Genomic DNA, 465,381 nt, shown 5'->3' on the forward strand with positions numbered 1-465,381 from the left:
AAGGGTGCAACACCAGCAACGGTGATAACAATTGAGATGTTTGGATTCTCAGCAATGGAATGATGAAATAATTGGCCCTAGTGCAATAAATGTAATTGTAACTGTCTCGGGCATGTTGTGCCTCTCGTGACAAATGAAAATGTTTCAGGCTCCCTTCAAGACGCCCAGTTCCGCAGCCAGGTTGACAAAGGAGCAGCCGACAAGCGGTTAAATCTATCAGAGGATGGTCAATTTTGTTTGAAAACACTCCTTCCACCCACACCCACACCCCCCCCCCAGACAAAGCACTGAGCCTTCTTTTATGTAGTCAATCTCCCCTCGCCAGGATGGCTGGAACTCAACTTTTCCTTGCCTTCTCCCAAAGGGGGGTGGGAGATAGAAGGCATTTTGCATGGAGGTTAAAAAAAAAGAGGGAGGGAAGGAAGGAAGGTTGAGGATAGGGTTTTTTTAAAAAATGAGAAATGTCTGGCCTTCAAGAAGGAAGCCACAAAGAATGTTTCCCTTTTCTTCATTGATCATTTAATTTAGTTCTTCACAATATTGTGTAAGAGAAAAGTGTGTGAGAGAGATCCCAGTGGAGATGCCCCCCTCCCCGCTTTCTGATGTCACAGATGGTTCAGGGGACCAGCCCGCTCACAGCATGGTGCCTATATGCTTTCCTTCCCCCATTGTTCCCCCAGTTAAAAAAGAAGGGGGGAAATACAAAAGCAGTTGGAAAACATGCTTAATAACTAATTCCAAATAATTTCCCAAACAGAGGGCTCGGGCTAAGCAGAAGGGAGAGCTGTGCAGGCGCAAGCAGAGAGCGAGAGAGAGAGAGAAGGGGAAGGAGGGGGGCACAACCTGCCCCCAAGGCTTCCTGGGCATCTGGACAAGAGTTTCTTTGGATTCCTTGCATGCTACTAGAGGGGACTTTGTTTCCCCCCCGGGAGCCAGCATCTTCCCCCCTTAGTGCCTTCTCCTCTGCAGGATGCTGCCCGAAGTTCTCCTGCTGGGTTTCGCCTTCCTCCCCTGGGTTTGGGGGGCTCAGACATGCCAATGCCGGTGCACCTGCCTGTCAGAGCAAGCGAGGAAAGCCCCGCAGGTGCCCAGCAGGCAGACGCGGCAGCTTCGCCACAGCCGCCAGCCTAGGCAGAGGCACAGGCTAAGAGGTAAGAGAACACCCCTCCCCACCTTTCTTTTTGGGGGGAAACAAAGAAACGACAACAAACCACCGAGTTATAGGTTATAGGCCTGCGCTGACTTGCCCGTGGGCATTGCGGCCCACCTGTTTGAGTTCAGCTCTGGGGCTGGTGATCAGAGCCTCCTAGGAAACGCGCCATGGGGGAATAATGACAGCTGTAGGATTGCTGCAATAAATGTCAGTCAAAGCCGTGGTCTCTGGAAACGGTGGCGCGGTTGGTGCGCAGGCTATGGCGGCGCCACGGATGTGTGCACTTGCGAAAGGAGACCCCATGTGCTTTTGTAGCACGCAAGCAGTTTTGTATCGAAACCTGAGGAAGAGAGAGCTGCCAAAGATGACTGGAGGAGCAGAAGGTGGTGTTTTTCTTTTATTATGACACTTATGGGTGTGTCGTCCCCCCCCCCCAATTTCCTGCATCATTTGGGATGGATTATAAGGCCTTTGGGGCAGAGACTAAGGAAATAAGATGGGGAAACAGGGAGAGAGATGCGGGAAAGCATGCAAAGGAAGAATGGTGAAATAGTGGGGATCCAGCAGAAAGCTCTCCTGTGGAAGAGCTCTTGTTCAGCCCCCTATTAGTTTCCGTGGAGTTTTGTGGAGGAGATTTTCCCACTGAAATGGTGCCCAGCCCAGTGGGATTTATGCCATGTGATGGGATAGGGATAGATAAATCCTCTGAAATGTTTGTGTTGACTCCCAGCTCATAAGGGCTTTTGATAGAGTGTTTGGTCATTATGCTTTTTTTTTTTTTTTTTTGCAGAAAACCCAATATTCTCTTAACTGCTTCTTACCTGGGCAAAAGACCAAATGTGAATACTGCTGGCTGCATTTCAACCTTCAGTGCAGTTTTACAAAAGTGTCGTACTATTTTTAATTATGTTTTAGAAATGATTTCTCAGTAGCACAGCCACGGAACGAATAATCTGTGACTGCAGAACATTAATGTAAAGGGTTGTATCAATATAACAGTGTTCAAAATAAAGCTACGCTATGAGGACTGGACCTATGTTTTAGGTCTTGGGAAGACTTTTTACAGGGAGGAAGGGAGGACCCCGTATTCACTATTCAGTAACACAGAGGTCATGGCTCTGCTCTGAAAGTCAGTGAAAAGACAGTTGCATCTCTCTGTTGTCTTTGGACATTGACGCTGAACTCTCAAATGAACTGATTTCTTTCCTTTTTGCCATTGTTTATTCCTATCTTGGAAGCCCCTGAAAAGTCTGGGATGCATCCCAACTAAGTTTGTTGAACGTAGTTCCCATTGCAATAAATGGGATTTATCCTAAGCCAAGTCTAACTGATTTCAATCAGAACTAAGTTCGGCTAACTTAGTCTGGATCCAACCCTAGGATTAAAAGAAAGAAATTACCTGGGTGTTTTAATGGTGCTGCAAATTACACTGAGGCTAAAACAACCTAACTGTAGGCTGATCATGATAAGCAAGAGGAAGGGCTGAACTCTTTGTGTGAATGATGATAGTTGTTCACTGCTTAGAGAATCTTTTTATCTTATTATTAAGAGGCATGAGTTGGCATGAGTAAACAGTCAAACACCACCATCTCTGTGCATACTCAATTGCTGCCGTAACACTTTAGTTTCCAAAGGAAATGTATGGAGCGTTTTGTTTATTTCCATTTTATGTTCAGCCTACCCCCATCCTGAGATCCCCCAGATGTTTTGGACTACAACTCACATCAGTCCCAGTCACCATGGCCAACACATGCTGGGTGTGAGCAAGGGGAGTTGTGCTTCAAAACCTTTAGGGGGGCACCGGGATGGGGAAGGCTGCTTTATTGATTTTATCCCCAATGGAACGAACCTGTGTAAAAGTTTGGCTCTAGCAGATGTGATAATTGTTAATCAGAGAGGGATGTGTTACAATCGCTGTATGACACGCACCATGTTCGCAAGGTGCACTGAGTGATATTCATGTGCAAAATCTTGAAATCTTGTAATAACAAGTTTATAGCAATATATTAATTAATTAATTAATTTGGTGAAATTATGAATTATATGATGCTTGATAAAATGCATCTTTCTCTGTTATTGTCACTAATATATGCAATTTCATGCACACTACTCTTTTATATGCATTTCTGTACACATTCCTTGGCCAGAGATCTGCACTGCAAAATTCAGAGGAATGCACATTTTGAAGGATGGCTCTGTTTTTGTTTCAGAAAGTGTGAATTAGGTTGGTTTGCATTTAAATGTGAATCGAGCCATATTCCCCCCCCCCATCCCTAGTCATTTGAATACAAGAATCGCCCTTTGCAAAGTACAGGTTGGAATGGAACCGCCTCAATGGAGTGATCACGTGACTTTCAGAGAAGAAATCTGATTCTCTCACATTTGACTTCTTCTGGAATCAATGGGAGGTTGTTGTGTCATGTGTATCGAGGGTCACAGGCCATCGCAATGCGCCATCGCAATGCACGCTATGCCCTGTGCCTCATGTAGCACTTTGCTGCTGATACTAGGCCATTGTGCCAGTGTTTGATAACAGAATACAACAAAGCCCAGAGCATTGCTTATAGAGTGCAGGGGCCTTAATTTGCAAGCCTAATACATGGGAAAGAGGCCATTCCTATGCACAAGGGATTGTAGGATTAGCTGCATCTCAGCTTGGCGGAACAAAGTTGGGGTGATTTACAGTGTCTAACCACTTCACAGCTAGCCTGTGTTTCCTAAGAGGGGTCTCATGTTCACACAAGTTTTCTGTGCGCATGCACCTTCCAAAGCTACCATAGGCTGAACGCACTATACCTTCAAAGCATATTCAATTCAGATTCCTTTGCACCAAAGAATTCTGGGCACTGTAGTTTGTTAAGCGTTGCTGGGAATTGTACCTCTGTGACGGGTAAACTACAGTGCCCAGAATTCTTTGAGAGGGGAAAACATGATTTGAATGTGCTTTAAAGGTATAGGATGTATGCAACCCTCAAATAATTATGGGCTAACAAATTAGAGGGCCCAGAGTTCTTTCAGGGAAAGAATGTGATTCGAAGGTGTCATGTGTATACAGCCTTACATGGCAGCAGTACATGTCAACATGCATCTTCAAATGGCCACTGCTACCCCAAAGCAACTGAAAGACTATGAGTGATCATGTGAATGCTAACTGAGGCTTTCAAATTTCAGTTGGTCACCTCAGTATTTTTGGGCCAGGAAGATAATTTTGTAGTTGAATTAATTGTGGGAATTTGCACAATGCATGCTGTAATGGGTTTAGGGGTTGCTCGTGCGTAAGTTGCCGCCACTCCTGGCTAGGTTACCTGGTTAACCCTTTCTGATTGAACAGCCTCCAGCATCGTGACTGTCTCAGTCGCTGGCAGAATCCGTCAGTGGGCGTTTCTTAAACCTTTTCCAGCATAAAAGTTGTTTGACGCCAAGTCTCCTCCTACTCTCCCTGTGCGGAAGTCTTCTGCGCAGGGAGGGTGTGGGCAGCGGAGTACCCGTACTCTCTCCGCTGGTCTCTGGCGAAGAGTCTTGGAGATTCCTCTCCGATTCCCCCATCTGCCCCCCTTCTCCACTGGTGTTACGCTGATTTCCTTCCCCAGCAGATGGGCTGCCTCTCTCCCTACTGGGACCCTCTCCTGCATCCCTTTGGAGCCTTCCCTCCGCCTCTAGCTCCGATGGCAGTTCCCTGACACATAGCAAGTATATGCATGCTCTGCGTATGGCTCACACATGCTTCCTATATTTTATTTATTATTTTTTTTAAATAATTTTTATTGGGTTTTCACATTTTATATAGACAAAAACAAAACACATAACACCAAAACAAACATAAAAAACAGCAAACATGAATAGTTCCAGAAAATCTTATTTTCTAACCCTAGTCCTTGACTTCCCCCCACCCCCTCCCTTGCATCCCTGTTCCCAGGTTTATGTCAGCAAGTTAGCATTTCTTCCGTCTTAATATTAGTCCTTTTATAAAAACAAAAAATAAATTTTCCCTAAGTTGGACCCCAATTCTCTTCCCTCGATTTCTCATTTTTTCTTGAGTAATTTCCTTATTACTAAACCCCCTGGTCTTGAGTGTTGTTTAAATTTATACTTCCCTCCCTCCCATCCCCGCTTTGCGTCCTTTCCCAAGACATGTCCAAAGTAACAGTTTTTAGCCTGGATTCCGCACATCCGAGGCTCTCAAATCTATTTCAGTCCCTCTCCGCCGGTTTTGTTGGTAGTCCTCTTTGTCAGTCATCGAGTCTCGAAAGATTTCATTAACATTCAATCCAATCAGTCCATAATCTCTTCCCATATTTAGAAGCAACTGCTGAGAAATTTCCACAAGGCCTGAGTCTTGGTGATGGTCAAGATCAAAGTCTATGTGGAGGCCCCAATTGTATTTCTTTATTTCGAGTTCCTGAATTCCATAAACTCCCAGGGCCTCCACTTTCGTCTTCTGTATCTTTCGTAGGCTTAAAATAGATTCCATCCAATGGTCTCCTTGCTTGTGTTCTCCAAATATCGGCTTCTGGTTAGTATTTTCCCACATAACTTGTTCTCTTTCTTGTTTTGTCTTCTCCTCTTCTTTGTTTATTATTTCAAATTCAGCTGTGGGTTCTTTCTCATTCAGGTCCTCATTACATTCAGCAGAGCTACTTGTTTCCAAATCCAAGGCCGTCAATTGTTTACTCATAGCTGTAGTCTGCTCCTGTAAGGTTCCCACCAGTGAAAACATCCTTTCGATTTCTCTCAGTATCTTTCCACCCACAGCCATTGTAATTCCACAGAATTCCCCCTAGAGGGAATCTGGTTACTGGATAGTCTTTTCTCCAACAATCCTCTGTCCTATTATTGTTTCTTTGTTTCCCAAAATTTTAGTTCAATTGTAGCTCCTTTTTATCCGGAGAGGTCTTAAGTAGCAATTTTTTCCCTATTAACAGTCCATTTGACAGCTTTGACAGCTGTCAAATTCTGCTCCTCTATACAGGCTCCAAAGCAGATCGCTCCTGGGCTCGGGAGGGAGGGTTGTTTACCACAAAACAAAAACTCTTCCAACACTCCACTCTCCTGCTTAAATTTGCTTTTCCAAATCTTGGAAGTTACTGTCTTTTTTAAAACTCACCCTTTACAGGGTGGGCACTCCAGCTTAGCTCTTATATCGTTGCTCTGGATCGTCTGCAAGGGGGGGGGATGGGGACTTCCTTTTGGCACACCCCCCGGTCGTCTCAAATTCAGAAGGTAAAAGAAGGTAAAAGTTTTTAAAGTTCAGTTCCAAATTACTCACGGGTTCTTTTTTCAATCCAAATTTCAAGGAAGGAAGTCAGCGCTCTCCGGTTATGGCTCGCGGCTTCGCTCAGCGGACTTCCGGGTTGGTGCGATCTGGAAATGGCGGATTCCCTCCGAGCTCCGGAGGGAATCGGCTCAGCGGTGGATGGGTCTTTGCCGTGCCGGCGACACGGGGACCCTTAAAAACTGCAGGCGCGGAAGCCTGCGGACTGAAGACTCGGCGGGTGCCTTAAGCGCCCCCCCTGATTCGCAATGAGCCTTTTTAAAGGCTACGGAGGGGATACGGGGGACGGCGCGGCACTGAGAGTCGATCGCATGCTTCCTATATTTTACTCCCCCTTGCAGCATTTGGGAGTAGGCGGGCCACATTTTTACCAGCTGTGTAGACAGGAGGCATCTTTAGGATATGTTTCCAGCATCATATGAAGGGGCTTCAGTAGTTTCTGGGCTAATTTCAAAGTGCCACCTAATGGATCCCTGGACAAACTGCAGCTTGGAACAGCCCATGTCTCAATAACGGTAACAAAATCCTGCCCTGTGCATTTCATTCATTATACCACAGCCATGGTTTTCCCCAAGAATCCCAGGAACAGTATTTATTAAAGGGTGCTGGTAGTGGTTAGGAGATCTTTGCCCCCCCCCACCAGTGAACTACAGTTTTGAGAATGGTTTAACCATCAATCTCTCTTCCCAGAGAACCTGGGGGAATTGGATATTGAGTCACCAATATTGGGTTGTATCCAACATTAGCCCTACTCATAGACTCATTGAAGATAGTGAAACTAAGCTAGGCCCCACTCATAGCAGTATCCTGCCACTCTAAGCAGCCATGGCATCCCTCAAAGAAAAATGAGAAGTGTAGTTTGTTAAAGTTCCTGAGAGTTGCTAGGAGATCTCTGATCTCCTCCCAGAACTACAAATCCCAGATTTCCTTGGGAAGAGGGATTGTTGTTAAACCACCCTGAGGATTGTAGCTTTGGGAGGAGATTAGGGATCTTCTGGCAACTCTCAGGAACTTTAAGAAACTACATTTCCCATGTTTCTTTGAGAGAAGCCATGGCTGTTTAGGGTGCTGAGGGTTGTTATGGGACCCCTGTTTCCATCCCAGAGCTACAGTTCTCAGACTGGTTTCACAACAATCCTTCTTTCCAGGGATTTATATGGGATATAAATTTTTTTTGGGGGGAGGGGATGTCTCCCTGTAATGTGGACTCCCTCTTTAATGACTTGAAAGTGCTGCAGTTGAAAGTAGAGGTGAACATGCCTCAAACTGAGACAGACCCTTGGTCTATTTGGAGATCTCCAGAGGTTTTGGAGCATAACTCTCAGCATCCCCAGTTAGTGGTCATGCTGGATGGGGCTGATGCAAGATGTGGCCAACAACATCTGGAGGACAGCAGCTTGCATAAGGCTGGACTACAATTAGCAGAAACTCTCCAGAGTACCAGGCACTTGACCTCCTACCATAGTGTGCTCTACCTGGAGATGCTAGAGATTAAACATGGGTCTTTCTGCATGCAAAGCACTTATCTCATTGTGTGGAAAGGGGCAGAAGTCATTGTATATCAGCAGTCAGCATAACATTTGTACAGTACATGCTAATTTATATCTATAGATACACATTTAGAAAGAATTACAGTGGTACCTTGGGTTAGAGATGCTTCAGGTTACAGATGCTTCAGGTTACAGACTCCGCTAACCCAGAAATAGTACCTCGGGTTAAGAACTTTGCTTCAGGATGAGAACAGAAATCGTGCTCCGGCGGCGCGGTGGCAGCAAGAGGCCCCATTAGCTAAAGTGGTATCTCAGGTTAAGAACAGTTTCAGGTTAAGAACAGACCTCTGGAACGAAGTAAGTTCTTAACCTGAGGTACCACTGCAGTAACATTCTTCCAAGTCTGTGCCTGTATTAGACCCAGAATTGTTTTTATTATAAGGTTGCTGTTGTTTTTCCTGATGATGTATTCCTTGTTAAATTGCTTCAGGGTGTTTTGCAGGAAGCAGTTCATAATTTAAATAAATACACAAATAATTTAAGCAGAAATGCCAACCATCTCACCACAGTGGGGAAGATTGCTCTGACCATGTGACCTACATGCTTGTTTTATCTCCTGCCCATGTGCTCACTGTTGATGGGCAACGTCAAGGTCTATTGTCTCCCTTCTTACAGTCCTTCCTCTTTAAACCAGAATCTGACTCTTCAAATAGAGGTCTCTTTGAAAAAGAGGACTCTGTAAAACAGGACACACGACTGCCTTAGAGCTGTGGCTGCTCCCCAAACATAACAGGAACCATTTCTCATGGAAGCTTTGCCTCCGCAGGAGTGGAAAGTGCTAAATCAGGATGAGTAATTCAGATAGGCCTTTTGGGAAGGCCCCAAAATAAACTTAACCTCTTCCACGCTGCTGCTTTTAGGTTCCAAAACAGCACACCTTCTGGAAAAGAGTTATATTAGCTTTCTGGAAATATCAGTGGGTGGCAGGGAAATAAAGCTGTTTCAACTTGATTAGTTAACAGTGATGTAATCCTGCTGAAAACAAGGCATGCTATATACCGTATTGGTCTGAATACCAATGGGTGGGTGTGGCTATCTTGCAGTCTCTAAATTGCCCTTCCCACTCACTCATGCACAATCCTGCATCTGCAAATGCACACAGCCCTTCCTCAGTGGATCAGTGCAAACCAGCTGAGCAGGGGAGCTACCTTCCCCCCCATCCATTCATCAAATGATTGATGTGATGAGAGAGGGAGAAATTATTTAAATCCACATCAGGGTGTAGGACTCTGCCCAACCCTCCACTGTGTCCAAAGAGGACCAAGGATGCTCACTGGCTACAAAACACCGAGTTTTTATTGGCAGAGGAAATGGAAAATTGAGGGAATGGAATGGTGGGGTCTGGAAAAGCGTGTGGTTAACTCCGTGGAACCTTCAACAGAAGCACTCTGCACTGCAATTATTATTATTTTTAATTTCATACTCTCACCTTAGTCCCACTAACATCAATGAGAAGGACTAGCACGGGATACAACCCAATGATGGCACTCTATATACAATTCCCCTAGTTCCCTGGGAAGAGAGATTGATGGTAAAACCATTCTGGAAACTGCAACTTTCTGGTGGAAATAGGGGTTTCCTAACCACTCTCAGCATCCTTAACAAGCCACTATTCTCAGGATTTTTTTGTGGATGTATTTATAACAGTTTAAAAGGTAAAGGTAAAGGGACCCCTGACCATTAGGTCCAGTTGCGGATGATTCTGGGGTTGCGGCGCTCATCTCGCTTTATTGGCCGAGGGAGCCGGCGTACAGCTTCTGGGTCATGTGACCAGCATGTCTAAGCCGCTTCTGGCGAACCAGAGCATCGCACAGAAACACTGTTTACCTTCCCGCCAGAGTGGTATCTATTTATCTACTTGCACTTTGACGTGCTTTCGAACTGCTAGGTTGGCAGGAGCAGGGACCAAGCAACAGGAGCTCACCCCGTCGCAGGGATTCAAACTGCTGACCTTCTGATCGGCAAGTCCTAGGCTCTGTGGTTTAACCCACAGCGCCACCCGCGTCCCTTATAACAGTTTAGGCTGTTCCAATAAGCTTATATTATGGAACATTAAAAACAGAACAGGAAAAAAGACAACAAAAACCAGATAGGAATTCCTAACACTAGGTCAGCTGGCAAAAAAAGCTGCCTTCAGATATCTGAAGGGCTGTTGTGCAGAAGATAGAGGTGACTTGTTCTTGCCATCGGGCAGGAGTATAACCAATGACTGGAAATTGCAGGGAAGAAACATTTTAACAATCAAAACTCTTTGACAGTGCAGCAGCAGCAGCCTCCATTGGAGATGGGACAGTCTCTTCTTCATCAAAAGTATAGGCAATGGCCATTTTGTGTGTGGGTCCTGTTCCTGGCCCCTATGTGAGTCAGTTTGCATTTAAAGGCCAACCTACCTAATTCACATTTTCTGAAACAATACATGAACCGAAAGACAGACATCCTTCAAAATTTGCAGTTCTCTAAATTTTGCAATGCAGTTTTCCAGTCAAGTAAAGTGTACCCAAAAGGGCATATATTGGGACAAACTGTGCATAGAAATACATATATTAATGGGTGGGGGAACATTTTTAAAAAGCATTATGCTAGGGGAAATACACTTTGCGTAAATTAGGCAAAATGGCATACAAAAATGTTTATTTCAGGAGAAGTTCATACTGAAATCCTGATGAATTTTCAGGAGGGCTTTATTATTATTATTATTATTATTATTATTATTAAAAAGAAAATCACCAACAGATGTTGAAATATGGAAAACTGGACTTAAGACTGGGAAGATGAGAAGCAGAAATTGCCAAGTCTACGTGTTCCTAGCTGCTGCTCTTCATTTCAGGGTCAGGGTGAATGACCTTAAGCCAAAGACAGGCTAGAATAAGATAAGTGCTTGTTATTTGATCACACCTGCCTAGATTTTGTCTTGGCTGCTCCAGATAGTTTCTTTACAAAACAATGCTAAATTAGTAAGGTGTATCCGATTGTGTTGGCTGTCCCTCCCATCGCAAGAGGGAGGGACAGCCAACGTTTTCTGTGATTATGCAAACTTCCGACCTTTGTCCTCATCCTTTTATGATTCTGGCCTTTTGTGGATCAATTTGCTTCTCCTTAAACATGTTATTATTATTATTATTACTTAGGTTTATCATTCATAACACTTCCTGCCACTTGCGTGCAACATCCTGCCATTGTCTGTTCAGAGGACCTTGGCAAATTCCAGCTGGTTGCAAGATTTTGTATGACAATAAGGTGCACAATCTATGAATAGGGATGTATTGCATCTGAATGATTATTGCATCTACCTCCCCACCTTTCCCCTTAGCAGCTTAATGCGATTAGCTTGGGTTCTCCCCTTCTCCATATTATGTTCACAACAAGTCTATCAGTGATTGCCAAGTGAGCTTCATGGTCAAGTGGGGTTTTGAACCCTTGCTCTTCCAGCCCCCAAACTGACACCCTAACCACCACACCACAGCGACTTTCTTCTGAGGACCGCAGAATTAGTTCTACATTCCTAAAGCACGGTGGGTGGAGCATGGACAAGTGATTCTCAAACAGCAGCCCCATGTGTTAGGCGGCAAACAGCTGTTGGAATTGAAAGGGTGTCTAAAAGCCATGTGTTTGTCCTGTGCCATGAGCAACTGCTGTTGAAAAAATCCCCTTCAAACTCACAGTTGATATGCCATAGCCCAGTATTCCCCAAACTTGGGTCTCCAGTTGTTTTCGGGCTACAATTCCTATCATCCCTGACCAATGGTCCTGCTAGCTGGGGCTGATGGGAGTTGTAGTCCAAAAACAGCAGGAGACCCAAGTTTAGAAAACATTGCCATAGCTCTTTGGTACAGAGATCCTATCACGGTGATTAGAAATAACACTCAAAAGTTCTGGGGAAACTGGGTGCATACATTGGAAAGTCGCACCACCCGTGCTAATAGTGAGCTCGTTCTCTGAACACCAATTCTTATGTGTAAAGGTAAAGGACCCCTGGACAGTTAAGTCCAGTCAAAGGTGACTATGGGTATGCGGCGCTCATTTTGCTTTCAGGTTGAGGGAGCTGGTGTTTGTCCACAGACAGCTTTCAGGGTCATGTGGCCAGCAGGACTAAACCACTTCTGGTGCAACAGAACTCTATGACAGAAGCCAGAGAGCATGGAAATGCTGTTGACCTCCCCGCCGCAGTGGTACCTATTTATCTACTTGAGCTGGTGTGCTTTCAAACTGCTAGGTTGGCAGGAGCTGGGACAGAGCAACAGAAGCTCACCCCATTGCAGGGATTCGAATCACCGACCTTCTGATCGGCAAGCCCAAGAGGCTCAGTGGTTTAGACCACAGCACCACCTGCATCCAAAATAGCCCAAACAGCACCATCAGCAGGCATTGAGAAAACCCATGGTTTGCAGAATTAACCCACAAAAGAACTTTAGATAAAAAGAAAAACACCTAAAAAAGGGGTAAACTGAAAACCAGCCCCATAAGGACTGGGCCTGCTCAGTGGGCATGGAGTGCTGACACTTGGAGTGGGGGAAGTCCAGAAAGCAGGGACCAGGAATGAAATGAAGTCTCTTACATAGGAAGCAGGTTATTCTTCTATGTTAGTATGCAGGGAATTTTGAAATGTGATGAAATTTAATACGTGAAGAGTGAAATGTTGCACAGCAAGCTCAGTTGGTTAGAGCGTGGTGCGGATAATGCCAAGGTTGCAGGTTCGATTCCAGTATGGGACAGCTGCATATTCCTGCATTGCAGGGGGTCAGACTAGATGATGCTCAGGGTCCCTTCCAACTCTGTGAAACTTTGCTACAAATAGCGCACATTTATACTGCTTAAAATGCACCATTCATTTTTAATTGGAGGGGAATTATATTTTGATACAAAGCTTTCTCAAGTGGCTGAGAAAGTTCTTGCTAAGATGATTAGGGATTCTCACAAGAATTCATCAGAGGAATCCATGGACAATTTGGTCCAGCGTAGTTGGAATGTAAGAGTCTGCTTAAACACAAGAAAGCAGAATATTCAAAACAAAGCTTTCAAACATCATTTGCATTTTGGGAAGTGGTGTCCATATTTTGTGGACTCCTTAGGATTCTTTCTTATTGTAAAGCAAGAATGTGTGTGTGTGGGGGGGGTGTTTTTTACTCTTCTGCCAGTTTTTGAAATGTATGCCTTCATAGTTTGGCCAACCCTTTCTTAGATTATTATTATTATTCACTTACAAATTGCATTGCTTGTTGGATAGCTAAATAAAACCCATTGGCTTCACTCCCATTCTGGGGGAAACTTCGTATTTTCAAAGCATTGTCTATGCACAAGAAAGGCTGAAGTAGATATAATTGAAGGAAAAGAGGCGGGGAGGGGAGGGGAACTTTTTAAAGACAGAGAGCAATTCCTTGACTTAGGAGCCAGCAGATTCCAGGTCCTACGGGGGGGGGGGGATAGGAAAGTTGGTGCAAACAGTCCTTTTTCTGGTGTGGGGTCTTCCAGCAGCTGTAGTTTTGACAAGAACTTGGAGGAGAGGAGGCGATGAAATTCACACCCACCCCTTTCCGTATCCTGTGAACAGTCCGGGAAAATATGCACTGATACCAAAGGGGAGGAAGTGGCTTGATGAAACGTTTGGAGCTGACAAACTTGTTTGTGTCAGCGTCCCTATGCTTGTGCGTCTTGGAGCAGAGAAACAACAAAAGCTCACAGTGGAACTGACCGGCAGAAAAGGAGGCAAGTGAGTGCAGGGTCCAGCCAGTCTCCCTGGCTGCCAAGTTCCATCAAGAAGTTTCTGCAACTAGACAAGCATGGCAGGAGCGGTGAGCCCTGCGCTACAGAAGCTCATAGTTTGGGCAGCGTTTCTGCTGATGCAAGGTAAGTGATCAGGATCCGCCCGGACTAGGGGAAGCTTTTACTTATGCAGCCAAAGGGGTTTAGAATCTGAGGGCAGAACTCCACCACCCCCTCCCAGCCCAATGGAAAGGAGAGAATCTTTGATTAACTTTCTGAGTGTACTTGGAAAACTATGATGAAGGCTGTGGTCCTGCACTCACTTTTGTGGGAGTAAGGTCTATTGAAGCAAGAAGGCTGTGCTTTTCAGTTAACATGTTTCAGATTGCCCTGTAAGACTAGCCTGAAAAGGGGGGCTCGCTTCCCCAGCGTTCTTCACTGCTGCAACAACCCCCTGAATTTATAGGAGAAGGAACCCCGAATTTCCCAGTAACACTATTCAGCCTCCCAATAAAATATTTGAGGTGGCTGCCCCCCAAGTTGAAGCGCACCGCCGTTCAAATGGTGTGCATGCACCACACCATGTGATCGATTATGCAGGGTGGGGCTTAACCTGGGCACCCCTCCCGACATTTTTTTCACGTTGGCACCCCCGCCGTAAAATGTGAGATGTTTTGCAAATGTCATCTGGATCCTGGGTCGTGTTCCTCTCTTTTCCTGTCATTTTGCAAAACAAAAACAAAAACCTATCATCAACCTGATTGATTAAAAAGAAATCTCTGCATTTTTAAAGCCTGGAATGGAATGCACTGCCAGATCTTAGCTATGTTCACTCACAGTGAAAACTCTGGCATATTTACTTGAGTCAGAAGTCAGTCCCTCTGCAAGTGTTCAGTGGGGTTTGTCCTAGGTAAATGTGCAAATTTCGCTGTGTTCAATGGCCTTACTGCTATGGCTGTGGTCCTAACACAATTGATAATAATAATAATAATAATAATAATAATAATAATAATAATATATTTCTACCCCGCCCATCTGGCTGGGTTTTCCCAGCCACTCTGGGCAGCTTTCAACAGAAGGTTAAAAATACATTAAAACACAATCATTAAAAACTTCCCTAAACAGGGCTTAACTTGTAAGTCAGAAATAAGCCACACTTGACATACTGGGGCTTCCTTCCAAATTTTGAATAAATTTGCTTAAAATTGTACCGTAGGTAAGGCAAATATAAAGTGAGCTCACTGAATCCTAACTTTCCCCTGAGCACTATTGGCTTGATTTAGGAAATTTGGGTTGCTAGGTTATCCCCCAGGAGCTGTGATAAAAAAACACTTGTCTTCTTAACTTTGCCTTCAGAATTCTGTCCCATGATATGCTTAATATTACTGCACTACTGTTGTGCAAGTAGTTACAACACATCTGGAGCTCAAAACAAAATATTTAATTTGCCATTGGTACACAGTGAGATCTAAGAACACGTGATCTTTTGATCTGGATTTGCTTTGTTTGGCGTTCTGGGATGTTTGGAGACTAAGAATGTAAGGAGGCAGTGATTTTCATCCTGTCCTGAGCCCATCATAATCGGCACTATTTCTGTTCTGCTACAGTTCAGCTTCTGCTATTTTACTATGCGCTGTGGCCAAAACTAATATAATTATGCCAATAATTATGTAATTAACTTCCATGCATTTCAATGGAAAGAAATGTCAAAACAATGCATAAAACAGCACACTTATTCATGTAACATTTACAGACTAAAATGATAGCAAATACCACATGTAGTCACCTGGGTGGTTTTTGTTTCTGACCTTAGATGGACAAGCGAACTGTAGCAATTCAAGGTGTTAGGTAAGGTAAAGGTAAAGGGACCCCTGACCATTAGGTCCAGTCTTGGCCGACTCTGGGGTTGCGGAGCTCATCTTGCTTTATTGGCCGAGGGAGACAGCGTACAGCTTCTGGGTCATGTGGCCAGCATGAGTAAGCCGCTTCTGGCAAACCAGAGCAGCGCCTGGAAACGTCATTTACCTTCCCACTGGAGCGGTACCTATTTATCTACTTGCACTTTGATGTGCTTTTGAACTGCTAGGTTGGCAGGAGCTGGGACCGAGCAACGGGAGCTCACCCCGTCGCGGGGATTCAAACCGCCGACCTTCTGATTGGCAAGCCCTAGGCTCTGTGGTTTAACTCACACTGCCACCCGCGATTGATATATTGCTTTCCATTACAAAAATTCCCAAAGCAATTTGCCAAGTAAAAATGCAATAGTGAGAATCACATAAGTATGTTGAAAACATAGAATCAGTGATGGGGAAAAAATTCAGTACAGTTTACATTTAAGGGTGAACCTAATTCACATTTTCTGAAGCAATATTATTATTTTTACTTGTTGAATTTCTGCCCTATACCCTCACGTCTCAGGACGGTTCACAGAATAAAATCAAAATACACTGATACCTCTGGTTATGAACTTAATTTGTTCCAGAGGTTTGTTCTTAACCTGAAACCGTTCTTAACCTGAGGTACTACTTTAGCTAATGGGGCCTCCTGCTGCCGCCGCGTCTCCAGCATGCGATTTCAGTTCTCATCCTGAGGTAAAGTACTTAACCCGAGGTATTACTTCTGGGTTAGCAGAGTCTGTAACCTGAAGTGTTTGTAACCCAAGGTGTTTGTAACCTGAGGCACCACTGTATAAAACCACAAAATACACAATCAAAACAAAAACAACCCCCCCCCAAAAAAACACATTTCAAAAGGGCATAGGATGTTGACAAACACATCCTTTGAAATTCACACTTCTCCAGATTTTGCAATGTAGCAAGTATTCATGAAAATAACATAGAAAAATTAATTATACAGTGAATGCTTGGGTTGTGAACATGATCCGTGTGGGAGGCACATTCGCAACCCACAGCACCGCGTCTGTGCATGCGCGGGTTGTAATTTGGTGCTACTGCGCTTGCGCGAGCGCCGAAACCCAGAAGTCATGTTTTCTGCTACTTCCGGGTTCGGCGTGGTGTGCAACCTGAAAACACACAATCTGAAGCGTCTGTAACCCGAGGTATGACTATATTAGGAAAATCTGCTTTGCCAGTTGTGTACAGGCAGGGACTATTTTACGTGTGTCCAAATGATGCATGATCGCCGACATGCAGGTCCTTTTGGACTTGAAAGAGGGTGGAATGGGGCAGAATGGGGGTGGGGCAGGGCATAATGGACCGTAACCGGGCGGGGCACACAAATATGTACTTACTGATGCACATGGGATCCAGGAATAGAACCCCCATGCGAAATACTGTATACAGTATTAGGCAAAATTCTATGTAATAAATGAGTGCATTAGCACTCAGATGCTGATGGTTTTTCATGAGGACTTAAAAAAATAAATTGCAAAGTGATGTGGAAATGTGGAGAACCAAATTTAGGACTAGAAAAATGAGGAAGTGGACAGATTTCCTCATCCCTAACAGATTTTAGTGTCATAAAATGGTCCATCTCCATGAGAACCACCCCATCCAGCTTCAAATGAACACCAAAACAAACATTCACTTGTTGGCACTACCCAAATGCCTGGGAAAACAAAGACGTCTCTGGCTTCAAAACAATTCCAACATTTGTGGCAAGCCAACCTTCTTGGGCAGAGCATCCCGTAGACAGGGCGCTGTTAGAGAAAAGGCCCATTCTCTCATTTGGACCCTCCAGGCCTTCCTCGAAGGAGGCTTGCACAGCAGGGCCTCAGATGATGATCTCAGGGTCTGGGCAGGTTCATAGGCAGAATGGCAGCCCTTTCGATATAGGGGTCCTGAACTGCGCAGGTCAAAAACAACCATTGCTTTTCTTACTAATTCACATTAGCTTGCTCAGATGATCAGCAATAATAGGAGAGCTGTTTATTTTAGATGCTGCCTGCTCCCTTCTTTGTGTTTATTTCATGCAAATGATGAAATGCTTTCTTTCTTATTTTGAAAAGCTTTGCAGTGTGATGACGGAGCTTTGGTTCCAGAACTCTAAAAGGGAGCAACACTGCCACTTTTACAAAGTTGTTGCTAATGCACATCCCCTTTTGAAGAAAGCCCCCCCCCCCCAGCATTCCCTCCGGGGGTCAAAACCTGCAGCCACTGTACCAAGTGATGAATACTTCCCACCCCTCTCTTTTCCTCCACCTAGCCCAAATCCTGTTGCCCAGTGCTCTCGTTTCCTGCTGCTTGTTGGGATGGTAATACAGAATCTGAATGGGCTAAGATGAAAAAGTGGTGGGGTGGAATGCTTAGATGTTTCTTTAGAAACAAATATTGAAAAGCAGGAAATTCCTGAAATGTTACACACCGGCCCGTCGTCATGCTCGGTGAATGTGGGAAAGATGGGGAATCAGGAAGCTTCAGTGGTAGCACCAGGGGAAAAACATTTTTGCAGGGATACAAAGAAAGGGAAAACGACCTTTCTGGGTGGGTTGAACTTGAGAAAAGTTCATTTACTTCAAATAGCCAAGTCCAGCAACAAAAGACTGGGGGGAGAGGGGGAATTAAAGTATTTTTCTGGGTCTCCGTCTGCACTATACATTTAAGACGGTATCATAGCACTTTAAGCAATGGTTGGTTCCGTCAAAGAATTTTGGGAATTGTAGTTTGCTAAGGGCACTGAGTGCTGTTAGGAGCAGGGGCTTCGCGCGGGGTGAGGCATAGACCTGGGCATGGATTTTTGAGGGGGACGAAGCCCCCTTGTGAGGTGCTCCTCTTCGGGTGTTGGAGGAACCGAGGCTCATTGAGAGGAGCAGCAGGCAGCGCTGTCCTGGGGGTTCTGGCTTGGGGGCACCTGGTTGGGCCCGCCATGTGCCACGTTGTTTGGCCAGACTCCCCCTCCTGGCATGGGCAGGCAGGTGGAGCAGCGCAGCCCTGCTTGGCTGCGGTGCAGGGCAGAGTCACTCCGGTGGTGTCGGTGGTGAGGGTTGGGGTGCTGTGCCCGGTTCCTTCACCCTACGTGCCTCTGTCCCCCCCCCCCAGCACACATGCGCCTACCCCAGGAGTTGTGAATTCACGCAATGCCGCTGGTTGGAGATCCCCCATTCCCCTCACACAGCTACAATTCCTGGAGTGGTTTAATAGTCAACCTCTCTTCCCAGGGAAGTCTGGGAATTGTAACTCTGTGAGGAGAATAGGGGTTGCATGATAATAGTGGCACAGGTGTCTTGTGCAACACATCTACTTCTAGAAAATACTGGACTTGGAGGACTTCCGGGAGATGGTGGTGCCAGGTCAAGTCTCCCAAGTGTGTTTTATAAGCTGGTAAAGGTAAAGGTAAAGGGACCCCTGACCATTAGGTCCAGTTGTAGCCGACTCTGGGGTTGTGGCGCTCATCTCGCTTTATTGGCTGAGGGAGCCGGCGTGCAGCTTCCGGGTCATGTGGCCAGCATGACTAAGCCACTTCTGGCAAACCAGAGCAGCGCACGGAAATGCCCTTTACCTTCCCGCTGGAGCGGTACCTATTTATCTACTTGCACTTTTGACGTGCTTTCGAACTCCTAAGTTGGCAGGAGCAGGGACCGAGCAACGGGAGCTTACCCCGTCCTGGGGATTTGAACTGCTGACCTTCTGATCGGCAAGTCCTAGGCTCTGTGGTTTAACCCACAGCGCCACCCACGTCCCTATAAGCTGGTGTCCGACCATAATAAATTGTCTATCTATCTACTGGACTTGGACATTTGCATGAGACAGGTTGCAGAAAGCAGAGTTTTTGACTGGGAAATAGGCGGAGAAGGGTTACTGTGTCTCAAAGGGTGCCTAGAGGCCCACCGGTCCATTCTTTGTGGCTGAAGGTCCTTGACTTTCTGCTGCTTCTGAGGGGACAATGTCAGGAAATTCTGCACAGGAAGCTCTGAGGGGATTACTATGTATTGCCTCAGTAACAATGAGTTTGCTTCTCGGAGGCTGTGGATCAGCAGAGTGCCATTCTACAGAAAGCTTAAATCAAGGGCTGGGGCTTTCTCCATCTCTCATTAAATTTTAGAAGTTTGAAAGGCTGGGAAAATTGTGCTTCACATTAAACAGAGAGGCTAGAAAATGGACTGCGGTTACTAACAGGCACTGAGATAAGGAGAGCAAGCGTGCCATACTGTACTTGTCTACCCAGTCTAATGGGATCAATCCCGGGAGTATGTATAGGTTTGCCGTCTAAGAGGACCAATTTATGTTGTTGATTCTGACAGTGATGTTATTTAGAGCATTGAAATGTCCGAGGCACATTCATGTTCTCAGCAACCCTCTCAATGCATCATTGAAATTTTGATATTTTTGGATGGAGAGCTGATTCTAAGGGAGAGGCAGAGCAATTCAAACCCCCTTATGGGGAGGGTGGGGTAGGGGCTGGATTAAATGGAAGTGCTGTTCTACTGGTCTTCCTCTGACCCACCAGCAGGGCGGCACTAACACCATGCCATTGGCACTGAAATCATCCTTTGAGTGAGCAGGAAGCAAGGTAGCAAGTCCTTCAACAGCCGAGCCCAGGCTGAAGCCCCCAAAGTGGAACATTCTGAGGCAGTCTGGGATCTGGTCTTGCCGTCATCGCACAATGCCATTGGGCCCATTGCCTAACCTGTGCACCAGTCTGCAGCTGCCACAGGGATCGGGCTCATTCATCCTTCTGCCATAGCTGGTGCAGTGATCTGCCTGGCCTGAAAATGCAGACTTTTTCCTTGCTTGCCGAAGCAGCAGTAGCAGCTGGTGTAGGGGTGGGGAAGGGAGAAAGGCTTTCTTTCCTTTGTTAGTTCACTTCCACACCCACCAGTGGAGAAGGAAAGTGGCCAGTAGAGGCACTGACCTCTCATCATACTGTCGTTTGCAGCAGCACCTGCTGGTGGCGGTGTGAACTACAGCATGACGACAACCTTACACAAATATTATGTGTAAAGATTGACAAGGATATCCGGTTCTCCAATGAGGCTGTGTTCGCAATACCCCTGCTGTTATCATCCGAATACCCCTGTAGGTTAGGCACACAGTGACTCACCCAACATTCGTACGTTTTGTGGCTTAGCAGGGACTTGAAACCAAGTATTCCAGTCTATGACCAACAATATAGATTCTGCAGAGCACTGGCATGATGCAAGGTGCAAAAATATAACATAGGTTACTTTGCTACTGGTTTGTTTGGAACGTTTGAGTCAACCCAGTGCTATGTTACTGTAGGTGGCAAGTAGCCCAGCAAAGGAATGGAAAGACAAAAAAGTGTTTGATGGGGGAGAATGAAGTTTATTTTTCTTCTGTCCCTCCCTCCCTGTTTCTTATTCTCCCAGGTTCGAAGTCTCGCTCAGAGGAGGTTGTACCATATATCATCGATCACCCCTCTGACCTTGTGGTGCGCTGGGACCAGGCTGCGACCTTGAACTGCCGTGCGGCCGGGAACCCAACACCCACCATTGAGTGGTATCGCAATGGCGAGTATGTGAAGACAAACAAAGATGATGGTCCCTCCCAACGCACCCTCCTGCCAGGTGGCTCCCTCTTCTTCTTACGTCTCAGCCAGAGGAAGGGGAAATCGGATGAGGGGGTATACAACTGCGTGGCCAGAAACCACCTGGGTGCAGCCGTTAGCAAGAATGCGTCTCTTTATGTGGAAGGTAAGGCATTGGGATCAGCTTGGAGAGTTGCATATTGGGCAAGCCACTTCTATTGCAGCATGGTGGGGCTGTCTGGGTGGGACTAGGGACTCACCTACATTAGTCAAAAACTGCATGTTAAATACGTTATAAACATGCTACACCAGATGGCACTGTAGAGCAGAAAACTTTTCTATGCAATTTGTGTAAAATTAAATTGTTTTAACTAAGGGGGGGGGACTCTGTGTAAGGTCCCCCCCTTGGTTAAAACAATTTAATTTATGGCTTATTTTTAGCGTCCCCCACCCCTTGTATAGATCCACCCTTGAGGGACTGCCAAATCTGTCCATTGTCTTTTCTCTCGATTTTCTCATTTGTCCACTATTAAGTTCAATTCTCCACATTGTTTGATGGGTGGTGGTGGTGGTGGAATAAAGTCCTCCTGAAAATTTCTTCAGATTTGAGTGCAAATTTCTCCTTGTATGCACATTTTTGAATCTAACTTTGCCAAATAGGCACTTTTTTTGTTTTTTGCAAGGCAGCTTCCCACAACATTATTCATTCTTGTATGTTATTTACACTAATAGTATGCATTTCTACACATGCTTTATCTCAGTAGATGCCTTTTTGTACGTGTTACTTGGCTGGAAAACGGCACTGCAAAATTTGAAGAAGTGCACATTTTGAAGCTGGTCTTCATTTTGTATATTGTTTTGGAAAGCACAAGGCAGGTAGATTTACCTTTAAATGTGAACTAAATCCAATCCCTCCCACCCACAGTGAGATCTTGTTTCTTTGGGCCTATGAACTTTTCCCCTAGACTATGCCACCTACTGCAGGTGTGCATTATTTGTAAAGACTGTTTAAATGCTTTTACCTTAAGAAACGGGGATGCGGTTGGCGCTGTGGGTTAAACCACAGAGCCTAGGACTTGCCGATCAGAAGGTTGGCGGTTCGAATCCCCACGATGGGGTGAGCTCCCGTTGCTCGGTTCTTGCTCCTGCCAACCTAGCAGTTCGAAAGCACGTCAAAGTGCAAGTAGATAAATAGGTACCGCTCCAGCGGGAAGGTAAACGGCGTTTCTGTGCGCTGCTCTGGTTTGCCAGAAGCGGCTTAGTCATGCTGGCCACATGACCCAGAAGCTGTAAGCCGGCTCCCTTGGCCAATAAAGCAAGATGAGCACCGCAACCCCAGAGTCGGCCATGACTGGACCTAATGGTCAGGGTCCCTTTACCTTTATCTTTAGCTTTACCTTAAGAAACAGGGCAGACAAAAGAAAGAACTCCACACAGTGCCTAGTTAAACTTGGGATTGGCTCCCACAGGAGGCAATGATGGCGAGCAACTTAAAAGAGGCATCTTGTTGACCACTGTGAGTACAGGATGCCACTGGTCAGATCTAGCAAGTTATTGTTGTGTTCTTATATTCTTACAAGCAAACCTTTGCCTGTGCATGGAAAGCTACCATGTAAGAGAAAAGTCCTCAGGACAAACTGTCCCTCCTGTACTCGATTTTCACATACAGGGAGCTTTTAACATGGGAGAACTTTCAAATATACACCTCCCACCTGCAAACTGAAATGATCCACAGTCCCTGGAGGACTGTTTGTTTGAATTAGTTCTTTGATACCTACCAACCAACCAACCAACCAACCAACCAACCAACCAATCTTTATTGTTGTGATCAGAGATCAGCCACTAAATTATTGCCAAACAGCTAGCAGGGAATGTCCGCGTTGTTAAACTCATGCTAATATCACTTTCAGTGCTCCTTGCCTCACATTTCCCTCTCACAGCAGTCGTGAGCCAAGGCCTCAACTGCTCCCATTTTACAGATGAGAAAACTGAGAGAAAAGGGCTGGTTCAATGTCACCCAGTGAATTCAACACTGTTGATCCCATCCAAATAGATACAGTAGTGTTTAGTGTGCTGAACTAGGATTGGGGATCAGGGGAAGACATTTTGCCTCTCGTATTCAGGAGGCAGAGAATAATAATGCCATTCATCCATAAATAAATACAATGAAATATATGCATACTGAGAGCAACAATTAAGAAAAGTTCTGCCGTGTGTGTGTGTGTGTTTTGTTTTTATAAATACTTTTGACTTTCTAGCTACTCTCATTACTCCTATATTCCATGTTCTGCATCCCCAGGGGTAGTACAGAGATATCAAATGCCCCATCTCAGGCATGCCCCTGGACCACACCATCTTCCCCACCTTTAAGCCCACAACGTCTCTCTTGCAGGATTTCACAGTGCTAATTATTGGCACAATTAAAAACCCTCTTTAATATTCAGGCTGGGAGACCCTCCAATTAACACTTCATTAACGATCAGGCTCCATCCGGCTCTCGTGGCCCAGTGTGAAGGTTCGCAGTGGTGTCTGGCAGCTATAAATATTCATGCAGGCGAAGATGGTTTGGGAGATGCTTCTGTTAGCAACACTAAATTAAGTGCACCACATGGACTCGCTGTTTGGGCACGTGCTAGCAAATAGTTCCCCTCCCCGAATGTGCATTGGGTCTTGCATTGCCATGGAGCGATGCGAAACATGCAAGCCAATTCCAGACAGGCTCCCAGTTTTTCCTCTGCTTCCTGCCCCCCAGCTGCCTCTGTGTGGGTCTCTGAAACAAAGTCAATAGGAGGCTGGTGTTGTTTTGGCATTTTTGCTTCGTGTCAGATTAGCCCATCATGCAGAGTGAGGAGGTAAAATGCTCAGCTGGACCATTTCAAATAGCAAGTCTGTGGGTCTCATACCATTTAATGAACCAACAGATTTATTTTAAAAGGGGATAGCATTTTAGCTGACCAAAACATTTTGAATTGATTAATATCATGGTTTACCCCACACAGGTGGCGCTGTGGGTTAAACCAGAGAGCCTAGAACTTGCTGATCAGAAGGTCGGCGGTTCGAATCCCCATGACAGGGTGAGCTCCCCTTGCTCGGTCCCTGCTCCTTCCCACCTAGCAGTTCGAAAGCACGTCAAAGTGCAAGTAGATAAATAGGTACCACTCCGGCGGGAAGGTAAATGATGTTTCTGTGCGCTGCTCTGGTTCACCAGAAGCGGCTTAGTCGTGCTGGCCACATGACCCGGAAGCTGTACATCGGCTCCCTCGGCCAATAAAGCGAGATGAGTGCCGCAACCCCAGAGTTAGTCACAACTGGACCTAATGGTCAGGGGTACCTTTACCTTTACCTTAATATCGTGATTGTAGCTTAGAAAAAACCTGGCTCAGTGACAGAGCATCTGCTTAATGTCCCAGGTTCAGTTCCTGACATCTCCAGTTAGAAGGGTCAGGTAACAGATAATGGGAGGACCTTTCCTTCTCTGAGTCACTGGAAAGATGCTGGCAGTCAGAGCAGACCATAGTGGGCTGGCTGGATATATAGTCTTATTTTTGTAGAGGGAGGTCCCGTAGTCCAGTGGTTTGTACAAGGCAGTTTCCTCTGTTTGTTTGTTAAATATACAGAATAAAAAAATAATTTCTTGTGATTGAATAGACCAGCATTGCATACACAAGCTTTTGTTCCAGACTGATTGACTTTAAGAAAGTACCACCTTCTTTTCCCATACCCTATGATCACAAAAGCCAATTAAAATTCTCAGCTTGCTCATACATATGGAGCAAAGTGGGAAGCCATCATTCACTAACCGTGATCTCAGTTCTCCCAACACCTCCAGCACAAGAGGTATTGTTACACAAAATCTTTAGGGAGCAAAACCTAAAAGGTGGTGCTGGGGAGCCACCATAAACGTCCCAATGGGGACTGAAGACAGTCTATGGCAATGGAATGCTGACTAACTGTTGAAAGGGAATAATGGAAAACTTGGATGGAGGAGGAATGGGGTGGAGTATCTTGGAAGCTGGCATGGCTAGTTGGCTGATTCGCTGAACAAGAAGCACTCCACACTGGGACGTTTTGTAATAGGTTCCGCTTATAATGTTAACAGATTCTAGATCATCCTCCTTCTGAGTTTATTAGCTTAAAGGGCAGTTGTGGATCAAAACTCCCTGTAAAATATTTGTGTATTGACTTATGCACTAGGAAGTCATATTTACATTCCCATATGGTCAGGGGCAGCTAAATTTGTCTCCCTCCCAGATGTTGAGATGCTTTTCTCATTTCTACAGCAAATATAACCCCCTCCATTAGTCCTGTATGGGCACATCTGTTAATTTTTGCTTCTCTCAATTTCTCTTTTTTCCCAGTTGCAAGTTCAGGTCTCTACATTTCTGCATCAGTTTGTGATTTTATTTTTAAGTAGCATTTTAGAGCAATTTCCAAATAATATGCACATTCTCGTGCACAATTTCCCCATAGTTTCTGATTATTTCCTAATATGAATTCATTTTATGTCTTATCTTCACTAATATGCATATTTTTGAACACACTTTCCCCAATAGACATCCTTTTTTCGTGCATTATTTGTTTGGAGAATTTCAATGCAAAATTCAGGAAAGTGCGAATTTTCAAGAACGGCTGCTTTTTGGTTAGCAGATTGCATTGGGAAGTGTCTGTTAGGTAGGTTTCCATTTAAATGGAGATCAACCAAATTACTCCACCATCCGTAGTCCTCTACCATCCTTCTTCGGCAGTAGAATTGACCTATTTCTTTGTTACAGCGCAGTCGCTGCAATGCAGCCTAATCTTTTCTCTTGGTCTGTGCTGGGAAACGTGGGGCGGGAAACTTTTGGAAACAATTAAGGATTATTTTGTTTAACCGTCTAAAAATATCTAGCAATAACATCCTAAGGTACGGTCTCTGCAGGTTGCTGCTTGTAAGAAGTTGACTCATCTCCTGGACTTTTGATTATATTACAAAGGAGTCACATCCTTCAGGAGGGATGAATGCAGGAAGCAGGCAGAAGACTGGAAGGCAAGGGGAAAAGGCTGCCTCTCTCCCTCTCTGTGGGTTTCTCCTTCTGATTATGTTCCCAGTTCAGGTTGTCAAGGCAATTGTTATATTTGAAGCAGAAGAAACTGCAGGAAGACGGCTTCCCATAAATAGCCACGCTAGTTCTCATTTTGTTGCCACAGGATGGGGTGATGGTTGCTAGCTTAGATGGTTTCAAAAGGAGATTGGACAAATATATGGAGGATAAGCCCATCAATGGCTATTAGCGTTGATGGCTAAATGGAAACTCCAGGTTCAGTGGCTTGTATCTGTGAATAGGGCAGATGGGTAGTAACAGCAGGAGAGGGCTTCTCCCTGTTGGGCAGCTGAGCTTTGCTGGTCCGAAGGAGGAAAAAACTTAAACAAGATGCAGAGTTTCCAAAAAATAGATTAGAGGCAATTGTACTTCATCCAGCAGAGCTTTACTGAAGGCAAATGAGCACAATGGTCACAAATCCAATACGGTCATACCTTGGTTGTTGAACTTAATCTGTTCCGGGAGTCCGTTTGACTCCTGAAACAGTTTGAAAACCAAGGCACAGCTTCCGATTGGCTGCAGGAGCTTCCTGCACTCAATCGGAAGCCACAGAAGACGTTTTGGATGAAAAACGTTCGCAAACCGGAACACTCACTTCTGGTTTGCAGCGTTCAGGAGCCAAAACGTCCAAGTACCAAGGCATTTGAGAACCAAGGTATGACAGTACATTCAGGATTGGCACAGTTGCAGCACTTACAATAAAACTTACAATGACTTATAATAAGACTAAACCATAACACTATAGCGTACAGAACAGCACACCAGAACAAAGAGATAGAAAGAGTAAGCTCAGAGCCCAGGCTCCTTCCGGCCTTATTATTATAGTCAGCATGGCCTTGACAGTAAGATAAGAGAACCAGTCTAAACCAGCTGTACTCAGCTTCTCAGAAGAAACAACCCAAACAAGAACCTTCTACCTGTTTCTTTCATATGGAAAGAAAACTTTCCAGAACCCTCTTGAACCAAGTAGAATAGGAAAGATCTCTACACATCAGATCAATTCTTTCTGTACTAAGAAATGAGAACTGCAACTCCCTTCATGTTCCGCTTGTGGGTTTCTTGAAGGTATCTGCCTGGCAGGGGTGGACTTTGGTCTTTCAAAGTTCAGCGGCGCCCTGTGTGAGCCCAAAATTCAGCACCCCTTTCTCTCCTGTTCTGTTCAATTCATGACATCATAGTTGCAGCGCCCTGTGGTGCCCCCGAGGCTCAGTGCGCAGTGTGGCAGAACTGGTGGTGCTGCCCTACGTCCACCTTTGTGGCTGGCCTCTTTGGGAAATGGAGTCGTATGCAATGCAAGTTTCCTACTCAGAGTAGGCATCCTGAAGTTAATGGACCTGATTCACTTAGGTTCATTCATTTCTATGAATCTGCTCTGAGTAGCATCAGCATCACATGCAACCTGCAGTGTTGATGTGTGTGTGTGTGTGGGGGGCTTTTGGTCAACAGGCCTCTTTTTGATGGCCTGGTGGTCTTTTGTATTGTTCAAAAGAGCAGCAGTTGATGGCGCTTTGAGTGAAGTGGGACTACAGATGGCATTAAATGGCTACTTGTAAAGTCCAGCAGACTGACCCTTGGAAAAATGATAATTTTGAGAAGCCTTCAAAGGCCCATCTAGTCCACCAACTTGTTTCCAAATAGGTTTCTTTCTTTCTTTCTTTTTTATGTGCAAAAAGTGAAGGCAAGGAAGCATGCTTGCTAGGATGCATTGATGAGCAGTAGTTCAGCAACATCCAAAGGACCAAAGATTCCCACTCCTGCCTTTCGTGCACCTGAGCATGTGAGCTAGCATGTTTATTCTGGACTAGCAACTGTTGTGAAACAGTGTGTGTGTGTGTGTGTGTGTGTGTGTGTGTGTGTGTGTTGCAGAGTTTTCTCAGCTGCACGGCCTCGTACCATGGTTGAAGGTGGACACTAGCTCCACACTACACACTTGCAGGCAATCGATGCTGCAATTCAATGCACATGTTCCTGGGAAGAAGTCCCACTGAACTCAGCATTTGGGTTGCCATACGTCTGGGAAATCCAGGACATGTCCTCTTTTGGGAGTGCAACATGCCCATCCGGGGGAATTTTTACATTTTAAAGGAAATGTCGGGTTTTGGAGGGGCAGGGCGGTGTTATTTATTCATTTGTTGGGGTTTTTTTTTTGCTTGGACTTGGCCCAAGCTGGTTAAAGATGCACGTGTGCTAACAGCAGCTCAGGCTGTCCTCTTTTTTGCTCTTCAAGATATGGCAACCCTACTCGGTATGGCTTCTCTGACAATGGCACGCGCAGGATGGCAATGTTAATTGAATTCCTTACATCTATATCATCATCATCATCATCATCATCATCATTGACTTGGATGCCTGTTTAAGCTCCATCTCCTCTGATTATGTAGCTACACTCCATCATTGAAAACGATTAAAAACACATTAACTGGGTGTGTGTGTGTGTGTGTGTGTGTGTGTGTGTGTGTTTTAGAATCCACAAAGTAATGGTAAAATACAAACCAGAATTAAGGAATTTATACTGCAGCACTCTCTTGATGCAGTAAACATGTGAAAGGCAATTCAAAGCCTTTGAAGAGTGGTAAAAATCTTAGGGTACAATCATCGAGTGCAAGTGAGGTAAGCACCACTGACGCTGATGGGAGAGAGTTAAACATGTGCTCAACACACTAATTGAAATTAATGGGATGTGTTTTATTGCCGTTACAATAGAGTGGCTGCACCAAATAAACTCACTTTTAAGTTTAGTATGGTTTATGACTGATTCTGCTGGTTCAGCTTTTCCTGTTTTAAGTATCCCTACCCCTCACAGCATCCAATGACTTGTGGTTGGAATTTTGTTCGATTTCCTTATTCAAGTTGTTGTTTGTAGCAGGTTTATCTATTATTGGCTCTTGCCCTTAATTTGTAAGGAATTAAACCGCTCAAGGAGCAATCCTTTTAACTGCGTCATCCTTCCTTGGTGTTAGAACATGGAAGTTTAGCCTCCAAATCAAACAGATTAATTTTGTCAGGTGGAGCAGAAAGGCAGCTGGATCCGTGCTTGATTCTGCTTACAAAATGCAACCTCTGGAAATGACTGAGTAATTAAAAACTATATTGCATGTCCTGCTCCTTTGCATAAACACGGTCAACACCAGAGGGCAAAAGAAGGATTCTTACACCAATCCCCCTTTGCTGCCTAATGTGCAATGAACAGCTTTTTGCACCTTAAACTTCTATTTTTTATTACGTGATCAGTAGTCCAGTGCGGAGCTACCCTCTACTGGTGCAGCTAATTTAGGGTGTTTCTAGAGCAGACATGTCCAAAGTCCATTTGGGGGGCCTAAAGCGGCCCGCTGGCCAGTTTAATCCGGCTCCTGTGGCAGTTTATTTCCTGGGGTAAAATCCCTTAAATTACCTCAACAACATTAATCCTAAAAAAAGCTCAACAACTCTGCGGTAAAATCATAATAAAAAAGCTCAAAAAGTTAACAGCTTTGGTCAGCCCTTTGGTCAGCCCTCATGGCCCTTCACTTCATCAAATCTGGCCCTCTTTGAAAAAAGTTTGGACGCCACTGTTCTAGATGGTTGTTGTTTTCAGGTGGGATTCAAACACATACAGTGGTACCTCGCAAGACGAAAAGAATCCGTTCTGTGATTCTCTTTGTCTAGCAGTTTTTTCGTCTTGCAAAGCAAGCCCATTGAAGGATTAGCGCTATTAGCGCTATTAGCAGCTTTTAGCGGCTTATCTGCTGATCGGATCAGCTGATAAGCGGTTTAGCGCTATTAGCGGCTTTTAGCTGCTTTTAGCGGCTTATCTGCTGATCGGATCAGCTGATAAGCAGCTTAGCGGCTTAGAAAAAGGGGGGAAGGGGAAAAAAACCAGCAGGAACTCGCAAGACATTGTCGTCTTGCGAAGCAAGCCCATAGGAGATTCGTTTTGCGAAGCACCTCCAAAACGGAAAATTCTTTCGTCTAGCGAGTTTTCTGTCTTGTGAGGCATTTGTCTTGCGGGGCACCACTGTACAGTGGTACCTCTGGTTGTGAATGGGATCCGTTCCGGAGGCCCGTTCGCAACATGAAAAGAGAGCAACCCGCAGCAGGACATCTGCGCACACATGGGTTGTGATTCTCTGCTTCTGCGCATGCATGATGTCATTTTGCACTTCTGCACATGCACAAGCAGCGAAACCCGGAACTAACCCTTTCCGGTACTTCCGGGTCACCGCGGGACGTAACCTGAAAGAACGTAACATGAAGCGGACGTAACGTGAGGTATGACTGTACTGACAAACGCGGTTGCAAAATCGTAGGCCACATTCACATATGTGCAGTGAAATCAAATTGCTTCCCCCAAAGAATATTGGGAACTGTTGCTGACCCCATACGGGAATTTAATTAAGCATATATTTGTGTTTTCTCATAGCTCTGCAAGAAGAGTTTCGGCTTCATCCCAGCAACTTGGTGGTGACAGCTGGAGAACAATTGGTTCTGGAATGCTTGCCCCCTAGAGGACACCCTGAGCCAACCGTTTCGTGGAAAAAGAACGGCGTCCCCATAAATGAGGAAAATGGTCATTATGAGGTAATCAAAAACAATACATCTAGTAGCAATGCCTTTTGTGGTTTTTGAAGAGCCGCTGTGGTGTAGTGGCTAGAGTGTTAGACTGGGACCTGGGAGATCAAGGTTCAAATATTCACTCAGCCATGAAGCTCAGTGGGTGACCTTGGGCCAGAAACTATCTCTCAGCCTAGTCGACCTCACAGGGATTTTGTGAGGGTTATATGAGGAGGGGGCCACCTTGAACTCTTTGGAGAAGAGGGTGGGATATAAATGATATCAATCAATCAATAAACGCAGCCCATATCAGATACAGTGTATAGTTATCAAATCATAATTGCACCACATCTTTTAAAGCCCAGGAAATTCCAGGAACTATAGTTTGTTAAGGGCGCCAGGAATTGTAGCTCCGAGAACTACTGTTCCCAGGATTTGGGGGTGGGAGCCATGTGCTTTAAGATGGGAACGTAGCCACAACAACCACAGTAGAGAGGATAAAAAGGCAACATACATGCACACAGATTCTGCCTTTTATTTTTAACAAAACAACAACAACCCCATTACCAAAACTAATTTTAAACTGCAGACAACTTTGGCTTGGAATTCATCTTCTCATCAACAGTTGCATCCCAGTTTCCCATCTTTGATGGCTACACTGAGGAACTTAGCTATATTTTCTCTGAAAATAAATCCACCAAGTGGATATACTTAGTGGGCTTAGGAATTGTACTGTGCACTGTGTTGTCATTGCTATGTTGAAGTTATTTTGCACAATTATGTATTGTGTGATGTTGTGATGTCATGTGTGTGTTTGTGTGCTTTGAAGAATATATAGAGAAGTTGCTGAGCCATCTTGCTAAGCCAACTGTCCTTTTTTTTGCCCAAAGAAAAGGCACTTCACATACTCCCAGACAATATGGGAATATTTTTTAATATATATTTATTAATATATTTACCGTATTTTTCGCTCCATAACACACACTTTTTTCCTCTTAAAATCTAAGGGGAAATGTCTGTGCATCTTATGGAGCAAATGTGTGGTCCCTGGGGCTGGGGACGACGACCTGGGCTTCCCTCGCCAGCCCCGACAAGCTCTGGGAGCAGCGGGAAGGCTGTGCGCAGCCTTTCTGCTGCTCCCCAAACTGCTCTTTGGGGCTGGCGGTGGCTTTCTCCAAAGAGCAGGTCGGGGAGCAGCAGAAAGGCTGCACACAGCCTTCCTGCTGCTCCCGGGGCTGGAGGTGAGGGAAGCTCGGCTTTCCCCACTGCCAGCCCCACAAGCTTTGGGAGGCTTTGGGAGGCTTCAGGAGGCTTCGGGATGCCTTCTGCTGAAGCCTGGAGAGCGAGAGGGGTCGGTGTGCACCGACCCCTCTCGCTCTCCAGGCTTCAAAGATTGCTGCCTGAAGCGCTCCGGAGGCTTTGGGTTCCTTTCGCTGAAGGAAGGGGCTCCGTTTCTCCTGCCGCTTTGCTGAAGGGGCACTGAGCAGAGAGGGGGAGAATTTTTTTCCTTGTTCTCCCCCTCTAAAACAAGGTGTGTCCTATGGTCAGGTGCGTCCTATAGAGCGAAAAATACGGTATATATCACCTTCTTCCAAGGAACTCAAGGTGGGGTACGCAATTCTCCTCCTCCCCGTTTCATCCTCACAAGAACCCCATGAGGAAGGTTAAGCTAAGAGTTGGTGACTGGTTCAAGGCGACTGAGCTTCATGGCTGAGTGGGGAATTGAACTCTGGTCTCCCAGGTCATAGTCCAACACCCTAACCATTATGCCACACATCAAAAGGGACAAGTAAATACTCGTGGAGCTCCAACATATTCTTTCTCCCCTACCTCACCCCATTTCGACAGGTGACCAACACAAAGCTTTTGGTAGCGCATGCTTTGAAGAGTGATGCGGGAGCATATGTCTGCATGGCCACCAATCAAGTAGGAGAGCGAGCAAGCAGAGCTGCCTTGGTCTCCATTTTGGGTAAGGAAAGGAACAGGGATTGCTCCTCCCATCTTTCCCCACCAGGGTGAGCTATGCCCTTGGCGGGTGTTCCATCAGCTGGTGAGAATCTCTACACCACCGATAAGTGCCACATTGGGGCTGATTGGCAAAATGTATAGACATGAGCTTCACCTAACTGCGCAGATTACAGAAGTGCTTATGGAGAGAACGAGAGCATTGCTCAACCATAACTGTTGAATTATCATGGTATCTGTTTCCCATCATTTCCATCACCATCAGGTATTGAATTTGTGCATCGTACTGAAGCTGGCAGGACCAAGGTATTTACTTAGCCAATGGGAAACATATTAGAAAGTCAATTTTTTGAAAGGGGAAGTGATTCTGAAGACATCTGAAGGCAGTCCTGTTTAGGGAAGCTTTTAATGTTTGACAGACTATTGTATTTTAATATTTTGTTGGAAGCTGCCCAGAGTGGCTGGGGAAACCCAGCCAAATGGGCGGGGTATAAATAATAAATGATGATGATGACGAAAAACACTTTCTTTGGGGATGTGGCATCATTATAAGCAGCTGGATCATTTAGTGTATTCAGATCCAGAGTATGAACTGAATATGAAAGACCATAATTCGGTGGCAGAACACCTGTCTTGCAAGCAGAAGGTCCCAGGTTCAGTCCCCAGGTGGCAGGGACCGTGCTGAGGAGGGCTGCACTGAGGAGGAATAGTGGGAGCTTCCCCCTCCCTCTCCCCTGCTCCTGATCAGGATCCTGAATCTTCCCAGGAACAGGAGGACAGTATAGATTTGGAACAGTGGTTTGCAGAGGGACATAGTTCAGAAGGCAAAAGCTGGGAAATACTGGATGGGGATCAGCTAGGAGAAGATGCACTGGGAGAGAGAGAGTTAACAGATTCACTGTCTCTGGAAAGCATTCATTTGCTCAGCCCAAGGTCAAGAAGAGCTGATCAGGTGGCAGCACAGAAGGCACAGTGGTTATGAGCTCAGGGTACAAGACACAGTAGTGACGTGGGTGACTAGGGAGGAAGTGGGTGAAACCCTTAATTGGGAGCACCGCCATTCCTAGGACAGGGATTCTTTGTTCTCTCGCTGTGATTATTAAAGTTTCTAATGGGTAAGAATAGACCCTTCCTTTCTTCTGGTTATCTGCTGCCAAAAGGGAGAGGAAGGCGATTCCCTGAAGCCTGACACCAGGTAGGACTGGGTATGTCCCATGTCTGAAACTCTGTGTCCACTGAAAGTCAGTGTCCACTGGCAGACAATACTGAGCTAGATGGACCAATGGTTTGAATTGGTATAAAGGAGCTTCCTATGTTCCTATGATTTCCTTTTTACTGGTTCCATCACCAGGAAGTGTGGGAAAGAGCATTAATATGACATGGTCGATCATGATCTTCTGGACCACCGCCTCGCAGACGTGGGGATACAGGGCATAGCCCGTAACTGGTTGTGCTCTTTTATCTCTGGTCAGGGACAGAGGGTGGCACTAGGGAGGGAAATGTTGTCGCGCCACTCCTTGGTGTGTGGAGTGCCGCAGGGCGCAATTCTCTCCCCGATGCATTTTAACATCTTTATGCGCCCCCTTGCCCAGATTATCCAGAGCTTTGGGCTGGGCTGTCACCAATATGCTGATGACACTCAGCTCTATCTGCTGATGGATGGCCACACCGACTCGGCCCCGAACACACTGACCAGATGCTTGGAAGCTATGGCTGGATGGTTTCATGGGAGCCGATTGAAACTAAATCCTTCGAAGACAGAGGTCCTATGGCTAGGTCAGGATGGCATGGGGATGAGGGACCAACTCCCTTCTCTTGCAATTAGTGCCATTGCCTTCCGTTAAGAGTTTGGGTGTAATCGTTGACACCTCCCTTTCCATGAAGGCGCAGGTTACAGCAACAGCCAAGGCGACATTTTTCCACCTTTGCCACATCAAGCAGTTGGTCCCTTACCTTTCCCGCCCCGACCTGGCCACAGTAATCCATGCGACGGTCATCTCCAGGCTTGACTACTGTAATTCGCTCTAGGCGGGGCTGCCCTTGAAGCTGTCCCAGAAACTCCAGCGGGTACAGAATGCTGCAGCAAGGCTCCTCACGGGGTCTCTGCCATGGGAGCATATTCACCCAGTGCTTTTCAAGCTGCACTGGCTCCCGGTGGAGTACAGGGTCAGATTTAAGGTGCTGCTTTTGACCTTTAAAGCCCTTCACGGCCTAGGACCCTTGTACCTACGGGACCGCCTCTCCCGGTATGCCCCACGGAGAGCCTCAAGGTCCATAAATAACAACACCCTAGTGGTCCCAGGCCCTAAGGAAGTTAGATTGGCTTCAACCAGAGCCAGGGCCTTTTCAACTCTGGCTCCGGCCTGGTGGAATGCTCTGCCTCATGAGACCAGCACCCTGCAGGATCTGATTTCTTTCCGCAGGGCCTGTAAGACAGAGGTGTTTCGCCTGGCCTTTGGCTTGGAGCCAATTTGTTTCCCTCCCTCCCTCTCTTTCTTTTTTTCTTTTTCTTCTCCTCCTGCAATGAGGCTACATTTTAATATTTTAATGTTCCATTATTTTAATGTTGTATTTTATTTTTGTTTTTAAGTTGTAATCATTCATCTTGTTTTTATTATTGCTTGTAAGCCGCTCTGAGCCCGGCCTTGGCTGGGGAGGGCGGCGTATAAATAAAAAATTATTATTATTATTATTATTATTATTATTATTATTATTATTATTATATGAAAGCATGGATGGACAGAGAGGTGGGTCATCTTGCTGAAAAGCAGCTATGTCTTTCGATGGCTGGACTCCGTGTGCTGTATCCAGCGCTCGTCCGACTCAGAGTAGACCCCTTGAAATTAAGAGACATGGCTGATTTAGACCCAATACTTTCAAGGGGTCTACTCTGAGTAGATGTTGGTGGGCTCTGACCCCATAAAACCCACTCTGCTAGTGAGAGCTTCCATAACCCTAAGGGACTATTCAGTTTGATTAGATTGTCTGCTTCTCCTATCCAAGAAAAACCAGTATTCACTCGGAGGCCTAATGATGTCGTGGCCAAGCTTGGCAGCACCGTCCTGTTCATGTGTGGAGTCCACGGAGACCCAACACCCGCCATCCAATGGCACAAGGAAACGGGAGAGCTTCCCTCCGGAAGGTGAGGATACCTGTTAGATTCAGAGGATTTCTCTGGCTGTCACTCTCTGCTTGGCCACGGCATTGCAGCTTGTGAAAAAATTGTGTGTGCTTTTAATTTATTTTTTAATTGTAAATTTATTAAAGACAGAAGAAGAAAAAAGAGACAGGGGGAAAAACAACAACAGAAAAGTCCCCCCCCCCCCGCATTCGCAATACAATAAACATCCATCTTAAATTACACTTGCAGATTAATATATGCCATTCAAATGTCAGAATAGGTCTCAAAGTTGGTGTTTATAGGAAGCACATCAAAGGGTTGATGCTGCTCCCACTGTAGATTTATTCCTCAGGTTTTGCTTTTAAGTCACCTAGCTATTGCCAGACAGCTCAGAGGAACAAAGGCAGAGCTTAAGAAGAGCCTGGCTGCAGGATCAGACCAAAGGCCCATCTAGCACCCTGTTCTCTGGGTGGCAAATCCTAAAGATGAGCCTAATGGTAAACTGTGGAAATAGAAGAAGCCAAACATTGCTGGATCTAGCTTCTGGGTCATTTAGCGTTGGACAGATCAGTCTTTCTTTCTTCTGTGTATGGCTATGCAGACTACTCACCTCTTAGCAGGCCAGTAATTTTTTATTGCAAGTTGGTCTTTTTAAAAAAGAATCATCATCATCATAGACTAGTAGCTTTTCATAGAATTGGAAGGGTTCATCTTGTCCATTCCATTGCAATGCAGGAATGAGCAGCTGTCCCATACAGGGATTGAACCTGCAACCTTGGTGTTATCAGCACCACTCTCTAGCCAACTGAGCTATCCAGGGCCAATTTGCAAGGCTGCTCCAATGCATTATCGCATCACTTAACATTACCATCAGAGTGACACAGAGCGTGCCTTGAGCTGGATGTGTGAATGGCCTCCCCTGGAACATACGGTGCTAAGAGTAGCATGACATCAGAACAGAGTCCTTGGCATTTGCTCTTGTGGGTTCCAGGCATTGTGCTCCTCTGCCCCCAACCTGCAGACAAATAAAGGACAACATAGACTGGTTTGGATTGAAACAGGCCATAACTTCATTGAATAGAGATGAAAGAGGGCTTGGGCATGGGGCAATCAAAATGCTTCTGTCCTGACCACTGGAAGTGATGCATAGGTTAATCTGGGTGGGTGGGGGTGTCCTAAGACTTACATCAAATAGCGTGACCCCTGCAGAGACCACCATTTGGGGGAGTGCCTTCGGCCCTGGCCCCCCTGGGCACACAGACATGGCCATTCCCCCTGGATCCCTTTAATGGGATACCCCAGCGTTTGGAGGGGCAGGCAGAGACTACAACCTCCCCTCCATCCAAGACAAAGGATTGCCCCAATGCCCAACCAAGCTGTAACGATTGCTATGAGGTAGGCAAAACCACTGGGTTGGAGCCAATTGGCCCGGTGGACAAATTCCTACCTGGCCCCATAAAACGGCAACCACCGTAGCCACAGCAAAGTCCTTAAACATTGGCTTGAACCAAGGGAGGGTGGGTGGGAAACCCGACGAGGGGAAAGCAGGTAGGGCCCCAGGTGAGGGCTGTTTAAATTGCCAGGGAACGGACCTGAGGGAAGCCTTTGTCAGGAGCTCATCCTACACTTGAGTAGGACCCCAGCAGAGACACAAGCCCGACTGGCATGTTCTCTCCCTCCTGGTCAGTTGTTCGGGAGCTTCAAAAGCTTTCTTTTGCCCGAACATCACAGCGACCGATGCCAGCAGACATCGGCACACTTAGGGATCCGCAGAGTCTTCACAGCTTGTGTAACAGAACTCAGCAACTCAGCATTTTGGCTAATCTACTTTATTTACATATAAACACACAAAGAGCACTGCAACATGGCTCCCTCTCTAGTATCAGACAGCAAAGAGAATGAACAAAGGACAATAGTCCCACTTCACGGAACACAGTAACACAAACATCCTGTTTCCGTCACTTCCCACTTTGTGGAGTCAAAACATACACCGTCATGTGAAAGACAACAATCCCATGACTGCAATCATGGAGCAGGAATTCCTAACAGCCTTCCTACCCCATGGACTCCTCTCCACGTTCCAGCCCATGTCCTAGCCTGCATCCTCATTTGCCATTCTGGGATGCAGGCTAAGATCTGGCCTCTGATAGGAGGCACGGGTTTATGCCCATGCCCCCTATCCGTATGGGGCTGTGATGATGCTACCCCCTCGTCGGGGCCGTGGAGGAGCCTCTGCCGTCCTGCAATGCCACCACACCTAAAAGGGGTGAGCGGACCTGTGATGACTCTTTCACACATGCAGGCCCTATTCCGGACACTGCAGCTGTGTTTAGGGAAGAACATGCATTTGCGAACAAAGCCTCGGTCACTGACTGTGGGTTCCGTACCGCTGCTCCCCACAGGTATGAAGTAAACAGAGAAAACGTCCTTCAGATTCAGCACTTGACGATGAACGATGCCGGGAAATATGTCTGTACTGCTCGCAACCAGGTGGGAACCATCTCTGCCAAAGCATCTTTAACTGTGCAGGGTAAGCGGCTCTTATCAATATCAATATTTGGCCCTTGGGACCCTGCCCAGGCCACGCCCACTTCCCAAGCCACTCCCCCTGTGACCAGGCATGCTCCTCAAGCCAGCTAGGACAATGGCTCTGGTTTGCCTGAAGGAAGAATGACCTCACCAGGAAGCTAGCCTGGCTATTCCAAGAATTAGAAAGGGAGGGGCAGCCAGGCATTCTAAGGGTCTCATCATACAGCCTAGTCCCCCACCCCCCAAGTCCTAACATTATGCAGCTGTGAAAAAAGGACAGCAGATGAAAACAAAATAGGAGCGTATGCCCACCTCCGGAAAGAAGAGAGAAAGTGAGAGTGTTTTCTTTTTTTAATTTAACAAATGTTTTTCTACTCCTTTTCTGTGAAACGCACAGAAGAATTGGGGGGGGGGGGACAGCTGATGTTAAGCATGTGACAAAATCAGTTAACAAGAACATTTATGTCTTTTGCCAAATCACATTTCTTTCTTAAATTTTGCAGCTCCAAGCTGAGAGAGGGTGTCACAATTTGCTTCAATGTGCATAAAAAACAAGTTGGGAAATTAACCAAATGCCAAAACACACACACTATGTAATGGTTACTTGGGTGTGAGGCCCTGGGACAAATGCCCCCCTCTTCCCCTGTGATCAGCCCTGTGTGTAGAAACCTCTGGCTTCTGTGTGACAGGAAGGTAGCCTACCATAGCGGGATGAGAATTACACCTGTTGTTTTGCCACCTTCGCTTTTGGTACTGTTGACTTTTTGCCTCTGGCCACACTCCTTACCTTTGGCTCTACACACCACTGGCGTGAGATCTTCAACAGGTTGCCCACTGTTGGAAGATGTCCATCTGTCTGGAAAAGGTTCCTCACCTTTTCGCTATAGCCTAACAACAACTAGGAAGGCACCAGGTTGGGGAAGGCCATAGAGGAAAGCCAAAATGATGTATTTTGATAATTGCTGTTGTTGACATCCCTCTGCCTTGGGAGATTATGGAGGAGTGAACCTTTGAGGGTGAAGTCAAACTGTTGGAAGTTTGCAGTGCCTGCTGTGGCTGGAGAGACATGTTTTGTTGCAGCTGGGACAGATGAAGGCATAGACACTGAGTTGTGACCAACATTGGGTTGGCCCTTTGCTTGTGCATGGTCAATATGCAACGCCCCCCCCAACCCGGCCAGGCCAACTCAGCCCACTCTCCCACCGCCAGCCACCTTACCTTTGTGAAAGGAACACGTTGCCGTTGCCCTGGTGATCCTCAAATGAACAAGGCAGAGCCAAGCATCTTCATTCTGGCGTGTCCTGTTGAGGATTGCCATAAAATTGGGGGTGGGGTTCTTGAAAATATTGGAGGCTTCCTGGCCCCCATGGCCCTCCGTAGATGGCAGCTCTGGGTGAAGGCATCCGGTTGTGTTGCTGCAGATGCACCAAGCAGTTTCTTCTCTCTGAGCTCCTCCCAGCGGTCATTCCTCCTCTGGTCACTGCTATGGATGCACAACCGGACTTTATGTCTCCAGGCACTGGGGGCCGCCTGCAAGCGATTCCCACAATGGCAGGGTTGATGTTGCCAGCCTTCATTTATTGTGAGCTGCGTTGGTCACCATATCCTGTAAGAAAGCAGCACAAACTTAAGCATAAAGCAAAGGAAGCGGTGACTCCAAAAGGACTGATCTTATCACCTCTCAATTTGGGTAAAGTCCAAGTTCTCCAAGGATACACCTTTGAGTCTGGTTTTTTTGGCTTTTAGATCCCCTGGACACTGGCCAGAGCAAGCAGGACAGGCCAAAAGATGTACTGAAGGAGCCGATGGAGGCAAAGGTTTACCTGGCAAACGTCACTGCTGTCCCCTCCACGCCAGCAGCCCACCTGCACTGGAAGGTGAATTAGATATAACAAAGGTGTAACAGAGCACACAGATGGGGGCAGCACGCTCTAAACCCATGGGCCATTCAATTGGGCCCACACAGTGATGTCCCCAAATCATGACCACCTCTCAATCAGCTGACGTGACTTCAGCAAGACAGGTTTTAGTTCTGCATTAAGTGTGCATGCCTGTTCCCAGGATGATTTAACCCAGGATTTAATTCATCAGCTGACAGGTGGGAGTTAAATTCTGTTCAGGTAACAGGCGCACACAGCCAAAGGAAGCCTGTAAAATGCAGACATCTTTCTCCCACTTCCTGCAGTGGCAGAGGTGGGGATGAAAGGGGAAAAGTAGCTGCAAGATGCAGGTATTTATTGAACACTGCTGTTTTAATCTGTTCATGAATGTTGTTCAAAATCCAAATTTTGAGCTGAATTGAGCTGGCTGTTCAGAGTTGAATTGCAAAAGCTTGCAGAATTTTAATTTAATTTAATTTGGGATGGAGATTCTGTTTGGCTCTTGTCTATTCCCACTTTGCCGCATAGCTTTTGTGTTCCTCAGGGACATCATCTATATCTGCAAAAGTCGCTTGACCTGAACAATGCTGTGGTTTCTGTAGATATCACAGTTCTCTCTGATTTAGGGTTGGGAGAGAAATCTACCCACGTTGCATTTTAAGGCAAGCCTGCTTAATTCACATTTTGTGAACCAACAAGTCAACTGAAAGGCAGCCATCCTTCAAAACCCACACATGCCTCCAAATTCTATGACATCATTCTCCAGCCAAAAAGTGTGCATGAAAAGGCACACGATATCAAAGAAAATGACATTACATTGGAGGGAAACACTTGCAAAAAAATGTGTATATTAGTCAAAACTGCATAACTAAATGCATGCATTGTATGCAGTTTTGTGTAGATGTTTTTAAAGGAAGAAATTGCAAGCCGAGAGAGTCAGGGAAAGTGAATTTAAGGTTGGAAGAATGAGAAATGGAGAGAAGCTTAAACTGACAAATTTTCTCCATTCCTACTCCGAACCAGAGGTTAACCCAGATTTCCCACCTATTGTCTTGAAGGTTGTCTCCTCTTCCCAGCGCATAGATGGCTATGTGGTGTTCTATCGCTCCCTGTTGCCTCTGACCACACACTGGGCTGAATGGCATGTCCAAAGCAACCACCGTACCATCGTCCCAGGGCTTGAGAGAGGTTATAAGTATGAGTTCAAGGTGCAACCATATTCAGGGAAGGTTTATGGCTTGGACAGCAACGTAAGGGACCTCTGGATCCCAGAAGAAGGTACGACCCTTCAGCACTTCCTCTTTTTGAATGCTAAATATTCTGGAACATGGGTGGAGAACCAGTGGCCATGCATATGTTGTTGGACTCCAACTCCCATCAGTCCCAGTCACCACATCCTAATGGCTGGGGACAATGGAGGTTGTAGTTGAGCAGAGATACATCTAGAGCAGGGCTACACCTAATTGCAGTCCTTCAAGGCATCTAGAGGGCTACAGGTTCCTCGTTCCTGCTCTAGAGGCAGTGATGTGGTGTGATCTGTGCCTAGCAGTTTACTTTCCTTAGGCAGTGGGGTGCATGTGAACATAAAGAAATGAGTTATATTGGGCATGTGTGGCCCTCTGTCAGGCACTGGGCAGAGGAGGAATGGTGGAGACTGCCTCCCCAGCCTGACCCTTCCATAGAAGAAGACAGTTCAGAATTACAACAGGGGTTTGAGGGAGATCACAGCTCAGAGGAAGATGAGGGGGAAAGCTGGGATATAATGGGAGAGGAAGGAAGAAGAAGCACCAGAGGGGCGACCACTGACAGATTCAGTGTCTTTAGAAAGCATTCCCGATCCCCCCTTCCAGAACCCGGTGAGCATTGAAAGTAGGAGAGCAAAGAACTCAAAGGCAGAGGGCAGGTAGCAGCACCCATAGTGATGACGCATGAAGGGAGAGAGGGAGGGGGTGGATACTCACTCGGGGAAACATCATTATTCCAAGAGGCTGCATTTCCAAGCCTCTCTCTGTGAATATTGAATAAAAAGCAGTTGGTAAGGACTTTCCCTTGTCTTATCCATTCCTGGCAACCTGTCGTGGGGATTTAGATCCTCTGACGACTGACACCCTCTGGATGTTTTAGACTCCAACTGCCCCAGACAGCACGGCCAATGATCTGGGGTGATATGATTTAGAATCTTAACATTTGGAGGGCCACAGGTTCCCTTGGCCATTGATCCGTTTCCCCCATTATTGTCTCACCTGGCTGGACACAGTTCTCTAAGGTGCCAGGGACAGGACTTTTTCTAGCTGTGACACCTGAGGCTCTTTTAACGGAAGACTGAACCAACCCAGGACCTTCTGTCTACAAAGAATGTGGCTGAGCTTTGACCTAGCCCTTGGAGGCCTGTAGGATTCTTCTGTGCTCTTGCACCTTTGCAAAACCCAGGCAGCACTGAGCAACAGCATTTGAACCCTGCCTTGTTGTCATGAAATGAAATGAAGAGCACATAATTCAAATGTGAACTTTCTCCCATCCCACGCTCTCTAGTCTTCTGCTGATAGTGCCAGCCCAAGGCTAATTTCACTACCCCTCTTGGAGAATTCTTTGAGATCCACCAGGCATGCAAAGGATTGGGATCCCTCAGTCCTCAACTCCTGATCTTGAGCTGTTGAGTTGTATGGAGGAGGCAGGAGGTGGAGGAGATGTGGCTGGAGGCCTCTTGCACCAGTAATTGTTGCTCCTTCTTTTCCTAAAAAATATCTCAGCAACCCTATCCTTTCCTTTCTTCCCAGTGCCTGGTGCTTCCCCTGAAAGCATCAGCATCACCACATTTCAAGATGCAAATGGCACTGTGATCATCCACTGGGAGCCCCCTCCACAAGACATGCACAATGGCATCATCAAAGGTTACCAGGTAAGAAGGAATGGAATTGGTGCCATTTGGGTACCACAATATCTGGTTGATGGTGATGGATAGAAGGAATCTGGAGGGAGGATGATTAAGTGGTATTCCACCAAGGTCTGGTGCAATAGAGCATTTCATGGGGGTGGATCAACTAAAACTATGGTTGCAACCCTTCAGCAGTTTCCAGCTGTTGTCCTTGAGGAAACTGGGGAAACTAGAGATGTGCTTGAGTGGCATACAGTTACGTTTCTTTATGTTTCCTGAAATAATTACAGGCATGAGGAATCTTTGGCCCTCCAGGTGTTTCTGAACTACAGCTCCCATCAGAAGCATGGTCAATGGACAGGGATGGTGGGAGATGAAGTTCAGCAGCATCTGAAGGGCCAGAGGTTACCCACACCTCATCTGATTCTTACTTTGTCATTTCAAGGCTCGTTTCTTCTTTTGCTTGCTGTCATGCTCCTTGTATATTATACATATATAGCAGGTGCACTGACTCTGGACTTACGTTCCATGGCAGGGTAGGGAATCTCAAGCTTGGGGGTCAAATGTGGCCCTTCTGACATATCGACCTGGCCCTCAGAATTCTCAGCAGGCTGCACCCCTCACTGGTACTGCTTCACCCCTCAAGTGTCTTTACTTGGCTAGAATGTGTCCTTGAATTCTGACGTTGCTTCTTGCTTGTCTGGATGGAGGCAGGGGAGGGGTGTGTGTGTGTTTGTAGAAACTAGCCTACTTTACAGAGATAAAACTTTACATTCCTTGCCCTGCCCACTTTTGCCTACACTGGGATCTTCACTGGCTCCCAGTAAGTTTCCGAGCACAATTCAAAGTGCTTGACTTCCAATCCTCGCCTTCCACCATTCTTAAACCCAGCCCTTCTTCCATGACCAAGTCCCTCACCATACTTTCTAACTAAGGGACAGACACACAGTATACTTTTTAGTTAGAAAGTATGGAGAAGGACTTAGTTGGGAAAATGCTTCCCTGCTTAGAAAATGTGTCTGCACAGGCATGGCTGAGCTGGGAGGCTGTGCCACCAACCAGTCCCTTTTACCCCTGTGGGTCAGAAATCATTTCAGGGGAACTGGAATTTATCCTCTTTCTAATTTGGGGATTTAAAAACAAAAGGTGGGGTTGTGAGTTTCTGTATAGTATACAGTCCTCTTCAGAGCTAGATCTGTTTATACTGCAACTCCCTGGATTCTCCAGCAGCCTGCTTCATCTCTTGTCTCAGTTCAAAGTGTTGGTGCTGACCTTTAAAGCCCTAAATGGCCTCGGCCCTGTATACCTGAAGGAGTGTCTCCACCCACATTGTTCAGCTGGATACTGAGGTCCAGCTCCGAGGGCCTTCTGGTGGTTTCCTCACTGCGAGAAGTGAAGCTACAGGGAATCAGGCAGAGGGCCTTCTCAGCAGTGGCACCCTCCCTGTGGAATGCCCTCCCATGAGCTATCAAGGAGATAAATAATAATACAACTTTTAGAAGACACCTGAAGGCAGCCCTGTATTGGGAAGTTTTTAATGTTTGATGTTTTGTTATGTTTTTATATTTTGCTGGAAGCTGCCCAAAGCAGCTGCGGCAACCCAGACAGATGAGTAATAAATAATAAAATAAATAATAAAAATAAATAATAAAAATAAATATTTTTTATAATAATAAATAATATAATAATAAATAAATAATAAAATCAATCAATCAATCAATCAATCAATCAATTCCTCTGGCTTCACACACTACTGGCATGTCCCCCCCCCCCGGAAATGCAGCCCACAGACTGGGAAAAAACTTAGCTTTAGCCACCCCCTGTTATTTGGCGTCTTTCCCCAACATTGCATCTATCTCTTACTGCTTTGCTAGATGTGTGACTCTGTGCAGGATATATTTGGTTCCTCTCATGTGTGCTTCTGTTCTGCAGAAATTGCCGTCTTGTGCCGCTCTGTGTGAGACAGGCTGACTTTTTTCTTCTCTCGCCTTGTGTTTGCAGGTCTGGTTCCTGGGCAATGAAACTCACTCAGGCTCTAACAGAACAGTGGGTGGAGAAACACACAGCCTAGAAGTGACAGGCCTGGCTAATGGGCAAAAATACTGCGTCCAGGTAGCAGCAGTCAATGGAGCTGGAATTGGAGTGCCCAGTAATCCTGTATGCAGTGCTGTAGGTCAGAGGTGCTATTTTGTAGCTGATCTCTTAGTACAGGGGTGGGGACACCTGTGGCAATCTAGATGCTGTTGGACTACAACTCCCATCATTCCTGACCATTTACTATGCTGGCTCCGGTAGATGGGACTTGGAGCAGTGCCAGTGATGGCCACCAAAAGAGAGTGCCTTTAAAAGAGGGTGGTGCCAATTCGTGGACGAGAGCCCAAAAATATGGTTCAGAAGCTTTACTTATATTAGTAAAGTAAAACACTTTTATATGCGTTCTAACACTGTGACCCACCAGATGGCGCTGTGGAGTCCCGTCTTTTGTCAACGTGATTTCCCTTTATGAAATTTACAAAGTGTTTAACTGAAACGCTTCTTTGATGTGCCTAAATCCGGCCTTACAGAACTTCAAAACAACTTAGAACAAATAAATTTACATCCACTTAGTTGCATAATTTCGTATACTGATCACAACATAAGGCATAATATCTTAGATTATAAATATCTTGCAGTCTGAGCTAAAAACCAAAGCTCTGTCTCTTATCCATTGCAGCCTCCATTAGCCTCAGGCTGTTTTACTGGGGTCAGAGATTCACACAACTGCAATACCGCCTCTCCCCATATGAACCTACTCGGACCCTGAAATCATCCTCTGAGGCCTTTCTTCATGTGCCTCCTCCATGAGAGGTCGAGGGTGGAAACATGAGAACAGGCCTTTTCTGCAGTGGCTCCCTGTTTGGGGAAAACTCTCCCCAGGGAGACTCACCTGGTGCCTTCATTATACACCAGGCATAGGCAAACTCTGGCCCTCCAGATGTTTTGAGACTACAGTTCCCACCATCCCTGACCACTGGTCCTTTTAGCTAGGGATGATGGGAATTGTAGTTCCAAAACATCTGGAGGGCCAGAGTTTGCCTATGCCTGTTATACACCTTTAGGTGCCAGGTGAAAACATTCCATTAAACCAGGCCTTTGGCTGCCCTTTTAAATGGACTGTGAAAGGAGGGATTATTGGCTTGTCTTTGATTATTATTATTAATTACTACTAGTGTTTTTATTTTGCAATTCGGTGTTGTGAACTGCCCTGAGATCTACGGGTATAGGGCAGTATACAAACAACAACAACAACAACAACAACAACAACAAAGAGAGCATCTCACCCAAGTTGAATGCCTCCAGATTAACATATGCACAGACCTGTACTACAGTCCTTTTCATGTGATTCTGAGCTAAACACCTTGTGACTGAGCCAGCAGAGATACAGCCCCACTTAATGACTGACCTGTTATCAGCTTCAATGAAAATTTCCAGCCATTCTTCACAGTACAATCCAGGCACATTATAGATTTGTTTCCCATTTCAATGTACATTAAAACACTGATACTTAACAGGGCAGTAGCTTCCTCCTCCTTAGTCTCGGTGTTGTCCTTGTAGGGAGGAGGATGGGGAGCAAAACTGGGATGAGTTGGCTCTGCCTGTCATTGGCTCTGGCTCCACCTGCTGTTGGTCCTCTTCCCCTCCAGCTGCCATGGGCATCTGGCATCACTGCAGCATGTGCCCTGCCACTCACCTGTAGCTGCGCCTCCCACTGAAGATGTTGTCCATGCGGCCAGGGCTCATCTACTGTGTGTACACATAGCCCAAACCTTCTTCATTCTTCTCTGGCTTAAGTTCACCATCACACCTTCTTCCACTGAGAGTCAGTGTGGTGTAGTGGTTAAGAGCAGTAGACTCGTGATCTGGTGAACCAGGTTTGCATCTCCGCTCCTCCACATGCAGCTGCTGGGTGACCTTGGGCTAGTCACACTTCTTTGAAGTCTCTCAGCCCCCACTCACCTCACAGAGTGTTTGTTGTGGGGGAGGAAGGGAAAGGAGAATGTTAGCCGCTTTGAGACTCCTTCAGGTAGTGATAAAGCGGGATATCAAATCCAAAACCATCTTCTTCCTTCCAGAGCCGACAGTCGAGAAGATGGCCAAGACCCCGGACTTCCATTCTGCCAACTACATCCTGGAAGTGGTGCGTCAACCTGTCTTCATTGCCAGTGTAGGCTCAGCACTCTGGGTCATGCTGATGGCGTTCACGGTTTATGTTTGCCAGCAGCAAGCCAGGCAGTATGGCCGGAGACGTCCATATGCCCTAGGTGAAGGTAAGGGAAGCAGAAAGAGTCTGGCTTTAGGCTTATAGAAAGGGCAGTGTTCTGACTCATTGCAATGGGTCCCGGGTGGGTAAATGGGCTCAGTGTAGGGTGTCAGTCTGAATAGGACTCTCTACCTGTGGGGGGTAGAGGACCCCATTTCCTTCCGAGCAACCTTCTGAGGGCCATGTTTCAGCGATAGGAAGAGCCGGAGACTAAAGTGGGTGTAGCTATTATGCAACCTTTACCATCGTACGATAGACTAGTTTCTACATACAGTCAACACAACCCTCTCCTATCATCTGTCCTGGCAAGCAATAGGTGTTATCAGAGACCAAGGAATGTATCCCAGCCTGTCAAAAACACTCAAGGAGGGTGCGAAGCAGGGATGTAGCCTGGGGAGAAGCGTTTTGGCCTGGGAAGATTTCCAAGAGATATACAGAGATTGCTGGGTCAGTGTAGGGAACCCTGCTCTATTCTAAGCAGGGATGCATGAAAAAAAATGTCACAGCATGTGCACTGCATGTGATTGTATGTGGGGGGGGGGGCACTGCTTTCTTGAACACCGCCCCCCAAGCAACTGAATACAGTAAGCACACCAAGAAGTAACTTGATCCCAGGTCAGGAGTTAAGTTGTGGTCTTACTAGTTTGGCCCTAGGAAGAGGCTTTATGCAGTGTGGCAGGGAGTCATAAAATGAATTATCAGTGAAGACAGGTTTGCCTGTCTAATGCTATTTTGCCATGCACCTCACTCTCTCCAGGTTTGTATAGAAATGCCAGTGATGACACCATCATCAAACACAGGTATGCTGCCGTTCCTCCGCTCTCTATGGATGCATGCATATTTATATCGGGGCAAGACAGCTCTAGCAAAATAGTTAAATGTCGTGGAATGTTTGATGACAATCAGGGGGCAAGTTATCACCTGCCACCACTGTGTCCCAGAATTAAATAGCAATTTCACTTCTTTTTTCCTGTCCTTGTCATGCAAAACCAGAACAAAATCGCTGCAGTTCTATATATATATATGTTTTGTTGTTGTTTAGTCATTTAATAGTGTCCCATGGACCAGAGCACATCAGGCACTCCTGTATTCCATTGTTTCCCACAGTTTGGTCAAACTCATGTTAGTAGCTTCAAAAACACTATCCAACCATCTCATCCTCTGTCGCCCCCTTCTCCTTGTGCCCTCCATCTTTCCCAACACCAGGGTCTTTTCCAGGGAGTCTTCTCTTCTCATGAGGTGGCCAAAGTATTGGAGCCTCAGCTTCAGGATCTGTCCTTCCAGTGAGCACTCAGGGCTGATTTTCTTAAGAATGGATAGGTTTGATCTTCTTGCAGTCTATGGGACTCTCAAGAGTCTCTAAAGAGTCTCTATATATGTTTAGTCTTCTTGTAAAGGGGGGGGTGAGGTATATACTTCTGCAGCTCACTAGTCCTGTGTATGCAAATGAAGACACCTGCCAGGTTTGAATGCCCAAGCTACTAATAGAGTCGTGTCATGTCCTTCTCTGATTTCATAGTCTTCTGTCTGTTTAGTCAGTGAGTCTGTCTGACACACTACCGAGATTTGCATCTATGAAAGTGTGCCTATTTCCCCTCTGACTGTAGGGTAGACTGTAGCGATTCTCCCTGGCTTTCCAACACGTGGAAGTCAACTTCAGGCTCCAAGAACTACAGCACCAGCAGCAGCTTGAGCAGTCAGCTCCTGTGGACTGAACCCAAAGATAACCAGGAATCCCACAAATCTAGTAAGTGTCCCTTCACAAGAGCAGGTGGTGGTTTAGTTTTGCTTAGAGCTTGCTGAATTTTTGATGAAATTTACAATCTGATCCATTTCCTGGGAAATTTTCTGCTCTTTAAACTGTTAGAGAATTTCACACATCGACCACCCTGGAGAACATTTGACAAGATAGCCTGAGAATATTGTTCTTTACAAGTGAGGTGCATAATTTTGGGTGGAACTGTGCATCTGGTTTTAATATTGTTTATTACAATATGGTTGTTGCCCAAGTATAGGGGAGCATTTATCCTTGCTCATTTCAGCGAGTTGCCTTTTGCACTGTTAAGTGGACGATTCACCAAGTCTTGGGTTTATGAACAGTTGCATTTGTGTGGAGTTGAAGCAACAGGACCTGTTGACCCTGTTCTTCTGTACTGCAATCTGTATAGGGAGTGTAGAGAGAGCGGATGATTCTCCTTTTATTAAGCACTCTCCCAGGAAGATCTGAAGATCTGGTCTCCATCTGCTTAAGGGATGCTCACTCGTATGCTGCTGGGAAGGTTGTAAAAAAAAAAATCTGACTTCAATACAGATCAGGAGAAATTGCCTGTTGGCTTGGGAGATGGGGGGAAAGTATAATAGTATCCCATCTGTTTTCAATTGTTTTAACAAGCTGTATGTTTTATTTCTGTATTTAATTTTATTGATCTGCAGCCATAATAAAGAATTATATTATTGTTGAAAGAAGCAAAGGGGTCCTTGCAAACCTCCACTCTTAGCTCATTGCCACCTTCATCCACTGACAGTATTATTTCATTCATTCGTTCAATGAGCTGGTTTGCATGCAATGTGAGCTTAGTGCAGACATGTGAATGCAAGGTTCCTTGAATTGATTTCTTCCCTGACCCTCTTCCTGCTGCACTACTGCTGTTCTTAACCATGGTTTGGCTTAGCATGTTGTCTGAACTGGGGATCTCACTCCAGACAAACCATGTATTGTAAACCCAGGAACAAAGCATGGTTACAGCTCATGGTTTTTCTGGAGTGAAACAAACCATGATCCCTGATTTGGATGACACACTGAGCCAAACCATGGCTTATTTCAGCAGCCATACTGGAAGAATCAGGGCTGGAGAAGGAGCCAAGGTAGCTACAATCTTGTCTCTGGGAACCTGCCCATCCATGCATTCTAGAGTTATTTGGATTTTGCACGTCTCTGAATTTTGAGGCACCTATCAACTGCATATACTGCATTGGCCCGAATATCAGCCTCACTTTCTCCCCAAATTCCAACCGTGAAAAGTTAAAGTGCAGCATAAATTCATGAACTTACAAAAATCGGCTTTTACGATATCGCTGCTGAAACAGACATATGGTAAAACGGAACAAAAAAAATGTTTTATTGCTGATTTGAGACTGTTCGTTTGTCATTTATGGGTGTGAGCACCTGAGGAATTGTATTCAACTGAACAGCGATTTGCACTTTCAGCGATTGTACGGTAACTTTTGTGGGCTTGCAAGATCAAAGGCTTAAATTGGCTTGGAGTTACAATTCTACTAACCACTGCGATTTTCAACCTGTAACCCAATTTTAAGGGAGCCGCTTATATTCGGGTATTGACTCCCCCCACCCCGAATTTTAAAGGTGCAGCTTATTTGCGGATTTGGCTTATATTCAGGCCAATACGGTAAAATGTGTACTATAAGGATAAAATATACTCTTGGAAATGCGTACTATGAGAGACATTTAAAAATGCATTTAAGGACATTTAAGTATACATATTTAAATATGATATCTTTTTAGACTCCTTTTTTTAAAAAAAAATCAGATTATTGCAGTAATGGGGCAAAATGGACTTATGAATCAACATATGCAAAACGGCTATGAACTAAGTAGGTTGCTCCATCCCTGACTGGCCCCTCCTTTTTGCCTTTTCCTTGCCCCCCCCCCTCCAGCAGCATCCTTCGACAGGCAGAGCCAAGGTTCCCGCATCCAAACTGTTCCTTTGGTGGCTGATAGTAGGAGCAGCAGCCTATATGGGGCACTCTATGTAGATCTTCCCGTGAAGGACCTGAAAACTTTCTACAATGCCCCACTGCCTCACCTTCCCAGCCCCAGCCTGCATGCCGTGGAACTGGTGCAAAATGGGGACCAGATGTTCATGCCCCACTACAGCCCGAACCCCTGGCTGGCCAGTACTAGGGGAGCAGCACGTCCAGGGCCACGGAAGGCAAAGGGCTCCCTATCTCCAAATCTTATACCTCAGGGATCCTGGGATAAAAATAGCAAGAAAGGTAAGACATCATCATCATCTCTCTCTCTCTCTCTCGTCTGGGAGTTGCCTATGACATCATAAGCTATATAATATATAAAGAGTTGGGAAAGTAAGGCTGGCAACGTTTTTTCTGGCAGAACTCATGAGCTTTGAACAGCTGCATCACCATTAGTAGTTTGGCAGATGATGCTTCTTCCCATTCTAATAATAATAATAATTTATTATTTATACCCTGCCCATCTTCCTGGTTTTCCCATCCACTCTGGGTGGCTTCCAACAGAATATTAAAATGCAATAACCTATTAAACATTAAAAGCTTCCATTCTTATCCTTATCCTTATCCTTATCCTTATCCTTATCCTTATCCTTACCCTTACCCTTACCCTTATCCTTATCCTTATCCTTATCCTTATCCTTATCCTTATCCTTATCCTTATCCTTATCCTTATTTATATACCACCCTATACCCGGAGATCTCAGGGCAGTTCACAGAAAAGATCACAACATATATAATCAGAATATAACCAACAATGGAATAACACACCCCTCCCTGAAAAGAGCCACATTTTAAAAGGGTAAAGGTAAAGGGACCCCTAACCATTAGGTCCAGTCGTGGCCGACTCTGGGGTTGCGGCGCTCATCTCGCTTTATTGGCCAAGGGAGCCGGCGTACAGCTTCCAGGTCATGTGACCAGCATGACTAAGCCGCTTCTGATGAACCAGAGCAGCGCACGGAAACGCCGTTTACCTTCCTGCCGGAGTGGTACCTATTTATCTACTTGCACTTTGACGTCCTTTCGAACTGCTAGGTTGGCAGGAGCAGGGACCAAGCAACGGGAGCTAGCCCATCGTGGGGATTCGAACCACTGACCTTCTGATCGGCAAGTCCTAGGCTCTGTAGTTTAACCCACAGTACCACCCGCGTCCCTTTAAAAGGGTATAGGATGTCAAACAGATCAACCAAAAGCCTGGTTAAAAAGGAACGTTTTTGCCTGGCACCTAAAGGTGCATAATGAAGGTGCCAGGCGAACATCCCTGGGGAGAGCATTATACAGACAGGGAGCCATTGCAGAGAAGGCCCGTTCTCGTGTTGCCACCCTCTGGACCACTCAAGTAGGAGGCACATGAAGGAGGGCCTTCACTGCATCTGACTGCTAGGACAATTTTGCCTGATTGATTGTGTCGTGCAGCTGTTCAAAGTTGCAAGAGCCCCATCTCTTTCTGGATGAAAGAGAAGCAGTAGGTTACTTAACTGGACCCCTGGTTCTGGGGGAAGTCCTAGACCACATAGGAAGCTGCCTTATACTGAGTCTGACCATAGAACCATCCTCTTCACTGTTGTCTACACCAGACACAGCTAACCTATGAGCCTGTACAATTTGTTGGATAATAATATAATAATAATTTATTATTTATACTCCGCCCATCTGGCTGGGCTTCCCCAGCCACTCTGGGCGGCTTCCAACAAAATATTAAAATACAGTAATGCATCAAACATTAAAAGCTTCCCTAAACAGGGCTGCCTTGAGGTGTCTTCTAAAAGTCTGGTAGTTGTTTTTCTTTTTGACATCTGGTGGGAGGGCGTTCCACAGGGCGGGCACCACTACCAAGAAGGCCCTCTGCCTGGTTCCCTGTAGCTTTGCTTCTTGCAGTGAGGGAACCACCAGAAGGCCCTCGGCACTGGACTTCAGCATCCAGGCAGAATGATGGGGGTGGAGACGCTCCTTCAGGCATACTGGGCCGAGGCCGTTTAGGGCTTTAAAGGTCAGCACCAACACCTTGAATTGTGCTCGGAAACGTACTGGGAGCCAGTGTAGGTCTGGATGACAGCTCTCATCCTCCTAAACCAGGCATAGGTAACCTCGGCCCTCCAAATGTTTTGGGACTACAATTCCCATCATCCCTGACCACTGGTCCTGTTAGCTAGGGATCATGGGAGTTGTAGTCCCAAAACATCTGGAGGCCTGAGGTTGCCTATGCCTGTCCTAAACCATTGACTGGGCTGGCTGGCATTAATGAAAGTTGGATTCCAATGACGTCTGGAGAATGGCAGGTTGGACACTGATTGGCAGCAGCTCTCTAGGATTTCAGACAGGTATCTCTCCCAGAGCTGCTTGGAGATGCCAGGGAATGAACTGGGGACCTTCAACATTCAAGGGTAATGCTCTACCACGGAGCTGTAGTCTCACATCCCTAGCAGAAACCTTTTCTTCCAAGGAACAAGAATCTACAAGTTCTCTCAGTAGTATATTTTACTGCAGAGCTGTTCCGCTAATGTTAATTTCAGGTTTACTGCCTGAAATGAATTTCCCTGTGGAGAGGGTGTCTTGCAGAGACTATAAGATTATTTAGGGATTTAGACGCAGGGATGACATAGAGAAAGGCATCACATCCGTGGCAGTGGGAAACCCAAGGAGGGCTGAATCTGAGATAGTGGCTTTAAATAACCACCGACAGTAGGTCTCTAGCTATCAATATTTTCGCTCCAGAGGGGGAGCTCTGCGGCAGCAAATGTGAAAATGAGTTGTGGCACCTTAAAGATCACTAGTCTTTATTAGGAGCCGAGTGTTGATGGAACTTGAGCTGACTGCACTGTGCACAAAGTGTTACTGGGTCTGTGGAGTGTTAACATTGTCTCTTCTTGCATCTCCTGCCCTTTTGGACACCCGGCTCTTTACATTCAAGATATAGATAGATGGACACCTGGCACCTGATGATCACAGCATGCAACTCAAGTGGATTCTGGTACACAAAAGCTTAGGTTACAATCCATTTAGTTAGTGTAGGGTGGCGCTGTAGGTTAAACCACAGAGCCTAGAACTTGCCGATCAGAAGGTCAGCGGTTCAAATCCCCGCAAAGGGGTGAGTTCCTGTTGCTCAGTCCCTACTCCTGCAACCCAGCAGTTCGAAAGCACGTCAAAGTGCAAGTAGATAAATAGGTACCGCTCCGGCGGGAAGGTAAACAGCGTTTCTGTGTGCTGCTCTGGTTTGCGAGAAGCAGCTTAGTCATGCTGGCCACATGACCCAGAAGGTGTACGCCGGCTCCCTCGGCCAGTAAAGCGAGATGAGCACTGCAATCCCAGAGTCGGCCATGACTGGACCTGATGGTCAGGGGTCCCTTTACCTTTACCTTACTGTCATTATGCTTTTTATTATGTTTATATTTTTATTATTGATGCTCCATATTATTATTATTGTTATTATTATTTTATTATTATTATCAGTGCATTTTTTCTGGGGGGGTACGCAGGGGTATGCATACCCCTAAACATTTTGTGAATCTAAGTTTGGCCTCATTGAGGAGAAGTATTTCAATATGTGTATGAGAGTGAGAGTACCTCTAAATATTTTTTAAGAAAAAAAGCACTGAATAATAATAATAATAATAATAATAATAATAATAATAATAATAATATACCACCCTATACCCTCAGGTCTCAGGGTGGTTCACAAGATAAAATTACAATATAAAAACACAAAATACACAATCAAAATATAAATAGAAGTAGCCAAATACCACCACCACAAAAAACACATAAAAACAGTTAAAAACATTTTTTAAACACACACACACTTGAAAAATCAGTTGAAAATGTGTTCTTAATGTTGTACACCACCCTGGGATCTTTTGGTCAAGGGCAGTATATGAATCAAATAAATAATAATGATGATAGTTTTAAAAGTGTAAGGCTGGGCTTTGTGAATGCGTGATGAATGAACTGCAGAGAGGGGAAAGGGTGTGTATGTAAGCCGCCCCCCCACCAGTCCCCTGGCATGCTGACTCCTTTCTGAATTTTGCATATTGGCCCGCTCCACATTCTTTCCACTCTACACACTGTTAATGTTTCTCAGTAGTGCCCAAGGAAAGAGAACTTGTCTTCTGCCCTGGCAATGTTGTTGGAGTATAATTCCTACCCCACCCCTGATTGTTGTTCCCCATCTCAGCCTTAGAACTTCGGCTACCATCCTATATAGACTCGCTGAATCCACTGAATTCCATGGGGGTCACATCTGAGCCTAGACTTGCATAATAATAATAATAATAATAATAATAATAATAATAATAATTTATTATTTATACCCCGCCCATCTGGCTGGGTTTCCCCAGCCACTCTGGGCGGCTTCCAAAAGAATATTAAAATACTATGATACATCAAACATTAAAAGCTTCCCTAAACAGGGCTGCCTTCAGATGTCTTCTAAAAGTCTGGTAGTTGTTGTTTTCTTTGACATCTGGTGGGAGGGCGTTCCACAGGGAGGGCGCCACTACCGAGAAGGCCCTCTGCCTGGTTCCCTGTAACTTGGCTTCTCGCAGTGAGGGAACCGCCAGAAGGCCCTCGGTGCTGGACCTCAGTGTCCGGGTAGAACGATGGAGGTGGAGACGCTCCTTCAGGTATACTGGACCGAGGCCGTTTAGGGCTTTAAAGGTCAGCACCAACACTTTGAATTGTGCTCGGAAACATACTGGGAGCCAATGCAGGTCTTATATGGGTTTCTCCTCATGGAACTCCCTGATTTGGCAATGGTAGCCACAATCATGAGCATCAGGAGTACAGTGGTACCTCGGTTTACAAACTTATTCCATTCCGGAAGTCCATTCTTAAACCAAAACCGTTCCTAAACCTAGGCACGCTTTCCCTAACAAGGCCTCCCGCCGCTGGTGCCCTTCCACCGTTCGGATTCCATTCTTAAATCGAGGTAAAGTTTGCAAACCGGGACACAACTTCCGGTTTTGCAGAGTGTGTAAACTGAATCATTCGTAAACAGGGCTGTTCTTAAACCAAGGTACCACTGTATTGCCATAGAACAGATCTTACCAATCTGCGCACCCCCCCCCCCAAGTTTTGGATTCCAGCTCCCATTATCTCCAGCCAGCATGGCCAATGGTCAAGGATGTTGGGAGTAAGAATCCAATGACCTCTGGAGGACCACAGATTCCCCATCCCTGGCTAGAGAGACCAAACGTCAGAATAAGGCAGCTTCCAATGTCCTGAGTCTTGAGATAAGGGATTTGTCTACCTTTAAATGTCATACGGATTCCTGGGGGTGGGGGAACAGCCTTAGCTCAGCCCCTCCTCTGCATGATGCCAGCATCTCCCTGTCCTCCCTCCAAGGAGGCTGAGGAGCCCCTAATTGAATCATCTGCAAAGTTCAGGTACAAATTGAATGCCGCGACTTTCACGGAATCTAATAGAAAACCTAATTTGCTTGCTGAAGCTGCTAATTGCCGGGAGTGATGCAGAGACGGTGGCCTTCTCTGCTGAGGACGAGGCGGGTGGGGTTGCTGGGAAACAAGCCTGGCAGCTCCGAGGGGCACCCCCATAGCTCGGTATCCGTGTGGTCCTCCACAACTTTGGCCTTTGCATTCAAATCAGGCCTCCAGAACCAATTATGGAAAAACCTCTCTAGTTCCCTGGAAGGTTTCAATGTGCACTGAAGGCCCCTTCCTCATACATCACTGGTCCCTCAACTGGCCTCCTCTCCAGCCCCCTTTTTTCTCCCCTCCTACCTTCAGCATAGGGACACGGGTGGCGCTGTGGGTTAAACCATAGAGCCTAGGACTTGCCGATCAGAAGGTTGGCGGTTCAAATCCCCATGAAAGGGTGAGCTCCCGTTGCTCGGTCCCTGCAACCTAGCAGTTCGAAAGCACGTCAAAGTACAAGTAGATAAATAGGTACCGCTCCGGTGGGAAGTTAAACGGCATTTCCATGCGCTGCTCTGGCTCACCAGAAGCGGCTTAGTCATGCTGGCTACATGACCCGGAAGCTGTACACCGGCTCCCTCGGCCAATAAAGCGAGATGAGCGCCGCAACCCCAGAGTCGGTCACGACTGGACCTAATGGTCAGGGGTCCCTTTATCTTTACCTTCAACATGCTGGGGCATCCCTGGGCCACCTCAGGCAGCAGAGGTGGGGGGCGGGCAGGGCACAGCAGCGGAGTCATTGTCATCAGTGGCAACATCAGGGGGGCACTAGGGTTGAGCAAGCAGCAAAATGTCCTGGGCCGGCCCTGACATCTGTTCCTACATCCTCTGTTACAAAGATGGGGAAATTTTGGCCCTCCAGATGTCGTGGGACTCCGATTCCCACCAGCCCCAGCCAGTATGGCCAATGGTCATGGTGGATGATTGGAGGTAGATCTACGTTGTTTGGAAGAACCACAAGCTCCCCATCCCTTTTCTATTAGAAAAGTTTTCCGAGATAAAGAGCTATAAGAAGAGATAGCAGGGGCCTCAAAAGTGCCTGTCATCAGGTAGCTCCTGGGCAGGCGACTGACAGTTATTATTTCGCACCTACGGGGCCGCCTCTCCTGGCATGTCCCACAGTGGACCTTACGATCTTCAAACAAAAACATCTTGGAGGTCCTGGGCCACAGGGAGGTTAGGCTGGCCTCAACCAGAGCCAGGGCTTTTTCGGCTGTGGCTCCGATCTGGTGGAACGCTCTGTCACAAGAGACTAGGGCCCTGCGGAACGTGACATCTTTCCGCAGGGCCTGCAAGACAGAGCTGTTCCACCAGGCCTTTGGCCAGGGAACAGCCTGACCCCCTCCTTTGGCAATCCTCACAGAACTCTAGCCCAATGGTTGCCATTAATTTGACTCTGAATTGATTTTAGAATGAAATGATTTTAGAATGTTGTAATATTTTACTGCTGTTAGCCGCTCTGAGCCCGGCTTCGGCTGGGGAGGGCGGGATATAAATAAATTATTATTATTATTTCTAAATTTGTTTCTATACATATTAAATTGGCATGTGCCAATTTTATGCAAACACATATCCCCTTTTTTTGTAATAAGCAGTTTTTTTCTGGGGGGTAAAAGTGTGACACTTACTGTAGCAACTTCAAGGTACCTGCACCTCCCTCCCTCCCTCCCTCCCTCCCTCCCTCCCTCTCTTTCTTTCTTTCTTTCTTTTTTAAAAGCATTGGTAATAAGTTAAAAAACACACACCACACTTCTGAAACCGCCTTAAGTCTTCAGTAAAAATGCAGTTTCTTCCACACACAAAGATCTCTCAACCATCAGCCCCCACCGATAAATCATCAACCAGTCATTTTGATCCATTAACATGCAATCTTCCTAGTGAAAGATGGTTGTCCAGTCATTGCAACAATACAAATGCACTAACAAAAGGATTGAAAGAAAACGTTGGATGGGAAATACTACAGGCTCAGTTGCCTAAAACAATTTAAAAAACCTGAAAGTGGCACTTCTTATTGAGAAAGAAGACTATATAGCGTGTCACAATTATCTCCTTTGTTAGTTGAAATGAGAATCAAGGCTGATCTGACTTGCACATGTCAATGTCTTTATCTCTTCCAGAGCTACAACAAGCACACAGCACTCCCACGCAGCCATCTAGCTTTTCGGCAGACTGGAGCAGCCAGGGCAGCCAGTCAAGCTCTCGTATCAGCTCTGGGAAGCACCGGAGAACTCATGGTAGGAGAAGCAGCAAGGGGCAAAACAGAGCATCAGGAAGAAACTCAAATACAGGCAATGTTCTTAGAAACCTAGGGTTGGATCCAGACTAACAGTGCATGCTCACTTAGTGAGTTCAGTGGGACCAGCTTACGCTGCTACCCTTCCTTCCTTCTTTCATTTTCATACAAAAAGTTCTTTCTTTTTTATTATTGAATTATGTTGCATGCACAAACAATTAGAATAAAACTTACAGTTATCAAACAGATTAAGTAAATAAAAAAATAAAAAATAATAAGGGAAAAGTAAAATTATAATATAGAAGAAAAAAGAAAGGAGAAGTATAAAAGAGGGAAAAAAGGAGAAAAAAGAATGTATGTGTGTGTGTATGTGTGTGTGTGTGTGTGTGTGTGTGTGTATAAGAGATAACAGTAAATCACTCATGGTTAGACTAATATTTTACAAACAGATTCTTAAATTAAAACACAGAGAACTACATTCAAAGTTATCTACAAAACAACAAATAAAGACTTCCGCCAATACCACAACAGTTCATTGTTCTTAGTAAAGATACTTTCCTGTATTTCCATTGGTTCCTCATCTTCGTATCAGGACACTATTGCTTTTGCAGTGTTATTCTAGGCACAACCAGATCTTAGGTGCTGAACCTTGATTCATCAGGTCATTGTTTAAATGATCCCATTCTTTCTTAACTATTGTATTAGATTTGTGTCTTAATACATCTGTTAGCTTTGCGAGTTCCAAGTACTCGGTCAGCTTGCATAACCATTCTTCTTTGGTGGGTAAATAATTTTCTTTCCAATATTTAGCCACCAAGACCCTTGCCACTGATGTCGCATAAAGGAATAATCTTATTTTATCTTTAGAGATATTGACTGTCATGATTCCCAAAAGGAACGCTTCCGGTTTTTTTGCAGAATGTGATTTTCAATACCTCTTTTATTTCCTTGTAAGTCATATCCCAGAATTTTTTTTATCTCTGGGCACGACCACCACATGTGATAAAAAGTTCCTATTTGGTTTTTACACCTCCAACAATTATTGTTGTGAGATTTATTTATTTTAGCCAACTTAACAGAGGTTAGATACCACCTGTATTTCATTTTCACGAAATTTTCCCTTATTAAGTAGCAGGCCGTAAATTTTAAGTTTTTTGTCCAGAGCTCTTTCCATTTCTCCAATTCAATCATACAGGTCTCGGTCCCATTTTCTCATAACGTCTTTAATTTCCTCATTCCTCAACTTCCAGTTTATCAACAGCTTATAAATTTATAAATAGAACCATGTTCAATATGGCTTACGACAAAGAAAACATGGAGACATCTCAACATCAACCGTTGCACGAACCGTTTCTTAATAACATAATGAAATGACAACATAATAGCAAATATAACAATGTATAAAGAAACAACTTTTCAGTTCTATAAATATAACAAGATTATAATAAGAACTTTGCACTTCCTGGTAGTAGCAAAAATAACAAGGGAGCTTAGCAGGTTTCCCCTGGTCCTAGAAAACCTTCCATAGTATTGCTGACAGTCGCTCTTCTGAAGCAGCTTCTTAAAAGGCTTTCAAAGGCAGGGGGTGAGGTAGCTGAAAAAACAGTTGCATAGAAAGTAGATCAGAATCTACGGGCAGATCCCAGGGTGATTTGCTGTAGATTGGCAATGGTTTCTAACTCCCTTAACAATAGTAACAACAAAATGACTTTTCTGGCCTAAATTGGGCTGTTGAAATGAAGAAAGCTAAAATCAGTAGTGAAAGGACTGTAAGCTCAGTTCAGTTCTGGACCTGAAAAACAAATTCCTAGGCTCAGAATGTGCTCAGAAGCACCAACTTCCTTAATTCTAACAGGATGCCTTCTAGCCTTGGTTCTGGTTGATAGATCTCGGGGTTATAGTAGATCCGACACGCTTGAAATCTGTCCACCTGACCTCAAGATGTAGTTCTGTCGAAAATATGGGAAAGTTATTTATAAAACAGCTGTACTTTAAAAACATGGTTTTGAGTTTGGAAAAGCCCCCGGTTTTTAAGGATGTAGTTTTTAAGGATGCAGTCCTGAAAGGTGGAACACAAGGTCAGTCTTGCTCCAGTTCAAAGCTCCCGTTTCCTGAAAGCTGTCCATGATACGTGTGCTTGGACGGGTTAATCTACATCAATTTCTGTGGAACCGATCCCATGAGTGGGTGTAATGGAAATGAACACTATGGAAGACCTGGAGGAGGCGGGGAATCTCAGGCCCAGCTCAGGGGTAGGGTATATGCGCCCCTCTAGGGCTTTCTGGGGTGCAGGTGGCACTGTGGGTTAAACCACAGAGCCTAGGGCTTGCCGTTCAGAAGGTCGGTGGTTCGAATCCCAGCGATGGGGTGAGCTCCCATTGTTCGGTCCCTGCTCCTGTCAACCTAGCAGTTCGAAAGCACACCAAAGTGCAAGTAGATAAATAGGTACCGCTCCAGCGGGAAGGTGAATGGCATTTCCGTGTGCTGCTCTGGTTCGCCAGAAGTGGCTTAGTCATGCTGGCCACATGACCCAGAAGCTGTACGCCGGCTCCCTCGGCCAATAAAGCGAGATGAGCGCCGCAACCCCAGAGTCGGCCACGACTGGACCTAATGGTCAGGGGTCCCTTTACCTTTAGGGCTTTCTATCTGGTCCTTGAAATTCCTTCCTGGCCATATCCCTCAGCGGTTCCTACTTCATATCTTGGGTGTTTTTTGCCAGCTGGAATGTGTCCATGAACTTTTGCTTCTCTGGTTGGAGGATAGTGTGTATGTGACTGTAGAAACTAGCCTAATGTACAAAGATAGACGTACACATATAGTTTTGCCTCTCACATGTGACCCTCAAAAGATTGCCCAGAAGAATCCTGCTGGATGAAACCAAAGGTCCACCATCATCCTGTTTCTCACAGCAGCCACCCGCATGTCTCTGAGAAGCCTTCTCCGACTTCTGTTCTCCAGGAACTGCAATTCAGAGGCATGGTGCCCACGACCCGTAGCCATTGATAAAACACATCCTCGCTGAATTTGCCTATTCTCCCCTTAAAGCCATCACCACACCTTGCAGAGGGGAATTTCCTACTTTATCTATGCACTGAGAAATCCCTCATGAGCATAAGGCTTTCCCTGGCAGAGGTGGGCAATAGCATGGACGTTCCTGTTTAAGCCTCTACTTTGGATTGTATAGCATCTCTCTTAACATCCCAGGAGAGGGCAGCAGAGCTTCATGTTAGCTCTGGAGTTATGGAGCTTTTCTTTGGAGAACAGTTGATTGCTAATGCTTTTGCATTCTGGTGCCCAGCTCTCATTTCGGACCAGAGGTCTCCTTGTGCTTTGGCCTGTAGTACCTTGCATCCTTTGTAATGTGATGCTCATATTCTGCCATCCTGGGACCTTTGGGCGGCTAATTTCAAAGGGCACTGCTCCAGTTTTGAACACATGTGTCAATGAATGATCTTGGTTGCTTCTGCCAATGGGAGATTTTCCTTTAACGCTAATAAGTGTCTGCTTGTGTGTGATTTTTAATGGCACCGTGGCTTGGAAGGAAATTATTAAGCCTCTCCTCCCTTATGAATGAAAAGGACCATCACTGCCCCATGCCTGCTATGATGCATTTAGCACTGCATTTAGCACTGCGCTGCACCCTGGCGGAGGGGGCATTCAAAAGAGGGGTGTTCCATATGTTCCATGCAGTGCTATTTTTCTAGAAAATAAGGTGCTGGAACTCCCCATGAGCACGTCCCTTGTTCTCTTATAATGGCAATGGCGCTCACCCGAGAGGTGCCGGAACTGAGTTCCAGCTTAGAAAAAGTCCTGGCCCATGGACCCAGACCTGACTGATGGTCTGTTAGGGACCTGGGTCTGCTAGGAACCAACATGTACGGGGAGGGCCACAACCCAGTGGCAGAGCTTCTGCCTTGCATTCTGAAGTCACTTGGTCCAATCCTGAGCATCTTCAGGTAGGGCTGGGAACATTCCCTGTCTGAAACCCTGGAGAGCCACTTGTTATACTGAGCAAGATGGGCTAATACTCTGACTTGCTGTGAAGGCAGCTTCCCATGTCCCTAATCCTTTAAAAAGCCTTGTTGCACCAGGGATGTGGGTGGTGCTGTGGGTTAAACCACAGAGCCTAGGACTTGCCGATCAGAAGGTCGGCGGTTCGAATCCCCATGACGGGGTGAGCTCCCGTTGCTCAGTCCCTGCTCCTGCCCACCTTGCAGTTCAAAAGCACATCAAAGTGCAAGTAGATAAATAGGTACCACTCTGGCAGGAAGGTAAATGGCGCTTTCGTGCGCTGCTCTGGTTTGCCAGAAGCAGCTTAGTCATGCTGGCCACATGAACTGGAAGCTGTACGCCAGCTCTCTCGGCCAATAAAGCGAGATGAGCGCCGCAACTCCAGAGTCGGCCACGACTGGACCTAATGGTCAGGGATCCCTTTACCTTTACCATTTGGGCACCAGTCCCTGCCTTCATCTATTCCTCCCTCGCCCCCTACCATGGTGCCATCTGCTGGGCCAGCTCCATGCGCCAAGCATGTATGAGGAGCTCTGAGCCACAGTTTCTCTCTCCTTTGATCCTCGCTGAACAGCGGCATTGAAATTGTTTAAATAAATAAAGTCAGGAGTGGGAAGCATGAGGGACTGAGCTTGTACACATCGCCTAGCAATTGCCCGCACCTCCTTAGGGGATGCCTGCCCCGTTCCAAGATGTTTGGCTTTCGAGGGCTCCCAGAGCTAGAGATAAGACTATTAGTCTGAGCCTCAACTGTGTGTTTATGGCCAGCTCTGGTGGCAAATCTCTGCTCTCTCCCGGATGTGCGCCTGAGCTTTGCTTGCATTGTTTTTATTAAGGGAGCCTTGTTGCCAGATGAGCCTCCAGCCGGCAAGCTGGCTCTCGAGGACAGAGACTTCTTCTTTGAAGCCCCTTTCAAAAGCTTAATGAGGCAGCGGGACTGCCGAGGACGCCTCTCCTTGCAAACAGTGCGCTCGGCCTCCACCACACCCTCTCCCTGGTGCCCCATGCCCATAAATCCTTCTCAGTTATTCATGAGTCTGCAAGGAAGAGGCTATGTGGGTAAATTGGACATTGTGGAGGGGGGACAAGAGAGGAACTGGAGGGCTTCTGTCAAAGTATGGATTACGACAAGGGTTTTTTGTTGCATGAACAGCTGCCTGGCCTGGAAGCCATTATTATTATTATTATTATTATTATTATTATTATTATTATTATTATTTCACTTGTATACCACCCTCTATCAAAAGATCCCAGGGCGGTGTACAACATTAAAAATACACTACAGGGCATCAATGATAAAAAACATAATAATAAAAGCATGATAAAAAGCATACTGACTAATGCTAAAGTAGTCTAATACTAAAAATAGTCACTACAAACAACCACCCAGAGTGGCTGTGGAAACCCAACCAGATGGGTGGGGTATTAATAATAATAATAATAATAATAAGTCCTCTCCCCCCCCCCACTTTCACAGGCCACAGATTATTTCATAGCCATAGGCCTGGATAAAGAGGAATGTATCAGGGAAGGGCATTCCACAACTGAGGAGCCACCACAGAAAAGGCCTGTTCTCCTGTTGCCGCCCTCTCTGGGATGGGGGACATAGAGAAGGGCCTCACATGACAAGCACAGGGTCCAGGTCAGTTTATATGGGGAGAGGCGATCCTGGAGGTATTGAGGTCCTGAACTGTGTAAGGCCAGCTTATATCTTCAACTCAGGCCCTGCCGCACTATACATTCAAAGCAGTACCATACCACTTCAAACAGTTGTGGGTTCCTCCCAAAGGATACTGGGTACTGTAGTTTGATATGGGTACCAAGAGTTGTTTGGAAGACCCCTGTTCCACTCAGAGAGCTACAGTTGCCATAGTGGTTTAACAGTCAATCAGTCTTCCTTGGGATCTAGGGACGTGGGTGGTGCTGTGGTATAAACTACTGAGCCTCTTGGGCTTGCCAATCAGAAGGTCGGTAGTTCTAATCCCCACGATGGGTTGAGTTCCTGTTGCTCTGTCCCATCTTCTGCCAACCTAGCAGTCTGAAAGCATACCAGCACAAGTAGATCAATAGGTACCGCTGCAGCAGGAAGGTAAACAGCATTTCCATGCTCTCCGGCTTCCGTCACTGTGTTCCATTGTGCCAGAAGTGGTTTAGTCATGCTGGCCACATGACCTGGAAAGCTGTTTGTGGACAAACGCTGGCTCTCTTGGCCTGAGAGAGAGATGAGCGCCACAACCCCATAGTCACCTTTGACTGGAGTAAACTGCCCAGGGGTCCTTTACCTTTTTTTTTAACCTTCCCTGGGGAATTCTGGGAATTGTAGTTGTGTAAGAGGAATAGGGGTCTCCTAGCAGCTGTCAGCCCCCTTAAGAAACTACAGTTCCCACGATTTCTAGGGTGTATGTGTGTCTTGACTGTTTAAAGTGGTAAGGTACTGTTTTAAATGTATGTGTAGTTGGGGACCCTAGAATCTGCAAGTGATGAAGCCTCTCGTGGATTATACCAGTTTTCAGGTTGCAGGTGGGAGCTTGATTGTTTTGAAGATTCCTCTCTAAGTTTTGAAGATTCCTCTCTAAGTGGTGGCGGGCGGGCAGAGATGCCCCCCCCCCACAGAAAAATAGCAGGTTGGGAATGAAAGCTAAACTGAATCCTTGTCCCCAGTGCACCCATTTTCAAGATCAATATTTTACATTACATGGGGGAAATATGATTCATTCAATTTGCCCCAAGCCCATCTCCCCACTGGACTCTACAATCAGTGGCAGCAGCACCTCCAAACGTTACAGTCCAGGTAGAATCAAAATATAACAAGATCCCAAAAGTTAGTTCTCTGATTGCTAGCAGCATAGAGTTCATACATGCCACTTAAAGTCTGGTTTTAAAAGCTTGCCTTCTGCTGTTGGTGAGCAAGTGTGAAAGACAAGAATGTGGTTTGAAATGTGTTTCTTTTCAGTGTTCAGATCGCTTAATGGCATGGGGCTATTTCAATTACATTTCAACCTTCTTGGTTTTTTGTGGGGGGGGGTTTGTGTGTGTGTCGTGGTGGGGAGGTTTAGTCACCTGTAAACTAATTTGTTCTGATGTGCTGTTGTTCTTCCGCATAGAGTTGTACAGATTTGGAAATAGCTTTTTCACAGTTTAATTTAAGCTCAGTGGTAGGGCCCTTGCTTTGCATGCAAAAGGTCCTGAGCTTAATCTTTGGGATCTGCCAGTTGGGGTAAAAAAATAGTTGCATTTGAAGCTAGTGCTAGTCATTGTTGACGATGCAGAGAGAGATGGACAAATGGTCTGAATAGAGTTGGCCCTACCATTAGGCAGAGTGAGCCAATCTCCTCTGGTGGCAGATTCTGGGGCGAAGCATTCCCCTCTATTGGAGGACAGAGCTATTTGTGCCACACTGATTGACCTGCACCCGCTAAACTAGCCTGCTGCCCTTGGGTGGAACAGGTGGCACCATCTTGTCCCTTTGCATCAGGCAGCAAAATGTCTTGAGCCGGCTTTGGACCTGATTCAATATAAGGCGACTTCCTAGGTTCTTGTCCAACTTGAGATGTGGTGGGAAAACCTCATCAGTTTAACCAGGGCTCGGCAAGGTTTACCTCACCTGGGCCAGTTCACTCCAGCAGAGATCTCTCTGTGGGCTGGACTGCGCATGTGCATGTGCATGAGCATATGTGCCTGTGATTTCCAGCATCTGCCTCTGCGCAGACATGATTTCCAGCGCCACGGAAGTGAGTCTCCGTGCTGTGCTGGTTTAGCGCAGCATGCTGGGACTCACTTAGTGGGCAGCTTGGTTTGGGGGCGGCTCTTGGGCCGGTTAAACAACCTCCGTGGACTAGTTGTGGCCCATGGGCCTTAGGTTGCCGACCCCTGACTTTAACCCATGTAGTTTTCCTTTGCCATTCAGCGCATCTCCTGTCGGGTTAAATTGATAAGGCTTTCCCTTGACCTTGGGAAGAACAGATGGGGAGGCAGTGAAGACAATGATAACGGGTTAAGCCTGAAGGCTTCTTGTGGAATTGCAGGACACTGTGAGTCCGCCTCTGAGGTAGGGGAGAGGCAGGATCTCTTCTGCCCCAAGTGGGATGGATGCTGTGGCAATTCAAGGAGGAATAGCACGACTTGTGGGTGGTGGCAACACATTGATCCAAGAAGATTTCTGAGCAATAATTAAAGTGTTTAAAATGCACCTGTGCTTGGGGCCTAAAAGGCCATAAGTCATTACATGTGAGATGAGAAGAGCATAATATGAGCTCTGCTGGAGGAGACCAAAGCCCCATCTAGTTCCAGATGCCTGTGGGAAGAGCATAAGAAGGACCAGACTGCAACAGCACTTTCGCCGAGTGTGATTCCCAGCAACTGGAACCTGATTCCTTTCAGCTAGGTGCTAGGTGCTGTACAGAACACAAATGTTTATTCTTGACACAATATGTCTTGGAGGTGAGGTCAATAATGTGGGAAACGGATGTGACTGAGAAGTGTGTGTGTGTGTGTGTGTGTGTGTGTGAGAGAGAGAGAGAGAGAGAGAGAGAGAGAGAGAGAGAGAGAGAGAGAGAAGCAAAAAAATAGTGATGGATAATAAATTTTAGCATGGACTCCTTCTCTCTCTCCTGCCCTCCTCATGCATCTATGAATAACATTAGCAGAACTCGCAAACAAATGTCGACCTGGACACCCTCTTTGCTGCTGTGACCTGTGAAAAAAACAGCGAAATTTGAGGGAACGTTCCTGTTGGTTGTGATAGACATTGGGTAGCATTATTGCCTTAATCTCCTTTCCACATCCCTGCAGCTCAGGAAACTAAGTGCCTGATCAATTTGTCCATAGAGATCCTGTCAGGCAGTTAATGTTTATCTTGGTCTTTTTCCCCTTTCCCTTTCCCCCTGATGGACACATTAAGTTTTCCCTAATCTGAATTGGATCTGGCTGTCATATGCAAGGCTTGGGGGATGCTGCCTAATGAGTCTTTCAAGGAGAACATTATTTCTAGTTTCCTATAAGAGGGCCAATGATGCAATTCTGCTGATGGCCTTGCTTCTGCCAGAGAGAGAGGGAGAGAGATTGCTCTTTTCTTCCCCATATTGGATGCAAGGACCGTAGAGCCTATATAGGCACAATATAGCTCCTAAGATGACAATGCCAAATGCACACTTCTGCTCAAATTAGGGCTGGGATGGCTCCATTGGTACCAGTTTGCAATAAATCTGGTGGATCTAGATTTATTGCCAGACAAGAGCCAGTTTCTAGGCTCAGAGGAACCCAGTTCTTTTATTCTAATAGTATGTCTTTTGAGCTTGGTTTTGGTTGGTAAATCTTGAGGTTCTAGTAAAAAGCTAAGTAGATCCCAAAAGCCTGAAAACTACTTACCCCTGCCCTAACCCATGGGAATTGCACTAATTTAGAACATGAAACAAAGAATTGTCATGGTTCATATTAGGTGTGCTGGTGAAATAATAATAATAATAATAATAATAATAATAATAATAATAATAATAATTTGTATACTACCAACAGGTTTCAGGGTGGTTCACAAGATATAATCACAATGTAAAAACACAAAAGCCATAATCAAAACAAAAACAACCGAATAACCCCCTGGGTGAAACATGATTTTGGCTAATTGAGGAGTCTATACCTCCATGGATCTGAAAACTGTTGTGGGGTTGTGGGCTGAGTCAGAAATGACTAACTGTTTCTTTTCCTTGTGTTCCTCCACAGGGGAGATGAAAAAGGTGCTGAAAACGTACAGCTCCCCAAAGTTCTCAAAATGCAGTGCTTCGCAGAACAGTACTGGTTTGTTGCCTCCTCCTCCTCCTGTCCCTCCAGGTTTTCAAGCTCCCCAAGATCACAGCACCCAGCCAGTGTAAGAGCAGATCTGAAATGCCTTTGTGATTTACCATAGAGTCCCTCCAGTCATGGGGGACGCGGGTGGCGCTGTGGGTAAAAGCCTCAGCGCCTAGGGCTTGCCGATCGAAAGGTCGGCGGTTCGAATCCCCGCGGCGGGGTGTGCTCCCGCTGCTCGGTCCCAGCGCCTGCCAACCTAGCAGTTCGAAAGCACTCCCGGGTGCAAGTAGATAAATAGGGACCGCTTACTGGTGGGAAGGTAAACAGCGTTTCCGTGTGCTGCGCTGGCTCGCCAAATGCAGCTTTGTCACGCTGGCCACGTGACCCGGAAGTGTCTCCGGACAGCGCTGGCCCCCGGCCTCTTAAGTGAGATGGGCGCACAACCCTAGAGTCTGTCAAGACTGGCCCGTACGGGCAGGGGTACCTTTACCTTTACCTTTTACCCTCCAGTCATCATTTTCATCTTGCATACATGATTATTTGTGCTTTTGGTGCTCTTGGGGTGGCCGCATGTGATTCTTCTTCTGATACTGTTGGTGCCTACAGAGGTTTTGAGGAGGCCACACGGCTTCACTTCCAATCCATGCATATCCAGTAACTTCTTGCTGAAGCCCTGTTTTGTACCACAGATGCTCTGGTTATTTTTTTTTTTTTGCCTGCCCCTGGCAGCAACAACGTGGCAGCGTTGGAGAAGCATAGTAGAACAACCTAAAGCAAAATAAATGCACTGCTAAGGCCCCATCTGCATTATACATTTAGAGCAGTATCATACCACTTTAAATACTTGTGGCTTACACCAAGGAATCGTGGGAACTGTAGTCTGTTAAGGATGCTGGGAGTTGTCAGGAGACTGCTGTTCCCCTGATATACAGCCCTGGCTACTTGCATAATGTTTTGTTGGGGTCCAAAACTTGCTATTTGAGATCTTAAGTTCATACGGTGCTATTTGATTTGCTCGCAATCCCATCAGTGCCATCCCATCTTTCTGTAATTGCAGATGCGGGGAGGGAGTTGATATTATCAAGTCCACAGAAAGGAAAGAGGGAACTTTTAATCCTTCCTTCTAGCAGCCCCAATAGAGACCCCCTGTGCTGCAATTCAGTCTAGAAAAAAAGACAGAGTTCCCATTGACAGCTATGGGAGCTACCCCCCCAAAAAACCCACCTACCTGTAGCATAAGGGGGAGGAGCCTAAACTTCCCATCTTGTGCACTAGGGTCCTGATAAAAAAGAGGGTATCTCTACCTGTAACTGAATAAAGAAAAGCCAAAGATATGCTAGCAAGCGATGCAATTAGCATCAAGTACAGTTATGTACAGGTGGCGCTGTGGGTTAAAACACAGAGCCTAGGGCTTGCCGATCAGAGGGTTGGCGGTTTGAATCCCCGCAACAGGGTGAGCTCCCATTGCTCAGTCCCTGCTCCTGCCAACCTAGCAGTTCGAAAGCACATCAAAGTGCAAGTAGATAAATAGGTACTGCTCTGGCAGGAAGGTAAACGGCGTTTCCGTGCACTACTCTGGTTCGCCAGAAGCGGCTTAGTCATGCTGGCCACATGACTCGGAAGCTGTACGCCGGCTCCCTCGGCCAATAAAGTGAGATGAGTGCTGCAACCCCAGAGTCATCCACGCCTGGACCTAATGGTCAGAGTTCCCTTTACAGTTATGCCCTGAGCTCACAAGACTGTGACTCACACAACTCCCTGTAGTGATGGAGCCTGGGCAGGCTCTGCCTGACTCCAGGAATTCCTTCCTGTATCTGTGCACCTTTTGATGGGTAGCGCATTTCAGCTGTATCAAGATCCGCTCCATGTTGACTCATCTTCCAGTGCCACCAGGTGCTTCAGATAAATTTCCCAGTCCCCGCCCCCGCCAGCACCGAGAAAGGGAGCCTACCTGCTTTTGCATACTATCCTCAGGCACTGGTATGATGGATCATCTGTGCTGGTGGTTCTGGTGGGAACGAATTCCAGCCATACTTTCTACCTACTTGGCACTTAAAAAGCTACAAATCATGCTGAGAATCCATGCTTTGCTGGAAGAGAGAGTTTTCCACTTAATAGAGCAGGCCTCTCTGAACAAGTGCCCAGCTATTTAAGTAAATGGACAATTATCATTCCAGGAACGTAAATCAATCCATTAGGGCAATATCAGCTGACTCTGTCCTTTTCGCTGCCCGCTGAATCCCACATTTATGAAGAGAAAACGTTGTCCTTGGATCTGTGCATGAACTAATATCGGTGTCATTCTAAATTTATGGGCAATTACACCATAATTGGCCGCTCTATTGGAAATACATTTGGTTGCAGAGGAGATCGGGGCAGGTTTTGCAGGAGAGAAGAGGCTGCAAATACGTTTCATGCGCTGCCTCATATCACTACTGGCATGTGCCACATGCTCAAGTCGCATAGGTGCTTTTCCTCCTAGTGATGGGAGGACCGTAATGGCAGCCTTCGGACAGGGCTGGGAAACTGAAATATACTCAGAGTCGCAAAGTGATTTCATGCTCTTTATTTAGCTCATAGTGGTGAGTAGGAATGAATGAATGTCCCCTCAAAGTATCTGCTTTATATACATTATTTACACAATGGGCTGCACATGATTGGCTAATTCCGGAATTCTACTGTAAGCCAATCAGGTTGTGGATTCACTTCTATCTGGAGCATGATTGGGTGGTTCCTGCCAACCATAGTGCTGCATTGTTCTAGGACCAATCAGACTGCTGCATTCTGAATCCTATTGTTCTAGGACCAATCAGACTGCTGCCTTTTGGATCCTATTCAACTCAGTACATAACAGAAACCATGCCCGTTTCCCCATTTCCTGAAACCCTGGAAAGCAGCTGCCAGTCAGTGTAGGCAATGCTGAGGTTGAGGGACCAATGGTCTGCAGCTTCCTAGGTTCTTAGTGGTGATCCTTGACTATTTAGCCATCAGGAGCTGAGGAAGATACTTCTGCTTCTAGGCCATGTTTTCTGTAGCTGGTTAAGAACAAGATGCTAGTGTCCATGGTTGGCATCTGCATTGCTTCTTTATTTAACTCAGGGTAGGGAACATTTTTCATACCCTCCAACGTTTCTGAAATGAAAATAGGGGCATCCTATTCCATACCCTCCAAACATTTCCCCAATGAAATGGGGACATCGTGTTCCATACCCTCCAACATTTCTCCAGTGAAATGAAGGCATCCTGTTCCATACCCCCCAACCTTTCTCCAATAAAAATAGGGACATCCTATTTCATATCCTCCAATGTTTCTCCAATGAAAATAAGGACGTCCTATGCCATACCCTCCAACATTTATTTCTCCAATGAAATAGGGACATCCTGTTCCATACCCTCCAACATTTCTCCAATGAAATAAGGACATCCTATTCCATACCCTCAAATGTTTCTCCAATGAAAATAGGGTACCCTATTTCATATCCTCCAACATTTCCCCAATGAAAATGGGGCCATCCTATTTTGTTCAGCCTCCTAGGCTCCCCATGCCAGTGGTGGGCACAGCCAGAGAGAAAAATGGGTGGAGCAGCAAATGCAAGTCTTACCTTGGTGTGATTGGCTACATTCTCAAGCACATGAACATTCAGAGGCATCTATATCCAGATACCCCATACCCACATCAGGCAAGCAGGAGGCATTAGTCTAGTTCAGGCATGTCCAAAGTCCATTTTGGGGACCTAATGCGGACCGCCGGTCAGTTTAATCAGCCCCGTGGTAGTTTATTTCCTGGGGTAAAATCCTAAAACAACAACAACAACAAATCCCCCCCCCCCCAAAAAAAAATCAACAACTTTGGTCGGCCCATTGGCCAGCCCTCACGGCCCTTCACTTCATCAAATCTGGCCCTCTTTGAAAAAAGTTTGGACACCACTGATCTAATTCAAGGACTCATTCCAGCCAGTGAAAAGCACTCAAGGAGGACTCAAAGCAGACCTGGTGAGGGTTGTGACGTGATGAAAACCCTGACAGTCAGACATCCCAGCCTAGGGTTATCCACCGAATTGCCCCTTACAGCAGAGTCAAGTTTGTTTTTTAACCCACCTGTTGGAAATGTATGCATGTAACCACATTTCCCTTGCTGCTCAGTTAACTCAGATGTTCTCGTAATGAAACAAAGAGCAACTTAATGGCTTTATAGGAGTCCTTAAATGGCTCCTAAGAGGACAGCCTTTGTCGTACAAAGGGGAAACACAGGGGAAACACAGTTGGCCAGAGTTCTGCTGCTGGGAGTTGCAGGGAGATTAAGAACTTCTGTAAAGAACTGCTGGCATGCCAACAGCATACAAATGGACTACTTAACGCAGGAGCAAGTACTACCAAAGCAGATTCAGCATTGGTTAATCTTCTTCCTTTTTTAAAAAGCATTTGAAACAGGCCACAGCCTCTTGCATCCCCCCAAAGCTTTGTGCTCTGACTTCCAGAGCTGAAAGTCTTGTGACTGGCTCTGAGGGAAGCGAAAATGAGTATGAATGAATGAACAGATAGATGTTGAATTGAACAAAGAGTCCATGACTGGTCAACGAGAGAGAGGCACCTTTTGCCAGAGTGCCTTTGACCTTGACAAAGAGGCACTGAGGTTTGAAATACCCTCACGAATAACCCTCCAAATTGCTTGATGACTCTCGCCTTTATCAGAATGTACTCTTAGTAGCACATTAAACCTATTTACGTTAAATCAGACCACTGGTTTATCTAGTCCAAAATGGTTGAGTATCTACTCCAAGGGGTAGCCAACATGGTGTCTTCCATGTGTGGTTGGATTCCAGCTCCCATCATCCCTAATCACTGACCAAGCAGGCTAGGCAGTGGTGGCCGGTTCCCTTTTAAGACTGGTACAGTAGACAACAGAAGGTCAAGGCAACCACAGGCAGAGCTCACACATTCCTGTCTCCATCCTGCTCCCTCCTGAGTTCTGCAAGGGACACATTGAGACAGAGGAGGAGGAGGAGGCTGACAGTTGTAAGTAAGAAGGCAGGAGGACTTGGAGGGATCAAGTCCAAGGTTGGTGGGGCCATGCCCCGTCTGCCTATATGGGCCAGCTTTCACTGCAGTCAGGGTTAATGGCAGTCCAGCAAACTCTAGAGAGCATCATCCCATCGGCTCCCAAGAGTCTCCCTCGTCCAGCAGCATCTATCTAATGTGGAGTAGGGCTTTCTAGCACTAGTATTTAATGTTAATGTTAAGTTGTGGGTGAACATATCAGACAACACTGCAATTCTTCAAACAGCTCTTGTTTATTCACAAGCCAGAACAGAACTGAACTGAAGGGTTCAGTCAGCCTGCTTATATAGAGCTCCAGTACAACATAACTGTAACCATTCTCTAAAACTATCCAATCACTGAACGTCACTTTTGATCCCTTATTTGCATAACTACCCACATATCCCCCTGCTGGCCCAGGTACATAACAGTTAACATGTACTATTCAGGTCCACCCCCCAACCCCAGACGGTGTAGTGTTAGAGGCATATGTTGATATTATGGGTTTTCAATGAGAATTCTGTAAGTAGAGCTGTCAGTGGGGATGGAAGGAGCTGTAAATTTTGCTTCTCTCAGGTTCTCATTTTCTCAGTCTCAAATGCAGTTCTCCAGAAAAAAATTCTAATGGAAATCTACCTGCATTTTAGTGTGAATTTATCCTGATAAACACTTTTTTGTGTGTACAGTGGTACCTCGGGTTACATAGGCTTCAGGTTACAGATGGTTCAGGTTACAGACTCTGCTAACCCAGAAATAGTACCTCGGGTTAAGAACTTTGCTTCAGGATGAGAACAGAAATCATGCTCCGGTGGCACAGCAGCAGCAGGAGGCCCCATTAGCTAAAGTGGTGCTTCAGGTTAAGAACAGTTTCAGGTTAAGAACGGACCTCCGGAATGAATTAAGTACTTAACCTGAGGTACCACTGTATATACATTTTTGCAAACATTGTTTGGGCAACTGAATGGCAAAATTCACATAGGTGTGAATTTTGGGTGGCTGTGTTTTAGTTTGTGAAAATGTTTTGGAAATGTTTTTGATAGATTCACCATTGAGTTAAATTTCTCCCTCACCCCTGGCTGTCAATGTGGGTTGCCCTGAATCCAGATCTCATAAAACTCATCAAAAGACTGTTGAAAGCCTGGAATATTCAGGTGATGTGACAGTGGGAGCAAAGGTGACTCAAGAAGGTGTAATGAAGGGTAGAGACGACTCATTCTTTTTCCTTCTCACTAGACAGGGAAGGGGCAGAACCAGATGTGTGTACAAGCAGAAATCAAAGGGGAAAAGCCAGCAGTTTTGAGAGGAATGGCAGAGACATAGATACAGCTGAGTTCCCTTCTGCAGGAACCCTCTGGTGCTGTTAACCTAAATATAAGATGGGAAAACAGTACATGTTGCTCAAGCTGTATATATGTTTAAATAAACTATGTCTCACAACATATCAGCCAGGTTGCTGGATCAGGCCAAAGGCCCATCTAGTCCAGCATCCTATTCCCACAGTGGCCAATCTATAGGCACCAACTCTATAGGGCTGAGGTGTCTTCGCTCCCCCTCAATGTCAAAATGCTGGTGAATTTTCACAAGGCCTTTTTAAAAAAATTGCAAACTGGTGTAAAAAATGTGAAAAGCTGAATTTAAGATTGGGAAAAAGAGAATGCGAGAGAAACTGGAAACAACAACAACAACAGATTCCCCGTGCTCCCAGCATCCCTATTTGTGGTAGAGGCATACAGATGTGTGCAAGTTGCAAATGGTAGCTCGGAACATCATACAGAGGCTGAGCAATTTCCTCCTCCCTCCCCCTTTTCACTGCCTCCTCCTGTCTCACACCTTGTCAAAGTAGGAGAAAGTGGATCCAAAGCGCAGGTGGCAGGTGGCAGACTCCATCCATTTACATGCAAGACGTGAGTCCTGTCACTAGCTGAGCAGAGGCGGGGGTGGTGTAGGAGCGGGGCTGAGGAATTGTTCTGTAAGTGATGGAGGAGCGCTCTGCACGGAAATGGGCTCGTTCATTTATTGAAACCACTCCAACATCCTGGCAGAGGTGTGAGAGATGGACGCGACCCGGAGAGTCACTTAGAAACCTGGCGCTGTGCCAAGGAGGAGGGAGCTCCCCAGTCATAGCCTGCTTTTGCGTGCAGGGCAAACTGCAAACAGCCATAATCTAGACTGCTGTACTGGGATGCGGGCAGAGGTGGGCAGCACTTGCCTACAAACGTTTTGGGCTTCCGTCAGTGTTGCCCAGGGGTAGGACCTGAATCTGACTGGTGGGTCAAATTGTTATCCTCTACACACCTCAGGGGTCAAGCTGCCCATCTACTAGTTGTCTGACATCACAGTGATATCAAGTGCCCACAATGATGTCAAGTGCCTTGCAGAATGCTTTGCAAAGAGCTTTACAACACCTGGCAGTCTGGCAGTCAGCTGGTCGCTGGGCCCTGCAAAGCCCCTTGCAACATGTTCCATGAGACCCGACTATCATCTGAAGCGCTTTGCAAGGGACTTGGAAAGACCCAATGATCAGCCGAATCCCTCTTCACGGGGCAGAAGTGCCTGCAACTCCACCTTTCATGGAACAAGACCTTTACCTGCCCCACATCTGATCTCATGGACTGGCTGGATATAGAGGAGTGGTTGGAGGCACCAGCTGGGGAACCCCCAAGGGAACCCCATGGGGAAGAAGGCTCAGAGCCAGGGGATTGGTGGTGGGATGACGATGCATGGGAGCAGACTGGAAGGAGGAGGTGTCGGACATTGAAGAGGCAACAGGGTTCAGTGAGCAGGAAGAGGCAGAGAGCAGTGCAGAATCAGAGGCAGGAGAGGAGGGGGGGCAGGAGACAGAGGTGAGACAGGCTGCTGAAGAAGCCAGGGAGTTCCCTGCTCCTGCTGAAACCAGCTTCCGTCCTCCCTGGTCTTCTACAACACAGAGAGGAATGAAGAGAGTGGAGCAATGAGAGACAACAGGGCTTTAGGCTGCTGGGGAAGGAACCTGGGGAGGAGCCTTGGAGATTAGTGGGAAGATGGGGACCTTCAGTCCTTGCAGCTGCCTCATTGGGCAAGACCTACTGTGACCTCTAGACCTGAGCTGTTTTTGTTTCTTTGAATAAAGAGTTAACTTTACAGACATCAGATGCTTTATTGTTTTATTGCTGACCTATGCCTGATTCCAGCTCCTGACACCTAATGTCATAGTTGCTTGGCTGAATTGTCCTCCTGGGCCAGATGTTCCCCACCCCTGATGTTCCCCCAACCCATTGGTTTTGCCAGGCATGTCTGCAGTTGAGAAGCCATCTGCTTCTCAATGACATCTAAGGGAGATGTCATTGTGGCACACTGACTGGCCATTTAAGATTTTGCTTCTAGTTCCTGGTGTTGGAACTGGCATGCAAACCCAGCATATTTTGTTTGGGGGCATAGTCTGAAGAGGGCATATGATGCAGTGACCTTGCTGAAGATAGGCAGGTCTAGAACCTCTGCCCAAATAAAGTGGTAAAAGTTGGGATTATGGGATAGGGCAGATTGGAAAGAACCCAGAGAAACAACGATTTCCCCTGGGAAATAACTCACAGATCTTTTCTGAACTTCTCAGGTTTCAGAACATGCTGCCTGTACATAGTCTTGCCATTCACTCCTGGTCCCTTGCCAAAGGGCCTCACCAAATATCCCTTTGGTGCAACACCAGATTTATGGCACCAGAGCTAGAAGAAATTTGAATCCACCTGCAAAAGGTTGCTTCAACTCTGTCCCTCCACATGTCCCTGTTGTGATGGGCAGGAAAGGGTGATCTCCTGCTTGATTTAGAATAGGATCAGGAATGGAGGATAGAGATGGCACTTCTGTTTTTTTAGTGGGTCAACCAGGAACCATTCCTCTAAGCAGCACAGTCGAATAACCTTTTTCTCCAGCCTCTTGCCTCCTAGTGTGCTTATATTGCAGTCAGACCAAGGATGAAGATGAACTATTGTATAGCTTCAGATATTCATATATTTGTACCAAAGCCTGCATCTGGGGCATGATGGGAATGCAGCAAAGGGATGGCTGTTTTCTGATATTTTCCATAGCTTTTACACCAGGCTAAAAACAAGAGATAGAAAAGTTCTTCGTTGGAGACACTCATAGCACACCTGCTATTATTTTTGTACTTGAACAGGTGTACCTGCACTTGCTACCTGGATCCTCCCACGGACTTGGTCCTTCAGCAACAAGACAAAGATTCCCTGCCGGCAACCAGCGAGTCCCTGGGAGAAAGCCATACCTTCCCCACACTGCCCTACAGCCGTCTTTCTGCAGCCTCGATCTCTGTATCTCTCAATGATGATGGGGAGACGGTTCTGACCCCTGAGGAGGTGGCTGAATACCTAGAGCTCAGTGAGGATGCAGAGCATCAAAGGTAAGAGCAACACAGTCCACACAATGTAGAGTCTCAAGGACAATGTAGATGGTGGCTCTGCTCCTAGTCTGTCGTTCGCTCCTCCTACCCTGACATTAGCTGTTGCGAGAGACACAAGCATCCCTCTGAATACCCCAAAGAGGTAAATTAACAGCCCGGTCCTCATCACACATACTCAAAAGCTTGCTTTCGCTGGGATTTATTTCCAAGTATGCCAGTTGATGACAGCACGCGTTGGCTCCTTCCCTTGACCTCATTGTCCCTGACCAATGCAGTGTAATGTAATATATTGACTAAGGTGTCAATGCCCCCACAGGCATGATGAATCCACTGACCTTTGGTAAGTCATTGTCTCTTAATTCACGGTCCCTTCCTTCTGGCTACTCTGCCAAGCTATTGTGAACATGATGGAGTTGATCTCCAGGAAGCACTGTAGATTCTTAGAAAGAGCTACAGTATAGCCATGTTGCAAAAGACTCCACTCCATTTTTCCATTTGGTTTTCCATCTCCTGCTCCAATATCCTGTTAGTGTTCAGTGGCCTCCTCATTGGGTTGTTTTCGAGAGACCCCACCCAAGACCCTCCTCTTCCAAATACTTTTTGTACTTCTGCAAACCTCATGATTCCTCTGACTACTGACCCCTTTCTCCTGGCACTCACACCCTGAACATCGGAAATAGAGGGAATGGCGAGAACATGGTAAGCATGTTATGAGGAACATTGTTTCATATTACAACCTTGTGCATTATCTTGTGGTTTTCCAGAAGCTAAACTGAGCACCAAGTAATGGCCCTCAGAGTCTGAAACACTGGAAACAGAAAGAAAGCTACGTTATTACTATATGTTATTGCCTAGTGGTGCAATTTTAAGGTTAATAGTTCTTGGTTGTTGGTCCTCTGTGTGCTAATAACTTTGAAAGGCTTATTCTTTTACTTACATTAGCTGTTTGAGCTGTTAAAGAGTTGACCTCTCTGCTCCACTTTGAAATAGTATGTCCATAATCAGATTTCGGGATGCATAACTTGCCTGCTCTAATGTCCAATTAAGCCAGTTTTTCTGTTCTGGATCAGAGCAAAGGTCAGTCTAATTCAGCAGTTTGTCTCGCACAGTGCTCAGCCAGAAGTCTTTGGGAAGGACACAAACAGAGCACAAGGATGATGGCAATGATGGTGCAGTGGTGACTTTGGCTATCATTGGTTACGTGGATTAACCAGCATTAATAGACCAGAATGGGAGCTAATGGTTCAGAGATGGTCCCTGATAGTTTGGGATAGCTCTGTTTTTGAATGAGACACCCAGCAGAGCTCAGAGAAGGTGACACACCTGCTGCTAATGGAAGAGGGTGGGTGTGTTATGTATGTAAGAAGCTGCAGTTCACAGTTTTGCAGTTGGAATGTGAAGGAGAAAGAGATGAGAGTGTTACCCAGAGGCAGCTGAAACGAGGGGTGCAATCTTGAGGAGTTGGTCCAATTGCTTGCTTGGGTATCTTCTGCCTTGTAGCAGCACCTCCTGTTTGTCTCCACTTACAATTTGTTTGCACATTTTAAGCAAGGCAAAAATTATACAGACACCTTAAGTCCCCAGTGATCTCTCCAGGGCAATGGTTCTCAAAGTGTGTGGCACACAACATTGTTGTGGCAGGAGAGGATGGCAATTGTGATGGGAAGGCTCAAGGAAGTTCAAATAAACATTTGAACATTTCAGTATATATTGCAGAATATGGATAGATACCTTTTCAAAATGAGAGCAAGAGCATCAAGTGTATGGGAACGATTTGTGTTCTTATGTAGCTGCATTGCTTTATGCTTTCTTGAGGTCCCATGATCAGATTATAAAGTACTTCTGTTCTATGTTATTAATCAAGCATTGCTAGGAGTTCTTTATTTTTGTTTTCCAGTGTATTTCTTATATAAAAAAGAATTGGTGTGGCATGAGCACACTTTTATTCTGGAAGTGTGGCCCAGAGAAAAAAGTCTGAGAACTCCTCTAGGGCCCAAAAATTTGAAATCCTGAATTTTTAGAGTGGCAAGGAGGGTAAAAATGGAACCTGAAACCAGAGGGATGATTTTAGAAGAGCAGTAAAATGGGAAGAAAAGTTCAGGGGTGGGTTTGCTGCTTTTCTTCTTTCTCTTCCTCTCTGCTCCTCCATTCAAAGAAAGCACAGTGTCTCTGAAACCCCAATTCAAACCACGGTGCTTGGATTATTGCACAAATATGCTATCTTAGCTCTGTGTCCTGATTTGTTTCAACCGGTTCTGTGTTGGTTTCTGTTCTGTCTTCTAGCCAAGCCTAATAGCCCCAGGGAGGTGGCCCCCTGCACATTCCCTGAAAACACGTAAAGGTGGTTCATGTATGCTACATGTGCTTTTCTGCAAAGGAGAAAATCTCAGTTCCACAATGTATGGATGTTCTTCTGACATGGAAGAGACTTGTGCATCTCTCTGCATGGGATGTGCACAAGTTCCTCTTTGGAACAGTATCTGGAGGAGGTGGGGGAGTAATTTGAATATCCAATTCATGGCAGAGCCTGAAAGAACTGTGCCATAAATGACTTGGACAGATAAATGCTTTCTTAGGGCAAAATACATTGCCTATTTCACCCATCCTTTGATTAGGTAAAGGTAAAGGGACCCCTGACCATTAGGTCCAGTCGTGACCGACTCTGGGGTTGCAGGGCTCATCTCGCTTTATTGGCCAAGGGAGCCGGTGTACAGCTTCTGGGTCATGTGGCCAGCATGACTAAGCCACTTCTGATGAACCAGAGCAGTGCATGGAAACACCGTTTACCTCCCCACTGGAGCAGTACCTATTTATCTACTTGCACTTTGACGTGTTTTCGAACTGCTAGGTTGGCAGGAGCAGGGACCGAGCAATGGGAGCTCACCCCTTCGTGGGGATTCGAACCGCCAACCTTCTGATCAGCAAGTCCTAAGCTCTGTGGTTTAACCCACAGTGCCACCTGCGTCCCTGCGTCCTTTGATTATGGGAGACCAAAAACACAAAACTTTATTTTTATTTATTGTTATTCATATGAATTATTTTCATATGAAGTATTTCATTTTCATACTTCATTGAGTATTTTTTTATCCCAGAGTGGGCAAGAATGGAACAAAGCAATAAGGTTATACTGGAGTAGACAAAAATACAAAATCCTTAAAAAAAAAAAAACAGGTCCAGGAAATAACAGCAAATCAATAGTTCCACTATAAGACAAGCCAAATAATTGAAGTTTGCAATTTAACCAAATACCTAGGTATTCAACATTCACAGGAACTAACTTTGCCTGCCCACACTGGCTCCTGCACTTGGTACAACCCCCTAAGAAATTCTCTCCCCAAGTTCTGCAGAAGTGGGCTGGCCCTGGGCAGGGTTACTACCCCATTGCACTGCTTGGCACAACATCCAGATATGATGGATGCATGAGCCGCTCGCGCTCCCTGATTTGCTTTGATGCCTTTGGTTCACAACGTGAAGGTCTGTGTCACACAGCCCAAGCTGGCTCTGCTCTCCCCCTTGCCCCAGGGTGGGTTGAAGGACCTCCTGGGCATGCGGCCCCTTTCGCCACCCTGGTCTTGTGGGAACTGCACTTTACAGGAAGCCTCCAGCCCCATCCTTCTGCCAGCCGAAGCCTCGCTGGCTGCAATTAGCTAATGCGCTGTAACTGCTGCCTCTGCAGTTTGGGGACGGCTCTCCCCGCAAGACCGACTCCTTACACTTTTGTAATTGGGGCTGGGACATGGAGTTGCTGATTTTACGGGAAGCTCATTGATCCCACTCAGATAATTACAGCTCCATTTGGAGCCTAGGCGGGACAACTGCCTGCCAGCTTAAGACATGTTTAACAAGCCTCAGCCGGTCTGGCTTGCCAGCTGCCTGGCCTCCCTGCTGCAAGCCACATCTCCTCTTCAGGAGCGGGGAATCGGGTATACACTCTGCTTCCCTGGTCTGACAGAGAGTCTAGTGTTGTTGTAGTGCAAAATGTAAGAAGTTGCCTTAAAGGTAAAGGGACCCCTGACCATTAGGTCCAGTCGTGACCGACTCTGGGGTTGCGGCGCTCTTCTCGCTTTAATCACTGAGGGAGCCGGCGTACAGCTTCCGGGTCATGTGGCCAGCATGACTAAGCCACTTCTGGTGAACCAGAGCAGTGCACAGAAACGTCATTTACCTTCCCGCTGGAGTGGTACCTATTTATCTACTTGCACTTTGACATTCTTTCGAACTGCTAGGTTGGCAGGAGCTGGGACCGAGCAATGGGAGCTCACCCCATTGCGGGTATTCGAACTGCCAACCTTCTGATCGACAAGCCCTAGGCTCAGTGGTTTAGACCACAGCGCCACCCACATCCCTAAGAAGTTGCCTTATACGTGGTCAAATCTTTGGCCCCATCTCCAGTGCCTGGCTCCTCTAACTGGGAGCACATCTCCAGAGTCTTGCCCAGTCTGCTGTCTGAGTCTCTGAAGTAGGACGTTGAACCTGAGATCATCTATGTGCACAGCATATTTTCTGCTGTTGAACTATAGTGGAGAAACTCAGGTCTGAAGCCCAAATGAGGCTTTCCAGACCTCTCTATCTGACCCACGGGACTCCCCCTCCCCCACAGACCACCCCCCCTTTTCCTAGTCCTGCTCTGCCCCTTCCTGGGTCTTTTTGCTTGGTTGGATAACACCACAACTGGAAGAAGTGGGAGGCACAATGGAGAGATGGATACCTTTGCAACCCTAACAGTTGTTAATCTCAGAGCCAAGCAACACATTGACACTCATTTATCCCTTATCTGAGCCCGTGAGCCTGGGCACTCCAGAACATGCTCACGACTCAACATCAGAAATGAAAATGCAGCAGCGACAACAACAAACAGGGAGTGAGAACAGAGGGAGGGGAGCCAGGGGAAAGGGCAGGGAAGGAAAGAAGGGGCTGCACTGTTTTATCGCGATAATGTGAGAACCCTAAGGAAGGAAGGAAAACAGTGGGTGGAAGGGGGAAAGAGAAATGGAGACGTTCCGTTCTCCCCATGATTCACATTTTTTAGAAAATGGGATGTGTGGGAATCAGCACAGCACTAGCTCAAGGCTTCCCTTCCCGGCTGACATCTTGGTAAAAAATCCCCCTTGCCATGGAAATTAGCATTCAGAAATAATCTCCCGTTGTTGCCAATGAGACACTCCCCCTCTCCTCTAACGCAACACCTGATACAGTGGTACCTCGGGTTACAGATGCTTCAGGTTACAGATGCTTCAGGTTACAGACTCCGCTAACCCAGAAATAGTACCTCAGGTTAAGAACTTTGCTTCAGAATGAGAACAGAAATCGTGCTCTGGCGGCGCGGTGGCAGCGGGAGGCCTCATTAGCTAAAGTGGTACCTCAGGTTAAGAACAGTTTCAGGTTAAGAACGGACCTCCGGAATGAATTAAGTTCTTAACCCGAGGTACCACTGTACTTATTTTGAGCAGGGAAACCTTCAATACAATTGCTAACTTGCAGTTAGGCTCTCTGCGTGATAACTCCGCAATCTTGAGGGGCTTTTTGTGCAGTTCATTTCAGGGCTCCAAGAACTGGCGTAGGCAGGATCAGCTGCCTTTGGTTCCCTCTGCCCTAGCCTGGCGGTCCCCTTCGTTCTGAAGAGGAGCCCCAACCCAGCATGCCTTAATATGTGGTGGATTTCACAGAGCAATTTGCCTCTCCCTCCTTTTCATGCTAGGCTGCTGTCTCCGAGGCCTCTGGGCCTTAGGGCAGGATGTGGCCTGACCACAGCTTTTGATGCTAAGTCAGTTGCATTCAGGGCTGACTGCAAAATGTTTTCCAGCCCCTTGGGAAAGGCTTGGAATGGCACGGTGGTTATGGAGGGACAAGAAACCTGCAGTTACACACACATATATCTTTATACAAGCCATATCTAAAGGGTTGAGCACCGTAGCCACATGAATGCTCCCCTGGAATGTCCCCAGGATCCACTGGCAAGCTGGCAATAAAACCCTCCATCAACAGCTGACAAATCCGCTTTCAGCTGGGATTTTCTGAGAGGCATTAGTAGAGCTGACGGTTGGCAGCTTTCAGGGCTGTGTAGTTGTGCCTTCAGGGCAGGACTTTGGGGCAGACGTCCAGGGCTCCACTCAGCGGAATGAGCAGGGCAGTCCTTTAACAGCAGCCAAGACTGGCTTTCCATGTTTGGAAGTGAGCAAAGTTTTCACATGACCACCCACACCGTAAAGGCCAAAATGGTCTTGCAGGCCACAGGAGGTGTGCTTGTGGGCTTCATGAAGAAGAAGAAGAAGTTTGGATTTCATATCCCGCTTTATCACTACCCGAAAGAGTCTCATAGCGGCTAACATTCTCCTTTCCCGTCCTCTCTCACAACAAACCCTCTGTGAGGTGAGTGAGGCTGAGAGACTTCAGAGAAGTGTGACTAGCCCAAGGTCACCCAGCAGCTGCAGGTGGAGGAGTGGGGAATTGAACCCAGTTCACCAGATTATGAGTTCACTGCTCTTAACCACTACACCACACCAATAAGCCTGTGAGGAGGAGGTTCCCCCACCTAAAGAACCCTCCCCTCCCAATAAGATTATTTAAGTGCAGAGTCTAAAATTATCTTAGTGCCCTGCTGGGGCTTGGTGTGTCTGTCATAATAATATATACCCCACCCATCTGGCCAGGCTTCCCCAGTCACTCTGGGCAGCTCCTAACAGAATGTTAAAAACATGATAAAACATTAAACATTAAAAGCTTCCCTAAACATGGCTGCCTTCAGATGTCTTCTAAAAGTCAGATAGTTGCTTATTTCCTTGACCTCTGATGGGAGGGTGTTCCACAGGGGAGGCACCACCACCGAGAAGGCCCTCTGCCTGGTTCCCTGTGACCTCACTTCTGGCAGTGAGGGAACCACCAGAAGGCCCTCGGAGCTGGACTTCACTGTCCGGGCTGAATGATGGGGGTGGAGACGCTCCTTCAGGTATACTGGGCCGAGGCCAGTAACTTAATTCACGGGTAATGGAAGTAACTTAATTCACAGGTAATGTGTACAGAAATGCATGGACCAGAACAAGCTAGCCATAGAAATGTATTCTATGTGGTGGGGGGCAGCGGACTGCTTTGCAAAAATGTGTATATGATGCGAAATTGCTGATGAATTTTCATGAAGGCTTAAAAATAAATAAATCACAAACTGATATGGAAATGTTGAGAACTGAACTTCAGATTGGAACCAGCCAGAAACCAAAAACGACTGATTTGCCCATCCCAAATGCAGAAGAATTCATCGCAAGGGTAAACAGGGCAACTGTGGAATGTAATAGACCGAAGAGCAGAAAAGCTGAGCAATGTGCCAGTGGTTGGGTTGGAGTTGACAGAAACAAGCCCGTGCCGGGAATAGCACTCGCCTTCTTAAAGAGTTCTTTGCTGAGATTTACCTTGTAATTTAACCGGGACGATGTATCCCTGAAATGAAGAGTCGCATGAACAAGTTGCTAATTAAATCAAAACCTCTGGATTGCTGGTTTCCTTTTCTGGCAGTTTCAGCTGCCCCCCCTGAATGCTCTTTAAAAGATGAACAGCATCATTCCGCTCCATCCCAAATACCAAAGAGATCCTTGGCAGAGCTCCAGCATGGGCAATTTGCCTCTGTCAGGGATTTTGTGCGGGTTTAGCAAAAAATAAAATAAAGGAAGGGCACTTAAGCGAATAATGCAAGTAGATGGACACGGGTAACACTTAGAGAATTCTGGATGTTGCGACACTGCCAAAGCTTAAGAAGACCTCAATTGGGTCATTTCTTGGGTGGGAAGCTGCTAGCAGGACGGAATGCCCCATGGAAATGTGCCAGGGAAACGGTGACCAAAATGATGAAGGGTTGGAGCATCCTGAAAGGGTTAGGAAGGGGCTGTTGAGCCATGGGAGATGTCCATTTGGGGCTGCAACTGATGGCGAGTGGTGGAGGGTAGAACCAGAACCAACGCTGCAGAGTTTGCAGCGTTACAGGACTGTATAGCTCCCCTCTCCCTCTCTCTGTTTTCCTCTCTGTACCACCCTATTGCTGAAATGAGACTGCATGAGACTGAGGCCTAAGGCCACAGTGGATCGCCACTTCCCGGAGCCTAAAACATTTGGGCTTTATTTTATTTTATAGTCTATATCAGAGATGGCTCATAGCATCCTTGAATGATAGAGGTGGAGAGCTCCAGTCCAACCTCCCTCAAGAAGCAGGCAGTCCAGTGCTAGAGCATCCCCAACCAATGGCTATCTGACCTCAGCTTGAAGTCCTCCTCCAAGGAGGGTGACCATCAGCCCTCTTAGCAGGGATGGGCAAATCCGTCACCTTTTGCTTCTCTATGTCTTCAAGTCTTCCAATCTTTTTCCAACCTACAGTTTAGTTCTCTGCATTTCCCGATGCAAATGCACCACTATTTTGGGTGCACATTTCTGTAATTTGGCATGCTTGTTTGCAACTTTGCCTAATATATGCATTTTGTGCAAAGATGTTTCCCCTAATGAAGTGCATTTTTGTGTTATTTTATTTATTCATTCATTCATTCATTCATTCATTTATTCATTCAATATTCACTGCCCTATACCCGGAGTCTCAGGGTGGTTCACAAACAAGATCACAACATATAAAATCAAACCAAAAACAATAACAATAACCCATTTTTTTAAAAAACAAAAAAACCCCAAAGAGCCACATTCTAAAAGGGTGTTGGATGTCAATAAGATCAACCAAAGGCCTGGTTAAAAAGGAATGTTTCTGCCTGGCGCCTAAACGTGTATAATGAAGGTGCCAGACGAACTTCCCTGGAGAGAGTATTCCATAGACGGGGAGCCATTTTCACCGACATGTGACTTTTTAGGCTCATGGTATTTCAACGTATGCATTTTTATAGACATTACTTGACTGGAGGTCTGCACAGCAAAATTCGGAGAAGTGCGAATTTCAAAGGACTCTTGTGTCCCCGTTCTTGTCCTGTTTAAGAAATGCTAATGTGTATTGAATGCCACACATCTACTGATGTTGTTGAACCAATGTTGCTCATTTCTCCTTGCTAGACATGGCTTTAATTGCCTACTTTTATTGCCTTTCTCCTAAGGCAACAGAGCGACGGCGTTTCTGCTCCTCCGCGGGTCTTCTCCCCACCTCATACCTATGGCTACATCTGTGGTCCGCTGGCCTCCGAGCTGCTAGAGAACAGTGCCGTGGACGATGACGACGACCCCAACATGGAGGAGGAAGGTGGCTGCCGTTCCACAAAGTTCTTCCGCAGTTTCTGCTGGACCCCTTCGTCCAGCCTGAGTGAGGACGACGCCTCGCTGGGGGGCTCCCTGCTCAACGGGTGGGGATCTGTCTCGGAGGACAACGGCACCAGCACCCGCTGCAGCCTGGTCAGTTCCACCGACGGCTCCTTCCTTGTTGACGCCAGTTTTGCCCAAGCTCTGGCCGTGGCGGTGGACAGCTTCTGCTTTGGGCTGACCCCGAAGGACATTGACATGGCGTTGACAGGTAACAGCATCCTTTCCTGGTGAAAATGTTCATAGGGGAACAGTTAGGGCCAGAGGCTTGCAAGGGCGATGTGGGGCTGTGCTTCCCTCCCTAAGCCTGGCAGAAACTTCCCGGACTTTGGGAAGGAGGCGCCAGGCTTTAATATTTTAATACTCTAATTTACCGGGAACATTTAAGAGACTAGCCTAGTCCCCCTAGTCCACTGACCACACACCACCGCTTCCCTTCCTTGTAGCAAATAACTGGTGCCCTTCTGCTTATTTATTTATTTGCTTGTTATTTTCAGGCCTTTCCATAAAAGGCGCCCAATGCGTCCAGCACCAGCCGAGTCCATCAACAAAATAAAAATAAAAATGAATTCACAAGCGGATAAGCAATATAGGAATCAAATCAGAGGAGAGCAGATTTTAACAAAATGGCAGCTTGTTAAAAAAATATAATTAAGGCAGATGGGGAGAGAAAATTTTATTGAAGAGTGGTCCATTTTTATTTCATTTTGGAGTAATAAGTAAGATAGGAATTATTGGGATCACTGTAAAACAGAAAGTGAGATTATGTCAAGATAGAAATAGGTGTGAGTGTCTCTCAGATCTATCTATCATCTATCTATCTATCTATCTATCTATCTATCTATCTATCTATCTATCTATCTATCTATCATCTATCTATCTATCATCTATCTATCTATCTATCTATCTATCTATCTATCTATCTATCTATCTATCTCCCCACACATGTGCACAGTCACACACACAAACTATTTTTAACACTCGGTACAGCATTTTAGACAAGTTAGCTCTGGATCCTGATAGGGTGCAGTTAATCACTAAAAACATATATTTAGTCCAAGGACTAAGAAAACAAATTAATTTTTTATAGCAAAATGTTTCAGCTTCCTCCTTCTCCAGCTACTCTGATGTGAATATAAAGCTAAAGCAAAATATGAGGGCTAGAGGCCATAAAATATTTGGTGGATAGCATCCGTTTTATGGAGTATAATTATGTATTAGTTCTACTGATTATATGTATTCAGTTTTATTTGATTCTTTGTTTATCTGTACATAAAGAGAATTGTGTGGTTTTGGGGGGGGGGGACACCCAGCAAAGGCTGCAATCCTACACCTACCTTCCTGCAAGTAAATCTCACTGAACACAGTGGGACTTACTTCTGAGTAGATATGCATAGGCTTGTGCTGTAGTTTAGGAATACAGATTGAAACACAGAGCAAAACAAATCTGTGGAGGAGGAAAAATGCTTGTTGCTGCTGCTGCTTTTAAAAGGATATTAATTGTGCCTCATCCTGTCAACGTAGCAGTTCGAAAGAATGTCAAAGTGCAAGTAGATAAATAGGTACCACTCCGGTGGGAAGGTAACGGCATTTCTGTGCGCTGCTCTGGTTCACCAGAAGCGGCTTAGTCATGCTGGCCAAATGACCCGGAAGCCGTACACCGGCTCCCTCGGCCAATAAAGTGAAATGAGCACCGCAACCCAAGAGTCGGTCATGACTGGACCTAATGGCCTTTAAAGGTAAAGGTACCCCTGCTCGTACGGGCCAGTCGTGACCGACTCTGGGGTTGCGTGCTCATCTCGCTTAAGAGGCCGGGAGCCAGCGCTATCCGAAGACACTTCCGGGTCACGTGGTCAGTGTGACGAAGCTGCTCTGGCGAGCCAGCACCAGCGCAGCACACGGAAATGCCGTTTACCTTCCCGCTATAAAGCGGTACCTATTTATCTACTTGCACTTAGGGGTGCTTTTGAAGTGCTAGGTGGGCAGGAGCTGGGACCGGGCAATGGGAGCTCACCCCGTTGCGGGGATTCGAACCGCTGACCATACGATCGGCAAGTCCTAGGCACTGAGGTTTTACCCACAGCGCCACCCGTGTCCCCCTTTACCTTTACCTTTAACCAGCCTAGAGAGCCTCCTCCCCCGGCTCTGCCCAGCCAGCTGACAGCTGACTCTACAAGTGTGTGAGAACAGAGCCTTGCCCTCCCTGGAGATGCCCTCTGGGACAGTGGAGTTCAGTTGCACGCAGGGTGTGATCCAGCCTCTCCGGTGCAGCCGACAGCCCCGTTGATTTATTCGGTATCTCCTGCTCAGGTTGTGGGCCCTTCCATTCAATCTCTGTTCCTCATAATAAGGCAGACGGCCAGGGAAGTGCGGTTTGATTTATCGCGGCAGTAATTTTCCCTTGCCGTTCGAACAAGGCTTTTGTTTCAAGTTCTTCTCCCCGTATTGCAAACTTTGAGGGCCGTAAATGACAAGATTGATGGAGCCAGCGAAAAAGAGGGGAGGCCAGGGGAGGCAGGAGGGGGAAAGAGCTTCCGGGCACAAATAGGCTGAAAATCCCTGAGCGACTGGCCAGCAGGCAGCTCCCGTTCCCCTGCCCCTCAAAGGCAGAGGGAGGATTGGTTTCGCTCCTTCCTAACTGATGCCTTTGAAACTCTTCCAGCCTTTGTCCCCACCTCCCATGCAGGCCTCCATTGCGAGGTCAGGTAAGGCTTAGTGTGCTTGACCTTGGAATCACCTACACAGCAGCAACTAACATGTTGCAAAGTGCAGTATGCAAATGTGGCAATAGATGGCGACAGTGAGCTATGCAAAATTCAATGGATTTTTCAAAACGTTTTGAAATAAAGCATTTAAAAAAAAATGTGTGTAGATTCCACCCCAGACAAGCCTCTTGGGCATCCTACCAGATTTCTGCATTTGGCATCGCAGCACAATCCATTCCAAGCCAGTTGGGAGACTGGCATCAGCAGGGGTGTTGTATGGGGGTTGACCGGGGGTGGGGGGACCCCAAGTCTTTTCTGCCAAGCCTCAGTTCTCCTGCCCCTTCTCCCTCAACCCACATTTTTAAAAGGTTTTAAATATATATGTGATTAAAATGTAAATGTAAAATTAAATGTAAAAACAAAACTTTTGCTTACAATGCACTGCAAAGTGCAGAGCCAATGAGACTCCAGCTACACATTCTGTGGATTTAGGCTTGCTGGATATTGTGTATGTAAGGTAGCGATATCATCACCATCATCATCAGTAACATTTCTTACTCCTCCTTCTCCATAAGATCCCAGGACGGTGACACAATAGTATAAAAATACAAAATTATGTAAAACCGAGAGGGCTTCTGTAAATTTGCGGCTGTCCCTGGAAAATAGGGACACTCGGAGAGTCTGCTCTTTGCTTCTGAGATGCATTCCCTCTTTTGCATACAAATGTATGCAAATGTATGTAAATAACTTTCCCTCTCTCTTTATAATTTAATTTCTTTGTTTCTTAACTTTGTTACTTCTTTATTTTTTTCTTTATAATTTTTCTATTTTATATTTTTCCCCTTTTTTCCTTTTACCTGTTAAGAGATAATACATAATATTTGTATAGACATGCAAATCTTTTAATCAATAAAGAATTGATAGTTCATAAAAAAATAAAAATACAAAAAACAAACAAACAAAAGTTGAAAATAAATGCACCTAGTGCGCATTTAAAGCTCATGGCTTCCCCCAAAGAAATCAGGGAACTGTGGCTTTCCCCCTCACAGAGTTGCAAATTCCCAGCACCCTTAACAAACTACTGGGATTCTTTGGGATAAGTTGTATGCTTTAAATGTGCATGGAATATGCTTTAAATGTTCAGTGCAGATCTGTCCAAAGATGGGCTACAGAGGCGTGTCCACTAGCAGCTGGTGTGGTGGGATGGTAGTGCTCACCTGAGCTTCCAACAGCTGACTCCCTGCTGCTTACTGGGAGGGAGAAGGTCAGCATGGGGGCAAATGCCCCGGTGGAAACACTAAATTAGCTCTCACAGCGCTTTTGCACTGCACTGACTCTACTGCCTTGCCTCTCCCCCTTTCCTCCCGGATAAGCAGCAGTCACTCAGCTTTTGGGAGGTCAGGTGAGCATTGCTGTCCACTGCTGGGAGTTCCTCTGGCTATTGAGTGGTAGCCAGGGCCTTGTAATTACGTGCAGTTGCTGGGCAAAGAAGGGGGGAAAATAAATGTGTGTTTGCGTGTGCATGTCTGTGCGTGAATGTTGGATTTGTTTTCATTGCAAAATGCACATGCACAGCAAGTTGTGGCAATAGATTATGGGCCCCATCTGCCTAAAAGGTGTTATGTACTTAAGTTCTCACCCTGGGCCAGCAGGGGGATACTGTAGATAGTTATGCAAATGAAGGATCGAAAGTGACATTCAGTGATTGGATAGTTTTAGAAAGTTGCTACAGTAACGTGGTACTGAAGCTCTATATAAGCAGGCTGACTGAGCCCTTCAGCTCAGTTCTGTCCTGGCCTGTGAATAAACAAGAGCTGTTTGAAGAATCGCTGTGCCGTCTGATATGTTCACCCACAACTTAACAAAAGGCACCCAGATAATCCTATCAGCGGTCCATAGCTCAGAGTAAGCCCTTTCAGCAAGAGCCAGAATTTGTTTTCACCCCCTGCAAAATTCAGCCAAAATTTGCGCCAGTGCATATAAATCAACATATGCATGTTTTATGCAGATTTGTGTACCTGTGTCTTTGTAATGCCCCTGAACAGCTTCATGTCTGAGAGGGAAAGAAAGTTCTCTCTTTCTTTACAGCAGGTATAATTTTGTAAACCTCTATCACACCCTTTGCCCTGACTTAGGCTGGAATCCTATACCTGTTTACTTGGGAATAATTTCCATAGGACTCAAACAGAATTGACTTCTGAGTAGATGTGCATAGGATTCCATTGCTTGTCATCTTTTTTCTTTTCTTTTTTCTTAGGAGCCACCCAAAAGCCTGTTTGTTTTATCACTCATTTGTTTATACAAATTATATACAGCTTAATTTAAAAAAGAAATCTGTAAGTGATTCTCATGCTCCAGACCATGCATCAATTTAATTTCCCTTGTCCTGCTTAGACCTGCATTCATCACAACACACATACCCTACAAGGGGAAAAAAACAAACTTCTAAACTGGAACATATTCAGCAATCTTGCACAGGTTGCAAACCCTTGAACGCTCCTAAACCCCCTTGTCAAAGGCACAGTCAGGGGGAATAAAATGATTTATTGGCCCACCATTTCATCACATATCGTAGGTGCAAAAGAGGATTGGAAATTGCATTAGGGATTCCAAGAGAATGTGGAGAGTTATTCCCAATTTTATTAATGCAAAACCTGAAATGTGGTGTTGTTGCTTCTACCTGTAGCATTAACTCCCCCCCCCTTTCTGTAACACCTCTGGCGTTTTCCCTTCCCTGCACTCCCAACAAACTGCTTTGGACTTGTCTGAGCGATACTAAGGAACAGGGCAACTGAATCTGCTTGCAATGATGTCATTATTTTTGCAGTTCAACGGGATCCCTTGGAGGTGGTTCTGGACATAGGGCAGGGATAGAGTGTCTGCTTTGCATGTAGGTGGTCCCAGATTCAATAATAATAATAATAATAATAATAATAATAATAATAATAATAATTTATATATACCCCGCCCATCTGACTGTTTCCCCAGCCACTCTGGGCGGCTTCCAATCGAGTGTTAAAAACAATACAGCATTAAACATTAAAAACTTCCCTAAACAGGGCTGCCTTCAGATGTCTTTTAAAGATAAGATAGCTGCTTATTTCCTTCACATCTGAAGGGAGGGCGTTCCACAGGGCAGGCGCCACTACCGAGAAGGCACTCTGGCATTTCACTGGCATTTCCAGGTACGAGTGGGTGAGAGCCCCATCTGACATCCTGGACAGACACTGTAAGCGCTGCAATGAATCAGAAGATGGACTCTCCTTCACTGGAGGTTTCCAACCAGAGGTTGGAAGGCCATCTGCCAGGGATTCTTTAGCAAAGGGGTTGTCCTTCATTGAGCCCTGGAGGTTCCTTCCTGCTCTGTGACTGTGGTTGGTCTTTATATGAAATCCCTGCTTCCCTTGAGTGGGTGGTGACCTGCCTGCTCTTCTCCCTTGCAGATATTTTGCCTTCAGCACCCCCTCTCAATGGACTCCTGCAACCACACGTTTCCTTGGAGAACTCAGAGGAAGCTGAGCAGAAGCCTCCCGGATCGCAGCTCCTTCCTGCGTGGGAGTGGAGCACAGATTGGGTGGATGAGGTGGAAGCCAAGTATCCGCAGAAGGCTGAGAACTGGAACGCCATCCCGGAGCTGGGAAGGGGAAAGGCAATGGCAGTAGCAGCGCCGGGAGAAACCCAGCCACTCACTTCTGCCTTGCAGGGGATAAAGGGCAAGTGTTTTTTGTCTTTTATTTATTTATTTGGGAAAGTAGCCTTGGAGGCTGCAATCTGAAACAGAAGAGCAAATGAGAGTAGAGACAAACTCTTCCCCTTCCTTCTCTCTTTTTAAAATATACATTTTTATTGAATTTTTAACCTATCAGTTCCAACAGTCATACAACATAACTTCTCATCTTATACAATGTTTTTAGACTTCCGTCAACAGCTCTGATGATTTTCCATTCTTTATGACTTATTTTGCATTTCTTAATTTCTATATTACATTTTGTTGTTGTTTAGTTGTTTAGTCGTGTCCGACTCTTTGTGACCCCATGGACCAGAGCACGCCAGGCACTTCTGTCTTCCACTGCCTCCCGCAGTTTGGTCAGGCTCATGTTTGTAGCTTCGAGAACACTGTCCAACCATCTTGTCCTATGTCGTCCCCTTCTCCTTGTGCCCTAGTTCTCTTCATAGTCTTTCTTGCAATATTTCAAATAATCCACCTTACAAAACTTCTTGCAGTCCTACTAGCGTAATCTGTTCATCACAATTACTTTTCAAACAGTTCATATATTTATTCCAGTCTTCTAAGAATCTCTGATCCCGCAGGTTTCGAATCCTTCCTGTTAATTTATCTAATTCTGCATAGTCCATCAACTTCATCCTCCATTCTTCTTTCGTCGGTAGTTCTTCTTGCTTCCATTCTTGCTGCTGTCATTGCATATAAAAACAACTTACAATCATGTCTATTAATATCATCTCCTACAATGCCAAGTAAAAATGCTTCTGGTTTCTTAATAAATGTATATTTCAACATCTTTTTCATCTCATTATATATCATTCCCCAGAAGTTTTTCCACTTTTTTACATTCCCACCACATATGATAAAAAGTGTTTTTTGTCATGTTCTTAATACCTGCATGTGGAGCAGATGTGGGATCCAGGGGCAAAAGAGGACCGGGCTCTCTGCACCTTTAACAGTTGCATTGAAGAATATATTTCACTAGATGCTGCTTGCATGACAAGCTGCACCTCCCAAGGTGACCCTCTCGTACACAGCCACCAAAGCAGGGGGACACACCTCTGTCCTCCTGCAAGGGATGTTTTCCAGAACCCATGCTTAGCTGCCTTACAGCTGATATCACAGAAAGGTAGAAATGCAGCTGGATCAAATAAATTGCAGCAACACCTGCAGCCAAGCTGGTGCCCAACGTAATGCTCTGCTTTCCTTTGGACCACATCAGTGAAGCTGAGAGGGAGGTCTTGTCATCTGGGCAGCCCAGGACCTCCATACTCTCTGTGCATACTTTCTCCCCAGGGAGGTCACTTTGGTGTTGCTAATGCAGCGGTTTGGCTTCATCCCCTCCATTGTCTCTCGAGACAGACAGGTGCCAACAACAACAATGAATTGGGGGTGATCCCTGCACTGTGGTCTAAACCACTGAGCCTCTTGGGCTTGCCGATCAGAAGGTCGGCAGTTTAAATCCCCGCAACGGGGTGAGCTCCTGCCGCTTGGTCCCTGCTCCTGCCAACCTAGCAGTTCGAAAGCACACCAGTGCAAGTAGATAAATAGGTACCACTCGGGCAGGAAGGTAAACGGTCTTTCCATGCACTGCTCTGGCTTCGCCAGAAGCGGCTTAGTCATGCTGGCCACATGACCCGGAAAAACTGTCTGCGGAAGTGGACAAACGCCGGTTCCTTTGGCCTGTAAAGTGAGATGAGCGCTGCAACCCCAGTGCCATCTGCGACTGGACTTAACTGTCAGGGGTCCTTTACCTTTACCTTTACCCTGCAAAAAGCCAGCTTGAAATCCCTATGCACCAGCTGATGCGCAGGGAGATTAATCCACCTTGGTCACTATCTTCCCTCCACCCACCCAGGCCAATTTTAACAGGTGGGTGGATCAACCCACCTGTCGATCACCTGACATTGTTATGACATCATATGAGTGACAGGTGGGTTGTCCCCCACACCTGTTGACATTGGCCTTTGGGATGGCAGGAGATAAAGATCTGGCCAACTGAGCCAAAATTGCTTCCCGCTCCTGTACTAAAGCTACAGACGTCCTTTCCCTTTTTGCATCTGGCTAGCCTGGGAGCAGGCCCAGCATCCAGATGTGGCATTGTTGGGCAGCTGCAGGGTCCCGGTAACCTACTCCCATCATCCCTGACCACTGGCTGTGGTGCTTGGAGCTGATGGGATTTGGAGGCTGACAACATCTGGAGGGCAAAACCTGGAGGGCCCCCACCCATGTCTCCACCCCATCCTAGAGCAATCTTACATTGAGAGGATGGTGGGAAATGTAAATGGTGGCTCCCCCCCCCCCAGCACTGATTCAGAGCACTGCTGCTGCCACAGTTCATAAATTTTCTGTGTTCTGCTTGGTTGTGCCAGAGGCTTGACTTCCGACTGGGAATTGTTCATCTAAGGCGATCCCAATCCGTCAAGTCAAGCTGACAGGGTGCGGAGGTGGACTTTGCCCTCTGGACCCTCAGTAATGTTGTTTGCACCCTAAAAGTCCTGACCTTCTGGAACTGAGCTGATGGAAGTCAGGCGGCAAGAAATTCAAGCTAAATAGGGAGGGCATTGTCATGTGGTTTGCTGGGGACAATAAACGGCAGGGGAAAAGAATGGTTCTCCTGATTTGCAGCGGCCTTGTCTGTTCATTGCAAACAGGACATACGCAACTCTCTTGCCCAGGGTTGGCCAGCCTTTTGACACAAGAGATTCCTTTGCACTTACGAGTTGGGTAGATTAAACAGCCAGGATAGGAGGGAGCTTTTCAACCCCTTGGTAACTTGGTAAATCGCCACACCTGCCAAAATGCCCTTGGCCTCCTCAGCTACTCAAGATACACAGACTTTGTTAATTGCAAGAGGTCCCCTGCCTGACCCAGATCTGAGAAGCTGCTCTGCTGGCCAACATGAGAGCATCACACATGGTGATTTGGGCCATTGCAACTCCTGTACTTCAGCAAATTTGCTGCTTGTTTTGCAAATTTTGCTGAAAGCCACCTGCTTTCGAAGGAATAGGGTGACCCCCCCCCATTCAACTGCCTATGTGGCTTCTCTCCTTTTGGGTGGGTATGTCTTATAAATTGCCAGAGGTGCGGTGAATTGGGGCCAGTGTCTGCAGTCCATGACTGCTCCATGGTGGGGGCAGGGGGGCACAGAGAAGACCTATTGATTTCCAATGCTCTGACTGACTGATGGCCTCCCACACCTTTGCGCCTCAGCAAGCAAGGAAGAGAGATTCAATTAGTGATGGAAGTATCCCGTGCACCTTGCCCCCCCTGCCATATCCACTTTGGATCAGAGCCTCACACGGGAGAAAGCCTCACTCCCCAAGATAGCTCTGAGCGATGCCTCTTGTGGATCACAGCAAGCATCCATCAAAGGCATTCGGGGGGCGGAAGGCAGGTGCAAAAAAGAGCAGGCCAGGGCTGCTCCTGCGTCTTCAAGAGTTGTGTTGTAGAGGGAAGGCGGATGAGGCTCATAGCTCAGTCCTGCAGCACCTGCCTTGCATCCCGAAGGTCCCAAATTCAATCCCTGGCATCTCCAGGTAGGGCTGGTAGAGAGGCCTGCCTGAAACCAGCCAGGATAGACAACATTGAGCAAGAGAGGCCAATTGGTCTGCCTCAGTCTAAGGCAGCTTCCTATATTCTTATGATAGGAATCTGCTGTACCTTTAATTAGCATGGTCCATTGGAAACTCCTCCTGCACCTTTAATAATTGAGCCAAATAGGGGAGTTGAGCAGGTGACAAGCTACATCTGCAGAAACTCCCTCTTCTGATTAACTGGCAGAAGTCCTGTCCTTGTTTTTGTTTGTTTGTTTCCAGCAGGCCATTGTATTCAGAGTTCACTGAGCCTCTCTGGCGTCCTTGAAGGAGAATAGTTGGATCATCAATAGAGAGCACTTGTCATATTACAAACTAAGTCACAGACCGTGATCTATGTACTCTGGCAAGAAGGCTGAGTACTGTGCAGTGATAAGTACTTATGACAGTGCTGGTGCTATATTGCTCTGCCTTTGTTCTTGGCAGTCTATACCACCGCGGGAGATCAGCCACTCATCAGAGGCAGCCGCCAATTAAGGCCAGGTTGGACAGCCTCTGGCTCGCCAGCAACATCTGGAGGGACAATGCCAGTGGCTTTCAACTAGTGTGCTGTGGCACCCTGGGGTGCCTTGAATGATGGACAGGGGTGCCATCGGCAACACTGGCCTCTGTTCCTCTTTCCTTCCCTCTGATGCCCTCTTGCGTCTCTGCCTCCCAAAGGCTTGCACAGCTGTTTGTTGCAGCAGCCCTGGTGATAAGCTCTCCCGGAGAATGGTGCTTCTGGGGCTGGCCAGGGGGTGCTGGCTGACAGGAGCTGAGACAAGTGGGTGAGGGAGTCAAGCCAGCCAGTACAACAGCCCTTGCTGTTGGGAATGGAAAGACTAGTGGGAGGTTGGGCAGGCAGGCAGGCACCACACTGGCCTTTCTTGTGCTTGCTGTGTGCAAGGCCTGCCTGGGAGCTGAGTGCCTGGTGTTGAAGGGGAGACTTTCCAACATGCAGGCCCAGCAGCGCCTGCTGCTGCCACTGCTGTCTCCCAAGGTAAGGTGCTAGCCTCACGTTCACCTTCGGCCATTCTTTGTTGGACCACTAAGGCTGGTGGGCATCCTCTTTCCATGCCCCTGTGGGGCAGTGTGAGGAGGCAGCTCTCCTTGGGGCAGAGGGGACAGCTCAGAGACTGGGGGCGGCAGCTGTGGCTGCCCAGAGGACTCCCAAGGAGAGGGAGAGGAGATGAGGCTGAGGAAACACTCCACAAGGGGGGTGTTTGAAAAAGAGTGAGAGGCTGCCAGCTCTGCAGGCAAGGGGTGGCATAACTGGGCTCCTGAGCCCCACAGGGGTGCCGCAGAAAGAATGTAATTGGTCATGGGAGCTGTGGGCTCAAAAAGGTTGAAAACCTCTGGACAATGCAGTATTAGCGCCCATGGGCCCTGGCATGCACATGCTTAAACAGATGCTGACACATGTTTGTAGCTGCCCTCATTAACTGCCACTCTCTGGGCTGTCCTTAGCCTACTCCCTGCAAGCCTTCAGGCCCCACACTCACTGCCAAGAGGACCGGTTGAAATAGTGTCCCCTTAGGTGCAGAAGCAGACATTTTGCATGGGGCAAGTTGTTCTGTTGAGGGGCCATAGCTTGGTTGAAGAGCATCTGCTCTTCATGTAGATGGTCCCAGTTCCAGCTCTGGCATCTCCAGTTAGGACTGGGACAGATCCCTCTATAGAGTGCCCTGCCAGTTAGTGTAGACAATATGGTGCTAGGTGAACCAATTCTGCCTAAGTCAGTTTCCTAAACTAATAGGTCTCTTACTGAGATTCTTCAGAAATTTGTTGGGGTTCACAGAAGGCAGAGGAGGAATGAAACAGAGACTTCTCAGTAGAAGTTGTTTGAATAAAGAGCTGTTTCCGTGGAGTTATCCCTTGAGTTGTCAACTTTTTCTGTTTTGCTGCTCCTGCTCCTATGCTTTTAACAACTCACAAGCCATACTGCACTTTAGATTATTATTTTTATCTGACATGGAGAAAAAACTCCATAATTTGTTGTTAAAGGCAGAGGTGCAAGGCCCATAAAAATGGGCAGTTCTAACCTTGCTTATACCAAAAGGCAGCAAGCTCTTTATTTGGACGTCTGCTCGTTGCACTTTTTGGATATTATTATTATTTTGCTTCTTTTCAGGGATGTGGGGGGGAAGAGATAGTTCTTCTAGGATATGGTGAGCAAAAGCCCTGCTGTAGGAAAAGTGCCTTTGTTTGCACCAGAGGGAGGCCTGCCGGGCACACGCTTTTGACCGGCTCCAGTATGTGCACACAGGATTTTTCCCTTGGTTGTCAAAGCAACGGCTTCTGGCTTTGCCCAAATCTTCTGTGCCCCTGCCCTGGTGCGTCAGTATTGCCTGGAACAATATCCTTTTTTGTGCTTGAGCTACAGCCCCTCCCTGCCCCTTCCCCAAAGGACAGTAATAGCAACAGACTGTTTCTTTTCAGGTGCCTGCAAGTCTGACTCAAGCAGCTATCCAGACAGAGAAGCTGGGGCCATCAAGGCTCCTCTGACAGCTACCCAGGACTCTGGGTCAGGATCCTTTGCCATTCCCAAGAGAGGAGAGGAACCGGTTGTGGAGAAGCTTGCCACGCCAAACAAAGGGGGTCGCTGAGAAGGCCGGAGAGCACATCTGAGTGTGGGGACAAAGGTGCATGAAGCAGATCAAGGCAGGCCCCTCTTGCTCTTCCTTGGAAAGGGGTCTGTCAGGATTAGAGAGGGATGGGGGAGACGTTCAATTCAGTTTGCATTGAGAGGAGGATTGATCAAATTCACACTTTTCAAAATGATACACAGACCATAACCCAAACATCCTTTGAAATCTGCCCTTGTCCCGATTTTGCAATGCACTTCTCCAATCAATGTTTACAAAATATGGCTAGATTATTGGAGAGGGTGCATGAAAAGGAATACATTAGCAAAAATAATATACCCCAAAAAGAATTATATTAGGGGAAATTGCCTGCAAAAAAATATATGTACGTTAGTTAAAACTGCATTTCAAAAAGTGTTTATTAGGAGAAATTCGCATGCCGGTGAATTTTCACGAGGAATTGCAAATCGCTGGGAAAATGTGGAGAACAGAATTTAAGACTGGGAAAAATGAGGAACTGAGGGAACAAAAATTGACAGCTCCTTCATTCCCTAGCTCTAATCAGTATCTCTTCTTGGCCAGTAGACTTTCACCAATCTTGGCCTTTGTCAACAAACCCAAGCATATATTTGTAATCCCTTCCGGGAAGGAGAATTTCCATGGAAGTTCCTTGGAAGTCCTTGAGCCAGTTCTGCCTGCATGCCGTGGACCTTTGCAAAATTTCAGAAAGTCTCTTCTCATTCTAGCATCTCTCAGGGGGAGACAAACCCCTGTCTGAAACCCTGGACTGATGACAGCACTGAGTTCGAGGGATCAATGGCCTGGTTCTTTGTAACCTCCTCTTCTCACCTCAACCATAGCATTGTTCATAATATATGTGGAAGAAGGAACCTGCCCGTATCGTGTTCACAATTTTTTTTAGCTTTGAGACTAGTTTGGACTATTGAGCATCATGCAGCCCTGTGCAAACTTAAGTGGGAGTAAGCCTCATGGAACACAGCGAGACTTCCTTCTGAGTCAAAATGCACAGAATTCTGATGTCAGTGAGTCAGGCCTGGGATTCACCTTCTCTCATTTTATCCTTGGTGTTCCAGTGTATGTTTTTTGGGGGGGATAGGGAAAAAGATATCAGTTTACAGTTTTTGAACTGGTCCTTCTATAGCCTGCCATGATGATCTGCAGTCCTGAGCAGATGATCTAGTGGTGCAATTGCATAATTTTAGACTGTGTTCCTAACACCCCTCCCCTCTTTTGACAGCAATATATATTACTTAACTTCAAAATGTGGTAAGCCAGCATTTAGGATTGATGCATTTAGGAGCCTTCCCGCTCCTGCAGCTGAATGGATCCCTGGACATCTGCCCCAAAGTCCTACCTGGATGGCACCACTGAGCTGAACGTATTTAGCTTTGCAACAGGAAAACCTTCACCTGCTGATTCTTGCATATTAAATGGACTATAAAGGGAGAGGAGCAAAGCCAGACCAGTGTTTTCTTCTCCTTCTCCTGGCCATATTGGCAACTCTTCAGAAGTCTGATCATTGCAGGAGCCTCTGAGGTGGAGATCAGTGTCAGGATAATGAAGAAAAACCCTCTGGGCCTTTTCTTCATTGGCTTCTCTCCCAGGATCCATCAGCCTCTGCCACCATCTGGGTTGCTGACTTGCAAGGACATTTCTACTGGGCAGGGGGGCACTTTTTCTAATCTCCTACTTAACTATTGATTGCCAACCCTGTGGATTTTTAAAGTTTGGACTGAGGTCCCCACCACCACCGTCCCCATGCAGCCTGCAGTGGTTTCTGAGAGAGAGAGAGAAAAAAAAGAAAGAAAGAAAGAAAGAAAGAAAGAAAGAAAGAAAGAAAGAAAGAAAGAAAGAAAGAAAGAAAGAAAGAAAGAAAGAAAGAATCTTCAAAGTGGAGAAAATAGCAACTTGGTAATCATTTTAAACTTGGGCAGCCCTTTGTTGCTTTCTCTGTTTTTACCTTCTTGCAGGAGAACTGTTTACGTCGCTGCAAACATTTTCTTTCTTTCGCATGTCTACTAATTGTGCCTGATGTGGCGCAGCTACTAACTTTTTCATGTGTGTGTGTGTGTGGCCTTACTGTGTAAATAAATTGAAACATTTCCAAAAGGTGCAATCCATTTCATAGCATCACAGTGTTTCAAAGAGGCCATAGGTACGTGCCAGTTGTTTCCTTCTGTACATCCTTTACCTAAGAGGTATTTACAACTGACCAGGTTGGGGGTGAGGGAAAGCAGGGGAGAAGTTGGTTCAGGGCAAGTCATCCCCAGAGGATGTGGGTGTCCATTTCCCAGACCATCCAACTGATAGAATTCAGCAAGGAGTGTACTTTAAGACATGGTAGCTGCTCAAAGAGACCCAAAAGTTCCATACAGGGGCTGGAAACCTCAGGTACAGGGCCAAATGCAGCTCTCTGTCTGGTCCTTAGACTTCTCCCCAGGCCACACCTCTCCCCAGTCCTACTGCCGGACTATAAAGTGTCCTTCAACTCTGCCTCTTGCATGCATATTTGTGTGTGTGTGTGTGTGTGTGTGTGTGTGTGTGTGTGTGTACACACAGAAAGAGAGAGACTAAATCTGTCACCTAGTTTGTCACTAAATGGATATACACTATTTTATTTCATTTATTTACCGCCCTTGATCATAAGATCTCAGGGTGGTTCACAGAATAAAATACAGGATAAAAACATGAAAATAAATAAAACAAATCAGCAAAACAAGAACCCTTGCTTCCCACATTTAACACATTTAACACATTTAAAAGGCTGTATAATATTAGTCAGTCAAAGGCCTGATGGAAGAGCAACATTCAAAACCTGACGGTGATTCGGAAACTTTGGCTAGTGCAGAATTCAGCAGCCAGGTTGCTCATCAGGGCAGGACTGTTTGAGCATATTAAAATTATCCTGGTCTGACTGCACTGGCTACCAATTAGATTCCGGGCCCAATTGAAGGCGCTGGTTTTGACCTATAAAGCCTTCATCAGCTCAGGACCACAATACAGTGGTGCCCCGCAAGACGAATGCCTCGCAAGACAGAAAACCCACTAGACGAAAGGGTTTTCTGTTTTGGAGGTGCTTCGCGAAACGAATTTCCTATGGGCTTGCTTCGCAAGACGAAAATGTCTTGCGAGTTCCTGCGGGGTTTTTTTCCTTCCCCCCTCCCCTTTTCCCCAAGCCGCTAAGCCGCTTATCAGCTGATCCTAAGCCGCTAAGCCGCTTAACAGCTGATCCACTAAGCCGCTTATCAGCTGATCCGCTAAGCCGCTTAACAGCTGATCCGCTAAGCCCGCTAAGCCGCTAATAGCGCTAATCCACTAAGCCGCTAATGGGCTTGCTTCGCAAGATGAAAAAACCGCAAGACGAAGAGACTCGCGGAATGGATTCTTTTCGTCTTGCGAGGCACCACTGTACCTCAAGCACTGCCTCTTTCCATATGAACACACCCGGACCCTGGGATCATCTTCTGAGGCCCTTCTTCGTGTGCCTCCTCCTCAAGAGGTCCAAAGGGTGGCAACACGAGAACGGGCCTTCTCTGCAGTGGCTCCCCCATCTGTGGAATGCTCTCCCCAGGGAAGTTCGCCTGGAGCCTTCATTATACACCTGTAGGCACCAAGCAAAAACATTTCTTTTTAACCAGGCTTTGGTTGTTTTGATTGACATCCTGTGTGGTGTTGGGGTTTTTTTTTGGGGGGGGGTGTTATTGGGTTGTTTTTATTTTGATTATGTATTTGATTATGTCCTGAGACCTCTGGGTATAGGGCAGTATTATAATAATAATAATAATAATAATAATAATAATAATAATAATAATAAAAGGTAAAAGGCAAAGGACCCCTGGACGGTTAACTCCAATCAAAGATGACTATGGGGTTGTGGCGTTCATCTCACTTTCAGGCCAAGGGAGCCAGTGTTTGTCCACAGACAGCTTTCCAGGCCATATGGCCAGCATGACTAAACTTCTTCTGGTGCAATGGAACACTGTGATGGAAAGCAGAGCGTATAGAAATGCCATTTACCTTCCCACTGCAGCAGTACCTATTTATTTTCTTGCACTGGCATGCTTTCAAACTTCTGGGTTGGCAGAAGGTAGTACTGTGGAACCTTGGGTTGCGGACATATTCCGTGATGGAGGCACATCCACAACCCGCAGCGTTCGCATCCTGAAGCGCTGCATATGTACAGACGCTGGTGTGATTTAGCGCTTCTGCGCATGTGCAAAGCACGATTTAGCACCTCTGCACGTGCATGAGCGACAAAACCCGGAAGTAACCCGTTCTGCTACTTCCGGGTTTCCCGCAGTCCGCAACCCGAAAACACGTAACCTGAAGCATCCGTAACATGAGGTATGACTGTAACAACAACAACAACCAGCACTTTGAATTGGGCCCGGAAACTAATTGGCAGTCAGTGCAGCCAGGCCAGGATCAGTGTAATATGTTCAAACAGGATTGGTGTAATATGTGTCGTGCAGATACATTTCTGCATATCAGTAAAGATTCTAAACTGTTGGGGAGAACCCTCCTTTTGTATTAAGCAGCATTAATAAAACCTCTCCGAGTAAGGGGGGGGGGATAATATCTCTCACTTATCCTGCTTATATGGGAAATAAGAACATAGGAACATAAGTGGAGCCTGCTGGAGGAGTCCAGTAGTCACAGTGGCCACCCAGAAACCATGAAGCAGGACCTGAGCTCTGAAGCATTCTCCCCTCCTTCCGAGATCTGCTCCTTTCACCTTACCTCCAAATATATCTTGCTGGGGATCAGAACGGGGCTATTGCACTCAGGTCCTCTGGCTGGCCATGGTGGGAGCACAGGATGTCAGGCTAGAGAGGCCTAGCAGAGCACTTAGGTTCTTAAATGTCATCATTAGGAAATACGGACCAGGTGGGTTCATAGGTTCCACCCGTACAGTTGCCCTGGCACCTCACTACAAGCCTTGGCCCTCGCCGAGCTCAACGCAGAAACCCAGAGGAGGTTGGGCTTTCGGTATTTTTGTATTCCGGTCAGACCCACAGCCTTCAGTGAGCCAAGAAAGGGTCAGGGAGTTAAGTGCTTGTGCTCAGTTTGAGAAGAGGGATGGATAATTTTATGGCCGCAATGATAATTTTATGAGCAGAGCTTTTGCTTCTTAAGACAAGCTAATTGGATTTGGTGTTTTCGGGACATTGGCTGAGCGGCGGGAGAGCTGGGCATGAAGTTCTGCCTCTGTGAGCAGCCTGGCCTAATTACTCAACTGCATCAATTACCATTAGGGGGGGAACAAGGCACCATTTGCTTGGCCCATCACTGGTCCCCCTCTGCAGCATCTTCTTGGCTTATTGATGGCTGAGGGTTTCTCCTGCTTGCTGCTCTTGCAGAAAATGATATTGCTAAACCCTGAGCTGCCCACGTTGAGCCTGGATCTTGGAGAGCATTGAGGCAAAGACACTGAGCAGGAAACGAGACTGTCCCTGGAGCAATTCTTACCTCTGCCACAGACTCAGAAGGGGGCCTCTAGCAAATATGGTTTTGCTCAGCCTCAGCCTCCTCACCTGTCATATTGGGATAACAGTACTGGCCTGCATTACAGGGTTGTTGCAATGATTACTGAGATCAAGGATGTCGAAAGTGGCACAAGTACATACCCTCCAACATTTCTCTGATGTAAATTGGGATGCCCTATTCCATAACAACAACAACAACAACAACAAAGGCTTTATTATTTATACTCCGCCCATCTGACTGGGTTTCTCCAGCCACTCTGGGCAGTTTTCAACATATATAAAAACATAATAAAACATTAAACATTAAAACATGTCCCTATACAGGGCTGAATTCATATGTCTTCTAAAGGTTGTATCTTCTTATCTCCTTGGCTCTGGGGTCCCATAACTCCATACCCTCCATAAATTCTCTGATGAAAATAGGGACGTCCTAAGGATAAGCAGAATCAAAAGAGAAATTGGGATGACTTCTGTAAATATGGGACTGTCCCTGGAGAATAGGTCTGTAAATGCTTAGTATTAAATGGTGCATAGAGCCTAGTTAAGGCCGCCATTGCCAGAAGTTATTCCAGGTACGATGGAACTTCAGTGAGCTTCCTCCTGCCTGCCTGTCCCCCCCACCCACCCTAAGGTTTGCTGGGGAACAAGCTTCCAGTGGAGTGAGCAGCAGCCTCCTGTTTCCCCACAATGTTCTGTAGCATTGGCAAGGTCACTGTCAGGGTTAGGCATGGCTGGGCACTTGCTAAGGCCCACCCCTTTGCAGGCCGTAGACCAATGGATTAGCATACCCACATTTTATGCAAATCTGTGTGCTCTTTGCTTGCTCTGTGCCTACATGCATTTACTGACAAGGGCAGTGGAGTCAAGATGCAGCTTTACTCCTCTTGAGATTTAACGTATTTTTTGCTCCATAAGACACACTTTTTTCCTCCTAAAAAGCAAGGGGAAATGTCTGTGCGTCTTGTGGAGTGAATGCTTACGGATGGCGGCGGGATCCTGCTGCAGTCACGAGCGGAGGATCCATGGCTCCCCTTCCTTCCCTCCTCCGTGGCTCGCTTTGAAGCAGCAAAGCGGGAAAGGAGCCGCTTACACAGGTGTAAGTGGCTCCTGTCCAGCTTTGCTGCTTTAAAGCGAGCCACAGAGGAGGGAGGGATGGACGGACAGGCTCTCCTTCGATCCCTTCTCCCTAGTTCAACTCCCTTTAAAGCAGCAAAGTGGGAGAGGAGCCACTTACAGGAGAGGAGGCTGCTGGGGTTCCTGTGCCGGGTCCGTCCAGGGGCCTGCTGCCTCCCCGCTCATCGCTCCTTGAGTGCGCACGCTAAAGAAACATACAGCTCCTGTCCCTTTCCCTCTTCCTCTGATATACCAGTAGTTTATTAAATAGTTTAGTACAACATTTGATTCAGAATATTCCCCCCCCACCCTGTTTTCCTCCTCTAAAAACTAGGTGCATCTTATGGTCAGATGCGTCTTATGGAGCGAAAAAATGCGGTAATTTCCAGAGACCCTGAAGAGGCATCTGAATCCAGACAAATGACAAAGGCGCTCAAGAGCCAATTCAGTGACACAAACTTTAGGAAGGTGTTCCCAGAACCAGGACCAGTGCAAGAAATACGGTGCAATGGCCATAGCTCAGCCATAGCGCAACCATTCTGCATACAGGTCCCAGATACGTTCCCCAGCATCTCCATGCAAGGCTGGGGGAGACTCCCTGTCTGAAGGAGGAGAAGGAACGTGGGGCAGGAGGAGAAGTCCCATTGCGCAGCTGGAAGTCCTTCTGTTGGCAGAGCATGCTAGGTGAATCTTGCCCATGACTCTCTTCCCCAAGAATCCTGGGAACTGGAGTTTACCCCTCACAATTTCCAGCTCTCTTAACAAGCTCCAGTTCCCTGGATTCTTGGAGGGGAAGCCATGGGTAGATGTCTGAGCCCCACATGTCCAGAGACCTCTGGCATAAGAGGAAGTGGACACTCTACTGATGCAAGAGGGAGAAGGGCTATTAGCAGCCACTGACTTCCTGGTACCATTGCGACGTGGAGTCGCACAAGGCGAAACTCTCAGCGGCCTCTTGCCTTCCTTTTGCCAGGCATCCAGAGGATCTTGGCAGCGTTCGGGGGGCCCATCTGGTTTAATCAGGGAACTCCAGAGGGGTTTCCTGTTGGAGAGGGGTTAAATAAACACAGGCAGCTGCTTAGCAGAGAGCTTGGAAACCCAAACCTTTTGTGTTCATTAAGTGTGGCCAAGCCAACCGCCCGCCCCCCGGCCTCCCCAGTTTCCTTCTATGTATTACGTAAACATCCCTTCCATCCCAGAACAGAAGCTTAATGCAATCGCCGATGATGAGTTTAGCATCTGCAGGCAGGAAGAACTGTGAGCTCAGGAGATTCGTCTGTAGCATTTGGGGCAGCTGCCATCCCAGGATGAAGTCAGCCACCATTTCTGTTGACTCTGCAATCGGCCACGTGGGATCAGAAGCTGGGGTCAGGCTGCAGGCTGCGAGGCTGGGGTACCTTACGACTCTACACGCCTATGATTCTATGATCTGTGTGAAGCAGCAGCCCAGGTAGAAGGGGGGGGGAGGATGCCTGCCCTTCAATGCACAGCTCACCTGGTCTCACCCCTACCATTTACGGATGCTCATGGTTAGATGAGGCAGAAAAACCTAATTGCATTGCAGTTTATACGCTTATTATATTATAATATTTACTACAGTTTTTGCAAGGAACTCAAGGTGGTGTACCTAGTTTTCCTCCTCCCCATTTTATCCTCACAGGTTAGGCTAAGAGTGAGTGACTGGCCTGAGGGTCACCAAGTGAGCTTCATGGCTCATTTGGGATTTGAACCCTGGTCAGGACAAAAATCACAAAAAAACCGAATCAGAGTGGTATTTGCTACCATTCTGGGTGTGTTTCTGTGTTTAGTTCATGAATGTTACATAATTACCTTATCTTCTGCATTGTTTTGAACATCTCCCTTCCACTGAAATTAATTGCATAATTAATTACATGTGTGTTGGCCGTTGCAAGATGAAGAGTTGTAGGTTTTAGCAGAAACTGAACTGTAGCGGAACAGAAACAGTGCGGATTGGAATGAACCCCAGATGGGACAGAAATCTCTGCCTCCTTACATCTCTAGCCCCAGACCAGACTCCTCCTTATACAGTGACACCAGAGATCTCATGCCCAAGGACAGCAGAAACCTGGAGCTGCCCGCAATGGCCAGAAATGAGCATCTCCCACACTCTGTTAAGAGCCCTTCTCTCAATCACCCTCCCCAGCTTCTTCTCTCCACTCTGCAGCGCATGGCTTGCTTGAACTGTATTACTGCTTTGGCCTGGATGGTGCCTGACCTACAAATGTGTACACACACACACACACACACAGCACGCAATGTTGTTGCACTGCTTATTAAAGCAGACTTTGGTGCAAGGAAAATAATTGAAGCCATAAATCCTGCTGCTTTCCAAACACCTCTGCCCCTCTTTGCAGTAAGCTGGGGGGAAATCCTCTGCTTGCAGGGATGAAGGCTGGGATTATGAAGCTCGGGGCTGCAAAGCTTCTCGTCCAGCTTTTAGACGGTTTCTCTCGGTACCTAAGACCAGGGTTAGCTATACATGCCATTACAGAATCACATTACTGTAGCCCCAGGGGGGATTTCTGCAGCCACTCCAAGCCTCCCAGCTCCTTGGGCTATTCCTTGGCACTCATGATGGTATTCTTGGAGGAGTAGCACACTGCCTCAAAGAGCACAGGAAGCTGCTCTATACAGACCTCTGGGCCATCTGGCTTAGCATTCTTGATGTTGACTGGCAGTGCCTCTCCAGGATTTGAGGCAGGGCAAAAGGAGAGGTCCCCAGCATGCCTGCCAAGGGTCTGGAGAGAATCTTGGGGACCCAAGAGCTTCATCTGGCACCCAGACCTGCAACACCCTGATCTGAAAGCATGGAAGACGAACCCGGGGAATGGGTGTCCAGGGATCCAACAGGCTTGGGGGAAATAGGAACATTGGGAGCTGCTGTCCATTGAGTCGCACCATTGCTCTATCTAGGCCAATATTGCCTACACTGAGTAGAAGCAGCTCTCCCGGATTTCAGACAGCAGACATTGCCAACCTTACCTGGACATGCTGGGGACTTAACCAGACAGACGTTCTGTCACTAAGCTACGACCCTTCTCCTCTTCCCATGGATGTGAGAAGAGGGAAGGGGCATGTTCCACTTTCCCTTGGGGTATGTGTGTGTGTGCTTTCTCTCTTTCACTCCCCTTACCCCAATAGAAACAAGCTGTGGGGTGGCTGGTGTCCTTTCCAAACAAGCCAAGTCTCCGCTGCCAGCCAGCCATCCATCTCCCTCTGCCAAAAGCAGCCATGTCATTTCCTAAGCAGAATTTCTCTTTGATTTACTGACCACAAGCCCATTTATCACTGGCTGCAGTGGAGAAGGGAGTGGGGGGGGGGGGGACTGCACTCCCAGCGGGAGGATAAATTGCAAAAGTGTTACTTCCCTGAACAAATCAACCCTGGGCTTTTTCCACAGCCCAGTTCCCTGGCACCAGCCTCTCAAGGTGCCTTTCAGTTGCAGAAAGCTCCAACAAAAAACAAAAAAAACCATCCTTGCTTTGCCACACCATGAGCAAAAGAGGCACAGTGTGTGTGCGTGTGTCCCTCCCTCCTTCCCACTGCAGAATCTGGCTCAGGGTCTTGCACGGATGGGCAGTCTGCCACCCACCATTGGTCCCCAGTCGAGAGCAGCCAAAAGCGCATGGCTCTTCCTGCTTTTAGAAGCCCTGCGACAGATGCATTCTTCCCTAAGCCAAGGGAGTCTCTATGGTAGGGTTGCCATATTCTGGGGATGAAAAACCCAGACACACCCCTCCATGGGGCACCCCCCCACACTATCCCTCATGTCCCTCGCTCGCCCCCTCCCTGCCGCTAACCCCTTCCTCACCTGCTTGCTCCCTGCTTCTTCTCTCCCCTCTCTACCCTTTGCTATCTTTGGCCTCCTGCTCATGATGGGAGGCTGAGCGGCCCCAGGGACATTTCACAAGGCCTGGCAGCCACCAGGACCGGTGAGGGGCCTTGTGCAACCCCAAAAAGGCTGTGCAAGGCCTGGCAGCCGCCAGAAACAACGCCCAGCCTAGCGCAATTTCCGTCAGGCTGCTCCAGGCCACCCGGTCCGCGTTTCCTGTTTAGGAGAGCCAGAGTGGTGTAGTGGTTCAGAGCGGTAGATTCGTAATCTGGTGAACCGGGTTCGATTCCCCGCTCCTCCACATGCAGCTGCTGGGTGACCTTAGGCCATTCACACTTCTCTGAAGTCTCTCAGCCCCACTCACCTCACAGAGTGTTTGTTGTGGGGGAGGAAGGGAAAGGAGAATGTTAGCCGCTATGAGACTCCTTAAAGGGAGTGAAAGGTGGGATATCAAATCCAAACTCCTCCTCCTCCTCCTCCTTCTTCTTCTTGGGGCACAGCGCCTTCTGAGCATGCATGTGCCCCACAATTTTATTTTATTTTAAAACCCAAAACACAAGAATAAAAAGCCCCCAAACCCGGACCTTTATTCCAAAAGGCAAAAATCCACTCAGGGGTGCTGGCCCCCTAAAACAGGACATGTCCAGGAAATCCTGGACATATGGTAACCCTATCTATGGGGAAATAAATCCAGCCGGAATTCCTGTTGTGAGCTGCCTAATAAGTAGCACAGGGGAAAAGAGGGTGCCTGCTAAGATTTCTCCCCAGCAGGCTCACCCCACTTCCCAGTAACTTCTGCAGCCTTTCATTTCATGAGGGCACTGAATAGGCTGAAGGTTGCCCATCTGCAACCTGGAAATCTTTCGCCACAGTAGGCAACAAGGCAGTCACAGCTTCTTCTGTCCATTCAGTTCACAGTCTGTCCTCCTCACTCATCTGCTGTGTGTCTGGGACATTTAAAGGATTACATCAGAGTGCTTGGGTTGAGATATAGCAACACCCGTCTATGGCAGAGAGTGATTTTTTTCAGCCATTATATTTAGTATGTTATAAAAACTGTGGATGGCAAACTTCATCTTAAAAGAAGCATCCAACCAGGAGGAAATAGCCTCTTCTAAGGCAAAATTATTATTATTATTATTATTATTATTATTATTATTATTAGCCTTCCACTTATGTCCCAAGGTTTTGAACACAATATAATAAAAACAGCTTTAAAAGTTACAAAATAGTTCCAAAAATAATAGAATATGATGGGGCTTTTTTTAAAAATGAAAATGCCTCCTATGACATATGCATCTGCCATCTAAAAACACAGAGGATATTCTTCTGGTTTCAAAACTATTGCTTTTACATAGATGGACATTTGATTGATAGACTCATTGGCTTGTTGCAATCATACATGGGAAATGGAAAGGGGTGTTGGGCAATGTGGCAAATCTACCACCCCTTTCAGAGTCGGCCATTTTGCATTGGCCAAAGTGGGAGGTCAGTAGGGTGGTGGTGGGGGACCTAGTATTTATCCTCCAGCAATGGATTTACAGAAATGTTCCTCCCTTCAATGGGTCCAGGTGTATAATACTTATGCCACTTGTAATCTAATGTAAGAGGGAAACTCAATCCTGGCGTTTCTTCATTTGAGGAATGGAATTGAAGCAGCTCCAGTATCCATTTGAGGGTCCACCTTAAGCAGTAGAGCTTAAACCATGGAGTCTTCTGTGGATGTAGTGAGGGGTCTCTACATTGGAGGTGCCCTCCCCACTGGTAAGTGTTCTCCACTGGTGGGGAAGGACCTCTATGCATTCCTAACTCCCTCCAGCCAGAGGATGTGAGTCCTACAGCAGTTCCACCCAGCCGCAATCATAAAGCACACTTATACCAGGAAGTAAGCCCCACAACAGGACTTAATTTTGAGTAAACATGCAGAAGATGGCACCGTAAAAGTCACACGATTTATCAATTAAATCGTGTTCCCAATTGTGTCGTGCCTCTAATTGTTAACGGTTCACAGAGGGTTACTAGGCTTGCCAGCTTTTCTGCTGGCCCTGTTCCTGGGCCTTGAACATGCCCAAATGAAGCCAGTGGTACTTTCTCCATCATTTTATCTCCATGCCTATGGGGGGGGGGGAGCTCCACCTGCTAAAATGCTGGGCTGCTGATAAAAGCAGAAGAACAGGGAGTTGGAATCAAAGAGGTGACCATCCCCTCCAATTCAGAGGTGGAAACCCAAGTTTAAACGCATCAGCAGCAGGTCTTTCTGGTACAAGATTTGGGCACCGTTGAAATCTCTTTTGCTAGACAGCAGCGGAAGCGGTGCCAGTTGATCCTTGTTCTCTGCAAAGTCTTCTCAAAGCCCCAGTGCAGCTTGCTGTGCTCATGGTAAATTGAGCACCATTTATGGACAAGTGACCCTGAGTGACTGGGCAGGCTGTCGCTGTTTGCGCTGGGCCAAAACCCAAGGCAGTTTGGCTGCTCTGCTGCCTTTCATCAGCATCCGCCATCTGACAGGAACTGGCTTGACCACCTACTTCCATTGCACATTTTTTTCTCCCTCCTGCCAGACGGCTGAAGTACCGTATTTTTTGCTCTATAGGACGTACTTTTTCCCCTCCAAAAATTAAGGGGAAATGTGTGTGCATCCTATAGAGCGAATGCAGGCTGCGCGGCTAAGCCCAAAGCCAGAACAGGGAGATGGAGCACTGCACAGTGCTCCGTCTCGCTATTCTAGCTTGGGGTTAGCTGTGCAAAGCCTCTGCAGGGAAGCGGGGAGCCTTCCCACTGCTCCCCAACCTAGTCTTTGGGGCTGGCGGTGGGGGAAAGCAGCGGGAGTTCCCTCTGGGCTCCGGAGGCTTCGGGTGAACGCACCTTGAACTCACAGAACGCACCTTGTTTTAGAGGGGGAGAACAAGAAAAAAAAATTTCCCCCTGTTCTCCCCCTCCTATGGTCCGGTGCGTCCTATAGAGCAAAAAATACGGTAATTTCAGGCTGTTTAGCCTATCTGGAGAGCTAGAGTGCTTGATATACAGGCAGAATTCTACATACACCCTTGGGCTCGTGTCGGTGGGCCCTTGGAGGCTTACCTGGTAGAAGCATCCAACAACAGGTGCCTTGTCATCAGCAGCAGGTGGCTGCCATTTTGATTTCCCCACAATGCTCCTGGTCTTGCCCTAGTCCAGAGCATTGTGGGAAATTTAAAGCAGTGGCTCCAGCTGCTCAGCAAAGGGACCCGGGGTACACACTGGCATGGTGGAATGCCTGGCCGCCACAATGAGGTTCTGACAGTTGTCCAAAGATGTCTTGTACTGATGGCAGGGCTGAGAGTCAGCCCACAGGTTGGGGCAATACAGTCATACCTCGGGTTGAATACGCTTCAGGTTGAGTGCTTTTGGGTTGCACTCTGCAGAGACCTGGAAGTAACGGAGTGTGTTACTTCCGGGTTTTGCCACTTGCGCATGCGCAGATGCTCAAATGACGTCACGCAAATGTGCGGAAGTGGCGAATCATGACCCGCACACACACAGATGCGGGTTGCATTCACTTCAGGATGCGAACGGGGCTCCAGAACGGATCCCGTTCGCATCCTGAGGTTCCACTGTATTGACTTGATCTTGTAAAACCTATGGACTGAAAACAAATACTCTTGAGAAATGCATACCATCCATGGCTTAGATCAAGTATGGGGAACTTCAGGTCTGGGGGACAACTGTGCCCCCCCAAGCTTCTCAGTCTAGCCCTTGGGTCTCTTCCTCAGGCCACACCCCTCATTGACTCTGCTTTGCACCTCAACCATTCTTTGTCTGGAATGCGTTCTTGAACCCTGATGATGCCCCTTGCTTACCTTTATGGAGGACAGAGGAAGGTGTGTGAGAATGTGTGCAGAAAGCAGACAATAGTACAAAGGTGAAATGTAGAATCATAGAATTGTAGAGTCAGAACGGTCATCTAGTCCAACCCTCTGCAATGCAGGAATTTCGACCAAAGTATCCATGGCAGATGGCCATCCAGATTGCTGAGTTAAGGAATGGCAACACATTAAATTAGAAAGCGTAGAGCATGGGTAGGCAAACTAAGGCCCAGGGGTTGGATCCAGCCCAATCGCCTTCTAAATCTGGCCAGTGGATGGTCCAGGAATCAGGGTGTTTTTACATGAGTAGAATGTGTCCTTTTATTTAAAATGCATCTATGGGTTATTTGTGGGGCATAGGAATTGGTTCGTTTTGTTTTTCAAAATATAGTCTGGCCCACCACAAGGTCTGAGGGACAGTGGACCGGCCCCCTGCTGAAAAAGTCTGCTGACCCCTGCCGTAGATGGAGTCCACCTGGAAATGCACATAGCTTTGCCAATTCCAGATGATGGCCACTTCAGTTAGTTAAGATATAACACAGAGTGCTCACGCAGTGTTCACACCCCAAGAAGGCAGGTTGCTCCAATTTCCTATTGAGCTTATCTGCGTAGAACTGGCTTTTCAAAGGTGGCTGAGATAGGCAAGCTACCTGCCTTATGCAAAGAAGCTTTGCACAGGCTCTGCTCCAAGTCCAGGATGAGATGCTTTGCACCGGAGGAACGAAAGGAAAGAGAACTCTGAGAGATCCAGGTTAACAAACAGCTTTATTGGTCATTTTACAAAAGGATTCATTAGCTACCAAAGAAACACCTGCTGCCCTCTGCCATGTGGCCAGCAGGACTGAGCACCTGGGCAATATCCGAGCATGTGCTTGGTGGGATGGGCTGCTCTCACTGCCCACCCTTAGCAGGATGGCGGAAGGCAAAGCCCCTTCCCCACTGCCTCCTCCCGTCCCCTCTCCCATCGGACCCAAACCCTCCAGTTGCAGAAATGCCAATGTTTCCAAAAGCAGGCCCTCCGAGGCCCGAGACTTGACTGTCCCTTTTGCCACGATTTATAAATACAGCTTCCTTGGCTCCCAGGGACTGCCAACCTCCAGGGAACAAACTTATTTACAAAGGGGCCAGGTCATGCGGCTTCTTTGGAGGGATCATAAATTAGAAGCACAGAAACACCCCCCGCTTCCCGGCCCAAAGTCTGCGGCTGCCAATTCCTTCGAAGGCCTCGCTTTCCCCCCCGCTGACTTCCATCTGGTTTCATCTCTTTTCCTGAAAGCAGAAAGAGAGGGAGGGGGTGGTATCAGCAAGATCTGCCTCTGCTCTTCATTTGCCTTCCATCCTTCCCGTAGGACAGTGTTTCTCAAACTTGAGTCCCCAGCTGCTGTTGGACTACAGCTCCCATTATCGCTGACCACTGATCTTGTTCACTAGGGATGATGGGAGCTGTAGTTCAACGACAGCTGGAGACCCAAGCATGAGAAACACTGCCGTGGGTCATAAGAACACAAGAAGAGCCTGCTGGATCAGGCCAATGGCTCATCTAGACCCATAGCTGTCAACTTTCCCCCCCTTTTAAGGGAAATTCCCTTATTCCAAATAGGATTACTCGCAAGAAAAGCAAAAAGTTGACAGCTAGGTCTAGACCATCACCCTGTTTTCACAGTGTCCAGCCTGATGCCTGTGGGCAGGGGTGTAGTGTGAGGGGGCCCAGGGAGACTGTAACCCTGGGTGCACGACTTGGGGTGGCGCAAACCAGGCACCCCCATGCAGGGATCCCTGTCCCACCCTACCTGCCGCTACCTGTCAGTTTGCATTTCTTAGTGTAGAAAGTATTGATCTTATATGCAGAGATCTTTCCTATTCTACTTATTCCAAGAAGGTTCTGGGAGCTTCTCTGTGTGAAAGAAGTAAGCAGAAGGTTCATGATGTTTGGGTTACTCCTTCAGAGAAGCTGAGTACTGCTGGCTTCAATTGGTTCTCTTATCTCTTCTTTCATGGTCATGCTGACTATAACAGTAAGGCCAGAAGGAGCCTGGGTTTCACTCTTTCTATCTCTCTATCCTTCTGGTGTGGTGTTCTGTATCTAGTATGCTTAGTGTTAAGGTTTAATTATATTGTAAGTTTAAATCAAGTCTGCTGCAACTGGATTTCTTATGGACAGTGCCAATCCTGAATGAATTGGATTTGTGACCATTATGCTCATTTGCCTTCAGTAGCTGTAAAGCTCTGCTGGATGAAATATTAATTGCCTCTGGTCTATTTTTGGGAATCCTGCAACGTGTTTAAGTTTTTACTCTGTTAACTATACATTGGAGTTCTACTCAGCCTAGCCTGGTCTTGTTACCATGTCATCCCTGGGGCCCTTGCTGAATGGCCGCCTTGCTTCGGGGTTGATGCACCCACCAAGGGCTGAGTTGGTCAGCCAGTCTCCACCCTGTATGGGTAAGTGGGCAGACAGGTAGCGCAGTGCAGCCCTGTGGACCCTCTGTGCCCTGCGCCCACCCAGCGGCAACAGCAGCGAAGGCCGGGTTGGCATGGTGGGTTTTCTTTACCCTCTGTGCCCTGCTTCTGGGCACTGGCAAATGATGCAATGCCTCTGCCTACAGGAAGCCCTAGCAGGGCTCTCCCCTCCTGCAGTTACCAGAAACTGCTCAGAAGCATTACTGCCTACAACCATGAAGGAAGGGCATAGCCATCATGTGGCTAGTAGCCACAGACAGACAATTTGATTCAGGGCAAAGCTAACTGTCTTTTAAAGACATCCATGCTGGTGTCCATCACTGTCTTTGGGGGTCTCAGCACCTGGGCTGGTGCCAGGCCAGTGTCAACCCATCTCCCAAAACTGGCACCCTCCACCCGTCGCCAGGCCAGGTGCCTTAACGCAAAAGATTATTTTTAAAACACGCAAAGGATGTGCTGCTAAATCACCTCGCTGCGATCCCCTGTTGTCCGGCTGCGTCCTGACCCATGACCTCTAGATCCTGTTGACCCCTTGGAGGAAGAACTTCCTGTTGTGGAGCAGTTGCTTGACACCTGGCTTCTGGAGAGAAAGCTGGGCTTGCTGTATGGGATGATTTCCTCCTCTGCCAGCACACACACAGAGGGAGAGAGAGTAGAAACAACAACAGCGAAAGCAGGTGGTTAGTCTTGCAAGCTCTGGCTTCACCCAGACTTGGCTGCCATTTTGCACTCAGCACAGCCTGTGCATTGACAGAAGGGCAGGCAGGTTAAAAGAGGCAGCTTTTGTTTCTGTTCAAAATAACAGCGATCTTACAATACCAAGGGAGGATTTTATGTCAGAAGCAGGTCAGCAATAAGTCACAAGGTGTCAGTGAAGTTAACTCTTTATTCAAGGAAACAAAACAGCTCAGGCCTAGTGAGCACAGCAACCCTTCCCAGTAGGTCTTGCCCTGATGAGGGAGTTGTGAGGACTGAAGGCCCCTGCCTTCCCATAGCTGACCAAGCCTCCTCCCCCTGCCCCGGGTCCTTCCCAAGCAATCTGAGACTCAGTCAATGCGTCTGTCTCTCCCCCGCCCTCTTCATACCTCTTCTGGTCCTTGGAGACCAGGGAGGGAGGAAGGAAGGGGAATTGGTCACAGCAAGAAAGGAAGTAGCCTTCCTGATCTCTGCCTCTGGGTCTCCCTCCTCTCCAGCCTCTGAATCATGACTGCTCTCTGCCCCAGCCTCTTCCTGCTCACAAAACCCTGCTACCACTTCTGAGACCTGCTCCTCCCAATTGTCTCCTTCCTCTCCCTCTGACCATTCACTGTCATCCCACCACTAATCCCCTGGCTCTGAGCCTTCTTCGTTTGGGGGTTCCCCAGTTGGTGCCTCCCACTACTCTAGCCAGACGATGACACTTTAGCGAGGCAGAAATTCAACCTAGAGTACAGGAAGCCAGGGAAGCCATTATTACTGGGGTTGGCATTACCATCCCGGTGCTGGTGGTAGTGCTGTCCTGCCACTGTGCGATGGACGGCTCTCCGCTCCAGGGCCGAGGAAGCGTTCAAGTTCTTCTCCAGAGAGGAAGGGTCACAGTCCAGTCGCAGGGCGCCGTCTGGAGCAGCGGTGCCAAGGTCTTCGGCGGGAGGCGGCAAGGGCGGCGGTGGGAGGTCTGTGAGCAGAACCAAGGGGGAAGTACTATCAGTCCCCACCTTCCCCAATATTTCCATAGGCACCTGTTGCATGTATTTAAGCTGTACCTTCACAGCCATAAGAATGGCACCCATTGCTTAAAGACAGGAAATCTGAGAGTCTTACGATGCTGAATCACAACCAGGAATATGTGTTTTAGAATTTTTTAAAAATCAATTTATTTTAAGCAACTGAAACAATACTCCCTTCTAGATTCAGATAGGTAGCTGTGTTGGTCTGACACAGTAGAAATATATATATATATAAAATAAAATAATTTTCCAGTAGCACCTTAAAGACCAACTAAGTTTGTTCTTGGTATGAGCTTCCATGTGCATGCACACGAAAACTCATACCAAGATCAATAATACTCCCTTCTGTTTGTCTCATACTACAGAAAAAGATGGGAAACAGCTCTAAAAAGCTAAGGAAATAGGAAATTAAGAGGAACCCTAGAAGGATGGAAGAATTGGGCAACCTCAGGGGCCAGGGCATAGCCACACCTACCTCCCTGCTTCTTCTCTCGACGGTAGTGGCTGGACTTGGATTTCTTCTTGCTTTTTGCTTTCTGTCCCGGAGGGAGAGGCATGTCTGCTAGGCTGGGGTGAAGTTTGCCTGTCGGTAAAAGCCCAATACCAGAGTGAGACTCTTCAGCCAGAGACCTGGTCTGTCCCACCCAGCCTCAGCCCTGCCACATGTGTTCCTGTGGCTGCTACGGAAGCTCAGAACCATTTCCTGCTAAAAGCGGAAGGGGGCATGACTTAATCGTTCCTTATATTTCTGTCCTACCCTTCTCCAAGGAGCTCATGGCACTGCACATGGTTCCAGCCCCTCCCATTTCATCTTCACAGCAACCCTGTGAGGTGGGTCAGGCTTAGAGATGGCCAACCCCAGTGAGCTTAATGGCTAAGAGGGGACAGGAACCCATGTCCTCTTCAGTCTTGCTCTCCACTGGGAGAAGAAGGGATTTCTTATTAAAGAAGGGATGAGGAACTCCCATCATATTGGCCATATTGGTTGGGGCTGATGGGAACTTGAGTCCCACAACATCTAAAGGCCTGCAGGTTCCTCATCCCTGTCTTAAAGGAATTAAATGCAAGGGCAATCAGCTCCGGAGATGTTTTGACTATCCCAGCTGCAGTGAATTGGTGCCGAGGGAAAGCCTCTCAAACCCGGCGCTGCAAGGCCACTGACTCTCTGCTCAGGGACATAAAGGAGGTGGCCAATCCCTCCATCTCCCTGTGCCCTAGATACCACATTGCCCCTCAGAAGAGGGTCGAAGAAAATGCACCCACCTATTCCCGGAGAGTCAACGTTCTCTGCACTGTGCGCCGGCGTCTGGCTCAGGTTCCGCCGATGACCTTGCCTGGGAGTGATGCCTTCGGGTCCCTCTTCAGGCACGTTGAGATTTGGGTTGGACTGGGTCAAAGGAGGACTCGAGGCTTTGGGCAATGGCCCCGAGCCGTTGGGTAACCGCCTTGAATACAGAAAGCAACACATTAAGCTGAGAGGACAAGCCCCAGTGGGAGCAGATAAGAGGTGGGGAGACCAGCTGGGCATAAACCAGAATTCTGCATTATGGCTCCCATTCTGCACCAACAAAACCTGAATTTTGGTTATCTGAATGATGTTATACTCACTCCCACCATGAGGACCAGAAACCTCCTTTCTTGTTTTTACAAGGCTGAGGTTGTTAAGGATGCCAAATTCTCTGCTCAGCACAAAATTCTGCAATTGCACAGTAGGATCTAAGAGTACATACTGCACTGGCTTATGTTTCCCACTACTATGCTCTAATACCATCCATTCTACAACTTCTCTCTGTTTATATCACCTTCCTGATCAAATGTGTGTGCCCAGGAAGGACAATTAGGCTCCAATATGCACTTTACTCTGCAAGGTGTGGATCGGGGCAGTTTGTATCGGAATTGACAAAGAACGAATTCCCCCAAGCACCCCTGTTTTCCCAAGTCCCTAGGTGAATCATACCTGGGCAGGTGTGGGATCTCAAAGTGATGCAGCCTGGGGATATCTTCAGATGCTCTCATCTCCTCCCGGGGTGAGGGGGTCAGCGTGGCTGTGGACTGCTGGCCATAGGAATTTGCAGGAGAGGAGGCTTCTCCACGAGGCGGTGGTGGAGGACATTCCTCTTCCTGGATGTTCTCCATCAGGTAGGTCCTTTCTGGCAGGGGTGGGCACCACTCCTCCACCTCTGAACTACAAAAAGTAAGTGAGCTAGACATTTTGGGCTGGGGCACGCTGGGCTCCCAATCCCTGAAATCATCCTTAGGAGAACAAGGCTCCATAGCATCTAGAGGGGGTATCTAAACCAGGGTTTTGTAAGCTTTTTTCCAATCTTGGAGCCAGTGACAGTAAAATGGAAGTTAGTTGGTTAGTTAGTTAGTTAGTTAGTTTGTTCGTTCGTTCGTCCATCCATCCATCCATCCATCCATCCATCCATCCATCCATCATTCATTCATTCATTCATTCATTCATTGTTTTTGCCCAAGTTGCTCAGAGGTACATTGTTCCTTCTCACCTCACTTTTTACTTTCATAATAACCCTTGGGAATTAGGTTAGGCTGAGCAAATGACTAGGCTGAGCTTGGCCAATGAGCTTCATGCCTAAATGAGGGTTTGAATCCAGACATCCCCATCCTAGTTTGACGCACTAACTCGGGAATGGGGAACCTGTAACCCTCCAGGTCTTGTTGGATCACAACTTCCATTGTCCTTGATTATTGGCCAATGCGTCTGGGATTGGATTCTAAGGTCTCCCTTCAATGAAGTCAGCAATTGCATTGAAACATCTGTCTGGAACCTAAGTCCAAAAACATCTGGAGGAACCCAGGTTCCCCACCTACCCCTACTCTAACTAAAACACCACACTGGCCAATATGGTGTTGTGGTTAAGAAAAAAAGGAGTGGGTGGTGCTGTGGTCTAAATCACTGAGCCTCTTGATTAGAATCCCCATGATGGGGTGAGCTCCCTTTGCTCTGTCCCAGCTCCTGCCAACAATTCAAAAGCATATCAGTGCAAGTAGATAAATAGGTACCACTGCAGCAGGAAGGTAAATGGCGTTTCCATGTGCTCTGGAACTCGTCATGATATCACATCGCACCAGAAGCAGTTTAGTCATGCTGGCCACATGACCTGGAAAGCTGTCTGTGGACAAATGCCAGCTCCCTCGGCCTCAAAGCGAGATGAGCGCTGCAACCCTATAGTCGCCTTTGACTAGACTTAACCCTCCACCTAGTGGTTGGATATATATATATTTTAAATATGCTCTGATTGACTTGCTCCAGTTACTAACCTGGCGTCCTAGACCAGCTGCAGTTTCCAAACACTCTTCAAAGGCAGCAGTTTACAGCAGAGCGCATTAGAGCACATAGGAATGTGCTGGCCCGATACCAGTTGGCGCTCCAACTAATTGTGAACATGTTTCCCAGATCAAAACCAGTTCCATTTCCAAGGGAAACATGGCAGTGAAAGGACGTGGTCTCTTCTGCCCTTCTTTTGTTGCTTACCTGACTTCTAGCTCCTCGTCTTCCTCCTCCTCCACGTACTGGCTCAGTTCACTGGCAGATGGAGGCGGGGGAAGCACTTCTGTCCAGTTGAGGGATGGTGTTTTCACTGGCTTCCCCATGGACTTCTGTTTCCCAGGCTTAGCAACTACTGAAGAGAAACAGAGCTCAGAGACGGGACCCTCCGGCACAGCAGAGGATGAAATTGCTTTATTTAACAAAAAAACTCCAACAACTCTCTAGCAGTAGAATGCCATGCACATTTACTCTACAAATACCTACATTGGCTCCAGGTACATTTCCAAGTGTTGGTGCTGACCTTTCAAGCCCTAAACGGCCTCGACCCAGTATACCTGAAGGAGCGTCTCCACCCCCATCGTTCAGTCCAAACACTGAGGTCCAGCTCCGAGGACCTTGTGGCGGTTTCCTCCCTGAGATAAGTGAGGTTACAGGGAACCAGGCAGAGGGCCTTCTCAGTGGTGGTGCTCGCCCTGTTGGATGCCCTCCCATCAGATGTCAAGGAAATAAAAAACTTTCTGACTTTTAGAAGACATCTGAAGGCAGCCCTGTTTAGGGAAGTTTTTTATGTCTGATGTTTTATCATGTTTTTAATATTCTGTTGGGAGCCACCCAAAGTGGCTGGGAAAACCCAGCCAGATGGGCGGGGTATAAATAATAAATTATTGTTGTTTTTATTAACTCGGGCGATGCCAGTGACTTAGCGAGGATAAAAGGGTTTAGGCAGACCCTTACGTACCCTGGACCTAAGCTGTTCAGGGCTTTGTAAATTAATTCATCCCTGTCAACCTGATCTCTCTCCGTGATCTTTTCCCATTAACTAATTTCCGAGCTAAATATTGTTGGGGCGTTTCCTGTTTCGCTCAAGCTGCGTTGCAACATGCTATGCATGTTAACAACGCCCTATCATTAACCACGGTGATAAAATCACAATTGGACTTTCCATACACTAAAAGATTCTTCTGTAAGATGCACTAAAGGCTTCCATTTCTAGGCAGGTAACACTGATGGAACTTGAAAACATAATTCCCAGGGAGATGAGAAAGGTGCCCAGTTTCTTATATGCTTAAGGTCCCTACCACTCTCAGCTCTGCCCCGTTCGGGTTGGGCATACTGGATGCTGGGCAGCCCAGGTTGGCCGTTCCACTGGCTCTCCTCTTCGTCAGGTGAGTGTAGATGTGCTGCCCCGTATGGTACCACGGGCGTGGTGGCATATGGGGTGGTGTGCTGGGAAAAGGCCCCATTGAACGTCCTCATGTCGTCGCTGGCAGGATCAATGGTGCTGTAGATGGGCCCATCGGACACCCCTGTTCCAAACTTCTCCGTCTGAGCAATGTAATTGGAAATCCCAGCATCTGCGAACGAGGGAGACCTATTGTGACCTTGCTTAACCAAACCTTCTGGTTCAGCCACAACAGATTCCATGTGCCTTAATTTGAATGACCTCTGTGATTTGTGGGCTTGGAGAACTACCACTAATCCAAGCTTGTGGGGAGGGGGAAGAAGAACAAGGGATTGACGCCACTGCTGCCCCCCTCCCAATAAACCTTGGCTCCCCTCCCCTCCTACAAGGTCACAACCTGCAAAGCCTGCTTTCGTTGTCTCAACAACTTCCGATTTTGTGCAAACCCAAAGGCTAAGCCTCTCACTGGAGTCTGTCGGCCTTTCCAGCCCGATAATGCTCAAATTCCGTATCTGCCAACCACAAATGTTTCTCTTGGGCTTGCCAGTTCTAGGAATGGGTGAATTTGTCAATTTCAGTTTCAGTCTCAAGTTTCACATTTTTCCAAACTTACATTCCGTTTGTGCCATATCCACATCAGCTTGTGGTTGTTGTTTTTAAAAGAAACCTGAATAAAAGCCCATATGCATTTTGGGGTGAATTTCTCCTAAAATATACCTGCATTTTGCCTATTGTACCCATTTTTGCAAGTAATTCCCCTCCCGCAATGTAGTTTTGCACATTATTTTCTCCAACAGATGCATCTTTATATTACTCTTTACAATATTTATTAAATCTGTATACCACCCTTCACCGAAAGATCACACAAAACGCAGCACAAAAATACAAAATGAGAACACAAAATACACAATCAAACAAGAGCAAAAACTAACCAATAACCTCTCCCCACTCACAAACACACTGAAAAGGCCAGAGAATATTCAGACCAATGCCTGATTACTGAGAAATGGTTTTGCCTGTCCCCTATTGATATGCAATGAAAATACCAAGCAAACTTTTGGGTTGCAGAAGTCCACCACTAAATTGAGAAGCCTGCAACATTTGGGAGGCTAGCTGTTTTTCCGTTTGCTTAGGATTTCTGGAAATGTGAACTAGAGGTAGGTTCGCATTCAAATCTGAACCGGGAGGATTTCCCCCACATCCCATGCCAACTCTGCTCTGGGCTTCTTTCCTTATGGAGATAATGGGGTAGTAAAAGGCTTACCATTGTAATATCTCTCGGTGGCGTTGTGGTTGCCTGTGCAGCAGTTCGCCCCGGGATCCTTTGCCTTCCCGTTCCGCAGCAGGTTGGGGGCTGGCCACGAATCCGCCAGCCACGGGTAGCTCGAGGCACTAGTGGCCATGGCTAGCATGCCAGGCCTACTGGAGGAGAGCCATGGAAACCAGGGTTATTTGGTTGTGCGAGTTAGTAGGGGGTTTGGGTGTGGGCTAACACCTGATTCTCTCCCCACCCCCCACCGCCAAAGAGTATATCAATTGTGTGAGCCAAGCATATTCTTTTAGATAATGCAAGTGTGGCCTAGTGGTTAGAGTGCTAGACTAGGAGCCAAGAGGCCAGGGTTCAGATCCCCACTCAGCCATGAAGCCCACGGGGTCTCCCAATCTAGCCTGCTTCGCAGGGTTGTGGGAGGAGAAAATAGAGAGAGAGAGGATCATGAATGTCACATTGAGCTTGCTGGAGGAAAGGTGGGATATGCATGGAATAATAATTATGAAGTGTATGTTGTGGCAGGTCACATTCTAGAAGAGGTATCCTATATGTGCGGCGTAAAAATTATTATTATTATTCGTGCTTACACTAATGAATACACAAAAACTATTACTGGAGTTGTGTCGGCTTAGGCTATTTTGTTTTGTTGTTGTAGTTCTTCTGTTTGCTTGCCATACTTTATAGCTAAGGAAGAAGTAGAGTTGTTCTTAATGTAGTATTAATATGGTTATTGAGTTCTGATGTTCGAACAGGTTTACTTATGCATTTCTAGGCATAAGTAATGGTGGTTATCAGGTTCTTACGTGTTGCTGCTTTGTCATGAATGTTCAAAACTCCTTACGGGATTTACTTACAGGTGTTTAGAGCAGGGGTGGGCAACCTGTGGCCCTCCAGATGTTGCGTGGCTCCAACTTCCATCAGCCCCAGCCAGCCTGGCCAATAGTCACAGGTGGCAGGAGTTGGGAGTCCAGCGACATCTGCCATTAAGTCCCTTGTCCCTAGTTTGGAGTGATGCTGAAGTTGTGTAATATATATAGTACGCAATTCTTTGCGCAACAGATTAATGCAGTTGCATTAAAAGGGGGAGATGGAGCTTCTGAGACGCTGCTTCCCGCTTGCAGCTTTTGTCACTACTTGCAAAACTGCAGACTGGGAGCACCATTTAAGCTGACCTAGACTGTGCAGACAACATGCACAGAAACCACATGACCTCCCCCAAAGAATCCTGGGAACTGTAGTTTGTTAAGTCAGTGTCATAACTGGGGTGGGGGGCAGAGCTAGCCGGGGGTGAAGCCTCCAGAGGGGTGCCATTGAGGCTCTCAGCCTCTGTGTATGCGCATAAATGCATGCTGGGGTGTGTGTGCCAAACTGGGTCTTTGACCCAAGTAAAATAAAGCATAGTTTCATCCCTGGTTAAGGGTGGCAGGAAGTGTAGCTCATTGAGGAGCAAACTACAGGTACCATGATTCTTTGGGGAAATGCATGTGGTATGTGGCTAAAGTCAATCTGAACATTTAATGCTGTGGTTCTAGTTCATGTGGTTTACCATAATTTTCACTCCACAAGACGCACCTGACCATAAGACGCACCTAGTTTTTAGAGGGGGAATGCAAGAAGAAAAATATTCTTTAAAGGGAGTGCTGAGCAGAGCCAGTATGCATCCCAGGCTCTGCTCAGCACTCCCTTTCACGAGCCGCGTGAAGCGTGTGTGCGGCGCTTGCAGGCTTTCCCCCGAGGAGGGAGAAGGACAGCCCGTCACTGAACGATCCCTTTTGCTGTTCTGGCTTTTGGGATAGCCGCGCAAAGCCTCCTCAGGGCAGCGGGATGAAGGTTCCCTCTGCCCTGAAGAGGCTTCACACGGTGAAGCTAGAACAATGAGAGGGAGCGCTGCGCAGCAATCCCTCTTGCTGTTCTGGCTTCTGAGATAGCTGCGCAGCCTGCATTCACTTCATAAGACACACACACAGTTCCCCTTACTTTTTAGGAGGGGAAAAGTGTGTCTTACATAGCAAAAAATACGGTATGTGGCTCAGACCAACTGGGGACAGGGAGGCCCGTACGGCATGAACGTTGACCACCAAGGAGCCGGTATCAGGGAGATGGAGGGAGGGAATCATCAATGCCAAGTGGGGGTTTCTGAACTCACCTGCCGCTGCCACGCGCCGGCCCATCCGCATGGGGGAAAGAGACTGAAAGAGAGGGGACCACACTAAGTCAAAGACGCTTCCGTGAAGAACGAAGGCAAGAGCTGGGTTGGCGGAGCTGGTGGGGAGCAATGTAATGGGGGGCGAGGAAAAAAGCCTTACCTGCTGGCGTGTACGCAAAGGAAGCTGCAAAGAGAAGCAAGCAGAAAGTGAGGTGGCTCAGAGCAAGTCGCGTTTGCGGCAGGCAGATGTGGGCAGGGAGCCTAAGGCAGATCGGGGGCTCGGCAGGTGGAGGATGCGCAGTTCGGTGGCAGAGCACATGCTTTGCATGCAGAATGTCAAGCACTCAAATCCCCAGCGTCTCCGGTTATAAGGGATCTTGGGGAGCAGCTGAGGGGAAAGGTGTTCTCTGCCTGAGGTTCTGCAGAGCTGCTGCCAGCCAGAACGGAGGGCAGTGGGATAGATGGGCAAGGAGCCTGACCCTGAGCTGCAGCCTAGGCCTGGGCTCTGACCTCACCTTATGGGTCTACCGTATGACCCAGTTCAAACTTCTGCAGCCTGTTCCTTCTGAACCTGCCCACCACCCCCAAAAATCCAACTTCCCTCCATGCTAGGAAACCACATTCCTATGTTGGACCAGTAACAAGTCCTCAGGGAGTCCTCAGAGAGGGGGAGGTGGCAGTGCCAGGCTCTTCCCAGAGAGGCCCGTCTTGTGCCAATGGAACACAACTCTATTTTCATTGCCAGGTTAAGATTTTCCTCCACTCCCAAACACTTGATGGTGTTGGATTGGCTGGTTCAGTATAAAATATTATTTGTAATTCAGTCACGTGTTGGTATTTTAATAGAATGATGTGGTTTTTAATATGGTTTTGGCCATTTGTTGACCCTTCTCTACGTTTTAAAGTTGTAAATCGTCTAGACACCATTTTGTGATGCACAACACAGGGAATAATAATAATAATAATAATAATAATAATAATAATAATAATAATAATAATAATTTATTATTATGGTCAAAGACAACACAGGGAAATACAGAAACACAGCTCACATAACTCTGCGATTATATAGAATTTCCCAAAGATAAAATGTAAAGATAAGACGTTTTATATTCCACCAAGGGAATATATCATCCACCAAGGGAATATATCATGCACAAAATCATGCACAAGTCCAATATGGGATGTCTCGGCTGCAGAACGCACAGCTGTGTCTGCATCAGCCTTCACAGAATGAGCAGAGAGCCTTTTCAAGTTTATGGAGCTGACTTATCTCCTTGTGCATGTGTTTTACTGTTTTATCATTCCATTGTGGGCCAACAGGAGGAAGACATTCGAAACAGAGATTTGCATCCGGTGATCTTGTTGTCAGAATCTGCTTGGGATTTTCATACAGCTGAGGCACTGCGGTTTGAGTGATTGGGAGCAACGCTGCAAAACTCTGGTTGATGTGGATAGGGTCCCCCCCCCATCTGTGGATTATCTATTAGCAACAAGTATATTTGTAGAAATTATTTCTCTTTATTGAATGAGTGGACATTTGGATGGAACTTTGGTTTTGAGACCTCCCATATTGCTCTTGTACATGATTTTGGCATTGCACACATTATGTAAAAACTATATTTAAAGAAATGGAACACTTGGAGGAATATAAATGTCTTCTCTTTACATTTTGTCCTTGGGAAGTTCTATATAATTACATACAAAGTTATGTGAGCCGTGTTACTGCTTTGCATCAGGCTGCTAAGAAATTTAGTAATGATAAGTCTGAGCCAGAAGACTGACCGCCCCTTTAAGGTCTTCTGCTCCTCAAGGCTTAGCCTAGGAGGGGTGATCTGGACCTGGAGATGTTGCTGGTTCTTATAGATGCCTTGTGAGCATCTGGTCCAAGTCAGGACAGGACCTGGTATAAGGCAGTTCTTAGGCAGCCAACCCATATCCCCCGGGGAGGAAGGCAGAATGCAGCCTTGCCCATCTCACCTGTGTAGTGACTCAGTTCCTTTCTCTTTTTTCTGCGACAGTAGATCCACACGCTGAAGCACATGAGGATGACCCAGCAGGCCCCACCGATGCCGGCAATGAAGGCCGGCTGCTTCACCACGTCCGTGATCTGCTCCGCAAGGCTCACGCTGTCCCCGTTGCTCACAGGCACCGTGTCCTGGTCCGGCAAGGGCTCTGCAGAACACACAGCAGGCAAAAGCAACCACAGAAGAGAGGAAATGAAAGGAGCTTGAGCTACGTAGGCTGTCCCCAAAAGCGGGAAACCAGGCAGAGGCTCCCGTGACCGAACGCTCCTCTGTTACTAAAAGGCAAAACGTTCCCTACGCATAGAGAGTTAGCATGTCAAAGAAGAACCCCCATCCCTGACTTGCTAGTTTTCTACAAGCAAGGAGATGCTTTGTGTAGATTGGCACCAGCCACTTGGTTTTCGCCTCCCTAGTAGCAAATTGTCACAACTTTGCTTTCCCCCCCAAATACTTTTTATTGCTTTTTTGTAACAACAAAAAATAAAACAAATACTCTTACATTCAAAAATTGGTCCCTCTTCTTATTTACCCTGCGCCTTATTGCGCCTGGACTTCTTTCCATCCCTTCAACGGTTTTCATGTCTCAAATCTTTTCTTACAGTTTCTTATTTACACTCCATCCACATCACAAGATTTACATTAATCTGCTACAGTTTTTAAATTCTTGCAATTACTCCGTATATATTCAACAAATTTACTCCAATCCTTTTCGAACTTTGCTTCTAAATTGTCACAACTTTGTAAGGTTTGGCGGTTAGGCATTGGAAAATGTGTTGTGAGTTGGAGGGGAGGTTGTGGCCATCACCTACCCCTTCCCTTGAAAGGTATTCCGTTAAAGGAATCCGTGGTTCCTGTCCGAAGCCCAGCCACCCTGTCCGAAGCCCAGCTGGTGGCTAGGGCCATGGCAAGACCCTCCGGTGACTCTAGGGGAGAGCTCCCAGTTGATTTGCATCAACAGGCTCCCCCTACTGGATGTTAACCCTTGTGTGACTTCCTGCAGGGCAGGCAGGAGTCAAGTATGGTCGATTCAAATCCAATGCCTAAGCCAACACCGCTCACATTCTGTAACCAATAAAGTTGTGACCATTTTTAGCCCATTAACCTAAAATACTGGTGTCCATGTGTCTTTTTTCATCATAAAGCGGGGGACGGGGCCTTGACTCACAACTACAACATCCAGTGATCCTGCTGTTTCTTTCTACGTGCTTTGCATTGCCTTCCCCCATTATCTTGCCCCCATATGAATGCCAGTTAGAAGTAAGATCTTCTCTATTCCTTCTCAGGAGGGATGGGCGCATCTGCCAATTCAGGTTAATAATAATAATAATAATAATAATAATAATAATAATAATAATAATAATAATATTTATACCCCGCCCATCTGGCTGGATTTCCCCAGCCACTCAGGGCAGCTTACAGCACATAAAAAATCATAAACAATAGATACATACACATTAAAAATTTCCCAATACAGGGTTTGTCCTTTTTCCAATTTTAAATTTAATTCTTCACATTTCCAAATCATGTCTTCTCAAAAGCAAGTCCCACTGTGTTCAATGGAGTTACTCAAGTTAAGTGGATATTGGATTGCTGCCTTAATCCTACTGAACCAATATTTATGACAGCACTGTCAACCTCCAAAACCATGTATGTGTGTGTGCGTGTGTGTGTGTTTATTACACATTTTAAAGTATACTTTGTGACCACTTGGAAAAGCCTTTTTTTATATATATACTTTTGACCAGAAGCTACTAAAACTTTGCATAGCATGGACATAATTCTCAGTAACACGGCTTCCAAAGATTCAACTTCTAGAGCGAAACCTGAAATTTAAACTTACAAACTATAAATGGCATACTGGAATAGTTCATTGGATTAAGCCATCACCATGGCAGTTGACTTCTGAGTCTGAAATACTTTTGGCATCCATTTTTGAAACTGCCACGGGTGAGCCTTGGATGGGATGAATTGATGTTCTCCACCATCAGTTCCAGAAATTGGGCACCACAACCAGGAAGTCCTCCACCCATTATGGCGGTACCTCAGATGTGGAAGGAACATGTTTCTGCAGTTGACATCAGTGAATGGGCATGGCCACGCTGGAAGAGCATTATTATTATCTTATTATCTCATTTCAAATTTAGGAAGGAGCCTTAAGTACTCACTGATCTGTATGGTCACTGGGGCACTCCTCACGCCAATGCCTGCGCTGGTGACTGCTGCCACCTCTGTGCGGTAGATCATCCCTGGCACCAGGCCCAGCACGACTGTCGAGTGCACTGTGCCATCCACTGTCTTATTGATGTGGTAACGAGACTCATTTCCTAGGCACCAAACCTGCCATGGGAGGAGAAGAACTGTTATGGTAAAAAGCTAAAGGACCCCTGGACAGTTAAGTCCAGTCAAAGGCGACTATGGGGTTGCGGTGCTCATCTTGCTTTCAGGCCGAGGGAGCCGGTGTTTGTCCACAGACAGCTTTCTGGGTCATGTGGCCAGCAGGACTAAACCACTTCTGGCGCAACGAAACACTGTGACGGAAGCCAGAGCGCACGGAAACGCCGTTTACCTTCCCGCCGCCACGGTACCTGCTTATCTACTTGCACTGGTGTGCTTTTGAATTGCTAGGTTGACAGGATCTGGGACAGAGCAACAGGAGCTCACCCCGTTGCGGGGATTCGAACCGCCGACCTTCGGATTAGCAAGCCCAAGAGGCTCCGTGGTTTAGACCACAATGCCACCCGTATCCTGAACTGTTATGACCAATGGCTGAAGGGACACACTGTAGCAAATCTATTGCCTTTTAAACAGGTGTGTGTGTGTGTTTTGTGTTTGCTTGTTACTATGATATGTATTTTTTGTGTTTTTATATTGTAAACCGCCCTAGGGCCCTCGGTACAGAAATTTAATAAACAAACAAATAATAAATAAAAACGCCCCATGGCTGTTTCCCAGCACCCACTGCAGCTCTTTGCTGTGGCTAGACTTGCCAGCTCCAAATCCTTCAGGCCAACCTTCTAATCTCTGGGGCTAATCTTAAATTTCAGAGGTTCCCCAAGGATATTCTGAGAATGACAGCCTTACCCTGTAATCCTGGATGATCCCATTTTGTTCTCCGGGTGGAGGTGGTTCCCAGGATATGCTGATGCTGGTGCTGTTGCTGGTCCCCACTGTGACTACGGTAACCGCCTGAGGAGGAGCACTGGGGGCTGGGCGAGACGGGATAAAATGAGTTTATTGCTATGTGGCATCTGGCGGCTGCCAACTCTGAGTTCTGGAATGTTGCAAAGCTGTGCCAGGGCATGCTCAGTTACAGGCAAGGCAAGGAAGAGCCACCAGGCATTTGCCCTACAAAGCTTAACTTTTAGAACACTACGCATGGAAACAGATTTTTATAGGCACCTAGGATGCTGCCTTATATCCTGTCAGACCCTCTGTTCCAGGAGAGACCAGAGGGGAGGGACAGAATTGTGTAACTGGCTTCATTGGCACACCTAAACTCACCATCACCCCATCACCATCCTGGAACTGAAGCCACTGCTGGGAAACTAGGTCCCTGGTGCTGCCCCCATCCCTTGCTGGCAGATCCTGAATGGATCCATTTAGCTCAGACTTGTTTACCTGGAGATGCCAGGGGTGGAGCCTTGCATGCAGAAAGCAGGTGAGCTGAGCTACAGACAGTCCTTGAGGCAGGAGTGGGGAACCTCCAGACTCCTGCTAGCCCCATCCAGCATGGCCAGTGGGCAAGGATGATGGAGGGCTGTGGACCAACAACATCTACAGGGCTACAGATCTCCAGCCCTTTACTTAAGGAGAAACCCCTTAGAGTATAATACTAATATAAGGAGTGCCCAACAGAGCAGGCATATAAACAATGGCTCTGCTTAGTCTACAGAAGTCAGGCCCGTTAGCATGGAGAAGAGAAGTCAATACAGTCATACCTCAGGTTACAGACGCTTCAGGTTGCGCTTTTTCGGGTTGCAGACCGCCGAAACCTGGAGGTACTGGAATGGGTTACTTCCGGGTTTTGGTAGTCGTGCATGCGCAGAAGCGCTAAATTGCACTTTGCGCATAAGTGCCGAATCACATTTGGAAATGGTCCATGAACAAAAAGTTAGTTTTTTGGGGGAGGCTGAACTGGAGCCTAGAGGCTCACACTTCCCTGCCTTTCCACATCTACCTTCTTCCGGGGTGCGCACCAGCAGCACCTCGCTGTCCATGCCCTGGAACTCATCAAAATATGGGCGGATTTTGACCTCGTACTCCTGGCCTTTGCGCAGCTCGACTAAGACGGTGCTCCGTTCAGCAGGGGACTTCACATCCTGCACGAGCCAGGCGCTGTTTTTGGGCCGGTACATCACTCGGTAGCCTTGGATGAACTGAGCCTGCCGATCCACCTGGAAGAAGAGAAACCGTTAGCTCCCTGCGCATGGTGTCCATTTCCAGAAAAGGCCACAGCAAAATGGGTCCAGCTTCTTGCCTGCTGAAGCTCCCATTTATTCTCTCTGCTTCCAAACCTCTTCCTGCTGATTCTGCTACCCTTTCCCCAAACTTTTTTCTGCTTCCTCCCTCTTCTTGCTTGCTTCTGCCCCCTGTATTATGTCTATTCCCAGCAACTATTATAATATCTCCTTTGCACCAACCTTGTGCTCTCCTGTTTCTCTAAAACCTTTATACCTTAAGCCCTTTAATGCAACAACCTGACCCCTATCGACTAGGGCTGGCTATACCGAGAAGCAGCATGAAGATGTTGCTTTCAGGCTTCAGAAGGGCAGTTTTCTTTTGCTCTGGTCTTCCCTTCACTGGGGAAAAAACTCCTTCATGCCAAAGAATGGGCAGGGTGCTATTGTGACTTCCAGCAAAGGTCAGCAAAGTTATTCACATAAGAAAGACCCCTTTGGATCCGGCCACAAACCTATGTAGCACAGTGCCCTCTTTTCCTCAGTGGTCAGTCAGATGCCCCTAGGAAGGGCAAGAGTCATCTCCTGCTATTGTTCTCCTAGCAACTGATATTCAGAGCTACACAGCCTCGGGATCTGAATTTAACATCCAGCCTTTGTGACTGGTAACCATTGTCTAATCCCCATTGAAAGCCACCACCTCTTTCTAACCCATTCACAAACTTGCCCTTTGCTTACACAGGTTGTGCCATTTCAAGGAAGGATCAATGATGCTGCAGTGGTACTCACAGTCCAGGTCACTTGGATGGTGGTGGAGGTGAGGACAACAGGATCCTGGAGCTGCACCACAACTTCACCAAGCTCCTTTTGCACCTGCCGGTGATCCACCCCTTGCCTGGTAGGACTTACATCTGCCAAAGCATATAGGAAGTGAGTCCAAGGCAGGCCATGATGCAACGTTTCATCTGTTTTTTCTTGAGGAGCTGGACTTGGCAAGGGTTTGGGGACTTGCTATACTTTCAGAAAATCCCATACCTGCTTTGTTGTTAAGTACAACCTGATGGCTAGGTGATAAACAAAACCCACCACATGGAGCATGGTTGTCTTGTAACCCCATTGCATGCTGCCTTAATTTCCATGTGAGAAAGGTGGCATGTGGACTGATAAAGAGAGCCATAGACCAGGCACAGGCAAACTTGGCCGTCCAGATGTTTTGGGACTACAACTCCCATCATCCCTAGCTAACAGGGCCAGTGGTCAGGGATAATGGGAATTGTAGTCTCAAAACATCTGGAGGGCTGAGTTTGCCTATGCCTGCCATAGACCAAGGCTGCATTCCTAACTGTGTCTACTCGGATGTAAGTTCCATTCAGTTCAATGGGGTTTGTTCCCAGGTAAGGGCTAGATTGCAGCCTCAAGCAGGAAGTGAGCTAGTTGGGAAGTGTGGGACACAGTTTGGGAACCCCAGGTGATCTATCTTCAGGGTTTCAGGCAGAGCTCTCTCTCCCAGCCCTACCTGAAGATGCCAGTGACTGAACCTGAGCCCTTCTGCAAGCAAAGCAGATGTTCTATCCCTGAGCTCTGTCCCTTCCCTGTTTGCAGAGGGGATGCCTCTGTAAACAGAGTCTGATGAGTGGTCTAATGTTTTCCTAGATGTCCCTTCTGTAGAACAATGTGAGATGCAATTGCCAAGCTGTTCCTATTGCCGCTCCAGCAGCTCAGCACCTGGGAATCTCACCTTGCGTACGAACTGGCTCCGAGACGGGGCTGGGGTCACTGAGCCCATAGGAGTTGACAGCCCGTATGAGGAAGAGGTAAATGGTGTTGGGGTTCAAGCCGCTGACCGTGTGCTTCTCCATTTTCACGTTGTCTGCTACTGTCTGCCAGGTGCTGCCGGAAGACTGACTGCAACAGAACAGAGTTGCAAAAGGAAGAAGGGGAGTCCCCAAGGTCAGTGGCTCAGCTTTGACTCCTGTACTACCTGGGAAGGGGGAGCCCAGGAAGCGGGAGCTCTTAAGTCTAAGGCCCCATCCCCTTATGGGTCATTTTCTGAGTGGAAATGATGGGCACAGGATCAAAAGCAATCAGGTACACAGCAAGCAATGAACAGTTTCACCTTTGCACAGAAGGCTAGTTTCTACATTTGGGGACACTGGGCTTAGCAGCAGTACATGGGAAACCGATCTAGGGGTCTTAGTAGACCACAAGCTTAACATGAGTCAACAGTAGCAGGGGCAGAGCAGGGGATATGGCCTCTAACCCACTGTGAGTCCTGGCTCTTCTTTGTATCCTTAAATACTGAATTACAGGGAAGGAAGAGGGTGCAGCGAACACTGTCAAAAGGACTGTCCAGAGTTTTCAAAATCTGGAATTCAATGGGGCCTGGCTAATGGGGTCCTGGCTCAACTTTGGAAGTAAACAGGAATTAGGTCCTAAGCCAAATCTATTCATGCGGCAATATATTAAAAAATCTCCCCTTTGAACCCTTCTGTGCTGCTTCCAGGATGTAAAGTTTCCTGTGACCCATAATTGATGTTTGTGTGTGTGCATGTGCGAGAGAGAGAGAGAGAGAGAGAGAGAGAGAGGGAGAGAGAGAGATAGCAATAGGAATAGCAATGTGCCCTCATTGCAAGGCTAAGGTCTGCGTCCGGCAAGGGACCGAGACACACTAATGCAATTATACGTTTGCAGAGATGATTGACATGCACCCCAGCTTCCTGATGTAGTTGCCCAAGCCAGTACAGATATTTCTGTCCAACACTCCATTCCACCAAATTGGGCAGGAGATGAATGAATGAATGAGGTGGTGGTGATGATGATAAACCATCGCTGGGTATTATCTGCCCAATCCTGATGGGGATGCAATTTCCCCCCATTCCTGCTTTTCAGATCAATCATTTGATGAGCAGATGGAGCAATAACACTGACCTCAGCTGATCTACCTGGATCAGCTGGAAGAGAGAGAGCTATGCACATGTGTCCTGAGTGTTTTGTGGTCACAGTCACATTTGGCCACATCTTTTGCTAGCATGCACCCCCCCCAAGGGTTGGCAAAGGGTGAGTATGTCCCTCAGGGCAAAAGAATGGTGGCCACCCCTGTTATACAGAAATATCCAAGTCTTTGCATAGACTTGAGACATGCTTGCCAGCACCTTGCCCTTTAAGTAGGCCCCGATCCCTGCTGCCAAGCACTAACCAGGCAATAGCTCCTGAGCAGGCAGTACCTGGACACCACCTGGAGGATCCACCTGGGCTAGAAAGAGCAGAGGAAGCTGCCATATACAGAGTCAGGCTATTGGTCTATCTTGCTCAGTACTGCCTACACTGGCTGACAGCAGCTCTCCAGAGTTCCAGGCAGAGACTCATTCCCAGCCCTTCCTGGAGGCACTGGGGATTGAACTTGGGAACATCTGCGTGCACAGCAGATGTTCCACCACTGAGCAGGGAGATGGGTTGGGGCTCGCACATTCATTCTGCAGGACCTCGGCCTGAATGAAGGATGTGGAAACTGGGAGGTTATTAAAAGTCCCCAAGAGGGGAAAGTGGGACAGTGGAAGCCTGGGCCTTCACACAAGGCAGGGTAGCTCACCCTTACTTCCCTGCCATCTCCAGACTCTCTGCCTAAACTTCACTGACTGGTGTCAAAGAGGGAATAGCTGCATTCCAGGTCCCTACTGCCCCCTTTCTCCTCAGGGCAACATATGAGCCCTAGACCTGAGCCTGCCAAAGCCAGCCGCATGAAAGTCAGGCACCCTAGGAGAGGAGGATGGTACTTACTCTTGAGAGTAATCTGGGGCATGGGTGCAAGCAGGCCTGAGAATAAATTTTTATTTATTTATACCCCACCCTTCCTGGTTCAGAAAAATGGGCTCGGGGCAGCTAACAACAAATTTAAAACACTTAATTGATGCAACAAAAAAACAGCATAAAATACAGTATAAAACGTGAATAATAATAAATTCAGAATTCAAAAATCAATTTAGGGGGGAAATCCATCCAATAAACATTAGGTGATCACCAGGGCTAGCGGGCTAAATTAGTCCTATTTGGGCCAGCGAGGAGACCAGGGGAGAATTAGCTGTGGGATCCCAGAGCGGGTAATTTTCATAAAAAGGGGAGGTGGAGGAAAGGAAGGGGAATAAAAGATCAGGCTAAGTTCAAATTGAAAGCCAAGTGGAATAGCTCTGTCTTACAGGCCCTGCGGAAGGAGGTTATATCCTGCACGGCCCTGGTCTCATGGGACAGAGCATTCCACCAGGTCGGAGCCATCACTGAGAAGGCCCTGGCCCTGGTGGAGGATAATCTGACTTCCTTAGGGCCCAGGACCTCTAAACTATGATTATTCATGGACCTTAAGGTCCACTGCAGGGCATACTAGGAGAAGCTGCAGACCTGAAAATAACGCATACTTTCAGCTGACCAGACCTGAGCCGGTGTCTTCCTTGACCCCTCAATCAGTTGTGGGTCTGACTGAACCTCTTCCCCACCCCCATTTCGATGGGCCTCTTCCCCTGGGGCACAACTCATGTGTACAGTCCGATTTGTGAGCCTGAAGACACAGATGCAAGTCCATGTTGAAGATGCCCTGCTGCTCCCTAACTCAGCATCTCCATGCCTCTGCACGCACATCCGCGGGCACAAGCGCACACTTGCAATCAGCCCGTCCGGTGATTTACTGTGCAGCCCAGCTGCCTCCATGTTTGCAGAATTTCCTACTGCAAACTGACATCTCTCGGCCACCTGCGCTCCCCGCAAATCTCCTCCGGCTCCAGAGCAGATGGCTCCAAGGTATAGGCCACAAGCCATGTGGGTGGGTGGGTGGGGGAAATAGTTTGGTCTCCGTCATGTGGCACCTTAGCAACTCAGCTGCAGGGAGGAAGAATTTGAGTATGGGGTCTTTTGCTGGTGTGCTGCAGGGGAGGGGGATGACAAACAGAAGCTGAATGCGGATTCAGCAGCGGTGACCCTACTGCCCAGGAACACACTGACAGCGAAGCATTTTCGCAGCTGTGCAGATCTGCTCCCCTGACCTCTAAAAACCCAGCTCGAGACAGACTAGGTTGAGCTGATGAATCAGGGGCAGGAGATTCGGTCCTTTACGACTGCAAAGCCCTTCCTTACCCTAGCCAGATCCGGAAATTGCTGTACTCTGAGAACAGAAGAGGGCTACCTGCCCTGCTCTCCCTGGGTCGTTTATGGGTCAGCGTCTTTCTCTAGGGAACTGCAAACTCCACCCAATAAAGAAAACAACTCCATTACGGTTTATAGGAACACTTTTCCCAGGAGGAAAGAGGTGAGTGAAAAGCCTCTGGTTTTGCAAGAGGGCTGCAGAATCTCAATGCACTCCAAAGCTCTGATTCACGCCTTGGATGTGCAGATGGGATTCAGGGGAGCTGTTACCCGAGCAAAATGGACTGGGCTGTGGGGCCCTGGCTGTGTGTGTCTGAGGCAGGCATTTCCAATTCTCCAAGGCACCTTCATCAAGTGACCTGCAGCAATTGCAGGATTCTAAGGGCTTGCCGATCGGAAGGTCGGCGGTTCGAATCCCCGCGATGGGGTGAGCTCCTGTTGCTTGGTCCCTGCTCCTGCCAACCTAGCAGTTTGAAAGCACGTCAAAGTGCAAGTAGATAAATAGGTATCGCTCCGGTGGGAAGGTAAGCGGCGTTTCCGTGCGCTGCTCTGGTTCGCCAGAAGCGGCTTAGTCATGCTGCCCACATGACCCAGAAGCTGTACGCCAGCTCCCTTGGCCAATAAAGCGAGATGAGTGCTGCAACCCCAGAGTCGGCCACAACTGGACCTAATGGTCAGGGGTCCCTTTACCTTTACCTTGAAGCTACTGTCAACTATTAAGACAGAAGTGGTGAGGTTTTTTCCCCAGTCTAAGGGCCATAATACAGTGGACGCTCGGGTTGCGAACGTGATCCGTGTGGGATTCACGTTCGCAACCCACAGCATTTGCAACCCGCGTCTGCACATGCGCGGGTTGTGATTTGGTGCTTCTGCGCACGCACGACTGCTGAAACCTGGAAGTAACCCATTCTGGTACTTCTGGGTTTCGGCGGTCCGCAACCCGAAAAAACGCTACCTGAAGCGGCTGTAACCCGACGTATGACCGCACTTTCTGCAGAGCCTTCTAGGGGACCACATGACAATGGTGGGTTCAGCCAGAAGCAAAACAGACAGGACTCCTACCTTTGTAGAAAGGAACACATTATTGCACAAGCAACCCTAATTCAGATCATCCGGATGCATGCACATTTATTTAGGGTGGCTTCTGCAGCGATGTCAGGATCACACAGGCAGTGGAGCCACTTCCTGCATTTTGTGCAACACAACCGGCCTCAGCAGGAGAGTCCCAGAGTGACATTTTGAGAGAGAGAGATTGTTTAGGAGCTATGATTGGGAAAGGAAATGCAGCAAAAGCCACAGCGGGGGTTACACACTATGTATTGTAAATGAGAGTTGTTGGTTTGACCTGGACATCCGCAATGAGAATTCCAATTCTTGCACAACCTGACAGCAGGGCAAGCAGCAAGCAAGGTAGGGTCTTCCTTTTTTAATCCCACATTTACAACACAAACATTATGCTCTGTTTTTGCCGACTGGAGGTGTCAAGGATTCTGGCTACGTTATACTCATGTTATGCTAGTGGCAGTGGCTACCAGACCAACAGAATGCATTGAATTGATCTGCCCATCAATTAAACCAGGATTAGAGATGTCGGAGAAAACAGAAAATGAAGAGGAAATTGTCAATGCCGGACATTCCTTACATGTCCATAATCAATAAGTATTCGCTGTTGTTGATGACAGATCCTCCCACCCCCCAAACTGAAATTACAGTGTGTTTCCTTCACATTGAAATGAATGGTGTGGCAATAATGACACCATTAGTTACATTTAATTTACATACATAATTTTATTACATTGAACAGTGGGCAACAAGACAAATAATTTAATATTTAGCAGAAGCTGAACTGCAGAAAAATGGAAACATTTCTGCTTGCACAAAGGCAGGTTGGAATTGCTGGCTTCTTACACTACATGCCTGGCTGGGGAGGGGAATGACCTGAAGAGTGGGAAGGTGCAGTTTTCATACCCATTGCAATGTGGGGCCGGCCATGGGGGTCCAGCTCAGCATTGTGATGGAGGTGAAATTCTCCCCCTCCCTGCTCCTCGGATAATCTGAAGAACAGGGAAGGGGCAAGAAGACAACCACCTACCCAATAGCTGATCTGCATGCTCCATAAAGACAGGATGCAGTCTGACCTTTATGCGCATGTTGTGCAAGCAATCAGGATGAGACCCAATAAATGAGTCATTTGAGGAGCTCTCCGTGTGCTTACATGATTATGTTTGTGTGTGTGAGAGAGAGGCGGGGGGTGAGAGAGAGAGAGAGAGAGAGAGAGAGAGAGAGAGAGAGAGAGAGAGAGAATGTGGCCTTGCTCACTGATGAACTTTCCCTTCTCCCACCTCTTTGGCCCCACCTACTGCTGGCCCTCAGGGACGCAGGTGGCGCTGTGGGTTAAACCACAGAGCCTAGGACTTGCCGATCAGAAGGTCGGCGGTTCGAATCCCCACAACGGGGTGAGCTCCCATTGCTCGGTCCCTGCTCCTGCCAACCTAGCAGTTCGAAAGCACATCAAAGTGCAAGTAGATAAATAGGTATCGCTCTGGCGGGAAGGTAAACAGTGTTTCCGTGCGCTGCTCTGGTTTGCCAGAAGCAGCTTAGTCATGCTGGACACATGACCCAGAAGCTGTACGCCCGCTCCCTTGGCCAATAAAGCGAGATGAGCGCCGCAACCCCAGAGTCCGCCACGACTGGACCTAATGGTCAGGGGTCCCTTTACCTTTACTGCTGGCCCTCAGAGGGTTGGGAATGAGGGAATGCAGCCCTCAGGGTGAAAATGTCTCCCCAACCCTGTAATAAGCTGTTCATTTTCTACCACCCTCAAACTGTCTCTCCATTTTGCGCCCAAAGACACTGCGGGTAAGGGCAGGTAGGTGGGATGACTTTTGAGTAACAACATGAGTTACCTGAATGCTTCGATTATGTATGAACTGACAGCGGCTCCCCCACTCACAGGGTTTGGCTTCCAGATCAAAGCGACACTGTTTTTGGTGACGTCCGTGACCAGAGGTGCAGAGGGTGGACCTGGGAGAAGGCTTGGCTCCGGAAGCTGAGTCTGGAGGTCAGCCCCGTTCTCTGCAGAAGCAAATGTGGAAGAAGAGAATGAGAATGGCAGAGAGCCCTAAAAGGAGGATCAGGCATCCGGTCACCTGCGCAGGGCCTTTATATAAGGGGCAAGCTGAATTCAGCCCTGCACAGCTTGCTTGCATAGTTGTCAGCCAGAAAACCTGTGGTCTATCAATGTGTTTTACCTTGACAAACAAGAATGCATGCTCAGAACAATTAAGATATAAACTATCTGCGTTCTTAACAGGACCTGAGAATGCACTGATGTGGTTTTTCGGCAACCCCTGTGTAAAGCCAAGACAACCACCTGCTGTGGGCAAGGCGAGGGAATGTCCATGCCCCTACCTTTCCTGGGGAAAAGAACCTTCTCTTGATTTAGGAGGCAGAATCAGCCGCTTCAAGAACGGCTATATTTTATTATACCAGCACATCTGTAAATGAGCAGCAGCTCCCAAATTACTGGGCGCCGGGGGCTTGTAGTGGGATTGAGACTTTGCTTTCTTACTGGGGTGTTTGTTTTCCAAAACCAACCTTGGAGAAATGGAAGCTCTCCTTGCATGCAAGGGAAACCACCCCCCTAAAAAACCTTCTGTGAGGTCTGAGAAACCTGGCTCATCATCACATCTCCACATCAACATTTATTCCTTGAGGTGGTTTTACATTTAACAGCCTGGCATGGCTCTCCAAGGCAGGAATGTGCTTGCTGGGCTTAAAATCAGAGGGCAGTTTATTGGTTTTTAAATGAGCTGTTCCCACAGGCGAATGCAGACAGGGCTTCTGTGCTAGGAGGCAGGCAAAGTCCTCCACTCCAGGGACACATGTGAGCCTACAATTGCAGGTCTGGAGAGATGACTGTGGCTTTGTGAGTCCAAACCCCACAACAGCTGCCTGGGCCAAAAAATTAATCCACTCATCCTCGCATGGAGTGTAGCAAGTGGTGGGTACACGGCCAACCAGGGTTAAAAGAAAATGCATTTTATACTGAATAGTGAAGCATGCTCTGAAGTCGACCCCTTTCTACTGCAGAAGAAACACAATTCAAAGCTTGGCATAGCTAAGGGCCAAAACTAGATGCAATGTTAAATGCATCTGTGTACTCAATGTGAAGTCTATTTTTCAAAAAATGCAAATAACATTAACTGATGGTGGGATTATCAGGATCACAGCAGGCCTGGAAGGGAACTCTTGTCGCCCTTCCTGAGTTGGAGGGTGGCTGTGTGAAGCTACTAGGGGGGGGGGGAACCACGTGCAGAATCAGGGCCTGACTGACAGCCAGAAAGGGGTGGAGCCTCCAGCTCTTACATAGGTTTCCAGTCTGAGTTGCTTTCATCACAGTTCCAAGGTCCAGCCCCACGGACTTGGAGAAATGGACAGAGGGTCCCTGCTTCTAACAGTTGTCCTCCAAGTCACAGAGGGCAATGGGAACAATGATGGGTACATCATAGGTGCCTGTAGCAACTTTTCCAAGGGGAGGAGCAAAGTAAAACACTGAAAGTTGGGAGGAGGCTATTTTCTCAAACTATTAGTAAAAAGTGTCTGTAATTTTTGCCTCGTATCTCAGGTTCTACAAGTGCTAAAAGCTTATTCCTTATTTTAAAATGAAAGTTGGGAAACTGGGAATTGTTGTTCTTCTGTGGGGAGGCACCGCCCCCCCCCCAATTCCATGGATACCAACACTTCACTGCCTCTCCCCGGGTGCCCAGCTAATCCATTTAGAGGATGTCTGAAGAGGTCCAATAACGTAAACCTCATGCATTTGAGTCCTCCTCCTGCCCTTCCCTCAACATCACTGACCTTGCACTGCCAGAAACCCACTCCATCTTGTCTCGCCGGTTGAACTGGTAGCGATGCAAACATACAACCCCGAGTCTGAAACCTGGAACATGCAGAAAAGGGAGGATGTTATTCATTTCCACTGACAACTCGCTGCAGCCACAGCTCATGCTTTGGGAGCGTTTCACCATCTGGTATGCAGGCAGTAGATGCTGTAGAGATCTCCTTCCATGTTTGTGTATTGGGACATGGGGTAGGGGAATCCACATTTCATCCTAAGAAGAAGTCCTATGCATTTTCTCAGAGTACTAGGTGAAATATACTCGGAGTCGAGAGTGGATTTCATGCTCTTTATTCAGCTCATAGTGGTGAGGAGGAATGGAAGTTCCCTCAAAGTATCTCCTTTATATACATTATTTACACAATGGGCTGCACGTGATTGGCTAATTCCGGAATTCTCCTGTAGGCCAATCAGGTTGTGGATTCACTTCCATCTGGAGCTGGATTGGGTGGCTCCTGCAGACCAATCATACTGCTGCATTGTTCTAGGACCAATCAGATTGCTGCATTTTGGATCCTATTGTTCTAGGACCAATCAGACTGCTGCATTTTGGATCCTATTGTTCTAGGGCCAATCAGACTGCTGCATTTTGGATCCCATTCAACTCAGTACATAACACTAAGAGAAGTAGGATGTGTGAACTTAATGGAAGGAGACTGCAATACGACAAACCCCAGTGATCATGTTCATCTTCATGCCACTTTCCACTACTGTCATGGTGAGTTCCAGCACCTCTTTTTCTAGAAAAATAGCACTGTATATAGCCATCATAACAAGCAGTCATAACCTCCACGGATTTGTCTACCTGCTTCGCTTTTAAGCCACCCCCACATATTTTGCTTGTGAATACTATAACTTATGTATGTGCCTTTCCCCTTTCTGCACTTTTCTCGGCTCTACCATTCCCCTTCTGAGGTCTGGTAATCAGAGCTGCACACAGCATTCCAAGTATGGCTGTGCATGAAGGCCCAAGAGCTGGAACGTCCTCCGTTTTTAATTGCTCCTCCGGTGCAAATTCACTGAGCTGCCCTGGCCTCACCCCTCTAATCTTTAATATGGGGATAATAAAACTACCTGCCATATAGTAGTTATCTTTCATAATCCCTCCCTCCCACATAGACGGTTAATGATAAAGGCTGCTTTATTTTATTATTTTAAAGTGGGTATCCTGCCAATATGAATATTTCCAGGGCAGCTAACATTTAAGATAGAAAAAAACCACCACCAAATTCAAACAATGAGAATAAAAAAATACATTAAAAAGGGAGAGCTAATAAAATGCAGCAGGTGAAAAAACACAGCGGCACTTAAAAAATGAAGAAGTTCAGGATGACATTTTAAAAGGCCTGGGAAAATTAAACTAAAAAGGTCTTTGCCTATTGCTGAAAGGAGAGAAGGAATAGGAAGAAGAAGAAGAAGAAGAAGAAGAAGAAGAAGAAGAAGAAGAAGAAGAAGAAGAAGAAGAAGAAGAGGAGGAGTTTGGATTTGATATCCCGCTTTATCACTACCCAAAGGAGTCTCAAAGCGGCTCACAATCTCCTTTCCCTTCCTCTCCCACAACAAACACTCTGTGAGGTTAGTGGGGCTGAGAGACTTCGAAGAAGTGTGACTAGCCCAAGGTCACCCAACAGCTGCATGTGGAGGAGCGGAGACGTGAACCCGGTTCACCAGATTACAAGTCTACCACTCTTAACCACTACACCACACTGGCTCCTAATCACCATCCTCCAGATTAGTAGTGTGGAAGCTGGGTCTGGGACTGATGGGGATCAGGGTCCAACAACATCTGTGGGCCACATGTTGCCCAACTCCGCCACAGACAGAGCCCCATGGCCAAAAGGCAATCTCACTAAGAGCCACTCACCTAACCTCAGAAGTGAGGAGCACTTGGAGAAGATTCTCTAATGCAGGGGTTGGCAACCTAAGGCCCATGGGCCACAAGCAGCCCACAGGAGTCATTTAACTAGCCCACAAGCTGCCCCCGAACCGAGCCACCCTCTTGGAAAGTCCCCACGTGCTGCGCTAAACTGGTGTGGTATGGCATGGGTACTCGCTTCCGTGGCACCGGAAATCACGTCTGCGCCTCATCTTAGCACATGGGTAAATAGGAATATAAGAAGCTCCCTTCTACTGGGTGAGACTGTTGGTCCATATAGCTCAGTATTGTCTACACTGACTGGCAGGCTTTCAGGCAAAGACCTTTCTCAGCCCTACTTGGAGCTGCTAGGAATTGAGCCCGGGACCTTTTGTGCACAAAGTAAATGCTTTGCTACTGAGCTGCGGCCCCTCACATCTGGGAGGAGGCGATCCCTCAGGCACCCTCAGGTTGATTCTACTTGGAAATGGACTGGCAGCCAGTGGAGGTGCTTCAGAATCATGGATGAATGTAAAAGGTAAAGAAGGTAAAGGAGCCCTGGACGGTTAAGTCCTGTCAAAGATGACTATGGGGTTGCAGCGCTCATCTCGCTTTGAGGCTGAGGGAGCCGGTGTTTGTCCACAGGCAGCTTTCCGGGTCATGTGGCCAGCATGTCTAAACTGCTTCTGGCACAACAGAACACTGTGACGGAAACCAGAGCGCACGGAAACACCGTTTACCTTCCCACCACAGAGGTACCTATTTATCTACTTGCACTGGTGTGCTTTTAAACTGCTAGATTGGCAGGAGCTGGGACAGAGCAACGGGAGCTCACTCCATTGTGGGGATTTGAACCGCCAACCTTCTGATCGGCAAGCCCAGGAGGCTCAGTGCTTTAGACCATAGCGCCACCTGCGTACCAGGGCTGGCAGTCTCACCACAGGATTTTGAACTAATTGATGTTTCTGAGAATTGCTCCTTTGGAGAAATCCAGTCCTGTTAGGACCTCAGTAACTGTGGCTGGGCTGCGAGAGGTTGCAGCAGGCACACCGGCCTCAGCTGGAGGGAAGGTGACATACCAATAAATGTATGCACATATATATGCAGGTATGTATGTATGTATGTACTGAGCTTTTAAACTGCCCTTCAGCAAATGGAGATCCCAGGGCAGCTCACAATACAGTGCATAACACAGAACAATAAAACAATTATAAAATTAAAAAGCGACAAAACAAATGATTTAAAACAACCACCACCACCACATCATTACAGACTACAAATCAGGGCTGACCAATCAGGCAGTGTTTGACATTTGCCAGGCACCTTTTGCACCTGGCTATTGGCCACTTGCGACCAAGTGAAGATGCCCAGGAGCCAGGATGGCATCTGACGTCTCCACCATCTGGAGCTGCATGCCTGGGGGTTCTGAGATCTTGACTGTTTTCACACACTAGCAACACATCCTGTAGAATTTTGTCCATTATAGTTTATCTGCATAATCAGAATGAATTGTAGGAACCAAAAATACTTACTGAAAAATACTTCTTTCGAACCGTCGTGCCCCAAAATGGCAATGAAGCATTCCGTTTTGGTGACTGTAACCCTGGTTTAAGGAGCTGTTTGGCGCCTAGCTTATATATCTGAGTTTCTAACACTGAACTGATGGAGGATGAGCGCAAATATAAGATAGAGACCTGCCTTATGGCAGCTCAGCCTATTTTTCTATCAAGCTCAGGATCACCTACTCTGAATGGCAGCAGGTATATCTTCGTGGTCTCTGGCAGAGGCCTGCCCCATTTCTTGCTACCTAATCTTTTGAATTGCTGGTACCAGGGACCAATCCTAGAATCTTCTGCACGCATAGCACATGTTCTCCCATGGAGAATCAAAAGCAAAGGCACTGAAATGGAGGTTGAGAATGGCTTGCAGCTTGCCACTGCTATGGGGCAGTGAGTGGGAAGAGAGGGGATCGCTTTAATGTCCCCACCAGGTGGGCTCTGAAGCTGCAACTTGGGGGATGGCTGCCCCACTTTCCCCCATGAATCAGAGTGGCCTGATGAGGCGGCCCGTCCTGGGGGACCATTAACTCATGCTAGTCCTCCAGTCCACCTGACAGCTCTAATTTTTTCCTGGGCAAAGAGCCACAACTGCTATAAAACGATGCTATTAGGCGCGCTGGGACCCGGCAGATGCATTAACCTTCTGACTCTGACACAATGAAGGCACAAAACTAACGTGAAATATTTCACTCCCCGCTGACTGCCAGCATCAATTTTTAAACAAATGTTTAGCGTGAGCTCTGTGTTTTGATAAGTAATTCATGAATAACCTCCACGTTACCCCATCGCCTGATCTGACTCCGGTGCAGCAAAAGGGCAAGTTGGACACACCCACCTTGGGATTGTTTGGTGGAGGGGAGAGAGCTATAGACTGCCCCTGAAAGCTCCACCTGAGCTTTTCGGAGTCAGGAGCCTCCTCACAGCCCAGAGCTATGTTCAGATTATGCACCAAGGAAGCAACTCTCCAGGATTTCAGCAGGGCTCTCTCCCAGTCCTACCTAGGGATTGAACCTGGGACCTTCTGCAGGAAAAGCAGATGCTATAGCCTTTACCCAGAGGGCACAAGAATAACAAAGGAGTTTGCCTTCCTTTGTGGTGTTCAGCCTCCCAAGAACGAGCCATGTGGCTTTACTGACAGCGGAACAAGGGCCAGACTGGAAATGATGTCAACTGCATGACTGTGTCCAATGCAGTGGTGTAGCATGGGCTGCTGCTGTCCAGGGCAGGCCCACACATGCTGGGCTGCGATTGCACCGGCTCATCCCTTGCTGCCACAGCAACTCCACCCTCACTGGAGCATAGAGGGGCAGCACTGAGCCACCTGCCCACCCGCGCAGGGGGGAGTCCGGCTGGTTGACACGGCCGTTGGCAAGTGGAGAGGAGCACAGGGCCAGGCTCCCAACAGTGTATCCACACAGTCCCAACCTCACAGTCCCTGCCACAACCCCATCCCTGAAGATTGCGGCAATAGTGGTGATGGGAGAGTGGCTCGGTCCTACCCCATCAGGAGCTACAGGCCAGTCCTCACTCTCATAGTGGCCTCTTTCAAAAACTCATTGTGGATAGGAGATTTGCAGCAATTAGCTATTGATGGGCCCCCAACCCCAAAACATCCTAATAGATCAAGGTAAACTTGTCCCTTGCCTAACTGCCTCATCTACAGTAAAAAAGTAAAAGGGTAAAGGACCACTGGACAGTTAAGGCCAGTCAAAGGTGACTACGGGGTTGTGGAGCTCAGGCCAAGGGAGCCAAGGGTTGTGGCACTTTCAGGCCAAGGGAGCCGGCATTTGTCCAGAGACAGCTTTCTGGGTCATGTGGCCAGCAGAATTAAACCACTTCTGGCACAATGGAACACCGTGATGGAAACCAGAGCGCACGGAAATGCCGTTTACCTTCCTGCCGCAGGGGTAACTATTTATCTACTTGCACTGGTGTGCTTTCGAACTGCTAGGTTGGCAGGAGCTGGGACAGAGCAACAGGAGCTCATACTGTTGTGGGGATTTGAACTGCCGACCTTCTGATTGGCAAGCCCAAGAGCCTCAGTGGTTTTAGACCACAGCACCACCCGTGTCCCAATTTATCAATAGTACTGAGCTCTGGAGGGACATCTTAATGGTGAGAAAGCAAATGTTCGGCCAATCCTACCTTAGAATAATACTATCTAGTTCAGGCTTCCTCAACCTTGGCCCTCCAGATGTTTTTGGTCTACAACTCCCATGATCCCTAGCTAGCAGGACCAGTGGTCAGCGATGCTGGGATTGTAGCCTCAAAACATCTGGAGGGCCGAGATTGAGGAAGCCTGATCTAGTCCAAGCCTCTGCAATGCAGGAATCTCAACAACGTGGTTCCCCATCCAATTTGAAACGGACCCTGCTTAGCTTTGCAAATGTGCTAGCAGTTTTATTGCTGCACCACTAGGAGGGGTTTCTGAGAGCTCCATGTTTGCACAAAATGCCTTTCTCCCTGGTTATCCAACTATTACGGGGTGCTACTTCAGGCACATTCCAATTCATTTATTGCAGCAGTATGGTTTACAACTTGGATTTCCCACTGGGATGAGAGGCACCACATTTCCCATCATCTCCTACCCTACCCCCCACCCCGCTATATTGTAAATATACATAAATAAGCTTGTAGCAGGGGAGAGTATGTGAAGATGTCAGGCGACGTGGTGTTGGTTGAACCCGTGGGGAATCGGAGCTGTAAAACCACGCATGACTATAATGCATCAAAATGCATGTGATGTGTCCCACCAGGTCCCTCTGCGCATAGAGGTAAATACTGGAGACACAGAACGATACAGTTTGCCCTTCTGACCATTAGGATGTGCCTCTTCTGGAGCCTGACCCTCCAGATGTTTCCAGAGGGCTGTTGCTGTATCACAATTCCCACCTTGCAAAACTAAAAAGCATCCTATCAACCTATGGTTGGACATCCTGCTATTTGCTGGGTTGCCTTGCTTCAGCTGGTGAGGGCCATGGTGGCTCCAGGTGTGTGTGTGTGTGTGTGTGTGTGTGTGTGTGTGTGTGTATATATATATATATATATATATATATATATATATATATATATATTGGGGGGGGGGTCAAGATGCTATCTGTAGGACCCTCTCCAAGGCACAGTTGTCCATTTGCTGACCCTTTCCTTCTGGGCCCAATCTATGCAACCGCCCAGAAGGAGACCTCAAAGAAGGTGGAGAATACTGCTGTATCTCCTTAACTCTCGTCACTGCTTGCATGCTTGGCAATGGCAGATGAACACAACAGGCTACGCAGCAGGAGTCTCCAGAGAGTGGGATTAGGACCCCTGTAGGGCTATGAGCTTGGGCTGGTGCCCCACAATTCCAACCCTTAAAGCCTGCCCTAACTGAGTGCACCTGGAGGAGGGCTTCAGATAACAATCTTCAGTGCATGGGCAGACCGATATGGAGGAAAGTATTGCTGCTGCGGGACGCGGGTGGCGCTGTGGGTAAAACCTCAGCACCTAGGACTTGCCGATCGCATGGTCGGCGGTTCGAATCCCCGTGGCGGGGTGCGCTCCCGTTGCTCGGTCCCAGCGCCTGCCAATCTAGCAGTTCGAAAGCACCCCCGGGTGCAAGTAGATAAATAGGGTCTGCTTACTAGCGGGAAGGTAAACGGCATTTCCGTGTGCTGTGCTGGCTCGCCAGATGCAGCTTGTCACGCTGGCCACGTGACCCGGAAGTGTCTGCGGACAGCGCTGGCTCCCGGCCTATAGAGTGAGATGAGCGCACAACCCTAGAGTCTGTCAAGACTGGCCCGTATGGGCAGGGGTACCTTACCTATTGCTGCTGCTGTGAGATATATATGTATGTATGTATGTATGTATATATATATATATATATATATATATATATATATATATATATATATGCTTTCGTAGATTTTCACGGGTACAGGAATGCAGGTTTTGGTGTCTTCGGGTGTCTTCCCGTGTAAGAGTTGGGGTGTCTAGGCGACGTTTCGACGAGGTCTCACTCGTCATCTTCAGGCTGGTGCTTTCGGCTTCTTGTTACTGGAACAGAGCAGGATCTCAGTGTTTGAGTTCCTATAAATACTGTTGAGGGGGTGTGGTGTATAGCCTCCAACGTTCTGGGCAGAGAGGAAGTTCCCAGGTAGTGTGCCTTTTCTTCTTTTGTTCCTTAATTACTTGAGGGATATCTTGAGGGATATGTATATATGTATATATATATAATTCTTATTATATTTAGTTTATTTACATACCACCTTTTAGCCTGACAGGGACTCAAAATGGCTTACAGCTAAAATAGAAACAGCTAAGAACATATTAAAAAGCCATCATTTAGGAACAATTAAACATTGTTAATTAAATATTAGTAGAATGTTTAGTAGGATATGTATAATGTCACACAAGGTCATTACAATAAAAACATCACAGTACCAGCCCTTTCATTAAAAGCAATCAGTTCCCAAAAGCCTCTTGGAACAAGAAAGTCTTTACCTGCTGATGGAAGGACAACAAGAAGTAAGCCAACCTATCTTCTCTACAAAAGGACTTCCAAAGTCTGGGAGCAGCCACCAAAAAGGCCCTCTCCCAGGTTTAACACAAAGGTGGCACTTAAGCCATTTACAAAACAAAATCCAATTGCTTAAGTAATTCCTTACTGTATATGTACATCCATCCATTCAATTCATCAGCCACCAAATAACAGGTGTACAAAGCAAGACAAAGTAAAATCTGCAGTGACCATGAGACAAATGAAGCAGCATCAAAGAAGAACCATAAAATCAAAACAAACCACTTTAAAAGAGAGATCAAGAGATGAAAAGATTCCAGGGATGATCAGTTACAATAAAGTCACGGAGCTGAACAATTGTGCTGAAAGCCGCAGCGTAGCATCAAGCTGAAAAGACCTGGCAAAATACAAAAGGGATTTTCCTGGCACTAAAAATACAAAAAAAGGGTGTCAGGTACACCTCTCTGAGGAGCACATTCCACAAAAGAAAAGAGAGTTAGTGTGGTGGTGTAGTAGTTAGCAGGCAGGAGTAGGACCTGGGAGTCTAGGGTTCGAATCCCCACTTGGCCATGAAGTTGACTGTGTGACCTTGGGCCAGTCACTGCCTCACAGCCTAACCTCACTGGATTGTTGTGGGGATTAAATGAGGAGGAGGAAGAAGAAGAGTTTGGATTTGATATCCCGCCTTTCACTCCCCTTCAGGAGTCTCAAAGCAGCTAACATTCTCCTTTCCCTTCCTCCCCCATAACAAACACTCTGTGAGGTGAGTGGGGCTGAGAGACTTCAGAGAAGTGTGACTAGCCCAAGGTCACCCAGCAGCTGCATGTGGAGGAGCAGAGATGCGAACCCGGTTCCCCAGATTACGAGACTACCGCTCTTAACCACTACACCACACTGGCTCTCAAGGAGAGAACCATGTATGTCACCTTCAGTTTCTTGGAGATAAAGCTGGGGTATAGATGCAATAAGTAAGGCTGTAGAGAGAGGCACTGCTGAAAACACCCTTTCTCTCCACTGTATCTCAGTTGGATACATCACTTGGAGAAGGGTCTCCGTTCATGATCTCAAGCCGTCTTCCCTGACCTGGTGCTCTCTAGATATTTTAACTGGGGCTTGTGGTAGGGAATCAACTTCGAGAGGGCAGGTGCCATGGCTCAGGTAGGTAACTATGGAAAGAGGTCATCCTTCAAATACCAAGGGTCCCAGGCCAAGAAGGGCTTTGAAGATCAAAACCAGCATGCCGGATATCACCACCACACAGTTTCCTTCCCTGAGTTGAGATAGGAGACCACACACATCACAAATATTAACTCAGAATGTGAGAAATCTCCCCACAAATGCTGTGTAGCTTATGTCTGGGAGATACTTGGCAATACTCTGCGAGGTGACCTTGAACGTCACTAATGGAACGGTCGGTTTATTTTTAAATGTCACCACAATGAGACATTTACAGATTTCTGAGTCTTTGGAAGAAGACGGAAGAGTCTTCAGCAGAGGAGCTGACAATTAAAGAGAATTGTGGCTGCGAGAGGTTCAGTTAAAGAGGGTTAATTATGATCGAGCTCCCAGCGACAAGTTATGTATAACTTTCCCCATAATGGAATTTGCTGCAAAGTGTGTTTTCAGACTCAGCTGTGTCGCAAAGGGACTGATTTGGCTGGCTTGGCTCTTTGTTTATTGATATTCACTTTGTTAAGAGCAAGAAAATTGCATTCAGCTGTTTTTTAGCCAGTAAAACAAAGCAATTGCTTACTGCCTGTTAACAACATTAATGTCTTAATAAGCACACAGAAGCTTATGAGTCCATTCTCCGAGCCAGCATTCAGGAGGGTTGAACAATTCCTATACAGTTTTGAATCAGGCAATTACAGGCTTTCCTTTTTTTATCAAGTAATTTCATTACTTAGCAATTTACCACGATTATGAAAGCAAGCAATTCATCCCCTAACTACACTGTGGAATTCATTCGCTTGCTGGATGCTTGTTTGCCGGAGGGGCAGAATTCACCGTGAAGTAGCAAGCCATGATCTGGACACACATCAGAGCATTCACAAGGTTGGTTCAAATGAACTCAAGGCCACTGGGTACGAGGGAGAGAACTCGTGTTGATTTTATCATATAAAAGATGGGCACATGAATCCGCCTGCTGTCACAGATATTGCCGCGCAGGCCATATACAACTGATGTACCATCCTGTGGGCATTACTGGATGTGATGCTAAATGCACCTATGTATTTAAAGATGCAAACTGCATCTGCTGGGAGGAATGATAACTAACTGCGCCAGAAAAGGGGGATAGAGTCAACCACTTGTCAATCAGCGGATGTCATCCCAATATATGTACCTGTGAACCAACTGATATCACCTCCCAGGCTATGTGCATTTGTACATGGTTCTACTCCTACCTACAGTAGGACTACAACTCCCATCATCCCTAGCTAACAGGACCAGTCGTCAAGGATGATGGGAATTGTAGTCCCAAAACAGCTGGAGGGCCAGGTTTGGCCACCACTGGTCTAGATCCAGCAGGGCTTTTCTTATGTTAAGAAATGCCAAGAACATGAATGCACTCTTTCCAATTTGTCAATTTTATGAGCATGGCAGGGATACGAAAATAAAATAGTTCTGCCGCTACAAGAAACAGAAACTTGTGTCTGCTGCTAAGGTGGAGAGAAGCAAGAAACATACCTGTAGGTTCGTAATCTGTAGAGTTCCATTGTCCAATAGGCTCACTCTAGGGTCGCTGCCCACGATCCGCTGTCCATCTTTCAACCACTGGGTGCTGGGAAGGGGGTTCCCAGTCACATGGCACTGCAGCTGCGCGGTAGAGTCTATGGCAAGTGTTCGATTGGTTGGTCCTCGGCGAATAATAGGCGGAATACGGTCCGAGGTCACTATTAGGCAAAGCAAGGCAAAACAAAAACAGCAGGGCACGTATGAAATTTAATGCATTTATCTCAGCTGCAGCCCAGGTGAAAAAGTTTACAGCAGGCAGACATTTCTAATAGAAGTTACCTTAGGATTTGAGGAGAGGGAAATGAGAGGGTGAAAGACAGCAAGATCACGAAGGCAAGAATTCTGAACCTGGCAGCTTGCATATGGATGCTGTGTTAAGGTACTTACCTAGGTTGTTATTCTTTATTAATTAAATAGTGATTCTTAATTATTTTGAATCCCATGCTCAGGATGACATGAATACACATACAATAAAGGCAACATGTCTCTGAATACCAGTTGCTAGCGATCCACAAAGGAACAGGACCACTGTCCTCAAGTACCATTTGTAGGCTTCCTTTTTTTTTTTTAATAAACTTTTATTTCCAATATTCACTCTTTTAAAATCACAATAAGAAAGTAAAAAAAAGACATCGCAAAATAAACAGATGTAGACAATAAAATATCAAGACGTAAATACATTTCTCCAAAAGTATTAATTATCATAACATCATTCTGACTTCCCTCCACCACGATTTAAGCTATATTCCATTGATACCCTTCTTGCAGTTCCTTCTTTCTACCTTTATCTTTACTTCGCAGATTCTATAATTCACCTACTGTTATTTTAATGTTACCTAAGTTTTTCTCCATATATGATATAAATTTATTCCAATCATTAATAAAGATTTTATTACTCTGATGCCTGATCTTCTGTGTCATTTTTGCTAGCTCAGAGTACTCAAATAGCTTGTTTTGCCATTCACTAATAGTTGGGATTTTAGATGATTTCCAGTTCTGTGCTAACAGGAGTCTAGCTGCTGTTGTTGCATACTGGAACATGGTTTGATCTTCTTTTCTAATCTCCTCACCGACCATTCCCAGAAGAAATGCCTCTGGTTTTTTAGGAAATGTGTATTTCAGTATCTTTTTCTTTTTTAGGCTTCCTAAAAAACCCTGATTGGCTGCTGTGGGGGAAAGGGTCTAAGGAGGCGCTTGGGTTTGATCCAGCAAGGACCTTCTTCTGTTCCTAATCTTGTCCCCCTTGGTCATCAAAATAACCCTGCAAAGTAGGTTAGCCTGAGAATGGTACAAGTCACCAAGTAAATTTCATGGCCAAGGAGGAATTTGAACCCAGTTCTTCCCAGTGCTAGTTGGGCACTCTAACATAGGAAGAAAGGAAGCTGCTTTATACTGGACCTGACCATTGGTCCATCCAGTTCAGTATCATCTACTGACTTGAAGCGGCTTCCCAGGGCTTCAGTCTGGGGACATTCCCAGTCCTATTTGGGGACTAAACCTGGGATCTTTTGCACGCAAAGGAGATGCTCTCCCACTGAACTAAGGCACTTCCCAGCATGAACCACTGCATCATGTTGGGAATACAAAAATGCCATTGAAGATTAAATCAACTGCAAATCATCTGTGTACAGATAAAATCCATGCTTCTCCATTGTGTACAAGACCACACTTTCATGCTTCAGATTGAGCCTGAGGGCAAGGACCATCTTAGAACTTTAATAAGCCACCCTGACAGCCTTTTTGGCTAAAAGGCAGGGTACAAATGTCTGTAAATCATGGGTAGGCAAACTAAGGCCCAGGGGCCAGATCCGGCCCAATCGCCTTCTAAATCCGGCCTGCGGACGGTCTGGGAATCAGCATCTCTGGGGCACAGGAATTAATTCATTCCCCCCAATATAGTCTGGCCCCCCCACAAGGTCTGAGGGACAGTGGACTGGCCCCCTGCTGAAAAAGTCTGCTGACCCCTGCTGTAAATGAACAAAGTGGGGGAAATTGTTTGATTGCTGATCAGCTTCACAGCCTTTGCTGTTCCTCTTGGTTGGTCCTACCAATAGTACAGTGGTACCTCGGGTTACATATGCTTCAGGTTACAGACTCTGCTAACCCAGAAATAAAGGGTTAAGAACTTTGCTTCAGGATGAGAACAGAAATCGTGCGGCAGCAGCGGGAAGCCCCATTAGCTAAAGTGGTGCTTCAGGTTAAGAACAGTTTCAAGTTAGGAACGGACCTGCAGAACGAATTAAGTACTTAACCCCTGTATTATACTGTGGTGTACCTTCCTATTATTTCCCAAACAGGACCAACACTTGTAGCATTTTCCCTCTCATGTGATGGGCTGCTCTCATTTCCGCTGGGCTGTGACATTTCTGTATTTCTGTTCTTCTCCCCTGCCCCCCCCACCACAGAAGGGAAGTGATCTTTGCAGCATCTTATATGCCTTTTATGTGACAGATTGCAATTTGCTCCTTTGCAGCCACCAAAGTTACAGGTGATGGGATTCATATCCATCAGCTTGTTTAGTAACGCGTAATTAAATAGTCAATTAAAGGCAAGTATTAATTGATTACCTGGAGATGTACTGCCTGGGAATGACAGGCAGCAGTAAATGTGTCAATGCAAACCTTTAATCTGAGCTATCACCTGCCTGCTCTGAAGGCACAGGAAAGAAATTGGCGAGTTACTAAATTATGTGTGCAAACTTTCCTCTCACAGCTAATAGAGGGAATACACAGAAGATTCCCTCTCCCCAAAAGCCGACTAGGAAAAAATAAGAGGCAGCAAGTCTAGCTGGTTCAGCCTTGTGTTTTCCACAGTGTTGGGGAGCTGGATTCTTGCATGCCAAACATGAAGGCAGCATCCTTCCCAGTGTTTGCTCCAAGCATCTTATGTCAATCCCTCTAATTCCAATGTTCACACTGTGAGTGCCACTCCTTATGTAGCTGAAATGGATTCATCCGTGCATGAGAGGGAGGTATTAGCAGGCTGGGGGGAACCTCAAGATTTGCAGAACTACCAAAAAAAAAAAAATGTCTGGGAGGGAATCAACAGTGGACCCCTCCTCAAATACCCACAACGACACACAGTTCCAGAGGCTTAACTCTGCAGGAAAACAGGCTTCGTCTTTGCTTGCACGTTGAAAGGCATAATTCTTGCTTTCCTTTCCCATCTCTCTTCTGCCTATCTGTCATCACAAACAAAGTGAAGCCATTACTAGGCTACGTTTTACACAGAAATTGCTTGTTATGAGAGAGGAAACACGTTAAGAGATTTCTTATTCAGAGACAAGGTGCCCATGTGGAATTAACATGGGGGAAGACCATAAATCATTTCCTATGGACTTGCCTATTATTTAACACAATAAGAGAAATCCGTATCGGCGCAGTGATACAAAACGCTAAGAAGTAACCTAGTAATGAGAAATCAATTTGGCTGTTATTAAATATTTCTGCCTGCTGTGTTGTTTACACTAGAGGAATTTGCCTGACAAGACTCGGCACACAAAATTAGGGAACAAAAAGGAAGAGATGTTGGGAAACGTTTCCACTAATTTGCAAGAATCGCATTGTGCCTTTTGCGTAAAAAAAGGAAATTCATTTTGCTCTGGATTGTAGTTATGTAAATATGCTTTACATACTTCGCTACTTGATTAGGCGGTGTGCTTTCCTAAAAGCGGATCAAGCAAAAGAGCGAAACTTGCCTTAAAGCTTCTGTCATCTTTATTCATATACTGCACCCGTCAGTGGAGGATCAGAGCGTTTCTTAAGCTCTAACCCCCTCCCCCCCTTATTTGTGTGTTGCTTGCCGGATTGGGTTTCCAGACTGCATGGAAGCCTGCAAGACAGACTTGTCCTCTTCAGATGTCCACACATAAGGTACAGGCTGGAGATGCTGCAGATGTCATGGGTAGGGACTGCATGGGTAGGTTTTGCCCGCTCCCCCCTGGTAATTTAATGGGGCCATCATTCATGCACTCATCATATCCACTCCCCTGTTGATTTCTGCTTACCTAATCTGCTGTGCTCATCCATCAGCTTTGGGGGAAAAACAGTCTTTCATTGGTTCCTGTTGATTGGGAACCAAGTTCTATTTGATTTTGGATACAAAGATCTTTAAGAAATTGGCTCTTGGCCTCTGCCTTAATTTTGCTATGAGCCTTGCAATAAACAAAGCACCTTACCAACTGAAGAATGAGCACTGAAAATTACCGTATTTTTTGCTCCATAAGACGCACCTGACCATAAGACGCACCTAGTTTTTAGAGGAGGAAAACAAGGAAAAAAATATTCTGAATGAAACAGTGGGTGTATGATTTTTGTGGTTCAGGCTGTGGCCACAGACATGTGATTTGACGGTGAGTTTGGGGTAGCCCAATGCAAAAATCCTGAGAATCTATGTGGATCCCTGCTTTGTAACCACGTTTTTGCACCATTGCGGCCCCACACAACAGTGGATGCGTGATTTTTTTGGTGCAGGCTGTAGCCATGGACATGCTATGTGATCTGATGCTGAATTTGGGGTGACCCAATGCAAAAATCCTGAGAATCTATGTGGATCCCTGCTTTGTAACCACGTTTTTGCACCATTGCGGCCCCACACAACAGTGGATGCGTGATTTTTTTGGTGCAGGCTGTAGCCATGGACATGCTATGTGATCTGATGCTGAATTTGGGGTGACCCAATGCAAAAATCCTGAGGATCCATGTGGATCTGTGCTTTGTAACCACATTTTTGTACCATTGCAGCCCCAGGAAACAGTGGATGCATGATTTTTTTTGGTGCAGCCATGGACTTCTTTTGGCAGCAAAGCATCTCCACTGTAGCAGCATCCTAGAAAGCAAGGTCTGCTCATTTAGGTTTTGCACTCTCACTGTGTCTGTGTCTCTAGGGCTGTGGGTTTGAATCCTGATATTCCATAAGAATGTACGACTCAAACCCAATTTTTGTCTAGCCCGGAACCTGCCTTCCCACAACATTCAGCCAGACGGATCTGCTAAACCCATAAAAGCAAGGCATGAAGGCAAAGTCCCCTCCTGCTGCTGCTCTCAGGAACTGGTCTTCAGTGGCTTGTTGTCTTTGAGCACAAGGATCTACATAACCATGAATACGCTATTGATTCATCCTCCACGAATTTGCCTAAAGCTGTCCGCCATCATTGCATGTTGTGGCCATCAATCTATCCTGTGGTAGAGGCACTTCTGTCTGAGGAACCTACAATATGCTGCCTGTGACTGCACACTTGTGTGCCCATAGCTAAGTGGCAGAGCACATGTACTGCAAACATAAGGTCACAGGGTCAATCCACAGAATATCTAGTTAAATGGATCTTAGCTAGCAAGCAATGGGTAAGAGCTTTGCTCGAGAACTCAGAAAGGCGAGTCTAAGCTGACAAGCTGGACGTATGGTGTAACTAATCTAAGGCAACCTTGGGGTGATTGCCACTTCTTCATGTTACTAATATCATGCAGCAGTCAACTACACTGTAGTTGTAATGGGTACCTTGGGCCTTAGGGAGGACTTCTTGGTGCACTAACAGCTATCTGTCAACTCCAGAGGTCTGCACAGAAGCTTTACTGACAGCCACGCCACAAACCAACCCTTTAAGTAGTTGTTGACGTCCATCTGTCTTGAGAGACAATGGAATGTGCCTCCAGGAGTCAACTCAAACCGCTGCATTAGTAGCACCAAAGTGACCTACTGAGGGCACAAGCCTGGGCAGTGTTTATGGAGCTCCTGGGCTGCCTGGATGACAAGACCCTCCTCTTGGCCTCGCAGATGTGGTCCAAAGGAAAGCAGAGCAATACAGTTGGCACCAGCTTGGCTGCAGGAGTTGCCAGAAGAAGGCACCCAAGATGCCATCCAACCATCTTAGGGACTCCACTCTGGATTTGTGTCACCTTTTCTTCTCCCAAAGATATCACAGAAGGCAGCAGAGGTTTAGGATCAGATTTTTCCTTCTTCTAGATGGGCTACCTTCCCGGGTTGATGAGCCCCATCTGCCTCTCAATTCCCTCTACAGTATGTGCAAAAACCATCTTCTTGACCATTGGACTCACTATTGGTCTTATCCTCTCAATCTGCCATAGCCTGTCTTTGCATGCAGGGAAAGTCCCTAACTCACTGAGGGTTTGAGACCCATTAGCTGTCCTCACCTGGTTTAGCCAACCAGTCAAAGCCATTCTCAGGGTGTGGCCACTGTCACATGCTGACAGCTTCTAGGAGCCACAGGTGAGGGCTGAGTGCAGGTGGGGGCCAAAGGTGGACAAACTACGCAAGAAAGATAGTTCCATCCCCCCCAGAGGTGCTACCCCTCCCCTAAAACCTCATCCACCTTTGGCCCCCACCTGCACCCCACCTAAACCTCAGCTAACAGTCTTATTAGCCCTGCTCAGCCCTGAACAATCTGTTTTCACTGAATGCACAGAGCCAGAGCGGAATCATGTCCACTAGGCTTGCCCCCAACTTCCATGTGTTCCACTGAGCCTCTGAACTGAGCCCAGGCATGTACATACAGCTTGTATATGTGATGCCTCACTCCATGTGGTCGGAGACTTGGCTTCTTGCAGAGTTTGGGGTCTTATATAAAGAGACCTCTTATATAAAGAGACTTGGGTCATCCTCAACTAACTTCAACTAACAGAGTAGACCCACTGAAATTAATGGGCCAAAGTTAGCCATGCCTATTGATTTCAACACGTGCTCTGAGCAGGACCAGCACTGGACACAACCCATTGTTTGGAGGTCTGGTGGAACATATGGAGCTTACAGAAATGCTAGTGGGCCCGCTCCTGCCTTCTCCCCTCTCCATGTGTTCAACTAAGTTTTACTTAGAGTAGACTCACTGAAATTAATGAAGCTAAGTTAGTCGTATCCATTGATTTCACTGGGTCTAGAGTAGGGCTTACGCCGAATACAACGCTATTTGCCTGACCATAGATCAAGGGTAGTCATCTTGGCACCCTCTGGATGGTGTTGGGACTACCACTCCCATCATTCCCACCCAACATGACAAAGGATCAGGGATGATGGGAGCTGGAATCTAAGAACATCTGTGTTGGCCACCTCTGCCATCGGCCATAACAGACTGAATCTACGTTTACCGCAAAACAGTTATGGACAGTGCAATTAAACACAGGCTTCCAGACAAAAGACTTGGTTATTAATGGGACTGCCATTCATTTGTCTGAGAAAGCCAGCGGCTGTGCTAATGAACTCAGCGCCTGGCCTGCCCTAGCTAAGAAGTGCTTAGCGCTTGTGCTTCTCCGGACGCTTGACGTTGGTGCCAGTTTTATTGTGGATCAATGCCATTGATCAGATGCGCTTGGAGGGAGCTTGCTCTGACACTATGAGAAATGACACTAAATAAGAGCCCTATTGAACGGAGGCATACCAAGTCATGCAAGCGGCGAGAGGAAAGGGAAATGGAGGAGGCGGGGGTGGGGTGGAAGGGGAGGGAGGGGGCCAGAGAGCAGGGCATGAAGGATTAAGAGGGCACCCTTGGCCTCAGCCAGCTGCAGAAACAGCCATGAATCGAAGCTGAAATACTGTCCTTACATCCTTTGGTCAGCAAACTGACACGAGGACAGACAGACAGTGAAGAGGGGCAGGAGAACTGCAAGGCAGAGGTAAGAGATAGAGAATCAAGAGAACAAGTGGAGCCTGCAACAAAATGTTGCTGTGTGGAGTGCCCCGGGGTTCCAGCCAGCCAGTCCTGCTCTATTCCAGTATACTCCATCCCATTCCGTCCTCGCGAGTTTTCCATGGGTCTCCCATTAAGCGTCAACTATCACTCCAAGGTCAGACAGTGCGCTTAATAATAATAATAATAATAATAATAATAATAATAATAATAATAAATTTTATTTATACCCCGCCCTCCCCAGCCAAGACTGGGCTCAGTGCTGCTAACACCAAATATAAAACAATTGATTCAAATGCAGCTTCATTTCAGCAGAAACTCAAAAACTTTTTTGGGGGTGAAAATGTCAAGTCTTCACCAAGGCTAACTATCCAGACTGATCCTACGTAGGCCAGAAAAAAGCCAGGGAAGTCCCCAAGTAGGAGTTCTGTCACAGAAGGAAAAAGGGAAAAAGGAAAAAAGAAAGAGGGAGAGGGGATCAAGTTAATTCCAAGCCAAAAGCCAGACAGAACAACTCTGTCTTCCAGGCCCTGCAGAAAGAAATCAGATCCTGCAGGGCCCTGGTCTCATGAGGCAGAGCGTTCCACCAGGTGGAGCCAGTGTTGAAAAGGCCCTGGCTCTGGTTGAGGCTAATCTGACTTCCTTAGGGCCCGGGACCACTAGGGTGTTGCTATTTATGGACCTTAAGGTCCTCCGTGGGGCATACCGGAAGAGGCAGTCCTGTAGGTACGAGGGTCCTAGGCCGTGAAGGGCTTAGACTTCATGATGTTTCCCCTTTCTAGGGGTTTCTCCCACCCCATTTCTCTCCACACACCCCTGCTGCCAATCTTGAGGATCTCCAGCCTGTGTTTGTGACCCCCAGGACTGTTGTAAGTAGGAAGGCAGGCATGTGGAGGCTGACTGAGGGCAGAGCGAGTGAGCTGTGGACCTCATGAGATGACCAGCAATGGCCACCCTAGGACCATTTGTAAATGGCTTTGAACTCTTTGGGGAAGAGCAGGGCAAGCCGTCTCCCCCGCCCCCATCTAGGATTCTGACTCACGGGGAGTTTCATGTGGTGTCGGGTTTAACATCCTTTGAACTCCCTGTGTTGACTTGTGTTCCCCTTTTCACAGGGAGGTTTTGATGCTGTTCTGAACTGTCTGGGACTTCCAACGCTTTTGCTCGGTAAACGGATACCGTTGTGAAGCGTTGAGACAACATAACAGCCAGGAGAGAAGTAAATCTCCTTGGTGCAGTTTTTCATTCCCTGACGTGAAAGAAAACACAGAGGAGCACAGGCAGCTGCCTTCTTCCAAGTCAAGAACATTGGTCCATCTAGCTCAGCACTGTTTACACTGGCTGGCAGCAGCTCCCTAGTTTCAGAAGGGAAGGGTTGCCAAACGTCCAGAATTTCCTGGACATACCTGGAATACTGCAGTCGGAAGCAGCGTCCAGGCAGAAATCGCTAAAATGTCTGGAGAAATCCAGATATATGGCAACTCATATTGGCAGTATCAGTTTAGGCGATTTTTGCAACAACTTTGCAACAAAAAAAAGAAGCAATGAAAAAACACACACAAAAGCAACAACTTTTGTGTCTGGATTTTCACTTTTTGAAATATGGCAACCCTACAGAAGGGGGTCTCTCCCACTCATACTTGGACTGAACCTGGGATTATTTTCATGCAAAGGTTACACTCTATCATGGAGCTACAGCCCTTCCTCAAGAAAGGGGCATTTTTTAAGTGCACATACCTCCTTATCTCCCAAACAGTAAAGAAATTGTATTTAACATTATGCAATATTTAATAACAATAATATTAAATTTGTAAGGCTGAAATGCCACCTCGATTTACATCACTTCCCGATGGTTGCAATCCTTCACCCTAGTGCTGTCTTCCCCAACTTGCTGCTCTACAGATGTTGTTGGACTGCAATTCCCATCGTCCCTGACCACTGGCCATGCTGGCTGGGGCCTGATGGGAATAAGAGTCCACAATATCTAGAAAGCCCCAGGCTGGGAAAAGCTGCTCTTGATCTGCTGCCCTCCTTAGCATCAAGACTCAAGGGGAGAGGGCATCAGGGCTAGATTTTCTATGCTGCATACATGAGAGATCTGCCCCCTTCTAATCCTCTGAAACTCAAACCCCAGAGGTGGCCAAGCTTCACATCTGCCCAGCAGCCCAGCGAGCTCACAGGCTCTGCCCATTATTTACAACCCTAATTACTCTCTATCGACTGGGAAGCAGCGAACGGACAAAGGGCGCTCGAGAGTTCACACACAATTGAATTTCCCAGTAACAATCAGCAGTGAAAGCGCACGCAAGGGGGCGGAGGGGGAGGGGGAGGCGAGAGAAAATCAATCAAGGCAAAGGAGCTGGCTTCAGACAGGGATCATCTGTCGCACCTGCCAAGCTTCCAGCATGAGGGCCCTGCGCCCGCCGCTCATACGAGACGGATCGCCGGCACGTCCTCCCCTCCTGCCTCGCCAAATCTCCCACGCAGCAGACAAACGGCTTGACATCATATTCGATGGCATGTGGGTGCAACCCACGAGATTGTACACAAGTCCCAGCTGCCTTTTCCCTCCTCCCCGAGTGTCAGGGGGAAGGGCGGGGGAAGATAAGGCGTGATTTAGCTCTTCTGTGCTGACGCTGAAAGGTGGCAACAGATACTTGTCCACTCACTGATGCCTCCCTGGCAAAATCACGTGCCTGATGTGGACACACACACACACAAAGAAGTGTCAATGTGCAACACACACACACAAACAAACAAACAAACACAGAGCCACGTCTCCCGTGAGCTGGAGGAGTTTTGGAAAGTGTGTGCCTTTTCTTGTTGCCGTAGAAACCCAGCTGGCGACGCTGCAACTAAATGAGGATTTCAGGGTTACAACCTCCTTTGTCTTATTAATCCCTCCCAATTGTCTGCTGCCAATGGATCAGGTGTTTCTGTTTAATAATAATAATAATAATAATAATAATAATAATAATAATAATGGAGAGGGTGGAAGGGAGGACTCTTTTGAGAGTAGAGGATTGCTCCCCGGGGAGAAGCTCAGAGGTAGGGGAATAAGGCAGTACAAAGCCTTTCATTTCCAGGTCACCAGTTCAACAAGGTGATGGTTCAACAAGGCCTATTTGGCACAAGAATGGATATGGTGGCTTCTGAGCTCTCTAGACAGGGCCAGCCCTTGGAATGACTCTCTAGTCAGATCTCCCTTCTTTCCAGGCAATGAGTTTGGGGATTCAGAGGGTGGGGAGAGAACCCCTCTCGGGCCGTGACCAGTAACGCAAGTGTTACTACACGAGCAGCACTTGTGGAAGAAGCGCCTGTAGTGCTAGTATTTCTTTGGCCTGAGGAGGCTGCATCGCTCTCCTCTGACTCTAAGGACTCCAGCTCAGAAGGCCATGGTCTCTCTCATTTTACAGAAGTCGATGACTTCTAAAGCAGGCTCTGTCCCTTTAAATGAAGGTGCTCTTCTCATGGAAGATGGAGCTAGCTACTGGGATGCTGAAGGCTTCTATTTGAGGCTCAGTCGGAGGCCGGCTGTTGCTGAAACAACATCTGAGCTCTGCTGTCATGTTAAAGCTGCAGGCTGGGCCCTGACTGGAGCTGTCCATAGTGCTACTGATGCCCTGCCCTGCCCCAACTCTCTGTAACGCCCGCAAAATAACTTTTCTATTCTGTCAGGATAATGCAGGCCATTAAGAATGCATCTTTTCAGAATAACTTGTTTCTGATTTTAATTTTTATTTATTTATTTTATGTACATACGGATCTCAACTGCAAAGGAATCACATGATATTGGGCCCACAATTCTAAACACACAGCTCCTGGTGGATGTGAGCCATTAACAGGGTCATCTGCAGAGACCTTAGTGGTTGGGCAGGGATATAGGGGATTGGCAGCCCCTGAGGTAGCCTAGGCTCAAATTGCTAAGGGCCTTGCAAATTAACACAAGAACCTTGAACCTTCCCCAGGAATGTATGAGCATCACGTGCGGACTTTTGAGCACTGGAGTTAATGTGCTAGTGATAGTGTATCCTCACAAAACTGGAGCCCCTGGACCAGGGGTAGCTCCACATAGAGCGCAGTGCAGTAATCAAGTCTTGAGGTTACCAACACATGACATCTTGCCCTGCAACATATTGGATTTGTAAGAAGATGGCTTCTTAATAAAGCATACCCTGCTCAGTGCAGAAAATGCCCAGCGTGACAGCAATTTGATTGTGCTGTTCTTTCCGTAGCTAAGTTGTTATTTACGAATATACGCCATGAAATTCCACCCACCACCCTCCTACTACTCCCACTTCTACCTACGTAACTTGACAACATTTCATTAAATAATTGTTGATTTTGATGAAGCACAGCTTGCTTGGGAGAATGGGAGGCGCAGGGGGGAGCAGGGAAGAAGCCCCCCCCCCAGTCCTATTGTTAGGTGGTGGTAATGAAGGAAATTGCCTACACAGCTATTCTTTCTCTTTCCCTCGAAACCTCCCCCACCCCTCCAATTCTTTCCAGTGATTGTAATAAAAGTGAAAGGTTTTCTGATCAAGCCAAGCCCCTTCTATGCTTTCCAGGCATCTGAATATTGCCAAGGAAACATAGACAAAATGATATTAGCAGCAAGAAGAAAAAGGGGACTGCTACGGTTCAAGAAGCGGGTGGCGTTGTGGGTTAAACCACAGAGCCTAGGACTTGCCGATCAGAAGGTTGGCAGTTCGAATCCCCACGACAGGGTGAGCTCCCCTTGCTCAGTCCCTGCTCCTGCCAACCTAGCAGTTCGAAAGCACAAGTAGATAAATAGGTACCGCTCCGGCGGGAAGGTAAACGGCGTTTCCGTGCACTGCTCTGGTTCGCCAGAAGCGGCTTAGTCATGCTGCCCACATGACCCAGAAGCTGTATGTCGGCTCCCTCGGCCAGTAAAGCAAGATGAGTGCTGCAACCCCAGAGTCGGCCACGACTGGACCTAATGGTCAGGGGTCCCTTTACCTTTACTTTTAGGGCTCAAGAAAGGTTCTTCAGTGACTTGGTGTGAAATTTCCTCCAGGTAGCAGCTGAAGGGTGTGCAACCTGTGGGTGTCCATAACTTGGACTACAACTTCTATCATCCCTGACCAATGAGCATGCCGATGGGAGCTGGAGTCCAACAAGGTGTGGAGGGTAATTGGGTCCTTCATCCAGGTAATGGCCAAACTAACACTGAGACTAGGGGACGACAAAACTAAAGGAATGGCTGGTCACTTCCTCCCTTTTCAGAAAGCTCTGAATGGATCAGTATTTTGGGGGGCAGAGGTATGTTCTTAACTGGTACTCATAGAATTGTAGAGTTGGAAGGGATCACAAGCGTCATCTAGCCCAGCCCCCTGCAGTGCAGGATTCCCCCTCCCCAATGTAGGGTTCAAACCCACAACCCTGAGATTAAGAATCTTATGGTCTACTGACTGAGCTACTGACAATGAATGGCACACTGGTATCATTCTTTAGGATATACAGTGGTACCTCGGGTTAAGAACTTAATTCGTCCTGGAGGTCTGTTCTTAACCTGAAACTGTTCTTAACCTGAAGTACCACTTTAGCTAATGGGGCCTCCCGCGGCTGCCGCACGATTTCTGTTCTCATTCTAAAGCAAAGTTCTTAACCTGAGGTACTATTTCTGGGTTAGCGGAGTCTGTAACCTGAAGCATCTGTAACCTGAAGCGTCTGTAACCCGAGGTACCACTGTACCATAACTTTTCTCTCTTTTTATTCAATAAATTTTAATTTTCCAAAATAATAAAACTTTTAATAACTGGGTACAAGCTTAGTTATATAATACAATCTCCGCAAAAACAACAACATTGCATTGGGTGCATAGTGTCATTTCAAGCATGTTCTTAAGTCATTAATGGTTAATATAGCCTTGCCACAGATAAATTTGAGAAGATGGGGGAGAGAGAATTGTTATCTTCTTCCCTTACATATAAAAGAAAGGTGCGTCAACAAAGCTATCTCTCCAAGCAATACCGTTTGCTACGCTTCTAAGCCAGGTTAGTCACTCTGAGATAGTTACATCCCAAATGCTGTTGAACCATATCTTGAGGGGTAGCTCAGCCTGAGATTTCCAAAAACACGCTAGCACCAAACGTCTGGACATCAGTAAAAAGAACAATAAATCTTTATGTCAGAATCTATGTTTAATGAAAGCAGGGCTAAAGCTGGATTTGGTGAGTTCTCCATTACACAAGAAAAACCAACAAGATACAACAAAATCTAAATTTTCAGATTTATCTAAATATCCTGGTTGTTTATATTCTAGGATTTGTCTGAGATGTTATTTTCAGCGTTCACATGTAACCCAAATGGACAGACCCTATGAAGCCCCACCCTTGTAGGTCTTAGTGAAATGTCAGGAGAAAGATTCTTGAGGTTATTATTAGGGATGGGGGTCTTGCAAAGCCAATGTACATAAGAAGAATTTCTTAGAATCACAGACTTTTAGAGCTGGAAGGGATTTTTGAGGTCATCACACCCAACCCACAGCCCAGCGGCCATAATATGCCTCCCTGAAATTTGTTTTAGTCTTGCCCTCTTATCCTCTCGTTTCCCCCAGCTGCCACCCCCATCATTATTTTCTCAGATATGCATTTAAAAGAAGGAGAGAAACTGCTCTAATGTAACAAACTACTTAAGATTCCATCAACTTATTTTTCAGTTTGACGCTGCAGGTCATGTTAGTAGCAGCATTTCATTATTTTCGGTTAGATACAAAGGCAAGATGTTGATTTAAATATGGGGCGATGACAGTAAAAAATAGTTGTGAATCATATGCAAAAATATGGATGGAAGAGAACGTGAACAGCAATCCCCCCCCCACAGACCCTTAGGGTACCCTCTTACATTTTAAAAATAATAATGGCATAACAGGTTCAAACCATAGAATGGATGGTTGTCAACACGCCAGGGGCTCATGCCATCCTCTTTGTTACAACAGCTTTCCCCACTTCCTGTTCAGCAGGAACAGAAACTTGTCATGATAATGTCTGAATAGGCCAATACAGTGGTACCTCGGGTTAAGTACTTAATTCGTTCCGGAGGTCCGTTCTTAACCTGAAACTGTTCTTAACCTGAAGCACCACTTTAGCTAATGGGGCCTCCTGCTGCCGCCGCACCGCCGGAGCCCGATTTCTGTTCTCATCCTGAAGCAAAGTTCTTAACCCGAGGTACTATTTCTGGGTTAGCGGAGTCTGTAACCTGAAGCGTATGTAACCCGAGGTACCACTGTAATGGTTTATGCCTGCCCATCCATTTTTATTTTATTTCACAGAATTTGTACACTACTTAATTGTAAAAAACAACCTCTAAGTACTTCACAAAAAACATACATTAAAGTTATCTATAAAAGTCAGAGTTTTAAACAGGTAAGCCTGACTTAAGAAGAAGGTTTTTAGCAGCTACCAAAAATATTACAGTGAAGGAGCTTGCCTAATGTCAATGAGAGGGAGTTCCAGAGTGCAGGTGCTGCTGTGTTAAAAAATTGACTGCTTACAGGTGCAGAACAGACATTTTAGAAATCAGACTATGGTATCTGATTCAGGTTTTGAGGGCAAGTGCGAACCTAGTTGGCTAATTTGGACATTGCAGCAAACTATGCTTATCACTAAATGGAGAAGAAGCTGTGAGACAGAGGAAAGTGGTGAGAGGAGCTAATGCCAGAGGCTTACTTCCAATCCTCTAAACCAGCAGTTTTCAACATGGGGTGCCTTGAATGAGAGTCAGGGGTGCCTTGGGCAACACTGGCCTTTGTCCCTCTTTCCTTCCCTCCCTCCTCTGATGCCCTCTCACATCTCTGCTGCCCCAAGGCTGAAGAAGTATCTGAAGAAGTGTGCATGCACACAAAAGCTCATACCAATAACAAACTTAGTTGATATCTAAAGTGCTACTGGAAGGATTTTTTAAATTTTGTTTCGACTACAGCAGACCAACATGGCTACCTACCTGTAGCCCCAAGGCTTGTTTGCCTCATGTCCACCTTTGGCCAGTCTCTGTCAGGCTGCTAAGACTGGGGGGGGGGCATCCTTTTTCCAGACCCTATGGGGCGGCATGAGGAGGCACCTCTCTTTGGGGCAGGGGCAGCGACTCAGAGACACCCAAGGAGAGGGGGCTGAGAGAAGACTCTAAGGGTGAGGGTGTTCAAAAGGGGCGAGGGGCTGCCAGCTCTACAGGCAAGGGGTGACATAAAAGGGCTACTGAGGCTCAGAGTGTGTTTCCTCACAGGGAAGCCGCAGAAAAAATGTAGTTGGTCAAGGGAGCTGTGGACTCGAAAAGGTTGAAAACCTCTGTTCTGAACCATGGTTTGGAGGATCATTTGAACTGAGCCACTGTGACTCTCTAACAAATTGTTTTTTTGTGATTTATGCCTTCACTATTCTCACCTACAACGTGATTCTAACTATCCTGCCCGGAAATGTTTTACTAAATTGATAGGAATTTACTCCCAGGTAAGGGGAGTCAGGGCTGCAACCTCTCTCTCTCTCTCTCTCTCTCTCTCACACACACACACACACACACACAGTACTACCATGTTTAAGGCAGGAGCCACTCTCACTTCCAGCTAAGTAATAAATGAAATTGGATCCAAGAATTGCTAAACTGTGAGTCATCCCCAGAGGCTGAGAAACTTTGGGATTACTCCCTGCCTCCTTAATAAGCAGCTATTTGATTTGAAGGAACATGATTAGCATGTCTGTGCGTTACTTGGCTTGCCGCCACCCCCACCCCCCAGGATTAGGGAAGCATTTCCTCCCAGTTAAATCTGTGTGGAGTCGGTGTACATCAGTGCCTCTCGCTCCAAACTGTCCCAGGCGTGAAAAATTTATCTTCCACTCGCAGATAACTTACCATCTTCCACTTCCAGGAGAGCTTTCGCCAGGATGCTCCCTGCCACACTAATGGCTTGACACATGTAGTAGCCCGAATCTGAAGTCTGCACGTCCATGATGTTCATCTCGCCGCTTGGAGACACAGAAAAACGGCCCATCGCCTGAGGGGGCTGGCTAGGAAAAAGCAGGATCTGCAGAAAATAAAATGGAAAAGAAGTGTTTTCAATTCCCATCCCCTGGAAACATGCAAGAAGAATGTGGCCCTTGGTTGCCAATATGGCCTTGGGTTGCTGTCCACTTCCCCACTGCCCATTTCCCAGAATGTCTCCCTCTTGAGAGACACAATAGTTCCCCCCCTTCCTTCTGTGGGATGTTGTCATGGGATCAAAAAGAGATAATGGGTGAGTCTCCAAAGATGCTTAAGAAAAAGGTACCTTGTATTTGTAATGAAATGTATTAGTATGTCAAATCCTAATACATAACTCCAAGGGAGTTATGCCTGCCATGGGTGAAACGCCATCATCTTGGAAAGCTTTCCCCTTCATCAGCCTAGTTCCGACATAACAGGAAGCTGTAGTTTCCTGCTGCGTGAATGAGATGTGGCAAGTCTTGGGCTCATGTGCCTCCCCCTCCCCTATTTTACATGCGAGAGGAAGAGATTAGAAGCATCTGCTTTGGGTTTTAAACTAACCACAGTTCACTGTGAGGTCTGAAATCAGGTAACTACGGTTTGTTTTGTGGTTCCAGCTAGGAACTGAAATCAAAATGACATTTTTCACCTATTTTAGGGTTGTCATATTTCAAAAAGTGGAAATCGGGACACAAAGTTGCTCTGTTGTTGTTGTTGTTGAGGGGAGGGCAAAGTTGTTGAGTTGTTTTTGCAAAATCTCAAAAAAAGAGAACCTTTTGAGCTACAGTGGTACCTTGGGTTACATACGCTTCAGGTTACAGACTCCGCTAACCCAGAAATAGTACCTTGGGTTAAGAACTTTGCTTCAGGATGAGAACAGAAATTGTGCTCCGGTGGCGCAGTAGCAGCAGGAGGCCCCATTAGCTAAAGTGGTGCTTCAGGTTAAGAACAGTTTCAGGTTAAGAACGGACATCCGGAACAAATTAAGTACTTAACCTGAGGTACCACTGTATTTTTTAATGAAATTCACCAAAAACTATGCTTCCAACATGGGTTGCCATACATCCAGATTTTCCTGGACATTTAAGCTATTCCTGTCCAGACACTGTTTCGGAAATTCGATTCCCGGCTATATCCGGGAAATTCCAGCCATATGGCAACCCAACCTAATTTAGGCTACTGGAATAAAGAAATTTAGTTAGCAATAGACTTTTGTGTGAAGGGCCTGTGAACTCAGAAGATGCTCAAAGATTATTTATGCCCTTTAATTCTAACTATGTATTTTGCACCTGGTTCTGGTTGGTAGAGGTTCTAGTAGAAAAACAGAAAGCAAAATGAAGCGTAGATCCAGGAAGTATGAAGCCTGTCCAGTACAGGGGTGGTGAACTTCTAACTCGTGGGCCTAATTTATCCAGGAGGGCCATTTCCCCCAAATTAGATCCACTTTCCCTGCTGTCGCCACATCACAGGTGACAGCAGGTGAAGGCATGGCTGCCACTGCTTTGAAGTCCGTTTCCAAATGACCTTCATTGAAACCAATTTCAGATGTATTTCAAAGGTGAGACCTCTTCAATTTGTCACCAGTCCTCTGTTACACCAGTCAAAGTTGGCCCACGGAAGGATCGGGCTCAGTTGCCCACCCCTGCTGCAGAGGCATAACCGCATCCTGTACCCTTGGTGGGCAGAGCAGGAGAAAAGCTACAGCTACAGCCCCTCAGAATTCTTCTCATTTTTCATGGCAGAGAAGCCAGGAGGACAATGTCACCAATTTTCTCCAGGAGGAGAGATTCTCCAACAGATCTTCAGGGATGGGACTAATTATTGGCAGCAGCGGCAGCACAGATCGTTCCTTTGGGGGGGGGGGTGTTATCGGCTAGTTGTTTTTATTGTCATTACACATAGTGGAACCTTGGTTTTCAAATGTAATCTGTTCCAGAAGACCATTCAACTTCCAAAAAGTTCAAAAACCGAAGCAGGCATTTCCATCCGGAAAACTCAATACGGAAGCTGCATGACACGTTCGGTTTCCAAAAAGTGTTCGAAAACCGAAGCAGTTACTTTTGGGTTTTCAGTGTTTGAAAGCTGAAATGTTCAACTTCCGAGATGTCCGAAAACCAAGGTACCACTGTATTCTGGTTTTTATGTTGATCTTTTCTGTGAACTGCACTGAGACCTCCTGGTATAGGGCGGTATATAAATTCTATTATTATTATTATTATTATTATTATTATTATTATTATTATTATGATGAAAATAATAATACAGTGGTACCTTGGGTTAAGAACTTAATTTGTTCTGGAGGTCCATTCTTAAATTGAAACTGTTCTTAACATGAGGTACTACTTTAGCTAAAGGGGCCTCCCGCTGCCGCCGCCGCACGATTTCTGTTCTCATCCTGAAGCAAAGTTCTTAACCCGAGGTACTACTTCTGGGTTAGCGGAGTCTGTAACCTGAGGCATCTGTAACCCGAGGTACCACTGTAATAATACCACCTCTCCAACCCAGAGACTCCCCCATCCACCCCTAACATTATACCCTCCCTATCCTACTCCTGCATGGAATTTGACCACACGTGACAACTGCATCTCAGAACAAAAGCAAGCCGAAAGATTCAGCATGCACACCCAGGCACATATTTGCACAAAAGGAAGGCAAGAGGACATGCTGTATTGGGTAAGGCCGCACCTACCTGGCTACCTTCCTTCTGCCAAAACACGGCTGGCGGTGGGTTTCCTTTGGTCTCGCACTGAAAGGTCACGGTGCGGCCTTGGGCTACAATCTGATCTCGAGGACGGGTCACCAACTGTGGTGGAACTGAGAGAAGAGGAGAGGCAAGACAAAGACAAACAGGTTTAAGACTTTGGGGGAGTTTAGACCTGCACCCACCCCTGGACCCGTCCAGTCCTAGGTTTTCCATATCCAAACCCAGTGCTATAGTCCTGGGATTGGGAAGATGTGCTCCTCCTGATCAGCCACAGCTCTCCTCACCTCTGACCTTTGGACATGCTGGCAAGGGCAGGTGCTGAAGTCCAACACCATCATCTGGAGCAGCCTTTCTCAACCTGTGGGTCCCCAGATGTTGTTGAACTACAGCTCCCATCACCCCTAGCTAGCAAGGCCAGAGCTCAGGGATGATGGGAGTTGTAGTCCAACAACATCTGGGGACCTACAGGTTGAGAACCGCTGATTCTGGAGGGACATCAATTCTCCATTCTTGTTCCTGGTCGCTATACTCTGCTGTCCTGTCTCTGGGCTATTTGCGGGTGCTTGAAAATAAAGGTTCTGCCCCAAAGACATTGACAGCACCCGATAGCTTGGTTGGTTAGAGCCTGGTGCCGATAACTCTAAGGTTGCAGGTTCGATCCCTGTATGGGGCAGCTGCTCATTCCTGCATCGCAGGGGGTTGGACTAGATAATATTCAGGTTCTCTTACAACTATATGAGTCTATGAATAGATGTATTTTGTAGCTATCTTTTCACCCTCTTATAAAATAGGGAGGGGAATAACTACCTATTCACTCTGCCTACTGGGAAGCTCTTGTGTCATGTGAAATCTCGCCTCTGGAAAAAGAATGTCTGGACAGTCAAATATAGTGCCTTCATTACTTTCTCTCTCTTAACTGGTTTGAACTAATAATAGTTATAGCAGCAGCCAATGAACTTTATAAGAGTTAGCATCTTTTAATCCAGGTGGATTGAAAGACCTGCGGGTCCTCTTGTGGAATGGGGTTGTGAAAATTGTGTTGTATGTTGCGCATGATCATGTGGGTTCTGACCCTCTTCTATCTGGCTCCCACTCATTTATAGCTCGCTCGTTTGGGGAAGGGGTAGAGCTTGCTGGTACGGCACACATGCTTTGAGTGCAGAAGGTGCCAGGTTCAAGCCCCACCATCTCCTGGTAGGGCTGGAAAAGACCCGTATATGAAACCCTGCAGAGATGCTGCCAGTCAGACAATAAAGAACTAGTTGGACCAGTTGTCTGATTCTGCATTCGGTGGCTTCCAATGTTTCTAGATATCTGGAGCACCTGCTTTCACAGTATGGGCAACCCAGAAGATTTTAAAGCAGGAACATCAAGAGGCATTTAACAAGGGAAGAGATAAAGAAAGGAGAAATGCAAACCACTGGGGTATGGTAAAGGAACACAAGCTATAACTTCACAGAGGAAATCAAACATATTAATGTGCTTCCAGATAGGCTTGGACTTTTATTTATTTATTTATTTATTTATTTAAAATCCAGTCTATAAATGCATGCAAAGGGTATCATCTTGCAATGGAAGAAAGGAAAGGAGGAGACAGAGAGAGGCAAGAAAAGAAAAAAAGACCCTCTAAATCAGCCACCGGGCCATAAATAATGTTGCAGATTTAAATTCCTCCCTGAGCACCTCTGCCTTGTTTGGAAGCTTTTCTCTCCTCTCAGTGCAAGACAAATGGCACCGGGTTTTACAAATGCTAATCGCCTGCCTTATCTTCTCTTTGCCCTCCCTCCCAAACTACCTAGAGAAGGAGAGAGAGAGAGACAATGCCCCGTTCCTCTTGCAGAGCTGTAAAGTATTTATAGGGCACCAGGCACTGTAAGAAAGGGAGGGAAGGAGCTTCAGGTGTACTATTGTCATGCTGATCACTGCAAGCCTTACTTTAATGAAGTTGTGAGTGCTAGGTTACCCGCATGCTAATCGCAAGGGGGTGTGTGACTGCTTGTTAACCAGCCCTCCCCCATCCAGAAGTCTTTTCTGGCAGAGTTTCCATGGAATGGGGAAAAATCCTCCTGATGTTTAATAGTTATTGACTGGCGCCAGAAATGGTTCATGGGAAGGGGTGCGTATGTGTGGATCTATGCAGACAGGAGTTAAATTTGCAGCAATGCCCAGTTCCATTGCCCCCTAAAGGTAAACGTAAAGGGACCACTGACCATTAGGTCCAGTCATGACTGACTCTGGGGTTGCGGCGCTCATCTCACTTTATTGGCCGAGGGAGCTGGCGTACAGCTTCCGGGTCATGTGGCCAGCATGACTTTATTGGCTCATCTCGCTTTATTGGCTGAGGGAGCCGGCGTACAGCTTCCGGGTCATGTGGCCAGCATGACTAAGCCGCTTCTGGCAAACCAGAGCAGCGCACGGAAACACCGTTTACCTTCCCGCCGAAGCAGTACCTATTTATCTACTTGCACTTTGACGTGCTTTCAAACTGCTAGGTTGGCAGGAGCAGGGGCCAAACAACGGGAGCTCACCCCGTTGCGGGGATTCGAACCACTGACCTTCTGATTGGCAAGCCCTAGGCTCTGTGGTTTAACCCACAGTGCCACCCGTGTCCCTATATCTTTGCAGACAGGATCTATGCAGACAGGAGTTAAATTTGCAGCAATGCCCAGTTCCATTGCCCCCTATGTTGCTCCTATTCTGGGTCCTGGGTTGGCTCACAAGAGTCACTGTGCTAAATAGTGGTGGAGAGAAACAGCAGCAAAGTTGGCAGCATGAGACATGTAATTGTGATTGCTATTTCAGGAACCAGCAGTGATGAATCATGACAGCAGTTACCAAAGTGTCACTGTAATTGGGTTGGACCAAAGATATGGGTCACTGATAGTCAAAGGTGATGGAAGTCCACTGTCTGGAAGACGGCAGGCGAGTTATCCCTTGGTGTATGATGCTCCATTCAGATGTCCAACTGAATGTGCAGATGTGGCACTTACTCAGCCTCAATGTTGTCTGAATGGGGTGCTCTCATGTTGTGCAAAGTCACTCAATTAGCATCATGGATGAGCATGAATTTGAACTTGGGTTTCTCATATCCAAGTCCCCCAAACTCCAGCCAAGTTGCCACAAAGATATTTAGCACGTCTTGATTTATGATATTGGATCTGCCTTCTGTCTCATTCTCCTTTGCCTCCAGATCCTAACATCTGAGAGCACACAGTGACCCTTTGCTTCAACCCCAAGGGAACCCATTCCTGTCACTACCTGGTAGTTTTTGTCTTTCTACTTCCGTGCTCATAAAATCGCATTAAGAGACCCATAAGCAAAGGCTGTTTTAAAATTATATATGTGTGTGTGTATATATGTGTATGTGTGTGTGTGTGTATATATATGAATGAAATAAATGAAGTCACACACAAAAGAGTGAGATAGAGTCTCAGATAGGTAGCACACTCCGAAACCTGAAAGGTTTCTGAAATCTCACCCTTCAAAGGTTGGAAAAACTAAATTTTAGGGCCATACTACCAGCACAAAATGTACAAGAGCCTTGGGGTGATCAGGTGCTTAGGATATTTCCTGCCCTGCTTTTTATCATCCTGACTTTCCAACGCTTGGCACAAGCACTGTGTGTAACCAAATCCCCCCCCCCCCCGGCAAAAAAAAAAAAAAAACATCAAAAGTTGGAGGGTAGGGTCAGGCCCACTTCTCCAAACGTCTGTGTAGGGTATTGTAACTTGAGGATGTGGGTCAGGTTTCGTCACAGTGTCCGGAACAACCTCATTCTCTTTCTCTCCATTTCTCTCCCTCTCCCTCCCTCCCCACATTTGATGTCCATAAATCCTGCGAGGGAGGGAGGGAAGCGAGGAAAAGAATCTGCCAGCCTTTTCTTTTGGCCTGGCAAAGGCCACTTCTCCTTTGCTGAAGGTCAGGCTTTGTCCCCCAGAAATCACTTCACCAAATGATGTGTGTGTGTTATGAGGGAACCTGGCAGCCAGCAGCCACAGGAAGGGTCATTTGGCTGGCACTGAAATCAGAGATCAGCTGCCTTGGGCCGATTCTGCGAGAAGGGGGTGGGGATGAGCAGGGTCCTTCTTAACATGTGCCTGGATGCAAGGCAGGAGACCTCTGACCTTCCAGAGCAACAGCCTGCTGTCTTGGTGATGCCACCTGCTCCACAATCAAATAAAAATGTAAATGGGAGGGAGGGAGGGGGGTCCATTTCAGCTCTTTGGTTAATGGTTGCTGGGAAAGCCCTCTTCCCAGATTATACACACACACACACCCGGACTGCACCAGGCGCCACTTCAAAGGCTGGAGGAGTCTGGATGATGGAAAGGATATTGTGACTCAGGAAATTCATTACTGCCCCTCCAGCGACGCCTCACCCCACTTCAAAGGGAAAGATAAAAAAAGAAACTCAGAGGGCAGGAACGACCTTGGGGCGGCTAAGGAAAATGGTCCCTGCTGCCCACAAATTCAGCATGGAGATAAGAGATGATGGCAGGCCACCCCCCACCCCCACCCCCACCCTCCAGGCAGGAAATTGAACTGGGTTGCTGGCTGCCTAGCAAAGAAAGGGGGGACCAGGGCAGGCAGCGTCTCCTATCACCTGGCATCTCTCACTCACCTGTGGGCCCTTATCTTCACAGCTACAAGAAGAGAAGCGTGCTTTGTTAGAGGGTGATTTATTGGCAAAAAGAAAAGGGTAGAAGGAGGAGAAGGAGAAGATAAGCCCTTGATGGGGCTGCTGTGCGTCAGAGGAAAGGGCAACAGCAGCTATTCCCAGGGTTGTTATTAGGGATATGTAAGCCACAGATGCAGGGCAAGCCTGCCGACCTGACAAGTGATGTCACAGTACAAAAATGCATTTGAAGGCAAAGGCATGGCGCCATGTACTAGTTCACAAGCAGATATCCCCTCCCCTTTCTTTTTATTGCAGCTAAGCGCTTAGAGACTGGGGAAATTCATATTCTGCAATTACCTTTTTCGTTATTTATATAGGGCCAACAGTGTGAAGGGTGCTTTATGGAGCGCAAGTGGTCAAGCTGCCCTGAGGAGCTTACAGTCTAAAATTCAGCCCAGGGGAAGGAAAAAGGAACTTGAGGCAAGTGGGAAACTTGAAAGCAATATGGAGTTGTTTCAGCTACGTGTGCTTTGGGCATAGCTAAAGGGTGAGTTAAAAGCAGGGGCAGTGCTGGGGTGTGTGTGTGTGCAAAGGTTGTGCCAAAGGATTGGCAGAGAAGGTGGGTTTTGTAGAAGACTCTGAATGAAGCAAGTGAAGTGATATCAAACCATTGGTCTGGGAGGCAGTTCCAAGCATAAATTTTGGGGTTGCACCAGAAGGTTTCGTGCGCAAAAAAGTCAAAAGTCTGGAAACTTTGCGGTATGTGTTTGGGAACACTTGAAGGGGAGGAAATGAATTTATTTTTATAATTTGTCCAGTTCTCTCACTTACTGGGAAATTGGGCAAATCCTGAAATCAGTTCATTCACTGAAAGGTAAGTCGCAACCATCTCCAATACAATTTGTTTTATCCAATGTATGCAGCAATCATCTAGCTTCAAACAGTGGTAGGAAAAACCCTTTCCCATGAGAATCATCACTGTTGACTAAAGTCTTGGCAAAACATGGGCAAGGGAAGGAAACTTGATTATCAGTGGGAAAGTTACATCCTTCTTAGAAGAGGGGTAGTAAATGTGTTGCCCTCCAGGTGTTCCTGGACCACAACTGCCATCATCTCCGGCCAATGGCCAGGTTCATGAGGCTCCTGGGACTTTGAGGCTCATGGGACTTTGAGTCTGTCAGTGCCTGGAGGCTACCACATTGGCTATTCTTGTTGAAGAACAGAGAAGATTCCAAGAGAGTCAGGAATGAAATGTGCCCATTGTGGAAGACAGAAGCCAAGCACAATCCTATGCATTCTTTCCGGAAACCAACTGCTGAAAACATGGCCGAGTTCAGATGGCACTTGAATCCTGGGAGCACAAAGGAATGAAAACGCTAATGGCAGCTATTCAACATACAAGTACCAGGAAGTAAGTCTCACTATACTCAGTGGGACTTACTGTTGAGTAGAGAAACATGGGATTACACGCAGGTCTGTAATCTTATGCATCCTTACCTGGGGTTAAGATAAGGAGTATGCTAAGCGCACAGGATTACATGGTAAATTGGGCATTTTAGCCTTATTTTAGAACAGTGGTAGCCAAACTTAGCCCTCCAGCTGTTTTGGGACTACAACTCCCATCATCCCTAGCTAACAGGACCAATGGTCAGGGATGATGGGAACTGTAGTCCCCAAACAGCTGGAGGGCCAAGTTTGGCCACCACTGTCTTAGAAAAACAGTGCTGGAGAGTACCCAAATGCCGTATCACCTTGTTTTGTTGGGAAATGATGGAGATGGAGGGATGCACAAAGATCTAGACCAGCCTTCCACTTCCTGATGCCCTCCAATTGTTTTGGACTCCCAGCTCCCAATATCTTTGACCGTTGGCCATGTTGGTTGGAGCTGCAACCAGAGACCACCAGGTTGGGCAAGCAAGGCTAACTAGACAACCAGGAGCAATGAATTCCTTTTAGCACTGGGCAACCAGAACACACAACTCACGCAGCAAAAACTGCTCTCACTGTGGTTTCAAAAAAAGAAAAGAAAAGAAAAGCAGGGAGAAGGCACATGCACAAAACCGACCAAGGAGCTCCAACCCTTAGTCATCCCAGCATGCAGCAGTGTTAATGAGATGAAATGAATACTTACGGAATGGGCCAACTGGACCAAAGAGAACATATGAAAAAAAACAAAAAAATAAAAAAGCATGAGATGAGTTGGATCAAATTAATCTGGCATGAATGTTTAAAGCGTCAACAAGTAGGGAGACCCAGAATTAGAGTGCAAGGCTAACCAAAGGCCAAATCTGAGCCGATCTCTTTGCCAAAGCGATATGAAGTACAGATGTACTCCGTGGCATGCTACAACCACAGATTTCCCTCCCTTTAGAGACCTGCCAAAGCTGGAGAAGCCTCTGCTAATGCTATAAAGTCTTCTTGTTTGGACTGAGCTTTAGTGACCAGAGTTAATACTGGGAGAGGAGATGGATGTTTAGTTTAGGTTTTATTCTTCTGCAGTTTGCCAGAGACTTCACTGAGATTTTTATTACAGATAAAATTCAATTTCATGCTATGGGCTTTTATAGAAGGGTGGTCTGTTTTGAACCTTTGGGACAGATCAGAGGTAAAATGCAAAAACTGAATATGTTAAGTAAGGAAATAATGTGGCTCTAGGACACATTAATAAGCAGCTGTGCATCTTCTTAAACCCCGGCTGGGAATTAGCAGAGAATGAAAGGAACTGCAGGACCCGCAGCCAAGATGTTGCTATTGTACCTTATAGGTGAAACAAATTACAGTTACAACGTGTGTTCCTGTGGCCATTGATCTCAAGAGCATGAAGCAAACCGAGAAACCCATCAGGGCCAAACTTTGGGACAGAAGTCTAGGGCACAGCTAGTTCCAGAGAATGGCAAGCCTGGACATTTGCTGGAGTCTTAGACCCCTTTAACCGTGTTACCATTTCCACTTTGCCAAGAAGATCTGATGCCACCTACGAGGGCTCTCAATTGGCACACCCTGCCTCTTCCCTGTTAACAGGGCCCACTGAGGGCCCACTCAATCCTAGAGACGGCATTGGGCCCTGCTCAGCAGATATGAACAGGAAGCTCCCCCAATGCTTCAGGAAGTGATGAGTGGTGGGGAGGGCTCCCAGAAGACTATTCAGCCCAAAGCCGAACCTTAGCTTACAATGAAAACAGTGATGCACTAAGCGCACCTGGGATATTTATCAGTGGAGATTTGCCATGCACTCTCAGGAGCAAGGGGTAGGCTTGGTCCCACTAGAATGGTCTTTCTAAGAGCTACTTCTAATTTACTTCAGTAAGAAGCACCTGATGGGATAAGGAAAGGGGTATGCTCTGGGAGTGAGGGCCAAATTTGCCCCATTTCCCGGTTAATCCTACTTTCCAGGGGAGAGAACAGGAATGCTTTCCCCCTTTGACACTTTGCAGGTTGCAGCTCAGTTTCCCCTCTGCCTAGAAACACACGGTGTCTTATTCTGTCCTTTATTTTATTCCCATCCCACTGCCAAGAGACCCATCAGTTTATAGGTCTATATGTGCTACACAATTGACTTGCATCGAGCCGCAGTTAGAAGGATCGTTTTTACAGGATGTGATTTGCAAAATTCAGAAGAAGAGGAAGCCTGGTTTAGTAAAGTTGGATGGGTGTCCAATGTTTCTCTGTTGTTCCATGTGCTATCCCTCCGTTCTGTGTTCCAGCCTGCCTGCATTCCAGTTTAACTTGGAAACATTTCTGCAATTCATTTTGAAATTGTCGCATGTGACATTGGCCCCCGTTTTCAGCTGATGTCTCTATTTTACGGCACATAAACATCATGCACACTGAACAATCACTGCACAAAAGGGAATCCTGATATGATCATACCATTCTTTTTGTGTGGTGCTGTAATTAATGTATCTACGCGCTTGTGTGCATCAAAAACCTATCATTGGTGGGTGGCAGAGAGATGGCCAACTGAAAATTGAGACCAACTGTGAATGTTTAGTAATGTGAATAAAACAGTCCTGGAAATCCAGAACAGGAGAACGACAGGTTGTCCTTTGGGAGCACTGCTCCATGGAGAAGATCAGACAATTCAGAATGTGAAGGGAACTTCAGGTGGACAGAATTATGTAAGTAGACTGAAATAAAATGACATAGATAATCAGAAGGTGGTTCAACCAGTTTGAAACAAGGTGTTTCAATTAATAACTTTTTCAGTGACATTGTTCTGGGTAGTGGGGGAGAAATGAATCAGAGCTCTGGAAGGATGCCAGTCACCATTTTGCTTTTCTCAGAATGATGGGTTTTCAGGTGCACATTGAGAAATTCAAAATGGCGCCACCATTAAAAAAATGGCTGCCTTCTGTGCACTTAGGCCTACCGTTATAGCAGACAGCAACTGGGTATCGATAGAAAAATGCACACTTTTAGAGCAGTGACCGAAGCAGGCTTGTTAAAAATGCAACCTTTTTAAAAACCGAAAATACTGGGGGAAACATATTCGACATTTCTATTTCTTTTCTTGCTCTCTTTTAAAAAACCCCCAAATGCCTTGCAAAAATGTGAAGTTGCTTTATTTGAAAGCAAACCCAAAAAGAAAAGAAAAAGAAGCCTGAGTTAGCGTGGAAGCAGAAATTGAAAGTGCAATTCTGTGTGTTTACCCAGAGAAAACTCCACCGAGCTCAGCGGGCCTTACTTCAGGTAAAAATGTGCTGATGAAGTGGGAAAATGAATCACTGTAAAACAAAGAGGTGAGGGGCAATGTGCAAAACCACTTCTCCTTGAATTATTGGGTGAATTTTTGCCGAATCAATGTTTCCCAACAGCCTGTGCCCCTGAGTCATGATTAGTTGACTCTGTTTGCATTAGTTTTTGCTGCTGGATTTGGTGCTACTAAGCTACATACAGCAGCTATCCTGGAAATGTGAGCTGAGTGGACACATGTTTTTACCCTTTCTTGCATTTATCTTTTCATCACCCCACAATGCATCCTCTTCAGCAACAAACATCTTCAGCCAATTGAGACATACTCACCGTGGACGCTAAGGGAGCCTGAGGCCTCCGATTTGCCCACGCTATTCTCTGCCACACAGGTGTAAGTGCCCTCATCCTCTGCACTCACCCGGCTGATGCGCAGAGTGTTGTCATTCTGGACCTCCGATCTTGGAATTAAAGGAAAGAAGCAAAAGAATGGAAGAGTTGTCACGTCACCGAAGCCCAGTTCTAACTGAAGTGGAAAACTCAGCTGTACCAAAATGCTAGGGGGAAACTGGGTGTTGGTCCAGCCATGTACACAGAAAGTCAGGAAGAAGGGATTTAGTCTAGCCTTGCATGCAGACAGCTAGCATGTCAATTTGGCTTAGCCTTGCACATATAAAGCTAGCATGTCAGTTTAGCTGTCAGGATGCTGTCAGCGGCTCCCAGCTGGTTGCCCAGGAAAGACAGGGAAAACTTTCTTATTTTCTTTTTTTATTTCAATCTTTACAGAGAGCCTCCAGAACCCAGCCTCTTGGATAATGGCGTTGTCCCGAGTGAATCTCCACCCACCGTCTCTCCGATTCTCATCTCATCGTCATTCTCATCGTCTCCTCTACGGGTGCTGCTACCTGCCCTCTGTCTTGGAGCTCTTTGCTCTCCTACTTTCAAGACTCGCCAGGTTCTGGGAGAGAGGGGGTCTGGAATGCTTTCTAATGACAACGTGTCAGCTGGATGTTGTTCTGGCTCTGCCATGATTTTTCAGCTTTTCCCCTCATCTGCCTCTGAGCTGCTACCTCCTCCAAACTCCTGTTGTAAATCTATACCAGGCATAGGCAAACTCCGGCCCTCCAGATGTTTGGGACTACAATTCCCATCATCCCTGGCCACTGGTCTGTTAGCTAGAGATGATGGGAATTGTAGTCCCAAACATCTGGAGGGCCGAAGTTTGCCTATGCCTGATCTATACTGTCTTCCTCTTCCTTCTCCCTGGAAGGGTCAGGATGGGGGAGGCAGTCTCCACCATTTCTCCTCTGCCCAGTCTCTGACATTAGCCTAGCCTTGCTCACAGAAAGCTAGCATGTCAAGAAGAATTTTAGCCTAGCCTTGCTCACAGAAAGCTAGCATGTCAAGAAGAACTTTAGCTTAGCCTTGCTCACAGAAAGCCAGCATGTCAAGAAGGGTTTTAGCCTAGCCTGACACTCCAAATTGCTATGTGTAAGGAAGTGCTGCTATTCTTCTATTTCATGGCTGGGGGAAGGAACATCCCGTCATCTAAACCCCCATCTACAGTCTGAACTGCGCTTGAAGTCTGTTTCTGTTTCTTTGGTGAAGAAAGTCAACACATACTCTCTCTATTCGCATGTGCTTTTAAAGATGGAGCAAAACAAGCTCACTCGCAAGACTCTTGTTGTGCAAGTCTTGCAAGTCTGTTGAGTACGCTGACACAAACTGCATCAGTGAGGATGTGCATGATGACAGTGACGGGAGGGTGCACTGCATTCTGGGTGACCAGGCTGTGCCTTCTCCTTCTGCCTCTAGTTCCTCCCCCCCTTAGCTGTCGACTGGTGCCCTTTACAGATTCTAAATAAAAAAATTCCTTGCACACGAAAGCTCATACCAAGAACTAACTTAGTTGGTCTTTAAGGTGCTACTGGAAGGAATTTTTTTATTTTGACTATGGCAGACCAACACGGCTACCTATCTGTAACTTTACAGATTCTGTTGTTTTGTTCTTTTCCCCAGCTGGGGCTTCCTCAGTTGGAGCAGCCATATCCTGGGAGAAAGTAGGTACCTGCCTCTTCCAGCCTCTGATCCCCAGTCTCAGCCCTCCCTGCTCCCAATATCACCCTCCTGTTCCTCCTCCTAGTCCATCTCAGTCTGCCAATCCATTCCTGAGTCCAGTGACCCCTCACGACTCAAGAAACACTCAGGGATGATAGCCATCCAAAGTAATGTGTGTACCTCCTGAATGATATGATTTATGCTCAGCCGGATGTGGAGTCACAACTTTTGAGTGCCATTTGCATACAAACCATGTGCCCCACCACTGAACAATAGCTTCTCTCAAGCCAAAAGCCAGTGTGGTGCGGTGACCAGAGAGATGGAGCACGACCTGGGAGACCCGGGTTCAAATCTCCACTTAGCCATTAAGTTCACTGGGTGATCTGGGGCCGGTCGCTTGTCTCTCAGACTAACCTACCTCACAGGGTTGCTGTGACAGATACATTGGGGCAGTGTTTGTGGTATAGTGGTTGGACCTGGGAGATGCGGGTTCAAATCTCCGCTCAGCCATGAAGCTCGCTAGGTGACCTGGGGCCAGTCACTTGTCTCTCAGTCTAAGCTACCTCACAGGGCCGTTGTAATGTTAAAATAAGGAAGGGGGAAGCATGCATGCCACCCTAAGCAGAGAGAGATATAAATGTAGTATTAGATATGGATAAATAAATACAACTCCACATGCCACATTCTGTATGCTATGGGTTCCTCTCTGTGACAATCGGCAACAACTAATAGACACACTTTTTTCCTTTTTCTTAACTGCAAGTGTTCACTGGAACTGGAAACACTAAACCCACAAGATAATCCTTCCTAAATAGCCACATTCCCCAGGAACTATCAACTGAATTGAAAAAAGAGCTCTCCTCTTCATGTTCTATGCCACATTAACCATATTAACAATCTTAAGCGAATTTTTGGGGTCAGTGGTGCAGGCAACCTAATCTCTCTCCTCGCCAGCTTGGGAGCATCTTCCCTATCAGAACCCTTGTCTAAAAAGAAGAAAGAAAGAAAGCGCTTCATTTTCACACTGATACATTTGGGGGCAGGGAGGAGGAAGAGAGATAAAGATGGCTCTCTCTTTAATTGCACAGCACCTTGTGCAATCGCCTGCGCTAATAGGCATTGTCAGGCTCATTGTCTGGGGAATTAAGCAGAATAGCTCATCGCCAACCAAGACGAGGGTATCCGAAACAGTGTTGTGGTTTACCCTTTTGGAAGCGCGAAGAAGTGACCTTTCGTCGGCTCCGCAGTGAAGCAGATCCGGCCCTCAATCTCTTCCCAGCCATTACTGCTATTGCCAGCAATTTTCATAGCTCTTCTCAAGTGCAAGGTGGCTGACAGACCTTGTTCTGGAGATGGGGAATGGCGCTGAGAGATGCTGCGTGGCCCCAGGCCATTGGGTCAGTGTGTGGCAAAGGAACAGCCCAGCCCAAACTTGCAGTCTACTATCTCCCACCGGGATTGCAAGTTACCCGCCTGCCCATCCTGCAGGCCCCAAAGGTGAAAAGGCGCCACTTACCTCCCTCGAGGAAGCTCCCCTTCCTCCTTACGCCACCGGGATGTGGGCACAGGGTCCCCCTGCACTTCGCAGTGGAAATTCACGGTGTCCTCAGCAAGCACCACTTGGTTGATGGGCCTCTTGATGAACGTGGGTCGCTCTGTCAGGACACAGGCAGGAAATGGTATTTGAGGCACAGGACCAGCACAGAGGCAGGCCTACCACTGCTGCCCTGGGCAAGGTCTACCAGCGCTGAGGTCTGCCACTCAGCTAGGCCAGTCTTTTTTATTTTCCCACAATGCCCTGGAACAACTCCATGGCATTGTGGGAAATGACCATGATGGTTCCTAGCTGCCTCTGGAGTGCTGTTGCTGTTCCTGCCCACTGTTCTTGCAGTCAGCAGGCCGTGGTCCGCGAGTATTTCCACATAGAGGGTGCCCTCTCGGATAGTAGTTCATGAGATGGTTCAGGGGCGCTCATCTCAATGTTCTCCCCTGGGCGGTCTCCACCCATTAAAGCGTCCCCATCTACCTGGGAATGAACTCTGTTTGATGTGGTAGGTTCTGGATTCTGGGCTCATATGGTTCTTAATTGTAAACTATATATCCGTCAGCAATTTCTAGATCAACTCTGTATCCCCAAATGGAAACCAGAGTTGGAGGTCATACATTTTCTATTACTGGGGAATGATCAGGAGCTCACCAAGTTAGTGGCTAAATATCTCTATTTGGTTTTTGTTGTCAAAATACACTGCAGATGTCTGATCTCCCTGGAGACCTAGAGATGTGACCATAGACTGCTCTGCCTCCTTTCTTTTAGCAAATGTTTTGTGCCACTGGGGAAGTGGTAAATCTGTATTGATTTGTTTTGGATGTGATGCCAATGAAGACAGGAGTGCCTGGCGTGCTCTGGTCCATGGGGTCACAAAGAGTCGGACACGACTAAACAACTAAACAACAACAATGTGATGCCAATAAAAGGTTTGATGATGATGATGATGATATTCCTGCCCTGGGGACCCCCACCAACATAAGAGGCCCCTTTGCACGGGGTCCTCTGGGGGTGGTCCTGGCTTAATAGACAACTTTAGACACTTCTGTATTCTAATCATCAAAAAGCCCACAGGATACCCCTTGGCACCAAGAAGGGCGCACAGAATTGCAATATCAGGTTAAGACAGGACTCGCTCAGATAGAAGATATTTCCTGCCACAGAAACACTGAAGACGGATAGCACTGTACTTGAGTTACCCAAAAGCAGCAGTGTCCGCAAAGCAACATAACTTGCCTTGCAACCAAAAATAGCCAGCTGCAATGCTGTAGAAAACTTTCAAAACCAAACAACAAATTGTGGGATGGCTGCATTCCAGCCTGTGATATGGGCTTTCTGATACAAGACTAATTTTCATGGGGAAATGCTCAGTTTCCATGGGGGAAAAAATTGATTCCCTAGAGACTGATCTAATTTAGCATGTTCATTTTATTTGTGTTCAGTAAACAAAGCAACAAACTTGATACTATCATGCTTGCGTAATATTGTTGTTTGCAATTGGTGTCCATTCATTGTTAGTAACGACCTTATGAAACTGAAGGTTTTCCACAGAAAAATAAAAAAACTGAGAAATGTTCAGCCCTTCATCACTTATTCCAGTAGTAATGAGCAACTGGGTAGAATCCAGCCTGCTCACATTTTCTTTATATTTCCACAGGACCAGAGACTTGTTTTTTGTTTTTGCTTTTTTAAAAAAGTAAAATTGAATAGTCAAGCAAGAGGTCTGGGCTTTGAGTAAAGGCATTTGCAGACTCATTTTCAATGGAAGAAAATGCTCTCCAGATTTCCCCAGATACTAATGGTCTTGTTAGATAGTAAAATCCAAGTTTAATTGCTGTTTTAGGGGTTGTTTTTAAAAGTCTGGAACGGATTAATCCATTTTGCATTACTTTTTATGGGAAAGTGCACCTTGGTTTTGGAATGCTTTGGTTTCAGAACGAACTTCCAGAATGGATTAAGTTTGAGAACCAAGGTACTACTGTAAATCTATTTTTTAAAAAATAATTCAAAAAATAAATAAACAAAGGGGGGAAAGTTAACCATTCTGTTCTCATTCTCACACCCCTCCCTGGCTGCTTCCAAGAAATAGAAAAAAACTCACAGGGGAACTTATCACAGATCTTTCCTTGTGGATTTCCCCCTTCCTTTTTGACCCTGAGAACTCCACTTTCCCTTTCCCTCTCCGTCCGATTCCCGTCTCCCCTGCCAGATTCCTGCTCCTACGTACCGAAGACCACCAGCTCCGCGGGCTCGCTGTCCCGTTCTCCAACCATGTTGGTGGCCACACAGATGTACATGCCAGCGTCACTCTTCCTCGTGTTGGACATCATCAGCTTCCCACCTCGGATCTAGAGCAGAGGGGCCGAAAAGAAATCCTGCTTAGAGACAGCCGGACAAACAAGCTTCCCAGGCCAATGTATTGGTGGGGTAGCCCCTGGGAAACTTCCTCTTGCAGAGAACTTCACTGATAATGATAACAACAACAACAAACAACAACAACAACAACAACAACAACTTATTTGTACCCCACCCATCCGGCTGAGTTTCCCCAGCTACTCTGTGCAGCATTCCAACAAAGATTAAAAATATATTAAAATATCATACATTAAAAACTTCCCTGAACAAGGCTGCCTTCAGATGTCTTCTAAATGTCAGGTAGTTGTTCTTCTCTTTGACATCTGGTGGGAGGGCGTTCTACAGGGCGGGCGCCACTACCAAGAAGGCCCTCTGCCTGGTTCCCTGTAGCTTTGCTTCTCACAGTGAGGGAACTGCCAGAAGGCCCTCGGCGCTGGATCTCAGTGTCCGGGCTGAACAATGGGGATGGAGAGGCTCCTTCAGGTATACTGGGCTGAGACTGTTTAGGGCTTTAAAGGTCAGCACCAACACTTTGAATTGTGCTTGGAAACATACTGGGAGCCAAGGTAGGTCTTTCAAGACTGGTGTTATGTGGTCTTGGCCGCCGCTCCCAGTCACCAGTCTAGCTGCCACATTCTGGATTAGTTGTAGTTTCCGGGTCACCTTTAAAGGTAGCCCTACATACAGCGCATTGCAGTAGTCCAACCTGGAGATAACTAGAGCATGCTCCACTCTGGTGAGACAGTCCATGGGTAGGTAGGGTCTCAGCCTGCGCATCAGATGGAGCTGGTAGACAGCAGCCCTGGATACAGAACTGACCTGCATCTCCATGGACAGCTGCGAGTCCAAAATGACTCCTAGGCTACGCACCTGGTCCTTCAGGGGCACAGTTACCCCATTCAGGACTAGGGATCCCTCCACACCAGCCCGCCCCCTGTTCCCCAAAAACAGTACTTCTGTCTTGTCAGGATTCAACCTCAATCCATTAGCCGCCATCCATCCTCCATAATGAGGAATACGCCTCCCCGGAAATTTACTGGAGTGTGTGCCTCTGGAACTTCCTGCCCAAAGATTTCAGGCACGCACCTTTGCCATACGGTTTGTTTGCTAAAGGCTTCCTTTTAAGTAAGCGAGCCCACACATCCAATTTCATTATGTATATCAGGTGAGAGAACTGGGGATTTTTTAGCCCACGGTCCATAATATCTCTTTCTGGGAGAACCTTCTGAGAGCCACATCATGTGGTAGACAGGGCCGGAGGCAAACGTCGCTGAAGAGTAACAAATGTCAATGCTACCTTTGCACAGTAGGTTGGTTTCTACGCACCTGTCTCAATCCTCCATCCAGGTAATCCAGAGGCATCATCAGAGCTCAAGGACACATTCCAGCCAGCCAAAAACACTTAGGGCAGGAATCAAGGCCAGTGAGTGGAGCATGCTGGGAATAAATCTGAGGGCCAGAAAGTGAAGACTGGAGGGCCAAATTTGGCCCTTGGGCCTGAGGGTTCCCACCCCGATGTACACTTAATTTAAGCATTAATCAAAATGGAAGTAGCAATGGCTGGTTTCTCTTACATTTTGATAAATGCTTAGGTTAACTTGCTTTTAACGTTTGATTTTAAGAAATGTGTTTTAGTGGACACTTTATATTCTGTTTAAACCGCTTAGAGGTTAGGGGTGATGAAGCAGCATATAAATCCTGCTAAATGAATAAAAATGGATTCTGCACCTTAAACTGGGAGCTGACCTTCTCTAGGGAGAACCGGCTGAGATTACACATTTTCCTGCAAGAGTATTTCAGACCTCAGCAGAATTTTAGGCAATACTCCATCAATGCTCAAGGCTACCTGCTTGCTCCTCCTAACCATGCATTCAGTTCTACTATGTCCTATCCAGGATGTTTTGCCTGTCATGGCCTAAGCTCAGTGCTATATGCCTTGCATGCAGAAGGTCCAAGCTCCTAGCATCTCCAGTTGAAAAGATCAGGTAGCAGGTGGTTGGAGAGACCGTAGCATCAGCGGTAGAACACAAGCTTTGAAGGTTCAAAGTCTAATCTCCCGTCTCTCCAGGTATAAATGGGAAAGACTTCTATCTGAAACCTTGCATTGCTGCTGACAGTCAGTGTAGACAATGTGGAGCTAGATGGGCCAATTATTATTATGCAGATTCCCATCTTTCCTCCAAGGTTCTTAGCCTTGAACAGAATGGCAAAACCCACAGAAATTATTTAGGTTGAAAGGAGGTACAGTGCTGCCTTTTTCAAGGGGGGCTTCCCTCAGTCTCACCGTAATGCGCTCATCCTTATCGCTGATGCGGATGTTGTTCTTTTTCCAGGAAATGGTGGGTTCTGGGTGTCCTCTGGGTGGGATGCATTCCATCACAGCTGGCTCGCCCGCTGCCACCACCACATCACTGGGAGCTTGGCGGAAGTCATCTCGCAAGACTGCAAGGAAGAGAGAAGAGTTTGAGGGTCGCCTTGAGGGGAAATAACAAAAACAGGATGAGGCATCACAGAGACACTTGCAGATTTCCTTTCTTCCTTGGTTGTTACACCACCACATTTTTAAAAGCGCCTGTTCACACTTGGAATTAATTCTCTGTTGTACACAAGGGTTCTCACGGGCTCCTTTATACCCCAGGAGAAAAGCTCTCTGTGTGCGCATGCACATGCACACTAAATCAGATGCAGACAAAACAAATTCAGGTCTTCTTGCTGGAGGCATCAATCCTTGCCGTTTGCACAGCAACAGGAGAATCACACAGAAATAACGAGACAAGCCACTGAGACTTAAGACCAAGGCTGGAGTCTTAGAAGGCTTGGTGAAGCTTGATTGGTCCTTGGAATCAGCTGACAGAATGCTAAATGCTGCAGCATAAATGGCACCCATGAGGAGCACAGTTCAGCCAATGATGAAACAACTCCAGATAAATCACGAAAGACCAAGCGGTAGCCTTGTCAGCCATAGCTGAAAGGGCTCCCATTGGCCATGCATTGGCGCTTTACTTCCTGTGTCACAAGGACTATATTCTGCTATAAGCCTTGCTGACTGAACCGGGTTCCTCAAGGGTACCTGTAGTGCCACACGTAGCCCTGTCAGCTGACCATTCTGTCAGCTGATTCCACAGACCAGTCACACTTCACCAAAGACACTGGCTGCAACAGACATGGGGTTTATCTTGTTAGTGCTACTGGTTATGACGTTGGCTCTTCTGCCTCGATTTCTAATATTCTTTTTACTCCGAAGCATCCCTCTTCCCCTGGTTCACATGCTGTGTTTCTCCCAGCCATCATGTGCACCAAGAAACAGCTTGAAGGGAAGGAGGAAAGAACCTTGGCAGTGGCAGCATGAAGAAGCCTGAAAGGACTGCAGTGCCGCATAATGATGGTAAAGCAGAATATGGGCATCTCAGCCAGAGACCAAAACTGGCACATTTTCAATCTAGGAGAAAACTCCTAAGATCAGGGTCACTACGGTTGTCAGGTTTACAATCCCAGGTGATTCCCCAAATTGAGAACCATTAGCAAAGCCTTCCCTGTGGATACAAGACTCCCTACCTGTTTGCAATAACTGACCCCACTATTTTACACACAGGGCAGGACAGTGGTATTTTTTTTGCTGTCCTTCAGCTCATTTCCTCTCTCGTATTTGGCCCTGGCTTTCAGGGCAGCAGGAACTTGCAACTCCTACGCAGGAAACAACGCCCAGCTTGCCACCTGCTCCCTCTGCTACTCAGGCCCGATAGGGCCAGCCCTGCCATATGGTCTGGAGGGATGCGCTAAGATTCCCGGGCAAGACACCTCACTTTTGCCAAGTGCAGTACGCCAACTTCCTATGCCAGCAGGCGTCATCTCTTGGGACACGGGTTCCAAACGGACGCAAGGCTGCGGTAAATAGCATCCTCTCCAGTGCAGAGTTGCCTGCCGAACTAGTCAACAGTTGGTGCCACGGATGCAGATTATAAAAGCTTCAGACCCAAAGGAGCATCAAGAGAAAGGGTCGTAGCAAAGCACAGGCTTTGCAAAAACAAGGTCAAGGTTTGATCCACGGCAACTCCAAACAGGGATAGGGAAGACTCCTGTTTGAATATATAGGGAGTTGCTGCCTGTCAGTGTAAAACATGCTGAGGAAGAAGGACCTATAGTCTGACTTGGTATAAGGCAGCTTCTCATGCTCCATGTTCGAATCCATCTGTGGCATTTGCCTTCTAGGATGGGTCATAAGGAAAGGATTAAAATGGGTGTGATGTGATTGGCCAGTGAGAATGCAAGGGGGGAGTAAAAGTTAGAGTGGGAGGTTCTGAGAGTCAGTTCAGTTGAGGTTTGGGAGTTGAAGAAGGAAGAGGGAGGTTTAGGTGTGGGTTGATAGAGTTGTATTGTGAGAGAGTGAGAGGAATTGTTAGGTGGAGTCAGATAGATAGCTAGAATAATCAGTTTGGAGTTGTTAGGAACTAAGAATAAGAAACTGACAAGAGAAAAATTAACTGAAACCATAAGCTTGTTCCTGCATTTAAAAATAAACTTGATTATTTGTTTATGTTAACAACTGACTGGACTCCGTGTGTCCCCGTGAGATACAGGGTGGTGGCAGCGGAAAAAGCAATCGCAGTGGCGGCACAGGGTCAATAGGCCGGCAAACGTCTGGGGGCCCTGTGTGTGATCGCCACACCATCCTATCCTTTTGACCTCGGTGTTATAGCCAAAACTCTGAAGTGTACCAGTGAACCTACGGATAGCTGAGACCGGTGTCATGTGATCTGTGCATTTGGTCCATTTCAACAACTGCACTGCCAAATTTTGAATCAGTCAATGTTCTCTGAGCACTTTTCAAAGGTAGCCCCACTGGGCCACTGTAACCCTGATGTTAAAATGGCATGGTTCACTGTAACAAGACTAGACCCCCAAATGTTTTGGATGCACAATGCATAGAATTACTGTCTACATTTCTGAATTCACCCTGTTTCTTGGCCACAAGGACACAGATTGCTGGACTGGAAACAAGAGGTGGGTGTGCTGCCTCTGGCTCAAGCTGGCTTGCAGCGTTTGAAATTCCCCAGGTGCCAGACACATTTTGCACCTGGCTTTCGGCCACTTACGATCAAGTGAAGATGCCCAGGTGCCAGGATGGCGCCTGGCATCTCCACCACCTGGAGGGGCATGCCTGGGCATCCTTGAATCTTGACTGTTTTCACACACTAGCAACACTTCCTGTGGGATTCTATCCCTCATATTTTATCTGCACAATCAGAATGAATTTCAGGAACCAAAAAGTGGTACTGAATAATGGCAACAAGGCATTTTGTTTTGCTGACCGTAATCCTGGTTTAAGGAGCTATTTGGCACCCAGCTTGTATATCTGAGTTTCTAACATTGTTAACTAGGCAAAGAACAAAATTACTCCCCACACCCATATCAGAAAGTAGCTCGATTTCCAAATTTATTGAAATATCCTTAATTCTACCTGGGGGCGGGGGACTTTCCAAAGCACTCTTTGTGCAAAACAACAGAGTGGTTTTTCTGTAGCTTTACATAAGGAAGTGCTTTGAAGAGTTGGACTTGGTAAACTGAGGTGACCCTCTGTGGGATACCTTGGGGACAGGACATCTTGGTTCCTGTGTCTCCCCAGTAGCAGTACCCCCAGAAGTAGCTCATCTGTGCAGGACTAAGCTGGAAAATCTTCTCCGGCTCAGGTTTCAATCAGAGCTGCAGAAGAATTCAGGAGCTTCCAATGTTCTCCCGTCCTCTGAGTTAATAATCGCCAAGTCCTCGGAGCTTGTTTCTCAGCTCAGTGAACTTTGCTGGCAACTCTACAGAATATCCGTATTCTAGACGTGATCCCCAAATCCAGTGCTGTAAATTGGGTTAGCAATGGAGAATGTATGATAGGATTCAGGAAGATTCTCTTTTTTAAAAATAAAAATGATTGGCACTTAGGAGCACCAGCTTCTGGTGGTAATCAGCACCAAACCTGCGGTTGAAAAAGATGGATGGACTGCATCTCCCCACAAATGGAGCCCTTAGAATGCACACCGGCTCAGCGCTTCGTATCTCTACTGCCCCAGGAGTGCCTCTGAATTATTAAGAACTCCCTAACTCACCAATTCTTAGGTTGCCTCCTGTATTTACCACTGCACAACTAATTATCCTGCCTCCGAGTTGCTCCCTAATCAGCCGCTCCTCGCCCAAATAATTCAGCGTTTTATAACCATTACAGGGAACCATCAGGGCTTTATTGCACAACTGCCTGTCAGAGGCTATTTATTGCATTGGGGAGATGTCCTCGGCTTGTAAAATGCACATCAGCAGCGGATGCTGAAAGAGGGGAAGCAGCGGCAGAGGCAGAAACAACAATTCATTTAACTAGACTTTACGATCCCAGCGAGTTAGCCTCTCACTCCGGACACCTGACAAGCGGCACAGTCGTGAGGCACATGGGGAAGCAATCCTTGGAAAGAAGGCAAGGAAGAGGAAGACGAGGAAGAGGAAGGCAAGTCAGCTGCCTGCTTTCTGATAAGGAAGTAAGAATAGCCTTGCCAGATCACGTAAAAGGCTCATCTGGTTCTTACAGTGTCTCCTGCCAACTTAGCAGTTTGAAAGCACACCAGTGCAAGTAGATAAATAGGTACCGCTGTGGCGGGAGGGTAAATGGTATTTCCGTGCGCTCTGGTTTCCGTCATGGTGTCCAGTTGCACCAGAAGCAGTTTAGTCATGCTGGCCACATGACCTGGAAAGCTGTCTGTGGACAAACGCCACCTCCCACGGCCTGAAAGAGAGATGAGTCCCCTTTGACTGGACTTAACCATCCAGGGGTCCTTTACCTTTTACCTTCTCACAGTGTCTGGCCCAAGGGCTGCAGGCAGGGCCTGAGGGCAACAGAGCTTTCCTCACTTGCAAACGTTATTCAGAGGCAGAATGCCTCCGACAGTGGAGGCAGACCATAGTAATCATGGGCTTGTAGACACTGATAGCCTTATCCCTCATGAATTTGCCTAACCCTCTTTTAAAACCATACACGTTGGTGGACATCACAGGGGGCCAAACTCCCTAGTTTAACTACGCCCTATACACCAGCCAGGCTTGAGTTCATCGGAGACAACTGTCAAAAGAAACCATGACCAACTGGAGAACCGGAGACACACAAGGCATATTTGCATAGAATCACAGAAATGTAGAGTTGGAAGGGACCTCAAGGGCCATCTAGTCCAACCCCCCGCAATGTAGGAATCTCAACTAAAGCATCCATGACAGCTGGCCATCCACCCCCTAATTTAAAAAGGCAGCATTTCCCAAATGTCTGACAGCTAAGGGCAGGACTGTGTCATATTATTATTATTATTATTATTATTATTATTATTATTATTATTATTATTATTATAATATACCATGCTTTACTCACAGATCTTAGGGTGGTTCACAACACAAAACTACAATATAAAAACACAAAATACTTAATAAAAGCAAAGGCAACTCAATAACCCCCCCTTTACGATTCTGTTTCTATGAGTAGTAGTGTATTTATTAAGTTTCTATGTCACCCTTCATCAAGGATCACACCAAGGTTTACAATAGATGCATACATAGTAACAAACGAAAGCAATACCCCAACAGCATTATTATTTATCAAATTAAATGTTTGGCATGCATGTTTGCACAGTGGTCAATATGCATAGGCTCAAATTTCACCATGGTGTGTGTGGGTGTGTGGGTGTGTGGATGTGTGGGTGGGTGTATACAGAACAGGGCTGGGGGATTTGGGGCTTAAGTGCCAGAAGCAATCTCATAGCTGTCAATGTTTCCCTTTTTTAAAGGGAAATTCCCTTATTCCGAATAGGATTCCTCGCAAGAAAAGGGAAAAGTTGGCAGCTATGTAATCTTCCAAGGCACTCCATCTGGCCCTAGGGACTCTCTGAGCAACACCCCATGGCGGCCCTCCTTCACTTTAAACTGTTTTTAATGTTGCAACCCTCCCTGGAACCTTAGGGTGAAGGATGCAGACAATCAAATCTGGTCAAAGACTCATAGGATTGGAAGGGACCTCAGGGGTCATTTAGTCCAACCCACTGGGCAATAAGCAAACAAACAAACAAAGTGACCCCTGAACAAATAAAGGTTTTCCCACCCTGATGAAGACTTCTGTACTACTCAAAAGCTTACTCACTCTTTTGTGACAATTTGGTCAGCCTAATTAAGGTGGAGTCTGGATTATTTCTCCACCACCACCAGGTGAGCCCCACTGGGACTGGACTAGAGCGCAGTTTCCTCCCAATGTTTGCCGCCGAGAGAACGAGGACACAAGCGCCAGGATCTTGACAGCTTCCCAAACCCAACCCGCCCATGGGCACTTTAGCAGAAGAGGGAGCGAGAGCAAAGCGGTGCTTACCAGGCATTAATAGCGTGTCAATAAGCCATTTAACTTCGAGCCGAGTAATACACCATAAATATTCATATCTAAGAGTAATATACTGAAATAATCTTGCCAGTAATGAGCAATAAAATACGGATATATTGCTTATTAAATATTGATGTCCGCTACCCGAGAGCGTTGCCGAGGAGGCCGGCTTTGGAAACATGCGGGCGCGGAAATGCCGTAAAAAGAGAGAGAGATCATTTGCTACACACACACACAAACACACACACACACACACACACAGAGAGAGAGAGAGAGAGAGAGAGAGAGAGAGCTACACTTGCTGCTGTGGTGGCCCGATCAAGGATAGTGACACTGATCACAAGGTGGTGCATGCCCATGAAGGTTGAAAGTTGTGCCCGTACCCACTTCTGAACTGCCACAGGTGAGTCTCTGAACCACATGTAAATGGGTCGTAAAGGGTGGAATCCCAACTGGGGCAGTCAGGACTAGTGGGCCTGACTTTAGTGAGAAGTTCGTCTCTACCATCCGTACTAGACCTCTCCTTTCCCAGCAGACCCAAACCAGTTACAGTCATAATACATGTTACGTTTGCTTCATGATACGTTTTTTCAGGTTGCGTCCCCCAGAAATACCAGAAAGGGTTACTTCCAGGCTTCGCTGCTCGCGCATGCGCAGACGCGCAAAATGGCATGTGCATGCCCAGAAGTGGCGAATCGCAACCCACATGTGCGCAGACGTGCTGCTGCGGGTTGCGTTCTATTCATGTTGCAAACGGGCCTCTGGAACGGATCCCGCTCGCAACCAGAGGTACCACTGTATTTATGTATTGCATGTATTTCCTGCAGTGGCGTAGCGTGGGTTGTCAGCACCCGGGGCAAGGCAAGTAATTTGCGCCCCCTAACCCTAACCCCCAGATGTTGCGCCCGGTGCGCCCGGCCCCCCTGCACCCCCCACGCTACGCCACTGATTTCCTGCCTTCTTTTGCAAGGAGCTCAAGGTGGCAAGCATGGTTCTACACATTTTTTTACCCTCACGACAACCCTGTGAGGTAGGTTAGGATGTAAGATGGTGACCGGCCCAAGTTCGCTGGGTGAGTTTCATGGCTCAGCAGGGATTTGAACCCTGGTCTCTCTGGTCCTGGTCCAAAACTCTAACCACTCCACCACGCTGTCGATTCTGGCAGAGTCCTGTTCCAGGAATCAGGTGCTGTAGAAAGAAGACAGGGTTCCGGCACCTTTAACAGTGGTGTAGAAGAGAACAACAAGCTACCTCTACAGAAATGTCCTGTTGAACGGGCAACAGCCCTGCCTTCTCCTACAGCTGGCCACCCTAACCAGGAAGGAGTGAGCAAAGTGTGCAAATCCAACCCTTTAAGAAACTGAAGGACTAAATCTGACATCTGCTGCAACGGAAAGCTCAAGTGAGATTTGGCTGTTGAACAAAGATGCTGCTGCTTTATGCTGATTCAGACCATTGAGCCCATCTAGCTGAATGCTACCTGCTCTGACCGGCAGCATCTCTCCAAGGATTTCTCCACCATCTCCTACCTGGTCCATTTCACTGGAGACGTCAGGGATAGAAAATTGCCCCTCCTTGTGCAAAGCATGCCTTCCACCACTGGGCTACTGTCATTCCTCTTATCACCAGTTCAAAGTACCAGGTGGCAGGTACTGGTTGCTGCCAGACTGGTTGCTGCCAGTCAGAGTAGACAATATGCTGGGACGGACGGACGGACGGAAGGAAGGAAGGAAGGAAGGAAGGAAGGAAGGAAGGAGAGGTTTTCATAGTGCTGTACTCTGGACCCAGTATTAATTTGTCCTTGCCGACAGAAGAGCTGTGAATCTGAGTAGGACAAAAGAGTTAATAGCTGTGGGTAGAACAGGGAATTTCAGCAGGTGTAGTTTGTCATGCAAGCAACACCAGGTAAATGTCCTTCTCCTACACAATGATTAAAACTGCAGGAGTCCTTTGCATCTTTGCTATCTGCTTATGACCTCGAAATCCAACATCATCCCAACGCTTTTCTAGGATGCTTTTGCACCCATGTCTTCCAAAAAAGTCACCTGCTCAGAGCAAAGCTCATTCATTTCTTTTCCCCCACTGGTTATTTTTTCAAGCCCCTTTCCATTTTGTGTGACAGACAGCTAAAAAAACCCCCACCCCATTCTTAAGAGCAGCATTTTGATTTTAGCAGAGATTACCCACATTCTTGGATTTCACGCTGCCTGCTCTGGACCTACAGTCCTATAATTCCTTCTCTCGTATTTTTGAAAGTAAAATAAAAAAGCTATTTATAGGGACTGCTATAAGTCTCCAGCGATCTCTTGAATGAAACAAACTGAACCAGCAGAGGCTGCCTGCAACTTCCAGCTGCTTGGGGAAGAGGCGATGAAATGGCCTTGATCCTTCTGCAATTGCCAAACTCTGATCTGCCCTTCTTCCTACAGCTTTTCTGACTGATGTAGTGCACGATGCTGCATACAGGTAATTCTAGACTCTGGATTTAATGGTCTCACCGCTTTAGATGGCAATGTATAATGTGTATTACTTTGCTAACCTCCTGCTCATGCTGCTGGATGGGCCATAACCATCTGCCCTAGAGTTCTGCCCCAACAGGAGACTTCCGGGTTAGCGCCGCCGGCAATGGCGGTTTTCCTCTGACCGGGAGGAATCCGCTTCGTGAAACTAGGGTCTGGACCGCCACGGCGAGGTGGGGACCCACTAAAAACCACAGGCGGGAGAAGCCTGTGGACGTGGGATTCGGCCGGCACCTTTAACTTTATAAATAAGTTTTAAGCTTTAGGGCTTTTTATGGTAAGATAAGGTTAAAATAAATTAAGGTAATTTAATGACAGAATATAGTGGAAGATGGAAAGGATTTGCTGAGATAATTAATAACCAGAATACAAAAAAAGGGAGGCGTGAGGAGGTCGATGAAACAAGTTAATGAAAGATAAAGATTTGGAAATATTGGATTTGGTTTTTAAATTTTTTGTCTGCTTTTGTTTTTGGTTTTGATGTATTGAGTGTTTTCTTTTTTCCCTTTTTTCTTTTTATTGACTTGTATTGTTGAATTCCTTTTTTATTCTGTTTTTTATTTTTTTGATGTATTGTAATTCTTTATTGTCTCTTTTTCCCCGCTTTTTTTTGTAATTGTTAAACTTTTAATAAATATTAAAAAAAAAAAAATAGAGTTCTGCCCCAACAGTACCACTGCCCCTTAGGCCCTCCTAGATTAAGGGTGAGGCGTACTGCTGTGTTCCTACTTTGCACACAGAGAATCTACACTGACCGATCACAAGAACTGGGCTATGGCCATCACAGATCATACACCGCAGAGAGAACGTCCACACGTCCAACGCTGTATGTTTTGTGTGCGGAAAGGTTCACACATTTGACACTGAATGATAAACACAGCTCCGTGAATTACTATTAAGGCTTGGTCAGAACATGAAGGAAAAAATGAGGCTGCAATGGGGTGGCCAAGTGGATTGCACCATTTCAAACTACGTGTGGTGGACGCTAATTTTAAATGCTCCAACTGCCTTTTAAAAAAGCCTCCTCTTTGAAATATGTGTGTGTGTGATTGTGACACACAAAGGTGTGATTGTGGCACAAAGGTTGATCCCTGCTTGCTCTCTGTGATGGTTTTCTTTTTCCCCCTTTTATTTTATTAACATATAAAACACATACATATACATTTACACAATACACATACACAGCACACTACCTAATTTTCATAGCATAAAACATACCTACATTACTCTATATAATACCTACCTATACTATACATATCAACATACCTACACACCTACCCCACACGGACACCCACCAAGTGACTTCACTTCCAGCCGTTCTTGTTACACTATTTTATTTTTCCAACTAGCTAAAACACATTTCATTATTTCTTTATAGCGATAGTTTTCAATCTCATTTTTAAAAAAATAAAAATAAAAATGTGGAACTGCATTCAGAAATGTCACACACACACCCCCCCAATTTGGAGTCTGAGGTGGTACTGTCCACTCTACTGCCTTTTTCTCGTTCATCAGTCAGCCAATACAAGAAGCTGTCTTATACTGTGCTATACCATTGGTCCACTGAGCTCAGTATACTCTACCCTGACTGGCAGCAGGTCGGAATTTGAACTAGGGGCCTTCTGTGACACAGCAAGTGCTCTGCCACTGTGCTGCAGTCCTCCTTCCAGGCAGGGGTGTAGGAAGGGGGCACGGGGGGGGGGGCTGCCCACCCCAGGTGTCATCCCTGGGGGTGGTGGTGACAAAATGGCACATCGCGGGAGGTGGCACTTACCGCGGGGCCTGGCCTGCAGCGTGCCCGAGCCACGCATCTCTCCTGGGAGTGATGTGGTGGTTTGGGGCCCGAAACAGCAGTGTGGGGCTTGCGTCCACCAGGCAGACTCCGTGGGTGGATCACCATGGTGCCCCTGTGGGCAGATCGCCCCGCCACTCTGGGTGCCAGAGCAGCTAGCTACACCCCTACTAGCTAGGCTCTTCAAACTTTGCAACTAGGAATGATCCCTTCTCACAGGGTGAATGGCAGCAAAGCACCTCTACCCTGCTGTTTACAAAGACTATTGCTTCTGTTAGTTGCATGAAATGGAGGGCAATCCAGGAGGAAGGCTTCGTGAACTGCGGAAGATCTATCCTAACGGTTACCTCTGGTTAAAAAGAGAGTGAGATATATACGGGGAGGTTTAATGGTTTACCTAGCACCAGTGAATGATCTGTTCCATAATTAGATATCTGCTGGAGATTTTTCTAAATATAGCAGACAGGCGCCGTGCACCACTCTCTTGCTCTCCAAATATAATTAATAAGTATAGGAAGATGCAATTAGCTGGCAGTAACCCTGATAATCTAGATCAATGGCTGGCAAATCCTTAATGAAGTGTTAAATTGGGTCTGTCTCCCAACAGCACAAGTCACCCGAAGGCTGTTTCAGTGATGGATTTTGTGCCTCTCCTGCCCCAGGCTGGGATGAGATTATTCAAGGAGATGGATGAGGCTGGGGTACAGCCAGCCATGGGGAAGGCAGCTGAACAGTCTGCCTGGGCTTCTGGGAGATTCCCATTCACAACAGGGGCGTTGTTCAAACAAGTCAACCAAGGGGAAAACAAAGTCATCCGGGGCTGAACACTGCAGGGCATTCCTGTTGCCCAGAAAACATCAGAATTCTCTCGAAATCCTCTTAGGCTGCCAACCTCTGGGCACTTGCCTGGGAGAAAGCCCCAGGAAACTCAGTGGTACTTCTGAGTCGACTGGCTGCTAGCTGCACTGAGCCAGGGAAAGGAGGACCTCTGTAGCATTGGGGTGGGGAGGAGAGTATGGGGGGTGGGGATAATATAACGTGGAGCTTCCCATTGGAGCATCTAGTTGGCCTATGTGAGAACAGGATGCTGGATGAGATTGGCCATTGGCCTGAGCCATCAGGATCTCCTTACATTCTTGTGTTAAGAGTTGGGAGGGATCTCAGTTGTCATCTAATCCAACCCCTGCTCAATGCAGGGTGCGATTCTTCTTCTTTGGCGATCATTCGTAGCCGAGTAAGAATGTCTTCCATGAACAGGTTTTAACAGTGAGTCCATAAGGGACTGTGGAGGCCAATTCTGGATCCACATGTCCTTCCACAATGGTTTTTAGGCAGGGGTTGATCACAGTGAGGGCTTGCCAAGTGTGCCTTCCTCTTAGCACGTTTCTCCCTTTCGTCCTGAGTTTGAGCATCTTCAAAGGCTGTTCTCCAACTGGAGCACTCGCAGTTCAGTGTTTCCCAGTTGTCGGTGTTTATACTACTTTTTTTTTAGATTTGCCTTGAGAGTCTTTAAACCTCTTTTGTTGACTGCCAGCATTACGCTTTCCACTTTTAAGTTCGGAATAGAGTAGTTGCAATGCAGCTGCTCAATGGAGCATGGAGTTACAGCATCCCTGACAGACATCCAGCCTCTTCTTAAATACCTCCAGCAAAGGGAGCCCAGCACCTCTTGAACCAGTCTGTTCCACTACTGAACAGCTCTTATTGGTTAGGATGTTTCTCCTGATATTTAGCTGAAATCGGCTTCCTGCAATTGCTACCCATTAGTTGTAGTCCAATCTCTGGAGATCTATCTTCAGCATGACAGCCCTTCAGATATTTGAAGACAGCTATTATGTCTCCGCTTAATCTTCTCTTCTCCAGGCTAAATATACCCAGCTCTTTCCTCACAGGATTTGGTCTCCAGGCATTTCACCATTCTGCTTTCATTGCTCTGCAAGAGGAGTCTACAGAGTTTAGGGAGATTTCGCAGGCAGCCAAAAGTTTTGGCCACCTTGGATCATGTCTCAAAGGGAGAGGAAGAGCTTTGCTTCCGACACTGGGCTGAGGTTCGGAGATACTTGGGAAGAAGAAAGTAGACTCACCAGTTTGGAAAGCAGAGATGGGAGAGGAAGTTTTTCACACTTCCCAATCCAACACATGAGCCAAACAACAGCCTTTGAAACTCACACTACTCCCAATGTTGTAATGCTGTGTTGAGGTTCTCCAACCAACCCCCCCCCCTCAAGTGTATACCAAGGAACTGTGCACACAAAATGTGTACACTAGTGAAAATGTATTAGGGAAATGTGGAAATCCTATGTGTACACTAGAGAGAGAAAAAGTCAAAAATATAAATTGGAGGAAATTTATACTTTTGCAAAAGGTGTGTGCAGGGCAAAACATCCAAATTTTGGTGCAGATATTGTTTTTAAAATGCAAACTGATGCATATATCAATGCCTAATCAGAAATCCAGCAGAAGGTTATTTGAGATCTGGTTCTGCAATTGTGCTGAACTTCCATGGTACATTGAAGAATTCTCTTTGTTTTTGAGTGCTTCTGAAGTCCTTTGCAAGGTCAGAGATTAGGGTTGCCATATTTCAAAAAGTAAAATTCCAGACACCTGCAATGTTGTTCAGCTTTTTTCAGGAAGACCTCCCCCCCCCCCTAGTGATTTTAAGCTTTTTGGAGCTGTTTCTGCTGCTTTTTTTCATCACGTTGCCATACTGTACATATGAGTTTTCCCTGACATTTTGACAATTTGGTAAAATTCCCCTGGCACCATGTTTACACCCAAAAACCAGGACAAGTCAGGAATTTTCCTGACGTATGGTAAGCCTATCAGAGATGAGCTTCCATCCATGCACCTCTCAATCCTTGCTAAGGAAGGTGTTGTCTGGCTGAAAAGTATAGCCCTCCCATTGGCAACCTGACAAGTGCATTCATGGATCTCTGTCCTGCATACGACTTTGTTCAGCAGAATCACTTAATGGATCTTATGCAAATAAATACCCAATAGTGCAAATTTCCCAATGTGCCAGAATTCAATATTTATTGTGGCCAAATTTATTATCAGGCCACTGGCCTGTTCCACCAGGATTCTTGTTCTCTAGCAGAGAATGACTGGCACTGATCAGGAATTTTAAAAAACCAACAAATATTTTGATTTTTTAAATGGATAGCGTAATTTCTGAGTTGACCCTAAACCTGGTGAAGTCACACCTAAGTCACATTTTGGTCAGCCATCTTGATTCAAAATGGCACCTGGTTCCAAACATCAATGAAGACCTCCCTTCCCCTGCCTCAGGAATCCTTGTGTTGAGTTTGGCAAGGGGATCTTGAGAGGTGGCCAAACCTATGGGTGAAGTCACGCCAAAGTCATGCTTTGTTCCACCATCTTGAATCAAAGTAGCACTCAAGCATCCAAAGAAGCACATCAGCATCCAAGTGTTGATGAAAAGAACCCACCCCAGCTCAGGAACCCTCATGCCCAGTTTGGCAACAATATCTCAAGAGACGTCCGAATACACAGAAAACAAACAGACTATAGGATGAACAGACGAGCCAATTTCCAAAATATACAGATGACTACAACTCTCATTAGCCTCTGCCAGTATGCCAAAGAGTCAGAAGCAACAGGAGTTGCAGTCAAAACATCTGGGTACCACGATGGGGAAGGCTGAAATTGTCTAAGAAGGTATACAGCAGCTTCCTATAGTTCTAATCTAAGCAGAAAATATTATCCTGTCCTTCATAGTCCCATTGCTTGGCTAGCCATGCCCTGCTTACCTTTTTATTTTAGAAAAATAAAAAAATGTATGCATTTTGAGGAATTTCCTCCACAAAGCAGCTGCTAACCTCCAATAAAAGCAAATTCCACCTGACGATAAAATATAAAACCATTTTAAGAAGTGAGGCACAGAAACAATATAGGAGACACAATACAGGAAGCAGCCACCAGTTTCTGAACTCTGGCTATCAAACTTCACAAAGCAAACAGCACAGGAGTGTTCATTTCACAGAGACGGTGCTATCCAGCATGTAGTTGATCATTCGCCCCAACAGGATGGCTCAGATTACAAAACAAACCCCCAAATACCCTATAAAATAAAAAGTGTCCTACTTTAACTTAAAGGAAACCAGTTAAAAAACAAACACTTGGATACACATTATAGCTGCTTTTTAAAAAAAGGAGGAAAAAGACAGTCCACTGCTGGATTAACCTTTGTGCATGAAAGCCAATCCTCACATAAAAAGATCTTGCCCAGCTTCAGAAAAGCTGCCCTGGCTTTGTCAAGCTGCGAAAAGAGAGAGAGAATTCATAGCTGCAGGGCAGCTGTGCAGAACATCTCTGAATGTGCCCTTGCTGCCTATTGGCACATACTACCCCATGGGCCATTTGACAAGTGGGTGAAACTGTCAGTCATCTGACATCATTGTGATGTCAAAGAAAAAGATTCAGAGCACATTCTAAGGGTGCTCCCAACTCTTTGCTTTCTTCCACTGCAGCCTGGCTTGAGTTCAAGCCCTTGTTGCAAAAAAATACAAGGCAAAAGCACAAATAAATGGCCAAAACTTAAACAACATAAATGTAAACAACAAAAGAAAACAAAAAAACCCCACACAAACAAATTTAAAAGGCTGTAGAATATTAATCAGCCCAAGGCCTGGTTGAAAAGGAACATTTTTGCCTGATACCTAAAGATATATTATGAAGGTGCCAGGTGAACCTCCCTGGAGAGAGAATCCCACAGACAGGGAGCCACTACAGAAAAGGCCCTGTTCTCGTGTTGCCACCCTCTGGTCCTCACATGAAGGAAACACACAAAGAAGAGTCTCAGATGATGAATGCAGAGTCCAGAACGATTTATATGGTGGTCCCGAGTTGTTTAGGGCAGGCATAGGGAAATTCCGGCCCTCCAGATGTTTGGGACTACAATTCCCACCATCCCTGACCACTGGTCCTGTTAGCTAGGGGTGATGGGAATTGTAGTCCCAAACATCTGGAGGGCCGGAGTTTGCCTATGCCTGGTTTAGGGCTTTGTAGGTCCAAACCAGCACTCTGAAAGGATGGCTTTGCAACCCAGCTTGAACTCAAACCAAGCTGTAAAAGGAAGATCCTTGCTGAAGGTGCAACTGGCTGATCAGTTGGCCAGTGATGTCAGCAAATGTCATGTGATAAGGAGCCATCAGGCTCCTTGAAGCTCCTGGTGCCCCTTTGCAGCCACATTTTTATCTTCCCCATATCTGTGGGTCAGGGGGATGTGGCTTGGGGGAAAACGGCCTTGCACATCAATTTAGGACCCCTTCTTAGGCTGATCTGACTCACCGGCCAGAGCTCTCGCAGGCCCTCTAATGTACTGACAGAAGCATGGATTGCAAGGTAAAAGCTACTTGGCTTAATTCGAATCGGATCTGTCAGGGGGTGGAGGGGGTCCTGGGGGGGGAGGTGGATGTCAGGGAACTGACACCGGAGCCAGAGGCGGAGGGAAGGCTCTCAAGTGATGCTGGAGAAGGGCCAAGCAGGGAGAGAGGCAGTTCAGCTGGGGAAGGAAATCAGCGCAACACCAGGGATAAAGGGGGGCAGATGGGGGAATCGGCAAGAGGGCTCCAGGACTCTTCGCTGGACACCAGCGGGGAGAGCATGGGTCCTCCGCTACCCACACCCTCCCTGCGCAGAAGACTTCCATGCAGGGAGAGTAGGAGGAGACTTGGCGTCAAACAGCTTTTATGCTGGAAAAGGTTTAAGAAACGGCCACTGACGGATTCTGCTAGTGACTGAGGCAGCCACGAAGTGAAGGGCTGTCCAGACAGAAAAGGTTTAACAAGCCAACTTAGCCAGGAGTGGCGGTAACTTACGCACGAGCAACCCATATTCATCACAGGATCTATTGGCTATTTTAGCGTTGCAAGTACAGAAGAGAGATGTGCTCTCATGGGAGTGGGGAAGTCTTTCCAACCAGTTTGGCAACAGTCGAACTTCATGTAGCCATCATGTTCCATTCAGTGCTCCTTGTTGCAAACCTGAAGAGCAGATTCTAATTCCACCCACCTTAAAACATGCATCTTAACATCCATTTGAATGCACCCCCCAGCCCAACCCCCAGTTACCTTCCTTCAGTCTGAAAATGCATTTTATTCAGTAGGAACAATTGAAACTTTTTAACCACAGTTTCTGGCTGGGTTGAATTCTGGAAATCATGCATTAGCGTGCAAAAAAAGCAAGAAAGAAAAAGTGCTACATTTTAAAACTGCTTAAAAAAAATATTAGTGAAATAAAATTACTTTAAACACACCTGAATCTACATTAAGGCAAAGAGCTGAATCCAGAGAGGTAGTAATTAAGGCAAAAGCTTTTGTGCTGGCAGCAATTCTGAAAGCTCTGACAGTTGGGAAGAAAGGAATGAATGCTAACATTCAACTCCATTGTAAAGAGTGGAGGAGGGGGCGGCGGTGGCACAATCACGTGGCTGGATCTTTTGCTACACATCTCCAGTTTTCTTTAAGTGTCACAGAGTCACTGACATGTGAGTCTCCTGGTCCCCATAGCTGGAGAGGCCAAAATGAATTTTTTCCTATGTTAGGACTCAGGGCTGGCCCTAACGTTAGACCGTGTGATATGACTGCCTCAGGCAGCAGATGGAGGGGGCAGCAGATGCAGTAACCCCTTAGCTGTCTCTCCTAATCTCTCTGACTATTCCCTTTTGTGGGAGAACAGAGGAGTCCCTTGGAACAGACTTGACTTCACATGCTGATTCTGCAAAGCGTATCTCAGAAACTCTTTGTCTACAGTTTGTTTGGCTGAACACTCCACCGAGCTCTGCACACTGTTGCTCAGCAGTGGAACTACGACAGCTACAACTCCCGTCATCCCTGACCACTGACCATGCTGGCTGGGGCTGATGGGAATGGCTGTCCAACTACATCTGGAGGCCCACAGGTCCCTCACCCTAGAAGAAGTCAGTCACTGTATAAAAATGGCACTGACCCTTTAAGCTGGCCTGATGCACCACAGTGGATCTTCCACACTGACTCTCTTGGCTAGACCATAAAATTCTGGCAGGTTACCCTAGGTTAGGGTTGTGGTTGCTTGACTGCTTGCTATAAACCTGGAATGGGGAAAACCTGTGGCTCTCCAAATATTGGAGGACCCCAGCTCACACCAGCCCCAGCCAGAATGGTTAATAATAATAATAATAATAATAATAATAATAATAATAATAATTTTATACCCCGCCCTCCCTGGTCAGAGCTGGGCTCAGGGCTGCTAACATCAGTAAAATTACAAGAAAAACATAATAGGGGGAAAAACCAATTTAAAATACAGGTTAAAATGCAATTTAAAATGCAGCCTCATTTTAAAAGTAGCCCATAGATCAAAACCATAAGGGGAGGGAAACATAAGGGTCAGACTGAGTCCAAACCAAAGGCCAGGCGGAACAGCTCTGTCTTGCAGGCTCTGCGGAAAGATGTCAAGTCCCACAGGGCCCTAGTCTCTTGTGACAGAGTGTTCCACCAAGTCGGGGCCAGTACTGAAAAGGCCCTGGCCCTAGTTGAGACCAATCTAACCACCTTGCGACCTGGGACCTCCAAAATGTTGTCTCAATAGCTATGAGACGATGGGAATTATAGTACAGCAACACCTGGAGGGTCATAAATTCCCTGCCTCTGCTTTAAATGCGGAGCGCTGGCCATGGTACTGAAACCTGACCACTGTTCTCTGGATCAGCACCTTCAGTCCTGTCCAGGACCCTGCTGGTGCACATGGCCCAGGTAAGATCTAACTCACAGCTTTACCTCCCGGGACCCTCTCATGTGGAGCCCTGCTCTCCTGGGATTACAGAATCTGTGGTGGTAGACAGAATTGTAGAGTTGGAAGGGAGCACAATGGTAATCTAGTCCAACCCCCTGCAATGCAGGAATCTTTTTGCCCACTGTGGGGATCGAACCCATAACCCTAAGATTAAGAGCCCCATGCTCTACCAACTGAGCTATCCTAGAGAAGCTCAAATGCATTGTGTTCAAGTACCATCCAGTGCAGATCTTCTCAACACAAGAGTTCCATTCCTACACGTCCCCATCTAGATTCTGGAATGGCTTTCCCCCAGGCCCTCTGCAGAGGAACAGGTTCCCCCAAAGCAGCAGGCCACGCTTATCCGACCCCTTTAGCCCTATATCCATAGGCGCCGACTCCATGGGGCCTGAGGGGGCCCGAGCCCCCTCAAAAATTCGTTTGGGGGGGCTCCGCCCCCCCAATAATTTAAGAAAATTATTAGGCACCTTGCCAAAAACCGCGCAGGGGACTCTGGCGCGCGCCTCCCAAAGTGACCGGGAGCTCCTGAGAAGGGGCGGGCAGGTCGGTCAGTCAGAGGAAGACCCCCAGCGGCGGGACTTTAGAAAGGAATGGAGCCGCGGGGCCGAGGAACGGCGTATTCGTCGCCGGCGAGGGACCGGGGTGAGGGGAGAATGGAGGGGATGGGAGTTCCCGTCGCTGGAGCGGGGCTTTTTTTCTGGGTTCGGCTAAGGTGACGTTGGTAGGAGGGGGTGGCCGCCTCCCGGCGCGAAGCCTGGGGAGGGCAGGTCGGTTCTTGCATGCAAAAGCACCACTGCCATCCTGCCGCCAGTATGGACCCCGGTATGGGGCCCCCCCAATATTTTTTATAAGTCGGCGCCCCTGCCTATATCACCCATAGCCGATCGCAGCCCCAGACTTTTAAGCCTGTCAAAATTGATTGCAAGCCTTTAGGCCATTAAAAAACCCTTTAGGGTAAACCTGCCATTACTGTAGTCAGCAAAGCAGCGTGCAGCTATATAAATAGCAATATTGTCCCTATTATTTAAGAAGACTGTACTCAGAAGCAAGTGTTAAAAGATAACGAGGTGAATTATCCAAATAACCTCTGTATTTTATCACATAATCAATTCAGCTATATGTGAGCAGGTGCTTAGGTAGTGCAGATACTCCAGAGACTAACAGCTCACATGGTGAAGGAAATTCTGAAGCTAGGGTGGGAACTTCAGGCTTGGGGGCCAAATAGAGTCCTCTTTATCTGGCCCTTGAGACTTTACCTAGGCCACATCCACCATACAGCCCACACCCCTCATTGGCCCTGATCCAGGCCCTCCTCCATAGATTTTGCTTGGCCTGGAATGAATCCTTAAACAAGGATACTTCTTGCAGGAAGAATGGAGAGAAAAGGTGTATGTACAGAAATCTGACTTTTGCACAGCTGGTATGCAGCCTGCTGGACAAAGGTAGGAGCAACTTCTATCTCTCTGCCAGGCTGCCCAGAAGGGAATGTGGCCAAAAAGTGTTCTTCCTGGGATGGATGGGGCTTTATAGGGCCTGCTGGACAGGGATTAGCCTTTGTGGGGGGGTCTGCTGATGGTGTCCTTGAAGCACAGAATTCTACCAGCCAGGGCCACAGTGGAAGCAGAGGGCAGGTAGTGCAGGGAATAAGGCACCTAAGTCTAATTGCCAAGAGCCCAGATTCAAGACCCCCTATTCCCCCAACACCTGGAATGTTTCTCAAAGGAGCACCTTTACCCTTTGAACTATGCTCCTGTAGTCCAGTCACATCTGTAGACCCCCTAGCCTTACTGAAAGACATTGAATGCTTTGCACCTGTCCCTCTTGGAAGCATTATTATAATTATTTAAAAGGAATCCTGTCAATGGGGGGGGGGGAGAGAGAGAGAGAGAGAGAGAGAGAGAGAGAGAGATCTTTATTGCTCAAACCAGTGCAGAGTAAAAGACTGGCAAGGGTAAAGAGGCACAAGATGTACCAGGGAAGGCTCAGTAAGCTAAGAGGTTGATCCAACAAGCGACATGTTCTCTGCAATTCCATTATGTAGGAATGGGGTGAGCACAAGTTAAGTGTGGCAAAGGGGACTGGTCATTGGACTGGGCAAGCAATGGGGCATTATTCCTTGGGGAGGACTGGATCAGAACGGTCTGTTCACACCTGTGCTCGTATCTCCAGGACCTAGGAGATGAAGGAGGCATTAAAAGCACCTCTGGAACTGACAGTGCTAGAAGCTGAAGTGTGCTCCGGTGACCCCAGAGGGGAGACTTGGTGCAACAGGTGGGGGCGATGTCAGTGCCATGCACTGGGGTGATTGGTAGGGGGTTGGGACAGGGCTAGGGGAAGCCACCCCACTAGGACTTCCCTTGGGTGCTCTTCCCCGAGTAGCTCCTTGGTCTCCCTGGAACCTAGCACAGTCTTTCCTAGCCCACTGGATCCCTCCCTGGGATCTTCTGCAGGCAACTCCTCCCACCTTCCATCTGGTCAGCCCCCACCCCCCACTGTCTCCTCAGGGCCCATGACAGGTGCCATCTGGCCAACCAGACCTGGCTATGTGATGATGCCAAAAAAGTGAAAGCCAAGGAAGAGCAGCGCTTCCTACCCTGACTGTGAAGGGGCCAACATCACATCTCACATCCACCTCCAATTATCACTTAAAGCAGGGTGATTTGGGAAGTTCAGAAGTGACCCCCCCCATTGTGTTATAGGCACACCTTCTAGAAAGCAAAGCAATATTTCCAGATTAAAGATGTCTTGGCAAAGCAAACAGTTATTCCCAGCTACACCCGGCTACTCCTACAGAGCAAATAGTGGGCTGCGCTCAGGCATTTATCAGTTTAATTGCGAGATTAATCAACTAAAGCTTCACTGGGACTGCAAGTTCAGAGCATGCATGGTTAACCTTTCTAAAGGTGTGCGCAGAGCCACCACTTTGATATACCATCTCATCCCTATCCAAACAAGGGTCGCTGCAATCATTTTCATCAAAATCCTCTGGAAAAATAATAATAATCTCATATTTTCTTTTCACCTGTAAGCTTGCAATGAAGGATCCTTGCAATGAAGGATTCCCTTTCATCTTATATTTAGAGAAATCACCAAAACAGTATTGAATACAGAACAGGAAATAACAGGGCATAACAGGGTCCAAAAACAATACTCCTCTGTATGTTAGGATCTGGTAGAAGTGTGGTTCTTTAGCTGGTGACAAATCTTTTGAATGTTGCTAAACTTTGTATAGCTCAGCAAGGGAAAAACAAAAACCCTCCAGCTATCAGAGAGCGGATGAGAAAGGTTTGGGAGTTAACTTTGTCATGGCGGCTAACATGTAAAAAAAGAAGAGCTGTAAGGAACACCCAGCAAGATAGAGAGATGAGCCTAGTTTAGTCATTGAGAGATGGGTCTGGTTTATCCAATATTGGAATGAAAAAGCAACAGATACTATTTCTCCATACAGTGGTGCCTCGCAAGACGAAAAGAATCCTTTCCGCGAGTCTCTTCGTCTTGCGGTTTTTTCATCTTGTGAAGCAAGCCCATTAGTGTCTTAGCGGATTAGCGCTATTAGCGGCTTAGCGGCTTAGCGGATCAGCTGTTAAGCGGCTTAGCGGCTTAGGATCAGCTGATAAGCGGCTTAGCGGCTTAGCGGCTTGGGGAAAAGGGGGGGAAGGGGGAAAAAACCGCAGGAACTCGCAAGACATTTTCGTCTTGCGAAGCAAGCCCATAGGAAATTCGTTTTGCGAAGCACCTCCAAAACGGAAAACCCTTTCGTCTAGCGGGTTTTCCATCTTGCGAGGCATTCATCTTGCGGGGCACCACTGTATAATTCTCTCTCACTGACACAGCAAACCATCATTATTTAAACTTTCCTCTCTTCCTTTTCATGCTTGTTCCTTCTTTTTCCTTGGATACACAAAATCTATATGAAAAAAACCTTAACACTTAAAAAGCAAAAGCAAAAAAGACACGCTCCGTTTATCAGATATATGAACTCTCTCTCTCTCTCCACCCTTCCCCCCCCAAAAAACCACACACACACACACACATACATGGGGAAATTTTGCAGTTTGGAGGTGCTGACAAGTTAATGATGAGATCCGAAGTCTGGAGTGTTGCAGTGGGAATGTGTGGGTGAGGATTTAATTGCCTGCATTTCAACCAGCATTTTGACTTCATGTTTTAAAAATTCAGATTGAGCACTTTCTCTCTCTCTCTTTGAATGAGCTCTGGCTAAGTTGTTGGGCTGTTCCCACCCACCCTGCTCTTTTCTCACTGGGCTAGTTTACAGCCTCACCTTGTGGCCTTGGCTGAGGTCAGGTGTTTCAGCTGGTCTCACACGGGCCAGGGGACATCTGTCGCAGGTCATGAGAGGTGAGGCCTTTGTTCTTCTCGCCAAGTTGACGGCAGTAAACCAGCACCATTACACCCTTCTGAACAAGTGTCCTCTCTCAGAGTACAATAGCAGCAGCGTGCCACCCAGGGAGGGCTCCTGGGTTAAGGGGGTAATCGTAGCCATTTGTTTTATTGAAAGCCCCTGGGCGGGGGCAAGGCGAGCTGAAGAGACCCTTGGTATGCGAGCTGCACAGGCGGCAGATGAGGTTGTAAAAGTGCTCATGGTCTGTGTGGCTTCAGCTGCAGGGCAGACTGGAATGAAACCAAACTATCACTACAAAGCAAGCATACCTAGTAGAAATCGAGGCTGGAATCCTTGTCAGTTTGTGTGTAAGGAGGTTTGGGGTGTGTGTGTGTTTATACGACACCCTCTTGAAAAACATCAGGGCAGTACAGCAACATTAAAAAACACCTTTAAAAAGCAATATGGAATAATAATCACTTAATATTTTAAAGTGTTTTTTATCTTTCTTTTTTTGTATTTTGTATTTGTTCTTTTATTTTTACTTTTGTCTTTCTTTTCTTCTTTTTTTCTAATTCTTGTAATTCTTTTCTTTGAAACCTTAATAAATATCATTTAAAAAATAAAATAAAAAGCAATATGGAATAATAATCAAAATGGCTACTCAAGAATGAACACCTATAGACACCTTAAGCCAACGGTTCTCAACCTGTGGGTCCCCAGATGTCGTTGGACTACAACTCCCATCATCCCTGACCACTGGTCATGCTGGCTAGGAATGATGGGAGTTGTAGTCCAACAACATCTGGTGACCCACAGGTTGAGAAACAATGCATTCCATTGCATTCAAACCATACTTGTACAGCCTACCTGGCTGTAGGAATAACGGATGCTGCACATTCTACTGAGTCTAGTCTATCTAGCTAGCTCAATATTGTCTACACTGACTGGCAGCAGCTCTGCAGGAATTCAGACAGGGAGTCCAGTACCTGGCTGTCTGCAGTGGCCAGATGCCTCTAGAACTGGGATACCCTCCTGATGTTGTTGAACTCCAGCTCCCATGAGCCCTGGCCAATGCAGTCAATAATTAGGGGTGATGTGAGCTGTGATGCAACAATGTCTGCTTAGGATTTGAAGGGCAAAGAAGATTCCTGATGCAAGTACATTTTAGCCTTAATGCAACCCATAGGCTGTAACCCTCCAAAGCACTGTGATTGGCAATTGAGGTGGTCAGCCTCTGAGAATGCTACAGAAAGGCTGAAGCTTTCGTTTGCTGGTAATCTATGGTCCAGGCTTCATCATATCACAGAATCAAAGAGTTGTAAGGGATCCTGAGGGTCATCTAGTCCAACCCCCTGCAACGCAGGAATATGCAGCTGTCCCTTACTGGAATCGAACCTGCAACCTTGGCATTATCATGACCACACTCTAATCAAACGCCCTATGCAACTGATGTGAGTTCTTCTCCAGGTAGTCGAGAAATTGGAGGCGACACAGATTGATAAACTAGGCAGGACTGCCTATAAGGGAAGTCAGATGCTGGTGTCCTGAAGGCTGGGGGCTTCCTGAATGATGGGCCTCTTCCTGGATGGGGGAGGGTTGCCCATTCAAAAACCACGAGATGCAGCGATGTCCATCTGCTCATGATCAGCATTTGCCAATTACATTCCAGGCAGGAAGAATGAAGATTGATGCTACTGCAAAGTCCTCCGCAAATGGCTAGTCACCCATGGAAGATCTAGTCTCACAAGTCCACCTGTGTTCTTTGTGTGCTGGCCACACATGGGGGGAAAGAGCCCAGCTACCACCAATCTCACTTTGAACACAAATATGCTCAGCCCAAATCCTGGGCTCAAGTTCTATATAGAGGAAAGAGACCCACGGGCCCTGACACAGCCTCCCCCACTTGTGGTGCCCTCCATGTTGTGGCCTACAGCTCCCATCAGTCCCAACCAGCACAGGCATCCTGGCTGGGGCTGCTGGGACTTGTAGTCCAAAGCACCAGGAGGGCACCAAGTTGGGGAAAGCTGGTCTAGCATCCCTGAGGATGGTGAGCTAATCCACTGAGCCAGTGTTGGAGGAGTGGTTAGAGCACTGGACTAGGGCCTGGGAGAGCAGGGTTCAAATCCCAGGACTCCACCATGAAACTCAGCTGTGGGTGACCTAGGGCCAGGTACCGTCTCTCGGCCTAACCTACCGCACCGGGTTGTTAGGAGGATTAAAAAATGGGGAGGAGTAGGAGAACCCTGTTTGCCAGTTTGAGTTCCTTTGGAGGAAAGGTAGGATATAAATGTGAGTGATAAATAAATAAACAAGACCTTGCTTTGCTAGGGGAGTGGGATCTCATAGAATGAGGCACAGGTTAATTCTGTGTCCAGGGCAGCTGTCTACCAGCTCTACCTGGTATGCAGGCTAAGACCCTACCTGCCTGCAGACTGTCTCACCAGAGTGGTGCATGCTCTAGTTATCTCCCGCTTGGACTACTGCAATGTGCTCTATGTGGGGCTACCTTTGAAGGCGACCCAGAAACTGCAGTTAATCCAGAATGCGGCAGCTAGACTGGTGACTGGGAGTGGCCGCCGGGACCACATAACACCGGTTCTGAGAGATCTGCATTGGCTCCCAGTACGTTTCCGAGCACAGTTCAAAGTGTTGGTGCTGACCTTTAAAGCCCTAAACGGCCTCGGTCCAGTATACCTGAAGGAGCGTCTCCACCCCCATCATTCTGCCCGGACACTGAGATCCAGCACCAAGAGCCTCCTGGCGGTTCCCTCTCTGTGAGAAGCAAAGCTACAGGGAACCAGGCAGAGGGCCTTCTTGGTAGTGGCGCCCACCCTGTGGAACACCCTCCCTTCAGATGTGAAGGAAATAAGCAGCTATCCTATTTTTAAAAGGCAGCCCTGTTCAGGGAAGTTTTTAATATTTAACGCTGTGTTGTTTTTAATACCTGATTGGGAGCCGCCCAGAGTGGCTGGGGAAACTCAGCCAGATGGGCGGGGTATAAATAATAAATTATTATTATTATTATTATTATTATTATTATTATTATTATTATTATCACCCCCTCTAAGGTGCATCTCACCAAGACATTGGTTTTGTTTCATCCGCATGTGAAGTTGCATCTCTTGGACCAGGACTTTTGAGATGGGTAAATTGCAATGGGAGATGAAACCTCCTGTCTACTGCTGCTGCTTTATTTTGTTGGTGGTGGTGGCGGCGGTGCTTTTACTGACCTGCAATTTTATTGTGGGTTTTGCTTTATTGCATTTTGCTTAGTTTTATATTGTGTTAGTTTAGATTGCTAATCCGATTTTGTTGGCTATGTATTTCAACCCGGAGACCTTTGGGCAAAGGTTAGATTTTAAATGCTTTTAATAAGTGAATAAATAATAAATTACAGCGCTTGTAAGTGATAGCGCTGCCTGGAGAGGCCTGCCAAATAATCTGAGGTTACTTCCTGGCTTTGGGCAACTCTAGGCATAAGTTAAAAGCATCTTTGCTCACGTAGGCTTTGTTTCATTCTGAAACTGGTCTTCCTGTAGATTTATGTCATTTTATTTAGCTGTGATTTCGCTGCGAGTCTTGCATTGCGGGGGGTTGAACTGTAATAATAATATAATAATTTATTATTTGTACCCTGCCCATCTGGCTTGGCTTCCCCAGCCACTCTGGGTGGCTTCCAACAAAAATTAAAAATACATTAAAATGTCACACATTAAAAACTTCCCTGAAGAGTGCTGCCTTCAGATGTCTTCTAAATGTCAGGTAGTTGTTTATCTCTCTGACATCTGATGGGAGGTCATTCCACAGGGCGGGTGCCACCACTGAGAAAGTCCTCTGCTTGGTTCCCTGTAACTTGGCTTCTTCCATGGAGGGAACCACCAGAAGGCCCTCGGAGCTGGACCTCGTGTCCAGGCAGAACGATAGGGGTGGAGACGCTCCTTCAGGTATACAGTGGTGCCTCGCAAGATGAAATTAATCCGTTCTGCGAGTCTCTTCATCTAGCGGTTTTTTCGTCTTGCGAAGCAACCCTATTAGCGGCTTAGCGGATTAGCGCTATTAGCGGTTTAGCGGCTATTAAAGGCTTAGCGGCTATTAAAGGCTTAGCGGATTAGTGGCTAAAAGGCTATTAGCGGTTTAGCGGCTCAGAAAAAGGGGGGGAGCAAAAAAAAATCAGAACACTCACAAGACGTTTTCGTCTTGCAAAGCAAGCCCATAGGGAAAATCGTCTTGCGAAGCAGCTCAAAAACGGAAAACCCTTTTGTCTAGCGGGTTTTCCGTCTTGCGAGGCATTCGTCTTGCGGGGCACCACTGTACTGGGCCGAGGCCATTTAGGGCTTTAAAGGTCAACACCAACACTTTGAATTGTGCTTGGAAACTAGATCAGGGTAGTCCAGCATGCGGCCCTCAATGCCTTTTTTGTGGCCCTTGGCTATCTGACCCCCCCCCCCCGTAGCCCTCAAGTTGCCTTCCCAAGACCAGGTAAGTGAGAGGCTGGGCTTTGGGAAGGAGGCGCAATGCTCTGACAGGGTCCTAGAGTCCTCCTGCCTCCTTTCCAAAGCGTAGTTAGTGCTTTCCCAGCTTTGGATAGGAAGTGCAAGGGCTCTAGGACCCTCCCAGAGCCTCATGCCTCCTTCCAAAGCCTAGTGCCTCATTTCAGGAAGACGGTGCTAGAGCTGTGGAGAAGGGCATCAAATTTTGCCCTCAATCCCCAACCCCACGCAACAAGGCAGTGTTCCATCTTGAAGTACCCTTGTGGCCCACCTGGTATGAAAAGTTGGGCTACCCTGGACCAGATGTACCCTACAACTCTGCAAATCTGTTTGCAAGCCGCTTTGGATATTATTAGCAGAAAAGCAGATAACAACAGTATGGGTTGCATCCCAAACATTGGCAGCAGGGTCACACTGCTGCCGTGCCACCTCCATTTCCTCTCTTTCCCCCGTGTGTCCCACAAATCTTCTCCAGAAGGCCCCCCAACCAACCCAAGTGGATTTTGTGGGATAGCTCATTGGGTACAGCATGAGACTCTTAATCTCGGGGTTGTTGTGAGTTTGAGCCCCATGTTGGGGAAAAGATTCCTGCATTACAGGGAGCTGGACTAGATGACCCTCACAATCTCTTCTGACTCTACAATACTAAGATTCTATAGGGGGAGGCTGAGGGGGAGAAAAGCAGAAAGTCCCATTCTGCTAGCACACGTCCTTTGCGCTAACGGAACGGGAGCAATATATTCCGTTGTCCTCAAAGACACTCAGCAGCTCACCAGCAATGATTGCATGCGCCATTCTAGTGATTTACAGTGCACTCCTATTCATGTCTACTCAGAAGTAAGTCCTATTAAATCCAATGGGGCTTACTTTGGGGAGGGGAATGCATAGGAATGCGGTCTTAGTCTGCTTTCTTCACGAATGGCAATGTAGGCAGCCCTTTCCCATGTTACAGATTTATACCAGCAGCATCTTCTAGAAGCGTTCCACTGAAAACATCTCTCCCTACTAGAATGTCTCCAAGGGAATGCAACTTACTCTTTGCCTTCCTGCCCAGCAAGGATCAGGACTTCTGAAAAGCAAGGTCTTCCTTCTATATACAGCGGTACCTCGGGTTAAGTACTTAATTCGTTCCAGAGGTCCGTTCTTAACCTGAAACTGTTCTTAACCTGAAGCACCACTTTAGCTAATAGGGCCTCCTGCTGCTGCCATGCCGATTTCTGTTCTCATCCTGAAGCAAAGTTCTTAACCCAAGGTACTATTTCTGGGTTAGCGGAGTCTGTAACCTGAAGCGTATGTAACCTGAGGTACCACTGTACTTTGCATAATATTAAAGGTCAAAAAGGTTGAGCAAAAAAACATTTTTGCCCCACTAAGAATTAGTTCCCAGACTACTTTTGAATTTCCAAAAGGGCACGTGCAGATGGCCTTGTACAGATCAACTCGCTCCATGTCTGAACTAATTAAGCTAACTTTTGCCAGAAGATCCCCTAACGAGCGATAAGGGAGGAAAACTTTTCCAAATTGGAATTTTTGTTGCTGCTTTATTTTCCCCCTCCCCTCATTCTGTAAGTAGCAATGTATGGTTGCCAGTTTGTCAGTTCCAATTTTTTTTTAGCTTTGTTTACTAAATGCAAGTAAAATGAATGCGCTAAACTAGATCACTCCTCTAGGGCAGGTGTGGGGAAGTTCTGGCCCTCCAGATGTTGCTGACCTACAAATCCCACCAGCCCCAGGAAACATAGCAAATGGTCGAGGATGATGGGTGTTGAATTGGCAATACCAGGAGGGCCAAAGCTTTGCCACACCTGTTGCAGGGCATCAGAAATTTTTCTGATGCCAGCTAAACATTTTCCAATGGAAATTAGCCTAATTTGCACAGTAACATTCCCCCCCCCCCAATCCTAAGTTTTCCAGAAAACCCACATGACAACTCTGTAAACCAAGCCTTATGAGAAACAGTTGAAGGAGCTGGGTATGTTTAGTCTGGAAAAGAGAGGACTGGAAGGAGATATGATAGCCATTTTTAAATATCTCAAGAGCTGTCACAGCTCTCCCAGTATGTCCCACAGAGGACCTTAAGGTCCATAAATAGCAACACCCTAGAGGTCCCGGGCCCTAAGGAAGTTAGATTAGCCTCAACCAGAGCCAGGGCCTTTTCAACACTGGCTCCAGGCTGGTGGAACGCTCTGTCTCATGAGACCAGGGCCCTGCAGGATCTGATTTCTTTCCGCAGGGCCTGTAAGACAGCTTGGAATCAATTTGCTTCCCTCCCCCTTTTCTTTTTTCCTTTCTCCTTCTTTGATGGAACTCCTATCTGGGGACTTCCCTGCCTTTTTTCTGGCCCACGTAGGACCAGTCTGGATAGTTAGCTTTGGTGAAGACTTGACGTTTTCATCCCCCAAAAAGTTTTTGAATTGAGTTTCCATTGAAATGAGGCTGTATTTTAATGTTTTAATGTTGTATTTTAATCTTGTTTTTAAGCTGTATTTCAATCAATTTGTTTTTAGATCGGGTGTTAGCCGCCCTGAGCCCGGTCTTGGCTGGGGAGGGCAGGGTATAAAGAAAATTTATGATTATGATTATGATGGAAGAGGGAGAAAACGTGTTTTCTCCTCCTCTGGAGGGTAGGACACAAACCAATGGCTTCAAGTTACAAGAAAGGCGATTCTGACTAAACACACGGGAAAAAGCTTTCTGACAGTAAGAGTTGTTCAACAGTGGAATTGTCTCCCTCCGGTGATTGTGGCCTCTCCTTCCTCTGCTTTTAAGCAGAGGTTGGATGGAAATACCTGAGATTCCTGGCATTGCAGGGGGTTGGACTAGATGACCCTTGGTCTCCCTTTCAACTCTACCCTGAGTATGATTGTATAGCTTTAGGGGACACCTCAGAATTCCTGCTCCTGCCATTGAAACAAGGAGCACAGTGGGAGAAGATTCACGGCTTCCTGTCTTTGGGCATTTCCTATCTGCAAGAAACGAATGGGCTAATGGCTAGTGCTGGCAATGCTTCTCCTGAGTTATGAAACTCCTGATCACCCACAGGAGGGAGAGAAGAGTCTCTGAAACATACATCCAGCTGGGACGTGCCTTGCACGGTCTGTTGCTTCGCTACACTGCCGGCAAGTTGCCGTCCCACCTTGTTTGCGCGTGGAACCAAGAGTGGCAATCGGATTATTCAAAGCGTGAGCAATCTGTGCAGCTGCCCTATGACAGTTAAATCTTCCCCGTCAGGTTATAATTGTTCATTATCCCGAATTACAGACGATCTCGAGGGGTCGTGTCACCTCGCTGTCACAGCAAGAGGGAAGGCCCTTCCGACATGATTAATGCCAGCTTGCTCTCTGTTGAATGAATCAAAAGGCTGCCAAGAATTTTGCAGAACATGATGGAGAGAAAGAGAGAGGGAGGGAGAGAGAGAGGGAGAGAGAGAGAGAGAGAATCAGGGTGGGGGGGGGGACTCTTTTATTTCTTTCCCAGCCACTTGGTCTGCAAATAGATTTCTGATTAATTTCCTCAACGGAAGGTGGCAAGAGGCAGCGGAAGCTGAAGGTCAGGACTTGCTGAATAAGGAAGACCGGCAACCGCTGCTGCAGCTGGACTTAATGTTTTAAAAAATAGTGAAAGAAGAGCCCTGCAGGATTTATTTTATTTTATTACAATTATAGCCTGCCTATCTTCCATCGTGGAACCTAAGAAGGTGTTCCATGTGCTTTCCATGCAGTTACAGATACAAGCACTGTGCCACAAGAACACAAGAAGAGCTACAGGTGGCATTAAATGCCAAATAAACTGGCCAAGATGTATAAAAGCATGTCAAGTAAATGCTGGAAATGTAAGCAGATAGAAGGTCATTCTTCCATATGTGATGGACATGAAAAAAAAAGCTAATGGCTTTTGGGAAATGATACAAAATGAAATGAAGAAAATGTTTAAATGGGCTATTCCCCCAAAGCTAGAAATTTTCCTTACAGGCGTAATAGGGCTGAAGGTTTCAAAGAAGATGACTAAACTATTTATGTACGTGGTGATGGCAGCTAGAATATTATAGGTGTAGAAATGGAAAGAAGAGCAGGTTTCAGTGAAGGGAGGGTGGCTTTTGAAAGTAATGGATGATGCAGAGATGGCAAAGCTGGCAGGAAAAATTAAGAGATCAAAATGATGAACTTTTAAATAGAAGAATGGAGGTCTTTAGTGACTATTTTTTTAAAAAAAAAATTATAGTCAAATGATATTGCAGGCAGGATTCACGATAAAAGCAGTGGAAGAAAAATGACAAAATAATTGTAATAGAGAAACATTTGGTAATAGATAAAGATGTAAAGCTGTAGAAAAGGTTTGAGTAAAAACATTGTGGAGGTGAGAGTGGGGAGTCTGTCTGTCTGTCTGTCTGTCTGTCTGTCTGTCTGTCTGTCTCTCTCTCTCTCTCTCTCTCTCTCTCTCTCTAATGAGAACAATAAGGAGAGCTTGCTGGATCAGGCCATCTCCTGTTCTTCCCTATGGGGAGCTAGCAAGCAGGATTTGAGCACAAGAGATGTCTCTCCTCTTGAGGTTTCCAGAAGCATGAGGTATTCAGAAGCCGTCTCCAACTATTCTGCAAGTTGGCTTCCTGTGCCTTTGGATCATTCCCTGGGACTAGACGGCAGCACCTTTTATTTTAACATCTTCTTTCTTATGGTAGCCGCACAGGTGCAGGAAAAATGCACGTGGGTCATGAAGGCAAGAGAAGAACATTGGGAATGGCCAGTACCAAAAGCGCCCCCCCCCCTCAAAAGCCAAATGTAACACACGGGCGATGGCTCAGTGCTACAGCATCTGTTTTGCAAGCAGGAAAATCACCTGTTTGATCACCTTTGGCATCTTCAGGTAAGGCAGGGAGAAGCATCTCAGACTGGAAATCTGGAGAGCCCCTGCCAGTCAGTGAACCAGGGGTCAGCAAACATTTTCAGCAGGGGGCTGGTCCTCTGTCCCTCAGACCTTATGGGGGGCCAGGCTATCTATCTATCTATCTATCTATCTATCTATCTATCTATCTATCTATCTATCTATATTGGGGGGGATGAACAAATTCCTATGCCCCACAAATAATAATAATAATAATAATAATAATAATAATAATAATAATAATAATAATAATAATAATTTATTTGTACCCCGCCCATCTGACTGGGTCTCCCCAGCCACTCTGGACAGCTCCCAACAAAGATTAAAAACACATTAAAATGTCACACATTAAAAATTTCCCTGAGCAGGGCTGCCTTCAGATGTCTTCTAAAAGTCTGGTAGTTGTTTATCTCTTTGACATCTGATGGGAGGTCATTCCACAGGGCGGGTGCCACCACTGAGAAGGCCCTCTGCTTGGTTCCCTGTAACTTGGCTTCTTGCATGGAGGGAACAGCCAGAAGGCCCTCGGAGCTGGACCTCAGTGTCCGGGCAGAACGATGGGGGTGGAGACGCTCTTTCAGGTATAGTGGGCCGAGGCCATTTAGGGCTTTAAAGGTCAGCACCAACACTTTGAATAACCCAGAGATGCATTTTAAATAAAAGGACACATTCTACTCATGTAAAAACACGCTGATTCCTGGACTGTCCATGGGCCGTATTTAGAAGGCAATTTTGAGCTAGATGGATCAGTGGTTTGATTCAGTATAAATGCATCTAAGTTACAAGAAAGGAGATTCTGACTAAATATCAGGAAGAACTTTCAGACAGTAAGAGCTGTTCGGCAGTGGAACGGACTCCCTCAGAAAGTTGTGGACTCTCCTTCCTTGAAGGTTTTTAAGCAGAGGTTGGATAGCCATCTGTCATGGATGCTTTAGCTGAAATTCCTGCATTGCAGGGGGTTGGACTATATGACCCTGGGGTCTCAACTCCCAACTCGACAATTCTATGGTTCTATTATTCTTTGTTACTAGAGTAGTGAACCTGAAGATGGTGTCGGACTGATGGATTGCCAGACATGATCCAAAAAGTGTCTTCCTCGGGGGGTTAACATCTTGTTCTCCTATATCAAAAGCAGCTACCAGAGGGTTTGGGATGACACAACACATGCCTCCTTGCAATTAATGAAGACACATCTGATGAAAACACTTGTCGGAACAGGCTGTGCAATTAAACTGTATAAATTCTCCTGTGGCTCCAGCTTGAGGCTCATCTCTCTTTGTTGCTTCGCTGCTCCCCGGCCCCCACCCCCCTGCAAGCAACTAAAGTATCTCAGGAAGCAGCCTGAAGTCAGAGTACACAGCAAAGTAAAAAGATATAAGGGTTATTTGTAAAATAATGAAGGCAAAAAGTTAATATGCAGCTTTTGTGCATTCAAAGAGCTTCACGCGCATTATGGTTTTGTAATCTGTGGTGCAGGCCTGTATGGTCAGTAGGCATAATTATCCCCCATTTTGCAGAAGGGGAGGCAGAAGGACTGAGGCTGGAAAACCGTAACTAACAATGCCTCAAGCAGAGATAGGGACATCTGTGCCATTCCAGATGTGTTGGATTACAACTCCCATCAGTCCCAGCCACCATGGCTAACAGTCAGTGGGTGATGGAGCTGCAGTCTGACAAAATATGGGGAGGCTACAAAGTTCCTCATCCATAGCCTGAAACAGTCAATGGCAGAGATGAAATTCAGCCTGGAGATTTCTGAAATTATACAGTCGTACTTTGGATCCTGAAAGCCCTGGAACTCGGACGTTTTGGCTCCCGAATGCCGCAAACGCAGAAGTGATTACAATGGTACCCTGGCTTACAAACACTTTGGGTTACAGACTCCACTAACCCAGAAGTAGTACCTCGGGTTAAGAACTTTACCTCAGCATGAGAACAGAAATTGCACACTCGCGGTGTGGCGGCATCAGGAGGCCCCATTAGCTAAAGTGGTACCTCAGGTTAAGAACGGACCTCTGGAACGAAGTAAGTTCATAACCAGAGGTACCACTGTATTCCGGTTTATGAATGTTCTTTTGGAATCCAAATGTCCAATGGGGCTTCCACTGCTTCTGATTGGCTGCAGGAGTTTCCTGCAGAAGCCACAATTTGGTTTTCGAATGTTTTGGAAGTCGCACAGACTGCCGGAACAGATTTCATTCAACTTCCAAGACACGACTGTAATTCGTAAGTGACCTTAAGCCAGGTCAGAGTGTTTCGCCCAACATTGCTTACAATGACTGCCAGGAATATTCGCAGGGCTGTTAGGAAGGAAGTGGTAAAAACAGTGCCATTATGTACCCACTTTGCAGCTTTAAGCACAATTTCCCAAGCTATTATACACCTGTGGTTCATTTTGCACTGTTTGTTTAAAGGAATTATTATTATATGCTTTGCAGTTTGTTTTTTGTATGGATAAGAATGACAGTACAGTGTATCTGGGAACTATTTGTATATCTGAAAAGCTAATAAAAATTATTTATTAAAAGATAATTGGGGGGGGGGGCTTGTAAATTCCAACCTGTTCTGTTCCCAAAGGTACAGCCTGCTTAAATTAACCCCGCTGAAGGCATTGTGGCTGCACAAACACCATACATTTAACACACATGACCTCCCCCCCCTCCGAATAATGGAAACTGTAGTTTGTTAAAGGTAGCTCTGTGGAGGGTAAACTAGAGTTCCCATGATTTGGGGATAGAAAGTCACATGTTTTAAATGTATAACACAGCCTGCTTTTGTTTCATTTTGCTGGATATGATGAGGTGCCGTTCAGTTATTCAGGGGTAGGACTTGCCATAATTAGCTGAACTAAATGCTACACAAAGCTGCTGTTTGCCCTTAATTAGAGGGTATAAGGAAGGAGGTTCTCTCCATCATTTGTAATAGGGTCAATTATGCGAAGCACTAATCAAGTTTCCTAATGAGGTCTCTGAGTGATTAGCATGAGCTCCGTAATTGGCTACTGAAATGGAAGCTGCCCTGCCACCAGGATGGGGGAGTGGCAGCGGGGGGGGGGCGGAGGGGAGTCTTAAAGGCAGGTGGGACTGGCAGCCGCCTATCGCAGTTCGCTGCAGCTGGAACAAACACTGCCACCCTATCAGGCTGCAAAACGGTAGCGGCACTCAAGAAGCAAAGTGAACAGGGATATTTTAAACGCATTCATTTATTTCTGATTCAGATTTTTATTGCACTGTTTCAGTTTATCAAAAATTGGGAGGGAGACCACTATATCTGAGAGGCCCCCATAGATGTTTCTGCAGTGCCCCACATGGGGGGGAAAGCTGATTCCCATTGTCCTGCAGCCAATCAGAAGCAGCGGAATCGCCATTGGACGTTTGGGTTCCAAAGAACGTTTGCAAACTAGAACATTCACTTCCAGGTTTGTGGTGTTCGGGAGTCAAAACATCTGAGTACCAAGGTGTTTGGGATCCAAGATACGATTGTACTCATTAAAGACGAAGTGACTTGTGCCTCAAATATCTAACAGAGCGCCTCTTTCTCTTTAAACCAAAGGATTAAACCAGTGAAGGAGGCCCTTGTGCAGGTTCTGCCATTCTCAGAGGTGGCAGCTTATGAGAGGGACTTCTCTGGGATGGCCCCAAGAACACAGAACTCGCCTCCCATTCTCTTTACACTTTCTGTCTATTGGTAAACATGCTTCACTTCACTCTGACTTTTGAAAACTGAGGTTATTTTACGGATTCTTGTCTATTTGCTTTGGCGTAAACTGTCCTATGGTTTGTCTCAACAACAGTGTATCAATCATCCAAATAAATAACATAAAATAAGATTTGATGTCCTCTCTGGAATGTGTTGTATGGCATGATTGTTTTAAGGTTCTGAGTGGGATTGTTGTTTATTTCTTGCTTTAACTTCATTGTGTATTTATATGCTGCAATATAATACTAATGGCATTAGACTGATGGATTGATGGATAAGATTCCTTATCCACGCTTCACCAAAAGGTCCCAAACTGAGTTACTGTAACAGAATATACAATTATAAAAACAGAATCTTTGGAAGGATATAAATTGAATAACTATAATAATAAATAATAATAATAATAATTCTGCTTGGAGGCCAATTGTGATTTATAGGACCAAACCATCTTATGGTTGGCCCACTCCAGCTCAGCACATTTATTTGGCAACATCCATGAATATTTCAATGTTTGAACCTTGTATTCCACTATGGAATATATTTTGCACCATCCATTCTTTTTAAAGCATTCTATTATTATGAGGGTTATTATTTTGTTCTCTTGTAATTTTCTTCTTCCTGTTTTTAAGTACAGAGATGGTGAACCTATACAACCAACCCTTTGGAACTTTCTTCTTTATTAGAGCTGCTGAGATGTTTTTATTCATGGGTAGGCAAACTCAGGCCTGGGGGCCAGATCCGGCCCAATTGCCTTCAAAATCCGGCCTGTGGATGGTCCAGGAACCAGCGTTTTTTACATGAGTCGAATGTGTGCTTTTATTTAAAATGCATCTCTGGGTTATTTGTGGGACATAGGAATTCGTTATTTTTTCTTCTTCATCAAAATATAGTCCAGCCTCCCACAAGATCTGAGGGACAGTGGACCGGCCCCCTGCTGAAAAAGTTTGCTGACCCCTGTTTTTATTATAACAATCCATATGTGATCTTTTACATGTACAGTCCTACCACGGAAGCCGAACAAAATCTGTTCCGGAAGTCCGTTCAACTTCCAAAAAATTCAGAAAACAAGGTGTGGCTTCTGATTGGATGCAGGAAGTTTTTGCAGCCAATCGGAAGCTGCAGAAGCCACATCGGACATTTGGGTTCCAAAGAACATTTGCAAACCCGAACACTCACTTCCAGGTTGCGATCGTTCGGGAGCCAAAAAATTCGAGTAGCAAGGTGTTCGTTAACCAAGGTACGACTGTATATATTTAATTCTACTAAATAAATAAATTCTACTAAATAAAATGTTTGTTTGTTTGTTTGTTTGTTATTACCATAACAATTGCAAAGGGACGCGGGTGGCGCTGTGGTCTAAATCACTGAGCCTAGGGCTTGCCGAATGGAAGGTCAGCAGTTCGAATCCCCACAACCGGTGAGTTCCCTTTGTTCGGTCCCAGCTCCTGCCAACCTAGCAGTTCGAAACCACATCATAGTGCAAGTAGATAAATAGGTAGGAAGGTAAACGGCATTTCCGTGCACTGCTCTGGTTTGTCAGAAGCGACTTAGTCATGCTGGCCACATGACCCGGAAAAATTGTCTGCGGACAAATGTTGGCTCCCTCAGCCAGTAAAGCGAGATGGGCGCCGCAACCCCAGAATCGTTTTGTGACTGGACGTAACTGTTGGGGGTCCTTTTTAACAATTGCAAAGCATGTAAAATCCTTCCAAATGAGAGAGAATGGTATAAATTCAGCAAAAGAGGTGGGTCCCACTGATTAAAATACCTTAGCTGCCAAAGGCTGGGGTAAAGAGCCATGTCTTTAGCAGGGAATAACCCTGCATTAGCCCAAAGCGGACGATCAGGTAATCTAACAAGGCTCTCACCCGCAACGCCCACTGATCCCTCAGTGGGTGTGCAAGACAAGGGGCGGTGGGAAATTGAACAGGCATGTCATCGTTGGCATGATCTTCCCCAGCACATGCCGGCGCTCTCCATGCGTGCGCAAAAGCTCTTTGGAGCGGAGATGTCAGGGATGTAGTATAGTCACGGCATGTGTCCCTGAGATGGAGCAAAGTGTTCTTAAAATATTGATTAGCTGCGCAGGCTTCTCAAATGCAAGCCAGGGAACAATGCGGTAGAGTCGAGGCTGTTGGTCTTTGAAGAAGGTGGGGAAATGCTTCTTGGCTCTCGCAATCAAGCCCATTCATAGTCTCTTTACGAAAACCTGATTGGCCAGCTGGCCTTTCAAGAAAGGGGTGGTTTTCTGCTCAACCGCTACATTTCTGTGCTGGAACAGCAGAGGAGGAGGTCGCAGAGAAGAGAAAGAAGTGAGGCTTTTATAATCGCCTGGGAGCAAAACCAAGCCCTGATCCAGTTAGGGAAACGTCAGGGGAACAGAATCAACTGGCATGGGAGTGTAGCCTGTGTTGGGAAACTTTGCAAGGGTACTCTTCTAATACGAGGATTCAGGATAAGTCCAGGAGTTGTGTGAACAGCAGAAAAAGCAACTCAACCTAGCACTTAGGACTTCCTACCCGGGCAAGGCTAAGTAAGGTTCTAACTATTTCCCACTGAGCTGTGGAAGGGACCATGCCCAGAGAGGGGAGGCAAGTGTCCAATACGGCCATGTCTCTCACGGAAGTGTGGTGTAGTGGTTAAGAGCAGTGGACTCGTAATCTGGTGAACCGGGTTCGATTCCCCACTTCTCCACATGCAGCTGCTGGGTGACCTTGGGCCAGTCACACTTCTCTGAAGTCTCTCAGCCTAACTCACCTCACAGAGTGTTGGTTGTGGGGAGGAAGGGAAAGGAGAATGTTAGCCGCTTTGAGACTCCTTCAGGTAGTGATAAAGTGGAATATCAAATCCAAACTCTTCTTCCACCCCAACACACACATACACACCAACAACAACAGCAGCAGGGGTCTAGCTCCTCAGCACCATTATCCCCAGTTGCTGCTGTTGCTTCTCTTCTTTCATGCTTGCAGAAAACCAATGAACAAGCAAGCAGTGGCATCAATTATTATATTATTGTATATTATAATTGTATATTATTATTATTACTACTACTAGCCACCCTTTACCCTGAGGCCCAAGGGTGAGTTGTAATGCTAAAACAAAGTACAGTCATATCTTGGTTTTCAAACAGTTTCGTTCTCAAACGTTTTGGCTCCCGATCACTGCAGACCTGGAAGTGACTGCTCTGGTTTGTGAACTATTTTTGGAAGCCAAATATCCGATGGGGCTTCCACGGCTTCCAATTCGCTGCAGGACCTTCCTGCAGCCAATCAGAAGCTGCGGTTTGGTTTCCAAACGTTTTGGAAGTCAAATGTACTTCCAGAATGTATTCCATTCGTCTTCCAAGGTACGACTATTAAAAAAACAGTTCAAACTAACTAGCATCTCCTAATCCTCCTATGTCTATTGTTCCACTGCTGTCTGGGCCAGAGTGAGAGGTGGGTGAAGGAAAGGTGCCGTTCTAGGGTGCTCTTGTCAGTGGTCCCTCGGTTGGGATGTGGACCCTCAATAGATGCCTGACCATGCCATCCTCCATGCTGGTCCCGCACCGGATTTCTGAATTGATGCAAAACTCCTGGGTGTCTCAACACTGCACCTCCCTTTCATATTTACACGCTAGGACAAGACAACCACTTCTGGGAAGATATTTGTGGTGTCATCAAAATCTCGGAACTTCAAGCAACATTAAATCCCAGTGTGGGTCAGGAAGCATAGCAAAACAACAGAATAATTAGCACCACCACAGCTTACATTTCCAACTTAGAGGCAGGAGAAATCCGAAGGGTCTGGAGGTGCATTTCCAAAATGCCCATCTTCTACGAGGGATGAATTCCCAGCTCTGCTCTTCTCATCAAAAATGTATCGCTCCCATTCCTAATTGGGTTCGGCCATTTACCCACAAGGCTTTGCATCCCCGGGCGGATTATGATTCTAACCTCTGACCACATGGAGTCCCAGAGGTCTTTTGCTACTAAATGCAAATATAAAGAGGGAGAGGCGGTTTAAGCCCCTTGCCAGAACAGCCATTTAGAATTGATTAAAACAGCCTGATGCTTCCTGATTGGAGCAGCAAGCCTCTGAAGGTGGCAGGTTTCCAAGCCTTGTACAAAAACAAAACAGAGGCCCGCCCTGCAAACAAGTCTCGCAGGGGCCGGGCTGGATAGTTAGTACCACTTTCACCAGGCCAAAACTCAGAAGGAATCAGAGCTTGGTTGAAGGAGGGGGGGGGGGTGTACAGAAACTTAGCATTTTCTAAATATACTTGCTGCCATACCAGCTCATGACCTCACCAGTATCATAGTAAACATTACTACAGAGGAACAGAGGAAGCTGCCTTCTGCGGAGACAGAATGCTTGTCCATCTAGCCTAGGGTTCTCTACTCTGGCCGGCAGTGGCTCTTCAGGGGCTCCAGGCACAGCGTCAGCTCCCAGTATAGTTGGCCAAATGTGAGGGCTCACTGGGGTTGACATCAGGGCAGTGATAATTCTGCAGATGTCAAGAGCCCAGCACTCAAAGGAGAAGCGGGAGGCTGGGTGGCAGTTACGGCTGCCCTCCTAACACAGCAACGCTACATTGCAGCATGGAGGTATTTGCGGAGGAAGAAGATGGGAGCCACTGCCACCACCTGCTCCCCCTTTTAACTGCCACATAACACATTTCTTTTTATGGAGAGGTTTGCAGATATTAGGGGGCGCGGGTGGTGCTGTGGGTTAAACCACAGAGCCTAGGACTTGCCGATCAGAAGGTCAGCAGTTCGAATCCCCGTGACGGGGTGAGCTCCCATTGCTCGGTCTCTGCTCCTGCCAACCTAGCAGTTCGAAAGCACGTCAAAGTGCAAGTAGATAAATAGGTACCGCTCCAGCGGGAAGGTAAACGGCGTTTCCGTGCACTGCTCTGGTTCACCAGAAGCGGCTTAGTCATGCTGGCCACATGACCCGGAAGCTGTACGCCGGCTCCCTCAGCCAATAAAGTGAGATGAGTGCCGCAACCCCAGAGTCGGTCACGACTGGACCTAATGGTCAGGGGTTCCTTTACCTTTAACTTTGCAGATATTGCTGTACGTGTAAAGCCATGGCATGACAGTCTCCTATTACAGTGGTACCTCGGATTAAGAACTGAATTCGTTCTGGAGGTCCGTTCTTAACCTGAGGTACCATTTTAGTTAATGGGGTCTCCCACGGCCGCTGTGCGATTTCTGTTCTCATCCTGAAGCAAAGTTCTTAACCCGAGGTACAATTTCTGGGTTAGTGGAGTCTGTAACCTGAAGCGTCTGTAACCTGAAGCATCTGTAACTCGAGGTACCACTGTACATGCACAGCAGAGGGGACAGTATGCCCACATATTGTTCCCCTGCGAATGAATAGGATCGATGGTCCACTGAGAGTTCAAACCAGAATTGGGGGACCTGTGGCACTCTAGACATTGTTAGACCACATATGCACCAAATTGTTCCCAGCATTGGGGAGGCCCCATTGTGCGTGCATAACATCACACATGTTACTCCCTGGCCAAGTTCGGCCAGGCCAACTCAGCCTGTCAGTCACCCACCGCCAGCCACCTTGCCTTTTGATCTCTCTCTGGCAATCCTCAAATGGACGTGGCAGGGCCAAGGATCTTTGTCCTGGCACATCCTTTTGAGGATCTCCACAGAATTTGGGGAGGCCAGCCCCCTTTTGAAAATATGGGGGGCTCTGGCCCCTTGATCCCCTCTAGTTAGCACTCCTCTTAGACCACAACTATCACCCCTTACCATTGGCCATGTTCCCTTGGGCTGATGGGAGTTGGGAGTCCTGCAAACATCTGGAGAACCTCAGGTTCCCCATCCCTGGTTAAAACCACTGGGTAGAAATATTGTAACCACACAGCTCACAAGTTTGGATGCATTTGCCTTCTGGCTTTCTCCCAAAGTCAGCCCACATTCCGCTAGGACTCTCTCTCTCTCTCTCTCTCATGCTTCCCTCCCGGATGAATCTCCATGACCTCCTCCACATCCCTCCCCCTCCATGGAGGATATGACCCTGATGCTAATGATTTTCAGTTTCACCTTTGATGTTCCACAAAGTGATCCCTGCGGACTGAACATGCCGACAAACATCTATCTCTAGCGGTCGCTGGGGCTGGGGCTGGGCTTTGCTCAGCAGGCTCCCTCTGCCTCAGAGTCCCATTTAATCACTTTAAACCTGACCGAGTGCCAGGTGACTGCCGAGATGGACACTGGCTTTCAATTATCGGATGCACCGCTGAACTGATGGGAGCAAAGGAAAGAACTAGCACACTCCAGGGGATGGGAGGTTGGGGAGAGAGAAAGAGGATGCTTAACTCTTTTCCTCCTGATCTTTCCCCCTTTTTTTAATGATGGATGACCTCAACTGCAAGGAGTGGAGACACATTAATGAACATCTCACAACAAGGAGAAATGAAGAGCTTATTATTGAGTAGGAGACATTTAGGGCTATTTCTGCACCATGTTCAACATTCAGGACAGTAGCTGATGCACTAGATCCAATGGCAAAGGATTTTCACTTGCGCAATTGAACTTCCCCACTTTGCTTCCCCCCCCCCATGTCCTCCCCAAATCTCCTCTAAAGGGAGAGGAACCCCAAGAACAGATAAGGGGGGAGATCCATTGCACAAGTGTGGTTCCGTGCAGTAGCAGAACAAGTTATTCAGGTGACATTGGATCCAACCCTTTCTCCTAGACTTGCAGGCTGCAGCCCATTGACCCTCTCTTTATCTCTTGCCCTTCCCATCACCACTTGTATGGCCCATCTGAACACCTTGCTACAGCAGAGATGGGGCACCTGCAACCTATTGGATGTTGTTCGGCTTCAGTTCTCATCAGCCCCAGCCAGTGCGGCCAGCCCTCAGGGATGGTGGGAATTGTCCAACAACGTCTAGAAGGCCACAGGTTCTTCATCTGTGCTACAGCAGGTGAGATAGAGTGAGCAGGTGAGATTGGGCATTTAACAGTGGGTTAAATACTGCTCAGACCCCTGCAGAGGGCAGGAACAAACTCTTTGCCCAATAGTAAATGAGCAGAGGGGCTAAATCCTGCTCTCTTCAGGAATCTGCTTCACCAGCAACTTCCCTGCAAGGAATGCACTGGCAAAGTTGATCCCTACAGAAAGCAGGAATGAGTAGCTAATCTCTAGGCATCCTCAGAGAGTTTGGTCCTTTTGATTGCTGCTTGGCCAGCATATTTCCTGGTGGAACAGACCATCTCCGATGATGTCAGGGCCTGGCAGAGCTCCAAATAGTGTGTGGAGGAGGCAGGGGACCAGGGGAGTGACCCAGGAGAGGGGACCAGTGATTCATGGGTATCAGGCCACCTGCAAGGCAGGAGACAGGTGAGGAGGGTGAGTCAGGGCAGTCCAAGGCGGAGGAAGGAGTGCAGGATGTAGTGGAGGAAGAAAGGATGGTTCAGGAAAGGGACAGGTCAGTAGGCTCCCCACCTTCCCCTGCCCCACTGTTTCCTAGAACCAGGAGGGGCTTAAAAAGGGAAGAGCAGTGGCACCTTCCGTGCAGGAAAAGTCTCAGGTTGCATGTACCTTCTCCGTCAGAGTAGGGTATATAAGACAGAGGAGGGAAAGGGCTCCACGGCCCATGCAACTTCTCCATAGGGCACAGACCTGTGGATAGCTGCCTTGAGGCTAGATCAGGCATAGGCAAACTCTGCCCCCCTAGATGTTTGGGACTACAATTCCCATCATCTCTAGCTAACAGGACCAGTAGTCAGGGATGATGGGAACTGTAGTCCCAAACATCTGGAGGGCTGGAGTTTGCCTATGCCTGGGCTAGATATATGTGAACATGTGTATCCGCAGCAAAGAGGAAGCTGTTGTAAGTGCTTCTCTCATCAGTAAAAGGGTTAACTGCTTCTTCCTTATCTGGGGCAGCTGTGGCAGAGGTTCAACTTTGACAGGTGACCAGGACTGCTCACCTATCAGTCAGCTGGCATCATGTTTTATGTCAGATGACTGGCAGGGGTTGTCCATGCCCAGCTGCCAAAGTCAGCCCACACAGTGGGGAGTGATAAAGATTTGGGCTGTCAGGTGAAAAAAAGCCTCCTTTAGACTACTCTCCAGATAGTAAACAACTGCGCTCCATCTAAAATACACAACTGTAAACCAAATCAGGGCCCAAACTAGATGTGGTGCTAAACCCACCCCTCCTAATTTCACCAAGGTTAAAAATAAAGTGAGTGTGGGTTTAACCCTTGACTTCCTCATTATAATCCCAAAGAACCTCCACCACTTGCAGCAGAAACTTTCCCCTCAGAGCTTATAGGGGCAGGGGATCAATTTTCATGAGGATCACAGCAAAGAAGCAAATGATTTAATGTCTCCTCCTTATGTGCACTGTTCCTGACAAGAATTGTGGGGCCTGAACCTGCCATTACTTAAAAACAATTTAGCATTTTATCTTACTCATTTATTTTATTACATTTATATATCACCTTTCTTCCAAGAAGCTCAGTGTGGCACACATGGTTCTGTTTTCCTTTTATCTAATGACATATTTTAATGTTAGTAGTAGTAGCAGTAGCAGTAGTAGTAGTAGTACTTTTGCCAATCTGCTAGGTGTTAAATACCATCTATATATCATTTTCATATAATTTTCTCTGCAAATTTTATATCCCTATTCCACAATTGTTCCCATGCTTCTATCTCTATATTATGACCAATGTCTATTGCCCAATGTATCATTGAATATTTTACTTGCTCATCCTTTGTCTCCCATTCCAATAATATCTTGTACTGTACATTTTAGACAGCACTTTAACATTACATTCTAAAAGGTCTCTCTCCAATTGTGATATTTGTTCACCAAACCCTCATTTCCCATCTTTCTTAAATACTTCATTTAAGTGATAATATTGTATCCATGTTGTTAACATTCCTGATAGGTCCTCAATTTTTTTTATCATCATTATTACTACTTTATCTGGCTGGGTTTCCCGGGCGGCTTACAGAATATCTAAAAACATAATAAAAACATCAAGCATTCAAAACCTCAAGCATTCAAAACCTCAAGCATTCAATACAGGGCTGCCTTCATATGTCTTCCAAAAGTTTAGTTCTTAATCTCCTTGACATCTGAAGGGAGGTCATTGCATAAGGAAGGCGCCACTACCAAGAAGGCCCCCTGCCTGGTTCCCTGTAACTTTGCTTCTCGCAGTGAGGGAACCAGTAGAAGACCCTTGGAGGAGGACCTCAGTGTCAGGGCTAAGCAGACAACCCTTGACAGCCAGCCTTCTTCCACCTTCTTTCCTCATTCATCCCCTTCCAATACTTTCATTTGTTCCTTTGGATCTCTTGCTTGTAACTCTGGCCAAGTCAAATTCCTGATCCTTTAAATGTTAAACTTCAACGCCTCTCTCAAGAATATTCTTTCTGTGCTGGACAAGGAAGATAATATACCCTCACTACAAAATTTATCCTATTTAATGACACATTCAATGTCACACCCAGCTTGGCCCCCTCTTGAGCATGCAAGTTCAATGCCCCCCAGTTGTTTCTTGTCTCTGGTACCTGCTGCCCCACTAATAGCTACTTGTACTGTACTCCTGGACCATAAAGAAGGCTGATTGCTGAAGAACTGATGCTTTTGAATTATGGTGCTGGAGGAGACTCTTGAGAGTCCCATGGACTGCAAGAAGATCAAACCTCTCCATTCTGAAGGAAATCAGCCCTGAGTGCTCACTGGAAGGACAGATCCTGAAGCTGAGGCTCCAATACTTTGGCCACCTCATGAGAAGAGAAGACTCCCTGGAAAAGACCCTGATGTTGGGAAAGATGGAGGGCACAAGGAGAAGGGGACGACAGAGGACAAGATGGTTGGATAGTGTTCTCAAAGCTACCAACATGAGTTTGACCAAACTGCGGGAGGCAGTGGAAGACAGAAGTGCCTGGCATGCTCTGGTCCATGGGGTCATGAAGAATCAGACACCACTAAACGACTAAACAACAACCACTATACTCCTTAAGGCAAATGCACATACATGTACCAGATCAGGCACAGGCAAACTCATCCCTGACCACTGGTCCTGTTAGCTAGGGATAATGGGAATTGTAGTCCCAAACATCTGGAGGGCTGGAGTTTGCCTATGCCTGTACCAGATGAATGTCTCCCCAGGAATACTCAGCTGGTGCCATCTTTATTAGAGTTTGGTGCCAAATGAAGACAATTTTATCTTCCTGGGCTTTTAGCAGATGCTTTGTGTTCCTGCCTTCATTGTCTCACTGCTTTTACTACTGCTTTTACTATTAATTTTTTTGCACTTGTGTTAAGCGACTGTTAGAATCTTTGAATATAGTAAACGTTTCTTTGGAAAAGGAAAGGAAAGGAAAGGGAGAGAGATGTCTTCCCAGTAAGTAAATAAAATACTCATTTTTGGCTTTTATTATTCTAATTAATGCTGCCTGTTGTGTTTTAAATATCTTTTGCAAAACCCTGTTGAAAGGTGGAACATCCATCTTTTAAACAATGCGTGGAGAAGCTCTTCCCCATCCTCACAGTAGGGTATTGGAAGGAGGTGGTTTGCCAAAAGCTCTGTGGGAAAGGTGGGATTTTGAAAGGAGTAAGAGAGTTGGATTCACAGGGGCATTATGGGAAATGGCCCAGGGCATCGTGGGCAGGAAGGGAGAAAGACAAGAGGCGTCTGAGAGAAAAGGAGACCTTCTTGCACCATCCCTCATTTCCTTCTGTACAGTGGTACCTCGGGTTACATCCGCTTCAGGTTACAGACGCTACAGGTTACAGACCCCGCTAACCCAGAAATAGTATCTCAGGTTAAGAACTTTGCTTCAGGATGAGAACAGAAATCGTGCAGTGGCGGCGTGGCGGCAGCAGGAGGCCCCATTAGCTAAAGTGGTACCTCAGGTTAAGAACAGTTTCAGGTTAAGAACGGACCTCCGGAACTAATTAAGTTCTTAACCCGAGGTACCACTGTACAGTCGTACCTCAGAATTCGAACGGAATCCGTTCTGGAAATCCGTTCAACTTCCAAAACGTTCAGGAACCAAGGCACAGCTTCCAATTGGCTGCAGGAAGCTCCTGAAGTCACAAAAGCTGTGATGGACATTCGGGTTCCAAAGAATGTTCACAAACCAGAACAATCACTTCCAGGTTTGCGGCATTCGGGAGCCAAAACGTTTGTCTCGCAAGGCATTTGACTTCCGAGATACGACTGTACAGTAGTACCTCTGGTTAAGAACTTAATTCGTTTTGGAGGTCCATTCTTAACCTGAAACTGTTCTTAACCTGAGGTACCACTTTAGCTAATGGGGCCCTCCCGCTGCCACTGTGCCGCCGCCGCGCGATTTCTGTTCTCATCCTGAAGCAAAGTTCTTAACCCAAGGTACTATTTTTGTGTTAGTGGAGTCTGTAACCTGAAGTGTCTGTAACCCGAGGTACCACTGTATATCCAGATTCTGATGGCCACACCTAGCTACTGAGTTGCCATGGTGCACCACACAGGCTCTGGCCACGAATCAGCTTGCAAGTCACTTCCTGTCAAAGGAACATCACTCAGACATTACCTTTATTCTTCTCCTATTTCTTGCTGCAAATAGGCAGCCTCGGAGTTTGCCTGTGTTGGACAACTGCTGCCTTGCAGGAGACCTCCAGAAGGACAATGTCCCAAATATTGTCCGAGTGCAATCAATGGCATTTCCCCATTGCCTGGGGGGGGGGGCTGACACACATCACTATGTCTGAGCTTCCTTCCCACCCCCCACAACTTTGCCCTGTTGCCTAGAATGGGGTCCTTTGTAACTGGGTTGCTGCTGGGGGCAGGCAGAAGGTGGGCTGTCAGACAAAGGTTGCCTGATGTGTGAATATTACATTTGGATCAATATGTTATATTGTTGCAGAAATAGGGCTTCATTAGTGTGGAGCTTCAGCAGATGGACCCTATTGCCCCGGGGGAACCCCACACGCTTTTGCTCAAAAAGACAGAGGCTCAGCTCGCTTCCTTGAGGGAAGCAACACTTTAATTAGCAGCCTATCCATCAATAAATCACACACAAACAGTGGCATTCCTTCAGAGCTAACAAACTGGAGGACAAGCCATTGAGCTGGACTGGGGGCAGGGAAGGGGGCTGCATAGGGCAAAGAGGTTGCTTGACCCCTGTTAACGTTTGGCAGCAAAAACATGGGGAAGGGGCACAGCAATGGGTGTTCCCAGGCAAGGGGGATCGTGGCAGGGAGAGAGTCAGCTCAGAATGGGAAGCAGCCCCGAAAGCTGAGGATGTCAGTGTGAGTGTGGGCTCCATAGTCAAAACCTCTTGACTTCTGCAGAAGGATAGGGAAAGGCATTGGACTGAATCCAATGAAACTAGTTAGGGACTGCACCAACACGGCCATATCTGGTTTCCTTAGATCACACATGGGTGTTCAGGATTCAGGGAATCAGCTTCCTCCCCCATGGCAGTAGATAAGCAGAACAAAGGAAAGGTGTCTTCTTACCAGTTAGAAACTTTAATAATCACAGCGAGAGAACAAAGAACCGATCTCCTAGAAATGGCGGTGCTCCCAATTAAGGCTCACACCCCCTCTGTCCCTATTAATCTGTGTCACTTCTACATCTTGTAATCTGATCGTGTACCCTCTGCACTTCCTGTTCTGCCACTTTCTGAGCTCTCTGTGACTTTGGAGAAAGGAGGTGAATGTGTGCAGAGCCTGTGAATTTGTTAACCCTCTCTCTTCCAGTCTTTCTTCTCCTAGCTGTCCCCCACCCAGTATTTCCCAGCTACTGCCTTCTGAACTATGCCCCTCTGCAAACCACCATTCCAAATCTATACTGTCCTCCTGCTCCTGGGAAGATTCAGGGTCCGGATCAGGAGGAGGCTCCCACTATTCCTCCTCAGTGCAACCCTCCTCAGCACGGTCCCTGACAGTGGGCAACCATTGGCCTGCCTGTGGCCTCGGAGGCCTTCATTGCGACCCACTGTGAGTACCCAAGTTATCCCTCCTGCCATATTTTCCTTGTCACCAATTGTGGACTATGACTGCGTTGGGCGAACACCAATTAGGTTGAGGAGAAATGTACATGGTTATATCCCTCACCATTTAAAGAGTGTGAGAGAGAGACTAAATGTGTGTGTAGCCAGATCCAGTCACACTCCCTGGAATCTGGACCTTGACCACCCACTGACACATGCTGTTCTTGTGGCAAAATGTATGCCCACTCTATCATAGATCAGTGGTTTGATGGTGGGTTCAGACTTCCACCATGGCTCAAAGTAAGTCACAATCACTGCACTGCTGCCATTTTCTTTGGCTGGAGTGGGGGGCAGGGATTGGGCGCATTTATAAAAATTTCCAAACAAGCTGACGTCAAGCCACATGTTACAAACCTGGCTCCTTTAGCTAACCATGGATTGCTTTTAAGCCACAAATTCACGATTTGTAGAATGTGGAAGTAAATGCTAGCCAAAACTATCTCCTGACTTTTTTTGCAAGCTCTTTCTTGCTTGCGTACGGCATGATAAACCATGGTTTGGCATTAAAGGTAAGGTAAAGGGACCCCTGACCATTAGGTCCAGTCGTGACTGACTCTGGGGTTGCGGCACTCATCTCGCTTTATTGGCCGAGGGAGCTGGCATACAGCTTGCGGGTCATGTGACCAGCATGACTAAGCCGCTTCTGGCGAACCAGAGCAGTGCATGGAAATGCCATTTACCTTCCTGCCAGAGCGGTACCTATTTATCTACTTGCACTTTGACGTTCTTTCGAATTGCTAGGTTGGCAGGAGCTGAGACAGAGCAACGGGAGCTCACCCTGTTGCGGGGTTTCGAACCACCGACCTTCTGATTGGCAAGTCCTAGGCTCTGTGGTTTAACCCACAGCACCACCCGTGTCCCTTGGTTTGGCATTACTGGCCTATAAATTCTGAATCTGATCCTAAGTGAGAGGCAGCTGAAGCCCTTGGCAGAAAGAAAAGAGCTGTGAAGGGATTGCTGATGCTGCAGAAGCAACTGCAGTCCACTGACAGGTCTTCAGTCCCTCCTCAAGGCAAGGGCCGCCCTGAGTCCCCAGTGTGCTCCCTTCAGCCTGCTGGCCTTAGAAGTCTCCTCTCCTCAGTGTCCTGGTTGCAATTAAACTCTCATTATTAGGAAGTGTCATTTTCGGAGGGGGAAAAATCAATTTTCCAATTAACCATAGGCAGGAGCAGACATGAATGAATGTGATGAGCAAACAGTAGAATTAGTTGGGAAAATCCAGCCCACCTGATGCCTGGAAGGACATTACGGAAATTAGCAGCATTTTTTTTTTTCCAGAGGGGTGGGTGGTGGGAAGAGACATTTCCCTCCATCTTAATAGAAACTGTTTTTTTTTTATAACCCTTGTTTTATATTGCATTTGTATATATTGCTGTACACCTCACTGATATTTTACACAAGTGAGTGGTATATAAATAGTTCTTTTTTAAAAAAAAATATTGCTCCCATCATCCCTGATCACTTGCTATGCTGGGCGGGGCTGATGGGAGCTGGAGTCAGACGACAACTGGAAGGTCAAAGGTTCCCCACTCCTGGTTTGCATTACTTATAAACATTTTATTTTTCAGAGTTAGAGAGGGGAAACGTACAATCATAGAACTGTAAAGTCAGAAGGGGCCCCAATGATCATCTAGTCTAACTCCCTGAAGTGCAATAATCACAGCTCAAGCATCCCTGGCAACCTCTCTTTAAAAATTATGTCCTCATCACAGAGGGCACGTGTTGCAGTGAAATCACTATGATTGACCTTATTTGTTTGTGTGGGTTGGATTGTTTGGATAGCCACAATGACCTGATAGGGTCCCTCAGTTGCCGGGGTAATTCTGGCCAATGGGGTTGAGAGAATTGGCAGCCGGGAGACCTATTTATACTGCTGCATGTTGCGTCAAGCTTCCTCTTAGCACCTCGTGCATCGGATCACCCTCCCTATATTTAGGGTTTGCTATGACCTTGCTGGACGTGGGTGGCACTATGGCTTAAATCACAGAGCCGAGGACTTGCCGGTCAGAAGGTCGGTGGTTCGAATCCCCACAACGGGGTGAGCTCCCGTTGCTCGGTCCCTGCTCCTGCCAACCTAGCAGTTCGAAAGCACGTCAAAGTGCAAGTAGATAAATAGGTACAAACGGCGTTTCTGTGTGCTGCTCTGGTTCACCAGAAGCGGCTTAGTCATGTTGGCCACATGACCCGGAAGCTGTACGCCGGCTCCCTCAGCCAATAAAGCGAGATGAGCGCCGCAACCCCAGAGTCGGTCACGACTGGACCTAATGGTCAGGGGTCCCTTTACCTTTATGACCTTGCTATGCCGTCGTGGGTTGTCTGTTTTTGGGACAGGGGCCCGATAGGATTTTTCCCATTTGGCTGATTGGCTGTTGCCACTTGGGTTTCGCCTGCCGTGTAGCAAATCAACACAACTTTGTAAGGTTTGGCAGTTAGGCATAATAATAATAATAATAATAATAATAATAATATTTATTTATATCCCACCCTCCCCAGCCGAAGCCGGGCTCAGAGCGGCTAACATCAAATGTATAACATATTAACATAAAATCAGACAATCAATTAAAATACATCCTCAAATCAGATCAGGATCAGAATAAAATCCAATCAGTTCAAGGTTGGTTGGAGGGGAGGTTGTCATACCTGCCCCTCCCAATGTGCGATAGGGTATTCTGTTAAAGGAATCCAGGTGCTCACCATGCTTTTGTCCGATCCGCTTCCAGGGATTAGGGCCACGCCAGAGCCCCTGGGAGCATTTGGGGTGAGGTTGTGTCTGTGGTAGGACCAATGCTTCCCCAGTATGTTTACCCTTACTGACTTCTGCCGGTGTCTAGTTGTCAGTGCTGCCCTGCCAGAGGTGTAGGTGCAGCTAGTTGAACCAATGCCTAAGCAAACCACTCACATTCTGTAATCAATAAAGTTGTGGCCCAAATTATGCCAATAACCTTAAGCTAATATTGGTGTCAACTGTGTCTTTCTTTGGGAGTTCTTGGGGGTCTTCACAAGCAAAACTTAATTGATGGAAAGTCCACCACCTTCTGAGGGCATCTGTTCCACTGTCAAACAGCTCTTCCAGTCAGGAATTTAGTTGGAATCTCCTTTCCTGTAATTTGAATCCATTGGTTTGGGTCCTACTCTCTGGAGCAGCAGAAAACAAGCTTGCTCTTATCTTCCATGGGACAGCCCTCCAGATATTTGAATGTGCCAATCATATCACCTCTCAGACTTCTTTTCTCGGGCTAAACATACCCAGCTCCCTGAACCTTTACACATAAAACTTAGTTTCTAGACCTTTTATCGCTCACTGGAAGGACAGATCCTGAAGCTGAGGCTCCAATACTTTGGCCATCTCATGAGAAGAGAAGACTCCCTGGAAAAGACCCTGATGTTGGGAAAGATGGAGGGCACAAGGAGAAGGGGACGGCAGAGGATGAGATGGTTGGATAGTGTTTTTGAAGCTACCAGCATGAGTTTGACCAAACTGTGGGAGGCAGTGGAAGACAGGAGTGCCTGGCGTGCTCTGGTCCATGGGGTCACGAAGAGTCGGACACAACTAAATGACTAAACAACAACAAGAAGACCTTTTTATCATCTTGGTCACCCTCCTTAGCACACGTTCCAGTTTGACAATATCCTTCTTAACCTGTGGCTCCCAAAACTGGACACAGTACTCCAGATGGCATCTAACCATGGCGGAATAGTACTATGATCGGGACACTACTGTTGATGCAGCCTAGAACTGCATTAGCTTTGATTGCTAAGTTGACGTAGTGCTGTGAGTTTTTGCATCTTGAGTGGGTGGGGTTGGGGGCAACATTGCTGGTCTGAGTTTCTTGTAGCTCCATTCTCCCCCACGAAAAACCTGAAAGGGAGCAGGGAATGACTCTGGCTCCTGTGTAAGCAGCAATCTGCTGCAGAGAAATGAGGGACAGGCTTTCCGCTGCCAAGGTGCAGATCTCTCCTGCCACCAAGAAATCAACACTCAGTTCACAACGCCAGCGTGAATGAGAAACCACGAAGCATGCCTGGAAACGATTAACTATCAGTATGAAGGCAGTCAGCAGGCCCAGGGACAGATGCATTCATCACAGATAGGGTTTAGCTGGAAAAGGAATGGGAAGACCATGGATGAGCCTAGAACTTCAAGGTGGGCTAGGTGGGTATGGGTGTTTGTCTCCCCTCCAGCTCAAGACTGGGAGAGGGGTAGCAACCCTCTCTTGTCGATGAGGGCTATATAAAACATGGGGGACTAACCTCTGGCCTTACAGCTGTTACTGCACAGTATCACCCATTATGCCTGACTATTGGGCATGCAGTTTGAGGTGGGCAGCAGTTGGGAGTTCAACCTCATCAGCAAAGCCACAATTAAGCCACCCTTTTGCCGTACAACAGCATCAAAGCCTGTTCTCTTTGAGCCTTTAACAGCTGTTAATTTTTGACCTCCTTTTTACAGCTGCCTGTATCTGCTCTTTTATAAATCGTAGGCTGTTTTGCCTTTTAGTTGGCTTACTGCTATTTTACATGGTTTTCAATCAAATCTTTATTACGGTCACAGACCAGCATAAGTAGGGTTTGGTACAATCATTTAGAATCCGTCAAACGTTTTGGAAAGCTAAAAAGTATTAAAATAGAAGGTATATCTAAAAGACAGTAAGAATCTAAAAGAATCTAAAAGAAGGGTTAGGAACATTAAATGGATATGGAAGAGCATAAAAGGTTAGTACATAAAAGACTACAACTTTCAGTTTAGAGAGCACTCTGATGTGAGTGTTCATTAAATCTAGTTTGTGGCACAGGTCATCATCTGACGAATTTTGACCGCTGCTGTGAAGACTCTGGCAACATTGTATGTTGTAGCAGGATTGGTATTACATGGTTTTAACACTGACCGCTGGCTTGGAAAACCAGCGTGGTGGAAAGGTGGAAGACGAGCGCCTTTGCCGCCACCCATCCCAAAATAAGCCTGCCTTGGAAACAGAGGGATTGTTAAATCGTCATTCCAGGAGTTGAAGAAGCTTCTAGAATCATAGGATTGTAGAGTTGGAGGGGACGAAAAGGGTCACCTAGTCCAACCCCCTGCAATGCAGGAATATGCAGCTGTCTCATACGCGGATCAAACCTGAAACCTTGGCATAATCAGCACCACACTCTAAGCAACTGAGCTATCCAGGCTAGCTCTAGTCTAGAAGCTTTTCAGCACATGACCAGTTCAGGCTGGCATATTAAGCCACAAATGGCATGGCAACCACATCTCAGGAAGAAAGAAATCACCACCTTCTTTTTGTTATACTGTTATCCTTAAGGTCTCCTAAGAGATTCTTAGTAATGCTACCTGTATTTTAAATCTGTACATGTCAAGCTCCTCTTTCCAGAAGGGAAGATTCATGAATCTACAAAGTGTGATCTTCTCTGCTGTGTCCCCAAGCGCCAGGAGCAACTTGGGATGTTGGAGAATTCTGTCAGAAGGAGAAATCGCTTTTGTTTGCATTTATGCCCCAAGTCTGGAATGGAAATCAATCTTGCAAATACAATCAGCAACAATCCAAGTTAATGCAATCAGTATTAGCTCACAACATTGTTGGGTTTTTCTAAAGCTCGCAGCTGAAGCATAATTAATGACCGTGGTTTGTTTTTTGACATTGTTTTGGCATTTCTTTTACACTGAAATGACTTGGGTGGAAATCATTTTTTAATCATATAAATGATTGCATAAATTATACTAAAAAGTGAGCTGCAGGATGAATCCTGTGGTATTCGGTGGAAACTGAACTGCAGTGGAATGGAAACAGCGCTGATCATGACAAAGACTTGTCTGAATGGAAATTATTGCCAGCTGACCTAACAAGACCTGCAGGAGCCCATCCCTAACCTTTAGGCAAGACTGTCAAAAACCTCTCCAGATAAACATCCAGTGCAGGGAAAGTGCTTGTGCTAGAGAGGGTCTATCTAGAAATTTTTTAGATTGCATCCATCTTAAGGAACATTGTTTTAATAACATTTTACATTGTTTTCTATTTGCAACGGGGAGGGAGGGAGGGATCCAATCTTGTGTAGGATCAGCCTGGTTGTGAAGGGAGTTACAGCTACAGAAGTCCCTTGGAAGCCTGAATTTCTTCAGGAAGCAATGTGTATTTGACCTGGTATTCCTTGGAGTCACGCATTCTACATATCAATGTTTCTGCGGGGGGGGGGGGGGCGGTGTTAGCTGACAATCATTTGCCAGAGTGACCACTTCAAGCAGAGGAATCCTTCAAAGAGAGGACTGTCCTCTCTTTGGACACATGACCACCCTAACATTTGGCCAAGTTAACTCTATTAAGGCAGCACATTCCTGTGGCCAGTTAAATACAGTGGTACCTCGAGTTACAGGCACTTCAGGTTACAGACGCTTCAGGTTACAGACTCCGCTAACCCACAAATAGTACATCGGCTTAAGAACTTTGCTTCAGGATGAGAACAGAAATTGTGCGGTGGCAGCGGGAGGCCCCATTAGCTAAAGTGGTGCTTCAGGTTAAGAACAGTTTCAGGTTAAGAACGGACCTCCAGAACGAATTAAGTTCTTAACCCGAGGTACCACTGTATTGACATAGGCTACATCTACAGATTCAAACGGGTGTATTATTCCTAGGACAGTAAGTTACTGGCCAGACCAATTAGGCAAGGATTCACCAAAAGGCTTTAAAACTTTGGGACAAAATAAGTGCTGCAGGTTTTGGGTGGGGTTTTTTTAAAGAGTGGGTACATATCCATCAATAACCTACCCCAGTCACATGCTGCTACTGCTGCTGAAAGCAGAATGACACATTCCAAAGAGGAGAGTTGGGGGGGGGCGGGGTCCCCCAGAGCAGCCATGAAAATCCTGCTTTTTGCAAAAGCAGCTTATGACCCGGCAAGCCCTCCCAAGAGCCTTAGAGGTCAGGAATTAATCGGGGTGGATCATTTGGTTTGGAAGAGAGAATGTCATCAGTCAGGTATCATTAATCTCGGAGGGTGGGAGGCAGAGAATCTGGGTTTATGACAGTATTCCCAATAAAAGATGCAGAGAGTGGAGGCCAATGGATTTTGGGCATGTCAGAGCAGGCGTACCAGGCTACCCAGTAATAATAAAGCATATTTTCTGAACTGTGGGCAGCCCATCTCCATCCCAACTGACCACCATAAGGAAACATTAAGCATTGAGTGGCAAAGTTTGCTTTTTTCTCTCTTCCCTCCTCATCCTTTTTTCCTTTTGTGCCATGCCCTTTTTAGATTTTCAGCCCGAGGGTCGGGGACTGCGTTAATTTTAGTAATTTTGTAAGCTGCTCTGGGAGCTTTTCCGACTGAAAGCAGGGCCTAAAAGCTTTGAATGAATAAATAAATGATATATTAATAGCTTTGCTGGATACAACCAAAGGTCCATCAGATCCAGCTTCCACACAGATGCCAATTTGACGCCTCCAAGAACTCCACATTCGGGGCACAAAGGCAATAGTCTCCCGATATTGTTTTCCATCCCCAGGCAGCAGCTAAAAATCAAATGATTCTGAGCACTGAGGCTCTGTTTAGCAGTCACTGTAAATAGTTGTCAGCAAGTGGAACCTGCAACAAAATGTTGCACCATGGAACACTCCTCTTCAGTGTTCTAGCCAGCCAGCCATGCTTTCTTTGGGGATACTCCATTACCCCGATCAGACCCAGACCTGCTTAGCTTCAGCAAGGTGGCAGCCTCATATGGCCCTGCTCTGGGATCTAGATAATGTGCAATCGCAACATCAAATAAGATAATACATATGCAACACAGATACGATTTTGAAACGCTTTATCAAGGTAATGCTTCTTGCTAAAAATTGCTCGAGACAATGTTTGTACTTCAACTCGCCTAAGCAGAAGCTGTTATCAATAACAGCCGCTACAGCTGTTATTGATCCACTCTATCTGGGTCTTATCTGCAATCGCCACTGAACAGGGCTGAGGCTAGTAAAGTGTTTGCTAAGCAAAATTACTCTGTGTTGTCACCTCAAAATACCTACAGATTCTTCACTCATAATCTATGGGAGTCCTAAACAGCCCTGGGCCAAGGTTGCTGGGATGCTCTGATTTTTGCCTAACTCTTCAGGCTATCTGTGCCTATCCCCTCCCTAGGGAAGGAACTATTGCAGCTCAGTGGCAGAGCACATGCTTTGGAGGAACAAGGTCCCGGGTTCAGTCCCTGCTATCTCCAGTTTAAAGCTTTGCAGGGAGAAGATGCTGGGAAAGGCCTCGGAAGAGCCACTGGGTTAAAGAGCCAAATAGTCTGGTTTAGTATAGAGAAGTCTTATGTTCTGCCACTGCAGTTCCTGAACATCAAATGTATGATGCTCTCTGCCCTACAAGGTACACCTGGTGCCTTTGGCCTCCCCAGTTTTGTTGGGCTACATCTCCAGTCATCCCTGACCATTAGAATCACAGAACCATAGAGCTGGAAGGGAACCCCCAGGGCTAGACAATGCAGGAATCCTGCTCACAGCCATCTCTGGGTGGGCTCAAACCACCACCTTCTGCTGAACAGCCAGACACAATGACCCACTGTGCCACCTGGGGAACATTGGCTCTCCTAAGTGGGGCTGATGGAAGTTGGACCCCAACAGCATCTCAGGAGCCACACACATGCTCTCTACTCCTGGCCCAGTGCAATAGTCAGCCCTCTGTCCATTCCGCAAAGCTTAACACCAGGCTGGGACTGAATCAACCAAACCTTTGTTTTAGCTGACATACAAAGCTAACCAAGGGACAATGCTAGATCTACATTCATTTAAGCAGACTGGCAGGGGTGTTAGGAAATGGCTCGTTTCATTCTTCTCTTCCCACCCCACAAGAAAATGGTGCAACCTTAACATTCCACTAGTGGGGAGGATGTCACAAAGTGTAAACCCATTACCCTGAAATTTGAATGTTGCAGGGAGCCCTTCCTGAGTCTCGTTCAATCCAAACAGCCCACAGGCAGCAACAGAGAAGTTACAATAGGTATTTCAGCTTCTGTTTCCAAACCATTCACATCTAAGGCTTTTATGTCTGCTGTTAAATTTGATAGAGTCTCTTTTTAAAAAAAATAACCTAAAGAAACCAGACCCTGCAGAAGGGATCGTCTCTCTCTTTTGAGAAAGGATGCCCAGCAGGGGTAAAGCTATAGAAGATTGTCTCTTTCTTCCCCTTTCTTCCCCTTGGTACAGCTCCCTCCCTCGGTCCCTGGCTGCGCGCACACATTTCTCTGCAATGTGCTGAAACTGTAACCTGCTTTCCAAAAGGGATGCATTTCATCTTGGCCTGAACCGATGCACAAGGACTCCAGTTTGGCAGGGAGGTGGGGGCAGGAATAACCTGGCAGCTGATAACGTGGCATCCTTCTGTGGGTGGCCTGGCAGATCTTGTGCCAACAGCACAACAGGCATAGCAGATGCCAACCCACGTCAAGACCCTCTTTTCTTTGGGGTGGGGGAGGGAAGGCAGAAAGGAAATTGCTTCTCTCACGTGCATTAAGTGCAGATGCTCCTGAGAGCATCCTAATGTCCTCAAATGGAGGGTCTGTGATCGAACATTAAGCCGGGATTTGCACCTCCCCCCCACCCTCCAAATGCCCTGGCCTACTGCAAATGATTTGGCAAAGGAGGCCTCCACACAGAGGGGATCATTATGAGCCTCTCTTCTGTGTTATCACCCTGAGCAGATGTTCCCTACAGGCAGTTGCTTGCACTTGGCCAGCAGCACCCCACAGACAAAGAGCTAAAGGCTACGAGGCAATGGAGGCAGAGGGAAGGAATGTGGTAGGAAAGGGGGATGGATTCTGGAAGGGAGACTGAGTTTCTCCTGGGAGGGATGCTGCAGCTGGATGTCCCTTCGAGGGCTCCAGGAAAACAGCCAGTGCTGCAAAAAGGCATTTTGCTCTGCATTTGGCAAGGAGCCCAGCTGGCAACAGTCTGCTGTCTGACACATGTGGATTCTTGACATCAGAGGTACAAAATCCCTCCTGAGAGAGAGGAGGGGTGAGGATCACCAGGAATTAGTCAGCCTGGAAAATCCCTCTGTCCAAATACACACCTGCCTTTAGGCACCCAAAAGCTGGAAGAGGATTGTGCTGCCTGCTACACAAGCCACTTCTCTCCTGGGCTAGGGAGAAGTTCCCTCCTGGTCTGCGGATCCCGTTCCCTGAAAGGGAAGGGTCTGTAGTTCAGTGGCAGAGCAACTGCTCTGCATGCAGAAGGTACCCGGTTCAATCCTGGGCACCTCCAGGAAGAATTCCTGTGTGAAACCCTGGAGAGTCATCGCCAGCTACTGTAAACAGTGCTGAGCTGGATGAGTCACTGGTCTGGCTTCATTTAAGGCAGTTTAACAGCACGGAATTGCTTTCCCTCTGTTAACACCTGGGGACATTAAGGGGTGATGTTCAGAGCAGAGGTGGGAGGGGTGAGGTACCCTTGTTGGACTGTAACTCCCATGGGTTCGTTCCCAGGTAAAAGGGCCAGGGAGATGGTGAGGAGAAAAACTTCTGCCCAAGATCCCGGAAACCCACTCCCAGCCAGAACCACTGGATCTAGGCTAAATGGACCAATGATCTGGCTCACCATATGTCAGCCCTATATATTCGTGACCACCCAGGCTCTCCTGCCCCAATGAGCCTTCTGACTCTACTGATGGTGACTCACTCACAAGCGGGCAATAGCAAAGGCAATGATCCTTTCCCAACTAAAAGCTCTGGCAGACTGAGTGTGTACTAAAGCCCTTAGGGTAATATGGATAAGATTAAATATCTGCTGTCTGGGTTGGACAAGCCTGTAACGTTTAATACATCTAAATTTGCAGTAAAGGCTGCTACACTTAGGTCACATGGCCTCCTTCGAGATTTAAGATTATGCTTTATTTATTGTATATAATTTATGTTCATATGTTTCTGTTTGGCTACAATCTGTTTTGGTTGCCTTATTTGGAGTTTGGAATACTAGAGCCCTTAGGAATGCTTATTCTTGCCACTGGGCGTTCTAGCAAGACCTGCATCCCTCTGAATGTTGTTGGACTAGAGTTCCCATCAGCCCCAGCCAGCATCACCAATGGTTAGGGAAAAGGGAAAGTCCAGCAATATCTGGAGGAATGCGGAATAAACACACCTGATTTGCACAAAATAATCTGTTGCAGCCTCCGCAAGACCTTATAAACAAGAACTCCAATTACAGGAAAGAAATGCTTTTCTTCGGGCAAAGTTTTTATTCCCAGGGGAACAGGCGCACTCTTACACAAACGTGTGGCTACTCAGCGCTTGCATCATTAAGAGCAGGGCTTGAACTGCAATAGAACATCAAGTTAAAAGGCAACCCTGAGGTTATTTTACAACCTGTTTCTCTAAGACTCATGCTCTAAGTGGTCTCAAAGGACTAGTCACCAGCCCAAATTTCAGCATCTCAAAAGATGAGCCATTTTTCTGTCAAGAAAAAGTAAAACAACAGGCTTGTCACAGTTTAAAAACAACCTTCAGTCATTCCACAAGTTAGGAAAACAAAAAGCTGTCTCCTCCAATTAACCCTTGCAATTGCTTATATATTCTAAGCTTACTCCCTTCTGCCATCAACTACTAAAAGGTTGCGTTCAGCCGGAGGCCAAGTTTGCAAATTATTGCGACAAGGAAAGGTGAAACATTTCTGGCAGGTATGCTCAGGTGACATTGTTACAAGGGCAGGCAGCTTAATGAAGGGGGAAGGTAGCAAGGAGCTGTGCAGCTGAACAGCAGTCGCCAGCCCTTGCCCTAAGAAGACTTCCTGTGCCTTTCATGAGAATGTATTGCTAGCCCTTAGTTTGGGAGCCTGATGCCCCTCACTTGCCAGCAACACTTTCTGCCCCTGACAAGACCTCACTGATTTGGGCAGCAGCTGCACAATAAGAAAAATAATTAGAGGAGAGAAAGTGCTGGGGTGGGCAGAGCCCAGCACCTTAATGAAAAAGCATCTCACCTCCTCCCTGCTCTTTGGACTGATCATTTAACACAGGGGTAGCCAATCTGGTGCCCTCTAAGTGTTTGCAGGACCACAACTCCCATCATCCCTCATCACTGACCCTGCTAGCTGGGGCTGATGGGAGTTGTAGTCCAACAACATTTGATTTTTTGGAATATTTTTTATTAATTTTAGCATACAATTTTTTTAGACATACCACACAAATTATTATACATATATCCTTATTTGGACTTCCTTCAGCATCTCTGATAGCCTTCCGTTTTAATTATTTCTCCTGCAATTCCTAACTTAATATTGCCCTTACATTTCCTAACAAATCAGTTCTTCCTTTCCATTTTTACAATATTTCTTAAATTACTCCTCACAGAGCTTCTTGTAGTCCTACAAACATAATTTGATCATCGCAAATACTTTTCAGATACTCCGTAAATTTAGTCCAGTATTCGGTAAACCTCTGGTCCTGCCGGTCTCGGATCCTTCCTGTTAGCTTGTCTAATTCTGCGTAGTCCATCAATTTTATCCTCCATTCTTCTAATGTTGGTAATTCTTCTTGCTTCCATTTTTGGGCCGATAATATTATTGCTGCTGTTACTGCCTATAACAACAACTTACAGTCTTTCCTTTTTATGTCCAACAACATTTGAAGGGCACCCTGTTGGCCACTAGTTCTTTAAGAAGCTGAGAGGGCTCTTCGGCCCTCTCCTCTGCCAACAGATGAGCTGAAGGCTGTATGCTTCTCTCTCTCTCTCTCTCTCTCTCTCTGTGTGTGTGTGTGTGTGAATGCACACATACAAGAGGGAGACAGAGAGAGAGAGAGAGAGAGAGAGAGAGAGAGAGAGAGAGAGTAGGTGTGGGAGAGAGTCTGGGGTGCCCCCCCTTGCCCACCTGCCTGCAGCCCCAGGGGTGGTTGACCACAGGTAAATGTGACCCTAGAGCCAAAGGAAAGGTTAGTCATCCCTGCTTTAAAAATTGGTACATTAGACTTTGTTAGGAAAATATGGGAGTGACTGGGTGTTATAAAACTAACAAGGTTAAAAGATAGGGGGAAATATTCAGAAGGACTGAACAGATGGAATCCAGTGACGTATGATAGCAGATGACAACTAGAGATCTCAGGAAGCAGGACAGATTATATTTCAACTGATGGTAAGGACCTTTCCATTACTTTTGGGGGAAATTAAGAGAGAAAGGGAGAGAGTGATAGGGGAAGGAAGGAAGGAAGGAAGGAAGGAAGGAAGGAAGGAAGGAAGGAAGGAAGGGGAAACCTGTGACCCTCCAGATGATATTAGACTACAACTCCCATAATCTCTGACCACTGGTCATACCATCTGGGGCTTATGGGAGTTAAGGTCCAGCAACATCGAAAGAGACAAAGATTTCCCCATGTCTGGCACAGGTAATATCTGGAAGCTGCTTTGTTAGACATCCATTTTTATACTCTACAGAAGGACTCCATCAAGAAATGAGAATTACTGACGATCCACTTAGACAGTGCAATTACTGTGTATTACAAAGCATTGCTCAGAAGTATGTTGCACTGTGTTCCATGGAGCTTTCTCTCATGAAAGCTCAAGGCTGAAGTCCTAAACACACAATCAAGTAAGTGCCATTGAAATCAGTGGGACTTCCTTCTGAGTAAACATCTTTAGGACTGTGCTACGGAGGTCTGTAATTTGGAGATATCTACAGAGAATCAAGGCAGCACAACTCTGTCTTTTCCAGCTAAGCCTACGGGATTTACTGAGGCCATTATGTCTTACCATTTAAAATAAAAACCCTTAGTTCACTTCAAACCAAGAACTGCCATTTCAGAGTGATGCCTCCTAAAAATTATGGTAGATGACAGACATCCAGTTCCTTTGATCCTCAAGAGCCTCAGGGAGCCACTGGACATGAATACAAGCAAGGAGAGACCAGACACAGCCTTGCAAAACGGGTCTGCCTTATTTCTATCTGTGCCCCCAAGGGATTTTGCCAGTTTATCCCTGGTCTTCACTGATTCTTCTGGGAACTGCATCAATGATGCTGTTGCACTCTTGGCCGCTTATATATAAGGCCCGATGCAGAAATAAAGCCACAAAAAGATTAACTGGCTGGGCACTTGCTAGCTTGGAAATCAGACGTCTGTTCCTTGCTTGGTTTGATCTTAGTTGGAACTCAAATGGCAAATATATGGCATGTGCAAGGACGTGGGGAGGCAGTGATCCAACCAGCACTTACGCCAGCAGTGTCATCCCTCTGTCGCTTCTTCAAAATCCAGGGAAGTTGAATGGAGGCAATGCTTGGCTCGGCCACACTGATTTAAGTCTGCAGTCAATTGCCTTGCCTGGCAGTGGAGGCACCATATACATAGAGTACAGGTCCGGCCCAACCATAAGGCAGGGTGAAGCAGCTGCCTCAGGCAGCAGAAGTCCCTAAGGTGGCACCAACGCAAGGGCCTTGTTCATCCCACTGCCTCCACTGCTTGTGGAGAATCAGCACTCATTTCTAGTGAGAGCTCATAATATCTCGTGCAGCATGTGAGATCTCACTGGGAATTGGTGCCAATGCCAGCACTGCTTCTCCGCCAGCCTTAGAGGTGGCAGGGCAGACAGTGGCACTTCCTGTTTTATCTCAAGTGGAGAACAGCACATGCTGCCCCTGATATAGTACATTTGGAAGGCTCGTGGCTCCCAGTAGGGCTGGGTGATATATTGAGATATCATCCAAAACCAGTTTGAAGTCCATATTGTAAAATCATTTTCATAATTTTTGACCTGGCAATATCTCGTGAATCATGATGTGTGCGTGTTATGCAGAAATCACGATGCAGGAAAAACTGTTAAGCCAGACAATGCCTCTACATAGCTCCATCCTTATTTCAGACATTGTGATATATTGGTATAGCACAAAGATTAAAGGTAAAGTAAAGGGACCCCTGACAATTAGGTCCAGTCGTGACCGATTCTGGGGTTGTGGCTCATGGAAATAAGTCCAGACTGATTTATGAAGCTGACTTGTTTTCACTAGTCCTACTTAATATTAACTACTGTTTATGTTTTGTACATAACCCTAAAGGTAAAGATAAAAGGACCCCTGACCATTAGGTCCAGTTGCGGCCGATTCTGGGTTTGCGGCTCTCATCTCGCTTTATTGGCCAAGGGAGCTGGCATACAGCTTCTGGGTCATGTGGCCAGCATGACTAAGCCGCTTCTAGCGAACCAGAGCAGTGCACGGAAACACCGTTTACCTTCCCGCCGGAGCGGTTCCTATTTATCTACTTGCACTTTGACGTGCTTTCGAACTGCTAGGTTGGCAGGAGCAGGGACCGAGCAACGGGAGCTCACCCTGTTCCAGGGATTCGAACCGCCAGCCTTCTGATCAGCAAGCCCTAGGCTCTGTGGTTTAACCCATAGCGCCACCCACGCCCCATCACAAAGATTAGCTGGTGATAAATCATGATGTTGAAAACCAGATATCGCCCAGCCCTAGTTCTCAGTTATCTGAATGTATCCTACCTGCCTTCTACCTGGCACTATTTTAATTTTCCTCTGGTCTCTTTAATCTTCTTTACATGTCTTAGGGAGATGAGCACCTTGGAGACTCCCCCCCCCCCTTTGACCAACAGGCCCATCCTCTGTGTCTTCTCTACTATCTCTGATCTTCTACCATGACTTGATTTCTACTTGGAAAGCGGCCACTGTCTCATGTGGTGAGACACATAACCACAGCCTCTCCAGGTAAGAACCTTCCAGATCTGGCCTTCTTCCATCCACCCAGGCTGGCCATTTGTTACTTATAGACAGAAAGACTACCTTTTCTAGATGAGCCTTGTATGAGCGACATTTTCCTGAGCTCTTGCATTCCTGTTCATATTTCCTGTCCCCAGCTCCTGACTTTTTCTCATACTCTGCCCCCCTAGTTCGTTTCATATTCTGGCTCCCAGTTCCGTTATTACATTATTATTTAATTATTATTTAACTTTATTTATAGTTTTCATTTGTATCCATTTCAATAATTTTACAAAAATTGCAACATTTCAAACAATTCGACTTCCTTCCTCCTCTTTCTGTGGTTCCTTAACTTTGTGTTATTGTTTATTGCATATCCTCAACCTCGGCCCTCCAGATGTTTTTGGCCTACAACTCCCATGATCCCTAGCTAGCAGGACCAGTGGTCAGGGATGCTGGGAACTGTAGTCTCAAAATATCTGGGGGGCCGAGGTTGAGGAAGCCTGTTCTAGATTAACATGCCTTTATTTATTTATTTTAATTCTACATTCATTTTAAAACTGCAGATTATTACAATAATCCTGCCAATGTCTTTATCAGTTTACAATTTGCTTGTAAATATTCAATAAACCATGTCCATTCATTTATAAAATGTTTGTTATCTCTATTTCTTATTCTTCTGGTAAGTTTTGCCATTTCTGGATATTCCAAAAGTTTTTGTATCCATTCTTCTCTCATCAGGACCCCTTCTTTCCATTTCTGGGCAAGTAACATTCTTGCAGCTGCAGTTGCATACATAAATAGGTTTCTATACTGTTTATGTAGTTCTACCCCTATAATTCCCAAGATGAAAGCTTCAGGGTTTTTTTTTTTTTTTACGAATATTATCTTAAACATCTTTTTCATTTCATTATATCTCATTTCCCAGTGAGCTTTAACCCTACAACAAGTTCACCACATATGATAAAAAGTACCTTCCTGCTCTTTACATTTCCAGCACTTAATCAATTTTGATTTATACATTTTTGCCAATTTACTAGGTGTTAAATACTACCTATATATCATTTTCATATAATTTTCTCTTAAACCATAATATGCTGCAAATTTTATATCCATATTCCACAATTGTTCCCATGCTTCTATCTCTATATTATGACCAATGTCTATTGCCCAATGTATCATTGAATATTTTACTTGCTCATTCTTTGTCTCCCATTCGAATAATATCTAGTACTGTACATTTTAGACAGCACTTTAACATTACATTACATTCTAAAAGGTCTCTCTCCAATTGTGATATTTGTTCACCAAACCCTCATTTCCCATCTTTCTTAAATACTTCATTTAAGTGATAATATTGTATCCATGTTGTTAACATTCCTGATAGGTCCTCAATTTCTTTTATCATCATTATTATTACTTTATCTGGCTTTTTTTATTATTATTACTTCTTTATACCCCGCCCATCTGGTTGGATTTCCCCAGCAACTCAGGGCAGACTACAGCATATCTAAAAACATAATAAAAACGTCAAGCATTAAAGACCTGCCAGTACAGGGCTGCCTTCAGATGTCTTCTAAAAGTTGTGTAATTCTTTATCGCCTTGACTTCTGAAGGGAGGTCATTGCACAGGGAAGGCGCCACTACCGAGAAGGCCCTCTGCCTGGTTCCCTGTAACTTTACTTCTTGCAGTGAGGGAACCAGTAGAAGACCCTTGGAGGAGGACCTCAGTGTCAGGGCTAAGCAGACAACCCTTGACAGCCAGCCTTCTTCCACCTTCTTTCCTCATTCATCCTCTTCCAATACTTTCATTTGTTCCTTTGGATCTCTTGCATGTAGCTCTCTTCTGGCCAAGTCAAATTCCTGATTCTTTAAAATGTTAAACTTCAACGCCTCTCTCAAGGCTATTCTTTCTGTGCTGGACAAGGAAGATAATACACCCTCACTACAAAACCCCCCTGATCTATTGTTTTCCTAGATGCTTACACTATACAGTTCCAGGAATAAATTCCCTCTCCAGAATGTAGGCTTCTTTAGCGTGGTGTGAGGAAACCAACAAATATTTGCAGTAAATGCTTTACAAACCACTTCTCTATGTATTTGTTATGTGCTTGTGGGAGGCAATGCCATAAACAGCAAAAAAGAAAGGGGGGCGCCAAGAACAAGGATTGTAAAAGCTGAAGGACATGCTGTGTTAAACTGAGCATCCAAAGTCAAGGACTCGCAGTAAGCTGATTTTTTTATTTATTTATTTATTTACTATAGTGAGAGTATAAGAGGGATTTTCAGATAAACGATGTGGGCTGTTGATGTGCATTTCAATTTCCCCCCAACATTTTAAATAGCTGTTTTAAACTGCTCATATCAATACTTCTGAAGAAGTGTGCATGCAGACGAAAGCTTATACCCAGAACAAACTTGATCTCTAAGGTGCTACTGGACAATTTTTTTATTTTTTCCCGATTGCGTCAAACTAACATTGCTACCATCCTGAATCTTATATCAATACTGTTACAGCTTTTTCTTTTCTTTTTGTAAACTGCTTTGAGGGTGTGTTTTTTCGCAATCAAGCAGTGTATCAAATATTTATAAAGTAAATAAATAAATGTGGGAACCGTTCCTCAAAAGGGAGATGTTTCACCCACATTACCATTTGGGCTGCTATTTTCTGAACCTTTTTTTTTAGCTCTACATTATCCAGAACTGTACCTCTGTACTCTGTCAAGGCTGCAGATGCAGACATCACCCACAGGGTGATGACCACAGAGGAGATTGCAACCATGTTGCGCCATGGTCTTCTTTGATGTGCAGTGTGGAAGGAGCCATGCCATGGGGCACAAGGAGAGTAGTCTTACAAAAATAATAATAACCCCATCTGCACTACCTTTGCACATCTGAGTGGAAAGTTACCGGGAGATGCAGGGACAACAAGATAATGTATTGTTCTTCCTTGGAATGTTCTAAAATGGTCGTGCAAGAAGGTCCTCGACTGGCAAGATCACAAGTTGCCTCCATCTTGTTGGGCTGGGGATTAATACCTTCACGTTCTTTAGAATATGGTAAATTGTGGGACGCGGGTGGCGCTGTGGGTTAACCACAGAGCCTAGGACTTGCCGATCAGAAGGTCGGTGGTTCGAATCCCCACGACGGGTTGAGCTCCCATTGCTCAGTCCCTGCTCCTGCCAACCTAGCAGTTCGAAAGCACGTTGAAGTGCAAGTAGATTAATAGGTACTGCTCCGGCAGGAAGGTAAACAGCATTTCCGTGCGCTGCTCTGGTTCGCCAGAAGTGGCTTAGTCATGCTGGCCATATGACCCGGAAGCTGTACGCCGGCTCCCTCAGCCAATAAAGCGAGATGAGCGCCGCAACCCCAGAGTCAGCCACGACTGGACCTAATGGTCAGGGGTCCCTTTACCTTTACTTTAAATTGTGGGCACCCTTTCAAATGACTGCTTTGTCAGCCTCAGTTTTCAAACACCACTCTCCTTATGTGGACATCACTGTTTCAAAGAGGTTGTGTTAAGTCCACACAATTATGAGAGACGAAAATGTGTGGTTTTTCTTAAGTAGGATGGACAAATCAGTCTCCTTCTGGTCAGTTTTGCATGACTTTATTCACCAAGTACATTCTGACCCCATTTCCAAATCATTCTGCAATGTAAATGGCAGAATCTTTTTGCAGTTTTTGGTACAGTCGACTCACCACTTGCATGCATTTAACTCGCACGATCGCAGCTGTACACACCTGGCAGGGGCCAGCTGAAATCACATAAATGAAACACACACAAGACAGAGAGCTTAAAAACTCTTTTTGGACCGGATTTTCCCAGCAGAGAAAGAGCTTTTAAGTTCTCAGGTTTGCTTAGCAGAGTCTGGGAGGCTTTCTTATGGGCTGTGAGACAGGGCCATCAGAGATCTTGTGAGGGCCTCCCAGAGCCCAGTAAGCAAGGTGGAAAGCTTAAAAACTCTCCAATTCATTGGGAGGGGCGGATTCCACTCAGTGCACCAGCTTCAAAAGTTAGAATGGCCACTTGGGGATGGTTCTGGAGCTGCTCTGACTATTTACAGTTTCAGCTTTATGTGCAAACCCCAGAACATAATCCCCACACAAATTGTGAGTTGACTGTGCATTTTACCCAAACGTGTGCATTTATGAACAGCTATTATGCTAAAAGGGACACAGATGGCGCTGTGGGTTAAACCACAGAGCCTAGGACTTGCCGATCAGTAGGTCGGCGGTTTGAATCCCTGCGATGGGGTAAGCTCCCATTGCTCGGTCCCTGCTCCTGTCAACCTAGCAGTTTGAAAGCACGTCAAAGTGCAAGTAGATAAATAGGTACCACTCCAGCAGGAAGGTAAACGGCGTTTCTGTGCGCTGCTCTGGTTCACCAGAAGCGGCTTAATCATGCTGGCCACATGACCCGGAAGCTGTACGCCGGCTCCCTTGGCCAATAAAGTGAGATGAGCGCCACAACCCCAGAGTCAGCCACAACTGGACCTAATGGTCAGGGGTCCCTTTACCTTTACCTTTATTATGCTAAAACACTCATTTTTATAGCATTATGGTACTTTTTTTCACTAAAAACTGTATTGCAAAATTCAGGGAAGTGCAAACAGCAAATAACAGCCATATTTCCAACTGCAAATTCAAAGTTCAAAGCAAGCTGCTTTGTATATAATGTGAACCAAACTAACAACCCTATTTTTAAACATCAATTGGAAAATATGGAGAGGGAGGGAAGGAGGGAGGGAGGGAGGGAGAGAGAAGCAAGCATGATTTGTGAAAGGCAAGATCTTGGGGGGGGGGGGAGGTGGAGAGAAGCATAAAAAAGAAAAAGATGAACCTGCCAAGATGGACAGACGGACCCAGAGGGACGTAACCTGTTTTGGAGAAATGGAAATGGAGAAGGTGACATAAGGCCTAACCTAGGAAATGGGAAAATTATGCTGAATGTGAGTGAAAAATTCTTGACAGTGGTGTGCATCAGACTGTGGAATTGTCTCCCAGCTCAGGGGGAGGGGTGGCGATGGTGCAACAATGGAAGCCCCAGTGCACGGACAACTAAAATTGAACTTGACAAAAATGCATGCCATAAGACAAATTGTAAAGCCCTGGCATCCCCTCCCATCTCAGGGGACATGGCTGGACCATCCGGCCCCTTTTCATCATTGTCTTGATGATGAAGCTACAATGGGAGCGTGTGTCGAGATTCTCAATAGGATAACCCCTGGCTCCTCCACAAGCTCATACGTCTCCAGACAGATCTCCACTTGGAGCCTGCAGCTTTCCTCTCTCGCTGGTTCACAGCCTGACGATGAGCCCGAGATGGCAATTTGGAGCAAAATCCCAACAACCCATCTGGAACTAATGGAAAGAGCCAAGCAGCCATCATTTTTATTTATTTATGCTCCCCAAAAGGGTGCCTCTGTGAGCCTCTGCCAGGTTTGGAGAGGAGAAATGAAATGGACAAACGCGGCACCACCCAGTTGGCATGAGCCGACGTAGCTGTGCTTTTGCAAATAAACCTGCCTTGTCCCATCCTGCAAGGCGCAGGGCCACAGCTGGGGCAGATTGTTGGGAAGATTGTTTCAATGAGGCGGACATTACCCAACAGCGGTGCAGCTTGTCAGGGGCAAATTAAGTGTCTGGCTTCCCATTCAGGGGCAGAGCATTCAACCCTAACCGCACGGCGTGGACTCTTGTTGCATACTTAAGTGTGTAACCTCCACACCGTGGCTGGTGTAGAATCCTTCCCTACGTGGTGCCTATAAACAGGAAGCTAAGAGACGAGAAGAAAACAAAAGGACGAGCTGGCCAAGCCTTGTGTTTGAAACCCAATTAGCAGCCGCCTGTGCGAAGAAGAGCAAACAAGGGCAGCTTGACTTATTAGCACCGTAAAGGGCGGAAGCATGCGCCACAGCCCGCAGCTTCACGTGGCACAACAGCACATCTCTGCGACCCAGGCTTGCTTCAACAACAGCAGGGGTGCTTCTGCCTTGTTAGGGGGACACGTGGGGGGGGAGGGAGGTGCCTCTGGAGCTCAGAGCAAACAGGAAAGTGATTATATGCAAGCAGCACAGTGTGAAGTTGACATGGTGCACTAATGTGCTAATGCTATGTACTCTGAGGGAATGGCATCAGCCAAGCCGCCAGAGCAGAGGGGGAGAAAAGGCACCTCTGCCAACAACAGGTTTGTTAGATGGAAACAGATCCATTTGTTTAACATAGCTGCGGCTGTGTGGGATCCCATAGCTAACACACCCTACTCAACAATTTTAGAAACATGCATCTCCCCACTGCCTGGCAGGCACATAGTTTCACATTTAGATGCCGCAGATCTCTATCTTCCAAAATGTAGTCAAGAAGAGTAATTGACCATAGTATGCCTGTTTAAGTACACTATCCTGCAACCTTAGCTTTTTAACTGGGTGTGGCAAAATTGTCTTCTCCACTGGGTAGGGCATTCAAGACAACTGCTTCTCCCATGTAGCTACATGCCCAACATGGAAAACACACCACCCAGCCAAAGAGGGCCCTGTATCCACTTAGGATATCATACAAATCTAGCTCCCAAATAATATAACAATGTGGGGTCTGGAAACCAAGTCCTATGAGAAACGGTTGGAAAGCCCTGGGCATGTTTAGCTTGGAGAAGAAAAGATCAAGGAGAGATATGATCGCAGCCTCCAAGTATCTGAAGCACTGCGATGCAGAAGATGGATCAGATTTGTTCTCTGTCACTTCAGAGGACAAGTTTGGAATGAATGAGTGGAGACTGCAAAGCAGCAGGTATCAGCTAGAACATCAGGAGAAACTTCTGAACGGCTGTCTCAAAAGGTGATGGGCTCTCCTTTGCTAGATGTATTGTAGCAAAGGCTGGACAGCTATAAGTCAGGGGTGGTGTAGCTGCATGGTTCTTGTATTGAGCTGGAGTTCAGGCTCTGGAGTGCTTTCCAAGTCTAAAATGCTATGATTCTATACCTTTCAGAATTTCCAGTGCCAGCCCAATACATTTTGCTGCCTGAAGCAATGCCTAAATGGTGTCTCTTCTACTCTCTAATTTGGGCTGTCTAGCAGCACCAGTCAGACACCACTTCCTGCCTCCATCCATCACCCACTGCCCCTTTCATGGTGCCATCTGAAGGAGGATGCTTCACCCTACAACAAAGGGGGAGAACCTTTCTTGAACCTGAGGGCTGCAATCCCTTTTAGCAGTGGCAAAAGTGGATGCAGAAATGAAGTTAATTTTACCTTGCACAGTGAGATAGTTTCTGCACACCCCTCACTGTTCTCCATGCAGACAGGCAAATGGTATTGTCAAGAATTTTCAGATACATTGTGGCCAGGCAAAATCACTCAGGGCAGGGGAGGGTTATTGCCTGGGGTAGAGTCCCAGCGGCCAGATAGAGAGCCCTGGAGGTTCCACATCTGGCTCCTTGGCCCTGTAGTTCCCAAACCCTGCCCTACACAACATGGCTGGCCTTGCCTTGAGACTTTCCAAAAGGGAGAGTCACCTTGCATGGGTGTGCGGCCTCATATGCAGTGCAAAGGAACAACCCTGCGTGTGAAAAACTTCTGCATCCATTTCTTCAGGAAGAGTTGCTTTAGATAAGCAAAGCTATTCCATGTGCTGAACTGAAGATGCCCACTGTGATGCAAAAACTAAAAAACACACACCCTGTGATCAGGATACTCCCACAATAGCAAAATTGCCCAGTCTCGTTCTCAGTCAAGAGCTGGTCGTATCTTCCAAAACACGTTCCCGTTTGCAGCATTAAAAGCAACTGTTGAAATTATACGAACCGGGGAGCATTAAAACAAGCCAATAAAACAAATCCTGCAGGCGGGTAGGAATTAAAGCAGCTCAAAAGCTGGGAGGAGAATATCTTAACTGCTTCCACTAGCCATTGAGCTCCTGGCCATGCAAGTTATGGGGCCTACATTATTCTTTGCCTTTTGCCACATGCAATGTGGACAGGCAGAGAAAAGTTCCCTGCGGGGATCAGAATTGGATGGAGTCACCAAGAGGAGACTCAGGGGCAGATGTGACCAATGGCGGGAATTAAGTGTATACCAGCTCCCAGTTTGTACAGTGTCGGGGCACTTGTGGCCTTCCATGTACTGCTAGACTACACCATCCCTTACTATTGGCCATGTGGGTGGATACTGGGGAGAGCTGGAGCCCCCAAACACCCGGAGGACCACATATTCCTCATCCCTGACCCACCCAGAGCCCAACAACATCATCAAGAGGTCGAGAGGTTCCCCATCCCTGATCTAGTCAAAGTCTTGCTGATTTCAACAGAAGATCTTAAAAATCTGCCTGGAAATTGGAATTAAGATTGCAATCCTATAACTTGGGAGCAAGCACCACTGAACGCAATTTTCACTTGCTTCTGAGTAGGAGTGTCCTCTTTAACTTTGTGCTTTAACTTTGGCTGGAGTGTGTCCCTCGTAAGAATCATAGGGGACTCAACAACAAGCTGACGTATACACATCCGGCGAGCTGTTAGCACTATTTGGGCTCATAAATCTAACAAACTGTTCTGCTCCAGGGCTCTGCCAATTGCTGGCCTGAAATCTCACAGTGACATGGTAAAAAAAAGAGAGAGGGAGAAAGAAAGAAATACGGGGAGGAGGGAGAGAGAGAAGTTGCCCTCCAATTGTATTCTCAAAACAAGGTCATCACTCTGCCTGCCTCACCCTCCATCCCATAAAATACAAGCCAAGGACAGTCAACATTGCCTTTAGCAGCAACTTCCGAATACAGCAAGGTGGTACTGGCAGGAAAAGCAAACACGGCAGGAGACATTCAAAATCGCACCACTGTGATTATCTAGTCTGAGTGTAAGAGACCTGTGGACACCCAGGTCTTGCTGGTCTGCAGCTCTCAATAAAAATCTAATGGATTGCTTTTTCACATAATGTAACAGAGCAAAGAACCAAGGTGGAATGCAGGGATCAATCCAGAAAGGGCCCAACAAACCCCCTTGTCTTCCACACCAAAATATAAGGATTGTATCCAAAGCAGTGCTGAATAATGCGTCCCATCAGTGAATGGATTTCCACTTGCAGAACAGGGCCTTCTACCTCCTCCGTGTGCCCCCTAAATCTGTTCTAGGGTTCCATCAACCCTCCAGAGCAGATTTGGGGGTGGTCTGGGGCACACAGAGACAGGGAAGAGTTGGAAGCTGAGTTGCACAAGTGCAAAACCTTGCGCTAATGGAACAATGGCATAAGATACCATGCATTGTTCCATAATTGCCCATGAGTGTACTCTGAGAGCCACTGTTGTGAAGTAGTTAAGAGTGTCAGACTAGGACCTAGAAGACCAGGGTTCAAATTCTCACTTGACCATGAAACTCACTGGTGACCTTGAGCCAGTCACTGCCTCTCAGTCTAGTCTACCTCAGTGGGTTATTGTGGGAATTAATTAAGAAGTGGGGGGGACGGACAGACCATGTACAGCAATTTGAGGGTGGGATATAAAATGAACAAATAAATGCATCTACCCACTATGCAACACCAGTTCTGTGCTAAGTCCTTTCTTTTAAAAATCTGGGAGCTTACATACAGTCAATGAATCAAACATGCCTATGATATCCTGTCCTGTTACCACCAATCACATGTAAGAATACTGAAAGCCATTTGACCTAGTGCTAATTTACTAACACGATCAGAACATAAGAAGAGCCCTGATGGATTAGACCAATAGTCTATCCATTCCCAAGGCCCAACTGTAGCCCCCTAGACCACTTCATCTAGCCCTCAGGAGTCTTCCCAGGCCACACCCACTATGCCCAGGTCACACCCAGCAATGGCACTGCTCTGCATCTTCCTCGAGTGCTTTTTTGGTAGCTGGAATGTATCACTGAACTGTGACAACGCCTCTCATTTCCCTGAATGGAAATGGTGTTAGTGTATGCTAGCATGTGTCTCTCAGGAGGTCCAAAGATTCTATACTGCCTCCGAACCCGGGAGGTTGCAAATTGCCATCAGGGCTAGGAACCACTGCCAAGCACTTATCCTCCATTTGTTTAATGCCCTTTCAAAGCCATCTAAGATAGCGAGCACCATCGCATCTTGCTGCATAAATTAAAGATGCTTGTTGAAATGTGAAACGATGAATTCCAAAAATAAAGAATGCGTCTCCGTGGAAGCCTGTCTTTTCAGGAGAAAAATATATTCACTGGAGGCAAGAGCGATGCGTTTCCCCAGAAATCGTGAATGTGCAAGACCATATAAAAAGGATGCCTGAAAGCCCAGGAGGAGCCATCACTACTGCGAGGAAAAGACAAAATTAGACACAAAAGATCATTCCTCTTCCCCCAGCACCACCACCCGACTCCAAGAAAAACAATGGTGGTCATTTCAGCTGCAAAAGGAAGTCCCCACCCCCGCCGGCTTTTCATCCTCATGAACTCCCCCAGCTCAAACCCAGCTGAACCTTTTTCACACTGGCAAAATTAAAAGAAAAACACACCACGATTTATCCAAGTAAATTCCCAGTACAATCAAGGAAAAAGCTGAAAAGGGTCGCCCGAAAGGACTCCCATTACTTAGGAAATGACTTAATTTCCCCCTCTTAGATATCACTCATGTCCTAGCTTTGAATGGCTCAAACCTGGATGAAACCTCTCTCTTTCTGTTTCTGTGTGGCTCAGGACCCCCTCCCCAATGGGGGGTACACCACTAATGACTTAATCACATGACCTCCCCCTGGAATGGGTGCACTTTATCACTAGGAGGTCCCTGGTTAGAAGAAAGAGGGGGAAATAACCCATCACTGTCCAAAAGGGGAGCAAAAAAAGGCTTGTAAGCAAGGAGGCCGGGCTGATTACAAGCCTCAGATAAGCAGCCATTCTTGCCCAAAATGTATAGTTGAAAATGGAAGGCGGGAGGGAGGAGGAAAGAAAGAGGCGACATGATTACTGGAGCGATTTGTTTATTTTTTGCACTTTTCAGGCGGCTCCCCACAACCCACATTCCAAACTATGAAATCCACTGAAAGCTAAAATTATCTGGCAAATCCGGGGCTTGCAAATGCTGTTTTGCCAACGCGGGTTGCAGCTCCCTGAGCAAGAAGGAGCTCCCCCAGAGTTGTCTGCTGGTAGAACGTAATGTCTCCTAGCGTGGGATGGAAAGTTAATTTCTCTTTGCATCACGGCAAAGAAGAGCAGCCCTCACCCCCAAGGGCATCCACGTTTGGTGAGGTCTGTAGTCCTCCCCCCGCCCACCCCTAGTTTCTGCTCTCAGCAAAAGCCCATGCGGATAGTTGGGACCTCCAGAAGCCCGGCAAAGAAATATGTTTCTGGATTGTTTACCCAGCAGCTGCCCCCTTTCCCAAATTACATAAATGCATCCTGTCTGGGTAATGGACTGAGAAGTGACACAAAAATCAATAAATAATTCCAGTTTAGAGATGGCTGGCAAGTGTTCCGAAACACTGCCCATGCTGCGGCCCGGCTCTCAACGGAGCTGTCAGACCGTTGTCAGTGCCTCAGACACATTTCTGTCTCCAAAACACCTCAGAGAGAGGGGGGGGGAGAGAGATGGGGTCTCGGTCCTGGCCTCATCTAGGAAAGCTTTTGTTTCCCTGGGATGTGGGGAGCGGGATAGTGCCAGTGATGGAGATGGGGGTGTAGACCCCAGTGTGTTTCGCAGCTTAGACTAGGGCCCTGACAGTTATTCCAGAAGTCTCCCTTGACTACTGTTCTGGAACCTGCTTCACCATGTATGCGCTGAGGTAAAACCAGCAACACTTCTGAAAAGTTGACACGGAAGACAATCACCTTCAGAAAGGCTCGTGGTTGTTACAAAAGGTATTTCCTCATTCCCCACCACCACCCCTTCGTTTCGATGCAGTCATGCACAGTTTTCTCAAACTGTGTGGAATCTTCCATTGGGCAGGATAAAAAGATAACTTCTAGCAGTATCCTTCAACCTTGGGTCCACAGATACTTGCTGGACTACAATTCCCATCAACCCCCGACCCCTGACTAAGCTGGCTGAGGATGATGGGAGTTGTAGTGCAAAACAACAGCACCCGTTTGTGGACCCGTGGTTGAAGAACACTGACTTACGGGACTGTGTGGATGTTGTTTATGTATTTATTAGAAAAGGAAACTCATACATCTCCACCCGAAAGTCGCCAATATCCCACCATCACCTTTGTATAACAACAATTGGTCCTGTAAATGTGTGTAGAGGATTTCGGCCTATTCAGAATTAAAATGTTCTCCCCCTTTAAGTATGCATTTAGATGTGTTCTCTCTCAAAATGCATATTTAAATGCATCATTGCATGCGGTTAAACTGCAGAAAGCAGCATATTAAGTAATAGCCCCCATCTATGAAATGAGGGCCATCTGGCACCAACTTTGATACCATTTGGGCAGCAATGATTTTTTTAAAAATAAGTTTATTTTCGCTAAACTTTATTCTTGTAAATTACTTCAGGACTTGGGAAGTGATCCATAAATGTGATAACTAGCTAAGGAACATTCAGAAAAGTGTGAAATGCATTGGAAAGGGAAATTCCAGTCTACGCAGGTGCACAGCAAGTTGTCTCATAGAGGAATTCACAAAGACCAAAAACCCTCAAGCATCTCTGGTCCAGCTTCCCACTGAAAGATTCCATCACAGCGGAGTTAGACCAGTCTTCAGCACTTCATTGCCAATGTGACTTTCAGAACCTTTATCCAATAAATGGCGGTGGAGGGATCCGAACTGGAAGCCACTCCAGCAAAATGAAAGTAATGTCTCTCTCTGTAAAAGTCCTGCTGTGTCAAAACACTAAAGCTTTTAGGTAAGGTAGCTGCAACAAGTCCTGTTATGTATCTCCACTTCCTCTAGGTCTAAAAATACCCATGATACTTCGTGTAACAGCCACTTACGGCATTTCGGTTAGGCATTAGCCTCTAGATCATGCCAGCAGGACCATTTGGCAAATTCCCCTGAAAATGGCCTCATTCTATTCCTCACAATCATTATGAGATGTTATCTGCAGTCCACTAGACAACCCCTTCCAACCCCCCACCTTCCCCATCGCTCTTCTGATGGAGGATGTTTCAACCATTTACCTGAGGCCTCATCCGTCATTTAATGGGAAGGCAACAGAAAATCCATTTGGGCCATGGGATGGACGTTCAGGGAAGGTCAGGCTGCTCACTAATTGCTACAAGCCGAGCTGTTCCCTTTGCCTTTTCTGAACCATACAAAAGGATGCGCACGAGGGTATATCAGCCTTTTCACCGGTGCCAGAAAATCACCTCAGACCCTGACAAAAGGCAGTTCTGCTCAAGTCCCTCAGCTCCACCCTAAAGATGCTGCTCGCTCAACCCCTTCTTCCTTTCCCCATTTAAAGGTTCTTTTTCCCTGCTGGGAGCTAATCTTTGACCTCACATCCTTTAAATCTCTCATGCGGACACAACGTGATGCTTCAGAGCCTTTCATTAAAAGCAACGGCTAAGACAACGCTAAAAGATAGGGAATCTCTATGGCACCAAAGGGCCACCTGCTTGAGCAGGATACGTTGGCTTAACAATGTGTCCCCCTTATAAGGCATTCCGGGGGGAAATTGCAAGCCATCAAAGGCTTTCATTCTCTTCCCCTTCCAAGGCTGGAGTGGTATAGTTTAGGTTTACCAACTACACCCAAAAGTAAGGCACTTGGAACAGAGCCTCCATGACGGATCACTGGGCATGGGAAGGCACACTTTTCAAAAGTATGTAGAGCTCAGGCCAGTTAGGGCCTTAAAGGCTATGATCAGCAACTTCAGTTGGACCTAGAAGCCAAATGGAAGTCAATGCAGGAAGCCACTAGATGGAAGTTATGGTTAGATCCAAGAAGGAAATTGATATGCTCTTGCGATCTGTAAACTTAAAGAATTGTTCATGTAAGAAAAGTGAGCCCTGTTGGATCAGACCAAAGGCCCATGGAGACCAGCATTTTGCTTCCCAAAGAAGCCAACAAGATGCTTGCAGGAAAGCCCACAATCAGGACATGAGCGCCATAGTCCTCTCCTGCTCTTGTTCCCCAGCCATTGCTATTCACAAAGCCACACAAATCCAGAGTGGAGTCCCAAAGACAGTTGGATGGTGCCTTGTACGCCTCCTTCTGGCAACTTCAGCAGCCAAGCTGGTGCCAAATGTATTGCTCTGCTTTCCTGTGGACCACATCAGGGAGGCCGAGAGAAGGGTCTTGTCACCTGGGCAGCCCAGGACCTCCATACACTGCCCTGGCTTGTGCCCTGCAGCAATTTGACTTCACCCCCCGGAGGCACACTCCATTATCTCTTGAGACAGATGGATGACGACAACAACAACAGCAACAACAGCAACTGCCTCTAATCCCAGAGATAGCATAGGAGAATCATGAGTTCAACTTGTGACCATGATAGAAAAATGAAATACGCTCCTCAGGAATTATTTAAACTTGCAGCACATAAGGTAGCTTCCAGGTACATTGTGTTTGTTTGTGGGCCCAGTTCAAGGTGTTGGTTATTACCCTAAACATTTTAGGATACCTACAGTTGTGGGTGCTCTTTCGAATGCCCCATCTCTATCCAGGTTACATTTTGTGAGGACATGGCAGTCTCCATGGCTGCATCTAGACTATGAAACTCCCAACCCTGGGAGATGTTTTCATTCCAACAGGTGTTTAATTTGACAAGTTAATCCGTGTTGTTTTATGTGCCATCTTGTTTCTATATTTTATTTTATTTTAGTTATTGAAATTCCTTAAAGTGTTTGCGGTGGTTTTTCATATTGTGTTTTGCTTTCAACTGCTTTCCTTTCAACCTTGCACACTTTTCAAAATGGAAAAGTGGGCCAAAAATATGTTAAATTAACAAACAAGATGTAAATCATGCTGATGTTGCTGGCTGAAAAACAAGGGCACTACAAGGCAAACTATTTGTGTTGCTGTTTTTTCTTTTTACTGATCGTTTTTGTTACATGTCTTCAGAATTGAAACTGCTGCCACTGGAGAGTTAAATCAGCCTGCATTGCCAGTAAACAGAGAGTAACTCCTGCCAGAATTATACCAACATTCAGACAAATAAGACAGATCAGCACATATGCTGGCTGAACCCTTAAGTGTGTAAACCGATTTCTCAATTAGCTAAATGGCATCTTCAAAACTGTTTAAGGGTTGCCACCACTAGAATGTGTAATTGTAACAATAAACAACAACAATAATATAGCATGTGTAGCTCTTGCCAAAGTGCCTATCAAAGCAATTGCAAACTTTATGAAAAGTGTTACGCATTAAAGCATGCAAACAAATAGTTTCCTATATATTCCCAATGTGGCTTTCAGTATTGAATGAGTTGCTCCCCAAGCTATGTGTTCAAGGGGATGACAGATCAGATTAGCTAGCATTTGTTGTTTCCTATCGCAGGACACTCCCAGGCACAATGAAGGAAGCTGTTTTGAACTATACTAGCTCTTTGCCTAAGAGTGTTTTTTTTCTCCTTCCATCCTAGAAAGCCTACTTGGCAGGCTAAGCTGCATATTACTGGTGAATGATCCCTTGCTACTATGTGTGTAAGGAGCCAAAGTTCAGTCTAGAGGTTTGTGTTGGAGAAAGAGAGACAGACAGACAGAAGAGTACATAAGTCTAAATATTTGTGAGAAATCTACACACAGCTTTGTGTTATGGCTTCTCCAGAAAATCAGGATTACTCCTTGCATGCAAAATCAAGAACTATTGCCATTTAAGGCAACGCTGCTCAGTTTTCTGGCATGAACTTCTGTAAGCAATCTCAACCCACTTCAATAGCTACACGAAGTGGACTAAAACAAGGGCAGATAAGCTTATGGGGCGAAGAAGTAGCAGGTACCGCTGCACAGCAAAGCTGATGGCAACTCAGTTTTGCCTTGTGCACCTGGGCAGCAGTTTCTGCAGAAACACAGACCCAGTTTATATGAGATGTGAAGCTGTGATTTGCTACTATGGACTCACAGGCCTTCCCCCTCCCTTTACTCCTTGCACACTCCAGTTTCCTGTAGAAACGTATTCAGCCATTAATCCAAACTGGTACAGCACGTTGGCGACAAATATTCACACAGTTGCTCAAAAACAATTTTACACTATTTATCAAATATGTGAGAAAGAGACAATTACTTACAAGGTGCCATGAAAACTTACAAACTACCTAAAGTGAACTTGCAATATCAGATTTTACTAGGTTCTTACAAACTCTTGACTCAGTTTTCAGTTTTCATTTTTCTTGTTTTTTAAATAAGTTCAAGAAGATTCAAGAAAAGGGTTGATGTGAGGAGCTGATGAAGCAGCGTATGAAGTAATAAAGAAAACAGGATACCAGCGTTCTATCCCTGTTTTGCCCTGGCAGTCCATGCAGTTGAGAGGCTGCTGTTTCACCCCAGGTGGGGCTGATTTGTTGGGAATGGCAGATAGCAAACTCCCTGAGCACAGGTTTCTGGGCTTCTTCAGTTGTCTCATGCCATTGATGCGTCTACTAGTGCTAACTGATAATAATCCAAAAGGAATCTTACCAGAATAAACATACAGTGGTACCTCTGGTTACATACTTAATTTGTTCCGGAGGTCCATTCTTAATCTGAAACTGTTCTTAATCTGAAGCACCACTTTAGCTAATGGGGCCTCCTGCTGCTGCCGCGCCGCCGGAGCACAATTTCTGTTCTCATCCTGAAGCAAAGTTCTTAACCCGAGGTACTATTTCTGGGTTAGCGGAGTCTGTAACCTGAAGCGTATGTAACCTGAAGCGTATGTAACCCGAGGTACCACTGCACTGTAAAAAGTAAATATAAATTCTCCCACTATATACAAAGAATCAATTTTGATGCAAAAGTTCATAATTATGTACTTACATGTCTTTGAAGAGACAACTTCTTGGCTTAAACACACAAGACTGAATAGCTTAGCAAGGTAGCCCTGTTTGATTACAGATATATATACACATTCTCTCGCTATATTTTAGGTAGTTTGTAAGTTTTCATGGCACTTTATAAGTAATTGTCTCTTTCTCAGATATTTGATAAATGGTGTAAAATTATTTTTGAACAACTGTGTGAATATTTGTCGCCAACGTGCTGTACGAGTTGCACTATCTTTATTAACGGCACAGGTTGCATTTTTCTAGCATTAATCCAAACTGGAGCAACTATGTTTTGTGCAAACCACAGTTTTCCTGCAAGCCAGAACTGGAAACCCAGTGGGCAGAGGGAGATGGAGAGGGAGAACCTGATGCCTGGCATTATACGTGAAACAGCACACTGTCTCTGTCTAAAACCCTATCCATATGTTCATCCAAGTGTGTGGGGGGGGACTGGGCTTTTCCCCATCATTCCTGCTGTCCCTGTGCCTAGAATCTTTGCTGGCCTCTGGAATAATTGTCTATTCTATCCCCCTCCATATACACACCCACTTCCAGCACATCAGCTTCACAGGGAGCCATTTTATAGATTTCCCTTTGATGTCTGCATTTTGACCAATTACCCTGGCTGCAGCACACTCCTTTGATAGCTTTATTTCCGCCATAACCTGTTATCAATCCAGCCAATAGCCACAAATCACAGAAGGCTAGTGGTCAAAGGTCCCCCCCTTACCAGTTTTGGAGATCAACTAATGTTAAGTTCAGCTTGGGAGGTGCCTGAACATGTTAGCGACTCCAAGGGCTTAACCGAAATGGCATTTCATTTCCCCTGCTGCTGGTGTTTGGCCTTGTCTCAAGCAAGGCCATCATTCATCTTGTGTCACTTTCGGCAGGCCTGAATGCTTTTCCGCACTGTTTGTTTGTAGATCTTTGTCTCCATAAAACCATTAAGGAAGACAATGGGTGGAGAGTGCCTTGGAAAGCCGCGCAGGAGATTGGTTTTGAGGTCAGGGCAGATAAATAATGAACCTGGATATCTTCCGTGCCCACAATCCACATGGCTGTTTGCTTCTCAGGGACCTTTGCTCCATGAAAGGCACAACTAGAGAAGCCTGCCAAGAATGCAGCCAGGCTAGTTGCTAGAAAGAGTTTATAACCAGCACTCAATGGACTTATCAACAGAGTGTTTGCTCATGTCTTATAGATGTTGGAAAGTGACCTGAGCAAAATTGGGAGGAGGGGGATTAAAAACCTAGAAATACGTAAGATTCCTTCACTCAGATGGTTGACAACCAGCAAAGAAACAGGCATACTCTTTTTCCTGAAATGTTTCCAATACCAATGAACAAGCAAACTTTTCAGAAATACATCCTACACGCATTCCAAGTGTCCCTGCTGACCTTTTTCCTGGTATTTGTACCAGATCACTCCCTTTATACCTCTGGTTCACCTGACTCACTATTGTCTACACAGCACCGGGGAAGAAACTGCGGCCCTCCAGATTTTGTTGGCCTACAACTTCCACTAACCCCCTCCATTGGGTATACTAGCTAGAGCAAATTAGAGTTGGACTCCAACACTATCTGGAGGGCCACAGGTTCCCCACCTCTGTTCTACATTAACTGGAGGAGTCAGTTTCAAAACAGGGGTCTTTCCCTACCAGAAGATTCTGGGCTTTACTACTTAGATGTGTCTCTTCCCCACCAAGAGAATTCTACAATCTTCAGTAATCACCAGGAGTAGCAGAGTATGCATATGGCCCTGTTACTGGCTATATGACGGCTGATATGGTCTGCACACCTCAACAACAAATTTAGAACCCCAATCCCTTCAAATCACAAGGCTTTATGCAATATTTCCAATCAAAACTCTTTTTGGCATCCTAAGCCCTTTGCTTCGTTTAAAGGGAGGGGGAGGAAAAACATAAGGAGACCTGCAAATCTATCTGAAACACTATCAGTTAATTCACAGGCAACACGCAGACACATGGGCAACACTGTGTGAGGCGGAATGTATTCTGCTCTAGGTGAAATGATCCGGTAGCAGGAATTTGAAGGAGCCCACATCACTCCTCCCTCCAGCTATATGCTTAACTCATTTTGTTCGACAAACAGCAACACCCAATCCCTGTCAATGGATGAGATTAGCAGAAACATTTCTATTCCCTTTCAGTTTGGGCATTTAATTTTTAATCAACATGGTTTGGATGTGGCTGGGAGTTTGGAGGAAACTGGGGCAGGGGAAGAGAACAAATTATAGATTGGCAGAAAGTACTTAAGGGTATATCTCCAGGGCAGCTGCTCACATCTCTTGCCATATGTTCTATAGTGCTCAACTATAATTGCAAATTCAAATGCACATAGGAAGTGACTGTTCGCAGAATCAGGACCACACTCAAACCATATTTAATCCCAATATCATGAACCACAGTTCAGGCCACACAGTTGCTCATCGTTTATGGGAGCTGATGAGCATGGCATCGCTTGCGGCATATCACTTAAGACTAGCCAAAGTTCCGTCTCACTTGTTCAGTATTCTACTTACTGGCTACCTCCAGAGATGCGTTCCTGCTGACAGCCTCACCCAGGTAGTTCCTGGCTACACAGACATACACTCCCTCATCCGGTTTGCTCCTCCGTCCATGCACGATACGCAGAAAGAAAAGGGAGCCACTGGGCAGCAACATGCGATGGGATCGAGGGTCTTCCTTGTCCGTCTCCACCCGCTCCCCATCCTTGTACCACTCAATGATGGGGGTGGGACGTCCTTCCGCTTTGCAGTTCAACGTTGCTGGCTCCCCCTTGGACACAATGAGGTCGGAGGGATGCTCTACTATCCGCGGAGATGAATCCTCAAGGCGAGGTCGAGAGCCTGAGGTGCAAAAAGAGAGAAATGGTTATAAGAGAGCAGCCCAGAAGAGACTGTTGCAGAACTAAAAAAACAAGACCAGGCACAGTTCAGACATCAAAGCCAAACCATGATTTACATTACAGGTATGTGTTTTCTCCAAGGTCCACCCCCACCAGCTCCACTTCCCTCCCTCACTTAACCTGGTCTACATCAACCATTGCTTGTTGTTAACCTGAACTGAATAAATATATTTCTTGCAAACCGGAGTTTGCCTCCAAATCCAGCATTAGGAACCAAAGCAAGCCCATTCTGATTTCCATTCTGATTTGGAAAACAACCTTTGTTTCTGCTAACAGTATCCAGATGCAACAGCAAACTATGCTGGCCACAAATTCAGAAGTGAGTAGGGAGTGCAGACGTCTGAGATATGCTCTGCCTCAATTTTGGCTTGACATTTGAACTGGGCTATTGTAATGGAAAAGGAAGGGCAGTGAATGGGCAAAGCCGATTCATATTCCAGAGTCACTGATAGCTACGGTGCCCAAGGCTATTATTGCTTAAACTCATACTACCACATAATGGAAAAACTACTGTCAAAAGTGAACATTTGCCATCATCGAAGGTCCCATACAGCTCAAAGAAAAAGAAGCAGCATGCAATGGCCTGGGTATTAGAGAGTGATGTGAGATCCAGAGATCGATGTCAACAGTTAAAGAATGTGGAATACCGTCCCCAGGAAAGCTTGCCTGGCAACTTCATTACATATCTTTAGGTACCAAGTGAAAAGGTTTCCTTCTTTATGTATTTTGTATCTTCATTTCCTATGTTTATGTTATCCCCGTGAGTGATTTAAACTTTTAAAAATGATTGAATTCTAAATTGCTGTGACCTGCCTCGGGACTTCACGGTGAAGGGCAAGTAAGAAAAGGAATAGATGTTGATGAGGCTGATGTCAATGAGTAGAGAGGGGGGTGTTAGGAGGCTACATGGTCACACAGGTTAGGAAAGCTGGTCTTCAGAAGCATAGGCGAGTTTTGTGAACCAATCAAAATGGAGTGTTCTGAGCCCGCACCATATTTGGAACAAAGGCGACAGGAATATCCCACGTGGGGAGCGGGGGGGGGGGGATGCAAATGGCCACTGATTAGGTCACTGGCAGTGTACTGACAGTCAGAAGAAAGCTTCCACCTCATCAGGGCTAATTAATGGCTGAATAGAGGTGTGTGCTTGTGTTAGCAGTTGGCAAACGATCAAGTGCATAATTAGACATTAGCATACATCCAGAGGGTCTTGCACCTCTAGATCCCAAGAGAAGGAGCAATCTCCTTTCAACAACAGCCGCCCTTCTCTGTCAAGAGATGTTTCCTCCCTTGGGATTGCTAGGAAGATGTATGAGTCACCTGTGCAGCAAAGCTCAAGGAGCCACATAGTTCCAGGGCATGTACAGAATGCCAGCCACACCCAAGCACCTCAGCAACAACTTGCCCTTTTAAAATCCATGAAATTGAAAGGAAGGTGGCCCTCAAGCTATAAAGAGTTTCCCACCTCTGATTTAAGTAGAGGTTTGACAATCATCCATTGGGGATGTTCTAATTCTTAATTAGTATTACGGGTGGTGCTGTGGGTTAAATCACAGAGCCTAGGACTTGCCGATCAGAAGGCCAGCGGTTCAAATCCCCACAACAGGGTGAGCTCCCGTTGCTCGGTCCCTGCTCCTGCCAACCTAGCAGTTCAAAAGCACATCAAAGTGCAAGTAGATAAATAGGTACCACTCTGGCAGGAAGGTAAACTGCATTTCTGTGCACTGCTCTGGTTCGCCAGAAGTGGCTTAGTCATGCTGGCCACATGACCTGGAAGCTGTACGCCAGCTCCCTCGGCCAATAAAGCGAGATGAGCGCAGCAACCCCAGAGTCGGCCACGACTGGCCCTAATGGTCAGGGGTCCCTTTACCTTTAATCAAGCAGGAACTTGGACAAGATGGTTAACAAGGCCCCATCTAACTAGGATTCTATGACCTCCCTTTCACAGTTCTTCCCATGTTTTGCCCTAATGAAATATGTGCAAGGTGTTTTTTTACTTAGGTATCTGTGCCTGAGTAGTGCTGACATTTAAAGAGGAGATGTTAAAAGCCCCAGGCTATCTGGGCAAGACCTATTCCTGTGGCCCTCCTCTCCAATATGGACACTTGCATTTTCTCCACATATGACTGGATTGTATCAAGCATGCATAGTGGCATTTGTGCAAAATTTCTACTTCGAAGGAAGGGACAGGTCTTAATTTCGGTGCTGGCTGTGATGAGTCCCAGCCCCTCCCTGGGGTTGTCTACGCATACAAATGATTCTCAGCAGAAGAGGCCCCTGGTAAGACAAATTGTGCTCTAGGCAGCTATATAAACTTAGAAGGTAAAGTGTCGGACAGAATTAATCCTTTTAATCATCTGCTGAAGCCTCTGGAAGCTGCCCAGAGACTTTTTTCAGCACCTTAGACAGAGCAGAACTTAAAAGCCTGCTCCTACCTGATTTAGCATATGCTCTCTTTCCTACATCTCTTACATAGCTAATGGATGAAAGTGACTCGCTCATGTCTTTTTGATCCTTGCTAGCCTTAAAGACTAAAAAATTATAATGGCATAAGCTTTTGGGGACTATTGTAAAATTCATGAGATGTGTGAAATGCTCTCCTGAGTTACAGGTGTGTGTGTCTAGGTGTGGTGTGGGCATCACACACACACACAGAGAGAGAAAGAGAGAGGGGGGGGGTTAAGGGAGAAGGATTGTAAACAGTGAGGTCAAAGGGGAACAAAAAAAACCAAAGTACAGAAACAGTACTAATTACATAATGAACAGTGGCCATTCACAAAACAGTTATTGTTGCTAACACAGACATCCTGGCATTGGTTAGTCAATTAACATATGCAGTGTGTTGTTGTTTGTTAAAGAAACCTTTGACCCAGTTCAGTCCACACAATGGCAAAGAATCTCTTGACAAATTGCCATGTAGTGGTTTCATGCTGCAGCGCAATCTCTCTCTGAGGTTCCTTTGAAACTTGAAATGCTAACGCGCAGATTCTGCATACATCCGTTTTAAATCATAAAACAACCGTGCAGCCGTGCAGTTCTGGGTGCAAGCACCTAACCTGTTTAGTTTCTACTATGGATAGAGAGGCAAAAGTGATTGTCCCTGTTGCAATCCTTTGTCGCAATTCCAGGTCCAAGCGGTCCCTTAGAGGAGGTACTGTTTCAATCCATTACTGTGGAGATGGGTCTCCACAAACTTTGTCCCAGTGAACTCCCCAGGAAGGTTGAAGAGGTCAATGAACCTGACCTCAGAGGCTCAATCGGTTTTCCCAAGAGCCAAAGAAAGCAAAGATAAGCTCAACTGGGGAGTGGGGGGGGAGGGAGTGGGGGGAGCTGGCCCAAAGCAGAGCTGCCATTTCATAAAATAAATCTTTGTGGATTTAACTATAGGTTTTAACAAGGGAAGGCATGCTTTGCTTTTAGGTTGTCTGTGTGTCGCAACAGACACCATCTCCTTCATGAAAGAGATGGAGGTGCTTCTCTAAGAACAAACGAGCAAGTAATTAATAATATGCACAGCAGCTGAGCTACAAATTTCACACGGGTCGCTCATATCCAAATCTATTCATAGCACCGCATCTTAAGATCTAGATCATGGTGAGTATATCAAGTATGGAGCATAAGACTATCTAGATCAGCGGTTCTCAACCTGCGGGTCCCCAGATGTTGTTGGACTACAACTCCCATCACCCCCGAGCTCTGGCCTTGCTAGCTAGGGATGATGGGAGTTGTAGTCCAACAACATCTGGGGACCCACAGGTTGAGAACCACTGATCTAGATAGTCTTACACCCCATACTTGATATACTCACCATGGAACCAGGCAGAGGGCCTTCTTGGTAGTGGCGCCCTCCCTGTGGAACGCCCAGCCACCAGATGTCAAAGAGAACAACGAACAACTACCAGACTTTTAGAAGACATCTGACAGCAGCCCTGTTTAGGGAAGCTTTTAATGTTTGATGTATTATAGTATTTTAATATTTTTTGGAAGCCGCCCAGAGTGGCTGGGGAAGCCCAGCCAGATGGGTGGGGTATAAATAATAAATTATTATTATTATTATTATTATTATTATTATTATTATTATTATTATTATTAAAACTTATGGCAAATATCGAAACCAAGCCACTACAAAGGGTCACACTGCACATTACTTCTAAGTATAAGATAGGGGAGGCTAGACCCTTATCTCCCCCATCACAACCCCCCAAACTCTCCCGTCACCACTAAACAGTTACCAATACTGTATTAAACAGTTTTTACTAGTACCAATGGGATCTTTGCCCCATTAGTGCATGGGGGAGGTGGAGTTTGAGGGGGTCACAGAGTGGGAAGAATTAAACCTCCCCTCATGTGCTGTGGTCCTGATCCAGATCTAATGTATGCTTACTTTTGAGTAAGAAGAAATATAGCTGCAGACGACATTGCAACATGTGGTTTGACCCCCAAATCCTCCCCACATAAATGAGGGAGAGGGAGGGAACGTATCAGTTAGCTCTATCATGTCCCCATCAGGGGCTTCACGGGGGGGGGGCAATACCTGCCACAGGAAGCCTGCTGAACTCAGGCAAGTTCCCCATCCAATTTTTGCTTTGTCCCTGACTCACTTTTGGCAGATGGTCCCCAGGAGGTTTGCTGTGAGGCAATGCAACCCTCGGGCTGCAAGATTTTCCCTACCCAAATTAGGACTCTCAGTCACGTTAGGGGGCTCCATGAATTTAGCAGGCTCCTCACTGCAGATGGTGGCCCTTCAGTGAAGATAGGAGGGGGCAGCACACAGACTTAACTGGAAAGTCAGGGCTTGCCAGCATGTTCCTGCTCTCACTCATGCAATTCTGAATGCATTGGGATGGGGAGAGACTATATGAATAGGGCTATTACCTTTCCTCCTGTAGCTGGAGTGGGGAAGAACTAGGGATGTCAGAAAATTCAGAAGGAAACAAAAGCAGGCCGCTGAAACTGTCAATGTTTGCTTATTCGTCCCATGCCTTCAACAGAAATCAATCCAGCAAATACGATTGGTATTCACTGTTGTGGTTTTTAGTCTGTAAACAATACAGTAATTGATTATGTTTCTCCCCCAATTTGCACTGCATTTCCTTTTCAACGAAATGAATAGAACGGTATAATGTAACTCCAAATCAGTTGCATAATAATTCTGTATTTAATTATGTAACATTCCACCACAGCAGACAGAGAGATGGGGAACATAGTTTTGTCAGAAGCCGAACTGCAGTGGAAGGGAAACAGCACTGCATGTGAGAAACACAAGGCAGGGCCAAAATCGACACTTTTTAAGATCAGTGGAGGAACACACACCTTCCCTGCACATTCACAAGTTGGGGCCAGGTTACGGAAGGGACTGCTTCACCCAATATATCCCTGCTCAGCAGCTGTGCTCTTTAGATGGGGCACTGTTTAGGGTACCACTTAGTTTCTACTAGAAAAAAGGCTTTTTATTAGAAAGGTTTTTATTGTTGCAGTTCCAGTCCCTTGGAATTGGCTACCGGCTGCAATTAGACAAGCTAGATGTTTAGGTGGCTGCTGAAGACACGTTAGCTTAAGAAAGCTTTTCTTGAAAGGCTCTCCCTGCCAATTTTATAAAACATTAACTGTAGAAATGCTTTTATTGTTTTAAGGGTCTGTTATCTTTTGTCTTTTATCTCATCGTACACAGCTTCAATAGCTTCTGGCTGTGAAGCAGTTTATACATCTGCAAAATAAACGAATAAATTGTAATTCCTAATCCATGCAGAAACAGGATAACGTCCCACCACCACTTGACCCTAACCACTGCCTGAAAGCCTGTATTCCAGCTAAGCCCATAAAGAACAAGGCTCTCACATGAGGTATTTGAGAAGTCTTATCTGCAGACTTCACTCAATCAATAGTGCTGAAATCCTAAACTCTGATAAGCTCCAGGGATATTGATCTGTTTACCAATCATAACAATGATGTCACTCATCCTGAGACCCTCCTCCTACCAAAGCAGAACAATGGTTTCTTTTTTATTTGATTGCTGCTGATTTTGATCTAGCCCTCTCCACGAGAAAGGAATCTAGGGAACTTATTCTGCTACACAAGGGGCAAATGACTTGCGACTGGGGAGATCACTGCCTAGAGATATTCCCAAGGAAGCCTGCTTAAAAGCAACTTCAAAATGGGGAAGGGGAGAATTGACTTCAAACAGTAGTTCAAGAGGAGGTGGGCTTAACCCACCCTCTGTCAAGGTTCAGCCTGACCAGGTCTCTGGAGACACCCCATAAAAGGAGGAGTCATGGCAGTCCAACACACAGCCCAAGGGAAGCATGCAGCCCTTAAGGCCTTTTTTGGCACCCCTCGACATTAGACACTCCACCCCACCTTGTAGCCCTTGTCCTGCCTTCCCAAAGCCAGGTAATTGAGGCACTGGGCTCTGAGAAGAAGCTTTGTGGGATCTGACAGGGTTTTGGTGTCCTCCAGCCTCTTTCCCAAAGCTTAGTTAGCACTTTCCCAGCTTTTGGAAGGTGGCGTGAGGGCTCTAGGACCCCGCCACAGCATTGCACCTCCTTCTCAAAGCCAGGCACCTCACTTAAGTGGCTTTGGAAAGGAAGCAGGAGGGCTGGTGGGAGGCCAAATTATGGCCCCGCTCCCTCTCCCTGTGCAACAAGGCAATATACGGCCCACAGGTTCCATGTCAAAGTGCTCTTGTGGCCACCCTGCCCTAGAACATCAGGAGATTCTGAAGGGCCTGCTGAGGTACCAAGTCCCAATGACATCTTGTCAGGCCACCCTTGGATGACCCCAACACCCTGTCTAGACTCCCAAGTCTATTCTTTCATTCCCAAGGCCCATTTGGGCCCATTGGGAAACCCACTACCTTCCAAGAAGCTTCATCATCAGGAACCTACTTAAGAGGAATGGTCTAGAGTGGAGGAGGGAGCAGCCAGAGACCTAAATGGTGCACTTTGTATCTTAGCAGGTAACCAGGAAGGGAAGAGACTGGTTGTAGCAATATGAACCTCTCAGTCCATCTTGGACCTGTGCTGGATGTAAGTTCCCCCTAGGTCACCCTTGTGTCCCAGGTTTTGTGAACTTCTGTCTTGGCTCCAGGAACAATTGCAGTTCTTGCCATCAACCTTAGCCAACAGTGATTGAACAACATTTTTGGCTCTCCAGATGTTGTTGGGCTCCCAGGTCCAATCAGCTGCAGCCAGAATGGGGGTATTCCAGAGCACCACCACCCTCAGCCAAATCCCTCACAGCTATTTTCAAGCTCCCAAGAAAGACACCGAGAAATTGAAGCAGATGAACTCCTGCTTGCCAGGTCTTCAAATACTAACAGGTTCTTTGCTAGCAAGAGAGGAGAGGCCTTGGATGAGTTGGAGTCGAAACCTGTCCCACTGGACATTGCCATGAAATATGGCACGGGTGGGGGACTGGAGGGTGGGAGAGATAAACCAAAGATAAAGTAAATTGAATGTCATTTAAAGAGGATTTTTCAGATGAGAAGAGAGTTGCTGAGACTCCCAAAGAGAGAAATAGCAAAGAGATTTGAATTCAAGTGTGTGTGTGGTGGGGGCAGGGAGGGATTTACTTTAATACATATGGGGGAAATAGTCTTGCAGACAAGTCAATAGAACTGAGAAACAGGGCACTTGGGAACACTGGCAGGCACAGGGTAGAAATTGGCAATAATTATGGAGGCAGCGGACAGGGTAAAATGACACGATAGGAATCTCTAAATACATAAGAGCATGGGTTTCAAGGTCATGCGGAAACTACTGCAATTATGGAACATTTAGGAAACGGTTTTATACTTGGGCAGAATATCTATCTGCCATACTCTATACTGCCTGCTCTGACTAACAACAGCACTTTAGGCCAGAGAAGGGTTTTTCCCCATCCCCTGCCACCTGAATCCTTTCTCCAGAGATGCTCAAGATGGAACTTGGGACCTTCTGCATGCACTGCAGGCCCTTGTCCATTGAGCTGCACTCTCGTCCGTATTGCAATTTCAGGTAACTCTGCTGCAGTAAGGTTCTGGAAAGCAAGCTGGATTCAGTTCAAACATTCTAGCCACTCTTTCATGTTGTAGTAATTCCTAGGAACATAGGCAACTGCCACACCAAGTTAGGCCATTGGGTTTATCCACAATGACTGGTAGCAGCTCTCCAGGGTTCACAGGAATCCTACATAAAACATGGGTTCTTCTGCATGCAAATCAGATGCTTTATCACTTAGTTGTTGTCCTTCCCAAACCCCTAGACTCGCAGGGGGACTTGCAGCATTTGTTTCTTATGTGGTGGGCCATTCCCACCCCATGAAGACACTTCTTGTCAGCAGCTGACACAGATGTTTAGGACTAGCATGGAGACTCTCCTCACATGCAGGGAAATCCGCAAGATGAAGCTGATTTGAAATGTCAAGTGGAAGATAAGCACACACACCCCTAGCATTTCCTCCATCTTCTCAATCACCAGTCATAGTCTTCCACAAGAGGAATGAGTGCCACAGGGTGTCAGGGTCTGGGCAGAGGAGGAATGGTGGAGATCGCCTCCCCAGCCTGACCCTTCCAGAGAAGAGAAAGACAGTTTAGAATTACAACAGGGGTTTGAGGGAGGTCAAAGCTCAGAGGCAAATGGGGGGGGGAGTTAAGAAATAATGGGAGAGGAGGAGGAAGAGGAAGCACTGGGGGGGGGGCGACAGCTGACAGAAACAGTGTCTTTATAAAGCATTCCAGACCCGCTCTCTCCCAGAACCCAGTGAGCCTTGAAAGTAGGAGAGCAAAGAGCTCAGAGGCAGAGGGCAGGTAGCAGCACCTGTAGATGTGACGAATGAGGAAGTGGGAGAGATGGTGGGAGTGAAGATTCACTTGGGACAATGCCATTATCCAAGAGGCTGGGTTCTAAAACCTCTCTGTAAATACTGAGTAAAAAGCAGACGGTAAGAAACATTCCTTGTCTTTCTATGTTCCTGGGCAACCCATCCGTGGGAGTTGCTGGCAGCAGCCTGACGCAAGGATGGGGAACCTATCAAATGTTGTTGAACTCCAGCTCCTATGAAACCCAAGCAGTGCAGCCAACTGTAAGGATGACAGGAGTTATAGCTCATTAACATCTGGAGAGCCACAAGTTCCCCATCCTTGAAGAAGCATGTAATAAACAGACTTCAAGGCATGTACAGCCATATTTCCCAAACTTGGGACTCCAGCTGTTTTTGGACTGCAACTCCCATCATCCCTAGCTAGCAGGACCAGTTGTCAAGGATGATGGGAATTGTAGTCCAAAAACAGCCAGAGACTCAAAGTTTGGAAAACACTGGTCTACAGTGAGGTGAGACACTGAAATAAGATGTTTAAATTCAAGAAAGTGACAGCAAACTCACTAAAATAGACATAGCCAACGTGGTGCCCTCCAGACATTGGACTACAATTCCCCTCCTCAGCTATGCTTGCAGTGCTCCAACAACATGTTGACTACTCCTACACTATAATTTAGAAAGTAAAAGGATTTTCTTTTTTCTTTTTTCTTTTTGAACATCCACTTGCCAAGATCTTCAAAACTTGACTCAACTCTTTTGTTCTTAAATTCACAGGCCATTTTTTAGAAAAATGATGTTTTAGAAAACCAACCGTATTGCTGCCATCTACTCATGGTCACAAGATGGATACAACAGTAATTAGCTGGGGGCCTCCACCCTTGAAATATTCATGATATGGCCCTTGCCATTCTGAGTTGCTTGGACCCACCCAAGAACCAGACAGGCAGGCAGAAATTAGCAATGCTGATCCCTTCGCATAAGAGGCAAAGGGAATCTTTTCCCACTTGGTCTACACAGATCCTGTGCCATTCCTTGGTTTACTTATGGATTGCACCGGGCATCTTTCCGCTGGCCTACTTCAAGGATGGAGAGGGGAATCCTCAAGATGTTTCAAAGAGGGAGGTTTGCGAATGCAAAGCAGATGGTCCCAGACTCCTCGTATTCCTGCTAACATCCTTCCACACCAATTCCACTCCTACCCCTACTCCCCCCGCAACCAAAGTCGGTCCTTGGTGTGGCTATTTGGCATGCAAGTCAGGCTACTGCCTCTCGCCAGGCACCACATTTCAAGAGCTGTCAGAGAGAGCAATCCCAGCTGGTGAAAGCAGACACTGCCTGCTGCTGCTCCTTCCCTGGGGCAGAATCCGGTCATGAGCCTCCAGCTGCGAATGGTGTCACTAGCTGGCTGGGTCATTGCTCGTGAGACGCTCATGTCAGCGGGAAAGGCTGGGTATTTAATCAAAGCATTTAGATTTTACTTTTTGGCTTCATGGAGTCACTGAAGCAGCATGACCCTTTCTGTAAGATCAGAGGCCCAATATGGCAAGGGAAGCCAGATGTTGCTGGACAACAGCTCCCATCAGGTCCAGAAAGCATGGCCAGTGCTCAGGCATGACAGTAACTGTCATCCAACAACATCTGGAGAGCACAACGTTGGCTACACCTGCAACAAGCCACAGGGAGCCTCAAGGAGCAACACGCCAAGAGGAGCTGGAGGAGGAGCAGCATTCAAAACATAGCAGTCACAACAGGAGAAAGAGGAACAACAATGGCCTGAGGATCATAGGTTTCTCTTGCCTGCTTTAGAACATAAGAGGAACCTTCTGGATCAGGCCCATCTTGACTAGCATCCTGTTCTCACAGCAGCCAACCAGATTATCATTATTATTATTATTATTATTATTATTATTATTATTATTATTATTATTATTTTATACCCCACCCATCTGGCTGGGCTTCCCCAGCCACTCTGGGCAGCTTCCCAAAAAAATATTAAAATACTGTACTACATCAAACATTAAAAGCCTCCCTAAACAGGGCCGCCTTCAGATGTCTTCTAAAAGTCTGGTAGTTGTTGTTCTCTTTGACATCTGGTGTGAGGGCATTCCACAGGGCGGGTGCCACTATTGAGAAGGCCCTCTGCCTGGTTCCCTGTAACTTGGCTTCTCACAATGAGGGAACCGCCAGAAGGCCCTCGGAGCTGGACCTCAGTGTACGGGTAGAACTATGGGGGTGGAGACGCTCCTTCAAATATACTGGACCGAGGCCGTTTAGGGCTTTAAAGGTCAGCACCAACACTTTGAATTGTGCTCGGAAACGTATTGGGAGCCAATGTAGGTCTTTCAAGACCGGTGTTATATGGTCTCGGCGGCTGCTCCCAGTCACCAGTCTGGCTGCCGCATTCTGGATTAGTTGTAGTTTCTGGGTCACCTTCAAAGGTAGCCCCACGTAGAGCGCATTGCAGTAGTTCAAGCGGGAGATAACCAGAGCATGTACCACTCTGGCAAGGCAGTCCGCAGGCAGATAGGGTCTCAGCCTACGTACCAGATGGAGCTGGTAAACAGCTGCCTTGGACACAGATTTGACCTGTGTCTCCATGGACAGCTGTGAGTCCAAAATGACTCCCAGGCTGCACACCTGGTCCTTCAGGGGCACAGTTACCCTATTCAGGACCAGGGAATCCTCCACACCTGCCTGCCTCCTGTCCCCCAAAAACAGTACTTCTGTCTTGTCAGGATTCAACCTCAATCTGTTAGCCGCCATCCATCCTCCAACTGCCTCCAGGCACTCACACAGGACCTTCACCGCCTTCACTGGTTCTGATTTGAAAGAGAGGTAGAGCTGGGTATCATCCGCATACTGATGAGCACCCAGCCCAAACCTCCTGATGATCTCTCCCAGCGGCTGCCTGTGCCGCTGTGTCTATGGACAACCCACAAGCAGGACCCAAGGACAAGAGGTTTCTCATCTCCTTTGGTTTCTAGCAACTGGTATTCAGAAGCTTTAGACTCCAACTGTGGAGGCAGAACATAGCCATCATTGCTAGTAGCCATCGATAGCCCCTCTCCGCCATGAATGTGTCTTTTTAAACCATGCAAGGTGGTGGCCCTCACCGCCTGATGTGGATCCATAGTTCAATTATGCGCTGTTTGAATAATTTCCAATCTGTCCTGAATCGTCCAACATTCTGTTCTGTTGGATATCCATGAGTTCTAGTGTTTTATGAGAGGAAGTGTGATGGCCTGGGACTCAGGCTCGGACTTGGAACCAGAGGAGTCTCAGTCTGCACCGGATCCTTTGCCTCAGGCATCATCTGAACCAAGTCTGGGGCCTGACCCTGAAGAGTTCCAGGCTGCACAGGTTCCCCTGCAACAAACACCAGCTGGGCCTGAGTCAGGGGCCTGAGACTGCCCTGGCTCCAGATGCAGGGATTACCTTGTTGCCTTCAGCTGGGCCATCACTTATAGCTGCTCTACTACCAGTTGGGTCAGAGGAGGCTGAGGCGGCCGCTGGGTCTAGTAACTCACCAACATCTCCCGAGCTGCAGAGACTAAGGTCTGAGAGAAGAAGAGACCTGAGTACTCGCAGGAGGAGTGCTCACCTTTGGGCGAAACAGGGAGGTGAGTCGCCGGGGGATCAGGACCAGCCGTTACCCCAATAAAGATAAAAGGCTGTTGGACCCCGACCCAGGTTGCCTGCCTGAGATCCTGTACCTGTCCTTCCTTGGTTTTCTGCCTCGTCTCCTGCCTTGGCCCTGTCAGACTGACTGCTAGCGGAACCTTCGGATTCTGGACCGGTCCTGGACCGTGTTTCATGGGTTACCCCCGGGCCCAGCACAGGAAAAAAAACTTATTTCTATCCACTTTCTCCATTCCATGTGTACGTTTACAAACTTCTAACATTTCACCTCTCACTTGCCTTTTCTCTAACCTGAAAAGTCCCTAACACTGCAACCTTTCTTCAAAGGGGAGTCGCTCCATCCCCTTGATCAATATCCTTTTTGAAGTGAAGGTGACCAGAGCTTTAGGCTATGACATGTTCTGCAATTGCTCAGGCACCACGTTCCCCAATGGCAGCAGACTCCAAGAGGGAGATGAAAGGAAAGCACTTGGCTTCCTGACTGCAAATGTTGACCGGCCGCAAATGTTGTTCCAACAAGTTTCTTGGCCAAACATTCCAGTCCGTAGGAGAACCGTGGACCCATTACTTTCTAGGATGCTTAGCTGGGGCAAGAGCACAAAGGCAGCCGCAGCAACAGAGAAGGGCTGAATTTGTGCGGTGGGTGGGTGAACACTTGCCCACTCACTAAAAGGAAAGCCAGTAGTCCTCACTGAGGTGGTAAACCTGCATTTCAGGCTACAGATGAATGTGATGACATGACCAGATGCTTCCCAAGAAAAACAAAATCTCTGCATCTAGGTCAGGCTTCCCCAACCTTGAGCCCTCCAGATGCTGTTGGAATACAACTCCCATCAGCTCCAGCCAGCATGGCCAGTTGTCAGATATGATGGGAATTGTAATCCAACAACATCTGCAGGGTACCACGTTGGGAAGGCTCATCCAGATATTATTATTTTCTATGGCACCATCTATGTACATAGTACTTTACCAAGACTAGGCAGGTCCCCAAGGGACTTACTTTGTAAAAACCGGGGGGGGGGGGAGAGAGACAGAGGAAGAGGAGAGAAATGAAGGTCAGAATAAACAGAGGAGGGGAATATGCAATTATATCACAGGAAAGTGTTATCTGATTTGTTCATTCTTCATACACAGGATACCTTTTTTCATATAGGGGAGCATTCAGTCAAGTGACTCCCCATCTATAGTATGAAGTAAAGGTTTACCACTAGGCCAGGGTGTTTCAGATTCAAAAAATAGCCATGTGAGACCAACCCATTTGGACACACACCAAATCAAAAAACCACCTCCTTTTTCAGCCAGTCCCTCTTGGAAATAGAAACATTTTGAATGATTTTCCCTTTAAAACTGGCACTCCTAGGTAGGCACACCAGCCACCTTGTTTAAACACTCAGCCCAGCCCTCAAATTGTTCTCCAAAAGACTCCATCCCCACTGAGTGGGCCTTTGGGGGCAGAGGTCCAGGGCCCCACTCAGCAGAATGAGCAGGAGAGCTCTCAACACAGCATTGGGGGGTGGCTTACCACATTTTGAAATATGGACATGCACATCACCATCTGAAGAGAAACCCTCCCCTCGCCACCGCAACACACACAAGACTTGCAAATTCAGAGTCTAAAAGTGCCTAAATGAACACCGCTTTCATTGCCTCTAGTTACAGCATACTAAAAGATGTCATTAGCTGGGTTGTTTCAGAGTTTGTAAAAAAAAAAGGGAAAGGGGAAAAAAGGCTGTGTCAGCCATATGAAAAATTCCAAAGGTTGAGAGCCATTCTACTCATTATCCAAAATGAGATGGTATAAACGAGGTTGTAGAATTCTAGACCATACCACTTCTGTATGGTCTGTATATGTATGTGCCATATTTCTTTTGAATACTCACCCATATAACACACCTCCCTGCTGGTAATAAACTAGCACACCAGGGAGATGGCTGTTGCTAACTATACTGGACGTGCTTGCTTTCAACATGCAATGAACCTTTTGCAATGGGGAGCATTTGAAAATGGGACCATCACCCCCCACACTGGAATCTCAGTTGGCACAGCCCAAGGAACTCCACCACCACATTCTGCCTAATGTGAACATCGGCTGCAATGGTTGTTGAGAATGGCATTTATGCGTGTGCATTTTCTGGTGATTTATAAATGCCAAGTCATTAACAAGCTCTGCTTGATAAGACTAAGGATCTACCTAGCCTAGCATTTCGTGCTCTAAACAGTGGGGAAGGGCTGCAGCTCAGTGGTAGAGCATTGCAAGCAAAAAGGTCCCCGTCTCATCACCATCATCTGCAGGTAAAGGTGGAGGAGACACCCTGTCTGATACCCTGAAAAACAAGGTGAGGCAACATGGTTAACCAAATCGAAGTCAGAGTTCTCTGGTTCAGGTGTAACAGGGGACTCTGCCTTAAGCCAAATTCTTCATGTCGAAGGTCACTGTACAGGAGGAGGAGGGGAGGGAGTGCCCAGCCATAGTGCTTGTTCCCTGCTTAGTAAACCATGGTTTATGAAAGCTACAAGGATTGTCCTAACAGGGGCGTCTTGCCCATAGAAGCCACTGCATGGGGGACCAGGGCGCCAAGGAAGAGGCGGAGGCTGGACGCAGCACCTCCCGGCATCAGCTCGCCGCCCTCGCCCGCCTCCGCCATGCCGAAGCAGCGCCGCACCTGGAGCCTCCGTCTGCCATGGCTACCATGGCACAAAGAAGCCAGCTGAGCCGGGAGGCGCTGCGCTCAGCCTCCGCCTCTTCCCCGCCAGAGAAGCCGCCCTCTAGCCGTTGCCTGCCTCCTCCAGCCCCATCAGCAGCGCCGTCCTCCCTAAAAAAAACTCTGGGAAACGGGGGGAGGACCGGAGGGAGCTTTGCACCACGGCGCTGGATATGCTTAAGACGGCCCTTTGTCCTAACCAGGCCAAGGGGTGTGCATAAGGGAAATAACGGTCAGAATTCGTCAGACCTCATGCCCCTTTACTTCTCTAGATGCTTTTTTTCTGGTGCATCTCAGCCTGCCAACTTGCCCCCACTCTTAGGATGCCAACCGCCCACCATGCCCATTGCTAGTCCAGCCAAGCTATTTCGCAGCTGAGAGATCAAACAGAAATTTATCCCGTGCACGCCAAAACAAGATCTCCTCGCTGATCCTGCAGTGGGTTTTGCAACGACGCCACCTTCAACATTCCTTTTACAAACCCACAGTTAAAATAGCAGCATCGTGTTCAATGTGCTGGCGGGAGAGAGCACTGAAGGTACGGCACAGATGTGCGATGCTGTTATTATCAAGATCTCCTGTAGTGCTTTTTCCAGAGGCGCGCACTTAAGCTGCCTCTAATTTCAGTGGCACGGAAAGCAGCCGTTCGCATCACAGATAATTTGTCGCCATTGAAAATATTCTGTAAATCCAGAGGAAATGGGGGGGGGGGGAGATGAAGAATTAGTGGCTGGGGCAGGGGGGATACCTTCCATCCTCCTAAGTGTAATTACAAACAGCAGCTTTGCAGCCAAACAGACAAAGCAGGATTAGAGTAAAAAGTGGGTAAATGCCATCAGTGTGGTGGGGAACGACTGGAGCAAGCTGCAGTGAGCTACACAGCAAAGCAAGAAGGAGCAAAAACCTGTTTACTTACTGAAAATGTGAGGGGGAGAATCTCTAGGGATCATAGGCCTCTCTATCTGTGCCAGCTCTAACTGAATATGAATGATACCTATTTTCTCTGTGGCTGATCCCAATTTGAGGAAAGCAGCACACTCACATGTTGTTGTTCTTACCATAAGCATCAAGGGATCTGTTCAGGACATCTTAACGTTCACCTGAGTCCTTATAGACCACCGGGGCCAAAATGTATGGGAAACGGCCCTACTAGAGACGTTAACCAACAAACTTAAACTGGCATGGGACAAGCACAGGAGGACGTCTTCACGCCATTGTGGTTCCTCTTTATTACATACAGAGCACAACGGGACAATGACCAATCCCCCCACAACAGCATGCAAATCAATAGAAAGGTAAAGGTAAAGGACCCCTGGACGGTTAAGTCCAGTCAAAGGTGACTACGCGGTTTCAGCACACATCTCGCTTTCAGGCCGAGCAAGACAGCGTTTGTCCACAAACAGCTTTCCGGGTCATGTGGCCAGCAAGACTACACCGCTTCTGGTACAACGGAACTGTGATGGAAACCAGAGCGCACGAAACCTTCCCGCCACAGCAGTACTTATTTATCTACTTGCACTGGTATGCTTTTGAACTGCTAGGTTGGCAGGAGCTGGGACAGAGCAACGGGAGCTCACTCAGTCATGGGGATTTGAACCGCCGACCTTCTGATCAGCAAGCCCAAGAGGCTCAGTGGTTTAGACCCCAGCGCCACCCGTGTCCCTATACAAATCAATATGCTAACCTGACCCAACAACCTATTCTGCCCCCTCAACGCATACATACAAGCCACAGTGCAGTCAACTAAATGTAGCCAACAAAGCTTGGGATCCCCAATCTCTAGCAATATTAATAAAAATAAATATATAGAGAAGCAAAGAACCCACCCACAAACCCCTACAGTAACACTAGGCAACAGGACAAAAGAACAATACCCCCCACCTCTCTCTCCTCCTGTCTTTTCCCTCAACTGCAAGATGTCTATGAAAAAGGTATCTTTCACTTAAGTGTAAGCAAACCGTGAAAAAGACGATAAACTGACAGTGGAGGTGATAGAAGTACCTTTCCCTGTTTATCTGTCCATTTTGTAACACAAAAAACTTCAATAAAAACTAATTCAAAATCAAATATCCCAGCTCTGTCACTGAGGTCATCCAGACCAGAAGTCGCCCATTTAGTGTCACAAGTCCCATGCTATAGAACACTCTTCCAGCGACCATTTGCTTTTGGCTTTCCTGTGTCTCTTGAAGACGTTTTCATGCTGACAGGCAGTTGTTTAGAATTTCCTTGAGTGGTTAGTCGTTTTGATAATTGTTCTGCATTGCTTTTAAAAGGTTTTTAAATGTTGCTGTGCACTGCCCTGCCATTCTGTGAGAGAGCAGCGTATGAATACTTTTATAAAGTATATAAACGGATCTCAAGTGCAATTTCTGGCTTCTGCAGACAAGGCTGGGACAGACTCGCTGCCAGAAACCCCGGAGAGATGCTGCCAATCAGTGTAGACAATACTGAGCTGGATGGGTTGAAAATCTGGCTCAAAAAAGACCTTTTCCAGTGTTCCTACCATCATTGTCTCTGGGAAGAGTCATAGCTCAGTAGTAGAGCATCTGTTTTACAGGCAAAGTGGCTCCAGGTTCAATCCCCAGCATCTCCAGGTAAGGCTGGGAGAGACCCCCAGGCTGAAACCCTAGAGAGCTGCTGCCAGTCAGTGCAGGCCGTACTGAGCTCAATGGACTGACAGTCTGACTCACTATAAGGCAGCATTCTGTGCTCCTAAAGTGGGCACAAACACAGCCATGGCTCCTAAAGTCATTCAAAGATTATGGCAGGAGCAGGGGCGTACGAAGTGGGGGGGGTGGAGGGGGCAGGCCGCCCCAGGTGCCACACAGGGGGAATGACAATATGGCCCCTGCCTCCCCTCCAGCTGTAGAGCAGCTGAGGGCACACACAGTCCATATGGGTGCCACTCTTGCGAGCCGTCCATACGGACGTCTGTATGGGCTGCCACACTCATACGGATGCCACACGCGAGTGGCAACCCGTACGGAGTGTGCATGTGTGGCATCCCGTATGGTCACCACACATGCGCAGTCTGTAAGGGCTGCCGCTTGCACGGCGTCTGTACAGGCTGCCACATATGAGCACTCCATACGGGATGCCACTCGCACGGCAGCCCATACGATCGCTGCGCACAAGCAGAAGCCTGTATGGAGTGCGCATGTGCGGCATCCCGTACAGAGTGTGCATGTGTAGTATTCCGTATGGAGTGCACACACACGGGATGCCATACATGCGCAGTCCATATGGGATGCTCTGCCCTGGGTGCCGGAGAGGGTTCCTCCGCCGCTGGGCATTAGCCCCCAGTTGCAGAAGGTGACATCACAACACCTTGCCACAGAGATGGGGAACCAATAGCCCTCCAGATGTTGTTAGATTAGAACTCCCTTCATTCCCTGACCACTGGTCATGGTGCCTGCAGCCAGCAGGCACTGGACTCCAAAAACATCTGGACATCCAAAAACATGTTCTCCACCTTTACCACGTTGACTAAACTTGTGTTTTAAGAAAGACGCACTGATTTCTTTTCCCTTCCCCTCCTCTGAGTCATCTGGCATCTATGCCAGCTGTCTCCAGCTTGGTGACTTCCAGATGTTTTGGACTACCACTCCCAGAAGCTCCAGCTGTCCAAAACACCTGGAGGGCACCAGGTTGGCAAAGGCCCATCTATGCTGTTAGAATGAGCATGGGCAAAGGTAGGCAATGTGGTGCTCTCCCGATGGCGTTGGACTCCGACTCCCATCATCCCCGACCATTGACCGAGCTGGCCTGGGCTGATGGGAATTGGAGTCCTATGATGTCTGGAGGGAACCATGCTGGTTATCCTTGAGCTAGGCAATCTGGGCGGTGGGCCTCCCCTAGTATAGTCATTTCCCTGCTGCCTCGGAAATCCCTTTCCACGGGGCACGGCCTCCAATAGAGGACTCCCGGCTTTCCCTTTAAGCCAATTTCAGCACTCTGCCTCGTCATGTGATATGCATCTGGCAGGCTTGTCGCGTCTGCCCCACAAATCAGACAGAGTCATCGCATCTCAGAACGGAGAAAGGGAACAGTTTCCCGGCAGAGCGTCACTTTGTCTTCAAGAGGCGTGTGGTGCAACTGCTAAGGAGATGCATACTTGAGCCTTGCCTCAAATGCAGGTGGCCCTGAAATGCAGGAAATCACTTTACACTGTTTAATTACAATACGGTGTAGAGCAATGGTCTTCAGCTGGTGTGTTGGGAATCTCAACAGGGTCACAGCCTCCTCCACGGTGGGTCGCAACCACAGCACTACCACCATGCAAATACAGTGGTACCTCGGGTTAAGTACTTAATTTGTTCCGGAGGTCTGTTCTTAACCTGAAACTGTTCTTAACCTGAAGCACCGCTTTAGCTAATGGGGCCTCCTGCTGCCGCTGATGCACAATTTCTGTTCTCATCCTGAAGCACAGTTCTTAACCCGAGGTAATATTTCTGGGTTAGCGGAGTCTGTAACCTGAAGCGTATGTAACCTGAAGCGTATGTAACCCGAGGTACCACTGTATATGGCAAAAGATTAAGAAAGGTAAGGTAAAGGGACCCCTGACCATTAGGTACAGTCGTGGCCGACTCTGGGGTTGCGGCGCTCATCTCGCTTTATTGGCCAAGAGAGCCGGCGTACAGCTTCCGGGTCATGTGGCCAGCATGACTAAGCCGCTTCTGGTGAACCAGAGAAGCACACGGAAACGCCGTTTACCTTCCCACCGGAGTGGTACCTATTTATCTACTTGCACTTTGACGTGCTTTTGAACTGCTAGGTTGGCAGGAGAAGGGAACGAGCAATGGGAGCTCACCCTGTTGCAGGGATTTGAACCGCCGACCTTCTGATTGGCAAGTCCTAGGCTCTGTGGTTTAACCCACAGCGCCACCCGCGTCCCTAAAAAAGGGGTCCCCAAATGCACAAGTGGGTTAAAGAGGGATGAACCTGGGTTTTAAAAGTCTACTGGTGTAGAGCAGTATTCCCCAGTCAGGTGCCCTCCAGATCTTCTGGACAACAACTCCCATCAGCTCCAGCCCACATGGCCAACAATTAGGGATGATGGCAACTGTACTCCAAAACATCTGGAAGGTCTGGGATGGCTATACATTTTATAATATAGTCCAATGGCATCATTCCTCAGCATTCCATTAGCCGGGGGAGATAATGAATAAGAGGACATCCCTTTAAATAGAAATGGGGAAATAAACTGAGGCCTCTGAGAAGGTAGCCCCCAATATTAGGAGCTGAACATGTTTTTTTTAAAGAAAGGTATGCTCATTTTTAACCGTAGTAAGTTATGTTTAGCTGGCATGAAATCTATTCGCTCCTCGTCACCCTTATCTACATATCCCCAGAGTTATGTAGCTCACTTTGTCTCTTTAGGTTCAGAACGTGTAAAATTAGGGGAGGGGAAGGAGGAGGAGAACAGCTACATCTGTGAGAAGCATTTCAAAGCACACAAAAGCTTATTTTCCAAAAGCGTGTTGCTAAGTCAGAGTTTCTTCCTCTCTGCAAACACTCTTGCCCTTTAAAATCAAGATGCTCAGATTGTTTCTGACAAGCTTAAATACACTGGGTTCTTTTTTTAAAAATCCTGTGCATTTTAAGATTTATTTATTTTTTCAGAAGACTTCAAATAATTCCTTTAGCCCTTTCTCAGAGAAATCCAGATTTGTTTTTCAAAGAAAAGCTTGAGCTGCACTCCATATGCCAACAGCAGCCTCATCCCTGCCACGCACAGATGTTAAATGGATTGTTATTATACAGACGTGGCCTAAACACTAAGATCTATGGGACTCTGTGGTGACATCCATGCTAGCTGAACTGCACTCTAATGCATGGCCTTAGGGCTAATTCACACAACCGGTGTGTCAAAACCAACACCAACAGTTTCCACTCATGACAAGACGCTACAGGCCAAAGTAAACCCCAGCAGCAGCCACAAGAGTCATGCTGAAAGGAAGGCTTAGAATATGAATGGGCAACTCGTGGTCCTTGCTGATTTATCTGCTGCGGCCCACTGGCTTTTCTTAGCATCCAAGCATCCCAACATTTATTTTCCGACAGTACAACGAGAGATGACAGCACGAGGCTTAAATTAGCCACCCATGAGAGCAATTAGCAGGTTCCTGTGATGTTGACAAAAGCACCTGCAGAGGTCTGGAACTTTTTTTTCTGACAAAGATTAATGGAAGCACAAACCCACTGCAAACAACAACGGCCGTGTGGTAACAAGGTCCCTATAACTCCCACTGACTGACTTCCAAACGGGAGCCACCATGCTCACGCTAGCGTCATGGGCTGGCATCATCAGGCAGCTGCAAAAGTCCATGCCTCAGCAGAGACCCACAGCCAGCTCCTGGAGTAATGCTTCTCCTTCTCCTTGCTGTTGAGGGAACATGATGGGGAGCAGGAACAGAAACACGAAGTAGGCAGCCTCTTAAGGATGGACATCCATGCTAGAGCCGGCCCTGGCTTCACGGCTGCAGAAACTTTTGAGGGGAGAGGAGAGTTGCTATTCAACAGCTAGATTGTCCCTGGGAGCACAGCTGCCTTGCGCCACTATTTATCCAGGTAGCCCAGTCCAGTATTGACTACTCTCCAGGGTATCCAGCAGTGGTCTTTCCTGCTGGCAGCTATCCCTGGAGATGCCAAGGATTGAACATGGGACCTTCTGCACACAAAAACATGTGCTCAGCATCTACCACGGTGCCATGGTTCTTCCATGAGCTGACAAGGTGCTGGGACCAAACTCAGAGTTGCCAAGCCTGCACTTGAATCCAAGAACTGGAGTATGTGCTCTCCAGTCAGGCATCCATGAAGACATTTATTGTGGAGAAGGCAGAAAGACCCTCAAGGGCAGAAGGTACCATTCTGTTGCTTAGGCAAGAGAAAACTCTTTGTGCCTAGATCACACCCACGCAGTCCATCATACTGCCTGCCAATTGGGCAGGCTTCTCCTCCTCCTCCTCCTTCTTCTTCCCTGCCTATCTGGCTTGGTTGCGCCAGCCACTCTAGGTGGCTTCCAACACATATAAAACCATAATAACATGTCAAGCATTAAAAACCTCCTGATACAGGGCTGCCTTCAGGTCTTCTAAAAGATGTGTAGTTCTTTACCTCCTTGACATCTGATGGGAGGGCATTTCACATGGAGGGTGCCACTGCCGAGAAGACCCTCTACCTGGTTCTCTGTAAGTGAGGGAACCGTCAGAAGGCCCTCGGAGGTGGACCTCAGTGTCCAGGCTGAATGGGGTGGAGATGCTCCTTCAGGTACATTGGGCAGAGGCCATTTAGAGCTTTAAAGGTCAGCACCAACACCTTGAATTGTGCTTGGAAACATACTGGGAGCCAGTGTAGATCCTTTAGGACTGTGTTATATGGTCCCAGCAGCCACTCGGTAAGCTTGGTCCCCCACTGGAAGGGTATTGGACAGTGACTATTAGCCATGATGGTGGCTAAATGGAAATCTTCAGGCTAAAGGGAAACCTCCAGGTTCAGAAGCAATATGTCACTGAATACCTGTTATGGGTACGTATGCAAAAAAAAAAAAAAAAAGGAAAAGGAAAAGGCAATTGCTTTGAAGTCTTTCTGTGAGTTTCCTGGAGACTTCTATTTGGCCACCATGGGACAGAAAGTATTGGGCAATGTGGACCTTTGGTTTGATCCAGAAGGTTCTCTTTATGATAAGTTTACATAAGGCAGGAGTCCATACACAGGATCTCTTAACAGTTATGGCATAATGAATCTGATCCTGAGCATGTACTCATGCTTACTAATACAAGGAGTGTCTTGCTGGATTACACCAAGATCTGCTTCAGGGATGGGGGAACCTGTGATGGTGGACCACAATTCTCAACATCCCTGACCATTCTGGCTATACTGGCCAGAGGTGATGTGGGTTGTGGTCCAACAACAGCCGCAGAGAAGCCCTTTGGCTGTCCCTGTCCTTGGTGGTGCACTAGAAATTGCTCAGTGGTCCATTGCTGGACTAGCATTTGTCTTCCATCCACTTCTGGGCTAGAGGGCCTTTATTTGCTTCTGTCTATCATCCAATGGCCACTGAATGCAACAGATGTAAATTAGTAAAGCATTATCTTTTTATGCCTTCTGCTGTGGAGATGCATCTGTACATTTACACACAGCTCTTCCCTGGGCATTCAGGTTTGTTTCTTAGGATCGTGACAGGTACCAATCACATGCCAGCTAAGTTTACAGCATGGCTGGAAGTGGTCACCTACTCACTTGAAAGCTTAACAAATATTGATCAGCAGAAGGCCACAAAGGCATATCAGCAGGTAAAGTCTTGATATGTTTGTGCAACACACACCCTCCCATATATGAGAAGCTAATGCGATAAATAGCATCCCTCTCCGAGCCTTCAAAATATTAAACCACCTTCAGGGAAAGGGAAGGTTCTGGGCTTCCCATCAAAGAGCCATTTTTTAACCCCGATCTGAGAATCTCTAACATGCAGGTATGTGAAATCCAATATCCATTCTTGCCTCTGGCTACTGGAAGGAAACTAGACCTCTCCAAGCATCATTCAGACATCTGGCTGCTGCAAAAGGCAAAGGAGAGAGTTCCTCTCATCCTCGCATCTATTTGTCTCTCTCCACCATCTGGTTGACAAGGCTGTGTGTACTCTGCATGCAAAATTTAAAAAATAATCTGTGCCAAGAAAGCTATGGTAACAAGGAGACAAATTCTGCAGGTGGAGCCGGCCCTGTCATTCAACAGGGGAGACAGTCTGCTAGGACAGTAAGCTGTCAGTTAGGGCTGCAAAATTTAAGCTGCAGTGATATACACACTTACCTAAAAATAAGCCCCATGGAACTTAATGAGGCTTTCTTTCGAGTAGACAAGCACAGGACTGCACCATTTAAATGATTAAATGGCAAGAGCATTTCATTTAATTGGGTTAATTAAATTAAACCAGAGTTTCCCATTAATTGGACACCAAATTTTTAAATTATATAATACTAATACAAGGTTCTTGTTATATAAAAAAAGCAGAAGGCAAGTGACATCTTAAAGTAATGTGTCCCAAGGCATGTTCTGACACCATATGACAGTCTAAATGACAATATTGCTGAAGCTAAGCAGGTCAGTGACTGTATAGCAGTCTGCCTGGAAATCTCATGTTCACTATCTTCAGTTCTACAGAAGAGAGGTGGGATAAGTTTGCTAACTTAAGGGAGGGACTGTAGCTCTGCATGCATAATGTCTTGGGTTCAATCCTTAGCACCGCCAAAGATCCAATAGCAGGTAAAGGATAAGACAGGGCCAGTCCTACCATTGGGCAGGAGGGGGCAACCATTTCAGGAGGAAGATGCTCCCAGATCTACCTCTGTCACTAGAGGCCCAAGTAATATCAGTGGCTTCAGCTGGTAACACAGCTTTGGCCACTTCAGGATTGGGACAACCAGCCCACTGTCATCCGTCCACCGGTAACTTCAAGGCTGGGCTATGGCAAGGTACTCTGTGTGCAAGGCCCAGAAATTGCAGCAAGTGCAAAATGCAGTGACTCAACTGCTCACTGGGGCAGACCATTGCTGTCCCGTTATGCCTCTGCTGAAAAACTGCTGCTACCTGCCAATTAGTTGACAGTCTAAATTCAAGGTGCTTGTTGTACTGATAGGCAAAGACTTATACAGCTCGGGACCAGGATACTTAAAATACAGACTCCGCCCAGTTCATTAGTGCACTCTGCAGATGCCCTCTTATTGGGAAGTCCATTCTGTATGATGTAGGAATCATACTTTCAGAGTGTGGCGCTCACCCTTTGGACCCCCCCTCCCATTACATATCCAACAGGTGCCCTCTTTGCAGTATTCTGGGTGCCTATTGAAGACTTTCCTCTTCCAACAAGCCTTTTAAGTGGAGATTTTCAATCCTCTAAATACATTGGCATAGAAATTGTATTTACATGTGTTTTAATGTTAAATTGCTTTGGGATGATTCCCGGGGATCGATTCAAAAGTGAAATACAGTGGTACCTTGGGTTACAGACGCTTCAGGTTACAGATGCTTCAGGTTACAGATGCTTCAGGTTACAGACTCCAGTAACCCAGAAATAGTACCTCGGGTTAAGAATTTTGCTTCAGGATGAGAACAGAAATCGCGCGGCGGCAGCAGGAGGCCCCATTAGCTAAAGTGGTACCTTAGTTTTAGATTAAGAATGGACCTCCAGATCGAATTAAGTTCTTAACCCGAGATACCACTGTATGTAAAATAATGAATGAAATATTAAGGAGCAGTGGTGACAGTCCCCCAGCTGCCCCTCATGAGCCCCCTTCTGCTGGAAGATAGAGCTGCAAGCCATTTCATCCTCTATCCCCCTAACTGTTGTGCTGGCCTCTGTCCGAACAGCTCCATCGGTAGAGCTTGAGACTCTTTATCTCAGGGTTGTGGGTTCGAGTCTCATGTTGGGCAAAAGAATTATGCATTGCAGGGGCTTGGAATATATGACACTCAGGGTCCCTTCCAATTCTACAATTCTATGGTTCTAAAAGAGAACATAATCCCACTGCTAGTATTGAAGGAAGATTCAACTTCTGTATGCAGAATTGGGGAGGGGGGGATATGTCATCACGTCCTTTGCCTCGGGCAGCAAAATATATTGTTGCAGCCATAAGAACATAAGAGCAACCTCTTGGATCAGGCCAGTAGCCCCTCTGATCCAGCATCTCACAGTGGTCAACTAGATGCCTATGGGAAGTCCCAGCAAGACTCAAAGAGTCCCAAGTGCAGCAGCACTCTCTCCCTGTGGTTTCCAGCAACAATTACCGTATTTTTCGCTCTATAGGACACACTTTTCCCCCTCCAAAAATGAAGGGGAAATGTGTGTGCATCCTGTGGAGCGAATGCAGGCTCCTTGACTTCAGCGATAGCAACGGGAAGCCTCCAAAGCGCAGAGGGAGTGCTCCCTCCACGCTCCAGAGGCTTTGCGTTGCTTTCACTGAAGCCTGAAGATCGAGAGGGGTCGGTGCGCACTGACCCATCTCTCTCTCCAGGCTTCAGGCAGCAATCCGCAAGCCTTCGGAGCGCAGCAGGAGTTCCCCCCATGCTCTGAAGGCTTGCGGATAGCAGCCTGAAGCCTGAAGCCTGGGGAGCGCAGCGCCAACTCCAGCTGCACTCCCCGGGCTTCAGGCAGCTATCCGCAAGCCTTTGGAGCGCGCCCCCAGCCCCGCAAGCTCCCAGACCTGTTCTGGGGGCTGGGGTCGGGGGAAACTCGGGCTTCCCCCACCCCAGCCCCACTGCTAAAAATGAAGCCAAGACAGCCAGCGAGTGTTTTCTTTATTTCCCCCCCTAAAAACTAGGTGCGCCCTATAGCCCAGTGCGCCCTATGGAGCGAAAAATACGGTACTCAGAAGCATGCTGCCTTCATCCCCCGGAGGTTCGTAGCCATTGATAGCTTTATCCTCCATGCATTTGTCTAAGCATCCTCTAAAGCCATCCATGTTTGTGGCCATCGCTGCCTCTTGTGGGAACACATTACATAGTTGAATTATGCACTGCATGAAGCAGTACATTCTTTGGCCTGTCTTCAATCTTCCAGCGTTCAGCCTGTGCTAAGGAAAGGCCATCCACTGGCTGAGACCCAGGAAAGGCCTCTTCCCACCCAGGGCTGATCTAGATAGGCTGACCTGGTAGATCCTGGAATCACAGGAAAGAAGGCCTCTTCTAAGGTGAAGATGTCTGGTACAACCCAAGCATCGCCTAAAAAAAGATAAATGCTTCGGAGCATCTGTTTATACGCAACCACAAATTTAAATAAATGAATTAAGAAAGAAACAAAGATCTTTGCCAATTAATTGATGAATCAGGTGACAGCTCCATTACTATTTATATTGTGCAGGGGGAGTATGCAACATTTCATTTTCTGCCTCAGGCACAGAAATTTCCTCGGCCATCATTGTCTGCAATTTGTATAAATTATGGAAATTAAGCCCATTTGCACCTTATGTATAATTTATTCTGCTTAGCCTAATTGTGGGGAGGGAACAATGTGATTGCATGTCGGCGAGGCCCCACCCACTGGAAATCTAATTTGGACACACACACCCCTGTGCTTTCTGAGATTTCACCAAGTCCTTCTTATGCACTTTTGTGCTTTACAAGCCACAGCAGGTAGAGACACTGAGGTCGCATCCACACCATACATTTTAAACCAGGGGTCAGCAAACTTTTTCAGCAGGGGGCCAGTCCACTGTCCCTCAGACCTTGTTGGGGGGCCAGACTATATTTTTTTTTTGGGGGGGGAATGAACAAATTCCTATGCCCCACAAATAACCCAGAGATGCATTTTAAATACAGTGGTACCTCGGGTTAAGTACTTAATTAGTTCCGGAGGTCCGTTCTTAACCTGAAACTGTTCTTAACCTGAAGCACCACTTTAGCTAATGGGGCCTCCTGCTGCTGCCGCGCTGCCGGAGCACGATTTCTGTTCTCATCCTGAAACAAAGTTCTTAACCTGAAGCACTATTTCTGGGTTAGCGGAGTCTGTAACCTGAAGCGTATGTAACCCAAGGTACCACTGTAAAAGGATACATTCTACTCAGGTAAAAACATGCTGATTCCTGAACCGTCTGTGGGCCGGATTTAGAAGGCGATTGGGCCAGATCCAGCCCCCGGGCCTTAGTTTGTCTGCCCATGCTTTAAACCACTGGAAATTGTAGTTTGCTACAGGCACTGGGAATTTTAGCTCTGTGAGGAGCCGCCTAACAGCTCTCAGCATCCTTAACAAACTGCAGTTCCCAGGAGTCTTTGGTGGAAGCCAAGACAATCCAAGTGGTATTATTGTTGGCATCCATCCGCCTCAAGAGACAATGGAGTATTCCTCTAGTGGTGAAGTAAAACTGCTGCGTTAGCAACACCGAAGTGACCTGCTTGGGGCACAAGCCTGGACAGCGTTTATGGAGCTCTTAGGCTGCCCAGACAAAAAGACCCCCTTCTCAGCCTCGCTGATGTGGTCCAAAAGAAAGCAGAGCAATACGTTTGATACCAGCTTGGCTGCAGGAGTTGCCAGAAGGAGGTGTACCAGGTGCCATCCAACTGTCTTAGGGACTCCACTGAGATTTGTGTAGGGTTTACTCCTTAGCCTTTTCTTCTCCTGATGATATCTTGCAAGGCAGTGGATGTTTAGGACCAGAGCTTTGCTTTTCCTAGATGGACCACTTTCCCAGGTCGATGAGCCCTATCTGCCTCTCACTTTCCTCTGCAGCACATGCAGAAACCACCTTCTGGACCGTTGGACCAACTTGACCACTCAATTCACCACAGCCTGTCTTCACAAGCAAAGGAAGTCTCTAACTCACTGAGGGTTTGAGACCCATCGGCTACCCTCACCTGGTTTAGCCTGCCAGTCAAAGCCATTCTCCAGGATGTGGCCACTGTCATATGCTGACAGCTTCTAGGACCCACAGGTGAGAGCTGAGTGCAGGGTAGGAACCAAAGACAGGCAAACTGCCCCAGAAGGGGCATTATGTGTCTTCCTCAAAGGTACTACCCCCTCCCCTAACACCCTATACACCCCTAAAATAGTATAATAGTGCTTTAAATGTGTGGTGTGGATGTGATCTGCCTTTTTAAAATACAGTGGTACCTTGGTTCTCAAACACCTTGGTACTCAAGCAATTTGGAACCCAAACACTCCAAACCCGGAAGTACTGTATTTTTCACCCTATAGGACACACCATCCCATACGACGCACCTAGGGTTTTTTTTTGGGGGGGGAATAAAGGGGAAAATTATTTTTCCCCCAGTCACGGGGCTGGGGCGGGGGATGCCCGAGCTTCCCCCGACCCCAGCCCCCAGAACAGGCTGCTATCCGCAAGCCTAGGGAGCCCGGCAGGAAGTCCCGCTGGTCTCCCCAGGCTTGCAGATATCTGTCCCCCGAGCTTGTGGGGCTGGCAGCCTCCAAACCAGGTCGGGGAACAGCGGGATGGCAGCGCTGCGTCTCCCTGCTGTCCCCCAAGCTTGTGGGCTGCAGGCTGCTGCCCGCAAGCCTTGCGAGCCGCGGGAACTCCCGCTGGGCTTGCAAGGCTTGCGGATAGCTTCCTGAAGCCTGGAGAGCGAGAGGGGTCAGTGCGCACCGACCCCTCTCGCTCTCCAGGCTTCAGCGAAAGCCTGCATTCGCCCCATAGGACGCACACACATTTCCCCTTCATTTTTGGAGGGGGGAAAGTGTGTCCTATAGGGCGAAAAATACGGTAAGTGTTCCAGTTTGCAAACTTTTTTCAGAAGTCAAATGTGCTCCGTTTTAAGTGCCTCACTTCCATTTTGAGTATTACACTGATGATTTGAGAGTTACGCTTACGATTTGAGTGCCACACTTCCATTTTGAACGTTACTCTGAGTTCTGTCTGTTTTTATTATTTATTTTGCATTTTTTGGTTTTGCGGCTCTTTTTTGTTTCTGTGACTGTGTGGAACCCAGTTTAGTTACTGATGGATTGATTGATTGATTATATGACTGTAGTACGCTTTCATTTTATGGATCAACGGTCTCTTTAGATAGTAAAATTCATGTTAAACTGCTGTTTTAGGGGTTGTTTTTTACAAGTCTGAACAGATTAATCCATTTTGCATTACTTTCTATGGGAAAGCGCACCTTGGTTTTGGAACACTTTGGTTTGGGAATGGATTTCTGGAACAGATGAAGTTTGAGAACCAAGATACCACTGTAAAGGGAAAAGTAAGACAAATATAGATTGCAATTCTGAATTCTGTGCCCATTACTACATTTTCTGCACTGGTGCAGAATCCATGCCTCCCTTCCTGTCAGTATCATGAGAACAATCTGCTGGATCATACTAAAAGCCTGCTCAGTCTATAATCCGGTTTCACAGAGTGGCCAACCAGATGCCTCTTGGAAAGCCCAAAAGCTGGACGTGAGGGCAGTAGCCTCTTCATCCTACGGGTGTTTCCGAGTGATTAATATTCAGAGGCAGCGGGGTGTCTCCAGCTAAGTTCTACACAGACCTCTAAGAATGTAAGAAGAGCCTGTAGTTTCTGGTATGCATAAGTATTGCTGCCTCTGATTGTGGAGGCAGAGCAGAACCATCAAGACTAGTAGCCATTGACAGCCTCTCCTCCATGTGGCCATCGCTGCCCCTCCTGTGGAAGAGAGTTCCACTGATTAACTATGTGCTGCGTAAATAAGTACTTTCTTTGATCTGTCCTTAATCTCCCAACCTTCAACTTTGTTGGTGTGCACGGGTTCAGGTATTGTGAGAGAGGGAGAGGGAGAAATTCCATCTCCATTGGAAGGGGGACCCACTGGAATTAATGAATCTAAGCTAGTCCTCCAATCCATGAACTTCAGCGGCTCTACTCTGAATTAGACTAGCATCGGATACAACCCAAACCAGCAGCCGCCGCTGCATATTGTGGTAGAAAATCCCACAATTCAGTGCTGAATTGAACCTGGGATGTTCTGCATGTTTCCCTGGATGACCCCTAGTTCTAGTATTATGCAATGCAGTTGGAAAACAGGTCTATATCCACTTTTTCCATATGATGTACAGTGGACGCTCGGGTTGTGAACGTGATCCGTGCAGGAAGCACGTTCGCAACCCACAGTGTCCACAACCCACAGCGCTGCATCTGCACATGCACAGGTCACAATTCAGAGCTTCTGCACATGTGCAAGTGCCGAAACCCGGAAGTAACCTGTTCCAGTACTTCTGGGTTCGGTGCGGTGCACAACCCGAAATCACGCAACCCGAAGCATCTGTAACCCGAGGTATGACTGTACAGTGGTACCTCGTGTTACGGCTGGGATCCGCTCCGGAGGCCCGTCCATAACGTGAAATGCCAGCAACTTGAAGCGCTGTGTTTGCGCAGGCGCACGGCGCAATTTGATGCTTCTGCGTATGCACGAAGTGCGATTTAACGCTTCTGTGCATGCGCGAGCGGCAAAACCCAGAGGTAACCGGTCCCGGTACTTCCGGGTAGCCACGGGACGTAATGCAAAAAGACACAACATGAAGCGGATGCAGCACAAGGTATGACTGTATAAGTTTGCAAGCCTCTGTCATATCAAGCCGCCGCCCCCCCTTATGCATCTTCCCAAGAAAATAGTCCCAAGCATTGCTCCAGCCCCCTTAGCATTTGGGCTGCAGCTCCAAAACACTTCTGTAAATCAGAAAACACCACATTTTGAGCAAACAGCCCTGCAAACAATTATACTGCTACCATTTGGCATTTATTATACGCCAGCCATCAGAGTATTAAGTGCTGTATGGAAGACACGAAGTGACAGGAGTCCTCCTTAAAGGCCTGATGTCTAAAGCAGAGTGACAAGGCTTTGAGGAGGATGAGACAAGGCTTGAGCAGCAAAGGATGTGGGAAGGGGAGGGCAGAAGAGAATGCTACTTTCAAGGCTTTGAGTGCATTCTTCCATCCCACCCTGCTCGATAAAACTCACTTTTTTAAAAAAATGAAGTTTCTAGCCCTCATCAATGTAGCTTCAGAATTGTGCAGGGAATGTCTTTAGAAGTTGCAGAAACTAGGAAAGATGGAACAAAGTTTCCCGGGGGTGGGAGAAAGAAAGAGAGACTTCACAGCTCTGCAAAACTTACGGCTGAAGTCTGCCTCCAAGTCTTATCTTTTAACCCAGAAACCCTGCCCCTTCCTTAGGCCGGCCACAAATTATTTAGTGAATACAGAAAGTCACTCTTCACATGCCTAGTGGCATGCTTTACTACTACAGTACTTCATGGTTCAGACCTGAGATGCAGAAAGAGCAATGCATTCTCCTGCTCACCACAGGAGACTTCAACAAGTCTGAAGTAGAAGATGTTAGGGTCATTGGGCTACTGTCGACTGTCATGGGCGCATGGGGTGCGATGCATCAATTCCCCACCCCCACCCCACCCCCGTCCTTGTACACAGGTTGCCGCATGCTGGCTAACAGCTAAATTCAGGCTGGATACTTTATGACCTGGTGAAATGAGTTTTTCCCCTTCCTCCGCCATTATCCCAGCACATTTCAAAGACCTTCAGTTCCATTCTCCATCATCTCTCCAGGAGGCTGCCGGCAGGAGGAATAATTTCAAGGGTTCTGCCACTGTCAATTCTCTCCCACTTAGCGCTTCCACAGGCAGGAAGTGGAGCTGGCTTCAGCCTGAAACCACTCCCAAATGCCAACCAATGCTGATGGCTAGCTAAGTAACTCTGTCCATGCGACAGCCGGTTACTCCGAGTTTATTAATCCGGGAATGAAATAAAACCCATCAGAAGCCCTTGAATCAAGGACATGCAAATCCCTAGTGAACAGAGAAAATCCAAATCTTCTACTTTTAGCAGATGTTTATAAAAATGAATCAGGGGGCTGCAGAATGTTAACCCATTAGCAACCAACAATTGCTTCTACCCCCACAAACAACTGAAATGAGACTTGCCTGCAGCTCAACAACATTACAGGGCATGGCGGCCACAGATCTGTTAAAATTTAACTGCTATGGCCACTGCCAAGTCATTTTTACTCCACCGAGCCTTCAATTTTATTCATTTTTTTATGATTACTGCTTCTTTTATCATTCATACAGGTTATCCAGCCGGGTGACTTAGCTCTGTATCCTTTTTTTATCTGTACCTTATTGTAAGCAGCCTTGATTGCTGCTCTGGCTAGAAAGATGATGCACAACGGCTAAAAGAAAGTCATTTGCAGCTTGCAAGGATGAGTAAGGAAAAGGGTCACCTGAACTTTCCACATCTCGTGTGTGGCTCTGGAGAGGGATTTCAGTATCTGCTACCCCCCCAAAAAGCACCCAATTACACATCATCAGCAACAATTCCCCCACCCAACACATTCAGTGTTGTCACCTCCCACCCCTTGGACATTTCGATTTGTTTGACGCTTCAACATTCAGGGTCCCACAGCCATTTCACATTCTGATCCTGCCTCCAACTGTTGCTATAGACGTCAGACTCAAAAGAACACCTTAAAAACAGCTAATCTGTCTTGATCCTAACAAGGCAAAGAATGAGCAGGGCCATTTTCTTCTTGCAAAGAAGAAGAAGGGGGAAAACCCCCATGAAACAACAAAACCACTTCTTTCTCTTTTTTTAGTGTCCTTTAACAGTGCCTGTGAATTCAGTTGCAAATTCGCCCTCCCCAAGATTACGGCAGCAGAAAGAGAGAAAAGAGTTGCACAATGGAGGCCATTTCCCCACCCCCATAACAAGGGAAGAAAGACAAAACCCAGTGTTCTTTGGTCCCTCCCCAAGTCGCTTCTGGCTACTTCTTACATCCCATAGCTTAAAGAGCCCTTTTCTCTACCCACCACCAAAGCAGGTCAGGGGGTGACCAGAGCTTACTGGGAACATTTGCAAGTCACCCTCTTGTCTCCACAAGAGCAGCATGTAGGCTAAAATCATTTTGTTTGCCTTGGCTCCCTTAACAAGCTTCATCATTTTTCAGATTCACACCACTGACAAGAGTGGGGTGGGGGGCTGGGTGGTCAGCACTGCAAGTTCTGCAGCAGTGGAACAGCAGAACTTTTCCTAGCTCTCCTCCCAGCTCTTCCTTCTGATCATTTCCAATAAACAGTGGGGTGGAGCAGATAGCATGTGGAACTCCGGCTGGTGGGGTAAGGTAAAGGTAAAGGGACCCCTGACCATTAGGTCCAGACGTAGCCAACTCTGGGGTTGCGGCACTCATCTCGCTTTATTAGCCAAGGGAGCCGGCGTACAGCTTCCAGGTCATGTGGCCAGCATGACTAAGCCGCTTCTGGCGAACCAGAGCAGCGCACCGAAACGCCATTTACCTTCCCGCTGGAGTGGTACCTATTTAACTACTTGCACTTTGAGGTGCTTTCGAACTGCTAGGTTGGCAGGTGCTGGGACCGAGCAATGGGAGCTCACCCCGTCGCGGGGATTTGAACCACCGACCTTCTGATCAGCAAGTCCTAAGCTCTGTTGTTTAACCCACAGCGCCACCCGTGTCCCAGCTTGGGGGGGGGGGGTTACCTAGGCTCAAATCCCTGCTCACAAGGTGTAGGTTCCTCTTCACACAAACCACGAGCAGAAGGCAAGGTTTGTCCTGGCTTTGGCTGGTGAGAAGAAAACAGTGAGCCTTGGAGTGGGTGGGTGGGGCCATAGCTCAATGGTCGGACATCTGCTCTGCATGCAGAAGGTCTCAGGTTCAATCCCCAGCACCTCCAGATAGAACTGGGAATTACCGTATTGGCCCAAATATAAGCCGCACTTGCAAATAAACCACACCTTTAAAATTGATTGGGGGGGGGAGGAACAAAAGACAATACCCGGGCTGCTTCCTAGGGGGGAACCCAACTGCTTTGCCGGCGGCCTTCCCCCCCCCTCCCTTCTTTCCGGCGCTCAGGAGAGGCTTGGGACCGGTGGGCAGGAGGTGCGCTGTTGCCCTGCACTCCTGGGCTGCTCTCACAGGGGGGGGGGAGCACCGCTCTGCCGCTCGTAAGGTCGTGAATATAAGCCACACTTTAAATTTTCACAGTAAGAATTGGGGGGGGGGGGAGTGCAGCTTATATTCAGGCCAATATGGTATTCTAGAGAGCTGCTGCCTGTCCGTGTAGACAAAACTGAACTAGATGGGCCAATACCCTGACTCATAAGATAGCATCCTATCTTTCTGAGCTGTTTAGAAAGTAATGCAAAGCCAGCTTAGCCTTTGTTTCCACACCGTGTGACAAGAGCAGGAGCAGCTGAAGAGTGAATGAAGCATTATTGAGCATCGTGCACCAGGAGGCTCCACAAGTGAATTAAACCAGAGTTTGGTTTTAAACTCTAGTTTAAAACACGAGGAGCCTGCTGGTGCATGCTGCTTAGTTTGAAACTCTGGTTCAACATTACATGAGAAGCAGAACAAAGAATAGCCGTGTTACGTTCAAAGCCAGGATTTTGGTTTAAAACATGCCCTTCTGATTTAACAAGTCATTTTCATAGATCATGGCTAAATATAGGTTCGAAGCTGGCTTATTATTAAACTGACCACAGTTAGTTACTTACAGATGGTTTCCCAAACTAAAACAACAATAGCAAATATAGGGACACAGAGGCCAGGAACGGAGTCAGACCTCAGTGCCAAATCTGTTTCCATGTCTACTCTGGCAAGGTTATAACACGACCTAATAATGCCATCCATAACATCAAGGGTTCGTTCACCTGTTCCTCTTCCAATCAAATTTATGTCATTGTCCCCCAATGATGCCCTTCTGCTTTCTACATACTACAGACAGGTCAATCTCTATGCAAGAGATTAAATGGACACAAAACTGACATCCAAAATGCCAATATCGATAAACCAGTGACCCCACCCCAGGACACTCTTGTAAATGACCTTAAGGTGGTCTTTTGGGGGGTGGGGAGAAATTGCCTGTCTTCTTCCAGCTCAGGGTCCCTGAGGTTAGTTGCTCAAACAGCTTAAGACAGAGCCTTAGCTGCAGCAAGAAGGACGTTATTTGAGGTCCATTTGGTTCAATTTCTCACTTGTTATGAATCGAACGCATGCCTCTCGAAGAGTGGTTCCCAACTGGTGGTCCGCAGACCCCAGGGGTCCATGTAACCCACCCAGGGGGTCCATGGCACATACCCATCTACTACTGGGACATTCTGCTTTTGGGTGCCGTGCTCACACGCGGTTCATGTGACCTGCGCGGAAACACGGCCCAGATGTGCATCCCAGTTTTACACTGGGACATGTTGAAGGATATGGTGGCGCCATTTGCACAACAAAAACTACCACAGAGATATCAACATTTTCAGAAGTAGGGGGTCCATGCCTTGGCTTTTGAAAAACAGAGGGTCTGCGGTAGTTAGCTAATTGGGAGCTACTGCTCTAGCTTAAGGGGTGAAGAACTTGTGTCCTTCAAATGTTTCTTGACTACCACTTCCATCATCCCTGACTTTTGACAATGCTGGCTGTGACTGATGGGAGTTGGAGCCCATCAACATCGGAAGAGCCACAGGTTCCATGTCCTACTGGAGAAACACCAAAGGGAAGAGGGCTACCCACTGGCAAGGCTTGTATGTGGCCCAAGCCCTTTGCTACTTCACCATGAAAACCAAGAGTCCTGCAGCAACAGTTCTCTCTGCTGTCAGGCCTTCATAGCAGCCGCTGTTGTGTCTTGATCAGACAGCTCACAGCCCAAAGGACCACAGGAAAATCAGAACCTGCCGTATATCAAGTCAGTGCAATGATCCATCTAGCCTAATAGTATCTACACTGACAGGCAGGGGCACTCCAGAATTTCAGGCAGGGGTGTCTCCCAGCCCTACCTGGAGATGCCAGGGAATGAAAGTGGGACCTTCTGTAGGCAAATGAGATGCTCTGCCACTGAGCTATGGCTTTTGAGGAGAGGGATGATATGGAGCTGGTGTGCAGCCTTTCTAGAGAGCACCGTCCAGACCGTGATTCATGGCTCACACACTTATGTAGCACACAACCATCTTACTCGATTTCCATTAAGTTTCATACCCTGAAGCCTAACCAAACAAGCTGTGATTTCTTGTGCACACAAAAGATGAGACCTCCTTACACCAGACAGAGAGGGGGCGGGAGAGAAAAGGGGGTGGTTGTGTCTCCTTTCCAAAAGTCAAAATCGATTAAGGACCAGCTTTTGCCAACCCCTCCAGATGTTTTGAACTGCAACTCCCATCAGCCCCACAAAGCCAGCGACAAAGGCTGTTTTAGACCAAGTGAAGAACCAGACTTGAAAAACATTGCTAAAAGAACACAAATAATAATCCCTCATACATTGCACTGACATGCTCCAGAATTACTATTTTTATAACACCCACCGATGTCTAGAGCCTTTTAGCATCCTTATCTCATTAATCTAAATAGCAAACACTGAAGAAAGCTATGGAAAGAGGTGACCCAATGCTTGCTTGGTTGAGCAAGACTTTGAACTTTTGGACACATTGACATGAACAATTTTCTCACTCTCTAACAGTTAGCATGATCCAGGGGAAACCAGTATGTAACCCTTCCAATGTTGTTGGACTACAGCTCCGGAATACAAGAAGCTGCCTTATCCTGGGTCAGACCATTGTGCCACCTGGCTCAGGACTGCCTGCACTGACTGGCAGCAGCCTTGTGGGATTTCAGACAGGGGTCTCTCCCAATCCTACCCAGTCGTTGAGCCAGAGACTTTCTGCACAATGCAAAGGAGATGCTCCATGATCCTTGGCCATGCTAGATGGGGCTGGGAGGAGGTGGAGTCCAACAGCATGTGGAAGGCTACCACAGTCGTTGCCCCTGCTCCATCCCCAGGGCAGATGGGTACTTGGTGTGTGGTCACTATTTAAGAGCATCCCGCTCCACAGTTCCACCTGCAAGGCAAACTGGTCACCTGCAGATCTCGGGATGCAAGTTGATTTGTAGCAACCCTGAGGCAAAAAGAGATGCACCATCTGTGGCAACAGGGCTGAACAATGCTGCACACCTGAACAGGGCTCAAGACAATTGATTGATTGATTGATTGATTGATTGATTGATTGATTGATTTAATTTATATACCGCCCTATACCCGGAGGTCTCAGGGCAGTTCACATAAAAAGATCACAGTATATAAAATAAAAATAAAAGCAATAACCCAATAATAACCCCCCCCCCATTTTTTTTAAAGGTTATGGGATGTTGATCAGGTCAACCAAAGGCCTGGTTAAAAAGAAACCGTTTTGCCTGGTGCCTAAAGGTGTATAATGAAGGCGCCAGGCAAACGTCCCTGGGGAGAGCATTCCACAGATGGGGAGCCACTGCAGAGAAGGCCCGTTCTCGTGTTGCCACCCTCTGGACCTCTCGAGGAGGAGGCACACGAAGAAGGGCCTCAGAAGGTGATCTCAGGGTCTGGGTAGATTCATGTGGAAAGAGGTGGTCTTTGAGGTATTGCGGTCCAGAGAAGTTTAAGGCTTTATACGTCAAAGCCAGCACTTTGAATTGGGCCCGGAAACTAATTGGTAGCCAGTGCAGTCGGACCAGGATCGGTATAATATGCTCAAACCGGCTTGCTCCAGTGAACAACCTGGTTGCGAAATTCTGCACCAGAATATAGGCATTTTCCCCTATTACAAAGGAGCACAGAGCACTGTCTTAACCCTTATACCAAGTCAGGTTGTAGACTCTCCTTCCTTGGAGGGTTTTAAGCAGAGGTTGGATGGACATCTGTCATGGATCATTTAGCTGAGATTCCTGAATTGCGGGGGGGGGGAAGGGGGGTTGAACAAGATGATCCTCAGGGTCCCTTCTAACTCTACAATTCTATGATTTTTGGCCATTGGTCTATGTAGTTCAGTGCTTTGTATGTTCCAGTGGATGCGGGTGGCGCTGTGGGTTAAACTACAGAGCCTAGGACTTGCCGATCAGAAGGTTGACGGTTTGAATCCCCACGACGGGGTGAGCTCCCGTTGCTCTGTCCCAGCTCCTGCCAACCTAGCAGTTCAAAAGCACGTCAAAGTGCAAGTAGATAAATAGGTACCACTCTGGCAGGAAGGTAAACGGCGTTTCTGTGCGCTGCTCTGGTTCGCCAGAAGCGGCTTAGTCATGCTGGCCACATGACCCAGAAGCTGTATGCCGGCTCCCTCGGCCAGTAAAGCGAGATGAGCGCTGCAACCCCAGAGTTGACCTCGACTGGATCTAATGGTCAGGGGTCCCTTTACCTTTACCTTATGTTCCAGTGACATTCCAGGCAAAAGTCTCTCCTGGTCCTACCTGGAGATGCTGGGGATTGGATCAGGGACTTTTGGCACATGCACACACTAAAGAATGTGCGCTCTGCCATTGAGTTATGTCCCTTTCCTCCCAGGATCTGCGAACAAGATCCGGTCTGAGGTCTGCCCATATAAGGATCCCAGGAACTCGAAACAATGACGCAAAAACAGTAGCAGTCAGCAACTGTCGAGGAATCCGCTGGTGCCATTTCCTTCTTCCCCCTCACCTCCCACCAGCATCATCTGCCACCATATGAAATTGAAAAGCCTCGAGTCTGCCAAACTCTCAGATGTTTTTAAAAAAGCCAAACCTCTTAGCGAGTGACACAGCCAAGCACTGCCTGGCCTCAATTAGCTAGACAGCTTTCCAGGGGAGGAAGGAGGAACTCTAGTATTTGGATTACGGTATATGGAAAGATATCCGCACAGAGACACACAAATTGCACTGACTTTGAGCTATAGGTGGGACACAGAGCATTCCGGTAACAATAAATTTGAGAGAGAAAAAGACCTGGATTATTTTAGAAAGACCTGCCTCACTATTTTATTTTATTTTAATTGCTGTTTCAGGATGGACAAAACTCCTTCACACAAACATCAATAAATCTTCAGTTAGCCAAGGGCTACTGGCTGCATTTACTCTATCACTGAGCTGCAGTCCTTCCCCATGTCTTCCTATATACATAAACATGTAAGGCTGTCATCACGCTATAGTTGTTTTGGCCACCAGTAGGCGGTGACGCCAGCTCCAGTGTGACTACAGAACAGTAGGCAGGTGAACAAACAATCAGTCTGGATGGCAAATGGCCAGGCAAGCTGTTTAAGGGAGGGAGGTGCTCCAGAGAGCAGTTTGCCAGACCCTTCTCTGAAGTGCCTCCCTGCTGCTTTCGAAGGGGGTGAGGCCTGGGGAGAGCTGCGAATGAAGGGCAGGGGGAGGTTTAGGCAAACTGTGAAGGGATAGGCAAGGGGGTGGGCAAGGTGTAGAGGGAGGGATGTTTGGTCAGGTGTAGAAGGAGGAGGGGTTGGCAGGTGTGGAAGAAGGAGAGTTGGCAAAGGGTTTGGTGGGTAGGCAGAGATGGCAAGCGGGGTGAAGCATGGCAGCGAACCCTAACTTTACAATCTCTTTCTTTCTTTTTTTGGTAGCACAGTACAGTACAGTCGTACCTCGGCTCCCGAATGCCTTGGGAATCAAACGTTCCAGCTCCCGAATGATCAAAAACCAGAAATGAGTATTCTGGTTTTCGAACTTTTTTTGGAAGCCTAATGTCCTGCGTGGCTTCTGCTATTGTTTCCGGTGTGCCTGCACAATTGGAAAGCAATCAAAAGTCGCACCTTGTTTTCCGAACGTTTCGGAAGTTGAACGGACTTCTGGAACAAATTCCATTCAACTTTCGAGGTACGACTGTGGTAGTAACCTCTGGTTACGTAAACTTTGGGATGCACCCACGGCGAACCCGGAAATATTTTACCGGGTTTCATCCCGCGCGCATGCACAGAAGCGGTCCTCAGGTTGCGGAAACCTCGGGATCCAACCGGACCTCCGGAACAGAACCTGTCTGCAACCGGAGGTACCACTGTATAAAGCTAACTACTTGTCTCAGCGTCCTTCGTGCAATGCCACCTGAGTCAATCTCTGTCCTAGCAATGGTATTCCTAGACCACTTCAGATCCATTGCCAGCTTATGGGACCATCTTCTGTTCTGTGCTTTTTAATAGCAGCTTGATGGGCAAACATCAGCAAGTGATAATACTTATATCCATACGCTGATCATTGCTCCATATCAAGCTGATGTTTAAAAGAACAGAACCAGAGAATGTCTAACTTTTACTACTGTGCCTTTTCTCCAGTTGCTCAGACACTACACTGAAGATGCTCATAAGCCATTCTCACCGCATATCACTTACTACTCACACATTTATATGATGTTTCTCAAGTGTTTCGAAGTGTTTTACAACCTTAACTGTCAATATTTGGGTAACAGCTCCAGGAGGAAACCCCCCCCCCCGAGTTACAGAAGGAGAATGAAGACTGAGAGACATGACCAAGGCTTCACAATGATTCAGTGGGAGAGGAGGAAAAAGCCAGGGTGACCAAACGCCATAGGGAAGCAGCCTCTTCACTCCTAGTCAAGCACTGAAAGCTACAGAGAAGCCCAGCCCTTTATGCTTAGCCTAACATGAATACAGTTCCAACTCCAATTGCCCACCTTCTAGTCCACTCTGTGCTATATTAATGGCACAGTAGTAGAGTAGATGTTTTGCATGGAGATGTTCTCAGGTTCAATCTCTGGTATCTTCCAGTAAAAAAGATCCGGGTAGCAAGTGATGGGGTAGGGTGGGGGGAATTAACTATTTAGGACACTAGAGAACTGTTGCCATTCAGAGTAGGTATTACTGGGATCCTTCATATAAGACAGCTTCCAATGTCAGATACAGACATATCAAAGGTGTGGCTTCTTCTGAAAAGTTTCAGGTTTCTCAAGAAAACTAAAAACTAGAGGGGGTTTTTTAGAGGGAGGTGAAAGCACATGGAAACAAGAAAAAGCCAATTGACAGTGCAGAGTACAGTGGTACCTTGGTTTACGAACTTAATCCATTCTGGAAGTCCGTTCTTACACCAAAACCATTCTTAAACGAAGGTGCACTTTCCCTAATGAGGCCTCCCACCGCCGGTGCCCTTCCACCGTTCGGATTCCGTTCTTAGACCGAAGTAAAGTTCTCAAAGCAAGACACTATTTCCGGTTTTGCGGAGTTTGTAAACCAAATCATTCTTAAATCAGACTGTTCTTAAACCGAGGTACCATGTATAGCCCTAGTGGAAGCTATATCTTAGGGGTTGAGCATATGTCCCAAGATTAGCCTTGTATCTGTAGCTTCTTTTTCAAAAAATGTGATCTGTTTCTGAGTTGCTCTATGTTCTCTCCACTTTGATATTTCATGTTCTGAGCTACTCTGTATTTACAAAACAAACAAACAAACAAATCCCTTGGTTCCCATTCACTATAATGGGGAATTGCAAAATGACGACCTTTTTTCTCCTTTTGGCCAGAGTGGATGAAATTTACAGGTAGGGGGATCTCTCCAGAATGGATTAAGCCTGGGAAATTGTGGAGAAATAGATACAGGAGCCCTTTGTGAGGGAAATAAAAGTGATTCACTTCCTCCATAATCCTTTCTGGGTGTGGGGCACATGGGTTTGTCTCTTTCTCACCTTAAAATAATTAAGCAGTGACCAAGTGGTGTGCAGTCTTGCTTGTACATTTTTAAAACTCTGCAGCTTCACATCCACCTTTCTTTCTGGTGGCTGTTTGTCTCTTCCGATAGGCCTTTACAGGCCTCCCTCTAGGCTTTATCAGGTCTCTGATAGGCCTTACAATGCAAGGCTGAGTAGAATGCTGCCAGCAGAGTTCTGAAGAATTCTAGGATGGTGCTGTTTTTTGTTTTCTTAAAACAAAAATGATGCTTTCAACTCTTTTATTAAAAAAACTCCACTGCTGTGCTTTAACAAAGCACAATTCAGAGCTCTTCAGTGCTCTACAGGCAACATTTTGGACAGTCTCAATTCTTGCAGAACCCTTGGACCTAGAGAAACACAGATATATAGACAATATAGCAAAGAAACAGAGAAAAACGAGGTTTTGCAGGGGCTCCAATCTGACTTGGGGTGGCATATTGCCAGTGCACTTTGACTTGGGGGGACCCCACAAATCACCCTGACTTGCCTTGTTATTCAGTCTTCACACAGACCTGAAATGCATCCTTGATACTTACCGCTTAACCAAGGATAGCCAACTTGACACATTCTAAATGTGACTACATTTTCTCATTAGCCCCAGCCAACGTGGTCAACACTCAGAGATGATGGGAGTTTTAGGCCATCATCATTTGAAGGTACCACATTGGCTACCACTGGACAATCTGGCTTGCAAATGGAAAAAGTCGGCCAAAGTACAACCAGCAACCTAAAAACCAGTGATCACTGAATATTAAGAACTTCAAGACTCAGGCACACCCCAATAATTCGACACCAGCATCCAATTGCATTGACAAACAAAGCACACATCCACACTGAATCCAATCCCTTTTAACTTTCTTTGGGGTCAGGATAGCGTGGCAGGCAGCATAAGAAAATCAACATGCACACACATAGCCAGTCTCAAGCGACTCATTGAAGACTTGTTGCGAAAACCCCTGTCATAATTCTTCCCCTCTAAAGCTTTCTGACAGAGGCTTATGGGTGGAAGAAAATTCCTTGGACTTCCTGAAGGCATCCTGTTTTCACATCTGCAAATGCACATTCCAGCCAACCTAGGCCATCCTGCGAGGTGCTCCAGTGTGCAATGAAGTTTCCACAGGAGAACAAGGCACACTCAGACAAAAAGGGCTGTGCAAGGTGTTAACTACAGTATGCAAAAAGGCATAGCTATGTATGTTTATTTGGAACCAAGCCACACCAGGTTTAATAAGGCTTGCTCCCAAGAAAGTATGCCTAGGTTTATGGTTTTATGCTCCAATCCTACACACACTTTCCTGGAAGAAAATTCTCGTTCAATACACTACCAGCTTACTTCTGAGTAAAAGTACCTAGGATTGCACTGTGAGTTTCTGACACCCACAGTTTATCTTGCACATGCTTCCTGCAAGGCCAAAAATATCTGATTCTGATCTTACCCTAAGAAGAATACCCTAAGAATAGTGTGGAAATACTATATATATATATATATATATATATATATATATATATATATATAAAGAATACCATACCAAAGGTCACAGAGTTTTTGGTTTAAGCCAGGGGTCAGCAACCTTCCAACAGGTTTAATTCTTTTTTAAAAAAAACACAACCCTACACTTTATGCATTGTGGGAGTCTACTCAGCTTCCTCTCTGCACACACGCAAATATTAATGAAGCAGTACAGGCTCCTGTTTGCTGATCTAACAACAGACACACAGCTAATCGACAGCCCTGCTTGCAGGAGCAGCATATTCCCTCCGATCCTGTTGCCAGCGCCTGCTCTCAGCTGGAAGCAACGTGCAATGAAAAATCAGTCACATTCTGCCCCCCCAAAAAAAACACACACATTGCAAATGTGAATCCATCACGCCTTTCACTTGGCATTATCCTTCAGCAGCCATTGTCATTCAGACTAAGTCATTCCTTCAATGTTCACCGTGCAGGAGATTGGGAACAGCCAGTTGCGAGGGCACTAACTGGCATGCCACATCCACAGATTTGATAGCATTCAATGTAATAAAAGGAACCTAGGTTGAGACCCTTGTCCACAGCCCCACACTCAACGGAACTCGCTGCTCCTTGCCAACAAGAATATACTGTCAGCGGTTGCATCTTAAATTCCCAACAAGGCATGGGATGGTCAAGTAATATTTTTTTTTGGGGGGGAGGGGGTAACCTAAAAATAAAATTCCAGGAATCTCACCATTCTTGTCTTTTCCACCCCACCCTCCAGGACAGAACTAGCCTCAAACTGACCACCTTTCAAGTTTCAGTGGCAAAAATCACATCTGTAAATGAAATTCAGATTGGGGTGATGTTGAAACTCTTTTTCATTCACTCCTAAAGAGCTGGAACTCAGCTCCCAGCCCCCAACCCACCCACCAAATCTGCCTAAATTCTAAACAGAAATACTTTACAGCCCCATAATTTAAAGCACTTAAAAAAAACAAAACCCTCACTTTCCCTCCATGGTAAATAAAGATGGGTTATTATTATTTCCAGCGCTGCATGTTTTGCAGCTTTAGATTTTGCTTTAAAACCGACACATGCAATGGTTCCAGCTCCTGCCTTGGGCTGCTGCATCCTTTTCCAAAGTGTGTCTTGATGCCTCCCCTAGTGGACAGATTCTGGGAGAGTTTGTGGCCTGAAGATTTCTGTTTCCGCACACAGGCACAGAAAAGGGGAGGAAAGACTGCTAAGGGCTTTGGTAGGAAGCAAATTAAGAGCATACAGAAAACCGGAGCGCTGTCTCTGGCCACAGAGAGAGGGACTGGTACAAATCTTGCTAAGGCAAGCTGTGTGCGAACCCCAAGCCAGGGGAGGCCTGGAGCCTTCAATTGTCAGGGATCTGAAAGGTCAGTCACCCTCCAGCTGACAGCCTCTTCTCTGAAGCTAGCCTCTACCCAGTCGCATCCCCTTGTGTGCACTTCTTTTTATCACACTCGGGCCCATCTGTTACCTCAATGGAAAGTGCAAAGCAGAAGAGCCTCTGGGTGAGGCTGGAACTCTCCGCACGCAGGCCGAGTGCTCAATTCTGGGTGACATGGAAGGGGGAGGCGACTCCACAACGTGGCAGCTGCGCATTGGGGAGTACATGCACACCACATTTTTGCATGTTACACCTTTCGGACAGGGAAAGCGCAACCACTGCAGGTGCATACATTTTGCTGTGGATCGAACGTGCACCAGAAGGAAAAATAAAAATAAATGTAGCATCCCGGCATGTTGTACGCACCACATGCACAAAAATAATGGGAAACTACAAACGGGCTTTCATGAGAATCCGCACGTGTTTAACTCCAATCTTCCTACACAGACAAATGCTCTGTAAAGGGAATGATCTACAAAGTGACACGCAGTGGGTCAGGATTGGTGGTCTAACACAGACTCTGGACAAACTCACAAAGACAAGAATGGGGCAGGGAGGAAGGGGGACACAGTGAAAAAAGAAGACCCCCTTCCCACGCTGCCCAGACCCTAGTGCCCTCTTGTCGGTCTCCCATTATCATCCTTTCATAGGGTCGTTATCACCAACATCAACCAACCCCTTTTGCCTTTTCATCTAGACTTGAAACTGCCACCCCCAAAGCATGGCTCTCCATTTACTCCAGCGGGGGTCAGAGATTCGCCCGGAGCCTTTGGGCACCTCCCTCGGTGTTTCCCTGCCCCCAGTTTTCCAGAGCGAAAAGATCTGATACAATAGCAACTAGAGATCCGCCAAACTCCAGAACTGTGGCGCACTGAGCTGTCCCTAGACCAACCGCAGGACCCCCGGGGAACAAGGAACCCGTCTCCAAAAGAAAGGAAGCCAAACGCATCCGGATCGTGCGCCTCTGAATGTTACTTTCCTGCCCAGCTGTGCCAAGAAACTGCGCTTTCCCTTAGACGACGGGGAGCTCCGGAGCTGCGGTCTCTCCCGAGAGCTCTTTTTTGGGAGGAGGGTGTAAGGGGGGGTGGAGTAATAACCGGAGATCTTCAGATCAGGCGCATCTTACCTGCAGCGGGTCCCACCAAGGCCGGCAAGAAGCACAGGAAGCTCCGGAGCCAAAGCGGGAGCCGCCGCCGCATGGCTCAGCTCCTCCAGGGACGCATCCAGCAGAGGAAAGCGGAATCCTTTTCGCGGCGGCTCCCCAGCAGGGGGGCGGATCGGCTCCGGGGACCTGCCCCCAGCCGTGGCGAGAGGGAAGGGAGGCGGTCCTCGGGTTCAGCAGGGGAGGGGTGGGGAGATGGAGAGGCACGCGATCCGGGCAGGCTCCGGCACTTTGGGGAAAGCAACTCCAAGGCGCCGTTTGCTCCCGGGCGAGCGCAGCACTTCTGGAGCGACTCCCAGCGGAGCAAACACGTTGCTGATGCTGAGGTTGCTCCGGACGCCTGGCTGGTGCCTTGCTCGCCCGGGCGCGATAGCCGAGAAGCCGCCACGCCGTGGAACTTGCTTCAACTCCGCTGCCCCGGCCCCTTTGTCAGGCTGCTGGTTCCCCCAGCGGCGGCTGAAAGAGACGCCAACCCGCCTCGCCCGGAGAACGCGCGGGTCGAGAGGAGTTGGCCTCGGTCGAACCGGGATGGGAGGCGGGCGAGGTTTGGCTACGACGCCAGCAGCCACGCCGGAGGGACGCGCTTGCCGAGCTGCTCCCCGCCCCTGTCGCCCCACGGACGCGCAGGGGGGAGCGCTCTCGCAGGCTCACGCCGGATCAAGCCGCCAGCCAACGCGACTCGAATTGAATCTGGAACCTGCTCGGGGCGCAATTCCGACGCACGAAATAATCACAAGCCGTCGGGGTCCTCGGTTGCCCGCCTGATACAGTAATGTTCTTGCTACACGCGTGTATGAGAAGTAAGGGAAACGCCTTCGCTAGCGTGCACCGTCGTCATGTGAGAAGGCAGGGTGTGTGTTCTGCCCGTGTTAGAACAAACGCAGGGGGTGGGAGGGGCAACGCGGCAGCAGGGTCCGCCCCTGACCTACGTGCCTGCGTGCGAACCTGAGGACGAGTCCGACTAAGGGTTTGCTGCTGCTGTGCTACTCTCACCCACGAAGAGAACTGTTTGTAGTTCACTAATTGGAAGCTGGCGAAAAGTGAGCTTTCACCATCCAGACGTTCAGTGTGTGGGATAGCTAGGATCACACCTGTTATATTTGCACCTGACCATCACTGGTTCACCTAAAGAATCCTTGCACATAATTGAGCTTTCTCTTCATGATACCCTGGAAAAGTGAGGGTCCTTGTCACATGTGCAGTTTGCACACACACAAGTGTATTCACACATTAAGCCAAGACATGGGGAGCAGGGCAGCAGGCTTGATCCTGCCCTCTCCTGTCCATACCCCATCCACTTTTAATATAATGTCCAGAACAAGGTTCCTAACTGCGCATAAAGAGCCCACAGGTGTACAACCTAGACGTGGGATGGACCTTGTGCACATCTTCAGCTGAAGGTGTGGAGATGGATAGGAGGAATATGGCTGTGACCTCAATTCCACTCTCCACTTGACCCCCATTTTTCACTGTGAGCGGCTACATAGAACGATGGCAGTGTATATAGGTGTTTTCCTGCGTCACTGTATGCCCGTGGAGGAAAAGTGACACATGGGATGCAGCCTGGAAAAAATTGCTCCCCTTGGGTAGGTGCAGAGTCTCTAAAGACATTGGGTGGATTTATTTTGCTCATTCGGTGCAACCAGTCTAGGTGGCAGGCTACACTGCTTAGCATTCAGTAGAGAAAGCTGTTGTTATTATTCCCTAATGCAGCAAAGGAGAGGTGCTATGACAAGCCATGCCCTTTGATTTGGCAGCCGTGCCCTCCAATTCCAGATATGTGGCCTGTGAACTTTGTAATGCATTAAAGAAATGCACTGTGTGTATATTGAAAGACTCTTTCAGTCCACAGGTGAGATCGTCTTCATTTTGCCGTAGGACAGGGTGTTCCATACTTTAGTTGCTTTTATAAATCATTTTAACCGATGGTGCTGATTCTTCCTTATTTTGCATAATCTAGGTATGTGAAAGTCGATTCTGGAGATGGGGCCTGCTTGGTGAACCCTAACTTAAACCCTCTACAGAGGTTAGCCCTGCGGCAGCATCTTGCATTTGCTATGCTTCTGGTTTAGTGCTGAATTAGCAAAACAAGGAGCAAAAACTGGTCCTTGCAACATGACTGCTGAAGCCATCACCGTCAGTCCACAGACAAGGATTAGAGAAGCCACTGAGAGATGTCAGCTTCTTTACACACACACTCCACCAATGTAAGAAATAGAGAAATGAATTCTAGAGGTGAAGTTATATGGATGAAGTCTGCTGAAGCAAATACAAAAAAAAAAAGCATCTTAAAAGGCTAGTGTGCAAAAAGCTTTCAAGGACAAGAGTCCTTTTCATCAGTTTACAATTGCGTATATCAGAATAAATGCTCTGACTGTTCAGTGTCATAAGACTCTTTTTAAAGAAATATGCTTATTATAAGAAAATATCCATGAGGGCTATGGCATGGATCCAGACCAAGGATTTTATCCAATGCCAGTCCTATTTAGAGTAGACCCACTGAAGTTAATAGGCATGAGTCAGTTAAGTTCTTTATTTTCAAAGGGTCTACTGTAGAGGCTGGTTGGCCACAGCCCAATCAGCAGTGGAGCAAGCCAAGTGGGCACCTGGGGCGGCGCGCATGCCCTGCACCCAGGGGCAGGGCCAGTCGCTCGCGGGGCAGGGCGAACCAGGGCAGGACGCTGTGACTCCAAGGAGTCTGCCTGCCTCCTCCCACTCAGCCACCCTACAGCTGAGGGGGATGTGGTGGGCAGACCGTTTGGGGCAGCATGGAGCCTGTGGGTGTCCAAGCCACCGCGTCACTCCCAGGAGAGACGTGTGGCTCAGGCACAGTGAGTGCCACCCGGCATTTTGTCACTCCCCCTCAGTGGTAACACCCAGGGTGGCCTGCCTCCACCGCACCCCCCTTCCTCTGCCCCTAAGCCCAATATTAGTTGAACCTGAGTTCAACTTAGTCTGGATCCAGGCCTTATGATCCCATTATCTCTAGCATCACATGGAGATAGCAAGATACCTTCTGTGTCTTTGACAGCTATCATTATTATGGACACTGTAAAGATGTAACAGATGTATTATGGTACAGTCATACCTCGGGTTGAAGTTGCTTCAGGTTGAGCATTTCCGGGTTGCGCTCCACAGCAACTCAGAAGTAACGGAATGCGTTACTTCTAGGTTTTGCCGCTCGCGCATGCACAGATGCTCAAAATGACATCACGTTCATGCGCAGAAGTGGCAAATCACAACCCACACACACGCAGACGCACGGACGTGAGTTGCGTTCACTTCAGGATGCGAACAGGGCTCTGGAATGGATCCCGTTCACATCCAGAGGTACCACTGTGTAAGCTTCAAATGGACCAAAGCCCATTTTCTCAGATGGCTGATTTCGCTGCAACCATCTGCATTATACGGTTAAAACCGTTTCATACCACTTTAAGTAGTCATGGCCAGGGGTGCCATGTCCTAGGGGCCAAGCTCTTTTGGCCCCCCAATGGCAACAGCAAGAGCAGGAAGAGGCCCAGCACCAGAGAGGAAGAGCTGTCAGCCGTTGAAGCCATGCTGGCACTGCATTCAGCTCTGCCACAGCTCCTCCAGACATGTTGATGTGATGTCACGTGATGGGCAACAAGCGTGTGATGTCACACACACACACACACACACACACACAACGCTGGCTCCCCTAATCTTTGGTGCAAGTTGGTGCCCCTGGTCATGCCCTCCTCCAAGAACCCTGAGTGCTGAGAGTTGTTAAAGGTAAAGGGACCCCGACCATTAGGTCCAGTTGCGGACGACTCTGGTGTTGCGGCGCTCATCTCGCTTTACTGGCCGAGGGAGCTGGTGTACAGCATCCGGGTCATGTGGCCAGCATGACTAAGCCGCTTCTGGCAAACCAGAGCAGCGCACGGAAACGCCATTTACCTTCCTGCTGGAGTGGTACTTATTTATCTACTTGCACTTTGACGTGCTTTCGAACTGCTAGGTTGGCAGGAGAGTTGTTAGGAGGCCTCAGTTCCCCTCATAAAACTATAATTCCTTGAGTAGTTTAACAGTCAAACCCTCTTCCAAAGGAACTCTAGAAATTGTCACCATGTGAGGGGAATAGTTTGGTCAAATTTTGACCATGTGGTCATTTTTAAAAAGCACACCTGCCAGCCAATCACTAGACGTGTGGGGGGTTTCCTTCTGCTGCGAACAGGCTCATGCAGCCAAAGCTCAGTGCTGGGCTGAAAACTCTGTGTACAAAACAGCCCCACACTGCTCTTTAAACCTCTGGTTTTGAAAGGCTCAAAGAGCAGCATGGCGCTGTTAGCAAACCTATTTGCCCCCATGCTTCTCTTTGAAGTCCCTGCAGTCAGTTTTTCAAGGTGCAGCATCACCTGACATCACTATACTGTCAGGTGATTAGCAAGAGTGCAACCCCACCCACCTGCCAAATTTGGCCTTCCAGGGGTGGGGAGTTAAAAGATTCAAACCCACCCTAACTGGCTCTGAGTTTCAGTGCCTAGCCCAGAGTCACATTATGATACGATACGATCTCTTTATTGTCATTGTCCCATACAGAACAATGAAATTGAAAAATCTGCATAAGACATTCAAAACCCCCTAAAAACTCTGAAACCCCATTTTAAAATACAATACAGTGGTACCTTGGGTTACATATGCTTCAGGTTACATACGCTTCAGGTTACAGACTCCGCTAACCCAGAAATAGTGCTTCAGGTTAAGAACTTTGTTTCAGGATGAGAACAGAAATCGTGCTCCGGCGGCGCGGCAGCAGCAGGAGGCCCCATTAGCTAAAGTGGTGCTTCAGGTTAAGAACAGTGTCAGGTTAAGAACGGACTTCCAGAACAAATTAAGTACTTAACCCAAGTGTCAGGGAACTGCCATCAGTGCCGGAGGGAGAGAGCAAACTCCAGAGGGATTCCAGAGAGCGTCCCGGGGTTGGGAGAGGCAGCCCATCTTCTGGGGAAGAGAATCAGCGTAGCACCAGTGGAGAAGGAGGGCAGATGGGGGAAGCGGCGAGGTGGTCCCATGACTCCTTGCCGGGGACCAGCGGGGAGAGTAGAGGTCCTCCGCTGCCTACGCCCTCCTTGCACAGAAGGCTTTTGCGCAGAGAGAGTAGGAGGAGACTAGGCGTCAAAGAGCTTCTTTGCTGGAAGAAGTTTAAGAAACGCCCACTGATGGATTCTGCCAGCGATTGAGACAGCCACGGGTGAGTGGCTGTCCGGACAGAAAAGGTTCACTCAGGCAACCCAGCCAGGTGTTTGCACCGGCTTACGCACGAGCAACCCCTAGAACCACTACACCGAGGTACCACTGTATACTCTCATAGAGACTCCTTATACTGCATTTAAGTTAGGATAAAGCAGATGGAGAGGCCATAGTCCAATAATGGATACTTCATGAGCCAAAGATCCCACCCAGCTTCATCCTGTTCAGAGTCCTGTTCACCGCTGAGTATTTTCCACTCAGCATTTTCCCATCACAGAATATCAGGTACCAGGTATAAAAGTGACCTCTGCCTGAGACCTGGGTAGCCTCTGTTGCCAGCAAGTACAGCTAGTTCCAAGGTAGCTGGACCAATAGCCTGGATCACCACAAGGCATCTTATTAAATTCATACCTCGGGGGAGATGAATGTACTCTCCTCACAATGACCAATTGGCTTTACAAAACCTACATCTATGCACCTGACTTGTTTTTTCTCCCTTTGAAATTTCTGGGGGCAAGGAGAAAAGAGTTTCCCCAACTTCCTCAGCTGGTTTGATAATATTGCTCCATGGATCACTTGTATAGTTCGGGAGGTCGTGGCGAATGTTTGGCCTAAATTGACCTTCCCTGTAATATGAAGCCATTCGTTTTTGTCCTTGCAGAAACAGAAACAAATCAAACCGGGACGCAGGTACCCACTTGTCCTGCAGACCTGGTGATTCTGATGAAGAGAAACCACAGCTAATGAGCTGGCAAGTGTCATCTGCTAACTTGTGCAACAACTCATTAAGGGCAGGCCTGGGACCCTGCCCCACCCCCATCACCACCCAGGTAATTAAAAAGCTGCCTTCTCCTATGATCACACATAAGATCTGCGTAAGATCTAAACAAGACACACACACCTTCCCCCCCCTTTTTTCAGTTATTATGACTGTGGTTGTGCCATGACAGGGAGATGCACAAATTAAACACATGTATACACACCAAAGCTAAACTGTCAACTCTCAAGTCTTGCATAAATGACAGCTAAATTGGTTGGGGGGTTTCCAGAAAGAAGAGAAATCAGGTGAGAATGTGCATTTGATTTGAAAATATGCATTAATGTTCGCAGTTCGCACACTCCGGGCTGCCATCAGAATCCAGGTAGCGAGCTCCCTTGCGGCTGATTTTCCAATGCGCTCTTTTAAATGGAAGTGAAAGACTGAAAGAGGAGGGGATACCAAGCGATGTAGGAGTTTTAAGGAGCAAGCATCGTTGTCCTTTTGGACTCCGCCACCTGCACTAATTGTAGAAGCATGAAAGGATACAAAAATTGCATCCTCAGAAGCCCTGGCACTTCGGGCTAAAGGGTGGGTAATAAATCAAATTATCGTCATCGTCATCGTTTCTGAGCCTTCTCCTCCCCTTCAACATCTCCCCTGCTATCAGGACATTTCGAGGTGATGCAGTTTAATATAAACACCAAGATTTTTTCCAGGTTATGACAAGTAGCCTCCTCTCTCACACACACAATGCCTCAGGCCCTTGTGAACCTTCTGTCCTCTGTCTGTGGACTGCCCTTCTCTTCCATCTCAAGATACACTCCTTTCAACTCAAGTCTCAGCCTGTGCTAAGCTGAGGTCAGCGCTTGGTCAGCAGGTACCATCTCTCAATATATTTTTTTGGGGGGAGGGGTGTAGTTCTACACTTGATTAATCCTCTTTTAAGCAACGCTATTACTTTTTAAACGTGTCACCACTGTTCATGTGACCTTTAACCCCTTAGAAGAAGCCCAGCAGGCTTTGCCCTGGCAAATGATATATCCATCTTTTATGTACCTTTCTGTAACAGTATCTAATGCAGACTTAAGATTCCTGCCTTGTGATAAATACCAATCACCCAGGTTTTCAGTTTCCGGAAGAGCGAAAAGAAAAACAGTTTCTGCACAATTTTTCTCCCCCCCTGCCCCCCCATTAGCCTCTTTTCCCATTTCAAATGGGGGGGGGGGAGCCTGCAAGAGTGATGGAAAGGAACAGAATAGCTGTTGATGAACGAAAGGCAAAGATGAAATCTGTTGCAATGTCGACAGACTTGAATATAAAAATGGAACTGACATTCGTCAGCTAAAGAAATCAGACAGATTATTCACCCATTCTTCTTATTCTGCCACCGAGTCGCAGGCCAGGGGCTGCTTCAGGGATCAATCCTGCTTCTTTCTTTCTTTCTTTTCTCTCTCTCTCTGCCCCCCTTTCTTTTCTTCTGAAAAGTACTAAAATAGATCAAGATGGAAATTGCCATTTTTATAGCACAAGGTTCTCTCTGCAGAAGGTTTTGGCCAAATAATTAAGTATCCAGCAATTGTAGAAACTTGCAGGGAATTAATGTTCATCAGTTAAGCCAAGAAAGTGATAAAAATGCAAATCTGTTACTAAATTAACAGAGAGCACCAGCCTCCAGGTATAAAGAGGAGTGATTTCGGCATTAAATCGAGGTGCCTGGCTTATTGGAGCCCCACATGAATGAAAATTAGGGGCTTGCCAACGCTAACGATGCAGGAATGGAGGTGATTCCACCATTCCCTTGCAATTGACCTTGGGGTGGGGCAATCCACCTGAAATATGTCTTAGGAAAGAGCAGAGGAGAGTAAGATTATTTCAATCAATTGCACCATTGTATAGAATAGGAATGGAGAACCTTTGGTCCTCCAGATGTTTTTGGACTCCCAGCTCACACCAGTCCTAACCAGCATGACCACTGATTAGGGATGATGGGAGATGGAGCCTAGTAACAAGTATTGGTGTGCAGGGGCTGAGGACAGAGGCCCTTTGGAAAGATGGACTCAGGCTATATGGTATCAGTAATCGGATGACCACAGGTTCCCCACCTCTGAGAAAGAAACTGGTTGTGTAAAATAAGGAGCATTACTCAAAAGTTGTCAAGGTGTTGCCTTCAGGGTGAGTTATAGAGTGCCATACAACTCAGATGTAGAAGGACATTGAAACATTTCTGGATCAGGCCAAAGGTCCATCCAGCCCAGGGGTGAGGAACTTGTGGCCTTCCAGATATTTCTAGATTCCAACTCCCATCATCAGCATAGTCAATGGTTGGGGTGACGGAGCTGAACTCCAGCCACATCTGGAGAGCCACAGGATTCCTCCCCCCTTCCCGATCTAGCCCAACATGGTATTTCCCATAGTGGCCAACCAAATGCCTCCGAGAAGTTCCCTTTGAACTTGAAAGATTGGTAGACCTAACCTTGAATTTGAAGCTCCCTATGCTACTAGGACGCAGGTGGTGCTGTGGGTTAAACCACAGAGCCTAGGACTTGCCGATCAGAAGGTTGGCGGTTCGAATCCCTGTGACGGGGTGAGCTCTCATTGCTCGGTCCCTGCTCCTGCCAACCTAGCAGTTTGAATGCACATCAAAGTGCAAGTAGATAAATAGGTACCGCTCCGGCGGGAAGGTAAACAGCGCTTCTGTGTGCTGCTCTGGTTCGCCAGAAGCGGTTTAGTCATGCTGGCCACATGACCCGGAAGCTGTACGCCGGCTCCCTCGGCCACTAAAGTGAGATGAGCGCCGCAACCCCAGAGTCGGCCACGACTGGACCTAATGGTCCTTTACCCTTTACATGCTACTAGAATCTGGTGGCAACCAATTCTATAAATGCATGATTTTCTGTGTGAAGAATTTCCTTTTGCCTGCCCTAAAACTCTTACTGATCAATTTCATTGGATGATATGCCCCCCCAAATTCTAGTATTATGAGTGGGAGAAAAACTTATCTCTATCCACTTTCACTGCACAGTGCATAATTTACACCTGACTCCTACCAGTCTGATGTGGTCAGGCCTCTCATCTAAGGCTGGTGTCAACTCTGCACCAGCTATTGACATCCCGCAGAGAAATAATCAGGATAGAAGCCACAAGGGGCATTCTGGAAAGAGTAGGAAAGCATCATCTCACACAGTTGTGCCCTCAGGAAGGTCTGGGATTTCTCCAGGAAGTAATAATGAAGAAAATATTGCTTCTTCAGAGTGGGGATGGGGGGGGGATACAGTTCACTTCATATTTTAATGAAAACCACCTAGTTCATATTTCCCAAAACAATAGATGACCTGAAACACAACTTTGAAATATGCAGTTCTCTGAAAACTTTTGTGGCATGGCTCTCCAAGCAGATAATGTACCCATTGCTATAGTATTCATGGGGAAAGTACACAAAAATGCATGTATATCTAGGAAAATAACATACAGATATGCATCGAATTGGGGGAAATTACTTACAGAAATTGTCTAGATTGCATTAAAATCGGTTCATTAGAAGAAATGTTAAAATGCTAATGAATTCTTGTAAATACTTTTTTTTAAAAAGCAAACTGATGAGGAAGCCTAGCAAACTGAACTTAAAGATTGGGAAAATGAAAAACTGAAGTCAACAACTTCATCCATGCTTATCCACAAGTGAAGATCCTAGTTATCCAGAGGTCGATGAGCTTCCTATTATTTCCAAGTCCCCCAGAATTGATATCGCTGTCTTCTGCCCTCCCCATAATTGCCTGCAGCATCACATGGAGTGTCATAGAGGTGCCAGCTAGTTCCACAGCTGTTTTTATTGCTTTGTCTCAACTCAAGTAACAAGTGAAAGAGCAAAAAAACGGAATAGAGCGCCTTTATGCATGGGCAAACTGCTCCCCCCACCCCTCAGTCACAGAATAAATACAGTCATCTCCCACCACTCAGATGAGATCGGGGACAAGGGCCTGTGTGCAGAGCAGAAGGTGCAACATCCAGGCAAGCCTGAGCCTCATCAAACCTCATGTCAGAAATTAAGCACCTTCTCATGGGTAAGTGGGTAGTGGGACGCGGGTGGCGCTGTGGGTTAAACCACAGAGCCTAGGACTTGCCAATTAGAAGGTCGGCGGTTCGAATCCCCGCAATGGGGTGAGCTCCCGTTGTTCGGTCCCTGCTCCTGCCAACCTAGCAGTTTGAAAGCACGTCAAAGTGCAAGTAGATAAATAGGTACTGCTCCATCAGGAAGGTAAACGGCGTTTCCGTGCGCTGCTCTGGTTCGCCAGAAGCAGCTTAGTCATGCTGGCCACATGACCCGGAAGCTGTACGTCGGCTCCCTCGGCCAATAAAGCGAGATGAGCGCCGCAACGCCAGAGTCGGTCACGACTGGACCTAATGGTCATGGGTCCCTTTACCTTTACGTTTATGCATGTGCAAACTGCTCCCTCCCCCCCAGTCACAGAATAAATACAGTCATCTCTCACCACTCAGATGAGATCAGGTACAAGGTGCTGTGTGCAGAACAGAAGGTGCAACATCCAGGCAAGCTTGAGCCTTAACAAACCTCACTTCAGAAATTAAGCACCTTCTCAGGGGTAAATTCTCAGTAGTTCACTGAAGCTGAACTAGCCTAACATCCTATCTTGGCTTGTAAGCTGTCTCTGTAGAGGGGAGAGGGAGCCTCTCTTGGCTTGTAAGCTGTCATAAACATGGGCTTCCATGAAGGTTGGGGAAATAAAGGGATTCATCTCAGTTTAGGGTTAGGGTGGGGCTGAGCTGAGCTGCTGGATCTCACTCAGCCCAGGATAGAGGCAGGCTGAATCCTGCAAAAGGAAGTTTTCATATCTCGTCTCCTAATATGAGCGAGTTCCAGTAAGGAGCTTATGAAAACCAGCTCCTCCAGGATCGTGCTTTATCAGTTATTAGAGTCCTCCTCTGTTATGGGAATCTTCGCTCGTGATCTTACTGTCCCCAGACAGGAAGGCACCAACAAATTCTGGTGCTCTTCCATTTCTGAGAAGATAGAATCATAGGAAGCTGCTGTGTACCAGGTCAGACATTTGGTCTAGGTGGCCCAGTATTGTGACTGACAGTGGCTCTCTGGGGTGTCAGATGTGTTTGTGCAGGGTGGGGTGGGGTCCTCCATATCCCCTACTACCTGATCCTTTTCACATGGGAGATGCCAGGGACTGGGAGACAATTTTGGTCTGAAAGGAGAAATAATAATAATAGAATCGTACAATTCTAGAGTTGGATAGGGCCAGCCCCCAGCAGTGCAGCAATCTTTCATCCCATGTGGGACTTGAACCCACAACCTTGGGATTAAGAGTCACTTGCTCTTCTGACCGAACCATTGTCTATTAAGCAAAAAGAAAGAGGAAGAATGAACAAACTTGGGACCTTTGCATGCAGAAGACAGGTGCTCATCCTCTGACCTGGGCCTCCCCTCCATTTTCATGAAATAAATGCCTCTTTTCATCAAGTGTCTGAGGCCTGATCCAAGCTTTCAAACAAGCAGCATGATGGGTAACACTTAACATGAAGAATATATCATCTTAGAGGAGGAGGGGGAGAATACTGAACGTTTATATAGCACTCAAGTGTTGGAAGTCCTTCGTATGCCTAAAATAGTTGCGAACTTCACAATTACTATTTACCACAATTCTTATAATTATTGATTTGAATTGCTATTGTTGCTGCTGCTGCTAAACTCTTATAAAGTGCCGAATATTTCCCAGGTGATATAAAGTACAGTGGTACCTCAGGTTACAGATGCTTCAGGTTACAGACTCTGCTAACGCAGAAATAGTACCTCAGGTTAAGAACTTTGCTTCAGGATGAGAACAGAAATCGCGCGGCAGAGGCACGGCAGCAGTGGGAGGCTCCATTAGCTAAAGTGGTACCTCAGGTTAAGAACAGTTTCAGGTTAAGAATGGACCTCCAGAACGAATTAAGTTCTTAACCTAAGGTACCACTGTACATATATGGAAAGCTAAAGCAGTCCCTGCCTACAGGCTCCCAGTCTAATAAGATGTGGTGCAAAAAGGAATAAGGAACAGGTTCCCCAACTCTCCAGGGCAGATTTGAGGAGGGCATGGGGAGGGCATAGAAGGGGTGTTGTTCTTTTCAGTTCTGCAAGCAGAAATCCTTGTGCTGATGGAACATGTTAATTGGATACCCGCCCCATTCTTACAGTGGCCAACCATATGCCCATGGGAAGCCCCCAAGCAGAATCTGAGTGTAAAAACATTATCCCCACCTGTGATTCCTAGCACCTGGTATGCAGATGCATGCTCCCATCAGAAAATACTATCCTCAGAAAAGACACACACAGTGGCAGCATAGGCTTTGGGATCTAGATGCTCTATAAATTCCACACTGGGAGGGCTCAGACACATTTGTTTGCTGTGCACCATCAGAGAGTCCTCATGCAGGTTTCCATTTGCATTCAGAAGGCCACTGTCAGAGACCAAGCTGAGGAGAGCTACTCTGATGAGGAGCCTCCCCCTTCCCCCTGCTCTTGACCAGGATCATGAAGCTGCCCAGGAACAGTGGAGCAGTATAGATTTGGAACAGTGGTTTGCAGAGGGGCATAGTTCAGAAGACAACAGCTGGGCAGAACTGAGTGGGGAACAGCTAGGAAAAAAAGAACAGGGAGAAGAGAATTAACAGACTCCCTTTCGCTGGAAAGTGTCCAAACGATCAGTCCAAGGTCACGGAGAGCAGATAAGGTAGCTACACAGAAGGCCAAATGGTTGTGAGTCAGGTTGCCAGATGAAGAAGTGATGGGGGTGGCTTGGGGGGAAGTGGGGGGAAACCTTAATTGGGAGCACCTTTCCTCTGAGAATGGAGTCTTTGTTCTTTTGCTGTGAAAGTTAAAAATCTCTTTAACCGGTAAGAGACTGTTTTCACTTTGTTCTGCTTATCCATGGCCAAAGGGAGGGAGGAAACCGCTTCCCCAAAGCCCGACAGCCACCCCTGTTCATCTCCACCACAGGACAGTATGAAACACTGTCCCATCCATAGCTGCCATCATCTTATGGAGGGCTCTGCGCACCACTCTGACGCTGTTACAACATTGGGCGGAGTGAAACGTGGCAGTGATGTGGCCCCAGTGGCTCCTTCTGAGCCAGGGGTTGGGGCTTCACATGCCCAGGCAGATAGTTGGTGATGGTATCAACAGCATGGTCAGGCTTCTTGCTCTGCCTGCCTCTCTTCCCTCCTTCCCTCATGTGCCAGCCGGGCCCCTCCCTCTCCTATGCCCACTTCCAGTGCCTGCTGGCCAGGTGCTCTCATCAGTGCTCTGGCTGCAACCATGGTATTTAGGGGGTGGCCCCCGAAGAGGCTGCTGCCCCCACCATGGGAAGGCGCCTTCTTTGCTGGCTTGCCCAGATGCCCATGTCCTCCTCGGCTGCTCTGTGCCAAGCCACATGGAGGGAAGGATCAAGTAAGCAAGGAAAGAAGGGACAGGCAGGGTGGGAAAAATACTGTGGGGGTTGAGCCCCCAGAGGAATTGAGAGGGACAAGGTATCCCAGCTCCATAGAGTTGGCAGGTATGGCCGCATCTACTCATTTTGGTCTTGTGCAGTAGCCTTCAGCTAGTCTCCGCATCTGCCTTTTTCTGTGTGTGCCATGCAATGTGATCTTGTGGCATTTGTGCTGGGTGTGCAAGCCCCCCTATTCTTTTATTCATGAGGGCTGTTTTTCACCAACAGAATATTGGAGCCCTCATTTCTGTCTCAAGGAATCTATTAACTAGTAGTTAACAGTGCAAAACGATCCAATTTGCCCTGCCCAAACCATGTGTGATCTAAAATACAACTATCCTTCGAATTATGCAATTCTCCTAATTTTACAGAGCAAATCTCCAAGCAAAACAGGCACCTGAAAGCATGCATATCAAGGGAAAGTGTGCACAAAAACATACAGAAAATAGCGTGCAAAATTGTGTACAAAAATGCATATATTAGGAATAATGACCACAAAAATGCAAACAGATATTCATGGATTTTTGTTTTTGTTTTTAAGCAAACTGAAGTTAAAATGGGGAAAAAAGAGAATGTGAGAGAAACCAAAAGTGACAGATTCATCCAGCCCTGCTTTTAACTTTTGGAGCTCAGCAGAAAGTGATATTCGTAACACACCAGACTTGTAAATGCCCTCAGACTGCAGGATGATTTCTCCTCCAGGTGGATGTTCTATATTCTGAATCATAACATTGCCTTTTTATCACAGCTTCAAACACTTTTGATTCTGCATATTTGGTTCATTTTAAGCCAATTAAAGACACTTGTGAGAACAAGCGCCGAGTGATTTCTAAATTCCTCACTTAGCCGTCTAGGAAAATTTCAGCCTCATCATTCATCGTCAGTCTGCAGGGGCTGGAGCTGATCCCATCTATAATTTCCTCCTTGGTTCTGAGTTCCATGTGTCCAATGCTTTTACGCCATCTTCATAATGAAAGTATATAGCTGCCTTAGCTCATTCTGTTGAAATAGCACATCGCAATGCTACCTCTTCCCTCCTGCGCTGCCCTGTGTAAATCTTAGCCATCAATTTTTGACATTCTAATTATGGGACTCCAAACAGTTATGCTCAGTAGATCATAATCCCATCTCATAGCTTCACTACTCGAACTCTCTCGTTTCCATTCTCCTTCCTCTTCTGTATAGAAATGTAGGTAAATTAATATCCCTTTCTATTAAGTTTTTTATATTTTTTTGCTGTAGGATGATGTCACCATTTGGCTTATTTAGGATGCTTGGAAATCTATACTGCACTTTTCATCTCAGCTCCTTGTCCAGCCTTAACTTGAACTTCCTGATCTAATTATTTTAATCGCTCATTTAAATGTTTCAATTGTTATGCTTTTTGACAAGCTTGTTTTATTGTATATTTTAATTATGGATGTTTCACTGGAGTATGTCTCTGTGTGTGTGTGTGTGTCAATTATGCATAGATAGTTTATAATTGATTTTGTACTTGTAAACCACTTAGAAGCCATTTTGGTCACATAAGTGGTATAGAAATTAATTAACAAGAACTTGGTTTGAAGCCCTGCTAACGTGAGCCACAGGATCCAAGTTTCATTCACATGGTCACTTTTGGTGATTGATCGCTAGCCATAGTACCTGGAGAGTTTTGGTGGACTGAAAGTGTTCGGGGTCAAATCATTGTCTGAAATGGTAAGCCAAAGATGGGGAGCCTGTGGTCTCACACAAGTCACATCCAGGATTGCCAAGAGTCAGGGATGATGGGAATTGTAGTCATCTGGAAGGCCACTAGTTTCTTGCCCCCATGGGCTTGTAAGCTGTCATAAACATGGGCTTCCATGAAGGTTGGGGGAATTAAAGGGATTCTAAAATGAGGGGCACATTCCCATTCTCTTTGCCCTTATCACCCCACTGGTTCCTGCTAGTACTTCGTATGTAGCAGTGAAGGATAACATAACAAGGGATAGGCATATCCATCAGCTTTGCTTTCTCACACTTTCTCATTTGTCCAGTATTCAGCTCGTCACATGTTCACAAGAGTTTGGGATTCTTTTAAAGTCCTCCTGAAAATTCACCAGCCTTTTAGTGTGAATTTCTCATAAGACACACATTTGTGTGTGCAATATTGCTCAATATACACATTTTTACAAATCAAGTTTCCTGTAATGCACTTTTGTATGCTGTTTTTACAAATATATGCATTTCAACGCACATTTTACCACAATATATGCAATTATGTATATTAGTTGGCTGAAGAACTGCATTGCAAAATTTGGAAAAGTGTAAATTTCGCAGGGTGGTTGTGTGAATTTTGGTTCATGTGTTGTTTTGGAAAGTATACATTGGGTAGGTTTGCTTCTGAATGCAAACAGAATCAAATTACTCCCAAATCCCTAAACAAAATGCAGGATAGTGTCCTCCAAAGGGCTAAATTGGACAAATAGGATCTCCCACAGTTTGCTGTTTGTTTATTTTAAAAAAGCAGTCAATGGTGGGGCAATTGGATTGAACCTATCAGCACAAGGGTAGAGGAAAATAAAAAGCTGCCTTATAGCAACTTATACCATTGAACCATCTTGCCTAGTACTGATTGGTGGTGGCTCTCCAAGGTTTCACACAGGAGCTATTTCCCAGTCATACCTAGGGACGCCAGGGACTGAACCTGGGACCTTTGCCATGCAAAACATGTACTCTACCACTCAGCTACAGCTCTTCCCTGACCCATAAGAACATAGGAAGCTGCCTTATACTGAATCAAACCACTGGTCCATCTAGGTCAGCCTTTCTCAACCTTGGGTCTCCAGATGTTGTTGGACTACAATTCCCACCATCCCTAGCTAGCAGTACCTGTTAGAATTCCTGCTCCATGACTGCAGTCATGGGATTGTTGTCTATCACATGACAGTATATGTTTTGACTCCACAGAGTAGGAAGTGACAGAGACAGTATGTTTGTGTTACTGTGTTCCGTGAAGTGGACTATTGTCCTTTGTTCTTTTTCTCCTTGCTGTCTGATGCTAGAGAGAGAGGGAGCCATGTTGCAGTGCTCTGTGTGTGCTTATATGTAAATAAAGTAGATTAGCCAAAATGCTGAGTTGCTGAGGTTCTGTTACGCATGATGCACAAACTCTGCGGATCCCTAAGTGTGCTGATGCCTGCTGGCATCGTTCGCTGTGATGTTCAGGCTGAAGAAAGCTTTTGAAGATCAACCAGGAGGGAGAGAACATGCCTGTTGGGCATATGTCTTTGCCAGGGTCCTACTTGAGTTTAGGACGAGCTCTTGACAGTACCAGGGGCCAGGGCTGGTGGGAGATGGTCCAACAACATCTGTGGACCCAAGATTGAGAAAGGCTGATCCGGGTCCATCTCGTATTGACTGGCAGCACCTCTCCAGGGTTTCCGGGAGGAGTCTTTCCCAGTCCTACCTGAAAATGCTGGGAACTGAGCCTGGGGTTTGATACAACCCTGCCCTATGCACCATAGTCCTGATAAAAATACCCCCGCCAGTTCTTACATATCCTACACTATCAGTGTCTCTCCTTCTGTTTCAATGGGGTCAGCAGCATAGAGGCAAGTTAACTGTGCTCTGTCTGCATCCTGACGTTCACACTAGAACATACGTGACAGTTCTTTGAGGAAGGAAAGGTCACTAACGGAAGACTAATCACAAATTGTCTTTGGGGCGGTGTTGTCTTCAGATACCAACCACAGAACACCTGATAATGTTTGAACATCACTGGTGGAAGGGACCACAATTTGGTGGTGGGGTATACCCTTGGCATGCAGAAGGCTCCAGGGTCAGTCCCTAACACTTCAAATAAAATGATCAGGAGGCAGATGATGAGAAAGATTTCTGCCTTGAGATCTTAGAGAGCTGCTGTCAATCAGAATATACAGATGGACCAGTATTCTGACCTAGTAAAAAGCAGATTGCTAGGAAATTAGCACCGTACCACAAATCTTTTGGGAAGGTACATGGTAGCATGCTGAAGTATTCCCTAGTGCAAGGATAGGAAACCTGTGGCACTCTAGATATTTGGTTGGGCTACAGCTCCCACCATCCCTGACCATTGACCATGTTGACTGGGGGCTGATGGGAGTTGGAGTCCAACAACATCTGGAGGGCCACAGGTTGTCCATCCCTGCGATAGGGGAATGTCCAATATATTTCTTTAAGGTAGTTGAAGATGGAAAACACACTCCTCTAGTAACACTGCATCCTATTGTCCCAAGGCACCCCTCCCTACATCACCTCCTCATCTCAGCACCTATCGGCTCCCACTCATGTCAAGCATCCTTTGGACTCCCTCCATTGCAGCTGGCCCTTCAGAACTCAAGATGACAAGCCTAATGTTCAGTGGGGGTGGGGTGGGGGTGTAATAACATCTCTAATTACAGGAGAGGCATCCAGAGATCTTTCCAGATTCTTCCTTAATTGAGCCATTTTAAAAGGGAAACTGTCAAACGCTACACACTTTCGTTTGATTGCAATCGTCTTCTGAAAGCCTGGAGATGTAATTCCTCTCCCTGCTGTTTTCATCCCTTTCCATTTGACAGGCGATGCTATTTTCCCTGCTCTCCTTGGGAAGGCTGAGCCAACATTTCTCTACCTCCTTCGTTCGTTTCTTTGTGGAGGGCACCAGGACCGCAGGATAATGCCAAGATAACACTATTGTGAGCCTAGGTCCAATATACCACCTAGCTGCCTCTTTCTTCTTCAAAACACAACACCCCACCAGCCCCAAACATAAAGGCTAATTTTGGCACGGTTTAATAGCACAGTCTGGTTCAATGGCCATGTACGTTGGTGAAGCTTCACTGGCTTAAAAAGGATTACACTAGTGTAAATGGGTTCCCACAGAAACTGCTCAGAATAACAGAAGACCATGATCTGCAATACTGATTTATATATGAAGATAGGCGATGATGCTGGTGATGAAGAAGATAGCAGGCACCACTAATCCATTATACTGACACCCCGCCCTGGAGACGAAGGCTCCACGTCAGTGGGGAAGGATTGAAGTATGTACAAAGCAGTCCCTGAGGTCGCAGAGATAGATTTCTCCGCTTCAGTGCACTGCAAGGAATTCAAAGCTACAGTCCCGCAATGCTGGGGCTGTCCCACTGACTTTGATGGCTCTGGTCCAGAATAACTGGTTTGAAGATCCCTGCCAAAACAGAAACTGGAAATTGAAATGCCTATATCTCCCCTGGAAGCAAGGTTTTTCTCTAGCAATGCCAAGTGGCTCCTCTGCCAAGGACGTTGCTTGGGCCGATTTTACACACAGCATGAGTTATAATTACATTCTCGGGGAAACAAACAAAGTCAGATGACAGTCCGTGTGTCAAATGAGCCCCATGAAAGAGTCCAGTTCTCTAAGCTTACATTAATGTTACTGCACCTATAAGCCGTATCTCTCATATGCCAATATGTTGCAGTGACGCAACTGACCATGGTCAAAGTTTTGACCAGTTCAGCTCAATATGAATGGAAGCCCTGGGCAGTATTCAACTAACACACGTCATCAGTGCAAGGATTTCTATGTGTGCAATGGGACTTTCTCCCCCTCCTCTCCCCACATGCAACCTATATCCTCCCCAAATCTGCTCCCGAGAGTTTGGGAAACCCCTGGGACAGATTTTGGTGCTGTGTTCGGGGAAGGGAAGGGAAGAATGTTCCGCTGCTCATCAGAGGTGCCATCTCACCCTCAGAGTTGTGGGTGCCCACTGCCGCAACGCAGACGTGACATCACAAGCACATGCCTGCATGTACACACACTACGTGCAGGTGTGTGCATGTAACATTGCATGTCTGTGCTGCAGCGGCGACAGTGGCACCTCTTCTTCCTCCTCTCCATTGCCAGCGAAGCACCCTTTTCTGCAGGGAGGGACTTGGACACGGAGGCAGAGAGAGTCTACTTCTGTATCCAAGCATCGCCCCCCCCCAAAGGATACCTGTCTGTCTGTCTGTGGACGATGAAGCTGAACTGCTTCTCTCTCGGAGACAGGGCCATTGCCACCTGCCGGCTTTCCTCACTGACTTTATGGGTGCCCAGCCCCCACAATTGTATTATTGTGGGTGCTCAGGCCCCCACGGCCCCCTGGAGTTGGCTTGCAGAAATCCTTGCCCTGATGGTACGTTCATATAACACTGTGTTGGATCTGCCAACCACTCAGTTACACTGGCTAGAGAAAATTAGTCAAGCTATTTTCGTTTCAGTTCATGCAGTTTGATGTTTCGCAGGAATTTAAAACTTAAACAAAGAGTCCTATTGCACCTCAAAGGCTAGCCAATTTATTACGGCTTAAACTTTCATGGACCGAAGCCCATTTTTGTCAGATGAAAATAGGATGGAGGATCTTGAGAAGCTATTTGCACAAGCGCTAGTTTAAGCAGCCTGTAACATAAGCTTGCAGTGGTTTGCAAGTAACTGTGTGGATAAAAACAAGATAGCCGCTCTTTGTCCAGAGCAAGGGAGAGGACCCTACACCAACAGCTTTCTGTTCAGATTTAAGGTACATCGCAGCAAAGTTGGATCCACTCCTGAAAACACACTTTCCCAGCCAGCAGAACCCACCAAGTAATTAATGTTACCGAATCAGCCTTCCAGTCTAATAAGACACTCAGAACCGTGAGAAGCAGTGGCGTAGCGTGGGGGGTGCAGGGGGGGCCGGCCGCACCAGGCGCAACATCTGGGGGGGGCGCTTGCACTCGCAGCTCTCTGCCCCTACCTGGCTCACTCTCTCTCTCTCACTGCAGTGCTGGCTGTGCGAATCCGATCCGAGCTGCCGGGTCGCCGCCCACTGTGGAGGGGGAGGGTGCCAGGCGTGCGTTGTGGTGCGGAGCGGAGAGAGAGCGAGGGAGGGACTATCTGGGGGAGGGACAGTGCAGCGGCCGCCCAGTGCAGCGCTGAACGCGGGAGAGAACCACACCAGACCAGACCAGGCAGCAGCAAGAAGAAGCTGGCAGCGGCGGCAGGTTAGGGGTTAGGGGGCGCAAATTACTTTCCTTGCCCCGGGTGCTGACAACCCACGCTACGCTGCTGGTGAGAAGAAAACACATTCCCGAAGAATGGAAGTTCTCAGGCCCAGCATTCATTTCCAAATTGCTTGTGATGCATGGTCACTTGTGGATATTAACCCCCCCCCCCAAACAAAATTTCAAAATCTCTCCCTCTTTTGTGCACCTGCTATAAATCCATGATGAAAATAGATTGTAGAAGGAGCCCGGGGGATTTAATTTAATGTGGCATCGTTCTAGGAAAGGGATTGGCAGTTTGGCCAGTTTGCAACCTATTCCCATTAGCTGATGGCATGCTTACTTGACAACCTGACCTTAATTAGTGCTGAACAGCTAAAAGGGATTTGAGGCTACAGTCCTAAGAACCAGGGGCATTGCTTGGTTATTAAAAGACCTGGGGCACTAGACTATGCCACAAATTTGTATAAAATTTGTGCATGCTAATTTATATGTATAGATACAAATTTGGGCCTCTGAGCAAATTAAGGTGGTGGCTGGCCGGCTAGCGGCTCCCCAGCACTGCATTTTGCAGTGCGCTGAGCTGCCCTCTATGCAAAGTTTCTTAAGACAATTAATAAGGGACAAGAGATGCAGCCAGCAAAGCCCACCAGCATGAAAACTCACCCGTCCCCTAGTGCAAGAACTTTTGCACTAGTGGACAAAGAATGCTGGATACAGGCCATGATGTCTTTTTCTTCTTAATTGCCTGGTGTTTACTTGCGCCAAGGACAAGGCAGAAAGATTAAGATGCTGATCTGACATCAGATTGATTACACTAAACTTCAGTCCTGACACTTAGCCGTGCATGTGTGTGCTGGGGGAGAAGTAAGCCCCATTTAACTCAGTGGGAATCTTCATAAATGTGTATAATACCGGGCTGCACAGCACATTTAATAGCAAACTGTTTCCTGATTTGTGGCTGCAGCAAGGACGAAATGGAAGTCAGATCTTTGGTCCATTTAGCTCAGTGTTCTCCACATGCTGACTGAGCTCCAAGATTTCAGCAAATGGTCTTCCTCTATCCCTATCTGGAGATGCCTGGGACTGAATCTGGGATCTTTTGCTTGCAAAACAGATGCCTTGCCCCTTCACTAAGGCCTCTCCCCCAATTTGGCTGAGCAATAGAGAATTAACCCTAAAATTCATAAATAAGTGGTACCTAACCCCTAGGAAGTTGGCAGTGATAAATCCTGGCACCACACCACATTGCTGGAAGAGCTAACCCACACAGTACATATTTTCACATGTGGTGGGGAGGTACAAAAATACAGCCCTTCCGGAATTCGATATTCCAGAAGATTAATAAATTAACAAAACAGCAATTTGAAGTCAAACCAGAATTAGCTTGCAAAACTTAAAAATTGGAAAAGCAGCAGTGTCCCAACTAAAACAGACTGGTTATCTAAAATGATGCAATACTTCCATATTGCCGAACTAACAGGGAGGATAAGAGGAGATATGGTACAAAAAGTGAATAAGGAGTGGGCTATCTTTAAAGAATACATCAAAATTTATGTGGAAAAAGTAGAATTTCTGACAGATATTGAGTGAATCCAGAAAATGATTAGAGTGAAAGGAGAGTAAAGTCAAGATAGAAGAAGAGATTTTAAAAAAAATGAAATGTGTTTAAGCTAGTTGGAAAAATACAGTAGCGTAACAAGAATGGCTAGAAGTCAAGTCACTTGGTGGGTGTCCGTGTGGGGTAGGTGTGTAGGTATGTTGATATGTACAGTATAGGTAGGTATTATATAGAGTAATGTAAGTATGTTTTATGTTATGAAAATAAGGTAGTGTGTTGTGTATGTGTATTGTGTAAATGTACCGTATCTTTCGCTCTATCAGGCACACCCGACCATAAGACGCACCTAGTTTTAGAGGAGGAGAACGAGAAAAAAATATTCTCTCCCTTTCTGCTCAGCGCCTCTCCAGCAAAGCGGGAGGAGAAACGGAAGGGGCTCCGTTTCTCCTCCCGCTTCGCTGAAGGGGTGCTGCGCAGAGAGGGAAAGCTGTGCAGCGCCTCTCCAGCGAAGTGAAGCCAGGAGAGCAAGAGGGATCGGTGCGCACTGATCCCTCTTGCTTTCCTGGCTTCAGCAAAAGTTGCGCAGCCTGCATTTGCTCCATAAGACTCACACACATTTCCCCTTACTTTTTAGGAGGGGAAAAGTGTGTCTTATAGAGCGAAAAATACAGTGAGTGAGTGAGTGTGTGTGTGTGTGTGTGTGAATAAAATTTAAATTAAAAAAAAAGAATTAGCTTTCAAAACAGATGCCCCACCCCTTCACTAAGCTCTTTCCCCCAATCAACCTTGCTAATAACTTAGCATTCGCAATTACTGACTCAAATAATGGGGGCGTGGCCATGAAGGAAGGAAGGAAGGAAGATGGCCACTTAAACTCTAAACTCTGCTCCAAGACCCAGCTTGAAAGAAAAGCCCCTGATGTCTTGAAAAACCCCAAACCTTGAAGAAAGGACTGGGGGATACAAAGGGATTCAGAAAAGCTGAAAATAAAAGACGTTGCTCAATTCTTCCTGCCCAGAGGATAGAAGGCTCACTTCAGTAAGGGCAATAATGCAGGTCACAGCCAAGATGGCACCAACCTCAAAAGAGGCCTCTCCCTCACTGGAGAAAGAAAAGGAATACAATATTGTTATGTACTGAAGTTCTCGCCCTGGGCCAGCAGGGGGATACTGTAGATAGTTTCACTCAGGTCCACATATGCAAATAAGGAATTGAAAGTGACGTTCAGTGATTGGATAGTTACAGAAAGTTGTTACTGTTGCCTCGTAGTTGAGCTTTATATAAGCAGGTTGGCTGAACCCTTCAGCCTGGTTCTGTTCTGGGCCTGTGAATAAACAAGAGCTGTGTCGTCTGATATGTTCACCCACAACTTAACAAACATGTTAAGAGAAGAATTTGCAGAACAAGAAGAAGCCATAAAGGAGCATATTAAAAATGCTTGGAAAGAAAACTAATGCTTCCAATGGAAACGAAACTGATAGAACTTAACAGAAGGCACGACTCTTTAACAGAAACAACTATGGCAACAAAAGACAGAACAGCAAAAAGCAGAAACTTCTGTGACAGCTTCCCTGGCTAGAGGTGGGTGCCTGTCTAATTTAGACTGGTCTCTTTCCCCCTTAACGGCTTGTACCTTCTGCATTTCTGGGGAGCTAGCTAATCACAGCTAATCACAGAGTTCAGCAGTTCCTCAAATAAAGAGAGGATCGTCATTTTTTGTGTAGGGTTGAAGAAGCAGAATACATATATGGCTGGACTTGTGATCCTTTTGTGTAGGCCAAGGGAGATTGTTAACTTCTGACCTGGGATCATAGGATTTCAGTGTCAGTTACGTGACTTTTATAACAGAAATACACCACTATCATAGAAAGAAATACAGAATAAACTAGGAAACTTGCAAACCTCTTAGCTACTACTCCACCAAATCTGCACCTTTCTTTTTTCTTTTCTTTTTTTGCAAACCCAATTACCCAGTAAGGCAGCCACAAGACCACCAGCCCCATTTGAAAGGCTTGTAATATCCACAGAAAGACAATACCCAGGTATATATCTGCAATCTATAAAACTCTACTCAGTGCATCGGTGGGTTCACTTGACCCTATTAAACATCAGTGGGAAAGTGATTTCAGCTATGAACTTGACCTAGGTCAAAGGAATAGACTTTGGACAAAAAAGGCTTTGAGTCTATTTTGCTGAGCAATAGAGAATTAACCTAAAACTCATATATAAGTGGCACCTAACCCCTAGGAAGTTGGCAATGATAAATCCTGGTACCACACCACGTGGCTGGAGGGGCTGCTCCACACTCAGTACGTATCTCCACATATGGTGGCAAGGTACAAAAATCCAGCCTTTCTAGAATTTGATATTCCAGAAAATTAATAAAATAACAAAACAACAATTTGAAGTCAAACCAGAAATAGTTTTATTAAATTTAAACATAAATTATTATCTTCACTTTGAATCCCCTCTCCCATGTTCATCGGTATACAAATAGTTTATGTTGTTTCATTGGTAACATAAAAGGAAAAATGATTATTGCTCATACTTAATCTAAGCACAACTACAAGGTCTCCTGATTAGGCATTTTAGCTATGTGATGTTGAATGTTAACTCTGTTCTGTCCTGTTTCCCTTTTGTTTTGTTATTGCTTATATTTAAAATACTCCATGAACCAAGAACTTGAAGACTGACCACTAATAATGAACCATATGTCTTAGATGTCGCTGCAAATTTATTAGGCTGTTTTTGTGATGTACAAATGACATTAGAAGACTTGATCTGTTTATTTGTCTCATTTATTATTCCTATGATCCTTGTTGATAAAATCCAGTAAAGAGTTATTTAAAAAAACAAATACTGAATCAATGCCAGAAATATTCATGAGATTGGCTTACATATCATGTGGTCTTTCCTATATCTGCATATGTACATATACACTTTTTAAAAAAACAAATCTGTTTGTTTAGCCCTGGGGTCCTCTCAGATCACATTTTTTGGTTCATGTTGAAAGATTTTTCTTTATAGCTATGAGGCTTGGAAAATGACTTTGGAGAAAATGAAATTTGAGCTTGCATGAAGTAACATAGCCCACTGAACATTAAGGATGGAAAAAACCCTAACATTTTGAGACTTGCAGTAAAAACTGCAAAAGCTGGCAACGGTGGCAGTTCAAAATGGATTAAGGGCAGAAATGTTTGGCAAGATTCCCTGTAGGCTTTGCCAGAACTTTCTTTCAAAGAATCCTTGTCCATTGTTCCCCCTCCCCACCCTCCGTGATATTCATGAGCCCGTATGAGCTGACGCAGGGGAGACCATTTAAGGGTATTCATATTCCACTGGGTAACACTGGCTAGTTTGTGGTGGTGTGTGCTGGTTACCAGGATTCTTGCAAATATTCTTTGCTTCATAAATGTAACACCCATTAGTGGAACACTGGGGTTTTAATTTCTTTTCAGAGCCTGAAGCTAGTCCACACCTTGATTACACAAATCTTAATTTGGAAGACTGGATAATTAAGCCACACCTCCTTCTTAAACACAATGGGTGGTTCTTAGGTGAACCTTTGGCTAAGCATGTGCTAAAGTTATGGGGGAAAGTTGGAGCAAGTCATGGACCTACATACTCCCCTCTCCACTTCTCCCCCATAACAGCCAAGAGAAGAGGATTGGAAGCTTTTCTTGTCTTAGATTAACCACGGTTTAGGGTTATGTATAGGTTTAGGGACGCGGGTGGCGCTGTGGGTTAAATCACAGAGCCTAGGGCTTGCCGATCAGAAAGTCGGCGGTTCGAGTCCCCGCGACGGGGTGAGCTCCCGTTGCGCGGTCCCTGCTCCTGTCAACCTAGCAGTTTGAAAGCCTGTCAAAGTGCAAGTAGATAAATAAGTACTGCTCCAGCGGGAAGGTAAACAGCATTTCCGTGTGCTGTTCTGGTTCGCCAGAAGCGGCTTAGTCATGCTGGCCACATGACCCGGAAACTGTACACGGCCAATAAAGCGAGATGAGTGCCGCAACCCCAGAGTCGGTCATGACTGGACCTAATGGTCAGGGGTCCCTTTACCTTTAGGGCTATGTACAAACCATAAACAGTGGTTAATATTAAGTAGGACTAGTGAAAACAAGTCAGCTTCATAAATCATTCTGGACTTATTTCCATGAGCCATAGTTAAGATTAAGCACTGTTTGCCCAGGTTCAGACAATGTGGCAAGCGGCAATTAATCTAAACCAAAAGCAAACTTTTCTCAATTCCTCCTTGCGACTATGCTGGAGAGCAGAGTTCCCCAGAATGAGGCTCACCAACAGGGGCAGCCTGAGATGTTTTGGCGCCTGAGGCATAATGCCTCACAGCTGCCCCTGTGATGGGGACATGAGACTCTGCAAGAGCTTCCCCGCAAGGAAAGGCCCTTGTGAAGCCTAGCCACCCCACTGGGATGTGGGCTCTGCACCAAAATGCCTCCCTCTTGCCGACACTCTCAGTCAGAGGGGGCCTTCAGCAAGGTTTTGCTGCAGGTCATCCCTGGTGGGGTGGAGACCAACATGAAACCACTGGGTGGGGTTATCTAGAGGTTTGGAGTACGTTGTCAGCAGTATGCTGATGACACTCAGCTCTATTTCTCCTTTACATCCACAAGTGAGGCAGTGGAAGTGCTGGACCAGTGTCTTGTCTCCATCATGGACTGGAAGAGAGCCAACAAACTGAAGCTCAATCCAGATAAGACGGAGGCACTCTTAGTGGGTGGTTCCCTAGACCAGATGGGTGGGAGATGGCCTGCTCTTGATGGAGTTGCACTTCCTCTGAAGGAGCAGGTTCATAGCTTGGGGGTCCTCCTGGATCCTTTGCTGTCACTTGAGGCTCAGGTGGCCTCAGTGGCCCAGAGTGCCTTCCATCACCTTCTGCTGGTGGCCCAGCTACGCCCCTATCTGGACAGGGATAGACTAACTATTGTTGTCTATGCTCTGGTAACCTCAAGGTTAGATTACCGCAATGCGTTATACATAGGGCTGCCTCTGAAGGCAGTTCGGAAACTTCAGCTAGTGCAGAATTCAGCAACCAGGTTGCTCACCGGAGCAAGACGGTTTGAGCATATTACACCGATCCTGGTCCAACTGCACTGGCTAGTTTCCGGGCTCAATTCAAAGTGCTAGTTTTGACCTATAAAGCCTTAAACGGCTCAGGACCACAGTACTGCCTCTTTCCATATAATCTACCCAGACCCTGAGATCATTTTCTGAGGTCCTTCTATGTGTGCCTCCTCCCTGAGATGTCCAAAGGGTGGCAATACGAGAACCGGGCCTTCTCTGCAGTGGCTCCCTGTCTGTGGAATGTTCTCCCCAGGGAAGTTCACCAGGCGCCTTCCTTATACACCTTTAGGTACCAGGCAAAAATGTTCCTTTTCAACCAGACCTTTGGTTGATCTGATTGACATCCTATGCCCTTTTAAAATGTGTGGGGTTTTTTGGGGGGGGCTATTGGGTTGTTGTTTTTATTTTTATTATGTATTTTGTGGTTTTATATCTTGATTCTATTTTGTGTACCTCCCTGAGACCCTCAGGTATAGGGCAGTATAAAAATAAAATAAAATACAGTGGTGCCCCGCAAGACGAATGCCTCGCAAGACGGAAGACTTGCTAGACGAAAGGGTTTTCCGTTTTGGAGGTGCTTCACAAAACGAATCTCCTATGGGCTTGCTTCGCAAGACGAAAATGTCTTGCGAGTTCCTGCGGGGTTTTTCCCCTCCCCCCCCTTTTCTAAGCCGCTAAGCCGCTTATCCGCTAAGCCGATAAGCTGCTAAAAGCCGCTAAAAGCCGCTAAAAGCGCTAATCCGCTAATCCGTCAATGGGCTTGCTTCGCAAGACAAAAAAACCGCTAGACGAAGAGACTCACAGAACGGATTCTTTTCGTCTTGCGAGGCACCACTGTAAGCGAAACTGTGCTGTTCTGCTACCGCCACAGCCTTGCTTACCTGGAGCAGCAGTGGAAGCAATGAGGTGGGCAAGGCACCCACCTGAGGTGGCTGCTTCACCCTGCCTCATGGGTGGGCTGCCTCTGCTCACTGAGGCTTAATCTTAAAGCAGTAAACTATGGGTTAGCATGATGTCCACACTGGGCCATTATAATAAATAATAATAATTTTTTATTTATATCCCACCCTCCCCAGCTGAAGCTGGGCTCAGGGCAGCTAACAACAATAAAACAATATAACATTCTAAAATCATTTCATTATAAAATTAATTCAAATCAAATTAATGGCAACCATTGGGCTAGAGTTCTGTGAGGCTTGCCAAAGGAGGGGGCCAAAGGCCTGGTGGAACAGCTCTGTCTTGCAGGTCCTGTGGAAAGATGTCAAGTCCTGCAGGTCCCTAGTCTCTTGTGACAGAGTGTTCCACCAGATAGGAGCCACAGCTGAAAACCCCCCCGGCTCTGATTGAGGTCAGCCCAACCTCCCTGTGGCCCGGGACCTCCAAGATGTTTTTATTTGAAGACCGTAAGGTCCTCCATGGGACATACCAGGAGAGGCGGTCCCGTAGGTACGAGGGTCCTAGGCCGTATAGGGCTTTAAAGGTTAAAGCCAGCACCTTAAACCTGATACTGTACTCTACCGGGAGTCAGTGCAGCTGGTATAGCACCGGGTGAATGTGATGTCTCAGCTTCAGCAGTCCCTTCTGAAAAACGGCAATAATGGTGGTCTACCCCAGAAGGTTGCTGTGAGAAAAAAACATAATTAAGGCTATCCCACCATTAGTTCAAATGATTTGCAACAATGCTTAGCCAGGTACAAATGCTATTGTCACCTTACTTTATACCATTGGATCCACATACCCAAACACACAGAGAGAGCATAATAAGACAGAGGCCTTGGCAACATCTAAAAGAAGAAACTTCTATGGTTCCTCTCTCTCGGGTTCATGGTCTTTGGGTCAGAGCTTTAAACATCTTTTCCGACTGAGCTGTAGCCAGTTGGCCTCTGAGCCACATTCTTTTCCAACACATTTGCTTTCCCTAGTTTCTTTTTTTAAAATAAAAAAATTGTCTCCAGGATATCATAGACTTGGAGCCCAGATTTTAAGTATCCTCTACAGAGAAGGCTGTGAAAGAATGAACACGGCAGCTATTTCCAGTCAAGTCCCTGAGGCCAACGGAGCTGGCTGGCTATAATCAAGGACCCTTCGTCACCAGGTTCTTAGTGCCATAGAGAATTGTTAACTGCATTTCACCAGATCCAAAAGGGAGGAGGAGGAGGGAAGACACCAGGATGGAATAATTAAGGCCCAACTAAGCAAAAGCCAATGAAAGATCGCCCTCTGCACATAGACGGAAGAACTACTGGTGCCCAACAGCCAAGTAATCCACGGGGTTGTAAATTACAGTGGTACCTCAGGTTACATACGTTTCAGGTTACATACGCTTCAGGTTATAGACTCCGCTAACCCAGAAATAGTACCTTGGGTTAAGAACTTTGCTTCAGGATGAGAAATCATGCTCCAGTGGCACGGCAGCAGCAGGAGGCCCCATTAGCTAAAGTGGTGCTTCAGGTTAAGAACAGTTTCAGGTTAAGAACGGACCTCCGGAACGAATTAAGTACTTTACCCGAGGTACCACTGTACTGGGTTTCTGCAAGAACTGAAAAAGGGGGTCCATATTGGAGGAACAGCATCATGAGCAACAAATTGTCGGGCAGTTCTAGCTCCTCCTAAAAAAACTGCTGGTGTGGTTTTAAAGAAGATGGCTGGAGCTAGACACATCAAAGAAGCATTTCAGTTCAACGCGCTGTAAACTTTGTATGATAAATCAGGTTGGCAAAAAGGGAACTCCACAGCGCCCTCTGGTGCCACAGTGTTAGAATGCATATGCAACACATATGCAGCAAAGTGCTTTTTCTTTGCCAATGTAGCTGAGTCCAACTTCAGTAATCAGACCAGCATCATATGTGTGGGAGTGGGGCAGATGGTTATGGCTTGCCCAAAATGCTATGATAGGCCAAATAGGGAAGCCTGGCAGGCCAGATTAGGTCCATGGGCTAGAAGCCCACCCACCCTTCACTCCTGCCAAAAATACAGGAATGTGCTCTGTAAAGCAGAGTGCATGGCAGCCATAGCTGGGCTTGACATTTGCAGTACTCCAATAAGTTTCAGGCATGCTAGAAATGCCATTTTAGGTTCCCAGCGCAGTCTTAGAGTGATGCAACATCAGTGGCACTCTGGGAAATTTTAATGGAGTCTCCAAGTGTCTGAGTGTTCACCAGAGAACAGCCACTGCTTCCCTACTCAACAGGTAAGGCCCCTAACATGATAGCACCCTCCCCCCAGAAGGGCCCCACCTCAGACCTGGAGCTGGCCCTGGATGGTAATTACCCTTGGTAATTACCCACCAAAGCATCACAATATAGGCCTACGAAGAGATGTGAAGGCTTCAGCTCAGACTCCACTTCTCTCTCCGCTGACAATAGACTGGAGAAATAAAAGTCTGCCTTTGCTGGAAGGAGTCACAGCCAGCTTTATCTCAACACAAGTTAATTAACTGCAGCAGCAAGGTCAAACGGAGCCGATGTCAGTGCTGTTGAATCGCGAGCCGTTTCGCCACATCACCTGGCGACCTTTAAATACATGCTAAATCAAAGTAATGACACAACAGCAGCCTAATCCTCAAAACAGGGCTGAGAGAGAGAGAGAGAGAGAGAGAGAGAGAGAGAGAGAGAGAGAGAACAAACAAGCATGTTTGTGCATTACACCGGCACACAAGACTCCAGCTGATGCAAACCTAGAATCTCCATCTCTCTAGTGGTGCAGTTGGGTAATTTTTGGGTCGACTTATGTTGTGCTAAATGCACAGTGAGCAGCATGCAAGGAGGGGAGCTTTAATCACCCCAATTCCTCAGCCACAATCTGAATTGAACCCCCAACCCCACCCCAGCTATGAAGCTTTTTTTTTTAAAAAACTTGTCCTTGGCATCAATGGGAATTTTGTCTGCTAAGCCTCACAGAAACATGTCCCAATTGCTGACAACTGGAGAGGGAAGGAATAAAGCTCTCTTCCTTGTGCACTGTGGTCCTGGCCACAATCCCTCCCCCCCCCCATCTACAAAAATAATAATAATAAAAACAGCCCGCAGACATAGTTGCATGCTATGCATTTAGTGAAAAGGAGGCTTTGTAACCTGGTGCTTCCCAGATGTTTTGGACCACACCTGCCATCCGCCACAACCAACTTGGGACCAGTTGGGCCAAGATTGAGGCAAGAGGTAGTTGGGCCGGCATTGCTTATTTATTTCATTAAGAGATTTCTGCACTGCCCTTCATCAGGAAACAGTCAAAGGGTGGTTTACACACACACACACACACACACACACACACACACACACACACACACAAATACAGAGTTGGGGGCAGTGGGAATGTCATTCTGCAGACATGGAGCCACCACTGAAAAGGCTCTTCCGAAGACCCCCACACTACACACTTCATTTAACACAGGAGCTACCAGGAGAGCATCTTTTGTTGAACTTCAGTACCCAGGCAGTTGATACAACAGAATCTGGACTTATTCGGGAGTGGGCACTTTTAAATGGAAATGTGTATTACTTTGCCTTGCTTCCAACTGTGGTTTGCAGTTTTGGGCCTTCCTGTTCATTCTTTGAGAGGGGCTCTGGTGTCTGCCCCAAACTCCTGCCCTGGTGACGCCTGATATCCCATCCCCTTCAGAACTGTATTTCTGTAGCAGCAGTTTGGGCTAAAGGGCAAAATGGGTGGCTATGATCCAGGAAGAAGAAGAAGAAGAAGAAGAAGAAGAAGAAGAAGGGAAGAAGACAGGGCAGTTACAGGTGGGAAACAGGAAGCTAAGAAAGAACATTTGGGCAGTTCCAAAATTCAAGTCATGCAAAAGCAATATGCTGTGAGATAGTGGAGGCTGGAGTGGAGGCTGGTTCATTAGGCCAAATGGTACAATGACCCATCAGTCTCAGTCTGCTATCAGCCAACTCATACCCACCTAACTACTTCTAGTCCAGAGGATGGCACTGCCTGTCAGCTTACCCCTCCATAGTCCCAGGGTTGCCCTTACAGAACTCAGCAGGGAGGAGGATGGGTCAAAATCAGTGGCGTAGTGTAGGGGGGCATAGGGGTGGTTGCCGGGAGTGCAAAATTGTTTGGGGTGCAAATTTTCAACACCCAGAGTTGCCCCAATACAGCTGTGTGTTTCCATTACTGGGTGCGTTGAAAATGGCTTCTCCATGAAAGCCAGGAAGTGGCTTCTCCAGACAATGGAACGACTCTTCTTTCCTTATCTCTGCAGCTGTGATCTCCCAGGTGATGTAGACACCATTAGACAGTTGAATGTGCATGCATATTCCATCTGTTTTCCTCCCTCCCCTCTCCCAAGGCTCCGGGCACTGGTAACCCATGTTAGGCCACTGGGCAAAAGTAGCATTACTTGGCTTTGCCTGTCATTCGGTCTGACTCTACCCATTGTTTGGGCTTCCTCCTTTTTGTCCTCCCAACCACATTGGGCACCAGCCATGACAGATGTTAGGTGATACTAAAAGGGAGTGATAACAATGTGAAAAGTGAACCACGTGCTACCCAACTTTCCTCCCCTTGCCAAAGACACTCCTGGCAGTCTCAGTGGTACTCGCCACAGAGCCAATGTTTCTAATCAGAAGAAAATATGGTTCTTTTCTACATCAAATTCCTGTCAAATTCTAAGTTCTGAGGGCTTTCTCACACTCTTTATAGGCTTCTAAATGTCAGGGAATGCAACTATAAGCAAAACAGAATATATTTACCTACAAGGAAAACGCAGAGGTGTTTGTAGCCACATACAATTTGTGCACAAATGATCATCACATACCACTAGGCAGTTCCAGATTTTCTCTTTTTTAAAGGCCCTGTAGCAAATCACATCTATGCTATCAAATGTGGGCTAGACAATATATCTAGTTAGGTGGGTTCTCTTTAAGGGTAGCACTGACACCAGCTTGGTTCTAACTGATGCCATTTTTGTAAGATCCTATATAAGTCATTCTTCTGTTACTGTGGTAATAATCAAGTTTATGATCTCCCTCACTATATATTTAGCTGCCCACAGCCCAGACTGCGAGGGGGAAATAATCTCCCACGTACATTGAAGATGGGCAAACATTGGTCTACCGTTTTTAACAAACAAACAAACAAACAAACAGATTCTTAAATTTGCTAACATCAAAGTAACTCATAAAGTAGCTTAACATCTATTTGGGATTTAGCAAAATCTCATCCTGAATCTGTAACGCCATCATGTTAGAAGAAATGCTGCTGCAAGGTTTTAAGATTTTCTGGTTTGAAATAAGCGACTGGATGGTGTGTGCTACATGTTACATTGCTGAGGTTTTAGCTCAGTGGGAGAGCATTTGCTCTGCTTGCAGAAGGTCCCAGGTTCCACCCCCAGCATCTCTAAGATGGGTCTGAAACCCTGGAGAGCCTCAGTGAGTCAGTGTGAAAATTGCTGAGGACTCCGCTACATTAGTAAAAATAAAACATTATAAATGTGTTATAACACTGTGACACCAGGCGGCACTGCAGAGCTAGGGACGCGGGTGGCGCTGTGGTCTAAACCACTGAGCCTCTTGGGCTTGCCAATCAGAAGGTTGGCGGTTCGAATCCATGCGATGGGGTGACCTCCTGTTGCTCTGTCCCAACTTCTGCCAACCTGGCAGTTCGAAAGCACACCAGTGCAAGTAGATAAATAGGTACTGCTGCAGCGGGAAGGTAAATGGAGTTTCTGTGCACTCTGGCTTCCGTCACAGTGTTCCATTGTGCCAGAAGCTGGCCACGTGACTTGGAAAGCTGTCTGTGGACAAACGGTGGCTCCCTTGTCCTGAAAGCAAGATGAGTGCTGCAACCCCATAGTTGTCTTTGACTGGACTTAACCATCTAGGGCTCCTTTACTGTTACTATTTAACTGTAGAGCTGAAATTGGAACTCTGAAATTTTCCATTGTGAGGGTTAAAAACTTTTTTTCCAGAGCATTTTTTAATAGCTGTGTAGATGCAGCCTGAGTTAGATGCATGGTTCTGTGTTGCTAGAGCTAAGTAAAACGGCTCTGAACTGTACTATTTGGTTTCTATTTCAGCCTTTTCAGAATGTCCGTGTGCTATAATTTTTATTGTGAGTTGCTACAGATGCTCAGAGCTGAGCTCTCTCCCTTGGACCTTTAGAATTTCGATCAGAGCAATGCCTCACATGTACTTAACAATTGCCTGGATGCCTTTTAAATAGGAAAACGCTGCCCCATTCCAGATAAGATCCCTGATATGGGGAGCAGAGGGCTTTAAACATTCCTGCACACTGTGGCACCAGCCTAGATCAGGGGTAGTGGCCCTGCTATTTGCCATGGGGGCAGGATGCTATGCAAAAAAGCAAGCCTAGGCCTTGCCAAACTGAACCAGGTCTGCAGCGGGGGGTGGGGCAGCAAAGAGTTAAAATCCTCCTACCCAAGGTCCCAATCCAGATAACCATGCATACAGTTGCCAACTGCATCAAATCTAGTTTTCACCATTTTATTGCGAACGCAAGTGCATTGAACCTTCCGACACCATGCAGTGCATGGGCTGCTGTTTTGCCAGCCAGAGCCACTGAGGTGTGTTTTGACATGATAATAACCTATTGGAGAGCAATTCTGTTTTTTTTCTACGATAAATTTATCCAAAGGAACCATCACCCTCTTGACTTTGAAAGCAATGGGGAATGGGCGACTGCAGAATAATGAATATGGCATTAAGATGAAGGCAAAGTAGAGCCTTCAGCAATGTGTGACAGCGGGAAAGACTAAGGTAATGATCCCTGGTATGTAGCTGGGGCATTACAAGCATGTCCCTGCTTTCACCTGCGAAATGGTGGAGGAGGCTATGTATATGAAGCTAAATGAGAGAAGCCAATGTGTTTGCACGAGGCATTTTTGAGTAACAGCATCACCAAGGGCTTGGCTGTAATCTTTTTGCATCAGGGGCCAGAGGCATTCCCTGCATCTCTCCATTAAAGCTCGTGCCTCCCAGGTGATGGGACAAGACCAGAGCAGTTTGCTTGAAGAGCCTCTGATGATTGCAATCTATTTCACCTTTCAAAGGACCTTGCAGGACAGTCTTTGCCAGAGGGCTTGTAGCCCGGCTGGGGGAAGGAGGCATGCTGGTAACTTGAGAGACTAGAAAACGAAACAGTAGGTTGTATAGAGCTCTTAGAGAGCCATGAGTTCGAGCCTTAAAGTGGGATCGGGGAACCTGCTGCCCTCCAGATGTTCTTGCCAGTGGTAGCTGGTGTCCACTTGAATTGGTGGGAGGTGGAGGCATGGAGGCCCAACAGTAGGTGGAGCAAGATTTAATGCCTACATTGAATCCTGGTTCGTCGCCATCCACCTCCCTGCTGAGTTCTAGAAGAACAATGCTGAGATTAATTTGGAGGAAGATGACAGGCAGTGCCAGCCCCAGGGCTGGTCATAAGTAGAAGGCAGGGCCAGTATGGGCTGGCTGAGGGCAGATTGAGGTTGGTGGGTGAAATATACTAGGAGTCAAGAGTGGATTTTGTGCGCTTTATTCAGCTCATAGTGGTGAGGAGGAATGGAAGTTCCCCCAGAATGTCTGCTTTATATACATTATTTACACAATGGGCCCAACGTGATTGGCTAATTCCGGGATTCACCTGTAGGCCAATCAGGTTGCGGATTCACTTCCCCCTGGAGCTGGATTGGGTGGCTCCTGTGGACCAATCAGACTGCTGCATTCTGGACCCTATTCTTCTAGGACCAATCAGACTGCTGCATTCTGAATCCTATTGTTCTAGGACCAACCAGACTGCTGCCTTTTGGATCCTATTTGGCCCATTTGCCCAAATGGACGAGCCTTCATTGCTCATCATACCTTACCACTGACTACCTTTGTTGGGGCTGTCGGGTGGGGGAAAGCATGGCTTCAAAGGAAACACCAGGAGCTCAAAGTGGAGCTTTGGAGCAAGGTGCCCTTGCACTGCCCATTAACCTTGCTCTAGGAGGGTTTCCATTGAAACTGCTACTGAATCCTCATTCATTTACCAGAGCTAGGAGAGGCTGCCAGTTAGCTTGGCACTCCAGCAGATGACATCATCACTCCTGCTCTGGAAAAAGCTATGTCCCGCTGCAATTCTCTCCCACTACATCGCTCTTGAGTACCTAGCCCGCATCACACCAGCAATGCTGGAGAAGGTCAGGGAATGGAAGGCCGGCCACATCCAAATTTCAAAAGAAAGAAGCATCTCCTGTGCAGCAGCTGATCATCCTCAAGTCAAAAGGACATTCCGCCTTGAATAAGAGACAGCTGGCAACTCGGTTGCGCAAAGGATTTGCAACACTTAACTATATCCAGTCATCGGAATAATCTGGGAGCAACGGAACTGCTTTAAAGAGGTTGACAGAAGAAAATCAAAGGCAAAGAAATTACCCCTCTTTAGCTAGCAGGTGCAACTGAAAAAGAGAAGCAGGGGTGCACACCGGTCTCTGGTGTCTTGTGTCATAATCAGATCCACTTTGTGACTGAAGGTTTGTGCCTACAGTGCTAAATTCGCAAAAGGCGGCACTTCCCATTGTGACACTGAACAGGCCCGATTTCCATTACATTGCACAGTTCATCACTCTGATTGTGCAGGGCAAATTTATGCTAGCGCAGACCCCGAAATCTTCAGCGGAGAGTTATGCAGTTCATAAACTCAAAGTCTGCATTCCTTAATTAAAACAGCTCTACTTAACGAATTGGAAGCTGCTCCAGTGGAAATTCTTAATTTGGCCACCGGATCCAAGCTCTGTATTAAGAAGGTAATTCCCATATTGGCAAGGTATTTGCTCTAACCTCAGCTCTGGAAGGTAAGGCAGGGGGCAGAGGGCGTGGCTCTTTGTATGTGTAAAGTCCCAGCTTCTCAAGTTACATTTCTGGGCATCGGACTAAACTGAAATGCACATTATTTGGGCACACAGACTTGCATGTTAACATGAGCCCAATGCCAGGAATGGGGAACTTGTGGCCCTCCATCATGACCAGGCTGTTGTCTAGATAAGGTAGGGGGCTGCTGTCACAACTGAAGGTCAGAGTCCTCCTCCCCGTTGCAGCCAAAACACACCCTGCGTGGAGGGAGAAGGGCTTGGATCTCATGGCTGCAGAAGGGCTTTTTGCCAGCCCAGAGAGATTTCTGGCTGTGCTTAGCTAAGGCAATCATGAAACGGATAAGCTAGTGCAGGGAGAGTGTATGTGCTGCATCTCTGGAAAAGATAATTGTCTTGGAGAGACAAGACAACCCTGGCTTCTTCAAAACTCCAAGAAGTAATGAGGCCGAGTTGTGCAGAAGGATCTGAAATGGCTTCCTTCTCTCGGGCAGCAATGTGCCTGTTTCCCCACAGGGTCACCTGCAACAACAGCTATTGTACTATAAACACTGGGGAGGGAGAGAGATATCTTTGGGGGAGTGGTCCCTTCAGTGATCTCCCCAAGCAGCCTCTCTGAATTTTCAGATTTTGTTAGAAATGATAATAAAATGAATCTCCAGCCACAGCTGGCTCTAGGTTTCAGGAAGCCATTGGCAAGGTGTTCTCTCCTCCATTAGCAAGTCTTCCTGGCACCGCAGTCTTACTTGGCAGTTGCAAGCTGCAGAAAGGAGTACCTGGGAACACTGTTTGAGCTGCATTTTAAAGTTAACCTACTTGATTTGCAATTCAATTCCCAGACTAATACATGGATCGGAAAGCAGTTATCCTTCAGCTTCTACACTTCTCTGAAATTTGTAAAAAGTTCTCTCTCACTCTTAAAAGGTACATAAACATGCACAGTTTAGAATAAAACATGTACCCCCAAAAAATGAATATTTGTGGGGGTTTTAAAAGTTGCAGAATGATGCAGAAGGGTGGTGGGAGGGACTACAAGAAACTGAAGAGGTCCAAAAATATACAGATCCACCCATCCTTAGCAGCAGCACCTCAACAGCACCCTACTATTTCACGATTTAAAATTTCCTGTCAGGCCCAGAGTGATGCTATATTGGTGGCATCTTGGGAAATGAGAATGACAGGTCCCAGACCCAGTCGATAGGTCCTCTTTGGCTCAGAGGACCTGTTAAGGGGGGGCATGGCAGGGGTCAGTTGTGGGCTCTGCTAGGACCTTAGCTGTTGCTTGAGGATGCCAAATGCAGGTGAAAGACCAGTCTCTAGCACACGTGTAGGCAAACTAAGGCCCGGGGGCCAGATCCGGCCCAATCGCCTTCTAAATCTGGCCCGTGGATGGTCCGGGAATCAGCGTGTTTTTTACGTGAGTACAATGTGTCCTTTTACAGTGGTACCTCGGGTTACAGACGCTTCAGGTTACAGACTCCGCTAACCCAGAAATATTACCTCGGGTTAAGAACTTTGCTTCAGGATGAGAACAGAAATTGCGCAGCAGCAGGAGGCCCCATTAGCTAAAGTGGTATCTAAGAACAGTTTCAGGTTAAGAATGGACCACCAGAATGAATTAAGTTCTTAACCCGAGGTACCACTGTATTTAAAATACATTTCTGGGTTATTCGTGGGGCATAGGAATTCATTCTCTGTTTTTCTCCAAAATATAGTCCGGCCCCCCACAAGGTCTGAGGGACAGTGGACCAGCCCCCTGCTAAAAAGTTTTGCTGACCCCTGCTCTAGCATCTTTGCTTGTTATGGGGGTTGGGAACTGAAGGCCCAGGGGCCAAACACAGCTCTCCAGGCCTCTCACTCCTCATGCTAAGCACCCTCCTCATCCTAGCTAAATTGTATCCTTGAATGAATGGTACTTCTTGCTTGCTTGCCTGGATGGAGGTTGGAGAGAGTTGTGTGGGCAGACTTTTGCATGGTGCAGAGGCAAGGACAACCATCCCATCTGCTGCTCCTTGCCAAGCCACTGGCATATGGCCCTGGGAAGGTTCCCTATGAGGTAATGCGGCCCCCAGGCTGAAAAATGCCCCCCTCGCATCTCTGATATAAGGGAAAGCAGCAACTTGCTCACTAAGAACTTACACAATTCAGTAACTTAGGCCTGCTGTATTTATGCTCTGGCTGCCCTGCAAATGATTTCCTACCCCCTCAGGGTCCACAGCACAAAGTTTCTGGCTACGTGTCTGCAGCTCTCCTTAGAATCCCACACCACAGTACAAATGAGAATACCAATTCCATAATAATGACCTTCCCCTTCCACGCTAACCTTTTTTCTTGTTCCTCTTTTTGCCAGAGATTTATTAGACACTTGAGAAGCCCGTCAGCGTATCAGATAACTTTAATAGTGTAATTTGTTTTTATGATACTTTTGGAGAATATACAAGGCTGACAACTCCTTCTGCATGCGTGCATACCAAAGAAAGCAATGTCAGGAGAAAATGACTCCCTGGAGTTTGAACAAGCAGGTGGATCTCATGGGATTTGTAGGAGGGAAAGGAAATGCAGGGTGGGCAAAAGCGGTAAGTGACCCACAGCAATTAAATTATTTGGTGGAAACGTTTGTATTCAACTGTATTGCTCTGTTTTCCATGGTGACATTTGAGGTCAGAGGGGGCAGGCAGAAAGGATTGGTTTATAGGCTGCTGATGTCACAATGGCTTCTATCTCTGCAGTGAGATGAGCCTTTTTCTAATGGTTGCTACTGGCAAGGTTCCCTCCCAGGGGGAAAGATCTCAGGTTCTCCAAGCACAGGGATATATCTCATGTTAGTCTTATGCAGAGTAGACCCACTGAAGTTAATGGGCATTACTTATCTCAGTTCATTCATTTCAATGAGTCTTCTCTGAGCAGAATGTACTTTGATGCAACTCACAACTCATAACTTTCATGCATCCTGACGATAGTCTCCTCCCCACACCCATAAAATTATTTAAGAAGAGTTCATAGACCCACCAGCTTGCCAACATCTAAAACATCAGAAGCTCTCAAATGTAGGCAATGTTGGCTTTAAAAAGCCTAGAGAAAGACAAAGGTTGAACCATGCTATAATGAAGATGGTCTTTTCCTGTGCCCTGACATAACAAGAGTCCTGCTGCATCAGGCCATTGGCCCATTTAGTCCAACATTTTGTTCTCAAATTGGCCAAGCAGTTGCCAACCAGTGAAGCCCATAAACAGGATTTAAGTGCAACAGCACTCTCCATCCACACTTGTGATTCCCAACAACTGGTATTGATATGACAACACTATGTCCAAGATGCCTTAGGGACCATCTCCTCCCATATCATCCTGCCTGCTCCCTAAGATCAGGAGAAGACCTTCTCCTCTAGTATGGATGGTGGGACAGCAAAAAGAGCAAGTTCTCAGTGGCTGCACACAGATTATGGAACATCTAGCGGATGACACCAATAGTGGGTCCCATGATCAAGAAGCCAGTTTCTGCACATGCTGTGGGGAGAAGTGAGGGGCAGATAGGACTCATCAATCTGGAAAGGTGGTCTATCTAGAAGAAGGAAACCTCTGACCCTAAACCTCAGCTGGCTTGCGGTATATTTTCGAGAGAAGAGGAGGCTAAGGAGTAAACCCTACACAAATCCAGAATGGAGTTCCTAAGACAGATGGATGGCCTCCTTATATGCCTCCTTCCAGTAATGCCTGTAGCCAAGCTGTGTCATGGACAAAAGTTCTTAAGAGCAGAAGCAGTGAGGCAAGGCCTACACAATCATTTCAAGCCTGCTAGCTGTAACTGTTAGCAGTAAACTGTTAGGATATTTCCGTTCCACCTTAAAAAGGGAGCAGGATGTTTGTGTCACAGCCTGCGTATTTCCTGTTCACAGGATGTTTATGTTTCCTATTGCTTTCGTTTTCTCTCTCTCTGTCGGAGACACTGACGCAGAACAGTCATGTCTTTCTTTGTTCTGATCAACGCTGAATAAAAGCTTGTAAATAATGCAATCCTGTGTGCAACTTTTGGCTGTGCATTATCTGCTGATAGAGCGTGCATGAGCTCTAGAAGAAACTCATGTCGCTAATTGCTGAAACTGCGTGACTACGGGAGATCAATGGACGTCCGGCACACGGCTTGGGGGCCATGATGGACTTTATCTCCCTGGCAGTATCCCAACATAAACTGCCACATCACTGTGACTCGTGACTCATCTTGGGTTCCCTAGAGATGTAACCAGCCGTCTCTCTGGGCCTTGGTCTGTAATGCAGTCTCTACCAGAGTCAGTCTCAGCTCAGTATGTGAGTGTGTTGTTACAGAAATAGCAGCTCCAGGACTCCAGTTAATCAGTAACTAAGATCTGTGCCTCTGTGAAGACTTAAGAAAGCTGTTATGAGCACTCTGTGAATGCTCTTTAACTATGCTGTTTCTACAGTGGTACCTCTGGTTGCAAACGGGATCCGTTCTGGAGGCCCGTTCGCAACATGAGCAGAACGCAACCCGCGTCTGCGCATGCACGGGTTGCGATTCGCCACTTCTGTGCATGCACATGTGCATGATGTCATTTTGCACGTCTGCGCATGCGTGAGTGGCGAAACCTGGAAGTAACCCTTTCTGGTACTTCCGGGTCACCGCAGGACGCAACCTGAAAAGTCTCAACCTGAAGCAAATGTAACATGAGGTATGACTGTATTTTCTTCAGTAAACCTTTATTCTGTTTATAAAGAAGACTCTGCTTGATTAATTTACCGTTGTGCGACAAGCTGGTGCCAAATGTATTGCTCTGCTTTCCTTTGCACCACATCAGTGAGGCTGAGAGAGGGGTCTTGTCATCTGGGCAGCCCAGCTGGTGCCCTGGGGGTGGGGGTCACTTTGGTGCTGCTAACACAGCAGTTGACTTCACCTCCGAAGGTGCACGCCATTGTCTCTTGAGACAGATGGATGCCAATGGCAATTTATTCCTGCAGGCTTTTATTTGATGAGGTAGGCAATGTCGCTATTTTAATTCAACAGCACAGAATGATATTGTCACACATAGCAAAAGCAGACATGCCATTCCTCCATCACAGCATGAAAACTCGTCCAAAAAAGTTGGATCGAAGTGAAACAACAGAGCGGACTCCAAAATTGCATCAAAATAGGGCCAAATCGAGGTCCTGTACATACGCTTCCAACACATATGCCCAGTGTGTTCTGAATATGCCTGTATCATGGTGGAATTTATATTTTTGTTCGGTTGAATCAAAAGTAGCACTAAGTGACTCGTTCTACTAGTACGATGGTTTTTTCTTATGCAGAAATCTTCCCTACCTCTTCCTGCAGCATACTCCCCAAATCGGTTCTTGGGGTTCCTCCAACTGCTCTAAAACAGATTTGGGGCACACATGTTGGGTGGAGAGGGGGAAATCCTATTGCATGAGCCCTGATCCTTGTGCTGAAAGGATGCACTTGTTAGATACCGCCCACTGTTTTGATGAAATTGTGGAAGTACCGGTACTCCATGAAATTCTCATTGCAAGGGTGGTGGCCTCTCGCCTGCTCTCTTGCCCTAGCTGAAAACCATTTGCAAAGAGATGCATAGGACCCCTTCTTGTGTTATATGACCAGTCAGAGAGGTGCAATACAACCACCACTTCTCCAGAAATATTTCTGGATGGATTTATTACCAAGACACCTTCCTGGCTAAGCAGTCCCTGATTTATTGTTGCTAAATGGATGCAATTGGTTTGTTTTTGAAATTTCTCTTCAAACATGTAGAAAATGGTTGTGCCCTGCATTGTTGTGGTTCTATTAAAGTTATTTTGTATTGTTATAAGAATTTTAAGGAATACAGAATAAATATTCATAAATGCACACATACAGTCATACCTCAGGTTACAGATGCTTCGGGTTGCGTGATTTCAGGTTGTGCACCGCACCAAACCCGGAGGTACCGGAACGGTTACTTCCCGGTTTTGGCACTTGCACATACGCAGAAGTGCTAAATTGTGCTTTGCACATGTGCCGAAGCGCCAAAACACGGCATGCGCAGACGTGCGGATCACGGGTTGCAAATGCTGCGGGTTGCAAATGTGCCTCCCGCACGGATCACATTCGCAACCTGAGCATCCACTGTATCTAAATATATGAACCATGTATCTGAAATAGTATGGGAGAGCAATCCTGAAGCCATTTTGACTCTCCCAATGACCTCAAATATTCCTCTGCAGTAAGGGAGGCAAATGTTGAAAGCCTTTCCATTGTCTTTTTGCTTGTGTATGAATAGGGTGAGCCTGTGACTTGGATTCAGGAACTAAAGTATTAACCATCACAAAAGAATGGCCAGACCGCCCAGGTAATGCAGTGACCATTATCAGGTATCCTGGCAGGCAGGATTTCTGCTGTAGACCACCTTCTTCTGTGATGTATGTATGATGTTTTGGCGGGTGGTCTTGGGCTACAGGGTGAGCAATTTCCAAAGCCTATATAAGGGCTTGCGCACCATTGTTCAGAGTTCTCCCTCCTGCATGTGGTGAGTGGGGACCCTGTAGCAACAGTTCCTTGAATAAAGATCAGGCTTACTAGCTACTTTGCTTCTCAACATACTCTGGTTGGCCTCTGTTATTTTCTCCTACTGATAGGGAACCCGCTTAAGGGCTCTATATACCCCATAAGGGAAAGGGAACAGTTTTTCTTTTAACCTATTATTATGTAATGTATGATGATGTGATGTCATGGATTAGAGAGTGAGAGTGAGTGAGTGTTGAATGGTTTATTTACATGTAAAGGTTCATCATTGTTCCACTCCATGTGTATGTCTTTAAGGGGCCAGAGCAAGGGCCAGAGCAAGATAACGAGACCCAGCTTTACAGCTGTGAAACATAGCAGGTGCTGCTGAGTTGTATTTGATTAAGGTGTGTCAGCATCTGGGTAGAGTATATAAGGAGCAGCATCTAGCTCTCCCATTACCCTGGAGGATGGGTTGGTGGTTGGGTCTGGTTTGTTGATGTATTTAGTGTAAATGGAGTTTTTGTTTTTCTTATTAAAACCTTTAAGTTATTTTTGAGTCCTTTCTTTTTAATGCATGATCTCCCCAGCAAGCTCTCTGCAGCGTCACTATACTGCAAAAAGCCACCATCTTTGGTTATGGGCCCAGCTGCTGAGTGGATGACTGCATATTTTTGGACTCTGAGAAAGGTTTGAAAACTCCTTCTCCTGTTAGCGTAGTTTTTGTGGGTCTGGAAGAGTTCCAGAATGGTTGACCGGGTTCCTGAAGCTGAGAAGGCTCTGGTCTTCCCACAGCTGACAGATGAGAACTATAGTTTATGGTCTTTTCGGGTGGAGGCGCTTTTGACCTCTAGAGAAGTATGGACCTATGTAACTGATGACCCTCCTAACCCTGTAACTAATGCTTGGTCGAAAGGAGATGCAAAAGCCAGGGCGATAATTAATTTGGCAGTCAGCGACCAGCAAGTAGTCTATATAAGAAATAAGAAAACTGCCAAAGAAATGTGGGACAGTCTTGCAGCAGTGCATGTTAGAAAAGAGTCAGCGTCTGCATTGACCTTTTTCAAGCAGTTGTACCAGACGAAGTTGCAGCCTGGTGGTGATTTGGCAGCACACTTGAGACGTCTGGAGGCAATACGCAGCGAGTTAATTCGAAGGGACATGGAGGTACCTGATATTCAGTATGTTTTTATCATTCTATGTTCCCTTAATGAGGACTTTGATGGTATAGCTAGCCAGATATCTGCCGTTCCGCCGGCACAATTAACTGTGGAAAGGGTAACGGCAAGATTAATGGGCGAGTTGGATAGAAGGGAGGCTTGTGCCATAAGCACTCCTGTTTCCAGAAAGAATGAGGAACACCATATGCAAACCTGTGGTGATACAACTGCATTTAAAGCTGCAAAGCGTTGTTGGTTCTGCAATAAGCAAGGACATTTTGCAAGGGACTGCAGATCCAAAAGAAAGCAAAGTACTCCCAAGTCTGTTTCTGTTCGTCAATCACGGTCGTCAGCCCAGCAGCCGACATCGTACCGTAAAGACAGAAACGAGCCGCGAGCTTTTCACGCTCGGACTAAAGATCGTAAAAGAATTAAAGGTGCCAAGTGGAAGTCTTTTGTTGTCGACTCAGGAGCATCGCAGCACGTCTGTAATGATCGAAGCTTGTTTATTTCTTTCGAAGAGGAAATTGGTAATGTACATTTAGCCAATTCACAAGTCTTGCAGTCGCTTGGCAGGGGTACCGTTAAACTTGACTCTTTAAACATTACAATAGCAAACTGCATTTACTGCCCGTCAGTGAACAAACGTCTATTGTATGCCCGGGAATCTGATGGTTTATATAGACTGTATTTTCGCACCTACTCCCAATCGCCTATAAATTGCAGAGCAGCACAGTTAAGCCAGGGGTTGAGGAATGTAAGACCACATTCTGGGTGTGTCCACATGGCGCACAGAATTCTGGGACACCTGAATTTTGCTGATGTAATTAAGACAAAGAATATTGTCAATGGCCTCAACTTAAAACCATGCAAATTCTTTATGCAATGTCTATCCTGTTGCAAGAATAAGATTAAGGTTGCACGCAAGGGTAGGTGCTCAGATAGGAAAGTAACTGAGCCATTTGAGCGTGTACATTGTGATTTAGTTGGGCCACTCCCACCCTCATTAGGAGGTTCTAAGTACTGGCTTACTCTCATAGACCAGTATAGTAGATATTGTTGGACTTATGCAATAGCTGAGAAGTCCCAAGCATTTGAGAAGTACAAGGTTTTTTGCAACTGGGTAAAAACGCACTTTAACAAACCTATTAAGAACCTGTTTTCTGACCGGGGCGGGAAATTTGTTTCTGAGGATTTTGAGAAATTCCTGGAAGCGCAGGGGACTACTCATGAGTTATCTTGCCCCCGAAGTCCCTGGCAAAATGGGCTTGTTGAAGTTGTGCAGCGTGACTTGCAGGCAGGGGTTAAAACTTATCTGCACGATGCTAATCTGCCCAAAGCATTTTGGGCTGAAGCACTCCATGCTTTTTGTTATGTTAGAAATCGCAGTTATCATTCTGGTTTAGATGTCACCCCCTATGAGAAGCTGTTTAAAAAACGCCCTAATCTGAAATACCTACGTATTTGGGGTTCAGATGTAATTATGCATTATCCTGCTAAGCAGAAATTGGGTGAACGTAGTGTTCAGGGAAAATTAATGGGCTACCAGCAGGGGGCGTACAGAATTTACATACCAGCAACTGGCAAATTTCATATTACCAGAAGCATGATACAAACTGTAAATTGGAATGGGGTTGCTGTTTTCCAAGATACTGATGGTATAAATGATACTGAGGAAGAAGAGGAAGCAGCAGCAGCAGGAGAAAATGGTGATTCTGAATTACTAGAAAAAGACAAAAAGCCTGTTGAATCTGATAATTTGTTTGATGATTTAAAGTCACAGGCATCTGAGGGGAGGTTAGATTCTCTTGAGTTTTCTGACCGTGAGCTTAGCCTACAGGCACCTCTTCAGTCTGACAATGATAATTTACAACCTGAAACTAGTAGTTCACTGAGTCCCATTAAGTCTGAGGAGTCTGACTCTCCTTCCGGACTGAGACGTTCAGATAGAAAGAGGCAGAAGCCACAACGTTTTGCAGATGAACATTTTAATACTGTGTATGCCAATAAGGTGGTTTTTGAGCCAAAAAGCTACAGTGATGTTCAGAATTTACCTATGCACCAAGCTGTAAATTGGTATAAAGCTATGAACTCTGAGATAGCTTCTTTAAAAGAGCATAACACTTGGTCTCTTGTACCACAAACCCCAGATATGAGACTTATTGATTCAAAATGGGTTTATAGAGTTAAAATGAATGACAAAAATGAAGTTGTAAGGTACAAGGCAAGACTAGTTGCTAGGGGCTTTCAACAAATTCCAGGAGATTACGATTTGTGCTATTCACCAAGTGTAAAATATGAAGCAGTTAAGCTTTTGTTAAAAGATGCATCACAATGTGGAAAAGCCCACTATGCAATGTTTCTCTGCTCTTAAGAGAGTGGTAATGTACCTTAAACATACCAAACATTATAGGTTGCAGTTTACAAGAAGCACTTCCAAAGGTTACACATGAAAAACATGTACAAACTATGCTTTATGTTTTTGTTCCACAATGATGAACCGCAGGGGAAATGTTGAATGGTTTATTTACATGTAAAGGTTCATCATTGTTCCACTCCATGTGTATGTCTTTAAGGGGCCAGAGCAAGGGCCAGAGCAAGATAACGAGACCCAGCTTTACAGCTGTGAAACATAGCAGGTGCTGCTGAGTTGTATTTGATTAAGGTGTGTCAGCATCTGGGTAGAGTATATAAGGAGCAGCATCTAGCTCTCCCATTACCCTGGAGGATGGGTTGGTGGTTGGGTCTGGTTTGTTGATGTATTTAGTGTAAATGGAGTTTTTGTTTTTCTTATTAAAACCTTTAAGTTATTTTTGAGTCCTTTCTTTTTAATGCATGATCTCCCCAGCAAGCTCTCTGCAGCGTCACTATACTGCAAAAAGTCAACAGTGAGTGAGTGAGCCACCCCAAGTGTTGCAGTTTCACAAGAAGGTGAGTTATAAATGCTCAAATGAAATAAAATAAAACACTAAAGGAGATGGTCAGACGCTCAACCCTGACTTGGTATGAGATAGCTTCCTGTATTCTTATTCCATCTCCTCCCCCTCCAGCACAGCTGATGTTTAACATCCCTTTGGGTGGGTTTCTTGACATCTCTCTGATGGCTTTCCTGGGGGGGGGGGGGGGTTCCTGATCGAAAAGCACTTGCCCAGCCTGTTGCAAGGGCAGCTGCAAGCCTCCCCCCCCCTTTGCCTGCGTATTCTGTCTTTCACCCCACTGCTGAGCCGGAGAAAGACCCCTTTTTTCCATTTGTATTCCGCTCTCCTCACTCAGGAATTTGAACTACTGCATAATCTGCAGCAAAGTAATTTTCTCCCTGGTGAATGATGAGGTAATAAACCAGTTGGACGATCAATAGCAACTGATGTAATCTGCTGAAAAGCGACAGCCTCTTCCTGAGTGTGACCCAGAAGGAGAGGAAAAAACAGCTTTGGATTGGGGGGGGGGGTTGGAGGGGGAGGCTAAAAAGGAAAAAGCTTCTGCTCAGTATTCTGGGGAAGGAGGAAGTAATGTGAGCTTTGGACCAGTTCCCTGCTAGCCTTCTCACTTCTCACCATGGAAGGAAACAGTAATGAATCGGGTTCAGGTTTTCCACCCACGGCCTCGTCACAATGACCACAGCACTGTAGGAATTAAACCGGGTGTCCAGGATAGGGAGCTGTAGTCATGAACGGGTTGTGAAGCACGGAAACAGAACTTTCTCCACTTAGGCTCTCCTAGTAAAGAATTTATACAAACCAAGTCCTGCATGGATTTCTTCCGTTTCTCCGCTGGTTAATGCGGCCCAATGATTTACAAAGGCTAGTGCTTGCATGCCGAAGTGTGCCATGCTAGCGCTCCACCTAGCAAGATAATACAAGGATTGCCCAGTAACAACAACAACAAAAACCCCATTAATATGGGGCTAATCTTTGCAGGCCACTGAGTGTCATATTAGAGCACCACCTAGCGAGACAATACAAGGATTACACCCACTAAATTGGTATCTGGAAGGGCATTAAAGAGCGACCCAGCCGTTCACTTTCCAAACATAACTCTGGAGAAAAAGCTATGTTTAGAAAGCAGGACTTCACATGCTAGCTTCTGATCCTAGCAAACTAAACACATGTATACAACCTGCATGCGCTGATTGAGCACTCTCCCTTAATTGTATTTTAGAAGTGGCTAGACAGCTGTGATTTGTTGCAGGGCACGTAGATGGATAATTTTTTATATATATATACGCATGCAAGTAAGGACCCACAACAGAATGCTGCCGTGTTTTCCTGGCCCCTAAGAGAAGTGCTTCTGTTCAGGATTTCAGCTAACCTTGTTATGCTTTTAATGTAAAGGTAAAGGGACCCCTGAACATTAGGTCCAGTCGCAGCCAACTCTGGGGTTGCGGCGCTCATCTCGCTTTACTGGCCAAGGGAGCCAGCGTACAGCTTCCGGGTCATGTGGCCAGCATGACTAAGCCGCTTCTGGCGAACCAGAGCAGCACACAGAAACGCCGTTTACCTTCCCGCCGGAGTGGTACCTATTTATCTACTTGCACTTTGACGTGCTTTAAGGACCTACAAATTTTGGGGTTTTAACCCCTGGGGTGTGAGACCAAAAGCAAGGATGCCTGCCAAATCCCTTCTGGAATTGTGTTCCCACATCATGGTACCTGTGACACCAGATGCCTGACACCTACTGGAGGCCAGTCAGGACAACAGCAATAATGACTTCATTATTTGTACCCTGCCCATCTGACTGGGTTTCCCCAGCCATTCTGGGTGGCTTCCAACATATATAAAAACATATATAAAAACAAAACGAGACATTGCACATTAAAAAGCTTCCCTTTTAAAAGTAGGGGCTACTAACAGACAACTAACGGGGCGCCTCTGGATGATCTCAGTGATGGAGCTGGAATATAATGGCTCAGGTGGTCCTTAAGGTATCCTGGGCCAAGTTGTATATCAACACAAGAACCTTGAACCTGGCCCAATAGCATTTGAGCAGCCATTGCAGATGCTTTAGCAGAGGTGTCCAAGTTGTCACCCATCTGCAGTCTAGCCGCTGTACTGTATTCCCCACCAGACCAGGGCCAAGGGCAGCCCCATATAGAGAGCACTGCAGCAATCCAGTTTTCCCATTACCAATGCATGGACTGCAGAGGCCAAGTTATCGTGATATGGCTATAGCTGGCATACCAGGCAAAGCTGGTTAAAGGCACTCCTTGCCACAGAGGATGCTTGGCCTTCTAATGATGTAGAAGCTATGCTACACACCTGTTCCAGAACAGGCAACTGGGCACTGGAACCACTCGCTCACAAAGCCTCTGTCTTTGCAAGGTTCAAACTCAATTTATTGGCCTTCGTCCAGTCCAGCACTGCATTCAGGCATCAGTCCAGGGTTTGCACAGCCTCCCCAGACTTCAGATGTTACAGAGAAACAGAGCTGCGTGCCGTCATGGCACCATGCTCCAAAACTCCCAGTGTGCCCTTCATTCTACATGTACCTTTCTGCTCATCATCCTGATGGGCATTTCGCAAGTTAAGAATAGAGGCATCAGTTTGTGAGGCAGCCTTTTTCGATCCAGTTCAGCAAACGCTCGACACCACAGTTATTTCATTGACATCTGGATTTGGGCTGTCATGCCATCTCCTAGTTAAACTCAAACAAGCAAATGTGATAACTAAATACATAAATCACATACATAGCGCTGTCAATGTGCATCCTGCTTTGCAGTGTCAAGGCAACAACACACCCCTGCTCCAAAGAGCTTACAATCTAGAAGTCGACACAGGGGAAGGTGATGGAGGGAGGGGAAGCAGAGGGAGGTAAGAACAGAGAATTAATAATGCACTGGATTCAACTTAGTAAAGGTAAAGGGACCCCTGACCATTAGGTCCAGTCATGGCCGACTCTGGGGTTGTGGCGCTCATTTCGCTTTATTGGCCGAGGGAGCCGGCTTACAGCTTCCAGGTCATGTGGACAGCATGACTAAGCCCCTTCTGGCGAACCAGAGCAGCGCACGGAAACGCCGTTTACCTTCCCGCCAGAGCGGTACCTATTTATCTACTTGCACTTTGACTTGCTTTTGAACTGCTAAGTTGGCAGGAGCAGGGACTGAGCAACGGGAGCTCAGCCCGTCGCGGGGATTCAAACCGCCAACCTTCTGATCGGCAAGTCCTAGGCTCTGTGGTTTAACCCACAGCTCCACCCGCACCCCTTTTGGATTCAACTTACGCATACTGATTTTGGGACAAATTAGATGAGACTCCATTCATGAAATTGACAGTTCTGTGAATTGCTTTTTCAAAGGTCTGGATCAGGACCTTTGTGCATGGGGGCGGCAGCGGCAGTGACTTTAAGCTTTTGCTACCTCACTGTAGTTCCAAGCCAGATCAGGGCACCCCAACCTGCAATTTCCTTTTTAAAAGGGTAGCAGGTGGTGTTAAAGACCTCTGCTTGACACCCTTAAGATCTGCTGCTCGTCAGAGTTGATGATACTGGGCTGGATAGAGCAATAGTCCAACTCAACCGAAGGCAACCATTCTTTTTCTTGTAGGATGAGCACTATTACTTGCCCAAGATTCAATGACTTGGGAGATCCTCCAAAGATAATTTAGCCAACACCTCTGTCGATGCAAGGAATCCCCTGCTGCATCATTTACCGCAGGTGGCCATCCATCTTATGCTTAAAATTACTTTGCGAAAGAGAGCCATTGTTTTTGGAGGCAGTCTGTTCCCTGTTCAAAAACTTCATCCTTTCCTCATGTGTCCTCCAAGATCTCAGTAAGCTTCTTGAGGAACCCAGCATTTTGAATGGTGCCATCATGAACCCCATTATTATTATCTCCACAAATAAAGCAAAACCACCTTCTCTCCCTGCCCTCCTCTCTGCCACATTTTGGAGGACCTTCTTAAGAGGAAAACCTAAGAACAGCCTCCTGGATCAGGCCAATGGCCCATCTAGTTCAGCTGTGTCCATTCTCACAGTGGCCAAACACCCATGGGAAGCCCAAAACCAGACCTTAGTGTAAGATCACTCTCCCCACTTGTGATTCCTTGTAACTGGGATTTAGAGGCACCCTGCCTCCTGTTAGAATTCCTGCTCCATGATTGCAGTCATGGGATTGTTGTCTATCACATGACGGTATATGTTTTGACTCCACAGTGGGAAGTGACGGAAACAGGATGTTTGTGTTACTGTGTTCCGTGAAGTGGGACTATTGTCCTTTTTGCTGTCTGATGCTAGAGAGAGAGGGAGCCATGTTGCAGTGTTCCATGTGTGTTTATATGTAAATAAAGTAGATTAGCCAAAATGCTGAGTTGCTGAGGTTCTCTTACGCATGATGCGCAAACTCTGCGGATCCCTAAGTGTGCCAGTGTCGGTTGGCATCGGTTGCTGTGATGTTCAGGCAGAAGAAAGCTTTTGAAGCTCCCAAACGAAATGCTAGGAGGGAGGGAACATGCCAGTTGGGCATGTGTCTCTACCAGGGTCCTACTCGAGTGTAGGCTGAACTCCTAACACCTCCATCAGTGGAGGCAAAACATCACCTTCATGGCTAGGAGCTACTGATAGCCTTATTATCTTCCAAGAATGTATCTGATCCTCTTTTAAAGCCGTCCAAGTTGACGGCCACCACTACCTCTTATGGGAGCTTCGCACACACAAACACTACAGCAAAGGAACAACAAAGGTTCTTTTGGGGTTCCTGGATCATGCCAGGCGTTGGTCTCACCAAGGGCTGCGTCCCACTTCCTCTGCCCATTCTCGTTCTTCTTATGGCACCTGGCAGCTGTTGCTTCTCATCTATGCTTTCTGCTCCTTATTTCAGCTGCCTTCCTGGGGAAAGAGCTTTCCTGCTGCCAGCTCCTCTTAGCAAACAAGATGCAAACTGGCCTCACCAGGTTCGACAAGGCAGAAAAAGCACATCTAGTGCCCAAAGCCAGGAGCTCCTCTAAGGTCTGAACACTTCAGACACACAGATAGCACAGGAGGCTCTGTCGGGGCCGTTCTCCAGAGGTGACATTCACAGTGATGTGTGCATAAAACAGAGGAGGAAAAGAACTTGCAGAGCTCCTTCTAGGGGCCAGCCCTACTATTTGGCCAAAAAAACCCCTCTGGCTGCAGCGGGACAGTCCATTGGCCACCTCATGGACCAGTCACCTCATTCAGCTGCATGTGCAGACCAGGCTTCCTGCACTTGTGCTTAAAGCTCAGGCTAAAAAAGCCAAGGATGCCCTATCTATTAATGAGGCCTTGCTCATGAATTACGCTGCAATCTCCCGGTAGCCACACTTTCCTGGGCGTAAGCTTTGCTGAATTTACTGTAGCCATAGATTCTTACTGGGATAAGTGTATCTTACCCAGAGACCTGTGTGTTGAGTTAACTCTGGCTATACACTATTGGAAGCTTCAAATAATCAATTCAGCAAGCTGCAGTTAAAGATTTGGCTACTTATGACAAATCAATATGTGAAACACAGCCCTCTTCCTTCTCCCGGCTTCCCTGATCACTGGTCCATTCCCTTCCTGCTACATGCAAACTCTTTCTCCATGGCACTGTGTTGTTGTTGTTGTTGTTGTTGTTGTTGTTGTTGTTGTTTATTGAATATATACATTACCCTATACCTGGGAGTCTCAGGGTGGTTTTACATAAAAAGATCACAGTATATAAAATCAATATCAAACCCCCTCCCCGAAGAGCCACATTTTAAAAGGGTATAGGATGTTGATCAGGTCAACCAAAGGCCTGGTTAAAAAGGAACATTTTTGCCTGGCGCCTAAAGGTATATAAAGGGACACTGGTGGCGCTGTGGTCTAAACCACAGAGCCTAGGGCTTGCCGATCAGAAGGTCAGCGGTTCGAATCCCTGCAACAGGGTGAGCTCCCGTTGCTGGGTCCCTGCCAACCTAGCAGTTCAAAAGCACATCAAAGTGCAAGTAGATAAATAGGCACCACTCAGGTGGGAAGGTAAACGGCGTTTCCGTCCACTTCTCTGGTTCCCCAGAAGCGGCTTAGTCATGCTGGCCACATGACCCGGAAGCTGTACGCCGGCTCCCTCGGCCAATAAAGTGAGATGAGTGCCGCAACCCCAGAGTCAGCCACGACTGGACCTAATGGTTAGGGGTCCCTTTACCTTTACCTTTACCTTAAAGGTATATAATGAAGACACCAGGCGAACCTCCTTGGGGAGAGTATTCCACAGATGGGGAGCCACTGCAGAGAAGGCCCGTTCTCGTGTTGCCCCCCTTCGAACCTTTCGAGGAGGAGGCGGCACACGAAGTAGGGCCTCAGAAGATGATCTCAGGGTCCAGGTAGGTTCATATGGAAAGAGGTATTGTGGTCCTGAGCCTGTGTGACATTTTCTCCCAGACTCCTCTCTCTCGACCCCTCCCTCAACTCTCTACTTCATCTGGCCTCCTGTCTCTCAATATGCTTCTTCCTAATCTAGGAGTCACTCTGTCCCCATTCCTTCAGCCACCCCAGCTGTTGGCCCTCTGGGTCCCTTGACAACCCCCATTGCCAGGTCACCTTCCCATTTAACATCCCAGTTCCTCTGATTCTATTGTCCCCCAATCTCTACACCTTTCAAGAGGCTTTCCCCCACCAAACGGACCTCGTGCTTCCCTTACAGAGGCTGCATCACCCAGCAACAATATTACTGCTGAAACCTTTCCCGTCAGTAGGTAGAATATTTATGAGCATTCCATGCTGCCGCCGCTACAGCTTACCAAGTAACCAAGGAGGCTCACAGGCATTAGTTGTGGTACTTGGCACACAGTTGAGTCCATATGACTAACATGCAACAGACCTTTATCATCTGCACTATGTGTGCAGCCATCCCATATCTGCCTGTGCTAAAAACACGATTAGGGCTGGATCCCCCATCACTGGCCCTTCACACACCCCTTGAATCAGGGTTACCATTTTTCAAACAGTGAAAATCCAGACAGAAAAGTTGTTGAGCAAATTCACAAAAAAATGAAGTTTTGGAGCTATTTTTAATGATACGCCCAGATTTTCCTTGACATGTTGCCGATTCCCGCTCAGATACTGCTGTCAAATGCAGTATTCCAGGTATGTCCAGGAAATTCTGGATGTATGGCAACCCTACTAGAATGGTTTTACGTGGCTGGATTAGGTTCCTCAACTCTGAGTATGCCTCTTGCTTGTGTGGCTGAAGGACAGAGAGCAGTGTGTGGATGTGCTTAAGTTCAGGCAAAGAACAAGTTCAATCCTCCGTAAACAGACCCCTGTGTTGCAATATAGAGAAGCTAAATAATATAACACAACACGATGGCCAATAACAATGGCACTAAACACTATTTATAGACTAATACAAATGATCAGAAATTACAACCAAAGTCTCTAAATTTTCTTTACCAGTCGCGGTAGAATAATTCAAAAGTTCGATATATAAATAATCTGTCACCAAATATCGCCGGAACAGAGTTTCCGGAAAACCAATCTGTTTCGTTCAGTGCTTTCATCAGCCAATCTTGATCAATTCTTCATCAGCCAGACTTGTAAGAATTAATATGAGAAGGATGCAGTTCAATTTCTTAAGAAGCTGAAATTACAATATACATGCGATGAAACCTGCATCTTTATAAAATAAAATGCATAATACAATATATACAACTAAAATACATACCCAATCTTACATATAAGCATGTAAGCAAATATAAACGCTGTAGAAAATATGCTCTGGATCAGTGCTCATATGATACTGTAGTCACTGATGCTAGTAACAAATTGTAAAGAACATAATATAGTTAGCCACAGGTGAAACTAATATACTGCAAGGGAAATTAAAGACACAACAGGCAACATCAACCCCACTGTGTGAGTCTCCCTTGCAGGCGACCACAGTGCCTGGAGGCAGACAGTCAGGTTGTGCATCCATAGCAGTGACCATGGGAGAAAGCCTCTCCTCCTTCCAGAGGGTAGGAGTTGTGAGTGGGAGCCGTTTCCCGCGGCTGCAGGGGGCGTTTCGGCCCCTGCATCTGCTCTCCCAGCTGCCGCCCCATGCCCCGTGGCTGCCAACCAATCGGGTGGAGGCTGGGGGCGGGGTTTAGCCACTCAAATGTGGCCACGGCAGCATTGCCCCCTCATTGTGCTGCTGGGTTTCGTCAGGGGGAGCTTCCAGTTGTATTTGCATCAACAAGCTCCTCCTACTGGTGGTTAACCCTTGTCAAACTCACCCCTCCCTGAGGGGGTGGAGTCACGCTTGGTTGTTTTATCCAGTGCCTAAGCCAATACCACTCACATGCTGTAATCAATAAAGTTGTGGCCTTTTTTAGCCCATTAACCTAATATACGGGACACGGGTGGCACTGTGAGTTAAACCACAGAGCCTAGGACTTGCCGATCAGAATGCCAGCTGTTCGAATCCCTGCAACGGGGTGAGCTCCAGTTGCTCGGTCCCTGCTCCTGCCAACCTAGCAGTTCAAAAGTACGTCAAAGTGCAAGTAGATAAATAGGTACCGCTCTGGCGGGAAGGTAAACGGCGTTTCCGTGAGCTGCTCTGGTTCGCCAGAAGCGGCTTAGTCATGCTGGCCACATGACCCGGAAGCTGTACGCCGGCTCCCTCGGCCAATAAAGCGAGATGAGTGCCGCAACCCCAGAGTCGGTCACGACTGGACCTAATGGTCAGGGATCCCTTTATCTTAACCTAACATACTGCATCCTTGTGTCTGTCTTTCTTATCCTCAAGCGGGTGGCAGGTCCTCAACTCACAAATGACCACTGGGAGGAGCACAGAGAGAAGGAATGCCATCAGTGGCATGTGGTGACATTTTTCATAGGGGAACAGTTAGGGCCAGAGGTGCCAGCTTGAGAGGGCAATTGGGGTGGGGTCCTGGTGTCGTGCAGTCCTGATGTTGCACGCATGAGCATCGTGCCTGCCTCCCAAAGCTGGGCATAAGCTTCTCAGGATTTGAGAAGGAGGTGGCAGAGAAGCATGTAGGGGACTAGCCTAGTCTGCACATCACTGAATGCCATGGTGCACCTACAACAGCACAACCAGGCGCCTTCATCTGCCCCAGCTGCAACAAAACATGTCTCTCCTGCACTGGTGTCTACAACGTCCAACAACTTGACTTCACCCCAAAGACACACTCCTCCATTGTCTGCCAAGACTGGAAGATGCCAAGAGCTATGTGTGTAGAAAGAAGCCTATGGTACAAAGGTAAACTTTGCTTTGCCCAGATCTGCCCCTGCAACCCACCCCACTGGGGAATGTGGCCCTAGGTTCATCAGCAGTTGCATCCACTGGTTGGCTCTGCTGAAAGGCAGGTTTTCGAAACAATACAAAACCCTGCTTGACCAAGAGGTCATAAATAAATACACCCAGAAAGCAGGGATCCCTCTTTCAAACCACCTTCAGCTCCTTGTGATGGTGGGGGAGCCATCTGCCTCCAGCCAAGAATTCTTATAAGGGATAATCTTGCCAGGCAACTATAATTGCTATTTTGGAATGAGCAGTAAGGTTAAGTGGCATAAGGAATGCTGTGCCTATGATATACTTCTGTCTTATTAAAGCATTCGATATGGTGCCTCATTAAACTGTAACTAAAAAATGTAATTTAAATTGGCTCAGAGAGAAGCAAATATGGATTGAGAATTGGCTAAAAGGCCAATGACAAAAGAGAATGATAAATGGCAACAAGCAGGCTGGGGTAGTGGGAGGAGGAAGAGGCATTTTGTGATGGGACCTCTGGGATCAGGGTTTGGACAGACCTGATTTAATCTCCTCATTAATGATTTGGTGGAAGGAGCAAAGGGCATATTAATGAAAGTCGTAGATGATATTAACAGGCTGATATTCAGGCTGTGAAGATCAGCCAAGACAGAAAACTAGTACAAAGAAATCTGAAGGGAGTCAGGGCTTGAAAACAGCACAATGAGTTTACACTGGGGAAATACAAGAGGGGGTGAGAGGTAATCAGCTGATGGGAAGGGCCTGGAAACAGAGATGGCTGGTGCCCAATGGAACTAGTAGGGTGGAAAGCAGGGGGGGGGGCTCCTCACCACCTCATCCCTTTCTTTCCAAGTAAGCCACAGTGACACTGGCGCCAGGAGGACAGGTGTGCACTGCTGGTCCCTCCCCATCTTGGCCACTCATGGTCAAGGTCAAAGTGCACAAGCAGGTTCTAGAAGCAAGCCTGAAGTTTGGACCAAGGATTCAAAAACATACTAGAAGTCAAGTAAAAGCTTGTAGCTCAAGAAAACCGCAACTGGTACAGGAAAGCACTTATACAACTTCCAAAACCAGGGAGATCCGCTGGCCAGTCTCAGTGGGCAAAGTTCATCCTGGGTTTGAAGGTACTTCACTGAGAAGCTGCCATCTGCAGTTCAATGGCTCACCACAAGGGACAGCTGATCCCAGTTCCCAGCAGTTCCCTAAATCTATAAACCAGAGTTGCTAATTGGCTGGGGGTGGGGGCAGAGGGTGGACATCCAGGCTAGCCTACACCTGTCACTTCAACCAAGAACTGATGTGCAAAGATCAGTAGTGAAGCTTTAGAGGGCAAGGTATTAATGACGACATTGCTGAAGATCAAACAACTAGTAAAGAGACAACTACAGGGAGTTGCTCATAAACTCCCAGGTGTGGTACATTTATTCATTTTAAACAACTTGTTTTGGAGGGGAGCTATCTTCCTGTGTCCATGTACCTGCCAACACTTGGACCCAATTGTTCATGAACCAGTAAGATCTGGGCCAAGGACCAAGAAAGAAATAGTCATGAACAGGAAGGAGTGGCTTCCATCCCTGCTGCTGGAAAGCTAAGCCACCCTTTAGTTTGTGGCTTATCTCTTAGAAAACTGCTATGGTTATTTCCCTCGTGTGACTGTTCCTTCTATGGAAAACATCGGACCAAATCAGCAAAACCAAAGGATAAATTGGGTGGGTTGGTGGGAAGCAAATGATCTTTCCTATGGTCTTCGTATTATGCAGATTAGAGAGATGGCACAAATATTAAATGAAGGAAATGGGATATGGGAGTAAGTCACCAACTGAGGGGGGCAAAGACATGCCCTGCTGAGGAACCTTTGCCTGAGAACAGGACCCCCATCACAGAGCCCAAGTGATGCATGGAAGGCCTTCAAATCCACAAAGAGGCAGCAAAAGCAGGGTGAGGCGGAATGGATGGGAGAGGTGTGTTTGCTAACTGACGAGCGATGCTCTCGGAAGTGGCTTAGCTGAGTCAATATTGGATGGCAGAGAAAGGCCAGGTGATTCGGAAGAGAGGCACTGTGTGGTGTTTACCGAGTTGGGGGGAGCGCCAATATTTTACTTCCTGTGGAAAATAACCTGCAGCGTATGCTTCAGCATTTAATTGAGAAAAAGAGAGTGCTCTTTGGCTTAGATATCAGCCCCTGAAAGTTAAAGTGCCTGAGCCTCTCTAACCCAACCCTGAAACTAGGACAAGGTGAACTTTGGCCCTCCAAATATTGCCAGTTGTTAATCGAGGGTGCATATATTCCTGAAGGAACACCTCTCCCTATACTATGCTGCCTACGCTTTTAGATTGGTGGGGAAAGGATCTTCTCTGCATCCCTCTGTTAGGTGAGGCTCCTTTGGTGGTGATGCAGGATAGCACCCTTTACATGGCTGTGTCCCATTCGTGGCATGCCCTATACCTGTTAAGATTCCTGCTCCGTGTTTGCAGTCATGAGATTGTTGTCTATCACATGACGGTATATGTTTTCATTCCACAATGTGGGAGGTGATGGAAACAGGAAGTTTGTGTTACTGTGTTCCGTGAAGTGGGACTATTGTCCTTTGTTCTTTTTCTCTTTGTTGTCTGATGAGAAAGAGGAAAGAGCTAAGTCAGAATGCTCTGAGTGTATTCTATGTAAATAAATGTAGATTAGCCAAAATGCTGAGCTACTGAGGTCTGTTACACAAACTGTGAATACTCTGTGGATCCCTGAGTGTGATGGTGCTTTTTGGCATCAGTCGCTGTGATGTTCGGGTTGAAAAATGCTTTTGAAGCTCCCGAACGATCAGCCGGGGGGAGAGAACATGCCAGTCAGGCATGTGTCTCTGCTAGGGTCCTACACGAGAGTGGATGGCTTGCTGTTCGCTGAAAGAAAATTGTATGAAAATGATGTATCGTTGGTATTTTCCACTGAGTAAAATTGCAAAAATGTTTAGAACCAGCTCAAATTTGTGCTGGAAATGTAAAAAGAAAGAGGGTACTTTTTAATCATATGTGGTGGTCCTGTGGAGTGGTAAAAGCTTTCTGGGAAATGATAAATAATGAATTAAAAGAAAATGTTTAAGAAAACTTTTGTTAAAAAAAAGAGGTTTTTCTGTTAGGTATAATAGGAGAAGAACTATCAAAAGAAAATAAAAGACTGTTTATGTACGCAATGATGGCAGTGAGGATGCTTGTAGCCCAGAGATCGAAAGAAGGAGAAGTACTGACCAGACAAGAGAGGCAGACCAAGCTGATGGAATATGCAGATATGGCAAGACTGACGGGAAAGATCAGAAAGCAGGAAGACCAAGTATTCTTAAAAGACTGAAATAAATTCTTAATATACTTAAAAGACCACTGTAGACAGTTAAAATCATTGGCAGGGATACAGTGACACTTGTAAAGTGAAATGAACTTTGATTACTATGATTATATAATAGATGGATAACGGTAAAAGATGTGGGGAAAAAGAAAAAGATAACATCTTTAGAATTGGAACCCATGGAGGGAGGAAAGGAGGTCTGAAGGTTCAAAAGAACATTTTTTATTTATATGTTTTGGAATGGTTACAGTTATTGTGTATAACTCTATGTAATAGATATCTATATACAGTACCTGCAGCAGCAGAAGGAAACTTCTTTAAGTTTGAGGGCTGTGGTCCTTTCTGGACAACGTGCCAGTGGAGGGCAGGGCCAGACACAAGAGATAGTGGAGTAATGAATGTAAAGTATACCTTTGGTACTACAGGCTAGCTTCTAAACACACTCACACAACCTTCTGTATCTTCCATGAAGACCAGCAAGAGGCATTATCAGAGTTCAAGGCCACATTCCAGTCAGGCAAGAACACTCAAGGAAGGCGAGAAACAGGGTCAGTGGTGGGTGTGGCCTGAAGAGAGGAGGTGTGGCTTGGGGAGAGTTCTGAGGGCCAGGGAGAGAAATGGAGGGCCACAATTTGTCCCCCAGGTCTGAGCTTCTTTGCTGCTGCCTTTTAGGCACACTTGATGCCAACATGGCTGTCGTCTGAGTGTCAAGTGAAGATGGACCTATTTGCTAATGCATTTGTAAAGGGAATTGGGGGTTGCTTGTGCGTAGAGGGTGCGGATGCTCTAGGCAACGTTCTCTGGCTAAACGTTTCCCTGGCTGGACAGCCTTTACTCCGTGGCTGTGTCAGTCACTGGCAGAATCCGCCAGTGGGCGTTTCCTGAACTTCTTCCAACATAAAAACTCCTTGACACCAAGTCTCCGCCTAGACTCCCTGCGTGGAAGTCTTCTGCGCAGAGTGGGCGTGGCCAGCGGAGGTCCTGGACTCTCCCCGCTGGTCTCTGTGGAAGAGTCCTGGAGCCCTCTCTCTGAAGTCCTTCCCTGCTCCCCTTCCTCCTAGGTGTCACGCTGAATTCCTTCCCCAAGGGAAGTGTTCTCTCTCCCTCTGCTGGTCCCTTCTCCTGCATCGTCGGGGAGCCTTACCTCCACTCTTGGCTCCGATGGCAGTTCCCTGACAGCATTTTAGGTGTTTGGGACGAATTACTGCTATGGCTTTTCTCTGTCTTGTGGTGTTTTTTTATGAATTGTTTACTGTTTTATTGATTTGGTTGCTTATAATTTATTTTATGCTGTACCCCACCCCACCCTAGCATCGATAACAATCAAATGTGGGCCATAAATCCTTTTCATAAATAAAACTACACAACCAATAAATACAAGAAGTATGTGATGTGACTCCATTATCAAAAGGGTATCTGAGCTAACTTTCCCAGGAAGGACTGGGGCAAATGGTGGTGCAAAGAGATGAAGTTCTAGATCTTATTGATAGAATTTAAACTGGGGAATTGCCAGGTCTGGATGGCATCCACCCAAGATTTCTTAAAGACCTTAAATGTTAAATTGATGACCTTCTAAACAAGGTTTGCAATTTGTCCCTTCTATACCTGAGAGCTGGAAATTGGCCATTGTGATACCAATATTTTAAAAGGGATCCAGAGGAGATCTGCAACATATTACAACCCAGTGGGCTTAATGTCTTTTCTGGGAAACGGGTGGAATACCTAGAGTAGCTAGATGTGTAGAACAAGGCTGGGGGACCTTTGGCCCTCTAGATCAGGCACAGGCAAACTTGGCCCTCCAGATGCTTGGGGACTACAACTCCCATCATCCCTAGCTAACAGGAACAGTAGTCAGGGATGATGGGAGTTGTAGTCCCAAAACATCTGGAGGGCCGAGTTTGCCTACGCCTGCTCTAGATGTTGCTAGACTTGAACTCCCATCATCCCCAACCACTGGCTGTGCTGGCTGGGCCTGATGGGAATTGGAACCCAACAACTTCTGGAGGGCCAAAGATGCCCCAGCCCTGATATAGTTGAGTGTAATGAATACATTATGAAAATAACATAGAAAAATGCATTTTCTTATGGGAAATTGCTTTGCAAAAACGTGTATAAAAATGGCATATAAAAATGTGCATTGGGAGAAAGCTGCACTAAAACGCTGGTGGATTTTTATGAGCACTTATTTTTTTGAAAAGAAAATCACAAACTAATACAGTGGTACCTTGGTTGCCGAACTTAATCCATTCCGGGAGTCCGATCAACTCCCAGAACAGTTCGAAAACCAAGGCGCAGCTTCTGACTGGCTGCAGGAGCTTCTTGCACTCAATCGGAAGCTCTGTTGGATGTTCGGCTTCTGAAAACCCTTCGCAAACCGGAACACTCACTTCCAGGTTTGAGGCGTTCGGGAGCCAAAATGTCTGAGTACCAAGGTGTTTGACAACCGAGGTACAACTGTATAGAAATGGAAGGGACTAAACTTAAGAAAGGGAAACTGAGAAACGGAAACTGACAGATTGGCTCACCCATAAATGAGGCAACCATCTTTCTGTCTGTACAATGGCCAATTGCATACCTAATTATGTGTGGTTATTTCCTGGACCATTTTGAAAAACCATTTTCACCCATTGTGGTGGAGGTGCCGCCCTCTGAAGCCACTCCAAGCAGCTCTATTCTGTTAAAGTGGAAAAAAAGATCAAGCCTCTTTTGATTCATCTCTAAAAGGTTCATAGATCTGTGGACTAAACTACAGGTCTGCATTCTTTTTTGAGCAGTGGTTCAAGAGATTCAATGAGGGAGCATTGCACCACATCATGGACCAAAGCAAACTGCTATCTCTGCCTCTTATAACTGATGTATCTTCATAAAGCCATCATACACCTGCCTCTCCCCTTACCTGAGGGGGTTGTCACATTCTCCAAGCTCTGATGGATATATCCTTCAAACACACAAGTCAGGAAACCATCTCCCAACAATTAGCTGAGACATCAGCCAACCGTGCTGCGCTGACAACTATCAATCTGCTTAAGAAAGGAATCGTCGGCCAGCAGCTAAAACAATCTCTGTATAAAATTCTTCAAAATTGCTCCCTCTATCCCCAGTGTTCAGAGGATGAGAGCCATTGCCTTATGGAGCCAAAACATCAGCACCATCCAGTGGCGTAGCGTGGGTTGTCAGCACCCGGGGCAAGGCAAGTAATTTGCGCCCCCTAACCCGTGGATTTGCGCCCCCTAACCCTAACCCCCAGATGTTGCGCCCGGTGCAGCCGGCCCCCCCTGCACCCCCCACGCTACGCCACTGGCACCATCAGTACCAAGGAGGGAGGTGCGGTGGGTGGGGACTCTGGGAAATTAACAGAAATATTTAGAGGAAAAGTCCCTAAAGGAAGGAACTCCCCTCAAAAAACAGAAAAAAGACCAAGAAAAAATGAGGACCACTGAATTAGTTATCTGATAAAAGAGCGCTCTACGATGCAGCATTTTTTGTTGTAAGTCCCACTTGGAAAGCCAAATTTTAAAAAGAGCAGAGAATTGCTTTCTCAGCCATAGTACTGCACAAACTCTTCTCGTGAGCCTTAACTGGATCCAATTTGGTTATGTTGTTTTCTCCAGGTTCGGCTTGTGAGTTCGCTGCTCCAATTCCACCCCCCAAAAAATATCTTTAGTCCAAAGAGCAAATATTGTATTTGGCTTATAAAATCCAATTGATAGGTGTTGCAGAGGAAATGAACAGGGACATTGGACTGACAGCACAGAGCCTGTAGCAATGATGGGGGGGGGGTGGAGAGGGGAGTTGAGACGGGAGAAATAGAAGCTTTATCCAAAAACCTTGATGGGAGATGAGAGGAATATGTTACAAGCACGTCCCAATTGTAATCTCTCACGAATGAAGAGGGTGTGGACTACACCAGCTTCCTCCAATTTGATGTCCTCAAGGTTTGTTTGTGTGTTTTGTTTTGTTGTTTTTTTTTTTGGACTACAAATCCCATTGGCCATGCTGGCTGAGTCTTATGGAAACTACAGTCCAAAACATCTGGAGGGTACTCAGACAAGAAAGGCTAAGTTAAGATAATGCCTTGAGGTTGTTTACTAAGTATCTCTCACTGCCCTTCCTGGTCCAAGAGCTCTGGATCAATACACCACATTAATTTTGGATGAGCTGGAAGCTGTCAAGTTTTCCTCTTCTTATCCTCCTGCCTTAAATGCATGTACACTAGACATCCTTTCTTTGCCTCTCACTCCCCATTCTCCTAGAGAAACAAAGAAGGCTGATACTGTACCTTGAAAATGAAAAACCACAACTTATGGGAGGGACCACACCTCAGGGAATGAACCAATGGTGTCATCAAGGCTGGACTTGGGGGCATAAGTCCAGGGCCCCCCTCAGCAAACTGGGAAGAAGGTTCCCCAAAAACAGCAGGGGTGGGTTACATTTCGAAGTGGACAAACTCTACATTACTATCTGAAGAGGGGTCTGTGTAAGACCATTAAGTTCAGAGTCTAAAATTACCTAAATGCAGGCACAATGCTTGCATGCAGAAGGTCCCCAGATAAGCCCCCATTATTTCCAGTAAAAAATAATCAAATAGGAAGAATAGGAAATGTTCTCTGGTTGAGACCCTACAGACCTGCTGCCAGTCAAAGCAGACATCTCTGGCCTGGTATCACTGCAGCTTCATGTGTTCACTAACAACACTCTGACAAGTTTTTCCCCAAAGTGGGGGAAATAGCAATAATGATCAGTTGGGAATAAAAAAGTGGGGCTCTCACTTGTAAATAGGGACAGGTGGATCACCTTCAGTGGTGTAGTGGTCTGGAGTTGTGGTGGGCTGAAGGCATGTTACTATATCTGTAGCAGGTTCCCTGTCTCCTGCAACCTCGAGTCACCCAATCATCGTGAAAGGGGAGCTCCAAAGTGGAGCATTTAAGAACACTGAACTCAAGGTTCTTCATTTTCAAGGGAATGGTGTGCAAGTTTTGTTACGTATAATGGGATTTCATGGAAAACACAACTTAAGTCACTCTGAAAGAAGAGTCCAAATCAGTTGCCTATGTAAAAAATTAATGAAGCACAGAAAATAGTATAGGCAACACCTGGAGATGGGCATTAATGATTGCAATGCATCCATTATGATGATGATGATGGTATGATTATAAGATTATTGTATAATCTTAGAAGGTTGTATAATCTTGGAAGGGCATGGCTGTGCTAGTCTTACAAAACAGCCGAGCACAGCTACTGTGGCAGCTGGAATGTCAATTGATGAAGTGTAAGTGTGGAACGAGATAAGCAGAATTGATAGGCAACTGGGCCAAAAAAGAGAGAGAAAAGGTTCAGAGATAAGACGGCAGAGAGAGAGACAGCAGCACTAGACATCACACAGAGATGGACTTTGGCCTCCTAAGTCTTCTTACAACAATAAAAAATGGCATGTGAAAGTACTGGCGGATTTCCTGCCTTGCCACCCCATACCAAAGTGTCCTTATCTTCTCCCCTGCATAAAGTGGAGGTCAACGCAGTTCTTACACAATCCTATTCAGAAAACTGAGCTTTAGGATCTCAAAGAACATGGTTAAAACACATGGCTACTGATAACTCATTAGGCACATCGGTTAATTCAGTTCACTTTCTCTATCTCCACCCCCATTGTTCTGCCCGGATGCTGAGGTCCAGCTCCGAGGGCCTTCTGGCAGTTCCTGCACTGCAAGAAGCAAAGCTACAGAGAACCAGGCAGAGGGCCTTCTCGGTAGTGGCACCCGCCCTGTGGAACGCCCTCCCATCAGATGTCAAAGAGATAAACAACTACCTGGCATTTAGAAGACATTTGAAGGGAAGTTTTTAATGTGTGACATTTTAATGTATTTTTAACCTTTGTTGGAAGCCACCCACAGTGGCTGGGGAAACCGAGCCAGATGGGTGGGGTACAAATAAATTATCATCATCATCATCATCATCATCATCTGGCATCTAATCTTGATGATAAAGATCAGCACATGCCCTCATATGAGCTGGTTAAACTCCAATTACATTCACCAAGGCAGCTGCAACATTTGCCCCTCATCCCAGCAGGACATAAGAAGAGCTTGCTGGTCAATGGCCCATACAGTCCGGCATCCTATTCTTACAGTGGCCGACCAGATACTTATGGGAATCCTGCAAGCAGGACCTGAGCACAAGAGCCCTCTCTCCACTTCTGATCTCCAGTCTCTGGTGGCATATGGGGCATCCAGAGGCATACTGTATCCAGCACTGCAGGTGGAGCATCACCACTGTGGCTGGAAGCCACTGACAGCGTCATCCTCCATGAATTTGACACTTGGTCAGGCCATGGGAAACATTTCCTGCCAACACTGTTTCCTTTAGCAAATCCTCAGTATGTTTACTGGACTGTGTGGATAGATGCTTACGGCTTGAAGACTTAGAAAGGATTTGTTGTTGTCATTTTCATTCCGCTGCCTCTAAGCTATTTCATATGTGAGATTGTTTCCTACACTGAGATAAGCGCTAGATGATGGTGTGTGCTTGTGGAACGCCGCGTGTGGTTTGTGATTAGAGTAAATTTCATGGATTGTGCAGTTGAAGCTAGAGGTAGAGAGGCTCTTTTTCAAAGGGGGGCAGGGTTTGAAAAAGGTGTGCACACTCTTCCCACTTGGATAAATCAATGTGTTGTCCATTCTTGTCGCTTTTGCATGTGTTCACTCCTGAACCGGAAGGACTGTACTAAGAGGATTTCCTGTCTCATTCAAGCCTTGCAACAAGGTCTCCCCAAGCTCTAACATGACCCTGTATCCTTTGGTTTGTCCTTCTGTTCTGCTTTGTTCCTCGATCTGCTTTGTCATTTGGTCCCTACCTCCTGTCCTGTCCTTTATTCTTGACCTGCTTGCTTCCTCCTGATCCTGCTTCCTAGCTCGTCCTTCGGTTCCAAATTACTATTTCATTCCAATCATTGGCTTGGCCCAGAGTTCTCGCTTACCATAGACTGCTGCTCACAGCCTAGCCTTTACGACCATTCAGGCTCTGTATAGCTTGTTTCTCAATGAGGTCTTGAGTCTCTTATAGCCTGTCCTGGTGGTCAGCTGCCTTCTCCTTAATCACAGCCTTGCCCTTGTAGAACACAGCAGGGAAGAAGATGGGGGCAAACCTAGAATCAGTTGCCTTTGCCTGACCAGCCATTCTGGCTCAATATATTGTTGCGACTACCTGCCTTTCACCCTATCCATCCCAATGGACACCAGCCATTACTCGAGATCAAGCTTGGTAACGCACCCAGAATAAGTTGTCGTGCTCCACGATGTCAAAAACCAGGTGAAGTCACTTGGAAGTTTTGTTTCAGTCCACCATCTTGATTAAATATGGTGGCTGGTATCTAAACAGACTCCCACTCCCACCACAGGAACCCACATGCCAATTTTGGCAATGATATCACAAGCGGAAATGTCAAACCTGTGCCAAAAATGGCCACAGTCATGCCAAAGTCCTGTGTCAGTGTGCCATCTTGATTCAAAACAACAACTTCGTTATTCATGCTTTTTTAAAAAAAAAACAAAGTCTACTTGAACTAACTACTTTTATTTTGAAGGAAAAGCACACACAATACCCCTGATCTGATACAAATTGGGAAAATGCACCAGCTTCCAGCTGAAAATCCCCCCCCCCGCGTTACTATTTGCCCCCAAGTTGCTGCTTTTGCAGCATCCAATTTAGTAATGTTTAACATTTAGTACTGCTGAAAGAAAATTCAAAGGTTGTCGTTTTGAATCTCTTTCTCCAAATTAACCACAGTGGTAAACCTAATTCCAGGTTTATGCTCACCCCCTCCTCCTACTCATTCCATATTTCACAGGGAAAAGAGCAAGCACATACTCATTTATCACTTTATCTTTGCAAAACAGTGTAAATGGCCCACCAAAAGGCTTTATGAGCTACGAGAGCCCAGCAAACAATGTTGATTGGCAAGCAAGGGGTTATGGACAGGTAACAAATGATAGCCTCACTCAGGATTCATCATCCAGCTTTCAACAAAAATATCTGAATTATTGTCTGTAAGCAGGAGCCTGGCCGAGAGTTTTTCCTCCTTCTTTCCCAGCAGAGTTGTTAACACTGGTAGAAAATATTTGCACATTCAAATAAATCCCTTTAATAGCTCGGGTAATTGCTTTATGTCAACTTCCCTTTCCTTTTAGGCTTTATTTTTTATGTGGAGTAATAAACCCTCAAGGTATGCTCCTTATTTATAAGGATATTTGCAAGCAAAGGGGGGAAAACACACACACAGATACGCAAACCAACTCCCTTGGAATTCTGAGCAAACACCATTAGAAGATGAAGTGCTGATCTATACAGAAATCTATAATGTGCCGACGTGGCAATGTCGCTTTTGGACAAATCCTGTTCATAAAATGGATGTTGACCCAAGTTGTCAGCCTCGATGTACAAGGGAGATGCCTATTGATCAGCCGAGATAGGCTCGGCCTCCTCTTGGCGTGTTATCAAAAGCGAGTTTTGTGTGGAACCAGGCATCAGAAAAATGGCATATTTTGATATTCTGTTTAAACTCGGGTGTTTAAATGGGTCTGTTGAATGAGAGGCAAGCAGTGGGGGTTTCTTTCGGGTGGGGGGAGAGAATAGGGTTGTTACAGAGCCAAGTTCCACCTCACTTGCTCTCCAGATGATTAGGGCATCTCCACGCACACAATATGTATTCCCCCCGACACATGAAAGTTCAGCTTCCCATCTTGCAAACACAGAACTTCAACACATATCATTTCCTGCAGATGATTCTGTTTGATGTCCGCAGTCCCAGCCCTCCCTCATGACCCGAACTGTCCTCCATATAAGAAATCCTGCAACAGGCCTCCTCTCTCCCTTGCCTGCTGCTCCGCAGGATAATAAATATGCAGTTGTTCAAATAACAGCAGTTTGATATTCAGCGAGAGCCCCGAGCAACATCCAAATGGTGTTTAACCTTGTGGGATAATAGTAAACAGGCAGAGGAGATCACAGCAGCAAAGCAAGGCTCTTGAAAGAGAATGAGCAATCCTGATAACATTGGGAAAGCAAAACAAATTGCTTGTGAATGAAATTAGCCAGAAACCTGACTGCTGCAGCACCAGCTGGGGAGGGAAAAAAATCCATGCTAGCCGCAAAGATTTTCAATGACAGACAGCCACAAAGAAAGCCAAGTCAGGTAAACTTCAGGCTAACAAACTCACAAGGAGATTTGCAGCATCCTCAAGCTATTTGAAAAGCTGGGGGTCTTATGTACTTACGTAGGGCAGAGGTGGGAAAGCATTTTTCAGCCTGAGGGCTGCATTATTTTCCAAGGTGTCACATGAGGAGAGTGGGTGTGTCAGAAGAAAAAAGGAGTGAAGCAACAAATGTATACTTTACCTTCCTACCATACACACACACACCTCCATCCAGTCCCCCAAGAGTCTCTATCACATTCCAGCCAAGCAAAATCCTTACTCTTGAGTTCAAAGCAGGACTAGTGGAAGGTGCAGCCCAGGGATTGTTTCAAGGGTGAGATAAGGAGGTCTGGAGGGGCACATCTGGCCCTTGTCCTGATGAAGTCCCCCACTCCTGATGTATCACCTTTGGAATCTTCTAAGAGGCCTTGATTGTGAAACCCAAAGAAGCTGCAGTATGGAGACAGATCAACAGAGAACCAGTCTGCTCCATGTTCCATTCAACAGCCCTTAAGATGCTCAAAGGCATCTAGCATGTATCTGCTCAATTGTTCTGAGAGCAGTTACATTATGCTAGCCCAGAGTCTAGCAGTGTCCAGGACACCAAGTCACAGGCTGCAGTGCCAACATCAGTTGAGGAGGTGGACCAGGTTCTTGGCTCTGATCCTCATAAGGAGCCTGGTGAACCAGACCCCAAAACACAGTGTCAGGATCATAGAAGGATAGAACTGTAGAGTTGGAGGGAACCTCCTGCAAGGCAGGAATCTCAACAAGCAAATGTGCTAGCTGCTTTATTGCTGCACCACCCCAAATAACCAATTGCCACCCCACACTACTCATTGAGCTGTGCAGGGATGTCCACAGCTCAGGAGAAGTGATAGCTCAAGCAAAGTGATGTCGGTAGTTGGATTGCAAGGCCCAGGTAAGGCCCTGAGAGTGATGGAGGTTCAGGATCATGGACAGTGCCCCTATAGTTGAAGCCAAACAGTCAAGTATTCCCAGCAATGTCCTACAGCAACTTGATGAGCTTTCTATAACAGGGCTAGGTAGTCAATGTCTAGAGCAGGCATCCCCAACCTGCGGCCCTCCAGATGTTTTGGCCTACAACTCCCATGATACCTAGCTAACAGGACCAGTGGTCATGGATGATGGGAATTGTAGTCTAAAACATCTGGAGGGCCGAAGGTTGGGGGTGCCTGGTCTAGAGGCAGTGCTGTCTTTCAGTCAGTTAAAGGGTCAATGCCTTCTTCTGCAGCCATTGGCTTTTTCAAGGTTATGGGGTTTCTGGCTGTGGGGGATCTCTCTTCTGTGCACCAACCGACAGAGTCTGGTGGCAGAGATGTTCCCCTTGGGGTTCTGGAGAGAAAAGCTGGGCTTCAGCTCCCACAAGCCCTCATGGAAGGCACAGAGTATGGTCCATCAGTTCCTCACCACCACTGGTTGCTGGAGACCTCTGCCTCTAAGAAGTCCTGGTCTCAGGCCATTAGGCCGCATCACTAATCCAATGTTACCTAGAGCAGGCCAGGGCAAAGACTATTACTGATCTGGGCCCGAAATTCTAAAGGTCCAAGGGAGAGAGCTCAGCTCTAAGCATCTGTAGCAACTCACAATAAAAATTATAGCACAAGGCCATTCTGAAATGGCTGAAATAGAAACCAAATAGTACAGTTCAGAGCCATTTTAGTTAGCTCTAGCAACACAGAACCATGCATCTCAGGCTGCATCTACACAGCTATTAAAAAACATTCTAAAAAAAATGTTTTTAAAGCTCACAATGGAAAATTTCACAGAGTTCCATTTTCAGCTCTGCAGTTAAAAGGTAACAGTAAAGGAGCCCTGGATGGTTAACTCCAGTCAAAGCTGACTATGGAGTTATAGCGCTCATCTCGCTTTCAGGCCGAGGGAGCTGCTGTTTGTCTACAGACAGCTTTCTGGGTCATGTGGCCAGAATGACTAAACCGCTTCTGGCGCAACAGAACACCATGACGGAAACCAGAGCGCATGGAAATGCTGTTTACCTTCCCGCCACAGCAGTACCTATTTATCTACTTGCACTGGTGTGCTTTCAAACTGCTAGGTTGGCAGGAGCTGGGACAGAGCAATGAGAGCTCACCCCATTACAGGGATTTGAACCACTGACCTTCTGATTGGCAAGCCCAAGAGGCTCAGTGGTTTAGACAACAGCACCACCCACATCCCTTATGTAGCTCAATATAAGTTGTTGAAATGTATTAAATATCAACAAATTAGTGTGTGTGTGTGTGTATACACACACACATTAATTTCTTGATATATAGCTTAGGGCTTCTCAGGTACCTCAGTCTCTTTGTATTCAGCAGCTATAACCAGGCCTTTTCAAAGGTCCAGGTTACTTGCAGGTTTTGCGGTCCCAACCATAATGAAAAATAAAGAGATGACAAGAGATGAAAACAAAATAAGGCAGCGGGGGGGGGGCGGGGAGTGTGAATGGTTTGCTTATATAATCAGCCGATCTTGGAGGATCAGGGCCCACTCTAGAAATGACTGCAATTTCTTTTAAACTGATTTTAATGTTGTATTTTACATTGCTGTTACCTACTCTAGGACCAAATGAGTTAACAAAAAATAAAATAAAAATCATGCCGTTCACCAAATTACATCTCCTATTTGCTTAGATATGAAGCTGCAAGCTAAGACAATGTGTTGCATTTTCATCCTATGTACATAAAAAGGTTGCAAAACTTACCAAATGCCAAAAAGTTTTGGCAAGTGTCTTAAAAAGAAAAAAAAATCCCCACAGGCTGAAATATCCCCACAAGCTCTCTGTGACGATGGCCTTGATTCCCATAAAGATCTCTCATAAACATGCACACTCACAGACGAATCCAACCCAATCTTGCTTAGGTAGGCGGAGCTGGCAAAGCCATAGCTGAAGGTGATATTTTAAAATATGATTATGAGTTCACAAACGGCACAATCAAGCTAACAGCTTATTTTAATGCAGTAACTAACAGATGGGTAGCATCACCATCGCAGTGAATACTTTCTGCTCGAGTCGAGTGAATAATGCACAGTGCTATTAACTCTGCCATTTTTCCTTCTTTTGTTCGTGAATTGTTCATGCACAGATTGCAAAAGCTCTAGGACATATTTGGTATTCCAGAATCTTTGCAACATTTCTTCTGCAATGTATCCTGGGGCCCTTCAGAAGCAAATATCAAGTCAGTTTGGGCATCCTTCCGCCCACTGAGCTAACAAGATTGTCTTGGGCTACATAAGCATAATAACCATCCAAGTTAGTCACCTAAATTAGTTGAGGGTGGTGGTGCTTAGAAGCCACAACCAGCCTGGCAGTGGTACAAATTCTGTTCTGTGCAAGTTCTTCCATCTTTGGCCAAATCAGAATTACGTAGCTATTTTATTTTTAAATGCAAATCTAGATACAGTGGTACCTCGGGTTAAGTACTTAATTCATTCCGGAGGTCCGTTCTTAACCTGAAACTGTTCTTAACCTGAAGCACCGCTTTAGCTAATGGGGCCTCCTGCTGCTGCCGTGCCGCTGCTGCACGATTTCTGTTCTCATCCTGAAGCAAAGTTCTTAACCTGAGGTACTATTTCTGGGTTAGCGGAGTCTGTAACCTGAAGCGTATGTAACCTGAAGCGTATGTAAAGCAAGGTACCACTGTACTGCTATTGCAAAACAACTCTTTTCAGATGGTTCACTTGACATTTCACAACACTTCACAACATTTTGTTTAAGACATGAATATACCGCTTTTATCCTTAGCATTCATGAGTGCTGTATACACACACACACACACACACACACACACACACAGCCATACAATCAGAAACAAAGCAAAAAGTAATCATAAAACTGCCTGACGGCGTAAGGGAATCTCTGTCCCGTGCCTGACATTCACCAGTCAGCAGGGAGTTCCACAGGTTTGAGCCCCCAACGCCAAATGAACTGTAATAAGTCATTGTTGCTCATTTTGTTTTATATGTTACATACATTTTTATCCCACTCTTCCTCGAAGGAACACAGGATGGAGTTGGCACCCCTCTAAAGGGGATTAGAGCAGGGGTCAGCAAACTTTTTCAGCAGGGGGCCGGTTCACATTCCCTCAGACCTTGTGGGGGGTCGGACTATATTTTTTGGGGGGGGAATGAATGAACTCCTATACCCCACAAATAACCCAGAGATGCATTTTAAATAAAAAGACACATTCTACTCATGTAAAAACACACTGATTCCTATACCATCCATGGGCCGGATTTAGAAGGCGATTGGGCCGGATCCGGGCCCCCAGGCCTTAGTTTGCCTACCCATGGATTAGACAAATCCATGCAGGATGCAGCCATCAATATTCACTAGTTGTGACGGCACACTCCTTCCTCAAGGATCAGAGGCAATGTGCCCCCGGAGGACTAAAGCTGGGAAGACCTATGTGCTCATGTGTCCCACACAGGCTTCTCAAAGGGAACCAGGGTGAGCCTTCTTATCAGCTCAAATCCTTCCATTGGGGAGAAAACATGATAGCATCTCCCATAAAGGAGAAACACTCCTCTTTTGCACAGCTGCCTGGCTTTTGCTGGTTTTGGCTGTCTCCACTTCCATTCTGTCATTTCATCGCGGGACGGAGACAAAGGGCTTAGCAGAGGATATGATGGGAGCTTTCACTTATGAGCACCGATACTGATTGACAGGGCTGCTCCTCAAACAGAAGAAGCTCATTAGCCAGCAATGGGAAAGGTCACGCCTGGGATTTATTATTTATTTTTTTGTCCAAGCTGCGATTACAAAAGACTTATCCCGAAAGGGAGAAGTTCAGTAACGCCACCCGACGTCATGCAAATGATCTGCCATGGGGCTTTGAAGTGGCAGGCTCTCACTTCTAAAGCTACATCTGTAATCAGGGCAGAAATGCCTTTGCCCGTCAGCTAGCCAATCAAGAGGACTTGTAGCTTAGAGACCTCACCTAGCTAAGCGCAGCAAGGAAGGGCACACACCAAAGGAATTTCTAAAGGGTAACCTATTTAAATGAAGCCCTGCAGGCTTCCCAGGTGACATGTTTGTCATTGAGCACTCCCACCACCAAAGCCCAAAGACCCCCTGTTATCGTAGCCCTGGAGGACAAATCCCAAACTAGCTGTAACCAGTCTGACATCTGTGACAGTTGTTTTAGGTGTCTGCCCCAATGTAACAAGCAAACGGAGCTGCACAAAGCAGTCGATATCCTGGATGTCCGGGTTGCACAGGGATTTCCTTAGGTGACCCATCTGAGCTTGGAGAAGGCCACACCTCTGCCCAGTGAAGGAGCTGGTGTAAGGTCCCTTCCAACTCCACAATTCTATCATTCTTTGAGGCTTTCTTTCAGGCTTCTTTCTGACACCGCATAGGGGAAATCAGAGAATGAGAAAAATAAACAGAGAGCTTTCTTCTTCTTCAGCAGAGTTCTACATCATGCTAGCGGTTTAAATGGTAACATTTCCTTACAAGGTTGTTTGCATTTTTAATTAAAAAGCTAAAGGTTGCGTTTCAGCTAGCTCTGTGTTTTACAAGTTGAATTTGCTCTATAAACATCTATGGCTGTCAGCTGGTCCCAACAAATTGGATAGTATGCTATTTGCAACCGCTTTGTGGGGAGGAAATCTAAATAACATGTAAATGTGTGTAAAGGAGCGTCTCCACCCCCATCATTCAGCCCAGACACCGAGGTCCAGCTCTGAGAGCCTTCTGGCAATTCCCTCACTGCAAGTAGTGAGGTTACAGGGAACCAGGCAGAGGGCCTTCTCGGTAGTGGTACCCACCCTGTGGAACACCCTCCCATCAGATGCCAAGGAAATAAACAACTGTCTGACTTTTAGAAGATATCTGAGGGCAGTCCTGTTTAAGGAACTTTTTAATTTTTGATTTTTTATTGTATTTTTAAATATTTTTTTGGAAGCCGCCCAGAGTGGCTGGGGAAACCCATCCAGATGGTTGGGGTATAAAGAAGAAATTGTTGTTGTTGTTACCACCTGCATTTTGGGATTCTCTATGGCTATCATGATGAACTTCAAAAGCTGCCACTACACCATTAGCAAAGCATATGTTCCACATGCAGAGAGTCTTAGGTTCAAGCATCAATATCGCCTATCTGAAAATCCTACCTATAAATGAAAGCACCAGGATAGATGTGGCAGCGGCCTAAATTCAGTAAAAGGCAATTTTCCATGTTTCATATACTCCATGGCATTTAAACTAACTAGTAGTATTATTCATTAATTCCAACAGGCAGATAAGTGAATATGAGCTCGAAGAGATCCATTTGGATTGAAGAATTTTCCTTAGCGGTCTTATCTGGACCTTAAAGATTCAGAAGCATTGGTTACTTTCTGACTAGTGAAAGGGCAGAACTTTCTTTAGTTCACATTTTAACTTGAACCTACCCAATTTGCCCTTCACAAACCCATATGGAAGCCATAGCTATCAACCTTCCCTTTTTTGTGGGAAATTCCCTTATTCCAGCACTGTTTCCCGCTGCTTCCCACTGCTATCCCAGATTGTTAGCTATCCCGTAGACTATCCCCGGTACAGGTGAGGCTGCTGATCCCTTATTTTCAAATGTGAAAGTTGACAGCTATGATGGAAGCTGTCCTTCAAAGTTCGCAATTCTCCAACAGCAACAACAAAAATGTATAAAAATGCATACATAGGGAGAAAGTAGAAAATATTGTGTATGAAATATTGTGTGGTCTCTGGGAGATGGGGAATGCTAACTAACATGGAAATAGAGGAATCAGATACAGTGGTGCCCCGCAAGACGAATGCCTCGCAAGACGGAAAACTCGCTAGACGAAAGAGTTTTCCATTTTAGAGGTGCTTCGCAAAACGAATTTCCTATGGGCTTGCTTCACAAGATGACAATGTCTTGCGAGTTCCTGCTGGTTTTTCCCCCCCCCTTTTTCTAAGGCGCTAATCCACTTATCAGCTGATCCGATCAGCAGATAAGCCACTAAAAGCCGCTAATAGCGCTAATCCGCTAATCCGTCAATGGGCTTGCTTCTCAAGACGAAAAAACCGCTAGACGAAGAGAATCACAGAACGGATTATTTTCGTCTTGCGAGGCACCACTGTATAAGACTGGAAAAATTAAAGAAGCCAAATTTGGCAAGAGTCATAAATCCCTGCTTCACACACACACACACACACACACACACACACACACACACACACACAGAACATCATGTTTTAATTAGAAACAAAGCAAGTTTCTGCTGCTGCAAGGTCCATATATGCAGCAACTGAAACCCAAAAACCCAACTAACCAAAAACCAACAATGGCAACGCACATGCCTATATTACTGTTCAGAAAAAGAAAACGCACATCAACCAAATTTGGTGAGCAGCAAAGTGATCTTTAAACAATCTTTAAACACTGTTGTAAGGCAAAGCCAGGGATCAAGAACACAGAGTGAAGATCAGAAATGTTGCAAGAAGGAGGGGAGTTTACTCTCCAAGAATTTGGGTTCCAGTCAGGAGCATCCTGGCAACAGGGACCCAGTAGAAATATATATATTTCTGAGCTCACAGAAATCTTGCTTCATTTGTGATTTCAGTTTTGCCTGATCTGACCCCTTCAGCACATGTAAGCAAAAGCAATGAACTAGTCCAGGATGACCTCAGCTCCTTAACAAATAGAAATTGATTTAATCGCACAACACACAGTGCACATCACATAGACCTATGCTCATGCTGTCTGGCATAAGTCTAGAGAACTCCAAGAGAGGGAGATAGGAAATCCTTCTTGCACTACTATTTTTGTCTCCTGGCAGCTCATAAGCCTCACATTAATTTGAATTTGCGATCTGAAAGGCATTTCTGGGTTCTGGAGCTATTAGTGGACAAGTTATGGAGATTAAAGCAGAGCACTGGTCTTCAGCTGGTAGGTCGGGACTCACCAATGGACCACACTTTGACCTCAAAGCACCACCAAACATATTACTTTAAAATATGTTGAGAAAGGTGTAGGAAGTTGAGAAAGTAGAAGGAGTGAAGGAGAAAGAGAAGATATGCTATCATCCATGGCAAGGGTGGTGAACCTTTGGTCCACAGGCCAGCCAAGGTCTGCCAAGCTGTTGTCAGTGGCCCACCAGCCCCTGGCCCTGCCCGTCCCCTGCAAAGACACCTCCTCTCTCTTCCACACCATTGCAAGCAGGTCTACCTCTCATGTTGATCCTCCTAATTTATATGAACTAGCAGTAATCAGAATAGGGATGAAACCCACTCCAAATGTGTGGATTGTTGGTGATCAGTGCTTTGATTTGGTGTTGAATACCATGGATTCTATGGTAAAAGTTAAGTGCAGAACCCATGTTAAAGAGTTATAGGGCCTCAGATTTGAAGACTCCCACAGTACAGTGGTACCTCTGGTTTACAGACAGGATCCATTCCACAGGTTCGGCCATATCCTGAAAAGTCCATACCCAGAGGCACCCTTCTGCATGCGTGCACGGCGCAATTGAGCACTTCTGCGCACATGCATGGCGTGCAGATCACTTCTGTGCATGCATGCATGCCGAAACCTGGAAGTATACACTTCTGGATTTGCCGTGTTCGTAACCCAAAGATTACGTATCCAAAGGGATACACAACTCAAGGTACCACTGGGGTAGTAGATTTAGTTGTCTCCAATCTGACCACCACCAGGACATTCCTTAGGGTGCTTCTACACAGAATTACAACTGATACCCTGAATTCACCCAAAATACACAGATTTGAGATCGGTTTGAGTCATATACTACTTAGCACTACTTAACCTAAACTAGGACAATCAACATGTGAAAGGCAGGACTACCATTGAACTCAACTGATGGCAGCAGTGGTTTTTTTTTAAAAAAAAAATAAACCCACCCTGTAATAGGAAGCAGCTCTTCTGTGAAGTGGTTTCCAGCTGGCAGGGGCGTAGGAAGGGGGTGTGGTACGCCCTGGGTGTCATCCCTGAGGGGGTGACAAAATGGCGGCACGCCCCAGCCACGCATCTCTCCTGGGAGCGATGCAGTGAATCAGGTCCAGCTCTGCCTAAAACAGCAGCGTGGGGCTTGCGTCCACCAAGCAGACTCTGTGGGCAGCTTGCTGCAGTGCCCCCCCCCCCCGGGCAGCTCACCGCGGTACCCGTGTGTGGATCACCCATGGGTGGCTTGCCCCACCCTCGTGGGCATCTCGCCCCACCTGCACCGCTCCAGGTGCTGGAGCTACCCCCTGCAAGCTGGCCACTACCACCCCGATTAAGATAATGTCAATAAATTATGGGAACAATAAAAAATATTGCATGGGTAATCCAGCTTGGAAGTTACTAGCACATGGACAACAGTAGTCAAGACTAGTCCAGAAACAGCTGAAGCTGGTAAGAGGGGCACTCCTAGCCATTGAGGTCACCTTGGCCTCTAGCAATGAAGATGGATGCAGGAGCACCCCCAAACTATGAATTTGTTCTTTCATAGAGAGTGAGGCTCCATCCAAATCAGGCAATTGACCAGTTATCCTTGCACAGGGACCACCCACTTGTAGCATCTGCATCTTGCCAAAATTCAGAGTCAGTTTACTGGCCCTCATCTAGCCCACCACCAAGTCCAGGCACCAATCCAGGATTTGCACAGCTTCTCCAGCTTCAGATGTTACAGAGACACAGAGCTGGCTACCATCAACATACTAATGACACCTCACCCCAAATCTTCTAATGCCCACTCCCCATGGCTTCATTTTCCCTTGCATAAACTCATTTTTATGGATTCAAGCTCTGGAAGCAAGCAACCTACATTCTAGCAATCTTTCTCTAGTGAATCATACTTCTTTCTCTAAATACAATGGAATAAGGAACTATTGCTAAGAATTGCTATGTATGTTGTCTCCAAGCAGAGCTGAGAGGGGGCAATTCTAGGATACTTCCGTCACATTTCTTTAAACAAACTGCATTAAGCATGACTTTCAATGGCTTTTGGAAGGCTTAACATTTCTTTCCTAGTAAATCTAAACAGTCAAAGTGATACTGACCTCCAGATGGATGTCACTAACATCCATTAGCGCCTTTGATTTCAATTTATGTCTCCTTTGGAAGTGCCGAAGTACAGGTGGCAAAAAGATCTTCTCTGCAGAAGCTTGCCAAATTTCACACATGGCATTGATTAAAGCCGTATGAATGGGGATTCAAACTTTCTGCGTTCAATCCATTGCTCAGTGGTAAAGCTCATGCCTTACATGCAGAAAGTCCCAAGTTCAATCCCCATGATCTCTGGTTCAAACTTTAAATTCAAGCCAGGCTGCAAAGGAAGATCCCTAATGAAAGCAAGGTTTGCAAGCCTCACTTTCAGCAAGGATTGGCTGCACTCGGGAGGAGCTGATCAGGAATGCCTGAGTGCAGCTGGGCCCAGTGGGGCTTGTGGTCAGCACAGTGTTGTAGGGGGGGGGGGGGCACAAGGGCAGTTGCCCTGGGTGCAAAATTGTTCTCCATGTGAACCAGGAAGTGACTTCTGTAGACAATGGAACAACTCTTCTTTTCTCATCTCTGCTGCTTCAATCTCCTGGGTGACACAGATGCCATTAGGCTGTTGAATGAACATGTGTCCTCTGTACAGCCCTGGGCACTGGCAACCCACACTATGCCACTGGGTCAGCACCAACCAGCTGACCAGTTCTGACATCAAGCCCCACTTGCCAACATAGGAGCCAACTTCTAGGGCCCGTGGGGGCTTCGGCCCTCACAATAAAATATTTGAGGGGCAAAGTTGATGGGCATTCCCATTCAAATGGTGTGTGTGCACCATGTCATGTGACCAATTATGTGGAGTGGGGCTTACCTGAGCCCCCACAATATTCTATTCAAATTGGCACCCTTGTTTGCCAAAGAATAATCAGGAGTGCGCTTTAAGACTCCCAATTGCCTGCCCCACATTTGATATCATATGTCATTAGGTGAGCATGGCCTGGCTGAAACAGTCTTGCAGATAAAATTAGAACCCATACCAAACCTGATTTGGGCTGCAGGCTGGTCCCTATGCCTGGTTTAAAGGAGCTTGGCTAGCAGGAAGCCTGTTTGAGACTTTGTAGAGGCATCCAAGTACGGTAGATTTGGCCAGACTGGGCAGTGTATAAGGCAGCTCTCTGGTTGGCTGTATAGAAAGTAGAACAAAGATGCTGTCAAGTAGAAGCTCCCCAGTACCACAACACCAAATGGAGCCTGCCCAGTAGTCTAACCATGGAGCCGCATATTGACTTCTAGATCCATAGGCAAATGTTACGTCATCGCTCAGCCTGGACCTGAATCTATCTGCACTGGATTGTGGGCTGGCTCCACCCTATCATCTCTCAGCTCCAAGTCTTCTTCAGTGGGTTCCCCCATCCCCACAGAGGGCCCTTCAAAGGGTTCATCAGCACTGCTTCTAGGGGAACCTACCTGCTCCCCATGTTCCTCAACCTGGGGCTGGGTGTCTGGTTCATTCTTTGAGGGTTCCATATGTGCTACCAGATCAGGGCAAGCGGGCAGCAAATCAGAAGATTGTAGATAAGTCCACAAGACCCGTGGGTTCAACACATGCAAAAGCATGTTTTAAAAACCAAACCCCCAACCAAGTGAAACTTGCAACACCTGCCAGGCTGGCATTAATGTTTTCGTTGCACAATGACAAGTGCTTTAGAAATTACGCCAAAGGAGGACAAGTGGATGGATGAGTGGGTGTGGAAGTCTGACAGCTGAATTAATCAAGAGATTTTCATTTGTGTGCCGATGTGATTCTTATCAATCCTCTCTGAATACTGCTGGAGGTGCAAGCACAGCTTTTTGCCCATGCCCCAGTATACCTGTGGCTTTAAAAAATAGTATTGATTTATCTAATAAAGGGCTGACTCAAGGTCAGCGTAGTCCAGGGGTGAGCTAACTTTCAAGCTCTACTTTTATGCTCTACTTCTTTGAAATAAATAGTATCCATGTGCTCCAACGATGTGCTTACATTTACAGAGCAAAGGATCTCTTGACAGTTATGGCACAACTGGGTGTGCACTTTGGCTTCAAAACATCAGAAGCGCCTTGCTGGATCAGACCAAGAACCACCTCATCCAGCATCTTCTCTCCCTGTGAGAAATGCAGCAGTGAACAAGTCCAGGGAATTCTAGGTCCTAGATCAGAGGAGGAGAACCTGTGGCCCTCCAGACATTGCTGAACTACGACTCCCATCAGGCCTAGCCAGTTTGGCCAATGGTCATGGATGATAGAAGCTGTAATCCAGCAACATCTGGAGGGCCACAGGTTCCTCTTCTTTGCCCAAGGCGGTTCAACAGAAACTGGCCAGTTGCCTGGTGGATTTCAGTCTACTGCTCATAGACCACAAGGAGATGGAGTTCTTAAAGGAAACCAAAAAGTGAAGGAAGGAAATGTCCTAACTAGGTTTCAGATTTTTATTTTGGGAGAGCCACTACGCCTTTAACAGCTATGTGGAGGTTCATCACTTGAATTCAGCACCCAATATGGACATAGCCATCATGGTGCCATTCTCCAAGAGAGCGTGGTAGAGGCTATCCAGTACCTTGGACAGCCACCTGACTATGGGATGGGCTTGACTTGACTCTTCTCAGCTTCTGTGAATGGCAGTCTCTTATTATTCCCGTTCTCCAGGTTCAGAAGGATTTGCCTAGATGGCTTGGGAGATGGGGAAAGTTAAATGACTGCATTCAGACTCAAGACTAGTCACCAAAAGATTGACGTGCATTTCTCGCTCTTTAAGAGAGAACGTGAACTGGTAACGCTCCCCCCATCACTCTGTGAGAAAAAGATGTCCATTGGAACTTTGGCCTGTCACACTGGCCTTCAAATTCACTTGTCATTCCCAGTAACTAGTTCAACCCTTTGTGACTTTGTTCCTCAGTGGAGCTTTTTTTGTCAGGGCCGTGATGAAGAGAAGACAGCCAGCAGGGGACAATAAACATGATCCTCAGGAAATAAACAGACAGAGAGACTCCAGATTATATACACATGATACTCTTGTGTGCCTACAACCCATTTCAGCCTTGACCTTGCTTCCGACTCCCCTGCCTCCTGAAGTGTGACCTTCATTCCCCAGTTCCATCAAAGCTACAGCTGCAGCTCACTTTGCAGAGAGTCCACTTATTATTTTGTGCCTCACCACTGACTGTATCTATCTCCACATCAGGACAACCGACATACAGAAAAGACAAACTCTTAGCTCCCCAAGGAGGGCAGTTGGTAACCACAGAGACTGCTTATTTTCTTCCCACCATTCTCCATCTGCAATAAAATAATGATCAAGAGCTATTCCTTTCCTTCAATGACCCACTTCTATTGTTGAAGTTCTGTACAGGAGGGACTGTGATGAAGTAGGACTCTGACTCCATGGCTCAGTGGCAGAGCACCTGCTTTGCATGCAGAAGATCCCAGGTTCAATCCCTGGTATCTCCAGTTAGCATTGGGAGGGACCCCTGCCTGAAACCTTGGAGAGCCTCTGCCAGTCATCATCACCATCATCATCATCATCATATATTATTATTATACCCTGCCCATCTGGCTGGGTTTCCCCAGCCATTCTGGGTGGCTTCTAACAGAACAACAACAACAAGGTAAACATCAAACATTAAAAATTTCCCTAAACAGGGCTTCCTTCAGATGTCTTCTAAAAGTCAGATAGTTGTTTATTTCCTTGACATCTGATGGGAAGGCGTTCCACAGGGAAGGTGCCACCACCAAGAAGGCCCTCTGCCTGGTTCCCTGTAGCTTCACTTCTTGCAGTGAAGGAAGCGCCAGAAGGCCCTCGGCACTGGACCTCAGTGTCTGAGCTGAATGGTGGGGGTGGAGTCAGTGTGGACAATACTGAGCTAGATAGACCAGTGCTCTGACTGAGTAAGATAACTTTCTCTGTTCTAAGGCATTCCATTCTAGCAATAACCTCCTCTCAAGAGCAACCAAGAGGATTTAGACAGGCAACAAAAGTGGTTTGAGGCTAGCGGGGGAAACATCCGTATGAAGAGGGACTGGGAAGACTGGGCCCATTGTCTTCAGAGAGAAGCTGGATCAGAAGGGACAGGAGAAAAGACTACAGACTAATGAACAGTGTGGAGCAGGCAAGCAAAAGTGAAAACAGAATTGGCTTTTGCAGTAGAGAAGAGCAAAGAATAGACAATGAGATTCCAGGGCAGAAAATGTGTACGGACAAAAAAACATCAGAAGTGATTTTCCATGTTACATTAAATGCATATTTGCAATTTTTGTGTGTGGTGTTTATGAATACAAACCATGAGGAATGACAAGGGGTTTCTGAGGTCTTGGCCAGAGGTCTTTCCCAGCCCTGCATAAAGACAATGCTGTCCTTGAAATTCTACACACTCTTACCTGGATATAAAGGTAAAGGGACCCCTGACCGTTAGGTCCAGTCATGGCCAACTCTGGGGTTACGGCGCTCATCTCGCTTTATTGGTCGAGGGAGCCAGAGTACAGCTTCCAGGTCATGTGGCCAGCATGACTAAGCCGCTTCTGGCGAACCAGAGCAGAGCACGCAAATGCCGTTTACCTTCGCGCCAGAGAGGTACCTATTTATCTACTTGTACTTTGATGTGCTTTCAAACTGCTAGGTTGGCAGGAGCAGGGACTGAGCAATGGGAGTTCATCCCATCGTGGGGATTTGAACCGCCGACCTTTTGAGCAGCAAGTCCTAGGCTCTGTGGTTTAACCCACAGCGCCACCCGTGTCCCTGGATATAAGCCCCATTAAATTCAGCGGCCTGCATACACACCACACGTGTAAAGCCCATCCCTCCCACCCCACCAAAAAACCCCAGTAATCATAGTTTGTTAAGGGTGCTGGGAATTGTAGCTGTGTGGTGGTCAAACTACAGTTCCCAGGATTCTGGTTTTTGGGGGTGTGTGTTTTAAATGCACTGTGTGTGCATAGCCTGGTACTTATTTCTGAATAGTCACACATGAGACTGTGCTGCTAACCACAGAGCACTCGCAATTGAATTCAGTAGGGGTCCATTTGGGGTCTAAGCATCCCAAAGATTGCACTATTACATTCCGCCGCCACAGCCCCCTGGCTCCCCACGCGCTTTTACAAAGTAACAAGGTTTTTCCCCATTGCCAAGATTTGTAGGAGAGCATCATGATGAGCTCAGCTCCGCTGCCAAGAGAGTCGGAGAAGAGGAAATCAATTTCCATCCAGGTCTTATTACAGCCCTTCTCAGAAGTCATATAATCGGAAGAGCAGGAGGGGGAATTGTCATGGAGCCCAGCATGTGTCATTCAGAAGCTACAGCAGGCAGCACGGGGGGCAGGCTTAACAAGGGCTCTGCGCTTGTCCCTGTTGGCAAAGGGGTAAGTCCCCCCCCCCCCGCTGCCACCCCATAAAGTTCCTGTTGGAGCCTTGTTATGTTCCCTCCGTGCGAAAACTTACCTGATTCATCTTAGGTGCTAGACAGGCATCACCCTAATGAGCTGTGAAGGTGGGTGGGAGGGAGAAAAATCTCTTCATTTGTTGTTTGACCTTTACATATTTCCCAAGTGAAATAACAGATATGTCACAAATTTAATCCATGACTTGGGGTCAGAGGTCGCAGGCAGCTGGCAACACCGGTCTGTCACGTATTCTCAAAGGTCACAGAAACATGTTTGCAAATATACTGCACGTTTCAGTCACGCGCCCGTGTAAAAGGAGATTGCGCCGGAGCCAACGGCAAGCGAGGCTCTCTGGAGAGAAGACCAATTTAGCAGAGAGGCTCTGTGCTGATTTTAGAGACTCTTGGGTTCACACACACACACACACACACACTGCTCTTTCCCATTTAAATGCCCACAGAGAATGTAGGGATTTCAAGCTTGGACACAAAAAAAGACCTAAGCTTGGTTGTATCATTCTTGATAATACACTGACTTCCATGCTATCAGTTTATATACTATTATGCAACCCTAGGTAGCAGCTCTTTTGCAGCTGGGACCCCTTCTGAACAATGCATTTAAAGCAGTATCATAGCACTTTAAACAGTTACAACATCCCCCAAAGACTCCTGGAACTGCAGTTTGTTACAGATGCTGAGATTCGTTAGGAGACCCTTATTCCCTTCAGAGAGTGACATTTCCCAGAAAAGGGATTGGTTGTTAAACTCCTCTGGAAATTGTACATCTGTGTCCTGGCTCTTTTGGCTGGACAAAGAACACAAACTTGGAAAATGTTTCTGCCAAAGGCTTTAATGCATAAGTCCATTCAGCACCTGTCATTCACTAGGTGTGTACAGTGGTACCTTGGTTCTCAAACTTAATCCGTTCCAGGACTCCGTTCGACTCCCAAAACAGTTTGAAAACCAGGACACTGCTTCCAATTGGCTGCAGGAGCTTCCTGCACTCAATCGGAAGCCACAGAAGTCACATCAGACTTCCAGATTCAACCCATGCACTGATGGAAGCACAACTGTCCTGATATCTCTGGTTTAAAAGATTTGGTAGCCCATAATGGGAAAGAGCTTTGCTGGAGACCCTGGAGAACTGCTGCCAGCCAGCCAGAGTAGAGAACACTGGAGGAAATGGGGAAATGGTTTGACCCAGTGCGTATGTCAGCTTCTTACGTTCCTGCTTCAGTCACCCTCTTTTCAAACAACCCACCCCCACTATAAACATGAAGGTTTCCATCTTGCAAGCAGCTGCCCTGTGCCTGAATTCAAGAGGAAACAGGATGAAGGCCGGGGGTTTTGTTTTTTTACAAGCTTCCCTTCTTTCCACTTAGGGCAGCTCCTTTTCCAAAGCAAAAGCAGAAGGGAGCCATCACCATGGATGGGATCAGAAAGCAAGAGCTGCCAACCTTTCTGTGGCTTTTGGATTTTATGAAACAAAACAAAACAAATGGCCTTTATTAGTCCTTCACGCTCACCAAGGCCTGGCCTGCCCCTCATGGTGCCAAGAATGACCTTCAAATGATATCTGAATGATTGGTATTAGTAATTGTATTATAATTCGGCATTCTTGTAATGAGGCTATTGTTGGATTGTAATTGGAAATTATTATTATTATTAAAAAAGAATGGCTTTCAAATAATTTCACAGCCCATGCGACAACAGCAGCAAGAATACTTATTGCAAAGCATTGGAAGACACAAGACTTGCCCACCTTGGAAGAGTGGCAGGCGCAATTGATGGACTATATGGAACTGGCTGAAATGACTGGCAGAATCCGAGACTTGGGAGAAGAAACAACGGAAGAGGACTGGAAAAAATTCAAGGACTATTTACAAAAACAATATAAGTTGTATGAATGTTAAGTACTTGCACGATATTGAAAATTTCTGTTCCAGCAAATAGATTTTGTAAAATAGAAAATTAAGCTATAAGTAAGAAAAAGTCGAAATTTAAGGAAATATTATGTCTAAATTTGAGGTATGAGTTATTGATAAAAATTACTTTAAATTTAGAAGTATAATATTTGGAAGGTACAAAATAAGGTATGAAACAAGGTAATAATTTGCTGATATTTTACTATAAATAATGCAGAGTAAAGGAGATGTGAGGAAGTCCAGTTAGTAAGGTAAAAATTGTTGGTTTTCTTTTTTAATCTTTTTATTTTTAGCTGTTTGTGTTGTTGTATGGTGTATTTGTTTTTGCTTTTTTGTGTGTTATTTCTTTTAGGTGAAGGGATTTTGTGTATGTACTGTTTGTTATGAATTTGAAAATCCAATAAAAATTTAAAAAAAAAAAACCAAATAATTTCACAGCCCACAGAAGCTGGGCCCTCTATGCTGGCTGAGTTTACAGCGCATGAGCACACAGTACCATGCAGGAAACACAAATCAGAGGGGAAAGGGAGCTCGGAGTTTCATGGAAAGCACTGGGACAAGTTATATGAATGGGTTGCTCTTGTCTTTAACTCTTTCCCCGCTTGGAATGCATCAGCTTCACGCACAGAGTGTGGAATGAACGAAAGAGCTATTTTAAAATTTGAAATTAAAAATGGCAGCCTTGCCCTTCTTCCTTCTCAGCAAGCAGCAGCAATATGGTGCATTCAGAAGACCAGAAAGCACTGCAGCAGCACCTGACCCTACTGCCCAAGGGCCACATTACCTTCTGGGCAACATTTCAGGGGCCATATGCTAACGCTGAGCAGGGCCAGCCGTGAAAGTGGGCAAGGCAACAAATGTGAATTTAACCATGATATTACCCCTCTCTATAATCCAGGATTTTGCACAAGCAAAAGGTCAACCTTGGAGGCCCTAGAATTGGATCGTAGCATTTTACCTTATACCAAGAGAGACCCTTGGTCCACAGAGCCCAGTACTGTCTGCAATGACTGTCAGCGGCTGTCTATGGTTTCAGGCAGGAGTCTTTCCCAGCCTCTCTAAGAAAATCAAACCTGGGAGTTTTTGGACTCAGAGCATGTGCTCTCTCACTGTACTGCAGCCCTTCAGGAATTCAAGAGCAACAGGGAAGGGGTGCTAGCAATGCTTATGAAATGGCAAGATGCATCAGCTGACCCCTGAGCCTAATGCTGGCATGGTGTTCAGCACACAACTAAGGCAGGATGTGGTGCTTCCGCTGCCCTCTTGCCAGACCCCAACAGTAAACCTCATTAGCACTTGTGTTTTGCCTCAACTGGAAACACAACATGGGGGCGAAAGGGATAACCGTGTCCCCTTACGCTGCAGCCCCGATTGGATTTGACCTCAACAGACGCTTTTATCTCAAATAAAGAAGAAGGGGGAGAATCCTGTTAACAAATCTCTCACATCCCATCTACTTATGCTAGATGCTTTCCAGATGGGCAAATTCCAGAAGGGCGAGTAAAGATGGAGCCAAAACAAGGGTCTTATGGCACTTTAAAAGATGGGAGGAGTCCCAAGGCTTAGGAATCAATCAATTTCATTTCGTCTCAGCTTCCGAGTCTGAAGTTCCACATCATTTTGTCACTTATTTATTTTTATACATAGCCCTCATGAAAATTCGTCAGCATTTTAGTGCAAATTGCTCCTAAAGACTCACACTTCAGCATGCAATTTTGCCTAATATATTCATTTTTACAAAGAGCTGTCCTCTAAGAAAATGCATTTCTGTCTCATTTTTTCACTAATGTATGCAACTCTCTGCACGCTTCACCCGGTAAACGCATTTTTGCACAGGCTACTTGGTTTGAGAATTAGGAATTACAGGTACTGTACCGACATGCTAAAGAGGCAGAAAAGACTATTTGTTTATGGAACAACAGCCGCCTGTATGTTATTAGCCCAGAGTTGGAAAGAAGACAAAGTCCCTAACGGAGAAGAATGGCAAACCAAGCTGATGGACTATGCTGAGATGGCAAAGCTGACTGGAAAACTTAGAAACCAAGAGGATAAAAACTTTATAAAAGAATGGGAAAGAATTATAAGTTACTTAGGAGACCACTGTAAGCAGATGGAAACAAGAGCAGGATTTTGATTCACTTGTAGTGTAAAAATCACTGTGAACAATAAGGTTTGATATAAAAACTGGGGTATGGATGAATATGCAGTTGTAGGTGTTTAAACTGAGATCCCATGGAGGGGATGGAAATCTCGAGAGTCAGAGAATCTGTTTATAAAGATATGTCTTTACTAGTTTGTGTTTATTTGTAAAACCAATAAAAATTATTTCATTAAAAAAGAAGAGAAGTTGCACTGCAAAATTCACTGACGCATGAATTTCGAGGGATGGCTGTTTCAGTCCATCTATTGTTTCCGAGAGTGTGAATGAAGTAGGTTCAGCCTTTATATGCAAACTGAATTGGGTTTCCTTCCCATCCCTACCCAAGACTCAGCCAGCATCCACATCTCAATGGAAAATGGGGAAAGAGCAGAACGTAGACGGGAGACGGCATGAGGCCCATCCATTGCCTCTGAGCCATCCCATTATAGATGGGCTTGGAGTCTCAGGTCTGCACTAGAGCAGATAAACGGATGCACTCCTTGTGGCTTGTCTGCCTTGACAACACTCTTCGCATTGCTTTATCACAAGAGGATGAGCAGCGGCATGATAGGAAGGATAGATGGGACCTGCCATGGGACTCCACATGGCTCTGCCTTGATTGGGCGAATTTCAGTGCTTATCTCCCAGAGGCATTCGACCCTGATGGTGCACCAGTGGCTGTTGGCTCTGTTCTGTACAGGAACAATTGTGTGGGTCCTCACAATCTAGAGAGCAGTATTCTCCTTATGCTGCCATCAGGGATGGGTTTTTTTTTAGTACCCCAATGGGTTACGCCGGTACTGAGATGCATCTTACAAAGGAGGGTAGGATAACCTCACTGACCACCATATTTTTGGCACACACAGCCCTGGTAGGAGAGAGCAGAGTCAGGCCAAAGGGGCTCTCTGCAACCAGAGGACAGCCTCAGGCATTGCAAAGAAGCAGGGCTGCAGCTAGTGGAAATTAGGGCCGGATCAAGACTTTTTTCCACCTGAGGCAAAAAATGAGATGCTGCCTTACTCCATTCCATGTGCAGAAACTGATAAGATGGTACTTGCCCTTGAAGACTGCAGTCTAGCTTAAGGGGTACTGCTGGGCAGGCTCCATAGCACACCTCTGTCTTCCACTGTGGGAAATGGCCAGGAGATTCACCTGACACCTGAAGCAGCTGCCTTGCTGTGCCTATTGGTAGGGCTGGCCCTGGAAGAGATGTAAACAGCTTGCCAAAGCAGGAAGTTGCCCATATCCCTGGAATATGTCCCAGGACCCAGGCCAGGAGTCATGGCTGTTGGGCCCTGGAGTCCTGCTCATTGCAACACCAGGACTGCTGGTTAGAGGAGGGCAGGCTGGATTGCCAACCCCACAGCCCTGAGCCCCCCAGGTCTGAGGATCATTTTTTTATCCAGGCCTATGGTTTTTAATTGGGAGGGTAGTTAGCTTTGCCAGTGACCTTTAAGTGGGGTGGGTGAGTATGTTCCTTGAAAGATATTGAGTTTATTGCTGTTTTTGCATATGGTTTTCATGACTTATTTCTGTTTTTATGGTGTAAGCCGCTTTGAGACACCTTAGTGCAAAAATGTGACCAACCAATCACCACCACCATCATGTGACACCACAGAGCCAATCTCATGCCAGGGTCTGCTGTGTACTTCTACCAGAACTACAACCCCCATCGTTCCTGACCATTGGCCATGCCAGATGGGGCTGATGGGAGTTGAAGTCCAAAAACAACTGAGAGCCAGGAAGATGAGAGGTTGTTGTATGAAATAATAACTCTTCCTTTCAGTTGTTAGGAATTGACCTGGCAATGGATGCCAGCAAAGCCTAACACCCAGATGCTTATCCTTATCTATACACCACATGATTTAGTGGTATATTTCACTCCATGCCCCTGCGCCCATTCCATGCTTCTTTAGACCTGCAATGGTACCAGAGCAGGACTTTAGGGCAGAAGCCCGGGGCCCCACTCAGCCGAATGCACAGGAGAACTCAATCATGCTGCAGGGCTGGCTTACCACATTTTGAAACAAATATATTAATGTACATTACCATGTAAAATGGAGACCCGTGAACTGAATGTCTAGAGCAGTGTTTCCCAACCGGTGTTCCGCGGCACACGAGTGTGCCGTGAGACATCGGCTGGTGTGCCGCGAGATGCCTGGAGGGAGGCGGGCGAGTCGGGCGGCGAGAGGCGGGGCGGCGGCGGCGAGGAGCCGCTCGGCGCGCAAAGCGAGGGAGGCTGGAGCCAAGAGCAGCGGCGAGCAGGAGGCGCTTGGTGGGAGATTCAGCCGAGCCCGAGCTGCGTGCGCTCCCGAACCTCTGGGCGGAGAAGAGCGTGCGTGTGTCCGGCTTAGCGACGGATCCTCTCACCCGGCGCAGCAGAAGACAACCCTCGGGGCGGAGCTCCTGCCACAGGCCTCCCGCCTTCTTCCCCACGCGGGGCAGAATAAGTGGAAACCGGCGGACGCAGCGGGTTTCTCAGCCGCTGCCCGGGTTGCCCCTCTCTCCTACAGAGCCGCATCCATCCCAGCCCCTCCTGTCATCTCAACCTGCCCGTCTAATTTACATACCATCATATCCTCCTTTCTTATTGATTCACTTAGATTTAGTCTTACATTTCTCGCTTTGTCTCCGTAGACTGCGCGGAGGGAGAGCCAGAGAGAGGCATCGCTCCTGCGCGGCGGGAGAGGGAGCAGCCGGAGCGATGCCCCAAACGAGCTGAATTCCGAGCGAGGGACTGAGGGGGGAGGGAAAAAACTTTCACTTTCGTGCGTCCCTCCCGGCGTGACGCTGCGCGCTGACGTCACGGGGCGGGGCTTTAATGGTGGTGTGCCGCGAGATTTTTTTTCAGTAAACAGGTGTGCCGTTGCCCAAAAAAGTTTGGGAAACACTGGTCTAGAGTCTAAAACAGGCTTCCTCGACCTCGGATCTCCAGATGTTTTTGGCCTACAACTCCCATGATCCCTAGCTAGCAGGACCAGTGGTCAGGGATGATGGGAATTGTAGTCTCAAAACATCTGGAGGGCCGAGGCTGAGGAAGCCTGGTCTAAAATCTCTCGGCTGTCCCCCTGCTTTAGACACCTACGAAAGCCCTGTCTGAAATGGCTGTCAGGCCTTTCCACTTTCACCAAGAGCATCAGTCCTCTTTCAGGCTGGCCAGATGAAGCCGCCAGCAACTGCCCTCCTCCGCCTCTTCCCCTGTGTCTCCAGCAGTCAACCTCTGAGGATAAATGGGTGTCACCACTGCTTAGTTGTCAGGTGGCCGTCTGCATGACGGCAGATACCGAAGTTTGCCTTTGCATAAAGGGCCTTCATCTGCATGCATTCCGTCCTGATTAATTTCTGCCTTGCGCATCCCCCTGGTGTAGGAGGCGGAAATGCCAATGATAAATAGCAGGCGCTGACCTTCAGGGCGACCTGTCAATAATTGCAATCTTTGATCACCTATTGCACGGCACCTAGAGCCACGTGGAACACGGGTCTCTCCCAGGCCTCTGCAGGCGCAGAGATAACCAGATGTTCCATCAAGCGGGACCCTCATCTGTGGGTCATCGTCTGCTACAAAGCCTCCGCAGTACCTACATATGAGGTGTCTCCTTTTTAATTACAGATACCATCCAGCCCATCCCTTTGGGTGGCTTCTGTAGGGGTGTGTTTTGCGGGGCAGAAGTACACACTCGTTTATATTCTGTCAGCCTCAAGACAAAGGAAGAAGCTGCTGTTTGAGGCCTAGTTCTCACCAGGATGGAAAAATCTGGGGCCATGCTCTGGGTGGGACCGTAACTCCATGGCAGACTACATGCATTGTATGCAGCAGGTCTGGGGTTCAACCTCTGGCATCTCAAGTTAGAAATGGTCAAGGTGAGGGGATGGAAATTGCATACCCTTCAACATATCGAAAGCATTTCCAGGATGCCATCTTCCCATTTTTTCTTGTGAGAGGACGGCGGCCATTTTGGGTGCTGCAGTCCCATGTGGTTTTGTGTTGCAATTTCCCCCTGAAAAAAAGCGCTTTTTCAGGCAAGGGCCCCCAAAATGCACATTTTGGGGCACCGTGCGAGATCACAGCTCCCCCAAAAGGACTCCATTTCAGGGGGGGGGGAATCATAACACGAAATCAAGTGAGATCACAACACCCAAAATGGCCACCCTCTTGTACACAGGATGATCAAGCGTATGTGTGTGTATGGTGCACAAAGGTGTTAAATCAACTCCTGTTCTTGCAAATTCACACAGCATCAATAGTTGTTCTGACTTGGTTTTTTACAGAAGTATTTGAATTCGTCTTATATTGTGGGGCCAGCCATTGCACTTTTCTGCCAATACCTCACATGTTTAAAAACTAGACCACTCCTGTCATTCGGGAAGTTTGCCTCCCACATATGCAAGTTATTTTGGGGATAATCTAATTTGGAAGAGAGAGAGAGAGAATGAGAGAGAGAGAAGCACTGACTGAAGAAGAATCAGTACAATCTGTTCATCAGCTTTCAGTGATTTGTGCTCTTTGCCAATGTTTGCCCTGTGGAGATATCAACATACACCTAGTTCCTACTGAGGAGTCATTAGAATGAAGGAAGGAGACTTATTTTGGGGACGATGAATTCCATGGCTGGTGGTAGCTATATGGCAGATGCAGAAGGCAGCCTAGCTGTTCGATAGAACATATGAGCAAAGCAACCAAATGTTCATGTGTAAAATTAATTTGGTTGGTGGCCATAAGAGATAAGGTCTTTTCTGTGTTGGCCCCTTGACTGTAGAACTAATGCCCATAGTGCATGACCTCTATGCTGCAGATTTTAAAACATGTTTTAAGTACCCACCTCTCTCAAACTACTACTTAAATAGCTTTTTTCCTCTCTAGATAACTGTGCTATGAAGGGTAGCTCAGTTAGCTGTTGCATTAATCCATCATTTGCTTTAAACGGGCATTTTAGTAATAATTGTTCATGTTGCTGCCTTCCTGAGTTGTGATTTTTTGGTTTGCATTCTTATGATATTATGAGTCAGCTTGAGTGGGCTATATGCCCCCCAAATACCTAGTTTTAGAGACATATATGGCTGGAATCCTGCGAACCTTGACAGGGTGCCGTACACTGGATCTTCAAGTTCAGTGAGAAAACTTGGACCTGGAGAGGGAAATTCAATGCGGAATCCTCCCCGTCACTGCGGTCGCTTCGGCAGCCCTGGCCCAATGAGGTTGGACCTCCACTGTTTCTAGCGCCAAAAGGCGGGCAAGTTCGGTGGAGGGCCAAGAAAAGCTTGAATCCGCCCCAAACCAGGGAGAAATTTAAGTCAGTCCCCTTTCTTGTCCTCTATTGTTTCCAGCAGGAGGAAAACAATGGGTCATATTGGTATAATACAGTAGAAAGGGCTTTGAATGGCAACACTGTGGAGATGGGAGTTGGAAGTCAATACATGAAATAGTGCAACTATTTAATTTGAAGTCAATTTGGGGAAAAATAGAAATTCATAAAAATTATACTGGGGGAAGAAAAGAATATAATGGGTTGTATCCATCCACTGTCATTAATGTATGACTCTCTTAAAGGTAAAGGTAAAGGTAAAGGGACTCCTGACCATTAGGTCCAGTTGTGACCGACTCTGGGGTTGCGGTGCTCATCTCGCTTTACTGGCTGAGGGAGCTGGCGTACAGCTTCCGGGTCATGTGGCCAGCATGACTAAGCCACTTCTGGCGAACCAGAGCAGCACACGGAAACGCCGTTTACCTTCCCACAGGAGCGGTACCTAATTATCTACTTGCACTTTGACGTGCTTTCAAACTGCTAGGTTGGCAGGAGCAGGGACGAGCAACGGGAGCCCACCCCGTCACGGGGATTCGAACTGCCGACCTTCCGATCGGCAAGTCCTAGGCTCTGTGGTTTAACCCACAGCTTCACCCGCGTCCCTTAAAACTCTCTTAAAAAGGTAAAGGTACCCCTGCCCGAACGGGCCAGTCTTGACAGACTCTGGGGTTTGTGCGCCCATCTCACATCTATAGGCCGGGGGCCAGCGCTGTCCGGAGACACTTCCGGGTCACGTGGCCAGCGTGACAAGCTGCATCTGGCGAGCCAGCGCAGCACACGGAACGCCGTTTACCTTCCCGCTGGTAAGCGGTACCTATTTATCTACTTGCACCCGGGGGTGCTTTCGAACTGCTAGGTTGGCAGGCGCTGGGACCGATAAGCGGGAGCGCACCCCGCCGCGGGGATTCGAACCGCCGACCTGACGATCGGCAAGCCCTAGGCTCTCTTAGATTTCATTAATTTCAGTAAGTTTACTCTGATTAAAACTTAGTTGGATTGAACACAGTGTAAAGAAAAAAACCCCAAACAGCTGAAATAGGGCAGCAGAAGGCAAGAACTCTCATCCGCTCTCACTTTCGCCTCATCAGGAAGAGCAAGGGAGGGCACTGGATTGGAGGAAGAGCTGCCTGCAAATTCCGCTGTCCACACAACTGTCGGATTGCACTGTCAATATTCAAAATGCAACAGAAGATGGCAGATAATCATAACATTCGGATGGAGAGTGGCTAATATATATATAAGCATGACATGTTCTCGCAGACTTAATGGATGGTTCAAAAACAATAATAACTTTTTAAATCAGATGTTCATTGGTGTGTGGCCCCCTTTTATGAATATTTAATTCACCGAACAATGCACAGCATGAGCAACAAGGCAACTCAGCCTGTGTTATTAGCCGGGGAATTGCAGAGCATCTCTGCTTGATCATGCAAGACTTTCTGGTCATCTCTTGCAAAGGCAGGGGGAGGACAAAGGACTCCAGAAGTTCAGCAGCTGCAAATCAACTGTGGACTGCTAATGTATTCAGATGTGGGGCAGTTTTTCCCATTAGGGTTGGTTCACTGTGCTACTAATGAGAAAAGTGATAATGCTGAAAGCCCAAGCAAAGCAACTAGGTTCTACTTTCAAGACCGCAGCTTCGCATCCATTCTGGTGTGCTTTTGAACAACTCCTTTAAGTGTACACAATCAAAGATAGGTTTTATCCTTACAGTGTTGGTCACTGCACAAGAACAACATAATAAAAGACCTAATGCATCAGAGGTCTATTGCATCAAGGGAAGCAATAATAAAGGGTAAAGGGGACCCCTGACCATTAGGTCCAGTCGTGACCGACTGGGGTTGTGGCGCTCATCTCACTTTATTGGCCGAGGGAGCCGGCGTACAGCTTTCGGGTCATGTAGCCAGCATGACTAAGCCGCTTCTGGCGAACCAGAGCAGCGCACGGAAACCCTGTTTACCTTCCCACCGGAGTGGTACCTATTTATCTACTTGCACTTTGACGTGCTTTTGAACTGCTCGGTGGGCAGGAGCAGAGACCAAGCAACGGGAGCTCACCCCGTCATGGGATTCAAACCACCAACCTTCTGATCGGCAGGTCCTAGGCTCTGTGGTTTAGACCACAGCGCCACCCGCGTCCCTCCAAAGCAATAATAGTGACACTCTATTCTGCACTGGCTAGACCACACCAGCAGTACTGTGTCCAGTTCTGGGCACCACTATTTAAGAGAAGCTGGAATGCATGCAGAGGAGGAGGAGGACAAAGGTTATCAAGGGTCTGGAAACAAAGCCTTATGAGGAATGGTTGAAGGAGCTGGGTATGTTTAGTCTGGAAAAGAGGAGTCTGGGAGGAGATATGATAGCTATCTTCAAATATCTCAAGGGCTGTCTCATGGAAGATGGAGCAAGCTCATTGTCTCCTGCTCTGGAGGAGCTCTGGACAGTAGGATTTGAACTAGTGGCTTCAGGTTTCAAGAAATGAGATTCTAACTAAACATTGGGAAGAACTTTCTGAGGGTAAGAGCTGTTTGGCAGTGGGAAAGACTTCCTCGGAGGGTGGTGGGCTCTCTTTCATTGAAGGCTTTTTAAGCAGAGGCTGGGTGGCTATCTGTCATGGATGCTTTGGTTGAGATTTCTGCATTGCAGGGGGTTGGACTAGATGACCCTTGGGGTCCCTTCCAACTCTACAGTTCATTGATTCATCCAGCATCTTCCATCTGGCTAATAGGGTGCTTCCAAGAAGCCCCAAGGAAGGCATGAAATCAACAGCCCCCACTGTTCTTGTCCAATAGCAAGTGGCATCCAGATCTTTTTGTAAATTACTTTGAGGTTTTATTTTTAGAGTCAAGTTGTACACAAACTGCATGAAACAAAGAAATACCGCTTCTGAGCCTGAAGTTTCTATGTAGCCATCGGGATGAACAGCCTCTGAAAGACCTCTCCTCCCATCTAAATTTGTCTCATCCCCTTTGAAAGACATCTAAACTGATGCCTGGGAAAGACTGGAGTCAGGCTGCCAAGTCAGTGTTGACAATACTGAGCTAGGTGAAGCAAGGGTGTGAATTCTCATTTTCCTATCTCTGATGTAGTCAGTCTAGGTAAAAGGTAATAGGTAAAGGACCCCTGGATGGTTAAGTCCAGTCAAAGGTGACTATGGGGTAGCAGCGCTCATCTCACTTTCAGGCCGAGGGAGCCGGTGTTTGTCCACAGACAGCTTTCCAGGTCATGTGACCAACATGACTAAACTGCTTCTGGTGCAACGGGACACCGTGACAAAAACCAGAGTGCACGGAAATGCCGTTCACCTTCCCTCTGCAGCGTTACCTACTTATCTACTCGCACTGGTGTGCTTTCGAACTGCTAGGTTGGCAGGAGCTGGGACATTGCGACGGGAGCTCACCCTGTTGCAGGGATTCGAACTGCCGACCTTCCGATCGGCAAACCCAAGAGGCTCAGTGGTTTAGACCACAGCACCACCCATGTCGAATGTAGTTGTTCTACATCATGGGTAGGCAAATTAAGGCCCCGCGGCCAGATCCGACCCAATCGCCTTCTAAATCCAGCCCGCGGATTGTCTGGGAATCAGGGTGTTTTTACATGAGTAGAATGTGTCCTTTTATCTAAAATGCATCTCTGGGTTATTTGTGGGGCATAGGAATCCGTTCATTTTTATTTATTTTTTTCAAAATATAGACTGACCCCCCACAAGGTCTGAGGGACAGTGGACCGGCCCCCTGCTGAAAAAGTTTGCTGACCCCTGGTCTACACATATCTTGGCCTATGACACTATTGAAGTTCCGCCGTATTTCACAAGAGAGCAAACCTTCCCTTTGCGCCACGAGTCATCAAGCCTTGTATATTTACAGCAGCAAACAATACATCCGTTTGCAAGCCTGGTATGCACAACACACCGCCAAGCATAAGCAAAGGAGGAAAGGCAGCTTCATTTGAAATGAGCCCAGAGATGCAACTGGATCTTGAGATGAAGCAAGACTACCCTCTGGTGGACTGAGCAGAGAGTATTAGAGTGAGTGTAACCAGCATTGCTAGACATGCGTGGTGGGGTCCTTGAAAGTACAGACATTTCCCCCCTACACCACTTAAGAGCATCCTACTCGCGCATGACCGCATATATGTGCGGTGCCAGGAAATAATGAAATAACTCAATTCAAACCCAGAAATGGCATGAAGGAGCTGGAGAGTCCTCATGGCTCATGAGAAGACCCTCCCTGGAACCTAAAGAGGATGTCAGTGAGCATGGAAGAAGCCCCAAAGAGACCAGAGGTGCAGTGGGGCTTTGTTTACGCTGCTCTGCCTACCCTCCCCGCAGCTGATGTGCTGCTGCAACCATTTTTCCATGCATCCTCCAGCCTCCTACTGGCTCCAATTCTAGTTGTGGATATTTTTGGACACAGTATTTTTGGTATGGAATAAAGAGAGAGCGGCAGAGAGGGCATTTTAAAGGGTGTTTAGAGAGTGCTCCCCACTTTATGCAGTTTCACTTATGCACGCAGGGGCCCGGAGCGTAACCCCCATGTAAGTGGGGAGCTGCCTGTATCTGGGAATTGAGGGTCTCCGTCCATATGAGGTATGCATTTGAGTACACATGTCTATAGGGGATGCGGGTGGCACTGTGGTCTAAACCACTGAGCCTCTTGGGCTTGCCGATCGGAAGGCCGGCGGTTCGAATCCCTCCTGTTGCTCTGTCCCAGCTCCTGCCAACCTAGCAGTTCGAAAGCACGCCAGTTCAAGTAGATAAATAGTACCACTGTGGTGGGAAAGTAAACAACATTTCTGTGCGCTCTGGGTTTCCGTCACAGTGTCCCATTGTACCAGAACCAGTTTAGTCCTGCTGGCCACATGACCTAGAAAGCTGTCTGTGGACAAACGCCGGCTCCCTCGGCCTGAAAGCGAGATGAGCACTGCCACCCCACAGTCGCCTTGGACTGGACTTAACCGTCCAGGGGTCCTTTACCTTTTCATCTTTACCTTACACAGATCTACAAGGACTCACATTTTATGCAGAAAGATTGGGCATTGCTTAGTATACTTCTAACTCAAGCCAAAAGGATGAGTCTGCTGGGTGAGGCCAATGGCCCACTTAGTCCAGCATCCTAGTTCTGAAATGAATAAATACTGAACCTAGAAGTTCTGTCTGGCCAACATGATTAACAGCCATTCTGAACCTTTCCCAACTCTGCAAAATCCTCTTTTAGCCGATGCAACTGAAACTGCACACTGGGGACGAAATTAATCATGGCAAAAGGAGAGCCAAAACAAGATCACCAAAATGTTGTTGCTGCTGCTGCTTTTAATAAAGGTAAAATCAGCCACAAGGAGGGGGGGGGTGTCAGTTTGAGACCATGGCACTTGGAAGGGAGGTGTTCAGACTTCCCTTTACACACACTCCCCCCTCTCAATTCATACTGCAATGCTCAAAGCTGATACATTGGTACCTCGGGTTAAGAACTTAATTCGTTCTGGAGGTCCGTTCTTAACCTGAAACTGTTCTTAACCTGAGGTACCACTTTAGCTAATGGGGCCTCCCGCTGCCAACAGAGCACAATTTCTGTTCTCATCCTGAAGCAAAGTTCTTAACCCGAGGTACTATTTCTGGGTTAGCGGAGTCTGCAACCTGAAGTGTATGTAACCCGAGGTACCACTGTATTTGCACTGTGAGGGAAAAGCATACAAGTACACCTGCACTAGGGGTGGGGAACTACCGTATTTTTTGCTCTATAAGACTCACTTTTTCCCTCCTAAAAAGTAAGGGGAAATGTGTGTGCATCTTATGGAGCGAATGCAGGCAGCGCAGCTATCCCAGAAGCCAGAACAGCAAGAGGGATCGCTGCTTTCACTGCGCAGCGATCCCTCTTGCTGTTCTGGCTTCTGAGATTCAGAATATTTCTTTTCTTGTTTTCCTCCTCCAAAAACTAGGTGTGTCTTGTGGTCTGGTGCGTCTTATAGAGCGAAAAATAAGGTAAATCTGGCCAGTGGGCTCGGATCCTTATCTCCTTTACTCCCTGTGGGCCAAATTCAATGGGTGGGTAGGACCAGCCCCCTGTCAATAGCTGGTATCACAATGAGGCCAGGTGACCTGTTTCTGCATCATGCTGTGCACAGAAGTCTCAATGATCAGCTGATTGCTGGCGTTTGCAGGTAGCCTTGATCAGCAGAACTGTGGCACTTGGCAAACGCCCTCTTGGGCCTGCCACATTCCTACCTGCCCTACACCTGTTGCCATATAGGGCATCAGGTATCTGTGGCTTTGGCAAAACAGCCTCAAGGGCATAACTAGGCTTTCCTCCACTGACTTACGGTGTCTGTACATTTCCCTCTGTTGAGCAAATAGCAAGTGCAGAGGCATTTAAATCAGGAAAGCTCATGGAGAAAAGTGCCAGCCCCATGGCCCTGATCCAAATCGCCCCCTCCCTGCAGCTGCTTAGGTCTTTTGGAAGGAAAAACACAAATGATCTCATCGCAACCCTCCTCTCATCACAACCCACCTCCAACATTTGGCTTGAACTGTTCACTAGGAGGCCAGCCTGGCAGCAGTCGCTCGTGTGGTCATGAGCCTCAAATGAGAGTGAGGGGAGGGAGCTAGATGGCTGCAAAAGGGGGGGGGGCTTTTCTGTTTTACTGCTGGCTGTTTGCTCCATCCGAGATCTGCAAACTAAACATGACTCCCGAGACAAAAGAGGGGGGGGTGGCAGGAAACAGCTACGCCCAGAGTCCTCTCCCATCCTTGCTGTCCAAGAGCTCAGATTCCAAATAAATAGTTTTGAGGCTCTGAGATAAGGGCTGTGCCTTCTTCTTTTGGAAAAGGAACCTTCTCCCTAGAGGGCTCCTGCACGTGTCATATAAGTGTCCTTCCACGCTAGCTCAGCAGTAACTGGTCACAAGTACCTACAGTTTGTGCTGCTTTGTAAATAGGTCCATAAGCTGGGTAGATGCAGAGCAATCCAGCACACATCAAACCCCCTTGCACTGGACTGGGCCAAGACGGGGAAGGCACTGGTTTGGGCAGAAGTGTCCCTCCACCCAGCTCTCTGCAAGCTAAGACACCCTCCCAATGACCCCGATTTCCAGGGGTGATGCAGGCATCACTCCAGTGGTGAGGAGCTTCCCCTTCCAGTCTCTGAATATCCAGGCAAGTGGGCTCAAAACAGGGCACCCTGGAGGCATGGAGGGAGAGGGCTGAGCCAGCCCAAGATCCATTGACTCCTAAGTTTGTTGGTCAGTGTGGTGTTCTGAGTTCTGAGAGTCGTTTGGAGTTTGTTAAGAGAGAGCTAGTTAAGATCCGTATCTGTTCTTGTATGTACAGTGGTGCCTCGCAAGACGAAAAGAATCCGTTCTGTGATTCTCTTCGTCTAGCGGTTTTTTTTTTGTCTTGCGAAGCAAGCCCATTGAAGGATTAGCGGATTAGCGCTATTAGCGGCTTTTAGCGGCTTTTAGAGGCTTTTAGAGGCTTATCTGCTGATCGGATCAGCTGATAAGCGGCTTAGCGCTATTAGCACTATTAGCTGCTTTTAGCGGCTTATCTGCTGATCGGATCAGCTGATAAGCGCCTTAGCGCTATTAGCGGCTTTTAACTGCTTTTAGCGGCTTATCTGCTGATCAGATCAGCTGATAAGCAGCTTAGCGGCTTAGAAAAGGGGAGGAGGGGGAAAAAACCAGCAGGAACTCAGAAGACATTGTCGTCTTGCGAAGCAAGCCCATAGGAGATTCGTTTTGCGAAGCACCTCCAAAACGGAAAACTCTTTCGTCTAGCGAGTTTTCCGTCTTGCGAGGCATTCGTCTTGCGGGGCACCACTGTAGTAACTTGTAGAGTCTGCTGTAAATAAACATCTATAAGTAACCAAGTTACTAGTAGCAGCGTCTTGTTCCTGCTTCGTCCATCCTGCCTGATTGCTTTCTGGAACTCTGCGTATGCTCTGCTAAGGTCTGGCTAAGGTCCTGCAACAGGTCAAAGTTGCAAAACACCAATAGGAAGTGACTAGAGGGAAGTGGGCGGAACCTTCATTGGGAGCACCTGCACTCTCCGGAGGGTCGCTTGTTCTTTTGCTGCGTTTAGTAAACATTTCTGTTACTGGTAAGAGACTGCTTTCTCTTGGTACTGCTTATCTACGTGGCCAAGAGGGGAGGAAGCCAAAGCCTGACACCGGAGGCAACGTAAGGCCAAAGGGGAACTAGATCAACAACAGGCTGTTCTTGTGGAATGTCTTCCTGTAGGCCAGGGGTCTGCAACCTTTTAAGACAAAAAGAGCCACTTGGACCCGTTTCCGAAGGGGGAAAAAACTGGGAGCCGCAAAACCATTGCGATATTTAAAGCATGCACGCCACTGCCCTCCGATCTGACAGCGGGCGGGAAGGTGACGTCGGGACGGTGCGTGACGAACGCACGCACCGCCCCCATGCGAGGTCACAGCCAGTACAGCGCTCGCCACAGTGGGGAGTGTCAGGGTGCACAATGCGCCTCCTCCCCTTGCTAGTATCTGCCCTGGAGCCGCGGCAAAGATGTAAAAGAGCCACATGCGGCTCCGGAGCCGCGGGTTGCTGACCCCTGCTGTAGGGTATGTGTTTCTGAGACTTACCCCAAGGGCAATTTCCCCTCCTACTCTGAAACCCCAGGCTCATTCTCCCTACAGAAGGGGAGTCCAGCTCCAGGGCCTGACAGAAGTTAAAAAGAACTTACAATTTTATATCTACATCTATACATAATTTTATAAAGTATTATACCACAGGTACTTGACTCCACTTCAGCTAACAAAATGGATCCTAATGCTAGTGAGATGTGCCAGAAGTGTGGGGCAATCAAAGCAGATTATATATGCACATATGGTTGACCTATAAGAAAGCCAGCAGCCTCTGAGGGAAATTTATTAATATTATACAAAATACGATGGGATATAATATACCACTGAATCCATTACATGTTCTTTTAGATTATCTTCAAAATGATATACATCCAGAGCATCGTAATTTAGTGGGAAATCTGCTAACCGCAGCAAAAAACACACCAAAAAAATCCCAAAAAACCCCCACCATTAATAGGAGCCAAACGGAGTACTGAAATAATGCCAACTGTAAAGAATGGTTTCATATAACATGGCACACAGCCATGATGCCTAAATTTACTGAGGTGGTCAGATGAGTTAGAAAAGGGAGGCAGAGGAAAGACCTGGCTGGTTGTCCTTTACTGGTCATTTAAAGCCGAGGCATAACGTGAAACTATTTAAAGCTTTGCTGCTGGTCGTTTAAATCTAAGATCATACATTAATTCTATGCAGAGTTGTTGCCAACGGGAGAATCATTGGAGCCAATCGTAAAGTCTAAGTTAGGCACAGTCATTGCAATGGGTCTACTCTGAGTAAAGCAAAGTAAAACTGCTCAGCTGATGAGGTTTTTATTGGGGCGGGGGGGGGCAGGAGTGAGTTTTTATGTGAAAGGACATTGAGGGCCTTATTAAAATGTTATGTTTTTGAATACGTACAATCAGAAATATTCGCACAGATAGTGGCAGAGGATAGATGGGAAAATAAATGCCAAAGAATCACAAATAAATGGGCATTTTACAGGAACTGGATAGAAAGAGGGGAAGCCGACCCTAACATACAAGCTCGAATGAACAGACTGTGTACATGGATAAAGATATGAAGAAGGAAGGTTTGACCGGGGAGTGGGGGCTGGAGTGGGGAGGGGGGGGGGAAGTAAACCGGATGGTATTTTGAATTGATTTTGTTATGTAAGCCTTTTTTTTCAGAAACCATATATATTAATGTTATGTAGTTAGGCATTGTAGTATGTATGAATTTTGTTCTGTATTCTTTGTTTTATAGAATATATATAATAATGTTATGTTACTAAGCAAATTTAATAAAAAGAAAAAAGAAAAAGAAAAAAGGACATTGAAAAGAAAAAAAGAGGGCCTTCTCGGTAGTGGTGCCCACCCTGTGGAACACTCTCCCATCAGATGACAAGGAAATAAACAACTAACTGACTTTTAGAAGACATCTGAAGGCAGTCCTGTTTAGGGATTTTTTAAATGTTTTATGTTTTATTGCTTTTTATTATTACTAATATTCTGTTGGGCAGGGTATAAATATTATTATTATTATTATTATTATTATTATTATTATTATTATTATTACCAGCTTGCATCTTTGCATCATTGGGTGGGTCTTCAATATTCTAGCCAAAAAGAAAAGAAGATGCCTTCTGCACACCCCCTGGACTAAATAATCAAATCTAGCGCAACATTTCCATTAGATGAACCTTCCCTTCATGACCACAAGAGGGCAGTAGAGATTAAAACAAAACAGATTAAAAAAAACTTCAGCACAATTGTCATCCCGCACTGAAAGCATGTGGGAGACAGACAGAGCTGCTTCCGCAACTGCCCACATAAAAAGCAGAGCGAAAAGGAACATGCCACGCCAGCCTCTGTTTGTTGTTGTTGTTGTTATTTCCTTTCCCCAGAATATCGTTCAGTTATGCAATAAACATGAAGCGATTACTTTCCTGTTTCCAAATTTCCAGAGGGGCAGCTGTGTCCAGTGTCTGTCGGTTGCAGTCCAGGAGTCTTCTGGCAGCTTAAAAACTAATGCCAAATAGTATGGCATTACCTCATATGGTCTGCAGGTCCACAAGGACACATGTGAGTGGGTGGCTGGGGTTGGAAAGAGAGGTCGGAAGGAAAGGAACTGCAGGAGAGTCGAGGTGGTGATAATAATGACATTAATAACACCAGTATTCTAAAGCAAGGGACGCGGGTGGTGCTGTGGGTTAAACCACAGGGCCTAGGACTTGCCGATTGGAAGGTCGGCGGCTCGAATCCCCACAACGGGGAGAGCTCCCATTGCTCAGTCCCTGCTCCTGCCAACCTAGCAGTTCGAAAGCACATCAAAGTGCAAGTAGATAAATAGGTACCGCTCCGGCGGGAAGGTAAACAGCATTTCTGTGCGCTGCTCTGGTTCGCCAGAAGTGGCTTAGTCCTGCTGGCCACATGACCCGGAAGCTGTACGCTGGCTCCCTCAGCCAATAAAGCGAGATGAGCGCCGCAACCCCAGAGTTGGCCACGACTGGACCTAATGGTCAGGGGTCCCTTTACCTTTTATTCTAAAGCAAAAGCTGATTGCGTTGCTAACACAGGCATCCTGGCGTCAAATATGTGGAGTGTGGTCATTTTAAAAATCCACAAGTCATAGCACCAAGCTCTTGATGAATCACAATTTAGTGCATGGGTGCTAAGGCCCAGGGGCCGGATCCAGCCCAATCGCCTTCTAAATCTGGCCCGCGGACGGTCTGGGAATCAGCGTGTTTTTACATGAGTAGAATGTGTCCTTTTATTTAAAATGCATCTCTGGGTTATTTGTGGGGCATAAGAATTCGTTCATCCCCCCCCAAAAAAAATATATAGTCCAGCCCCCCCCCCCAAGGTCTGAGGGGCAGGGGACTGGCCCCCTGCTGAAAAAGTTTGCTGACCCCTGATTAGCGGCTTCCACACTGCAGTCTCCATTTGAAGAGGCTTGGCAGTTACAGAGTGTTCCAGATGGTTAGAGTTTTGCAAAGGGGACAGAGAGACGGGTTCAAATCCTCACTCAGACATGAAGCTCACTCAGGCCAGTCACAGTCTCTTAGCCTAGCTTACCTCATGTGGCTGTTCTGAGGACACAATGGGACGTGGTTGAGAGAACCACTTTGAGCTGCCCGAAATATAAAATATATACATCTGCTTGTGAGTAGAATATAAGGCTAATCATAATCAAATAATTTAAAAATAAAAAAAAAATGTATGATTCCCTCGTGATGTGTGTACACAAACGTTTTTTGGAATTGTTGAGAGTAAAGCAGCAACACTTGCAATAAGTAACCTGAACCACTAAGGGGCAATAGACAATTCCATTTCTTGAGAGATGGTACCTTTGTTTTTTCTCTCAGGCTTTACTTTTCTCCCTCCCTCTTCATCAATCTTCCTTTGCATGTGTTAGCACTGGAGCTTCCTCTTGGTAACCTCATGACTCACTATATCCACATTTGCCAGGGGCAATAAACCTTAGATTTCTTAATTTTTTCAAACAGCAGCCTTAGGATCTTAGAATCATAGAGCTGAAAGGGACCCCATGGTCATCTAGTCCAGCCCCCTGCAATGCAGGGATATGCACCCATAGAGGGATCAAACCTGTTATGTACTGAGTTGAATAGGATTCAGAGTGCAGCAGCCTGACTGGTCCTAGAACAATAGGATTCAGAATGCAGCAGTCTGATTGGTCCTAGAACAATAGAATTCAGAATGCAGCAGCCTGATTGGTCCTAGAACAATAGGACCCAGAATGCAGCAGTCTGATTGGTCCACAGGAGCCACCCAATCCAGCTCCAGGTGGAAGTGAATCCGCAACCTGATTGGCCTATGGGAGAATCCCGGAATTAGCCAATCACGTGGGGCCCATTGTGTAAATAATGTATATAAAGCAGACAATTTGGGGGAAATTCCATTCCTTGCTATTATGAGCTGAATAAAGAGCATGAAATCCACACTTGACTCCAAGTATATTTCACCAGGCAGGCCCCACAAATAACCCAGAGATGCATTTTAAATAAAAAGACACATTCTTGTCATGTAAAAACAGAACCAAAGACTGGAACTGAGGGAAGTCGGGGGGTGGGGTGGGGGGATGGGTTTTGTGGGGGGAGGGGGGAGGGAAAATGGGGAGAGAATAAGGATATGTTTTTGGAAAATATGTTTTGTTATAACTTTGAATAAAAAAATAAAAAATAAAACTAAAATTGCATTTGAATAGAAACTGTTTCTCAGGAGGCTTGCCCTAGTCTTTATAACCCTGTACCTTCTTCCAGAAGGCAGAAGCTGAAAGAGATCATTTCCAGGGTGTGCAGTATCCTGCGCTATCTCTGCAGCTTTCTTATGTCACCCGGAAACATAGATTTGATCCAAGGTAGGGAGAGTGCACCCAGTTATTCTCTCCGCAGTCTTTACAACCCTGGACAGCATTGTTTTTTCCCTGTCCGTTCTACCAATGTGGATGGCTTCCAAAAGGGGTTAGACGAAGTCACAGAAGAAAAGGATATCAGTGACTACCAGCCACAATGGGCTGTCCACTCCTTCCAGGGTTAGAGGCAGTGTTGCTCCAAACAGGAGTAGCTGGGAAGCAAGCAGGGAGACGGCTGTTGCACTCAGACCCTGTTTGGGGGGCTTCCTATAGGTGTCTGGATAGCCACTGTGACAGCAGGATCCTGGACTAGGTGGGCCTTTGGCCTAATCCCATAGGGCTTTTCTAGACCCTCCAAGAGTCTCTATTTTCCAGGGACAGCCCCGAATTTACAGAAGCCGTCCCGGTTTCTGATTTGATCCTGGAATGTCTCGATTTTCCTTAGGATGTCCCTATATTCATCATAGAAATGTTGGAGGGTATGGAGTTATGCAACCCCCCAAACCATCTGAAGGCAGCCCTGTATAAGGGAGTTTTCAAATGTTTGATGTTTTATTGTGGTTTTTATATATGTTGGAAGCCGCCCAGAGTGGCTGGGGAAATCCAGTCAGATGGGCATGGTATAATAATAATAATAATAATAATAATAATAATAATAATAATAATAATTAATAATGGAATAAAGGTAAAGGGACCCCTGACAATTAAGTGCAGTTGTAAACGACTCTGGGGTTGCAACACTCATCTCGCTTTACAGGCCGAAGGAGCCGGAGTTTGTCCGCTTCCGCAGACAGTTTTTCCGGGTCACGTGGCCAGCATGACTAAGCTGCTTCTGGTGCAACGGAACACCGACACCAGAGCAACGCACGGAAACGCCGTTTACCTTCCCACCAGAGCGGTACCTATTTATCTACTTGCACTGTGTGCTTTCGAACTGCTATGTTGGCAGCTGGGACCGAGCAACAGGAGCTCACCCCGTTGTGGGGATTCGAACTGCCGACCTTTTGATCAGCAAGCCCAAGCGGCACAGTGGTTTAACCCACAGAGCCACCTGCAATAGGACATCCCTATTTTCATTGGAGAAATGTTGGAGGGTATGCACTTCTTACATTGTGAAATCTGGCAAAACACTAGCCAGGATACGTCCTGCTCTGCTCTTTTATAAAAATTTTCCCTTTCTTTTAAAATTAGTCCTAGGCTGTGTGTGCAAAATATAGCTAGCCAAGCTTACCTTGCTGCAAGGCCAATCCCACAATGCATTGTGGAGAGAAGACAGCACACTGCTAGGCGCTGTCACTTGACTTGAGCCATCCTTTAAAAAATCTAGCATTTGTCACTTAGGAAGTTCTACACTCTCTGTAATTATCACAGGTAGCCACTAGGGGTCAGCATGGTTTTGGTTTAGTACCCCAAGCAACATCATGAGCATCAACCTCATGTGTCTACAAGAATTGGGATCTGTGCATGTCTCTGGGTGCGCACACTGTCAAGAGCACTGCTGCATCCCTGTGAGAAAGAAAAGGAGTAAAATAACCAACCAGTATGTAGCGCATTCAAGTATTAATATTAACCCCTGGAAAGGTGGGTCAATATTTGTCAGTTTGCATTTCTTAGTGCAGAAAGTATCGATCTGATGTGTAGAGATCTTTCCTATTCTAATTAATTCAAGAGGGTTCTGGAAGCTTCTCTGTGTGAAAGAAACAAGCAGAAGGTTCATGATGTTTAGGTTAGAAAAGCTGAGCGCCGCTGGCTTAAACTGGTTCTCTTATCTCTTTCTGTCAAGGTCACGCTGACTATAAAAGTAGGGCCTGAAGGAGACTGGCTTTCACTCTTTCCATCTTTTTTCCTTCTGGTGTGGTGTTCTGTACATAGATAGCGTTAAGTTTTAGTCTTATTATAATTTATTGCAAGTTTAATTTAAGTCTGCTGCAACTGGACTTCTTATGGACAGGGCCAATCCTGAATGTATTGGATTTGTGACCATTCTGCTCATTTGCCTTCAACAGCAGTCAAGCTCTGCTGGATGAAATACAATTGCCTCTGGTCTATTTTTGGGACTCCTACAATGTGTTTAAGTTGTTGCTCTGCTAACTATACATCAGAATCTACTCTGGATCAATATTGACAATATTATGACAATATTAACTCCAGCAAAGACAACCGAAAAAGCACACACCAAAGAAATGTGCAAGTCTAAGATCAGAGATGGCCCCAACATTGCTATGAAGTATGGGCAGCAAGATGTGAATTTGCTGCAGCACAAAAGCACCATATAATATCAGAGTGAGACTTACAAAAACCTTTGTACTATGGAGTGTTTCTCTTGAACATCCTCACCACTTCATTCCATTCTCTCGCCCTCCTCCCCCCCCCCATTTTATCTGTTCCCCACAACCCCAACCCCAAATTAGCATTTTGTGACCAGTGAGCACACTCTGTCCTTATTTAGCTGCTTTTGGAAGATTCCCCTTACTCCCCACCCCCCACATTTCTATCTACTTCTGCAAACATACAATTTCCCTTAAGGATCCTAACCCCCCCCCCTTTGTGTGTGTGTGTGTGTGTGTGTGTGTGTGTGTTTGTGTATAGGTACTAGTGCCGTTCTGGGTACAACAGGCAATGGCACTTACAGTCTGCACATCAGAAATATGATGTGCTCCTTCGATGTTCATTTTCCTAAGGGTAAATCTTGTGAGATTTAACAGGCACTAAGTTGCAAAATATATTTGCTGAGCCCTATAGGTTATGTTCTTGCTTTCCTTTGGGTGGCATGACTTGGTGTCCTTCCATTCCTTCCTTCCTTCCTTCCTTCCTTCCTTCCTTCCTTCCTTCCTTCCTTCCCATTTTAACTCTTTTTCACCACATGGTGGCACAAGAATAGAAGCCTTAAAGGAAGAAGCTCTTAGCAGTGATGATGGGGGCAAAGTTCCTTTAAACTCACCCTAAAATCACACCTGAACAAAGTGTGGGTTGCTTCCAACTCACTAATACTCAGAGTAAACACGCAGTGAAAATTCAGATGCATTATTTTGAATGGGTCTACTCTGAGTGGGACTAACACTGGATACTGAGGCAGCTCTAGGGGAACACAAATGGAGCGTTTCCACAACGGCTTCATAGCGCAAGACCTACCCAAGAAAAGTTGCTGTGCTCATTGGGCCTCACACTCCTGTGCAGATCCTGTTGTTGTTTTTCTAATAAGAAGTTAACTCCACTTGCTTTGTGTGATTTACTGCTGGCTCGCTCCTGACACTGAGGGCTGCATTTCCTCACAGGCAAACTTTTGGGGGCCGCATGTCCATGGTGGGTGGGGTTAGAGGCAAGAGGAGGCAGAACAACAGAGGCACCTCCTCCCTGTCTATTTTGTTGTTGTTGTTTAGTCGTGTCCAATTCTTCGTGACCCCGTGGACCAGAGCACACCAGGCACTCCTGTTTTCTCCCTTTCTAGGTGACATTCCACCCATAATTTTGACATTCCACCCATACAAAAGCTTCTACAGGCACACAAATCGATACAGCCGGGCAAAAGCACTCAAGGGGCAGGATCAGGATAGATTTGTGGCTGGGCAGAGGGGTTGTGGCCTTGGAAGAGTCCCAAGGGCCTGATAGAAAAGCCTCAAGGGCCAGAGCCCAAGTTTCCCCATTCCTGACATATAGGTTGGGATGTGTACAAAATCATGTCTGTAACTTTGCTACGCATCTCTAAGAAACCATTTCTTCCCTCTTTTTTTCCTCAAGAGCATTTCTGAAAGTTGTGATCGGAATGATGTTAGGCGGTTCAGATTCTTGATTCTGCAAGCGCACGACAAAGCTTCCCAGATGCTGGAAATGCCATCAGGTGGGGCTTTGGTGCTCCTCAATTAGCAGCTGCCTCTACCTCTGACATTTCCCTTCGCCAGCCAAGCAATGCAGCCACTTTCAAATGCAAAGCAAGGACTTGAGAGTCGGGCTGCCTTGCTAAGAGTTTCTGGATGCAGAGATGGGGAACCTGTGAGCATTCAGAAGCGGGTGGATTCCAACTCCCAGCAGACCCAGCCAACATGGCAATGGTCAGGGATGATGGGTGTTGTAGTCCATAAACATCTGGAAGGCCAAAGTTTCCCTAGCCCTGCCATATAGGGCTAAATTGAAAATAAAAAAAATAAAAATAAAATTGTTTTTGCTCATGGCTTCATACACCCCACACATTTAAAGCACATAAAGGTAAAGGGACCCCTGACCATTAGGTCCAGTCATGACCGACTCTGGGGTTGCGGCGCTCATCTCGCTTTATTGGCCGAGAGAGCTGGCGTACAGCTTCCGGGTAATGTGGCCAGCATGACTCTGTTAACCAGAGCAGCGCGCGGAAACGCCGTTTACCTTCCCGCCGGAGCGGTACCTATTTATCTACTTGCACTTTGATGTGCTTTTGAACTGCTAGGTTGGCAGGAGCTGGGACCGAGCAACGGGAGCTCACCCCGTCACGTGGATTCAAACTGCTGACCTTCTGATTGGCAAGTCCTAGGCTCTGTGGTTTAACCCACAGCGCCACCTGCGTCCCTACTTTAAAGCACATACTTTTGCCCAAATAATCATGGGAACTACAACCTACCCCCCACAAAACTACAATTTCCAGCACCCTTAACAAACTACAGTTCCCATGATTCTTAGAGGCCAGGTAGAGGGAGACAAAATTATGGGGCCCAGCATAAAGCACCCAAGTCCCCCCCAACTCTGGATTCTACATCACATAGTTCACTGAATCTTTCATGGTGGTCTTGTGCTGGTCTTAGTGTGGGAATGCTGCAGAAAGGTGGGAGAGGATATATTGATTAAATATTATCTCTCCTCACTCATGCTTGTACAGTAAGTAGCAGAGCACATTCCCTTGCACATTGCTGGAAGCTAGTTGATGGATTCATGAATATCATTTGAGTTAAGCAATCCAGTCTGGCTTGTCCAGTCCGGATTGTTCCTGGTAAGTTTCCCCTTATCTTTCGCTCTTCAAATAATAATACAACAGTCTTCATTAAAAGCAACATAAAGTTTACTTACATTCAGTTCACAGTAGTTTTCTGAAGGCATGCTTTAGCTTATAGTTGCAGTTACATTTATAGAAATACAAAGTGTGGCTTCATCTTGTATAGGGATGAGCAATGTGCTGCTGGCTGAGAGCCAGCAAAGAGCAAAAGAGCGTAAGTAGCCAAAAAGAGTCAAAGAGACAAGAGGGAGATGGCTGCGTGATTGGCTCTTTTATAGGGTCTGCCAGAGTCATGCCCATCTACCTGGTCACACACAGGGAGGATGCTCCAGACCAGGTGTGACAGGAATTCCTCCTGGCTGGAGCAAACAGGAAATTCTGTATTTGACTGCTTCAGTGATGTTACATCCCACAGAAACCCATTTTAGTTTATCATCACCAAGTGCAGAATTCAAATTAAAGGCTGAGACTTGGAAGGGGGCACCTGGAAGTCAATCTGCTTCAGGGTGCGGCAAGGTTGCCTTAACCTCTGGGCCACGTTGCAGAAGAATGAGCTGATCTTGGGGCGCAGCTGAAAAATTCTTGCAAGGCACCCTAGGCAGCGCGGCAGAAGCCAGCCAGCCAGCCACGGGTGTCCGATTGAGTCAAACAGCTGTCTCTTCCATCTGCCAGAGGTCTGGACCAACAGGCTCCCCCCCCCACACAATGTTTAAGGGGGAGGAGAGACCTGCCAGAAGCCAGGGCCCAGGAGCTGTTTTATGGGAAGCGGCTATCCTCTTAAAGGCTATCGACTCACTCCGGTCCCTGCTGCCGCCTCGCAGCGGGGACTTGCCTCCTGCCAGCCCTGAGCAGCAACTCAGCTCCACTCGGCCTGCAGGAGACAAAGCAGCTAATTAATGACAGTCTTCTCTGCAAACTCAGCATGGGGAGCAAGGCTTCTGGGAGTGTTGCGCGAAGAAGCCTCCTCTGGTAGGGAACATGCCCACAGCTGCCTGGCTGCTGTTCCATCCACTGCCCACTCCTGACCTCCTCTTCTTAGCTTTTGCTGGAAGCCAGGACTTCACTTAACCGGGCTAAGCAGAGCTGCAGCCTTCATGTCCCTTACGGGATAGAGGGACCCCATCTGGTCTCTGCGTTGATTTGCATCAAAAATAGATCACGCTAACGACAGAGCCGCCCCTTTGCTTCCATAACGAGGCCACAAAGTCCTCGGCTGACAACGGCCTGATGTCTTAACCTCTGTTCCCTCTGCAGAAATTGCCTTACGCCAGCTCGGGTTCTTTGTCCACTTAGGCCTGGTAGAGCTTGCTCTGACTGGCAGCAGCTCCACAAGGTCCCAGTTCAAATGCGGACCTCTATGCGTGCAGAGCAGCTGCTCTGCCAAGAACGGAACGGCTGCTTGCGCATCCCAGGAGAGGTTGTGCATCCCCAAAAGAAGACAACAAAAGAGGACACATATCTGAGCAATTTATCTCAGCTGATTTGTACATACTGTAATTCAAATAGGAATACAGTACATCTCACCACAGTGGGGTGCAAGTCTGGGACCAGAGGGGCTGTGTGCCTGTTCAATATGCTGCCCCAGGGCGCACTCTGGATGACCAAGGAGAAAAGAAATGTCTCTCTTTTTCAGCAGCAGCATCAAGAAGGAAGATGACAATCATAGGGCTCTAGGATTCAGGATAGGGACCTTGGGAGGCAACTGACTATGTACGTCTCTACAAATAAGTATCCCAAGTTTTCTCATGTAATTTTCTATCACAAAAATAGCGTAATAAATGTGGAAAAACACCTACAACATATGGTTCATTATTAGTGGCCAATGTGTAAGTTCTTGGTTCATGAATTGGTTTAAACAATTAGGAAGAAAAGAGGGGGAAGAGGGGGAGGGGAATTGTGAGTGGAGTGGGGTGAGGTGGTTATGCTTCTCTACATCTACTTAGTGTATGTGTGGGGTTTTGTGTCAGCATTACCCGTGTGGGTTCTCTTATTATTCGCTTGTTGTTTCTTTGGTGGTGAGAGAGGTTGGGGGTGGCCTAGGGTGTGGTTGGTTGTAGTGAGCTGTAGTGAGAATTGTTTTCGTGTGAGTGGGGTAAAAAGGTAAAGGGATCCCTGACCATTAGGTCCAGTCGTGGCCGACTCTGGGGTTGGGGCGCACATCTCACTTTATTGGCCAAGGGAGCCAGCGTACAGCTTCCGGGTCATGTGACCAGCATGACTAAGCCGCTTCTGGTGAACCAGAGCAGCACACAAAAACGCCATTTACCTTCCCGCCGGAGCGGTACCTATTTATCTACTTGCACTTTGACGTGCTTTCGAACTGCTAGGTTGGCAGGAGCAGGGACCGAGCAATGGGAGCTCACCCCGTCGCAGGGATTCGAACCGCCGACCTTCTAATCAGCAAGTCCTAGCCTCTGTGGTTTAACCCACAGCGCCACCCGCATCCTTGTGAGTGGGGTAGGAGTGTGTATTTTTGAATCAGGTTAGCCAGATTGATCCGTACGCTGTCAGCAGATTTTTGTAGTTGCCTTGTTGGGCTGTGTATGTTATGAAAGGGAACCATACTGCAGTGAAGGCATCTTCTTCTGTTTGTCCCTGTGTCAGTTTCAGGTTTTTGGTTAGTTTTTGGCACCTGATGATGTTGAGCCTCAGTGCCAACCCTGGATGCAACAATGCCCTAAATCAGAGGTGCCTAAAAGTTCTCCCAAATCCACTGGCCTTCTTTTTTTTACATTTGTTTTTTTTAAAAAAATATATTTATTAACTTTTCAAAGTTTATACAAAAAAGACAAAAAACAAAAATACAAAAATTAAAAACACATATAATTTCATTCACTTATTCTCTTTTAACTTATTTCTCGGACCTCCTCATACCTCCCCTTTTTGTATTCCAATTCAGATTATTCATTCAGCAAATCCTCACCCTTAATTTTCACTTAATTTTACACCTTTCTTTCTTCTTTTTTCCCCAATTATCTTAATCATTACAGCTGATAACCACTTAGATTCTATCCAACATCATCTTTTTTTACATTTGCACAGGGGATGGGCTGTGTGGCTCAGCAGGAGAGCACATCCTTTGCATGCAAAAAGGTCCCTGGTCCAGTCCCCAGAATCTCCAGTTAAGGCTGGTGAAAAGTCCCCCAGAGAGTCCCTCCCAGTCACTGTAGACCAGGGATGTGAAACCTTAGGCCTGGAGCCTTAATGCAGCCCTTGTGATCCTGGCCTGGCAATATCCCTCATAAGCTTTGCTTTGTGGCCGAGTTTTGTCTCTGGAAAGCCTCAGAGTTAGCCATTATCTCTTGACAGGTGATGTCCTAATCTCATGGAGGCCCCACCTCAGCGGGATCCGTATGGATCAGCTGATTCCCGCTGGCTGCACTCCAGTGAGAGGGGGCCTGTTTCTAAGGCAATGACAAAACAGCCATCTCCGGGAGTCAAGGGGAGGATGCTGTCACTCACAGGCTGCCCAGCTAATAGCTGTCAATCACAAACAAGCCTTTCCTTTTAAAAGCCACCACCAATTATGCAACCTTCCCAGGACCACCCTGGCATCTCCAGCTGTGTCAACGCATCAGAAGTAGAAATATGGCTTTTTAAAACCATATGCAAAAGTCTTTTAATGTCCCTGCTGCTGGGGGTGGGTGGTGCCTATATCCTTCATAAAGCAGGGCATCAAGCACCCCTCAGAAACACATAGGCCGTAAACCAGATGTAGGGAACTTCCCTCGCCCCCTCAATGTTGCTGAACAACAACTCCCATCAGCCCCAGAAAGCATGGCCAATGGTCAGGGGCAATGGGAGTTGTATTCCAGCAACATCTGGGGGAACAAAGGCCCCCCACACCTGCAGTAAACCAACATCTGCAAGAGCTCCGTAAAGCAACCGCTGCTGCGAAGGGGGTGAAGTACATCAGAGTAGTCGTTCCAGTAGCCTTTCACAACCTGGAATTCTTCAGGTGTGTTGGACTACAAGTCCCATCAGCCATTCCACCCAGCATGGCCAGTGGTCAGGGTGATGGGAATAATAATAATAATAATAATAATAATAATAATAATAATAATAATAATAATAATTTATTATTTATACCCCGCCCATCTGGCTGGGTTTCCCCAGCCACTCTGGGCGGCCTCCAAAAGAATATTACAATACTGTGATACATCAAACATTAAAAGCTTCCCTAAACAGGGCTGCCTTCAGATGTCTTCTAAAAGTCTAGTAGTTGTTGTTCTCTTTGACATCTGGTGGGAGGGCGTTCCACAGGGAGGGCGCCACTACCAAGAAGGCCCTCTGCCTGGTTCCCTGTAACTTGGCTTCTCGCAATGAGGGAACCACCAGAAGGCCCTCGGTGCTGGACCTCAGTGTCCAGGTAGAACGATGGAGGTGGAGACGCTCCTTCAGGTATACTGGACCGAGGCCGTTTGTAGTCCAAAACATCCGGAGGCCAACCAGTTGGGGAAGGCTAGGTTAGAGGAATGGGTGCACAAACAGGGCTGTGCGCTCGGGTTTGGAAATGTTAGTGGCTGATAAAGCATCTCTGGTTTGCAGGTAGGGAGGTGTTGGTCACGGGGCAATCTGATTTGCACAGCCATTAAAGATGAAACCATTTCTTTTGCGGCGGAAGAGTTTTTGCTTATTTGATAGGATTGCAGAGAGCCATAGCCCAACCTCCTGCAACGCAGGCTGAAAAGGAGTGGCGTACTTAAGGCCATCTCATGACCACGTGGCAGAGGCAGGATTCGAACCTCATCCGCAGCTCACTGTCTTAGGCTGTGTGCACACCATACTCGTTTAAAGCACATCTCCTGCCCCCTCCAAGAATCCTGGGAACTGCAGATTGTTAGTGGTGCTGGGAATTGTAGCACTGTGAGGGGTAAATTAGGGTGCAGACTTCGCCTTAGCCGCTATGCTAGAACACCAGCTCTCAACGCAGCTTCTCCAGAAACCATAGCTGTATATGTAGCTCAGCTGGTAGAGCATGAGGCTCTCAATTTCAGGGTTATGAGTTCAAGCCCATGTTGGGCAAAAGATTCCTGCATTGCAGGGGGTTGGACTAGATGACCCTCATGGTCCCTTCCAAACCTATGGCCTATTCTATGGGTATGCAGTCGTACCTTGGTAGATGAATGCCTTGGCACTCATACGTTTTGCCTCCCGAATGCAGCAAACCCAGAAGTGAGTGTTGCGGTTTGCGAACATTCTTTGGAACCTCAATGTCTGATGCAGCTTCCGCAGCTTCTGATTGGCTGCAGGACCTTCCTGCAGCCAATCAGAAGCTGCGCCTTGGTTTCCAAACATTTTGGAAGCCGAACAGACTTCTGGAACGGATTCCGTTTGACTTCCAAGGTACGACTGTATATAGACATTTGTTCATCAAAGCACAGTTCCACTCCGGAGCAGTGGTGCCAACTTGAATAAAATATTTGGGGAGGGGGTGCAGGTAATCCCCACCCCACATAACTGATCACATGACATGGCGCACCGACACACAATTTGAATGCCAATGCCCATCAACTTTGGGGGGCCCAGCCCCCTCAAATACAGTGGTACCTCTGGTTGCGAACAGGATCTGTCCTGGAGGCCCGTTCGCAACATGAAAAGAGCGCAACCCCCAGCAGCGCATCTGCACATGCGTGTGATGTCATTTTGCACTTCTGCGCATGCGCGAGTGGCGAAACCCGGAAGTAACCCTTTCTGGTACTTCTGGGTCACCGCGGGATGTAACCTGAAAGAACGTAACATGAAGTGGACGCAACATGAGGTATGGCTGTATTTTATTTGGGGGGGGGGGCAAGGGACCTCGACCCATAGGAGTTAGCTCCTAGGCTCTGGAGGACCTGGAACCAAACTTGTTGCAGGCAGAAGTGGGGGCTCAAGCCCATTCGCCACCCCACCCCACACAGAGCCTTCTTGCCCTTCCTCCCCTAAAGACAGCCGTTTCCCCTGCACAGCTCCTGCTTCTCCTGATTGCCAAATCACCCTGATAAATAGCTTATGCTAATGGGGCAGATTCAAAGCAGAGGGAAAGTGCCAGCGCTCATAAAGCCGCCTCATCTCCCTGTGCAGTGCAGCAGTCCTGCTGCTTATGCAGCACACGCTCCATGCATAAAGATTTTCCGCCCCTTTGGAGCCCGTTCTGATGCTCCACGCTAAGCATAGAGGCAGCTCATTAGGAGGCAGCAGGGTCTGGCTGGAAGCCTCCCTGCCTCTCGCCGTTTCGAACGCACCTTTTATTTACTGGCGCACTCCATCTGCTTTCAGTTGCGGGGGTGAGTGAGAGAAAGGGTAAGGGGTTCTGACGGACTATTAAAGTGGTATTAAGTCACAAATTAGGCTAGCAGCTCAGGGGCAGAGCATCAGCTTCACATGCCATAAGGTAAAGGACCCCTGACAGTTAAGTCCAGTCGTGGCCGACTCTGGGGTTGCAGCGCTCATCTCACTTTACTGGCTGAGGGAGCCGGCGTTTGTCCGCATGCAGTTTTCCCAGGTCATGTGGCAAGCATGACTAAGCCGCTTCTGGTGAACCAGAGCAGCACACGGAAATGCCGTTTACCTTCCCGCCAGAAGGTACTACGTGCTTTTGAACTGCTAGGTTGGCAGGAGCTGGGACCGAACAATGGGAGCTCACCCCGCCGCGGGGATTCAAACCGCCAACCCTCCAATCGGCAAGCCCAAGAGGCTCAGTGGTTTAGACCACAGTGCCACCCGCGTCTCATTCGCATGCCATACCCTCCAACATTTCTCCAATGAAAATAGGGAGCATCCCATTCCAGAATGATAATTTTACTATTTATACCCCACACATCTTTTGGGGTTGCTCCAGCACTCTGGGCAGCTACCGTATTGTCCCAAATATAAGACACACCCACAAATAAGCCGCACCTTTAAATTTGAAGGCTAATTTGTGGGTGCAGCCCGCCTCCCGGCACCACCGCCCAGGCAGGGGGATGGCTGGTGCCAGCGCTCAGTTCCAAGCACGCTATGCACCCACCTCCTGGCACTACCTCCCCAAGCTGTCGCCGGCTGCCCCATCCCCCATTCAGGGCGGTAGTGTCAGGAGGCGGGCATGCAGTGCTCAGTTCCAAATATAACCCACACTTTAACCTTTCACAGATGGAATTTGGGGGGGGAAGTGTGGGTTACATCCGGGCCAATACGGTATAAAAAAACATAATAAAACATTTTTTATTTTTTTAAATTCCCTATACAGGATTGCCTTCAGACAGCTCGGAGGTTGGATAACTCCACACCCTCCAACATTTCTGCCATGAAAATAGGGACATCCTAAGGGAAAGCAGGACATTCCGGGATCAAATCAGAAACCAGGACGGCTTGTCTAAATTAGGGACATCCCTATAACATAGGGACACTTGGGGGGTCTGGCATGCTCAAGTTCCCAGTTTCAATCTCCAGGTAGGGCTGCAAAAGACCCCGAACTTCTGGAGAGTTGCCAACAGTTGGTGTAGACCAGGGGTCTGCAACCTTTAAGACAAAAAGAGCCACTTGGACCCGTTTCCAAAGAAAAAAAAACTGGGAGCCGCAAAACTCGTCATTATAAAAATAACTTTTTTGTCACTTTTTAAAATTATTTCTTTGTTTGACCCCTCAGAATTACTCCTCCTCATAGAAATAAATGTTAAATTAACACGTTACCTTTTTTGTGTGTGTGTGTTCTTCACTCCCCTTCAAAACAGTGACCAGCGTACATGCCCCCTTTCAATGCAGTGACCAGCGTACATGCCCCTTACAATGTAGCGGGTGGGTGGGCAGGAAGGTGACGTTGGGACGGTGCGTGACTAACGCACGCACCGCCCCCATGCGACGTCACAGCCAGTACAGCACCCGCCACAGTGGGGAGTGTTGGGGCACACAATGCGCCTCCTCCCCTCGCTAGTATCCGCCCCGGAGCCACGGCAAAGGTGTAAAAGAGCCACATGCGGCTCCGGAGCCGCGGGTTGCAGACCCCTGGTGTAGACAGTAGGGAGCCAGACCGCCAACAGTTTAATGCAGCTCCTTTGACTCCTATGTCAAGGCAGACACTGGAGTCCAGGTCACCATTCTGCAGAACAAGCAGGTGGGTCCACAAATGCAAAAGGGGATGGGCGTGCTTTTTTTTAATGCAAAATAAAAGACCATTGAGCCCAGGGTCTAAGGTCACCTCCAGACAGGCTATTTACGGAACATTCATCCTGCACAACGCTTGGTGGCAGCAATTAAACTTGCTCTTGAGGCAAGGGCCACTACATTAGCCAGTAGGATCCAGTATTTACATTATTTCTTCAGCAGGTAGGAATCAGTATTTAATTATTTGTTTGTTGCATTTGTACACAGCCAGGTTCCCTGGAGCGTTGCAAGCCATTGAAATGCAATCAAAAAATTAGACACTCAAACCAATTAGAAATAAAGCAGGACAGGGGGCGGGGGGGTGGGAATACACAACAGCTAAAGCTAACTGAGAAGCAGCCAGGGGATTAAAATAGTGCAAGAATCTAAAGAGACTTAGTAGATGTACCCATTATAATGAAAAGGCTGTGGAGAGCTGTACCTGGCACTTGAAGATGATAGTGTGGGGCTCTCCGGGGAGGGCATCCTTTCAGGTCAACTGGTGTCAGGATAGAATGCTAGACTGTAACTCTCAGAAGATGAATCTTGCACAGAGGCAAAGGTGATTGTTCTTACCAGGTCAGCTTTGAATGCTGAGAGAGAATGCAAGTATTTGAACATAGGACAGCTAAACAGATCTGCTAGCAGAAGGACTTTTGGCTATGCAAAAGAGCTTCGCCTCCCCTCTCCCCATGTGCCCCCCTAAATCTGTTGTGGGGAGGGGGGGAAGCTCCCTTTCACAACTGGAAATCGTTGCATTAGCAGGTCTTTTTGGTGGGATGCCACCCATGAACTATATTCTTCCCCCTGTCTACCCCCTCCTCCCATGTCACATTGCTTTCCATTTTAAATTTCCAATTGCAGGTGCCTTGAGGCAGAGACCCATCTTCGTCGAACGCCATGGGTAGGATAAAAAGGTAAAGGTATGTTACATGTTACAAACCTGGCTCCTTTAGGTAACCAGGGATTGCTTTTAAGCCACAAATTCATGATTTGAAGAATGTGGAAGTAAATGCTAACCAAGATGATCTCCTGACTTTTTTTTTTTGCAAGCTCTTTCCTGCTTCTGTATGGCACGATAAACCATGGTTTGGCATTAAAGGTAAAGGGATCCCTGACCATTAGGTCCAGTCATGACCAACTCTGGGGTTGCGGCGCTCATCTCGCTTTATTGGCCGAGGGAGCCGGCGTACAGCTTCCGGGTCATGTGGCCAGCATGACTAAGCCGCTTCTGGCGAACCAGAGCAGGACACAGAAACGCCCTTTACCTTCCCGCCGGAGCGGTACCTATTTATCTACTTGCACTTTGATGTGCTTTCGAACTGCTAGGTTGGCAGGAGCAGGGACCGAGCAAGGGGAGCTCACCCTGTCACGGGGATTTGAACCGCCCACCTTCTGATTGGCAAGCCCTAGGCTCTGTGGTTTAACCCACAGCGCCACCAGCGTCCCGATCGTGGGTAGGATAGCCATCGGCAATTGCATGGTACAGCCACAAGAGGGAGACAGTGACTCATCTGGCCAATGCTGTCACTTAAAGGGAGCTTATAGGACGAATGGGGCATTTTAACAAGAAATTACATTTGGTTGCATTCTTATGTGCTTGCTGCTTGTGTGCATGGCAGTTCCTGCCAGTCAAGGAAGCAGGGAAGCTGCAAACAAAAGCACCAAGTGCAAAGGAACTAAAACCACTATGGAAAGATTTGTGTTGAGTTCAAGCCGTCTAGTTTACAGAGATGCAGCTTGATACTTAAGGACGTTCACGGGCATAAATATACTGGCTAATAAAGCCTCATGAATCTGACAGAGGAAGGAATTAATAAGGCCCAAATGGATGCCAATTAAAGTTGGTTAATTGAAAGTTCAAAACAAGGCACATTTCAAGCTGAAATAGCCACTGACACAGAGTGCCCGGGGTGGTAAAAGTAAGTTCTCCATCACTTGCACTTTGAGGATAAAGAATGGACAGCCATCTATAAAGACATGAGGCTTTATCCAAATACAATTTAATGAGCTCGATTTACATACTGGGAGGGGGAAGGAATCCATTCAGCTGGGCTGAAACACACTGCATTGTCCCAGCGGTCCCTTCTGACTTAAAGATTTGCAATTCTGTGCACTTGCCCTCATTTGCATTAATAACAATACTAATTAATAATGCTAATGAAAAGTGCCTCCTGTTTATGACAGGGAGCCCGAAGGAGGCCAGGGTGAGGTCTCTACTGCACACCAACAGAGAGCAAGTGCTCAGCGTTCAGCTTCATTTACATTTAAAAAGGGACTCCAGGAGTGACTGATTCAGTCCGCACAGACTCTCCTCTATTATTTATTTAGCTATTCTTTTACCAGTGACCCTATAATTTCAAGTTTCTCCTTTCTTGCATCATCACATAGATGCACTGTAGCAGACGGCCCACAGGACTTCGACAAGTCACAGTTTCAGGGCAAACAGGTTGTCCGGCTGAAACGGTGCCCGCCTTCCGGTGATGCCTGCTTGTAAGATCTGTGGGAGCAGGTAGAAATTCTACAGATGAAGGCGGCTTTCCCGCTGCTGCCTCCAACAAGCATATACAGTGATGGAAATGCTGCACCTGTTGAATGGTTGCCTGCCACTTATTACACACTCTTCGGCCACAGCTTTCAGAGCAGCTTACAAAGGCTGGCACAGAAAATGAATAACAACATAAAACAGATTACAAGGGAGTAGGTTAAAAACACCAGTGTGACACTAGCTCTGTACACTCAAACAGCTAAAACAGAGTATTTTAAAAAAAAAAAAAAAGATTTGAAGAATCTATTTGAAAGCCAGTTTGCTGGGGTGGTGGAGGGACTGAACATAGAATCATACAGTTGGAAGGGACCAGGAGGGTCTAATAATAATAATAATAATAATAATAATAATAATAATAATAATAATAATATTTTATTTATACCCCGCCCTCCCTGGCCAGAGCCGGGCTCAGGGCGGCTAACATCAATAAAATTTCAGTAAAAACATAACCAGGGGAAAAAAGAAAAAAACAGGATAAAATACAGGTTAAAATGCAATCTAGTGCAACCCCCTGCAATACAGGAATATTTTTGCCCAACTTAGGGCTTGAACCCACAACCCCAAGATTAAGAGTGTCATGCTCTACCGACTGAGCTATCCTGTGAACAGAGAGGGATGAAGCACAAGCCATCATTCATCCAGCCCCTCCCTCCTTTCCTTCTTTCCTTCCATCACCTAGTTTTCATATTATTGCAGGGGTGGGGAAACTCAGCCCCAAGGGACAAATTCAGCCCTCCATTCCACTCTTCTTAGTGCTTGGGACTCTCCCCTAGGGCCCCCCCCTCCCCAGGCCACACCCCTCACCGTATCTGCTTCACACCTTCCTTGGATGTTTTTGCCTGGCTAGAAGGAGTCCTTCGACTCTGAGAATGCCACTAGCTTGCCTAGATGGAGGACAGAGAGGGGTATCTGAGTGTGTGCAGAAGCCAGCCTACTGCAGAAAGGTGAGATTTATGTATGTTGTGCCACCTATGTTTACCTCTGGTTCCACCCACTGCTGACATGTGGCCCCTGGAAGGTTTCCCAGAAGGAAATGTGGCCCTCAAGCTGAAAAATGTTCCACACCTCATGCTATTGCACACATTTCCCCCTGCCTTCATTTCTTCTCCCTTTCCCTGTTTCCCCCTTGTCAAATTTTATGCATAGATGATGCTCTATAGGTGGTGGTCATCATCATCATCATCATCATAATACACAAGACCTCCTGCAATGTTCACATTCATAATTTTAAAAACAACTTGTGTGTTCTTTGTGTCATGTTACTTAATAACTCTGCCCATTGCAGGACAAACATCAACATTTGTAAACTGCCTTTCAATCTCACCTGGCATTTCCCTTCCGTATCTGGGAAGGGGCAATTTGCAGAGCCTTACATAAGACGTTCCTAGTCCAACTACATGGTGTGCCTACACACTGCATGGCACAAGATTTAGCACAAAACACAGGTTTTTAAACCTTGGGAATATTTGCTTTCATTCTGGTTTTTGAAACAAAAGAAACAATATCTCTAACCCATGAGATTCTCAAGACAGGTTTGAAAATAGTTTGGCAATGCATGATGACATTTTAGAAGCAATGGGAAGGTTGCCCAGTGTCCTTCTCCTTCCCCATCACAGGTGTGAACTAGCATTGTCAGGTAGGGCTTAGCCTTCTTCTGGACACGCTCATTTTCTTTGTTCAGTTGGGGAACCAATTCCCACTCCATCCCAGTGTGTAAGCCCAGACCCAACGTCGCCACTTCAAACAGTTGTGTGAATCTGACAGATACTGGGCAATGATGGCAGAGCACATTCCTACAGGCGGGAAACTTGAAATTTGTAATGGTGCTTCTAACAAATACCCAACAGGAAGGAAACTGCAGAGTATGACAGCTCACTAATTACCATAACTGCAATACATTACTGAGGAATGCGTGGACTTTGCTCAATTAACCAAGATGGAAAAAGCAAAGAGATGTTCAAGTACTTAATTCCTAGAAAGCGTAGAGTGTTTAGAGACAGGATTCTACAGACCACTTACCTGGACACTGAGGATGCCTGTTGCCATAGAAATAAGGACCCCTGCTTTGTTTGAAAGAATAATTGATCATATGCATTTGGTTCATGAAATCATCTGTATTGCATAGATAAAAGGACTAATCGTTTGAATGGGCCAGGAGCCAGCTACTCACAAATCCTTCTTTTGGTTTGGCAAAATAAAATAAAATAAAATAAAATACACAATCCCATCACATCTCAGTATAGCATGAACTTGATTTGCATTTTCTCTAAGACTGGGAAGGTATTTCCCTTTCCTCCTTCCTTTAAAGCAAAGATTAGGGAGTCTGTGGCCCTCCAGATATTGTTGGACTAAAACTCTCACCATCCCTGACCGGGGTCTGAAGTTAGTACGTACCAGGAATTCAATATTATATGGAGGGGCGAAGTCTCCCCCTTTCTGCTTTAAAGTTACCGCTGTGAGGCGTCACATAAGCAGACGTGCAAATCTTGTTATTCGGGTAGCTTTAGTCAAGAGCTTGTCTATTATCAGCAAATAGGCACAGGTTTGAGAAAAGTTTTCTCGGTGTAATTGCTTGGGCTTACCTACATAGTCATTCCTGAATTTCCTAAATATCAGTACAGCAAGTCTTTAGGGAAAGGGGCAAGCGGTGCTGTGCTTGGTGTTTACCAACCTTTTCCAAGAGAGGGCGCTGGTTGGCCAATTTACAGTTCATATCAGCTGCATGCAGGAAACAACCGCTTAAATAAAACACGCCAAGAGTGACAGCGGGGAGCGCTGCCCGTATCGATATCCTCTAACCCGAAGACGATGCGGCAGCTTATCAGGACACTCCGCATCTTAATAACTAGTCATCATTGCACAGCCATCAGCAGTACCTTTTATTCCAGGTCTGGCAATTGCATTCGTGGAACGGGCGCATCTTACGCCACTTAGGGGCTCGCCTATCTAGCAGTGAGTGGTGCAGGGAGATGGTCTCTGCAGCAGCGCATGGCCACTTAGTGCAAACACGTGCGCTATTCCGACAGGCTCGCCAGGGGGACTCGCCCCGATTGACTGCAGCTGGTTACTGACCGGACACCCGGTGGCAAACCCGGGTTTGCCTCCGTGCAAAGTGTGGAGTGGCTCTAAAACTCCGGTGTGAGGAAGCTCAAGCAAGCATGCACGCTGGCCAAATGCACACCTGAGCAATGCATGTGCACAAAATCCTGGTGCGCGCGTGTGTGTATACACGCGCACACCTATGCACGCAGCCTAGATGAAATTAGAATAGGAACACGCCAGGATTTCCAGTGACACTCTGGAATCACGTTTAAGAAAAGAAATTCCGGAGTTCACGCTGACCAGAAGATTCTGCCCCCTGATCTCGGACAACGGGATGAGATGATTGCCCTTTGCACGTGCTCAGAAGCACTTTCGTTTTCATATCAGGTATTTTAAGACTGACCTCGGCTGGGAAGCTTAGGATTTGCAACCCGGCAGGAAGTGTCCTACTATGCACCCTTAACTCGGGTCTTATTCCCACGTGAACGTGTATAGAGTTGCAGCCCTAACCGAAAGTTCTAATTCTTATTGAACTTAGGTGGGGTTTCTTTTGAGTGAAGGCGCATAGGATCTGGGTTTCACTAGGGAATAGATCCCTGCTGCAGTCTCATCCTATGCATGCTGACTGGGAAGCAAGTTCTACTGAGTTCAAGGGGACCTCTTCCCTTGTGCGCGCATAAGATGGTCAGCTGCAATCCTATGCAAGTGAATACGAGATCCGTGGGACTTCTTGAGTAAGCGTGCAGAAGACCCCCGCCCCCTTCAAATTCATCCTGCTACTAAAGGCACGCCAGGAGGGCTATGCACAATAATGAAGGTCCAGTGGCGAGGGGAGCACACAAGAGTCCCAGGCAGGAAACCAGCAAGTTCCACATGCGCTTCTGCCCCAGTAGATGCTCGCACGCGTCCGTCTGAACCTGGAAAAGGCTCCGATTCGCCAGAAACATGTATGGGAGATGGGTGCGTCTCGTCGACGCGAGTTTGGGGGCAGAGCCAGACGGGCGAACTCAATATTCCTAGGATGAAACACAGATCCGCTGTCCTCTGACACCGCCGAGAGACGCAAGCATGTCTGAACAAGCAGCTACGCGCTAGGATCGCCCCGAGTTTCTGCATGGACACTCGTTGGAATGAGGGTTCCCTTCTCCCGCTTTCTAACAGGGCTAGGACGAGGAACATCCTCTCCACACACCCCGGACCTCAACAACCCTTGCCCCGCCACAACTGGGAACACCCCCATCCCCCGTCCCGCCCCACTGGCCGGATGCTACAAAGCCCAGCCCTGGTGCATTCACATCACAAGCCCCTGCTGCACATACAGAACCGGACCGGACTTTCTCCCAGGTCGGTGCGTATAGTAGGATCGTTGCCCGAACCTGAACCCGCTCCCCACGCCGCAAAACCAGCCGCGAGAAAAGAAGCGTGCCCGTGAGCATGCACAGAGTGTCCACGCATGAGGGAGGGATCACAAACGGCGTTCACACGTTCATTTGGGCTAAGGGGTGATAAGAGCTTCACGTGGGTGGGGAGGGGAAAGCAAAGCCCCGGGTCTCAATCTCTCTCCCACCTGCGCCCTCCACCCTCCCCATATCCCATGCTGGCTTCCCACCCGCATCCCAGAGGTGGGTGGATGGGGAAGAAGCAGCTTTCGGGCCGGTCCCCTCCCGGGCCCCGCCGCCCCTCACCGTTGAGGCTGGTCAGGTTGCCCAGGTCGAGGAGGCTGGGGCTGAGCGCGGCCAGAGCCGAGGAGTTGAGGCCAAGGAGCAGCTCGGACGAGTTGGCCAGGGCGTCGCCGGCCGCCAGCGAGTCGGCGAAGAGGTTCATCTGCAGCAGCGTCTTGAGCAGGTAGCGCAGCATCCTGGCCGCCGCCGCTCCAGCGCTCCGCCGCGTGTGCTGGCATCCGAGCGCACAAGCATCCAGAGCCTCGCCGCTGCTGCCTCTGCGGCGCCGCCGCTGCTGCTCTGCCGCTCGCTCTGGTCCCCCTCCTTCTCCTCCTCCTCCTGCCTGCCTTGCCGAGGCTGGGCCGGGCTGGCCGCTCCCCCGGGGGCCGGGCAGGCGGAAAGCAGGTGCCGCCACCAATAAATGTTTAATTATTGGATTAATAACCCTCCCTGGAGACGCAGCGCGCTGCCTCCCTCCCTCCTTCCCTCCCTCGGCCGGGAAGAAGGCAGAGAAGGTGGGAAGAGAGAGGAGAGGCGCCTTGCCAAGGGGCAGAGGAGGAGAGCGCGGTGCAGTGGTTAGAGGGCTGGGGGTTCAAGTCCCTACAAGGCCACGAAGCTCCCTGGGTGACCTTGGCCTAGTCCCCGTCTCTCAGTCGGACTCACCTTGCATGGCTGTGTGCGGAGGAAATAGGGAAGGGTAGAAATCGAATGATAAATCAATATGTGGTTGCAGCTGGCCGCTGGAGAAAGGAATCCGGAAAGAAAGTTTGGGGCGCTGCCCCCCTCTCCGGCTGCACTGGTACTCTTTCACCTGCATACACTTTCCTTGACAATGCAGAAGTTAAAGAGAAGGGGGGCTTTGAGTGTGGGCGTAGGAAGGGGAAGTAGGTAAAAGGGGGCTGCCTGGCCAGGGGGGTGTAGCTGTTCTTCCTACATCAAGTAAAGAAATCAAAATACTTAACTGACCAATTGTGTTGCAGGGGACTCAGTTCTTCCCCCCCCCCAAAAGCTTGGCCCCCTAAAATAAATACTGCCTATGCCCATATGCCTGCCACCAGGACCATGCTGCGATCTGGGACTGTGCTGACTGGGGGGGGGGGGCGATAGTTGCTGATGTGGGGGGTGAAAGGAAAGAGACAGTGATAGAGCACGTGCTCTGTAATGCAAAAAGTTTCCAAGTTCAATACCTGGCATCTCCACTTTTAACACGATCCAGGAATGGGTGATGGGAACTCCTCTGCCAGCAAACCTAGACCAAGTGTCATCTCAATGTGGGCAATAGCACCCCAATAGTTAAAGCCATGGTTTTCCCAGTAGTGATGTATGGAAGTGAGAGCTGGACCATAAAGAAGGCTGATCGCCGAAGAATTGATGCTTTTGAATTATGGTGCTGGAGGAGACTCTTGAGAGTCCCATGGACTGCAAGAAGATCAAACCTCTCCATTCTTAAGGAAATCAGCCCTGAGTGCTCACTGGAAGGACAGATCCTGAAGCTGAGGCTCCAGTACTTTGGCCACCTCATGAGAAGACTCCCTGGAAAAGACCCTGATGTTGGGAAAGATGGAGGGCACAAGGAGAAGGGGACGACAGAGGACGAGATGGTTGGACGGTGTTCTCGAAGTTTTACCAAACTGCAGGAGGCAGTGGAAGACAGGAGTGCCTGGCATGCTCTGGTCCATGGGGTCATGAAGAGTCGGACACGACTACACGACTAAACGACTAAACAACAACAACAACAACAACAACAACAACAACAACAACAACAAGTCTGACCCAGCAGAAAATGCATCTTCCTACATTCCTAAACTTTTCATCAATTCCAAAGTCAGACCATCAGACTGTCTGGCTCAGTACAGTCCACACTCACTGGCAAGAGCTCTCTGGGATTTCAGGCAGGGGACATTGTGGTGCAGTGGTTAGAGACCTGGGAAACCAGGGTTCAAATCTCCCCTTGGCCACATGAAACTCCCTGGGTGACCTTGGGCCATTCACTGCCTTTCAGACTAACCTACCTCACAGGGTAGATTAAATGAGGAGGGGGAGAGCCCCATACATCACCTTGAGCTTCTTGGAGAAAAAGGTGGGGTATAAATGCAATAAAAATAATAAGGAAGTTAATACCCAGCTCTTACAGGAGGTTGAACCATGCAAGGCAGAAGCTCTGCTACTAAGCTACCATCTCCCCAAAGCTTCCAGGGGAGGTTGCTTCCAAGTGACAGTGCTGCTCTTAAGCTCAGCAGCCTTGAGCCAAGTAATCTGTTTTGGGAAGATGTCCCTGGGCCTGAAATGTGCTTATTCCAAACCTGAAAGCCTCGCATCTCGATCCCAGGTGCCTAGGCATTCCTCAGAGCCTGCTCATAGAAATATTGAGCGTGCAGGCAAAATCCTGCCTTCCTCCCGCCAGCCATGTGCATCACTTGGCGGCTGTGTGTGCAAGAGTCAGCGTTTTGAGTGACACTCCATCGTAAATGTCACTTCTGCTGTGTTTGCCTGCATTGCTGTGAATGGCAGCAAGCCTGCAAAGGCTCTGCCCAGCCATGGGGAAAAGAGCCAGCAGAATGCAGCAGGAGTTTTCAATCAGCGGCCGTGCAGCAGATAATAATTGTTATTCGTTGTTTAATGACATGGGCACACAGGAATGTAGGAAGCTGCTGTATGATGAATCCATCTGTTCTACCTAGTGCAGTGCTGCCTGCACCAACTGGCAGCAACTCTCTATGGTTCCAGGCAGAAGTCTCTCCCATTCCTACTGGGAGATGCCACTGGGAGGTGAACCTTGGGACATTATGAATGCAGAGTGGGTGCTCTGCCACTGAGCTACGATGGCCCTTGCCATTGTATACATGGCAATAAGTAGCACAAGCAAAAAGACAGGCCCGTCCTCTGAGGTGTATAATAATCTACATTTAGATGGGGGGGGGGGGAGAGAAAGACAACAGGGAAAGGGAAGAGTGGGGCAATGGCAGAAGAGGTGAGTGCAAGCATCCAACATTAAGTGCTTCACGGAAGAAGCAGGCTCTGAACATGAGTTTGGAGGGTGGGAGAAAGGAGAGGCAGGTAAGTGTTGTAGGAGGTTTATGTAAACAGACTCAGAGCCAGTGGTGCCCAGGGGCCCACTCAGCAGAATAATCAGGAGGGGTCCCAAAGGGAGCAGGAAGTGAAGAAATACAAGTTACCAGAGAAAGAATGTGCTTGTGTGTCATTCCAGAATCTACAATTGACACACTGCACCACTGCTGTAAGCACTTAGGAAAGGACACTCTGTATGTGCTCAGAGGCACTCCTTCCTGTACCCTTGCATCTCAAGGTAGGGCTGAAATCATGGAGAGTTGCTGCCATTCAGCATACACTAAGCTGTACGGACTGTTGATTGGAGCTATGCGTCTGCATTTCTTGGTACAGAAAGTATTGATCTAATGTGTAGAGATCTTTCCTGTTCTACTTAATTCAAGAGGGTTCTGGAAGCTTCTCTGTGTGAAAGAAACAAGCAGAAGGTTCATGATGTTTGAGTTATACCTTCAGAGAAGCTGAGTACAGCTGTCTTAAACAGGTTCTCTTATCTGTTATCTTTCAGTCAAGGTCATGCTGACTATAAAAGTAGGGCCAGAAGGAGACTGGGTTTCACTTTCTCTTTCTATCTCTTTTCCTTCTGGTGTGGTATTCTGTACATAGATAGTGTTAAGGTTTAGACTTATTATAAGTTATTGTAAGTTTAAGCTAAGTCTGATGCAACTGGACTTCTTATGGACAGGGCCGATCCTGAATGTATTGGATTTGTGACCATTATGCTCATTTGCCTTCAGTAGCAGTAAAGCTCTGCTGGATGAAATACAATTGCCTCTGGTCTATTTTTGGGATTCCTACAACATGTTTAAGTTGTTGCTCTGCTTACTATATGTCAGAGTTCTGCTCTGGATCAATATTGAGTAGAATTCCATGTCACTATGTACAAATGCCGGCTCCCTCGGCCAGTAAAGCGAGATGAGCGCACAACCCCAGAGTCGTTCGTGACAGGACTGAACTGTCAGTGGTCATTTACCTTTTTTATGTCCCTAAAACAATGAATAGGGTTTGAGGAGGTCTTGGGAAAAGGGCCCACTGGTAATCCTCTGGCAGGCTTAACTTCACTCTGAGTAGTATGTTACTGTTTTCAAAGTGGGGGCCAAGACCGGCATCAGTGATGGGCCCTGCTGGGGCCTGGGCAGCTGCCCAAGGATGCTCTTTGCCATGGGTAGGCAAACTAAGGCCCGGGGGCTGGATCCGGCCCAATCGCCTTCTAAATCCAGCCCGTGGATGGTCCAGGAATCAGCATGTTTTTACATGAGTAGAATGTGTGCTTTTATTTAAAATGCATCTCTGGGTTATTTGTGGGGTACAGGAATTTATTCATTCCCCCCCCCAAAAAAAAAATAAATAGCCCGGCCTCCCACAAGGTCTGAGGGACAGTGGACCGGCCCCCTGCTGAAAAAGTTTGCTGACCCTTGCTCTTTGCTGATGCCAGCACTCACAATGAGTACTGACCTGCAGAACAAATCAGACTCAGAATCTATTTCAAATATCCAAAATCATTCTCTCCCCATAAAAACTAGAGGAGTGTTCACACGTTACATTTGATGAGTGTGCAATCTGCACCCCTGTGCAAACCAATAGCTGAGCTGTATATTCATACATATTCATACTTCAAACTGTATACATACTGTATATTCATACATATTCATATTCATACGTATATTCATACTTGTGTATGTTCACAAGTAGAATCCATTCAACAGGAGCACAGCCTATACGCCTAGCAGGTACACAGCAGTTTGAGGGGCAGGAACCATCCATAGATGCTTGTGTGAAAGGACTGCAAGCTTATTTTTCGTACTGAAAATGAGATGTGCTTGGGGCGCCCTGCTCCTTACTTCTGCCCCTGACACACTGGAAGTCAAGGGAGTAGTTGGTGGAGACAGAGCCAATGGAAGGCAAGAGGAAACACAACTGAGTTTTGTCCTCATTTTCTTTCTGCCAAGTTCTGCAAGAACAAGTGTGAGACCAAGGAGGAGGAAAGTGATAGGAAGTCTTACCCCCTGGACTGGTTGCAAACAAGAAGGCAGGCAGGTGGGGGTGGCTGAGGGCAGAATGAGGTTGGTGGGACAGTGCCCCTTTTGCCTGAAGAGACCAGCCTCCACTGCCTGACATAAGAAACCATCACACCAAGCCTGCTGAAAGACTCCATGGCATGGGAAAGATTGTCAGGCCCTGACAAACACAAGATGGAAAGTCAATTCTTCCTCCGTTGGTCTATGTTTACACAACTTTGCTGCAAAGTGAGCCTTATTCTAACAGAGACTGGCAAAGCATGGAAGCTGTTCCTTTATCCATCATAAATCAATCAGTTAATGTGCTTTTGCCATCAGGCAGGGAAGAATAAATCTCCTTCGGCCTTTCTCCTTATTTTAAAGCAACTCTGTGGGCTGAATTCTGAAAGCTTGATTACACATTTTGAATGCTAACGATCTCCCTGTCCTGGAATTCGAAATGGGGACGTTTGGTGGGAAAGGCGGGTGGGGAGCCTGGGACTGAATCTGAAGAAGGTACATTGTCAGTGGTGACAACATCAGAAGACAAGCTTTAACCTCAGTTCCTGCCCTGCTGCAGAGCAAGTAACATAAGACTTTTCAGGTGTTCCAGAGCACCCTCTGTGAAGCGGTGGTTGTTGTAGTAGTAGGCCTCACCAGGTGGCGCTCTTGCACACATCCTTACCTTGGCACAAGAGGCAAAGACACAAGCAATTTGGGGGAAAGCTTTGTGAGGAGGGTCCCAAGATTTGGGGCTTAATCCAGCACTGCAAAGAGTTCTTTAGATGCCCCTATTCCCCTCACAGAGCAGCAATTCTCGGAATGCTTTCCATAGGGTTGCCATATTCCCAAAAGTGAAAATCCGGGCAAAGTTGTTGAGGTTGGCTTTTTGCTCCATATTGTTGAAAAATACTAACATCCCTTGCTTCCATTTTGCCAATTTTATAAAAATCTGCCCAGATGCCATTTTTCTGGGCAAATTCCAAGACGTGTCTGGGGAAATCCAAACGTACGGCAACCATACTTTACAGTCAGTTTGCCAGGGAACTCTGAGAATTGTAGCTCTCTGGGGGGAATACGGTGGTACCTGGGGCTACAGACGCTTCAGGTTACAGACTCTGCTAACCCAGAAATAGTACCTTGGGTGAAGAACTTTGCTTCAGGATGAGAACAGAAATCATGCGGTGGCGGCGTGGTGGCAGCAGAAGGCCCCATTAGCCAAAGTGGTACCTCAGGTTAAGAACAGTTTCAGGTTAAGAACGGACCTCCAGCATGAATTAAGTTCTTAACCTGAGGTACCACTGTATATGGTCCCCAGCAATGCCCTTAGCAGCACCCTTAGCAAACTACAGGTTTGTCACAGTGCAGAGAAATGCAGCTTGTCATCAAATCAGAAACCAGAGGCAGTTTGAGCAAAAGCTTCACATGAAAGGCTCTGTTATTCACCTATATTTCTTCTTCTTTCCATTCTATCACAAATATGTTTTTCATAGAATAACAGAATAACCGCCTGAAATGCAGGCATCTCAACTAAAGCATCCATGACAGATGGCCACCCAACCTCTGCTTAAAAACAAGCTCTTACTGTCAGAAAGTTCTTCCTGAATGCTGAGTTACTCAAGTCGCTTAATCATTTTGGTTGCCCTTTTTCCGAGCCTTTCCCAACTCTGCAATATCTTTCTTGAGGTGAAGTGAGACATTTGCTACCTAGCTGAGCTCCTTGGCGGTCACACTGGCATTGTCCTGGCATGGAAGCTTGTGGACAAAGGCTGGCATCTGAAATTTGGCATGGATGAATTCAGGCTTGGTGGGGCTGCGGTACAGAACAGGCCCAGATCAGTGAAAATTGCTATCAGAACAATAGCCAATCCATGTCTACTCAGAAGGAAGTCCTACTGAGTCCAATGAGGCTTGCTCCCAGGTAAGTATAAATTTGCAGCCTAAATGTATTTATATATTTAGAAGATGTATAGCTTGCTTTTCTCATAAAGGCAGCTTATCAATAAACACAATCCTAATAGGAAAACTTTGGAATTCATATTTCTGTTGGTGCTTCATTTTCAGCAAAATTCTATATATCTACTAAGAAACTAGTCTCATTGGTTTGTAACCAGTGCTAGCCTTATTCAAAATAGACATACTGAAGTTAAAGGACATGACAAACTTAGGTTCATTAATTTCAGTGGGTCTATTCTGAGTAGAACTTACTTGGATACAACCATTGAGTTCAGTGGGAATCACTCCCAAGTAACTGGGTATAGGAGTGCACCATTTTGGTTTTTTTAATAATATTTTTAATTAAAGATTTTCTTTGTTTACAAAAATATGTGCCTTGTCTCTTTTCTCAGGTTGTAAAGTCTTTTCCATATATCAGTTACATATGATGCAAGACATTATTGTATACAGAATAATGTTGGGGAAGAAAAAGAGGGGAGGGGGAAAGTGGTAAACTTACATTCTTATACTTAGTGTGCATGTGGGGGTTTTGTCAGCATCGTATGGGTAGATTCTCTTTCTGTTTATTATATTTCCTTGGTAGTGAGAGAGGTTGGTTGTGTTTAGTGGCTGCAGTGAGATTTGTTTGCATGGGGCTGGAAATTGTTGGGTCAAGTTAGCCAGATTATTTTGTATTCTCTTGGTGAGTTCTTCTTGTTGTCTTGTTGGGCTGTGTATGTGATAAAGGAAAGCCATACTGGGGTGAAGGCATCCTCTCCTACATCAAAAGTGAAATCCTATAAACAGGTATAGGATTGCACTTGTTGATATTTCCTTCTGTCTTAGGGATGCTGCACTGAGCAGCGGTTTGGCAAGATGACCTCAGAGATATCTTCCAACCCAATGATTTCATAAATGCTCATGGAGTCCTTTCTGGCTGCAGAGTTTCTGGAAGGGAGCAGCCTAGAATTGCATCAGCTCATTTCCTTACCTGTGATTCAAGCCAAAATATGAAACTAACCTGCAAAATTCAAATTTAATTATGCTGGCTACAAAGGCTCTCAACCACTGATTTAATACTCTGAACTCATTCATAATAGTCACTTCACATTAGTTACCAGAAGCACAGGAACATCTACTTCATTTGTAGCGATGGCAATAACAGGTCACTGTTAAGATGCTGTTCAAATTCCTTCTTAGCCAGGAGAGCAATTGTTTGGCATTCTTTATTAGGACTCTACATTCCTCCAATTCAAGGGTTATTAGAAGGAGGCGAATGCTTTATTAACATACATCAGCCTCCGAGGACCAAGCCTGAAACAATGGCACATATCTCCTGAAGGATTATGGATTGCAGAGGTAGTGGAGAATTGCCTTGGGCATTCTGTACATTTCCAGACAGAATCAGTTATACACACACTTCCAGACCAGACCCTCCAGCTGCAGAAACACAAGTGGCTTCATTAGGGTGCTTTGTGGATACAACCAATGATTAGGGTTTTGTTTTGTGATGTGTGGTCAAATTCATGTGGGAACTGGTTGTCTACTCAACCTTTTCCAGGAGAAGAACCATAATAAGTAATATATTCAACCAGATTTTCATTTTGGGAATGTACCTGGGCGGCGGAGGGAAAAACACACAATATTAATACAACTTTTTCATATACAGTTGTACCTCAGAAGTCAAATGGAATCCATTCCAGAAGTCCGTTTGACTTCCAAAACGTTCGGAAACCAAGGTGCAGCTTCCAATTGGCTGCAGGAAGCTCCTGCAGCCAATCAGAAGCCACTTTGGACATTTGGGTTCCAAAGAACATTCGCAAACTGGAACACTCACTTCTAGGTTTGCAGCGTTCAGGAGCCAAAACATTCGACTCGCAAGGCATTTGGGATCCAAGGTACAACTGTAGTGTGCAATTTAAAAACATGGGAAGAATGATCCTGAATAGGAAACATGCTCATTCAGAGGGGCAGGAAAAAAAGAATTACCCCAAAAATCCTCTGTAATGTGGGATAGGGGACCTGTGGCCCTCTGTAGGCAGCTGAAACAAAACTCTCTTCATCTCTGAACATTGGCCTTGGTAGCTGGCGCTGATGGGATTTGGAGTCCAAAAACATATGGAGAGCCACAGGCTCCCCACCCCAGCTCTGCAGGGTAGGAATTTATTTAACTCCCCCAAGCCACTATCTGGGCCCAGGAGAAATAATAAGAATAATAAAACCCAAATACAGTGGTACTTCGGGTTACATACGCTTCAGGTTACATATGCTTCAGGTTACAGACTCCACTAACCCAGAAATATTACCTCGGGTTAAGAACTTTGCTTCAGGATGAGAACAGAAATCTTGCGGCGGCTGCGGGAGGCCCCATTAGCTAAAGTGGTACCTCAGGTTAAGAAGAGTTTCAGGTTAAGAACGGAGCTCTAGAACGAATTAAGTTCTTAACCTGAGGTACCACTGTACTACTTGACATTGGGGGGAGGGGGCTAAGTGGTTTAGGGAAATTATAAAATCAAAATCAAATCTTGAAAGACAGTAGCTAAAGTGGTGCTCCAGGTTAAGAACAGACCTCCAGAATGAATTAAGTTCTTAACCTGAGGTACTACTGTAGTCACTTTTCAGTATTCAGAGGTGTACTGGTTGCCGTCCTGAGCAGCCAGAGGTGAATAGTACAATCGGATTAGATACCTTGGGTAGCAACTATAGCTCAGTGGTACAGTACAAGCTTTACTTCCAAAAAAAAACAAAAACAAAAAAACCCTTAGCTAGGAACCCAGGCATTCCCCCCACCTTTTAAAAAAAGGATTCGGTAGCAAGTGATGGGAAAGACCTCTCTCTGCTAGAAACTGAGGAGGATGGCTGCAAGACAATACTGGGGTTGAAGGACAAGCAATCTGACTTTGTTATAAAGTAGCTTCCTATGTTTCACAGGTCAGGTTGCAGAGCCAGCAGGTATCACGGTCCAAGACAGGCTGGAGGTCAAGTTGCAAAGGTAGCAACTAAAGCAGAGGAAGGGAAGCTTTTTCAACCCAAGGGCTACATACTCTTCTGGGCATCCTTCTGAGGGCCAGATGCCAGTGGTAGGAGGGGCCAGAGGCCAAAGTGGGCAGGACAATGCATGCAAATGTTACCTTTGTACAATAGGCTAGTTTCTATGCACACACGCAGCATTCCATTCAAACAAGGAAAAGGCATTATTAGAGATCAAGGACTCATTCTAGCCAGGCAAAGATGCTCAGGGTACAAAGCACATGGTGAGGAGTGTGGCCTGGGAAGAAGTATAAAGGCCAGGTAGAGAGGCTTAGAGGACAATTTTTGGGCTGGAGGATCCCCAGCCTTGAATTAAAGGATCAATGTCTAGAAACTGGGAGCATAATCCAAGACAGCATGCAGCTCATTAGGTAACTTTGGGCCAGTCACTCTTTCTCATCCTAACCTACTTTACAGAGTTGTTGTGAGGTTAATATAATGGGGAAAGGGGTGAAAACAAATATGGAGGAAAGGTGGGATATATTTTTGTTGACTTCCATCTGCCTCGAGAGACAATGGAGTGAGCCTCTGGGGTGAAGTCAAACTGCTGGGCATTCACAGGGTGAGCTTTGGCTGCAGAGACTGATAACTCATAACTGACACCTCCTGTGTTGTTTTTGATGCATTAGCAGCACTGAAGAGACCTCCCTGGGGCACAAGCCTGGGCAGTGTGTACAGAGGTCCTGCAATGCCTAGATGACAAAACCCCACTCTCAGCCTCACTGATGTACTCCAAAGGAAAGCAGAGCAATACATTTGGCACTAGCTTGGCTGCAGAGATTGCAAGAATGAGGCATACAAGACACCATCCAACTGTCTTGGAGACTCCACTCTGGACTGGTGTAGGGTTTGCTCCTTAGCCTTTTCTTCCCTTGAAGATGTACTGCAAGGCAGAGGGTAGATTTTTCCTTGGGGTTTGCTCTCAAAGGTTTTCTCATGAATGAGTACAGCTGCAAGGCAGGGCAGGTTTAGGATCAGTTTTCCTTCTCCTTGATGGGCTACCTTCTCAGGTTGATGAGCCCCATCTGTCCCTTATTTTCTTCTATAGCACATGCAGTAATTACCTTCTTGACCACTGGACCCACTATTGGTCTCATCTGCTCAATCCACCAGAGCCTGTGGGCTTTAAATGTAAAAAAGAAATAACCTTACTGCATTGTTAAATTAGCTGCTGTGGGTGATGGTGTGGTTATTGAATTATTATTGAATCTTGAGTGCTTTTATTGAAACTGTCGCTTGCCACCTTGGAGGTTCTGTCAATAGAGCAGAAAGTGAAGGCTTTCTATATTTTAATATTTGGGGGGGGGGATACAAGAGTAGAGGAAGGTGGGGAGAGCCAGATGTGAAGCTGCTTGGCAAGTGTCTTGGCACATCAGAATACATATGGATCCTTTGTGTCAATTAATCACCAAGTCAGCTATTGTGGGGAGTAATTCGTTGCTCGTGTGTTAACAAACTGGTAGCTTACTACTGTCATGTGTTAACAGCTTGTGTTCGCTTAACACATAGGTAGAGCAAACACATGCACAGGTGTGACTCCTAATTAGTGCATGTCCTCTGATACCATTTCATGGCCGTGACACACCTGATATCTGCCAGAACCAGAATGCATTGTACTCAATCACTAACAGTGGTGGTTTAGTTGACTGATAATTAGTGGACAGCTCTGCAGCTCAGTGGCAGAGCTCACTCTTGTGAGAAGGCCCCAATGTTGAATCCCTGGCATCTCCAGTTAAAAGCCACACATAGCAGGTGATGGGGAAGACGCACTGTCTGAGACCCTTGAGAGCTGCTGCCAGTCAGAGCAGAAAATACTGGGATGGATGGACAAATTGACTGGGTACACAACAGCTTCCTATGCTCTGTGGAGCAACTGCTGTATGTGACCCAGATCCCAAAGGCATGGCTTGTTAGAGAGAGGGCAGAACCGTAGCTGGGCAGGGGGTTAGCTGGTTTTCTTGCCCCAGGTGAAGCCTCCAGGGGGGCACCATTGAGGCTCCCAGCCTGTGTGTGCACACGTGCAAATGCGTGGTGTGTGTGTGTGCTGGGTGTCTTTAACCCAGGTGAAATAAAGCCTAGTTTTGCCCCTGGAGAGGGCTCATTCACATACTGCTTCTCTGACAAAGACATTTTCCAAAAACAATCCAATTGGTTAATGACAGTTTAAAGAATATTAATGATTTTTTTTTAAAAAAATCTTACATCAGCCTAGTTCAATATTCTATGCTTGTAAAGGAAGCAAGATTGCATAGGCAAACAAGAATTTAAGAAGAGCTCCTCTGGTCAGACCAAAGGCCTATCTAGTCTTGTGTCCTGTCTCCCACAGGGACCAACCAGATTACCAGTGGCAATCCTGTTTGCTACTGGAGGCCACACTTCATGCAGATTGAAACCTGAATTGTGTCTTTTTAGTATGGCAGTACTTATAATCTGAAAGTCCCTGCCTATTAATATGTTTGTGACACTCACAAAAAAACCCCTTTGTTTTGCTTAGACTAGTCAGGTAGTTTTATTTATAGTTTGATTGATTTATCATGCCTACTCATTTTTTTTAAGTTTGTTGATTTTATCAGCGGTTTTTTGTAAGTATTTCATACTACCTTATGTAACCCAATTAATTATTATTTTATTAGGTGGTCTATAAAGTTTGTTAAATAAATAGAATAAATTACAGCATATATGCAGAGTACAATCATAAGCATGTCTGCTTACAAGATGGAAGTCCAACTGAGTTCCTTGGGACTTATTCCTTAGTGAAGCTGCAATGCTAATTCACATACCTGAAAGTAAGCCTTCGTGAATTCAGTAGGACCTACTGTGCTGCAAGGGAGTTTAGGGTTGGAGACTTAATGTACCTAGGTTTGACCATTAGGTGAAAAAGGAGCATAAATTGTCCAGTTGTAAGCAAGATGTTTTGGATTACACAGATTCCAACTTTCAGCTTTCTGTTGGATGGAGAAGCACCTATTTTAATACATCTATGAGCAACAGTTCAATCCTGTACACATCCACTCAAAGACAAGTCTCATTGAGTCCAGTGGGCTTATTCTCAAGTAAGTGTATACAGGATTGAAGCCTAAATCCATCAGAAAGGCTGATTATAAACCTACACACATTGGCAATAAGGCTCATTGCTAGTTCTACTCAGAAAAGACTAATCAAAGTTAATGGACATGGCAAACTTAGGTTCACTAATTTCGGTGGGTCTATTCTAACTTAGTTCTATAAAATCCAGTACACTGAACTGATCTCTGTAGGCAAGCCACCATTTCTCAGCCTCAGTTCTCCATCTGCAGTATGGAAACAACACTGACTTACCTCACAGGGGTGTTGTAAGGATTACTGAGATTATGAGTGAAGTGCTTTGAATGGTCTAACAAATCATACCTGCCGTCATCCCCCACAAGCCACAGCTGTGTGCCAAAAGGTAGAGCAATGGGCTCATTTGAGGGGCAGGCAGGTCTGGATACTTTTGATCTTTATTCTTCTGGCCAAATGATTCTGTCTGTATGCCATTAATCTTACTATACAGGCTAAAGAAACATAATGCAAATGGTGCATACTAACCTCGATGCTCTTTACGCATTACGCTCTTAAATTAGAAAGGTTATCTATCTCATCTATCCATTGAATATAACAGATATATATTACTCCCACTATGGCATCTCAGGACTGCAGGACTCCTACGTCTTTCAGCCCATTAACATCACTTCCTGACAGCTCCTTAATGTGCCAGAACAACTCAGGACGGAATGAAAGGGGGCAGGTGGTTACCATCCCAGCTCCATCAAAGTATGCCCCAAGAAGGCTCTCTTTAGGGGGACTTGAATTTTAAGTGGGTTGCTTGCGCTAATCTGTAGCTGCTGAATGGCACACGGCAGATTGAACCTGTCTCTTTCCACCTTTGGGCACAGGGAAATTTCCAGCATGCCAGAAGCACCGCTTAAATAGGCAAGAGGCCTCTCTGCTACCAGCTTCTCCCTCTGCAGCAGGGGAAATTCTCCAGATGTTCAAACAGCAGACACTACAGGCAAGCACACAACTCAAGGGACCCTTCTTGTCTATACGTTGGAATTGTCATTCTGTGTTAATTAGGAAGCTTAGAGGACAGCCTCTTAGAAAGGGTCCATTTCTGAGCATCACCCAGTGTCAACAGCACTGTGGTAGAGTACCACCGCAACAGTGAATGCTCCAGAGTTTGCGGTTCCATGAAAGCAGCTGAACATGCATTTACAGTCTCCCCACTGGCTTTTTGCTTTTGTACTTTAAGAATGCACAGTCCCTTTAAAATGTATATTGTGCAAGTAAATACATTTAAAATGTGCATTTAAATGCAAATGTTCATGGGAATTTTTAAAAAAGTAGATAAAGAACAGGATAGCACATACACAAAAGCAACATGGAAATGGACTGATTCGCTCATCCCTAATATATGCATTGCATTCGGTTCACAGCACAGCAGCAAGTATATCTCTGTGCTTCATGCTATTCTGTTTCAGTGACTGTGAAACTGCCAAGGCCCAGACTGAACCAGGAATGGGGTGTCACCAAACAAGAGGCACACAACAAAGAATCAGAATTGTACAGCTGGAAGAGACTCCAAGGGTCACCTAGTCCAACTCCCTGCAATGCAGGAATCACAGCTAAAGATTCCCTGACAGATGACCATTCAACCTCCTATGAAGGAGAGAGAGTCCACCACCTTCTGAGGTAGTTCATTCCACTGCTGAACAGCTCTCACCATCAGAAATGTTGGGATTTCCTTTTGGACAGTAATACATGAAGAATTAAAGAAGATCTTGAAAATATCAATAATAAAAAAACCAGAGATATATCTCCTTGGATTGATAGGGGAAGAGATACCGGGGCGGGGGGGGGGGGAAGAATCTTCTTATATGCAAGTGCAGCAGCTAGAGTAGTGATTGCTGCTAAGTGGAAGTCACAAACTCTACCCTTAAGGGAGGAATGGATTTGTAAACTAAATAAATACTTAACTCTGGCAAAACTAACAGCTACTGTATTATAAGAAACCAATCGAATCAAAAATTAAAAAAGGAGTGGGAATGTTTTGATGAATATATGGTAAAATATTGCTCAAAAAATGATATGCTAATATGCCTAGATTAAAATGTAAAATATCTGAGGGAAGGTAAATTAGTAAGGAAATAAGTATATAGAAGATTTGAGAAGATTGTAAAATGCAAAGATAAATGAAATCTCAGAATGTAGAGGAAATCAAGTGGGGGCGGAGGGAAGCAGGGGGAGGGGCAAAAGAATATTAGGTTTGATTGATGGATATATGGGGGGATGGGGAGGATGTGGTGATGGCTTTGGTTTATTTATATTGTGATGTAATACGGAAAAAAACAATAAAATGTTGTATTGACAAAAAGAAGAAAATGTTGGGATTTCCATACATAGGCAACCTGCTAAAGAATTCTGGAAACTTTAATATTTTGACAGTCAAGAAAGCCCCAACATCTTCCATTTAGATGTAATATTAAATGGTGGGTTTAGGCTAAAGAATTCTGGGCAAGGAGCTAATGCACAAAATCATATCGTTTTCCCAGGGACTTTGGCTACATTCAGCCGAGCTCGTGGGAGTGCTTCAGTATAGCTAGATTACAGCCTATCAGTTTTCAAAAGCTATTCACTTTACCAGGAATCACAAGAATCTGCTGACTGTATGCACTAAATGCAGAGAATATCTGCTAGGAAAGATGGCAGTTCCTAAAGCCTGTTCAGTACTGAACGTATACTTCTTTTAAATAGAAGAGCAAATCACTGACTGACTGAATAGGCTATTCAGGTGTTGTATAAAGAGGGAAATTTCACAAGCAATGTGGCAGGGGGAAGCAGAGAGTGAGCTGGCTCTGCCCCACCTGAATCTCTATCCATGAGGTGAAGAGCAACTGTCTGAAGAAGGAAGCCTGCTTCCACTCATGTAGACTGAAACACCCTGATAATCCAAAATTGCATGGGGAAACCCTACGAGTACAGGATCCCACTCCTAATCTCAGTCACCCATCAACTTGCAGAGAGCAGCTGGGCAGCTGGCTGGTGGAGCTAACATGCTTATAACCCTTGACTGTTGCCTGGTAGGGGAGAAGACAGGAAACCCAACAGGAGGTGGCCAATGACAGGCAGTCAACCAATTCTAGCATCGTCCTCTTCATCGTCCCTTCTGTGTTCTACACAGGCAAAAGAGACTAAAAAAGAGGAAGCTGACAGCCAATGCGATCCCCCTGAACTTGTAAGTAATAAGTCAGACAGATCGGGTCTGGCTGAAGGCAGACTGGTCCCACTTGCCCTAATGGGCCAGCCTCCACCATAAATGTGGCATTTCCCACCTTCTATAGCACCACAAATGGGCTTAGCTTTCTTAACCTCAGGCATTGACATTGACAATGCCAAAGAAATGGATTTTAGGGAGCATTGCCATGCAAATTCTGTGCCACTCTTATTTATTCTAATTGCAGATGGCTTTTAAAAAAAGTTCAGATGATCATTCTCTGAAGTTATTATTCTGTGTTTAAGCCACACTGAACACAGCTGGACTTCCAAGTACATTTCAGCCTGAGATTAATCTGTGTTACAGTACCTAATGAATACATCCCCGTTTTTCTGACTCACAAGGTGCTCCTTATTTCTTCACAAAGCATCTAGGAATTAAAGCTCTTTTTAGAGAGTAAATCAAGCTATGGCAAAAAGCCCACTGCAAAGTAGAGAGCCCACAAAAAGTCATTCTGTAGAGAAACTTTAATAGCAGAAAGTAGTTAATCCAGTAAATAAATGATTTGGCATGAACATGGACTCAGACATCTGCTGTAATCCAATATGAAAACACAGATAGCTGTGGGAAAAGTCACTGTCACTTTGTTTCTGACTTAGTCTTGCATCCATATAGAATGGGAATGAAAGTGAGGCCCACTTTAGAGATGTTGTGATGATCAGCTACTGATTCTTTTATTTTTATACTGTAAAATTATTGAAAAACATTAATATTAATGAACAGCAGATAATACAATGGTGGAGTAGCAGCACTTAACTCACCTCTGGTCAGTTACATTGCTGCTTCTTACTGGGAGGTAGAGGGGGAGGGGCACAGTGTCAGCATAGCCAAAGTACCAGATTAGCTCCACTAGTTTATTTACTCCATGGCCACCTCTACTTCTTCCCCTTTACCTCCAAGTAAGCAACAGTGACACAACTGACTAGTGGTCAGATGAGTGCAGCCACCTGTCTTGAACCCCCAGCCTATCTGACAGCAAGTCCCGCTGGTGTTCAAAGTTCAACAGTCAGGAAACACAGTCCACGGATCAATCCACATAAGCAAAGTTCAAAGTCCAGCAGTCAGGAAACACAGTCTGGAGTCAAACCTGAAGCACAGACCCAGAGAAGTCCCAGAGCATCCAAGCCGAGGTCTATCAACATGGGCAGTTGAGCAGACACAGCACCTCAGCTCTGTTTCCCTTTTATACATTGCA

The 465,381-nt window shown here is 46.6% G+C and overlaps 2 protein-coding genes and 2 long non-coding RNA genes across 20 annotated transcripts; 3 read left to right on the forward strand and 1 right to left on the reverse strand.

Moving 5' to 3' along the window:
- Positions 1-669: 669 nt before the first annotated feature.
- ROBO4 (roundabout guidance receptor 4) lies at positions 670-102,050 on the forward strand. 5 transcript variants are annotated; one of them, XM_083480364.1, is made up of 21 exons: positions 673-1,151; positions 20,961-21,284; positions 30,599-30,756; positions 32,578-32,698; positions 35,698-35,836; positions 38,218-38,345; positions 40,091-40,221; positions 41,283-41,502; positions 43,002-43,123; positions 45,101-45,272; positions 47,212-47,406; positions 48,157-48,199; positions 49,007-49,146; positions 51,075-51,413; positions 58,714-58,830; positions 68,559-68,703; positions 77,812-78,051; positions 87,126-87,535; positions 93,473-93,742; positions 99,768-99,970; positions 101,172-102,050. In XM_083480364.1, exons 1-20 carry the CDS (start codon positions 971-973, stop codon positions 99,932-99,934), a joined length of 3,762 nt encoding a protein of 1,253 aa, XP_083336490.1. In that variant the 5' UTR covers positions 673-970; the 3' UTR covers positions 99,935-99,970; positions 101,172-102,050. The 5 variants fall into 5 exon arrangements, with proteins under 5 accessions (XP_083336493.1, XP_083336490.1, XP_083336491.1 ...); XM_083480365.1 differs by lacking the exon at positions 673-1,151 and adding an exon at positions 13,338-13,819 and having other exon boundaries at positions 99,768-102,050; XM_083480366.1 differs by lacking the exon at positions 673-1,151 and adding an exon at positions 13,371-13,819 and having other exon boundaries at positions 51,078-51,413; positions 99,768-102,050.
- A 12,927-nt stretch (positions 102,051-114,977) lies between these two features.
- Positions 114,978-448,077, reverse strand: ROBO3 (roundabout guidance receptor 3). 12 transcript variants are annotated; one of them, XM_083480339.1, is made up of 28 exons: positions 447,891-448,077; positions 274,171-274,497; positions 190,476-190,633; positions 188,064-188,184; positions 185,807-185,945; positions 182,566-182,693; positions 172,911-173,035; positions 170,111-170,282; positions 153,559-153,764; positions 142,922-143,003; positions 140,968-141,136; positions 134,670-134,836; positions 133,721-133,842; positions 132,712-132,928; positions 131,616-131,740; positions 130,700-130,871; positions 128,488-128,682; positions 126,668-126,691; positions 126,508-126,550; positions 124,356-124,510; positions 122,988-123,263; positions 121,894-122,041; positions 120,355-120,582; positions 119,661-119,842; positions 118,873-118,980; positions 118,163-118,345; positions 117,160-117,314; positions 114,978-115,500 (listed from the first exon to the last, which is right to left on the reverse strand). In XM_083480339.1, the coding sequence occupies exons 1-28, from the start codon at positions 448,060-448,062 to the stop codon at positions 115,489-115,491; spliced, it is 4,311 nt and encodes a 1,436-aa protein (XP_083336465.1). In that variant the 5' UTR covers positions 448,063-448,077; the 3' UTR covers positions 114,978-115,488. The 12 variants fall into 12 exon arrangements, with proteins under 12 accessions (XP_083336465.1, XP_083336464.1, XP_083336460.1 ...); XM_083480338.1 differs by having other exon boundaries at positions 121,894-122,038; positions 124,356-124,513; XM_083480334.1 differs by having other exon boundaries at positions 124,356-124,513.
- LOC310695876 lies at positions 178,025-182,722 on the forward strand. The gene is made up of 2 exons (XR_014520325.1): positions 178,025-178,954; positions 182,531-182,722. It is a non-coding gene; the product is annotated as an uncharacterized lncRNA (long non-coding RNA).
- On the forward strand, positions 321,415-330,517 carry LOC310695844. Of its 2 annotated transcripts, XR_014520278.1 has the most exons (4): positions 321,415-322,679; positions 326,526-326,694; positions 326,975-327,501; positions 330,214-330,517. It is a non-coding gene; the product is annotated as an uncharacterized lncRNA (long non-coding RNA). The 2 variants fall into 2 exon arrangements; XR_014520279.1 differs by lacking the exon at positions 326,975-327,501 and having other exon boundaries at positions 330,214-330,504.
- Positions 448,078-465,381: the final 17,304 nt, after the last annotated feature.

Source organism: Podarcis liolepis (assembly GCF_965112155.1).
Source record: "Podarcis liolepis genome assembly, chromosome: 16".
Taxonomy (NCBI): Eukaryota; Metazoa; Chordata; class Lepidosauria; order Squamata; family Lacertidae; genus Podarcis; species Podarcis liolepis.

Excerpts from the sequence above, each read along its gene's own strand:
- ROBO4 (XM_083480364.1), top strand. The coding sequence starts at position 971 with ATGCTGCCCGAAGTTCTCCTGCTGGGTTTCGCCTTCCTCCCCTGGGTT. Across the intron at positions 21,285-30,598 it reads TGCGTCTCTTTATGTGGAAG|CTCTGCAAGAAGAGTTTCGG; the intron begins GTAAGGCATTGG and ends GTTTTCTCATAG. Across the intron at positions 49,147-51,074 it reads CCAGGAATCCCACAAATCTA|CAGCATCCTTCGACAGGCAG; the intron begins GTAAGTGTCCCT and ends CCCCCCCTCCAG.
- ROBO3 (XM_083480334.1), bottom strand. The coding sequence starts at position 448,062 with ATGCTGCGCTACCTGCTCAAGACGCTGCTGCAGATGAACCTCTTCGCC. Across the intron at positions 120,583-121,893 it reads GACGAGGAGCTAGAAGTCAG|TTCAGAGGTGGAGGAGTGGT; the intron begins GTAAGCAACAAA and ends TACTTTTTGTAG. Across the intron at positions 118,981-119,660 it reads CGTTGACTCTCCGGGAATAG|GCAAACTTCACCCCAGCCTA; the intron begins GTGGGTGCATTT and ends TTTTACCGACAG.